Source organism: Oncorhynchus clarkii, chromosome 8, assembly GCF_045791955.1.
Source record: "Oncorhynchus clarkii lewisi isolate Uvic-CL-2024 chromosome 8, UVic_Ocla_1.0, whole genome shotgun sequence".
NCBI lineage: Eukaryota > Metazoa > Chordata > Actinopteri > Salmoniformes > Salmonidae > Oncorhynchus > Oncorhynchus clarkii.
Window position 1 is genome coordinate 23,119,792 of NC_092154.1, and position 533,637 is coordinate 23,653,428.

General features: G+C 42.4%; 10 protein-coding genes, 1 long non-coding RNA gene and 2 pseudogenes across 19 annotated transcripts; 7 read left to right on the forward strand and 6 right to left on the reverse strand.

Annotated features, from left to right (window-relative positions):
* Positions 1-30,513: 30,513 nt before the first annotated feature.
* LOC139415589 (exostosin-1-like) lies at positions 30,514-306,638 on the reverse strand. Of its 2 annotated transcripts, none has more exons than XM_071163700.1 (12): positions 305,579-306,638; positions 303,933-305,020; positions 86,324-86,417; positions 73,526-73,633; positions 59,864-59,983; positions 57,340-57,472; positions 54,040-54,158; positions 53,435-53,530; positions 40,599-40,688; positions 36,484-36,644; positions 32,273-32,444; positions 30,514-31,433 (listed from the first exon to the last, which is right to left on the reverse strand). In XM_071163700.1, the coding sequence occupies exons 2-12, from the start codon at positions 304,892-304,894 to the stop codon at positions 31,248-31,250; spliced, it is 2,241 nt and encodes a 746-aa protein (XP_071019801.1). In that variant the 5' UTR covers positions 304,895-305,020; positions 305,579-306,638; the 3' UTR covers positions 30,514-31,247. The 2 variants fall into 2 exon arrangements, with proteins under 2 accessions (XP_071019801.1, XP_071019802.1); XM_071163701.1 differs by having other exon boundaries at positions 305,833-306,587.
* A 22,360-nt stretch (positions 306,639-328,998) lies between these two features.
* Positions 328,999-334,193, reverse strand: LOC139415132 (sterile alpha motif domain-containing protein 12-like). The gene is made up of 5 exons (XM_071162982.1): positions 334,090-334,193; positions 333,418-333,461; positions 331,913-332,057; positions 331,183-331,320; positions 328,999-330,398 (listed from the first exon to the last, which is right to left on the reverse strand). Exons 3-5 carry the CDS (start codon positions 332,031-332,033, stop codon positions 330,382-330,384), a joined length of 276 nt encoding a protein of 91 aa, XP_071019083.1. The 5' UTR covers positions 332,034-332,057; positions 333,418-333,461; positions 334,090-334,193; the 3' UTR covers positions 328,999-330,381.
* Positions 334,194-336,964: 2,771 nt separating this feature from the next.
* On the forward strand, positions 336,965-409,066 carry LOC139415131 (scavenger receptor class A member 5-like). 2 transcript variants are annotated; one of them, XM_071162980.1, is made up of 9 exons: positions 336,965-337,382; positions 340,055-340,173; positions 344,805-344,936; positions 379,657-380,331; positions 382,017-382,097; positions 382,760-382,867; positions 387,436-387,501; positions 399,490-399,678; positions 405,830-409,066. In XM_071162980.1, exons 2-9 carry the CDS (start codon positions 340,062-340,064, stop codon positions 405,961-405,963), a joined length of 1,497 nt encoding a protein of 498 aa, XP_071019081.1. In that variant the 5' UTR covers positions 336,965-337,382; positions 340,055-340,061; the 3' UTR covers positions 405,964-409,066. The 2 variants fall into 2 exon arrangements, with proteins under 2 accessions (XP_071019081.1, XP_071019082.1); XM_071162981.1 differs by lacking the exon at positions 336,965-337,382 and adding an exon at positions 337,989-338,025.
* A 3,126-nt stretch (positions 409,067-412,192) lies between these two features.
* On the forward strand, positions 412,193-416,814 carry LOC139415134 (lymphokine-activated killer T-cell-originated protein kinase homolog). Its single transcript, XM_071162985.1, has 7 exons — positions 412,193-412,268; positions 412,571-412,761; positions 412,849-412,988; positions 413,153-413,322; positions 413,952-414,081; positions 415,006-415,179; positions 415,372-416,814. Exons 2-7 carry the CDS (start codon positions 412,583-412,585, stop codon positions 415,590-415,592), a joined length of 1,014 nt encoding a protein of 337 aa, XP_071019086.1. The 5' UTR covers positions 412,193-412,268; positions 412,571-412,582; the 3' UTR covers positions 415,593-416,814.
* On the reverse strand, positions 416,788-422,116 carry LOC139415133 (N-acetyltransferase ESCO2-like). Its single transcript, XM_071162984.1, has 11 exons — positions 422,024-422,116; positions 421,334-421,375; positions 420,328-421,231; positions 420,111-420,198; positions 419,955-420,018; positions 419,642-419,792; positions 419,400-419,531; positions 419,106-419,195; positions 417,810-417,953; positions 417,132-417,316; positions 416,788-416,920 (listed from the first exon to the last, which is right to left on the reverse strand). The coding sequence occupies exons 2-11, from the start codon at positions 421,360-421,362 to the stop codon at positions 416,788-416,790; spliced, it is 1,920 nt and encodes a 639-aa protein (XP_071019085.1). The 5' UTR covers positions 421,363-421,375; positions 422,024-422,116.
* Positions 422,117-422,187: 71 nt separating this feature from the next.
* LOC139415135 (uncharacterized) lies at positions 422,188-429,245 on the forward strand. Its single transcript, XR_011634942.1, has 3 exons — positions 422,188-422,320; positions 427,463-428,141; positions 428,528-429,245. It is a non-coding gene; the product is annotated as an uncharacterized lncRNA (long non-coding RNA).
* Positions 429,246-429,709: 464 nt separating this feature from the next.
* Positions 429,710-431,627, reverse strand: LOC139415590 (uncharacterized; annotated as a pseudogene).
* Positions 431,628-431,951: 324 nt separating this feature from the next.
* On the forward strand, positions 431,952-435,134 carry LOC139415418 (coiled-coil domain-containing protein 25-like; annotated as a pseudogene).
* A 23,440-nt stretch (positions 435,135-458,574) lies between these two features.
* LOC139415136 (scavenger receptor class A member 3-like) lies at positions 458,575-471,446 on the reverse strand. 2 transcript variants are annotated; one of them, XM_071162987.1, is made up of 8 exons: positions 471,270-471,446; positions 471,025-471,134; positions 466,712-466,747; positions 466,383-466,427; positions 465,713-465,832; positions 462,518-462,598; positions 461,005-462,048; positions 458,575-459,941 (listed from the first exon to the last, which is right to left on the reverse strand). In XM_071162987.1, the coding sequence occupies exons 2-8, from the start codon at positions 471,029-471,031 to the stop codon at positions 459,496-459,498; spliced, it is 1,779 nt and encodes a 592-aa protein (XP_071019088.1). In that variant the 5' UTR covers positions 471,032-471,134; positions 471,270-471,446; the 3' UTR covers positions 458,575-459,495. The 2 variants fall into 2 exon arrangements, with proteins under 2 accessions (XP_071019088.1, XP_071019087.1); XM_071162986.1 differs by having other exon boundaries at positions 471,025-471,416.
* Positions 471,447-479,459: 8,013 nt separating this feature from the next.
* On the forward strand, positions 479,460-487,228 carry LOC139415139 (clusterin-like). Its single transcript, XM_071162993.1, has 9 exons — positions 479,460-479,723; positions 482,833-482,963; positions 483,080-483,228; positions 483,405-483,575; positions 483,783-484,221; positions 484,314-484,445; positions 484,781-485,007; positions 486,661-486,836; positions 486,963-487,228. The coding sequence occupies exons 2-9, from the start codon at positions 482,873-482,875 to the stop codon at positions 486,973-486,975; spliced, it is 1,398 nt and encodes a 465-aa protein (XP_071019094.1). The 5' UTR covers positions 479,460-479,723; positions 482,833-482,872; the 3' UTR covers positions 486,976-487,228.
* Positions 487,229-488,937: 1,709 nt separating this feature from the next.
* Positions 488,938-504,996, reverse strand: LOC139415137 (ralBP1-associated Eps domain-containing protein 1-like). Of its 5 annotated transcripts, none has more exons than XM_071162990.1 (19): positions 504,058-504,996; positions 501,062-501,185; positions 499,520-499,713; positions 499,129-499,288; positions 497,621-497,685; positions 497,012-497,177; positions 496,672-496,735; positions 496,272-496,426; positions 495,995-496,113; positions 495,420-495,500; positions 493,328-493,415; positions 493,008-493,106; positions 492,785-492,857; positions 492,492-492,690; positions 492,061-492,234; positions 491,880-491,966; positions 491,638-491,777; positions 490,823-490,928; positions 488,938-490,653 (listed from the first exon to the last, which is right to left on the reverse strand). In XM_071162990.1, the coding sequence occupies exons 1-19, from the start codon at positions 504,208-504,210 to the stop codon at positions 490,585-490,587; spliced, it is 2,316 nt and encodes a 771-aa protein (XP_071019091.1). In that variant the 5' UTR covers positions 504,211-504,996; the 3' UTR covers positions 488,938-490,584. The 5 variants fall into 5 exon arrangements, with proteins under 5 accessions (XP_071019091.1, XP_071019089.1, XP_071019093.1 ...); XM_071162988.1 differs by having other exon boundaries at positions 488,942-490,653; positions 497,552-497,685; positions 504,058-504,818; XM_071162989.1 differs by having other exon boundaries at positions 488,947-490,653; positions 495,420-495,497; positions 497,552-497,685; positions 504,058-504,808.
* A 7,218-nt stretch (positions 504,997-512,214) lies between these two features.
* LOC139415419 (costars family protein ABRACL-like) lies at positions 512,215-514,033 on the forward strand. The gene is made up of 2 exons (XM_071163519.1): positions 512,215-512,275; positions 513,822-514,033. The coding sequence occupies exons 1-2, from the start codon at positions 512,215-512,217 to the stop codon at positions 514,031-514,033; spliced, it is 273 nt and encodes a 90-aa protein (XP_071019620.1).
* A 1,042-nt stretch (positions 514,034-515,075) lies between these two features.
* Positions 515,076-520,235, forward strand: LOC139415140 (headcase protein homolog). Of its 2 annotated transcripts, none has more exons than XM_071162995.1 (4): positions 515,076-515,458; positions 517,469-518,560; positions 519,342-519,496; positions 519,749-520,235. In XM_071162995.1, the coding sequence occupies exons 1-4, from the start codon at positions 515,299-515,301 to the stop codon at positions 519,911-519,913; spliced, it is 1,572 nt and encodes a 523-aa protein (XP_071019096.1). In that variant the 5' UTR covers positions 515,076-515,298; the 3' UTR covers positions 519,914-520,235. The 2 variants fall into 2 exon arrangements, with proteins under 2 accessions (XP_071019096.1, XP_071019095.1); XM_071162994.1 differs by having other exon boundaries at positions 515,078-515,458; positions 517,466-518,560.
* The last annotated feature ends 13,402 nt before the right edge of the window (positions 520,236-533,637 follow it).

The following is a 533,637-nucleotide window of genomic DNA, read 5'->3' on the forward strand; positions in this document are numbered from 1 at the left end:
GACTTTTACCAAGGAGTGGCTTTCGTCTGGCCATTCTACTACAGAGGCCTGAATGATTGAGTGCTGCAGGGATGGTTGTCCTTGTGGAAGGTTCTCCATCTCCATAGAGGAATTCTGGAGCTCTGTCAGAATGACCATCAGGTTCTTGGTAACCTCCCTGACTAAGGCTCTTCTACCCCAATTGCTCAGTTTGGCAGGGCGGCCAGCTCTAGGAAGAGTCTTGGTGGTTCCAAACTTCTTCCATTTAAGAATGATGGAGGCCACTGTGCTCTTGAGGACCTTTTGATGCTGCAGAAATGTTTTGGTACCCTTCCTTAAATCTGTGCCTCAACACAATCCTGTCTCTGAGCTCTATGGACAATTCCTTTGACCTCATGGCATGGTTTTTGATCTGACATGCACTGTCAACTGTGGGACCTTATATAGACAGGTGTGTACTTTTCCAAATCATGTCCAATCAATTGAGTTTACCACAGGTGCATTTCAATCAAGTTTTAGAAACATCACAAGGATGACCAATAGAAACAGGATGCACCTGAGCTCAATTTCGAGGCTCAGCAAGGGGTGTGAATAGTGTTTTCGCTTTGCCGTTATGGGGTATTGTGTGTAGATTGATGATGATTTTAAAAAAATGTAACACATTTTAGAATAAGGTTGTAATGTAACAAAATGTGGAAAAGGGAAGTGGTCAGAATACTTTCCAAATGCACTGTATGACAATATATGACAATGCTTTGCAGTTCAGAAAACGATTTGATTCAACCTTCCTATGTTATCTCATACCTTGTTTGGAGCAGCAGAGACTGGGAGTAGTTGTTTGAAGACTCAAAAGACAAAACATGTTGTTTCATGACACACAGTCAGTGACATCATTAAGCAGAGAGCGGAGTTCTTGACATGGCAGAGAGACATGCCACTCCCCACGGTACTCTGAGAGCCAGCCCCCTGCCCCTGCGTGTTAGGAGTCTAATTCGAAATGTCTGCCAAGTGAGAATGTCCCACGTTGTTGAACACATTGTTTTAACTTTCACCAGGGAGTGGGTCCATTAGCAGTCAGTTCTTACACCGCCCTCTGCTCCCCTACTCCCCTCTCAGAGCCGTGTCTCGGTTCTGTGGGATTTCTGGAGATGTAAGTTTGACGGGAAAATACATAATAATCCTCAGATGGCGACCGCAATGAAGTGACAGCCTGGAGAAAATGTAATACAATTCAATACAATCTAATTGAAGTGGTGAGCCGGAACCCTTCAGAGAGCAATCAAGCTCTCTTTATTTTTGTCATGATCCTCGAAATACACATTATAAAGGGGGAAAAAAGGTAAACTAATGGATCTGCCATATTGTGTTCCTGCAACACCTTCACACCCACCTGGGCCTGATGCAGATGAGTTAAACAAAGTTGTACTCAAAGTATAAAGCATCTGCCGTGAATATGTGGGGAATGATGACATAGAGAATGTTTATCCATTCTATATTTTTGTAATGCTATAGTATCTGTATATTGTATTTAAACTAAGTGTTGTCTTTAGCTATTTTCCTTTCATATGCCATATTTCATATAAATACAAGGCCTTATATGCATCAGGTTGCATTTATCAGGTCCATTCAATATGCAGTGAAAGTATGCCATTATCTACACTTCATTAGAAAGTGCCGCCTTCTCCGTGTCTGTGGGCTTGTCTTGTTCTCTGTACCCCCTGGATGTCATTATTGTCAAAGAACATCCTCTCAATTTGTTATTTCCTTTGCAGTACGGAGAGACATTGATGAAGGTACAAGATGTGGAAAGGTAATCTATTCATTGGGGAGGCAGGTAGCCTAGTGGTTAGAGCTTTGGATTTGTAACCGAAAGCTCAGAGATCGAATCCCCAAGCAGACAAGGTAAATATCTGTCGTTCTGCCCCTGAACAAGGCAGTTAACCCACTGTTCCTAGGCCGTCATTGAAAATAAGAATTTGTTCTTAACTGACTTGCCTAGTTAAATAAAGGTAAATTATTGTGAAGGCCCAGCATTTAGCTGTGTGCTCCTTAACTCATACCTCCCAATATAATAGTATATTCATTCTAACCTATGGATGAATAATCTCCCGGTATAGAAAAAAATCCCGTAATTATACTATTTCCTGCTTTGGAAAATGCAGATTGCTGGGCCCAATGGGGAGTTATATATGTTAAGTGCATAAGCCACAGAAAGGAAATTACATCTAATGCTCTTTTGTATTCAATATGTCTCAGAAGGAAAGCAAGCAACTTTCTATACTGAGATTATGTCAATTGTTTGGTAATGCTCAGATTGTTTAGTTTATATAACAAGTCTTCTCTCCAATGCCTGCACAATGGATGTAGGCTACATGCAGCACATTACTGGAGTTAACTTCTGCTGGATTTCCTCCTCCCACCTCCTATATTCCCTCGCTATATTTAATCAAAGTCGGTTCATGATGCATTGCCTAGCCGTACCCTCAGGCAAGTGCATTTCTGCATTACAGGAAATGTAATTATGAAATTACAAAGCAGCAGGCTGATCAGCACAATTCAAATTAGTGGGTACACAGCATTAGGCTTGCTGGCTGTGGCCTTCCCAATTAGCATGACAAAATGAGTTCCATTGGGTCTCAATGAGCCCTTTCATTAAGTGAATAGCAAACCTTTAGTTAATTAAAATTAGTGGATAGGTAAACTTCCCTTCTCGTTTTATGAGTGCACTCGGCTGCCAAAATGGTTTTCATAATTACAATTACACTGATCCTCTCTTTTTCTGTCTCCAGAGGCCTGTATGAGTGTATAGGGAGGAGGATAGCAGTCTGATGCTATGGTAAATGAGAGTGATTATATATAAAATATGGATATCAGCCTTCTGAGCTGCACTGTCATAGTGGTTTGATCAACTCTCATTTGAAACATCCTAAGTCCTAAATTGGATCAGTGCTATATTAGGTTCTGATGAGAGAGACATGAGGATGGGTGATATTTGAATTATTTGATTGAATAGGGCCTGCATGTTTCTCCTTGTTTGTACATCCATCCACCAACAACCTCTGGCTGTTTTAATTGACTTTGCAGTCCTCCTGCCAGCAAGACACAGGTGCATATAGCCCTTCTATTTCTGCTCCAGTGAACACAGGCTAAACAGATACCACACGGAAACTTTAGTGATTCATTCTAGCAGTAGACTGGGGTAAATAGTGAAGTTTTCTCACTGCAGACAATTGTCCTTCTCCCATTCCAACTTGACGTTGCATTGCGTCTGCAGAGGAATACATATGAAGTTGACAACATCAGTGTTCAGATGGCCTGAGGGGTACACTGCTGGCTGATGGGGAGTGACTCACATGGACTCCATTCTCCCTCCCAGACAATGACTGGGAATGTATGTGGGAGAGAAAGGAAGCCAATTGCAATAGGTCCCTGATTGGTATCGCTTGGTGTTCCCCACTGGATATCTCCATTTGGCTTTTTTTGCATTGCAAATGTTACAATGTTTTAAAAACAATTCTATACAACTAATCCACTGAAATGATAAATGTACAGTTCAGTAGAGAGTGTTTGTAACGCTCACATATGTAGCCATGAAATGCTTTGAAGGGCTAGTTATGGCTCATATCAACACCACCATTATAATAACACATGCCATTTAGCAGATGCTTTTACACAAAGCGACTTAGTCACTGTGCGTACAATTTACATATGGTTTGTCGTGGGAATCGAACTCACTATCCTGGCATTGCAAGCACCATACGCTACCAACTGAGCTACAGGGGACCACATCTCAAGACACCCTGGATCCACTCCCATTCGCATACCACCCCAACATATCCACAGATGACACAATCTCTATTGCACTCCACACTGCTCTTTCCCACTTAGGTGTTTATTTTATACTGTTAATTGTCTACAGCTCAGCATTCAACACCATAGTCCGCTCGAAGCTCATCACTGAGATAAGGTCCCTGGGACTGAACACCTCCCTCTGCAACTGGATCCTGGACTTCTTGACGAGCTGACCTCAGGTGGTGAAGGTAGGCAACTTCACCTCCGCCACGCAGATCCACAACACGGGGGCCCCACTGAATTGCGTGCTCAGCCTCCTCCTGTACTTCCTCTTCACCCATGACTGCGTGGCCACACACGTCTCCAACAATCATCAAGTTTGCTGACGACACAACAGTGGTAGGCCTGATTACCAACAACAACAAGACAGCCTACAGAGAATTGGCAGTGTGGTGCCAGGACAACAATCCCTCCTTCAGCATCAAAAAACAAAGGAGCTGAAGAGGAGGAGACGGCAGAGAGCATGCCCCCATCCACACCGACGGGGCTGTAGTGGAGAGGGTGAAAAGCTTCAAGTTCCTCTGCGTGCATATCACTGATGACCTGAAATGGTCCATTCACAATACCATTATTAGAGAATCAGACAAATTATGCTACCCTCTGCCTATTGGCTACTTAGCTTATTCAAGCCTGTCTCAAAATACAACACTGCCCATTTAGACAAAAGAAAAAGCTCTTTACCTGACTAGCTTTTCAAAGATGTCTAGAAATGTACACGTTTTGTGCTCTTTTAGGAAGCAATCACTCCACTATTGCTGACTAAAAATGATCTATAACTGTGCTAATAACTCACTAACTAGCAAAGTTATGAACAAATATGCACACATCAGAACATGTAAGGAGACATCTACTCACGACTGTTCATGTAAAAACAGTCCAGTTCAAAGAGAATGGCACAGATCCATATATGGCAATGGTCTATTTGCATATAGGCCTACTGCACCTCTGACTGGTTATGGTGCACCGGTCTGTGTAGTATGGGCCTGAGTCATACCTGTCAAAGCAGTAGAATCCTACTCCGATTGCCTACAACAAAATCTCTTGCATAGTTAGTTTTGCATACTAAGTCTTGCATAGTTCGTTTTGTTTCTGTATGTTGCATTGAAAGTGTCTAATATTTAATTGATTTGATCACAATTGTCACAGTAAAGGGAAACATTGATAATGTTAAATTAGTTCATGTTAAAACTAGGAAGGTGAGTGAAGTTCAATCTCGTGCTTCACTGGCTGATTCTTCTTCTGGGCTGCAGTCCTGGGGGGCTGCGCACCTGCACGCATTTTACAAGGAACATTGCTTGCAGCACAGCCAGTCTTCCATTCAAAGCCTTTCATTGTGTATTAATTTTGTTTGTAGACATCTTTCACCACACAACCATTGAACAAAAATATATGTTTACTGTGAAATATAAGTACATTGGTTTAATCACTAAAACAGAACATGATATCTACCCATTTAGTTATTCTAACAACCAGTTAACCCAAAAATAAAAAAATGTCAGATACATGTTTCAAAATGTCCCTTTACATTACACCGTTTTCACAATAGGCAACACACTTGCACTAGACATTAATATTGACTGAACATCACATTTACATAATTTATATCCCATTGTGTGATCATTGAAGACATCTTTCACAATGTAATTTATTAAAATAAATGAAAGCATCATAATGTTTAGCAGGCACCCGTTTGCATGAAGCCTGTCTTGAGCATTTGGCTACAGGTTCTCATCGAAATCGCAGTAAATATCATGCACCTGGGGTAGAAATCCAACATACATATTACTGAATTGAAATCATTGCATACCTCATCCATGACCTGAAGGAGTGTGGTACGCTCATGGAGATGGCAATCAATGTTCCACCTGTATTGTAATCATATTGTATTTTACAGTATTGTAGTGATCTTGTATGTGGCTCAGTTCATAAGAGCATGGTACTAGTACTAGAGCATGGTACCTGTACTAGTTGTTGGTTTGATTCCCACTGGTGTCAGATACCAAAATGTGTGGATTTTTGTCAGTTTGGATAAAAGTATCTGCTACATAATTGTCAGATATTATGGTATTATAGTAGTGTATTGGCCAATGCAATATTAGAAAAGCAGTGTGAATTCCCCCACAAAAAAGACTCCAGCAATTTAATTCTGGATTGTTTGCGTGTTGGTAATGTATTGTATTGATATTGTATTACTGCACTGTAGGAACTAGAAACATAAGCATGTCACTGCACCTGCTGTAACATCTGCTAATCTGTGTATGCGATCAATTCACTTACTGTGAAGTAAAATCATAGTAGTCGTCATCATAGTAGTACATTCAAGTATTTATCATACATTTTATGTTTCTACTTTAGACATCTATTTTCATGATGTAGTTCTCATAATCTGTACTAGACAAGCGAGTTTACATGTTAAATCTACAGGTTTAACAAACTGTTAGGTGATCATCAATTAAGAGTAATTGGGTTAAGTAAAGCATGTATTTCTAGATGAATCACTGATTTAAGTTTAGTGAAAAGGTGCTTTTGTGTGTTGTTCTTAGTCAATAAAAAATGAAACAACTGCCTTTTTGATGATCTGTTTTGAGTTTTGGACTAATAGTTATGAAGATTATTTTTTTTTAACGAATACTGGTACGGTTCAAGTCCCTCTTAAAGATGTCAGATCAAACCTCCAGATTGCCTGTGGTGGATTTGAAGCAGGCACCCAGGAGAGCTTGGGAAATTGCATTTGCTGCTGCTAAAAGATTCTGATAAGAGGAGAATGCAATGACAGGGCAAGGTTATCTGAACGCTGCAGTGGAGCAGCGCGCTGGGCGCCTCACCTCCCTGAGAGGTCAGCCTCTGTCATCAGTGAAGTGAGGGGCAGCAGTAGAAATACAGGCTACTAAAGACGCATGGGTAGTACAGGGACACTGTACTTGATGGGTTTGAGTCCCTGAGCTAAGCCTCACATCAAATCAAATGTACTTGTCACATACCTGTATCTCGTCGTCTCATTTTGCTACAGTGCATTCGGAAAGTATTCTAAAATGTATTAAATTGTTTTTCCCCCCTCATCAATCTACACACAATACCCCATAATAACAAAGCAAAAACAGTTTTTTTTATAAATATCACATTTACATAAGTATTCCGACCTGTTACTCAGTACTTTGTTGAAGCACCTTTGGCAGCGATTACAGTCTCGAGTCTTCTTGAGTATGACGCTACAAGCTTGGCACATCTGTATTTGGGGAGTTTCTCCCATTCTTCTCTGCAGATCCTCTCAAGCTCTGTCAGGTTGGATGGAGAGTGTCGCTGCACAGCTATTTTAAGGTCTCTCCAGAGATGTTTGATCGAGTTCGGACTCTGAGTGGGCCACTCAAGGACATTCAGAGACTTGTCCCAAAGCCGCTCTTGCGTTGTCTTGGCTGTGTGCTTAGGATTGTTGTCCTGTTGGAATGTGAACCTTTCATCAAGGATCTCTCTGTAGTTTGCTCTGTTCAACTTTGCCTCGATCCTGACTAGTCTCCCAGTAACTGCTGCTGAAAAACATCCTCACGGCATGATGCTGCCATCACCATGCTTCAATGTAGGGATGGTGCCAGGTTTCCTCCAGAAGTGACTCTTGTCATTTAGACCAAAGAGTTCAATCTTTGTTTCATCAGACCAGAGAATCTTGTTTCTCATTGTCTGAGAGTCTTTATTGTCTGTGTGCCTTTTACTGAGGAGTGGGTTCCGTCTGGCCACTCTACCAAAAAGGCCTGATTGGTGGAGTACTGCAGAGATGGTTGTTCTTCTGGATGGTTCTCCCATCTCCACAGAGGAACTCTGGAGCTCTTTCAGAGTGACCATCAGGTACTTGGTCACCTCCCTGACCTCCCTTCTCCCTCGATTGCTCAGTTTGGCCGGGCGGCCAGCTCTAGGAAGAGTCTTGGTGGTTCCAAACTTCTTCCATTTAAGAACGATGGAGGCCACTGTGTTCTCGGGGACCTTCAATGCTGCAGAAATGTTTTGGTACCCTTCCCCAGATCTGAGCCTTGACACAATCTTGTCTGGGAGATCTACGGACAATTATTTCGACCTCATGGCTTGGTTTTTGCTGTGAAGCCACTACATTGCCGGATTCTTGTCGCAAACTCTGGAACTTTGCATTGGATCATCGCAACTAGCTAGCTGCTACCGAGTAGCTATAGTGGCTAACGCCGTTGTCCCGAAGCCAGCACCAGTACTGCGGAGCCCCTAGCCCCACTCAACATGCCTCAGATACCTCTCTTGTCCCACCTCCCACACATGGGGTGACCTCACCTAGCATAACTAGTGCCTCGAGAGATACAACCTCTCCTATTGTCACTCAATGCCTAGGTTTACCTCCACTGTACCCGCACCCTACCATACTCCTGTCTGTACATTATGCCCTGAATCTATTCTACCACTCCCAGAAATCTGCTCCTTTTATTCTCTGTCCCCAACGCACTAGACGACCAGTTTTGATAGCCACAACCCGCATGTAGCTCTGCAACCCGCAGCTACTTGCCCAAGCCTCCCCAGCTTCTCCTTCACCCAAATCCAGATATCAGATGTTCTGAAAAAGCTTCAAGACAATCTGGACCCTCTCTTTCTAAAATGATCTGCCGCCATTGTTAAAACCCCTATTACTAGTCTGTTCAACCTCTCTTTCGTATTGTCCGAGATTCCTAAAGATTCGAAAGCTGACGCGGTCATCCCCCTCTTCAAAAGGGGAGTATACTCTAGATCCAAACTGTTACAGACCTACCGTTGTAGTTGGAAGTTTACATACACTTAGGTTGGAGTCATTCAATTTTCAACCACTCAACAAATTTCTTGTTAACAAACTATAGTTTCGGCAAGTCGGTTAGGACATCTACTTTGTGCATGAGACAAGTAATTTTTCCAACAATTGTTTATAGACAGATTATTTCACTTATAATTCACTGTATCACAATTCCAGTGGGTCAGAAGCTTACATACACTAAGTTGACTGTGCCTTTAAACAGCTTGGAAATTTCTAGAAAATTATGTAATGGCTTTAGAAGCTTCTGATAGGCTAATTAACATCATTTGAGTCACTTGGAGGTGTACCTGGATGTATTTCAAGGTCTACCTTCAAACTCAGTGCATCTTTGCTTGACATCATGGGAAAATCGAAAGAAATCAGACAAGACCTCAGAAAACAATTGTAGACCTCCACAAGTCTGGTTCATCCTTGGGAGCAATTTCCAAATGCCTGAAGGTACCATGTTCATCTGTACAAACAATAGTACTCAAGTATATACACCATGGCACCACGGAGCAGTCACACCGCTCAGGAAGAAGACACGTTCTGTCTCCTAGAGATGAACGTACTTTGGTATGAGAAGTGCAAATCAATCCCAGACCAACAGCAAAGGACCTTGTGAAGATGCTGGAGGAAACAGGTACAAATGTGTCTACATCCACAGTATAACGAGTCCTATATCGGCATAACCTGAAAGGCCGCTCAGCAAGGAAGAAGCCACTGCTCCAAAATCTGCCATTAAAAAGCCAGGCCATGGTTTGCAACTGCACATGTGGACAAAGATCGTACTTTTTGGAGAAATGTCCTCTGGTCTGATGAAACAAAAATAGAACTCTTTGGCCACAGTGACCATCATTATGTTCGGAGGAAAAAGGGGAGTCTTGCAAGCCGAAGAACACCATCCCAACCGTGAAGCACAGGGGTGACAGCATCATGTTGTGGGGGTGCTTTGCTGCAGGAGGGACTGGTGCACTTCACAAAATAGATGGCATCATCAGGTAGGAAAATTATGTGGATATATTGAAGCAACATCTCAAGACATCAGTCTGGAAGTTAAAGCTTGGTCACAAATGGGTCTTCCAAATGGACAATGACCCCAAGCAGACTTCCAAAGTTGTGGCAAAATGGCTTAAGGACAACAAAGTCAAGGTTTTGGAGTGGCCATCACAAAGCCCTGACCTCAATCCTAGAGAAAATGTGTGGGCAGAACTGAAAAAGCATGTGCGATCAAGGAGAACTACAAACCTGACTCAGTTACACCAGCTCTGTCAGGAGGAATGTGCCAAAATTCACCAAACTTGTTGTGGGAAGCTTGTGGAAGGCTACCCGAAATGTCTGACCCAAGTTAAACAATGTAAAGGCAATGCTACCAAATACTAATTGAGTGTATGTAAATTTCTGTCCCACTGGGATTGTGATGAAAGAAATAAAAGCTGAAATAAATCATACTCTCTACTATTATTCTGACATTTCACATTCTTAAAATAAAGTGGTGATCCTAACTGACCTAAAACAGGGATTATTTTACTAGGATTAAATGTCAGGAATTGTGAAAAACTGAGTTTAAATATATTTGGTTAAGGTGTATATAAACTTCCAAATTTAACTGTATATCCATCCTGTCCTGCCTTTCTAAAGTCATCGAAAGCCAAGTTAACAAACAGATCACGAACCATTTCGAATCCCACCGTACCTTCTCCGCTGTGCAATCCGGTTTCCGAGCTGGTCACGGGTGCACCTCAGCCACGCTCAAGGTACTAAACAATATCATAACCGCCATCGATAAAAGACAGTACTGTGCAGCCGTCTTCATCGACCTGGCCAAGGCTTTCAACTCTGTCATTCACCGTATTCTTATCGGCAGACTCAACAGCCATGGTTTCTCAAATGACTGCCTGGTTCACCAACTACTTCTCAGATAGAGATCAGTGTGTCAAATCGGAGGGCCTGTTGTCCAGACCTCTGGCAGTCTCTATAGGGGTGCCACAGGGTTCAATTCTCGGGCCGACCCTTTTCTCTGTATACATCAATGATGTCGCTCTTGCTCCGGGTGATTCCTTGATCCACCTCTACGTAGACGACACCATTCTGTACACATCTGGCCTTCTTTGGACACTGTGTTAACAAACCCAAAGACAAGCTTCAATGCCACAAAACACTCCTTCCGTGGCCACCAATAGTAAAACTAAACTAAATTAGTAAAACTAAATGCATGCTCTTCAACTGATCGCTGCCCGCACCCGCCTGACTAGCATCACTACTCTGGAAGTTTCTGACTTAGAATATGTAGACAACTATAAATACCTAGGTGTCTGGTTAGACTGTAAACTACTTCCAGACTCATAAGCATCTCCAATCCAAAAGTAAATCTATAATCGGCTTCCTATTTCGCATTAAAGGCCTCCTTCACCCACGCTGCCAAACATACCCTCTTAACACTGACTTTTATTGCACTGCTTTGCTTTATCTTGGCCAGGTCGCAGTTGTAAATGAGAACTTTTTCTCAACTGGCCTAACTGGTTAAATAAAGGTGAAATAAAAAATAAATAAATAAAACAGGTGGACTCCAATCAAGTTGCAGAAACATCTCAAAGATGACCAATGGAAACAGTATGCACCTAGGCTAAATTCGAGTCATAGTAAAGGGTGTGAATACTTACCTAAATAACATATTTCAGTTTTTTATTTTGAATACATCTGCAAAAATGTCTAAAAAACATATTTTTTTGGATAGATTGATGAGTATTTTATTTTATTTTATCGATTTTTAGAATAAGGATGTAACGTAACAAAATGTGTAAAAAGTCAAGTGGTCTGAATACTTTCCGAATGCACTGTACACTATTACAGCAAGTATAAAGGTGCAGGGAAATGCTTGTGCGCTAGCTCCCTCCACATTACAATATCAATAATAATCAAGTCAAATAAAAATCTAAAATAACAAGTACTGTAATTATAATAAGGTAATATGTATAGTAATAAAACTGATATGTACACAATTTTAATTACATTATACATTATGAATGTGCTATGTCAAGTATGACAGTGTTTACAACATAAATTTGCACAGTTGAATAAATAGTATATACTAGAAAAGCAGTGTTGACTCTCTCTCTCTGTATGTGTGTTTGTAACCTAACATAGCAGGCGTAAATGAAACGCCTGTAACTAGATCCCCCACATTCTGGTCCTAACAATATTTATTTTTAACTGCTGTCAGGGGAGGTTGTCCTCTGCACTGTTCAACCATTCCAGTAAATGTGGAGGAGGAGTTAAGATGGAATGTCGCCTTGTTAATGTCTGAAAGCGGAAGTCAAGTCACAGGCTCTCTTCCATTTCCCCTGAAAACCGGAACATCCGGTTAATCACAAACCCCGCTGAGGCTAGTGTGTGTGAAAGTATGTGTGCTTGTTTATATATGGTTGTGTGTGTGTGTGTGTGTGTGCGTGCGTGCGTGCGTGCGTGCGTGCGTGTAAGGGTGCAGATATTCCTATCTCTAGCTGATAATTATGAGGTTAAGCGTTTGCTTTGTGTATGTCTTGTTTCATCTATTGTTGCCATTGTCCTTTCTGGAAGACAGTTCAGTGAATGGGGAGGTGAAGCTTGAGGTAATACAGTAGGGTGGGTGCAAGTGCTTCTCAAATGTATTGTTTTATAGGTTCTCAACACTCTCGTCCTCAGAAGGATGTAGTCAAGAGAACGTGGTCGGAGAATGTACTCCAAGCATGAGAGTGTGGAGCACTGTAGTATGCACATTGAGAAACATCCTCCTGCAAATAGTCTCTAAGGTGAGCAGGTAGACAGCTAGGGTTAGCTGTTCAAAATCTGATGGTATGGTAGTAGAAGCTGTCTCTGTTACCATTTGCCAGACGGTAACAGAATGAACTGTCTGTGGCTCAGTGAGGAGTCCTTGACGATCTTCCCTGGCTTTCCTCAGACACCTGTAAAGCCATGAGTAGATGGCTAGAGGGTCACAGCTGCACTCTCGTTCCGTATCCTCCAACTTCACTTTATGCTATTATTGTAGGACTCAAAGGCCAAGAGTGTCTAAGGGCAATTTCATGGTTAATAGTACATCATGTTCCTGTATGTATACTCAGTTTTCCAGGAAGTTATATCTGCTGGCTTCTATGTGTTGTCATGTTTCTAGCTGTGACAGTTCAAAGAACACTAGCTGAGTCACAGTTGCTACATGTCACAAGAACCAATTTGAATCAATCCACAAATGCATAAACGTTGAAGTTTGGAAATGTGTCATTGTAAATCTTTCCTAATCTGACCCAGAATAAAACTCAGACTCGCTCGACAGGAATTTCCTCAAAAGCAGCATGCAAACAAGATCGTGTCACTGTTTTTGGCCTTGTTGAACGCTTCAGCTTGGCGGTGTGATGGTTCCCAGATAATGATTATCCCGGGGGAGGGCAGAGCGACATCTCGAACAGGTGTCAGTGCTGCCTGTCAGCGCCCTCAGTTCAGAAGTGACAGTTTGAAAGTGTTGTGTCTGACAGTGTGTCCCTCCGCCAGGGTGTCTCCTCATTGTTCATCCAGGTCAGAGGAACCAAAAAATATTCAACAGAGTAGGGGAGGTAGAGAGGTAAAGAGGTAGCTTACAGTAGGTACAGGAGAAGAAATACCCAAGTTGTAGAGAATGAGGGGATGATATGAGTCTGTCTGTGAATCACTGGTGTTGTGTGTTTACAATGTTAACAGGTGGCAGTAGTTCAGGCTCATTTCAAAGGGAATGGTACTATGTTTATTCTGCATGACTTCACTGACATTGAAGGATGCCAGGTGAGAGGCGAGGATAAATTACAGCTAGATGTTGGGGAAGCTTGACTCACATTGAGAGTCATCCCTCTGGCTGCAGTGAATTAGTGAGGAAATCTATACTCTTTCGGGCCGTTAGACTAGAGCTGGGCAATATGGACAAAAATCCATATCACAATAAATTGACAATTACCTTGATAGAGATAAATAGAATGATATGTTTATAACAATGTGCACCAGTTTTTATTTATTTTTTATATTACCCTTAAAACTACTACTAGTACTTTGAATGTTGTAGCCATTAATTGTCCCATTAATAATCACCCATATTAGCAAATGTATCTAATTTCTCAGGTAGGGCCCTATAGGTTATTTATTGTAATAAAATAAATCAGCAAAATGTCCACGATAAGTAGTCGGTTTGGTCTGTGCCGATAATTTTCGGTTTATCGTCCCAGTTCTGTGCTAGACAGACATATGAATACTGTATTGTTCTTCACAGGAAGAGCGGAATGAATACATTTGGCACACACATGGTTCAGACATCTGCAGGCATGCACTGAGCAGGTTGACTCGTATCGTTAATGTCAGGGTGTGTTTATTAGGATTTTTCCCTTCATGCATCATTACCATTAGGCTCTATGCTGGCATGGTCCAGTCCACGGAGCCTCCCTATTAAAGACTAGGATTAAAGGCCTCAGAAGTTCAATACCTGCTTCTTAAACAGTCCACAGCATCAGATACACTCCCTATGCTTTTACCTTTATACTTTTCCTCTCTCTTTAAAGGAGTGAGCCTCATATACATCTGTCTTGTTTGCATTGCAGGAGATAGTAGCATGGTGCTAAATGTTTCACATCACTGATCCCGCTGCATAGGCAATGCAGGAACTTTGATTTACTGCCTGGTGGAGTAAATTAAATCATTTCTCAAGGCCTCCCGAGTCTGGCTTGTCCAATAAAAAGATGCATTGTCCAAGCAAGTCCCCCAAAAAACAAATTCAGCTGGGGGAAGGAACTAAACAACGTTTCAGGAAGAAAATAGACAATGTTACACAGGAGGCAAGGCAGCGGTGCATCCCTGGTATGAGAATATGCTCTGACTGAGGCATGCAAATCCCTGGACTTTTTAAATACTACCTTTTACCTTGTGATGGGTTTTCCTTTTAGACCAGGATAACCAAGCAGAAATCCATTGATAGATGGAATATTGCCATCCAACAAATCATTCACTTAATACACCTTGGGGTTTGTGTGTGAATAGCAAGACTTCCTCATAAGACAATGGTTTTTTTTATTTGAATGTTGAATACTTTCCCTCCTATTGACTTACATCTACGCAGTAACTAGAACATGTTGCAAGCCAAGTGAATGAATCTGTTATTACTATTACAAGGAGACCAGTGTCTCTACACAGAGGGCTGTAGTTCAGGTAAAATGGATACCTCCCAGTTCAGGTGTTTGTGAGTGTGACCCAACTCCCCACTGTTATGTTACAGCCCCACTATTGCATGATTGATGGCATTAAATTGCTTTTATCAGGATTTACAGGGCTCTCTTACCACAGGGTTCCACCGCCACTCTTTTAATAAATCATCGCAACACCTCCCCATTCCACTGCAAGGCTGCGTCTGGATACTGAAGATTGATGACCTGACTGGCACCGTGTGCCAAAATCAACTGCACCCGACACACTGATGGACGAACATATGTACATTTTTTCTTTGTAATGGAAAATGTCAATCTTGGTGGCTGGGGCCAGGAAACAGTTTTTCTCATTATTGGGAAATGCCACCTCATTTCCCATATACAAGCCCTTGATTAATTTCAAAAGGAGACAGACATGGGATACGTCAAGACTGTCGATTTTGTTTTTGTCTCTCTGAGCGGTGAACAATTACGGTTTGTAAAAATGGTCTAGCGGAACTTTGGCCTTTCACTCTGGAGAGGCTTGGCCCCGTGTTGGCACTGGCCAGTTAATTTAGTAAGGCTGTCGCTGCAGAGACAGAGACAGCACCGTAATGTCTGGGCCTCTATCAGGACTGAGAGTGGCGACAAGTGTTTTACATAGATAAATAATTAGAATTAGATACAACACCAGCTTGGCTGTCGAAAAGGGATAATCCAAACTAATGACTCTTAAATTGAATGTTGAGGCAGAACATACTCACTCCAGCGGCTGGCTGAGCCACACACCTTTGGGCTTAATAGTATCAGATAGAATCTCCACACAAATTGCCCTGTGATGACAACATGATTCTTTCAATTTGAATACTGATTAATATCCTATTGCTTCCTCTCCTCAGCGGGCTGCTGTAGTCAAACCAGCATGTCAGATATTCTATGTTCTGTTGCTAAAATTTCTAATTAACCTCAAGGCCTGATCTTGAGTATAATGGATCTAAAAGGTGTTGCTAATGTAAAAGCTATTGTAGCTGGAGGGTTGATGGGGATATATATCTCATCACTTAAGAGGTGGTGAATGAGTTTAAATGTACCATTGTATGTACATGTCTGAAACATCAGTCCCCATTGTTACAACCAACCATGGAGGTGTCAGTGTTATTTCTACCCTAAAAGCAATACCCGTTAGCCAAAGACCAATGGATTTCAATAATCTTACCTCTTGGTTATTGGCTGAAGTTTTATCCTCTATTAGGTTTAACACCATTATTGCATTTACTGAACCTATGTGGTTATAAGGAAATTCTGCTACATTCAGATAGGCAACAGCACCTATAATGTCATTCAGTAGAATACTGTACATAGGAGACTGACCTTGGCGTCAACCTAATAACTTTAGGTTACTCACTGTAATCCTGGTTGACTAAATCATCTGTTCATTTCAGGGAGGACTGTCCCAGATGATCTAACCATCTGATGACACTAGGTTTTACATTTACATCATTATCCAACATGACTTACATTAGAGTGCATACATTTTCATATTTGTTTGTACTGGTCCCCCGTGGGAATCAAACCCACAACCCTGGTGTTGCAAGTGCCATGCTCTACCAACTGAGCCACACAGAAATCACGTAGACTCCACCAGGTGTGGACATAGCATGCTCCCAGGGATAGAGGCTATGAGCAAGCAGAATTCAGGCTAATAAATCCAGGTGTTTTGTGCATACACATGAAATATGCAATGTTTGACTGGAAATGGAACCATCCTTGGATGACAGAACTGATACAGACGATGACAGCTCTGTATTTGTAGGAAAACCGTTAATAGTTACTTAGCTGCCACGTGTGGGAAAAAGTCTAGTGGTCTTTCTAATTGTAGCCTCCTCATTCCTCATCCAAGCATGACTCCAACATGGCAGGACATCAGACAGAGTCTAGGATGGAAATAATACTTCTGGCCTTGGGTGGATACATGCACTTTTATTTCATTTCTGGTTTAATAAAACCTCTGTTTGCTCATCTACCGTGGTCAACTGCACAACCAATGTACTTTTTCTAGAGGTATTCCACCCCAGATGAACTGCACCTCTCCGACTGCCCTGTAATTTCTCTCTCTTTCTGTCTCCCACCAGGTAACTAAACTCAGCAAAAAAAGAAACGTCCCTTTTTCAGGGCCTTGTCTTTCAAAGATAATTCATAAAAATCAAAATAACTTCACAGGGTTTAAACACTGTTTCCCATGCTTGTTCAATGAACCATGAACATGCACCTGTGGAACGGTCGTTAAGACACTTACAGCTTACAGACGGTAGGCAATTAAGGTCACAGTTATGAAAACTTAGGACACTAAAGAGGCCTTTCTACTGACTCTGAAAAACACCAAAAGAAAGATGCCCAGTGTCTCTGCTCATCTGTGTGAATGTACCTTAGGTATGCTGCAAGGAGGCATGAGGACTGCAGATGTGGCCAGGGCAATAAATTGCAATGTCCGTACTGTGAGACGCCTAAGACAATGCTATAGGGAGACAGGAAGGACAGCTGATTGTCCTCGCAGTGGCAGACCACGTGTAACAACACCTGCACAGGATCGGTACATCCGAACATCACACCTGTGGGACAGGTACAGGATGGCAACAACAACTGCCTGAGTTACACCAGGAACGCACAATCCCTCCATCAGTGCTCAGACTGTCCACAATAGGCTGAGAGAGGCTGGACTGAGGGCTTGTAGGCCTGTTGTAAGGCAGGTCCTCACCAGACATCACAGGCAACAACGTTGCCTATGGGCACAAACCCACCGTCGCTGGACCAGACAGGACTGACAAAAAGTGCTCTTCACTTAAGAGTCGCAGTTCTGTCTCACCAGAGGTGATGGTCAGATTCGAGTGTATTGTCAAAGGAATGAGCATTACACCGAGGCCTGTACTCTGGAGCGAGATCGATTTGGAGGTGGAGGGTCCGTCATGGTCTGGAGCGGTGTGTCACAGCATCATCAGACTGAGCTTGTTGTCATTGCAGACAATCTCAACGCTGTGTGTTACAGAGAAGACATCCTCCTCCCTCATGTGGTACCCTTCCTGCAGGATCATCCTGACATGACACTGCAGCATGACAATGCCACCAGCCATACTGCTCGTTCTGTGCGTGATTTCCTGCAAGACAGGAATGTCAGTGTTCTGCCATGGCCAGCGAAGAACCCGGATCTCAATCCCATTGAGCACATCTGGGACCTGTTGGATCGGAGGGTGATGGCTAGGGCCATTGCCCCCAGAAAGGTCTGGGAACTTGCAGGTGCATTGGTGGAAGAGTGGGGTAACATCTTACATCAAGAACTGGCAAGTCTGGTGCTGTCCATGAGGAGATGCATTGCAGTACTTAATGCAGCTGGTGGCCACACCAGATACTGACTGTTACTTTTGATTTTCACCCCCTCTTTGTTCAGGGACACATTATTCAATATCTGTTAGTCCCATGTCTGTGGAACTTGTTCAGTTTTGTGTTGTTCATACAAATATTTACACATGTTAAGTTTGCTGAAAATAAACGCAGTTGACAGTGAGAGGACATTTCTTTTTTTGCTGTGTTTACTTCTGCTCTGAAGAAAAGACGATGTGGTGAGAAAAAGCAAAATTGAAATGAGGGCAAAAAAAAGAAGATATCAAAAGACTTTCCCTCTATTTGTATGCACACATTTTATTCGCCCCGACGTTGACAGATGCCAGACGGCACTATTATTATCAGCTAGATTCAGCCATTTTCAAGTCAAATCAAACTTTATTTGTCAAACTTTATGCGCCGAATAGAACAAGTGTAGACCTTACTGTGAAATGCTTACTTACAAGCCCATAACCAACAGTGCAGTTCAAGGAGAGTTAAGAAAATATTTACCAAATAAACTAAAGTAAAATTTAAAAAACAAATAAAATAAAAAGTAAGACAATAACTTAACAATAACGAGGCAATATACAGGTGTACCGGTACCGAGTCAGTGTGCGGGTGTACTGGTTAGTTGAGGTAATTTGTACATGTAGGTAGGGGTGAAGTGACTATGCATAGATAATGAACAGTGAGTAGCAGCAGTGTACAAAACAAATGGAGGGGGGGGTCAATGTTATAGTCCGGTGGCCATTTGATTAATTGTTCAGCAGTCTTATGGCTTGGGGTTAGAAGCTGTTAAGGAGCCTTTTGGTTCTAGACTTGGAGCTCTGGCACCGCTTGCCGTGCGGTAGTAGAGAAAACAGTATATGACTTGGGTGACTGGAGTCTCTGACGATTTTATGGGCTTTCCTCTGACACTGCCTATTATATAGGTCCTGGATGGCAAGGAAGCTTGGCCCCAGTGATGTACTGGGCCGTACGCACTACCTTCTGTAGCGACTTATGGTCAGATGCCGAGCAGTTGCCATACCAGGCAGTGATGCAACCGGTTAGGATGCTGTCAATGGTGCAGCTGTAGAACTTTTTGAGGATCTGGGGACCCATGCCAAATCTTTTCAGTCTCCTGAGGGGAAAAGGTTTTGACGTGCCCTCTTCACGACTGTCTTGGTGTGTTTGGACCATCTTAGTTAATTGGTGATGTGGACACCAAGGAACTTGAAACTCTCGACCCGTTTCACTACAGCCTCGTTGATGTTAATGGGGGCCTGTTCGGCCCACCTTTTCCTGTAGTTCACCGTCAGCTCCTTTGTCTTGCTCACATTGAGGGAGAGGTTGTTGTCCTGGCACCACACTGCCAGTTCTCTGACCTCCTCCCGATAGGCTGTCTCATCGTTGTCGGTGATCAGGCCTAACATTGTTGTGTCGTCAGCAAACTTAATGATAGTTTTGGAGTCGTGTTTGGCCATGCAGTCGTGGGTGAACAGGGAGTACAGGAGGGGACTAAGTAAGTACACACCCCTGAGGGGCCCCAGTGTTGAGGATCAGAGTGGCAGACGTGTTGTTGCCTACCCTTACAACCTGGGGACCGCCTGTCAGGAACTCCATGATCTAGTTGCAGAGGGATGTGTTTAGTCCCAGAGTCCTTAGCTTCGTGGGCACTATGGTGTTGAAGGCTGATTTGTATTGACAAAAAGACACACACCCCCACCCCTCATCTTACCAGACGTAGCATCTCTGGTCTGCCGAGCCATGGAAAATCCCACCAGCTCTATATTATCCATGTCGTTGTTCAGCCACGACTCAGTGAAACATAAGATATTAGTTCTTAATGTTCCGTTGGTAGGATAATTGTGTTCGTAGGTCATCAATTTTATTTTCCAATGATTGCATGTTAGCAAGTAGAATTGATGGCAGTGGGAGTTTACTCGCTCGCCTACGGATTCTCAGAAGGCAGCCTGATCTGAGCCCTCTTTTCCTCCGTCTTTTCTTCACGTAAATGATGGAGATTTGTGCCTGTTCCCGGGAGAGCAGTATATTTCTTCGTCTGACTCGTTAAAGGAAAACGTTTCTTCCAGTTTGTGGTGAGCAATCGCTGTTCTGATGTCAAGATGTTATTTTCGGTCATAAGAGACGGTAGCAGCAACATACAAAAAAAGTTTTAAAAAAGAAAAAACAATGCAAAAATTGGTCAGGAGCATGTAAAACCAGCCTTTCTCTTCGGCGCCATTTTACCATTTTCTCAAGTTTATGAGAAAATATGTCAAGATATAGTCTTTATGTCAGGGGAGTCTGTTAAATAGTTGAGTCAATGTGATTTTGGAGAGGGGTGTGTGTAAAAGGTAAAGGCTCCCTTACTGACTGAGCCCCTTCATAATGTCCTGTGAGAGAGCGACATGGAACAATGACTCTACAAAATAGGTGAATGCCCATGTGATTCAGTGGGAACAAATCAGGGTATAGATAATTTGCGGAGACTGAATCAACCTAACCAGATACATGGATAAGGTCAGTCAGTGGTTTGGCATTTTCGGACCCTAAAGCATTATACTACTCCTAGTTTGAAAAGTGAATAGGAGTTTGGTATAAAACAGAGTTATACATGTCCACGATTTACATCAGGAAAAATACTGCTAGGCTCACAACAATCTACATTCCTTGAAACCCATGCTAACATCTTGATTTAAGATATAAAATTCATACCTTGTCCTGAACGTCAAATGCAACAGTCCTGCTATAGTTAATAAATAAATGGACACAGAATGCAGTTTTAATTCCTCTTCTTCATTCATCATGTAAATGGTGCTAGTCTCCTGAGCAATTATCACCCCCATTTTCATCTCACTTTAGTTTGAGTCCAGTCACATGGGAGGCCCATGCCCTCTCTGATGTTATTGGACTGGATGATGTTTGCTAAGAGATAGGTGACTAAGGAACATGACGACAGAGCTGTACACCATATAGATAGAACAGGCTGAAACAGAATGGAAGGAACATCAGAACATCAAACAGTCTGATATGAACCCAGTTGGAATCTTCAAGACGTGATGAAGTTCTAATTCCACAGCCTCCATCCCTCATCACTCATTTAGATTACAGGTTGGCCCTCCGGTTTAATTTGCCCTCTGAGGTCCAGAGAGCTCCTCTGTTGACCTTTCGCCTGGTAAATTGTAATAGTCTCTTTCTCTCTCAAGTGGGGGTAAACACAGGAGAGCTAATTATAGGAACACTCGGAGAATGTCGGACACTGCAGAGCAGAAAATGTCAGAGGGCATCTCATGCACTCGTCTTTGACACAAGGCACAAGACCGGCGGCAGCCAGCTAGGGACCCTGCTTGGAGGCAGGAAACGCATGAAATATGTTAGATCTACAGATGCGGAAAATTGGCAAGATAGTCTGGGGTGAGAGATGGGAGCAGAGATTTTGCTGGAATTTAGCGATGTGTAAAAGAAAAAACCCGGCCGGGGTCCCTGGAGTGAGTGTGCTGGAATATTCTCCACCACTTGCGTTTCAGCAGAGCGATAAAAGTATGCACTCAGTGTCTGTGACTCAATTCCACTTCATAGGTTCAGGTAGTGCAACAGAATTTCCTCATCCGACAGCATGAAAGGCAGACATGCTAATGCTGGAATGGCTGTCTTTTCCCATTACATTTGGAGTAAATCACTCTCTGGTATTTATTTTTCATGGTGTGAAGCAATTACTTGTCTATTTTAGATGTAATTAATAGTTTTGATCTTGGAATGATTTTGATGTCTTTGACAGTTGTCTATATTGCATTTTAAGCCTTGAGATATTTCAAACAAAACATCCAGCTATAGTTTCCATCTGCTCAGCATTTTCAACCATATGCTAAATGACAGTGTTGCGTTTGTGAATGGAAATCATCCAGAAAAAGTGAAAACAGACCGCCCTGACAGATGCCCCAAATACTTCAAAGGTGATAATGGGAATCAGAGGAGGCTGGTGGGAGGGGCTATAGGAGGACTGGCTCATTGTAATGAATGGAATGGAATAAATGGAACAGTCAAACATGTGATTTCCATGCATTTGATACCTTTCCATTTGTTTACAATGAGCTGTCTTCCTATTCATGGTTTGCACGTTTCGTCACAATATTGTTTTGAACATTCGTTTTAGGACTGATGCCCAGCTGGGCATTCTACTCAATGCAGTCTTAATAGGTGTTGATAAAGATCTCGTCTGAAGTATATTACTGTGGCTTGGAAATACGATGACATTTCAAAAGGAGGCAAATAGTTAGTAGGACAAGCTTTTGTAATTGTAATGTTGCCAGATTGTCTTTAGTTGCAGTATAACTTTAGCTAGCTATACTACGATAGAGGGGAGAGTACCGACATTTTTGCTAGATTAATGTTAGCATTGCTAGCTATTTCTGAAAAACTGTGCTAGCTCATGGCAACATTGCCGTCTTTCTAAAGTAAACTTGACGACATCATAATGATACCAATGTTCTTCTCTACTAATTATGTGTCTACTTTAGCAATGTCATCATATTTCCAGGCCACTATAGTGTAGTTTTTATTAAACAGTCATTAGCCCACATTCAGAAAGACATAGAAGCCCATTTTTGCTTGATCTGACTATGTGGTCGGAGGCTCCATATGGAGGGTGTGAGACAATTGTGGAGCCTCTGGAGGCATACAAAGGCCAAATTGAACTCTGTACCGCATCGCCGTGCGCCTCCCAAATGTTGTAAAAATGCGGAGGGCTCTGTATAGCTCTGCATTGACATGATTGGTTGACAGAACTGTAGGTGAGGGTGGGAGGTCCTGTATAAAAACAAACTTACTTCCTTGACAACTTCCTTCACAACAGCTCTACTCAACTCTGCACTGCTCCGCAAAGCACAAGAAGTATGAATGCCGACTTCTGCAGAGGCCGTATCACCGTAAACGCTGCACGGCCAACGCAGACGTCGATTTGACCACGCAGCGCCTTTTAACCATCAGTCGGACATCAGTATGCTGCTGCATTTGTAGAACGTTGATACCAATGGGAACGACAGGTGAGTGACGGAAGTGAACCCCATGAATAGCTCCTCCAACCAGCCTCCTTTGATGGGAATTCAAAATAGATTGTTATTTTTCATGCTCTTAATGGAAATGTTAGTGTGGTATCTGTGTGCTCTAACAAAATAAATGTCACGTTGCCATTCAAAGCACTGACTGGAAACACCAGTCATACATGCAGCTATTAGTGTGGAGAGGTAATTCTGTGGTCTCTTTTTCATTTACCACAATCACACTTCACTAAGAGGCAAAACAATTACAATCTTTAGATCATTTCACTCCCACTTCCTCCCTGTTGACACACTCGCACACACACATTCCAGGTTGTTTATTTCTTTTTTTGTATATAAGAATTCTATTTCCTTTGCAAATCTAATTTTCATCAACTTAGCCCTGGGGGGAATAACAGGAAGGCTGCCACAAAGCCCATGGTCAGTTGCTCTGTAATGAATACTTGGTTTCATTTCAGTGAGACTGAGCGAGGAGGTAGGCAGGCTTCTGGTTGTCCTTACCTTAGCCGAATAGCTTAGCTCACCCAGTGACCGAGGACTGCATCTGAGTAGTCTGTGGCAGTAGCAGGCCGGAGGGGAGAAGGGAAATGTATGAATCTGTGTGTTTGTTTGTTGTACCCATTTTGTTGAGACTGAACCCTCAATATGTAAGGGATATTCAACGAGGGGGATATGCGTTGTATGGAAAATAAAGGAACGACGTAGAAGGTGTGTTCCACGACGTGCTAGCAGAGTGGAACTAACCTTCCACAGAGTTGCATTATTTTCCAGAGAACGCATAGAGCCCTGAATTGATTATTCGTTTTATACCATGGCTATAATTTAACAAATTTGCCGCTAGAAATGTTTTCATTTGCCAGGTAGAAATGTGTTCAACATCCACTGAAGAAGCTAGCAAGTTTACTAGATACATTATATATGCAAAAGTATTTGGATACCCCTTCAAATGAGTGGATTCGGCTTTTTCAGCCACACCCATTGCTGACAGTTGTATAAAATCGAGCACAAAGCCATGCTATCTCCATAGACAAACATTGGCAGTAGAATGGCCTTGCTGAAGAGCTCAGTGACTTTCAACGTGGCACCGTCATAGGATGCCACCTTTCCAACAAGTCAGTTTGTCAAATTTCTGCCTTGCTAGAGCTGCCCCGGTCAACAGTAAGTGCTGTTATTGTGAAGTGGAAACATCTAGGAGCAGCAACAGCTCAGTCGAGAAGTGGGAGGCCACACAAGCTCACAGAAAGCGAACGCCAAGTGCTGAAGCGCATAGCGCATAAAAATAAACGGTCCTCGGTTGCAACACTCACTACCGAGGTCTAAATTGCCTCTGGAAGCAACGTCAGCACAATAACTGTTCGTCACGAGCTTCATGAAATGGGTTTCCATGGCCAAACAACCACACACAAGCCTAAGATCACCATGCGAAATGCCAAGTGTCGGCCTGAGTGGTGTAAAGCTCGCCGCCATTGGACACCGGAGCAGTGGAAATGCGCTCCCTTCGAGCCCTGAATGCTGATTTGCTGAGAGCAGTGGTATACAGTATTTTTTTTGTTGCTCTAATTACGTTGGTAACTAGTTTATAAAAGCAATAAGGCACCTCAAAGGTTTGTGGTATATGGCCAATACACCATGGCTAAGAGCTGTATCCAGGCACTCCGCAGTGCGTTGTGTGTAAGACCAGCCCTTAGCCGTTGTATATTGGCCATATACCACACCCAGCCGGGCCTTATTGCTTAATTAATCACAGACAATGCTTTCCATAAGCATCGGGATAGAGAATTCAGTTTGTTTACAGGAGGAATCAGCTGAATATGAAACATAAAATTCCAGTATTATAGCTTCATGTTATTGTATTGAGACTCAGGTTAAAGAAAACCCAGAGGCCAGATTCAACCTTATTTTCAAATTTCCAGGATTTTTTTATTTTTAACAATTTAGTACTGTAGTATAAATCTTGTAGTTAAAGGCTGATTTTCACTGAAAATTGTGAGCCCCAGCAGGTAGATTTGATTCAGTGTCCCAGGGAACTGCTAGCCAGTAGAGGGCTTTGTTATGTGATTAAGGGACCTGGTGATGGAAAATGGTAACTTTAAGTAATTCTCTCCTATGAATCACCATTTTGGCATGTCAGACCTTGGCTACACCCAGTTTACTCATATCAAGCCACAACAGAATTTAGCCTGTCTAGGACTGGGGTTCAAAAATGCTTTACAGCGAAAGCTTCACAAATGATTATGTTAGGTCACCACCAACTCACAGAACAACCCAGCCATTTTACCAGCCAAAGAAAGGAGTCACAAAAAACACAAATAGAGATACAATTAATCACTAACCTCTGATGATCTTCATCAGATGACACTCATAGGACTTCATGTTACACAATACATGTATGTTTTGTTCGGTAAAGTTCATATTTATATCCAAAAATCTTATTTTACATTGGCGTGTTACGTTCAGTAGTACCAAAACATCTAGTGATATTGCAGAGAGACACATGAATTCACAGAAATACTCATAATAAATGTTGATTAAAATACAACTATTATTCATGGAACTTTAGATACACTTATCCTTAATGCAACCACTGTGTCAGATTTCAAAAACACTTTACGGAAAAAGCATAATCTGAGAACGGCGCTCAGAGCTCAAACCAGCCAGAGAAATATCCGCCATGTTGGGTAGTCAACATTATTCATAAATAGCATTATAAATATTCACTTACCTTTGATGATCTTCATCAGAATGCACTCCCAGGAATCGCAGTTCCACAAGAAATGCTTGTTTTGTTCAATAATGTCCATCATTTATGTCCATTTATGTCCAATAGCTTCTTTTGTTAGGGCAGTTGGTAAACAAATTCAAAAGCGCAATCTGGTCCATTCGGACTAAACGTTCAAAAAGTTATATTACAGGTCAAAGAAACTTGTCAAACTAAGTATAGACTCAATCTTTAGGATGTTTTTATCATAAAAGATCAATAATGTTCCAACCGGAGAATTCCATTGTCTGTAGAAAATAAATGGAACGAGAGCTACCTCTCAAGTGAAAGCGCGTGACTGAGAACGAGCCTGTAGGCAGACCCCTTAGTCAAACAGCTCCCATCTGGCCACACTTCACATGAGCAGCCTGAAACAACGTTCTAAAGACTGTTAACATCTAGTGGAAGCCGTAGGAAGTGCAAAATAACCCATATCCCACTGTGTATTCGATAGGGGTGAGTTCAAAAACTACAAACCTCAGATTTCCCATTTCCTGTTTGGATTTTTTTCTCAGGTTTTCGCCTGCCATATGAGTTCTGTTATAATCACAGACATCATTCAAACAGTTTTAGAAACTTCAGAGTGTTTTCTATCCAATACTAATAATAATATGTATATATTAGCATCTGGGACTGAGTAGGAGGCAGTTCACTCTGGGCACGCTATTCATCCAAAAGTGAAAATGCTGCCCCCTATCCCAAACATGATAAGGTGCATCGGAGGCAGCCATCCACATACCGTATCACCAGGAAGAATAGCTGACAAAACACTGCACCCTGGACAGAAATATCAGAGGAATAGACTTAAGACACAGCATAGGCCAGGCTCTGACAGGCTATCGCCACATCAGCACTCTCTCACTCGCTCTCTGTCATAATACGCTCCTGGTAAAGTCATTACGTGTAGGATCTCTCACAGAGGCATCTCTGTGATATGTACTCTCAAATCCACAAAGTGATGATGTTGACCACCCACTGGTGAGGAAAAAGCGCTTTGAGGTAATAGAAATCTCAGCCTCAGTCACAATCAACCCGAGGCAAATCTGTCTAGGCTTTGCTGGATGGTGATGTTTCTTTTGGCTACGGGCGGAGCCGGTCTGCTGCAGCCTGTGAGCCTCCCACAGGGCTATACCAGTAAGTGGAATTAGGCTGGTGGCCTCCCCATCCCTGATGTCCATTACAGAACAGCAAACCTTGCAGTCCCCAATCTGACAAATGTAAAGAGACGGGCCATGATGAGCAATATTGTGGGACTCCAATAAGAAGAAACCGAGGTCTAATGGCTTTTTATAACACAATTACAGAAGAGGAGCCATATCCCATCTCCCCCTGCTACAGAATCAGCTTCAAACTTACCATAACTAATATGGAAGAAGGTGGAAGAAGTATTTTGTGCCCTACTTGCAATTATAACTCAATTTGGGCTGTGTGGATTACCATGGTCTTCCCCAGTTTCCACAGCAATTTGGTGAGCCCCTCTCATAGTCTCCAGTGAGGGACAGAAAACAATCAATTTGACTCATGGCCATGAAATCTGTTTACGTTTCACAAAACAGTTTTAAGAAAATTGAATTATTATAATCTCAGACGTTTTTCAGATATTATTTATGCAGTTTGCAGTGGTGGTGCACAAGCAGAGCACCATTTCAATCAGGATGAATATTGACAGTTTCAGAAATTATAATCAGCATGCAAGGAAAGATGGACAGTTTGGAAGGTTGAGGCAAGACAAACAGCCAGCCAGCCTATTGACAAATTGGTAGAAAAATTGATAGACAGGTAGATGGATTGATCACCAGCATTCTCTCATTTCTCTATTGTAGCTGTACTAGATGGCCAGAGTCATGACTGTGCTCTGTGTCTGACACCAGTGCTACGGGAACACACAGACTCTCAGACTGTACTCAATAACTATGCCACTCACCCCTATCTCCATGGCCTCTCCTCTCTCACCTCCTGGATGGTCTATGGATTTGTGTGTGTAAAACAGAGAGAAAAAGAGGAGAGCTTTATATGAAGAGAAAAAGAGAGCGAATGAGAAAAAGACAGCAGAACTGAGGAATACAGAGAGAAGAGACAGAGTCACAGAGAGACAGCGAGAGAAAGACAACACTTACTGTTATTTTCCGATATGCCAGGTAAGTGTTTACTTGACTCTGTGGCTGATCAAACACATGGTATCAAACACATGGTTTCCAGCCATTATTATGAGCCTGACTCCCCTCAGCAGCCTCTACTGAATAGCTATGATGATACAATACTTTCTGGAGAAATGCTTCATGGCTCAGCCATCCTCAACGGGAGCTTGTACCATCACAGAGAGAAAAGCTTTTGTTTCACACAAGTCTCCAGTCACACAACTTGATAAAACCCCATCTGTGATAGTAATGGGGGCACTGGAGAGGGTTTCTCAGGGCCCATAAAGTGTGCCGAACACATCTAGGGCTCAGACTGGGGGCGGGGGGGGGTGTCAGCTGATGTCTGCTTGTACTCTCATTTGATGTGCAGAGATTTGGGACTTCATTTTTGATGTCTGGGTGCTCCGCTGTGGCATGCGCTGAGCAGATATGTCACAGAGGGCTTTGCTGCCACGCCGCCCTGAGATGGGCTGTCTTGATGTCTACAGTTATTGGCTTTTTCCCCCCCTCCTGACAACTCCTCTGCTCCAAGCCTGGTGGTATTTGAAGCTCCCTGACCTCACATACAGCCAGGCTGGAGATAACAGCTGTACATCAACTTTGGGGAGACCGGTGAAGGGTAGCTACACCTCTGAAGATAGCAGACACCTGACAGGAAATGTCACGCTACTTTTACTCAATAAAGTAACAAACAAATTGTATACATGGTGTTCGACTGGCAAATTGTGCTAAAACAATAATATATGCACACCGTATACTATTTCAATATCAAGGCAGTAGAATGCGAATGTATATCACCTGAGTGTGCGTGACACCAGTAATCTTGCACTAACACCTGAATTAGAAGTAAGCAGTCACATTTGTATTCATTCTGTATCAACTGCTTTGCAGGGCAGACAAGTTCAGAGATATTGAATAAGAGTGTGGAGTTGTAAATGCGCCTCTAATGCTGTTCTTGTATGTCGTGACACACACTAAACCACCTCGACCGGAACTGTAATACATTGGAAATGGGAATCTAATAAACACTGTTGGAAAGCAGGCTGCATGATAGTTGAACCTGCTAAATGTGTCTCCTCAACAGAGACATTACCCCTGCTCTTCCTCTGAAAACAAATAAAGGCTGGCTCTCCGTTGGGATCAATGTGGATCAATGGCAGACTCATTCTGTGTCCTCATTCCTATTCCCCCAGGCAGTACGGGTCGAATGACTTGGGAGTATGCATCAGCCTCCCTCCTACACCTCCTCTTCTCTCCTCTCGCTCTGCAACTCTCCGGTGTTACTTCTGAACGGAGCAGGCGAAGAGAGTAGATGCTTTAAAAAAGACAAGCAAATGTTCTAACCCTCCCTACTGGGGGTGATAGAAATAAAAACATCTATTAATTAATATTCAGAATAGCCTCCACTCGGTGTAAAATAGCCTTGACTGCGTCCCATTTGAGGCAGGTCCCTCAGATGCTGTATTGAATGAGTTCTGGGGGAGCACTGTCATTATCATACATCATTGTGAGAAGTGAGAGGGCAAGCAAGATATCCCCTCGGCGAAACTGAAACAAAAACTCTTGCCTGCCTTCCATTAGGCTCCTCATTAAATCACTGGTTGTTTGTGCTGGGCAGAGCACATGGTGTCTAGAGCACACGGTGTCCAGAGCACATGGTGTCTAGTGTGACACCTCATTTATGAAAATCCATCACACACACATAGATAGAGATATTAGCTGCTTAGCATACCCGATACCCACTCACCATAAGAAAGTAGTTGCAAAGGTAAGCTCATGTTCATGAACAACATTGACCCATGTACAGCGTAGCATTTATAAACATTCTATTAATCCAGTGAAAGGCCTTGCGACTTTGACCATACCCGAGGTGTCTGATGCTCAGAGGTATTATTGTAGAACCGTAAGGAAGTAAACATGATTATTGGTTGGGAGAGGGAGACGGGGGATGTACAGGGAGCGCCATGCAGAGGCTGGTGTCCTCTCAGAACCAGCTGAACGGTGCGTGTACATTGGGTTGGCTCTCTGGAGGGACATGAAAGAGGCTTCAGACCTGGAATAGAAATCAAAGACGCCTGTCTGTAGCATCACCACGCCTACCCCCATGGCTACACAGTACGTACACCTACTTACTAAATCCATAAGTGGATGCAGAAACCCACCTCTTGTTTATAGCCAGGCAGGGTCACAGTGAGTGGTATGTCTCCAGCATTTAGACAGACAGCCTGGAGGAGACATACAAGCAGATGTGAAGATTCAGAAGGGTGTCCTGAGGTGGTCTTTGATGGAAAAAGTTCATCAGGTTTTGCATATTTCACCAAGACAAAATAACATGGTAGTTAGTTATTCCCTCTGACCACATTGTCTACCACCATCATCTATGAAACACAGAGAATTACAACAATAGGCAGTATAGATTTTAGCATCTTTTATAAGAGTTGTTTTTTTGGCAATTTAAATCTTATAGGAGAAAGAAGCAACCAAAAATAAAACAATTCCAAAATGAAAGTCCAATAAGCCCCAGAAATGAATAATGGAAAGCAACAGATACAATGTAAGAGATATAAACTTTATAGATCTCATGGAGGAAAGACACAATGCACTGAGTTAATTTCTGTATAAGACACACTGCCACAGAAAAGATCTGAAACCAAACTGGAGTACACATTGTACAGGCGTTTGTGACCTCACTTCCTGGTCTGCTCTGTCAGAGGAAGGACGTGACAACGACAATCAGTCTGGAGTTGAAGCGTGTGAAAAGTTGCAATATTCCTCTTTTGACAACAATGACGACAACATCGACACAGTCCAACTCACTGACATGGAGAGAGCTGAACCAACCAGAGTTCTGAATCATCTTCAATAGCCAAGACCATCACCTCTGGAGAACGGTCCTGGTGTTGCATATTTCATAATAAATTACTCTGTAGAGATTTCACGTATCGTTCGGACAATCTGACTGACTGAACAGGCTGGTTACAAAAAGGCAGTTCTTTTCACTTGCATATGGGAGGGAGATTTGTCCCAAACCCACACCACTCAAGTCTCTTCTCTGTGTGTGTGTGTGTGTGTGTGTGTGTGTGTGTGTGTGTGTGTGTGTGTGTGTGTGTGTGTGTGTGTGTGTGTGTGTGTGTGTGGGGGGGGGGTTCACAGCCTCTCAATGTCCCTGTACTTCTTCCTCAGGATGGAGACCTGGTCCTTGAAAAGCACAGGGTCCAGTCTCATCTGGGAGTGCAGCAGAGGCATGAACCCAAACCAGCCGCTGAATGAGTTCATACAGGTCTGTCTCTGGGAAAAGTGGTCCGGATCGGCCCACCGGGACGTCTTAGAACCCTGTGTACAGACAGAGGAAATATGTCAGTTCAGCACGCCAACCATAAGACTCACTGACTGCTTCAGTGTAAAAGCAGAAACATATATTGGGAGGAGGATGGTACATTAGAGCTGTGTTGCCTGAAGCAGCTCATATCTACTCTATACATACACACAAAACAAACTACATCTAAGAAAGGTTGTATTTTTCTGCCTTTTAACTCCCATTCAACTGATAAAGTGTTGGCCAAAATCTCCATAATCTCCACCAAACTTCCCCATGTTCCCAACAAACTTCCCCACTTTCCTGTGTGATATTGTGCAGGGCAACACATCTTACAGCCCTGACTGCAGTGGAACAATTGTCCTGGAAAGGGAAAGGGCCTGAAGATACTATGTATGGAAAGAGATGGGAGTAAATCCAGCACTGGTACGCTGCTGCCTACACAATTAAGACGATCATATGGCCGATAGTGCCGAGTCATCGTGCTGCCGGAAGCTGGGCCATCAATCAGACCTGCCGTGGGCCGGCCCCGGCCCAGCCCACACACGCACACCGAAACGGGGAATCACAGAGGGAGACTGTCAGCATGCTACAACCTCCTCCCTCCTCCTCCACCTCTCTCTGGATGCTCCTGAGTGAACCGATCTGCAATCCTGCAGTCCCTCCCCTCTCATGGCTGCAATTATAGGCCCATTTCAGACAACTTGAGAAAGGGCCCTGTCCCAAGCACTGGATACCGGATATGAGCTTGTGGCTTCCATTGAAAGTGGCTGTTGGTGAATGATATATGCTGGGCAAACATGGTTTGACGGACGGCACCACACACACATACAGTTACCAAAGAAACATACTGTACCTGCTGCATCATGGTTTCCTTGTACTGCTTCTTCTGGGTGACTTTAATAGGTGGGAGCTTAGTGACAGCAGAAACCAGGAAGTTCATGAGGATGTCCTCACAGTTGGCCATCTGGTCCACCATGGTGAGAAGGCTGGTTGGCAAGTAGTGAGTGTACAGGTAGTGATAATACCTAGGAACACAGAGAGGAAGCGAGATGGATCCAGGAATTTAAAAAAAATGTAATGACAGTCTTTATGGAAACAGAAAATGTGTCGGTAAACTTTTAAAATGTTGACAAAATGAAATACGTTAGACAAGGTGGGATCATTTTGTGTTGGTAATACTAACAATGCAAGAAATGTTGGTGGAACTGCTTTTATGTGCAAATATCTATATAATAACCATCATATTGGAGTCATGAGATAACATGTTGTGTGGTCCTCCCACTACGACTCATGCGGTTTATTAGGCTACAGATTAAATAAGTTATGATGAACTTCACAAGGTTATGAGCTTGATGCTCCTTTCAATAAATATAGATGGTTTTATTCTGGTGACATGATCATCGATGCTTGACTGCCGTTTGACCAATAAAATAATCTAACTCTTTTGTCCATAATAACCTCTTCATGTAGGTAATACCCGCATTGTATCTGCCAGCTGTTGTCTCGAGAGCATGTGCCAATACCAGAGTGGGCATACTCGCTATATAATGCAAATAATTTTGTGAGAAAACCATCAGTAGAGTTGAAAATGGAAACCCATTTACTTTTTTTTATTGAATTTTAAAAACATACAATCTACCTGCAGTGAAGCCGCTCAACATTACATTACATTCAGTCATCCAGCAGACACTCCCTGTCAAGGATCTCTCCGGAACTTTCATCACGCACACCTGTCCCCTATTCCCACTGATTAGTATTTGTATGTATGCGCCCTTTGGTTTCCATTGGGCCGTCCATTATTGTTCTATGTCCGTTGGTGCGTGTGAGTACCTGTGCTGTATGTTTTGGGATTTTTTGCCCTTGTGGATTGCGCAGATGATTAGGGGTCTCGTCCAGTGTGTTAATCATTGTGAGCGTGTGTATTTCTTACACGGCACGCCTTAACTTGGGGCATAATAAAAAAAACTATTACGCATTCCTGCGCCTGTCTCCCGAATCATTGTTACCAGTGTGACACTCCCATTCAGAGCAACCCACAGGAGCAAACAGGGTCAAGTGCCCCACCCAAGGGCAACAAGGACAGATCCTCCACCCATTAGAAACTGGGACCGGAACCAGCAACCTCTCGGCCACCGGCCCCAAGCTCCCAACCGCCAGGTCACCAACTATCCAAGATCCCCCCCCACAGTTCCCCTCGAGAGCTGGCCCTCAACCATCCAAGACCCCTCGCCATCCCATCCCCCCCTAAGCCACGGTCCCCCTTCAAACCCAACCACAACCACCACCCACCTAATGCGCCAACAACCAACAAAAAGAGAAAATCAAAAGAAAACAGAAAACAACAATGCAAAAAAAGGACCTGAAGGACAACATAATAATGTTATAATCTAATCAGCAAGGCCAACTGAATACGATTGAGTGCACGTGTGGCACTATTTACATGTGTGTATGTGTCCGTGTATATGGATGTGTACGCGCGTACAAGCGCTTACGTGGCATCAGCCTCAGGCAAACAGGCATTGGATGTAACATCGTTCATTTTCAGTGTCAGTTAAACTTCTTTTTGTTTGGTTTATTTTGACTTTTGACTTTTATCTTTGACCGTTATTCTATCTCACCGCCCAGAAAGTTCACTCCCACTTGTCTCCAGTTCCACATCTTAACCCTCAGCTTCCCTCAGGCCATCCCACCTATCTCTGCTGGCCACCCACTTCGGATTTCTACCAGCCATATATCTTTCAACTATGCTGTGATGTTTGATAAACAATTAAAATCTATCTAATCGAATATAAACCACAGATTGCGAGTTGAAGATAAATACTTTTACTAAGAGTATTAGTATATTAGTAATTCACTGACCAGGTCTCTCCAAATCTCCCAACAATGCTATTTCTATTGTCAATTTTATATTAATGTTCTGCTTTTTCAGCCATTCCTGAAACTGAGACCAGAAACAGGCTTCCTGAGGGCAATACCAGAACAAATGGTCTATTGATTCTGTATCCTCGCAACAAAATCTGCAGAGCTGCGATGGTTGTATGCCCCAAATATTCAACACTTTGTTGGTGGCAAGAATTCAGTACAATCATTTTTGCTGAAAAGCAAGAAGTCTTGAATCTTGTGTCATTTTATACTGTATATCAACTCATACACCCTTTTAACTTGTATTTTTTATTTGGTATTGGGAATTTGGGTATTGGGAATTTTTATTTGGTATTGGGAATGATATTATACCAATTTTATTTGGTATTGGGAATTTAAATCTTGCACAGTCTTTTATCCACAACAATTTGATGGAAACATCTTTGGTGGGAAAATGCGCATATTGTTTTTATGCGGATTTTAGAATATTCGCATGAAAATCTGTTGTCAATTGGATGGAAACCTAGCTATAGACATACTGCATAGTATAATATTAATGCACAATATTGCAAATGGAAACAGCAGTGCCTAAAAGGAAATCAAATGTCCTTAATTCTATTTTCAGTGCCATTTCCTGAATGTTCACCATTTCTCTGGATAGTGCCATTGTGGTTTTCTATTCACTGAGTCACAGAATATGGGTGGTAATCTGTCTGGTGGATACATCTGGCAGAATGAGGGGAGTTAACCCCCCCCCAGAAGCCATCATAAGAGCCACCTTCCCCAGTGACCTCATCCACCTGCCTGACAACACCCAATTTCACAGAGTAAGTTACTTCTCCCTACTTCGACCCTGATTGTGTCATGTCTCATTTCCCCATATGTTTATTAAGTTGGGGGCCCTGGCTGTATGGCTGACATAGGATCAACTGCATCACTTCTTGTCTGTGGTGACACATGGGCTTCAGTTAAGTTAGGGGGTCACTCTGTTTAGATCCAGAGGCTTCAGACTCATGCCTCATCTTCCCCAAGAAGACGAATTCCTGTTTTATTTTTCCCCCTCTCCTACTCCTCCTCCGGAGCCCCACTGGGCTCTTGGCCTCTGCGGCATCAGTGCCTTGCCCAACTGCCGAGCGGTACATCACTGTCAGCCTAGTGAAGGTGAGGTGTCGCAGCCAAGGTCTGCCGTCAGCACCGTTTGTCTGTCTCATCCATGCAGGAAAGATGAGAACAAGACCCTTTGAGACAAACTGTGAGCCCAGGCTGGGCCTCTCCCTCTCTGCGAAGCTATTGATCTATGTGATGTTGTTATCAGTGATCTTGTCAACGTTGTCCCTTTTCTGATCTGACTATTATATTCAGCTTTGTTCATGTTGATACTTTTGGATAGGAAAAGTAGCAATCTAATCAATGACACTGATTTGTTAATTGCGTTGATCTGATAAAATTATTCAACACTTTCTACTGGTGAATATATGGTAGAAACACTTGTCACTTGATTATTAGCACAAAGCCTCAGCAGACAGCCTGTTGAGAGCCTTGAGTCCTGAATAATAGAGGCATTTTGAAACCACACAATAGAACAATGAAAAATGACTAGGAGAGCTGTCTATCTGCAACTGCCCGGAAAGACATGACTTCAAATCTCTCATGAGAGATTCAATTTGCTGCATGGCTTAATACTTTCTATTCATTTTGATGATGCATTGCATTTCACAATCAAATCTTTCACGGAAAAAGGAAGGAAAAAACATAATACTTTATTTCCTTTTCTATTAAAGCTTATATGCAACAAATGTCAGCGATGTGAGGAAGTCAGATGAGTTTTCTAAATGGCACTTACTGTACTGAAGGAAGTAGACTACTCCTGAATAAAACATAATATGTGAACCAGTATTGCAGTCGGTCTGTGGCAACTTGTCTGCTGGTACAGAACAATACAAACCTGATCACACCCATCCGTGATAAGAGTAAGTGACAAGTGCAGGAGAAAGAGCTCACAGAGTTGCTGCTATACAGTGGGAGGATGTTAACAGGCCCCAATATGTCTTAGGGCTTTTTATAGTCACCTCGCATGTGCTCAAAGTAAATGATGTCTTACCGCTTGGACAGTTTTTCTCCCTGCCATCTGCATCCCCTCCCTGAGCTAATATCATGGCCCCTACACCACTCATAGAGAGCAGGCAGGGGAAGTGACTGTACCTGTGATAGAATGCAGCCCCTGTGAGCACCATGGAGTACTCATTAGTCCACTTGGAGGTGTAGCCCCATCTTGATTTGCTGCCATCCCAGTAATGGCTGCGTGCTGGGTAGCCCACAATTCTGTCTGGGAAACTGTGCCAGACAATGAAGGCAAAGTCAACCTGCGGTTCAGAGGAAAGGAAAACATCTTAGAAAATCCCTTATAGACAGATTTACTTATGCATTAGATGAGCAACAACAACTGCAGTACAATGTAGCAAAAGAGTAGATGGAATTCCCAAATTATTCTTCTCAGGTACAAACAGTCACTCAGGTCAAGAGAATGTGAAGAACACCACATAGTATAATACACATGCTGACTCTACCTTGCTGTGGGCACAGCGCGACATTCATTTCCAAAATGCTACAGAGAGCAGAGCCTAAAAAATGGATAGTCCCTTAAAACAACCAAACATCTCTCAGCTTCTGTCATGATGTGTGCGCATAATTATGAAGGAATGAGACTACAAATCTGAGGAAAAGGTTGGAAACATCTCTCTTAATGTAGCCTTTGATTAATTGCTGTGTTAGCCATTACCTCAGCACAGGATTTATGATATCATGCAAATCATTTGCCTTCAGGAATTACGCTCCTATAATGCCCTGATTGTGCCTCGCATCATTTGTGACAGACTGTGATTTGGCCCATTCATAATGTGTCTTAGTTAATTATGGATTGGAAATAGGGAGGAAGAAAAATGACAGGCGCAGAGGGAGAATGCTACCGTATGCGTGCAGAAAGCATTTCCAAGGGCAACATACATTGATCCCATGTAATACATAAGATGGTTTCTGAATATGGGTTCTGAGGAGTCTACAAACAGATCCATCACAAATCTCTACTAGCATATCATTTACCTGTGCCATTTGATATGATATGTTATTAAATTAGATAAAAGTATAGTCGTATAGGAAAGACTCAGCATTTGGTTTCTAGTGTATACAGTAGTATGACTTCTCTAGTATGAACTGAAAGTAAAGTCAATTTCAGACATTGATAGATCTTGTTAAATGACCAAGATCATGTCCTAGTGCAGGTTTCCATGCAGTCATATCTACCCTTGATATGATATTCCACTGGATCCCTGGAGAACATTTGACAAGCTGACTGTTTTTACGGTTATATGTGCCCTGCTTTCTCATGGGCAGCCAGACAGTGTCATGATAGGAACATTCATATTCCACACCGCATTCTCTCTTAAAGCTTAATCATGTGATTAATGAGTTGAAACAATGCAATTATGAGTTATGTTCAGTCACTGTTCCATATAGTTATTGTAATATGAAAAGTCCCATTAAAAGTGCTATACTTGCTCACATTTCAGTTCGTTTCAATTAAAATGCTTTCAATGTTTAAAGGGCAATTATTGAGACAGATTATTAAGCAGATGAGGGATTTGCTGTGACTGGTTTTGGAATTTCCGACAGAGGGCTCTTCCTTTTTCCCCCCTGAAATATCCTCATAAAACTTTTGTAGCATTAGTTCTTTAATCTTGTACCACTATAAAATGTAAGTGGATCCTCTTGCAAGGCAGAGGTGAAATTGATTTGCTGCAATTAATAAAATATAAAATAGATGAATAATGCATTACAGGTCTCGTACACACAGAGACTCAGAATACACTAAGGATTGGGTCTTTACTCACTGACATCTTCCGATTTGGATAGCTGTGGTCTGAAAGGTGAATATTGGCTATAAACCTTTTACATTTCACCTGCATGAAACATCTTAACTAAAGTATTGTTGTGGCTCTTAACTTAATGCTAGCTTTTCCTACTAGCAATGACTCTGCTGATAACTACATTATTGAGAGAAAATGTACTCGCTACGACTGTGATTTGTGGTTGTCTCACCCAGTTATCTTAAGATGAATGCACACATTTGAAGTCGCTCTGCTAAGAGCTAAATGACTCAAATGTAAATGTCAAAATGTTAATGGAGGTAATGGATGGGGTGAATTAGACCAAAAAGAGAAACATAGCCTACTGTGTCTGTCTGTCTGTCTGTCTGTCCACCATGTGTCAAAAAGGTATGAGGCAAATACATGTGGAACAATCATTACACTGACATGTTGGTCCGTTTTGAAGTTTCCCAAAGCAGAATCTTTTCTCACTTTGATTTACAGCAGAAATGTTATTGATTCACACAGAAGTAATACAGCATGTGCTTAGAAGAGAGAGCAGCAGATGCAGAAAACAACTATAGTGACTCAACCACCAAGACTCTAATTTGATGCCGAAAACAATGGATTTCCTAATGAGCATAATTTAACAAGTTTAATATTTGGAACAAGATAAACCACTCCACTTTCAACTTGTACATTGTGTCAGACACAAACAATGTCAACATTTCCAAGGGCTCAGACAAAATAATTCTCCACACGTTTTCAACTTTTGATTAAAAAAGAGCGAACATAATCTTCACACAGAGGCAACTGCTGCTTTGGTTCATTTAGTGATTTTTTTTATTTTTTTACAACTGCCAGCAAAATGAGCCACTAGTGCTTTTCCTTTTCCAAGACATGAAGCTTAATCAAACTGTGACTTCATGGTTTGACAGTCTAATGATCTTCGCAGAGACTAGCATGCCGGAGAGGTAATAGGTTTCACAAACCTTCTGATTGCTTGAAACAACTTGGGCATTCATTAGTTTCTCATTCCAGGACAGATGGTGAATACATGTTTTTTGAATTGGCACCATGGTCACCGAATTTGCATTTCACAGCATGGGAAGATCCTTTCGCTAACTACATCCAGATAACGAAAACATCGGGAGGAAAATGCCCTCATTTGAGATATTTGGCAGCTTCCAGTCAGTGACGCAATAACAAGACTTAACAGGAATCTTAAATACTTTCTTTCCCCCTTTAGAGGGGCAATCAATCCGTCCCGACCACGAGAAGTTAATTAGTTATTACGCTATGCTTGACAAATTAACTCCAATGGGGTTCCCCCCTCAAGTGTCTCTTATGGACAAGGGGTGTTGAAATGACCCCATCAATATTATCCTGTAATGTAACATACACAGGGGAAGGAAGAGACACTCGGAGATAGGTACCAGACCATTTCACTGATACCGTTTAATGGAGAAACACAGGGGTGGAATTTATCAGATGAGGCAAGACGTCCCTGTGGGTTTAGAGATGTACTAGTTAGAGAGGATAGAATTCTCTCTACTGTGAATGATTAGTGTGAAGTGTGGGCATCCACCTGGACCACACACTTGATCTACTAATATAACCTGTCACCTTGCTTCACCTCCCTCTGTCTCGACTGATTTCTTCTACAGTAGCTCATGATACCAGTGACTTTCAATGTAGAGTGCGGCCTGGGCCTCAGTGCCAGTTTAAACGTTAGACCAGAGCACTTATTTTGAAATACCCAACTTTGAGTTGCTCCATTAGGCCATTCTCTAACGGAGTAACATTAATGGGAACGAGCAATTAAAAAGAGCTTTAGCGCTTTGCTGATTCTGCAATGTGCAAATATTATACAGGGACTAATTGAATAGCAGAAATGAGAATTAACAGGACCAAAATGCAGGCCCAGAAACAGAGCATAGCATTACAACAAGGGCAGCAACACGGCACTCTGCATAACAACAGACTACAAACAAAACATGGAGTTGCTTTGAAGATGAAGGAAGTCAGTTGGTGTACATCTCCACACCCCTGGGAGAGGGAATACTTTCAAGAAACTGTCTGGAAGTTCTGTCACTTCTTCAGTTGCTGCTAAATCTCACCAGTTGGTGCCGTTGTGGATGTCAATGTCAGATAAAAGAGAAAGGAAATGCTGTAGCTGATCATACAATGTTAATTGTTGGCTTATTTTCACACACAGACATTGGACTCTCTTCAACCTGGCCAGCTCTCTGTTTAAACCTGCCTGGTTCTTTTTCCCATAATCAAATTAAATCAGAGAATGAAACCAGACTCCCCTCACAGGTATTTTCAAGTGTTCACAATAAATAACTACATAAACATTGCTAGATGAGGGTTGATTGATTCTGGTCTTTGAACGTTAAAGCCCCTGGTAGAATAGGGAGACAGAGAGGGAATGATAACTAATCCTCCTACCTCATTAGTCGACAAGACAGAGTCCTCGTCCAGACTGAGGACAGCATCTGTGAGGATGACTTCATGGGGGAAAAAGCGACTGCTCATTGTCTGTTGAGAGAGAGAGGGAGAGAGGGAGAGAGAGAGAGAGAGAGAGGGAGAGAGAGAGAGGTGGTCGTCAATGGCTGCCATCGCGCAATCAACAATCCATCGGCTCTGGTGTCAGCACCTCTGACTGTGTGTGGGGACCTATTCAATCACAAGTTGAAGTATTTCAGGTACCTTTAAATGGGCTCATCCAGAAATTGCAAGAGAGGAGTCACCATTTCATTTTGGATGAAAAGATGGACAAATGATTTAATCACTTCATCCTGACGCACCCAGAGAGTAACCTTAATCTTCTTCATTTGAAATGTAATTGCATTGCTTTAGCCCTCCCTAACAATCCATAGAAGGCCAAGCTTTGTTATTTTAGGCCTGAAATTCCACTCTTGTGTAGGCTACTTCTGGGAAACTCCTATTATTGAAGGACTTTTCATTTTATGGAGAAAATATTGCTCTGATTATTGGATGAAAAACCTTCTGTGGAGTATGTGGGTGAAGGCCAATTAGAGATAAAAAAACAAACACCATAATGGCCTGGCAGTATCTTCTGCCCAAAGCCCCACTTCACAATAAGACTTGTCCTTACTAATACAGTGCAATTACAGTGTAGGCACACAATGAAAACATTTCTTTGCAATTATGACATTATTAATAAAACACCTCAAAACTGTATCTCTAATGTTATTGTCTGTGGACATTTAACGTCTAAGACATTTTCGAGGCGTTTCTATTTGAAACGACTGATGGGCTGTTTCTCTCTCAGCAGCCCAGTGTTATTGGTAGTTTGCCTGCTGCACAGTATGTCCTGTAATATTAGGGAGCACACACATGGCAGAAGTGACCTGTCAGCAGTGGCCTCCTGAGAGGGATGTCTGGGTAATCCCCTTCACTGTCACTCTCTCTGGGAGGCTGCCGGCCAGAGTGTGTGGTGTGGTGCATCCTCACTAAACTCCCCCTGCCTGCCTGTCTCCCACCCTGCAATGGTCTTGACACCAAGTCTATGGGGTTAATGTACCTGCTGTATTACCCATACCTCCCTCTCTCCTCCTCAACCTCACAGGCTGCTCATTCCTCATATAAGGAAGTTATCGAGCAAAACCTGTTGACTTGCATATTAGCCTTGCCTTGGGTTGGCTGCTCTAGAGCAAGTGGATGTGGCTGTGCTATCGACAGGGCCTCTGTCATTATTTTGCCGCGGCAGTGGCAGCGGCTGACTCCAGGTGCTGTGGACTCGCATCATTATGGCTTAATGGGTCCTTTTCAATGCAACACTATTTCCTATTCACTTGAACTATCCCTGCCCGGTGCGTAAAAGCAGGATAATAGTGGCAGTGTATCGCTGGCAGGGCCGGCTCTGCGCCGAGCCAAGTCTCTTGGCTCAGGAGAGCATTTCATGGTGCCTATTGAAAAGTCATTTACCAGCTGAGGGCTTGATTAAACGAGGAGCATTGGGATACTTTAAGAGTCGTTTAGGAGTCGTGTGGCAAAAAGCTCTCCTAAAGAACATATTGAGAGAGATAGAGTGGCAAAGTACAGGCTCTCTGTTCATTACACCTATTATACACTCAGTAATCAGCCATTTATCAGCTGTGGAGGGCCCTTGGGATGAATGATAGCATCAGACCTGACTCTCAATGACAATGATACACATTCAGGTAACAAGACTATTTTCCTGAAACAGATAGAGGGTATGGGGGGTTGCTTCTTCTGATAGGCAGCTGCTGTATGTAGGCTGGTTGGATGGGCAGCGACGCTCCCCATCCAACCTTGAGAGGACTTGCAGAGAAGAATGGGAGAAACTCCCCAAATACAGCTGTGACAAGCTTGTAGCGTCATACCCAAGAAGACTCGAGGTTGTAATCACTGCCAAAGGTGCTTCAACAAAGTACTGAGTAAAGGGTCTGAATACTTATGTAAATTAGGTATTTCAGTTTTTTATTTCAAATAAATTAGTAAACAGTTCTATAAAACTGTTTTTGCTTTGTCATTATAAGGTATTGTGTGTAGATTGATAAGGAAAAAACAATGTAATACATTTTTAGAATAAGGATGTAACGTAACAAAATGTGTAAAAAGTCAAGAATACTGGTCTGAATACTTTCCGAATGCACTGTACACTATTACAGCAAGTATAAAGGTGCAGGGAAATGCTTGTGTGCTAGCTCCCTCCACATTGCAGTACAATATCTCTTCCTCAATTACCTCGTACCCCTCCACATCTACTCGGTACTGGTACCCCATGTATATAGCAAAGTTATCGTCACGCATTGTGTATTTATTCCTTGTGGTATTATTATTTTTCTACAATTTCTATTTTCTTTCTCTCTGCACCGTTGGTAAGAGCCTGTAAATAAGCATTTCAGTGTTAGTCAACACTTGTTGTTTACGAAGCATGTGTAACGCCTGTCCTCTTCTTCTGATGAGGAGGAGTAGGAGAGATCGGACCAATGTGCAGCGTGGTAAGTGTCCATAACGTTACTTTATTTACAAGAACATTAAACTACAAAATAACAACGTGAAATACCGAAACAAACGAAACAGTCCCGTGTGGCACTAACACGGAAAACAATCACCCACAACGCAAAAGTGAAACCAGGCTACCTAAGTATGGTTCTCAATCAGGGACAACAATTGACAGCTCCCTCTGATTGAGAACCATACCAGGCCAAACACAGAAATCCCAAATCATAGAAAAAGGAACATAGACAACCCACCCAACTCACGCCCTGACCATACTAAACAAAGACATAACAAAAGAACTAAGGTCAGAACGTGACAGCATGTGACAAATAAAATGTATTTTTCCTGAAGAGATAGTGGTAGCCCTTGATCTTGTTGTTCTGATCTGTTAATATTATTGTGTCATGTGATGTTTACAGTCTGTCATGTTGAATATGATTATAAAATGGGGCGGTTTGGATATTCCCATTGCTAGTCTATCCTGCCCATGATATGCTAGACAACATACACATGGCCACATTCCTAAAAAGTGCCATCGTTTCCGTCGTTACCTAGCAATGCACTACTACTTTTACAGATCCACTGTCATCTGCCCAGCCATGCAATTTAGAAACTTGATATCCACTGTAAAAAAGCCTCCATAGCAACCATTTTGTTTGCCATCGCAACCTGCAAAGTTCTGGAACTATCAACCAGCCCTTGGGTAGTTTTGCTTGACATGGCAGTCAATATGAATAGAACTAACGACCAGAAAAGGCCTAAAATTGCACTTGACAACCAGTGTTAGTGAATGTAGCATCATGTTTAGTTGAAAAATGTACGGTTTGGGAAAGAATCTTGCTTTTCAAATCAAATCAAATGTTATTTGTCACATACACATGGTTTGCAGATGTTAATGCAAGTGTGCTTCTAATACACACACATCTAAAGGGGTGAATGAGAATATGTACATGTAAGTATATGGATGAGCGATGGCTGAGCAGCATAGGCAAGGTGCAATAGATGGTATAAAATACAGTATTTACATGTTATATGAGTAATGTAAGATATGTAAAATTATTAAAGTGGCATTATTTAGAGTGCATTGTATAAAGTGACTAGTGATCCATTTATTAAAGTGGCCAGTGATTGGGTCTCAATGTAGGCAGCAGCCTCTCTGAGTTAGTGGTTGCTGTTTAATAGTCTGATGGCCTTGAGATAGAAGCTGTTCTTCAGTCTCTCGGTCCCAGCTTTGATGCACCTCTACTGACCTCACCTTCTGGATGGTAGCGGTGTGAACAGGCAGTGGATTGGTTGGGTGATGTCCTTAATTATCTTTTTGGCCTTCCTATGACATTTGGTGCTGTAGGTGTCCTGGAGGGCAGGTAGTTTTCCCCTGGTGATGTGTTGTGCAGACCGCACCACCCTCTGGAGAGCCTTGCGGTCGAGAGCGGTACAGTTGCCGTACCAGGCTGTGATACAGCCCGACAGGATGCTCTCGATTGTGCATCTGTAAAAGTTTGTTAGGGTTTTGGGTGACAAGCCAAATTTCTTCAGCCTCCTGAGGTTGAAGAGGCGCTGTTGCGACTTCTTCACCACACTGTCTGTGTGAGTGGACCATTTCAGTTTGTCTGTGATATGTACGCAGAGGAACTTCAAGCTTTCCACCTCCACTGCTGTCCCTTCAATGTGGATAGGGGGCTGCTCCCTCTGCTGTTTCCTGAAGTCCACGATCATCTCCTTTGTTTCGTTGAAGTTGAGTGAGAGGTTGTTTTCCTGACACCACACTCCGAGTGCCCTCACCTCCTCCCTGTAGGCTGTCTTGTCATTGTTGGTAATCAAGCCCACTACTGTTGTGTCATCTACAAACTTGATGATTGAGTTGGAGGCGTGCATGGCCATGCAGTCACGGGTGAACAGGGAGTACAGGAGGGGGCTGAGCACACACCTTTGTGGGGCCCCAGTGATGAGGGTCAGTGAAGTGGAGATACTGTTTCCTACTTTCACCACCTGGAGGCGGCTCATCAGAAAGTTCAGGACCCAATTGCACAGGGCGGGGTTGAGACCCAGGGCCTCCAGCTTGATGATGAGCTTGGAGGGTACTATGGTGTTGAATGCTGAGCTGTAGTCAATTAACAGCATTCTTACATTGGTATTCCTTTTGTCCAGATGGGATAGGGCAGTGTGCAGTGTGATGGCGATTGCGTCATCTGTGGGTAGTATGCAAACTGAAGTGGGTCTAGGGTGGCCAGTAAGGTGGAGGTGATATGATCCTTGACTAGTTTTAATGCTGGTAACCTGTTGTATAAAAGCAATACACTTGAGTCAATGTGTTATGATATTTTTATCATGGCTGTGGCGGTCTATCCCACTCTGCTTGCCTCGTGGCTATGACCACGTCACAGCCATGATAAAAAATGTCATAACACATGGCCTCATGCATTATTGCTTAAATTATGTATATTTAGTCTCGTAGTCTCCTGGTCTTGGGGGCTTGATTGAATAAGACCAGTTTAAAACACTCATGGGTAACCCTCATGGGACTGTAAATACATTTTACACAAGAAATGCATATTTTAATGATAATTATCCTACCACAGCTTTAGGGATCAGTGCCTTCTAAATTAACTATCGATCTGCCGGCCAGGCTAATATGATGTGGACGACCTAATCCATTACCCTAAATGCAGGCTTTATAGAGCTGCCTGTAATTATGCATTTTTAGAGGATTTTAATTATTTAAGGGTATTTATATAAACGAGGAAAAGGGGACTCCAGCTTTAATAGCTCCATGTATGTTCATAGACAAAGTTCTTCCGTGAAATTCAAATTAATCCGTTGCTATTACTCGCTAACTATGACTCGGATATCCAAGGGCGAAGATATTTTTTTCAAAATAGAAATGAATAGCAAATATCACAATGTGAAATGAGTATGCAGTGTGCCTCTTTAGTTGAGAATAGTTTCATCAAACAGTGCCAAATTTGAAAAGATTCTACATGACATGGATTCCTTTAATCTTAATAAGCTCTAATGTCTATCAGCATGCCAGCGACGCTGTCTGAATTTCACTTTTTTTTCAGCGTAAAGCCTGGAGGATACTCACTAAAGCACTCTCACTGGTGTGTATCAAACATAACTCCCTCAGTAGAGGTAAAAATTATCAACACACTCTTCACAACATTAAGTGGTATTCGTTTAGCTTGCAGTGCACCTTGCCTTACTGTATTAATGGTCTGCATTGACGATTAGCATACTCTCTGTATAATGTTCAATGAATTGCTCTAATTTCCCCATATAGGTATGTTCTGATGGTTACACACTGCTCTGGTTATCAGGCTAGCCAGCTGTTGTTGTTGTTGTATCGCTCACCCCTCTTCACCCGCAGCTCTCCCATCAGGTCTGTATATACTCTGGAGCTCAGATTCCAATACACATCTTTAGGGACTGTTTGTCCTTCAGTCTGCCCATCTCTCTCTCTCTCGCTCTCTCATCCTCCCTGTGTCTGTCTCCCTCCGCCTCCTCTGTCGCAGAGCCCACAGTCTTCGCCCCCCAGGGCTGCTTTAACTAGTCTCATGGAGACAGTGGCACAGGGTTTTGATCTGTCATTGTCCTTTCCTTCCTTTCTCTCAATCTTCAGAGTCTTGTCAATGCTTTTCTTTACGGGTTAATCATATTTGATGCTTGATACATTCATAGTCAAAGTTCAAAGTTCAGCAGAGAAAATGATTTCAATGGCTCAAGTGTCGTTTCCAAGATACATTTTTTGTCAAAGCCCATCTCTGTACATCATTCATAGTATCAGTGGGGTAAATATACACTTCATGAAATTGCATGAAGTTGTAATTTTGAACAGCTTGTTCAGATATTAAATATTCATATTATTTACAGTGACTGTCAACTAAAATTGCATTATGTTTGATAAAGATGCCACATAAGCAGAACTCAACTCTAAAGTCATGACTCAGCTAAATATTAAGCCACAAATCAAGTGTCTTTGTCGTTTGTTGTTTGCTACCTGTGGCCCTTACTCCTTAGCCTTTTGACCTCTCTCTCACAAATCAAATCAAATTTTATTTCTCACATGTGCCGAATACAACAACCTTACCGTGAAATGCTATCAAGCTGTCTAGCCTGCCTTAGGAGACTGAGGATGGAGGATGTTTTGTCACAAACACCGGATAGGTGCAGTGAAATGTGTTGTTTTACAAGGTCAGCCATAGTAGCACCGCGCCACTGGAGCAAATTTGGGTTAAGTGCCTTGCTCAAAGGCACAACTCGGGTAGTCGAACCAGCGACATTTCACTAGGCTACCTGCCGTCCTGTGGGAGCGTGTGTTCTGACCTCACTGCATATGGATCCTTCGACACCTACCCCAAGGGCCGAGGGAGCCCCAGACACGCCATATAGTACAGCCCAGGGACAACCTCAACCTGCCCAGTGGCCTAAGAACCCTGACTGGCCCACAGAAACCCAGCTCCTTTGTGAACTTCCTTTACCATTGCTGTTTACACAGACTCTGTTCGGAGTTTAAGGGAATGTGAAGTGAGATATTTCAGCCTGTTGAACTTGGATAATTTGTATCATGCAGGTGTACTTTTTTTGCAGTGGAAATAGATTTCCTCCACTTTGTGTACCATTTTTTATTTGTATTGTTTTGCTTCAAAGTGCAATCATGTGTCATTATTCCTCAATGTAACGGTCGTCGTAGGTGGAAGAAGGAGAGGACCAAGGTGCAGCGTGGTAAGCGTTCATGTTGTAAATTTAATAAAAAACTGAACACTAAACAAAATAACAACGCCAGATAACGAGAACGAAACAGTTCTGTCAGGTGATACACACAAAACAGAAAACAACTACCCACAACTCAAGGGCGAAACCAGGCTGCCTAAGTATGGTTCTCAATCAGAGACAACGATTGACAGCTGCGATTGACAGCTACCAGGCCAAACACATAGAAATACAAACATAGAACAAAACAGAATACCCACCCACATCACACCCTGACCAAACTAAAAATAGAAACTTAAAAAAAAAAGTTTTATACCTTTGTTTAACTAGTCAGTTAAGAACAAATTATTTTTTTCAATGACGGCCTAGTGGGTTAACTGCCTGTTCAGGGGCAGAACAACAGATTTGTACCTTGTCAGCTTGGGGATTTGAACTTGCAACCTTCCGGTTACTAGCCCAACGCTCTAACCACTAGGCTACCCTGCCGCCCCATACAAAACAATCTACGGTCAGGGCGTGACACTCAATTGTAGTATACAGATTGATTTGATTGCAGGTTAGGCGATAAGGATATTGTGAATACAAGTTGTGAATGAAAACTGACCCCTAGAATGGCCTAATCACCATGCAGACTGGATTTAGTGGGGGCCTACTTGAACTCTGCCCTGTAACATTTAACACATAAAGTATATCCTGAATGAATGGACTGAATTGATTCTGAGGATCAACTCATGAATTGAAAACTCAGGGTGCCAAGCAGGGAATTATTATTGAAAGTAACAATGAATTAAGGTGACAGAATTGTTCAGGGACAACAAATGACACCCTGAGTGACCATAGATCACCTCGTATACATGGTGAGACAAATGACCGCCCTGAGGAGAAAATGGTAGAGTGCTCCAAAGCATTTGACTAACCCAATTACTATGCTTTGCAAGAGATCAAATATCTAACGCTTTGAAAGACTCACTTTATTTCATTTATCTGTTCTTATTAACCACGTTCCCTTCTGATGAGACATCTTGTTATCCAGGCTGTATATGAATTATCAGTTGATGAAAATGGCTATCAGACAAGGATGGGGAGCTGGAGGTGCTAATGAGACAGTGAGCCCTTCTTGAGGCGTCGCATCGCAGGACAGGAACACACTCAGCCAGCCAGCCACCCACACACAGCTGTGGAGATGCTACTGTGGAGATCTCACATGTACACCGACGCACACAATCACACACACCCCACAAGTCAGTGAAGGGCTTAGCTCCAAGCCATCAGGCTTGGGAGTGAGTGGCAGGTCTGTCGAGAGCAAGGATAGTGATCTAATGGCAGCTGGCTATAAAGTGATCCATGGCAAGAATGCGGGCCAACTTAATTAGCCTTCAAATGGAAATGAAAATTGAAGGAACAAGATGAGGGGACCTATTTTTAGATGTGTTACTTTCCTGAGGACACAAACATGGAGGAAAAATCGATAATATAATATGCTGGATTTTGATCAAATGCTGCTGGTGACCTCTACTCAGGGCTGATTAGTGCAGTCCATTGAAATACAAAAATGATATATTATGACGGAGGGGAGAGGGACTGTGGTTCATTAAGGCCCTTTCACAGCAGCCAGTGTTTTCCCTTGTCTATCACACAATGCATTCATGCAACAGCATGAAATGATGCCCCTGCTTTTCATACTAGCTTGCTAAAAAGGAAAATAGTGTAAACACAATGGAAAGTATAGGACCGAAAACACAATAAATGGGGTCTAGGTTACAGTGTAATTTCAATGAGCCTAAATAAATATACAATTACTTTGCTTTTTTCACAGATGATATGAGGGACAACAAAAGATGCACAATTGCAGAACACGGAACACATCCACCATTAGCCTTTCCTCAGTCTCTTGGCAGTGCTCTGATTCAGTGTGATGTGAACGTTTGACTCGCTGGTTTCAACACATTGAAACTCTTATTGTTTGGGGAGAGAGCTGTGGAGAATTACTACTCTGGAGCAGCTGTCTTGTTAGGCTAGAATACTCAAAGAGTATTAAAAGCTTTTAGAAAAGCTGTTTATTGTTATAATGGGAACACATTTTTTCCATTGCCGTGTTTACCACATGAGAACAAACAATATCAATTAAGCGATCTGCCATTGGGTTTTAGGGTCCTGCTCCTGCCTCAGTGGGGCGGCATGGAGTACTGGCCTCGTGTTAGGACAACAGCTGGGCTGCTGCGGGTTATGGAAAAACTGAGAAGTGTGTGTGTGTGTGTGTGTGTGAGAGAGAGAGCGTGGGGGGTGGGGGGGTTGACTGAATTCTGTGGTAAGCAGCAAGCATGACACTGCTGATTGGAATTCCACTTTGGCTTTGAGTAGGAGATATTTATGAAGCCAGCAATTAAAGGGATAGTTCACCCAAATTGCAAAAGCACACATTGGTTTCCAAGCAGTCTGTAGACAATGTATGACAGCAATCCATGCTTTGGTTTTGTTTCCATGGCTAACGTTTTAGCATTTGTGATACAAATCCCATTTTATGTCATGGGACTGACTTTAACATTTTTTGCTCATCATGTTCAAATCATCTATAAGTGACTGTTGATCTTCACAATAAATTTGAGATACTTTCGATTGATTTGGACATGATACATGAACAATTCTAATATCAGTCATATGACTTGAATGGTATTTGTGCCACAAACGCTAAATGTTAGCATTTGGAAACAGTGCCAGGGAAACTAAAGAATGGATTACTGTCATACCTTGTCCATAGACTGCTTACTGGGTAAGGAAATCATGGAAAGTGTGTAATTTGGGTGAACGCTCTCTTTAAGTGAATGGAACGCTCCAAATAACACAATCGGAGTGATTATTTGGACTCAATGAAGGGTTGGATGAATTCATACTGTCAGCGCAATAGCGTTTCATCAGAATAGTTCGATTGAAACCACATTACTGTGTTTAAGATGCTTGCATTCCGTAAGAGCATTTGTCCTGTTTGGAAGTATGATGTCTGGTGTACTAACTCCTATTGTTTTAAAAGCTCATAAGAACATCACTGCAAAGTGGTACCTTTAGCACTACTAAAATGATTCAGCTGAGGCTTGGCACAGTAATGGTATTGTGATGGACCGGTGTTTTATCCAAAGTGCGCCTGGAACAGTCCTGGAAGCAGCCTCAAGCTGCTTCATGGCTCAACAGTCAGGGTAAGCTAAACTCAGATTCCAGGAGACTCACACTCAGTCAGGGCCAGTTCCAAAAAGGACAAATTAAAGAAAAGCTTGAAAGGATTTTATTAGAAATGTACGACTGCATTTTATCTCCCCTGACTTTAAAGTGGAACTGACAGAGTTGTTGCAACATGAAAACATATTAAAATCTGTTCATATACACCCCCAGGAAGAATTTGACAGATTATATATTGTATTTTTTTATTTATTTTTTACATTTTCTGACAAGCTGGCACTTAGATATGGTGATTTTCACATTTTCATAAATTCTTAGAATGTTTGGCATTTGTGAAAATTCGAAAGCATTATAGAGTGGGAAAGCGGCCGTGCGTTTGGACAATTAATAGACACTGCAGTAAATAAAACCGAATAAATACATCTGTCTCGTCAAGGACCAGAGTCTACGCAGAGCGGTGAGCCATAGCCAATCAGAGCTACAGTAGGCCTTTATGCAAATAAGCAATTTGCCACATGGGCCTGTCATCATTCACTTTGAACTGGACTGTGTGTTTACAGGCTGTAGCAACAGTGCGACTTTAGATCATTAGAACGCATTCGCCAAAAGCCACAAAATACACCTGAATGGATTTTTGCAAATATGTAAATACCACGGGAGTCCTTTTACATTTGGTAACTTTACAGTCCTATTGATTTAATTTAATTTATTTATTTCGCCTTTATTTAACCAGGTAAGCTAGTTGAGTACAAGTTCTCATTTACAACTATGACCTGGCCAAGATAAAGCAAAGCAGTGCGACACAAACAACAACACAGAGTTACACATGGAATAAACAAGCATACAGTCAATAACACAATAGAAAAAAAGGAAAGTCTATATGCAGTGTGTGTGAAGTAGTTACAATTGAGCAAATGTGCAAGTAGAGATACTGGTGTGCAAAAGAGCAGAAAAATAAATAAAAATAATATGGGGATGAGGTAGGTAGATTGGGTGGGCTATTTACAGATGGTTATTTACAGCTGCAGTGATCGGTTAGCTGCTCAGATAGCTGATGTTTAAAGTTAGTGAGGGAAATATAAGTCTCCAGCTTCAGCGATTTTTGCAATTCGTTCCAGTCATTGGCAGCAGAGAACTGGAAGGAAAGGCGGCCAAAGGACGTGTTGGCTTTGGGGATGGCCAGTGAAATATACCTGCTAGAGTGCGTGCTACGGTTGGGTGTTGCCATCGTGACCAGTGAGCTGAGATAAGGCGAAGCTTTACCTAACATCGACTTATAGATGACCTGGAGCCAGTGGGTCTGGCGACGAATATGTAGCGAGGGCCAGCCGACTAGAGCATACAGGTCGCAGTGGTGGGTGTTATAAGGGGCTTTGGTAACAAAACTGATGGCACTGTGATAGACTGCATCCAGTTTGCTGAGTAGAGTATTGGAAGCTATTTTGTAAATTATTGGTAGGATAGTCCGTTTTACGAGGGTATGTTTGGCGGCGTGAGTGAAGGAGGCTTTGTTGCGAAATAGGAAGCCGATTCTAGATTTAATTTTGATGAAACCACCATGAAAGTTATGCACATCAACAACAACAATTTATTTTATTTTACTAGGCAAGTCAGTTAAGAACAAATTCTTATTTTCAATGATAGCCTAGGAACAGTGGGTTAACTGCCTGTTCAGGGGCAGAATGACAGATTTGTACCTTGTCAGCTCGGGGATATGAACTTGCAACCTTTCGGTTACATGTCCAACGCTCTGCCGCTGCCGCTAGCTAGAGTGAGATGAGCTAAAATCTAATGAGGGAAAATTAGATAAACCCTCTCAAACTTTTTCAACTACTTGACTTTCAGAATTGCACTGATAAACGATGGGGAATAGTAGCCTGCTTGTCCTTCTGCAGCTTGCCTGCCAATGTATGCTGGTCCCAACCCACATTTTTACAAATTAATGGGAACTTGCCTGCCTGCCCACCCATTTGATCAATGGCAAAAACATTTGATTGACAACTAGCTCAGGTTGCATTCATAAATTGCCTCAGAGTGCTGTCAGATTATCTGTTCATAAATTCAGAGCGTTTTGCAGTCAGTCACCCAAGCTAACTGGCTAAAGTTGGCTAGCTTGCTAGCTACTTCCAGACACAAATGAGAGAACACCTCTGACCATTGTACTCGTAGGTTTTTTTCAAAAACTGAAACTGAAACAGTGCATCCTGAATGGGTGGAGGCAGCAAACAATGTACCAGGCCAGTTGTGATTTACAACCTGATAGCAATATTTTTTGAACGTCAAATAAATATATTGGTGTCAGTTCTCCTTAACAGCCATGCTCATTCCCTCAATGATTAAGACTCAATAAAACACATTAAAATCGATAAAACATGTAATCTTAACACCCGCATAACTAGGAAATCTCATACCTTTCTCTCTCCCTCAATGACAGTGATAGGCACGGTGGTGGAGGGCCACTTGCTCTTCGGAGGTAAAGGCTTGTCACAATTCCACAGCACAATTATCTGCAAACAAAACAATTAAATCAAATCTTAATTCAAAAGAGCATAGACCCCGTACATATAGCCATTGTTTTTTTAGCAGCGGATATGTAGCGAAAATAAGTCTGTCCACTGGGTGGTTCGAGTGGGTGAATGCTAATTGGCTGAAAGCTGTGGTATATCAGACATATCATGGGTATGACATAACATTTCCTTTTACTCTTCTAATTACGTTGGTAACCAGTTTATAATTTGCAATAAAGCACCTCAGGGGTTTGTGTGATATGGCCAATATACCACGGCTAAGGGCTATATCCAGGTATCCTAAGAACAGCCCTTAGCCGTGGTATATTGGCCATATAGCACACCCGTAAATATAGCATGGGGAGACATGACATGCCGTATAGCTATAAAGCTTTATGCTATATCCCATAAGATAAACTTCCACTGACTTCGAGTTACAGTATAAAAATGAATGGTCTGCATCCCTGCTGTTTCGCCTTAGCTCACGGGTCATAGGTCTGAGCTCTCACCTGTGCACAGAACTTGGATTTGGCAACAGCGATGACGAGCTTGACTATGGGCTGCAGCTGAGATTGGAGAGGAGTCACGGCCTGGATAACAGCAGTGAACTCCTGGGACGGGATCTTACCTGCAACCACACAGAGAGACATAAACCTTAACACAAACCTTCAGACGCACACCTTAATACACACCTTCAGACACAACTTAACACACACGCACCTCAAGACATTAACCTTTCTGACACACACCTTCAGAAGGGACAGACTGGACTCTCCAATCCATCCACCTCATCAAGCATAAATGGACACCCAGTGCACTTACAGCATCCCTATCAATCTCTCTGTCACAGGGCTGTGGACTCTCTGACCTCTCTGGTGTACTGGGCTCTATTTATGGATTTACCCTGATGCTATGTGGTGCCTCTAGAAGACCTATTTTGGACCTGATCACCAAACGATGCCTTCTTGACGTGATAGCAAACTTGTGCTGGCTGTTTGTATGTGTCCATTGGGTGAGCATAGCATTTACCTGAATAGGTTTGTTCTTTGCAGACATTGTTGCATAAGCAAAGAAATCTGTAGAAAATCTCTGCCGATCATCTTCAAAGGAGGATTCAGTATTGCATTAGGACCACACGAGTCCCATTGGGCGACGTACAATTGGCCCGGTGTCGTCCGGGTTATTAGGGGAGGGTTTGACCGGGGTAGGTCGTTATTGTAAAATAAGAATTTGTTCTTAAATAACTTGCCTAGTTAAATATATAAAAAAATATAATCATTATCATCCGGTCATCAAAATCCCATAAGCCTTAAACTATTTTACTCTGGCAACACTTTTGTAGAAGAAATGTTTCCTCCGGGAAACACCACAGTCATTTCTGGCAGCAATTTTAAGTGCACTTCAAACAAACGTTCGAATCCAACATTAAACTGCAAATGTACCAAGCAGAACTGGCAAAAACATTTTGTTCAAATGACTTTCATTGAAATAACTGTGATCAAAGTCATTTCTTCAACTGTTGTTAAGACAGGGGAAACATATTTTCAATTTCAACAAGGTATGTTAAGCATTGATCCAACATTACTGTTCCCTTTAGAACACACCAACAGCTGTCGCAGAGTAGGCTGTTAGTCCCACATTTGTAAAAAAGAGCCTTGTATAATGGCCCCTCTTATCTTGAGAGTCTGCCCTTTGCAGGATACCTTACTGTAGGCCTAGTGAAGCGAGGTGTCATGTTGGTTATTAGCCTTTATGCTTGTTACTGGCCTTAGCGAAGGAGCTCTAGAACTCGTCATTAGAAAGGTTCAGTGTGATCTGAAACACGCTCAGAAACTAGACCTCATTAATATTGACAGAACGAAGTCAAACTGTACTATGGTAATAGAAGAAAAAAAATCCCACTGATTGCAATGAACCGGAACAATCATGCTCAGCAAACAAGGCAAGTTGGAGGGTTTTCCGGACCAAAACAGAAAGCCAGGCTGGATCAATGATAGTGATGGGACTGCAAAGGAGAAAGCTGTTAGGGGGCCCTGAAGCCTCGAGGAAATCTAGTTGGTAACCTTAAAAATAAATAGAGGTGCCGGGGAAGTGAAGAGGTGGGGTGACGAGGGCAAGTGTTACCGCTTTTTCACACAAGGTGGTGGTAAACAAATCACTCTTCTTCTGGCAACATCCTGGAGATAGTCCTTCTGTACACTGCCAAATCGGCATTACACAATGGGAGAAGACTGTGTGGAACTGCATATGCAGCGGTCGGATAATTCACATCATTTTGTGTACCCTGCCAATCTAATCCGAGGATTTAGACAATATATAATTTCCTCATGTGAAAAGCTATAGATTGAGATTTATTGACAGCTCAAACAAAATTCAAAAAATTCACTCAAATGGCGACGAGAATTGGGTCGGATGACTGTGGAAAACAAGCAGTTTCAACAGGGAACATTCAAACATTCTAAAGTTTCTACCGTAAATGGACCTTCTCATTCTTATCCACTGCTTTGGCATCTCTTCATACATTCCCAGTAGCTTTAAACACAGACAAAAGAGGATTGTGAAGCACATTATAGGAGGTACCAAAGGAGCTGGACTCTCTACTAAACAAGTTGGAAATCCAATTTGTGATTTTGAGGCGGTATACACAGTCATCAAGACCCCCCAGAAATGGAGCCCAATATCGTTATCGTTCCTTCTTTTCCACTTCTCAGAGGAGCAGATATGATTCGGGACAGATGCTGTCATAATAACAAAATATTGTAACATCAACTTGAAATTGACAGAAACAAATAAAAGCTTAAAAACAGTCAATTCAAGTCAGTAGAATTGAAATAGGCCTACAATGCAAAGGAAAAAACTAAAAACATCTGCTGCTATCAGAATTATGGAAAGTGAGACTGATAATGCCTGTGTTTACCGGCATTGACAACGTTATTCCTTCAGTACCGGCAAAAACATATAACTGTCGAAGCATAAAGTAAACTGCCCATTCCTCCTGTACACAACTCCTCAGAGAAAGACAAGCATCTATCTGAGTTATGGCTTCATCCCAGTGCTCCTCGCAGGACTGCGACAGCAGCACAGTTCATAGTGCACAGCTCCAAGGTGCTCAATGCCGGAGGAAATACACAAGACACTGACTGCTCTGCTGCAGCTCTAGGCTTTATGCTGTTCACTGTTCCATTTCAGTGACAACTAATCACTGACTAGGGAGGACTTGACCCTTGGCAGTTAATGGGACTGCAGATAGGATATGGGATAACATATACCAGCTTGCAAGGTTACATCCAAGACCATTTCCGTTGTAAAGTGCATTGTTTGGTCCCCAAACATGACTTTATGTAAAATGTGTCTGTGGTTGGCAAGCATGAGCAACATTTTCTCAGAGGGTATTAATATGTAGCACTGGGGTATATAAAATAGCATGGAGGAAAAGTTGAAGAGAGCACATTGAAGAGAGCACATTGCCGTAGCGGAGGTCTGATTCCTTATGGTTGTGTGTCAACAGTTCCCATGCATAGAAGTTTTACAGACACATAATAGCAGGTTATCACCAGGCTGCAACTCACCCAGAGAGGAGTCTGTTATACAGACACATAATAGAAGGTTATCACCAGGCTCCAACTCACCCAGAGAGGAGTCTGTTATACAGACACATAATAGAAGGTTATCACCAGGCTCCAACTCACCCAGAGAGGAGTCTGTTATACAGACACATAATAGAAGGTTATCACCAGGCTCCAACTCACCCAGAGAGGAGTCTGTTATACAGACACATAATAGAAGGTTATCACCAGGCTCCAACTCACCCAGAGAGGAGTAGTAGAAGGGGAACACTGCAGCGTCCGTGGAGAACTGAGGCAGAACGTACAGTCCACCAGGCAACGAATTCCACATCAACTTGTTCCTGGATACGTGTGAATGTATTCTGTCTTGGATTATCTGCAGAAAAAGAAACAACACGGAGAGAAGGAGGAGGAGAGAGAGAGAGGATTAGTACAAAGAAGCTGCTCGCTGTGCAAGAGGCTGGGTCTGATAGACGTGGCCATGTTGTCGAGCAGCGTCTTGCTGATGCAGATAACACCTCACACCCTCAGCTGGGACTGATGCCCACTCACCCAGGTGCAACTGTTACCTTGCATGTTGACTGTGGAGATTGGACCTGTATCTCGTCGTCCCATGTTGCTATATATGATGACTGTGCTACTGACAGTCCATTGAACAGCAATGACCGTAAGGAGTTATTTGCATGCAGTGGTCATGCAGTAAGAGTGATGCACTGATGATGCACAGGATATTTTACATGAAGATGGTCACCTATGGGTCCTGATATTAGTTAAGTCATTAGACACAAAACCAACCTCTCAATCATTAACATTAATGACAGTCATTTCATATCATATCAGCCATCTACTTCTGATTGCTCTTTCCAATAAACCTGCCTCACTGCATGTCCTGAAGTAGAAAGGCCACAGCTCTCCTGCTCTTGGATCCACAGCAAGAGACCTCCATATGGGTCTCCTCTCTTACATGCTCTCAGAGCCCGGTGCTTTCCTGGCTGCTTCCGTTTGAACTGTGGGTCCTAATGAGGTTGTGAGAGACGCCTTAACAAGCAACCCCCTCAGAGAGACGAGGCGGTAGGTCGACCCCTCCACACTGTTTACTCCCTGCTAGGTGATGAGCTTCATTTATGTTGCTCAAGATACAGTACCTCTAAAGTAAAAAAATATTTTCTCTTCTACAGGAGTTGCTACAGTATCATGTGACTGTGTTATACTTGTTCTGCATTGTAGGCAAATGTCTCTGAAAACCCTATTGACAGATTCAGGTCAGATTTATCTGGCTATGAGGGAAGCAGTGCGTCTGCCTGTTTGTCCCGCACCTCAAACGGCCACCCTCAGTGTGATTATCATAACAGTTTAGAGTCCATATGCCTGTCCAGTGCCAGGAACACTGAGACGAGATGTGCCTTTTGATCTATATGGAGAATTAGCTGGCACTTATCGACAACCTCACAAAAGCCCTGTGTGTGTGTGCCACTTGCGGGGCTATTTAGAATGCCTAATTTCCCCCATTTTGTCAGTCGGCAGGTAGCGCCGAGCATTTACCACATCTGCACAACGGTAAATATTCATGGAGATGGGCCTAATTTCTTCCCTGTTGGATTTGGACTAGGCACCTGGTGGTGACGTTCGCCCGGCAACACATAAAACCAACGCTCGGCCCTAATCCAATTCATCACAAAGTGCTGCTGTGGCTCCCTTTGAAGAAACATGGCTGAATGCCTATAATTTATCCTCCTCACTTTCTCTTTTCCCCCTCCTCCTCAACCCTCCTTGTCATTATTTCCTTTATGAAGTGGTAAATTGAATGGAAACAAGAAGGGAGTAAAGATAGAGAGTGGAGAAATTAAACACGGACACCCTCAAAATGAAGAAGTGAAATGAAAACCTCAGGGACAAAGACATATGGGTAAACAGGTTGGAGTGTCTGTTGAGTGAGTTCTAAATTAGAGCCCACAACACTATCATAACAGAGTAGCTTCTGAATGGGTCAGTGATACAACAATTAGTGAAAGTGTGTTAAAATAAAAACCCATGGAAAAACTCAGACCAAAGTAAAACCCTCAAAATGTTGAGTGAGACAGAGGGGTGAACAGAGAGCCTATGAGAATGTTCTGATGTTACCCTGCTGAACCTTTCCTCTCATACCTGCAGGCCAAAACACCTCATACCGTGGCTTCCTCTCCACACATCAGACCATAAAAAGTGTTTTTCTGATTGTTCCAGGGGAAACATGACAATTATTTTAACTTTGCTCTTAGAGGACACTATATTTGGGGGTGTGACAACAATAAACAGTAGCAGTATAGCACAAGGGGGATTTTTGTTTAAGGAACCCCCAGCTACCTGTCGTTGTACTCTAGTCCATGAGAGTCTCTAGACATTTAAGATTCCAGAGGAAACAGTTACACTGCAATCTCTTTTGATCATGGCAGGTCCTGACTGATCTGGGGAAGAGCCTGATGAAAGCCCTTTGTGTCTGTTTCCCCCCAGAGACTGAGACAGAAGAGAGAGTATAGTGAAATCACTCCCAAAGTAAGAGCCAGACTGTCAGGAGGAGTAAAAAAACACACAAAAAACAGGGGAAATTAAGAATTTGTTTGGGAAACGCTGTTGTACAGCCACCATCAATTCATCCTGGCCACTTGTGCACATTATAGAAAAGGCTATCCGTTATCCTGGCTGCTGGCTGTCTGGCCCTGCAATCCTCCCAACCTGCTCCCACCCACTCTTGATTCAAATGAACAGTTCTATAAATGGGAGAGCTTACCTCTAATGTAGTTAATACTATTTTTGCTACCGAAGAAAAATAAGCATCCCAGAGGAACTGAGTCTGCTGCCTGAGCGCCAATATTTTGTCATGGTCCACAGATCTGGTAATTGAAGGAACCTGGGGAAAAAAAGGACAGAGTAAAAATTTAAACGAATGTGAGGGAGGGGGGGCACATGGGTTATTCTCTGGGCAGATGTGATTAGGTGAAATACTCCTTCCCGAGGGAGGCCCATGGACACACTGTCTCCACCTATGAGAGCCATAGCAACACCTCTCTGTAGGATTCGAATGGCCCTTTAGTGGCTATAACTTGAGGGACCAATGACATCGTTAACGATGGTCCTCAATGGACAAATTACACTGTGATCTATGTGGTAGGCCTTAGAGGACTAATAAGAGGATCAATAGAATTTACTGGCATACCGTTCCAATTGAGGACTATCCCCTCAAGGTGTTGCTACAGCATAGTTCATACTGCTAGAGAGAAACTGAGGTGTTAAAACGTTATGGGCTAGTAAACCAGCCTTGTGTGAGAGAGGTTGAGCCCTTAAGTTAGGGATCATGTCACTCCTATGGCTAAAACACAACACTATCACACCCTACTAACTAACAGATAGCACTACCTCATGTTTCACAGCGCATCACTGTTCTGTACTGTTACTATTCCTCTCGGAGCTCTTCATGAATTATACAAACAAACACAGAAAATACAATTCACAATGTGACACATGGCAGGAGAGGGGGCAGGAAGACAAATCAGCAGTCACCATGAATGTCACATTTCTAACCCCGAAATCACAAAGACAGCACGACTTTCCCACCTGAAGCCTGAAAACAATATCTGTCTGAGCTGATGTTTGGCAGTGACAGTATCTCTAATTTTAATACACTCAGAGGCAGGGTATACATTAGGCAAATCAAATCCTCCCCCTCCCTCTCTATCTCTCCATCAGTGTTTATGTGTCTCCTCTGTGGGGGAATAAGCTACTCCACATGTTGTGCTGGGTTGTTGTGCATCATTCTTCCACATAATTGAATGTAAAGAGATTCACTTTTTACCAGCAGGAGCAGTAACTTGATTGTTGTATAAAACCAAAACATTGGATGGCCTTAAAAACTCTCCTCCATTCTCATTATGGACCAACACACACACACACACACACACACAAACACACAGCAGTATGGTGTGGGGGCTGTGCTTTGCTAGTTTACCAACCCCGTAAACAAAGCTGGATATAAGTTATCTTGACACTCATAAGCTTGTTTATGTGTCTGTTTATAAATAGGAGTGTATTTAAAAAGCTTTTAAATCTCTTAACACTCACGATAGCCTACTGTGACTCATGGTAGCGGATTATCTTTACATTAGATATACGTAAACGATCTCAACAGCCATTTATTCACAAGTTCGTGTATAAATTGTAGAGATTTTACAAAAGTTTCTGAATTGCTTGTAATTCAAGCAGAGGTAGTTGGTTGTTTCCCAGAAACCCCTCATGCTAATCTTTATGAAGTTGTGTCGCAGGAAACACCGTGCACCTGGCAACCTTGGTTAGCGTGCACTGCGCCCGGCCCGCCACAGGAGTCGCTGGTGCGCGATGAGACAAGGATATCCCTACCGGCCAAGCCCCCCCTAACCCGGACGACACTAGGCCAATTGTGCATCGCCCCACAGACCTCCCGATCGCGGCTGGTTACGACAGAGCCTGGGCTCAAACCCAGAGTCTCTGGTGTCACAGCTGGCACTGCAGTACAGCACCCTTAACCACTGCGCCACCCGGGAGGCCCATGAAGTTGGGTTTTGATAGGAAAATAGATCTAAATGGAATACATTTACATTGAACCATCTAAACACAACAGAAGACTACAAATCAATAGTGATTTAATCCTAACTTTCCCAACTTTCCTCACCTTTTAGCATCGTTTTGTATCTAATTCACACTCTGAATAACTGAGGCCTGCATGACATTTGTTCTGACACCACTTTGCTTGCGGTTCTACAAAACGTGTGCGGACTGCTGACAGGTCCTTAGCAGTTCTGCTCAGTGTCAACTTTTTGTTGTTCAGATAGCACTGATCAACCGCCGATCAGCCTTTTAAAAAACTCCAGACCACAAGGTGGCAGTAGCTTTCTACAGGCTACTGTAGCTATCTATAGCAAATGTTAACTAACTAGCAAGCTGCACTGATGTTGTTGCTAGCTAGCTAGAATTTGTAGTAAGCCCTTGTTGATACTTATGGAAGCATTTAGCTGCTGACACTCAATTGGAAATGCAACACTCTTACACTTAAAAACGAAATGTATATGCCATTTAATTTCCTTCTTGTTACCACATAAATTGTGACAAAAAGTAAATGAATTATCAATTACAATTGATAATTACCTTCCATACTCTGTGTGGGTTGACTGTCAAAATTTTAATGATCAATGAAATTCGATAAATCAATTGCTATGCTTCATTTTGCTATTTTCTTTCTTGATTGCTCCTTTGCATTTTCATTTTCGATGTGTTACACCTGCCAATCAAACATGGTGGATGGGGATTTGGTAACGGAGGCAGAAGAGGTTGCCTGGGCTTGGTAGCTGGGTCATTCCTCCCTATTTTTATTTTTTATTTCACCTTTATTTAACTTGGCGGTGCCTACAGTGCCTTTTCTGTCCCCAGGACATCACTTTATATTTAGTGTAAAATGTGGATTCCAAAAGGCTTTAAATATAAAAGGTCAGGTATCCTTACATTAAACACAAAAAAATATGGCTCTTGAAAAGGAATAATTTTGAAAACTTTTTTTTCAGTGGATGTAGGCTTTTTTTGCCATGTCACCGGGTGTTACTCTTTAACTTCCACGAGAAATACGCCTTAAAATATAATATTATTTTATAGTCCTAGGTAAATTCTCTCTCATCAATTACTTTTGTTCATGATTATTGTATTTAATATTTTATTTTCGATTTTCTGTGACTCTGCTATCACTTTCCAATTTGTTAGTTTGTTATATTTCTCCATTTATGAAAATAACCCCTTTCTAAAATGACACCACATTCAGGAAATGTCATAATTTCTTTGGTGGGAAAACAATGGTGCAAAAGTACATAAATATAGACACTCCATTTTATCTATTTTTCCATGTTTCATGTTGTTAGTCTGTATGTCCCACTCATATATTTCCACCCTGTTAGGCTAAATTATAGAGAAAATTAACCAAATGTCTAAATGTTAAAATATGTTTAAAAGAGAAGTAAAAATCCTGTTAAAGTGTTGACCATTTTACTCGCTCAACCTTTCTCACTCACAGAGCTATGGCTAATTTGGGCTCCACATTTCCACCCATATGCACCTAACAGGTTGGAAAATGCAACTAAGAAAATAAGTGCCTGAGCTTGACCAATATGTTTTTTCTGAAAGTCAAACATGTCCTCTTTCTGATAGAATACTAAAACACAAAAATACTTTTTTTTTCTCTCCAAAAGTTTTGAGGTCCAAAAGGTACCACAAAGTAGGAATGACCCAGCTATGCTCAGACAGAAAAACATGTACCCTTCATTTTGTAAAGTATTTCTGGATCACAGAGGAAGAGGCGAAGCTGTGTTATCCACTGAATGACTCAGATAATCTTTGCTATACTGGCTAGGACAGTCGTTAGTATATGTACTATAGTTAGCCATCTATGTTAGACACGTTAGCTAGCTAGCTGGCTATGGTGACAGGCAAGTCAACACATTTTAAGAGATGAGTAGATGGAAATAACCTACTAAAATCATTCTGGTCCCCCCAAAAAATATATATATACGGTGCCTTATTCATACCCCTTGATTTATTCCACATTTTGTTGTGTTACAGCCTGAATTCAAAATTGATTAAACATATTTTTTTTCTCTGACCCATCTACACACAATACCCAATTATAAAAAAGTTAAAACATGTTTTTAGAAATGTTGGCAAATTCATTGAAAATTAAATACAGAAATATCGAATTTACATAAGTATTCACACCCCTGAGTCAATACATTAGAATCATATTTAGTAGCTATTACAGCTGTGAGTCTTCTGGGTAAGTCTCTAAGAGCTTTACTCACCTGGATTGTACAATATTTGCCTATTATTATTTTCCAAATTCTTCAAGCGCTCTCAAATTGGTTGTTGATCATTGCTAGACAACCATTTTCAAGATTTTCAAGTAGATTTATGTCAAAACTGTAACTCGGCCACTCTGGAACATTCACTGTCTTCTTGGTAAGGAACTCCAGTGTAGATTTGGCCTTGCATTTTAGGTTATTGTCCTGCTGAATGGTGAATTTATCTTCCATTTATTTTCCTTGACTCTGTTAAAGCTGCAAGTCAAATTAAGAGGGGTAACTTTGCGCGAGACTTTGCTTGTGTGAGCCACAATGGCTCATAGGAGTAGGAGCCTATCTCTTGTTTCTGTAGTGTGATGTACCTTGTAGCTTGATGTACCAGTACACCAACTGGATAGGACGCTAGTCAATCGCAGGGCCTTACCCCCAATCTATCTCAATCTATCTTGAATGTTAAAATATGTGTGCCAAGCAAAATAAAAACAAAAAAAACAGGAGTCAAAACAAAATCAGTCTAAACAAAACCATAAATAAAGAGAGGGGTGGGCTCAAAGAAGGGAAGAGTGTGATGTATCAGTGTATGGTGAGGGGAGGGTTGGGATTTGCACACGAACCCGGTTTAGGATAAGGGGTGGGGTTGGGTTAGGATACGAACCCGGTTTAGGGTAAGGGGTAGGAAAAGGGTGTGGGTTAGGTGCTGCTGTGATGGTGGGCAGCTTGGTCAGCATCAACTGGAAGACAGGAGGGGGCAGCGTCTGCTGGACGACCTGCTGGGGTTGCCTGTACACAGCAATGACAGGGTTGGAACACAAAAAAAGATTAGTTGAAAGGCACACTGTCATGTCAGGATCAAATTAGCTAAAAATAGAAAAGTATTTTCTTCCCAAAAATAACTTTTGTAGCCTTCAAATCAGACAACATGAACTCATAAGAATCAGACTGGTTCCAATCCATATCATAGATCATCTGCTCCCTTACAGATTCTCTGGTATGGTCCCTGTAGCATCCCCAGCTGAAAGAATGGTCAACTCTCAAACTGATGGTTCATGAAAGTTTCATGCGGTAGCATTTCCATAAACACACCGTAAGAGCTTGTCCTCTTTCCAGCCAGGTGCTAAGTTCGTTGTTTCTTGGGTGCTTGAACAACCTTAACGAAAACATATTTTCCTTTTCCTCTCTCGTGCCTGTTTCCCATATACCCTTGGCGCGTAAAACAGAGAAGGCAAAAAGCCTGCTTTCAAAATAAAAGTCACACTAAACTGTCAAATATACAGGATAGGATAGAGGATAGAAAGTTCCTACAAGAAAATAAAAGTCCAAATATAGAGCAGACGTGATCGGACACTCGTTTACACTCCCACTAAATCAGGAGTGATTTGGAACCATGTACATGGTATACACAAATAACGAATGATTTCTGTACTTTAAATGACCTAAGACCAGAAATAGGGTATCAGAAAGGTATGGAATCATAGCACAAACGACTCAACAGTAGAAGAGATCATGGTTAGATATAGGATGTAAAGAGATTTCCGATCACCAACACATATTTTAACTCTCCTTACTAGTCCCTCTTTATCAACAGTAGTCTCTGTGACTCTACCCATCCACCACTAATTTCTAGGCAGATCATCATCTCTCATCATCACTATGTCACCGAACTGCAGGTTTCTCGTCGGGGTGTGCCAGCACTGCCGGATGACGATGTTGGCTAGATACTCTTTTCGCCAGCGTCTCCAAAACCGTTCTACTTGATATTAAACAGGCCGTCACCTTTTCTGAGCGTACATGTCCTCCCTGATGAATCTGGCAGGAGGAAGTAGAGCTGTGGTAGATTTCATAGTAAGCAGATGATTAGGGGTGAGTGGCTCAAGACTGTTTGGATCATTGGGGTTGTCAACGGTGAGTGGGCGATTGTTTACAATTGCCATTGCGTCGTAGAAGAAGGCTCGTAGAGAATAATCATCTAGTCTACCAGAAGAGAGTGCGAGTGTGGAGCTAAGGATACCTCTCACTGTTCGCTCCCAGCCGCCACCCACGTGACTTGAATGGGGGGCATTCATGCTGAAATCACACTGTTTCTCAACGAGATAGGCAGTCAGCCTGTCCATGTCAACTTCCTTGAGCGCTTCCTTCAGTTCATTATTGGCTCCCACAAAGTTGCTTCCTTGGTCACATTTAATCTGACGAACTGACCACGTATGGTTATGAAGCAGCGCAGACCATTAATGAAGGCATCTGTTGACATGTCATCTAATATTTCAATATGAACAGCACGAGAGCAAAAACAGGTGAAGAGAAGACCATACCTTTTATGTACTCTTCGTCCTTGCTTAATGAGAAATGGGCCAAAACAATCCATAACGCAGTACGTAAAGGGCGGTGATGAGTCCACACGCTCTGGAGGGAGATCAGCAATATTTTGCAAGGAGGCAACTGTAGACAGTATACCTCGACGCGTTGCAGGTTGGTCCTTGAGATTGACATTGAACTTGAAGCAGTCAGACTCAACGTGCCACTGAATCCCTAGTGCTTTTTTCTGATGGCAAGTCATCAAACGCAAGGTTACGGTCCTTAATGTCGGATGCACGTTCAGATGGCGGTATGCTTTCTAGGACAGCTCTGTCATTGGATACAAACATGTGCAGTCGAAGCTCTCGAGCCTCACATGCAAACTGAATAGCATGTTCCGTACTGTCTATGCTTGTGACCCTGTCATCTACATAAAAGTCGCTCATGATGAATTGTGAGCCTAGAGGGTATAGGTCTCTGTTCTCCTTAGCTAGATGCTTCAGCCCATAGTTTGCACCTCCAGTAGATAATGCAGCACCAAACTGATGCACCTTCATGCGGAACACTTGAGGTTGTGGAGTAATGTCTCCCTTTTTCCACCAAAGGAAGCGCAGATAGTTTCGGTCAGTCTCAGGAACATGGAACTGGTGAAACATCTTCTCAATGTCACACATCTGCCAAATACACATGAGAACACCATTCAGCTTGTCCGTCAAATCAGGCCCTGGAAGCAGATGGTCATTTAAACTTGTACTTGGCAGATAAATCAAATACTACGTGTAGCTTATCTGACTTCTTAAAAGGCAAGATCAATTTATAATGGTCATGACTATTTTTCCTTATACCATCATTCAGCTTGTTCAGGAAGAGGATGTCACCACGGTTTTGATGAGCAGTATTCAATTTCCTGCCTTCATTTTCATCATCTTCAACTTCTTCCGGTCACCATTTTCAATGACCTCATCCATGAACTTGACAATGTTCCTTATACTTTTCATCGTTTAACAGTTTCCTTTTAAGATGGCTGAGTCGTACAATGGCGAGTTGTTTATCGTCGGGTAGATTGGGTCTCTCCTTAAAAGGCAAGGTCAATTTATAATGGTCATGACTATTTTTCAACCGCAGACCACGTGTAACCATGCCACGTGCCACGTAACCATGCCACGTGTGTGAATGCCTGGCTCATGTCACTGACCTGAAATGGCCAGCTAGTTAGCAGTGCGCACCAGTAGCGTTTCAATCGGTGACGTCACTCGTTCTGAGACCTTAAATGAGTTGTTTCCCTTGCTTTGCAAGGACTACAGCTTTTGTCGAGTGATGGGTAACGATGCTTTGTGGGAAGCAGTTGTTTACAGTTCATTCAGAAAGTATTCAGACCCGTTGACTTTTTCCACGTTTTGTTACGTTAAAACCTTATTTTCAAATTGATTCAATCGTTTTCCCCCATAATGACGAAGCAAAAACAGAATTTTTGACATTTTTGCAAATGTATAAAAAATATCACATTTACATAAGTATTAACTTCTCATGAATGGGGGCAGTATTGAGTAGCTTGGATGAATAAGGTGCCCAGAGGTTCCCAGAGTAAACTGCCTGCTACTCAGTCCCAGAAGCTAAGATATGCATAGCATTAGTATATTTGGATAGAAAACACTCTGAAGTTTCTAGAACTGTTTGAATGATGTCTGTGAGTATAACATAACTCATATGGCAGGCAAAAACCTGAGAGAAAATCCAACCAGGAAGTGGGAAATCTGAGGTTTGTAGGTTTTCAACTCATTGCCTATCGAATATACAGTGGGATATTGGTCATATTGCACTTCCTAAGGCTTCCACTAGATGTCAACAGTCTTTAGAACCTTGTTTGATGCTTCTACTGTGAAGTGGGGGCGAATGAGAGGGGAATGAGTCAGAGGTCTGCCAGAGAGCCACGAGCCCGGCCACGCTCGTTCACGTGAAAGCGAGCTCTGTTCCATTGCATTTCTACAGACAAAGGAATTCTCCGGTTGGAACATTATTGAAGATTCATGTTAAAAACATCCTAAAGATTGATTCTATACATCGTTTGACATGTAACGGAACTTTTTAACTTTTTGTCTGCTCCTAGTGATCGCGCGTCATGAATTTGAATTTGTGAACTGAACGCGCTAACAAAAGGAGGTATTTGGTCATAAATGATGAACATTATCGAACAAAACAAACATTTATTGTGGAACTGGGATTCCTGGGAGTGCATTCTGATGAAGATCATCAAAGGTAAGTGAATATTTCTAATGCTATTTCTGACTTCTGTTGACTACACAACATGGCGGATATCTGTTATACTCAGATTATAGCATGGTGTGCTTTTTCCGTAAAGTTTTTTTTAAAATCTGACACAGCGGTTGCATTAAGGAGAAGTGTATCTATAATTCCGTGCATAATAGTTGTATCTTTTATCAATGTTTATTATGAGTATTTCTGTAAATTGATGTGGCTCTCTGCTCTCATGTTTTGGAACTACTGAATGTAACGCGCTAATGTAAACTGAGATTTTTGTTATACAAATATGAACTTTATCGAACAAAACATATATGTATTGTGTAACATGAAGTCCTATGAGTGTCATCTGATGAAGATCATCAAAGATTAGTGATTCATTTATCTCTATTTCTGCTTTTTGTGACTACTCGCTTTGGCTGGAAAAATTGTGTTTTTCTGTGACTTGGCTCTGACCTAACATAATCGTTTGGTTTGCTTTCGCTGTAAAGACTTTTTGAAATCGGACACTGTGGTGGGATTAACAAGAAGTGTATCTTTAAATTGGTGTAAAATACTTGTATGTTTGAGAAATTTTAATTATGGGATTTCTGTTGTTTTGAATTTGGCGCCCTGCACTTTCACTGGTGTTGTCATATCGATCCCATTAACCAGCCCAAAGAGGTTTTTAAGACAATTTACTCAGTACTTTGTTGCAGCACCTTTGGCAGAGATTACAGCCTCAAGTCTTCTTGGGTATGACGCTACAAGCTTGGCACACCTGTATTTGGGGAGTTTCTTACATTCTTCTCTGCAGATCCTCTCAAGCTCTGTCAGGTTGGATGGGGAGTGTCACTGCACAGCTAATTTCAGGTCTTTCCAGAAATGTTTGATCAGGTTCAAGTCCGGGCTCTGGCTGGGCCACTCAAGGACATTCAAAGACTTGTCCCGAAGCCAAACCTGCATTGTCTTGACTGTGTGCTTAGTGTCGTTGTCCTGTTGGAAGGTGAACCTTCGCCCCAGTCTGAGGTCCTGAGCGCCCTGGAGCAAGGATCTCTCTGTACTTTGCTCCGTTCATCTTTCCCTCAATCAAATCAAATCAAATTGTATTTGTCACATACGCTGAATACAACAGGTGTAGACTTTACTTAAATACTTACCCTTACCACCTGGTGCGGCCAGTCAGGAAGTCCAGGAGCCATTTGCAGAGGGAGGTGTTTTGTCCCAGGGTCCTTAGCTTATTGATGTGCTTTGAGGGCACTATGGTGTTAAACACTGAGCTGTAGTCAATTAATAGCATTCTCACATAGGTGTTTATTTTGTCCAGGTGGGAATGGGCAGTGTGGAGTCCAATAGAGATTGCATCATCTGTGGATCTGTTAGGGCGGTATGCATATTGAAGTGGGTCTAGGGTTTCTGGGATAATGGTGTTGATGTGAGCCAAGAAGAGCGGCTTGTAATACACTCCGACAATAACCGTTCTTATTATACCTCAGTGCATTTAACATACTTTGTACTACCTGAAAATTGAGACGCGCCGGATCATTCCTTCTGTAGCTGTTGGGGCAGTGTTGTTGCTTCGGTCTTTGATCTGATCTATAGGCTATATAGGCTATTTATCAAAGTAGCCCATTTTGCATTGATAATCAACTATAATCTCAGCGTCTGTTCAAACAACAAAGATCCACCCAAAAGTATTTTGTTTAGAAGTAATAACTATTGATTCAAGGCTATTGTGAAATGGTAGAACCTAATGTAGCCAACTATACTACATGACCAAAAGTATGTGGACACCTGCAAGTCAAACATCTCATTCCAAAATCATGGGCATTAATATGGAGTTGGTCCCCCCTTTGCTGCTATAACAGCCTCCAATCTTCTGAGAAGCCTTTACACCAGATGTTGGAACATTGCTGCGGGGACTTGCTTCCATTCAGCCACAAGAGCATTAGTGAGGCCGGGCACTGATGTTGGATGTTTAGGCCTGGCTCGCAGTCAGTATTCCAATTCATCCCAAAGCTATTCAATGGGGTCGAAGTCAGGGCTCTGTGCAGGCCATTCAAGTTTTTCCACACCGATCTCGACAAACCATTTCTGTATGGACCTCGCTTCGTGTACGGGGGCATTGTCATCCTGAAACAGGAAAGGGCCTTCCCCAAACTGTTGCCACAAAGTTGGACGTACAGAATCGTCTAGAATGTCATTGTATGCTGTTACTGGAACCAAGGGGCCTAGCCTGAACCATGAAAACAGCCCCAGATCATTATTCCTCCTGCACCAAACTTTACAGTTGGCATGATGCATTCGGGCAGGAGGTGTTCTCCTGGTATCTGCCTAACCCAGTATAGTCCGTCGGCCTGCCAGATGGTGAAGCCTGAGGCATCACTCCGGAGAACGAGTTTCCACTGCTCCAGAGTCCAATGGTGGTGAGCTTTACACCACTCCAGCCGACGTTTGGAATTGCGCGTGGTGTGCATCTGCTCGGCCTTGGAAACCCATTTCATGAACCTCCTGACGAACAACTCTTGTGCTGACGTTGCAGTTTGGAACTCGTAGTGAGTGTTGCAACAAAGGACAAACAATTGTTACACGCTTCAGCACCTCATCGGTCCCGTTCTGTGAGCTTGTGTGGCCTACCACTTCACGGCTGAGCTGTTGTTGCTCCTAGACCTTTTCACTTCACAATAACAAAATTTACAGTTGACCGGGCAACTCTAGCAGGGCAGAAATATGACGATCTGACTTGTTGGAAAGGTGGCATCCTATGACGATGCCAAGTTGAAAGTCACTAAGCTCTTCAGTATGGGCCATTCTACTGCCTGTATTTGTCTATGGAGATTGCATGGCTGTGTGCTCAATTTTATACACCTGTCAGCAACGGGTGTGGCTGAACTAGCCGAATCCAGTAATTTGAAGGGGTGTCCACCTACTTTTGGCCATGTAGTGTCACTAGCCATGTGCTTTTAAAGTCCATGACCAAAACATGTTTTATTTTTAGCTGATATCAGAATGCATACACAAGCAGCATGTCAAACTGGGATAATGTTTTAGGTTACACCGGCAAGTATAAGAATATTTGCCTGGGCATATTATTTGGTTATAGATCGGATTATTTCACATGGAGATGTGGGAAGCAAAGAAAAAAAGTGCACATTATCATACCTAACAAAAAAAATCCTTCTTCAAACACAAAGATCCTTAGCTAGAAATAAAATATGTAAATACTTGCTCTAGTAAAAAAATATGTTTTATGCAGCTTTATTGTTTTAGAAAAGGGGATGGATTACACAGGGAAAAGTGCCTTCCTTTCTTCCTTTTACTTGTCACTCCTATTGGCTCCTCCACTTCAAGGTTTGTGTTCTCTGATTGGCTCAAAGTCAAGTTGTTGGCTACTGACGAGCAGGGCGATTCTACAAGTAGAAACGTCAGGTTTGTCTGTACCAGGTTGGGACTCCTACTTTTGTTCTAGCAAGAGATGGAACGGCCTCCTACTGTGTTAAGTACCTATCGGCCCGCCGTTTTCTTGGTGTGTCTGACTTCTAAGTGCTTAATTTAATTAGATGTAACAATTATTTGTGCCTAGTGAACAAATGCTGTCATTATATATTTTTTCTTTCTTCTAGAGACAAAACGTCCTTGAGTGCCTCATATCCTGTCACAGCATATTTTCCACGTCTACACATATCTGACAACAATTAGCATGCTTTTAGGACAGGGACTTTGTAACTAGGAGGTGAAGAGAGTGAGAAACTCTGAATGTCTTTCATTCAACAGCGTATAATTACAGGACTGGTATTAAAACCATTTACGGCTTTTAATAGGCTGCATTTGCATTGTGTGTTGACTCAATTTTGCAATTGAGTGCAAATCAACTGATACACATCTTTGTGTGCATCAGTAGTCTGAGATAAAATAAATGTGTCGGGTTTCAATAGAACCATGGGTCGTTCCCAGGTCAACGGCAACAGGCAGCTCCTCTAATAATTGCGCTGATTTCATAAGTGAGGGATGGAACTGAGACAAGAAGGTGAATGACACTGAGGGAAATCTTGTCATATCTCGGCACACATCATTTCCTCATTTATTTTCATGTTCTGGGTGACATTTTGCATATCGTAAATCAAACGTCTTCCTTTTTGCCACATCAGCTGCTAATAAGTTCAGTAATTAAAGAATATAAATATCATACATCTTGAATTACATAATTAATGGGATAGTTGATTGATACAGGGCCCATGCTCTGGGAGACATTAGGGAGATGGGCGGGCGGTTGCAGGGATGGGGTGGATTAATATGTGTAGGTATATTGGCATTTCATCACACCCCTCTGCAAACAAGCCCCTCTGAAACCGCGGGTGTGGCTGGCAAGATGAGGATTCACTTCCTCTAATTCTGGATACTTGGTATAGTATGTAAAGTTAAAGGATGGCTAGTTTATGAAGCTAACAAAAGGTAACGGTAGGAATGCGCAGGTTAGCGTTTGTCAAAATGATTCTTCTTCTGGAGGCAGCTCTGCAAAGCTGTCACTAGCTGGAACAGACACAAAGTCCAATTTTTATTTATTTAAACCTAACCACACTGCTAACCCCAACCTTAAATTAAGACTGAAAAAAACTCATGAATTTTTACAATATAGACCATTTTGACTTTGCAGCTGGCCCATCTAGCGGAAATCGCTCAGTTCTGCCTCAAGGACAAGACTCACCCCAATGAACGTGAAACTGCAACTAATGCGGGATGATAAGAGAGAGTAGTTTGAGGTAACAGAATATTACAGCAAACAGGAGTGCTGTGATAGGACAATATTGACCCCCCAAAAAGTTACTGTAGTACGTTTGCAAAATTGTATCAATATATTCCTTTGGAGAGAGCAGTAAAAGTCATCCATCCCAGTGGTCCTTACTAAGGTCTACTTTATAGAGCCCAACGTGAGTTGTGATTGCCTTGTGTTCTAGCATAAGGTACAGCTTACGGTACTGTATAACAGCATGAGAGAGCGAGTGAGAGAGAGAAAGAAGTGTCATAGGGAGGAGGTCTCCATCAGTAGTTACCTGCAGCAGGAGCCTCTCGTCCCCGATGACAGCTGCTTTGCTCCAGTCGATGATCTCGGAAAAAGGCAGCTCCCAGCCGTTGCTCAGTAGGACAGGGATACAGGCAGCCTGGGGGAGGAGAACGGTAGCCCAGGGGGAAGCACAGAGAGGGTCAGTGGTAATAGAATATGCACATACACCTCTATTATGGATACCAGTCTCTACCCTTCTACTGGACTGTTAAGAAATAGTCACAGTTATAAGAGCTAGTCCAGATATTTCTTTACAGTAAAGTATCAGATTATTTTGTAGTCATGTCTACAAACAGGTTCATCAGAATGCCCTGTCATACAGAGTAAAACGTGGAATGTTAGTCACTATTTAGTCATTATTTAACAAAAGCGCGTTCGCGAAAAAAGCACAATCGTTGCACAAATGTACCTAACCATGAACATCAATGCCTTTCTTAAAATCAATACACAGAAGTGTTTATTTTTAAACCTGCATATTTAGTTAAAAGAAATCCATGTTAGCAGGCAATATTAACCAGGTGAAATTGTGTCACTTCTCTTGCGTTCATTGCACGCAGAGTCGGGGTATATGCAACAGTTTGGGCCGCCTGAATCTTTCTTCCTAACAAAGACCGTAATTCATTTGCCAGAATTTTACATAATTATGACATAACATTGAAAGTTGTGCAATGTAACAGGAATATTTAGACTTAAGGTTGCCACCCGTTCGATAAAATATGGAACGGTTCAGTATTTCACTGAAAGAATAAACGTTTTGTTTTTGAAATGATAGTTTCCGGATTTTTACCATATTAATGATCAAAGGCTCGTATTTCGGTGTTTATTATATTATATTGATTGATATTGTCTGATTGAGTGGTGGTAGGCAGCAGCAGGCTCATAAGCATTCATTCAAACAGCACTTTACTGCATTTGCCAGCAGCTCTTAGCAATGCTTGAAGCACAGCGCTGTTTATGACTTCAAGCCTATCAACTCCTAAGATTACGCTGGCAATTCTAAAGTGCCTATAAGAACATCCAATAGTCAAAGGTATAGGAAATACAAATGGTATAGAGAGAAATAGTTGATGCATCATAATTCCTATAATAACTACAACCTAAAACTTCTTAACTGGGAATATTGAAGAACTGGGAATATTGAATCACCAGCTTTCATATGTTCTGAGCAAGGAACTTAAACGTTAGCTTTTTACCATGGCACATATTGCAGTTTTACTTTCTTCTCCAACACTTTGTTTTTGCATTATTTAAACAAAATTGAACATGTTTCATTATTTATTTGAGACTAAATAGATTTTATTTATGTACTATATTAAGTTAAAATAAAAGTGTTAATTCAGTATTGTTGTAATTGTCATTATTACAAATATATATATATAATACCAATTATACCGATTATTGGGCCTCCAATAATATATAATACCGATTATACCGATTATTGGTTTCAGTGTTGAAAAATCATAATCGGTCGACCTCTAGCCTATACCCACACATATTGTCTCAATATTTATTTTTAATACCCTCAATTACCAAGTTAGGCATACCTAATTTCAAAATAGGCCATCACAGTCAATCGTGAATGATAATTATTCACGTTTTACCGGTGATCATCATTCATTTGATTGACCTCAATCCGTTTTATGGAAATATGCATTTATAGTGGGAATATGCCTTTATTTATGGGAATATGCATCTTGAGTGTTATTTTAAGCGATTGGAGGGCCATTCGTGCTGCTGAAAGGACAGCGCCAGGATCGTGCAATGATGTTAAAAAAGTTTAACCAACTTGTAGTGCTGAAGGATAGCTCTGCGATTCGGCCAGTTCAGGAACAAACAATATTCATTTATAGTATAGCCTAATAGGCTACGACTACGTGGTATAGCTATTTGTAGGCTATAGCCTAATGTAAATACAAATACATATAGCTTAATATCCCTGTACTGTTTGCAGGGAGAGCTTTAGTTGTGAGTAGGCATTGCATTGTATTGTGTAGCTTACATTAGCTGTATCATAAATACACTTTGATTTGCTTGAACACATGGTTACAATATACCCTATTACAGAATAAAAAGAAAACTGAGGTGAAATATCAATTAATATAATTTATTTTCAGAGATTGAACATTAATTCAAATCAATTGACAAAGTAGTGAACATAAATCATTACTACGTAGAATTGCAGAACATTTGTTTTAAAACATAAAATCAAATCAAGCTTTTGATGTGTAACCATGCACCTCAATAAACTAATATAATCTTAATGCATTATTACCTTCAACTTGGCCTAATTCATATTTCCAATTGCCCACCCTGCCATCCCAAGCTAGAATAGGCTTTGCGTCTCAACCAATAGTCGAAATATCCCAAGGAGGGATACAACAACTTCCAGAGGGTCAGGCTCCTTGGGCTTTGCGGTGGCTACTATTGTTTGGATTTCCTCCGCAGAACGGTGTCGCCGTTACCAAGTGGTCACATTTGGTTCTGGATTCCACTCCGCAAGAGGGGGTCGGTGGAGTTTTATGAACATCAAGGCAGACACAGTGTGAATTTGGATCCTAGATCTCGTTGGTGTGATGATAAGGTTCATGTGGCTGAACCCCCTCTAATACGCCGCCGAGGTACAGTGCTTGACTCGGACTAAAATAGGTTCCAGTACTCATTTTGGGTGCCGGTACTGTTTATATATAGGTGCAGGAGCTCCACAATAATTTTGAGCAGGAGCTCAAGTAGTAGAGAAACGGAAGTGCCGGTACTCAGCTCCGGTGAGCTTCGCCCAAGTCAAGCACTGGAGATTATGTACAGTTAAGCAGTGGTCTCAGCTCGCGTGGCACGTGTCCCCTACTGTGAACAAAGTCCCTAAAGCCATTGATGGTGGAGGCACACAGGAGGGAGAGTGTTGGCACAGGATGCAAATGTCTTCTTGCCTGAATCCCGGAGGGAGAGGCTCTGGCCAGCTCTCTCTCCAGGATGTTTGCCTGACGTATCAGGTGTGTGCCCTGCAGCCTGGTTCGCTGCGGACAAGCCTTTAAAGCTTGTGGTTGTGAACATGCGGCTTCTCATTTTGTTTATAAGACTGGATAGAAACAGCTGGTGAATCTTTATAAACGTTTGCCAAAGTGGTCAAGCATCTGATGAACCTTCGCAGTGCACACACGTAGCCTACAGTTAATCATTATCGCCACAGCCAGAAATATATATATTTTCATTTAACCTTTATTTAACTAGGCAAGTCAGTTAATAACAAATATTCTTTAGAATGACGACCTACACCTGCCAAGTCCGGACGACGCTGGGCAAATTGTGCGCTGCCCTATTGGACTCCCAATCACCACCGGTTGTGATTTCTTATTTAAATTTTTTGTGTTACAGCCTGTATTTGAAGTGCCGCCTCTAGCACTGAGATGCAGTGCCTTAGACCGCCACTCGGGAGCCCCCCAGGAAGACAGGGAAGAAATTAAATATTATTTATTTAGAATTTATCAGAATACATTTTCCAGAAGTAGTTTTACCAGCTTTGTGTATTATCAAACTGAAAAAGTGAGGGAGCGCCTCTCCCCCACACTCTTGCAGCACTACAACGCTGCTCCTTAAACCTGTTAACACAATTCCATTAAAAGAAACACCATAGCAACACAAACCTGTTTATCACAAACTTAAAGCCAGGCTTTTCCGGGGATCAAATTCTCTATCAAGGTAAGTTTGCAAAGCATTTACTTTTAATGGATGCTCAGAGGTGAGAAAACCAAAGTGGCAACCATTTTTAGGGAGAATAACATTTGTTTAACTATGTGCATTAGCACTTACAGATAAATTAACATTGCCAACTTCATCAGAATCCCTTTTAATTTCCTGTACAGTGGCACTGCATTTAGAGGGATCTAATTTGATGTGTCTTGTAGTCATCAATCATACATGCAGACTAAAATAATAAAAACCAAGGCAGCATACTGAACTGTACAGCACCATGAATTCATGTTTACATTTCAAGGGAGACTTGGATCTCCATCATTAAAAGTTGACACTCATTTGGGGCTTATAGGAGCTTTGTGAGAAATGCCAAGTCCAGGATTGGTGGTGGCCTGTCTGTCTGTTTAAATCCTCACTGCTCTTTAGTGATTTGCATGGCCTGGCTCAGTGTCGTGGCATCATCACACTCCTCGCCTTTCCTTCTCATCTCCCTCTCCTCTCCCTCTTCTTTCCTCTCCTCCCCCCTCATCTCCTCCCCTTCTTTCCTCTCCCCTCTTCTCCTTTCCTTTTCCTCCCTCCCCTCTGCTGTTGTAGGGAAACAAATCATTGCCTGCTGCCACACCAGCCCCAGTATTATCCTTCCATCCATCTGCATAACAGCCCTTGTTTGAGCCTCACTGATGGATAAAGAGGACAAATGGGCGAGGGCTGCCTCACAATATCAAAGCTCAATCTGTGTCATGTCTAAAAGCTTTTTGATGTTCCTTTTTCAAAGTGTCCCCTCTGAAATCTGGGTGCGGAATGGAACTGCCTCACACTTAAAAGGCAGCAAAGAACGCTCCATTTGGGGACCGTAATTCCAGCTAGCTTTCAGTCGGTACTTTGTGAGATGATTATTCACACATTTGAATTGTTAGCTACAGTGTCTGCCTAACTGCTGCACTGACCCCTTGTAAGATTGTAAGATGGCGCCAAAGAGGATGGATGACGTTTTACATGCTCCTGACCAATTGTGCTATGTTGCTAGTTATTTTTTACTTATTGTTTTACTTATTTTGTCCATAATATTGCTGCTACCGTCTCTTATGACCCGAAAAATAACTTCTGGATATCAGAACAGCGATTACTCACCACAAACTGGAAGCAGCTTGTGTGTGTCTTTTTGTCAATAACAGCTGGTGCGCAATGTCTAATATTAAAGAAGTCTTGAGGTATTGCTTGCCTGAGGTAGAGTACCATATGATAAGCTGTAGACTACACTATCTACCAAGAGAGTTCTCATCTATATTATTCTTAGCCGTCTATTTACCACCACAGACCGATGCTGGCACTAAGACCGCACTCAACCAACTCTATAAGGCCATAAGCAAACAAGAAAATGTTCATCCAGAAGCAGCGCTCCTAGTGGACAGGGACTTCAATGCAGGCAAACAAATCAGTTTTACCAAATGTTTAACAGCATGTCACATGTGCAACCAGAGGAGAAAAAAACTCTAGACCACCTTTACTCCACACACAGAGATGCATACAAAGCTCGCAAATTTGACCATAATTCTATCCTCCTGATTCCTGCTTACAAGCAAAAACTAAGACAGGAAGTACCAGTGACTCGCTCAATACGGAAGTGGTCAGATAATGCAGATGCTACGCTACTGGACTGTTTTGCTAGTTCCGGGATTCATCCAATGGCATTGAGGAGTATACCACCTCAGTCATTGGCTTCATCAATATGTGTATCGACAACATTGTCCCCACAGTGACCGTACGTACATATCCCAACCAGAAGCCATGGATTACAGGCAACACCAGCATCGAGCTAAAGGTAGAGCTGCCTCTTTCAAGGAGCGGGACACTAATCCTTACGCTTATAAGAAATATTGCCAGTGACTCGCTCAATACGGAAGTGGTCAGATAATGCAGATGCTACGCTACTGGACTGTTTTGCTAGTTCCGGGATTCATCCAATGGCATTGAGGAGTATACCACCTCAGTCATTGGCTTCATCAATATGTGTATCGACAACATTGTCCCCACAGTGACCGTACGTACATATCCCAACCAGAAGCCATGGATTACAGGCAACACCAGCATCGAGCTAAAGGTAGAGCTGCCTCTTTCAAGGAGCGGGACACTAATCCTTACGCTTATAAGAAATATTGCTTTGCCCTCAGACGAACCATCAAACAAACTAAGCGTCAATACTGGATTAAGATTGAATCCTACTACACTGGCTCTGACGCTCGTCGGATGTGGCAGGGCTTGAAAACTATTACGGACAACAAAGAGAAACCCAGAAGTAAGCTGCCCAGTGACGGGAGAGTATCAGATGAACTAAATGCCTTTCATGCTCTCTTCGAGGCAAGCAACACTGAAGCATGCATAAGAACACCAGCTGTTCTGGATGACTGTGTGATAATGCTCTCGGTAGCAAATGTGAGCAAGACCTTTAAACAGGTCAACATTCACAAAGCCGCTGGGCCAGATGGATTACCAGGACGTGTACTCAAAGAATCCGCTGACCAACTGGTAAGTGTCTTCACTGACATTTTCATCCTCTCCCTGACTGAGTCTGTAATACCTACAAGCAGACCACCATAGTTCCTGTGCCCAAGGAAGCAAAGGTAACCTGCCTAAACGATTACCACCCCGTAGCACTCACATCGGTAGCCATGAAGTGCTTTGAAAGGCTGGTCATGGCTAACATCAACAGCATCCTCCCAGACACCCTAGACACACTCGCATTCCGCCCCAACAGATCCACAGATGACGCAATCTCAATCGCACTCCACACTGCCCTTTCCAACCAGGACAAAAATAACACCAATGTGAGAATGCTGTTTATTGACTACAGCTCAGCATTCAACACCATAGTGCCCACGAAGCTCATCACTAAGCGAAGGACCCTGGGACTAAACACTCCCTCTGCAACTGGATCCTGGACCTCCTGACGGGCCGCCCCCAGGTTGTAAGGTTAGGCAACAACATGTCTGCCACGCTGATCCTCAACACTGGGACCCCTCAGGGGTGTGTACTTAGTCCACTCCTGTACTCCCTGTTCACTCACGACTGCGTGGCCAAACACGATTCAAACACTATAGTTAAGTTTGCTGATGACACAACAGTGGCAGGCCTGATCACCGACAACGATGAGACAGCCTATAGGGAGGTGGCAGTGTGAACTGGCAGTGTGGTGCCAGGACAACCTCTCCCTCAATGTGATCAAGACAAAGGAGCTGATCGTGGACTACAGGAAAAGGCAGGCCGAACAGGCCCGAGGCTGTAGTAGAGTGGGTCGAGAGTTTCAAGTTCCTTGGTGTCCACATCACCAATGATCTATTATGGTCCAAACACACCAGACAGTCGTGAAGAGGGCACAACAAAACATTTTCCCCCTCAGGAGATTTTGCATGGGTCCTGAGATCCTCAAAAAGTTCTACAACTGCACCATCCAGAGCATCCTGACCAGTTGTATCACCACCTGGTATGGCAACTGCTCGGCATCTGACCATAAGGCGCTACAGAGGGTAGTGCGTACGGCCCAGTACTTAACTGGGGCCAAGCTTCCTGCTATCCAGGACCTATATAATAGGCAGTGTCAGAGGAACGCATATAAAATTGTCAGAGACTCCAGTCACCCAAGTGAAATACTGTTTTCTCTATTACCGCACGGCAAGTGGTACCAGAGCGCCAAGTCTAGAATCAAAACGCTCCTTAACAGCTTCTAACCCCAAAGCCATAAAACTGCTGAACAATTAATCAAATGGCCACCGGACTATAACATTGACCCCCCCCCCCCCCCCCCCCACACACACATTTGTTTTGTACACTGCTGCTACTCTCTGTTTATTATCTATGCATAGTCACTTCACCCCTACCTACATGTACAAATTACCTCAACTAACCTGTACCCCCACACACTGACTCGGTACCGGTACCCCGTGTATATACCCTCGTTATCGTGTTACTTTTTTATTATTTATATATATTTTTTACTTTAGTTTATTTGGTAAATATTTTCTGAACCAACAGTGCAGTTCAAGAAGAGTTAAGGGTTTGTAAGTAAGCATTTCACAGTAAGGTCTACACTTGCGCATGTGACAAATAAAGTTTGATTTGACACAACTTATAGACTTGTTTACTTGCTGCTGTGCGTTTTGTTGCTAACCTTACTTTGCTACCTGCCAACTTTACGGTTTTTACTTTTTAATTACGTTTATATTTTTAGTTGTTCCCTCGCTCGACTTTTTTCATTCAATTTTTTCACTCTAGACGCTTTATCTGGATGTGGTTCGTTTGGACCTCCACCAGCCACCAAGCTAAGTAGTAACATTAACATGATACCTTCTAATTGCAATAGCAGTACTCATAATATACAGGAGAACGATTACCTTACGGCGAGGGTAGCTGTGCTGCAAGCCCAGCTTCAGACGCAATCGTTAGGCAAGGGTAATTTCAGTGTAGGAAAGGATGAAACAGCGTCTGTGCCACCAATAAGTGCAGATAGTAGTATAAATCCCCCCGCACAGTCCCCGCAGCCGACAACCTTCTCATGGCTTCTGGAAGGAAATGCTGTAGGAATGCTCAACCGGTGTCATTCAGCCGACAGAAACTTTCAACCGGTTCTCCCCATTAAGCAGCGAGTCGGAGTCAGAAGCCGAGCCTTTTCTGGTCTCTACTCCTCCCGTTATGGGTTCTGAGACGCCGAAGCCTCCCACCATTAGCTATGACAAATTGAAAATCCTAGTCTTTGGCGACTTCATTACCCACAGTATTAGACTTAAAACGAATCATCCAGCGATCATAAACTGTTTACCATACCATATCACCTCCACCCTACCTGACACCCTAGACCCACTCCAATTTGCTTACCGCCCAAATAGGTCCACAGACGATGCAATCTCAACCACACTGCACACTGCCCTAACCCGTCTGGACAAGAGGAACACCTATGTGAGAATGCTGTTCATTGACTACAGCTCGGCATTTAACACCATAGTTCCCTCCAAGCTCGTCATCAAGCTCGAGACCCTGGGTCTCGACCCCGCCCTGTGCAACTGGGTACTGGACTTCCTGACGGGCCGCCCCCAGGTGGTGAGGGTAGGCAACAACATCTCCACCCCGCTGATCCTCAACACTGGGGCCCCACAAGGGTGCGTTCTGAGCCCTCTCCTGTACTCCCTGTTCACCCACGACTGCGTGGCCACGCACGCCTCCAACTCAATCATCAAGTTTGCGGACGACACAACAGTGGTAGGCTTGATTACCAACAACGACGAGACGGCCTACAGGGAGGAGGTGAGGGCCCTCGGAGTGTGGTGTCAGGAAAATAACCTCACACTCAACGTCAACAAAACTAAGGAGATGATTGTGGACTTCAGGAAACAACAGAGGGAACACCCCCCTATCCACATCGATGGAACAGTAGTGGAGAGGGTAGTAAGTTTTAAGTTCCTCGGCGTACACATCACAGACAAACTGAATTGGTCCACCCACACAGACAGCATCGTGAAGAAGGCGCAGCAGCGCCTCTTCAACCTCAGGAGGCTGAAGAAATTTGGCTTGTCACCAAAAGCACTCACAAACTTCTACAGATGCACAATCGAGAGCATCCTGTCGGGCTGTATCACCGCCTGGTACGGCAACTGCTCCGCCCACAACCGTAAGGCTCTCCAGAGGGTAGTGAGGTCTGCACAACGCATCACCGGGGGCAAACTACCTGCCCTCCAGGACACCTACACCACCCGATGTCACAGGAAGGCCATAAAGATCATCAAGGACAACAACCACCCGAGCCACTGCCTGTTCACCCCGCTATCATCCAGAAGGCGAGGTCAGTACAGGTGCATCAAAGCTGGGACCGAGAGACTGAAAAACAGCTTCTATCTCAAGGCCATCAGACTGTTAAACAGCCACCACCAACATTGAGTGGCTGCTGCCAACACACTGACTCAACTCCAGCCACTTTAATAATGGGAATTGATGGGAAATGATGTAAAATATATCACTAGCCACTTTAAACAATGCTACCTAATATAATGTTTACATACCCTACATTATTCATCTCATATGTATATGTATATACTATACTCTATATCATCTACTGCATCTTTATGTAATACATGTATCACTAGCCACTTTAACTATGCCACTTTGTTTCCATACTCATCTCATATGTATATACTCCACTCAATACCATCTACTGTATCTTGCCTATGCCGCTCTGTACCATCACTCATTCATATATCTTTATGTACATATTCTTTATCCCCTTACACTTGTGTCTTATAAGGTAGTAGTTTTGGAATTGTTAGCTAGATTACTTGTTGGTTATTACTGCATTGTCGGAACTAGAAGCACAAGCATTTCGCTACACTCCCATTAACATCTGCTAACCATGTGTATGCGACAAATAAAACTGGATTTGATTCGATTACCAAGGGAGAGCTTCCGATGTTAAGGCTAATCTGAAGATGGTGTTGGCTAAAGCTAAAACTGGTGAGTGTAGAGAGTATAGGGACATTGTTATCCACGTCGGCACCAAGCCATAAGACCCCTGAACAGGTAAACAAATGGTTACCCGGACTATTTGCATTGTGTGCCTCCCCAACCCCTCTTTTACACTGCTGCTACTCTCTGTTTATCTTATATGCAGTCACTTTTTTGTCACTTCGAGGTTAGACTACTGCAATGCTCTACTTTCTGTTTACCCGGATAAAGCACTAAATAAACTTCAGTTAGTGCTAAACACGGCTGCTAGAATCTTGACTAGAACACAAAAATTGTATCATATTTCTCCAGTGCTAGCCCCTCTACACTGGCTTTCTGTTAAGACAGGGGCTGATTTCAAGGTTTTATTGCTAACCTACAAAGCATTACATGGGCTTGCTCCTACCTATCTTTCTGATTTGGTACTGCCGTACATACCTACACGTACGCTACGGTCAGAAGATGCAGGCCTCCTTACCGTTCCTAGAATTTATAAGCAAACAGCTGGAGGCAGGGCTTTCTCCTATAGAGCTACATTTTTCTGGAATGGTCTGCCTACCCATGTGAGAGACGCAGACTCGGTCTCAACCTTTAAGTCTTTAAGACTCATCTCTTCAGTAGGTCCTATGATTGAGTGTAGTCTGGCCCAGGAATGTGAAGGTGAACAGACAGGCACTGGAGCAAAGAACCGCCCTTGCTATCTCTGCCTGGCCGGTTCCCCTCCCTCCACTGGGATTCTCTGCCTCTAACCCTATTACAGGGGTTAAGTCACTGGTTTACTGGTGCTCTTCCATGCCGTCCCTAGGAGGGGTGCATCACTTGAGTGGGTTGAGTCACTGACGTGATCTTCCTGTCTGGGTTGGCGTCCCCCCTTGGGATGTGCCGTGGCGGAGATCTTTGTGGGCTTTACTCGGCCTTGTCTCAGGATGGTAAGTTGGTGGTTGAATATATCCCTCTAGTGGTGTGAGGGCTGTGCTTTGGAAAAGTGGGTGGGGTTATATCCTGCTGTTTGGCCCTTTCCAGGGGTATCGTCAGACTGTCTTCCGACCCCTCTTGTCTCAGCCTCCAGTATTTATGCTGCAGTAGTTTATGTGTTGGGGGGGCTAGAGTCAGCCTGTTATATCTGGAGTATTTCTCCTGTCTTATCCGGTGTCCTGTGTGAATTTAAGTATGCTCTCTCTAATTCTCTCTCTTTCTCTCTTTCTCTCTCTCTTTCTTTCTTTCTTTCTTTCTTTCTTTCTTTCTTTCTTTCTTTCTTTCTTTCTTTCTTTCTTTCTTTCTTTCTTTATTTCTTTCTCTCTCTCTCTCATAGGACCTGAGCACTAGGACCATGCCTCAGGACTTCCTGGCCTGATGACTCCTTGCTTTCCCCAGTCCACCTGGCCGTGCTGCTGCTCCAGTTTCAACTGTTCTACCTGTGGCTATGGAACCCTGACCTGTTCATCGGACATGCTACCTGTCCCAGACCTGCTGTTTTCAGCTCTCTAGAGACAGTAGGAGCAGTAGAAATACTCTGAATGGTCAGCTATGAAAAGCCAAATGATATTTACTCCTGTGGTGCTGACCTGTTGCACCCTCGACAACCACTGTGATTATTATTATTTGACCCTGCTGGTCATCTATGAACATTTGAACATCTTGGTCAAGTTCTGTTATAATCTCCACCTGGCACAACCAGAAGAGGACTGGCCACCCTTCATAGCCTGGTTCCTCTCTAGGTTTCTTCCTAGGTTTTGGCCTTTCTAGGGAGTTTTTCCTAGCCACTGTGCTTCTACACCTGTATTGCTTGCTGTTTGGGGTTTTAGGCTGGGTTTCTGTACAGCACTTTGTGACATCAGCTGATGTAAGAAGGGCTTTATAAATACATTTGATTGATTGATTTGATTTGTACAGAGTGGGGTAGAAATGACTAGGCTACTTCCTTCATTCGGGGTGGCAGGGTATCCTAGTGGTTAGAGCGTTCGACTAACCGGAAGGTTGCAAGTTCAAACCCCCGAGTTGACAAGGTACAAATCTGTCGTTCTGCCCCTAAACAGGCAGTTAACCCACTGTTCCTAGGCCGTCATTGAAAATAAGAATTTGTTCTTAACTGACTTGCCTAGTTAAATAAAGGTAAAAATTCTTCACTTTTAGCCATGCAGGCCTCAGTGTATCTGGATGTGATACCACACTACATTGATTCAGAATGTCCATAATAACTTCCTCTGTCGATATAGAGACAGATGTACATCTACAATGGGATAGTTCCAAGTAATAAACAATTCTAAGATACTTCTATAGAGGCTCAGTGGGACGCTACTGTCAGTCCAAATAAACATGCCTGAGAGGAGGAGATCAGGTGTTAATGAAAGTGGGAGGTGTTGAGATAAAAAAAGGGGTCTCTTCTGTATCTATAGTACAGAACTCTTCTGCAGCTGTTTCTGAAAAGATGACAGGTTGTCAATACCAATAACCCAAGCATCAGGCCTGGCAGACTGCAGGGCCTGCACAACTCACAGGCTCCAACCCTGGCTGCCATGCCGACGACTAGCCCCCGTTTCCAAGGGAACCACTTGGAGACGCAAGGAGCCTTGGAGAGACAGGTTTTTTGTTGGGGAAACTTCAAACCACATACCTGGAGGGCCTCGAGAAAGCGAAAGGAGCCCAGCCTTCGACCGCGGGGCACCAGGCAGAAGCTGGAGTTATGAAGCAGCTCCTGGTAGTCGAACCTGGAGACAGACAGAAATCGACTTTGTCAGACTCATTGAGACATCAGGCACGCTAAAATGTCAAGATGGACTCCTTTGAGGTCCAATTGACAAAAATGAGAGAGCAGAGAGGAAAAGAATAGAAGAAAGAGAGTATGGCTATGAGCTGATAGAGGGGTAGTTTAAAGTAAATGTGTCCTTAGATTAAACACATGCAAACAACAATTACAGCATTAAAACTTGTGTCAATTGTCTCACTCAATCACAAACAAAGACACGCTCAAACAAATACATATTTTAGTTGGTGAAATAGATGTGGGAACATAAGAAACACATTCTCCAACTCCTTCACATTCTTCAGAGAAATTAGACAAACTTCAAAGCACTTGTCATGTTTCAAGAATGTCATTATACACAAAGAAAGCTTTTAGACTAGAACAAGGTCCTCTACACTCTGGCCTAGAGTATGATCAATGTTACACAACGAGTGTATTACAAAGGGAGACTTTTTGAGATTGATCTCCAAAAGCACCTCTGTCTTTCCCAGTGATACAAGCCCGGGATTCCTCATCCCATCCCTATAGCAGGCAGCACAACCCTTCTACTCTCCCCTCACTGCAGGCCAATAGAGAGAGGGGTAATTTATGGCCCTGTTCCAAATCGGCGTCTCATCCCAAGGCCCATCCAATAAGGATGAGGAGCAGCTGTTTTATCTGACAGTAAATCATATGAAATAACAGGAGAGCTTTTAAGCTACATAAATCAATCACAAAACACACCAGCCTGTCACTGCCTATGAAGCCCCGCGATCTATAACCAATGCTGTCTATGATCCTCATAACCCATATCGTATGAAAAATATCAGGCAGCGAATTCTTAAGAGAGGCTAAGGATGATTTATGGCATTTGAATGGAAACATACATAACACTTTCTTTGTTGTTAAACAAGACAGGGGCATTTTCAAGATGGACAACTCTCAGAGACCAGGCTGTCTCCCAAATTTGTGATCAACTGGCTAACCTAATCATGGCTGTGTTTGATTATTTTGGTAATGAGACAATAAATGAATATGTCCCATCCAGTGTGACGAAATGCAATTGTCATATATAAACATAGCAGTATCTTACAGAACTGTATGTACAGTTGAAGTCGGAAGTTTACATACACTTACGTTGGAATCATTAAAACTAGTTTTTCAACCGTTCCACAAATTTCTTGTTAACAAACTATAGTTTTGGCATGTTGGTTAGGACATCTGCATTGTGTATGACAAGTAATTTTTCAAACATTTGTTTACAGATTATTTCACTTAAAACTCACTGTGTCACAAATCCAGTGGGTCAGAAGTTTACATAAACTAAGTTGACTGTGCCTTGGATGTCGTGGCTTTAGAAGCTTCTGATAGGCTAATTTGAGTCAATTGGAGGTGTACCTGTGGATGTATTTCAAGGCCATACCTTCAAACTCAGTGCCTCTTTGCTTGACATCATGGGGAAATCAAAAGAAATCTGCCAAGACCTCAGAAAAAAAATTGTAGACCTCCACAAGTTTGTTCATCCTTGGGAGCAATTTCCAAACATCTGAAGAGACCAGTTCATCTGTACAAACAATTGTACGCAAGTATAAACACCATGGGACCACGCAGCCGTCATACCGCTCAGGAAGGATACGCGTTCTGTCTCCTAGAGATGAACGTACTTTGGTGCGAAAAGTGCATATCAATCCCAGAACAACAGCAAAGGACCTTGTTCTTCACAAGGCAGAAACGCGTACAAAAGTATCTACATCCACAGTAAAGTCCTATATTGACATAACCTGAAAGACCGCTCAGCAAGGAAGAAACCACTGCTCCAAAACCGCTATAAAAAAGCCAGACTACAGTTTGCCACTGCACATGGGGACATAGATTGTACTATTTAGAGAAATGTCCTCTGGTCTGATGAAACAAAAATAGAACTGTTTGGCCAAAATGACCATACCAACCGTTAAGCACGGGGGTGGCAGCATCATGTTGTGGGGGTGCTTTGCTGCAGGAGGGACTGGTGCACTTCACAAAATAAATGGCATTATGAGGGAGGAAAATTATGTGGATATATTGAAGCAACATCTCAAGACATGAGTCAGGAAGTTAAAGCTTGGTCGCAAATGGATCTTCCAAATGGACAATGACCCCAAGCATACTTTCAAAGTTAAGAAAAATGGCTTAAGGACAACAAAGTCAAGGTTTTGGAGTGGCCATCACAAAGCCCTGACTTCAATCCTATAGAACATTTGTTGGCATAACTGAAAAAGCATGTGCGAGCAAGGAGGCCTACAAAACCTGACTCAGTTCCACCAGCTCTGTCAGGAGGAATAAAATTCACCCAACTTATTGTGGGAAGCTTGTGGAAGGCTACCCGAAACGTTTGACCCAAGTTAAACAATTTAAAGGCAATGATACCAAAATCGAATTGAGTGTATGTAAACTTCTGACCCACTGGGAATGTGATGAAAGAAATAAAAGCTGAAATAAAATATTCTCTCTACTATTATTCTGACATTTCACATTCTTAAAATAAAGTGGTGCTCGTAACTGACCTAAGACAGGGAATTTTTACTAGGATTAAATGTCAGGAATTGAGTTTAAATGTATTTGGCTAAGGTGTAGGTAAACCTCCGACTTCCAACTGTATATGACATCAATGACTGTTTTCTCCCTCTCACAGTGATGTTTTGTTAGAAACCCTGTCTCTGTCTCCAGCCATCCTTCAAACACCCTGAGGAGAGGAGAGCCCAGATGTGCTGCTTGAGCCCTGGCACAGGGAGACTTCTGATTACAGCCTAATCTGTCTGGGGATCAACTGCCTCCACAGCCTCGGGACCAACCACCAGTGTGTGTACTGAAAAGGTACCATTTTATGACACCTCACACTGGATCACAAGGTCAACCACAGCAGCCAATATAGAGAATGGATACAGTAATGTGGCAAGAATGTTGAGGTTCAATCATAAAGAACATGCAGCGTGTTATCCTGCCGTATTATTCTTCAGCTCAGACAATTACAAAACAACAGTCTATCTCAAAAGGTGGACTCCAGTCGATCATGGCGTGTGCTCAGCACTGTGATGTTTGAATGCCATGCCAGCAAGGTTATCATACACTCAGTGGCTAGTTTATTAGATACACCACCCCGTTCACGAAAATAGTTTGCTCCTACAGACAGCGAGTCACGTGGCCTTGGCTTGCTATATAAAGCAGGCAGACAGGTTATCTAAGCGACTTTAAACATGGTATGATCTTCTAGGGTTTACCGAGAATGGTGTGACCAACCAAAATCATCCAGCCAGCGCCAGTCCTGTGGGCGAAACAACTTGTTGACGAGAGGTCGAAGGAGAATGGCAAGAATCAGGCAGGCCACAAACAGGTAAATAATGGCAGAGTACAACAGTGGTGTGCAGAACGGCATCTTTAAAATGCACAACTCGTCAGTCCTTGTCACAGATGGGTTATTGCAGCAGACGTTCCACTCCTATCAGCTGAAAACAAGAAGAAGCGGTTCCAGTGGGCACGCGATCGCCAACACTGGACAATTGAAGAGTGGAAAAACGTTGCCTGGTCCAATGTATCCCGGTTCCTGGGGAATCATGCTGATGGCAGAGTCAGGATTTGGCGTAAGTCCATGGCCTCATCCTGCCTGGTGTCAACAGTACAGGCTGGTGGCGGTGATGTACTGGTGTGGGGAATGTTTTCCTGGCACATACAAATTGAGCAACGTTTCCATGCCCTAGAGAATTCAGGCTGTTCTGGAGGCACAGGGGGGTCCGACCCGGTACTAGATGGGTGTACCTAATAAACTGACCACTGAGCTAAAACACTTATGTTCAAGAATCCAATGCATACTCTTTACTAAATACAAAATATGATTAGTCATGGTAACATGATTCAACATACCATAAAACTGTGCACACACAGCCACTCATTCAGTTCATCCATTGCCATTTAGGGGGACTCATGCTATAGTTCAAATGATCAGACAGCTTTCAACTCAACTGAAAGCTACAGCCACAGGTTGAGAGATAGACGATTTGAATAGTGATAATCTAAAATGTCCCGACATTTCAAAACAATGACTAATAACACCGCTGTCAAACAAATGTGGTAGTGTTTAGTCTTCAGGATATGCATTATAAATAAGAATCAAAGGCTGTAGCGATCGAGGCAGACACGATGGAGAGGGGCTTGAACCCTGCTGGCCTGTACTGACCCTTTAATTACCTGGCTAGTCCACACCTGTGTGCCATAAAGGTTTAGACCTGTTGCCAGAGGCCATATGCTCACACAACACAGTAAGGCTAGCCTACAGTTATTTTAGTGTCCAAAATACAACAGTCGACTGCAGTTACTGCCCTTTTACTTCAGTTTCAAAACTGCAATCCTTTGTAAGGGTCAATAAACGTTAAAAATACATAATTAAATTGCTGCCAGCAGCACAGTTACAGTCACCAGCGCTCTGGATAACATGAAAACAGCCTAACCAGCTCTGCTAGTGCGAGTAAAATTATCAGAGTGTGTCTCTCATGTGTCTGGAATTAGCAAACAAGCTAGCCAACTATAGTCAGTTAGCTTGGGTGCTTGACTGCCGTTGTGAGCAGAGTGTCCAGTATGCACGCTGAATATTCAGAGAGCGGAACGCTCTGAATTGATGAATGGACAAACACCCAGAGCGCACTCTGAGCGCACTCTGAGCACACAAGAGTGAATTTACGAACACACCCAAAAATGGTATCCACAAGTTCATCTGACTTTGGGGAAGTAGATAAAGGGCCTCATTGCCAAAATCCTGAAGTATCCCTTTAAGGTTAGGGTGGGGATGTCCCAAGAATTCCGGATAGCACTGACCATGGCATAATGGGTGGACATAGCAGCAAAGCAGGAAGTGTACCCATCAAGATGTTGTGCTGTGATGGCCTCCCAGGTGGCGCAGTGGTTAAGGGCGCTGTACTGCAGCACCAGCTGTGCCATCAGAGACCCTGGGTTCGCGCCCAGGATCTGTCGTAACCGGCCGCGACCGGGGCGACGCACAATTGGCCTAGCGTCGTCCGGGTTAGGGAGGGCTTGGTCAGTAGGGATGTCTGGCTTCCGGGTTGGATGCACGCTGTGTCAAGAAGCAGTGCGGCTAGGTTGGGTTGTGTATCGGAGGACGCATAACTTTCGTCTCTCCCGAGCCCGTACGGGAGTTGTAGCGATGAGACAAGATCGTAGCTACTACAACAATTGGACACCACGAAATTGGGGAGAAAAAGGGGTAAAAAAAAAGATGTGCTGTGATTTGTAGATTCAACATTCCATTGCATGAGCCACATCAGCTAACATAATTTGAACAAACATTACCATGAAAATTAGTGCATCACAATACCAGGCAGCCATTGTGAGTGTACCCATGAGTTTACCAGTCAAATTGCCAGGGTTAGAGGTTCCAAGCCAGTTCTATAAATGTTATTTCTATTAGTGCTGCTGCTGCACTTTGCAGCAGCAAACTTTCTGTGTGTGCTCGTTTGCTACCTTGCTTTTTCCAGCAACGACCAATTAAGTTTCATCACGTTGTTGAGTCCATGTTGCCGCAGAAACTGACTCAACAGCATGAATGCCCGGCCGTCACGTCTTCAGTCTGCTGTTCATTCTACACTTATTTTATTTTCATGATGGTCTTCATCCTTAACCGTCCCATACACGGGTATATGGTAATTGTGCCGGCCCAAATTATGGGATTATATGGTTTAAATAAATTAGGCTTCGACCTTTACTGTAGTTTGAGCTCTTCACATGTCACCTTCACATGTCAAATACAATCCAGTGGGGGATCAATAAGCACTGTCAAGTTGATAGTCCCTGCAAATGGCTAAATCCAATTACACTGGGACAGCAGCAGTAAAGAAATAAATTAGTGGCAGACACTTCGAAGATACAAGCATCACACTTGTATTTAAACTGTACTGAATAATTACGAAATCTGACTTCAGCAGTGTCTGTGAAACCAAACTAACAATCTGTGCAGTGTGAATAGAGAACATATTAGCAGATCTCTCTCGCTCTCTCCCTCCCTCCTATACACAATACTCCATAATGTCAAAGTGGATCTTTTAAAACAAATTAAATAAAAAGCTAAAATATCTTGGTCAAGTTCAGGAGCAAAAATGTGCTTAACAAATCACATAATAAATTGCTTGGACTCATTCAGTGTTCAATAATAGTAGTTAACATGATTTTTTTAATGACTACCCCCTCTCTGTACCACACACACACACAATTATCTGTAAGGTCCCTCGATCGAGTAATTAATTTCAAGCACAGATTTAACCACAAAGACCAGGGAGGTTTTCCAAGGTACAGATTAGTAAAAAATAAAATTGGCAAATAAACTTTTTGTCCTGAATACAAAGCATAATGTTTGGGGCAAATCCAACACATCATCAAATCAAATGTATTTATATATCCCTTCTTAGATCAGCTGATATCTCAGTGTGCTGTACAGAAAACCCCGCCTAAAACCACAAACAGCAAGCAATGCAGGTGTAGAAGCACATCACAGAGAACCACATTATTTTTCAAGCTTGGTGGTGGCTCCATCATGTTATGGGTACCGGTAAGGACGAGGGAGTTTTTTTAGGATAAAAATAAGCACAGGCAAAATCCTATAGGAAAACTTGGTTCAGTCTGCTTTCCAACAGACACTGGGCGATGAATTCATCTTTCAGCAGGACAATAACCTAAATCACAAGGCCAACTCTACACTGGAGTTGCTAACAAAGATGACATTGAATGTTCCTGAGTGGCCTAATTACAGTTTTGACTTAAATCTCCTTGAAAATCTATGGCAAGACTTGAAAATGGCTATCTAGAAAAAATACAACAACTAACTTGACAGAGCTTGAATAAAAAAAAAATAGGCAAATATAGTACAATCCAGGTGTGCAAAGCTCTGTGATAAAAAGCTTTGTGATAAAAAATTATGTGATAAAAAGCTCTGTGATAAACAGCTCTGTGATAAAAAGCTCTGTGATAAAAACTGTCATCATTTGACAAGGTATGTAGCTTGTGTATCCCATCACTTAGATTATTTATAAATGTACAGGCCTTTATTTCTGTAGGTCTAATGGGAGCTTTTATGCAGCGCACTGAGTATGCATGTATAGAGGGAGTGGTCACAGCGCAATTGAGTCAGTAAGACACGGGGGGGAAAATGTATTTAGGGAGAACTGATGCTTGGCTTGTTTTTTTTTAAATTGTGCAAATGGAAATGAACAAATAGACAACATTTGACTTGCATGTTCGGGCAGCCACAAAGCACATTCCACCAAATAGTTTTACAGTATAAAAAAAAGTGTATCTCGAGTCTGATTAAAGATTGAGATTTTACATCCATTCGAGTACTCAAGTACTCACTCCCATCCCTATTAATCCCACCAATGTCAACCAGAGAAACCAGCCATCCATCTTTATGAAGAGTCATTCATCCTCAAACATACTGGTGTCACTTTGGTAGTTCAGATCAGGAGAGAGGAGAATTCTGAAGACATTAATTCCGCATATTACAATACAAGTAATGTTGCATTATTTAAATAACAAAATGCTGAGAACAAATATCTAGATAATTAGTACACTCAAACCTGTGTAGCTTCTGTAAACACAACGATAACATCATTACATATTTCTTTTCACTTTCTGAACAGTGGAGGCTCCTCGGAGGAGGGGAGGACCAGTGGAAAAAAATGTGTGAATCATTAAAAAAGTGATACTTTTTGGCAAAATGTATACTAAATATATTCACATCACCAAATAACTGATTCATTGTTTTGCATTGAAGGTCTCTAGGAAAGCACCATGGTGTAGCCGCAGGACAGCTATTCTCCATCCTCCTCTGGGTATATTGATGTCAATTTAAAACCTAGGAGGCTCATGGTTCCCACCCCCTTTCCATAGACTTACACAGTAATTATGACAACTTCCGGAGGACGTCCTCCAACCTATCAGAGCTCTTGCAGCATGAACTGACATGGTGTCAGAGGATCAGAGAATGAATCTAGTACTGAAAGCATAAGCTACTGCTAGCTAGCGCTAAAGTGCATAAAATGTGATGAGTATTTGATAAAGAGAGAGAGACAGTTTTGAACAAATTAATTCCTTCATAAATTAAGGAGAAGAGAGAGAGAGAGCTGTATTGCTTTCACTTAGCGAGCGAGAGAGAGATATATTTAGTTGTATTTAGCCTACTCAACAATCTGACTCAAACAGAGAGGAATACTATTTATGTTAGCTAGCTGGCTAAGGCTATCCAACAAACCAACTCTTTCAAGTCAAGGTAAGCTTTTGGTTTTATTAATTTATTGCCACCATGGCCCGCCAGTGTAACTGCTAAACAGCTTCCTGTACACTGTACAGATGGATTGGATTATGGGTTTAGTAACGCGCTAGTTCTAGTAGCTATGTTGAATATGACGTTAGCTAATATGGTGACAACAATGTAGGCCGTGTGTAGGGGTTAGCGGTTATGGTACGAAGGTTTGGCATGGAGAGGTTTTTTCGCCTGATCACAGACAGCTGTTGTGTTGTGCACTGAAGTCCACAAGCAAAGGGAAAATGTGAGAGGAAGAGCATGTGTAGATGCGAGAATAAACGATAGAACAAGCAAAGTGATGCTGTTTGTGAAAATGTATTGTGTGTGCGTGCGGGTGATCAGGGGTGTATTCATTCCGCCGATTCATTTGTAAAACCTTTCCTAAAAGAAAGCAATGGAACAAAATGGGGATGGACCTACTTGGTTTTATTTAGAGTATAAACAATACCCCATCACCTATTCTGCCTCCCTCTTGTGATGATTTAGTTGATAACTTTAATATCAAATTAAGGACCACCATTGATTCCATAGCTCCAGTAAAGTTGAAAAAGGCTGCATCCAAACAGAGTGAGGAGTGAGTGAGGAAACTAATCAATTAAAGAGAAATTGCAGAAAGGCAGAGCGGAAGTGGAGAAAGTCAAAGTTACAGGTCCATTATGATATTCTGAAAGAGCAACTTGGCATATATAACAAGGCAATTTCTAACTGGCTGGCACTTTCCCCACTGCACTAAAAAGTGCTATGGTGAAACCCCTTCAGCTCTTAGCCATTTTCGGCAAATCTTCAGCATACCATTATTAAGCAAAATTCTGGAGAAATTGGTTTTCAAACAGCTAAATTATTTTATATGTGCCAACTGTATTTTAGAAAAATTCCTATCTGGTTTTCGTGCCCACCACAGCACAGAGACAGCCTTAGTTACAGTGGTAAATGTGGTAAGTGTTCTCTTGGACTCGTGCTGCATTCGACACTATTGGCCATGATGTCCTTCTGGAGAGACTGGAGAGGTGGTTTGGCCTCTCTGGTCCAATTCTAAATTGGATTAGGACCTATTTAACCGGTCGAGAGTTTGTCACCCTTGGTGAACATAACTCAGAGAAATTACATATCACATGTGGCTTTCCAAAATGTTTGATTTTGGGTCCAGTACAGTTTATATACAGTGCATTCGGAAAGTATTCAGACCCTTTCCACAGCCTTACTCTAAAATACATGTTTTTAATTCTCCACATCAATCTACCCCATAATGTCAAAGCAAAAACGGGTTTTTAGAAATTTTTGCTAAATAAATATCACATTTACATAAGTCCACGCAAGGACATTCAGAGACTTGTCCCGAAGCCACTCCTGTGTAGTCTTGACTGTGTGCCTATGGCCATTGCCCTGTTGGAAGGTGAATTTTCACCCCAGTCTGAGGTCCTGAGCACTCTGGAGCAGGTTTTCATCAAGGATCTCTCTGTACTTTGCTCCGTTCATCTTTTCCTCTATCCTGACTAGTCTCCCAGTCCCTGCTGCTAAAAAACATCGCCACAGCATTGTGCCTCCACCACCATGCTTCACCGTAGGCATGGTACCAGGTTTCCTCCAGACGTGACACTCGGCATTTAGGCCAAAGACTTCAATCTTGGTTTCATCAGACCAGGCCTGATTGTTGGAGTGCTGCAGAGATAGTTGTCCTTCATGAAGGTTCTCCCATCTCCACAGAGGAACTCTGGAGCGCTGTCAGTGACCACTGGGTTCTTGGTCACCTCCCTGATCAAGGCCCTTGTCCCTCGATTCCTCAGGTTTGCTGGGTGGCCAGCTCTAGGAAGAGTCTTGGTGGTTCCAAACTTCTTCCATTTGAGAATGTGTTCTCGGGGACCTTCAATGCTGCATACATTTTTTGGTACTCTTCCCCAGATCTGTGCCTCGACCCAATCTTGTCTTGGAGCTCTACGGACAATTCCTTGGCTTGGTTTTTGCTCTGACAAGCACTGTCAACTGTGGGACCTTATATAGACAGGGGTGTGCCTTTCCAAATCATGTCTAATCAAATACATTTTCCACAGGTGGACTCCAATCAAGTTGTAGAAACATCTCAAGGATGATCAATGGAAACAGGATGCACCTGAGCTCAATTTCGAGTCTCATAGCAAAGGGTCATAGAAAGGTATCTGTTTTTACAATTTTTAATACATTTGCAAATAAAACAAAAAATGTTTTTGCTTTGTCATTATGGGATATTGTGTGTAGATTGACGAGGAAAAATCATATTTTTGATCCATTTTAGAATAAGGCTGTAACGTAACAAAATGTGTAAAAAGTAAAGGAGTCAGAATACTTTCAGAATGCACTGTATGTTACCCCTTGGCAGCGTTATCAGAAAGCACAGCATTGATTTTCACTGCTACGTAGACGATCCACAGTATTTTAGCTCCACGGATAAATGATTATAATGTATTAGTGATTTAAATACTTGGATGGCTCACAACTTCTTCCAGCTAAATCATGTCAAGACCGAGGTACTTATTGTTGGAGCCAAAGCACAGAGAGAGAATCTGGCTGCACATTTAAATTCATAGGCAATAAAGATAAAAGACCAGGTAAAAACCTAGGTGTTATTTTAGAATCTGAACCCAATTTAGAATCACACATTAGCAAATAGCTTTTTACTACCTGAGGAACATTGCCAAGGTGCTGCTGTTTCTCTCTCAGGCTGATACAGAGAGACTCATCCATGCTTTTATTACAAGCAGCTTTGACACTGTAATACTCTCCTGTCTGGTCTACCCAATAAAGCCATTGGTCAACTGCAAAACATACAGAATGCTGCAGCACGGGTACTGACAAAGACCAGACAGAGCACACATTACACCAGTTTTAATGGCTGCCTGTGAGCTTTAGAATACATTTTAAGATTATTATATTATTTAAATCAATCCACGATTGTGCACCCCAATACATGTCAGACATGCTTTTAAGTTATATATCCAGTAGGTCCCTCAGGTCCTCTGGCACTGGCCTTTTAACTATCCCAAAGCCTAGGACTAAGAGGCATGAAGAAACAGCCTTTAGTTATTATGCTCCCAGACTCTAGAATAGCCTGCCAGAGAACCTGAGGGGGACCGAAACACATTTAAAAGAGATCTTAAAACACCTTTTTAGCTATGCTTCTCCTCAGGGTGCTTTTTGGTTGTTCAGTTTGTCATTCTTGTTTATATCCTCTTATTTTTGTTGTGTAGTAACTATTTCAAATATATATATATTTTTTTCCTAGTTTTTTTCCCCTGTGAAGAACATTCCATGTCTGAAATGGAATATAAATAAAGCTTGATTTGATTTGAATTTGTCCAATAGAAACTCGTTTAGTTCCAAAATGTTCCGTTTGGACTAATGATTACACCCTAGATCAGCTAGATGCAGCAAGAGTGTGCAAAGCAGCATTGAATGTGTCACTGTCTGGCACCTTGATTACTCCAATTTATCTCTCGACCTGTGCACATGATAAACTTTCATTTGTAGGCTAGGTTGGAGCAACCCCATGATGGTCTAGTGCAAATTTTAGTATCATGTAGGAGCCTAAACCTATCAACGTTACATTGAGCTGAGTGAATGGAATATGAATGACAGTAATCCAATATGCTGTAATAGAATCTTAAATGGCACCGACCGCCACTGTTTCTGAAGTACTTCTTTTGTGAGCTAGTCTTTACTCAGTACCCATTTTCCCATTTCAAATGACAAATCTGATATGGACCTGAATTAGACGCTCAGAGACAGAGGAAGAAAAGGAAAAAAGTGCGAGGGATATCTTCCTTTATTTGCTTTGACCCTCTCATCTTGTCCTCATTGCTCTCGCTCTACTCATCTCTAATCCTGTTTAAAGCCCACATTTTTTAATCTAATTATTTAATCATTATTTGAGGCTGACCTCCTTTCCTGTGCAGAGGAAACTGGGAGATGTCAGGTGAATAAATCCAAGAGATTACTGGGAGAGAAGACATGCAGAAGAAATTAATCAAATAATCGATGGGTAGCCACTGGAAATATTAATGATGGGCCATGATGGGGTGCTGTAACACAATGGAAACAATCAGCTGGCGTCAATATAATCCATCTGCTCCATACATTACAAGACGGACCCATAGGAGAGTTAGCAAGCCAACACAGGATCATATTCAGTACTGTAAGTGCATTTTCAAACTGCCTATTTACATTGAGGTTGAACCTTAAGAGCTTAGCTACTGTATACGATAAACACACTCATACTAATACCAACATACCATTGTTAATCTTCAATAACACAAACCCCAAAGCAAATCAGGGGGAGGAAAATAGGAGGTAGATGGTCATTCTCCCCTGTCATCAGTGATGCTCTCTCAGTGATTCTCTCCTGTGGTTCTCTCCAGTGATTCTCTCTCATCTGTCTCTGCGTTGTGTATTTATCTTCGACATATTCTTACACTATCATATCAATCTACAGCAGGGCTTTCCAACACTGCGCTAGGAGAGCTACCTCCAACCCTAATCTAGTACATCTGATTCTAACAATTAGCTGGTTGAAAGATGAATCAGGTTAGTTACAACTGGGGTTGGAGGGAAAACCTACAGGAGGGTAGCTCTCCAGGAACATTGGTTGAGAGCCCTGATCTACAGTAATGACAAAAAAATACAGCAACGAACAGCTAAATACAGTATAATCCACGTAAGGAATCATTCTACTCACTGAGTTATGTGTAAAACATAGATAGCAGAATTTAATAGATTGATGTTGAGATTGGAAATCTACAGGAAATGGTTGAGCCACTGAACAAGAAGGACATTGTACAACTCTTGTAAACAGAGATATGTAGATTTACACAGAGCCTTACCTGACCTTGGCATCTGTGAGATCAAATATAACCAACAAACCTTCCCTTTAAGAAAAGGTAAAAAAGCCCCAGGCCAAAAAACTGAAAGCAGGGATGCTCTCCGGTGCTTATTGGAGAGGGAAGGCAGTTACATTAAATTACTAGAGAGTTGTCTGGCAGTCTAAGCACCAACACAATGTGCAAAACTAAAGCCCTGCAGGTGAGACACACTGCTCCATATTCAGATGACTATAAACCACACATTCAAGTGAACACTAAAATGTCACAATGAAGGTCTACACAGCATGGTAAGGGTACCAACTTTTGTGCTCGAGGCTCACGTCTTTTCCCGATATACTTTCTCACAATCGTTCAAAACAATCGGAAAAAACCCTCCAACCTGCTCAATGCAGTCACTGGAAAACAGACATTCTGAGAGAGAAGAAAAATTACTATTAGCTCGGATTGCTCCTGCCAGCTAAGGTATTATACTACCAATTCACAGGACATTTACAAAGACTTCTGGAAAAGAGGTGACATCACAATTTGTATCGAGGTTGATGCCTCGCATTGTGCAACCGTTTCATACTTTGAATGTGGCACAAAAGCTTTGAAAATGCGTTAGAAACAAATGTTGATTCACAAATGTGAACAGTAGTACTAAACAATTATTGGCGTGTTGTTTAAGTGATAATGCCCGAGAAGCTGGTTTTTGGAGGATATATTGGCACAGGTGTTGTTAGGCCCGAGATGAAGTCGAGGCCCAGCGAAAAAATAATGATTGACATATTTTCATTAAAAACTTAATTTTATGAATTTATTCATACTATTTCATCCTTCCACAAGATATAGTCCCGACACAAATCTAGGGTTGCTAACCAAGGAGGTTTGTTGTTCGTTCTATCGGTTCGGTTGCTAGCGATGTGACCGTTTTTTTGTTCTGTATCTATGGACACGACCCAGTTGTTTGTTCTAAATGTTCCATTGCCATACTGGCTGGCAACGTTCTTATCCCTTGCTTGCTAGCTAACAAACTACAGCTAACTTACAGTCACGTCAAAAAAAATGCAGCCAGAAAAACAGCAAAGTATCTGCATTTGCATTTGTTTAAGCTGTTTTATAAGTGACATTTATTTGGATACATCCATAACAATGAGCTAATGAGACTCTATCCATAAATATGATGACAGCTGATTCATAATTTAGACTGACTGAGAAACGCTGTCTGCCTGTCTGTCTCGACCCGACACATCCATTACTATGGACAGCTGGAGATCGAATTTGAATATTGAAACAATGTTGCAAATGTCTGCGAGACAGACAGCAAGGTTTATACAAATCTCTGCTGCTGAAAACTAAATGTTAGTCTAAAAGAAATGTGAGATAATGTCCAGATGTTTTTTATAGTAGAGATCACGTTTCTAAATTGCCTGGCTGGGCTGATGAGACAGTGGATTGTGCAGTCAGATGGAACAGAGTAAATAGGCATTTCAACGTCATAGATTTAGCTGGTGGTAATTTGTGGAATAGACACCAGCTGGAATGTGGTTTTAATCAATCAGCATTCAGAATTAGACCCACCCTTTGTATAAATCCTTATAAACCTTACAATGAATCTTTTACTACAAATGTAGGATCTTCATTTGAACCAGTTTGCTACAGCAGGGAAATAATCATGCATCAACAAGAAATGTGAATTATTATGTGGATTATAATTAATATACATTTCTGTAGGGGTTGATACATTTTTTGTAGGGGAAAATCAAGTCTGAAATGTCAGTGGAAATTACAAACTTCAGAAGCCTTTTTAAACCTCAAATACACAACTTTTACAACTTTTTGCAGAAAAGTTATCCTGCAACAGGGTGATCAAATTACAATCCTACATCTGTATTGCCAAACATACCCACAATGTCCATAAACACACAACATAAATCACCACAATTTTACATGTATTGTTATGAACAGTAATTATAACATAGATAATTACCCTATATACCATACTGAAAACAAAATAAATTAAATGCTTTGAAACGTACACAGACAAATAACCCTTTGTGTAATTGGTTTATGCTCACCTTGTACCTAGCCATTAATTACTTACAGAGCACAAAAACATTTACAGATGCCCTTGTGTGAGAAACAACCTTTGTTCTGAAGAATAAACACCAGAAAAATGAACCTTGAAATATTCAAATGAAATAGTAAAACAAAATAAAAACTTTGGAGTTCTCAAAGCCTGTTGATAAGACAAAATGCAACTCAAACTTTTTGATTACTTCTGGGTCCTATTATTAAGGTGCCTTTAGATTGTTTTGCTGAATCACAACAGCAACCTAATGAAAATGGAGTAAAACCATGATAGAGAATGTGTGTACAGTGCCTTCAGAAAGTATTCACACCCATAGACTTTTTCCACATATTGTTGTGTTACAGCCTGCATTTAAAATTGATTAAATTGAGATGTCTCACTAGCCCATAATACCCACAATACCCCATAATATCAAAGTAGAATTATGTTTCTAGAAGTTTATACAAATGAAAAGATGAAATGTCTTGAGTCAATAAGTATTCAACTCCTTTGTTATGGCAAGCCCATATAAGTTCAGGAGTACACATTTGCTTAACATAATAAGTTGCATGGATTCTGTGTGCTGATTTTTTTTTTTTTTAAATGTACCCCCTTTCGTGGTATCCAATTGTTAGTAATTACTATCTTGTCTCATCGCTACAACTCCCATATGGGCTCGGGAGAGACGAAGGTCGGAAGCCATGCGTCCTCCAAAACACAACCCAACCAAGCCGAACTGCTTCTTAACACAGCATACATCCAACCTGGAAGCCAGCCACACCAACGTGTCGGAGGAAACACTGTGCACCTGGCGACCTTGGTTAGTGTGCACTGCGCCCGGCCCGCCACAGGAGTCGCTGGTGCGCAATGAGACAAGGATATCCCTACCGGCCAAACCCTCACGCCGCGACAGAGCCTGTGCACGAACCCAGAGTCTCTGGTGGCACAGCTAGCGCTGCGATGCAGTGCCCTAGACCACTGCGCCACCCGGGAGGCCAATAACATGATTTTTGAATGACTACCTCATCTCTGTACCCCACACATACAATTATCTGTAAGGTCCCTCAGTTGAGCGGTGAATTCTCAACAGATGATTCAACCACAAAGACCAGGGAGGTTTTCCAATGCCTCGCAAAGAACAGCACCTATTGGTAGATGGGTAAAAATAAAAAAGCAGACATTGAATATCCCTTTGATCATGGTGAAGTTATTAATTACACTTTGGATAGTGTATCAATACATCCATTCACTACAAAGATACAAATCAAATAGTATTTGTCACATGCGCCGAATACAAGATATATATATATATATATGTATATATATATATATATATATATATATACCTTACCGTGAAATGCTTACTTACAAGCCCTTAAACAACAATGCAGTTCAAGAAATAGAGTTAATAAAATATTTACAAAATATATATTTTTTAAATAACAAAATGTACATAACAATAACAAGGCTATATACAGGCGTCCTTCCTAAGTGAGTAGCCGGAGAGGAAGGAAACCGCTCAGTTATTTCGCCATGAGGCCAATGGTGACTTTAAAACAGTTACAGAGTTTAATGGCTTTGATAGGAAAAAAACTGAGGATGGATCAATTCACCTTTCAGCAGGACAATAATCTAAAACACGAGGCCAAATATACACTGGAGTTGGTTACCAAAACAACATTGAATGTTCCTGAGTGTCTTAGTTACAGTTTCAACTTGAACTTAAATCGGCTTGAAAATGGCTGTCTAGCAATGATCAACAACCAACTTGACAGAGCTTGAAGAATTTTATCCAGGTGTGCAAAGCTCTTAGACACTTACCCAGAAAAACTCACAGCTGTAATTGCTGCCAAAGGTGCTTCTACAAAGTCTTGACTCAGGGGTGTGAATACTTATGTAAATGAGATAGTTTTGTATTTCATTTTCAATACATTTTCATTAAAAAAAGATATTTTTACTGTCAGTATTGGATTCACCATTATCCCAGAAAACCTAGACCCACTCCAATTCGCATACCGCCCCAACAGATCCACAGATGATTAAATCTCTATTGCACTCCACACTGCCCTTTCCCACCTGGACAAAAGGAACACCTATGTGAGAATGCTATTCATTGACTACAGCTCAGCATTCAACACCGTAGTGCCCTCAAAGCTCATCAATAAGCTAAGGATCCTGGGACTAAACACCTCCCTCTGCAACTGGATCCTGGACTTCCTAATGGGCCGCCCTCAGGTGGTAAGGGTAGGTAACAACACATGCACCACGCTAATCCTCAACACAGGGGCCCCTCAGGTGTGAGTGCTCAGTCCCCTCCTGTACTCCCTGTTCACGCATGACTGCACAGCCAGGCACGCCTCCAACACCATCATTAAGTTTGCCAATGACACAACAGTGGTAGGCCTGATCACCGACAACGACGAGACAGCCTATAGGGAGGAGGTCATAGACCTGGCCCTGTGGTGCCAAGACAACAACCTCTCCCTCAATGTGATCAAGACAAAGGAGATGATTGTGGACTACAAGAAAAAGAGGACAGAGCACACCCCGATTCTCACCGACAGGGCTGCAGTGGGGCAGGTTGAGAGCTTCAAGTTCCTTGGTGTCCACATCACCAACAAACTAACATGGTCCAAGCACAGTCGTGAAGAGGGCACGACAAAATCTATTCCCCCTCAGGAGACTAAAAATATTTGGCATGGGTCCTCAGATCCTCAATAGGTTCTACAGATGCACCATCGAGAGCATCACTGCCTGGTATGGCAACTGCTCAGCCTCCGACAGCAAGGCACTACAGAGGGTAGTGCGAACGGCCCAGTACATCACCGGGGCCAAGCTTCCTGCCATCCAGGACCTCTATACCGGGCCAAGCTTTCTGCCATCCAGGACCTCTATACCAGTGTAAGAGGAAGGCCCTAAAAATTGTCAAAGACTCCAGCCACTCTAGTCATAGACTGTTCTCTCTGTTACAGCATGGCAAGCGGTACCGGAGCGCCAAGTTTAGGTCCAAGAGGCTTCTAAACAGCGTCTACCCCCAAGCCATAAGACTCCTGACACCTAATCAAATGACTACCAACACTATTTGCATTGCCCCCGCCCCCCATTTTACACCGCTGCTACACTCTTTTGTTATCATCTATGCATAAACATGTTAATAACTCTACCTACATGTACATATTACCTAACCGGTGCCCCCGCACATTGACCATGTACCGGTACCCCTCTGTATATAGTCTCGCTATTGTTATTTTACTGCTGCTTTAATTACTTGTTACTTTTATTTCTTATTCTTATCTGTATTTTTTTAAACTGCATTGTTGGTTAGGGGCTCGTAAGTAAGCATTTCACGGTAATGTCTGCACCTGTTGTATTCGGCGCATGTGACTAATACAATTTGATTTGATTCAGTTTCAAGTTTTAATGTCACATGCAAAAGTACAGTGAAATGCCTTTCTTGCTAACTCAAAACCCAACAACGCAATAATCAATAACAATGTATAATATTACTAGAAAAAAACACGAGAAATAAGAATCAGCAATATGAACTACACATTAAAGTAAGCAAGCATACTATACACAGGAAATATTTTTTAAAGTCAGTTTTATTACCATATTTACAATGTGCAGGGACACTGGATCGATAGATGTAGATACTGTAGGTAAGGTTACTAGGCAACAGACTATAAAATAAACAGAGTAGCAGCAGCGTGGATGTGAGTGTGTGTGCGTGTGTGTTGAGTCAGTATTAATGTATGTGCATATTATGTGTGAGCAAATGATGGAGTGAGTGTTTGTGTGTGTGTTGGATGGGTAAGACAATAGGTGTGTAAATGGGTGAGAAAGAAAATTGATTTAATCCATTTTGAATTCAGGCTGTAATAGAACAAATAGTGGAATAAGTAAAGGGGTATGAATACTTTCTGAAGACACGGTTTAATATAGACCAGACTTTCCCACAGCAAGACACATTAAGACATATCTTCCAGTTTGCTCTTCTGACAGCCCACTGTGTTATGGCCCTAGAGTGGGATGCCCTGAGACACAATCATTGCCTCCGAGGCTGCGGTTTCAACAACCCCCAAAGCAGTGTTCTTACCAGAGGAAAAGAGCAGGTGATTGGATGAAAATGAGACCATAGTTCCATTTCTCGCCCTCTTTGCGACACAAAGGGCAAATGTTATCAGAAAAAGCAGGGAGCGGCACAGATGCAACATCTGTGCAGACAACGCTATGCATTGTTTATAAGATGTTCATCCATTCCTTGTATAACTCAATATAAATCATATTACTGGGCTACAATGCTGTCAGTTACTATAGTAATTAGTAGGCAGGGGGACCTATAGGCACAACATATTTACACTTGCATTTTCCTTACTGCCGTGAAGGACTTGCCTCATTTATTAGACTATCCATAGTTTCCCTTGGAAGAAACGGGTTTGATGAATTTGTTTCTAAATGGAAATCACTAGAAAAACATTTCCAAGGCTGCTCTGAAACATCTGTAATTTGTAATATCAGACAGTTCCGTTTCATGCTGGGGACATGGTATGCATGGTTCTCTCTATCACAAGGCTAAAGGAAACCAGAGGGATGGTTTTAAAATCAGCATTTTCTCTAGGTACATAAATTCCAATCCACTTTAATCCTTTAGCTGTGCAATATGATCCTTTAGAAGAATGTGATCTTGACCAACGGGCTTTTACCGTTGTCTGTAAGTGGGGGTACATCTCTTTATCCATCCTGCACCATCAGGCAAGAGAGAAAATACACAAAATCTTGTGACTAACTCTTGTTAATGTGGCTGTTACACAATACAATTGTGTCTGAGGTTAAAGACAAGCAGAGCCATTTCACCTTTCTATGTCGACTATAATGAAAATAACAGCGATAAACTGTTTGTGATATAACCATTTGAAGTCCCAGTGTTGGTATTAATATTGAGAAAGAAAGCTGTTCAGTCAGTATCAAAGCACTAGGCCTAACTGGCCTTCACAGGACTATGTTCATGTGATAGCAATAGCATTGCCATTGTTATTCACACAACGGCAGTGCTGTTCAAGTCGATAAAAGGTAGCCACTAGGAGGATAGCATGGAGTGGGGTGGAGGGAGGGAGGGGAGGGAGAGGTTCCAAAGTTGATCCTCTTCATAAAAGCTCCCGAGGAAAATATTGTCATTACCGGGTCATCGAGGTTCACAGCAGCTGTCAGCTCCCACAATGCCTGGTGCTAAGACTTCAGAGGACTGAGCGAAACAACGCCTCAGTCAAAACAAGCCTAGCGTCTGCTTTTCAGCTGAGTTGAAACAGAGGTCTCTTCTTATTAATTCTTAATGTGCAGACCCATGCACTGAATATTTATACCTGGGCTCAATCCCACTCTAAAAACCATTGATTACCTATGGGTAGGTAAGCTCCACAACCGCTTTATTCTGACACATTGTTAAAATGGCTGGGATGAAAAAAAATAAAACATTCATTCAAACTTTGTGTGAAGCATCTGGAAGAAAGAAGGTAAGTGGGAGTACCAGTATTGTTTTCCTTTCCGTCAGGCAGCTTCAGCGATGATTCATAGGGGGAAAATGGATAATACATCCAAAATATAAGTAAACTATTCTCATTATTTCTACATGCATAATTCACCATATAAATGACTGGATTATGTAATAGTTGTAGTAACTACAGTGCATTGCGAAAGTATTCGGCCCCCTTGAACTTTGCGACCTTTTGCCACATTTCAGGCTTCAAACATAAAGATATAAAACTGTATTTTTTTGTGAAGAATCAACAACAAGTGGGACACAATCATGAAGTAGAACGACATTTATTGGATATTTCAAACTTTTTTAACAAATCAAAAACTGAAAAATTGGGCGTGCAAAATTATTCAGCCCCTTTACTTTCAGTGCAGCAAACTCTCTCCAGAAGTTCAGTGAGGATCTCTGAATGATCCAATGTTGACCTAAATGACTAATGATGATAAATACAATCCACCTGTGTGTAATCAAGTCTCCGTATAAATGCACCTGCACTGTGATAGTCTCAGAGGTCCGTTAAAAGCGCAGAGAGCATCATGAAGAACAAGGAACACACCAGGCAGGTCCGAGATACTGTTGTGAAGAAGTTTAAAGCCGGATTTGGATACAAAAAGATTTCCCAAGCTTTAAACATCCCAAGGAGCACTGTGCAAGCAATAATATTGAAATGGAAGGAGTATCAGACCACTGCAAATCTACCAAGACCTGGCCGTCCCTCTAAACTTTCAGCTCATACAAGGAGAAGACTGATCAGAGATGCAGCCAAGAGGCCCATGATCACTCTGGATGAACTGCAGAGATCTACAGCTGAGGTGGGAGACTCTGTCCATAGGACAACAATCAGTCGTATATTGCACAAATCTGGCCTTTATGGAAGAGTGGCAAGAAGAAAGCCATTTCTTAAAGATATCCATAAAAAGTGTCGTTTAAAGTTTGCCACAAGCCACCTGGGAGACACACCAAACATGTGGAAGAAGGTGCTCTGGTCAGATGAAACCAAAATTGAACTTTTTGGCAACAATGCAAGACGTTATGTTTGGCGTAAAAGCAACACAGCTCATCACCCTGAATACACCATCCCCACTGTCAAACATGGTGGTGGCAGCATCATGGTTTGGGCCTGCTTTTCTTCAGCAGGGACAGGGAAGATGGTTAAAATTGATGGGAAGATGGATGGAGCCAAATACAGGACCATTCTGGAAGAAAACCTGATGGAGTCTGCAAAAGAACTGAGACTGGGACGGAGATTTGTCTTCCAACAAGACAATGATCCAAAATATAAAGCAAAATCTACAATGGAATGGTTAAAAAATAAACATATCCAGGTGTTAGAATGGCCAAGTCAAAGTCCAGACCTGAATCCAATCGAGAATCTGTGTAAAGAACTGAAAACTGCTGTTCACAAATGCTCTGCATCCAACCTCACTGAGCTCGAGCTGTTTTGCAAGGAGGAATGGGAAAAAATGTCAGTCTCTCGATGTGCAAAACTGATAGAGACATACCCCAAGCGACTTACAGCTGTAATCGCAGCAAAAGGTGGCGCTACAAAGTATTAACTTAAGGGGGCTGAATAATTTTGCACGCCCAATTTTTCTGTTTTTGATTTGTTAAAAAAGTTTGAAATATCCAATAAATGTCGTTCCACTTCATGATTGTGTCCCACTTGTTGTTGATTCTTCACAAAAAAATACAGTTTTATATCTTTATGTTTGAAGCCTGAAATGTGGCAAGAGGTCGCAAAGTTCAAGGGGGCCGAATACTTTCGCAATGCACTGTACATACAGTGCCTGGTGAAATTCTACACACCCCTTTCAAAACCCTGGGATAGAGATGTATTTTTCAGCGGGACAATTACACACATTTGTATGCCAAAGACACACCATAATGGCTATCCAAGAGGTGTTGAGTGTTCCTGAATGGTCCAGTCTCTGTCCTGACTTAAATGTGCTTGAAATATCACTGCTTCCAACACAATCATACACAGATGTGGACAACAAAGCCAAACCTTTTTCTTCGGGTGTTAGTGATGCCTGTCCAATAATGACACCAGCTCAGATGAATTCCTTCCCTTGACCTAATCACTGCAGAATATGTTGGAATAAATCCCACAGTAAATCAAACAATATAACACACATCAGACAAAGAGCCAGACCAAGGCTGTCTTCACCCAGTCAACATAGCGTCACTGAGTCACAGCCCGAGATGAATATCCGGTGTCGCCTGAATGCACCACATGAAGGAGTCTGGGAGATGCAGTCAGTCACTCAGTAAACACATTATCAACAAGACTTTCTACATTTCAGAGGAAACATACTACCCCCCCCCTCCTCAAGGTGACTGATGTCGCGACAAGGCAACCTGCTGGGCCAGCTATGACTGAGCCACCACTGTGGGTCACTGGCTCTAGTCTAAGCCCTATCAGTGGCAGGCAGGAACAGAGCATGCTTCACACTCTCATATTTAGATACCAACTTGCACAGAATTATTGTCAATGATTAGTAGGACATGTAGCATCACGGTGTGAGATTGCCGGCCGCATTGAATCAAAGCGGAAAGGGGTGTGAGGGTTGTGTGACTGTGTATGTGTGTGTGTTAGAAGATGTGAGGAGATGGGTGGACAAGGCTTCACACATTCTATTCACTAGACACCCAGACAGACAGAAATGAACAGGCCTTGTGAGGATACTTGCCCTGGTATGGCAAGTTGATAGATATAAAGAGATGGTGTAGTGGAGAAATTTTTTTGATCACCTTGCCACCATCCAATTTCAACCCCTTTCCCCTTTCAAAAAAATCAAAAAATCAAGGCTTTCCCTTCTTAGGCCTGGGTGTTCAGAGTTCTGCCTGATCACTGGTGCATGTCTGATAATGAAACAGCGCCCTGGTTAGGCTCTGACTGGCAGAATTAAACTCTCAGAGCTGTTTAAGCCAGACTTAGCTGCCTTCAGGGTAATCCGTGTAGACATGATATATGGGATCTCTATATCCATGACAGCGCTGGCGGTTGAAGTGGAGTTAAGGGATGCGTTTCATTGAGAGGCTGCCACACTGACTGCTTAGCTCTGCAATGCAGCACTGACATTACTGAGCACAGGATGGATCTACCATTTAGCTAATCACAATCATCCATTACACTTTACCTTCAGTCACCTTCAACACTGAAACCCTGTAGCGTACATATAATGAGGCTATAGAAGCCCATCAAATAGTCTCCTTTACATGGAATGTCAGATGTAACGCTGGCTTGCGCACAACTCAACTAATCCTATATATTCATAAGGTTTGCAAATTACAAACTCAATTGTTCCCATTCTAATTCTGACGGGAAAAGGCTCAAACACAAAACAACTCACAATACAACACACAGGGACACTGGTGTGCTTAGAGAGAACCCTGTAGCTTGTATGACATGTAGTCAGCATGGAGCATTCCTCATCACCAGCAGCTTTCACACAGGATGAGAGGCGTACACACACAGAGCTGCTGTGGAGTGTTGACACGCCGTCTCTATGTATCGCATCGTATTCCAATGCAAAACAGGCATGAATAGACTGGGTGAATGGTTTAGCCCTGTGTCTGTGCAACCAATGCAGTCATTACATATATGGTCAGAAAGAATACATTTGGATCCTGTAACAAAATGTTTCCACTAGGGCTGTTACCTTGCCCTCTCCTTTCCGCTCTCCCGCAGACTTCATCTTAGAACACAGGAAGTGCATCTGAACAGAGACTGTGCCACGCATACATACAGATACTTTCTGATTTCTGTGTTAAGGTTAGAATCTTCAGAGAGCATTGGGTAGTGGAGGCATCTTCTACCCATAAAAACAGGCCCACGTAGGTAAACTAGTCAGCAATTACCACGTAGATGTTCTCCCTGAATGAGGTAAATGGTTTTCTGCTGCTAACAAAGCAACCGTGACCTTTAGGAACTTCATCTTTACCAGCAAATTGTGATAAACGCAGAAAAACTCATCCAAACCACAGTGTGTGTACAATATCTGTGAACCAATCAGTAGGGAGACATTTGACATTTCCATTCAGAGCAGGTAAGCAATTATTGGCTGCGTTATCAGTACAATGGGGAACATTGCTGACATTATGTTTGAAACCTTCACATCAGCATTTTTGCTTTCAGAAATGGCATATTTAAAAAATGAACTAGAGGGCCAAACACAGAGGCAATATCAGGAAATGTAGGTTATTGAATATTGATGAAATGCATTAAAAAAAAAAAACTCTCAAATGTATATATAAACATGCACACGTTTTCCTTTTTACCTTCAGTTCATTGATGTCATAAATTAGCCCATAAATACTGGAGTCTCACAAATAGAGGAAGAACTGAGCTCTTTAAAATATAAAATGGAGTGGATACAAGTACAAAGAAACAACCATTAAAATGATAAACAACAGTTAGTTCTGAGACATTATGTAAGGTTCACTGCCCATACTAATATATACTGAACAAAAATATAAATGCAGCATGTAGTGTTGGTCCCATGTTTCATGAGCTGAAATAAAAGATCCCAGAATTGTTCTATACACACCAAAAGCGTGTTCCTTTCAAATATTGTGCACAAATTTGTTTACATCCCTGTTAGTGAGCATTTCTCCTTTTCTAAGATAATCCATCCACCTTAATGGTGTGTCATGTCAAGAAGCTGATTAAACAGAATGATCATTACACAGGTGCACCTTGTTCTGGGGACAATAAAAGGCCACTCTAAAATGTGCAGTTTTGTTACACAACACAATGTCACAGATCTCTCAAGTTTTGAGGAAGCGTGCAATTGGCACGCAATACCACCAGAGCTGTTGCCAGAGAATTGAATGTTAATTTCTCTACCATAAGCCGCCTCCAACGTGGTGTTAGAGATTTTGTCAGCACGCCCATCCAGCCTCACAACCGCACACCACGTGTAACCATGCCAGCCCAGGAACTGCACATCCGGCTTCTTCACCTGCGGGATCGCTTGAGACCAGCCACCCGGAGAGCTGAACTGTGGCTTTGCACAACCAAAGAATTTCTGCACAAACTGTCAGAAACCTTCTCAGGGAAGCTCAGGTCTTGACCTGACTGCAGTTCGGCATCGTAACCGACTTTAATGGGCAAATGCTCACTGGCATGCTAGAGAAGTGTGCTCTTCACGGATGAATCCCGGTTTAAACTGTACCGGGCAGATGGCAGATGTCAACATTGTGAACAGAGTGCAGGCAGGCACAAGCTACAGGCAATGAACACAATTTAATTGTATCTATGGCAATTTGAATGCACAGAGATACCGTGATGAGATCCTGAGCCCATTTTTGTGCCATTCATCCGCCACCATCACCTCATGTTTCAGCATGATAATGTACAGCCCCATGTCACAAGGATCTGTACACAATTCCTGGAAGCTGAAAATGTCCCAGTTCTTCCATGACCTGCATACTCACCAGACATGTCACCCATTGAGCATGTTTGGGATGCTCTGGATCTACATGTACGACAGCGTGTTCCAGTTCCGGCCAATATCCAGCTACTTCAAACAGCCATTGTTGATGAATGGGGCAACATTCCACAGGCCACAATCAGCAGCCTGCATGAGGCAAATGGTGGTCACAACAGATGCTGACTGGTTTTATAATCCACGCCCCAACCAGTTTTTTTAATAAGGTATCTGTCACCAACAGATGCATATTTGTATTCTTAATCATGTGAAATCCATAGATTAGGGCCTGATGAATTTATTTCAATTGACTTATTTCCTCATATGAACTGTAACTTTTTCAGTGTAAGTGTTTTCTGCCAGCTAAAAGCGTTATGGCACTTCAGTAGTTTGAATTAATAATTATTCTTGTTCTTACAAAATCCTTTGAATAGCAGCATATACCCACACAGGACAGTTTATTAGGTACACCCATCTAGTACCGGTTGTGCCCCCCTTTGCCTTCTGAACAGCCTGAATCCTCTGGTGACGCCGGTACACCACCGCCACCAGCCTGTACCATTGACACCAGGCAGGATGCCAAATCCTGACTCTGCAATCAGCATGATGCACCAGGCACCAGGATTCGCCAGCCCAGATTATGTTTTTCCACTCCTCAATTGTCTAGTGTTGGTGATCGCGTGCCCACTGGAGCCGCTTCTTCTTGTATTTAGCTGATAGGAGTTGAACCTGGTGTGGTCATCAGCTGCAATAGCTCATCCGTGACAAGGATCAATGAGATGTGCATTCCAAGATGCCATTCTGCACACCACTGTTGTACTGCACTGTTATTTGTCTGTTTGTTAGCATGACATTCTCCTTCGACTGCTCTCATCAACGATCTGTTTTCGCCCACAGGACTGCTACTGACTAGATGATTTTTGTTTGTCGCACCATTCTCAGAAAACCTTAGATATCTCCCCTGAAGAAACTCCTGGGAAACATCTTGGCTTACATTGCCTCAGCATTACCCCTCCAACACAAACCCACAACAATGTTGTTTTGTCGCACCATTCGCAGGAAACCTTAGACACTGTCGTGAGTGAAAAGCCCAGAGAGCGGCCATTTAAGATACTGGATCTGGCGTGCTTGGCACCGAAGATCATATCACGCTCCAAGTCGTTTAGCTCACTCATTTTGCCCATTCAAATGTTCAATCAAACAGTAACTGAATTCCTTGATGCCTGTCTGCCTGCTTTATATAGCAAGCCACAGCCATGTGACTCACTGTCTGTAGGAGCCAGTGAATGTATAGACACACAGTTTTCACAGCCCTGCACATGTACAGTAAATGCTCCTTGTGGTCTCCCCTGAAGAAATGCCTGGGAAACCTTTTGGCTCACATAACCCTCAGCATTACCCCTCCATCACAAACCCACAACAACCAACGCATCACATGCAGCTGGCTGCCAGTTTAAATAATGTACTCCCAGAAACAACAGACGACATCAAAGTTTAATCGGAAATCAAAGTGTTTGAGTTTATTTTTTCATGATACATTTTCTGCCCCTTCACAGAACATGCACGCACGCCGGACACACGCACACACACATCCATGCTTCCTCATTAAGAAGTTTACCCTGCATGGAACACTGGGCTATAAGGCCCTGCATGACACTGACCCTGTATGGAACACTGGGCAATAAGGCCCTGCATGACACTGACCCTGCATGGAACACTGGGCAATAAGGCCCTGCATGACACTGACCCTGCATGGAACACTGGGCTATAAGGCCCTGCATGACACTGACCCTGTATGGAACACTGGGCTATAAGGCCCTGCATGACACTGACCCTGCATGGAACACTGGGCTATAAGGCCCTGCATGACACTGACCCTGCATGGAACACTGGGCTATAAGGCCCTGCATGACACTGACCCTGTATGGAACACTGGGCTATAAGGCCCTGCATGACACTGACCCTGTATGGAACACTGGGCTATAAGGCCCTGCGTGACACTGACCCTGCATGGAACACTGGGCTATAAGGCCCTGCATGACACTGACCCTGTATGGAACACTAGGCTATAAGGCCCTGCATGACACTGACCCTGGATGGAACACTAGGCTATAAGGCCCTGCATGACACTGACCCTGGATGGAACACTAGGCTATAAGGCCCTGCATGGCACAGACCCTGGATGGAACACGGGGCTATAAGGCCCTGCATGGCACAGACCTTGCATGGGATACCAGGCTATTTCTCATTGGCTGTACTGTGCGAGTCACATTGGAGGGCCAGGGAATACCCAGCTCTCTCTTTGAGAGAAAAAATGACTAATTTGTGCAAATCAATTAATAATAAACCACCATACAGACATCATGTCTTACCTTTTATGTTTGACAGTGTGGCCCCACCCCAAAAAAATAGATACATAACAGTAACAGATAGACAGTCCTTTGATTTCAGGTCCGGCTGAAAGGCTTTTAGTTTAGTATTTTGTGTTGAATAGCCTCAATTCACGCATCGTCATGGTTACCTGACAATGCAAATATAAAGCAGAGAAAAATTCCATAGATTATTTTAGCTCAATTTTAAATGATACTGCGCTGTATTTGTTTTATTAGCATAACATAATACTCAGAGCAATGTAAATCTCTGAAAGCATGAGCGATATAAACAGTAACATTTTGTAGACCATAGATCATTCAAATCTAATATCTGAAATCCTCAAAATACTTCCGAAGAGTGAATGAAGGCCTGGATTAACTAAGACATTGTCAAGGAAACATTGCATCTTCTTGATCCTTTGAAATGTCATTCTCAGATGTGTTGGCAGTAAGCCTAAATTATGTGAATGGAAACTAACTTCACAAACGAATCATGAGTGGCACAATAAAGAATCAAATAAGTTGTAAGAGTGAGCTAAGACTGCAGTGCTTTTAGAAGTTGAGAGAGAAATATAGATAGTGGGAAAGAATGAGTGAACCAGAGAGAGAGAGAACGCTAAATGAGGGGGCCTTGGGGAAGAGCTGTGAGGATAAAAAATATGAGCCCCAGATCTGGGCAGCACAAGTAGCTGGTGTGTCTCCTCTCTCTGTCCCACACTGACTTGCCTTTAGCAAGACAGCTGCTTATGGAGAGCGAGGAATCCCTAAGGCCTTGTTGGCTGTTGGCACCAATTTCCTCCCATTTATCCTACACTATGTATCCTCTACGACTTCACACACTTTGCTACCTCTGACACAGCACTCTGGCAGCGCCCAGAGACCTCTGGGCCATCAGGAACACTGCCTGCCTGTTCCCTCCTCTCCGGGAGCAGATATTAGGCAGAGGCCCCCTCTGGGTAGCTTTAGGAGACAGGACAAACTTAGAATAAGCATGAACTTCTGACTGAGCCTGAGAGAAAAAACAATTACAACAGCAGTGTTGGATTAGGAGGCCCAGGCGACATCTCAGAGGAGTTGCCAGTATCCTCAGATCATTAGTTGCTGCTTATTGTCGTCATTCCTCTGGTGAGCCAACCACAATATCTCCCCTAGCCACATCACTTCCTCCCCTGCCTGCCCCCCCCCCTCCTCCTTGGCTTCCCCCTCCCTCCTACCCCCCGCTTCCTTCTGCTCATGGGCACAGACAGAGCCTGAGCCCTGCTGAGACAGACCACCAGAGAATACCCTCACACACATGAGAAGGCAGATACACATCCCTGGCTCCTAGTGATTTGTCAGTGCTGCTGGCTGGCTGGCTGTCCCCCCCCCCCAGTAATGCACTGAACACACAATCCAACAGATGACAAGACAGCCTGGTGTTTGCAGCACGCCCATTCAAGCTGGTGTGACCTTTTCCAAATCTTTGGGAGACAACATGTAATCAAACACTGAATCCCTTGTCTTTTCTACAGTAATGACAAAGATTGCATGAGAAACAGATGGACGCTGCCCTTAGACACTTTACAAAATGCAATCTCCTGATTCTAGTCCGGTGAGTGATGCTTCCTACAAGAGGTGTTACAATGCCCTCAGTATCTGATTCTCTATACCAGTGGTCACCAACCGGTCGATCGCGATCGATTGGTCGATCTCCACAAGGCATTGGTAGTCGATCACCAAACATTTTATTAAAAAACCCAACGATAAGACTTATGCTCGTGTTTTTTTAATTAGTCTTGCGCTGTTGCTGGTAGTTGCACCCGATTCAGCTGCCCTGCGTGCCGGGCAAGTGACGTGTTCCCATTTTGAATAATTTCATTTGTCTGAAGGTACAAACTCTGCCTTCCCAGGGGGAGCAAATCAAGTGCACTATAGGCCTATTACTGGCCAATCGGATGGCTCAGATTACTCTGTCTCCAGTAACGTAGTAGGCATAAAACACAGCTACAGCAAAGTTGATACTGTGAGATTTCCAAACTTTTAAAATCATAACTAGAGAGAGACTGTCAACGAATACAGCAAAGAGCTGCTGTTTTTATGAGTGAGTTCATGTTTACCTTTTTACTCAGCACTGTCAACACTTTTATAATCCATAAAATGTCCATAAAAGGGCCCAGAATATTTTATACAATCTTGCACGTTTACTAGTGTGAACTTCTGGCAGACCCAAGTTGATAGTTCATACAATGTTTCAAGTTCGTTGCAGACAGGCCATTCATAGCCAATGTGTTTCATACCTGCAGCATTTATGTAGGCTATTTTTACATAGTTGGCAATGGAAGTTACTTTTTAGGTTTGTATCATTTTCATTTAGATAGAATTTTGGTTAACCACATGGCAAAGATTTTTAGATATGAAAACATTATTATAAATTAAATGAAACTGTTCCATGAACATTTGCATATGAATGTTTTTTTTCTTTTGGTTATCTTGATCTCTTGATCCCTCGAGTCATTTGTGTCTTATTTCCTCAAACAGTGTGCTTAAAGCATCATCAGGCAAGATCAATGCATATAGTTGGGGTGGCAGGTAGCCTAGTGGTTAGAGCATTGGACTAGTAACTGTAAAGGTTGCAAGATCGAATCCCCCAGCTGACAATGTAAAGATCTGTTGTTCTGCCCCTGAACAAGGCAGTTATTCCATGTTCCTAAGCTGTCATTGAAAATAAGAATTTGTTCTTAACTGACTTGCCAAGGTAAAACAGTTGATTTTAGAATAACACATAGGGTGTGTCTATATATGGATAAATACACATTTAAAAGGTTTGACCAATCAATTGGTACGAACAGACAACTTTTGGTCGACCAATATAATAAATATTTTGTCAGGGACAGCCCTAGCTGCTTGGGTCTTCTTTAATATCGAGTAATATTTCACTCTCTGGTCATCAATTCAATCAAGAATCTTAGTAAAAAGCCTTGACATTTAGCCAAGGATCTGGGTTTGGCAGATGCCAGGAGTACGCTGCCAGGTGGAGGAGGAATAATGGTCTGGGGCTGTTTCTCATGGTTCCAGAGAAGGGACATCTTAACACTAGAGTATACAATGCCATTCTAGATGATTCTGAACAGAGCCCTGACCTCCACCCCATCAAACACCTTTGGGATGAATTGGAACGCCAACTGTGAGCCAGGCCTAATCGCACAACATCGGTGTCCGACCTCACTAATGCTCTTGTGGCTGAATGGAAGCAAGTGTTATCTAGTGGAAATGGCTCTGTAATTTCCCGGTTGCTAAAATGATAACCTGTTTGTTCAAATTCAGTTCATGTGAGAAAACAAGCACTAAAGTGTGGGGATCATTGTACCATCTAAATTGCTGTGAAATATTTTTTCAATTACAAAAAAATTACATTTTTACAGCTGTTTGAAGCTGGTGGACGAAAAACCGAAAGTTACTTTTTGCTTCTAGATTCGGAAGCTCATGGGCACATAGGCTTCAGCAGTCAGGTTAAATATGATTCCACCATGGACAACAAACACTGGCTATTACAGTAGTTCATTTTCAGCCAAATACAGTATATTCAACAGCTAGTTTATCCAATCATCACCGCATTTAGAAGGATAGCAACTGACTGAAATGTAGCTATCTGGCTAGCTAGCATGCTGGCTCACACTGGCCATGCAGCAGCCAGCTAGCTAATCGTGGACGCCAAAAGACACAGCTAGCTAGACTCAGGATGTCAGGGGCACACAGACTACATTAGCTAACTGGTTAGACATGATTACACCACAGGCAACAATAACTGGCGACTAGTTAGTTTTCCGGTCAAATAGGTTTAACTCATCGTTAATTTATGCTGTTTTCACATGCTAAATTGGAAACTCAGAATCTGAGTTGAAATGAACGTAAGTTATTTGCGTAGAGATTCCTATTGGTTGATTCTGATCATTTCCAAGTGGGAAACTCGGGTATCATCTTTCCACAAGTCAAACATTTCTGAGTTTCCTAGTTCCTGTGTGACGTCACACACTCAAGAAGGCTCAACCAATCATCCGATTGATTCTATGTCGAGACTGATGAATATTCATGACATTGCCCCCTGTCTTCCTATGGAAGATAGTTGTCCAGACAGCCCCCAGAGATAAGAAGACCGTGATGTCCCAGAGAGAGACAGTATGATGTCCCAGGAAGGGCCATTAGCACCCTGCCTCCAGCTGTCCCAAAACCTGTGGGACCACGGAGGAGGAAGAGTAATCAGCCGGGGCTGTGAGGTGTGAAGGGACCACTGAGGGGATTCACACAGCCACACCAATCCATGTTGATAACCCCCTCCAGGCCCTCATACTGTATGGCTGGGCCTGGTAGGTGGCGGTGGGTGGTGGGCTACCTCTCTTAGCTTCCTTCCACACCAAGTGAGATGGCAATGAAAATAAAAAAGCTTTTAGATCATTTTTTGTTTCTGCGTTCAGTTATAGAAATTAAAAACATAAACATTTTCTAACCTCGCGTCACAGAAACAAGAGCACACAATGGGAGCTCACGGCTGGCTCGTATGTGGATAAAATGAGCAACAAGGGAGCTTTGCCTAAAAAAAACTAGATTTCTGCATGACAAACACATGCAGTATAAAAGGACACTGACTGAGTTAAAACAAGAAAAGTGAGAAAAAGAAAAGCAGCAGCAGAAAAAAGGATGTAGAGGTGAGATGAAGTTCTGCAAGAGAGGAGGCAGCGATGTGCAGTCAACAGTCACCTCACTATCTCAGCACATTAGTTTATATGCTGGACCTGAACCTACCACAGACACACAGACACACGCAGCGACACAGAGACAGAGAGAGAAACAGAATGCTCTGTCGGGACTGTATGACGAGAACACTCCATGAACACTCCATGATTCAACTCCTCAAAAGTTGAAACCAACCACCGTTTCTAGAGGCAATTACCCTATATAGAAATAATATATGATTAAATACTGTATGTAGAATGAAAAAGGTGCATAAAAGCTAAATGGATATCATTATTTTGTCACCAGACACAGTCTATGCTAAATCCTAATATCACAGACATTAATAAAAATGTGCCCTTTCCTATTAGTTTAAGTGCTTTCAAAGAATTGATTACATTTCCCTGACATTAAACAAGTTTGCAAAGGGATATCAAAGTTGGTATTAAACTTCAAAGTTGGCTTCAAATCACCTGTCAATACACGCAACACGAGCCCTGCCAGATCCCCTTGCTTTCTGAGATTATAATGTACGACTGGCATGCAACCAAACTTTTAATGGCATTCCCTGAAGTTTCTAATATTCCAGCCACTTTCTTTCCAATCACCAATTACTAATCACTGAAACACAGTCCCCCATGTTGATAGGCTGGCTAAGTGCAGGCTAAGCGCAGGCTAAGAACATTTTCATGGCAAACCCGGGCTTGTTTGACTGGGCAGTCACCTCTGACGGATCCTGATCCAGTTACAGTGACGATACATGTTAGTGGGGAGTGGGACAGAGCACTTAGTAATACAGTAGTGAGAAGAAGATGGGCTTGTGATGCAAGCAGCCAGGGTTCACTCTCCAGTCAATGTCTACTCAGCCAGACCCAATGGTGCATTAAATATGTCCCATTAAATGGTGCTGGTGGTTGTGAAAATGATTTCTTGGCATCTAGCAACGTTTTGGGACTGACAGATACAGTGCCTTCAGAAAGTATTCAGAGCCCTTGACTTTTTCCACATTTTGTTAGGTTACAGACTTATTAAAAAAAGTTTTTCCTCATCCATCTACACTCAATACCCCATAATGACTAAGCAAAAAAAAAAAATTCAAATGTTTTGCTAATTTATTAACAATAAAAACTGAATTCAGACCCTTTACTTAGTACTTTGTTGAAGCACCTTTGGCAGCGATTACAGCCTCAATTCTTCTTGGGTATGACGGTACAAGCTTGGCACACCTTTATTTGGGGAGTTTCTCCCATTCTTTTCTGCAGATCCTCTCAAGCTCTGTCAGGTTGGATGGGGAGCGTCGCTGCACAGCTATTTTCAATTCTCTCAAGAGATGTTCAATCGGGTTCAAGTCCGGGCTTTGGCTAGGCCACTCAAGGACATTCAGAGTCTTGTCCTGAAGCCACTCCTGCATTGTCTTGGCTGTGTGTTTAGGGTCGATGTCCTGTTGGAAGGTGAACTTTCGCCCCAGTCTGAGGTCCTGAGCACTCTGGAGCATGTTTTCACCAATAATCTCATCTTTGCCTCGATCCTGACTAGTCTCTCAATCCCTGCCGCTGAAAATCGTTCCAACAGCATGATGCTGCCACCACCATGCTTCACTGTAGGGATGGTGCTAGGTTTCCTCCAGACGTGACGCTTGGCATTCAGGCCAGAGAATCTTGTTTCTCATGGTCTGAGAGTCTTTAGGTGCCTTTTGGCAAACTCCAAGCGGGTTGTCATGTGCCTTTTACTGAGAAGTGGCTTCCATCTGGCATAAAGGCCTAATTGGTGGAGTGCTGCAGAGATTGTTGCCCTTCTGGAAGGTTCTCCCATCTCCATAGAGGAACTCTGGAGCGCTGTCAGAGTGACTATCGGGTTCTTGGTCACCTCCCTGATCAAGGCCCTTCTCCACTGATTGTTCAGTTTGGCCAGGCTGCCAGCTCTAGGAAGAGTCTTGGTGGTTCCAAACTTCTTCCATATAAGATTGATAGAGGCCACTGTTTTCTTGGGGATCATCAATGCTGCAGCAATGTTTTGGTACCCTTCCCTAGATCTGTGCCTCGACACAATTCTGTCTCTGAGTTCTACAAACAATTCCTTCGACCTCATGGCTTGGTTTTTGCTCTGACATGCACTGTCAACTGTGGGACCTCATATAGACAGGTGTGTGCCTTTCCAAATCATGTCCAATCAATTGTATTTACCACAGGTGGACTTTAAACAAGTTGTAGAAACATCAATGCTGATCAATGGAAACAGAATGCACCTGAGCTCAATTTCGAATCTCATAGCAAACATTTGCAATAATTTCTAAAAACCTGTTTTTGCTTTGTCATTATGGGGTGGTGTGTGTAAATTGCTGAGGAAATAGTTTTATTTAATCATTTTTAAAATAAAGCTGTAACGTAACAAAATGTGGAAAGGGGGGAAGGGTATGAACATTTTCTGAATGCATTGTATGTAGGGCGGCCCACACACAGAAGGTTACTTTTAGTGCAGGCAGCTGAAAATCAATAGGGCTGTGAATACACACCACTTAACTCTCTCATAGTCGTTGACGCCATCCTATTTCTCCTAGCTCTTGGCATAGAAATCTCTCTCTCTTTCTTTCCTTCAGACTGAGGAGTCAACAAGAGAGCATGAGCATCTCTGGTGTTTATGAAAAAGAGAGAGAAGAGAGAGCGACAGGGAGAGAAAGACTGTGTGGGAGGGTGTTGGAGGACATGCTGAGCGATGCCATATTTAGAAGACATTCACACACACAACAGTGCTTGCATGGTGGTGTAACTGGCTCCCTATTTACAGGTGCGAGTGAGTGTAGAGATACAGGCATTGTTTTACTCTCGCTCACCACAACAAAACCCCAGCGACAGCAGGCGCAATGCAGGGAACCTGAGATCAGGCAGTACTGTTCCTGCTGATATATTATTGAATGCTACAATGATAGCGCTTTTCAATGGAAAATCACAATACTCCTGGTCTGGAAGCAGCCTGCCGTATATGGAATTCTCCAGATGAGTCGGATAATAAATGTTCCTATTTCTCCACGGTGATAGTCTCTAGTCATTCTAATGTCAGCTGCTATCTGTGTGCTGAGCCCAAGCTAGGGCATACCGTGGCCTTGCATTCACTTTGCCTCAACCTCAAGTAATGATCAGTGTTTGTTTGGTCTGTATGTTGTTGGTGAATGTTTCATGCATTTCAATCAAATGACATCAAGGAGAAAAGGTACTCACCTGTTTAAAGTAGATCCAGGTGGAGAACAGCAACACAGCAGCAGGTCATGGGAAAGAGTGAGAGAAAGAGAGGCACTTTTATTAATACAGCATTCATCTGAAACATTTTCAATCTAATGATGTACAGTTTATGTTTCTTAGGTACAGTATCCTCTGAACCTGCTCAGTTATCTAAATCAAAAAGAAAAACACAGTTTAGCGTCCTAACAGTGTGTCCTAACAGCATAGGCCTCCCTCCCCATGTCATCCTGCATCTGTAATAGCAACTCTAGACTATCAGGACATATTGCCATTCCCTTACCAATAAACTGTATGGTTTCATCACTGCTCGCTGGTGATTCTTGCAATCATACCTGAATCTTTACTCATTATCGATGGATAAAGGCAGGACATGGAAACAAAGTTTCAGATTGAAGAGATTGCCCTGGTAGGTAACTCGATTTACTTATCCAACTGCCCTTTGGAAAGATTATTTCAGTTGAGGTGAAAAACGGGGGTTTGGGCATCATCTGTTTAATATAGATTTATCTGTTCAAAAGGTTAATTGAAGTTCTTGGGGTATACATAATTAAAGATAGTGGTCAGACATTAAATATATAAACTTTTCTTCTTTCTAATGTCTTTCTTTCGGTGTAACTTTAATGATAGTCCTTTGGGCATGTTTCACTGACAGGCTCTGATGGGACTGTAATAGCCTACTTTGTTTGAACAACTCAGAGGGCCAGAGTAACAGTCTAATCATCACCATTGTTCTAGTAATAAGGCCCACCCAGAAGGCATACAGTACATGTAACAAACTCCATGCTCCTTCACTCCTCCTAGACACATGGCAGGATCCATTCTGATTAGAGGGTGAGGAGAGGACCACCACTTTGGCACAGTGTGCTCGGGTCAAGATTAATTGCTTGCCGTGTAATTTAAGCTCACCCCCTGCACAGCATGTCTCCTTTGATTAAAATGAGCTTGATTTTGTGCCGTTCTTTGTTCATTAAGATGGGGCTTGTTGGCTCGTCTTAGCGTCGTGCTGGATGTACATTGCCGGCCCAGCCCCTCCTCGCATCTTTGGCTACTAAATCATGCTGTTTGCAAGCTGTCTCCCAGGGCACTTTAATGAGGGGAGGGCATCACACAGCAGATCCTACCATTGGTCCTCTCCTCTCTCACTGCAACCATGTGTCTGACACCTGCCTGGCATCCCCCATCCATCCATAGTCACACAACCATATCTGCCACTGACTCTGACTCATGTCCTTTTGTGAGCATCTTTTTTATCTCGCCCATTTTTATCTTTCACTGCTTTCTTTTCTTTTGAAATGCAATTTCTTCTCAACATTTTATTACCAAAACATGTGACTGAGGCCAGAGTGTTTTCACCTGCATTTTCCGTCATTGTGACATTTTGTAATATCTTTTTAGGGCCTGAGGTGGCAAATAAATAGGTACAATGCTTCACAATGGGTTTGCTGTTTGTTCCTTTCATTGTATTTATTCAGGCCCCAATCTATAAAGAAGTCACAGAGATGAAAACAAGCACGATGGACAAACTCCTAAAGACACCATATGGTCATTTTACCATGCCATGTCTAATAGCAGGGAAATATTAGAGGACATTATATAGTTAAAAATATATATATTTCGCCTTTATGTAACCAGGTAGGCCAGTTGAGAACAAGTTCTCATTTACAACTGCGACCTGGCCAAGATAAATCAACGCAGTGCGACAAAAACAACAACACAGAGTTACACATGGGATAAACAAACGTACAGTCAATAACACAATAGAAAAATGTGTATACAGTGTGTGCAAATTAAGTAAGGAGGTAAGGCAAGAAATAGGCCAATAGTGGCAAAGTAATTATAATTTAGCAAGTGATATAGTGATATATGTGCAGTTGAGGATGTGCAAGTAGAAATACTGGTGTGCAAAAGAGCAGATAAACAAAAACAAATATGGGGATGAGGTAGGTAGTTGGTTTGATGGGCTATTTACAGATGGGCTGTGTATGATGGGCTGATCGGTAAGCTGCTCTGACAGCTGACGCTTAAAGTTAATGAGGGAGAAATAAGTCTCCAACTTCAGTGATTTTTGCAATTCGTTCCAGTCATTGGCAGCAGAGAACTGGAAGGAAAAGCAGCCAAAGAAGGTGTTGGCTTTGGGGAAGATCGGTGAAATATACCTGCTGGAGCACGTGCTATGGGTGGGTGTTGCTGTGGTGACCAGTGAGCTGACATAAGGCGGAGCTATACCTAGCAAAGACTTATAGATGACCTAGAGCCAGTGGGTTTGGCGACGAATATGTAGCGAGGACCAGCCAACCAGAGCATACAAAATGGATGGCACTGTGATAGACTACATACAGTTTTCTGAGTAGAGTGTTAGATGCTAATTTGTAAATGACATTGCCAAAGTCAAGGATCGGTAGGATAGTCAGTTTTACGAAGGTACGTTTGGCAGCATGAGTGAAGGAGGCTTTGTTGTGAAGTAGGAAGCCGATTCTAGATTTAACTTTGGATTGGAGATGCTCATGTGAGTCTGGAAGGAGAGTTCACAATCTAGCCAGACACCGAGGTATTTATAGTTGTCCACATATTGTAAGTCAGAACCGTCCAGAGTAGTGATGCTAGTCGGGCGGGCAGGTGCGGGCAGCGATCGGTTGAAGAGCATGCATTTAGTTTTACTAGGATTTGTCCAATAATACAACTGTAAAAAAGTATTAATGGTGCCAATTAAGATTGCAGTTGGACACATCAGTTGAAAAGTATTGCAGGATTATTTCATATGTAAATTTGGGTCTGCTAAGAAGCAGTTTCATCAGTCTGTTTAAAAGGGGAACTGAATCCAGAAAACAAAAGCAGTAAGGCTGTGTTTACACAGCCAGCCGAATTTAGATTTTTAAAACAGATCTGATGTGAAAGATCTGATATGATTGGTCAAAAGACCAATTAGTGGAATAAAAGATCAGAATTGGGATGCCTGTGTAGACGCAGCCTAATTGCCTTTTTATGTGTCCCTCAGTAACGGTGTCACTGTTCACTTTACATTGTGCCACTAGAATGCATTTCCTGTGTTTGATGGTGTGACTGCTAAGATGACGCAGGCCTATTCAGGAGCATGGCCGGCTCACTGAGGACTGGACCCCCTCTAGACCCCCAGGGGCTCCAGTCTCCTGCAGAGTGAAAACTAGACAGGTGTTGTTGTTAGCTTGTCCTCATACTTCCTCCTTGGACCAGTAATCTGATAGACCTCTAAACCAAAGAGCACCCTATAACTTTTGACACTATCGAGTATCCCACGTAGCACTCCTTATTCCTCTTTTTTTCTACATACACTAACTTCTTTCCCTGATCAATACCCAACTACACTCCCAGACCCATACAGGCATGGCCATATTGAATACACTCCCAGACCCCTACAGGCATGGCCATATTGAATACACTCCCAGACCCATACAGACATGGCAATATTGAATACACTCTCAGACCCATACAGGCATGGCCATATTGAATACACTCTCAAACCCACACAGGCATGGCCATACTGAAAACACTCTCAGACCCATACAGGCATGGCCATATTGAAAACACTCTCAGACCCATACAGGCATGGCCATATTGAATACACTCTCAAACCCATACAGGCATGGCCATACTGAAAACACTCTCAGACCCATACAGGCATGGCCATATTGAATACACTCTCAAACCCATACAGGCATGGCCATACTGAAAACACTCTCAGACCCATACAGGCATGGCCATACTGAAAACACTCTCAGACCCATACAGGCATGGCCATATTGAATACACTCTCAAACCCATACAGGCATAGCCATATTGAATCAACACAGAAATCAGACCCACTCTCCTAATGCTCTCAACCTTTCCTATAGCCTGGTGGGTTTATATGGTGTACTGTAGTGTACAGTAATACACAGCCCTTCTGAGCGCTAGCCTCTCTGCTCCCCGGTCACCTGTGTTACATCAGAGCCTATTGGTCTCCGGCACCATGAATAAGTAAAGCCTCTGGTTTAAATAATAGAGACAGGCCTGACAGTGTGTAGACACTGATTCACAATGAGTCCTGCCCTCCCACCCATCCCCTGCTAGATGTAGTACTCCTGATGGGTACACGGTGTACAGGTGGCTACATTAAAAGCTTATCGGCGTTCAGAATTAATAAGCTCACAGAGCGAAGGCAGTCATGTCGCGTGTCTATTTTTACTTCGGTTTCATTATGGATATTTATTTGAAACTTTCAGATTACTTCCCCACTGAGTAGAAGAATATCTTTTTTAAAAAAAACGTATTTAAGTAGACAAATGCAGTAAACAAAACATTAGGAACACCTGCTCTTTCCATGACACAGACTGACCAGGTGAATCCAGGTGAAAGCTATAATCCTTTATTGATGTCAGTTATTAAATCCACTTCAAATCAGTGTTGATGAAGGAGAGGAGACAGGTTAAATAAGGATTTTTAAGCCTTCAATTGAGACATGGATTGTGTATGTGTACCGTTCAGAGGGTGAATGGGCAAGACAAAATATTTAAGTGCTTTTGGGTTTGGTAGCAGGTGCCAGGCGTACCAGTTTGAGTGTGTTAAGAACTGCAACGCTGCTTAGTTTTTTACGCTCAACAGTTTCCCGTGTGTATCAAGAATGGTGCACCACCCAAATGACATTCAGCCAACTCGACACCTTATAGAGTTCATGCTCCGACGAATCGAGGCTGTTCTGAGGGCAAAAGGGGCTCAATATTAAGAAAGTGTTACTAATGTTTTGTACACTCAGTGTATGTGAGTGATGAGTAACTGACAATAAGCATAGAAAATATTCAAGCATTTGACAATGTTCTTCAAATGGGGATCCTGTCAAAACCACCACATGGTTCCTAGCTGGAGTCCAACCGTAGAACTGTCTCCAACACCATTTGCTTTTCCCAACTAAATTTTTCAGAGATATCTAGTCAATTCCCACTGTGCTATCTCCCAGCCTAAGGCATTATTTTCTGCTCCCCTCTCAATTGAACCACCGGATCCTACACAAAGTAACACAACCACACAAGCCATTCCCAGTTCTCACAGACACAGATTAATTCAGTCACAAGCCACATATTGGGATCATTTCAGTAACACCGGTGTACCTCTACTCCCGAGCACATTGCAGTAATCCAAACTTGGAGGGATAGCAGGGATTTTGTCAAGGAACTTTTAGCAGGATGATTAAATTAATCATTTTATCAAATCAAATTGAGCTGTCGCCCCGGTGCCCAATCTGCCAAATCTGCATTGTTGGCAATATCTCATGAGTGGTTTTCAATTTATGCAAATGTCAGCAGGATAAATCTGGCTGAGGTCCGCCAAGGCAGGATCAGATAGTCATAGATGTTTAGTGGCCTTTTCAGCGTTATAAAACACAGAGGCCTGATCATTAGGATGCTGTCAGGGTAGCAGGCCCGTGCGACGGGGAAGTGATCAGGGGAAGTTCGAGCCACAGCATTAAATCAGACATTCAGCAGGCCGCTACTCTGCAGACGTATGGGCTGAGGAGCCACACATCAACCAAGAATGAGGTGTCTTTGCTCCGCCGCGTTTAACAGAGCAATAAGCCATTGGGTGTGTTGTGAAGCCTGGCCCTGTGCAACACAGCACACCTCCTAGCCTCCCATTACTGAAGGCTACAATGGGTTGAGCACTTCAAATGTTTCTTTCTTTTAACATATTTTCAGTGCAACAAGGCACCTGCAAGGTGTATGAGTTTGTTATCTGGCTAGCTACTTGTTAGCATTCAGTAAGGCGGTCATGAGATGTCATTTGAGGAGACCGTACAGCACGGCGGGAGTGACAGAGATGTGAGCCCTAGGTATGCTGCACTGCATGCTAATTTAACATGAGATGTATTTTTTCATATGATATTTTCAATATATCTCTTAGATAAAATAAGTTTAGCCTCAATCCAGGATAAACTGTCCTATCTACTGTCCTGTTCCACTTCACCCTCTTCTCCCTTACTCTGTACCCCCCATATCCACTATCCACTCAATGTTAAGAGCTTCAACATTCAGAAATGTTAAACATTCATCATGTACAGAGTGCATATGGGTGTTGGGGATGGGGTGGAGTGGAGTGGAGTAGGGCAGTAGCTAGCTAGCCTGGTATACCCTAAAGGGGTTAGAGAGGCTAGAGAATGTAAATGCTAGGTAGTAGAGCCCTGGAGGTGTTGGGGATACATGCTTCAGGCTACAGGCCTTTGATTTCACTGCCATCCCACAGGGTGGCCTATTAAAATGCAACTACTCGCTCAGATAGAAAGGGACCCCTAGAGTGGAGACAGGGCTGGAATCAGAGCTCTGCTTGCCAACACGGCCTGGATGTCCTACCCTGAGCCTCATTCACTTTGTCAGTTGAACACTGCACCACACAAAACAAAGCAGAAGCAAATGAGAAGCACAGACTAGTGTTAACAATTGGAGCCTCTGCTGTATGTTCTCCTTGTGTTGAGTGGCGGAGACCTACAATATGTAGCTGTTGCTCTGCATGCACTGATCAGAAATAAACATTTCAATATAGCAGGATGTGCTTAGAGAATGTTTATTAAAAATGTATTGCTGTGGGGCTATGCACTTTAAAATAGTTTTTGTTTATTAATTCACTCAGTTATTTTTTGTGGTTTTGTTTTCTCAGAGGCTTGCTGAAAAATCGCTGTGGAAAGCATCGCTCACATATACATACTTGGTTCCTGCACTTCATGGCCACATTGAGCAGTGACAGACACTCATATCTCTCAAAGCCACTGTGCTCCTGCCTCCTTGAACTAAAGGAACACACTTTTTCATAATTACTGTACTTGGCCATACTTCTTGTCATCACAGAACAGAAAACCCCCTTTCCCTTACATACAAAATGACTCTGTCTCGCCTGAAAAAAATCCAGTTAAATTAAAGACTTCTCTCAGAATTAATTTAGGTTAAATATACATTCATGTTTGGTATAGTGGGCCTGTGGGGAGACTGGGTTATTTTCTTTTCATGGTGCGCTGAGAGAGGGATGAGAAAGAGAAAAAAGAAAGACTGGAATGAAGGCACCTAATGAGCAGAGTGTTCTGTGCTTCCAACCAGGTCGGATTAGATGTTCATTATTTATTTTAAACTGCTTTACTGGTAAAGATTACCCACTCATTGAGAGCTACGCTCTCACAACGGCTATCTCAATTACTGCAGGGCCCTATGACTGCCGAGGCCCAATGTAAGCAGTCTCAAACACACCATCCTGAGATATGTGCTGAGTGAAAATGTCAGAATGTGTTTATTTGAGAGAAAGTTCCTGTAGACAGTTCTGTGTGGTTTGTGTGGCTGACTTTCTCTGTTAGGAGGCACAGAGCGTGGAGGATCCATCTGCGTGGCCCATGTTGCTGCTGGCCGGATACGGACTGATGACATGGCCAGTCGAGCTGAACCACCCAGACTAACACACAGGTGCTCACCAGATGAGACCCCACATGACATGATCAGCACCCATCGTGGTGAGGTGAGACTAGCGTTAGTACACAGTCCTGTCCAGAGCTCACAAAAACACTGTGGTTTTAGGCTGGGAAATGGAGGGAGGGTATAGCCAGTACTGTTGACCTACATGCTTTATTTGAGGTGAACAGGTTTGTTTATAGGCCTATGGAGATGTCCTCAGGAAGTCTGATATTCTTTCTAAACGTCTATATTTGTATGTACAGTGGAGAGAACAAGTATTTGATACACTGACGATTGTTCAGGTTTTCCTACTTACAAAGCATGTAAAGGTCTGTAATTTTTATCATAGGTACACTTCAACCGTGAGAGACGGAATCTAAAACAAAAATCCAGAAAATCACATTGACATAAGTACTTGATACATCAGAAAAGCAGAACTTAATATTTGGTACAGAAACCTTTGTATGCAATTACAGAGATCATAAGTTTCCTGTAGTTCATGACCAGGTTTGCACACACTGCAGCAGGGATTTTGGCCCACTCCTCCATACAGACCTTCTCCAGATCCTTCAGGTCTCGGGGCTGTCACTGGGCAATACGGACTTTCAGCTCCCTCCAAAGATGTTCTATTGGGTTCAGGTCTGGAGACTGGCTAGGCCACTCCAGGACCTTGAGATGCTCCTTAATTGCCCTGGCTGTGTGTTTTGGGTCGTTGTCATGCTGGAAGACCCAGCTACAACCCATCTTCAATGCTCTTACTGAGGGAAGGAGGTTGTTGGCCAAGATCTCGCGATACATGGCCCCATCCATCCTCCCTTCAATATGGTGCAGTCGACCTGTCCCCTTTGCAGAAAAGCATCCTCAAAGAATGATGTTTCCACCTCCATGTTTCACGGTTGGGATGGTGTTCTTGGGGTTGTACTCATCCTTCTTCTTCCTCCAAACACGGCGAGTGGAGTTTAGACCAAAAAGTTATATTTTTGTCTCATCAGACCACATGACCTTCTCCCATTCCTCCTCTGGATCATCCAGATGGTCATTGGCAAACTTCAGACGGGACATGCGCTGGCTTGAGCAGGGGGACCTTGCGTGCGCTGCAGGATTTTAATCCATGACGGCGTAGTGTGTTACTAATGGTTTTCTTTGAGACTGCGGTCCCAGCTCTCTTCAGCTCATTGACCAGGTCCTGCCATGTAGTTCTGGGCTGATCCCTCACCTTCCTCATGATCATTGATGCCCCACGAGGTGAGATCTTGCATGGAACCCCAGACCGAGGGTGATTGACCATCATCTTGAACTTCTTTCATTTTCTAATAATTGCACCAACAGTTGTTGCCTTCTCACCAAGCTGCTTGCCTATTGTCCTGTAGCCCATCCCAGCCTTGTGCAGGTCTACAATTGTATCCCTTATGTCCTTACACAGCTCTCTAGTCTTGGCCATTGTGGAGAGGTTGGAGTCTGTTTGATTGAGTGTGTGGACAGGTGTCTTTTATACAGGTAACGAGTTCAAACAGGTGCAGTTAATACAGATAATAAGTGGAGAACAGGGGGGCTTCTTAAAGAAAAAACTAACAGGTCTGTGAGAGACGGAATTCTTACTGGTTGGTAGGTGATCAAAAACTTATGTCATGCAATAAAATGCAAATGAATTACTTAAAAATCATACAATGTGATTTTCTGGATTTTTGTTTTAGATTCCATCTCTCACAGTTGAAGTGTACCTATGATAAAAAATTACAGACCTCTACATGCTTCGTAAGTAGGAAAACCTGCAAAATCGGCAGTGTATCAAATACTTGTTCTCCCAACTGTATGTACTGTACATTTCTGTCTACAAGCCAAAAGTTAGGCTTTTCCCGTTTCTGGAGCTAGCTTGGGATGCAGACAGGTTATTTAAACTGCTGTGAATGAAAACAAAACCCAACCAACGGCTCATTGAAATAACTGAGTGGATTAATAAACAAAAACTACTTTAAAGTGCATAGCCCCACAGCAAGACATTTTTAATAAACATTCTCTAAGCACATCCTGCTATATTGAAATGTTTATTTCTGATCAGTGCATGCAGAGCAACAGCTACACATTGTAGGTCTCCGCCACTCAACACAAGGAGAACATACAGCAGAGGCTCCAATTGTTAACACTAGTCTGTGCTTCTCATTTGCTTCTGCTTTGTTTTGTGTGGTGCAGTGTTCAACTGACAAAGTGAATGAGGCTCAGGGTAGGACATCCAGGCCGTGTTGGCAAGCAGAGCTCTGATTCCAGCCCTGTCTCCACTCTAGGGGTCCCTTTCTATCTGAGCGAGTAGTTGCATTTTAATAGGCCACCCTGTGGGATGGCAGTGAAATCAAAGGCCTGTAGCCTGAAGCATGTATCCCCAACACCTCCAGGGCTCTACTACCTAGCATTTACATTCTCTAGCCTCTCTAACCCCTTTAGGGTATACCAGGCTAGCTAGCTACTGCCCTACTCCACTCCACTCCACCCCATCCCCAACACCCATATGGACTCTGTACATGATGAATGTTCAACATTTCTGAATGTTGAAGCTCTTAACATTGAGTGGATAGTGGATATGGGGGGTACAGAGTAAGGGATATTTTTTTGGCACATACGCAGAGGGTAGTGCATTTGCAAACATCACGAGGAGCGTGATATTTTACATCAACCCTCACGGGGAGCCATCTCTGGTGCCAAAAATAATCCCCTGGAAGTTTGGGTCTGGTGTATTTTCTTCCCCCTCAAACTATTCGTCATTGTAATAATTTCCAGCTCTGGAGTTAAAGTGTTTTGTGGATATGGGTGCAGCTTTTACTCTGAGAAACTTGACATTCATTTGAGTGCTTTTCTAAAGACAGCACTCCATAGAGCAGTGGAAATATTAAAGTTTCCCCATATGAGTTTCCTTGTTGAAATAACTCTAATACAAGAGGCTCTCCTCTGTAACCAGAAGTGAGGTTACAATACTATCTGCCTTTGTGAGAGACGCAGGAAAATACACAGCAGAGACAATTTCTGCTACTCAAAAAGCAAACAATTCAGTAAACAAAAGTGTAATGCATTCTGCAGTGGCTTAACACAGCCAGTTATACAGGACTATATGGCCCGGTGCCAGGGAAACGGTTCACTAAGCTGGAATAAACAAAACAGCTCACAATAAGCCAGGGACTTGTGGCACAGTCAACTGTCACTCTCAATTGTGGAGTCACTCAGATGTCTCCTTATCCTCTCAGAAAAAGCAGGCCTCTTATTTCACACAGAGTGTTTCCCCTAATTACCACTAATGTGAACAATGCCAATTTACATAGCCAATCCTATCTGTAATAGCAGCCCCTCTAAAGGCATGCTGGCATTCTCCGAGCGGCGCTCTGCGGCAGGCGTGGGGCTTAGGCGGACCCCGTGGGCCCCATCTCCCCCTTACTCCCTCTTCCTCACTGTAATGATGCAGATAATAGGCTGCTTCACGCTCCATTGTATCAAAACTCAAGTCAAAACACTATTTATTTAAAAATCAAAAGCATTATACTCATGGGTTTGTCTCCTCTCCTCTGATGTTGACGATGTGGCATGGATGTGCTGCTTCTACCTGAAAAGGTGAGTGATTTGTCAGCAAAACAGATGTCGGTGTGGAAATGCATTGCTTTTTCATCTTTTGATTTCTTTTATTTTTTCATATTTTTCGTTTGATGCGATTTTGGGGTCCGACTTTGATACAGTCCTTCAAGGCTGACTTAAGAGATAATTCTACCTGATCCAATAGAACACAGAGACTCTGGGGAATTATACAGCTTAACGTTGTTCTTTCTCTTCAGTCTATAAAAAGTGCAAAAGGATTCACTTCTTTGACTAATCCTCCAATTTCAGAAAGTAAAAAATAGCAAAGCGGATTTTAATAATATGCAGGTTGGCCTTCCTAGAACACACTAGAAAATAAACTAGGGATTGCCAGGTGTGGCTAATGACTGCTGTCTATGGTTATTATACTTATACATATGGATGAGGCTGTCTTACGATGCATTTTGATTCTAATGGCCGGTCACAAGACATCCTCTCACTCCACCTCTGTTCTGAACATCAGAACCAAGTCTGACATGACTATAAATCATGGCTGTTCAGAAGCAAGTGCTTTAAGTCTCAGGAAGGCAACATCACTGCACGATTCTCAGAGAGGTACGAATAGCTACCATGCTCTTTATCAACACATGTCTTCAACTTCAGACCTTTATACTACATGTTCCGCTTTGTAGAGGGGAATGACTGTCTGCTAGAAGTGAAGTCAGTATCAGATGATGGAGCGTCTCTGGACCAAGCTCTTCTCATTATGGTCGGTCAGTGAGGTGACGAGGCGTCAGCGAGAAAGCTCCCACTCCTCTTGACCACTCAGTGATCTGATCAAGCCCAACACCGACTCAGAACAGTGATGTGGCATTAGCCTGTCTGCTCTCCAAGGCCCATAGAATTCCACCTTCCATGTCATCATAACACACTCAGAATATGCTGCACTTCCAGTTCCGACCCAGCTAGGAGAGCAGTGGCATCACAGTGACTGTAATTCAAATGAACAATTGCCCATCATCATCACACAATCTCTCACCATAGCCTGGCTGTTGCTCACTCTTCGATCGTAGGATGAGACAATATGACTCATTCTGCTGCTCATGCAATTTCACATGTCTGTTGTTCACATAGAACTAGCTTAGTTATTATACAGCAAGAACCACAGTCCTAGTTTAGGTTCCCAAACCGTAATCATAAAACACTGGACAGCCTGGGAACCTGGCCCATGAGGTTAGGTTGGTTCCAGAGTGTCTCCAACTGAAGAACTGTTCTCTCTGTCTAAAAGTGTCACCTGAGTTAGAGTCTGAGATGAGAGCTTGTGTAGCAGCTGATTTCAGAACAACAGAAGTCTTGACAAAAGGTTGTTTTTACCGCCAAATAGATAAGTGTTGCTACATAATTACAACAGAACACCGTAAAACATCAAGAGAAAATTCATGAAAAACAAAACAAATTCACACCAATTTTGGATTCTGATGCTGGCACTAATGATACTCAAGTTGACTCCAAGTATGATGAAAATACAGTACGTGTCGGGACTCGGGAATTAATATAATTTAATTTCTGTTTTAAAAAACAGCTACAGAGCACATACATTTATAACAGCAAAATATGTACCATTTCAATTAGTTCACTAATGAAAACCTTAAGGCAAAATAGATCACAGTAGGCTGTAGTTTAATGAAGAAAGCATTGCATATTATACATGTCTAATTCACACACAGCATCTGTTGACGTGCTTTGGAGGAGGCTCCAATAAACAGTGTGTGTATGGTGAGATGTCTCTCATCACTGACTTTGTCTGTCGGTTGCTATTAGAGACATCACTGCCACATTCCACAAATCCCATCTCATCTGATGGCACATTTGTTGTTTCTGCCTTCTCTCCTTTATCCGGTCAATGGGTTTTTCATCCCTATAAAAGCAACTCCATTATTGCAATACATTATCCTCCTACATGTTTTAGGTCTATTTGGCTTTGTCACTGATGATGGTCGCATCAAGTGTTATACACATGATAAAAAAGGTGGAATATGGTATATTAGCAAACAGATCAGATGGCTGATTTGGGATCGGGTTAGCGGAAATGTTACCCAATAGTATTCTATTATGCTGCAATAATTATGTACATATAGACATTTACTTGACTGACAAACTGGAAATGGGGGTCAAAGCAACTTTTTGTCCTCTATCTCAACTTGTAGTTTCAGAGGCAAATGTGCAGAAAAGCTGGGTGATGCAATACCTGACAAGCTGCTGTGAAGTGTGTAGGCCAACAGACAGTATATACTGTGGATGTTATGTAGCCACATATCAAAGGGGTCGGAGAAGAAGAGATATTCAGGGACTATGGAGAATATCTGGCATCCCGCTCACTCCATGTAATTTACATTCAATGGAGAAAAAACCTTCAGATATCAAGCAATAAAGCTAAAGTTGTCCTTGAAAGTTCTGGCTACATCACTAGCCAGCAGCTAGAACCAACAGGAGTCATTTTTAAAGCCCGTATTTGAACAAAATACATTTCCTCCTGAACATCAGATATGTGGTCTACTACATTATCATCCATTGATACTGCTGCACATTATCCTCAAAGATGACCCCAAACCTGACATCATAAGGCCACAATTAGACAACAACTACACAATGGGAACACTGTAATTATATTCTGTACAACCACTTACCTCAGGTACATCAATCCCCTGGTACGACTCCCACTTCACCAGGGATTAAGCTTTAGCAGGAGAATCAGGGGAACAATTGCTTTCAAGGGGGATAAGAATAGTGTTGAGTTTCAGTGATTCATTATTCAATGACTGCCGTGCTTCAGGAAACATGCTTAAAAACCACAGCACAGGCAAGGTGACTGCTACATTAATAATGGACTATAATGTTATTAACTTTAAGCACTTGGATGCCTGGAAGAGAGAGGTGCTCCATTCTTGTGTGAGATAAGCGACTACTTAAAAACACATTTTTGCTGAGAAAAAAAGTCCTTTAGCAAAAGGCATAGGGGGCAAGTGTTCATTCATGCTGCTGTATTCCTTCAACTATTTCCACTTTAACTTGTAAGATAGCTTTGACACAACACCACTTGCTGTTTTAGAGTGTAATTGTATGATATGTATTCACCCCTACAACAGTAGAGCTCATTCTGTACCATTATCATCAGTGAATTCCCTGATCAGTGGTAAAGTCGGATAAGTCTGTAATTTGCATACAGGATAAAGACTACAGTTTGTGTAACGAGAGCGAAAGAGAAAGAATCACACACTGTAGAATATATTTAAACATAGTCATTCTTATAATTGTTAATCTCTCTCTCAGTGGTGATGAAGGCAGACCACAATATAGACAGTGGGGTATTAAAGCCCAGTTAAAAGCCTGGTTGCCAGGTTGGGCCCGTATTGTACCAGAGAGCTATACCGAGTGTCTGCTGGGGGATTAATTAGAGCAGTCTTGTTGTTGAACTTCTCCATGCTGGCTCTTCTCCACACTGGCCACCTGTGAAGGACCAGTCCTAACACTGCCTGACCGCCTGCTGCCTATTAATATGCATGAAGCATGAATAATACAGACTTACTCCAGCATGGTATAAAAGGAGATCTAGTGCAAACAGCCTGGTACTGTAGCTGTTTGGGATGCAGTTATCAGGGAGTCCAGTGGTTCCCCTATAATAATTTAGCAGCGGTGGGCTACAACTGCTAAATCGTTGCCGCCACTCCAGAAAATATTGTTTTTCAAATTTTCGGGATAGTAAAACTTTTTCAGTATCTAACTTAAAAGACTAAAACCAGATATAAAGTATGCAGAAAAGATAATGGAGCTATATAGTTTTAAGTAAGATCATCTATGAGAACTAACAATCACCAAAATCAAAACTAGACAGAAGTATACACATTTTTAAAAAGTCACTCAAATAGCACAAGAACACAGCATAAGCCATTGCAAAATTGCAGGAAATTAGCTTTTAACCTGAAATAAACAATACCTCCGCCCCATGGCAAAATGTCTAGAATTGCAGGACATTTTCTTAGAAACAGCAAAATGTTGTCTCCACGGTCAAGAGGAGGGTTTTTAAACAAACTCTTCTCTAACTTTGCCACCGCTGAGAAAACAAATCTTCATGTTATCACTGTGAAATTATCACACAACAGCCAGGAACCAGACAAGGCTCTCAAAGATGGAGACTGCTGGGAAAAACAGAGAGATAAGGAAAAGTCCCTGTCACAAATGTTAACCCATTTCCTATAATGTAATAACTTTGGCCAGATCCGTGTAGTGCACTACTAGGCTAGATTATGGGCTATATACTGTAGGTAGTAGTAGGATGTCCTTTAAGATTTTCCCAAAGAGTCAAACGCACAGTTGCGTTGCTCTCTCATGTGGCTATGCTTTCTCCTCAGGTGGATGTTCTGCAGCGTTTCCTGAGTTAGCAGAAATGGGTTTACACCAGGATCCTTCTCAAGCATATAAACTAGAGGTCGACCGATCAATCGGAATGGACGATTAATTAGGGCTGATTTCAAGTTTTCATAACAATCGGTATTCAGCATTTTTGGACACCGGTTATGGCCGATTACATTGCACTCCACGAGGAGACTGCGTGGCAGGCTGACTACCTGTTATACGAGTGCAGCAAGGAGCCAAGGTAAGGTGCTAGCTAGCATTACACTTATCTTATAAAAAACAATCAATCTTAACATAATCACTAGTTAACTACAATACACATGGTTGATGATATTACTAGTTTATCTAGCTTGTCCTTTATTAAACCTGCAGATTTAGTTAATATTGCCTGCTAACATGAATTTATTTTAACTAGAGAAATTGTGTCACTTTTCTTGCGTTCTGTGCAGGCAGAGTCAGGGTATATGCAGCAGTTTGGGCCACCTGGCTCATTGTGAACTGTGTGAAGACCATTTCTTCCTAACAAAAACTGTGATTAATTTGCCATAATTTTCCATAATTATAACATAACATTGAAGGTTGTGCAATGTAACAGCAACATTTAGACTTATGGATGCCACCCGTTAGATACAATTCAGTATTTCACAGAAAGAATAAACGTTTTGTTTTCCAAATCATAGTTTCCGGATTTGACCATATTAATGACCTAAGGCTCATATTTCTGTGTGTTAGTATATTATAATTAAGTCTGTGATTTGAAAGACCAGTCTGACTGAGCGGTGGTAGGCAGCAGCAGGCTCTTAAGCATTCATAAAACTTTCCTGCATTTGCAAACAGCTCTTCGCTGTGCTTCAAGCATTGCGCTGTTTATGACTTCAAGCTTATCAACTCCCGAGATTAGGCTGACAATACTATAGTACCTATTAGAACATCCAATAGTCAATGGTATATGAAATACAAATGGTATACAGAGAAATAGTCCTATTATAACTACAACCTAAAACTTCTTACCTGGGAATATTGAAGACTCATGTTAAAAGGAACCACCACCTTTCATATGTTCTCATGTTCTGAGCAAGAAACTTAAACGTTAGCTTTTTTACATGGCACATATTGCACTTTTACTTCCTTCTCCAACAAATCAAATCAAATCAAATTTATTTATATAGCCCTTCGTACATCAGCTGATATCTCAAAGTGCTGTACAGAAACACAGCCTAAAACCCCAAACAGCAAGCAATGCAGGTGTAGAAGCACGGTGGCTAGGAAAAACTCCCTAGAAAGGCCAAAACCTAGGAAGAAACCTAGAGAGAAACCAGGCTATGTGGGGTGGCCAGTCCTCTTCTGGCTGTGCCGGGTGGAGATTATAACAGAACATGGCCAAGATGTTCAAATGTTCATAAATGACCAGCATGGTCGAATAATAATAAGGCAGAACAGTTGAAACTGGAGCAGCATCACGGTCAGGTGGACTGGGGACAGCAAGGAGTCATCATGTCAGGTAGTCCTGGGGCATGGGCCTAGGGCTCAGGTCAGTTGAAACTGCAGAAACACTTTGTATTTGCATTATTTAAACCAAATTGAACATGTTTCATTATTCATTGGAGACTAAATTGATTTTATTGATGTATTATATTAAGTTAAAATAAGTGTTCATTCAGTATTGTTGTAATTGTCATTATTACAAATATATATATAAAAAAATCTGCCGATTAATCGGTATCGTCTTTTTTTGGTCCTCCAATAATCGGTATCGGCGTTGAAAAATCATAATCGGTCGACCTCTAATATAAACCTCCAGCTTTGCCACTTGTTTGAGTTGTATGCCTGATGCAAGCAGAAGGGACAAAGCACAAAGCCTGAAAACCAAACTCAAGTCACTGAGGTCAGCACATTTGTCACATATATCAGCACCTCTCCTGGAAGAGAACTGACTTCAATAACTGACAGGGTCATCTATTTCTCTCAAATAAAAAACAATGGAAGAATTTATACTATAAATAAAAGATGTCTGTACTGAGAGAGAAAAGCTGGTTCTTTGCCAGGATCCGAATGCAATCACAGGTGGGAGACCTGTAAGTGGAAGACCAGTTAACATTTCTATAACTGACAGAGCATTTTATTTATGTATCTATATTAAACAAAAATATAACAACATGTAGTGTTGTTACCATGTTTCATGAGAATAAATCAAATAATCCAGAAATACTCCATCTGCATGCTCGTCGTCCTCACCAGGTTCTTAACCTGACTGCAGTTGCTGATGTCACTTGTCCACTCAAGTTTAACATTATTGTCCTTTATCACGCACCAGGTGCCCTTGGAGAGTTCCTCAATGAGCTTGACACCTTGATAAGCTAATTTCCTGACGATGGCTCACCTCTCTTCGTACTTGGCGACTTCAACCTCTCGACGTCTGCCTTCAATTAATTTATTTCTCTCTTCGTTCCCTCTGTTGACCTCACCCTTTATCAACTCCCTCCAACTCCCAAGGCAGGCAATACACTTAACCTCATCTTTACTAGAGGCTGCTCGCCTACTAATCTCACTGCAACCCCCCTCCAGGTCTCTGATGACAACTTTGTTTCCTTTTCTGTCTCTCTTTCCTCCAACCCCAACCACTCAGCCCCTACCCAGATGATCAAGCGCCGTTGTAATCTTCGCTCTCTCTCTCCCACTACTCTCTCCTCTTCTATCCTATCATCTCTCCCTTCTGCTAAATCCTTCTCTGGCCTGATTCTGCCTTTTCGACCCTACTCTCCTCCCTTTCCGGATCCTATGACTTGCACTGTCTCTTTTCCTCCCGGCTGGGTCGGCCTTCCCCTGCTCCATGGCTGTGACTCACTTCTAGCTTACTGAACAGGACTGCAGGCAGCTGAGCAAAAATGGAGGAAAACTAAACTTCCGGAAGACCTATCATCCTTTCACTCCCTCCTCTCTACCTTCTCTTCCTCTGTGTCTGCTGCTAAAGACACTTTCTAATCCTCCACTCCCTCCCTCCTCCGTGGACAACTTTGTCAACCATTTTGAAAAAAAGGTTGATGACATCCGCTACTCATTCACTCAGCCTATTGAGTCCACTGGTCTCACTCACACAGAACTACAGTATCCTACACCTTGACCTATTTCTCCCCTCTCTTTCCAGATGACATCCTGCGGCTAGTGAGGTCTGGCCGCCCGACAACCTGCCCACTCGACCCCATCCCCTCCTCCAGACCATCTCTGGGGACCATTCCTCACCCTCCCTACCGTACACGAAGTGGTGCAGGACCTAATCCAGGCTCCTCCCTACCTTAAGGCTATGCTCAAAACCTACACCACAACCCGAGAAGTCCGTTCTGCCACCTCAGGACTCTTGACCCTCCCACCCATACTGGAGGGCAGCTCAGACCAAAGGACAGATTTCCACCGGTCTAATGTCCATTGCTCTGGTTTCTTGGCCCAAACAAGTCCCTTCTTCTTATTGGTGTCCTTCAGTAGTGGTTTATTTGCAGCAATTCGACCATGAAGGCCTGATTCACTCAGTCTCCTCTGAACAGTTGATATTGAGATGTCTGTTACTTGAACTCTGAAGCAGGCTGGAAACTCTAATTAACTTTTCCTCTGCAGCAGAGGTAACTTTGGGTCTTCCTTTCCTGTGGTGGTCCTCATGAGAGCCAGTTTCATCATAGCACTTGATGGTTTTTGCGACTGTCCTTGAAGAAACTTTCAAAGTTCTTGAAATTTTCAAGGTTGACTGACCTTCATGTCTTAAAGTAATGATGGACTGTTTCACTTTGCTTATTTGAGCTGTTCTTGGCATAATATGGACTTGGTCTTTTACCAAATAGGTTATCTTCTGTATACCAAACCTACCTTGTCACAACACAAGTGATTGGCTCAAACGCATTACGAAGGAAAGAAATTCCACAAATGAACTTCTAACACCTGTTAATTGAAATGCATTCCAGCTGACTACCTAGTGAAGCTGGTTGAGAGAATGCCAAGAGTGTGCAAAGCTGTCATCAAGGCAAAGGATGACTACTTTGAAGAATCTCAAATATAAAATATATTTTGATTTGTTTAACACTTTTTTGTTGATTACTATGTGTTATCTTACAGTTTTGATGTCTTCACTACATAGAACATTGTAAAAAATAAAGAAAAACCCTGGAATGATTAGATGTGTCCAAAATGTTGACTCGTACTGTACATAACTGAGAAACAATGCACTTTCTATGCCTGTGATATGTGGTTGTCCACCTAGCTATCTTAAGATGAATGCACTAACTAAGTCACTCTGTATAAGAGTGTCTGCTAAACGACTGAAATGTAGAATGGTAAATGCATAAGCTATGAAGACAATCAACACAATTGCATTTTATCGATGACAATTTGAATACACAGAGATACAGTGACAAGATCCTGAGGCCCATTGTCGTGCCATTCATCAGCCACCATCACCTCATGTTTCAGCATGATAATGCACAGCCCCATGTCGTAATGATCTGTACACAAATCCTGGAAGCTGAAAATGTCCCAGTTCATCCATGGCCTGCATACTCAGACATGTCACCCATTGAGCATATTTGGGATTCTCTGGATCGACGTGTACGATCGCGTGTTCCAGTTCCCACCAATATCCAGCAACTTCGCACAGCCATTGAAGAGGAGTGGGACAACATTCCACAGGCAACAATCAACAGCCTGATCAACTCTATGCGAAGGAGATATGTCATGCTGCATGAGGCAAATGGTGGTCACAACAACTGGTTTTCTAATCCACGCCCCAACCAGTTAAAAAAAAAGATATCTGTGACCAACAGATGCATATCTGTATTCTTAATCATGTGAAATCCATAGATTAGGGCCTGATGAATTTATTTATATTGACTGATTTCCTCATACGAACTGTAACTCAGTACAATCGATGAAATTGTGGCATGTTGGGTTTATATTTTGTTCAGTGTAAGTAAAACAATTTGATTCACAGAAAGGATAAATTCCTATACAGGTCTATACATCCCTATACAGGTATATACATCCCTATACAGGTCTATGCATTCCTATACAAGTCTATACAGGTCTATACATCCCTATACAGGTATATGCATCCCTTTACAGGTCTATACAGGTCTATACATCCTATACATCTCTATACAGGTCTATGCATTCATATACAGGTCTATACAGGTATATGCATTCCTATACAGGTCTATGCATTCCTATAGAGGTCTATACAGGTCTATACATCCCTATACAGGTATATGCATCCCTTTACAGGTCTATAAAGGTCTATGCATTCCTATACAGGTCTATCCATCCCTATACAGGTATATGCTTCCCTTTTACAGGTCTATACAGGTCTATACATCCTATACAGGTCCGATGCTTTTTACACTGCTGCTACTCGCTGTTTATTATCTACGCATAGTCACTTTACAAATGACTTTGATTAACCCCCTCACATTGACTTGGTACCGGTACCCCCTGTAAATAGCCTCATTATTGTTATGTACATTTCTTGTGTGACTTTTAGATTTTTTACTTTCGTTTATTTAGTAAATATTTTATTAACTGTTTCTTGAACTGCATTGTTGGTTAAGAGCTTGTAAGTAAGCACTTCACGGTAAGGTTGTATTCGGCGCATGTGACAAATACAATTTGATTTGATTTGTTTTCCTCGGGTACTGTGTGTGCTGACATGTGACACCTGTCAGAGGAAAACCTCTGTACTCTCACTGCTCCACCATAGCGCAGTGAGACCTATAAGAGAGAGAGAGCAGCGAGGGGCACTTGTCCTTGACAGCCTAGGCAGACATGACATGAGGGGGAGTCTGGTGCTTAAGGTCCTCACCCAACATCCATCCCTCAGCACCTCTATCTGCACTGGGACACTCATGGCCTCGGGGCCGTTATGAGAGTATGAAGGACAGAGGACGCTAGATAAGAGGAGGAATACAGAGCACAGTGCAGTGGGATGCAGTTAGACCAGCCACTACATGACACACTGCCCACACTCATTTAGTCACAGCCGTCACAGGAACAGGGGGTCTGCCACTGACAGGTGATAAGAGAAAGCGTAATCTTAGACATTGTCATGGATTTGTCCATCTTCCTTAGGATGCTGACTGAAATGTTCAGTAATTTTGACTTTAATCCACATCCTATCCCAGATTCACCAGGATGAGGGTTGAAGGATGAATCTGTAATACCTACATGTTTCAAGCAGACCACCATAGACCCTGTGCCCAAGGAAGTGAAGGTAACCTGCCTAAATGATTACTGCCCCGTAGCACTCACGTTGGCAGCCATGAAGTGCTTTGAAAGGCTGGTCATGGCTCACATCAACAGCATCCTCCCGGATACCATAGACCCACTCCAATTCGCATTACCGCCCCAACAGATCCACAGATGACGCAATCTCAATCGCATTCCATACTGCCCTTTTCCACCTGGACAAAAGGAACACCAATGTGAGAATGCTGTTCATGGACTACAGCTCAGCGTTCAACACCATAGTGCCCACGAAGCTCATCACTAAGCTAACGACCCTGGGACTAAACACTCACTCTGCAACTGGATCCTGGACTCCCTGACGGGCCGCCCCCAGATGGAAAGGGTAGGCAACAACACGTCTGCCACGCTGATCCTCAACACTGGGGCCCATCAGGGGTGTGTACTTAGTCCCCTCCTGTACTCCCTGTTCACCCACGACTGCGTGGCCGAACACGACTCCAACACCATCATTAAGTTTGCTGATGACACAACAGTGGCAGGCCTGATCACCAACAACGATGAGACAACCTATAGGGAGGAGGTCAGAGAACTAGCAGTGTGGTGCCAGGACAACCTATCCCTCAATGTGAGCAAGACAAAGGAGCTGATCGTGGACTACAGGAAAAGGTGGGCCGAACAGGCCTCCATTAACATCAATGGGGCTGTAGTGGAGCAGGTCAAGAGTTTCAAGTACCTTGGTGTCTACATCACCAATGAACTATCATGGTCCAAACACACCAAGACAGTCGTGAAGAGGGAACGACAAAGCCTTTTCCCCCTCAGGAGACTGAAAAGATTTGGCATGGGTCTCCAGATCCTCAAAAAGTTCTACAGCTGCACCATCGAGAGCATCCTGACCGGTTGCATCACCACCTGGTATGGCAACTGCTCGGCATCTGTCTGTAAAGCGCTACAGAGGGTAGTACGCACGGCCCAGTACATCACTGGGGCCAAGTTTCCTGCAATCCAGGACCTATATAATAGGTGGTATCAGAGGAAAGCCCATAAAATTGTCAGACTCCAGTCACCCAAGTTATAGACTGTTTACTCTGCTAATGGCAAGCGGTACTGGAGCATCAAGTCTAGGACCAAAAGGCTCCTTAACAGCTTCTACCCCCAAGCCATAAGACTGCTGAACAATTAATCAAATGGGCACCGGACTTTTACATTGACCCCCCCATTTGTTTTCTACACTGCTGCTACTCTCTGTTTATTTTCTATGCATAGTCACTTCACTCCTACCTACATGTACAAATTACCTCTAACCTGTACCCCCGCACACTGACTTGGTACCGGTACCCCCTCGTTATTGTTATGAATTGTGTTACTTTTTATTATTTTTGACTTTAGTTTATTTGGTAAATATTTTCTTAACTCTTCTTGAACTGCACTGTTTGTTAATAAGGGCTTGTAAGTAAGCATTTCACAGTAAGGTCTACAGTTGTTGTATTCTGCGCATGTGACAAAGTTTGATTTGATTTGAATCACTCAAATAGCTTAGTTAGATTTTTTCTGATTGATTCAATGAGCCAAACTCTATATTTGATTCCATAGATACTGTAGTGCAGTGGTTCCTAACCTTTTTCGGTTACTACACCAACAACTGAATTTGGCTCTGCCCAGGGGTACCCCTGAAGTACCCCCTCATGTGCATTTTACCAGTAACACAATGGACTCATCAGTCAAGTACCCCTGGTTGGGAACCACTACTGTAGTGTATAAGGCCATGTGTTTCTCCAGAACTGACAATGAAACAAGAGCACATACTCCAAACAACCCTTAAAGTACTCCACACCTAAGAGCACTACCGCTCCTGATTTCCATGGAACAGAATTCATTTTCAATAGCAGACATTCACAGAGAGGGCTGGGCAGGGGGGCGGGGGGGGGGGGCACTACAAGCAGCCTCGCACGGCAGTGGATCATTCCACACCCACGATGGCGAGAGCTGGAGGTGAAATGATTTCATCATTCAAAGTGACAGGCTCTAATGAAACGAGATCCACTAATAAATCATTAGAAAATGCAGCGTCCTGTCTGAACAGTCCTGCGTTTGCCTGCCTGCCTTCTGTCATGACCACCAGAAAAAACCATGAGCCCCTTTATATTATGTTTCCAAGGGTTCTACTCAGCGGCCCCCAACTACAGGAAGTATGAGAGTCTTTTCAGGGTCAGATTTGATGAGTACATCCTGTAACACAGGATAAATGATGAAACAGGATAACATGGCTTCTCTTTCAAAGGTTCTCTCAATAGTATTTTTTCAACATTCTCTCAAGTGCAAATCGTCTTTTTCTGTCTTTTCATTGTATTCCACGTTTATTCAATTTTTGATTTTGTAATTTCATAAATCCCTGACATCATTTCAATCATAAAAACATACATTTACACAGCAAAAAAATGTAAATTACAATCCAATTCACATCCTAAAAGTATTTACATTTATACCCCAAACATCTTTACTCTTAACTTTAATTCACTTGTTTAGGTGATACTCTAGCTCCATAGGAGACTGTAAAACATGAAAGGCTTTAAAGATTGGTATAACTCATTAGAAGTTACTTTATACCCATGCTCAAAATACACTGGGTAAGAAGGGCTAATAGAAAGACATGACTATTGCAAATGACATTAACGCTAATTATTGGAAAATGAGTGAGCAAGCAAGCATAGCGCTAACAGAATTTAGCAACCAACTGACCAGAGCTAGCAAACATTTAACAGCTAAGCTAGCAGCTTTTCTAACATTTACAGAACAACAATTCCAAAGCTCTTAAACAGCACATTATATCTCTAAACTCCTAGGATAATGTCAGGAGTGTCTATTTCAAAATAAAAATTTGTTAACAATTCGTTTTTTTTCTAGATCAAAGGAATGACCACATCATTTCATTTTACATTCAACATGCATTTTCTGTCTTGTACGAAGTTAAACAATTACTATGTTGTTCAAAACCATTACATTCACTTCAACAGGCAAGTTACAAAACTATATTGTGGTGTATTCAGTGTATTTTTGCACTTTACTGACCTGAAGAGAATGTGGCTTCTCTTTCAAATGTTCTCTCAATTATGGGAACACACAGTAGGCTCAGGGTCGCATATAGTCCCAGTGTGAAGCAAACACGTCTCACTGCCCCCTACTGGCCAACAGTAGTATAAATGCATTGCAATGGCGAAACCTTGGAGGACTGACATTTCAGTAAAAGCATTCTTCCCCAATACAAAGAAACAATACATAAACACAAATGTGACCATACATTTTGTGTGGGTCACAAAAACATACTCCAATGTTCAGCAAAACACAGAAGACAAACAAAGGACAACAACACACACTGTTGTACCTATTTGTGATACAATCCCCTTGTGCCTTGCAGGTGGACAAAAACAGACTAATAGCTCCAACGACAGCTGCTCCCCGTTGCCATCTCTGAATACTGATTTGTAATTAATCTTGCTGTAGGGGATGTAAAAGGAAAACCCCTCACATCTGCAATGGATATGTCAGATGCTGGTGCCACATGGAGCCTTGATAGGCTGATTGATATTCAGTGTAATTAAGCAGTTTCTGCTGGCAGAAGACATGTTTAATAAAAAGGCAGTGATTTGTAGTCGCTAGCCCCTCACCCAGGCACTGACCTTCTGCTGCCAAACAATGGACAACAGCTGGGTGTCAGCAGCTGGACTGGATTATTATATTTACATACTCAATTGGCCCACAAGCCTCTTCTGTTCTGGGGCAACTGAATATAGTATGTTGATAGGGATGGGAAGGCTACAATGGAAGCGTGTTTGTACATTTCCAAAAGAAAGAGATAGCATATGCTCTGGCATTAGGGCACTATTTTCTTCCATGGGCACAGACAAAATTATGCCAAAAGAATGGCAACAATGCAAACAGTGGCACACAATTTGGTGTCTGAAATTCTCTCCCATCATAACGATGAGCAATGTAATTATGCAAAAAATATAGAAGCATAAAAATGTAGGCTATACACCAAAACATTTCATTGGGTTACCACTAATTAATTTGGTGGGTGCTTATTTTTTGTCTTATTTCACACATATCCCAACTCCCCCTGTGACACCTCAAAGAGGGGACTCACAGACAGCCCGGGTCAACTTTGTCCGGCGTCCCTGGCTAGGCTACCTGCAGCCCATTAACTTATGTGATCTTTCTTATATCCAATTCAAAAGTCTAATTACTGTATGTGAGTTGTGAAAAAACAAACAGCTCTTCTATTAGATAAATTGGGATGATATTTATAAACCTAAGTGCACTAATTATATATATATATATGTAACGATGCGTCACATGGACATTTCCCTCCATTACCCCCCACACAAACGGACTGATTGTTTGGCAAACATGACTTGCTAAATTAACTATTACTTGTTAAATGAACTTAAAGACAAAGTAACAAGTCTAACTCGTTCCCAGAGTCGTTGTGGAGGTGAGTAACGTCAGACAGATGGCTGTGGACAGATGGCTGTGGACAGATGGCTGTGGACAGATGGCTGTGGACAGATGGCTGTGATGGCTGTGGACAGATGTCTGTGGATAGATGGCTGTGGACAGATGGCTGTGATGGCTGTGGACAGATGGCTGTGAACAGATGGCTGTGGACAGATGGCTGTGGACAGATGGCTGTGGACAGATGGCTGTGGACAGATGGCTGTGATGGCTGTGGACAGATGGCTGTGATGGCTGTGGACGTTTTGTTTAGCGTGTGACTGAAGGTTGCATTTTCTCTTAATAGTTGGACTACAGGAGCAAACACTGAAGTTGAATCACTGTTTCCCTCCACCTTTGTTACTACTAGAAGCCTCCATGTATTTTACAACAAATATGTATTTGAAATATGTGCCCCCATAACAACTTTAGCATGGAACATTGGCATGTAATGAAATGTTAAATCTCCATTTTTTTTCCAACTGTAACCAATACCTCTCTCCTTCATCTTATGAGGTTCAGGCATAGAATTGCCCTAAATACCTAATACAATTTCCATTATATTTGCCTCCGATAAAAATATATTCTGCACTCTACAAACCTACTAATAATGGTAGTGTGTATGATGCAGATACGGTATAGCTTCTTTACAAACAAGAGACTCTCAGAAGAGCTCTAATCTTGATAAATACTCTGCATTACAACAGTGGGTTTGTATCAGACCTTAACACTGATATCCCAACCCGCCTTCGATTCACTCACAAATTAACGTTAATCACAATACCAGAGCAAGTACAATATCCAAAGGTCTTTTCTCTGGTGTGTATTCAGATGATTTGTAATGTTAGAGAGGCATCTGGTTTTATTGCGAGGCCTTCTCTATTTAGATGCAATGCTAATAGGGGAAATTCTAGACACGGCTGGAAGTGGAACCTAGTCGCTCTCGAAATCAATGAAGCTGCGTAGAAAATAGTTATAAAACAGTAATTAAATGAATCACTACTAATCACAACCCTTAAAATAAGTTTTTAATATGTATTGAATAAAACTAGTGTTTCTATTTTCCTGATGTAACGAAGCAGTTGTACATCATTAAGTACTATGATGACAAAAGCACAATTTATTATTGTCCTGTGTTTATCAAAACAGTATGCCTAAAACAACATACTGATGCCACTAGATTCAAGTCTAACCATAGACCAATATGGGAATCCAATACAAACAATATTTTTTTCTGTCTCTGTGCTATTTGGTACACTGAGATGGAAGCCAGGTTTGGAAGCCAGTGGCTGGAATGTCAAGTCACATTTTTTACCCGGTGTGGAGTGGAGGGAAGGCAGGGGTAGGAGAGGGAAGAGAGAGAGAGAGGGCCACAGGGCCTTGCCTCCCAGAACCCACAATCCTTTGGTAAACAAAACGCAGCCAGCGGAGGAAAGCAAGCCCCCTGAGAGATAAAGAAAATACGGCTGAAAAATGACACTGTATTTAACAGGCCCGGATTTTAGTCATTCAAACCTAATAATTTATGGATTCAAGGGAAGATGAGCGCTGCACAGAAATAAAAATGTATACCAAAAATGAACAAGAATACAAAGTAATAAAACAGAGGGGGAAATAAAAACAGAAGCTTACTGGAAATGTTGGTGGTGATAAAGGTACTTGACATGATATTAGCATTCATTAGGTGTGTGTCGATAGACAACATTATATGAGTCGATACACGCCTGGTCCCAGAATGGCTGTCGAGAAGAGCAGTGAGCGAGAGAGCACAGAGGTAATGACCTAATGAGTGGAACTATCGGCTCCAGTGAAGAGAGTTAGTTATTAACCACAATCTGTTATCAACAGACATTACATTCCACTCAGCTGTAGTGTTTATTCTCTTCTCACATTGTTTCATAATATCTCCCTGTAACCCACTCAGTCTCCATCGGTAGAGGAGCAGGAGATTTATAGCCACAGGGGGCGTTCTGTTTAATCAATCCTTCACCCACCATGTCTGGAGATCAGGCGATACACTTCTGATGCTGAAGTGTTGATGCTTTTGAAAAAGGAGCCTGAACCCACACTGGGAGTCTAATACTCATCACTCGGAATCCGCAGCCCATGACAAATAGATTGAGGCATATAATCAAAGAGCCCTCTTCTTTCCCAGTAACTTTAAAACTCAAATATTGACACAGTAATTACATAATGAACCAATTTTCCAGGGCAGCTTGCAAGACAAGTGAAGCTTGAAGGACAGACGAAAGGTTTGTAAAATGTTGATAAGAAATTATCTGTAAATGTCACTGGTAATTGGCCTAATGACAGAATGCCTTTTCTGGTTAAACTGGTCAACAATTGCCACTTAGAGAGAGACACCAGGGAAAAACATTTTATCACTACGTCAACTAGTATGTCTAGAATATTCATTTCTTGAGGGAGAAATGTTGCTGGGATTTAGAGTACGCAATCAAAGTTAATCAATAACCTAATTTAGAGATAAACCATGGTTTACTGTCATTAACTTTGTTGATGAAAAATGAAATTAAAGCACAGCAGTGAAGAAAGGAAAAATGATCTGAATTCATACTAAAACCTACAGTAAATATCCATCTTTATTCATTTAAAATATATGGAATTGGTTTAATTTCAAAGGTGGAATCATTCTACAGGATCTATTTGTCCTAAGCCTTTTCTTTCCTCATGCAGTCATGTTGAAATGTGTCACATTTGGGAGGCAGAAAGCATAGCAGAGTAGTGAGCAGTAGGCCAAATGAGGCATGTGTTTCCCTTAAAAGCTTTTTCAGGTGGCTTCTGCATGACTTCAGCTGGTTGGAGGAGGTGCAGCCCCCCCCCCACATATTTCTGCTTCTTGTATCTACAAAACACTACGAGTGGTACGTCACATGACAACCGTTTCGCTCTGATTCCGTGGACGTGATGGGTTACCTCACCAACCCCTGATAGTAATTAAACGCCTGGATGAGACGTGGTTATGCCCCTGTCGTCTTGGCCGTTTTTGGTAATGAATCATAAACTCTCCTGAGAGTTATTCCACCATTTTGCGCATCACTTTCCATTCAAGCATAAGCTCTCTTTGTTTTGTTTTCTCTCCCACTAACATCTGGCGCTCTCCACCACTCCCTCCCACTTGTCCTTCAGTTGGAGCCGCTGGAACAGGAGGAGAGAGAAGGGAGGGGAGGAGAGGCAGATGCCGGAGGCTCAGATGAAAACTTTGTCTTGGCGTTATGGAGTTGGGCGGGAGCCAGACTCAGAAAAGCAGGCACTGCGTCAGCAGCAGTGTGATAAAAATGGTTCAAGGCAGGATGGGAAATATCAAACCCCTCATTAGGTGAAGTAAAAGCACACACTTCCTTAAGGATTAGAAAACTGGTTTACATACCGATAAGCATCGGAATGTTAATTGAAATCCTCGGTTTCCTGTCATTTGCTCACTTTTGGTGCTAGCCAGGCAATGAAGTAAGGTGTCTTACTGACAAAAAACAACAGCACAAATTCACAACTAGATCAGTAGAAGTATAGTAAGGAAAGGAAATGTTAGTTTTCAAAAACCTAAGGGCGGAGATACTTCGGGCATTCTTGATACACAGGGGAAACTGTTGAGCATGAAGGGGAAACTGTTGAGCATGAAGGGGAAACTGTTGAGCATGAAGGGGAAACTGTTGAGCATGAAGGGGAAACTGTTGAGCATGAAGGGGAAACTGTTGAGCATGAAGGGGAAACTGTTGAGCATGAAGGGGAACTGTTGAGCATGAAAGACAGTTTTGTAGTTCTTGACACACCCAAACCGGTGCACCATAACTCGTTCAGAGGTTTTATTTTGTCTTGTCCATTCACTCTTTGAATGGCACACATAGACAATCCATGTCTCAATTGTCTCAAGGCTTAAAAATCCTTCTTTAACCCGACTCCTCCCCTTCACCTACACTGATTGAAGTGGATTTAACAAGTGACATCAATAAGGGATCATAGCTTTCACCTGGATGAACCTGTCTGTCATGGAAAGAGCTTGTGTTCCTACCGTCAGTGTAGAATCTGGGTTATAAGATTCATTCAACAGGGACTACAGTACCTTATTGTAAGCCCTTTGAACTTTGGACTACATCTTGCAAAAACAATCTAAGACAGTATATAATACAATTAGATGTTAAATGCACATTGACAATAAACATGCTTGTAACATCTAAAAAGGTGTCTTGGTGTCAAAATCATCCTCTGAAGCTGAATATAAAATCATGAGTTTAATTTACACGCTGTTTAATGCAAATACTGTTAGAGCGACACCCTGCCTCTTGTAAATAAAATATTGAGACGAAAGTGATTTGGCATTTACTACTCATCTTTTTCATGCTTGAGAGGTTTCATCTTATCACAAAAAAGGTCAAATGCAGGCAGAACCAGAGCAGTTAGATTTGCTCATTTGGCAGGTCTTACTGAAATGACAAGTGCCACAAGCAAAATGTGTGTTCATGGAAAATTCTGATGTAGGCCTACAGTACAACATTGTACCTCTTCAAAAATCGAGACACTCATACATACAATTTCTCTCTCAGGTATGAACGTGTATGACAGTGACTTTGATTCCTGGAACATATGAGCAAAAAGTAGCCTATTGAAATAGCTGAACATACAGTCTGTACTGAAACATTCTACTGTAAGGATCTATAAGATTTAACAATAGTACTTTTGACAGAAAAAGGGCGGTTTAGACTGACTGACTTGGATTGGACTTTTGTTGAAAAAATATATACTGTGTAATCCAAGTTTTTAACCCTTACAATACATACATACACTGAGTGTACAAAACATTCGGAACACCTTCCTAATATTGAGCTGCATCCCCTCTACAAGGTGTCGAAAGCGTTCCACAGGGATGCTTGCCCATGTTGGCTCCAATGGTTCCCACGGTTGTGCCAAGTAGGCTAAATGTCCTTTAGGACCATTCTTGATACACACGGGAAAGGGAAAGGGTTACACCTAGTCAGTTGTACAGCTGAATGCATTCAACTGAAATGTGTCTTCCGCAAACCCTCTGAATCTGTTGTGCGTGAAAAACCCAGCAGCATTGCAGTTGTTGACACACTCAAACCGGTGCGCCTGGCACCTACTAGCATACCCAGTTCAAAGGCACATACATATTTTGTATTGCCCATTCACCCTCTGAATGGCACACAGACACAATTCAAGTCTCAATTGTCTCAATTGGCTTCTTTAACCTGTCTCTTCCCCTTCATTTACACTACTTGGAGTGGATTTAACAAATGACATCAATAAGGGATCCTAGCCTCACCTGGATTCCCCTGGTCAGTTTGTCATAGAAAGAGCAAGTGTTCCTAATGCTGTGTACAACTCAGTTACATTAAACACATGGGAATCAGTCTGTCTCCACTACATCCTCTACACATCTCCCCTGCTATTTACTTACAACTCTGAATAATTCAATGAGGGCACTTGTGGATGTTTTGCATCCTGTGCATGTTTTATCTGCAGAACATGAAGTGGTATTTAAAGTTAATAAAAGGCTCTTTCCCCTGGAACAGCCCCCAGCACCATGCAGCATATGTTTGATTGCATTAAGTCAGAGAAGGGAAATTATCTCTCAAACCTGATCATTATCTCATAAACATTCATAACTCAATTAACCAGCACTCTCTCTGCTCTGAGCTGGGGGCGGGAGGGTAGCGGAGCGGATATGGGGTGCCATCTCAACCCCCCCTGCCAGGATGCGCCTGCGTCGGTCTCTCAAACGCCTGACGTTCTCTATCAATCACTACATTCATTCCCCTGGTGTTTTAGGAAATGTCGTACAATTGACTATAAAAAAGTGTCTGTGTACCGTTTTATAACATTATACACTTTTTGACATTTTAGTCATTTAGCTGCGGCTTAAAGTAGTGAGTGCATACATTTTTCATACTTTTTCGTACTGGTCCCCTGTGAGTTCCCTTTGATAAGTGCCAGTAGATATATCATACTACACTATGCATGGCACAGTCCAAGTAAGTGTGGCATTGCAGAGTGGCTGAGCCATGCAAAATTAATTGAAAATACAAGTACACCAAATCATTGTGGCACAATTCCCCCACACTATTCGGCAGGCCCCATTTCAGAACTGCTATGAGACCTCCAGATTTTGTTGTGATGATGTGCTTGCGGAGTGTGGAATGTTCCAGACCGACTGACTGTTTTCCTGTGGACCAGTCAGTGAACCTGTAAATTCCACATGCAGCTACAGTACATGATGGCATGTTTCACTGTGTCTCGCCAAAGTCAATAACACTGTAAGTGACGTGAAAACTCAAAGGTCTGTATTCAGTGAATGGCCTCCAAACAGACAGCTATACTGACACTCAGCTGTGTTCTGCTGTGAAGTGGCAGCAGTGAGACAAAGCAGCACATCCACATAGACAGTGAGGCAGAAGAAACATGCTTCACGTCAGTAAAAAGGCAAAGATGGAATTGGGAATCTATCACCAGAAGGTGTTTGCTTTCTGACTTCTCAACACGTCTACACAATGCTGTTTTAAAACTGGTCATATCCCATGTTAATGACACCAACAACAAGCTCATGATCAGTGAGAGATGCAAAGAAGTGGGCATGAGAGATGTTGGGTCTCTCTGAATGAACTGGATTGGGGCAAAATAGCAGAAACCCCACACACATAACTGTCAGACACCACCTCAGCTAACAACACCGAACAAAAATATAAAAGGCAACATCTAAAGTGTTGGTCCCATGTTTCATGAGCTGAAATACAAGATCCTAGACATTTTTCATAAGCACAAAAAGCTTATTTCTCTCAAGTTTTGTGCACAAATGTGTTTACATCCCTGTTAGTGAGCTTTTCTCCTTTGCCAAGATAATCAATCCACCTGACAGGTATGGCATATTAAGAAGCTGATTAAACAGCATGATCATTACAATGGTGCACCTTGTGCTGGGGACAATAAAAGGCCACTCTAAAATGTGCAGTTTTGTCACACAACACATGGCCACCACACATGTCTCAAGTTTTGAGGGAGCGTGCAATTGGCATGCTGACAACAAGAATGTCCACCAGAGCTGTTGCCAGAGGAATTCAATATGAATTGTTCTACCATAAGTCCTTTTAGAGAATTTGTCTGTATGTCCAACCGGCCTCACAAATGCAGACCACAAATGCAGACTGATTTTGTACATTTGCCCACTGACAAACAAATGATCAGTCTATAATTTTAATGGTAGGTTTATTTGAACAGTGAGAGACAGAATAACAACAAAAAAATCCAGAAAAATAACAAAAATGTTATAAACAGCAGGGGATCAAATACGTTTTTCCCTCACTGTATGGTGTCGTGTGGGCGAGCAGTTTTCTATTGTCAACATTGTTAACAGAGTGCCCCATGGTGGTGGTGGGGATATAATATGGGCAGGCATAAGCTACGGACAACGAACACAATTGCATTTTATCGATGGAAATTTGAATGAGATACCGTGACGGGATCCTGAGGCCCATTGTTGTGCTATTCATACACCGTCATCACCTCATGTTTCAGCATGATAGTGCACAGCCCCATTTTGCAAGGATCTGGTACACAATTCCTTGATGCTGAAAATGTCCCAGTTCTTCCATGGCCTGCATACTCACCAGACATGTCACCCATTGAGCATGTGTGGGATGCTCTGGATCGACGAGTATGACAGCGTGCTCCAGTTCACAATCAACAGCCTTATCAACTCTATGCGAACAAGATGTGTCGTGCTGCATGAGGCAAATGGTGGTCACACCAGATACCGACTGGTTTTCTGATCCACGCCCCTACTTTTCTTTTTAGGTATCGGTGACCAACATATACATATCTGTATTCCCAGTCATGTGAAATCCATAGATTAGGGCCTAATGAATTTATTTAAATTAACTGATTTCCTTATATAAACACAATACCTTTGAAATGGTTGCATGTTGCGTTTATACTGTATTTTTCTTCATAATAAAATAAATAAACAGATGTGTTTTGGCAGATGTTGTGTACCTTAAATGTATTGATATCTATACATGATGAAGGGCGTCACAGGTCAGCAGTGTCATTTGTGCCGGTTGTTTACCGGGGGCTATTGACGGCCGTACACACATCTTCCCCAGGAAATGTCTGTTGAATAATGGAGAAGGCATGACACTGGATCAAACAGGAGCTCTGTTCTGCTCTGCTAGCCCAGGGGCTCTATCCCACACCGCCAGCCCAGTTAGAGATCCCCAAGGTTAAACATGGGTAGAGTACAAAACAGGATATGTTATCGATACGGGACCGGGGTCACCATCCCAAAACCCATGTTTTAGATGAGAGAAACTGTTAGAAGTCCTTTACCTCGTCACTGGGAACAGGCAATCAAAATGATTTGATGAGTTTGATCAATATTGGTCCTTTCAAGTGGATTTGAATGTCGGATGAAAAATGACTAAATACCAAGTAAATATAGATACATTTTCATGTTCATTTGAGTTCTGATTGGTTGTTTGCTAAATCTGGAGACTTCTTTTTCACACTCAAGCCTCTTGTCTGTTGTGTCCCTGTTCTTCTATTATTAATGGCATCACACAATTAGAAAGGGAACGCTGTAACAGCGGACCTCAGTGTTGGTTACACTGGAAGTTTCACTTCCAACACTTCCAGGGAGTTGTAATGATCATCTACTTTTCCTAGAGATGGATAATCCATATAATACACTATTAACAACAGTGAAGTCTATCTGTAGTAGTCTATAGCCAATCATAAAAGTCAGGAAATGTAGTTGAATAGGAAGGAAGGAAAGAGGAAGGGTGATTTGAGACTGTGTTGCTGCCCAAGTGTTTGAACTCTGTGGCAGCCGTGACAAATAGCTGTAGAGTGTAGACGCTGACCGAGGGAGCAAATTAATTTTAAATGACTCTCTGGGTGACTTCACTTCCTTAAAGGATTGCTAGAGCTCTACCTGCAAACATATGACTAAATCCCACAGAGATTTATTCAATTTGGTTATTGCAGAGTTTGTATAATGTGTCGGGAAGTCATTCTGTTGCATTATGTACAAACTGGCCCTGATCTCGGTCTTTTAACGTACAATAACAGTTTTAAATTAATAGGAAAATTAATAGGAAAACTAAAATCATGTGTGAATTTCTCTATACTATATTTCCCTTTGTTCAGTTTCCTTGCCCTTGATGATTGTACAGTGGGGAGAACAAGTATTTGATACACTGCCAATTTTGCAGGTTTTCCTACTTACAAAGCATGTAGAGGTCTGTAATTTTTATCATAGGTACACTTCAACTGTGAGAGACAGAATCCAGAAAATCACATTGTATGATTTTTAAGTAATTCATTTGCATTTTATTGCATGACATAAGTATTTGATCACCTACCAACCAGTAAGAATTCCGGCTCTCACAGACCTGTTAGTTTTTCTTTAAGATGCCCTCCTGTTCTCCACTCATTACCTGTATTAACTGCACCTGTTTGAACTCGTTACCTGTATAAAAGACACCTGTCCACACACTCAATCAAACAGACTCCAACCTCTCCACAATGGCCAAGACCAGAGAGCTGTGTAAGGACATCAGGGATAAAAATGTAGACCTGCACAAGGCTGGGATGGCCTACAGGACAATAGGCAAGCAGCTTGGTGAGAAGGCAACAACTGTTGGCGCAATTATTAGAAAATGGAAGAAGTTCAAGATGACGGTCAATCACCCTCGGTCTGGGGCTCCATGCAAGATCTCACCTCGTGGGGTATCAATGATCATGAGGATGGTGAGAGATCAGCCCAGAACTACACATCAGGACCTGGTCAATGACCTGAAGAGAGCTGGGACCACAGTCTCAAAGAAAACCATTAGTAACACACTACGCCGTCATGGATTAAAATCCATGGTCCCCCTGCTCAAGCCAGCGCATGTCCAGGCCCGTCTGAAGTTTGCCAATGACCATCTGGATGATCCAGAGGAGGAATGGGAGAAGGTCATGTGGTCTGATAAGACAAAAATAGAGATTTTTGGTCTAAACTCCACTCGCCCTGTTTGGAGGAAGAAGAAGGATGAGTACAACCCCAAGAACACGATCCCAACCGTGAAGCATGGAGGTGGAAACATCATTCTTTGGGGATGCTTTTCTGCAAAGGGGACAGGACGACTGCACCGTATTGAGGGGAGGATGGATGGGGCCATGTATTGCAAGATCTTGGCCAACAACCTCCTTCCCTTAGTAAGAGCATTGGAGATGGGTCGTGGCTGGGTCTTCCAGCATAACAACGACCCAAAACACACAGCCAGGGCAACTAAGGAGTGGCTCCGTAAGAAGCATCTCAAGGTCCTGGAGTGGCCTAGCCAGTCTCCAGACCTGAACCCAATAGAAAATCTTTGGAGGGAGCTGAAAGTACGTATTGCCCAGCGACAGCCCCAAAACCTGAAGGATCTGGAGTAGGTCTGTATGGATGAGTGGGCCAAAATCCCTGCTGCAGTGTGTGCAAACCTGGTCAAGAACTACAGGAAACTACAGGAAACGTATGATCTCTGTAATTGCAAACAAAGGTTTCTGTACCAAATATTAAGTTCTGCTGATGTATCAAATACTTATGTCATGCAATAAAAGGCTAATTAATTAATTAAAAATAATACAATGTGATTTTCTGGATTTTAGATTCCGTCTCTCACAGTTGATGTGTACCTATGATAAAAATGACAGACCTCTACATGCTTTGTAAGTAGGAAAACTTGCAAAATCGGCAGTGTTTCAAATACATGTTCTCCCCACTGTATATCACAAGAACATGCATGTTGAGTAAGAGAGAGACAGACAGAGAGAGAGAGAAAGAGAGAGAGAGAGAGGCACAAGAAAAGAGAGAATAATGCATGTATAGGAAGATGGGAGGACAGCTGAGATGGAGGCAGCATCAAATCATTACTCTCGACACGGGTTGCCATTCCAGCTGGGTGAGAATGGTGCTCTGTGCTGCTGACACCCGTGTGGGGCTCCTGGTCAAATAGGCAGTGTTAAATGTACTGATCAATAACCTGGATGTCACACAAATCCCCCCTGAAGATGGCTGACGGCGGAAACCATCCCAGAAGCAATTACTGTACCTCTGCAGGAATCTTCAGACGATGCCTCGAAGGGCAGAGACATTCGGAGAAAAACAAAACATTGAAGCCTTGCCAGGTCACTATCCTGGCCCTGCTCTCATAAATGTGGACCGCAGAATCGTGACAACCAGTTTTGTCCTCCCTTATTCTCAACAGAGCAGCCTGTTAATTGTCCAGAGACCAGGCTATATTTGTGGACAGAGAAACTTGGGCTAGGCTAAAAATAACAAAATCAATTTGTCAGTAAGTGCTGTAAACCAGGACATGTCTCTCCACTCAGCGGGGGCCATCATTACTGTGGACATGTCAGTCCAGACAGACAGGTGGGTCTGGCCCCTCCATTCATTAGCAGCCGAAGGCTAACAGATTGCTAATGAAAGATCCAAATGGGTGAGAGGGTAGGGAGCGCTGAAGAAAGCAGTCAACCAGTAAGAAGCATGCTGTGTTAGGAGATGAAGTAGAACGTCACTGGTACACCACCCATGTTTAACTATTACACATACTGTTACACCATATACTGTTACACCATATACACCATAGCATTGTACTTGCACAGCAAACATATGTTTGAGATGATTAAAGCTCATTTGATCTATGTTTTACAGTGTAAACATTATTTTGTGAAAAACCCTGCAGTATCGACACGTATTCTAACTGTGCAAGAAGCTGTGCAAGACAGACATTTTGGACTCCCAGTGTTTTCGTCATCCAATTGAGTTCGTAAAGTGGCAAATTGTCACTTTTTATTTTCTCTCCCACAGCCAACAGCAGGGAGGAGAGTAATACAAACAGAAGCTGCTACTCATTGACTTTTCTCTTTTGCTTCTTTCTCCCAACTCTTCAAACTGGCCTTGTTTCGTTCTGTCCATTTCCTCCCCGGGAAGGAAAGGCAGCGTCTCTAATTAGCACATATGATGGGGCTTTCTCCAACTACAAGCTCACACAAATACAACCCCTGCTGAGCAAATCCATCAAAGAATTAGTTCAAAGGGGGTTTGATTTTCCTACCTAGCATGACTGTGCTTCATAATACCTCAGCATGGGCCCAATTTGGTGCTGTGTAGCTGGGCCAAGGCCCCTCTCTGGGCCACATGCTGCCCATGGGACCCACAAAGAAGGACTTGAAAGGGTCTGCACAACCTCCTGGTGGAAATATCATTGTATGTTCACATAGCCCTCACGGTTAAAACCAATAACCACGCATTTAGAGGGTATTTTTAGTCAACATCAGAACCCACATAGATGACATGATGTCGTCAATGCTCCAGTCTTTAGGTAAATTGTAGTGTGATGGAACGTTTTACATACAAACATGCTAGCAACCACACAACCAGATTTGCCACTGGCAAATTATTTAAAAGGAAGAAGGAATATTCAATTTCATTACTATACAATTCTGAATAATATTATTGGTCTGTGACCAAAATGGTTTGAAGACGACAGCTATTCTGTCAATAGAACCATAGGTTTACAAGCCAGTACATCCTTGGTGGTTGTTGATTTATCATCTGACCTTTACCTGACCTTAGAAGCAGCCGCAGGAGCTCAGATGTGTTCCCACATTAAATTACATCTTACACTGTTACTCCAGAGTATGTCAATAGAGAACAAATAATCAGTATCTTTTGACAACCATGAAAGGTTCCAGACTCAATAACAGTACCAACATCAAAAGAACGATAATGGTGGTTGGATTTTCAAGATGTTTGAGAATTAAATGAAGTAGGACCTAATCTGACCTTTAGAGCGCTGGAGAAAATGAAGTTGGAAGACAAGTAAGAAAAAAAAATATGTACATCTTTGTTCACCTGGACAAAGAGGAAATGACAGATAATGCCGTCTGAGAGACATGAATCTCAGCAGCATCGTGTCAGCTAACCACAGAAACATCAAATACAGCTCCCGGCCCTGTGTGAGAGTCGGGCCTGTGTGAGAGTCGGGCCTGTGTGAGAGTCCAGCCTGTGTGAGAGTCCAGCCTGTATGAGAGTCGGGCCTGTGTGAGAGTCGGGCCTGTGTGAGACTCCAGCCTGTATGAGAGTCGGGCCTGTCGGAATCCATTTCAGACTCCTCAGCAGTTGGTGAGCTGATCACTTTACATGGGTTTTCACTGGATAGGCCCAACGATTTCTGCCCATCATAAAGTTATTGACTTCCTTTCTTGTCCATCAGGAAGTCTTGTCAACAGAGCATGCCATATATCAGAAATTGAATAATACATGAGCGGAGCCTGCAAGGTTTTGTAAATAAATACTTAAGCAATATCGGCCCCTTAAATCCCAGCTGTTAGGGTTGGTACTGTAGGGCTCTGTGTGTAAATGAGGGAAAGAAGTGAGGAGAGACGGATGTTTGTGTCTCTTGCTCTGTAGAGGGCAGCACTAACCTCACAGATCCTCTGCTGAAGCTGGCCACAATCCCGCTCGTGTTATCTTAATTCAGCCGAAGATATTAGCTCCAAGACACAAAACCAAATCTTTCTATTCCACTTCTCTCTCCTCGGATGATATAGACGCCCCTTAGACAGGGGCTGCTGCAGAACATTCATAACTAACGCATGCACACGCACGCGCACACACCAAAAAGAGTGAAGATATATATCCCAGAACTACCCGCCCTTGAATAAACACATTTCTCTCATTAGCTGGGTGTAATCTTCTTGTTTGAGTAAAATTACACTAGGATAGTTGGCTCTGCCTGTCTTGGTAATTGTTGATATTGTACCAGCCCCCTATTAGTGCATCTCAAAAGGTTAATTGCTGTGGCTGGTGCTCGTGATCTATTTTTCTGTCTGTAGGCCTATCCCTCAACTCTGCAACACCACAACCCCATATTAACACTGGAGACCAATCAGGGAGAATGAAGACAAATTGAGTCCAAAGTAACACAGGTGCTCGAGGAACAGCATCCTCTACACATTGAACTAGGCCTCTACACATTGAGCTGGACCTCTGCACATTGAGCTAGACCTCTACACATTGAACTAGGGCTCTACATATTGAGCTAGACCTCTACACATTGAACTAGGCCTCTACACATTGAGCTAGGCCTCTACACATTGAGCTAGGCCTCTACACATTGAGCTGGACCTCTACACATTGAGCTAGACCTCTACACATTGAGCTAGGCCTCTACACATTGAGCTAGACCTCTACACATTGAACTAGACCTCTACACATTGAGCTAGACCTCTACACTTTTGATTTGATTTTGATTTGATTTGATTAGACCTCTACACATTGAACTAGACCTCTACACATTGAAGTAGGCCTCTACACATTGAGCTAGACCTCTACACATTGAGCTAGACCTCTACACATTGAGATAGGCCTCTACACATTGAGCTAGGCCTCTACACATTGAGCTAGACCGCTACACATTGAGCTAGACCTCTACACATTGAGCTGGACCTCTGCACATTGAGCTAGACCTCTACACATTGAACTAGGCCTCTACACATTGAAGTAGGCCTCTACACATTGAGCTAGACCTCTACACTTTTGATTTGATTTTGATTTGTTTTGATTAGACCTCTACACATTGAACTAGACCTCTACACATTGAAGTAGGCCTCTACACATTGAGCTAGACCTCTACACATTGAGCTAGACCTCTACACATTGAGCTAGACCGCTACACATTGAGCTAGGCCTCTACACATTGAGCTAGACCGCTACACATTGAGCTAGACCTCTACACATTGAGCTGGACCTCTGCACATTGAGCTAGACCTCTACACATTGAACTAGACCTCTACACATTGAAGTAGGCCTCTACACATTGAGCTAGACCTCTACACATTGAGCTAGACCTCTACACATTGAGCTAGGCCTCTACACATTGAGCTAGACCTCTACACATTGAACTAGACCTCAACACATTGAGCTAGACCTCTACACATTGAGGCCTAGCACATTGAACTAGACCTCTACACATTGAGCTAGACCTCTACACATTGAGGCAATACTATGTTCTACATTTACATTTACCAGCCACATGCTGCAAAAATCACTTGCCTGTCATATTGTATCGATCAGATATCGACGGATACATCTCATGATTTATGACACATCTTCTCATATCTCCAGTGCATTCTTCACAATCACATAGTAAACATCAATGCAACGACACACAGCAAAGTTACCCGGACTCTGAAGGGGGTGGTTTGAATCAGGCTGCATTCCAATCTCAGGGCAGACTAATAGAGCAGCTAATTGCAGTGTGCCACTGACCAGTGCTTAACCCTGGACAGGCAGGCCCAGGTATGTAGCTGCAGAGCCTACCACTCCTCTCCTCTGGCATCATCTGCACAGATTAATTACACTCCTGATTCATTATACATGAGGCTCTTCCAGACGGTCCGGGCTCGACCTCAGTGGTTGACATGGCAGAAGGCACGGTACTCATTAGGAATTTACAATGCAAAGGAACTACAATATTGATGAAGGGCAGAGAACACTGAAATCTGAATGAAGTTTAATCATCCAGGAGAACGAGGGGGAGAGGGAGGAGAGAGCGGGAGAGGAGAGAGCGAGAGGAGAGAGAGAGAGAGAGAGAGAGAGAGAGAGAGAGAGAGAGAGAGAGAGCGGGAGAGGAGAGAGAGAGAGCGGGAGAGGAGAAAGAGAGAGAGCGGGAGAGGAGAGAGAGAGCAGGAGAGAGCGCAAGGAAGAGAGAAACAGGGGGTATCTATCAGTATTGTGATATTCTTCATTAGAAAACCACAAGAAGGTAAAAATGTAGGAAGGAAGGTAAGCCCATTCTGTGTGCTTGGCAGGAATTGCTGGGGAGACAGTACGTGTAGCAGATGACAGCCATTAATGGTGTGCTGACTAGGGTTGAATAGCGGGAACCCGGTTACCGAGATTTACCACCTAAAACCACTCACTTTTCCCGGGATAAATAACTGTGAGAAAGCGGTAAATTATAATAAATTATTTATATGAACTGCATGGGGTGAAATGGAACTGTTAAACTATATGCAATGTCTAAATGTGGCTTCTCTACGGCCTCTGCATGATGAATTGTCAACACTCAGGGTGGGGACAGACAGCCCATCTCAGTATGGAGCACAGCTCACAATGCATGTAAGCCTATCATCTCATCATGGTAACTTTTTTCTTGTGACAGGTAGGCCTACATTTGCTGCAGCATAGCCTATGCTACAGTAATATAAAGACTGACTGACTGTCTACCCATCTCCATCTGGCTTTCGGGGGTCACCTTTTTTTTGTAAAGATTTTTCTTTTTTATTGCAGCTGCAGAGTTTTAAAAACAACCTGTCACTCGAATATCACTTCTTTAAATCATCAGTGCACGTGCGAGCAGTCTCTCCCCATCAACTCCATTCAAATTGCATCCAAAATAGATAATTTTGTTGATATGTAATACAGTAGATTGATATTTAGCACTATATATAGATGTCCTAGACTACCTCTTTCAGGTAGTACATTCAATTCAGTATTAGCCTTATATTTAGCTAATTAATGATGGGTTATGCATAATAAGCGTCTAACTCATAGCCTCTGTCTATTGTGCTCCGATGGCCTCTCCTTAAAAAACACTCCTTAGCTCTTAGAGTCCCATGCAGGAAAAGCTAGACAAGAATAGCTTCCTGGACATAATTGTTTTTAGCATTTCTTATACCAATAGACTATTTGAAGAGGGACGCAAGCTCTTTTTTGATGAACGTTAAATACAGAAGCCAATAGAACTCAGGGGTAGTGGGATAGAAAAGCGAACGCGCGATGGCAGTAAGCTATAACCATTCAATCTTCGTGAAGAGAAGTGAAAGCCTTCGGCATCTAATTCTAGTCTTATATTATTCATAGATGTCATTAGAATGATGAAAAGGACAACAAAACGTATTTAAGTGTTTAAAGCGAGGAAGGAATGAAGCAACAACAGAGAAAGAGGTAGGCTAATAACATCGGGGGAAATATTATGAAAAGTGTGCATGCATCGGCCTACAGGGACTGGGATTAAAAAATTAAATGTAAAATATAGGACAAAACACACATCACGACAAGAGAGACACCACAACACTACATAAAGAGAGACCTAAGACGACAACATAACAAGGCAGCAACACATGAAAACACAGCATGGTAGCAACATAACATGACAACAGCATGGTAGCAACAAGACAGTAGAGGCAATACATCACACAAAGCAGCCACAACTGTCAACAAGAGTGTCCATGATTGAGTCTTTGAATGAAGACATGGAGATAAAACGATCCAGTTTGAGGGTTTTTTGCAGCTCGTTCCAGTCACTAGCTGCAGCGAACTAAAAAGAGGCGCGACCCAGAGATGTGTGTGCTTTGGGAACCTTTAACAGAATGTGACAGTAGTTAGTTACATCTATGGGCTTTTATGGTTTTCTGTCATGTGTAATGTGCAATACCATATATTTATTGGATAATGGCACAATCATTTGGGCTTTTTTGGGCTTGGGCTCATTAATTGTCTAATGTAGGGCTCATAAAAGGCTCAGGTAGCATCAGACTTGAATTTCCAATCAAAGCTCCAAACATACGCCTGTTTATAGCTTTATATTGCTTTTGAATTACACTTACGGTTGTGGAGGCAAATACCGGGTTACCTGGGAGAAAAGTGATTTATTCTCAGGATGGAACATTTGTAAAATACTGGGAAAATATTCAACCCTACGTCTGATCACTGCTTGGAAAGGAAGTGTTGTGGTCAGTCCTGTCAGAACAACGGAGCACATCAGGTGAGCCTGCAGAGTTAAAACAATAATAAATGTATCAAGTTCAGCTGCAACTTTTGTTATAAAAATATACATCCATGTATAGAGTATTTTTATATTTTGGGCAACACTTAGAGTATAAACACACACGTAAAATCATGCACCCAACCTACCCCACACACACTTTCAAACCCCAATCCCTAAACACACATGGTCACCAGCACAGTAGAGCAAGGTGAATAAACCTTATCAGAGTTATGGCAATCCATCTTGTTGGGGATTAGCCTGCTCTTAAGTACAGGCAGGCAGGTTGCACTCCGGCTTCCCAAATAACAGCAGAGGCTCCTGATCCCTGCATTCTAAAAAGAATTGGCTCCCTGCTCTGGGACTTAGTGCCAGATTGCATTCTACCTTTACTCCTGCATCTGTCAGAAAACCAAAAACAAGCCTATCTCCATCCAACTGCCCTCCAATGAGAGACTCTTTGTTCAGGGGCTGATTGTATCTTAACTCTCATCTGTGTAGGAGAAACCTTTATGGACTCTGACTTTGATACAATCAGAGGATAGGTCTATATTGTTGTCAATAGGCATCGTAGCTGAATGGTACTGATATCAATCCTCCTTTTCCTGACACACTTATACACTGCTCAAAAAAATAAAGGGAACACTTAAACAACACAATGTAACTCCAAGTCAATCACACTTCTGTGAAATCAAACTGTCCACTTAGGAAGCAACACTGATTGACAATACATTTCACATGCTGTTGTGCAAATGGAATAGACAACAGGTGGAAATTATAGGCAATTAGCAATTTTTCCACCCCCAATAAAGGAGTGGTTCTGCAGGTGGTGACTACAGACCACTTCTCAGTTCCTATGCTTCCTGGCTGATGTTTTGGTCACTTTTGAATGCTGGCGGTGCTTTCACTCTAGTGGTAGCATGAGACGGATTCTACAACCCACACAAGTGGCTCAGGTAGTGCAGATCATCCAGGATGCCACATCAATGCAAGCTGTGGCAAGAAGGTTTGCTGTGTCTGTCAGCGTAGTGTCCAGAGCATGGAGGCGCTACCAGGAGACAGGCCAGTACATCAGGAGACGTGGAGGAGGCCGTAGGAGGGCAACAACCCAGCAGCAGGACCGCTACCTCCGCCTTTGTGCAAGGAGGAGCAGGAGGAGCACTGCCAGAGCCCTGCAAAATGACCTCCAGCAGGCCACAAATGTGCATGTGTCTGCTCAAATGGTCAGAAACAGACTCCATGAGGGTGGTATGAGGGCCTGACGTCCACAGGTGGGGGTTGTGCTTACAGCCCAACTGTGCAGGACGTTTGGCATTTGCTAGAGAACACCAAGATTGGCAAATTCGCCTGGCGCCATGTGCTCTTCACAGATGAAAGCAGGTTCACATCGAGCACATGTGACAGACGTGACAGAGTCTGGAGACGCCGTGGAGAACGTTCTGCTGCCTGCAACATCCTCCAGCATGACCGGCAGTGGGTCAGTCATGGTGTGGGATGGCATTTCTTTGGGGGGCCTCACAGCCCTCCATGTGCTCGCCAGAGGTAGCCTGACTGCCATTAGGTACCGAGATGAGATCCTCAGACCTCTTGTGAGACCATATGCTGGTGCGGTTGGCCCTGGGTTCCTCCTAATGCAAGACAATGCTAGACCTCATGTGGCTGGAGTGTGTCAGCAGTTCCTGCAAGAGGAAGGCATTGATGCTATGGACTGGCCCGCCCGTTCCCCAGACCTGAATCCAAATGAGCACATCTGGGACATCATGTCTCGCTCCATCTTGCACCACAGACTGTCCAGGAGTTGGCGGATGCTTTAGTCCAGGTCTGGGAGGAGATCCCTCAGGAGACCATCCGCCACCTCATCAGGAGCATGCCCAGGCATTGTAGGGAGATCATACAGGCATGTGGAGGCCACACACACTACTGAGCCTCATTTTGACTTGTTTTAAGGACATGACATCAAAGTTGGATCAGCCTGTAGTGTGGTTTTCCACTTTAATTTTGAGTGTGACTCCAAATCCAGACCTCCATGGGTTGATAAATTTGATTTCCATTGATAATTTTTGTGTGATTTTGTTGTCAGCACATTCAACTATGTAAAGAAAAAAGTATTTAATAAAAATATTTCATTCATTCAGATCTAGGATGTGTTATTTTAGTGTTCCCTTTATTTTTTTGATCAGTGTACTTTGTCACAAGACACCCAGCGGGGTGCTATAAACATATCAACAGTAGCGCCACAAGAAGCCACCACTCCACACACGGAAACACACATGCAAACACATACACAAACACACATACAGTTTGGCTTCAGCGGTACGGCTGACGTGTCACAGAATCACACATGTACTCTGCTGCACCACACGCCATTATATACAGTTGAAGTCGGAAGTTTACATACACTTAGTTTGGGAGTCATTAAAACTTGTTTTTCAACCATTCCACAAATTTCTAGTTAACAAACAATAGTTTTGGCAAGTCGGTTAGGACATCTACTTTGTGCATGACACAAGTAATTTTTCCAACAATTGTTTAGAGACAGATTATTTCACTTATAATTCACTGTATCACAATTCCAGTGGGTCAGAAGTTTACGTACACTAAGTTGACTGTGGCTTTAAACAGCTTGAAAAATTCCAGAAAATTATGTCATGGCTTTAGAAGCTTCTGATAGGCTAGTTGACATAATTTGAGTCAAATGGAGGTGTAGCTGTGGAGGTATTTCAAGGCCGACCTTCAAACTCAGTGCCTCTTTGCTTGACATCATGGGAAAATCAAAAGAAATCAGCCAACACCTCAGAATTTTTTTTAGACCTCCACAAGTCTGGTTCATCCTTGGGAGCAATTTCCAAACGCCTGAAGGTGCCACGTTCATCTGTACAAACAATAGTATTCAAGTATAAACACCATGGGAACAAGCAGCCATCATACCGCTCAGGAAGGAGAAGCATTCTGTCTCCTAGAGATGAACGTACTTTGGTGCAAAAAGTGCAAATCAATCCCAGAACAACAGCAAATTACCTTGTGAAGATGCTGGAGGATACAGGTACAAAAGTATATATATTCACAGTAAAATGAGTCCTATATCCTATTGGGCGGCAGGGTAGCCTAGTGGTTAGAGTGTTGGACTAGTAACTGAAAGATTTCATGTTCAAATCCCTGAACTGACAAGGTACAAATCTGTCATTCTGCCCCTGAACAGGCAGTTAACCCACTGTTCCTAGGCTGTCATTGAAAATAAGAATTTGTTCTTAACTGACTTGCCTAGTTAAATAAAGGTACAATTTAAAAATTAAATATCGACATAACCTGAAAGGCTGCTCAGCAAGGAAGGAGCCAAAACTCCAATAAAAAAAGTCAGACTATGGTTTGCAACTGCACATGGGGACAAATATTGTACTTTTTGGAGAAATGTCCTCTGATCTGATGAAATAAAAATAGAACTGTTTGGCCATAATGACCATTGTTATGTTTGGAGGAAAAAGGGGTAGCTTGCAAGCCGAAGAACACCATCCCAACCGTGAGGCACGGGGGATGTTGTGGGGGTGCCTTGCTGCAGGAGGGACTGGTGTACTTCACAAAATAGATGGCATCATGAGGCAGGAAAATTATGTGGATATATTGAAGCAACATCTCAAGACATGAGTCGGCAAGTTAAAGCTTGGTCGCAAATAGGTCTTCCAAATGGATAATGACCGCAAGCATACTTCCAAAGTTGTGGAAAAATAGCTTAAGAACAACAAAGTCAAGGTATTGGACTGGCCATCACAAAGCCCTGACCTCAATCCTATAGAATATTTGTGGGCAGAACTGAAAACGCGTGTGCGAGCAAGGAGGCCTTGAAACCTGACTCAGTTACACCAGCTCTATCAGGAGGAATGGGCCAAAATTCCCCCAACTTATTGTGGGAAGCTTGTGGAAGACTACCCGAAATGTTTGACCCAAGTTAAACAATTTAAAGGCAATGCTACCAAATACTAGTTGAGTGTATGTAAACTTCTGACCCATTGGTAATGTGATGAAAGAAATAAAAGCTGAAATAAATCATTATCTCTACTATTATTCTGACATGTCACATTCTTAAAGTAAATTAAAGTAAAGTGGTGATCCTAACTGACCTAAGACAGGGAAATTTTACTAGGATTAAATGTCAGAAATCTGAGTGTAAATGTATTTGGCTAAGGTGTATGTAAACTTCCGACTTCAACTGTACATGCCACCATCGTGTGCCAAAATTAAAGCTGCTTTTCAGATGATGGCGATGTTAGTGCAGCCCATCTTAACACAACAGTCTACCTCATTACCTACCTGCAGTATGTTTAGAACAGCCTGCTACACTGGGCATCAATATTGTTCCTGTTGGAATAAACTGTAAGGAGGTCCTGCCACCACCAATTAGCCACTGATTTGATTACTCATCCATCATTCCAGCAGTTTAGCAGCCTAGAGCCAGGGAAGGAGGCTGGCTAAACGCAAACGTGACCAGATTAAAGAACACACATTTGTCTAATTTCAGAGAGGGCTGCTGAGGTGCTCTCCACAGTGGGTGGTCTCCACAGTGGGAGCTCGTCTGCCATTCAGTTAAAACCCAACAAAAAAAATAGAATAAAAAGAGAAAGTAATGGTAGCCTGGGCCACGTGGTGAGATCAATCTTTTCTGTGCGACCAAGAAATAGAGGGAGGAGAAAAGGAAAGAAGAGAGTGGGGGAGAGAAAGATTTCTTGTTTTACCAAGCCCTTATAGAAAATGGTACAAATACATCCCAATAGGAATCAAAGATGGCAGAGCCATGGATGTACTAGGGAATTCAAACCATTCTCTAGGAGCTAGCATCTGTCTCTGTCTGCAACCATACGAGAACCAGGTGACCAGCTGGACGCTCTCCAACTCTGCCTGGGTTTGGCTTGAGAAGTTATTGCAGTTCTGTGGAATAATTCCTTACAGACATAGTTTATAAGATTTCGATTGAATTATGATATGTTCCACTTTTTCCCAGTGTGGCCTGAGTAGTATAAGGGGAGGATAAGTTACTCCGAGATAATACATTATTCATCTCAACCATTATTTCCATCTCAAACAAGCACATAAATCACACTTTTCTACTTAATCCGTACCTTAACTTTTTTTTAGACAGTTTACATCTGTTTCTGTCCTACCAAAAATAATACGCCTCACTCCTTTTTAAGACAGAACGGGCTGGATTTGTCCTTGATCTCTATTTCTGAATCTTGCTTTTGAGAGACACTCAAATGTTAAGCAAGCCATATATCATAACCAAGGTTTTCCTGAGCATGGGCATATGCATGGAGAACCACTCTTGTGTTTAGCCATGCTTATGTGAGGGCAAAGTTCATCCTCTGTCCTTTAGTTTTAGCACGTTCATCTTCACATGTTCATCTTCACACGTTCTCACTCATCGTCAAAATGTCAGAGAACGCTTTGATCCGACAGGCTAATGTACATGATGTGAACGGTTCTAATTCTATTCTAATCAATTATTCACAGGTTCCTCATTGTGACTTGACTTTAACATTAAACTGATGACTGTTATTTATCTAATCAACTGACTATGTTTAATTGTTACCTGATTAAATTAATCAGGTAACAATTCACTAATTAGGATCTGGGGCACCACGAAATCGGTTCTTTAAAGAGTTACCATCTCCCAAATTAAACTGAAAGGTCTTTACCGATCACATCTATAAACAGTCAACTTAATAAGCATAACCTTGTATCATATCATCATTCTGAACAGTCGTATCCTCCTTGCATCTGCAAAAACCCCAGCCTTACTTATGATTCAGTACTACACAAATTTGATCTCTTTATTTACTAGCTAATTAAATGGTAACAGCATAAACATACACACGTAATAGCTTAAAAACAGGTCCCTAGCGGATTCACAACAATATGGCTGCTTGCTACAAAATACATGGAGAGGGCAAGAGGGAGAGGGACAGAGACACTTAACGTTGGAACATTTAGAAACTACTCTCGCTTACATTAATCCTATACTTCGCACACGAACCACCACCCGCTTGGAGTAAGAAATCATGAATGTATTTACGTGAAATGCCTTGGTTCGCCGGGTATCTCTCTCGGAACTGGACCAACTTGGAAAGGGAGTTGGGCCTTTTCGCGGCACACTTGTAAGGCTCTGATTGTTCAACAGGGTTCCAATAAGTCTTCTACTGTTGTTCTCCTCTGCAGTCGTCTGGTACCCGGTGACTTGTCGTGTAGTCCTGAACAGAACTACAGAGTTTATTCTCTTTCCATTCGCTCTGGAAGATGCTTCTTTGAAGATAGGCTAGCCAGCCGTGTTGATGGTTCCCAGTGGGGTGATGAGAGTAGCGTAATATGATGGTTTGAACAGAGTAGTAGAATGGTCCCACTTAAATTCGCTTTCGAAGATACTTTACTTAGGACAGCTAATCAGTCGTACCAGTGACTGTCCGGGAGGTAAGTTTATCGTCTCTACCTCATGTTAAGATTCAGAGTTCAAACCACTTTAAACGTATAGCTGCAGGTCTACATCTCTCTGGTCTTGTATGTTAATTCTTAACCCATACTTTTATACAGTTTGTTTGAAAGGGCGGTTCCGTCAGGCTGACACGCTCTCTGACCTCACTCAAGGGCGTGACTTGTCACTGTGTAAAGTTTATGTAAAACAATTATCTCTTATGGCTCCTAAAATCACATCCCTCTCATAACAAAAACACTTTAATCGTTTTTCATATTAAATGCACAACACATAGGATGGACACTTCATACATGTAGTGGGTATACTTTCCAAGTTAGTCTTTCCTTTGTAACATTTTTAATGACATCCCAAAATAACAAACAAAATTACATTAGTGTTATATTGATCGTCTCTGACAATTCCCATGTTCTATGTTAGAAATATTGTCCCAGAATTCGCTTTAGAACGTGAAAGAGGTTCAACGGGATAAAGTCTGTTGAAACAAAGGACTGGTGATCATTGGAGGAGGAAACCTGAATCTTCTCTTGATTTATGACAGGATGTGAGTTGTTAATCACCACTAGTTATTTCCTCCCACCTTTGCGGGTGAGAGGGAGTCTGGTTGAAGTTATTCATTGCAAACCTGATCTGACCTACTTGGATTCTCGTGGACAGTCATGACACTTTTGTATCTGTATGAAGTCTTCTCATGCATACAGCGGCTGGGATAAGTGGAGGCCTGAGTTCCTCCCTCTGTGCTCTGTGGAGTGTACTGGAGTCCTGCTTAATAAGAAACAACATTTGACTTTTATCTCCAGCCACCCCTTACCTTTCACTGTGACTGGCCCTGTCATAGCAGCCTACCTCCCCAGAGAAACCAGCCACCCCTTGCCTTTCACTGTGACTGGCCCTGTCATAGCAGCCTACCTCCCCAGAGAAACCAGCCAGCACTGAACATGCAGGAAACATGGACCATTCATGAGCCATCAATGTCAAACTCCCCTTTTATGAACTTGATTAGTCTTGACAATAATGCTTTTAAAGGGATTGTAAGAGACTTGATCACTACCCCTGTGCTTTGCTGTATGTGGCTCTCTCTCCTCAGGTCTTGGGCATTGGCACAGAATAAGAAATGATAGTTGGTGGTAATAGCGTCATATGAATCCTTCAGGTGGGGGAGGAATATTTATTTTGCCTTCACTTTGTCACCAAGGAGATGCATGTTTAGCCCTGGAAACAAACGCTGGTTGAGTGAAATGGAGTCTCAAATTGTCCTGCCGGATTTTGCCCGGGACAGAAAAAAAGGTGTTTGCGTCTGAGCCATAATGCATCAGGTTCTGATAAGAGCACAACTTTCCATTACAAGCCGGTGTCATCTTGTATTGATCAGCTAGCGCAGCCTGGCCGAGATTAGTCATCCCAAAACGCTGGGCACTATTATCATGGGAACCTAGGATCCTTGAGTGTTTCCAAGAGAAACAAAAGCAAACAGAGGAAAAGGCAAATCAAATAGATGCTAACTGAGCCTCTAGGTCAGGGGCCCGATGCCGCCTGCAGCTCCCAGAGTGATTTGTGAGGTTACAGAAGGGAGCAGGAGACATCAGGAGGACAAACAACAAAAACTCTCAACAGAGTCAAAAATGAAGAGTTGTTCCAATCTGCCTGGAGAGAGGACACATGAAGAAAACAATTATTCCCTCGTTATGTCGAGATCACAACTTATTTATCTCATTATCAGCACCTAAAAGTTGTTTTGTCGAGATAAACTTCTGTTATAAGTAGCTATGTGCTAGTGTACAGTATATGCCTGGGCCTTCTTATCATAGCTCCAGCAATAACAGACAAACAACGGCAAACTGAGGAATTCCAAATTCCAAACAAACTGCACCTTCCAGTATGTGTCTCGTCAGTGAGATTATTTTTTTATAACTGGATAAATGGCAAAGCTGTCCTTCAACACCACAACATGTTGCCCACCATTGTGGGTGAAATAAAAAATAGACTGTAGCCTTCATAAAATGTTGGAATATTTAGAAACCTCGACATGTGATTCACTTCATCTGTTGAACTTGTTTTACTTGTTACTACTTGTTAATTGTTGTTTGTGACTGTTTTTGCTGCTATTGACAGGCCAACCTCATTGTTAAAACTATTAAAGAGATTAAAATAAACTTTTATTGGTAGTCTGGTAAACTTTCATTGGTTGTCTGCAACCACCGACCTCAATGGTAACTTTTCTTGCACTGAACATTCCACATTCAATCCATTTAAAATAGTAGTGCAACCGCACTTTTTAAAATGTGATTGTATTGGAGACAAAACTGGAAGCCATCTGTAACTGACCGGCATAATACAATTTCTGCCTGGGTTAATCCCTAATCAGAATAAAAACGGATGCGCTGGTCCACCGTGGGCTTCGCCGCCTCAGCCATACTGTCAACCTATCATCAATATGTCCTCTCCTATAGAGTTTCTCGTGATCTCTACAAAACAACTTTTGTTATGCCGTGATCACAAGAAAATGATTTAGTGACCGACAAAACGAGTGAATCATTTTTTATTCATAAATCCTCTCTGGACTTCCGTACGGAAGTGTTTAAGGAACAAAAGCAAGTGTATGCGTGTGGGCCCCTTCCCTACGTGGCATACTGGAGAATTGAGCCACTTCATCAAAGAGACAGTCTTATCAGAATGAGTCAGACGGACTCGTGGCAAAATAAGCACCTGATTTACAATGACGCAGAGGCCTTCCACTGACAATACCCAGGAAGAGAGGGAGAGAGAGAAAGAGAGCGGGGCAGAGAGAGAAATAGAAAGAGAGACTGGTGGTGTTTTGTTCATGTGGCCGTCAGAGCAGCTGAATTGGAGTGAACCTAGACGTGCAGGGAACGTAGGTAAATAACTCCCCCTAATGGGTGCATCACCCTCACTTCCTTCCTCCCTCTCGCTCCCTCCCTCCCTCCCTCCCTCCTGCTCCCTCCCTCCATCTCGCTACCTCCCTCCCACTCCCTCCCTCTCTCCCTCTCGCTCCCTCCCTCCCTCCCTCTCGCTCCCTCCCTCCCTCCCTCCCGCTCCCTCCCTCCCTCCCTCCCTCTCGCTCCCTACCTCCCTCCCTCTCGCTCCCTACCTCTCGCTCCCTCTCTCCTCCGCTCCATCGTCATTTACTTCCTCTATATACTGGCACTTTCAAAATAGTTTTATTTCTCCCCTCTTCAGAGTAGAGCGGACGCAGGATATTAACAAATAAATACCCTGTGTTTCCTGACAATGGAGGACGTAACCTTTCCAGCAGCATGCAAATCAGCTCCTAATTCTCAGAGTGATAGTTGCGGCAGGATTTGGAAATAACATACTTATTAATCTATGTAATTGTGCTCTCAATCACTATGACCTCCACATCTTGAATGTGCTGTTTAGGACAATTCTGCCATAATGACATTATGGTGTATTCGTTATTGAAGTTTACCAACATCCAGGCAACTTTGGCCATTAAGTGTTCTCTGAGCTGACCCTGAGGAAGGCACAGTGGAAGCCGAAATGTTGGTAAATACCCATTAAATTGCTGGGAGTTTATATATGAAGCGTACGACTTTCTTTATCTGGATAGTTTATAGTTATTCGCCGTTAGTCAGCACCCTTCACACAAACCAATCTTTCTGGCTGTGCGCCGGTTTATGTTTTTGAGCTGTGCGGCAGCACATCAGAAAGGCTAGAGGGGAATACATTAATATTCAAAGCGCATGAAGAATCAATCAACTACCTGGTCTTAGTCGTTGTCATCCAGCCTCAATGCCGAAAGATGTTATCCCTAAGAGTATCATGGGAAACACAAGATATCTATGAGCTATGATGGGAACATGTAAGAGGTGTCTAACTAGGGGCTTGCATGGGAAACAACTAAATCAAATCAAATTTATTTATATAGCCCTTCGTACATCAGCTGATATCTCAAAGTGCTGTACAGAAACCCAGCCTAAAACCCCAAACAGCAAGCAATGCAGGTGTAGAAGCAATAAACTAAATCCACATACAACATTATGCTTGAATGTGCATGAAGGACATCTATCTGTGTTGAGAAACAGAGGAGACACAACAAAGGTAGAAAATACTCAGGACCTCAAATCCCCCATGTAGTAGTGTCTGTAGAGGAGAGGCCAGGCCAGTACAATCCTCAACTGAGGTCAACAAAATAAATACTCATCAACTTCAGACACAAAGAGAGGAGCAGCTGGTAGAAACAACAGCCTGTGTATGCACATCTGGTTCAGATTTCTCTCTCTCTCTGTTTCTCTCTCCCTCTGTGTGTCTGTGCGTGTGTGTGTCTGTCGGTGTCTGTCTGTCTGTGTTTGTGTGTCTGTGTGTGTGTGTCTGTCTGTGTGTTTGTCTGTCTGTCTGTGTGTTTGTGTCTGTGTGTGTGTCTGTATGCGTCTGTCGGTGTCTGTGTGTGTGTGTCTGTCGGTGTCTGTGTGTGTGTCTGTCGGTGTCTGTGTGTGTCTGTCGGTGTCTGTGTGTGTGTGTCTGTCTGTGTCTGTCGGTGTCTGTGTGTGTGTGTGCCTGTCGGTGTCTGTGTGTGTGTCTGTCGATGTCTGCATGTGGGTGTCATGTTGGTGTCTGTGTGTATGTGTGTGTTGGTGTCTCTGTGTGTGTATGTGTCTCTGTCGGTGTCTGCGCGTGTGTTTTTGTGTGTCTGTCTGTGTCTGTGTGTGTGGGTCTGTCTGTGCGCATGTGTGCGTCTGTCGGTGTCTGTGCGTGTGTGTGTCTGTCGGTGTTTGTGCGTGTGTGTGAGTGTGTCTGTCGGTGTCTGTATGTGTTTGTCTGTAGGTTTCCGTGTGTGTGTGTGTGAGTGCGTGGGTGAGTGTCTGTGTGTGAGTGAGTGACTGCATGTGTGTCTGAGTGTGTGTGTCTGTCAGTGCCTGTGTGTGTGTGTCTGTCGGTGTCTACGTGTGTGTGTGTGTCTGCGTGTGTGTCTGTCAGTGCCTGCGTGTGTGTGTGTGTATGTCTGTCTGTCTGTCTGTCTGTCTGTCTGTCTGTCTGTCTGTCTGTCTCTGTCTGTCTTTCTGTGTGTGTGTCTGTCTGTCTTTCTGTGTCTGTCTGTGTGTCTGTCTGTCTGTGTGTGTGTCTGTCTGTGTTTCCGTCTGTGTCTGTATGGCTGTCTGTCTGTCTGTTTGTGTGTGTGTGTCTGTGTGTGTATGTCTGTCTATATGTCTGTGTGTGTGTGTGTGCTTGTGTGTGTGTCTGTCTGTGTTTCCGTCGGTGTGTGTGTCTGGCTGTGTGTGTGTCTGTCTGTGTATACAGTGGGGCAAAAAAGTATTTAGTCAGCCAATTGTATGTATGTATATATGTATGTATGTGTGTGTATGTCTGTCTGTGTGTGTCTGTATGTCTGTCTCTCTGTGTGTGTGTGTGTCTGTCTGTCTGTCTGTCTGTCTGTCTGTCTGTCGGTCTGTATCTGTGTGTCCGTCTGTCTGTGTGTCTGTATGTGTAGCTGTCTGTCTGTGTGTGTGTGTGTGATTGTCTATCTGTCTGTGTGTGTGTCAGTATGTTTGTATGTCTGTGTGTCTGCCTGTCTGCCTGTGTGTCTGTGTGTGTATGTCTGTCTGTCTGTGTCTGTATGGCTGTCTGTCTGGCTGTCAGACAGATAGACACACAAATAGACAGAAGCACAGATTGATTCATACACAGTGTCACAGACAGACAGCCACACAGACAGGCAAACAGACAGACACACAAATAGACAAACACACAGACATACACACAGACAAACAGACAGACAGACAGACACACACACAGACATACATACAGACAGACACACACACAGACACACACAAACGGTCTGTCTGTGTGTCTGTCTGTCTGTCTGTCTGTCTGTCTGTCTGTCTGTTTGTGTGTGTGTATGTGTGTGTATGTCTTTCTATCTGTCTGTGTGTCTGTCCGTCTGTCTGTCTGTCTGTCTGTCTGTCTGTCTGTCTGTCTGTCGGTCTGTATCTGTGTGTCCGTCTGTCTGTGTGTCTGTATGTGTAGCTGTCTGTCTGTGTGTGTGTGTGTGATTATCTATCTGTCTGTGTGTGTGTCAGTATGTTTGTATGTCTGTGTGTCTGCCTGTCTGCCTGTGTGTCTGTGTGTGTATGTCTGTCTGTCTGTGTCTGTATGGCTGTCTGTCTGGCTGTCAGACAGATAGACACACAAATAGACAGAAGCACAGATTGATTCATACACAGACATACACAGACAGAAACACAGACACACACACACACACACACACAGACACGCAGACAGACAGACACACACACACACACACACACAGACACACAGGCAGACAGACAGACAGACACACACACACACACACACACACACACACACACACACACACACACACACACACACACACACACACACACACACACACACACACACAGACAGACTCACAGACAGACTCACAGACAGACAGCCACACAGACAGGCAAACAGACAGACACACAAATAGACAAACACACAGACATACACACAGACAAACAGACAGACAGACAGACACACACACAGACATACATACAGACAGACACACACACAGACACACACAAACGGTCTGTCTGTGTGTCTGTCTGTCTGTCTGTCTGTCTGTTTGTGTGTGTGTATGTGTGTGTATGTCTTTCTATCTGTCTGTGTGTCTGTCCGTCTGTCTGTCTGTCTGTCTGTCTGTCTGTGTGTCTGTCTGTGTGTCTGTCTGTCTGTCTGTCTGTCTGTCTGTCTGTCTGTCTGTCTGTCTGTCTGTGTCTGTCTGTCTATCTGTCTGTGTGTCTGTCTGTGTGTCTGTCTGTCTGTGTGCGTGTCTGTCTGTGTTTCCGTCTGTGTCTGCATGGCTGTCTGTCTGTCTGTTTGTGTGTGTGTCTGTGTGTGTATGTCTGTCTATATGTCTGTCTGTGTGTCTGCCTGTGTGCGTGTCTGTCTGTGTTTCCGTCTGTGTCTGCATGGCTGTCTGTCTGTCTGTTTGTGTGTGTGTCTGTGTGTGTGTGTATGTCTGTCTATATGTCTGTGTGTCTGTCTGTCTGTGTGTCTGTCTGTCTGTCTGTCTGTCTGTTTGTGTGTGTGTGTCTGTGTGTGTATGTCTTTCTATCTGTCTGTGTGTCTGTCTGTCCGTCTGTCTGTCTGTCTGTCTGTCTGTCTGTCTGCATGCCTGTCTGTGTATGTGTCAGTATCTGTGTGTCCGTCTGTCTGTGTGTCTGTATGTGTAGCTGTCTGTCTGGCTGTCAGACAGATAGACACACAAATAGACAGAAACACAGATTGATTCATAGACAGACATACACAGACAGAAACACAGACACACACACACACAGACAGACAGACAGACAGACAGACAGACAGACAGACAGACTGTATACACTAGGTCTTAGAATGATCATTCACCATCAGGCTTTACTGTATGTCAATTAATACCATGGTAGAGTAACATCAAACACAACCAGTGAAAGAGTATTATGCCCATATTCATGAGTGCTCAGGAGACACCATGTTACCTGCCAGGCTTCTGCATGACCGAGTCTCCAACAGTAATAAGACAGTGTTGTTTACAGTGCCACCAGGCAGCCCAGCCACCACAGCACCATGGGAGCTATCAGGTGTTTCCTGTCAGCCCTAACCTTGTAGTACCTCTGGGATGCACCGCGAACAGATGTTGTTTTCTTCAAATATTTGTTCTCATCTAAGGGGAAAAACTGTTTTTAAAAACAAATTTCATCAATTAGTACATGTTAGGGCAGGTTATTTGTTTTAATCAATCTCAATTTAACTGCTCTGTTTAATGTATAGACATGTACTTGGATTGTATGGACTTTGTAAGCCTGTTAAGACTACTGGTAATTACTGATTTGTTTAAACAGCTTTATTAATTTTCTAGCGTAACTTTATTCATTTCTCACCTCAGAGGCTTAATAAACATGTATCGGGCTCTTTCCAGTGGTCGGCTGCATCATTACAATCTATTTTGTCAGCTCCTTTCCACGTCATGTCAAACCAAAGAGGCGGTCCTTACATGCTGACCACACCGCTTGCATCGCTTGTGCAAGCGTTGCAAAATAAATGTAGACATACATGTTATTCAATCATTGCACCAAGGGATCCTCACGAGCGCCTGCATTGCCAGGCGCTAAAACAGAACTTGGATCTATTTGTGACGCTTGGGGCTCTGCAAGACCCGCCTCTCCCATCTCCTCATTGGTTTTTAGGAGCATATACCCACGTGGGAGATTAAAAGAAGAACTGAGGTCCACACTCCAGTCCAGTTGGAAGTGGTAATGCACCTTAAAGTTGGTTGCCAACCGCCATATAAAGTCAAAAGAAAAAGAAGAAGCCTGAAGGAGGAGAGATTACTAGAAACAAACACGGTTTACTCTTTAAGACGGCGCCGGAGAAGAAGGCAGACGTTTTATGTGCCCCCGACCGATTGTGTTTTTTTCTTTGTTTATTTGCATTGTTTGTAACTTATTTTTTTTACTTATTCTGTACATAATGTTGCCGCTACCGTCTCTTATAACCTGAAAAGTACTTCTGGACATCAGGACTGTGATTACTCACCACGGACAGAAAGAACCCTTTTTTTCCTTTAACGAGGCCGACACGAACGATATACTGCTTTCTCGGGAACAGGCCCAGATCCCAGTGATTTGCGTGAAGAAGAGGCAGAGAAAAAGGGGCCGGAGGGCGGGCCGCTTTCTGAGATTTCGTAGGCGATTGAATAAACCCACGCTTCTTTCCATTCTGCTAGTAAACGTGCAATCTTTGGAGAATGAAATAGATGACCTATGTGAAAAATTAAACTACCAACGTTCTTATGCTTCACGGAGTCGTGGCTGAACGACGACACTATCAACATACAGCTGGCTGGTTATACGCTGTACCGGCAGGATACAACAGCAGCGTCTGGTAAGACAAGGGGCGGAAAACTATGTATTTTTGTAAATAACAGCTGGTGCATGATATCATAGGAATTCTCGAGCTACAATCCAACAATTGTTTACAGACAGATTATTTCACGTATAACTCACTGTATCACAATTCCAGTGTTTCAGAAGTTTACATACACTAAGTTGACTGTGCCTTTAAACAGCTAGGACAATTCCACAAAATTATGTCATGGCTTTAGAATCTTCAGAGACATCAATTGAGTCAATTGAAGGTGTACCTGTGGCTGTATTTCAAGGCCTATCTTCAAACTCAGTGTCTCTTTACCTGACATCATGGGAAAATCAAAAGAAATAATCCAAGACAAAAAAATTGTAGACCTCCACAAGTCTGGATCATCCTTGGGAGGAATTTCCAAACACCTGAAGGTACCACATTCATCTGTACAAACAATAGTACGCAAGTATAAACACCATGGGACCAAGCAGCCATCATACCTCTCAGGAAGGAGACGCGTTCTGTCTCCTAGAGATGAACGTACTTTGGTGCGAAAAGTGCAAATCAATCCCAGAACAACAGCAAAGGACCTTGTGAAGATGCTAGAGGAAACAGGTACAAAAGTATCTAGATCCACAGTAAAACAAGTCTTATAATAGTCGTAGGTCAAGACATCAGTCAGGAAGTTAAAGCTTGGTCGGAAATGGGTCTTCCAAATGGACAATAACCCCAAGCATACTTCCAAAGTTGTGGAAAAATGGCTTAAGGCCAACCAAGTCAAGGAATTGGAGTGGCCATCATAACGCCCTGACATCAATCCTATAGAAAATTTGTGGGCAGAACTGAAAACGCGTGTGTGAGCAAGGAGGACTACAAACCTGACTCATTTACACCAGCTCTTTCAGGAGGAATGGGCCAAAATTAACTCAACTTATTGGGGGAAGCTTGTGGAAGGCTACACGAAATGTTTGACCCACGTTAAATAATTTAAAGGCAATGCTACCAAATACTAATTGAGTGTATGTAAACTTCTGACCCACTGGGAATGTGATGAAAGAAATATAAGCTGAAATTAATCTTTCTCTCTACTATTATTCTGCCATTTCACATTCTTAAAATAAAGTGGTGATCCTAACTGACCTAAGACAGGGAATTTCTCAGAGGATTAAATGTCAGGAATTGTGAAAAACTGAGTTTAAATGTATTTGGCTAAGGTTATGTAAACTTCCGACTTCAACTGTTAGCAAGTATTTCATCTTCTTTTGACTGCGCACAGAAGTTTGGGCAAGCAATGATTCTGATGTTGCTGTTTTACCTGGGCGCATCGTGTGCGGTACCTGCACCCCCTGACTACTTTTAACCTGTGGATGGCGACTTCAGACTTTCTGGGAACACACTGAAAAGTAACTTGACCCGGTGTTGATCAGTCAGCACACATTTGGATTATAATAATGACAAGAAGGCAGGAGTGTGAGCGTAAGCCGGAGATGGAATTTATTCTACATGAAATTTGCGGTCTGCTGTCAACTGAGTCTGGTAAATTGTCTGATGTTAGCATGCATTTGCACACTCGCAGTGCACAACTGAACTGGGGCTCTGTTTACACGTGCGTTTGGGGTTCAACCATAGACTATATACGGTTTAACATAGCATACCGTTCCTAAAACAAGCAATTCAGTTCTTGTGCTTCCAGAGTATGCTTGGAACTCAGCAGTGAGCATTGCACCCGAGGTCAGACAATTTTTACGCGTTATGCACTTCGGTCCTCGCCGGTCCCGTTCTCTAAGCTTGTGTGGCCTGCCACTTCGACTGAATTAAGCTTCACCATTTGGCAGACTGATGGACGAATCTGGGTTTGGCAGATGCCAGGAGAATGCTACCTGCTACAAAGCATTGTGCCACGTGGTAGGCCACACAAGCTGACAGAATGGGAACGCCAACTGAGTAGCGCGTAAAAATAAACTGTCCTCGATTGCAACACTCACTACCGAGTTCTAAACTGCCTCTGGAAGCAACGTCAGCACAAGAACTTTGTCGAGAGCTTCATGAAATGGGTTTCCATGGTCGAGTAGCCGTACACAAGCCTAAGATCACCATGCGCAATGCCAAGTGTCGGCTGGAGTAGTGTGAAGCTCGAATGGAAGTAAGTCTCCGCATCTAGTGGAAAGTCTTCCCAGAAGAGTGGAGGCTGTTATTGCAATGCCCATGATTTTGGAATGAAAGTTCCATGAGCAGATTCAAACATAGTAAATATTTTTGTTGTTTTTGAACTCTTTCGGAAGCTTAATAGATGCTGCATGTAGAAGTCAGTGGTGACATATTGGACCTCAAAACGCCCACCTAATCCAAAGGCACCCAGACACACTCCATCATGCTGCAGTACTTATCACAGAAGCCTCTTCAGCCACCCAGAGAAGAGAGAAGTTTTCAGCTTTGAGTATCTCTTTAATATGTTGCCACACATTTTTAAGACAATTATTTTAACAGCTGTTTAATAATCTCACCTCTTAAGCCCATTTAACAGTGAGTGTTTGGTGGCTGCAATCATCCTGCCGTGATGTAACCACTGGCTTCCTTTCAGACAGAGGGACGTAAGACGTGGCAACACCCCCATTCTATTACTGCTGGCTGTTGAAATCCCCCTACAAAGGCACAAGGCTCAATATAATCATTAGTTCTATAAAGGAGAAGGATTATGGAGTCGATTGATTGAAGCTTACTTTGCAGCACTGTCTGACTTGTCATCTGCTTTCCCATAGAGAATGATGGATGGAAAAGAGTCCAAATCCAAGTTTTTACTCTTCACAGAGCTGCCAGCTGTCCATGTTCTGCAGAAACACAACCCAAGATACCAATCAGAGGCCAATAACAGCCATTCATCCCTGAAGTCTTCATATTTTCCCATGGCCTTTACTTGGACCTCAAATATCCACTAATAAAAGGAGGAATTCAGACTACAATGTTGATACAGAAATATGTCTGAGTTTTGTAGCAACAGATTATTTAATTAGCCCAGAGGAATTTTTAAGAATTGACCCTACATATTTCATTTCAAAAAATGAGAATACTTCACTTAATTAAATCGATATACCATCATTACAAGATATTATCCCTCTAGCCAACTGCTTTGTTTAATAGGAACAATTGTTGTTATTCCCATTAAAATGTTATACATCAGCAAGGCTAATGTTTAAGAGTAAAAAAAAATCTAAGTCCTCTCTGAGGAGGGTCACATTAACCTTCCAGTGATCTTTAAATGCCATTTGTGTATATACTGTAAGTATACCGGATGTAATTCAATACAGAGGGGCCTGTTCCAACTGAACATTAATTCATAAAATTATGCAGTCAAAGATGACTGATTGCCTGGCTAACAATTTCATTAATTATACTCAATTAACCAATTAAGAAACATCTTGGGGATATTTTCCCAAAGAGAATAGGCTAGAGACAAGTTCTTTCACAATGCAAAAAAAATCATGTATCTGACTTTCCTCAATGTAGGAATGGGAGGGCTTGTACCTGTGAAGCTCAAATACAAAAGGTTATCTCTACAGAGTACCACCTGGCAGTTCAATCACTCATTAGCTCTCTCTGGTGACATTGTTCCGGGACAATGGAGACGATTCTGGCACCGTCAGCAGAGCAGCCAACTGGCCCACCAGCTGGACACCGGACCTGGGGACAGGTCCTGTCCTGTCCAAAGTCCACACTACCTCTACATATTCAGGTGTAAAGACCTGGACCCTCCTTTGACCCAACCAAGGACCACAAGCCAAGACCTGGGCCAAGCCAACAACACATGGGATCTAATAGGAGGTAAGTATCCAACTTTAAACTCATATCCAGGTTTGTAAAGATATAATTATCTTATCCAGGTTTGTAAAGATTTAATTTGCTTACACAAGGTAACCTGTAATTAGTAACATAACATGAATTATTCCTGTTCATGGTAAAAGACTAGGAACAATCCATACCTACAAATATGTCAAGGCAGCAGATATTAGGGGGGAAACAGAGTGTAGTTCAGGCTCTGCAGTATCATCACTGCTCTGGAGATGCTGCCTTATCAGCAGGTAGAATCTGATCTGAAACAATTCTCAGAGTTCCAACTAAAAGGTCAGTGAGTTAGACTACAGCACCCCTCAGCATCTCTTCAGTGATCATACAGTAAATATGAGAACAGTGTCCTGAACAGGCCTCTGTACTTCCAGCTACAACAGATACTGCAGTTCTATGGAAACATCCTCATCAAGTTCACTGTGGTGGCTTCATGTCAATGCTGCATCCTGGTAATTTCAGAACTGTAGCGAACAAGCTGTCGATACACACAGTAGCACTGATCCCACTCGCCCCAACAAACACATGTAGAGAAGGGTTGAAACCAGGAGCAACCAGATCCTGTCAGTCCTCAGCCAAATCAATAGGCCCTCAATTAGGATGGTGGAGGTGATTGATGGTGGTGGGGCCAAGGTGGGGGTCTTGAGAGAGCAGTGTGGGGAAAAACATTTCCTTATCTAAAGGACGACATCTCTGTTTTTCCTCCTGTCCTGTCTTTAGTGGGCTTTGCTGTGAGTGTTTACTGGGATGGAGCGGAGTGTTGTGGTGGCGCTGAGCCAACATCAGCAGGTCCACCGTTCGCAGGAGAAACACTCTGGGAGCCATCACCACAGAGCAGACGGATAGATAACAGTCTCACTCCTCTAACTCGCTCTATGTTTGGGAAATTCCACAGTAACGGAATTACGCAGAGAACACATTATTTAATTGTTTTAAATTGTATACCAAACCAAAAAACTTTGATTTCAAAGTTTAACAAAGCATTGAACTCTATGCACAAGGACTTTAAACAATTTCCACTGACAATTTAAACAAATCACATTTACAGGAAGAACTGTGCAGATACAAAGTTTGGTAACATAATAAACTATAAACATAATAAACTAGAGGAATCTGCAGTTTTTCCAGTAATGAAAAAAATATGTATTTATTGAGTAAATTGTTCAAAGCAGTCATTGTGTATAGAGTTGTACGGTTCGTTAACTTCTTATGGCTGGGGGCAGTATTGTCTGCCTACTAATGTCAAACGTGTTTGAGGACACAGCAGGTGAGGACGGCTCACAAACAGGCACAGTAGGAACGAAGGCTAGCCTCGCTGTCTCTGCCTCCAGTTCCATCTGGCGCATTTTAAACGTCATCTGCCTCTGTTCTCTTTCTGCCTCAATTTTACACATCATCTGCCGTTGTTCTCGTTCTTTTTCTGCCTCCATTTTACACATCTCCAACTGGAGAGTCTCTCGCCTAATTTGGGCTCTCTTCCACCTCTAGTTGGAACTGTGCTAAACGGACATCCCTTCTGGCATCACCGTTTGACAGTGGGGAGAGTGGATCAAAATGGGACAATGTGGCTGGTGTTTTAGCCTCACCCTCATTATCAGATACCAATGGGCTTATAGGAGCAGTTACATCCCCTACAGGGTTAGTAGACTCAGGCAGCGGTAACACAAGCACCTGCTCTTCCAACAATACATTTAACACTAGCTGTTTAACCTCCGCCTTAACTACACTCTGCGGAATCGATATTGAGTAATGGTCAGCCAAGGTCATTAAATCAACTCTACGACATTTATCAAAAACCTCCCACGAAGGATTATCCAAAAAGGACTTCAAATCAAAAGTAGCCATCTTACACTACTTCACAAGAGCCAACGAAAATAGCAAACACTAATGCTTCTTCAGCTATGACGCTCAACACTGAACTATACCACTACAACAATCTACATGAGCGGCATGGGTGTCAGTAAAGACATATCCCGGACGAGGCTCCACTTATGTTACGAATCTCTTTTGGCCCGACAGTCTAGGGGGGAATGGTAGTGAGACGCGTAACATAACTCATGTAAATTATAATTGTGACAAAGTAAAAGTGTGAACGTAATAACCACGACAACCGAAATAATACCGTCAAACTCAGGGTTTATTATAAACACACGGTAATGGGGGGAGCAGGAAAAGGGGCTGAGCTGGACCCAAGGAAAGAAACAAATATGCAAAAACACCCCTAAGCTAGGCTAGCCTATTTCAACAACAGCTAACTAACTAACCAAAAATACAGTGGGTGGTCCGCCCAGTTCTAACTAGTGTGTTTTAACAAAGTTTACCTACGGGTAGTGTATGCCCATGGGCGACTTGTCTTGGGTTCCCCTTTTTCCCACCAGCAAACACCATAAACAAAAACAATACTCACAGGAGATGACAAAGTGATTTGGAGGTGCTCAAACAAAAGAAGAGGTTAATTAATACACAAAGAGAGAGATCTACATACATGGCATTTACAAAGAGATTGTGCTACTGAAATCTATCAAGAACAGCTATCTACTAACATGGCATTACAAAGATTGAGCTCTCCTGAAATCTACAAAGAACCGCTATCTACCAACATGGCATTACAAAGATTGAGCTCCTGAACAAACAAATGATGGGGTTTTTAAACCATGGGGAAGGAACTGTGATAGGGTAGGAAACAGGAGGAGGTGTGTCTTCTGATTGATGGGTTGATTGTTGACTGAGTAGCTTGGATGAATAAGGTGCCCAGAGTAAACTGCCTGCTACTAAGGCCCAGAAGCGAAGATATTATTAGTAGATTTGGATAGAAAACACTCTGAAGTTTCTAAAACTGTTTGAATGATGTCTCTGAGTATAACAAAACTCATATGGCAGGCAAAAACCTGAGAAAAAAATCCAATCAAGACGTGGGAAATCTGACGGTTGTAGGTTTTCAAGTCTGTGCCTAGATACAGGGTCTATGGGGGATATTGCACTTCCTAAGGCTTCCACTAGATCTCAACAGTCTTTAGAACCTTGTTTCAGGCTTCTACTGTGAAGGAGGAGAGAATAAGAGCTGATTGAGTAAGAGGTCTGGCAGAATGTCATGAGCTCAGTCAGGCGCACGCTCGTGAGAGGTAGCTGTGTTCCTTTTCCTTTCTAAAGACAAAGGAATTCTCCGGTTGAAACATTATTGAAGATTTATGTTAAAAACATCCTAAAGATTGATTCTATACATCGTTTGACATGTTTCTACGAACTGTAATCTTCTGGTCTGCGCGTCGTGAATTTGAATTTTTGAACTAAACGCGCAAACAAAAAGGAAGAATTTGGACATAAATTATGGACTTTATCGAACAAAACAAACATTTATTGTGGAACTGGGATTCCTGGGAGTGCATTCTGATGAAGATCATTAAAGGTAAGTTAATATTTATAATGCTATTTCTGACTTCTGTTGACTCCACAACATGGCGTGTCTCTGAGCGCTGTACTCAGATTATAGCATGGTGTGCTTTTTCGGTAAAGATTTTTTAAAATCTGACACAGCGGTTGCATTAAGTAGAAGTTTATCTAAAGTTCCATGCATAACACTTGTATCTTTTATCAATGTTTATTATGAGTATTTCTGTAAATTGATGTGGCTCTGCAAAATCACTGGATGTTTTGGAAGCAAAACATTACTGAACATAACTGGCCAATGTAAACTGAGATTTTTGGATATAAATATGAACTTTATCGAACAAAACATACATGTATTGTGTAACATGAAGTCCTATGAGTGTCATCTGATGAAGACCATCAAAGGTTAGTGATTTATTTTATCTCTATTTCTTCTTTTTGTGACTCCTCTCTTTGGCTTGAAAAATGGCTGTGTTTTTCTGTGACTAGGTGCTGACCTAACATAATCGTTTGGTGTGCTTTTGTCGTAAAGCATTTTTGAAATCAGACACTGTGGTGGGATTAACAACAAGTTTATCTTTAAAATGGTGTAAAATACTTGTATGTTTGAGGAATTTTAATTCTGAGATTTCTGTTGTTTCTTTGGCGCCCTGCACTTTCACTGGCTGGTGTCATATCGATCCCGTTAACAGGATCTCAGCTGTAAGAAGTTAAACTTTTAAATTAATGGTTTTTGTTTGGCAGACATTTTAAAGTGGATAATCGGTGTCTCATCGTAATCCCATTACCGTGGAATTGCCAGTATCTTGCTTTCTCTCTCTCTCTCTCTCTCTCTCTCTCTCTCTCTCTCTCTCTCTCTCTCTCTCTCTCGCTCTCTCTCTCTCTCTAATCTCCTCTGCCCTATACTCACCATATGTTCCAAACAATGAACTGTGCAGCACACAAAAAATAGTTTTCCTATGCTTGACTAAAGGCAGAGAGGGTCGGAAAATCGAGTCCATACACGTGCTCTGTTTTCTGATGACTGATAGACCTCTGACTGGAAACCGATGTGCCATGGCAATAATGATTGTTGATTTTCTTGACATTGTGCCTCAATCTATCTGATAACTAACATGCCTAATGCAACCCTGTCCAGATGATAGGAAAACAGCATCTGTGCCAGCTTTTTTCACAAATGCTTACAAAACGCATCATCGCCTCATAAATCATTCATTAAATACAGACGGCATGAGACAATGCAAAAGCAACATTTTCCATTGCTAAAAAACAACACTGGCACTTATTCCAGGGAAATGAATTTACATTTCAAGTGGTTCGTCAAGCCACACATGACGGCAGCATATCCATCGTATGCCTTTTTTTTTGCATGATCCCTGGGGGTTAGTGCTTGTCATAGTGTGTGATGTGCCAGCAAAAAGAGGAAGGACAACAAGGTGACATGTACAGTATCTACCCTCCATGCCACAGCTATCACAGCCATTACAGCGCCCTGCTGAGGTGACATGTGAATGGAGTCTTGGCGCTGCAGAGTCCATTCCCATCTTCACCTCTGTTTCACAGCTTGAATACAGTACTGTCTGTATCCTTCGTTTTGAAAAACGGACACATTGGCTTGTTAAAAATGGCAGTTACAGTAAATCGTACCAAAGAAGATACACTAGCGCTAAACAAGATGCATCTATGTTTCTACAGACCTGAAACAGAGTAACAGTGTTTAGTTAAAAAAACAACTGCATGTTCACTCACTGTTGTAACAGGTAAATACGCACAGACATATTTTCATAATATCTCACAGACATAACACCCACCAGCTGCTAATGACAATGATCTGAAACAAACTACAGCGATATTAATTACTCAAACAAAGCCAGATGTTAACATCTCCTCTTTCTCCACAGAACCGGTTGGAGCTGGCATCTGTTAGGTTGCACTGAGACCCACCATGCTGAGTGAACACACATATGATTATGTACATGCAAACACACATACAAATGACAGATACTTTTGTTTGCATATGAACCAGTGAATGGGCAACTGTAGCTTTGATATTGACATTATTGTGTGGTTACTGTATGTCTTCGGTGTGTCTGGTAGATTTTTGAGCTCAAGAGTTATATATGACTCACCCCAGTCTCACCCTGTCGCCCCTTGCTTCACATGGTTGCCCCCACCTCCCCCAGTTGCCCCCCGCCTCACCTGGTTACCCCCCACCCTCACCTGGTTACCCCCTGCCTCACCCAGTTGCCCTCCGCCTCATCGGGTTGCCCCCTGACTCATCCGGTTGCCCCCTGCCTCGTCCGGTTGCCCCCTGTCTCATCCGGTTGCCCCCTGCCTCATCCGGTTGCCCCCTGACTCACCCTGTATCACCCAGTCAACCCATGTCTCATCCTGTCACCCTCAGCCTTCCTGTATCTTGCCCTATAGGCCCATGACCTCTGGAGCTATGTAGTACAGTACCTCCCTCTGAGGGCCTTTGCTACTGGGATGAAGAGGGTCCTCCTAGCAATACCCCAAAAGAAATGTCACGCCTCAGGCATTTAAAGAGATTCTCCGGTACTTTTGTATACTTTGTAGCCAGTAGTTCTGAAAGTAGCGCTCACAAGCCAAAAATTGTCCCCAAAAATGGTCACCAAAAATGGCATACTACTTCACATATGTGCAGATATGTGCACCACGTCATTGCTCTCTCTCGCTTTGCTGTGCGTGCATCCTGCTAACGGTCCCTTGAATGGCAAGGAGCTGAAGCTCATTGGCTAGAACTCACATTGCTAGATAGGGATTTGTAATTGTGGTTTTATTTCATTCTCTGTACTGGCCAATGACTATAACAACGATTGTGATCCAACCATACATGCATACATTGTGCCCATGTCCTGAGAGGATGGAAGTTCAACATGTAGCTAGATGTAGTAGGCTAATGTTAACTAGCTGGCCTGGCAAATCGTTGCCCAAGAAAGTAGGTTAGGCCATTTTAGTTAGGTAGTCTAGGATAACAAAAACTAAAATTGTGTGCTGTATGACAGAGTGATAGACAATGTAGACAACATGAAAGAGGATGGCATTGGCATTCCTCTACAAGTAAGGTGAGTCAACATGTTTTTTTCTACTTGCAGGCACAGACACAGACACAGACACAGACACAGACACACACACACACACACACACACACACACACACACACACACACACACACACACACACACACACACACACACACACACACACTGAAATCAGTACCATGGACAGCCACATATTTGGACTAAATCGTTTTTGGTATCTTTTAGTTGTCCCTGTATTAGACTAAGCATAGGTGATTCGATCATGTTGAAATGTTGAAGTTGAAATGGTGCTGGAATAGTGTTTTCTTTGTGACTTGTGGTAACTCTCCGTGGTTCTAAATCAATAGTTGTTTAGTAGTCCGAAAATGTCAGAAACATGAACTTGTTTGACCATGCTGTAGTCATGTGACTGTTTGTTACATACAATATGTTTGTGGACAGATATTGCTCTCCAGTTTTGTGATGAAACAAAAATGTAGTTGAATTTATTTTGCCACTGTCTTCTTATTATCTCAGCCTTCAGGCCTATATATCACAGTGGCAAGGCATATGAACTAACAAGTTATAGAGCAAACAACACAATTATCACAACACATAGTTTGTAATATGTTTTTTTTTCTGGCTTGTCTTCCCCGGAAATTTTACCCATGCCCCGCGACTGGAGGAATATTATGCGCCGTGAATGTCATTTGAAAATGAAAGCCAACATACCATTTTAAAAAATATATATATTTCAAGGACAGACTAAATCTTAGTTAAAAATACCTCACCATTTTAAGGCCTTTCCCAAGCTTGGAATAAACAAAACTCTCACATAAATACACTCCTCTACAAGACTGATGGTCACAATCAATGCCTGTTATTTAATTACTAGCAAATGCTAAGCAGAGCAGAGCATCTGAAACAAATCACCAATCTAGCTCCTTTTTCAAAGCACCTAAAGGCCTGATTTTATTCCCAGCTCGGGTTTCATATTATATATACATTTTTCTTCCCTGTGTGTTCCCCCGAAAGGCCGCATGAAAGTCTAGGACCAATCAAACCCTAAAATGTAATAAAACTCCCATCACACGCCCCTGACATCCAGATGTCTCCGAGCTACAGTGACAGCAGTTTGAAAGTGCAGCAGGAGAGAAATGTCATCTCAGCAAGTTGTCGTGGTCTCCTGGTGCCCCAGGGGCTAATAAATAGGATCTGGCACACTTGTGTTACTTATTAAGAGCATTTGCATGGGACCAAGAGAGCTCACCTTAAGCAGACTACTGTCAGCAGTTCCCTGGTAACAAAGCTGCCCCTAGTGCCACGAGCTGTGCCCCACTTTTCTGGGGTCGGGGAAAGGGTAACATTTCCCTAATACCTGGGGAGCTGCACATCAACGCAGGTAATTTAGTTTTTCTCCATTTGCTGATCAGTGTAAAATACAGCTCCAGGACATTGCCAGAGGTGAAGGGATTATTTAGTGTTTGTATGAATGTTAATCTAACCCTGGTCTCAGTCTGCCTGCAGGGCACTACCCTAGCCTAGGCTCTTCTCTGGGAGGGTTTGGTTCCAGCATGGATCAGGATGTTTTGTAAACCTTGTCACTTGTGACCCCAACATTTTTTTTCAGGCGAGAGCCCATCGTCGCTGACATGCACTTTAAAGAGTTTGATTTGCTGAGGAAATAAGAGGAATTAAATAATCAGTGGAAGCACAGAAGCGACATAGATTAATAGAGCGACATTAGTTAAATGGTGTGTGAAATGTGTTTCTTAGCCTGCAGCCTAAAACCTTTAAATATCGGGTAATGTGCTTAATGAACTTTACTCTGTACTCAATTACCAGTGGCCATTGTGACCTCACAGCTTTTTAAGGTGAAAAAGAGCGGGGCTAAGGGACTGAGGATTTCTATTTAGATTCATAATGGAAGTTCAGAGCCACCAACCACAACCACTTTGTCAGCATTAACCGGATGCCTGAATGTGCTGCCATTTACAATCTGGATGGATGGATGAATGAATTAATGAATGTCAAACTAGAATGGGGTATCATTCATAAGGACCAGTTGTTATTCCCATAGAGCTAGAAATAATTGCAAGTCAATAAAGCAGGAGAATGTATAACTAAATCAGTGAATTTGAATAAAATACTTGTTTCCTGATTGAGACACCTGTGAAATGTTTTTATAAAAAGGCACACTTGAGAGTAGACCAGAAATAACACAGAAGCATCAGGGGACTGCCAGTTGCCTGTGAGACATATCTTCACTTCAGGCACTTCTATTTGGCATCCCTCTGAGATGTTCCCAACTTTGACACATTATTTTAAAGGCAGACTGACTGTCACAGAGAAGTGGCCATGGATACAAACCTATAGATAACCTATTTTTACAGAAGACAGGGTTGTTCTGGTCAGAGATTTAACTGGGGAATTGCAGCATTTAGAATGCTGATATCAACAGTTGAATAAAACGGAAAGTATGTGCTTATTGCCAAACAAAAAATATAATATAAACTACTAATGTCCTTATTGCTTGAGAATAAATATTCTACTTCTGCTGGCAGTTTGGTTTTGAAGAGTGGTTATGTCCATCGTTGGACCTTGAAGGATTTCAATATCCGCAGAGAACACCTGTTTCCCCTAACCCCCTGCACAGCTTCACACAATTTCTCCCCGGAAGAATTTTGGCTACACGCAGCAACATAGGGACGTCACCACGGATCTGGCTTGGTGCAGTATCGAAACCTCTGTAAGCTAAAGAAACACAGCAAAGACCAGAGATGGAAATTTCCCATTTTGACTGTTCCGAGTCCTCGCATTACTTTTTTTCCGAGTACTGAAATGGGAAAAATATATATATTTTTAGAGCACAAGGGCTGAATTTGAAAAAAAAGTGCATTTATTTATATGCCAATAGATCACAACAATGCCTAATTTATCATAGCCATTACAGATGCTAAATGGCCCCATATATATTCAGTCAATAAAAAACAAGTGTCCAGTAAGAGAGTAAGAGATAAGTAAGAGTAAGACATATCGGACCAATTCGCAGCGTGGTAAGTGTCCATTTTAATATGTAAAACTGAACACTATAAAATACAAAAATAACAAAGTGAAAGAACAAAACAAACTAAACAGTCCCGAGTGGCACAAACACTGACACAGAAAATAATCACCCACCACTCAAAAGTGAAACCAGGCTACCTAAGTATGGTTCTCAATCAGGGACAACGATTGACAGCTGCTTCTGATTGAGAATCATACCAGGCCAAACACAGAAATCCCAAATGATAGAAAAAGGAACATAGACAACCCACTCAACTCACGCCCTGACCATACTAAACAAAGACATAACAAAAGAACTAAGGTCAGAACGTGACAGTACGCCTCCCCCCAAAGGTGCGGACTCCGGCCGCATAACCTGAACCTATAGGGGAGGGTCTGGGTGGGTGTCTGTCCGCGGTGGCGGCTCTGGCGCGGGACGTGGACCCCACTCCACCATTGTCTTTCTCCGCCTCTTTAACTGCCTCCGTGGCCTCTTTAGAGCGGCGACCCTCGCCGCCGACCTCGGACTGGGGACCCTAGCAATGGGTCCCAAATGGACGGGAGATGGAAGGGCGATTCCGGCAGCTCCGGAGTGACGGGCAATTCTGGCAGCTCCTGGCTGACGGACGGCTCTGGCAGCTCCAGACTGACGGACGGCTCTGGCAGCTCCTGGCTGACGGACGGCTCTGGCAGCTCCTGGCTGACGGACGGCTCTGGCAGGTCCTGGCTGACTGACGGCTCTGGCAGCTCCTGACTGACGGGCCGCTCTGGCAGCTCCTGACTGACGGGCCGCTCTGGCAGCTCCTGACTGCGTGCGGCTCTGGCACTAGAATAGTTTCTAGTAATCTCTCCTCCTTCAAGGCTTTTTCTTCTTTGGATTTTAAATAGTGATTGGCAACTAACTTTCATAAGGTGTATTACCACAACCAATCTCCGTTCATCTTTCAATCCCCCACGTGGGTATAACCAATGAGGAGATGGCACGTGGGCATATGCTTTTCAAAGCCAATGAGATGAGAGATGGGAGAGGCAAGACAGCGCGAAGCAACTTCTCTTCTACATGTTGACCACACCGCTCAATTATTGCACCCTCACTGCTCGCGCGCGCCAATGAGCGTCTGCGTTGCCAAGGGCAAAATAGAAGTCAGTTCTATTTGTGACGCTGATCGCGGTGCAAGTCCTGCCTCTCCCATCTCCTCTTTGGTTTATAGAAGCAGATACCCACGTGCCATCTCCTTATTGGTTATACCCACATGGGTGATTGAAAGATGAACTGAGTTTGGTCGGTTGTCGTGGTAACTATGAGTTGACAATCGCCATATAAAGTCCAAAGAAGAAAAAGCCTGGAAGGAGGAGAGATGACTAGAAACAATTCTATTGACCGTTTTATGTGTGCATTAATTGTCGGAGTAGAGGACCTTCAGGTAAAATAACAACTCAACATTTATATCCCAGGACAAATCAGCTAGCAACAGCAAGCTAGCTAGCTAAATTGCCATAAATGTTTAATTATTTTCTGTCCCCAAATTAATATAATTGGTTCAGATTTTATGATATTTCAACCTGCGTGTCGTGATCGCTTTTGGTGTGGGGGGACAAAATCAATTTGCGCATGATGACGCATGATAGCGCACGCGCGCAGCCGTTTTTGGTATGGTGTTAGCGCCTGGCAACGCAGACACTCGTTGGCGCACGCAAGCACTGTGGGTGCAATGATTGAATAACATGTATGTGCACATTTATTTTGCAACGCTCACGCACGCGACGCGACTAGTGTGGTCAGCATGTTACGACAAACAAACGTGAGAGATCACATCTTCCTCTGACAAGCGGTTTCAAATCGCTATTTGCATTTGAGGCATTTGAGGTTTGGTTCAACAGAATCTGTCATATGGGACACCAAAACACATTGAGACAATTCGTTCCAATCCACTGTGACTGGAACGAATTGCAAAAATCGCTGAAGTTGGAGACTTTTATCTCCCTCACCAACTTCAAACATCTGCTATCTGAGCAGCTAACCGATCGCTGCAGCTGTACATAGTCTATTGGTAAATAGCCCACCCATTTTCACCTACCTCATCCCCATACTGTTTTTATTTATTTATTTTTCTGCTCTTTTGCACACCAATATCTCTACCTGTACATAACCATCTGATCATTTATCACTCCAGTGTTAATCTGCATAATTGTAATTATTCGCCTACCTTTTCATGCCTTTTGCACACAATGTATATATAGACTCCCCTTTTTTTCTACTGTGTTATTGACTTGTTAATTGTTTACTCCATGTGTAACTCTGTGTTGTCTGTTCACACTGCTATGCCTTATCTTGGCCAGGTCGCAGTTGCAAATTAGAACTTGTTCTCAACTAGCCTACCTGGTTAAATAAAGGTGAAATAAAAAAAATAATTAAAAAAAATACTGTGATATAGAAGTAAACTTTTCGAATGACACCCTTTTTTATGTCTAAACTACTCACATTGCACAGAGTAGACACTAAAACAAGTGATACCTCACATCTCAAAATAGGGCTACTTAATGTTAGATCCCTCACTTCCAAGGCAGTTATGGTCAATGAACTAATCACTGATCATAATCTTGATGTGATTGGCCTAACTGAAACATGGCTTAAGCCTGATTAATTTACTGTGTTAAATGCGGCCTCTCCTCCTGGTTACACTAGCGACCATATCCCCCGCGCATCCCGCAAAGGCAGAAGTGTTGCTAACATTTACGATAGCAAATTTTAATTTACAAAAAATAAATGACTGCATTTTCATTTTTGAGCTTCTGGTCATGAAATCTATGCAGCCTACTCAATCACATTTTATAGCTACTGTTTACAGGCCTCCTGGGCCATATACAGCGTTCCTCACTGAGTTCCCTGAATTCCTGTCGGACCTTGTAGTCATGGCAGATAATATTCAATTCGTAATACTATAATATTCACATGGAAAAGTCCACAGAGCCACTCCAAAAGGCTTTCGGAGCCATCACTGACTCAGTGGGTTTTGTCCAGCATGTCAACGGACCTACTCACTGCCACAGTCATACTCTGGACCTAGTTTTGTCCCTTGGAATAAATATTGTGGATCTTAATGTTTTTCCTCATAATCCTGGACTATCGGACCACCATTTTATTATGTTTGCAATCTCAACAAATAATCTGCTCAGACCCCAACCAAGGATCATCCAAAGCCGTGCTATAAATTCTGACATCCCAAATATTCCTAGATGCCCTTCCAGACTCCGTCTACCTACCCAAGGACGTCAGAGTACAAAAAAACACCTAACTGAGGAACTACATTTAACCTTGTGTAATACCCTAGATGCAGTCGCACCCCTGAAAACAAAAAACATTTGTCATAAGCAACTAGCTCCCTGGTATACAGAAATTACCCGAGCCCTGAAGCAAGCTTCCAGAAAATTGGAACGGAAGTGGTGCTAGACCAAACTGGAAGTCTTCCGACTAGCTTGGAAAGACAGTACCTTGCAGTATCGAAGAGCCCTCACTGCTGCTCGATCAGCCTATTTTTCCCAATTTAATTGAGGAGAATAAGAACAATCCAAAATGTATTTTTTAACTAAAAAGCAGCATTCTTCAGCAGTGATAAATTCATGAACTTCTTTGACAAAAAGATCATGATCATCAGAAAGTTTCTCTCTTTAAATCTGTTTCTCCAAAGCTCAGTTGTCCTGAGTCTGCACAACACTGCCAGGACCTAGGATCAAGGGAGACTCACGTTTTTTAATACTATATCTCTTGACACATTGATGAAAAAAGTATTGGCCTCTAAACCTTCAAGCTGCATACTGGACCCTATATTCCAACTAAACTACTGAAAGAGCTGCTTCCAGTGCTTGGCCCTCCTATGTTGAACATAATAAATTGCTCCCTATGTGTACCAAACTCACTAAAAGTGGCAGTAATAAAGCCTCTCTTGAAAAAGCCTAAACTTGACCCAGAAAATATAAAAAACAATTGGCCTATATTGAATCTCCCATTCCTCTCCAAATATTTTTAAAATGCTGTTGCGCAGCAACTCACTGCCTTCCTGAAGACAAACAATGTATATGAAACGCTTCAGTCTGGTTTTAGACCCCATCATAGCACTGAGACTGCACTTGTGAAGGTGGTAAATTACCTTTTAATGGCGTCAGACCAAGGCTCTGCATCTGTCCTTGTGCTCTTAGACATTAGTGCTGCTTTTGATACCATTGACCACCACATTCTTGTGGAGAGATTGGAAACCCAAATTGGTCTACACGGACAAATTCTGGCCTGGTTTAGATCTTATCTGTCGGAAAGATATCAGTTTGTCTCTGTGGATGGTTTGTCTTCTGACAAATCAATTGTAAATGTCGGTGTTCCTCAAGGTTCTGTTTTAGGACCACTATTGTTTTCACTATATATTTTACCTCTTGGTGATGTCATTTGGAAATATAATGTTAACTTTCACTACTATGCGGATGACACACAGCTGTACATTTCAATGAAACATGGTGAAGCCCCAAAATTGCCCTCCCTGGAAGCCTGTGTTTTAGACATAAGGAAGTTTTACTTTTAAACGTGGACAAAACCGAGTTGCTAGTTCTAGGTCCCAAGAAACAAAGAGATATTCTGTTGGATCTGACAATTAATCTTGATGGTTGTACAGTCATCTCAAATAAAACTGAAGGACCTCTGCGTTACTTTGGACCCTGATCTCTCTTTTGACAAACATATCAAGAGAATTTCAAGGACAACATTGCAAAAATCATAAACTTTTTGTCCAAAAAGTATCCAGAAAAATGTATCCATGCTTTTGTCACTTCTAGATTAGACTACTGCAATGCTCTACTTTCCGGCTACCCGGATTAAGCATTAAATAAACTTCAGTTAGTGCTAAACACGGCTGCTAGAATCTTGACTAGAACCAAAAAATGTGATCATATTACTCCAGTGCTAGACTCTCTACACTGGCTTCCTGATAAGGCTAGGGCTGATTTAAAGGTTTTACTGCTAACCTACAAAGCATTACATGTGCATGCTCCTACCCGTCTTTCCGATTTGGTCCTGACATACATACCTATACATATGCTACGGCCACAAGACGCAGGCCTCCTTACTGTCTCTAGATTTTCTAAGCAAACAGCTGGAGGCAGGGCTTTCTCCTATAGAGCTCAATTTTTATGGAATGGTCTTCCTACTCATGTGAGAAACGCAGACTCTGTCTCGACCATTAAGTCTTTATTGAAGACTCATCTCTTCAGTAGGTCCTATGATTGAGTGTAGGTATGCCCAGGGGTGTGAAGGTGAACGGAAAGGTACTGTAGCAACGAACCGCCCTTGCTGTCTCTGCCTGGCCGGTTCCCCTCTCTCCACTGGGACTCGCTGCCTCTCACCCTATTATGGGGGCTGTGTCACTGGCTTACTGGTGGTCTTCCATACCGTCCCTAGAAAGGGTGCGTCACTTGAGTGGGTTGAGTCACTGAAGTGATCTTCCTGTCCGGTTTGGCGCCCTCCTCGGGTTTGTGCCATGGGGGAGATCTTCGTGGGCTATACTCCGCCTTGTCTCAGGGTAGTAGGTTGGTGGTTGAAGATATCCCTCTAGTGGTGTGGGGTCTGTGCTTTTGCAAAGTGGGTGGGGTTATATCCTGCCGGTTTGGCCCTGTCCGGGGGTATCGTCGGACAGGGCTACACTGTCTCCCGACCCCTCCAATCTCAGCCTCCAGTATAGTTTATGTGTCGGGGGGCTAGGGTCAATCTGTTATATCTGGAGTATTTTTCCTGTCTTATCCGGTGTCCTGTGTGAATTTAAGTATGCTCCCTCTAATTCTCTCTCTCTCTCTTTCTCTCTCTCTCTCTCCTTCTCTCTCTCTCTTTCTCTTCTCTCGGAGGACCTGAGCCCTAGGACCATGCCTCAGGACTACATGGCATGATGACTCCTTGCTGTCCCCAGTCCACCTGGTCATGCTGCTGCTCCAGTTTCAACTGTTCTGCCTGCGGCTATGGAATCCTGACCTGTTCACTGGATGTTCTACCTTGTCCCGGACCTGCTGTTTTGGACTCTCACTCTACCGCACCTGCTGTCTCAAACTCTGAATGATCGGTTATGAAAAGCCAACTGACATTTACTCCTGAGGTGCTGACCTGTTGCACCCTCTACAACCACTGAGATTATTATTATCTGACCCTGCTGGTCATCTATGAACGTTTGAACATCTTGGCCATGTTCTGTTATAATCTCCACCCGGCACAGCGAGAAGAGGACTGGCCACCCCTCAGCGCCTGGTTCCTCTCTAGGTTTCTTCCTAGGTTCTGGCCTTTCTAGGAAGTTTTTCCTGGCCACCGTGCTTCTACATCTGCATTGCTTGCTGTTTGGGGTTTTAGGCTGGGTTTCTGTACAGCACTTTGTGGCATTGGTTGCTGTAAATAGGTCTTTATTAATACACTTGATTGATTGATAAGTGGAAAATAGACAACGCAATTATTCAAAAACTTTAGCTCGTTGTTCAAACCCATTTTCCTACTTAAATCAATTTGTGATAAAAAGCTGTCGTCATTTGGCAAGGAATGTAGCTTGTGTATCCCATCAATTAGATACATTTTTATAGGCCTTTATTTCTGGATGACTAACGGGAGCTTGTGTGCGCAGTCAGCACGCATATGTAAAGGGAGCAGTTGGAACGCAATTGAGCGAATGAGACACGGATGGAAAAGGGGATTTAGGGAGAGGAACTGTGTGATGCTTGGCTTGGTTTCTTTTCTGTTGTGCCCTGCAAATGCACACATGCAAATGGAACACTAGAGTCAAAGCAAATGAACGTTGTCTTCAAGAAAAAATATGTCACGTTCCCTTTCGGGCAGCCACAAAGCACATTCCACCAAATAGTTATACAGTAATTGAAAAAAAAAGTGATGTCTGGTTAAAGATGGAGCTTTGACGTCCGTTTGTGTACTCGAATACTCATGCCCATCCTTAACAAAGACCATCACAAAGTTCAGATAAACACAGGAAAATTACAGCTTTTGTTTTCTTAAAGCATGTTTGCAATCAGATACAGTGTGATGACAGAATGAGGTGCACTGAAAGTGCACTGGGATTTCCCATCTGACAGAAATGTGAAATTGATTTGACGGCAGGTATTTAACACTGTGACAGGATTCTTTGGGCAGATTGGTTGCACACCACTGAATAAGAACACATTCCTACTTGTCCTGTTCTTGTGTACCTACAAGGCAGCTAAAAAGGTCAGATTCTGTGTTTCATTGCCATGTCAAACATGTCCTTTCCAAGTGCACTTCACATAGTGTACAGCAGATCTACTCTATTCTACTACAACATGCCCATGTATGATTGATCTACCGACACCAAAGAACACCTGATTCCAGGTCTTCAGAGAGAACAGTGATTCAAACGTCTAACAGAGCGGCTAGCAGGCAGCAACCTCTCTCCACTGCCTCTCTGACAGTGATGAAAACAGAAAATACCCTGCTTGGGAGGGCTTTCCGGTTGAAGGCCTTTTTAATAAAGTGATATAACTTAAGCTTGGCCGCTTTTCAGCTTATTTCCATTCCATCACCTTCAATGCCCATGAAAATGTTTTTGAAGTGAAAAGCATATTACCGTATCATTTGTCTTTTGATGCATGACGCCAAGGTACTTTGGATCAAATGTGGGCAAACAGTAGTGTTTGATCTCCCAATCCCAAGCGTTGGAAAGAGGAAGTAATAAAATGCCCATTAAATAAAACTGTCTGACCCTTCAGATATCCAGCACGGCCGGCGATTCCGGAGCAAAGCCGGATATCCTGGAAAACAAGCTGTGAAATTCGGATAGAATCGGCTGTTCAAATTACAATAATTACTCATAAAACTGCAGTTGTGAGTTACCTACGGTATAGTGTGGAAATAGAATCCCTCAAATGATCTCAAAATATCCTGCTGGACGTCTTGAACACCTGAAGAAGCAATCAAAAGTTGAGAATGACTCCAGACAAGAGGAATGACTAATTAAATGTACTGATGACTGTCTTGAAGTTTTACAGCACTAGATTTTTCATTTTATTGGGTATTCTTGCCAATACAACAGGGAACGATAGCATCCAGATGAATTTGAACATAAGGTGATGTGCCACATTAATGTTTTTTTTACTGAGAACACCACCAAATAGCAAGCATGTGGCTTGCATCCCTGATGCCAATGTAAAGGGGACTGGTTGCCTGTGTGCTTCCTCAGGAAAACCTGCATATCCCTAGCATATCCCTCTATAAAGAGACACATAGCCCTCCTATAGATCACACATTATGAGGGGCAAATGTGAGAACTAAAGGGTGCTCAGTTTGATTGAGATCCAGTTCGAGCTGAAACACTAAGCAGTTCCATTTGCACTGAATGGATGAGAAAGAAATCATAATATTCGCCATATGTATACTCAGGTGCTGCTGTCTTTGAGTTGGTGAGGAGGAACCACCACCATTAGACCTGCAAATTCAGACTGACACTCGGTTCAGGTTTGTGATTCTCTAACTTCCACTTGCATTATATGCAAGACAGATAGAACAAGATTACTAAAATCAAACAAAACTATGCTCTATTGAACCATATCCTTAAGTCGGTCAGGGGGGATATTTCCCCTCTAAATGCGAGTGGATTTAATACTATACAGCAGGGTTCCCCAACTGGCCAAAGTGGTTTAATTTGTCCCCCCCGAGTTTTCTGATATTTTTTTTTGTCTGACAAAATACTGTAAAACCCCCAGTAAATAATTTTTAAGTGATGTTATTTTAGGAAATCTGTTCCCAACTATTCCCAAGCGTAATAAAGAGACACCTGATTGTATACAAATGTAAGCATTTGGCTTACACCATGGCTAAACATAGTTGATGATCCCTGCTATACAGAGACAACACACAAGTACTGTACCACACCAAGTACTTACACCATTGTCTCTTCTTTATGGTGATGTTAACAATCTTCCTTTATGTTTCTGTGACATTGACATACTAGCCTGTAACCTTCACACTCTGTCTACCAGGGATCATTAACTAGATTCAGACGCGGGCCGATTTTTTATTGAACGGATGGTCAGGGGGCCAGAACATCATTAAAAATCATTTGTAGACTGCAAATTGACCTCAATAAGCCGAAACATATATAATATTTGACTAAAACAATCATTTCAAACCTTGCTTACATTTGTATATGTTCGTAAACACTGACTGCACAAAACATGACAGACTGACCAGGTGAATCCAGGTAAAAGCTATGATCCCTTATTGATGTCACCTGTTGAATCCACTTCAAATCAGCGTAGATGAAGACAAGGATTTTTAAGCCTCGAGACAATTGAGACATAGATTGTGTATGTGTGCCATTTAGAGGGTGAATGAGCAAGACAAAATATCGAAGTGCCTTTGAATGGCACTGTAGTAGGTATGGTAGTAGGTGCCAGGTGCATCAGTTTCAGTGTGTCAAGAACTGCAACGCTGTTCGGTTTTTCCATGCCCAACAGTTTCCCGTGTGTATCAAGAATGGTCCACCACCCAAAGGACATCCAGACAACTTTACAATTGTGGGAAGCAATGGAGGCAACATGGGCCAGCATCCCTGTGGAAAGCTTTCGACACCTTGTAGAGTCTATGACCAGATTCATTTAGGCTGTTATGAGGGCAAAAGGGGGTGCAACTCAATATAAGGATGGTGTTTCTAATGTTTGTACAGTCAGTGCATCTCTATTATGCGTGGGACTACTTTGGAACAAATTTGGATTTTTTGTTTATGATGTGGAGATGATTTGCAGTTTTTTTTACAGTCTTTAATGTCCAACAAATAAAATCACCACTGCCAGTTGAGGAACGCTTCCTCAGGTTACCTCCTTAAAAACATACGCACCTTCAGGGAGAAGAGGAGTCACCCACTTATCCCTCAAAGCCAACCCCACCTGGTATGTGATCCTGCATGTCCTCAGTCCCCCACCCCTGGACACTCTGACAGGGGGACAACCTCCATCACGGAGGTTAACAGCTCGCGCAAACCATTTAGAGAGGGCTCTTTCCCTACACAAATGTTAGCGAGGTAATTTACTGCTTGGCGGAACACAGTCAGATTCCATCTGTACATGCAGTCCAAGCCAGCAGCTCTGGGCCCCTGGGGCACTGCCAGACACTGTTATGGATGTAGATAGCAGGCAGACAATAAGAGCAGTGATTTACAGAGCTCTACACCTGTACTGTGACCTCTCCCTTTATTTATTTATAACTATGCCAGGCGAGGCAAGGTGTGGTGAGGCTCACTGGGGTGACAAAGCAATGCTACTCTGCCAGGGTAACAGGGTCAGCCAGGTTCTTCCAGGGAGCTAGTCACCAGAGGTCTATTTGTGGAACATTTTTATGAGGCTTATCTTAAGTGAAACCTATTTAAATCATCATTGACATTCAGAGAGAGAGCTAAAAGCCAGTGAGTGCTGCAGCCATCCAAAATCACACAAATACTGTATCTCTACAGTGGTTTACATTGGCTGGGAGTGCTAGTTTGCTAGCAAGTAAATTGAGCAGTTTCATCATCAGTGATTATAAAACAAAGATCTTATGATGTAAATATCTGAAAATATGTATGTTTCAGTCGATATTTCTAGAGAACGGATGTTAAGTGATAGTCTTATGTGTTCCAGCAAAACCAGCATGACCTCGATGTGGAATATAATGCATTGTTTTATCATCAGCTATTATCAAAGAAAAATAGATCTCATTAAAGAAATTGACTAATTTGTTAGCGAGTCTTTGGGCTAGGACTACACTGCATCTTGGAATACAACATTATGAATCAAGTCCCTGAGACACACAGTTAAATGATCTGCAGTGTTTCATCTACACATGCCTAATGAAGATGCCACAATATTTAAATCAGCCGGTAGTTCATGTGTTTTGATGTGGTATTTCTCAAGGGCAATTAGCAACCGAAGGTCTAATTATCCAGAAAAAATGTGCAAATGATCTGAGTGAGTACTAGCATTTTGATACTGTACCCTAAGCCTCCCAGTAAGTATACTCTGTGTGTGTGTGCTTACACACACATGTATTCTCCATGAAAATGTACATACAGCCACTCTAATAGCCTGCTTAGACCCAGTGTCTCAAATCAAAGCCTTCCCATCTCCAATGAGCAGAGGACCCAGAAGGGGTTGCCCTGTTGGAGGTAACTGTTTGGTGGTACAGTGCTGTAAGTGTCCTCACACTGAGGTGAAGAAGAGTAGCTAATGGAGACGTGCTTAGCCAACCAAACCAACCATGAGCCCACCCGGCACTGCTGGGCTGACTGCCGGCAATGGGTGTCCCAATGCTGCTGACTTCCAGGGCAAATGTGTTTGTTTTCGAAACACAAAGAGGAAAACAGTCATTTGGCGGCCATGTTCACAGTAATCCTATCATCTGGCCAGCACAAACCCAAAATGACAGATGAGAGGGCTTCTTGAGGCTTATCCCTCTCCCTCTCTCCCTCATCAAATCCCTCATCCCTCGGCGCCCACTGTGCCTGGGCTCAACACTCCAATGTCAATCCAAGCCAGGTCTTTTCAGAAATAGAAGTGACACGCAAAGTTTGACCATTTCTGCTCCAATGGTAATGAAATCAAATCAAACCGACAGCAAATACACTGCATCCCTTTGAGATATCATGAAATAAATCTAAAGCGTTTTGATGGTGTTGAAGTCCGCAGAGGCAGGTAATGGTGAATGAGATAGTAACTATAGTGTTTTGATGCTCCTGTGAAAAATGACCAAGTGGCCAAACAAGATAACATGGAATAAGTATAGGAGGTGTTGAATCAGAAACAGCCACAGCGTTGAATCAGAAATAGCCATTGTGTTGAATCAGAAACAGCCACAATGTTGAATCAGAAACAGCCACAGCGTTGAATCAGAATTGGCCACAGCGTTGAATCAGAAACAGCCACAGAATTAAATCAGAAACAGCCATAGTGTTGAATCAGAAACAACCATAATGTTGAATCAGAAACAGCCATAGTGTTGAATCAGAAACAGCCATAGTGTTGAATCAGAAACAGCCATAGTGTTGAATCAGAAACAGCCATAGTGTTGAATCAGAAACAGCCATAGTGTTGAATCAGAAACAGCCATAGTGTTGAATCAGAAACAGACACCGTGTTGAATCAGAAACAGCCATAATGTTGAATCAGAAACAGCCATAGTGTTGAATCAGAAACAGCCATAGTGTTGAATCAGAAACAGCCATAGTGTTGAATCAGAAACAGCCATAGTGTTGAATCAGAAACAGACACCGTGTTGAAAGCAGAAACAGCCATAGTGTTGAATCAGAAACAGCCATAGTGTTGAATCAGAAACAGACACCGTGTTGAAAGCAGAAACAGCCATAATGTTGAATCAGAAACAGCCATAATGTTGAATCAGAAACAGCCATAGTGTTGAATCAGAAACAGCCATAGTGTTGAATCAGAAACAGCCATAGAGTTGAATCAGAAACAGCCATAGTGTTGAATCAGAAACAGCCATAATGTTGAATCAGAAACAGCCATAGTGTTGAATAGGAAACAGACACCGTGTTGAAAGCAGAAACAGCCATAGTGTTGAATCAGAAACAGCCACAGAATTAAATCAGAAACAGCCATAGTGTTGAATCAGAAACAGCCATAATGTTGAATCAGAAACAGACACAGCGTTGAATCAGAAACAGCCATAGTGTTGAATCAGAAACAGCCATAGTGTTGAATCAGAAACAGCCATAGTGTTGAATCAGAAACAGCCATAGTGTTGAATCAGAAACAGCCATAGTGTTGAATCAGAAACAGCCATAGTGTTGAATCAGAAACAGCCATAGTGTTGAATCAGAAACAGACACCGTGTTGAATCAGAAACAGCCATAATGTTGAATCAGAAACAGCCATAGTGTTGAATCAGAAACAGCCATAGTGTTGAATCAGAAACAGCCATAGTGTTGAATCAGAAACAGCCATAGTGTTGAATCAGAAACAGCCATAGTGTTGAATCAGAAACAGCCATAGTGTTGAATCAGAAACAGCCATAGTGTTGAATCAGAAACAGCCATAGTGTTGAATCAGAAACAGACACCGTGTTGAATCAGAAACAGACACCGTGTTGAAAGCAGAAACAGCCATAGTGTTGAATCAGAAACAGCCATAATGTTGAATCAGAAACAGCCATAGTGTTGAATCAGAAACAGCCATAGTGTTGAATCAGAAACAGACACCGTGTTGAAAGCAGAAACAGCCATAGTGTTGAATCAGAAACAGCCATAGTGTTGAATCAGAAACAGCCACAGCGTTGAATCAGAAACAGACACCGTGTTGAAAGCAGAAACAGCCATAGTGTTGAATCAGAAACAGCCATAATGTTGAATCAGAAACAGCCATAGTGTTGAATCAGAAACAGCCATAGTGTTGAATCAGAAACAGCCATAGAGTTGAATCAGAAACAGCCATAGTGTTGAATCAGAAACAGCCATAATGTTGAATCAGAAACAGCCATAGTGTTGAATCAGAAACAGCCATAGTGTTGAATCAGAAACAGCCATAGTGTTGAATCAGAAACAGCCATAGAGTTGAATCAGAAACAGACACCGTGTTGAAAGCAGAAACAGCCATAGTGTTGAATCAGAAACATCCATAATGTTGAATCAGAAACAGCCATAGTGTTGAATCAGAAACAAACACCGTGTTGAAAGCAGAAACAGCCATAGTGTTGAATCAGAAACAGCCATAGAGTTGAATCAGAAACAGCCATAGAGTTGAATCAGAAACACAAAAACAGTCTGGGGTTCGTGTGGCTTTGTGTGATTGCATCCGATTCTGTGCTGTACTATAATGAGGCTCCCTGCTGTCATCTAGTTTCTTTCTAGGCTCCCAAGGACTTGGAGCTTTTCCTCAGTATGTCGAGGTGCGTGTAGAGGTTAGCAAGCCACGAGTTCTGTTATGCTGTTGTGCATTACCACCTGCTGTATCTTTGAGCCTGCTCTCCCCTGTGTGTGTGTGTGTGTGTGTGTGTGTGTGTGTGTGTGTGTGTGTGTGTGTGTGTGTGTGTGTGTGTGTGTGTGTGTGTGTGTGTGTGTGTGTGTGTGTGTGCTCGCGTGTGTGTGTGTTCCTGCTGCCATTTTCTTCATGTGCCTTTCACATCCTCTTCTCTGTTTAATAAAGCCCTGATATCACTTGGAAATTGCACAAATGACAGGTTCACCAAAAGAGCCATCTAGTATTACGAGTCCATGAAAGCCCACATTAAAAGCATTGGTTAGTGTGAAGCACTAATGTGAGTCGGTGCGATGTGCTAAAACAATACAGCACAGCATTGAAACAAAACACTGATGACACACGAGTCGCAGTGGAGATCCTAAAATTAAACCTAGCACATTCATGTGGGGGAGTTCATTTTATAAGAGGGTATTATCATTTAACATGAGACTCATAGGAGTTGAGTCATAAACACATTTGAGCTGTATGAGTTGGTTCCTCATAGCTGTTAAATGTGCAATATGGTAATTAGTGGTCTCTGGTCACTTATCTCACAACCAGAGAGACTGTGATGAGAATGTGTCAGTGATGGAGACCTGGCTGTCTCTCCAACCCAGACCATACTGTATGTCAGGGTTAGGATAGAATGGCGGGAACCCGGTTACTGAGAATTACCACCCAAAACTACTCGATTTTCCCGGAATAAATAAGTGTGAGAAACCGGTCAATTATAATAAATTATTTACATGAACAGCATGGCATGAAATAAATTATATGCAATGTCTAATTATGGCTTCCCTACGCCCTCTGTGTGATGAATCAAATGCTCAGGGTGGGGACAGACAGCCCATCTCAGTATGGAGTGCAGTTCACAATGCATTTCATCGTGGCAACTTTTTATTGTTGTGTAAGGTTGGCCTACATTTGCTGCAGCATAGCCTATGCTACAGTAATATAAAGACAGAATGTGTGTCTAACTTACCCATCTCCAGCTTTCGGGGTTCACCTTGTTTTATAATTGTAAATATTGTAGTTTTTTTTATTGCAGCTTGAGAGTTTTCAAAACAGCCTATCACTCAAATATCGTTGCTTTAAATCAGTGCACCCGCGAGCACTCTATCGCAGCCGCTCTCCCTCTCTCAACCAACTCCATTGAAATTGTATCCAAAATTTAGAATCCTGTTCTAGATTAATATATAGCCCTATATAGTGCATTCGGGAAAGTATTTAGACCCCTTCCCGTGCAGCCTTATTCTAAAATGGATGAAATATTTTTTGCCAAACAGCAATCGTGGTAGAAAGGCCTCGGTCAGGGAGGTGACCAAGAGCCCGATGGTCATTCTGACAGAGCTCCAGAGTTCTTCTGTGGAGATGAGAGAACTTTCCAGAAGGACAACCATCTCTGCAGCACTCCACCAATCAGGCCTTTATGGTAGAGTGGCAAGACGGAAGCCACTCCTCAGTAAAAAGGCACATGACAGGCCGCTTGGAGTTTGCCAAAAGGCATCTAAAAGAACTCTCAGACCATGAGAAACAAGATTCTCTGGTCTGATGAAACCAAGATTGAACTCTTTGGCCTGAATGCCAAGCGTCACGTCTGGAGGAAACCTGGCACTATCCCTACGGTGAACCAAGGTCATGCTGTGGGGTTGTTTTTCAGTGGCAGGGACTAAGAAACTAGTCAAAATCAAGGGAAAGATGAACGGAGCAAAGTACAGAGAGATCGTTGAAGAAAACCTGCTCCAGAGCGCTCAGGACCTCAGACTGTGACAAAGGTTCAACTTCCAACAGGACAATGACACAGCCAAGACAATGCAGGATTGGCTTCAGGACAAGTCTCTGAATGTCCTTGAGTGGCCAAAACAGAGCCCGGACTTGAACCCCACACAAGTGGGGACGTTCTCATTGTGTGTCCTACAATGGTATTTAGCGCAGGCTTTTCTGAAAATAGCTGTGCAGTGACGCTCCCCCTCCACTCTGACAGAGCTTGAGAGGATCTGCAGAGAAGAATGAGAGAAACTCCCCAAATACAGGTGTGCCAAGCTTGTTACGTCATACCCAAGAAATCGAGGCTGTAATTACTGCCAAAGGTGCTTCAACAATCTACCAAGTAAAGGTTCTGAATACTTATGTAAATATGATATTTCATTTTCTTTTTTCTACATTTGCTAACATTTCTAAAAACCTGTTTTGCCTTGTCACTCTGGGGTATTGTGTGTAGATCGACATTTTAGAATAAGGCTGTGACGTAACAAAATGTGGAAAAAGTCAAGGGGTTTGAATACTTTCCGAAGGCACTGTATATAGATGTTCTAGCATACCGCTTTAAGGTAATAAATCCAGCGTTATTTTTAGCTGGGTTACGCATAATAAGCCTATATCTCATAGCTTCTGTCTTTTGTGCTTCTCTGGCCTCTATCCTTAAAAAATGCTCCTTAGCTCTTAGAGTCCCAGGAAAAGTTAGACTAGAATAGCTTGCTGGACCAATTTTTTTTTTGCATTTCATGCTTCACGGTGGGAACCACCCGTTCACCTATTCTGCGTCTCACAAAGACACGGTGGTTGGAACCAAAAATCTCACATTTTGACTCATCAGACCAAAGGACAAATTTCCACCGGTCAAATGTCCATTGGTCGTGTTTCTTGGCCCAAGCAAGCCTCATTTCCTTGTTGGTGTCCTTTAGTAGTGGTTTCTTTGCAGCAATTCGACCATGAAGGCCTGGTTCATGCAGTCTCCAAGGAACAGTTGATTTTGAGAATTGAAATCTGTGAAGCATTTATTTGGGATGCAATCTGTGGTGCAATTAACTCTAATAAACTTATCCTCTGCAGCAGAGGTAACTCTGGGTCTTCCTTTCCTGTGGCGGTCCTCATGAGAGCCAGTTTCATCACAGCGCTTTATGTTTTTTATGGCTGCACTTGAAGAAACTTTAAAAGTTCTTGAAATTTTAAGGGTTGACTGACCTTCATGTCAAAGGGTGGCTACTTTGAAGAATCTAAAATCTAAAATACACTTTTTTGGTTACTACATGATTCCATATGTGTTATTTCATAGTTTTCATGTCTTCACTATTATTCTACAATGTAGAAAATATAAAAAATAAAGAAAAACCCTTGAATGAGTAGGTGTGTTCAATCTTTTGACTGGTACTGTATATACTTTATAATGCTTTTGAATGACACTTCTGGTTTTGTCGGGAAATACCATGTTACCCAGGAGAAAAGTGATTTGAACATTTGTAAAATACCAGGAAAATATTCAATCCTAGTGAGGGTTCCCCAACTGGAAGCCTGCAGGCCCACGGGTGATTTTATTTGCCCCAACAAGTTCTGAGTCAAAAACATTTATTTAAATTTTTTATTGTTGGACATATGACCCCCAGCAAATCAGCTCCAAGTGAATTTAATTTTGGAAATCTGTCCTAAAGTATTCCCACGTATAAGAGAGATGCACACTGAGTGTACAAAACATTAGGAACACCTGCTCTTCCCATGGCAGACTGACAACGTGAATCCAGATGAAATCTAAACACAGCAAAAAAAGAAACGTCTCTTTTTTAGGACCCTGTCTTTCAAAGATAATTCGTAAAAATGCAAATAACTTCACAGATCTTCATTGTAAAGGATTTAAACACTGTTTCCCATGCTTGTTCAATGAATCAAAAGCAATCAATGAACATACACCTGTGGAACGGTCGTTAAGACACTAATAGCTTGCAGACGGTAGGCAATAAAGGTCACAGTTATGAAAACTTAGGATACCAAAGAGGTCTTTCTACTGACTCTGAAAAACACCAAAAGAAAGTTGCCCAGGGTCCCTGCTCATCTGCGTGAACGTGTCTTAGGCATGCTGCAAAGGAGGCATGAGGACTGCAGATGTGGCCAGGGCAATAAAGTGCAATGTCAGTACCTCGCAGTGGCACACCACATGTAACAACACCAGCACAGGATCGGTACATCCAAACATCACACCTGCGGGACAGGTACAGAATGGCAACAACAACTGCCCGAGTTACACCAGGAACGCACAATCCCTCCTTCAGTGCTCAGACTGTCCGCAATAGGCTGAGAGAGGCTGGACTGAGGGCTTGTAGGCCTGTAGTAAGGCAGGCCCTCACCAGACATCACCGACAACAACGTCGCCTATGGGCACAAACTCACCGTCGCTGGACCAGACAGGACTGGCAAAAAGTGCTCTTCACTAACGAGTCGCGGTTTTGTTTGGATTCGCGTTTATCATCGAAGGAATGAGAGTTACAACGAGGCCTATACTCTGGAGCGGGAACGATTTAGAGGTGGAGGGTCCATCATGGTCTGGGGCGGTGTGTCACAGCATCATCGGACTGAGCTTGTTGTCATTGCAGGCAATCTCAAAGCTGTGCGTTACAGGGAAAACATCCTCCTCCCTCATGTGGTACCCTTCCTCCAGGCTCATCCTGACATGACCCTCCAGTATGACAATGCCACCAGCCATACTGCTCGTTCTGTGCGTGATTTCCTGAAAGACAGGAATGTCAGCGTTCTGGCCAGCGAAGAACCCAGATCTCAATCCCATTGAACACGTCTGGGACCTGTTGAATCGGAGGATGAGGGCTAGGGCCATTCCCCCCAGAAATGTCTGGGAACTTGCAGGTGCCTTGGTGGAAGAGTGGAGTAACATCTCACAGCAAAAACGGGCAAATCTGGTGCAGTCCATGAGGAGGGGATTCACTGCAGTACTTAATGCAGCTCGTGGCCACACCAGATACTGTGGTGTGTGACTGTTACTTTTGACCCCCCCTTTGTTCAGGGACACATTATTCCGTTTACGTTAGTCACATGTCTGTGGAACTTGTTCAGTTGTTGAATCTTGTTATGTTCATACAAATATTTACACATGTTAAGTTTGCTGAAAATAAACGCAGTTGACAGTGAGAGGATGTTTCTTTTTTTGCTGAGTTTATGATCCTGTACGGATGTCACTTGTTAAATCCACTTAAATAAGTGTACTGTAGATGAAGGGGAGGATAAGGATTTTTAAGCCTCGAGACAATTGAGAAATGGATTGTGTATATATGCCATTCAGAGGGTGAACGGGTGTCACGTTCTGACCTTAGTTCTTTTGTTATGTCTTTGTTTTAGTACAGTCAGGGTGTGAGTTGGGTGGGTTGTCTATGTTCTTTTTTCTATGATTTGGGATTTCTGTGTTTGGCCTGGTATGGTTCTAAATTAGAGGCAGCTGTCAATCGTTGTCCCTGATTGAGAACCATACTTAGGTAGCCTGGTTTCACTTTTGAGTTGTGGGTGATTATTTCCTGTTTAGTGTTTTTGTCTTTCACCTTACGGGAATATTCGGTTGTTATTTATTGTTTTGTTCAGTGTTCGAGTACGTCATTAAAAGCTATGAACACTTACCACGCTGTGCATTGGTCCTCCTCTCTTTCTCCCAACGACGAGCGTTACAGAACACTTACCACGCTGCGCATTGGTCCTCCTCTCTTTCTCCCAACGACCAACGTTACAACGGGCAAGACAATTGCCTTTCAACAGGGTATGGTAGTAGGTGCCAGGCACACCGGTTTGAGTGTCAACAACTGCAATGCTGCTGGGTTTTTCGTGCTCAACAGTTTCCCATGTGTATCAAGAATGGTCCACCACCCAAAGGACATCCAGCCAACTTGACACAACTGTGGGAAGCATTGGAGTCAACATTGGCCAGCATCCCTGTGGAACGCTTGACACCTTGTAGAATCCATGCCTTGATGAATTGAAGCTGTTATGCTGGCAAAAGGGGGAGAAACTCAATATTAGGAAGGTGTTCCAAATGTTTTGTACACTCACTATGTGACCATATACAAGGTTTGAAATTATGTTTTAGTCAAAATATATCTGTTTGGGCTTCTTGCGGTCAATTTGCAGTCTACAAATGTTTTGTAATTATGTTCCGGCCCCCTGACCATCCGCTCAAGAAAATAAATTGACCCGAGGCTGAATCTTGTTGATGATCCCTGCTGTATATCAACCCAGACAATGTGGAGTTTATTCTGTCTGCCACTGTACGTCATGTGAAGTGATCAATTCAACGCTTTTTCATGACATGTATGACGAGACGGAAAATGCCAAATAGAAACTGACGGTAAGCTGAAGCAAACAGTGAAGGCAGAGTGATAACGAGTGGTTGAAGAGAAAAGAAGGTGGAAACAGAATCATCTAATTTAGTGAGGAATTTCAAAGGCACCTTCGGCCATGTTTGGAAACGACAAGCTATTGTGTAGTATTGTGATGTACATAAGAGTGGTGTGAGATGTCTCTGTGGAGATTGAGCTGTTTTCATTTGGATAAAGAGAGACATACAGTACATACAAATCTAGAGAAACAGATCCACTGGCAGACAGACATGTAAATGGATAGATGGCTAACTCCCTGGTGGCAGGTAAGGACACACAGCTATGTAACTCTCTCTTCACTTCAGCAGGCAGCAGTGTAGAGGCAGATTAAGACAAACACCATGGCAGCAGGGAAAATTAGTCAGTAGACGACTGAACTGAACCTGCCTCAGAGAGACGTTATTGTACAGGTACACACACACACACACACACACACACATACACGCACACACGCCCACAGCAATTCCCTCAATTAAACTCAGATTGTCACCTACTCGCTGCAGTGAATTTCCTGACTAGAGTGCATTCCCTCTCCTAACACGAGTGGGGACGTTCTCATTGTGTGTCCTACAATGGTATTTAGTACAGGCTTTTCTGTTCGCACAGAAGGCGAAGAAAGGCACAGGGTCTTAGCAGGGATTGCAGGCACTCTGTCTGTCACTCCTTTGTTAATGGGACATGGAGGATCGTGGCAGAGAATCACTAAAGCCTCTGTGCTCTTTTACAGATTGATTTCTGTTGGGGTATCATGGGGGGTTTGGGCCTGTTTTCCCTGCCAAACACACAGATACATAAACAGCTGAGCATTATTCACATATGCTTCGTATTGTGAGGGTGAGGTGTCTGAATGAAAGGCCCTTTTTCTGAATCATTTCATCCTGCTTTAACCCCGGTCCCCGCGAGGCTCTGTGTGTGCGTGTGTGTGTTTAACAGGGCTGGCTGAGTCACAGGCTTCAGAGTGTGTGTTGTACTGGGCTGAGCAGGTGTGGCTGATTCCTCTGTTAGACTGTGTCATCCTACTCGGGGCCACAGGGATGCTTTGGTGTTTCTCTGCTGGATGGACATCTTGATCGAATTGTCTTACAATGGTTCAAATTCACCACTTTTGGTGTAGCGTTTTGGTGCTTAACCCTTTGCAAATTGAAGTAGTGAAACGATGGGAATGACACTTTTAGTGTCATCACTAGTGATACTTTATACAAGAATGAATTGCCTTTTTGTTATCCTGGTGGAGACAAGCGTAGGAGTTCCACAACAGCACTGTATCTTAACAAAACTCTTTTAAACCAATGTGAGAGAACCACCTTCAGGAAAATCCCAGTGAATTCTTTGACTTTGAGGGTGTTTCCGCCTAAACAAGCCCTGTTCTCCTCAGTGAGCGGAGGAGTTAGAGTTGTGCTGAGCCTGCTGAGAGACGGGTCACTGCTCTGCGCCTCACTGCCGCACACACACCTCACAGGAAACCACTGAAGAGAAACTCTCCTTGGTTTCCCCCAAAAATCTTGGGACCTGCCTTAGTGCTTATCCAATGCCTTAGACCACAGAGAGGTGCCTCCTCAAAACCCCTAGCCTGTAAATCCTATTAAGGGCCTCAATGCTGTAATAATGTCCTTCATCCAGCACTTTCTCTCAGCATGCTCATAAAGAGAGCCTTGGCTGGGCCAATGAGACAGTATGAGGGTGGAGGTGGGGTCTCAATCTTTGTAACTGAGTCGTAGATGCCCTCCACCCCATCAACTTCCACTGTCATTTCTCCATGGACTAATACCTGCAGTACATGATTGCGCATTAGCCAGATGCCATCAACTTGAGGTCCGTGACACAGTAACGGTTCAAAGAGCTGACCACGGACAGGAAAATGAGTCAGGAAGGCTGCCAGAAATGTCCGCACCACGACGCTGTGCTCTAGGTCTGTCAGAACTACACGTAATGGCGGGGGCCAATGCAGACAGACAAGCTGTCCAAATAAACAATGTCACAACAAAGGAACTCGTGTTTTTTTTCACAATTTAATTCCCGAAATACAAAGTGAAACAGACTAAACGGCCACTGTGAACTTGCTGAACATTCGTCTGTGGTGATTTGTCTTTTATGAGTGTTGTTCAGACTGTGCCTGCTCAGTGGCCTGCTGGGAAGGATGGTTGTGGGGAGTGGAAAATCAACTATAAGAACTTCTGAAGGCCGAAAAAATGCTGAGTGGCTGTGAGTGGCCAAATACAGTGGCGTCATCAGCCAATGGAAAATGACTTCATCGCTGTCAGCTACTATGGCTCTCATTCCAAGAAGAGAAATGTACTGTGGTGTCGCTGGTGGATTTAAGAGAGACTCGTGCATCTTTCACTGCATTCATAATAATGAAGAGGGGGTTTTGTATTTCATCATCATCATCACTCAACATCAATGAACTCATGAAACTTTCACACTCCCGTTTTAGGCATGTTTGTCTTTTCTCTGCGGCATCATCTGTTGAGATCCGTAAAACCTCAAATTGTGACGTTTACAAAGGTCACGCTAGGAAAACTAAAACAGTTTCTCAACAGATAACAATACTTGATGCTCTCTCCTATACTGACGCTACGTAATGGTGTTTGCAGTGTGGCTGACTGTGTGCTTGGGCTGGACAGCACATTTAGCTTTTCAAACAGATCATGAAGTACAGTATATTGTTTATCGAAAAATTATAATCATTGAATAGTGGTGCAATACCTGTAGGAGTAGTCAAAACTGAACTTCAGAATTGAAAGAAAGAAGAGGTCAATCCTGACTGCAGGGAGTGTATTCAGTACCATATATGAAAAGCTGTGTTAAGGAAATAAAATGGCTGCTTGCCTGCCTGCCTGTTGACCATTAAGCATGCTGACTCCCCTGTAGGCTTTGAGACTGGGTCTTCAAACAGCAGCATATGGGCGTGACCCACCCACCAGGGAGTAGTCAGATCACTAGTAGAGCTCCAGCCTGACTGCAGTCAGTGGGAGATCCGTGTGTAGCAGGACTTTAACGAGCATATGAGATCTCATCCACCAGGGATCCCCAGATTCCATATAGCCCAGCAAGGGGCCTACTAACTCAGACCCAGCATGGGGTCTGTGAAACTCCATGTCCCACATCTGAAGACCCTGTTTCACTGGAGCACCAGGAAGCCCACTCCAACCCTGCACTCTCTCTCTCTGAGTGGCTTCATTCCTGCATTCTATGCCAATAAAACATCTAACAGCTAGGACTCTCTCTGGCCCAGCCCAGCCCAGCCAGCACAGAGACATGCATGCAGCCAGCCCAGGGATATGAAATGGAAAAGTAAGATCAGCCTTAAAAGATTTTAACTGTACTAATGACTCCATTCCCAGTGGGCAGCAGGCCAGAGGTCTGTGGAGCCAATACAAGCAGACTGCCTCACAGGGGAAAGAACATTTCCTGGACTTCAGCTGTAGAGACTAAAGGGTTGTCACTAGTTAACACAGTAACAAAGTAATAATTGGCTATAAATCATAAAAAATCATTAGCTTTTGGTCTTAATTTAAGGTTAGGCATAAGGTTAGCAGTGTGGTTAGGCTAAGGTTTAAAATCAGATTTTAAGAAGATAAAGCGTTGATATAGGCAATGTAATTAGGACTTTGTGGCTGTGGTAACTAGTGATGATCAAACAAAGGGCCTCAAGTGCTTAAATAACATTCCATCTCGGTCTCTGTAAGTCACGTGTAAGATGACACAGTCTATAGGTTTAAAGGAGTGGGATTTGGTGGCACTCAGGTGCCGCAGGTGGTGGCGTGGAATTTACAACAGCTTCAGTCCATAACTTGTTTTTGCATGAGCGTGCAAGGCTTATAATGCTGTCGAACTCGATACACAAACTTCACCGACTGATCGCTGACGCATTGTTTATTTATTTCTTTTCATTCCGTTTATTAAAATGGGTCTGGAGCATGTTGGGAAATTACAATTATTACTTTAATGCACAACAGGGACCGGAACAGATCCGAAAACAGGCCAGGAAGGATTTCTTTATGGTTTCAAATGAATCATTTCTATTCTTGGATCATGCTGGCAGGAAGCGTGGATACTTTTTCAAAAGTACATATTTATTTGTATAAATGTATCTCCAGACTGCAGTGTGGAAAATTGGGAGTTAAAAAAGGTGTTCTCAGAAGCACAGAGGGGCCACACATGGGCCACATAACTGCAGGGACGTATCGTTTCATGCCACTCCAATACGAGCAGCGATGTTGTAAGGAGAGGATTAGTGAGAGGGCCTGCTGATTCCATTCAGTCAGAAATCACTCTCACTTCAGCCCAACACAAATGCCTTTTCTGTGAACCAGCTCCTTAATAAACAAGATCGGTGCTCTAGCGGCAGGTCTGATTGTATTCCAGTATGTGCTTCACAGCTGTAGACTAAGCCAGGCTGTTATTCATAAAGCCGGCATGGTAGAAATGAAAAAGGCACATTTGTCAAGCTCTCCTTGCTCTGAAATCCGAGACTGGTCAATGTTCTGCAATCAAGAGGAATAGAAAGGGGAGCAAAATGCTCTGAAGCACCATGCAGCAGTCGGCTCGCTCTCCTCCCCATCTGTCAGAGGGGGAGTTCTAGTTGGCATTCTTCATGGTGAGACATTCATTCACAATATTTGCATCAATGTGCACAGAGCTTCACAGGAGCAGCCTTCATATTAATTTTCCTTTCTAACCCCAAGCGTCGCTGATTGAAGTGGTATATAACAGCAAACATTTAAGCCATTTTTCTCTGAGTGATTTTGAATTCTTACAAATTGGCAGCATTAATTCTAATTAACTGAGCATAAAGAAAAACTGCAATACAAGATATCATAGCGGTCACAGATACCTTGGAGAGATCCTTTTTTGTTAACAAGCTGAACAAAATACAAATCACTCTAAGTATGGAGTGGAGTGAAACATCTATCATAATTGCTTTGTCAATGGAGTTTATCAATACAAAGTATGAACACATCTCAGTAGTTTCTAAAATAATTCAAGAAAGGCAGTTAATAATCACCCTGAAAAAAGGGCTGCAAATGAGGTGGCTCTTTATGTCTGCGAACTGAATACAAAACCTTCCTCTGAGAGACCTCTGAGTACCTGGCAATCTATCCACTGATTTATTGTTGCATGTAGCTAAGCTGGTCTCCTCAAAGACAATCTACAGTGTGCTTAGCCGAACCCAACATATACATCTAACTAGAACACTGCATATACAGTACATACTACTGTACAGTATAGAGGATTTAGTCATTTTATCAGGTCGATATCATTTGAATGGGCGGTGGGAGGGGAGATCTTATTTTTTTCTGGTGTGAACTGGGTGAGATGTGCTTTAATGAGGATTCTGTCTGCAGATGGCAGCGTGGAGATGGGCCGGGCACACAATCACTGTAAAGGTTAATGAAGGAGAACACTCTATGTCCTATATTCCAGCAGACTGGCTAATTGGGACAGGCCTCCCTTTAAATGTAATGATGTGAGACATCAGTCGCTGGTCACTGCTCCCCATCCTCCCAGCCTCTGTTACAACTATACCCTGTGCTGTACGTAACGGTAGGTAGATGGGGCAGGTACAAACAGGCAGGGGGTGTGTGAGGCCAGAGGCTGGACGTCTCGGAACAAAGTCTAATTACCCTAATGGAGTGTATGAGAAGGACACTCACTGAGAGGGAGGGTTATCAACTCACTGAGAGGGAGGGTTATCATATCAAATCAAATCAAAGTTTATTTGTCACGTGCACCGAATACAACAGGTGTAGTAGACCTTACAGTGAAATGCTTACTTACAGGCTCTAACCAATAGTGTGTGTGTGTGTGTGTGTGTGTGTGTGTGTGTGTGTGTGTGTGTGTGTGTGTGTGTGTGTGTGTGTGTGTGTGTGTGTGTGTGTGTGTGTGTGTGTGTGTGTGTGTGTGTGTGTGTGTGTGTGTGTGTGTATGTATGTAAAGTAAATAAAACAACAGTAAAAATACATTTGAAAATAAGAGTAGCAAGGCTATATACAGATACTGGTTAGTCAGGCTTGTTGAGGTAGTATGTACATGTAGGTATGGTTAAAGTGACTATGCATATATGACAAACAGAGAGTAGCAGTAGCGTAAAAAGAGGGGTTGGCGGGTGGGACACAATGCAGATAGCCCGGGTAACCATTTGGTTACCTGTTCAGGAGTTTTATGGCATGGGGGTAAAAACTGTTGAGAAGCCTTTTTGTCCTAGACTTGGCACTCCGGTACCGCTTGCCATGCGGTAGCAGAGAGAACAGTCTATGACTGGGGTGGCTGGGGTCTTTGACAATTTTTAGGGCCTTCAGCAGCTGATGCTCTCATGCATGCCTCAGTGTTGCTAGCCTCGAGGCGAGCATAGACATGATTTTGCTCGTCTGGTAGGCTCGTGTCACTGGGCAGCTCATGGCTGTGCTTCCCTTTGTGGTCTGTAATAGTTTGCAAACCCTGCCACATCCGACGAGCGTCGGAGTCGATGTTTAATCTTATTGATGTTTTGCCTGTTTGATGGTTTATCACAGGGCATAGTGGGATTTCTTGTAAGCTTCCAGGTTAGAGTCCCACACCTTGAAAGCGGTAGCTCTACCCTTTAGCTCAGTGTGAATGTTGCCTGTAATCCATGGCTTCTGGTTGTGGTATGTACGTACAGTCACTGTGGGGACGACGTCCTCAATGCAGTTATTGATAAAGCCAGTGACTGATGTGGTGTATTCCTCAATGTCATCGGAAGAATCCCGGAGCATGTACTAGTCTGTGATAGCAAAACAGTCCTGTAGTTTAGCATCTGCTTCATCTGACCATTTCTTTATAGACCGAGTCACTGGTGCTTCCTGCTTTTATTTTTGCTTGTAAGCAGGAATCAGGAGGATAGAGTTGTGGTTGGATTTACCAAATGGAGGGCGAGGGAGAGCTTTTTGTGTGGAGTACAGGTGATCTAGAATATTTTTTCCCTCTGATTGCACATTTAACATGTTGATAGAGATTTGGTAGAACTGATTTAAGTTTCCCTGCATTAAAATCTCCGGCCACTAGGAGCGCCGCCTCAGGGTGAGTGGTTTCCTGTTTGCTTATTTCCTTATACAGCTGACTGAGTGCGGTCTTTGTGCCAGCATCTGTTTGTGGTGGTAAATAAACAGCCACGAAAAGTATAATTGAGAACTCTCTAGGCAAGTAGTGTGGTCTGCAATTTATCACAATATACTCTTCTTTAGGCGAGCAAAATCTAGAGACTTCCTTAGATTTCGGGCACCAGCTGTTGTTTACAAATATGCACAGACCGCCCCCCCTCGTCTTGTGCTGTATCCTGCCGGTGCAGCGTATATCCCGCTAGCTGAATATCCATGTCGTCATTCAGCCATGATTCCGTGAAACATAGGATATTACAGTTTTGATGTCCCGTTGGTAGGATATTCGTGATCGTACCTCGTCGTTTATTGTCCAATGATTGGACGTTGGCGAGTAATATTGACGGCAACGACAGCTTTCCTACTCGCCTTCTGTGGGTCCGGACGAAGCATCCGGCTCTTCGTCCTCTGCGTCGCTTCCTTTTGCAAATAATTGGGATGTCTGCCCTGTGGGGTGTTTGGAGAATATCGTGTGAGTCCTGCTTATTGTTCTTGTTGTTGTTGAACTAATCCGAGGTGAGTGATCGCTGTCCTGATATCCAGAAGCTCTTTTCTGCTGTAAGATACGGTTGCAAAAACATTATGTAAAAAAATCATTTACAAATATCGGAGACCATAAAATGGTGGCCATCTCCTCCGGCGCCATTTTATACGGTGAGGAAGAGGATCACCATATTTATCTATTGTATCTACTAGGGCTGGACGATACCAGTATTGCAATATTTTGGTCCTTTAAAAACCTGCTGTGTGTAAAATATTGTGCGCTACAGCTTGGAAAATAAATACATGTGACTGGATGACAACATAAATGTGATTTGTTTCCCCATTAGGGCTGTTTTCCGACAGAAGTTAATTGCGCTTCGTGTTTTGTTTCCTTGTAACGATACTAATGCGTATTGCTATACTGACATCGCCCCAGACCTAGTATCTATTGTATATAAATTACAACAAGGTATGACTTCTCTTGCTGGAAAATAACTATCCTGATTCAACGAGTTCCAAATAAATGTTCAGTTATTGATTCGAAGAAACATTTTATGAATGCTAACAAGGGAGAGAGAAAACCAAAGTGGGAGCAGTTTTATGCCCGGCTGAGTATTTCCTGGCACTGGTCTGTGAGTACAGCCAGGTAAAGATATAAGAGCAGTAAAACTGCCATGGCATTAAATCCTTTAAAAATTCTAATCCCTAATCCCCTGCGGTGTGATCACTGTTAATACAGTAGAGACAATTAGCTGCTGGGACCGTATCTATAGGTGCCTCAATAAAATACCAAGCCACTTTTCACCAAGGACAGTCCAAGTAGACAATCTACTTCATCAAGTTGATTTTTTACACCCTACTTATGCTTTTTATTCAAGGGTCTTTATGAGTACAGTGTACAAAAACATATACAAAATGCAATGAATGGTAACTATTCCTTACTTTACATGAAATACATTGAACCACTGATTCGTTCAAGCCTATTTTGCACGTGAAACAGAAATACATTTGTGAAGAAGCTAGAGGAGAATCGAATAGCTTTCAACAAAATCAACAAACTGTAGCTAAACAACTGACAGAGTACGGGAATCGCTACAGTTCATTATCTATAAGTGGGTGTGAAGGATGAGTATTGGGCTGCCAGGCAGTGAGAGGGTTAATATGCCAGACTTAGGCTAAATTTACATAGGCCTTTACGGTAAAGCACCATGAAGAACATTAGTAAATGACACAGAGCCTCTGGAAGATTGATTATAGCCAGACAGAGGAACACAGGAAGACGACAGCAGCAGGAGCTAGTGTCGCCTCTGTATAGATGGGCTGTAACTGGACCCACAATTAAATGGGCCATTTTGGGGAAAGCATATCCCATTAAATATGCATATTTTGAAGCAAGGTGAAGTATAATCTGCCCTTAAATCACTTGTTGTAGCAATCCCATGTATTACGCAGTGGCTGGGGTGAATGAAAGGCTAGTAAATATCTTAATGGGGACAGAGGAATTCAAAAAGAAAGGGCTCAATGTTGGATCTCGAATCCAGTAAAGAAGTAAGATTTTATCTGAGATATTTTTGTCATAAGTTTATTTATTTCCCTTGCCTATTGCACACAGAATGATGCATTCTAGGAAGAGAATAGCTATGATCTTGATGGCAAAACTATGCCTGTGCACCACAAAAAAATCCTACAGACAGCCTCACCACCAAAAAAGATTGTTTGCATACACCAACCCCACTATACTAATTATACTGTACTTCATCTCCAAACGGCAATCTGCACAGCAGAAAGTTAATTCACCTTCTCGTAGCATTTAATTATGTCTGACCAAATATATTTTTTCTAAACATCAGACATCATCACATTGGGAGAAATCCCTATTAATTCACTCTCTGCACACCATATAATTTTTTTAAGTCCTTATAAAGCACATAAACTCTAAAAACTAGTGTCAGCACTTCACAAACCTCTTGCTTTGTTTCCTGGTACAGAGTTGTTGTGAGTGTTAATAGTCTCCATGTACAAACAGAGCACAAGGCACAAAGCTGGAGGTTTGCGTGACAAGAGTGTAGCAGCTTGCTTATTTTTCCAGACTTCTGGGAGTGGATTGCATATGAGGGAGGGCTTTTTCAGGAATGTCCTCTGGGAATGGTGCTTTTAACTTGGTGCCATTTGGGACCAGGCAGCAACAGCGTAGGAGTGTCGTCTCAGTCAACATGAACCTCCATCTCCAGTCTCTCTTCCATTGGGATGATCGCAGCTAAAATGCTCACTGCCCTCATTTGAAAAACAGGATGTGTTCTGTATCACCTGCTGCTCACACAATCCATTGAACGTTTTTCCCACATATATTGTCCAAATGACATCCGCTACTTGGAGACAATCTTATTTATATTTGTTCGCATTTACAGTACCTTCGGAAAGTTTTCACACCCCTTGACTTTTTCCACATTTTATTATAGCCTTATACTAAAATTGATTAAATGGTTCCCCCCCCTCAATCTACACACAATATCCAATAATGACAAAGCAAAAACATCATTTTTTGCTAACTTATTATAAATAAAAAACTGAATATCCTTTACTCAGTACTTTGTTGAAGCACATTTGGCAGCGATTACAGCATCGAGTCTTCTTGGATATGATGCTACAAGCTTGGCACACCTGTATTTGGGGAGTTTCCATTCCAGTTTCCATTCCTCTTTGCAGATCCTCTCAAGCTCTGTCAGGTTGGATGGGGAGCGATGCTGCACAGCTATTTTAAGGTCTCTGGCTGGGCCACTCAAGGATATTCAGAGGCTTGTCCCAAAGCCACTCCTGCATTGTCTTGAATATGTGCTTAGGGTTGTTGTCCTGTTGGACCTCCACATCCGGCTCTGTCACCTGAGGGATCATCTGAGAACAACCACCCGGAGAGCTGATGAAACTGTGGGTTTGCACAACCAAAGTATTTCTGCACTGCACAAACTGTCAGAAACCGTCTCAGGGCTGCTCATTTGCATGCTCGTTGTCCTCACCAAGGTCATGGCCTGACTGCAGTTCAGCTTCGTAACCGACTTCAGTGGGCAAATGCTCACCTTCAACGGCCACTGGTAGGCTGGAGAAGTGTGCTCTTCACGGATGAATCTCGGTTTCAACTGTGCCGGGCAGATGGCGACAGCGTGTATAGCGTCAATTGGGCGAGAGGTTTGCTTATGTCCACATTGTGAACGGTGCGCCATGGTGGCGTGGGGTTATGGTATGGGCAGGCATAAGCTACTGACAACGAACACAATTGGATTTTATCTATGGCAATTTGAATGCACCGTGACAAGATCCTGAGTCCCTTTGTTGTGCCATTCATCCGCCGCCAACACCTCATGTTTTAGCATGATAATACACGGCCCCATGTCGCAAGGATCAGTACACAATTCCTGGAAGCGGAAAATGTCCCAGTTCTTCCATTGTCTGCATTCTCACCAGCCATGTCACCCATTGAGCATGTTTGGGATTCTCTGGATCGACGTGTACGACAGCGTGTTCCAGTTCCCACCAATATCCAGCAACTTAGCACAGCCATTGAAGAGGAGTGACAACATTCCACAGGCCACAATCAACAGCCTAATCAACTCTATACAAATGAAATGTGTCACATTGCATGAGGTAAATGGTAGTCACACCAGATACTGACTGGTTTTCTGACTCACGCCCCTACCTTTTTTATTAACAGGGTATCTGTGACCAACAGATGTATATCTGTATTCCCAGTCAAGCGAAATTCAAATATTATGACATAATGCATTTATTTTAATTGGACTGATTTCCTTATATGAACTGTGACTGAGTTTATATTTTTGTTCAGTGTACATTTAAAGTGGATAAAACCGTATGTAACAATTATTCAAGTGACCAGTATTCAATGACAGGATGCTCTCAATGATGCATCCTGAGGCTGAAGAGGAGCTATCGCGCCTTCTTCGCCACACTTTGTGTGGATTGACCATTTCAGGTCATCAGTGATGTGCACGCTGAGGAACTTGAAGCTTTTCACCCTCTCCACTGTGGCTATGTCGATGTGGATGGGGACGTACTCCCTCTGCGGTCTCCTGAAGTCCACGATCAGCTCCTTTTGTTTTGTTGCCGTTGAGGGAGAAGTTATTTTCCTGGCACCACTCCGCCAGGGCCCTCACTTCCACCCTGTAGGCCGTCTCGTCATTGTTGGTAATCAGGCCTACCACTGTTGTGTCGTCTGCAAAATGGATGATTGAGTTGGAGACGTATGTGGCCACGCAGTCATGGGTGAACAGGGAGTACAGGAGGGGGCTGATCATGCACCCTGGTGGGGACCCCATGTTCGTGTTGAGGATCAGCATAGCGGAGGTATTGTTGCCTACCTCCACCACCTGGTATCAGAAAATTCAGGACCCAATAGCACAGGGTGGAGTTCAGACCCAGGGCACTGAGCTTAGTGATGAGCTTGGAGGGCACAATAATGTTGAAAGGTGAGTGGATCTGTTAAGGTGGTATGCAAATTGTAGTAGGTCTAGGGTATCGGGTAAGGTGGAGGTGATATGATCCTTAACTAGCCTCTCAAAGCACCTCATGATGACAGAAGTGAGTGCTACGGGGTGATAGTGATTTAGTTCAGTTACCTTCACTTTCTTGGGTTAAGGAACAATGGTGGACATCTTGAAGCAAGTAGGGACAACAGACTGGGATAGGGGGAGATTGAATATGCCTAAACACTCCAGCCAGCTGACCTGCACATGCTCCGGGGACGCATTGAGGGATGTTGTCTGGGCCGGCAGCCTTGCGAGGGTTAACATGCAAAAAATGTCTTACTCATGAGGGCCACAGAGAACAAGAGCTCAAAGTCCTTGTGAGCGGTGGTGGCCCTGGTCGGCAGCACTGTGTTTCGGCGGGCGACGGGATTTACCTTGTCCGGGAGCACAGGTGTCGGTGTTCGCAACGTGGCTTGTTTGCCCTTTATAATCTGTGATTATCTGGAGTCCTTACCACATGTGTCTCGTGTCTGAGCCTTTGAATTGCGACTCCACTTTGTCTCTGTATTTACGTTTTGCCTGTTTGATTGCCTTACGGATTGCTGGACTGTTTGTACTCATCCATGTTCCCAGTCACCTTGCTGTGGTTAAATGTGGTGGTTCACGCTTTCAGTTTCGGTTTGGAAAAGTTATAATCATCACAGTAGGGAACGACATCCTCAATGCACTTCCTGATGAACTCAGTCACCGAGTCAGTGTATGCGTCAATGTTATTCTCAGATCAACCCGGAACAAATCCTAGTCTGCGTGATTCCGTTGAACAGTCCTTACCATGGGTACTTGCTGTTTAAGCTTCTGCCTATAGAAAAGCATGAGCAGAATGGGGGGCGTGATCTGATTTGCTAAAGGGGTGGGACTTGTAGCTGTCCTGGAAGGGGGAATAACAATGGTCAAGAATTATTGATGAGAGAGTAGCGCAGGCGATGTGTTGAATAAACTTTGGCATCGTTTTCCTCAGATTTAATTATTGAAGTCCCCTGCTACAATAAATGAGGCCTCAGGATATGTGGTTTCTAGTTTGCACGAAGTCCATTGTAGTTCCTTGAGAGATGTTGGTGTGTCGGCTTGAGGAGGAATATACATGCTTGTGACGATGACCGAAGAGAATTCTCTCGGGACTGAACATTTGCGAGTAGTATACTCTGAAGCGGTATTCCTCTTCGCCGTCAGTGGCGTCTTGGAGCAGCTCCTGGGATAAGTGGAAATGCCTCCAGTGGTACAAACAAAGGATCCAATTCAGGAAAGTCAAATTTCTGGTCGAAATGCTGGTGAGTGACCACCAATCAAACATCCCAATTTTTGGTGGGGCTGTAGGTAATAATGCAAGAAACGCTCTGAGCAAATAATGTAGGAAATAACTGTAAAGTTGGCTAAGACCACGGCGATGTGTCTGTCGGCGCCATCATGTTATGGTCCAACGTAAGGGATGCTGAAAAGACATAAAAGTTGAAATATTGAAGAATATTACATTCTGTATCCAGTCTAATTCCAATTTCCTTGAGAAATGAAACCACATTTCATGCCACATAGTGAAAAAAAAGCACATAGGATTTGATTCTAGTGATATGTTTTGTAAGGGAAGCTTCACAGCAGAGCCTTGGACTTTAAGAGTGTCCAATGGCTGTCCTCCTGCGCTACAGTGAGGGCCAAACTTAAAGCCACAGGGGATTCTAGAGAGGAGGAAACTATAAGCTGAGAGAGTATGTGATCTGTAACAGAGACAAGGAAAAGCCCAGGAGACATGTAAGAGTGCGAGGCCTGAGGGGATATGCCTGGGGCTAGCGTCTGCCTTCTACTGAACAGCTTCTCACACCTGGACACCTTCAAAGGAGAATGTAAGAGCTGGTCCATCCTCTGCCTGCATACCTAGCTTTTCACCCAGCTGTGTGGTTCACACCCAAACCACATATTGCTGACATCTTCGAGAAGTTCTAAGGCAGGGGTGTCAAACTCGTTCCATGGAGGGCCTAGTGTCTGCAGGTTGTTTTTTATTTTCAGTTAAGCCCGAGACAACTATGTGTGGGGAGTTCCTTACTAATTAGTGACCTTAATTCATCAATCAAGGACAAGGGAGGATGGAAAATCTGCAGCCACTCGGCCCTCCGTGGAATGAGTCTGACACCTGTGCTCTAAGGTCAGCATGTCTGATCCATTTCAACAATTTCAAGTGAGATGACGGGGAATTCTGGTTGTGAGTTTGAGGACGGGTAGAAATATTTCGGTGGGTTAAAGGTTGTTATGATGCAGCACCACACATATGAAGCCATTATAAATATGGAGAAGGCTGTGTAGACCATGTCTGAGGTCTCACAGCGGACGAGACAGAATCTTGCTCTTGTAATGTCTAAGGCTGCCATAATGAAGTTAATAGTTTCCCACTCACATGCTAGGGTGGCAGAGCCCCAGCTGTGAGTCTTCCTGTGGGATCTGTGACTGAACACAGGCTAAATGGGCTGGGCTGTATGCAGGGTAGGGAGTGTTATGCTGCTTAGAGGAAGTGATCTCGCTCTCTCGCTCTCCTGCAGGTTATTGTTTACGCATGGCTGCCCAGCCAGAGGGCTCTTAATTGTGTAAGGTCTACATTAGGGAATCAGACATTTGCCCGAAATAGAACCACAGGTGGAATATCAATGACGGGCAGTGTTGACAACGACGCAGCGGCATGAATCACCATGGAAACGTTTGTGAATCTCAGGAGAGAGGACTAATGTATGGCATAATGTAGAATACATGTTCATGGATTGTATGCATTAAGTCTGGTAAATAGAGCTGTAAATTCAAAAGTAGGATACGTGTTGTTTGCATGGGGAGGGAGAGTAGATTATGTTTCCACGTAGTGTTAACGTTTGCTTCATTCCACAGATGCCTGCATAGGTTACACCATGGAGTGTAACAGGTGCCCAAAGGGCATTGAGCCTTTGACTTAGCAAAAATATAACAAAACAGTTTTTACGATGTAATTGCTCCACCATGCCCTCAAGATGCTTCACCCTTAACCTATCTGTTTCTCTGTCTGGCCTTAAATGGACTGGACTGGATGCCTCCCGGGTGGCGCAGTGGTCTAGGGCACTGCATCGCAGTGACGCTGGGTTCGCGCCCAGGCTCTGTCGCAGCCGGCCGCGACCGTGAGGTCCGTGGGGCCTAGCGTTGTCCGGGTTAGGGAGGGTTTGGCCTCCTTGTCTCTTCGCGCACCAGCAACTCCTGTGGCGGGCCGGGCGCAGTGCACGCTAACCAAGGTACGGTGTTTCCTCCGACACGGCTGCCACGGCTGGCTTCCGGGTTGGATGCGCACTGTGTTAAGAAGCAGGGTTGTGTTTCGGAGGACGCATGGCTTTCGATCTTCGTCTCCCCCGAGCCCATACGGGAGTTGTAGCGATGAGACAAGATAGTAATTACTAACAACAATTGGATACCGTGAAATTGGGGAGAAAAGGGGGTAAAAGGAAATGGTTGGCTGGTTGGCTGACCATGTGTCTCTCTCCCACAGTGAAAAAGGTCTTCAAATCAAATCAAATGTATTTGTCACATACACATGGTTAGCAGATGTGTAGCGAATGTAGCAAAATGCTTGTGCTTCTAGTTCCGACAATGCAGTAATAACCAACGAGTAATCTAACCTAACAATTCCAAAACTTCTACCTTATACAAGTGTAAAGGGATAAAGAATATGTACATATGTACAGAACGGCATAGGCAAGATGCAGTAGATGGTATCGAGTACAGTATATACATATGAGATGAGTAATGTAGGGTATGTAAACAAAGTGGCATAGTTTAAAGTGGCTAGTGTATTACATAAAGATGCAGTAGATGATATAGAGTACAGTCTTTACAAGGCACTGCCTTTTGACATTCCGTTTCACATGCCATTCAGCACCCAGCCTGACACAGGAGGACAGACTGCCTTTCCTGGGTAGTACAGTTCATACAGTACAGCAGTCCAGCACTCGTCTGACCAGGGGAAAATGCATGCACTATGGCAATGTACTGACTGCTTACTACTGCTTACCACTGGCATAGTACTGTAAGCTTTGTAGTGGCTAATGAGTACAGTTCTTTATTACTCTTTTGCTTTTTACAATGTTTCAGTATAAGGTCATTTTGCAAGTCATTACACCCACCATCTCAGATTGCTCTGAAAAGGTTTCTGTAGTTAGAAACCGATAAGATAAGCATCACCTTCATTATTTTGTTGAAAGACAATTTGAACTCTGATTGATTGCACCCAAATTGGCAATATATTACCCAACATACAATTTGGACCAAACCTCTTCTTAACAATGATTCAGACGTGGTTATGTTTCCACTTGCCACTGCAGAAATATTGGTTCAAGTTAGATGTCAAAAAGGTGTTATGTCATTGGCTACGCTGACAGATAGGGGGTGATAGAGATAGAGAGAGAGACAGACAGACTTTAGGAACACCTCTTTCCATAACAGACTGACCAGGTGAATCCAGACTAAAACTATGATCCCTTATTGATGTCATTTAAATCCACTTCAAATCAATGTAGATGAAGGGGAGGGTGAATGGGCAACACAAAATATTTAAGTCGCTTTGCACAGGGTATGGTAGTAGGTACCAGGCGCCAGTTTGTGTCAAGAACTGCAACATTGCTGGGGAAGGGGTCAGGGGGGAGGTTGAATTAGTAATCAAACAGTTTACTCAGTAATTTGTTGAAGCACCTTTGGCAGCAATTACAGCCTCGAGTCTTCTTGGGTATAACGCTACAATCTTGGCACATCTGTATTTGGGGAGTTCCTCCCATTCTATTTTCTGCAGATCCTCTCAAGCTCTGCCAGATTGGATGGGGAGCGCCACTGCACAGCGATATTTGCAGGTCTCTCCAGAGATGTTCGATCAGATTCAAGTCCAGGCTTTGGCTGGGCCACTCAAGGACATTCAGAGACTTCAATTTATCTTTCAAAAAAATGTTGTTTCAGGAATGCCAATCTTATTTGTTTCAAACAACAAAAACAATTTCAGAAAAATCTGAGATGGTGGGTGTCAAAATCCTTGTGTTTTTTGAGGTGGAACAACTCTGTAGGAATTCCACTTCAAAATTATAATTTCCAGTCAGGATACAAAGATGTCAATTTACAGTACTGCATGCTGAAAAATGTAGTGACTTTTCTGACAGTCAACACCTTTAGTTCTTGTACAAAAATCGATATATTTTCCCCCCGTAGACAGAACAATGGTTGTCACAACATGTGTGTAGGTTATCTTCTCAGAGCATCTAGCACTCTGCCAGCAATCAGTTGGATTTAAAGTAAAACACCAACGGGTGATTTTGAAACAGGCTTTCTCTACAGTCACCCATAGTCAGATTAGGCCCGGTAAATTCCCCCAAACGTCGGGTCCTATCAGCATCACATTTCGTGGTATTACGTCGCCTTAAAAAAAGTGTTGTGTTTGTCCAGCGTATTTTATAAGGCCATAAAAATTATAAAGCCTCTCGTGGAACCCCGAGCGAGGGAAAAGCCACACTCAATTCATTAGTGCCGCCAGCTGTCTAGGGGAAGAGAGACACTGTGACACGACACAGTGTCTCAGTGCCTCGACCCCACAGTCTCATAAGATGCACTGGCTGGCTTTAAACACACTTGGCTGCAACTCCACAACATCCACAAAGACCCCTCTCTCTGCTCCAATGGTAGAACCCAGATACTACCCGCCTCACATGATACAGATTTGGTTTGATGACCTTTTAAATCAGAAGATCAAACTGGATTAGAACAATGCCAATACCCAGCTGGTAATCACAGTAGTACATGTGGCTGTGGATTGAAAAATTGAAAAACTGTTCTATTTTTCTGTAAATGGGGATGAGGGTGGGATGAGGAGCGAACTACATTGGAACAAATTATATCATCCCTAAAGACTAACATAGCAAATCATTAAAGCACTCAATGTTGCTATTTTAACTGTTGTGGACATAAAAACAATTAAGGTAGACTATATAGTGTTATTTGTAAGGCACAATAGGGGATGTCAGGAGGTGAATGGCCTCAACGGCTTACTTTTTCCATTACATGAAAGGGTCAACGGTGATCTTTCGCCTCCGATGTTAATCATACTCTCTGATGCAAACTGTATATTTTCAGACCATAATCCCCGAAGCTCAAAAGAAAGAGTTGATTACAGCAGCATGTTACAATAAATACAGTCTCATTCAAGGGTTTTTCTTTATTTTGACTATTTTCTACATTGTAGAATAATAGTGAAGACATCAACACTATGAAATAACGTATGGAGTCATGTAGGTGTGTCCAAACCTTTGACTGGTACTGTATGTTATCTGTTTGTGGCAGTGCAAGACCACCTCCTAATCTAGATTATCCCTGTTGGTTCTAATCTAAACGATTACATCTCAAACATAATCATAGATTAATCTGTACTACAGGTGGACAAACCGGCAAAGTACTGCTTCGCTTTGCCACATGACTCATTTTCTGCAGTCTATCAGTCGGAAGAGTTAAGAGTGGCAGATGAAGAAAAATAGTCTGCCAGTCCGCTATTTGTCAGGGAGGGAAAACAGCGAGCTCACCCTGGATTTCTCCTGACGCCAGCCTCTGGGCATCTCCGATGCTACAAGGTACCAGTCCTTATCAGGGCAGCAGCTAGCAGCCAGCTGGGGAGATTGAGAGAGAGCAGGGGAGTAGGCTGCCTCCACTTAGCACAGGACATCTAATCCATCACAACCCTGCCTGTAGTCTGCCCTTGGAATCTTCTCAATTGGTTTATCAGAGAAGCGAGTGTCATTATCACCGGGGTTTGGCTGGATTCCCATCAACTACTGATAGAGGAGTCACCAAAACAGAAGTTATCTGAGGCAATGCGTTAATTATAGAGAGCAGACACTTGAGAATTACTGATAGTGTAGCTCGGCCTGCCCCGGGCTGTCAGAGAGCTGTGAGTCGTCATGTAATATTGAACAAGATTCACACAACTTTGCTCACAGAAATGGTCCCACTTTTCTCTTTTACTCCCTGGTTTTCATTAGTTTCTTTGGGCAGGGGCCATTTTGAAATTAAAACAATGTTTAGCCTAACTCCAATAATCCTTATTTTGCCTGCCATTGCAATTTGTTGCCTTACCAAAGCAGTGAAATAGAATGCATTTTAATACTCGAAGCACCAAAATAAAAAATAAAAAATAAAAATCCCAGTTCCCATCCAAGCCATTTTCACATCTGAGTGCAGTTCAAATCCTCTAATGGCAGCATATTGTATCTCAGAGTCTGTCCCTTTGTTGTTCTTTGTTGTTGAATTTGTCTTGGTGCCAGGCGAGAGCTGCCCCACTGTCAGGCTCCCCTGAAAAGCGTGTGTCCCCTCACCCACCGAGTCTCAGGCCTGGCCTCACGATGTGCTCTGGCACACACTGCTGACACACAGCTCGACAATACTCCCTCTCTCTCTCACACACACACACACACACACACACACACACACACACACACACACACACACACACAAGCTCTGCCTGCCTGGGCTAGCTAGGGGATCACTCAGCCACCAGTGTCCTCCCTCTCAGGGTCCAGACATCCTGGGCACTGCCATGTTGACGCGCCAACAAGATATGATCAACTACAATCAATAGTACCTCTATTTTGGTCATCTTTGGCTTCAAGTGCAAAGGGGCAATTCCACGATAAAGGAATTCAAATCAAATAAAAAACATTGATTTCAATGTTTAACAAACCATACAACTCTATGCAAAATGACTACTTTTAAAAATGTCCACTGAAAAATGTAGTAAAACTAATTTAGTGGAAGAACTGTGCAGTTGCAAATTTTGTAATGGAATAATGGTCAATTCTCCCTCAGGTTTTTATGCTCGTTTCCAACAAGAATGGTGTCCCCTCTAGGAATATGTTCTGGTTATTGAACTACAGTATATTAAGTGGATGTCCACCTGGTAACAGAATTACGGTAATGTCATTACATCATGGGTCCCTGATCTGTACCACATAGAAGTATACAATTATGGATATGAACGTCATTCTGTTTAACAAATTTGGACATTGCAGCGCAGCACAGCAGAGCCCAGTAGAATACAGTGCCGTACAATAAAGCACAGAAGAGTAGAGTTCAGTACAGTAGCGTTCCTTTACTGTACTACAGTATTGTATTGTACTCTACTGTGAGCTACACACTGTACAGTACTGTGCCCTATCAAAACTTGTGAAACAAACATACGTCAGATTTGGTCTAGTCCGGTTCGTTTGTGGACGCCAGGGTGGACTGGCCAAATTTCAGCTACATGGACGTCCAGTGTCAAACGGTGCACTTCGAGTTTTTATTTCATTTTTTTTATTTATTTCACCTTTATTTAACTAGGTAAGCTAGTTGAGAACAAGTTCTCATTTACAACTGTGACCTGGCCAAGATAAAGCAAAGCAGTACGACACAAACAACACCACAGAGTTACACATGGAATTAACAAGCGTACAGTCAATAACACAATAAAAAAGAGTCTATATACAGTGTGTGCAAATGGCGTGAGGAGGTAGGCAATAAATAGGCCATAGTAGCGAAATAATTACAATTTAGCAGATTAACACTGGAGTGATTAATGAGCAGATGATGATGTGCAAGTAGAGATACTGGTGTGCAAAAGAGCAGAAAAGTAAATAAAAACAATTTGGGGATGAGGTAGGTACATTGGGTGGGCTATTTACAGATGGACTATGTACAGCTGCAGCGATCTGTTAGCTGCACAGATAGCTGATGTTTAAAGTTAGTGAGGGAAATATAAGTCTCCAGCTTCAGCGATTTTTGCAATTCGTTCCAGTCACTGGCAGCAAAGAACTGGAAGGAAAGGCAGCCAAAGGTGGTGTTGGCTTTGTGGATGACCAGTGAGATATACCTGCTGGAGCGCGTTCTATGGGTGGGTGTTGTTATCGTGACCAGTGAGCTGAGATAAGGCGGAGCTTTACCTAGCATAGACTTATAGATGACCTGGAGCCAGTGGGTGTGGCGACGAATATGTAGCGAGGGCCAACCGACTACAGCATACAGGTCGCAGTGGTGGGTGGTATAAGGGGCTTTGGTAACAAAACGGATGGCACTGTGATAGACTGCATCTAGTTTGCTGAGTAGAGTGTTGGAAGCTATTTTGTAGATGACGTCGCCGAAGTCGAGGATCGGTAGGATAGTCAGTTTTACTAGGATAAGTTTAGCGGAGTGAGTGAAGGAGGCTTTGTTGCGAAATAGAAAGCCGATTCTAGATTTGATTTTGGATTGGAGCTGTTTAATACGAGTCTGGAAGGAGAGTTTACAGTCTAGCCATACACCTAGGTATTTGTAGTTGTCCACATATTCTAGGTCAGAACCAATCAGGGTAGTGATGCTAGTCGGGCGGGCGGGTGCGGGCAGCGAACGGTTTAAAAACATGCATTTGGTTTTACTAGCATTTAAGAGCAGTTGGAGGCCACGGAAGGAGAGTTGTATGGCATTGAAGCTCATTTGGAGGTTAGTGTCCAAAGAAGGGCCAGATGTATACAGTATGGTGTCGTCTGCGTAGAGGTGGATCAGGGAATCACCCACAGCAAGAGCGACATCATTGATATATACAGAGAAAAGAGTCGGCCCGAGAATTGAACCCTGTGGCACCCCCATAGAGACTGCCAGAGATCCGGACAACAGGCCCTCCGATTTGACACACTGAACTCAATCTGAGAAGTGATCTGTTTATTAACTTGGCTTTCGAAGACTTTAGAGAGGCAGGGCAGGATGGATATAGGTGAGGATGCTGGTTAAAGTAAATGGAAGGTGAGGGGGCTCATGGGTAAGTGTCAGTAAGAACTGGGAGAGATGACATTAACTGGAGAGTGAGAGGGCCTGTTTGAGTGGTAAGGCTGAAGCAATGGACTGCAGGCGAAAGTCGAGGAGTGAACTCAGGGGAGGTGCATTTGCGACCGCTGGAAGTCGGACACTGATGTGGTTTTCCAACAGCAAGGCTCAGTGCAATATGGCAGTGTTGCCATTGTTAATAAAAGGTTTTCTGTGTAATGTCGAAATAAACATGTCTTCAACCCCCCTATTACTCACACTCAAATTGTAGCTTAAAAATGTGTGAACAATGTACTATCAATTGGCGAGAGAGAGCCTGAAATATTCAATATTACACATCTACTGGACATCTATGCGAAAAGTTTGTTCCTGTTTCAATCACGTCTTTGGTCACGTTCAGGTGGGTCAAACAAAGACACACAAATGATTGGTTGACAATACAGCCTCCCACAATGCAGGTGATTACTGCAAGTTGCAGCTGGTGAGGATCAACTGAAGAAAATCAAAACTTCATGACCTTTGAGCCCATGGTTGTTGTAAAGTTCATGCAGTCGACATGTAGGTGCAAGTCGGACAGTTTTTGTTATCCTCTCTCCTCATGAGGGAGAGAAATTAGAAAATATCTTAAAGATGTGGGTTTTTGGTAACAGAATGACAAGGCACAAGGTAAACAATTTCTCCAAACCTAAATATAAGTGTTGCCATTTGTTGGCAGGGGTCATTTCATCAACATTGTGTTTAGATGTATTTCTTTTATTAAAACGTTTCTGCTAGTTGTTTTCTACGATCCCTTTTCCATCTGTTTTTATCCAGCAATCAAAGCCTTTACTTATGCCTCATGTCTAAAATGGAAAATGGTTGACAAATGTGTCTATGCCTTCATTTCAGACTCTTTCATTTGACACCAATTTGACGTGCTCCTATGAACTTCACATGTCGGTGCTCATGGGTCCTTTACATGGAAATGTCCAAAGGTAAAGCTTTGGGATTTGTAAAAGAGCAGATGCTGAACTAAAAGTCAGAATTTGGGTTATTTTGTAAGTCTCCCATTGGCTAAATCGATTCATAGGCACGCCAGGAAGTAATGGGAAATTATGGAGAAAGAAAACCAAGCTTGGGTGAACTGGCAAGCAGCAAGGCTTTCTCACAGCAAGACAACCCCGACAACAATATACAACAAACAGGCATTTGCAAACAGACATTTGCTCTTATGAGCAAAACAAATGATGGAAACTGTCATTTTTTTTGTGACAGAAATATGTATGATCATCACAAACTTTTCGTCCTGTTGGGTGTGATTGTGGGGTCATTAATTCACAAGGTTAAAATAGAAAACCAATGAACTGTGGAGACTGTATCGTGCAGTACTCAGACATGCATTCATTAGCACCCTTACAAGCACATTCTCTCAATTATTGAAATTATTCAGATTATATGCACAAAGGTACAAGGACACAGACTTCAACATACACACACGCACCACACACCAAACAGGGGGTGAGGTTGGGTGAGTGCAGTGAGCAGCAGGCTGTGTGTGAGAGGCGTGAGCAGCAGCCAGGCTCTATAATCCTGAACACCTCTGCTGCCAGCAGGGCTGGCTCTAACAAGCACGGGACAGGCGCCTGTCCGCTCGCTCCATCGTCCCTCATCCTGTTCTCCTCGCCGTTCTCCCATCGATCCTCTCTTCTCTCTCTCCTAACAGTACACTGCTGTCAAACCCATACTGTACCCAGACCTGAGGTGCATGGGCACCCTCTCTACAGAGGCCGAGAGCAAGCAGAGTTAGACAACAACACACAGCTCAGTTTGATGGTTGGAGGGGTCCAACACTCCAGTATGGCTGTCTCAGAGTCTTATTAGCTCATGCTCCACCTGACGGTACAGCACAGCTAATTAATGCACTGGTCGGGTTGGCTAAGCACTTGTTAAATCAGCTGGCTCCATGGCAGAGTTATTGAGGGATGGCATGTTCGCAAAATGGTTTTACACCACCGCCGCTACATTAATAAGCCAAGATCACAGCTCGCCAGTCTTCACACGTATTCCTCCTCCTTCTCCTGTCGCTGCTCGTCACTGTTCAAGCAGGCGTCTATTCCCGTACGCCAGGAGAACAGCGAGCGGCTCACAGATGGCAGGTTAACCTGGGAAGAGAGAGGAGGGCTGTTTTCTTAATGCGTCGCTCGTCCTGGTGAATTGATTGGTGGAAGTGGAGGAGGCGGATGAAGAGGGGTAAGTTAGGCGCTTGCGGCCCTGTGAAGCTGTCCTCCATCATGTTGTATTGACTGAGATGTCCTCTTTTTTAATCTAGGTCTTTTGTCCCTCATTGGGTCGTTACACTGAGTCGCCCCAATGAAAATGAATGGAGTGGCAGGTGCTTAAAAGCTTCAAATGAAGTAATGCCATTTAAGCAGGGGTTCATCCACGTCAGAGTAATTGCACGCTCTATGTGGTATAGAGCGTGCAATTACTCTGACGTGGATGAACCCCTGCTTAAATTCTACTTAGCTTACTCCTAAATGTTATTTATCACTTCACAACAAAACAAGATGAACAATACACTCACACTGGTACAACAGTCAACAACTGCAAAGGAGGCAAGCAATAGTAAAGATAAAGTCTGTTATCAATCTCAGTTGATACATGAGTGATTTTTCAAAAAGATGCTGAAAACAATTTCTCTGGGCTCTTTTTTACTCAGGCAACCAGCTACAAAGCTGTTGCTGACAACTACGTTTCAGGTAAAATTTCTCTTTGGCAAGCCTGACAATGCACTGCCAATCACCAACAGGTCTTTATTCCCACAAAGCAATTTGTCTCAGTTATGGTGTCTCTCAATTTTCCATCTTAGAGACTTATCATAACAGTATCCGCAAGGCCATCTCTGCATTCAACAGATTCAAGTAGAGGAGAGGAGGATTGTGGTTAGTATGAGTGACTTTAATTGCTAACACTAAAGATGTCTGCAGATGGTTCGTGCCATCCTTCTGTCAGCCTGTTAAGCCAGCACAGGACCAGCTTTGTAAGATAAAACCTGATGAGGGAAAGAGAGATATACTGTGGTTCATAAAGAAAGATGCGACATCCACATAACAACACCCAGCACTCAGTAAATCACCACACTTCTTATTTCCTCAACTTCAAAGTGGAAATGAAAACTTTTATTAAGCAACATAAACTACAACTTTTTTAATTCTGTTATACGATATCAAAATAAAGCAAGGTGTAAAGCCAGAGGTACAGTAAAGGAGATGCATGGCTGAGGTAAGGGGAAATGTATGCATTGGGTGACCTCGAATGACTCATAATTTAATGTCACTATGAGGTACATGGGGAATTAACCTACGTCCATCATAGATACTTTAAACACAGGTTAAATCGGATGGGTGTGAAATATTGTGGTAGTGTAGGCATAATACATGAATAACGAAGTAGTGGAAGTACTCTCTGCAGTAGCCTTGGACTCTAAGATAAGTCTAAGTTCTGCTTCCCTGTCAGTTTGTGAGAACATTAGGGTTTTCCCTGAACGCTTGCCAGTCAGGACCAATAGGGTTCTAGAGAACTAGAGGCCTGTCCTTGGATAGGATAAAGACTAGCATGACCTTATATGGAATGTCTGTTAGTCCTCAGCTGATCTTCTGGATGGATGTGCTATATAGCTATGCTCAACAAGTATATTATTCTTCTGACTTTTATCTAGCTCTATTTGTGATATTTTACCTTGCCTTGCTGGCTTGATAGCTTGCTACGTAATCAATCCGATGTAGTCGATATCCATCTGATTACATGTTTGCATGAGCTGCATCTGAAGCCGGACGTAAATGTATTTACTTCAATTGTGAACAAATCAGTTTCTGATTCGGAACTGCATGCCCCACTTGTCATGACACGGCCAGGAAATGGGTCTATAGAGTCATGACAACCCAAAGACCTTGATGAAGACTGTGAGACCTGCAGTCTCAAATAATAAAAAGGCAGACAAATAAGGTTACATTTTGCAAAAGGAGAATTTTCAGTCTGTTTCAGAAGACATTTGCCCTGCATCCACACCAAGAACAAGGCCATACAGTAGGCTTCTGAGGGGACAGGCCCCAACGTGATTATATGTAGTGATGTCAGAGCCTCATGAATACTGAACACTGGCCCTGTATCTCCCCATTCACATAATGACTTCCCCACTGATATTTGCTAACAGTCCCCCACCTCAATTTCCTGTTATGTTCTCCAGGCTAGAGAAATCTACATCAAGCAATTAACCCCTGTGAATCATTCAGACTGTTTAGAGGTGGCCTGGAACAGGTTTAATATTTAATAGTACAACAAACGGGACCAGCTGTTGTGGTGAATTAACAGACTAATTCAGCATGTAGCGCAATTGGCAAAACATAAAACAATGTGGGTTCTTGCAAGATTGTATATCACACTGCTATACTGTATGGATTAGCCAGTTTGTAGTGTTTCCATCCAATACATTGCAGTTAATCTACTGAATGTATCGGTTTCAAAATATTTTATTTAGATAAGTTATGGCTACTACTCAGATATTCATGTTGGATCTTTCTCCTTTGTGAGATCTAAGCCTACTTTATGTCATGTTCTCTTGTACTATAATACACCTCAGATCTTACTTAGTTGAGAGGCATTCTTTTCATAGATCACAGTCCTCCAGTCCTTCGGTCTGCATCTTCTCCTTTTCAACACTAATCACGCTGACACAAATAATACATCAGTAAAAGTAGTACAGCTAACGTGAAGTCATCCACCGTGATCAACATGTCATGACTCTCTCCGTCTCTGACCGAAGCATTAGCCCCTGCTGGCTGGAGCAGTGGAGGAGAGGCTGAGGGTGAGCTAGTCTCTATGGGTAGGAGCACAGACGGGGAGGATACAACGTCCAGTCAGGATGTAAGACCGTTTAATCACAGAATCAACGAGGTGAGAAGTTGGTGGGAGGAGCAGGAGCGTAATGGAGGGGTCAGAGGTTACCTGGCAGCAGATGCATCCCTCTCCAATTTAAGTGTCTTCTAGTAAACCTTATAGTGAAAGAAGGAGAATGAACATTTCTATTTCATAGGAAAATGTATCCTGTACAGCAGTGGTTCCCAAACTTTTATAGTCCCATACCCCTTCAAACATTCAACCTCCAGCTGCGTACCCCGTCTTGCACCAGGGTCAGCAAACTCTCAAATGTTGTTTTTTGCCATCATTGCAGCTTGCCACACACACACACACACACTATCTGATACATTTATTAAACATAAGAATGAGTGTGAGTTTTTGTCACAACCCAGCTCGTGGGAAGTGACAAAGAGCTCTTATAGGATCAGGGCACAAATAGTAATATAATAATAATAACAACCAATCATTTTGCTCTATATTTAGCGTCTTACATATAAAACTTTATTTGTTCATCAAAAATTGTGAATAACTCACCACAGGTTAATGAGAAGGTGTGCTTGAAAGGATGCACATAACTCTGCAATGTTAGGTTGTATTGGAGAGAGTCTCAGTCTTAAATCATTTTCCTCACAGTCTGTGCCTGTATTTATTTTTCATGCTAGTGAGTGTTTTAAAAGTGTGGTTTGCCAAGTACCTGCGTAAATGCGCACCCAGCTCACTCAGGTGCTTCGCTATATCACATTTGACATTGTCCGTAAGCTCGAGTTCATTTGCACACAAAAAATCATACAATAACGGAAAGACCTGTGTGTTGTCCTTGTTAATGCAGACAGAGAAGAGCTCCAACTTCTTAATCATAGCCTCAATTTTGTCCCGCACATTGAATAAGGTTGCGGAGAGTCCCTGTAATCCTAGATTCAGATCATTCAGGTGAGAAAAAACATCCCCCAGATAGGCCAGTCGTGTGAGAAACTCGTCATCATGCAAGCGGTCAGACAAGTGAAAACTATGGTCAGTAAAGAAAACTTTAAGGTCGTCTCTCAATTTATAAAAAAAACGTGTCAATACTTTGCCCATTGATAACCAGCGCACTTCTGTATGTTGTAAAACTGTTACATGCCCATATCATTGCATAATGCAGAAAATACACTGGAGTTCAGGGGCCTTGCTTTAACAAAGTTAACCATTTTCACTGTAGTGTCCAAAACGTCTTTCATTCCATTGGCAGCAAAAGCCTCTCGGTGGATGCTGCAGAATACCCAAGTGATGTTGGGAGCAACTGCTTGCACGCGCGTTACCACTCAATTATGTCTCTCTGTCATCAGTACAGGTACCAACACATCTTGACCACCAAAGTCCATTTGATGTCACAAAGCTGTCTAGCACAATATCCTCTACTGTTGTCCTAGTTTCCAGTGGTTTGCAGAAGAGGATGTCTTCCTAAATTGACCCCCCATAAACGTAATGGTCATATACCAGGAGCTGTGCCAGGCCTGCCACGTCTGTTGCACACAAAAAACTTCCGGCGCCGACAGAGATGGTCGCCTCGCTTCGCGTTCCTAGGAAACTATGCAGTATTTTTTTTTTTACGTGTTATTTCTTACATTGGTACCCCAGGTAATCTTAGGTTTTATTACATACAGTCGGGAGGAACTATTGGATATAAGAGCAAAGGCAACTCACCATCATTATGATCAGGAATACGACTTTCCCGAAGCGGATCCTCTGTTTTGCCCACCACCCAGGACAATGGATCGGATCCCAGCCGGCGAACCAAAACAACAACGCCGTAAAAGGGGCAGACGAGGCGGTCTTCTGGTCAGGCTCCGGAGACGGGCACATTACAGCATACTACTCGAGCATACTACTCGCCAATGTCCAGTCTTTTGACAACAAGGTAGATGAAATCAAAGCAGGGGTAGCATTCCAGAGAGACATAAGAAACTGTAACATTCTTCGCTTCACGGAAACATGGCTCATTCGAGACACGCTATCGGAGTCGGTACAGCCAGCTGGTTTCTTCACGCATCACGCTGACAGATGACATATGGACCGAGTGTAACCGTTAATGTGATTGGATGTTAATTATTTGACTAGGCTACCTGTATTTGACATTGTGTTGTTATTTCGCTGAACACTAGATGGTTGAATTTTATTTTTGGCATTCCAATGAGGCTACTCAGGCAAGAAAAAAATATCACCCAAATGTTTAGCCCCGTTGGAAAATCTAAATGGACTGTTTGAAAATGTGAATCACATTTTTATTTGGTGTACCCCCCGACGGTATTGCTCGTACCCCTGGGGGTAGCAGTTTGGGAATAGCCACTGTACAGCATTCAACAATTGCATGCATCTTCCCATGGGGTGACCTTTTCTCTGAAAAGATATGACTATGTAATAACTTGCATTGAACGAAAATATCCTGACCCGCTATCGAGAATAACAACAAAAAAGCTCTCTATTCATATTCCAGTATTTCTCTCCCCATTATTGGCCTTTTTCTGTCAAAAATAAAAATGAGTGCACCCACTAGCTGCAATGAGTTGATAGACCTTTACTAAACTGCATGGCAGAGAGAGTACGGGGGGGAAGATAAACATATCAATACATTTACCAAGCCTCCATTAGGGAGAGTGTACTTTTTCAGCTTGGCCTTTTCAGGGGGTGACTAATTTCAGCTGCGAACCGCAACCATTGCTATTAGGTCTGCAGATCTCCATCTGTACAGCCCAGGAACCTGGGATCAATACCCCACACACACACAATCAATACCTGGCATGCTCACCATGACAACTATTTATGGTTTAAAATATGCTAAACTACTGCACTTCATCAAACAGGCCTGGATAGGACTGCCTATAAAGCCGCTCACATATTTTGCTCTTATAGTGTAACTATTAATAGAATTCTTATGTGGAAAGGTAACCATAGGAATACAATGCATACATTCTGTCATATTGGAGAAAAAGATCCAGTAGCAAATGAATATTCAAAATTGAGGTAAAAAGGTTTATTATGACTCTGCAAGGAGGATGTGATGCCATACATATTCTTCCCATTCCAAATGAGTTCCTTCTCAAAGATTGTACATCCAATTACTCATGTTATCACCCCAACCATTCCGCCACTATATCAGAGTAACGGTATGATAACGGCTCTAGACTGAGTGTTCCTCTTCCTGGCTATAGATTCAAAGCTGCACCATCAGTCCATTAGGAACCTGCCTACAGGTCAAGCAGGAAATCCAACTCCATTTGCCAAGTCATTGAAAATGAATATGCAAAAGCAGCTCTCCTGAATTAGGAGGTGGTGGTATGAGACAATATACGGTTGTCAACAGGTAAATTGAGCCACAGGAAGCATAAACCCAAGGTCAAAGACAAGCACAGAGAGGTGGTGTTTTCAATGATTATTATGACAAACAGTCCAACTGGGACTTGAATATTCAACACAGCCATCAGCTAAATTGAGTCATCTGTGCTGCGGTCATTAACCAACTCTAAAGCAATGCAGGACACTGAGGCTAGTGGGAATTCTACTCTAGAGTATTTGACATCAATGTTTATTAACTACAAGAATCTAAGCAATACCAGAAGACAAGAAAAACGTTCCTCTACTGAATGTTCGTGAATCTGAATCTGAGGCTCTGTCAGTGCGCTGCCTTCACAGGGTTGTTTCCTCAGGGCATGCCTTATAAGGCCTAGTTCACTTCACACAATTGTTTTGGTGTGAGAAGAATGGAGTCAAACTGTAAAAGAAAATAAATATCTCTCAGAAAGAGCAAGGCCCATCTGGCCTGCTATACTAGTGACCATGTGCTCCTGGATGTGGAATCCACCTTTTTACAAACAGTCCTACTGTACTCCTCTCCACCTCGCACTTTGATACGATGCGACTCAAGTTTTCGCAGAACAGCGAAGGAGCTACTGCCAGGAGTGGAGCGAAAGAGCAGGGTTGCACTGCCAGAGGTACGGAGGAAGAATCAAGAAGAGAACCTCCTGCCTGTCAGATTGTCTCATTACACAGCTGCCTTCACCTCCATAGACCTGACAGTTCAAAAAGCTACAGATAGAGTCAGATAAAAGCGCCCCTGGATCCTAAACCCCATCTCATTTTCACACAATTATTTATTTATCAGTCTCTCTCCCCTTCATAATTCTTACCCCCCTTAAAGAGCTGCTGTGCTGTGGAAGCAGTGCAGGCTTTAATGAACACAAGTAAATATGTTATGAAAAGTGACCGAGCCGGCTGTTAAGTTGAAGGATAAGCTAACAAGGGGCAGGTTGAAGTGCTTTGTGGATAATTGTGTCTGACGTGCCGTGGTGAGACAGCAGAGGTTGAGGCATGTAGGCTGAATATTCCATGTTCTGTCAGCTAGACTGTATTGTGCTTCGATTTCATTAAATCTGGTAGACAGCTACGTATACAGTGGTAATGCTCAAGAGCCCAATTCTCTTCAGTCTAACGTCCACCTTGCAAGCTTGAAACAGGCAACTAAACAAAAGTATGACGACCAAAATTCAGCACTGCTTTAAACATTTTTCCATCTGCAATGTTTTGACACCGCATCAGGGTAAACAATTCCAGTTTCAAGTGTTTTTTAGCAGGTGGATGGCAAAGAATTTTTAAGTGTAAACTATTGATCTGAACCTCTAATACACTGAGTATGGGAGCTGGATACCTCTGCTTTTTTTTTTAAAATTTAAATGAGGCAAGTGGGTTAAGAACAAATTCTTATTTACAATGATAGCCTAGGAACAGTGGGTTAACTGCCTTGTTCAAGGGCAGAATGACAGATTTTTACCTTGTCAGCACAGGGATTCGATCTCACAACCTTTCAATTACTGGCCCAACACTCTAATCACTAGGCTACCTGCAGTCCCAGTGCTATGAACGAAGGCACAAATGTTCCATTAACATTCCGTCATTAACTTCTACAGAGGCAGTGGTGCGGCACTAACAGTGACAGTTGAGAAGGCTGGCTCACTGAGAAAGGTCCACTGAACACACCTACTATAGATAAGTGACAGTGCATCACAGCTTCTCTCACACACGCCTCTCTTCCCCTCTCTTTATCCATTCCTCCAGCCCCCGGCCCCTGCTGCTGCAGTTAATCATTTGAATTTTGAATTGCCGCTAAATTGGCCATGGTGCTAAATAAACTGGTGGTAGGTGAAATGACGCAGCGCCTTGGAGACAGAACAAAGCTATATTCTCCCGTTATAGTGTCATTTCATTACCAAGTGCTAACATCAAATGATGACAAAATGTTTTCCCCTAATGCTTGGATTAATGTCACCCAATATAATTATGGTTCATCTGCTCCTCGCATATTTCAGAGATGAGTCACCTACCTACAGCTCAGCTAGAGACACTGCTTCAAACTGTGATTGTGCTTCCTCCATGTTTAAAAGACAAGCATCCGTGCAATTTAGGCCATCCAACGCAGCCGTATTAATGTTTTACAGCTCTGGAAATGAAACGTAGCATCGCAAGAACTTGTCCTGAAGCACAAGGTTTAAATAAGTAAAATACCTGACCTCTTTTAATGCCCACTTGTTTTGCACTCCCCTCTGATCTCATCTCCAAGAATCCCTGTCACAGCTGCTTTAACTGTGGAGAGTGAAGCTATAGTTCACATGCAGGTACATTTCAACTGTATGTGCTCCTCTTACCCTCACTCTGCAGTCCACCCCTTTGTGATTCTTTGTTGTGAAAAACACCAACTTTGGGCTTTGTCATGGGAGAGCAATATTTTTGGGAGGGACAGACAGACAGACAGACAGACAGACAGACAGGCAGGCAGGCAGGCAGGCAGGCAGGCAGGCAGGCAGGCAGGCAGGCAGGCAGGCAGGCAGGCAGGCAGGCAGGCAGGCAGGCAGACAGACAGACAGACAGACAGACAGACAGACAGACAGACAGACAGACAGACAGACAGACAGACAGACAGACAAATAAATACAGGAAGACAGAAAGGATGAGAGGAAGGGTGAGAGGAAGAAAGAAAGGGCCTAAGATCCACTGAGTGAACAAAACATTAAGAACTGCTCATTCCATGACAGACTGACCATGTGAAATCTACGATCCCGTATTGATGTCCCTTGCAAAGCTACTGGGGTTTTCATGCTTAACAGTTTCCCATGTGTATCAAGAATGGTCCGCCACCCAAAGAACATCCAGCCAACTTGACATAACTTTAGGAACCATTGGAGTCAACATGGGCCAGCATCCCTGTGGGACGCTTTCAACACATTGTAGTCCATGAATTGAGGCTGTTCTGAGGGCAAAAGCGGGTGCAACTCAATATTAGGAAGGTGTTACTAATGTTTTAAACACTCAGTGTAGATGAGGAGAGAGAGAATCGAGAGATTGACGGAAGAGAGAGCAAGAGTGATTGAGGGGATAGAGAGTGGGAAAGAGAGAGAGAGATCAAGAGAAGAGGGAGTGAGAAGAGAGAGAAGAAAGAGATAAAGTGATGAGAGGAGAGGGCCCCTGAGTGAGCTTTGTGTGGTGTGGAGGCAGCTGGGTAGCCCATCAGCAGCAGACAGCAGATATGCAAAAAGCAGATTATGATCCTCCCCCATCCAAAACCTGTTCACAACTAGGGCTGTGGTGGTCATGACATTTAGACAGCCGGTAACTGTCATGCTAATGACTGCCGGTCTCACGGTAATTGACCGTTAATTAACAAACGCGTTTAGCATCTCCAGGCCTCCGCGTGTCTTTGGAACATCTGCATTTAAATAAGTATAATAAAACCATTTAATATACACCATTACAAAAAAAATCAACCAAGTTCATTTAGCAGACAAAATATGCTTATAAATCCTGTGTCATTATTTTATATTATTATCATTAGGAGAATATAAATTTAACTTAGTTGAATAAAATAATATGTGCACGCACATGAAGTGACTATGTTGAGAGATAAAAGTGTTCACTTGAAACAGTCCCATACCTATACGCTAAATGTAGAGGTATTTGGCAACTTCAGTTGTGAATGATACAATCCTTAGAATGTCTTAGAAATCAATATATATGGGCTGCATGATCAAATCAAATCCAATTGTATTAGTCACATGCGCCGAATACAACCTTACAGTGAAATGCTTACTTACGAGCCCCTAACCAACAATGCAGTTTCAAAAAGATACAAATAAGAATAAGAGATAAAAGTAACAAGTAATTCAAGAGCAGCAGGTAAATAACAATAGCAAGACTATGTGTCAACTATACTCATGATGCGACTATACTTATGAGTAGAAAAAGTTTCAGAAAAAACGTACACTCTGGTCCTGGCCCCAGGCTGCATACGCTGTACTCTCATCAAGTGATCATATTCTCACCCATCAGACTAGTCTCAATTTAATCTTGTCTTTACTCATGTGTGAAATTTGTTTCGTTGGCCTCCCGAGTGGCGCAGTGGACTCAGGCATCACAGGGCTAGCTGTGCCACTAGAGATCCTGGTTCACGTCCAGGTTGTGTCGCAGCCGGCCGCGACCGGTAGACCCATAGGGCTGTGCACAATTGGCCCAGCATTGTTTGGGTTAGGGGAGGGTTTGGCCGGCAGGGATGTTCCTGTCCCATCGTGCACTAGCGACTCCTGTGGCGGGCCGGGCGCAATGCACGCTGACACGGTCACCAGGTGTACGGTGTTTCCTCTGACGTATTGGTGTGGCTGGCTTCCGGGTTAAGCGGGCGTTGTGTCAAGAAGCAGTGAGGCTTGGCTGGGTTGTGAGGACGCACAGCTCTCGACATTCGCCTCTCCCGAGTCCGTACGGGAGTTGCAAAGATGGGACAGGACTGTAACTACCAAGTGGATTCCACAAAATTGGGGAGAAAAACGGGTAAATAAATATATATATATATATAAAATAAATAAAGAATGGGCCATTATAAAATGGGTAGGAGCAGGGGCAAAAAGACATGTCATCAGAATGCACTTGAATAGTGAATGAGGCTGCACTTTCCAAGTCAATTATGTGGGGTAGGCTACTCCGGTTTTACAGTGGAGCAATGTGCTTAATATTAACTGACAAATAAATAAAGTAGCAGTAGAAAGCTGGGATCCATCCTCTTTTCAGTGGCAACCATATAAACTGTGCTATCCCAAAGGATTACATACAGAAATGTCTGGGCTTATAACAACACACATTTCACTCCACGAATCAACCACTGTTTGAGGAGCAGCCTCATATATTCCCCCCAAACTCTGTATGCCATGGGCTCTTCAACACTGTCCCTGCAGCTACCCAATGCTTCATTTGGGAAACCAAGTGAAATCTGTTGGGGAACATTGATAGTAACATGTTTTCACAGCGAGATGGAAACGCACAATGGTGAGATATTCTCTAGCTTAAAGGTTGTGTGCCAGCCTATTAATTATGAAAATAGAAAAAAAGCCCTATTACTAGGTTATTCAAAATCCAATACACAATAATTGTAAGCTAACTCTGTAAGCCGCCCTGCACAATCAATTAACCAGCAGCATCGCCTATGCCTATAGACCTAAATTCTCCCCGACTCATGGCTAGAAATGTTGGAGCGTAGCAGCAGGTAACCAGTCCATCCATTATGTATAATAATACAGTCCACAGTCAAAGGCGATTACTTGAGTTTGTGTAATTTTGGAGTATAAGCTAGATCCAATTATATATCAAAGACATCTTAAATCTATGTTTTACTGAAATTCAGGCTTTTTTTCAGGCTAGTGCTATAGGTCTAACCTTATGCATAAGCTCTAATATGCGTATGGGTGTTCTACTGTACATGCAACATCTTAAACGGGCTTGAATTAGTCATCACCATAGAAAGCGGTGTCCATTTCGTTGTTTGGCTTTGGAACAAGATCCACAATGACCCTGTTTTTCACACAGTTTCAACCGGTTGTTGAACTTCTTTCTTCAAATTGATAGATCATAGTGAGGTCAAACAATGTAGCCTAACGGTGAGGTTTAAAAGCATAATACTGTTTTGATGATAAGGGTTTGATGTGATTTCAAATGTTTTTACATTGGTGTCAGATTGATTAGAGGGACAATAGAGCGCTGGAGTACCAGGCCATTAGCGACCTGCGTCATTAGGGAGTTGTGTACTTCAAACTAAAGGTCTACCGATTAATTGGAATGGCCGATTAATTAGGGTTTCAACAATTGGTAATCGGTATTTTTGGACACCGATTGTGGACGTTTTTTTTTTTTTTTTACACCTTTATTTAACTAGGCAAGTCAGTTAAGAACACGTTCTTATTTTCAATGATGGCCTAGGAACAGTGGGTTAACTGCCATGTTGAGGGGCAGAACGACGGATTTTTACCTTGTCAGCTCAGGGATTCGTTTTTGCAACCTTTCGGTTACTAGTCCAACGCTTTAACCACCTGCCTTACATTGCACTCCACGAGGAGCCTGCGTGGCAGGCTGACTACCTGTTCCCCGAGGGCAGCAAGAAGCCAAGGGAAGTTGCTAGCTAGCATTAAACTTATCATATAATAAACAATCAATCTTAACATAATCACTAGTTAACTACACATGGTTGATGATATTACTAGTTCATCTAGCGTGTCCTGCGTTGCATATAATCGATGCGGTGCCTGTTAATTTCTCATCGAATCACAGCCTACTTCGCCAAATGGGTGATGATTTAAAAAGCGCATTCGCGAAAAAAGCACTGTCATTGCACCAATGTGTACCTAACCATAAACATCAATGCCTTTAAAAAAAATCAATATCCAAGTATATATTTTTAAACATATATTTAGTTAACATTGCCTGCTAACATGAATTTCTTTTAACTAGGGAAATTGTGTCACTTCTCTTGCGTTCCGTGCAAGCAGTATATGCAGCAGATTGGGTCGCCTGGCTGGTTGCGAACTGTGTGAAGTCTATTTATTCCTAACAAAGACCGTAATTAAGTTGCCAGAATTGTACATAATTATGACATAACATTGAAGGTTGTACAATGTAACAGTAATATATAGACTTAGGGATGCCATCCGTTAGATAAAATACGGAACGGTTCCATATTTCACTGAAAGAATAAACTTTTTTTTCCGAAATGATAGTTTCCGGATTCGACCAAATTAATGACCAAAGGCTCGTATATCTGTGTGATACTATGTTATAATTAAGTCTATGATTTGATATTTGATAGAGCAGTCTGACTGAGCGGTGGTAGGCAGCAGCAGGCTCGTAAGTATTCATTCAAACAGCCCTTTCGTGCATTTGCCAGCAGCTCTTCGCTGTGCTTCAAGCATTGAGCTGTTTATGACTTCAAGCCTATCAACTCCCAAGATTAGGCTCGTGTAACCGATGTGAAATGGCTAGCTAGTTAGCGGGTGCGTGTTAATAGAGTTTCAATCGGTGACGTCACTCGCTCTGAGACCTTGAAGTAGTTGTTCCCCTTGCTCTGCAAGTGCCGCGGCTTTTGTGGAGCAATGGGTAACGATGGTTCGAGGGTGGCTGTTGTCGATCTGTTCCTGGTTCGAGTCCATGTATGGACGAGGAGAGGGCGGAAGCTATACTGTTACACTGGCAATACTAAAGTGCCTATAAGAACATCCAATAGTCAAAGATATATGAAATACAAATGGTATAGAGAGAAATAGTCCTATAATTCCTATAATAACTACATCCTAAATTGTCTTACCTGGGAATATTGACAACTCATGTTAAAAGGAACCACCAGCTTTCATATGTTCTCATGTTCTGAGCAAGGAACTTAAACATGAGCTTTTTAACATGGCACATATTGCACTTTTACTTTCTTCTCCAACACTTTGTTTTTGCATTATTTAAACCCAATTGAACATGTTTCATTATTTATTTGAGGCTAAATTGATTTGATTGATGTATTATATTAAGTTAAAATAAGTGTTCATTCAGTATTGTTGTAATTGGCATTATTAAAAATATATATTTTTAAATTGGCCGATTAATCGGTATCGGCTTGGAGGACCAAAAACCTCCAATAATCGGTATTGGTATCGGCATTGAAAAATCATAATCAGTTGACCTCTACTTCAAACGTATTCATGTAGGCTACAGAGCGCATAGGAGAAGATTACCATGACCGTTGAGTCAGGTGGAATTTGACTGCGGTCATGACTCGACAACAACCATATTCACAACTATTCACCAACCACACACCAACACCTCCCAGGCGGCAAAGGCACAGGGACACACCAACTGTTTAGATACCATTCATCAATCTAGCCTGGGGGTATGACTTTTGAACAGCAGCAGGTCAAAGGTGACAGGGAACCACTATGCTGCGTGTTCCGGTCTGACTGGGTGCTATAAATATCCCATGATGGCCATATCTAGTCTGATAATACAACCAGGGATCAGGCTGTACTATCCTTCTATTCTCGACATCATTCCTTAGCATCAACACTACCAGTGAGCCATGGCACCTTATCAGCAATGAATGTATGTTCATTACAACAGAGAGAAAAAGTATTTTGTAAAATAATCTCTGTCTTATATTAGATCATGGTATTACGTTTACGTGTGTGTATGTGTGGAGCAGTAATCCATAGACGGAGCTATAACTTCTGGATTAGGAGTACCATGGTCCTGGCTGGTGGTTGAATCGCTACTTGTGATTCAAGAGGCATATCTGGCAATTAAGCTGGAAAAGCGCACTTGGGCCGTCTCTAGTTTAAAATGAAAGTGCCATGTATCATAGCATCATTGGCTGCTCAAATTACACCTGCCACTGGTGTCAAAATCACTTTGTAAATCAGCATCACAGCAGATAGCACAGCATTAAAAGGTGCAAATAGCATATGATACCACACCTTTAAATTGCCTGTATGCCAGAGATGTGTTACCAATAGGGCCGTAACAATACCAGTCTCGGGATACACGGTAGTATCCTGGCAAGGAAACAAAACCCGAAGCGGATTTAACTTCTTTAGAAAAACAGCCCCAATGTTGGAAACAAACATGTTGTCATCCAGAGTCACATTTATTTATTTTCCAAGCTATAGCACACAATATTTTACACACAGCAGGTTTTCAAAAGGAAAATGCCATGGAAAAAATATTGTGATACTCATCACAGCCCTAGTTATGACACTTACATTTCAGTCATTTATCAGAAGCTCTTATCCGGAGCGACTTACAGTATTGACTGCATATATTTCATACATTTTCGTGCATCATCCTGTAATATTTATAAAAAGAAATCAAATCTAATTTTATTTGTAAAAGGTGTAGACCTTACAGTGAAATGCTTACTTACAAGCCATTAACCTGTATTTTTCTTAAAACGGTATTGTTGGTTAAGTAAAAAATAGATAAGTAAAAATAAAAAATAAAAGTATCAACTAATTAAAGAGCAGCAGTAAAATAACAATAGCGAGGCCATATATAGGGGTACCGGTACAGAGTCAATGTGCGTGGGCACCGGTTAGTCGGGGTAATTGAGGAAATATGTACATGTAGGTAGAGTTAAAGTGACTATGCATAGATAATAAACAGAGAGTAACAGAAAAGTAAAGGGGGAGGGGGCTATACAAATAGTCTGGGTAGCCATTTGATTAGCTGTTCAGGAGTCTTATGGTTGAGGGGAGAAGCTGTTAAGAAGCCTCTTGGACCTAGACTTGGCGCTCCGGTACCGCTTGCCTGCGGTAGCAGAGAGAACAGTCTATGACTAGGGTGGCTGGACTCTTTGAGAATTTTTATGGCCTTCCTCTGACACCGCTTGGTATAGAGGTCCTGGATGGCAGGAAGCTAGGCCCCGGTGATGTACTGGGCCTTACGCACTACCCTCTATAGTACCTTGCTGTTGGAGGCCGAGCAGTTGCCATACCAGGCAGTGATGCAACCAGTGATGCTCTTGATGGTGCAGCTGTATAACGTTTTGAGGATCTGAGGACCCATACCAAATCTTTTCAGTCTCCTGAGGGGGAATAGGTTTTGTCATACCCTCTTCACGACTATCTTGGTATGTTTGGACCATTTTAGTTTGTTGGTGATGTGGGCACCAAGGAACTTGAAGCTCTCAACCTGCTCCACTACAGCCCCGTCGATGAGAATGGGGGCATGCTCGGTCCTCCTTTTCCTGTAGTCCACAATCATCTCCTTTGTCTTGATCACTTTGAGGGAGAGGTTGTTGGCCTGGCACCACACGACCCGGTCTCTGTCCTCCTCCCTCCCTGTCTCGTCGTTGTCGGTGATCAGGCCTACCAATGTTGTGTCATCTGCAAACTTGATGGTTTGCAGATGATGGTGTTGGAGTCCTGCCTGGCCACAGAGTCATGAGTGAACAATGAGTACAGGAGGGAACTAAGCACGCACCCCTGAGGGCCCCCCGCGTTTAGGATCAGCGTGGAGTATGTGTTGTCAACTACCCTTATAACCTGGTGGCAGCCAATCAGGAAGTCCAGGATCAAGTTGTAGAGGGGGGTGTTTAGTCCCAGGGTCCTTAGCTTAGTGATGAGCTTTGAGGGCACTATGGTGTTGAACGCTGAGCTGTAGTCAATGAATAGCATTCTCACATAGGTGTTCCTTTTGTCCAGGTGGGAAAGGGCAGTGTGAAATGCAACAGAGATCAGTGTGAAGTGCAACAGAGCATCATCTGTGGATCTGTTGGGGCGGTATGCAAATTTGGGGTGGGTCTAGGGTTTCTAGGATAATGGTAGCCATGTGAGGCAAGACTAGCCTTTCAAAGCACTTCATTGTGACAGACGTGAGTGCTACGGGTCGGTTATCATATAGGCAGGTTATCTTAGTGTTCTTGGGCACAGGGACTATGGTGGTCTGTTTGAAACATGTTGGTATTACAGACTCAGACAGGGAGAGGTTGAAAAAGTCAGTGAAGACACTTGCCAGTTGGTCAGCGCATAATCGGAGTACACGTCCTGGTAATCCGTCTGGCTCTGCGGCTACAGATACAGTACACCAGGCTCTCCAACCCCATTCCTGGAGATCTACCGTCCTGTAGGTTCATGCCAACCGTAATAATTAGCTGGTTGATAAGCTGAATCAGGTTAGTTACAACTGGGGTTGGAGCAAAAACCTACAGGAGGATGACTCTCCAGGAACAAGGTTGGAGAGCATTGCAGTACACTATGCCACACACACACACACCAGTACACTGCTAAAGCAACATGGTCTCAGACAGGGTTACACCTGGCTCTCTAGCTCTTCCTCCAGGTGGGCCGCCCCATCTATATCCCCTCTTTAGGGCTGCTTAGCTATTTGCAATGTGCCAACAGAGCTGCTGTAGCCTCCCACTCTCTGTGAGCGACGGAGATAAGTTCAAGTGCGAGAGAGAGAGCGCTGAGAATCTCTTCCCTTCACTATCAGCCGGGCAAATTAACAGGACAATAAAGCGGCTGTAAATAAATGACCCGAGCACCTGCAGACGCTTTGTTGATGCTGTTCAATTACAGCAGAATCAATGGCCTTGCCACGCCGTCCTGACAGGCCGCCGCGCCACCAATTGGGGAGCAGAACGAGAGGTCAAAACTATTCATCACGGGGCTGCCTGGTGGGAGCCTTGCCTGGTCGGGTCGTGCTGGAACAAGGATTCACCATCTGGAAGACATTTAAGACACCTATAATAGCATATAGGACTACCTTAACTGGCTGGCTGCTGGTCTGTGGCACGCTGTAGAGAAACAGCAGAGGTAAATGAATCAATTCAAGGTTATGGCCTTCTGAGTCGACGCTAGCGACACTGGACAACGCTGCCAATGAGAGGGAAAGTGGAGCAAACGTTGAATGTGGCTGTTCGGGTTATTTTGCATTATTGTCTTGTCTGACACTGGTTGTTTGCTTGCTCTGTGGGAAGGGAGAGCTGTTACCCCATGACATTATGGTGTGCGATTGTTGTTTCTCTGTGTGTGTGTGTGTGTGTGTGTGTGTGTGTGTGTGTGTGTGTGTGTGTGTGTGTGTGTGTGTGTGTGTGTGTGTGTGTGTGTGTGTGTGTGTGTGTGTGTTAGTGAGAGGGGAGGGTAGAAAGGCGAATGTGAGGGATTTTAAAATGCATCCAGCTGCGCAGTAGAAAATGGAACTAGCTGTCAATTGTAGCAGAATCCCAAGGACATTTCAGTCATTAGTTCTGCGTGAAGATCACAAAATGCCACAGTGAAGAATCTTAACCCTTCCCTACATGTGCTTGCCTCAGCACACTGCTGCAGTACAATCCTATCCCATCCCACAACACTGGCTTGTTAACCATAAATCCTAATCCAGGCAAACTGCTGACAGTTCATTCCTCTTAATTTTTGTGTTTTTTTATGGCTTTTTATTTTCCCTCTCCCATATCAGCTCCAGTGTTTTATTAGATGAGCTGACGAGTGCAAACCAATAAAAACCCAGCAAACGGAATCAGCCTTCAACAAAGATGTGAGAAAATAAACTATGAAAAAGCCACATGTGCTAGTTCAATCAGTTTCTGTACAGTACGGGGCTGGTTTCCCAGGCCCAGATTGAGTCTATACTCCATGATTGAAAAGCATTCACTGTAACACTATACAGTATATTGTTCTTATAGGCCTGTATACTAGGGCTGGGATTTACCAGGGACCTCACAATACGACATTACACTGTATCTGTAACGGTTGTCTGATGAGGAAGGATCAGACCAAAACGCAGCTTGGTAAATGTTCATGATTTTATTGAAAACTGAACACTAGAAACAAAAACAACAACGTGAGAAACAAAACCGAAACAGTCCTGTCAGGTGCAGAACACTAAACAGAAAACAACTACCCACAAAACACAGGTGGGAAAAGGCTACCTGTAGTATGGTTCCCAATCAGAGACAACGATAGACAGCTGTCCCTGATTGAGAATCAAAACAAAGAAATGCAAAACATAGAAAAAAGAACATAGAATGCCCACCCAAATCACACCCTGACCAAACCAAAATAGAGACATAAAAAGCTCTCTAAGGTCAGGGCGTGACATTAGCACGATACTAAGGTGCCGATATGATATGTATTGCGATTTTCATGATTCTATATGTATTGCGATTCGATACTGTGATTTCATTGCAATTCGATGTTCCAAACATATTGCTCACCATATGTCTGTGGCAGAAGGACAAGAGAGGGCCATGAGACAACGAGTTTGGATCAGTCATGGAAAAATGCTAAAAACAAATTGGCTCCTTATTTAAAAAGTACTGTAGATGTAGAACAAGCTATGAAGGAAAAATACTGGAGTTTTGGTGCAGGTACTATAATGACACTAGGCGAGACCCAAATGCAGACACAGGAGGCAGATGGTTGGAATTAAAGATGTTTAATAAATCCAAAGGGAATAGGCAAGAGAATGGTCGTGGACAGGCAAAAGGTCATAACCAGATCAGAGTCTAGGAGGTACAGAGTGGCAGGCAGGCTGGAGGTCAGGGCAGGCAGAATAGTCAGGCAGGCGGGTATAGAGTCCAGAACAGGCAAGGGTCAAAACCGGGAGGACTAGAAAAAGGCGAAAAGGCAAAGCAGGAAAATGGGAAAAACGCTGATAGGTTTTTACATACAAGACGAACTGGCACTGAGAGACAGGAAACACTGGGGAAAACAAGCGACACCTGGAGGGGGTGGAGACAATAACGAGGACAGGTGAAACAGATCAGGGTGTGACAGGTACAGCCAACTACTGCAAAAATAATATTGCAATATTATCGATACATCGTCAAAAATAATATCCTGATATGTAATTTTATCGATTTTTTCCCCCCCTCACTACCACTATAATACCTTTATTAACAACATTGTATTCGCATATTCCAGTGTATGACACAGTGTATATTACTATTACTACAGCACTATCAAGCATGGCTTCATTATATCTTGACAGATATAAACCCATGACCTGTTGACATATGGTATGTTTAGCTCCATAAGCAAATACTGCAAATGAGGCTATTTTCTTATTAGCTCTCAAGCAACACGCTCTCACACATGCTCACACACGTGGAACAACACACTGACACACTCCTGATGAGCATGTATAATGACAAGCTCATCAACCGTACCTCTCTGCCTATTTGTCTTCATCTCTGCTGAGAGACTTCTAGGTAAATTGTTTCAGACCAAATAATATATCAGCAGTGTACTGACAGTGTGTGTGTCGACAGTATGTATACGTGTGTGAAATTAGTGTGTATGTCAGCGCGGGGTGCGCGGGAGGAGGAAACACTATCCGGACTCGCTCATCCTCAGGTTTGAATGGAATGTTTGTGTGTGAGGGCAGATGGTGTAGCACAGCGCGGCCCGGGCGGCATGGGACAGATGTGTGTGTGAGCCTTTCTCGGATACATTGCTGGAAGCTCACCATCCTAAGGATTAAAGAGGGAGAATCACTCTATTGAGAAGTAGGAGAAGGAGGAGATGCAAGAGGTGGGGGAGGTGGAGGAGGAGAAGCAGGAGCAGGGGGGTAGAGAAGGAGGAGAAGCAGGAGCAGATGGAGAAGAAGCAGGAGCAGGTGGAGAAGCAAGAGGTGGGGGAGGTGGAGAAGGAGGAGAAGCAGGAGCAGGTGGAGATGGAGGGGGGAGGGAGGAGAAGCAGGAGCAGGTAGAGGAGAAGCAGGAGCAGGGGGAGGTAGAAAAGGAGAAGCAGAAGAAGGTGGAGAAGGTGAAGGTGGAGAAGGTGGAGGTGGGGGAGGTAGAGGACAAGGAGAAGCAGGAGCAGGGGGAGGTGGAGAAGCAGGAGCAGGTGGAGAATGAGAAGGAGGAGAAGCAGGAACAGGTGGAGAAGGAGAAGCAGGAGCAAGAGGTGCGGGAATTGGAGGAGGAGAAGCAGGAGCAGGGGGAGGTAGAGAAGGAGGAGAAGCAGGAGGAGAGGCAGGAGTAGAGGGAGGTAGAGGAGAAGTAGGAGCAGAGGGAGGTAGAGGTGGAGAAGCAGTCAGGGGGGGTTGGAGAAGCAGGAGGAGGGGGAGGTGGAGGAGGAGAAACAGGAGGTGGGGGAAGTAAAGAAGGAGGAGAAGCAGAATCAGGGGGAGGAGGAGAAGCAGGAGGTGGGGGAGGTGGAGAAGCAGGAGAAGCAGGAGCCGGGGGTAGGGGAGGACGAGAAGCAGGAGGAAAAGCAGGAGCAAGAGGTGGGAGAGGCGTAGGAGAAGTAGGAGGTGGGAGAGGAGGAGAAGCTGGAGAAGCAGGAGGTAGAGAGGTAGAGAAGGAGAAGCAGGAGCAGGAGGAGGAGAAGCAGGAGCAGGAGGCGTGGAGGTGGAGGTGGAGGAGGAGAAGCAGGAGCAGGAGGTGCGGGAGGTGGAGGAGGAGGGGGCCCTTACATCTAAATCTCAGATAGAAGGCTTACAGGCCTTAAAGCCGTGCTGTATTTTTCAATCTCTTTCTTCACACATCTACGTAAACGAACGGTACAAGCCATTTTTACCGCTCTTCCCCTACGGCGAGACATTGAGGTTTTACAATCTCCAAGTTAAACGAAAGAAAAAGGGCCTTTCAATCTTTCCATCCATCCCCCTTTATCAGGCAGCCGAGCAGCCAGGCCCACAGGCAGAGGGGATTTGCTTAAGTTGTGATTGAGGCTGCTGAGGGGTTATCCCTCTGACGCGTGAAATGTGACAAGAGCTGTGATGAACACAAGTCAGAGCTGTCAGGGTCCATCTGCCTCCCTGAGACGGACAAGGTCTCCAGCGTTTAGAGGAGTAACACAGGCCAGCACACACGGAGGAAGGCAATAAGAATGGAGATTGGACTTTAGATTAAATCCCCCTCTCTCTCCTCATTCTTTCTCCCGGTGAGGTGCGGAACTGTGAATAATTTAGTTACAGCGTTGCGTTTTTCAGTTTATAAAGAGAAGCGTGTCAAAGGGTGGTGCTTTTTTTCGATTCTAAGCTTTGCGGTAAGTGAAATGTGTTTGAGTTTCTAGACTAACATTGACTTTGAGGGAAATGCGAATTTCTTCTTTTTGAGGGAAAATGAAATATTTTGTGTATTGGGAGAGGCGAGATGTGATAATAGGCAACAACAAACAACAAAGGAGCTGTCACCTTAGCTGATGTGTTCACAAAGGAGAGAATCAGTCACAGTGGAGCAGCTGACTGACACATTTTAGTGATGAGATGCAGACATGACAGGGATCGGAGGCGGCAACGTGTATGAATGGATTATTGTAGATGGTGGCTTTCCCTGCGTCTCCCTGCCATCTTTGGCTGATAAAATATTTGTCTCACCCCACTTTCCCCACAGAGAACGTGAGTTAGTAAAAAAGCTGCTTCACACACTATTCGGCAGCTCCAGAGTGGGAATATTATTGTGAAGATAAATATTGAATGAACTCATAAATAAATCACTGAATCCCACATGGTGGGGGAGAGAGAAACATAAACATGCTGTTCTTTTTCTATATCCAACAAGGTAGAAAGGATAAACAAACACCTCTTAATTTCTTCCTCAGTTAAATGAAAGGGAGCTGCTCTGATACATGCTTCTTACTTTGGCTCACAATCAGCTTACCATAGAGACCCTGCGTCTAGTTAAGTGTAAACTATGGTTTACAACTCGTTTGTAGTTCATTCTCTGCTTTTAATGAGGTTCCACTAGTTTTACTGGGCCTCGGGGGAAACACATCCAACTGGCCAATCAACCTGCAACATCCATGTAGCATAGCATACAGTACATACAAGTGGTCCTATAATAGGATGCACTCTCTTTTTGGATTGTTTATTTGGAGAGCATGAGAGAGCTAGAGAGAAAGAGGGGAATAGAGAGTGAGAGATGGACGGAACATGAGGCAGAACATGAGAGATGGAGGGCTATGCAGGAAGCAGCATGAAGCGGCTGAACAGTGACAGAGATGCAGGATGACATGCCAGAGGGATGAGCAACAACAGCTGGGTACATTAAACACAACAGTATAAAATGCCATTACAAGTGATTCGATTACAGTGGAACAGACAATGCCATATGCTGGGCAGTATATATATTCAGTTTGACAAAGCCTGGGTAAAAATTCAGCAACCCAAGTAATTGTGCAGTTCATTCCAATCAGCATGAAACCAGTCAGGGAGAGAGAACTCGAGACGATAATGATGTCTTCATAACACAAACTATTGAGTTCAAATAAAACCTTCCTGGAATGCACTGGGGGTCGTACTGAGGTCAACTTCAAACCTGGCCACCTCTTCACCTGTCAATCTCTCCGTGTCGGCTAGTTTGAAAAGTGCCCCTCAAACAAAGACTTGCAGAAACACACAGACGGCAGGACTGAGGATTCTAACTGAGGCATCCAACTCCAGCAAACACAATCTGGATGCTTCTAAAGTGCAACCATGGCAGGCGCTTCATCCCAGCTACAGCTCCTAGATATGTATTTTACATTTGTCAAGTACAGTGCATTTGGAAAGTATTCAGACCCCTTCCCTTTTCCACATTATTCTAAAATTGCTCAAATATTTTCCTCATCAATAGACACACAACACCCCATAATGATAAAAACAAACAGGTTTTAAGACATTTTTATAAATTTAGAATCTTTGCTATGAGACTCGAAATTGAGCTCAGGTGCATCCTGTTTCTATTGCTCATCCTTGAGATGTATCTACAACTTGGAGTCCACCTGTGGTAAATTCAATTGATTGGACATGATTTGGAAAGGCACACACCTGTCTATATAAGTTCCCACAGTTGACAGTGCATGCCAGAGAAAAAAAACCAAGCCATGAGGTCAAAGGAATTGTCTGTAGAGCTCCGAGACAGTATTGTGTAGAGGCATAGATCTTGGGAAGAGTACCAAAAAATGTCTGCAGCATTGAAGTTCTCCAAGAACAAAGTGGCCTCCATCATTCTTAAATGGAAGAAGTTTGGAACCACCAAGACTCTTCCTAGAGCTGGCTGCCCGGCCAAACGGAGAAATCAGGGGAGAAGGGTCTTGGTCAGGGAGGTGACCAAGAACCAGATGGTCACTTACAGAGCTCCAGAGATCATCTGTGGAGATGGGAGAACTTTCCAGAAGGACAACCATCTCTGCAGCACACCACCAATCAGGCCTTTATGGTAGAGTGCCCAGACAGAAGCCACTCCTCAGTAAAAGGCATGACAGCCCGCTTGGGAGTTTGCGAAATGGCACCTAAAGAATTCTCAGACCATGAGAAACAAGATTCTCTGGTCTGATGAAACCAAGATTGAACTCTTTGGCCTAAATGCCAAGCATCACATCTTGAGGAAACCTGGCACCATCCCTACGGTGAATAATGGTGTTTGGCAGCATCATGCTGTGGTGATGTTTTTCAGCGGCAGCGACTGGGAGACTAGTCAGGATCGAGGGAAAGATGAACGGAGCAAAGTAGAGAGAGATCCTTGATGAAGTCCTGAGCGCTCTGGAGCAGGTTAAGGGACTGGGGCAAAGGTTCACCTTCCAACAGGACAACAACTCTAAGCACACAGCCAAGACAACACCGGAGTGGCTTCTGGACAGGTCTCAATGTCCTTAAGTGGCCCAGCCAGAGCCCGGACTTGAACCCGATCGAACATCTTTGGAGAGACCTGAAAATATCTGTGCAGCAACACTCCCATCCAACCTGGCAGAGCTTGAGAGGATATGCAGAGAATGGGAGAATCTCCCCAAATACATGTCATGACTGTCCTGTGAGGATCAGAATGGATCAGATCAGATCAGTTTGGCGAGGGATGACAGAACCCAGGCCCTGTCTCACCCACAGTGGGGGGAGGGAGCTGCTGGGGGGCTGACAGTTCACACCTTGTTGTAAATTACCAGAGAAGGGGACTCTCTATCCACTTCCAGTAAGAACCAAAGGAATGTCTTTGTTTAACACGCTTTTCCAGCCAAAACTGTAACATGTAAAAAAAATAATAATAATTAAAGTGAATACCGGAACAATATAAGAACAACATAAGAATGGGGGGAATGGTCTGTGGTAAGCAATATAATTCTAACGTCATATTCATTTTTATTTACTGATGTCATTAAAAATGGTATAAAGGAAATACTGTAATTTGGAAAGTATATCCCCTTTATCTGTCAAGTTTTCATCCAATACGTTGTGGACATAATATGAACAAATTATTAAGGTATTTTTGTTAAGATATGCATGTGATTTTAGGAGTCATCAAATATAATTTGCTATTATTTTGCTAATTTAAGCGGGACCATCCACTACTCCTCAAACCATCCCATCCTACTTCTATTCTCAAATCTCTGTATTCTCCTACTCTCATCACCAATAGGAAATGTCAACAAGGACCATCGTCCAGAGTGAACAACAGTAAGAAGACGGGGAGGGGACATCTTTTGGACAATCAGAGCCTTACAAGCTTGCCGCTGAAAGGCTAACCCACCAATCTTCCTAAAGAGGGCTGGTTCTGACAGAGATAAACGGCGAACGGCACTCACATGCAAATACATCCATGATTTCTTACTTCAAATGGGCGACGGTTCGTGTGCAAAGTATGTGATTACTGTTCTAAAATGTCTCAATGGTAAGTGTCCCTTTAACGCTCTCTCTCTCTCTCCCATCCCTTTTAATTTTCTGTGTAACAAGCAAATGTTGTCAGTCCACTAGGGACCTTTATCTCATGTTTATAGTGTGTATGTTATCCTGTTTTATCGTTTAGTTAGGGAGTAAATAAATAATTAAACAAATTTGTGTAGTACAATTTGTTGGGGCACTGCTCTCATGGTGCCCCAAATTCCTAATGAGTTATTTCTCACATGATTAATTTAAATAGGGTAACAATTAAACATAGGTGATTTGATAAATAACAGTCATCAGATTAATGATAGTAAAGTCATGATGTATTGATGTGCCAAGCTTGAAGTGTCATACTCAAGAAGACTTGAGATTGTAATCAATGCCAAAGGTGCTTCAACAAAGTACTGAGTAAAGGGTCTGAATACTTATGTAAATGTAATTTCCTTATTCTTTTTTTATTCGGTATTGTGTGCAGATTGATGAGGAAAAACAACAATTTAATCAATTTTAGAATAAGGCTGTAATTTAACAAAATGTGGAAAAAGTCAAGGGGTCTGAATACTTTCTGAATGTACTGTGTAAACACACACACCCTACTCACTGAAGGGTTTTCTTTATTTTTACTGTTTTCTACATTGTAGAATAATAGTGAAAACATCAAAACTATGAAATAACACATATGAAATCATGAAGTAAGTGTTAAACGTATCAAAATATATTTTATATTTGAGATTCTTCAAAGGAGCCACCCTTTGCCTTGATGACAGCTTTGCACACTCTTGGCATTCTCTCAACCAGCTTCATGAGGAATGCTTTTCCAACCGTCTTGAAGGAGTTCCCACATATGCTGAGCACTTGTTGGCTGCTTTTCCTTCACTCTGCGGTCAAAATCATCCCAAACCATCTCAATTGGGTTGAGGTCAGGTGATTGTGGAGGCCAGGTCATCTGATGCAGCACTCCATCACTCTCTCACTTGGTCAAATAGCCCTTACACAGCCTGGAGGTGTGTTGTGTCATTTTCCTGTTGAAAAACAAATGATAGTCCCACTAAGCCCAAACCAGATGGGATGGCGTATCACTGCAGAATGCTGTGGTAGCCTTGCTGGTTAAGTGTACCTTGAATTCTAAATAAATCACAGATAGTGTCACCAGCAAAACACTCCCACACCATCACACCTCCATGCTTTGTGGTGGGAACCACACATGCTGAGATCATCCGTTCATCTACTGTGCGTGTCAAGTTTTGACTCATCAAACCAAAGGATGTCCATTGCTTGTGTTTCTTGGCCCAAGCAAGTCTCTTCTTCTTATTGGTGTTCTTTAGTAGTGGTTTATTTGCAGTAACTTGACCACGAATGCCTGATTCATGCAGTCTCCTCTGAACAGTTGATGTTGAGATGTGTCTGTTACTTTAACTCTGTGAGGCATTTATTTGGGCTGCAATATGAGGTGAAGTTATCTCTAATGAACGTATCCCCTGCAGCAGAGGTAACTCTGGGTGTTCCTGTGGCGGTCCTCATGAGAGCCAGTTTCATCATAGCTCTTCATGGTTTTTTCGACTGCACTTGAAGAAACTTTCTAAGTTCTTGAAATAATAATGAAATGTTGTTTTTCTTTGCTTATTTAAGCTGTTCCTGCCACAATATGGACTTGGTCTTTTACCAAATAAGGATATCTTCTGTATACCACCGCTATCTTGTGATAACACAACTGATTTGCTCAAAAGCATTAAGGAAAATTTCAACAAATTAACTTTAACAAGGCACACTTGTTTAATGAAATGCATTCCAGGTGACGACCTCATGAAGCTGGTTGAGAGAATGCCAAGAGTGTCAAAGCTGTCATCAGGGCAAAGGGTGGCTACTTTGAAGAATCTAAAATCTAAAATATATTATGATTTGTTTAATACTTTTTTGGTTACTACACAATTCCATATTTGTTATTTCATCATGTTGATGTCTTCACTAATATTTTACAATGTAGAAAAACTCTGGAATGCGTAGTTGTGTCCTTTTGACTGGTACACACACACACACACACACACACACACACACACACACACACACACACACACACACACACACACACACACACACACACACACACAGTGGCTTGCAAAAGTATTCACCCCCTTGGCATTTTTCCTATTTTCTTGCCTTACAACCTGGAATTAAAATGTATTTTTTGGGGGGGTTATATCATTTGATTTACACAACATGCCTACCACTTTGAAGATGCTAAATATGTTTTATTGTGAAACAAACAAGAAATAAGACAAAAAAACAGAAAACTTGAGCGTGAATAACTATTCATCCCCCCAAAGTCAATACTTTGTAGAGCCACCTTTTGTAGCAATTACAGCTGCAAGTCTTTTGGGGTATGTCTCTATAAGCTTGGCACATCTAGCCACTGGGACTTTTGCCCATTCTTCAAGGCAAAACTGCTCCAGCTCCTTCAAGTTGGATGGGTTCCGCTGGTGTACAGCAATCTTTACGTCATACCACAGATTCTCAATTGGATTGAGGTCTGGGCTTTGACTAGGCCATTCCAAGACATTTAAATGTTTCCCCTTAAACCACTCGAGTGTTGCTTTAGTAGTGTGCTTAGGGTCATTGTCCTGCTGGAAAGTGAACCTCCGTCCCAGTCTCAAATCTCTGGAAGACAGAAACAGGTCTCCCTCAAGAATTTCCCTGTATTTAGCGCCATCCATCATTCCTTCAATTCTGACCAGTTTCTCAGTCCCTGCCGATGAAAAACACCCCCACAGCATGATGCTGCCACCACCATGCTTCACTGTGGGGATGGTGTTCTCGGGGTGATGAGAGGTTTTGGGTTTGTGCCAGACATAGTGTTGTCCTTGATGGCCAAAAATAACAATTTTAGTCTCATCTGACCAGAGTACTTTCTTCCAAACGTTTGGGGAGTCTCCCACATGCCTTTTGGCGAACACCAAAGATGTTTGCTTATTTTTTTATTTAAGCAATGGCTTTTTTCTGGCCACTCTTCCATAAAGCCCAGCTCCGTGGAGTGTACGGCTTAAAGCGGTCCTATGGACAGATACTCCAATCTCCGATGTGCAGCTTTGCAGCTCCTTCAGGGTTATCTTTGGTCTCTTTGTTGCCTCTCTGATTAATGCCCTCCTTGCCTGGTCCATGAGTTTTGGTGGGCTGCCCTCTCTTGGCAGGTTTGCTGTGGTGCCATATTCTTTAAATGTTTTAATAATGGACTTAATGGTGCTCCTTGGATGTTCAAAGTTTCTGATATTTTATTATAACCCAACCGCGATCTGTACTTCTCCACAAGTTTGTCTTTGACCTGTTTGGAAAGCTCCTTCGTCTTCATCGTGCCGCTTACTTGGTGGTGCCCCTTGCCTAGTGGTGTCGCAGACTCTGGGGCCTTTCAGAACAGGTGTATATATACTGAGATCATGTGACTGATCATGTGACATTTAGGTTGAACACAGGTGGACTTTATTTAACTAATTATGTGACTTCCGAATGTAATTGGTTGCACCAGATCTTATTTAGGGGCTTCATAGCAAAGGGGCGAATACAAATGCATGCACCACTTTTCCGCTTTTAATTATTTTTATTTTTTTGAAAGAAGTAATGTTTTTCATTTCACTTCACCAATTTTGACTATATTGTGTATGTGTATGTCCATTACATGAATCCAAATAAAAATCCATATAAATTACAGTTTGTAATGCAACAAAATAGGAAAATGGCAAGGGGGTGAATACTTTTGCAAGGCACTGTATATACTCATACATACGTCTTCATTTTCCTTTAGACGTGGACATCATTTTGATTAATAATGATTTTGAGATAGGAAGGGTTAGGGTTAGGGTTAGGGTTGTTATAAATTAAATTAAACTGTTCCAAGAAAATGTGTATAATGACAACCGTAACTAGCATACAGAAATAGATAAATTGGCTTTCCACATGAGAAAGGTTGCCAACTCCTTGTGTATCCTATTACCGGCAACTTCAGGAGAGTAATGGCAGAATCTGCAAAAGCCAGCAGGAGAGGGAGGAGAATAGTTGGGTCAAGTTAAGTTTTTCTGCTGTTTTTCCAAATCTCTAGCTTCCTTGTGTCATTTGTGTCTTATTTCATTAAACAGTAAGCTTAAAGCATCAGAAAAAAAGCTAAATGCATATAGTTTATTTTATTAAAACACATAGGGTGTATCTATATATGGAAAGATACATTTAGACCAACCAATTGGTTGAAAGAACAGACGACTCTCGTCTGGGACAGCCCTACTGCTTTCCCCACCATCTCCCCATCCTCTACAGCCCAGCCCTGACAGTGTCACTCAAAACTCCTCTACATCTTCTACAGCTTGCCCCCCCAATACGGTAAATCCTGTAAGCACCTCTGCACGATTTTCAGGATTTACAGGCATCCCCTTCAGTCTGAGCTTTCTGTCTTTGATGTAGCTAAATAGGGAGATCTGTCTCTGTAGGAGAGGCAATTGAGTCTTTGCGGGATGTTAATAGAGATAAGAAAACTCCAACGACAGCCACTGTCTTTGTTCTGTGATCACAGAGACTCACAGAGACACAGAGCCACAGCTCCACTGCTCTCTCAGCTGTTTCTTTTAGATCACTGATTACCAGGACGACTTGTAATGTTTAAAGCCATCTGCTTATGCTAACAATGTACCCCTCTCTCTCCTACCAACCCCTCCCCAGTTGATGCTGACAAGATACTGTGTCATCACATTCTTCAAAGCACTGTGATCCATACATTTGTGAGGCTCTTGTATAAAATGTTAAGCATTGAGATACATACTTAATTGTACTATACTGTAGATACAAACGACTGAGTGCTCTCTCCAAAGTGGCTTTATCGAATTAAACAAAACAAAGACAAAAACATTCAGACATTAACAGTTTATATTATAATCAGATAGACTTTCTATTATTATCAGTTAGAATATGTTTAATGTTACAAAAGCTCTGACGAAGGCCGTGAGACCGATACGTAAGCTTATTAAAGATCAGTGATACTATCAAGAGCAGTGTGCGGTTTCCTTCATCCTTCATCCTTCATCTTGTCAAACTGTTGCCATGCACCTGCAAAAAAGATTGCTCAGATGTGCGAGTGCCTTTTGAATTTTGAATGTTACAATAGTAGAATGACTGGGGGGCGGGGGAATAAATAGGCAGATCAATACAGGCTATATTTACATTGGTGTTTGACTCACTGGTTGTCACACATTTTCTGCTGGGATTGCACACTGCGGTATTTCACCTAACAGATACGAGAGTTGGTCAAAATGTGGTTTGTGTTCCAATTCTTTGTGGGTTTGTGTAATTTGAGGGAAGTATGTCTCTTATATGGCAGGAAGTTTGAAAGTGCAGCTCGGTTTCCACTTCATTTTGTGGGCAATGGCTACATATCCTGTCTTTTCTTGAGTGCCAGGTCTGCTTATGGCGACCTCTCTCAATAGCAAGGATTTGCTCAATTGGTCTGTAGATTGCAAAGGCTTTTCTTAGTTTTGGGTCAGTCAAAGTGGTCAGGTACATTTTACATTTACATTTGAGTCATTTAGCAGACACTGTTATCCAGAGCGACTTACAGTAGTGAGTGCATACATTTTCTCTTACTGGACCCCTGTGGGAATTGCAAGCGCCATGATCTACCAACTGAGCCACTGCGTACTGTCTGTTTAGGGCAATTCCAATTTCCTCCGATTTTTGTGTTGATTCTTTCCAACGTGTCAAGTAATTCTCTTTTTGTGTTTTCAAAAGTTGGTTGGGTCTAATTGTGTTGCTGTCCTGGGTCTCTGTTTGTATTTGTGAACAGAGCACCAGAACCAGCTGGCTGAGAGGACTCTACCTTAAATTCATCTCCTTAATGATTTGGGTTTTGTGATGGAAGGTTTGTGCATCACTTTCCTTTAGGTGGTTGTGGAATTGAACAGCTTTCTTCTGGATTTTGGTAATAAGTGGATATAGTTTGGCTGGTGAGTGGACCTCAGACCTCACAACCATAGAGGGCAATCTTTACTAGATCTTTACTAGAGGCTTTTCGCTTACTAATTTCACTGCAACCCCCCTCCAGGTCTCTGATGACTACTTTGTTTCATTTTCTGTCTCCCTTCCCTCCAACCCTAACCACTCAGCCCCTACCCAGATGGTCATGCGCCACCTCAATCTTCGCTTTCTCTCTCCTACTACTCAATTCAATTAAATTCAAGGGTCTTTATTGGCATGGGAAACATATGTTAACATTGCCAAAGCAAGTGAAGTAGATAATATACAAAAGTGAAATAAACAATAAAAATGAACAGTACACATTACTCTCTCCTCTTCTATCCTATCATCTCTCCTTTCTGCTAAATCCTTCTCCCTCCAGTCTCCTGATTCTGCCTCTTCAACCTTTCTGCATCCCATGACTCGCACTGCCTCCTTTCCTCCCCGGCCGGTTCGGCTCTCCTCTCCTGCTGCGTGACTAAGTGACTCGTCGCGAGTTTACAGAACAGGGCTGCGGGCAGCTGAGTGAAAATGAATGAATACTAAACTTCCGGAGGAACTATCATCCTTTCACCCCCTCCTCCTCTACCTTCTCTTCCTCTCTATCTGCTACTAAAGCCACTTTCTATCACTCAATTTCAAGCTTCTGCCTCCAACCCTAGGAAACTATTTTCCACCTTGTCCTCCCTTCTTAATCCTCTACACTCCCCCTCCCTCCCTTTGTCAACCACTTTGAAAAGGTTAACGACATCCACTCCTCATTCACTCAGCCTATTGAGTCCACTGGTCCCACTCACACATAACAACCCTATGCCTTGACCTCTTTTTCCCCTCCCTTTCCAGATGAAGTCCTGAGAATAGTGAGGTTCGGCTGCCCGACAAGCTGCCCACTCGACCTTGTCCCCGCCTCAAGACCATCTCTGGAGACCTTCTCCCGTTCCTCCCTTCCCTCAAGAACTAAATTCCTGAACACTGGCTGTTTCCCCTTCTGACTTCAAATTGGCCAGCGTCGCTCCCCTCTTCAAGAAACCAACACCGACATCAAGAACTACAGTCAGGTATACCTTCTTTCTTTCCTTTCAAAAACACTTGAGTGCATCATCTCTGACCAACTCTTAGAACAATCTTCTTGACCCGGACTAAGGCTGTGGCAGTCATGACATTTTGTCAGACGGTTATTGTCATGCATAAGAATGCCCATCTCACAGTAATTGACCGTTAAAAAAACATAAACACGGTTAGCATCTCCAGGCCTCCACGCCGCTGATGCGTGCCTTTGGAACATCTACATCTTAAAAAAGTATAATAATTTAATATACACAATCACAAAAAATGTAAAGGCACACACATCTATATCAGGTGCCACAGTTGACAGTGCATGTCAGAGCAAAAACCAAGCCACGAGGCCGAAGGAATTGTTCGTAGAGCTCCGAGATAGAATTGTGTCGAGGCACAGATCTGGGGAAGAGAAACAAAACATTTCTGCAGCATTAGAGGTCCCCAAGAACACAGTGGCCTCCATAATTCTTAAACGGAATAAGTTTGGAGCCACCAAGACTCTTCTGAGCAATCGGGGGAGAAGGGCCTTGGTCAGGGAGGTGACCAAGAACCCGATGGTCACTCCGACAGAGCTCCAGAGTTCATCTGTGGAGATGGGAGAACTTTCCAGAAGGACAACCATCTCTACAGCACTCCACCAATCAGGCCTTTATGGTAGAGTGGCTAGACAGAAGCCACCCGTCAGTAAAAGGCACATGACAGCCTGCTTGGAGTTTGCCAAAGGCTATCTAAAGGACTCTCAGACCATGAGAAACAACATTTCCTGGTCTGATGAAACCAAGATTGAATTCTTTGGCCTGCCAAGCGTCCCGTCTGGAGGAAACCTGGAACCATGTTTTTCAGAGGCAGGGACTGGGAGCCTAGTCAGGATCAAGGGAAAGATGAACGGAGCAAAGTACAGAGAGATAGTTGAGGAGCACCTGCTCCAGAGCGTTCAAGACATCAGACTGGGGCAAAGGTTCACCTTCCAACAGGACAATGACCCCTAAGCACACAGCTGAATGTCCTTGAGTGGCCCAGCCAGAGACCGGGCTTGAACATCTCTGGAGAGACATGAAATACCTGTGCAGCTATGCCCCCCCATCCAACTTGACAGAGCTTGAGAGGATCTACAGAGAAGAATTGAGAGAAATTCCCCAAATACAGGTGTGCCAAGCTTGTAGCATCATACCCAAGAAGACTAGAGGCTGTAATCGATGCCAAAGGTGCTTCTAAGTACTGAGTAAAGGGTCTGAATACATGTGTAATATTTCTTTTTTTTCATACATTTGCAAACACTTCTAAAAAACTATTTTTGGTTCGTCATTATAGGGCATTGTGTGTAGATTGAAGAGAGAAACAAACTATAAAGTAACAAAATGTCAAAAAAGTGAATGGGTCTGAATACTTTCCGAATGCACGGTATCGGAGGCAGGTCTAAAGAAACATTAGTATATGAAGAAAATGTATTTCAGAAGAAGAGAATATGAGTTGGCCTACTGTATGTTATCTGGCTATGTGCCATGCCATAGGCTTGTTCATTTAGCAGACAATATATGCTTATAAGTGCCATGCCATTATTTTATATGATTTTATAGTAAGAGGAATATAAATTGAACTTAACTGAATAAAAAAGAAAGGATATTTTTCCCATTGCAAAGCGACTGAGCATACAAAGCGGTTATATTGAGCGTAAAAGTGATCATTTGAAACAGGTCCTACAGCCTACACTAGATTGAGTTATTTGGCAACTTTAGTTGTGACTGATACAAACCTTAGAATGTCTTAGAAATCAATACATATATGGGCTGCTTGATGCGACTATAGGGTATTGATGATTTGAGAAAGTAGCAACACAAAAAAAGTCAAAGCAGACTATTCTCAATTTAATCTTGTCTTTACTAATATGTCAAATTTGTTTTAATTTAGAATGCCCTATTATCAAATGGGCAGGAACTGGGGCTGGGGAAAAATATGTCATCCGTATGCACTCAAATAGCGAATGGAGGCCGTTTTCCTGCCGGTTCATTTTTTCAAATCATGCTGGGTAGGCTATTCCGGTTTTATAGCAGAGCATGTGCTGAAAGGGATACTTTGGGATTTTGGCAATGATGCCTTTTATCTACTTCCCCAGTCAAACGAACTGGTGGATACTATTTTTATGTCTCTGTGTGCAGTTTGAAGGAAGTTACTAACTAGCGCTAGCGCAATTAGTGACCGGTACCGGTCACCCCTGTATAGAGCCTCATTATTGTTATGTAAATATATTGTGTTACCTATTGATTGATTTTATTTTATTTATTTATTTAGTAAATATTTTATTAACTATTTCTTGAACTGCATTGTTGGTTAAGGGCTTGTAAATAAGCATTTCACGGTAAGGTCTACTACACATGTTGTATTCCGCGCATGTGACAAAAAACATTTGATTTGATTTGACCTTGGAATGTACTGGAGACGTTTGGCACAAGGATGGATTTAACAGAGTAACTTCGGGCTACTCCAACCAATTAGAAGCCCGGTGCTGTTGCCTGCACTAGAATCAAATTAACAGCCTCATCACTGTGCCAATGGAGAGAATCATGTCTCACTGTGCATTTCCTATTTCTGCTATATCCAATGTCTGACTAATTTACTGTTTCTCTGTCTGCATTGATCCGGCAGGTAAGGATGCACATGGCTTTATAGACAGTGGCACATTGCTAGGCTCAAACAGACAAAACTGGCCTGGTAACAAACAATAACATTTTAAATTGGCACGGCTGAATGTGGCACCCTGCTCTCTGGAGACATTACAGTCTGACGCTGTATCTGCCATTGGAGAGACATGAGGACGGGAGAACAACATTGTGGTACAGCTTTATGAGGTAGTCACCTGGAATGCATTTCAATGAACAGGTGTGCATTGTTAAAAGTACATTTGTGGGATTTATTTCCTTCTTAAAGCATTTAAGCCAATCAGTTATGTTGTGACAAGGTAGGGGTGGTATACAAGGCAGGGACATGTGTACTCACGCTGCTACTCCAACTCGACCACTGCTACTCCAACTTCCGGGATTGCCTACAAGGCCCTCCCCCGACCTCCCTTTGGCAAATCTGATAACGACTCGATTGTGCTCAAACAAGAAGTACCCCTGCTAAGGACTATTCAACGCTGGTCTGACCAATAAGAATCCACGCTTCAAGATTGTTGACTGGGAGATGTTCCGGGTAGCCTTTGATAATAACATTGACGAATACACGGATACAGTGAATATTAAAACCTACCCAAACCAGAAAACGTGGAGCATACGCGCAAAACTGAATGCGCGAACAACCGCATTTAACCATGGCAAGGTGACTGGGAATATGGCCGAATACAAACACTGTAGTCATTCCCTCCGTATGGCAATCAAACAGGCAAAACGTCAGTATAGAGACAAAGTGGAGTCGCAATTGAACAACTCAGACACGAGACGTATGTGGCAGGGTCTACAGACAATCACGTCCCGGACACCGACGTCTTGCTTCCGGACAAGCTAAACACCTTTTTCACCTGCTTTGAGGATAACACAGTGCCACCGACGCAGCCCGCTACCAAGGACTGTGATCTCTCCTTATCCATGGCCGACATGACTAATACATTTAAGCATGTTAACCCTCGCAAGGCTGCCGGCCCAGATGGCATCCCTAGCCGCGTCCTCAGAGCATGTACAGACAGAGTGTTTACAGACATATTCAATCTCTCCCTATCCCAGTCTGCTGTCCCCACTTGCTTCAATATGTCCACCATTGTTCCTGTACCAAGAAAGAAAGGTAACTGAACTAAATGACAATTGCCACGTAGCACTCACTTGTCATCATGAAGTGCTTTGAGAGGCTAGCTAAGGATCATATCACTTCTACCTTACCTGACACCCTAGACCCACTTCAATTTGCTTACTGCCCCAATAGATCCACAGATGACACAATCGCCATCACACTGCACACTGCCCTATCCCATCTGGACAAGAGGAATACTTATGTAAGAATGTTGATCACTGACTACAGCTCAGCATTCAACACCATAGTACCCTCCAAGCTCATCATTAAGCTCAGGGCCCTGGGTCTGAACCCCGCCCTGTGCAACTGGGTCCTGGACTTCCGCGCCACATACAGGTGATGAAGGTATCAAACAACACCTCCACTTTGGCTGAACCTCAACACAGGGGCCCCACAAGGGTGCGTGCTCAGCCCCTTCCAGTACTCCCTGTTCACTCATGACTGCGTGGCCATGCATGCCTCCAACTCAATCATCAAGTTTGCAGACAACACAACAGTAGTAGGCCTGATCACCAACAATGACGGGACAGCCTACAGAGGGGAAGTGAGGGCCCTGGGAGTGTGGTGCCAGGAAAATAACCTCTCACTCAATGTCGACAAAACAAAGGAGCTGATCATGGACTTCAGGAAACAGCAGAGGGAACACGCCCATATCCATATTGACGTGGTCACAGTGGAGCAGGTGAAAGGCTCCAAGTTCCTCAGTGTACACCTCACTGATGATCTGAAATGGTCCACACACACAGACAATGTGGTCAAGAAAGTGCAACAGCACCTCTTCAACCTCAGGAGGCTTAAGACATGTGGCTTCTCACCTAAGACCCTTACAAACTTTTACAAATGTCCAATTGAGAGCATCCTGCTGTATCCCCACCTGGTATGCCAACTGCACCGCCCGCAACTGCAGGGCTCTCCAGAGGGTGGTGCGGTATGCCCAATGCATCACCGGGGAAAAACTACCTGCCCTCCAGGACACCTACAGCCAGTGGTGTAAAGTACAGTAAAAATAGTTATTTGGGGTTTCTATTTTTGACAACTTTAACTTTTACTTCACTGCATTCCTAAAGACAATATTATCAAGAGAACACGTGGCCATCCCTACTTACTCCGGCCTGGCGGACTAAATAAACACAAATGCATTTTGTAAATTATGAGTGTTGGAGTGTGCACCTGGCTATCCATCCATTTTAAAAACAAGAAAATGGTCTGCTTTGCTTAATATAAGGAATTTTAAGTGATTTATACATTTACTTTTGATACTTAAGTATATTTAAAACCAAATACTTTTTAGACTTTTTAAGTAGTATTTTACTGGGTGATTTTCACTTGAGTAACTTTCTATTCAGGCATCTATACTTTCACTCAAATAAACAGCACCCAATGTCACAGGAAGGCCAAAAAGATAATCAAGGACAACAACCACCAAAGCCACTGCCTGTTCACCCTGCTATCATACAGAAGGCGAGGTCAGTACAGGTGCATCAAAGCTGGGACCGAGAGACTGAAAACACCTTCTATCTTAAGACCATCAGACTGTTAAAAAGCCATCACCAGCACATTAGAGGCTGTTGCCCTACTGTTGAAGTCTGAAGTTTACATACACCTTAGACCACATATGTCAGAGTCAAGGCCCGCGGGCCACATCCGGCCCGCAAGAAGGTTTTTTACGGCCCCTGGGATGATCTTGATTTATTATTAGAACCGGCCCGCAGCAAGCCGGCAGCCCGCAGATCTTTTACACGCACCAATACTACATTTCCCACAATGCAAAGGTGACGCACCGAGCAGTAGGCTGCTTCATTTCAATATTTATTGGCACAGCAGTCGTCAGCATCACAGTAAAATTAACTTTCAGATACCCATCAAAAATGGCAAAACGGAAGGTGGATACTGAGAACCGGGGGTTTCAAACAAGGTGGGAGTCGGAGTATATGTTCACGAAGGTAGCTGGAAAACCTGTGTGTCTTCTGTGTGGAGAAAGTGTGGCGGTACTGAAAGAGTATAATCTGAGACGACATTATGAAACGAAACACGCGGACACACACGCGGACGCAACTGTCAAGGCCAGTTTTATTTTGGCAGAAGAGATCGCTAAATCAGCCCGGCCATTTACGGAGGGGGATTTCATCAAAAACTGCATGATTAAAGTTTGTGACGAAGTTTGCCCAGAAAAAAGGCAACTCTTTTTAAATGTGAGTCTGAGCAGAAACACCATTGCCGAGAGAGTAGACCAGTTGTCCATCAATCTAAAAGAGCAGCTTGTGAAAAAGGGAAAAGATTTTATTGCATATTCCTTGGCTGTGGATGAGAGCACCGACATTTCTGACATTGCCCAGTTGTCAATTTTCATCCGCGGAGTGGACTCCAACCTAAGCGTGACAGAGGAGTTTTTGGCTTTACGTCCTATGCATGGCACAACTACGGGGCATGATTTGTATGAAGAGGTGTCAAGATGTGTAAATGAGATGGAGCTGCCTTGGGAAAAACTCGTGGGTTTGACAACCGACGGAGCACCTGCGATGTGTGGACACAGGAGCGGACTGGTGGCGAAGATACGGGAAAAGATGCAAGAGGAAAACGCGACAGGTGAGCTGACAGCTTATCATTGTATCATACACCAGGAAGCGTTGTGCGGTAAAGCCTTGAAAATGGAGCATGTAATGAGCATCATCACGCGCACAGTTAACTTTATCAGAGCCAAAGGTTTGAATCACCGCCAGTTCAAGGCATTTCTGACGGAGTTAGAAACGGAGCATGGTGATTTGCCTTATCACACAGAGGTGCGATGGCTAAGCCAGGGAAAGGTGCTTCAAAGATGTTTCGAGCTTCGTGAGGAGATTTGTCTGTTCTTGGACAGCAAAGGGAAAGACACAACACAACTCCGAGACGAAATGTTTCTGTGTGAAATGGCTTTTCTGTGTGACATTACGAGTCATCTGAATGCAATAAACTTGCAGCTGCAGGGTCGGGATCGTGTCATCTCTGATATGTACAGTACAGTGAAGGCATTTAAAACCAAACTGACTCTGTGGGAGACGCAGATGCGGAAAGAAAATTTGAGCCACTTTCCCAGCTGCCAGACCATGAAAGAGAAGCTCTCTACCAGTGCGTTCCCGAGCACACAGTTGGCTGATAAAATAGGTATGCTTGCCGCTGACTTTCGACGCCGATTTGCTGACTTTGAAGCACAAAAAAGCAGGTTGGAACTGCTCGGTAACCCATTTGCTGTTGACGTGGAAAGCTCACCACCAAACCTCCAAATGGAGTTGATTGACCTCCAATGCAATGATGCACTGAGGGCAAAATATGCGGCAGTGGGTGCTGCGGAGTTCGCCCGTTTCCTCCCCGGCACAATGCCCCAGCTGCGCATCCAGGCTGCTCAAACGTTGTCTATGTTTGGCAGCACATACCTGTGTGAACAACTGTTTTCTTTGATGAACCTGAACAAAACATCACACAGAAGTCGACTTACTGCTGAACACCTCCACTCAATTCTGAGGATTTCTTCAGCTCAGAGCCTTACCCCGAACATTGATGAACTTGTGGAAAAGATGGGACACCACCAAGTATCACCCTCAACCTCAAACAAGTGAACATTACTGTGCAATCACATATTTAGAGTTTTTACTCAGTTCAAGTTTAAAAGTTAAAATTTAATATTTGTTTTCACTGCATGTTACTTCTCCTTAAACAAAGTGTTGTTTTTGATTAATAGATTTTTGCACTTTATTTTTTTGTATTTCAATCCAATTATATTTTAAAAATATTTCAGTTGAGTGGATGATAGAAAATTGCTATTATTGTTTTTTCTTTGAAGTAAATTTAGCCCACTTTTGCTAAAATAGAAAATATAGTCTACTGATGGTGCCTTGAATACCGGTTTCTTTCATTTAATGTTCATGTTATGGGGATATTTATATAAAGGAAATTTGTCTTTTGTGTCTGTTGAAAATTAAAGATTACTGACAGAGCCATAAGAAAATATTGCTTTATTTATCTGATCATATTGTAATATATTTGTTAGGTTTTCAGTAGGTTCAATTAGGTTCACTAGACTATATGCGTCATTTAAAATTTTTTCAATGAACATTCGAACAGTCCGGCCCTCGTCTTGTAGCTGATTTTTTTATTTGGCCCTCCGTCCATTTGACTTTGACACCCCTGCCTTAGACAAATACATTTAAACTCAGTCTTTCACAATTCCTGACATTTAATTCAAGTAAACATTCCCTGTCATAGGTCAATTAGGATCACCACTTTATTTTAATAATGTGAAATGTCAGAATAATAGTTGAGAGAATGATTTATTTCAGCTTTTATTTCTTTCATCACATTCCCAGTGGGTCAGAAGTTTACATACACTCAATTAGTATTTGGTAGCATTGCCTTTAAATTGTTTAACTCAGAGAATGCCAAGAGTGTGCGAAACTGTCATCAAGGCAAAGGGTGGCTCCTTTGAAGAATCTCTAATGTAAATTATATTTTGATATGTTTAACACTTTTTTGCTTTCTACGTGATTCCACATGTGTTATTTCATAGTTTTGATGTCTTCACTATTATTCCTCAATGTATAAAATAGTAAAAATTAAGAAAAACCCTTGAATGAGTAGGTGTGTCCAAACTTTTGACTGGTATTGTATGTAACCATGTAACCTCCACTTATAATAGATAATCATTTCTATGACAACGGTACTATCTTCTCTGAGCCACACACACATTGATGCATGCACACACCCTGTGCTAAGCATTGCAGAAATCCATATCGTTCAAGTCAGTGTATACCCCTTTCAGTGTAAATTAAAGCCTGTTGAGGAGACTACAGGTATGTACTGAGTGCCGATCTGCCTGCACTGCTACCTCTTATCTGTGGCATCCGAGCTCACAGCTATATTTACCTCCCTTAACTGCAATTGTGATCAATTTCAGTGCACTTCCAGTTATTTAATTCAAAGTGGACAATAGCTTGAAGCATGGTCTAATCCTCTAAGACATGTCCGCCTCAAATTACAGAGTACAGACAAGAGGAAGACAGATCTTGAATTATATACCAGCAGGCTGGCTCTGTGCAACTGGCTCTAATGTGTGCATTATCTCACTCTGCACTTCAGTGTGGCAGCTCTGTCAGAGTACATCATTGTGTTCTCCCACGGAAGACTTCCCGCAGTGTTCTTGCAATGAACGTTGCAAAAAAGGTGTAAGATAAAGCCCAAAAACTGAAGAGAACACAGCATGTATTTTGGCATGATCTACTGAGATGTCTCCACATTCACAAGGTGAACAACTTGGTTAGTATGTTTTGAAAGCTTCAAGAATACATCTACATAAAAATGCCAATATTTTAATACATTCTGTCATGAGGTAGTCTGGATACCAAGAGATATCTCTTCTAATTCTAAGTACGCTCATCAACCCAGAAAATCTAAATGTATGCTCTCAAAGATGAGGGCCATTGACATTCCAAGAAGAACTGAGTCATTAGGAGGAAAAAGTACAGAAGCATTTCCCTGATCAAACCCTCAGGCTATCCCCTGCTGTCTGAGAGAGATACGCTCTGCCCTACCTCCTCAAACAAAACACATTGACATTCAAACTGGCACCTGCCATCCTCTGGATGTTTCTACATTTGAGGTAGGTAATCAACGTTGGGAGATAGAAGAGTAGGGAGAGGCAAGAAGAGTAGAGGGTTTCTCCTTCAGTGGGTGGAGGGAGAGGAGAAAAAAGTAAATGGTTACTCCTTCAACGGTTGGAGGTGAAGAGGGGGGAGAGGAAAGTAGAGGGTTACTCCTTCATTGGTTGAAGGTGGGATGAGATAAGATGAGTTCCTGTGAAGGATGTCCGTCACCTCGCCCCTGCGAGCAACTTTAATAAAGCCTGATCCCAAAGAGGGGAGGCAGGTCAGATCTGTGGGTTGAACAATGGCATTTTCCCATCCCTTCACTAGGATGAAAGCCCTATCCGATACACATTTGCTACAAGTCCACTGCTCCACAGTATCACTGTGACCCTGTGCATACAGTAGGCTACACTGGTGACATTAACATTGTCTTTTAACTTGTGCTTCTCATGTGGTCTCTTAAACCTCAATCACACGACAGCATCACTGCGTTTTGGCACACCAGAAGTACCTTCATTTCCAATGGAAAGCTGCGTTTGCCTTGTAGTATTGAGTTGCAGAGGCAGTTGCAGTGCATTCATTGGATTTATCAAATGTATGCATCAAACTGTATGAGTAGACGGCTTGACAGAAATGGTAGCAGAAGGTGAATGTTAAACTTTAGTTGCACACATATACAAATGATGCAGCGTACCATTTTGCGCAATGACACTGTAAGTGTAATTGAGGCATTAAAGGTGCTGCATGGTCAATCTGACGTCTATATTGGCCATGCAGCATATACAGCCTCTGTAGGAGTCAGGGCATTCATACTTCTTGCGCTTCACAGAGCAGCGCAGAACGGTTGCGAAGGAACTTGTCAAGGAAGTGAGTTTGTGTTTATACAGGACCTCCCGCCCCCACCTATCGTCAACCAATCATGTCAGTGCGAAGCTATATTGAGATTTGGGAGGAACAAAATTTGGGAGGTGCACGGTGATGTGGTACGAAGCTCAATTTGGTCTACGACTACATTTCAGATCAAGCATAAATTGGCTTTTATGACACATGCGTCTCCATTGGGAGTGAGTATTGGATTGCCTGAGCTATTAATACATGTGAATAGGAATATGGAGTTGTGAGTGTGAGTAGCAGTTCATTGGAAGGCAGCAAGAACAAATAGCCCTGGGATCTGGGGATAGAGTTCTCTGCTCTGCTGTTGAATGTGTCAATATGTGATAAGCACTATTTGCCGCTGGTGAAAATGGATGAGCGGTAATCTGATGACACTCAAAGAGTGTTTATACAAACCTGCTCTCTGCTGTGCAAGGCTGTCCTGTGTACACTTTATGAGAGACCATCACCCAACGGCGTATCCATCCAGGGATGCTGCACTGACCCTGGGCAATCTCAACTGGTGTGTATGCATCTGGAGGTGATGGGAAAGACTAAAGCGACATTTTCGTTCTAAACAATGGACATTAAAGATGTATTATACACTATTCTATCGAAACAGTCGGATCTAAGGAAAATACAAAATGATCATATAAAGTGTATTATTATAGGCAGTTAGTATTAGTGCTTATATCCTATGATATAGCCTTGGCAATTTAAGGAAGTAAGTGGTCTGCTCATAATCTGACCAACTGGGATATTCTGGGAACATTTCCTGAAATGGTTTATACCACTGGATATTAGATAATCCTGCTCTCAATAGGGATTAGGCATTCCATTCAAAATGGATTGAAAAACATGACTCTGCAAAATGGATAATAGTACCCCGAGGGTAGTTGAGAATATGAAATTATAATTAGGGTCAATGTGCAATAAATCCGTTCAGACAAAGTTATGTTCATAATATTGCTCATCCCCTTCTATTGAAACCATAAAGCAAGTGCTCTGTAACACAACCGCATCAGCAGAACAATGGAGGTTTGTGAATCCCTGCCAGAACAGCAGCTTGACGTTTTACAGCCCCACTTTATGACCAACACTTTTTAATTAAGCAAAACTTACATTGCCACAGGGTTTTCAGATCATACCAAAATTGTAAACTGCAGATTTTTTATGACAACTGTTTATTCTTTTGTTTATTCAGCGTCTTTCTTTCACGGATATACTACATGTAACTGCCAAAATAAAGGAAATGCCAATATAAAGTGTCTTAATAGAGCGTTGGGCCACCACGAGCCAGAACAGCTTCAGGCATAGATTCTACAAGTGTCTGAAACTCTATTGGAGGGATGCGACACCATGCTTCCACAAGAAATTCCAACATTTGGTGTTTTGTTGATGGTGTTGGAAAGTGCTGTCTCAGGCACCGCTCCAGAATCTCCCATAAGTGTTCAATTGGGTTCAGATCTGGTGACTGACACAACCATGGCATATGCTTTACATCATTTTCATGTTCACCAAACCACTCAGTAACCACTCATGCCCTGTGGATGGGGGCATTGTCATCCTATGGGGGTAAAAACAATGGTAGCTAAAATAATAATAACTTCTTAAAAATTTCTGCTAGTTAGTTTTTGCTACCATGTCGATTTTAGCTTGCTTGAGCCTGCTAACTTAGGAGTGTTAATTCACCTGTTTCCATACATGTTTCATTTTAAATTAACAAAATTAACTACATCATCTCCACCGCTCAACCAGTATTCTACAAGAGCACAGACACAAGGGACAACAGACACAGCAATCTCTACATTGCAGATGAGCTGAAGGCAGTCATCAATGACCTTGGACCACAGAAGGTATTTGCACTGGTGACAGACAATGCTGCGAACATGAAGGCTGCTTGGTCTAAAGTGGAGGAGTCCTACCCTCACATCACACCCATTGGCTGTGCTGCTTATGCATTGAATTTGCTCCTCAAGGATATCATGGCACTGAAAACAATGGATACACTCAACAAGAGAGCCAAGAAAATGGTTAGGTATGTGAAGGGTCATCAAGTTATAGCAGCAATCTACCTCACCAAGCAAAGTGAGAAAAATAAGAGCACCATATTGAAGCTGCCCAGCAATTATGCTGGCAAGAGCATCCTGTCTGGTGCAGAGATCAACAAGGCCTATGGTGTATTCACTACTGTATCTCGCCACCTTGGCCTGGATGATGGCAAGGATCTTGGCAGTTTGGCGAAGTACACTTCCAAGCAAGGGCTTTGGGATGGCGATGCAATATGGCAGTTGTGCCAACATATCTCATCAGCCACCTGGTGGAAGGGACTTTGTGGATCTGAGGCTCCTTCCCTTGTTGCCTCCATCATCCTCCAAATCCTACCAACATCAGCCGCCTCAGAACGCAACTGGTCCTTGTTTGGGAACACACACACCAAAGCATGCAACAGGTTGACCAATACAAGGGTTGAAAAATTGGTGGCCATCCAGGCAAATTTTGGGGTTTTTGAGCCTGACAACAAGCTATCCTGAACAAGGTTGGAAAGTGACAGTGAAGATGAGTCCTCGGAGTCTGATGTTCAAAAGGTGGACATTGAGGAGGACCAGGGAGAAGACATGGAAGCCTGAGAGGAAGACAACCAAAGCTTTAGTTTCTAGACCATCATTTTACAGATGTATGTTGAAAACGTTTTTGGGAGATGCGATGGATCATTGGGGATCATTCAATATTACCTTTCTTTTGTTGTTCAGTGAAATCATCCCATGTGAAGAGTCAACTCATTACATTAAAGTTTTTTTTATTTCTGTTGGAAGGATTTAATCATTTGCAATTATGTCTACTTATGATAAGGTAAAAGGTTTATGTTTCTGTCTCCATATGACATGGTAAATATATCCAATACAAAAAACATCTATATTTCAAATGGTATTCATATTAATTTGCATATATTTCCATTAATTCCCATATATTCCCGTTAATTCCCACGGAAAGTTTCCACCTCTGAATATTCCCCAAAATGTGCAACCCTACATGACCCTAAACATAATGGGATGTTAATTTCTTGCTTAACTTAGGAACCACACCTGTGTGGAAGCAACTGTTTTTGGTGGGGGGCAAAGCATTTTTATTCGGACAGGAAGGATATACTCCAAACACCCGGAAAGGCCCTCATCCCCGTCATCCCCGCACACTTTTGGCATTCTCTCAACCAGCTTCATGTGGAATGCTTTTCCAACAGTCTTGAAGGACTTCTCACATAGGCTGAGCACTTGTTGGCTGCTTTTCTTTCAATCTGCGGTCTGACTCATCCAAAACCATTTCAATTTGGTTGAGGTCGGGGGACTGTGGAGGCCAGGTCATCTGATGCAGCACTCCATCACTCTCCTTCTTGGTCAAATAGCCTTCACACAGCCTGGAGGTGTGTTGGGTCATTGTCCTGTTAAAAAACAAATGATAGTGGGACTAAAGCCCAAACCAGATGGGATGGTGTATTGCTGCAGAATGCTATGGTAGCCATGCTGGTTAAGTGTGCCTTGAATTCTAAAGAACTCCCAGACAGTGACACCAGCAAAGCACCCCCACACCATAACACCTCCTCCTCCATGCTTTATGGTGGGAAATACACATGCGGAGATCATCTGTTCACCCACACCGCGTCGCACAAAGACATCCAATTTGGACTCCAGACCAAAGGACAAATTTCCACTGGTCTAATGTCCATTTCTCGTGTTTCTTGGCCCAAGCAATTCTCTTCTTATTATTGGTGTCCTTCAGTAGTGGCTTCTTTGCAGCAATTCTACCATGAAGGCCTGATTCACACATTCTCCTCTGAACGGTTGAGGTTGAGATGTCTGTTACTTGAACTCTGAAGCATTTATTTGGGCTACAATTTCTGAGGCTGGTAACCCTAATGAACTTGTCCTCTGCAACAGAGGTAACTCTGGATCTTCCGTTCCTGTGGTGGTCCTCATGAGAGCCAGTTTCATCATAGCGCTTGATGGTTTTTCTAACTGCACTTGAAGAAACGTTAAAAGTTCTTGAGATTTTCCGTATTGACTGACCTTCATTTCTTAAAGTAATGATGGTCTGTCATTTCTCTTTGCTTATTTTAGCTGTTCTTGCCATAATATGGACTTGGTATTTTACCAAATAGGGCTATCTTCTGTATACCACCCCTTATTTTGTCACAACACAACTGATTGGCTGAAACTCATTCAGAAGGAAAGAAATTCCACAAATTAGCTTTTAAGAAGGCACACCTGTTAATTGAAATGCATTTCAGGTGAAGCTGGTTGAGAGAAACCAAAGAGTGTTCAAAGCTGTCATCAAGGCAAAGGGTGGCTACTTTGAAGAATCTCAAATATAAAATATATTTTGATTTGTTTAACACTTTTTTGGTTACTACATGATTCCATATGTGTTATTTCATAGTTGTGATGTCTTCACTATTATTCTACAATGTAGAAAATTGTAGAAATAAAGAAAAACCCTTGAATGACTAGGTGTTCTAAAACTTTTGACTGGTAGTGTACGTATTACCTCAATTACTTCGACACCTGTGCCCCCATACATTGACTCTGTACCGATACCCCCTGCATATAGCCTCACTATTGTTGTTTTACTGCTGTTCTTTAATTATTTGTTACTTTCATCTCTTACTTTTTGGGGGGTATTTTCTTAAAACTGCATGGTTGTTTGTGACAAATACAATTTGATTTGATATACTTTGTATCCCTCATTTACTCAAGTGTTTGCATTATTTTGGCAGTTAACTGCATGTTCATCATCAATAATTTGATTGCTGTATATTTTTAACCATGTATAAAAACAATGAAGTATATATATAAGTATATATAATACATATTTAGCAGTAAAAATGTATTAAAACGTGGTGCAAACATCTCACTCCAGTGCATTCATCTTCAGAGGGAAAGAAGGGAAAGGCTGTTTGGGTTCTCTTGCATGAAATGTTAGATAGGTTCAATAAATTAGAATTGACAGGAGGAATAAAGCCTAAGTTTATGCCTTGTGAAGTCCCTCTTCATAAAGCAGCTGTAAAGATGATTGACCCAGCAGCCTTGGTAATAGATGGAGAGGCTGGCATGTTTACTCAGCGCTCAAACCATCTCTAGTTAAAGAGAGAGATTCACCTTGTCAGCACCTGAGGGCCTCTCAGGAGTGACTGACTGCTGGCCTCCTGACACACCTCAAATATTGGTTTACTATACTGTACCTGGCCAAGCAAGAAACCCTGAGAACAAGGGAATTCCACCACCGCAGTTTTGCCTAGTACAACACTTCCAGGAAGATCACGCACAATTCAACTTATAATTGTTTTTTGGTGGGGGTGCACATCCACCACCACCCCTCTTCAGAGGACAAAAATAACTTGTTACTGTATATATGTGTTTTATATTACATGTATAGAACCAGTCGAAAGTTTGGACACACCTACTCATTCAAGGGTTTTTCTTTATTTGTACTATTTTCTACATTGTAGAATAATAGTGAAGACATCAAAACTAGGAAATAACACATATGTAATAATCATGTAGTAAGCAAAAAAGTGTTAAACAAATCAAAATATATTTTATATATTTAAGATTCTTCAAAGTTACCCGTTGCCTTGACAGCTTTGCACACTCTTGGCATTCTCTCAACCAGCTTAATGAGGTAGTCACCTGGAATGCATTTCAATTAACAGGTATGCCTTCTTAAAAGTTAATTTGTAGAATTTCTTTCCTTCTTAATGCACTTGAGCCAATCAGTTGTGTTGTGACAAGGTACGGGTAGTATACCGAAGATAGCCCTATTTGGTGAAAGGCAAGAACAGCTAAAATAAGCAAAGACAAAATACATTCCATCATTACTTTAAGACATGAAGGTCAGTCAATAAGGAAAGTTTCAAGAACTTTAAACTTTTTCAGAGGAGACCGCGTGAATCAGGCCTTCATGGTTTAATTGCTGCAAAGAAACCACTACTAAAAGGACACCAATAAGAAGAGACTTGCTTGGGCCAAGAAACACGAGCAATGGACATTAGACCGGTGGAAATCTGTCCTTTGGTCTGATGAGTCCACATTGGAGATTTTTGGTTCCAACCTCTGTGTCTTTGTGAGACACAGAGTAGGTGAATGGATGATCTCCACATGTGTGGTTCCCACCGTGAAGCATGGAGGAGGTGATGTGAAGGTATGGGGCTGTTTTGCTGGTGACACTGTATGTGATTTATTTAACATTCAAGGCACACTTAACCAGCATGGCTACCACAGCATTCTGCAGCGATACGCCATCCCATTTGGTTTGGGCTTAGTGGGACTATCATTTGTTTTTCAACAGGAAAATGACACAACACACCTCCAGGCTGTATTTGACCAAGAAGGAGAGTGATTGGGTGCTGCATAAAATGACCTGGCCTCCACAATCACCCGACCTCAACCCAATTGAGATGGTTTGGGATGAGTTGGACTGCTGAGTGAAGGAAAAGCAGCCATGCTCAGCATATGTGGGAACTCCTTCAAGACTGTTAGAAAAGCACTCCAGGTGAAGCTGGTTGAGAGAATGCCAAGAGTGTGCAAAGCTGTCATCAAGGCAAAGGGTGACTACTTCGCAAAACCCTTACGCATCACTGTACTTTGTATACCAGGGTTGGCTGGCCTTCTCTAGTCACTCGTAGGCTCAGTCACTGGTATACTTTTATTTACAAAGCCATTTGGGGTTTACTACCTTTTTATTTGGGAATTTTTATTGTTCAGAAATGTAGTGGGTACTCTCTTCCTTTGCTGGACTTTATCCTGCTAACTGTTCCAAATGTCTGAACTGAATTTGGTAAAAGGGCTTTTATGTACTCTTTTATGTACGCCATCGTCTTGGAACGCCTTACAAAATACTTTTAAACTGGAAGAACTTGTCCCGATTGGTATTTTTAAATCCCTGATGAATGATCTTGGGACTGATTTCCTGACCTGTCAATGTTTTTAATTTGATGTTTTTGATTTTGTTTTACTCTTGTGAATTCTATGGTTTTTACTAGATTACTAGTTTTTCATGTTGTTTGTCTGTAATTTTTGTAATGACTTGGTGCTGCCTATCTTGGCCAGGACACTCTTGAAAAATAGATTTTAAATCTCAATGAGCCCTTCCTGGTTAAATAAAGGTTCAATAAATAATAATAATAACTTTGAAGAATCTCAAAAATATTTTGATGTGTTTAACACTTTTTTGCTTACTACATGATTCCATATGTGTTATTACATAGTTCTGATGTCTTCAATAGTATTCTACAATGTAGAAAATCGTAAAAAGAAAAGAAAAACCCTGGAATGAGTCGGTGTGTCCAAACTTTTGACTGGTACTGTACATTCTACACACAAGGCACATTTTCTTTACATAGTAGTTATATAGCAAAAATATAGGTATTTGCTATACACTGAGTATACAAAACAATAACGGACACCTGCTGTTTCCATGATAGACTGACCAGGTGAATCCAGGTGAATGCTATGATCCCTTGTTGCTATGAGCCTTGAGACAATTGAGACATGGAGTGTGTATGTTTGCCATTCAGAGGGTGAATGGACAATACAAAATATTTAAGTGCCTTTGAACGAGGTATGGTAGAAGGTGCCAGGCACACTGGTTTGTGTCAAGAATTGCAATGCTGCTGGATTTTTCACACTCAACAGTTTCCAGTGTGTATCAAGAACGGTCCACCACCCAAAGGATATAAAGCCAACTTGACACAACTGTGGGAAGCATCGGATTCAACATGGACCAGCATCCCTGTGGACATGTTGTAGTCAGTCCATGTCCCAATGAATTGAGGCTGTTCTGAGGGCAACTCAATATTAGGAAGGTGTTCCTAACATTTAGTATACTCAGTGTCGACCACATCTGGATGGATTGTTCTTAAACACATCCGGTATACATTACATAAACGTGTTTTCAATCTATTTTAAAACTATTACAAATCATGGGCTTTTAAAAACGCACCCCTCAGCTCCTCTCAGCCCATACCACCTCTCTCCGTAAAAGCATATATTTTTCAACTGAGCTGTTTCACAAGAATTCTGAATCGAATAGTATCCAGATTATAGGTTAAAGATTAATATTTTTAATAAGAGTATTATATTGTTGACTGACTATGGCTTTCCCAATCTCCCAGCAGTGCCATTTGTAGGCTTAGTTTTAATTAAATATTTTTTTTTGCCACTCCTGAAACTTGAACCAGAAAAAAGCTACATAGGGGGCAATACCAAAATAAGTGGTCTAATGATTCTGTCTCTTTGCAGCAAAATCTGCAGAGCTGAGATGGTTACATTTTCAACATGTCCCTGATTGAGTCTGTAAAACCAACATGTTTCAAGCAGACCACCATAGTCCCTGTGCCCAAGAACACAAAGGTAACCTGCCTAAATGACTACAGACCCGTAGCACTCACATCTGTAGCCATGAAGTGCTTTGAAAGGTTGGTAATGGCTCACATCAACACCATTATCCCAGAAACCCTAGACCCACTCCAATTTGCATACCGCCCAAACAGATCCACAGATGATGCAATCTCTATTGCACTCCACACAACCTGGACAAAAGGAACACTTATGTGAGAATGCTATTAATTGACTACAGCTCAGCGTTCAACACCATAGTACCCTCAAAGCTCATCCCTAAGAAAAGGATCCTGGGACTAAACACCTCCCTCTGCAACTGGATCCTGGACCTTCTGACGGGCCGCCCCCAGGTGGTAAGGGTAGGTAGCAACACATCTGCCATGCTGATCCTCAACACTGGAGCCCCCCAGTGGTGTGTGCTCAGTCCCCTCCTGTAATCCCTGTTCACCCACGACTGCATGGCCAGGCATGACTCCAACACCTTCATTAAGTTTGCAGGCGGCACAACAGTGCCTGATAACCGACAACGACGAGCCAGCTTATAGGGAGGAGGTCAAAGACCTGGCCGGGTGGTGCCAGAATAACAACCTATCCCTCAACGTAACCAAGACTAAGGACTACAGGGAAAGGAGGAACGAGCATGCCCCCATTAACATCGACGGGGCTGTAGTGGAGCAGGTTGAGAGCTTCAACATCCTTGGTGTCCACATCGCCAACAAACTAGAATGGTCCAAACACACCAAGACAGTCGTGAAGAGGGCACGACAAAGCCTATTCCCCCTCAGGAAACTAGGGAGATTTGGCATGGGTCCTGAGATCCTCAAAAGGTTCTACAGCTGCAACATCGAGAGCATCCTCACTGGTTGCATCACTGCCTGGTACGGCAATTGCTCGGCCTCCGACCGAAAGGCACTACAGAGGGTATTGCATCCGGCCCAGTACATCACTGAGGCCAAGCTTCCTGCCATCCAGGACCTCTATACCAGGTGGTGTCAGAGGAAGGCCCTAAAAATTGTCAAAGACACCAACCACCTCAGTCATAGACTGTTCTCTCTACTACCGCATCGCAAGCGGTACCGGAGTGCCAAGTCTAGGACAAAAAGGCTTCTCAACAGTTTTTACCCCCAGGCCATAGGACTCCTGAACAGGTCGTCAAACGGCTAACCGGGCTATCTGCATTGTGTCCCGCCACCCACCACCCGCCAACCCCTCTTTTACGCTACCGCTAGTCTCTGTTCATCATATATGCATAGTCACGTTAAACTTATCTACATGTACATACCTCCTCAATCAGCTTGACTAACCGGTGTCTGTATGGAGCCTCACTACTTTTATAGCTTCGCTACTGTATATAGCCTTGCTACTGTTTTTCACTGTCTTTTTACTGTTGTGTTTATTTCTTCACCTACCTATTGTTCACCTAATACCTTTATTGCACTATTGGTTAGAGCCTGTAAGTAAGCATTTCACATTTGCACCTGTTGTATTCGGCTCACGTGACAAATAAACTTTGACTTGATTTGTATGCCCCATACACAGTGCCTTTGGAAAGTATTCAAATCAAATCAAACTGCCTGATCTGCGGGCCCTTTTCCTGCGTATTTTCTTCAAGCAGTAGGTGTGGATCTGGGCCTGTTCCAGTGAAAGCAGGATATCCTTCTCGTCAGACTCGTTAAAGGAAAAAGTTTCTTCCATTCGCGATGAGTAATCGCAGTTCTGATCTCCAGAGGTACTTCCCGGTCATAATAGATGGTAGCACCAACAATAAGTAAAAAAATAAGTTTCACAAAACGCAAAAAAACGAACTGAATAGCACAATTGGTTGGGAGAATGTAAAACATCAGCCATGTTCTTCGGCGGCATCTTCAAAAGTCAGACACCTTGACTTCTTCCATATTACAGCCTTATTCTAAAATGGATTAAATACATTTCTTTCCTCATCAATCTACACACAATACCCCATAATGACAAAATGAAAACAGGTTTACACATTTTTGCTAATTTATTTATTTATTTTTTAAAATATCTTATTTGCATAAGTATTCAGACCCCTTGCTATGAGTCTCGAAATTAAGCTCAGGTACATCCTGTTTCCATTGATCATGAGGTGCTGACTTGCTGCACCCTCGACAACTCCTGTGATTATTATTATTTGACCATGCTGGTCATTTATGAACATTTGACATGTTCTGTTATAATCTCCACCTGGCACAGCCAGAAGAGGACTGGCTAACCCTCATAGCCTGGTTCCTCTCTAGGTTTCTTCTTAGGTTTTGGTCTTTCTAGGGAGTTTTTCCTAGCCACCGTGCTTCTACACCTGCATTGCTTTCTGTTTGGGGTTTTAGTCTGGGTTTTGTACAGCACTTTGAGATATCAGCTGATGTACGAAGAGCTATATAAATACATTTGATTTGATCATCCTTGAGATGTTTCTACAAATTGATTGGAGTCCACCTGTGTCCACCATTCTGTCTCCTATCAATAATTTATCTTTCGGTGCCAACGAGGTGGACACAAGAAAGTAGTCAAGACAACTAGCTTGATTAAGGCTCCTCCATGTACATTTCACTAAGTAAGGATATTTAAACCTCCATATATCCACTAGTTCTAAAATGTCCATGATAGTTGTGATCTCTTTAAGAGCGATGAGACAAGATAGTAGCTACTACAACAATTGGATACTACGAAATTGGGGAGAAAAAGGGGTAAAATAAAAAAAAATAAAAAAAAAAGTACCACGATGATCAAGAATCCATAATGCTGTACAACGATATATGCACTGCTAAGCACACTGTAGCTGCAACTGACAAAGAAGACTTCCAATTGTCCTCCAATATCCCACCCGTTACAGCCTCCATTAGGCAGTTGTGGAAAAAGAGCCCAAATGTCCTACTTGAGTAAATGTAAAGATTAGAGATCGACCGATACCGATATCGCCGATACCGATACCAATTATTGGAGGACCAAAAAAAGCCGATGCTGATTTATCGTCCGATTTTTATTTATTTATTTGTGATAATGATAATTACAACAATACTGAATGAACACTTATTTTAACTTAATATAATACATCAAAAATCTATTTAGCCTCAAATAAATAATGAAACATGTTCAATTTGGTTTAAATAATGCAAAATCAAAGTGTTGGAGAAGAAAGTAAAAGTGCAATATGTGCCATGTAAGAAAGCTAATGTTTAAGTTCCTTGCTCAGAACATATGAAAGCTGGTGGTTCCTTTTAACATGAGTCTTCAATATTCCTAGGTAAGAAGTTTTAGGTTGTAGTTATTATAGGAATTATAGGACTATTTCTCTCTATACGATTTGTATTTCATGTACCTTTGACTATTGGATGTTCTTATAGGCACTTTAGTATTGCCAGGGTAACAGTATAGCTTCCATCCCTCTTCTCACCGCTACCTGGGCTCAAACCAGGAACACATTGACAACGGCCACCCTCGAAGCATCGTTACCTATGCAGAGCAAGGGGAACAACCACTCCAAGTCTCAGAGTGAGTGACGTTTGAAACGCTATTAGCGCGACCCGCTAACTAGCTAGCCATTTCAAATCGGTTACACCAGCCTAATCTCGGGAGTTGATAGGCTTGAAGTCATAAACAGCGCAATGCTTGAAGCATTGAGAAGAGCTGCTGGCAAAACGCACGAAAGTGCTGTTTGAATGAATGCTTACGAGCCTGCTGGTGCCTACCATCGCTCAGTCAGACTGCTCTATCAAATCATAGACTTAATTATAACATAATAACACACAGAAATACGAGCCTTAGGTCATTAATATGGTCGAATCCGGAAACTATCATTTCAAAAACAAAACCTTTATTCTTTCAGTGAAATACGGAACCGTTCCGTATTTTATCTAACAGATGGCATCCCTAAGTCTAAATATTGCTGTTACATTGCACAAACTTCAATGTTATGTCATAATAAGAAGTGACACAATTTCACCTGGTTAATATTGCCTGCTAACCTTTATTTTAGCTAAATATGCAGGTTTAAAAATATATACTTCTGTGTATTGATTTTAAGAAAGGCATTGATGTTTATGGTTAGGCACACGTTGGAGCAACGGCAGTCCTTTTTCGCGAAAGCGCAACGCATCGATTATATGCAACGCAGGACACGCTAGATAAACTAATAATATCATCAATCATGTGTAGTGATTATGATTGATTGATTGTTTTTTATAAGATAAGTTTAATGCTAGCTGACAACTTACCTTGGCTTCTTACTGCATTCGTGTAACAGGCAGGCTCCTCGTGAGGCAGGTGGTTAGAGCGTTGGACTAGTTAACCGTAAGGTTGCAAGATTGAATCCCTGAGCTGACAAGGTAAAAATCTGTCGTTCTGCCCCTGAACAAGGCAGTTATCCCACCGTTCCTAGGCCGTCATTGAAAATAAGAATGTGTTCTTAACTGACTTGCTTCGTTAAATAAAGTTGTAAAAAATAAAAAATACATTTTAAAATCGGCAAAATCGGCATCCAAAAATACAGATTGTTATGAAAATTTGAAATCGTCCCTAATTAATCGGCCATTCCGATTATTCGGTCCACCTCTAGTAAAGATACCTTAATAGAAAATTACTCAAGTAAAAGTGAATGTCATCCAGTAAAATACTACTTCAGTAAAAGTCTAAAAGTATTTGGTTTTAAATATACTAAAGTATCAAAAGTAAATCATTACAAATTCCTTATATTAAGAATTATATTAAGAACAGATTTTCTTGTTTTTCTAATTTACAGATAGCCAAGGGGCACACGCTAACACATCCTTTACAAACAAAGCATGTGTTTAGAGATTCAGCCAGATCAGAGGCATTAGGGATCACCAGCAATGTTTTCTTGATAAGTATGTGAATTGGAGCATTTCTATCCTGCTAAGCATTCAAAATGTAATGAGTACTTTTGGGTGTCAGGGAAAAAGTATGGACTAAAAAGTACATTATTTTCTTTAGGAATGTAGTGTAGTAAAAGTCGTCAAAAATATAAATAGTAAAGCAAAAGTACAGATACACCCCCACCCCAAGAAACGATTTAAGTAGTACTTTAAAGGATTTTTACTTAAGTACTTTACACCACTGCCAGAAGGACCAGGAGAGGTGCATCCTAATTGAGAATTAGCCAAATATAGCCAAATATCAGAGATAAAATAAGAAAAAACAAAAAAACAAACAAACATAGAAATGAAAATGAAGAGACAGAGAAAATAACTTAAGGAGTTCTGTAGCCAATAAGACCTAAATTAAAAACATACAGTACCTATATAACAGCAAAAACTTGGAACATAATGCTAATGATGCTAATATCTAGTAATATTAATAGTGCTAACAATAATACATCATAAAAGTCATTAAAAAGTTACAAGAATAATACATATGTGAAAAGAAATACCCACAAAAACAATAATCTAACAGGTATAAGCATCTTCCCAAGATTCTACCAATATCCACCTGCAATCTTCACCATTAGCAGTGTTGACAATAATAAATAAATGGGACGGGGGTTGTTAGGCCAGAGTCGAAGTTGAGGGCTGGCAAACCGTGCCTACATATCCTCCAAACACCGACTTCGAAGGCATGATCACTTTTATACAACGGGTTACCAACAAATTCAAATAATGATTAACATATTTTCATACCATTTCATTATTCCACAAGATATAGTCCCAATACAAATCTAGGGTTAGTACCCAAGCCGTCTGGTCGTTCGTTCTATCGGTTCGGTTGCTAGAGACCCAGTCGTTCAGTCTTGTTGTCCTGTATCTATGGACGCGACCCAGACGTTCGTTCTAAATGTTCCATTGCCCAGCTGGCTGGCAACGTTCCAACTATGGCTAACTTACAATCACATCAAAAAGTGCAGCCAGAATAAGAGCAAAGTAGCCACATTTGCATTTGTTTAAGCTGTTGTTTTGTAGTGACATTTATTTGGATACATCCATAACAATGAGCTAATGAGGCGCGATTTCACCTGGCATAGAACATTTGCTCACTCGTCAGGACAATGTTGTTCCCAGGGAGCTAGCTAAAAACACAGCTAACACAATCACTTCAAACTGAAGCTGGAAAGACTGCAAACTAGCGGCACTTCGTTTCATTTGACCTTTTGTCAATTGACATTTCTTTGTATATGTCCATAAAAATTATGCCAGTTGATTCATAATTTAGACTGGTTGAGAAATGCTGCCTGCCAGACTCTCGCCCTGAATCCCGACAGATTCATTACTATGGGACAGCTGGAAATCGAATTTGAATATTGCAACAATGTTGCAAACGATGTCGAGACAGACAGCAAGGTTTATACAAATCTCTGCTGTTGAAAAATAAATCTGAGATATTGTCTAGTAGCTTTTAATAGTGGAGATGATTACATGTATAAAGTGCCTGGCTGGGCTGATGAGACAGTGGATTGCGTCGTCAGATGGAACAGAGTAAATAGGCATTTAAAACGTCAGATTTAGCCAGTGGTAATTTGTGGAATAGACACCAGCTGGAATGCGGATTAACCAATCAGCACTCAGGATTAGACCCACCCGTTGTATAATAATATAAAATCACCCTTACTGCCATTAGAATACAAGTGAAGTTGATACTACCATCAAGACTCTTCCTCGAGCTAGCAGCCCGGCCAAACTGAGCAATCGGGGGAGAAGGGCCTTGGTCAGGGAGGTGACCAAGAACCCGATGGTCACTCTGACAGAGCTCCAGAAGTCCTCTGTGGAGATGGGAGAACCTTCCAGAAGGACAACCATCTCTGAAGCACTCCACCAATCAGGCCTTTATGGTGGAGTGGCCAGACAGAAGCCACTCCTCAGTAAAAGGCACATAACAAGACTCTTGGAGTTTCCCAAAAGACACCTAAAGGACTCTCAGAACATGAGAAATTAGATTCTCTGGCCTGATGAAAACAAGATTGAACTCTTTGGCATGAATGCCAAGCCTCACAACTGGAGGAAACCTGGCACCATTCCTAAGGTGAAGCATGGTGGTGGCAGAATCATGCTATGGGAATGTTTTTCAGTGGCAGGGACTGGGAGACTAGTCAGGATTGAGGGAAAGATGGATGGAGCAAAGTACAGAGATCCTTGATGAAAACCTGCTCCAGAGCGCTCATGACTGGGTCGAAGGTTCACTTTCCACCAGGACAATGACACTAAGCACACAGCCAAGACCACGCAGGAGTGACTTCAGGACAAGTCTTTGAATGTCCTTGAGTGGCCCAGCCAGAGCCCGGACTTTAACCTGATCGAACATATCTGGAGAGACCTAAAAATAGCTATGCAGCTATGCTCCCCATCCAACCTAACAGAGCTTGAGAGGATCTGCAGAGAAGAATGGGAGAAACTCTCCAAATTTAGGTGTGCCAAGCTTGTAGTGTCATACCCAAGAAGACTCGAAGCTGTAATCACTGCCAAAGGTGCTTCAACAAAGTACTGAGTAAAGGGTCTGAATACTTATGTTAATGTGAGAGATGAGTTTGTTATTTTTAATACATTTGCAAAAAATGTTGAAACTCTTTTTGCTTTGTCATTATGGGTTATTTTGTTTAGATTGATGAGGGGGGGACAATTTAATCAATTTTAGAATAAGACTGTATCGTAACAAAATGTGGAAAAAGCCAAGGGGTCCGAATACTTTCCGAATAATACAGTAGAAGCAACAACACGATATGCAGAAAATAAGGCACTTACTTTGATAGGAACGCAAACAGGTTCAGAGTTATTATTTGTAAGGAAAACAACAATGAAGGCAATGCGGGTGCCAGCCAGAAAATGTGCCAGGGGGGAAAAGTTTGTGCAAGGCCTGTCCTGACTAGAGTTGCGCAAATGTCTGCATACTTGATCTGGGGAAACACTGGCGAAGTGCTTGGGCTCTCGTCGACGAGAGAAGTTTGTCTGGCTCAGTAAAGCCTCAAACGTAAATTGTCTGCAAAAGTGAATTTGGCTAATTCTTATCTGAATTAATGAGGCAGAATTCAAACTGTTATAATATAATTTGAAATTGGCAAGTGCCAGGGTTAACTAGGGTTAACTTTCCTGTTGCGTAACAATCACACTTTGGAACAATGCGTGTATTCTGACACCACACGCATATGTGCCTTTTACTGAGGAGTGGCTTCTGTCTGGCCACTCCACCATAAAGGCTTGATTGGTGGAGTGCTGCAGAGATGGTTGTCCTTCTGGAAGGTTCTCCCTTCTCCACAGAGGACTTCTGGAGCTCTGTCAGAGTGACCATCGGGTTCTTGGTCAACTCCCTGACCAAGGCCCTTCTCCCCCGATTGCTCAGTTTGGCCGGGCAGCTAGCTCGAGGAAGAGTCTTGGTGCTTCCAAACCTCTTCCATTTAAGATTGATGGAGGCCACTGTGCTCTTGGGGACCTTCAATGCTGCAGATGTTTTTTGGTACTCTTCCCCAGATCTATGCCTCGACACAATCCTGTCTTGGACAATTCCTTTGACTTCATGGCTTGGTTTTTGCTCTGACATGCACTGTCAACTGTGGGACCTTATATAGACAGGTACGTGCCTTTCCAAATCATGTCCAATCAATTGAATATACTCCAAATCAAGTTTTAGAAAGATCTCAAGGATGATGGATGGATACAGGATGCACCCGAGCTCAATCTTATTCAAGTTGAGCTATGTTTTATTCAAGTTTTAAAGTTCTGGTGACAAATCATGCATTCAGATTCTTGCATAGATTGTAATGGACACATGATGTGTGTAAAATACTTTTTTGAAGGTTGTACGGATTATGATGAGCTAATGCTAAGCTATTTGCCAGCTATGTGTGGCGCCATGTTTGTTGACATCATACAATGCATTCTGGTTGTCACATAAGCGTCTATCAGACTAAAGATGTTATAACAAAACAAGGTTAAGGATGGTTCACACTACTGACTATGGTGCTCTCAAAACTATGTCAAATGTCAAATCATGACGTCAGTGATCTTCAGGTCGGAGCTCTAGAAAGATGCCTGAGTTCTTGAGTTAAAATTCCGAGTTGGATGACCGTTCAAAATGATTTTTGCCAGTCAGAGCTAGTCCCCCCCAGAGTTCCCAGTTGTCTTGAACAGACTGAAGTCAGAGATTTCCGAGTTCCCAGTTGTTTTGAACGTGGCATCAGATTGTAACTATGGTACCTGATGGTTGCCACTCTCCAGGGCTTTTATTTAGCTTAGAAACTTCTCCTGTGTTTGCCACCCATTTATATATAAATCCCCAATCATAGTAATGTTTGCCTCATATCCCATCACATCATATCCCCCCCATGATACTTTCCCCCATTTCTACCCCCCCATTCGACTTACAAATCACAATACCCATGAAGGGATGCATAAGAATAACTTATAACCGCCCTTGACACAAAGGGTTGTTTTAGTGAGGGTGGTGATTCTATCTAGATCTCACCTCTTCCAGGGTAAGATGCTGAGAGGCTGAGCCTTTAGAGAAGCTAGAATAGCCGGGGTGAATCTGTGACTCATACACACAAACACCGAGCAAGCTCGTGCACACACACACATGCAGGTCAACCGCTCTCAGAGGTAGGCAAATGTAATCAAATTAGCAGTGAGTATGATGCTTTGCCTCTTAATTTAGATCTACTTTAGACATGAAAGCATACAATTTGTGTGCCTTGAGTAGTTTAGGATCAAAGTACATAGCTTGTTTGCTTTTGTAAACATCTAGAAAATGGCTCTGAAATTACACTATTGTTAGTGCATTTTATCAACGTCATGGCTTGACAAGTGTCAAGGAAAAGTGCTTCAGACTGCCATAAATAGGAATAGGAATGACCTAACATGTTATTAGTTTGCATTTAATTACACACATATGGTATTACGGTTTAGTGTTGCCATCTCTAATTGTAGAAACTTGCCAATGTCATTTGCCAATCACAACAGAAATGATTTATATCATTAAGTCAAAAATAAAAGCAATTATCCAATCCACAGCCATACAAGAAAAATAAGTCAAATACCAGAACTCTTTTCTTTCAAGCGTGTCAAGATATCTCAGGAAAACATTTATTCATATCACAACCGATATTGCCACTAGCCAGTGCTTTATGGCTTTTTTGCTCCCACACCCCCGTGAAGATGGATGGTATCAATCATGAGTGACCCACACCTTGGGCACATTTCATTTGATGCCCGGCGCTAGGTTTCTATGATGCACAAGTCCAGATGGGAAAGAGGGAGAAAAAACAAGAACTTGTGATTGAGTCAAGTCCCATTCCTCTATTACTTATTTGGAGTCCAGGCGAGGTATCAGATATGAGTCAGGCAACTAGGATTGCAAGTGCAACATGGCAACAACACTTAATATGGCAGAAGAAAATGAAAATCTTCTAGAGCAAACATATGACATTGTTCACCCACCAAATCTATGTCTCTGTGTCAGCAGATGCCACTGCATTGTTTGAATGTTGGCAGGGTTTCTAGACATATGCAAGATACAAACAAAAGCATGTCCAAAACCGTACCTGCGTTGTCTGGTTGGAATTAACTGCACCAGTGCACAACTGCCACTCTACATTATCAACGTCAAAGATACAACCTGTCACGCCCTGACCGTAGAGAGCTTTTTATGTCTCTATTTTGGTTTGGTCAGGGTGTGATTTGGGTGGGCATTCTATGTTCTTTTTTCTATGTTTTGCATTTCTTTTTTTTTGGCCGGGCATGGTTCTCAATCAGGGACAGCTGGCTATCGTTGTCTCTGATTGGGAACCATACTAAGGTAGCTTTTTTTCCCACATGGTTTTTGTGGGTAGTTATTTTCTGTTTAGTGTTTGAACCTTTCGGGACTGTTTCGGTTTAATTTATTCTCTTGTTATTTTGTATTAGTGTTCAGTTCAATAAGCAAACATGAACACTTACCACGCTGCGCTTTGGTCCGACTACTCTTCTTCAGACGACGAAAACCGTTACACAACCTCACAAATGAACCCTTTCAATTCATGTTAGTCAAGATGGTAACACATCCACTTGAAAGAAAATTCAAATGCATTTACCAATTCTACAGCACAGGACAATCCAGGTCTTGCATGCTCTCATAGGTTTTTGTCGAGCAAGTATTAATCAATTCCCAGCCTTTTTTTCCAGCTGACATTATCAGCTGAGGTAGAAGGTGATTGGCAATCACTTAATCTTCTAACTACCTTCAATGTGTTTGATCCATTTGTCTAATTTGTATGTGGATGTGCAGGATTGAGGAAGCACCTATACAACATGTCTCAGATCATATGTGTACCCCAGTCTAGACCTTATTGTCAGAAAGTCACCCAGATATCTTATAAACCCATAAGTCTTTGCAGCTTTGTAGTTAGGCTTAAAAGACTAATGATCCGATGCATTAATAAAGAAGCAAGGCATGACTGGTCATAACCAGTGATGTGAAAAAGAAAATGGTCTATAGGTCTATAGTGCTTCAGTAATTAAATATCATGTCTCCTTTGTCTGCCAGCGAGGCTGGGAAACAACAGGTTAAATGTAGTCTGCAATTAAAGCACTATCAAATGATTTTTCCTTTCGTGGCTGGTGATAGATCTGCAGAAAGCACCCAACAGTGAGAAACTGTAATTTACAGCCTGTCAATACATCTCATCAGCAGGATCTCACTCTCCTCAGGTGGAAAATAACAAGGACCAGACAAAGAAATCTGACTGTCTTCTGAGACACAACGGCTTTGATGACTGCTTCTACACCATTTTGGTCATGAAATAACAGTCTACCATGTTAAATAGGGACATTGTGTCATCGTCAGTTATGTGACTGTGAGACACATGGTTCTGTTGCGCTGGGTTCTGGGCGACGTTATCGTGGTACAGTTAAATCATCTGACTTCAATCCATGCTGTCCAGCATGGGGTGTGATCTTCCTCTATCCCTCAGCCCCGGTTTAATTCAATTGAAGGCCAATTATTGACTGTTCTGACTGAGGCTTTGAAATCCCCTTCCATTTTATTCACACAGAGTATCTTCAGGTGTGGGCCTTGTTTTGCCCACACTGCATCTGAATGAATGTACACAATATTGTTTACTTTCTTGTCACTTTCAGAGAGAGTCATTTGATATCTTTGGTAATCAAATCTTTTGGAATTCTCCTATAAGCCACATCGGTTTTTCTTCAAACAGTGCTGTTAAATTTTTCTCTCTGTGAGCTTGAAGACATTTGTAAGATGTTGATGTTATTGGTCTGATCAAACAAAATGTGTGATGTGATTTGCCACAGACCCAGAACTGTAACAAAACCCCCTAAAAGCCCTCACAGGATGTGTTCCACACTCCAACTATCTAACCATTCTAAAAACATCTGTGGGACATTCATTCATACTAATAACCAATGAGGGTGAGCCAGGCACTGAAATAACTGTAAGGGCTGGAATGCAAGTTCAAAACGTACGTAAGACTGAGCATTACCAGTGATGACATGGTCTTCACTGCACAAACATGCCCGTCCTGCAACAATGGGAAGTGGGGGAAAACCCAGCCATACAAAACAAATCAGGAGAGTCCGATACAATGAAAGTCAATGCTTCCCATGTGGTTCCAGGTTAAATGAGGCAAATTTAAAATGTCACATGGTTCCGTATGGGATTACTGGATGATGTACATTTGGTTTGGGTGCAAATGCTTCAGTAACTTTACTGAGGCATGTGCTTTAAAAAGAGTAACAACTTATTTATGCTCTGATTCAAGCAAGGCCAGTAAATTTGCAATCCAATGAAAGTCTATAACTTTTTGCTCAACTGCTGAAAAAAACATTTAATTGTCAGCTGTTACGGAGCTGCCCTGTGGTGAGGGATTTTTTGCACTCAGATCTCTCAAGTGTTAAGTCACTGTGCTTTTATTTAGGCTGCAGGGCTAAAGAACATATTCGACTATATAGCAGACTAGCAGTACTGTCATAGGTATTCTAAAGCATCTATAAAAATCAGGCAAAGATCACAGCCAACCTAACCTGTACCACCGAAGCGGCTTTTCCCCCGTTGCTCTAAAATATTGGTAGATCGATACTGTAGCAAATATGAAAGTAAAACTGGATGCAAATGTTGTCAGGATAATCCAACTAACATGGATGAACAACTGCAATATGATGATAGTCACAGTGCTAAGAGTGTCTTACTGAAATAGGGATTAAACCATTGATATGTTGTGTCAGACTGTCTGTACATCCTGTGCTGTAGAGTGAAAAACATACCATTGTGAAATATGTCACTCACTTTTAGTAATTAGCCCCGACAGACCCTGAACCAGCAAAAGGACATAAGAGGGGAACTTACTTTGAGTATTCTTCATTGTCCCTGTCGCATCTTGCGTCCTTATGCTTTTCCCAGTCCTTCCCATGCTTGCAGGTGGTCAAAAGAATGATATCTTCCCCATTGTGAATGTGATACAAAGCATTCCTGGTTTCTGAACCAATACCGGTCAGATATCTCTTCCCTTTGAAAACCAGTAAATATTTCCTTGATGGAGGGACATTGTTGAGTGTCAAATAACCCTTGTCCCCTCCTTTTTGGGAATGGTCTTTTGAAAACAAAGGAATGGACACATCAAAGTGTGGCCTAAAGTTATCCATATCAATGCTGGCTTTGGCCAAAATGGCCTGGCCAATATCAAAGCCCAGTTCCTCTGTGTAAGCTGGCCAGGTGCCAGAGTAAAGGTTGAATATGAGGTGATTCCTTCCGTCGTTCCATGTAGGGAGGCTCTGTATTCTAGCCTTGACATTGTGAATGTACTGGCTTGACAGCTGGTCCCGGTCCAGAGTGTCAATGCCCAGCACAAACAGACAGGCCTCGTTGACGTCTGTGGTGTGGAAGCGGGAATCCTCGACAGCTGTCAGGATCTTCTGGTAGCTCTCAGACACCGTCTCCCCCTTCAGCAGGGGGTAGACGTACACCTTGAACCCCCTCTGGCAGCGGCTGAAGTCGAAGCATGTGTCCATGCGGCACCTCCTGCTCTTGTAGATGTTGTTACGGACCTCCCGTCTCTCCCGGGGAGAGGTGTGCTGGTGGTGGAGGAGAGGGCTGTCCTCCTCCTGCTCTCCGTCCTCCAGGTAGGTGTTGAGCGGGTGGATCCACTCAGGCCAACGCTGTCTGGGCAGGCCAGGGCTCAGGGCGACTCTGTACAGTTGCTGGTGGTGGCTTTGGTGATGGAACTCCCCAATCTGCAGTCCCCACAAGTAGGCAACCAGAAGAAGACAGGCCCCTAGAGACACGAGCAGGTACCTCTTCTTGGCCTGCATGTGGACAGTAGGGCTGAAGGTGATGGGAACCAAGGCAGGAGAAGGAGCAGGGAGAACGTGGGGGTCCACACTCAACCCACGGGGATCACTCTTATCCACAAGTAAGCATGCTGCTGGTCTGAGTCACTGTGTGCACAGGATAGAACAGAGTGCCTGATAATCACACTACAGCTGGACAATATACATGCAGAGACAAGATATGCATTGGTATCACTGACAGTGTTTGCTGCATGTTTTGAAACCAATCAATATTCATCTTTCTGATTAGAATCAATTGCTCAACACCAAAGTAATCTCCTTCAGACAATGTCCCACCCATCCGCAAAAGTAATAATGAATGAATATAGATCACTCATCACCAATTCCATTCAATCACCAATCCCATTGAATAAAAACCAAACGTTTATTCAATTAAGTAATGTATCCGGAAAACATGTGTCCTACCTTTTTGTAATGAACACCTGTGGTAGACTACTTTCTGTTTTTGAAACTTACAGCATTGATTGATTCCCTCTCATCAGGATGAACAGTTGATAAACACGATGTAAATACAGCATCCTAGATTATACTAATAGCTTTTGGGACACTTAATTAACAAAAATCATGCAGTTTTGTAAGGATAAGAGTCAACGAAATTGGAGATGCATTGGAAGCCATCCGTTGCAAAGTAAAAATGTTCCTTACCTAGAATGTGGTTGCCTACGTTTACGTCAACATATCCCAGAGAACTCATCCAAAATACTGTTCTTTCATTCTCAAGGGCCTCTGGCTCGCACTTCTTGAAGAACATGTCATCACTTTCGACAGAGGTCATTTTCCCATATGGGAGGCCCTCTAAAACGTTATTTAAAAAAAATTGTTATTATTCTTAGTGTAGTCTTATTTCCTTAAGGGACCCCCCCCCACCCACCCCCATAAGACTTACTTATAAAGCCTACCTATATTTTCTGTATTCATGCAATTCTATAGTGGTGTTTACAACGGTCTGCTCACGCTGTCATCTTTGAGTGTGTCGGAATCCTGCATAAAAGTTTCCATGGAGAACACTTTAGTTTCCAAAGTTCGCTCTCAACGGGTGAATCCGAATGAGTGAATCTAGACCTGTCTCTCCATACTTCCCCGGCGCTCGTACAGACTGGCTATGTTAATTCCAATCGTTACGACTGTGGAACCTACTATGCATTGGCATATTCTTCGTCTGATGACAGCCCATGATTGTCTACCCAGCTCCGTCCGATCAACAAGGCACACATGCATACCGTGCACGAATTACTGCTGAGATTTAATTCAGGGTTATTTTCTCAATCTCTATAAATTCGCGTAAATCATGCGTGACAGTTGAATACATCCACCTGATCGTAATTGTATGGATCCCATGTACATCCACTTGCTCCCAATTACATAGCAGATAAATGATACACAGTCCGTAAAGTTAAGTGTCTGTGTCACCTAAACGACACGCGCCTCAACAGTCTGGAGCCCAGCACAGCATCTTCCAACGAGCAAGAGTCAAATTTACACCAAAGTGATACGGTGCGTCAAGCTTCAATCTCTCAGTCTTTCATTCACCGGGCTGTGGTTGAATCACTACGAATACAACCACAGTTCGCAGATAGGGGCTAATTCAACATATTCCACGGGTCCTGTGGAGTTTACGAATCGTCCTGCATCTCTCTCCACTCCCATTCAGAGCAGAGGACCACGCAATGAACCTCCCACAACGAGAGGCTGCGCCTCCTACCGCGGTTATTGGTAGAGGATGCGCTGTGAGCAATGGAAATGGATGAGGGAAGCGTCGATCATTTCAAGAGGCGTTGGCAGAAACTGTAGCTGTTCGATGAGAAAGCATGCGAGACGAAGTTCGTGGTATGGTAGCCTGCCTAATCATGACGTGCCCACTACCCAGAGCTCTTTTTTGTATCAGTCGCCCATATTTACTCTTTAGGGTGTGCTTGAGATAAAGATTGCACATAGTTTGCACTTACTTTTTTCATCTCAACGTGTACTATAGGCTATTGTGAAGTTGACAAAATATTCCACTATGCATTCTTGTCTTGAATACGAAGTTTAAACGCAGAAATAGACGGTGAGTAAATGATTCAATACTGCGCTGATTCATGATGATGATGAAGAAGTGTGATAACAATGTAATAACTTGGTAATATGGTCCTGTATGTATGTCATGACTGTAGCGGACTATAACTTTAGCAACACTCCCTTGTATAATTAATGGCAAGTCTGTTATATGGTATTTCTAGACCTCACACAAACCATAAGGATATATGGGAATGCCACAGTTATAACACAGTAAAGTATTTATTTAGCTTATTAGTGACACTTATACAATGACTAAAGAGATGCAGACCTTTTTTTGATACCATTTTATGCTTGCTGGATATTGTTGCATCTTTAAAAGTTCACCTTGTTACAGTTGGGTTCATTAGATACACCTAAAATACAACTCCATCAAAGTGTTTCAATAGGAAGTTCCTAAGGATGATTCAAGTAAAGATTGTTAGAATCATTCTACTTTTGAAGAACATATTCCAAATTATATTGATTCAGAATCACAGTATAACTGATCATTTCGGCACTGGGTAGGGTTTGCATATCAGCTCAAATGTACATGTTTCATCGTGCAATAAATGATGCCATCTTGTGGCCGAAGATGTAACAGAAAAAGCCAAGCATGATTCAGAAAGCCTGGAATTACTCTACTAGTGAGTATAACGGTTGGTAAACTAGATCAACCTGTGGTGAATAAATTATTGTCTGAAATGAACGCTTTATATTTAATTTATGTTAAAATGTAATGTACAAATAACTTCACAGAATCAAATACACAAGCATTAAACTCTACATAAGCAGAATATTTCACATTCTTACAATAACCACAGGAAAACATGCCACATAATTAACCACATTTGATGCAAGAATGCATGTGATGCATTTGCAAGTCAGAGTGTAACTTGAGATCTGTGTTTAGTGCCTAAATGATCAAGTCAACCTATTCTGTGTGCTCAAGTGAAAATCCAATTTTCCCTTTGCATTCCGGCCTTGTATGGCTTCATTAGACTCATCAAGCCATGTCCGCAGGCACAGGGGCAGGCTACGCACCACCACTATGATGTTAAATATGTAGGATCTTCATTCGAGACAGTTAGCTACAGCAGGAAAATAATCCTGCCGCAACAGAAAATGTGAATTATTATGTGGATTATAATTCATAGACATATTCGTAGGGGTTGATACATTTTTTTGTGAGGGAAAATCAAGTAAAAAATTAAAAAGGGGAAATTTCAAACTTCAGAGGCCTTTTTAAACATTAAATACACTACCATTTTTACATTTTCTGCATTGCAGGAGATGCAACAGGGTGATCAAATTAAAATCCAACATCTGTATGAGGCAGCATTTTGCCAACACTTACAGAAAGAAACTGAATCATCTCAGTTCTGCTTGCCGAGTCCTAAGAGGAATTTTCACTACTGCCTTTGAGTCTGCAAAACAAACACTGTTATGAATGTTCCCCTGTAGTGTTGTATTGGAAGCCTGAATATACTCACACTGTTTCCCATTGGTTTTTCCAGAAGGATTCCCTCTCTGGTCAGATTTCTCAGCTGTGGCTGCTAGCTGACCCATAACTACCCTATCTCCCTCCACTGGGACGATAACATCTGCCGTGCCTCAGAGCTCTCCGGAACTGGTGCTAAGTGACCATCAGCTGGCCTGAGAATATACAGTATATTGTGGCAGGTAAACTACAGTACAGATGTTGGCCCCTAGGGTTATATATGCTGGCCCTCTGGGGTGTATTCTATACACCCTGATGCCTGGGGTGCCTTAGCAGTGGCACAGCCCAGGTACAGTAGGATCAGACCACATGGAGCTCAGGGCAACAGAGGGCTCAGTGGAGCATCCACAACAGCTACATGTCAGCAGAAACACAAGTGGGTTTCAAGACAAATCAGATGCTACCAAATGAAAACACCCATCGTATTAGCACACAATTACAGTACTTGCTGTATGTCCAAGTGAGTTGTTTCCGTCACAAGCAGTGAATGAAAATATCCAATGAGATTTCATTTGTTAGGCTGAGAGAAAATTATGAGGTTTTAAAGCAAATTTCTAGCAATTCTACACATATTGACATGGGGCAGAAAGATAAATGTGCAGTTTCAAAGCTAAGCTCATGCTATTCTACACATTTTGCAATGAGGCTGAGAGAATGTTGTGTTTTTAAAGCAGTGAGTAGAAGGCAGTGTGATTGCATGCCGACCGTTAGGTGCTGTTTAGGAGCTGTTAGAAAAAAATATTAAAGCTGTCAAGTCAGTGCATTTTGAGGATGTATTCCTCTGAGGCCATACATCATTCTCATCTTGTTGTCTGTGTTGGTCCTGCATGGTTAGACAAGCTATGTGTGTCAATCTGTATATATGTCAGACCGCTAACTTCGTAATACCTTGTAAGCAAGATGACCCTTTTCTCTCCTTTTTGCTTTAGAAAGCTCTGTAAACAATTGTTGCCTTTGTCTGGGATATTAAAGGACATTCGTTGCATATTTGACTCATTCTACAATATGTCCACCTGTTTTCACAGCTGCTGTATCCTGTACTCCTCTGGTACTGCGAGGCCTCTGTCTATTATCTGGTGAGAAAATCATGTAATGAGGACTGTCCCAGCTTCCTCCTGGTGCTTTCCAGCAACCCCTGGTCACAGTTAAATGTTACAGGTTTCAACATTGTGCCTGAGATCAAGCATTAACACCGTCTAGGTTCAGAGATATGCGATGGATGTCCCTGGGAGCACGGTACAGAGTTAATAAGAAAATCATTATTCTACCCCACTCTGACTGTGTCTTCCAGGCATACTGATAAGGGTGTCCTGGGGGTGACCATCGAAACATACCTAATGAGAACGTAGCTGTAAGGCAGGCTTTGGATCCACTGTGGGAGTGTACATACAGTGCTGCTGCCTGATGAGAGAGCCGTGTGAAGCTTCCTTTCACTTGTGACAAAGTGCCCACTTTCATCCCTCCTTCACTCTACACGTGTGAGGCTTTTTAGCAGGTCCCACAACTTCATGAATGGTAATGCTGGGCAGGTCCTGCTTAATCAGGACGTGGGAGGCTGTAAGCGAGGCTGATTGGCAGTGAGATTCCCATAGGTGTGGGGACCCTAGCCTGTGGTCTACCTGCTGTTGCTTCCTGATTGCTTACTATATACTCTCAGTGGGACAGCGAGAACAACCTTCCCTGGAAACAGAGAGTCCTTCTGGCTTAACACCTGCCCTTGTTGCTGCTCATTTGATACAATCCAGTGAAATTGTGTTTACCAACAAGACAAGCAGGACTGAGAAAGAATATTAGTGCACACACAATTAATAGACACTAAATGTTTTAAATAGGCCTAAACATAGAATATATATTTTCATGGTTAATGGTTAAGAAATGTGCATGCAGGTACACTATATTTAAGACCAGAAAGAATTACAGTGCAACATGATTTCACAAATGCACTGCTTGAGTCTGAGGTTACTATTGAGGTTTTTACAGTCTTGAACATTTTGTTGTCAAGTAAACAATAATGGACCAATTGAGAATGTTGTTGTCTTGTCTCGCAGAGTATGACAGTGCAAAACCCATCTTTAATGGATGGGCAAAAGACTAGAATATTTTAGGACTGTAAGTCAAGACAGAGTGCCGATGTTTAAACTGAATTACATGTGGATTGAGTGGCCTTTTATCAATGCAGTTGTTCTGTTGAGATTCTTCTGGCAGTCTCCTGAGTTAACAGATTATTAAAAACAAAGTACTGTAGCAGCTTGGTTCCTGTGTGTCTGCCTGAGTCTTGACCACATACGTATGTATCCCTCATGAAATATTGATCTGCCTGTCATCCATTCCTCCCAACTCTTTTCCTATTAGCTGTGTAAAAAAAGTTAAGAGTACACTTACGATTTGAGAGGGGTAGAGAGAGAGAGAGAGAGAGAGAGAGAGAGAGAGAGAGAGAGAGAGAGAGAGCAGACAGAATGTTGATGAGATATGTTCCAGGAAAACAAGTCTTTGATTCATCAAGGCCTCCAGAGTTCTGGTGATAAATAACAGCTTCAAACTCAATACAAATATTTCCTTTATCCCTTTATCAAAACAACACTGGTTGACTCACTAATACACTATGTTAATATCATCTCTCGCTGGCTTCTTTTGTTAGAAATCACATCAGACCAGCTGAGTTCATGACTCCAACATGATTGAACTTTTCCATTTGAGAATGGTGAGCTCAGGAAGTAAGGTATCCAATTTCTGGTTGATCTGGGATGTCATTTACACTGGCTTTGACAAGTATCAGACTGGTCAAGAGTCAAGCTGCAACCTGTTCTTTTTCCCTCTGCAGGTGTGATATTGTCTTCTGATAGGGACCAACCCATACCCAGTGCCATGTTATTTGGGGAATTGTAAAAGAAGGTTCCACATAGTTTTTTGGTTCTTGAAAGGTGTGTGTATATAAATAATCAGTAATCAGGGATCACTCTCATTTGACTCAGACTAGATGGAAAATCAATGTTCTCAGTTACACTGTATGTATTTGTTGTTTTAATGATGCACCCAGATAGTCAACCACACATCATAAAATGACACAAATATCCAACAGCCGTTTGTGGCCAAATATAGTACCTACATCCCTTTGTTCGGATATACTTGATTCATGGATTTTTGAGTATTCACATCAGTGAAATAATGTACCGTTTTGTTTTAGGGCCATCTACTTGTATACAAAGTCATGATATTCACCATAATTAAGATAAAAAACAACTAGACTAAAAAGCTAGACACTCTTCATCCAGAGAGCTTCATATACTGTAAGTAGGGTAGCACTGGCAGCACAATATCCTATCAGGCAAAGGATAAGTCAGACATACCCCTTGTTGAAGTGAGGACACATACAGAGATAGGGCAATAGGCTATCTGAGGCTGGAGTGCAGATTACATGAACAGAAAAACAGAATTGTTTTGACATGACAAGCTGGTTGTAATGCCGCACTGTCACTTCTGTAGCGCTCTCCTGTAATTGACCTTCACAGTCAAACTCCAGATGGTCTGTGAGAGATGGAATGCATTATTACCCCCTGCCAGTCAATTTAGCACTTTGGAGACTGGTGTTTGATAGCACTAAAAACAACACATCCTTAGTCGCAACCACACGGATGCCATCAAAAACGGTATAATAGGCAAAGCAAGTAAACCATATGCTGAAATGAAGGTAAAAGTGACAGAAAACATGAAATGATGTGCTGCATTAGAATGGTGAAGTATACAAACAGTACATCCTCTATTCTGTTCTGAAAGGTAAACTACTCTAACACAGAAAATAAGCATTTCTCTTCGCAGCTTTACTGCATTATCAGGAGTTAGAGTGTGTATGGATATGCTGAAGCTGTGAGCTTACTGCATTACATGGAGCATCAGGGTACTTCTCGCCTCTGTTGTGCATAGCGTCCTGGTGCATTACAGCCATGGTGTAAATTGATTTCTCGTGTTGCCACCGCTGTTGCCAGTTGGGGAGAAGAAGCACCATGTCGAGTGACTCACAACATATTTGGGTCAATCAATATCAAGAGCAGGACCAGCTCAGAATACAGTCCCTAGAGTGGTGTCCTTTAGCTCTCCCAAGTAAATGTCAGCATACACCAGGGTGCCTCACTCAGTCCAGGAAGTATCAGGTGGTGTAGTGAAAAATATCAACCATGAAGTAAACAAGACATTTCCATGCCTGATGATTCTAAATGTATCCCATTTTGTGGTGAATAGATAATTAACTTAAACACCTACAATCTGTGAGGAACCTACACTCTTGTCAACCGAAAACTCCCAAGACAGCAAAAGCTAAATCTTTGTTTTTTGGTATTTTTGCCAATATATTGCTTCATCTTTGTGCTATTGCCAGTTAAATATTGTTGTTCAGTGATTATTGATGATGGTGTGGTAGAAGATATGGTTACTGTAGCTATTGCATGCGTCGTTCAGAGATTTCATAATAAATTCCAAATTCACAGCTATAAACTGCAGGGAGCTTCATATAGCTGCCACTCCAAATTAAATCAAGCACTGGTGAGTGTGTCAATTGAAAAGAAGGGTAACCTTCATCCTCAAACAGCAGGCTGCCATTAGAAACAGACACAGCATTCTCGTGAAATAATGACACTCATTCAATCTAATAAAATGAGAATCGCAGGACAGGGAAAGACAATGCCTTCTTCTAAGAGGTACAGGGGTATTGTCACGCTGGTATAAAGGATTTTGGAGACAGGCGCAGGAATACACAACAGGGGTTTTTAATACACCCAAAATAAACCTTGTTGAAAAACAATAAAACAATATACAGTTGAAGTCGGATGTTGACATACACTTAGGTTGGAGTCATTAAAACTCGTTTTTCAACCACTCCACAAATTTCTTGTTAACAAACTATAGTTTTGGCAAGTCGGTTAGGACATCTACTTTGTGCCTGACACAAGTCATTTTTCCAACAATTGCTTACAGACAGATGATTTCACTTATAATTCACTGTATCACAATTCCAGTGGGTCAGAAGTTTACATACACTAAGTTGACTGTCTTTAAACAGCTTGGAAAATTCCAGAAAATTATTTCATGGCTTTAGAAGCTTCTGATAGGCTAATTGACATAATTTGAGTCAATTGGAGGTGTACCTGTGGATGTATTTCAAGGCATACTTTCAAACTCAGTGCCTCTTTGCTTGACAACATGGGAAAATCAAAAGAAATCAGCCAAGACCTCAGAAAAAATTGTAGAGTCTGGTTCATCCTTGGGAGCAATTTCCAAATGCCTGAAGGTTCTACGTTCATCTGTACAAACAATAGTACGCAAGTATAAACACCATGGGACCACGCAGCCGTCATACCGCTCAGGAAGGAGATGCTTTCTGTCTCCTAGAGATGAAGGTACTTTGGTGCAAAAAGTGCAAATCAATCCCAGACCAACAGCAGAGGACCTTGCGAAGATGCTGGAGGAAACGGGTACAAAAGTATCTAGATCCACAGTAAAATGAGTCCTATATCAACTTAACCTGAAAGGCTGCTCAGCAAGGAAGAAGCCACTGCTCCAAAACCGCCATAAAAAGCCATACTACGGTTGCACTTAGGGACAAATACTTTTTGGAGAAATGTCCTCTGGTCTGATGAAACAAAAATAGAACTGTTTGGCCATAATGATCATCGTTATGTTTGGAGGAAAAAGGGGGAGGCTTGGAAGCCGAAGAACACCATCCCAACCGTGAAGCACAGGGGTGGCAGCATCATGATGTGGGGATGCTTTGCTGCAGGAGGGACTGGTGCACTTCACAAAATAGATGGCATCACGAGGAAAGAAAATTATTGTGGATATATTGAAGCAACATCTCAAGACATCAGTCAGGAAGTTAAAGCTTGGTCGCAAATGGATCTTTTCAAATGGACAATGATCACAAGCACACTTCCAAAGTTGTGGCAAAATGGCTTAAGGACAACAAAGTCAAGGTATTGGAGTGGCCATCACAAAGCCCTGACCTCAATCCCATAGAAAATGTGTGGGCAGAACTGGAAATGCGTGTGCGAGCAAGGAGGCCTACAAACCTGACTTGTTACACCAGCTCTGTCAAGAGGAATGGGCCAAAATTCACCCAACTTATTGTGGGAAGCTTGTGGAAGGCTACCCGAAATGTTTGACCCAAGTTAAACAATTTAAAGGCAATGCTACCAAATACTAATTGAGTGTATTTAAACCTGACCTACTGGGATTGTGATGAAAGAAATAAAAGCTGAAATAAATAATTCTCTCTACTATTATTCTGACATTTCACATTCTTAAAATAAAGTAGTGATCCTAACTGACCTAAGACAGGGAATTTTTACTAGGATTAAATGTCAGGAATTGTGAAAAACTGAGTTTAAATGTATTTGGCTAAGGTGTATGTAAACTTCCGACTACAACTATATATAGCATGCATCATAACAGCTGCACCAACGCATAGGTACATCACCAACGGACATTGGAACAATAACCAACAAGACAGAGGGAACAGGGGGCACATATATAACATACTAATCAGGGGAAATGGGAATCAGGTGTGTGTAATCAGACAAGAGTCGGGGGTTGATGATAATAAATCCCGTTCAGTGAAGATTGGAAAGACCTCCGGAACTGGTGAACAGAATGAGCATCAGTACCGCGGGGATCCGTGACATTGAGTTGGTTCATGAGGGTCGTCTCAGAGTGCTCAGCTTCAGATGGATGTTCTTCTCTCTTATCTCTGAAAGGCCCCTTCAGCAAAACAATATATTTCAAATGAAACATATCTAGCAAGTGAAGAGGTCACAGTTTCTATTTTGTGATTTACTTCTTTCAAAGTGGTGGATGTTCTGTTTAGTATGCAGGTTGACATTTATTGTCATGAGTCTTGCCCTAGAGACAGAACTGAATGATTTCCTCTTAGATAGTCCAGTGGCTATATTGTAGTTGGTCTTAATTTAAGATCAGGTTAGGCATTAAGGTTAGCAGTGTGGTTAAGGTTAGGGTTAAGGTTAGGTTTAAAATCAGATGTTATGACTTTGTGGCTGTTCCAGATAGTGACAGCCATGTAGAGTGGCCTCCAGAACAAGATTCATGACTGAAAAATGCTGACCTGCATTTAGAACCCCCTAAAGAAAAGTAATACATTGTTTGTTACCCCTGACTCAAACACACGACACAGCTCCCTTGGGCTTATGGTCTTATATGTAACCCAACTACTGTATTTCATGTTAATATAATATTCAAGGTCCAGTTACCGTTAGACTAGACATGAATTTGGGAATGAACTGAGATCTGAAAATGTACAACTTTGTTCAATGGATGTGATGGATTAATATGAAGTTATTGACAACTACAAAACCAATAACTTAATAAATGAAGACTTCTATTTAAAGCATATAGGGAGTAAGCACTTTTCATAAGTCTATGAATTTATTGTGTGGTGTGGCCACACTTCATTAATAGTATTGAATGGCTACTGAACATGTTACAGGTATCACAGGTATCTTACTTTTAAAACACTGCCAGTATAGTGTGTCAATGAGTTCATCTTTGCGCAGACACGCGTTCTGTCAAGTTGAAAAACTGGACCTGAAAAAACACAGCACCTTCTAAGCATTTAATTTTCTCTATTTTATACCCTGTTTAATGTGGTGCAGATCAATTATATGCTGCAGGTGTTCGGATAACAGAACCTTAATTATTTCTACTAACTGCCCTAGCATGATTATCTTTCATTGTTGACTTGGAGAGTAAGTCATCTGCGGCCCCTCTGATAATGATGTAAAAAGTCATAGGGAATTATAGTTGTAGTAATATCCAAAGAGAATAATATCGAGACAGCAACAGGTCTGAAGAAGAATTCATAGGTGTAGATCTATGTTTTAAAAAGCTGGTCTGGTAATCTCGGTTGTTCAGATGAAGATGGTACTGTATGTTTGATCAAATTTAGGGAACTACCCTGTCAGAACATACCCACTGGGCACACACTGGTTGAATCAATGTTTCCATATCATTTAAAGCAAATGATGACGAACCAATGTGAAATAGACTTTGAAATGATGTCTGAGCCCAGAGGTATTCTGTTTGTGAACACAAATGCCATCTCCAAGGAGACATTTTCCATTTTTGAAATGAAGATACAGGATACTGTAGATATTTACTTTCAATGGTGCTTGTCAATTTCAATTGTGAAAATCATGCAGCCTACCATGCAGCTCTTTACACACTACAAGTTGTATGGTTGCCCAGCAGCATAGGAAGATGAAAGCTGTAGCCAGACAACTTCCATCTGGCCCCACCAGACAAGTCCACGGTACGTGTCTCTCTCCTGCTCAGTAAAAAGTACTGGGGCCAGCACAGAGCCCAGCGGTACCCCTGGCCAACACCCGTGATCCAGACACCCATCTCTCACACTCCCTGGAAGAACCTGGACACTGCCACAGCTCCACAGCTTCCAACACCTGGTCAAACTGCATGGCTTTTCTGCAGGGAGTCCCAGCCTGGATTTCCTGAAATGTTTATATTTATTCTGGGTTAAAGGACTGTCTTGAAATGTTTCCCAGAATTTTGTCATTGTACAGGCCTGTGCTGATTATCTGTGTTTCAATGTTCTTACTGCAGTGAGGAGTCAAGTTGATGGTTTTGTGCAGTAGGCTACTTATAATTGCATTGGAAGCTGGTAACCACTGGGAAAACATATTTCCACATGCTCTTTATACATATTGTAGGCATGTATGTATTATGGATGAAGCAATAGCAGTTTCTCTCAAACATTTGACTGGGCTCTGACAAAATAGTGAAAAATCAGGTCAGAAAAACTTGAGCTCAACTTAACAGAAATGTTATATTTAGTGTATGAATCTAATAGTGGCTGCATCAAACATTGCCAGCTGGATGCTACTGAAAAAAGACCGTTGTATTAAGCAGAAATATTGAGAGTAAGAAAAGAGTGAGGCATTGAACTAAAGATATAGCTACAGATGTAGGATCTTCATTTGATCACTGATTTGTTGAAGAAAAATGTCCTGTACAGCAGGAAATGCAAACTTGTAGTGTATTCAACGTTTAAAAAGGCTTCTAAAGTTTGTAATTTCCACTTCTGAATGTCAGACTTGATTTGCCCTAACGCAAAATGTACCAACCCATAAAAAAATATCCATTATAATCCACATTATAATTCACCTTTCCTGTTGCTGCAGGATTATTTTCTGGCTGTAGCAAACTGGCTCAAATTAAGTTCCTACATCTATAAGTATTTATTCTTAGAATGTTTTAAGAGCCAGTGAGTCTTAAATTCCGAGAGTGGATTATTTTTTCAGGACAAAGGCCTTTTGTTCCAGATAACACTGAGAGCTGCTGATGCTAGCATAGCCCCTCATATCCTAACTGGAAGATGGAAAGTGATTTGTGTTGGGGTGGAGGACTCCCAATGTTTGGTGCTGTGACACTTTTTATCTTCTTGCACAGGACTGTCAGGACATCAACATGGTTGTTTGTCAGACTGTTTTTACATGTGGAGATGACCTCTTACGACTCGATCCTAACCTAAGAAAATGTGCTGCACTAAATGTTGGTTCAAACCCAGTTTCAAATGCCTTACAGTGTATTACTTCTTTGTATCCCATTGTGATCACTCTGCTTTGATATGGACACTTATCAGTGGAAATGTTCTCATACTGAGTCATGAAAATTAAGACATAAGAATCAAGACTTCAAGAATCAAGACTTGGTTTTATTCACTGCATTAATCCAAGTAAAACATTTGGACACTTGACTTAAAACAGATGACCACTACATCTTGTGTTTTCTTAATTTCATGTTAACCAGACACTTGGTCCAAAGGGATGTCATCATTAACAAAAACAAGAGTTTCTGATCTCACATATCCCCTCAGAGCTCCAGTGGGATGATCACAGGAATTTCCAACAGGATATGCAAGATTATACTGGTATTATTACAGTCTGTTCACAAGGGTGATATGAGCAGGATCATTGAATCCATGTTCTGTATTCAATTTAAAGTACAACGCCCTATCTCTCACTCTATTTCTCTCTATCTCTCTCTCTCTCTCTCTCTCTCTCTCTCCAGTGCAATCCCTCTTCACCAGTCGTGAATAGTTATCTTCATTCTGACAACTCCATTCTCATCAGCATGCCCGCTCTTGACAAGGACATTAAGTGCTATATCCCTTGTATGACAGGTCTTGAGGATTGATTTTTATGCCCTATGAAGGCAGTATCTCTTTCATATCAGACAGGAGCTGATTCCAAAGTTCAATTTTCAGTAACAAGAGATACTGAGAGAAGATCATGTCTCAGACTGACAGAATCATTCCAGTGCTGTCAAGAAACTTATGGGAATGAAATTGAAATTCTCCCAAACACAAAACTACTCAAAAACTCAAGACATAGACAGACATTGGACCCAAAAATATAAGAATTTGAGAACTGTGACATCATCCAGACTATTTCTATCATCATTCAACAAGATATACAATTTTCTAAACATCTCCATAAAGATATTTGCTACTAAGGACCAGACCCTCTATACTAATTGTAAAATCATTGGAAAATAAAACACCCATATCACTGCATCACAGCATCAGGGCACCAATTACCTCCAACACTTTACAACTTGTCACCCTGTCACCATACATTTTTCAAACCCTCCTTTCCCCAGTGCAAAATGTATAGCATATGATGTGCTTCATTGACCAACCCCTGTAAAATGTTTATGCAATGTCACGTGAATGGCACACTCATATATTTTTAAATGAGCTAGTTTGCAAACGAGAATCATTAAGGAGATATCCATATTATGCATTCAGGGAAGCAATGCCGAAAATATTTAGCCAGACATATGTATGATGGGAAAGATTGATGATAAGACTTGATAGCGGAAGAGCTATAAATATTTAAAGATAAAGCCAAACAAATTCTATGTTCATGTTGCATGGCTTTGAACAGGTTGTATAGACATTATTTTATAACATAGACTTTCTTTTATAAGAGTTTGCGAAATATATATCTTTACCAGAGGCTTTCATTTTTTCTTGATATAGACAGACACAGGACATGCCAAGCCAATGATAATTTAATATTTCTCTATCAGAACTTTTGCAAGGCTTTGCAACTATAAATTACTACAACCAAATGAGCCAAGGCATCGCTGCCCTGAAACCCTTTCTCCCACAAGCCACTGCGGCCACCTGCAGATGCTCTCACACAATCAGTTTGAACACAGCAAAGATAAATCAACTGCCAAAGATCCATTGATGTCAGGAAAATAAATTGCCCTTGCCTGCGTTTTCAGGGAAAACTAATTTTCTTCACCCCGGTAATAAAGTACACGGTAGTTTGGCCTCGCTGGAAGCTTGCCCATCAGACCCAGAGCTGTGTACCTCATTTGTCTTGACAAATGGATATATTCAATAACAGGCCGCGCTCTTTAACCTGGAGATAGTGTGCAGACTGCTGCTAGGTGCTCTCTATGCTAATAAAAGTACCAATGTCTTGTTTGATTGCTTCCTTCCATCGTCAATTATTTGCCCCTCTCCTTTCCTCTCACCTGGAGTGAAGGTTTGACTGAATGCATGGATGACTTGCCAATTACTCCACATTAATCACAGAGAACCCATCGAACCAATGGGGATATGGAGGCCATTCCGAATGTCTCCTGGAGTAACTTGATTGGCTCCCCACAGTAATTGAATCACCATGCTGCCTTGCAGCAGGAATTCTATAAGAATTTGAAGAATCCTAATAAACACCAAATTAAGGAATAGGCGGTGGGCAGTAGCAAGCTGTCTGCTTTAGCTTTCAAGATGATCTATCTCTGTCGAGGGAAGAACTGGTTTTTACATATTGTGTATATTTATTTATTCTGAACACAGTTCCGTTTGTTGCCAATGCCAATTCTTGCAAATGTTTTCAAAATACTTACTTTTATGGTCGCTAGCTGGACAGACAAATACTGCCAGGTACTAAACTGTAAACGAATCAAAACTCATTACTATCCATGCTACCATCTCAGCTGATCACGTCTGCCAATCATGCTATCCAGCACCTAAGGTAGTAGACAGCTGGTAGACAGCTGGTGACTACAAATATCTATAGGACAAGTAGTGTAAAGCTAATTCAGTCATCAAGGCAGGACAGGACCAACTAATTTCCTTCTAACAAATAAGAAATGCCCCATTATCTTTGCCAACAGTTGGAGTAGGATGATTGCAGAGCACCCTGCCTCAGACTGCCAGGATGTTCATTTTCTAGCTCACAAACTACATTCCTTTGCTGATTTATTTTATTCATTTTTGTCTCTCAATTTTGTCTCACATGATCTAATCAGCTATGCTGTGTCCTGCTCCCAGAGATCAACCAAGTGCTATTCACCGAGCATGGGCTGATTCCCTCACCTGTGAGGAGAACCATGCTATTGCAGTGTGAACTAGCCCTGCTGTCACTGTTTAGACATTGGGACCACATATGCATTTGCCTGTTGTCTTTTCTTTGTGGATTTTGTCTTACACCGTCTAGTGCATTTTAAAGTTGAAAAACATCCACTACAGATAGACGGGCTTGTTTGAACATCTTTATTCATTGTCTCTCACTTTTGTCTTCCATGATCTTTTCACCAAGTCCTGCAGTTTGAACTAACCCTGCCGTCACTATTTAAACATGGAGACCACATACTGCCTGATGTCTTTTCTTTGTGGATTTTGTCTTACGAAGTCTAGTGCAGGGATCATCATCTAGATTCAGCCGAAATAAACTTTTTCCTTGAGCGGATGGTCGTGGGGGGGCGGAACATAATTACAAATCATTTGTAGACTGCAAACTGACTGCAAGAAAGGGAAAGTTGTACAACCTAGTCAGTTGTACAACTGAATGCCTTCAACTGAAATGTGTCTTCCTCTGAATCAGAGAGTTGCGGGGGGCTGCCTAAGCACAAATAGATATAATAGATATAATATTTGACAAAAACATAATCATTTCAAACCTTGCTTATATTTGCATTAGATCATGTGTGCCCCGTGTATTCCCATGCTTGGGAATAGATTTCCAAAATGATAATCACTTGGAGCTGACTTACTGGGAGGGTTTTACAGTTTTTATGTCCAACAATTAAATAAAAAAATGTATATATTTATTTTTTACCTGGGGGGCCAAATAAAACCCCGCCAGGGCCTGCAGGCCGCCTATTGGCATTTTAGAGTTGAAGAACATCAACTACAGATACACGTGCTTGTTTGAGCATCTCTTTTTTTTGTGTTTTTTTTTTTTTTACCCCTTTTTCTCCCCAATTTCGTGGTATCCAATTGTTTAGTAGCTACTATCTTGTCTCTTCGCTACGGGCTCGGGAGAGATGAAGGTTGAAAGTCATGCATCCTCCGATACACAACCCAACCAAGCCGCACTGCTTCTTCACACAGCGCCATCCAACCCGGAAGCCAGCCTCCTCAGTGTCGGAGGAAACACCGTGCACCTGGCAACCTTGGTTAGCGCGCACTGTGCCCGGCCCGCAAACAGGAGTCGCTGGTGCGCGATGAGACAAGGATTTCCCTACCGGCCAAACCCTCCCTAACCCGGACGACGCTAGGCCAATTGTGCATCGCCCCACGGACCTCCCGGTCGCGACCGGTTACGACAGAGCCTGGGCGCAAACCCAGAGTCTCTGGTGGCGCAGCTGGCGCTGCAGTTCAGTACCACTGCGCCACCCGGGAGGCTGTTTGAGCATCTCAAAGACTAAATTCAATGTAGAATCATTTTGACAAGTGACAAACAGATTATTTTACAATTATAACATCTCAGTGGTGAGAATGCTATTGTCCCTGTCAGGAGCTAAGGCTTTTGCCATAAGGGTAGAGTTCTCGTCTCTGGACCGCACAAGCGTTAGATTGAATTCTGCTAAGGCACTACATCGGTCAGCTACATTGGTGAGTGAACATGGTGGAATCCTTTCGATCCTATACGAGAGAAGTGGGAATACTAAAGTATGGGTTCTACAGTATCCATCAGAGGCCCAGGCATTTGGCATAGATGGTAATGCTCTCATTTCTGGACTTTCAACATTGATATACAGATAGTGTATTAAACATGCTCTTTCCATGACATATACTGACCAGGTGAATCCAGGTGAAAGCTATGATCCCTTCTTGATGTCACTTGTTAAATCCACTTCAATCAGTGTAGATGAAGGGTAGGAGACAGCTTAATAAAGGATTTTTAAGCCTTGAGACAATTGAGACATGAATGTTGTATGTGTGCCATTCATAGGATGAATGGGCAAGACAAAATATTTAAGTGCCTTTGAACAGGGTATGGTAGTAGGTGCCAGGTGCACCGGTTTGAGCGTGTCGAGCGTGTCAAGTTTTTCACACTAAACAGTTCCCTGTGGAACACTTTCGACACCTTGTAGAGGTGCCCCGACGAAACCACTTGCACACACAATGTCATATACGCTGTCTGCCATCTGCCCAGTACAGTTGAAACCGGGATTGTTGGCGATAGCATGGAAGGTATGCCCAAAGACAGTACAGTATGAAGATTGGCAGAAACTGCTTCTCCAATAGAAATCCCTGATCACACTCGTAGGAGATGTCATGGCGACGTTTGCTAAGCGCGGAAATACATTATCAGGTCAAATCGTAGTCTCGCACCAAACTGTGCATGTGCAGGGCTTCAAATCAAAGATGGCGCAGCAGCGTAACCTAGTGGTTAGGGCATTGGACTAGTAACCAAACGGTTGCAAGGTCAAATCCTCAAGCTGACATGGTACAAATCTGTCATTCTGCCCCTGAACAAGGCAGTTAACACACTGTTCCTAAGCTGTCATTGAAAATAAGAATTTGTTCTTAACTGACATGCCTAGTTAAATACATTTTAAAAAGGCACAAATGAAAATGTGTCACTTTTACGAGGTTCGACTAATAACATGTTCATCTACTTAAGACATTAACTTGAATCCAGGTGGTGCCTTTAGATTTTAAGAAAACAACTAAGGAAGAATTTTACATTTCTCTCATTGACTTCTCAAAACCCAAACCCCAGCCTGCTTTGTCTGTTTCAGAAGCGTTACCGGAAGTCTTGTGATGTTGTGCCTCTGGCTTTAGAAACTCTGTGGTATGCCTTTCATTTTCTAGGCAATTCAGGGCCAAATTAATTCAATAATGTGCAAGATGTAAATTCTCGGTAGGCCTACAGTATGGATGCATTGGCCTCGTTTATTTTTCCGATGCAGTATCATACGTTCATATACTTTCTCTCATGTGGAGGACAGTAAGTAAATAAATAGAAGCATGTGAGTTCTGAAATGAGAGGATATTTGTTAATTTCACAATTAAATTAATTTACAATCTAATTCTACAGTCCTCAATGTACACATCTTGATTCCGTAAGCATGTACACTCATAGAAAATCGATTAAATATGATTTCCTATCTTGTTGCTCCAGAGTGACAGTTTGGGTGGAGTAAAACCTGTTACAGATGTAGAATCTTAATTTAATCACTCTTTTGTTGCTGCAAAATGTCCTGCATGGCAGGAAATTCAAACTTGTGAGTTTTAAAAAGGCTTCTAAAGTTAGTCATTTCCACTTTGTGTCAGACTTAATTTGCCCTGACAAAAATGTCCATTAATTATAACCCACGTAATAATTCACATTTCCTGTTGATGCAGGATTATTTTCCTACTGTAGCAAACTGGCTCAAATTAAGATCATACATCTGTATGGTGGTTGTTCTGTTATAATGTCACTGTCTCTCCACACTATAAACCATTGCTCCTTTGTCTCTGCTGGGAGAGCATTGTTAAAGCAGACACTCTCTCTGTATGTTAACACACACACACACACACACACACACACGCACACACACACACACACACACACACACACACACACACACACACACACACACGCACACACAGACTTTCCATCCATGGAACATTATGTATCTTTCTGGAAACAATACGATATGAAACCATCTTCCATCCACCAAATCAAGGAAGAGAACGAGAACTTGACCTTGACCTTACAGATGACTGGTGGGAGGAGGACATTCTTAGGCTTAGAATTCTTGCATAGAATTAATTTCACCAAGATGAAACTTGGTAAGTTTTTCCCAGACACAAATGATACATGTGACAGATGCTCAGTGTCCACCGCTGACCACACTCATATGTTCTACTCATGCCCTAAGCTGTTGGAGTATTAACCATCCTTTTATTCTACTCTATCCAAAGTTCTCGATGTCGACCTGCAGCCTTCTCCTTTGATAGCTATATCTGGAGATCCAGCTGTGCTGCCCACTCTCAAAAGTAAAGCAGTTGTTTGTTGTAGTGTTTGCTTCACTCACATATTTTATATTGAATTGGAAATCCTCCAAACCAACCACATCATCCTGGTTTCAACCATCATCCTGGTTGAAAGACCTACAGTAATGTATTTTCTTAATTTACAAAAATGAGAGGATGCACTGATAACTTTTTCTTGAGATGACAACCTTTCATTTCATTTTTTGACCACTTACCCTCCATTGATGAGGATTAACAACTTGGGCCAACACGGAGAGGGAGGTATGTGATTTGTTTTTAGATTATTTTCTAATTGTTTGTGCTCTTTTTCTTTTGATTGTTTGTTTCTTGGTTGGTCTTGTTCTAATAAAAACAATAAAGCATTATACAGTTGAAGTTTACATCCAAATAGATTTAAACTCAGTTTTTCACAATTCCTGACATTTAATCCTAGAAAAAAATCCCTGTTTTAGGTCTGTTCAGATCACCACATTGTTTTAATAATGTGAAATGTCAGAATAATACCAGAGGGAATGACTTATATCAGCTTTTATTTCTTCCATCACATTCCCAGTGGGTCAGAAGTTTACATACACTCAATTAGTATTTGGTAGAATTGCCTTTAAATTGTTTAACTTGGGTCGAACGTTTTGGGTAGCCTTCCACAAATCAAATCAAATCAAATCAAATTTTATTTGTCACATACACATGGTTAGCAGATGTTAATGAGAGTGTAGCGAAATGCTTGTGCTTCTAGTTCCGACAATGCAGTAATAACCAACAAGTAATCTAACTAACAATTCCAAAACTACTGTCTTGTACACAGTGTGAGGGGATAAAGAATATGTACACAAGCTTCCCACAATAGGTTGGGTGAATGTTGGCCTATTCCTCTTGACAGAGCTGGTTGAACTGAGTCAGGTTTGTAGGCCTCCTTGCTCGCACACGCTTTTTCAGTTCTGCCCACACATTTTCTATATGATTGAGGTCAGGGCTTTGTGATGGACACTCCAATACCTTGACTTTGGTCCCATATGCAGTTGCAAACCGTAGTCTGGATTTTTTATGGCGGTTTTGGAGCAGTGTCTTCTTCCTTGCTGAGCAACCTTTCAGGTTGTGTCGACATATACAACTCGTTTTACTGTGGATATAGATACTTTTGTACCTGTTCCTCCAGCATCTTCACAAAGTTTGATGCTGTTGTTCTGGGATTGATTTGCACTTTTTTCGCACCAAAGTACCTTCATCTCTAGGAGACAGAACGCGTCTCCTTCCTGAGCGGTATGATGGCTGCGTGGTCCCATGGTGTTTATACGTGCGTACTATTGTTTGTACAGATGAATGCGGTACCTTCAATTATTTGGACATTTCTCCCAATTTTTTCTGAGGTCTTGGCTGATTTATTTTGATTTTCCCATGATGTCAAGCAAAGAGGCACTGAGTTTGAAGGTAGGCCTTGATATAGGTCCACAGATACACCTCAAATTGACTAAAATTATGTCAATTAGCCTATCAGAAGCTTCTAAAGCCATGACATCATTTTCTGGAATTTTCCAAGCTGTTTAAATGCACACTCAACTTACAATATGTAAACTTCTGACCCACTGGAATTGTGATACAGTGAATTATAAGTGAAATATTCTTTCCTTATTCAATTGTTGGAAAAATTACTTGTGTCATGCACAAAGTAGATGTCCTAACCAATTGGCAAAACTATAGTTTGTTAACAAGAAATTTGTGGAGTGGCTGAAAAAAAAGTTTTAATGACTCCAACCTAAGTGTATGTAAACTTCCGACTTCAACTGTATATTTGCACGTACAGTATGTCAATAATTGTAAATTGTTTCCCCTAAAATGTCCATTGAGAAAAAAATATTTGTGAAAATGATTTCACTCAGGCTCTATGGGTCTTCTGATCTTCTGATTGTATGGTGTGACTAACACATTGGTCACCAATGACAGCATCATCTCTTTGCCTTAAAACACATTAGCAGGGAACAGATTAAATGAACCTAAATACAACAGCTTCCTGGCATGGCCTCTTCAACCTCAATATCACTTCCAGGACTGTTTCCACTGTTTATTCTCTCTAATCCAAAAAATGGATGCATCTCATGCCCTGCCACTAACTAATTTCTATATCAGAATGTATTGATCCTTTTCTTGCAGTTGCAGCTATGAATAATTTACAAGACAGTGACAAACAGTCTGCAGTGGCGTCAGATGGATGCACTGCTGGTTGGCTATGGCTGGCGGTGGATAGGGATGGGATGTACTACCATTTCTATAAATGCAAACACAGCAAACAGGGAGCGAAGGGAAAAATGCATAGTTGTGCTGAAAGTGACGACGTTCAGCCCCTCACAGGCAGCAAATAATTTAATTGCAAGGGATATGTCATTACTTTGTCTGTGGTTTTTCCTCACACACTTTCAAAGACAAGGGAACTAATTGGTTCATTATTCTGAAAGGCGCCCTGTCATCCTTTCCCCATTCTAAAGTCTCCCCAACCCCTGGCTGCCTGTCTGTGTGACCGATAGGCATAAGTAGTGTCATTAGAGTAAGAGAAATGTCTGTCAGGCTGAGATTTAAGGCCCACCTCTTCGATGAACCTCCCCAGGTATCCCATTAGAAACGCATCTCTAAGGCGATGTGTTGACCCAATGAAGTCATGATCAACACGCACAAAGACCTATAATGGCACTCCTCTGATAGTCTGTCCGTCTCAGTGGCAGAAGACAATTTGTGAGTTGTATGCTCTGCCGTGCAGCCGTGCTACAGTACATCGCCTGAATTAAGATTGTTACCTGAGCAATAAGATCATGTCATGAATTTAAGATACGAAATGCATGTCTTTGTAGCTGGATAATGAAGAATCAGTAAGTTATAACCCTTACTTGACACCTGGTTCGAGTAACCTTAAACGTTCAACTAAAATGAGAATCAGAAAGTCGTGAAAAGTTCAACCAACCCTTAATAATTAAGTAGTTGCTAAAAAGCTTCCCTCTTTTATCTGCTGCCTACATTAATGATTGATCCAGCGGTACAGACAATAGACTGGAGATGCATTATGTCTTGGCAGAAGAAAGTATAGATTTTAGCCAACAGAGTGTCTATTAGATATGGAATATAACACAGACCAGAGACTCCACCACAGGAGGTTGGTGGCACCTTCATTTGATACGAGCCCGTGTGGTAATGGCTGGAGAGGAATCAGTGAAATGGTATCAAATACATCAAACACTTGGTTTCCTTGTGCTTGATGTCATTCCATTCGCTCCGTTCCAGCCATTATTATTAGCCGCCCTCCCCTCAGCAGCCTCCACTGGACTCCACGTTAACAAAACCCTGATTGCATTCTTGAACTGAAATTTGAGTAAAATATAAACAAGACAAAGAGGTTGCAGAAACCCCCCTATAACTTGTTATTTTGGCCAGGATATTTTACTGAGTCTAGTTACAATAAAACTGTTAATACCGAGAATGTATCTTGCTGTATGTTAGCTCCACTTAGCAGTCCATTGTAGTCCTTTCTCTTTGTTCAACCCATCATTTGTTGCATGCCAAACAACACAAAGTTTGGTTCCATGTTTCTTTTTTTCCCCCCATCTCTTTGGGTCAAAGGCATGATTTGCTAACCTTTGGAATATTCGGGAAGCCCTCACTGTCATATATGATTAAGTGTCTCTCCCCGAGGTATATTTACATTTAACGTGAGTCAGCGCTTTCCTGATGCACCATCGCCCTGAATGGAGGAAATCAAATGCCATGCATCTCTGAGGGACATTAATCAGCCTGTCTAATTTGGTGTGCCCCCCACTGGGACTCTAGAGCCACAGGCTCAGCACTTGCTAATGTCCATGGAAGGTGAGGAAATGTAAACAGTCCTTTTATGGGGCACATCAGATTCAGCATGCCAGGCCTGGGCTGGGCTTTTCAGGAGCTGGATTACTGAACAAAGAAAAAAAGTAATGTTCCCCTAGAGGTGTTACTTTCACTGAGCAATGTGTTTTTGCTTGCTTTCTGCTGTCCTCTGTTTTCTGGCTGCCCTTTAAAAGTAGGAGGAGATTTAAAGTTTGGGTTGTCTGACAAGTGTGTGTGGAAGTGGGATGATGTATCGTGACGAGTCATGTAATAGAGACAAATGGACATTGTCTGAGGGCACCAGTGTGTCTCTCAAGATTTAGGCCACTGGCTGATTCTACACATTGATTTTTATATAATTATCAGCGAAGACAATTATTTCAAATGAACAATGATCAGATTTGGTCTTTATTAGCAAATATGAGCTGTCAGGTCAGACTCATGCACTAAATAGGGTTCATCCACAGATTCACCCACTAAACACCCTCGTGACATTTCATCCTCATCTCTTCACTGGAGTAACTTGTTTCTCTCCTGTGTTCTAGGCTGGATAGCAAATGGATGTCTAAACATAGCGTTTCCTGTTTCTGAAAACATCACACTATAATACAGGTATAGTGGTTTGGAGTTGAACTGCATTGTATGCTTTGCTAAGGTACTGTTTGAGCTCAGATTTGACAGTCCTGCAGTTTTTCGTGTGCATGTAGTGTCTAATGAAACGTGCAGAACCTTAGGGATGCACCAAAATACTTCAAACTGGAGCAAACAAACGTTATCATTATACAATGGACAGGACATTTACGTCTGGGGAGGAATTTCTCTGAGGAAGGAGGATTTGAAACATAAAAAGATTTTGTATTTGCAAACGTAGCACTTTCATTTGCTCCACTTAATATGCAAAACTGTTATCTCTGAGCAATTTAAGCAAGCACATGATTACACAATGAACTGTTTATATGAATGTGTTGCCGGAGCAAATAAAATAGGATATATCTGCATAGAGTACATTCCTAGCTGGGTAGTCATACTGGAGGGATTCTATGCGTAGTTGTGTTCCATTTAAAGATTTGCTAGACATTGCATTGTATTTGACAGACAGAAAAACTGCTGACGTCTTACAAACATGAGGTGTGGAGCAACAAAAGCTAAATAAAGACGAGTTTCAGTCAGACACAACATTCCTACTCCAACATAAAACTATATAAGCAAATACATAAAACTTTAAAGCCATTTTGTCTCTGCCAGAAACTTCCCATTAAATGATCCTATTATGTTCCCTGTGTAGGGCCTAATAGGTTTGAGCAGCATTTGGGTTGTTATCTAAATTATGGCCATGTGTCCCTGCATTAAACTCAGGACTAATTTACTTACTCTCCATTCTAATTCACACAGGGTCTCCTGAGAGTAATATAACAGGCCATTAGCTAGCCAAATCACTGCTTGGTATGGGATTGCAACATTTAGTCCAGATGAGGGATGCACTGTATCCCCTGTTCAAGTGGGGAATGATGTTCTCCCTCTGCAATAGCTGCCACATAGTGTATTGAGTATTGTGAAAAATAAGACCACAAGAGCAGCGCAGAGCGAGGGGTAAGGGCTTGATTCACAGACGTGTCAGTAAAACTACAACCATGCCAAAACCAATCTGGCCGCCTTCTTCAGGTCAATGACTACTGAAAGCAAATGTATTTTTTCTTCTCTAGTCCTCCACACCGTAGATGGACTAAATAATGATATCTCAGACCTCTTCTTCTGTTATAGTCATGAAGAGAAACACTCTAGAGAACGAGAGATAAAAATACATTTGGTTACAAATACATTTGAAATATGCAAGCATACGTACCACATTGAACGAAGACCATTGTGAACTTATTTTATCTATATTTTGAACTTGAACTTGTTTAATCTATCTTGTATCCATGCCAAACAAAGCCAATTTAATTATTTTATTTTCAGTTCAGTTGAATAGTACTGTTCATCAGAGGTTTTCACCTCTCTCTCTTCTCATTCGATGCCAATCTATTCTTGGCAGGTGTCTCTAAGCTAGTCCTCTTGCTGAAATACATGTCTGTCAATCATGTTGGCTGATAATGCAACCTCCTGTGAGTAACTTTGGGTATATAGGCTACACTCTTCCAAAAAGGTTCCTAAAGGGTTCTTTAGCTGTCCCCATAGGATAACCTTTTTTGGTTCCACGGAGAACCCTTTTTGGTTTCATGTAGAACCTTTTTGCTTTCCATGTAGAATCCTCTGTGGAAAGGGTCCTACATGGAACTTAAAAGGTTTTTACCTGGAACCAAAAAGGGTTCTTCAAAGGGTTCTCCTATGGGGACAACCAAAGAAACATTTTAGGTCCTAGATAGCACCCTTTTTCTAAGAGTGTACAAGTGAACTCCTGAAGCCATCTAAGAGGACACAGTAGATGTCTGTCCCTTTCTGATGCAGTTTTAGATAATAAAGTAAAGTTAGGTTTTCACCAGAGAAGAAGTCGTTGATATAGGCTACAACTGAATTCCTGATGAAGTTTAAAAGGAGACGGTAGAATGGATGTTTGTTCCTCACCAGAGAAGATGTCGTTAAGGTTCTCAAGTTCCTCCTGGACCCTGAGGAGAAGGATGTCCAGTAGGACCTCCTGAAGATGCTCCACCTCCACCCCCATCCTCTCCAATTGGTGTTCACCCATCCTCAGCAGAGCTCGGCCTGGGGAGGGACAGAGCAAGAAGGCAAGAGAGGTGGTGAGGGGAGGCTACTAGAGAAGGAAGCAAAATGATGCCAGTCAAATAAGGCTGGGAGCATGGATTTCAAATTGAATGGATTTCATATTACATGATGAACTTGAATTATGGGTCAAATTCCATTCCTAAATTAACTTGAATTCAAATGCACTTAGCCCACGGTGGGCAAAACTTCTGTCCCAGGATTTAAGCCTTAGGACATAAGGTTTTATTACTCATACAACAGTTGTTTTTCTGCATGTTTTTGACAAGGATTTCCTGATGCAACATTACAACAGTACTGACTGCGAATGAGCTGTGTGGGTTGTAGAGGTTTGACAGTAACTGGGAAGATTAATATTCCAGGTCATTATGTGGGGTCCAGAACTCTCTGCAGGCATCCGTTACTTATACAGTACAGGGCTGAAGTAAGCCTGGGATAAAATATCATATATATTCACTTTAAAAATAATAATAATAGCAGTCTATTAATGATGACTGATGTACATGAATATACTGTAGGTTGTTTTGTACTAAGGCAAGATTTGGTAAGTAGAAGAGCTACTGAAGATAGCTACCGGATATGTCATGCTTGAAGACGGCCACGTGGAGGACACTCTTTTGGTAGGGGTACTGCTTCTTGACCCAGTCAAACACATCCACCACGGTCCAGAGGGAGACCCTTTTGGGGAGGCTCATTCTGGCGTTATTATCTGGGCTGCACTGTATATGTCAGGGAAGGAGAAAGTCAGAAGTATCTAGTATAAATCTGAGACTATGCATCCCTTACTTATATACATTTCTCAAAAAGTGGCAATGACAATTTGAAGTTGATTAATTATGCAATATCTTAGGGAAAAAAAAGCAGAATACTGCAGTCGTTAATGTTATGAGATGGTTGCTTTTGTATGTCAAATTCATTATAGTACTATTTCCTCAGCCATATCCCTGGGGCTAAGCCAGTAACTTTTATAGAGCTGCATCAATGTTTATTTGGCCTTTACATGCTGTGGGGCACTGTCTTGTTTTTGCCATGTTGGAAATATAGGAATGTTTTACTGATTTAATGAAGAGACTAATCTATGATGTTGGCAGGAACGAGCTCCCATATGAGTAATTACTGGACAGCCAGACGAGACAGTGAGAAACCTTTCATTAAGAGGACAGGAAAAGCAGGAAACCTCTCCACTTGTATATTAGTGAATATTCCACTTGTCTTTTCCTACTAGTGCTGTCTTTGCTGATAACTTAATTACTACAACTGATATATCGTTGTCTCACCTAGCTATCTTGAGATGAATGCACTAAATGTAAGTTGTTCTGGATGAGAGCATCTGCAAAATGACTAAAATGTAAATGTCAGTTTTTACTGCCTATGCAAAGAAAGCTGTAAACACTGTATGAAATGTTGCAGTAGGATCTGTTCCCAAGAGCTAGGGGCTGTGGGATTAGACTTTGACATCTGTACACAAACCACAACACAACATCATGTATGAAACATAATCTCATCAGAGAAACACCTTTATCAGTCTTGCTGCTTTCCAGAAGAATTGCATCACCATCTTCCTGATCAAACCCACATGAAACCACATACTCTCACCCAGTGCATTTCTGACTGGTGTGTGTAATTCAATGTTCTGCGTGATTCAAAGATGAAGTGGAGAGTATTCAATTCCTTACAATACATCCTGGATTAATCACATGACACTGGAGAGACAAGATCTAAGCTGTGAAAAAGATATCCTGTGCATATTGACCATTACTCCCTACCCCAAATCTCGGACCAGACGGAGTATGAGGCAACAAGGTTTAGAGTAAATGTCACTGAAGTTTAAGACTCATACCGAATCAAATATTACATCAAAGTTTTAGCGTAAAGCGCTGCGGGACTAGAATGTTCTAGGAAAAAGGTTCAACAAACATTGTATGGTGCGTGGAATAAAGACAGAACGAGACAGCAAGATAAAAGGAAGGAAAATGAGAGGAAGTTGATTAATCTTTCTGAGAGGAGGTCATCATAGTCAAGTGCATAGGTGCACCTTGCTCAGCTAATAAATCAAACTTGCCAAGTAATTTAACAAACCTTCAACAGCTGTTGTTTGCAGGCCTACTCATGTTTTGCTGGACCTGGGTAAACAATAAGTATATATCTTATAGTCAGAAACATGTGCCCAACGTGACAAATACACCATCTTGTGGTGATATATAATACCACAGAACATACTAACTTCCCATATTCTAGTACTCATGGTCATTTCAATGACATTACACTGTATAATCTTTAAAATTCTACACAGGTATACATTGAATTAATGATATAACTTTATTCCAGGTATGGTTGTAATTTTAATTTATATTTTGCTGCACACCATACTGTATGCTAGTCAGTACGGTAATAGTAGCCTATGCCATTCACAGGAAGTGTACTGCACTGAGGGAAATCTGTTGATAAAGACAGACAAAGGGACAGAAAACTGTTGAAACTAATCGGTAGCCTATTCTATTGTAACTATGTATTTACTAGTACTACTACTATAAACTCTACTGTAAATGCTACCACGTCGCATTTGTAAGTAAGCCTAGCGCAGGTAAGGCACACTTTTGTAGTCATTGTTATTTCCTGCCTTCGTATTATTCACTTAACTTATATGCACTAGGCTTGACATTCATGATAGTAAAAGTAACATTAATAGCTATTGTAGTGTTTAGTCAAGTACAGTTAATCGTTTTATCGGCAGTCATATCAGCCTCTTACCTGTCCCATTGTGCCCAACCCTTCCTGTCTCTGAGTCAGCCAAGCCAGCGTGCTGCCGTGGTTGTGGGCTGGGGCTGGTTCAGTGCACAGCTGGCTGGAGGAATAACCACTACTCGGGGGCTCCCTCGTGTGGAAGGAACTCTTCCTAAAAAGTGATCTTGGACCACAACCATTATCATCCAAATAAAATCAGATTTCATGCAGAGGGAATAAAGGTATTTCATGACGACCATGCTTCATTTAGGCGATGTATCTACTCGGCCTACAGAGTCATGTTTACAGCATAAGCCTAAAGACATTAACATTAGGTTATTTTATCTCTTTTGAGGGCTTTCAAAAAGAATAGTTCATTATTTTTCCTCAGAAATTATAGACCTATCCAGTTGCTATTTTAACATGTAAATCTTGGTGGGGCAAAAAAAAGAAGAAGTTTTTAATGCATGCCAGCAAACCCATTACACAACACAACACTAAACAATACATTAATTGCACTATAACGTTGACAAACGGTGCCCATACACTGTTAGGGCCTACATAAAGCTGTCCCAACAGCAGAGTCCCAACAGCAATCTCAACACCTTACCACTGCTACGCCTGGCTATCAGCAGAGCCTTGTCTGGCAGCCAAACAGTTAATTCAGCCTCATTTACTGCATAAAAAAAACATAGCTGATATGGCTGATTTGCCAAAACAAATGTTGTTTCTACTGACAATTGAGATGTACTAACTATGGCATAAGGGGACGACAAGCGGGTAAGAGGCAATCCGTAATTTCGATTAAGACATTAATGAGCGAACTAGGACGGACATAGTCAATATAGCTATTTGTTCAGCACTTTTGAAATGTACAGAAACAGAATTCAGAACATGGGCTGTTCTTACAGTGTTCTCCCTGTACACCAAGTCAGAACTGTAGGATAAATAAAGGGGCATATAAGCAGACAATGAAAGCTCTTACAATATTTGATGATTACATTTCTATAAAACAGGCTATAGTCTACATGTGCACCACCAAGTCAGAACTAGGCAATAAAATAAAATCACGGCCGGTTGTGATACAGCCTGGAATTGAACCAGGGTCTGTAGTGACACCTCTAGCACTGAGATGCGGTACCTTAGACTGCTGCGCCACTCAAGAGAGGAAAGGGGACCCAATTATTAGGGTGAGGCACATGGGCTATTAACAGCTATTAACACATTATACACTTAGTATTACTTTCTTAGCTACAGTATACACATATCCCTGGCATATTACATCATTTATGCAGCAGCATAAAATACATTTTTGGACTCACGTTTTTGTGCTGTGCTCACTTCAAAAGGAAGGTGGCCGGTGGTCCTTTGTGGGCAAATTCTGTCATCAAACTTTGTCATCAATGTCTGGAATTCTCTGGATTTATGGTGCTTTCAAAACAACTGGGAACTCTGAAAAAAACAAGGTTGAATCATGATGACGTCAGGGATCTTCAGGTCGGAGCTCTAGAGAGGCCCGAGTTCCAGACTTGCAATTCCGAGTTGGGTGACTGTTCAAAACATATTTTCCCAGTCAGAGCAATAAAAAAATATGAGTTCCCAGTTGTCTTGAACTCACTGAAGTCAGATTTCCTAGCTCTGAGCTAACAGTTGTTTTGAGTGTGGCAGAAGTCATGCTGGATTGACACCTTGAACAATGTTGAATGTTTATCCTTGGACAAGAGACCCTTAAACCCAGACTTGGGACCACACACACACTCCACTGAATAGCAGACTAATGATTGCTTTGCAATGCTTGCAGTTAGCCACTGATTCCTTCCAAACCACTCATTGTTGAATTTACGATTTCCAACTTGTTGTGTAATCTTTATGTCCAATGGCCGATGAGCACCGATGAGTTTTATCTATCATTTCTCTTCATTATTTCTCTTCATATGACAAGGATTAAAAAGGATTTGCCAGTAGATTGTCAACTTGATTCATGATGATGACTGCTAGCTTGCTAGCTAAGATTTTGAAAGTATGATGTTGACATGATCAGTCCAATCAAAGCTGCTGTAGATATAATGTGATATGATGTCATATTTATCTGTGGCCAATGACCTTGAGCCCTCTTGGATGGGCACTTCTAATGTAACTATGGCAGCACCCAAAGGGCTTGAATTTTCTATCTCTACCCTTAGATTTAAGGTAGTGTCCCCATGAGTGACAGAACACTGAGCCAATCACAGCGCAACTGGAGAACATTACCAACACTTACGCTCCATATTTTCCTCTGGCTGCACCACCACCACAGAAAGGACTGATAGGTTGAAACACCTGCATTTTGAAGCAGCCTTACTCAAGAAAGCAAAAAAGAGACAAAGTTTGTATGCAACTTTGAAAAAAACATTGTTTGCAAACCGATATGTGACACTTATAAATGCCAAAATAACATGCAAAACAGCCCCCCTCCCCCAATAAAAAAAAACGGTTTGGACACATACTGTGCTCATTCCAGGGTTTTTCTTAAATGTTTCTATTTTCTACATTATAGAATAATAGTGAAGACATCAATACTATGAAATAACACGTATGGATCATATAGTAACCAAAAATGTGTTAAACAAATCTAAATGTATTTGATATTTGAGATTCTTCAAAGTAAGAGATTCTTCCCTTTGCCTTGACGACAGCTTTGCAGACTTTTTTGTTGCTAGAAAGGTGGAGCGCGAAATGACGGGTCGCCACTGGACCTATCTATAATATATGTCGTTTATGAGGAATTAGTATAGGAGGGTAGTTTGGAGCTTGCGACCAAAGCATTTCACTGTTCGTGACATTACAACTTTGAACTAGTATTTATATAAGATCTGTAGAGATGGAATGCACCTTTTCTGTTATGTACCATGCTTAAATGCTCAGAGGAGGGCGTATTTGTTCAAAAATCTGTACAAGTTTTACCACGGTACATAATTTATACTGGACGCTGCCCTGCCCCAGGCGTATAAATACAGCAACTAGATACTATATATAGAATGAGGTAAGAATGCATCTAGTCAGAGTTGTAAAGGCAGGGGTATTAGCCACATCGTAGTCTCCATGCCTACACTACACTTTTAAAAAGGGATTAATTCACCCAAGCATCACAGACTGGCTGGTGCACGGATCTCCACGCTGCGCTTATCTAGCTACTGGGAGAGCGAAACTTCAGTGAACTGTTTTATGTTGAAAGGAAACGTTTATTGAGATGCCATTGGGAAAACATGCACCCTTTTTAAATTGAAATTAGAGATGAGACATTTGCATCTGTTATACTTTTTAGTCACAACTTTGACAAGGTGAGTGACAAACTTTTCCAAATGGTCCGTCAATTTGTGTAGTCTAGTTTTGTTACCTGTTGTGTGTTCATTTGAAGACATCAACAAAGTGAACCTGAAATGCATTTATCCCCGAAAACCTTTTACATTCACTTGATTATGTCCATAGATAAATCATGTTCAGTATTTTTGCATCATGACCTTGAAATTGCACTACAAAACGAGACAATTCTGTTTAATGAATTTTGAATTCCCACAAATAGAAATTAGATGGCCCCAAATAATGTAGCAATAATATAATTCAGATGCAATTATGGAGACGCTACAGTAGCGTCTCCATAATGACATCTGAATTATATTATGGCCATATTATTTTACACCTGTGCTCTGGTATCCAATTGAACCACAAACAAATGAGTCTGTTCCTTGTTGACTTAATGCCAAGAAAATGCATATCCGAAAGTTTTTGTTTTTATATTTCTCCACTCATGGGTGAAGTGTCCGCGCGTTTAATTAACTGGGAAATGGGTTAATTCCACACGGACGGATGGATACGGGATGTCTCTCTATAAAAGCTCCCGCTCATGTGAGACCTCTGAGACCACACCGCTGAGCTCTGCTGACATCGTGCACTCACTCCACAGAGAGGCCACTCAGCTGTGAGGTACGCGCTGGGCCACTGGACATTTTAATTGTTTTCTCTCCTTTAGATTCGGTCACCATCCGTGTGTGGACGTTCTCAGTGTGTCTAGTCTATGTCTATTCAGACCTTCCTGGTTGGCAGAGAGAAGGCAAACATTACTATGGCATAGTCAAAAATCACAGTGTGGGCTTTTTTGTCACAATGATGGATGGAGGGCTTTATCCTCTCCCTTTGCCTTGAGACTTTATTTTTCATGATACACAAAGAAGTTCCTCATGGAGATTGGACATGCTCATGTGTTTGTTCCTGTATCTGAGGAGACATCACATGTCTCACTCATTGCCAGGTAGAGCAATACCATGGAAGACGTTTAAAGTAGCTTCCAATTCCAAAGGAAAGATGTCTGGAGCCTACCACTGCCCTGCCTCCATGGAAAAACACAGTGGGGTGTGAGAGATGGCAGGATGGCTTCCTGGGCATTGGAAGGGATGTACTTTCTCAGAAGTTTGCATTGGGTGACAATGATCAGCGGTGGTGATCACATACAGGTTTCCTAGCAGCCTGGTTCGGTAATAGCTGTGTCTGCCCGAAAATGTCAACTGACACTCCCGCTGCTTAATGAAAAAGTCCAGATTGAGCTCCTTTTAATGACTTGGTTCAACAGTCCCACATCCGTCTCTGTATTTCACATTATATTCTCTATTACACGGTTAATATTGACCTATTCCCAACTGATGTCCAAACTACACCGTTTTCTCAGGCATAGCATACTGTAAAGGCACTTTAATCCCACATCTAGGAGATTATTTGTTTTTTTTATAAGGGTCGAATTTCTTGCCTGCTGCTACAGGTTCATATTGTAAGGGGAGGGGTCCATAGGTCTGCCTGAGCTGTGGCCCAGGAATGTGGGGGAGCATCACTCTCTCTCTCACACAGCTGTTCAGCTAGGAATGTTTACTGTCAGCCATTTTATCTCTTTCTCACTCATAGACCACAGTCAGATTTATGGCACTAGATGGCAGCACAGGAGGTTTTGGATCCTCTATATACTTGTCATGGATTAATATAATTCAATCCATGCCACTTGCATTATTGTTAGAGGCTCTGCTGTTTGCTTTAAAGAGAAAAGTTCCGAGTTTGGTTTTGTATTCCATGCCGAGAAGATAATAAGGTAATAGATCGGTAAGAATACTTGTGGAGCTTTGCCCTCTTGAATAATGTGTAGTAGTCTGAGAGACAGGGATACAGTGCTTGACCTATGACCCTACCTCCACACTTCAACTTCAAGTTAATAATGAATGCCTCAACACTGACAGGCAGCAACATTAGTGGTCTGGGGATGATTTAAAACAGGATTTGAAATTGACACTCAGTCATGCCTCATAAGAAACAGATCAGATAGACTTAATATGATAAAAAAGACTGGGGAGAAATGCAGCTTGATGGAATGGGGGGGGAGGGCTTTGCATTATATTTTGGGCTGTAATTATATGTGCCATAACAAATGTGCTATAACAAATTAACAAATACTTACATGCAAATACAGAACTCATATTGTTGTCTTTGTAAGAATATGTCAAAGATAAATACACAATGCAGAGACAAGAGTACGAGAATAGAACTAACGATCAATGGAAATGAGGTTTTATTCTGTAATAGGGAATTATTGATCAATGGTTCAGAGACATGGGAGGAATATGCCTTCTGAAATAGGATACTTGTTATTTGGTCATGGGCAGGTTTTATTGCAAGGAATTCTAATTGGTCAACCACAGGCTAGGACTGGGTTATAAAACTACATGCTGTTCCTTTGTTCTGTGGAGAGAGATTCACTGGAGAGAACCACAGGAGAGAATCACTGTGAGAGCATCACCAAGGACAGGGGAGAATGACCATCTAATTCCCCGTATGATTTGTCCTCTTTGAATAAACCTATTTTCCTCCCCCTGATTTGCTTTAGAGTTTGTGTTATTGAAGAATAACATACATTGCTAACATCTTACATATTGCTTTGGTTACATGAAAATAATCTGTTTTGTCCTCCCTACAGTTCCTGAATGGAGAATAAGGCCATGTACCTGAGTACATACGAAGAGAGGGAGAACGGATCCTTTTATGAGGAGGGCTACGATGGCAGAAACCTATCAAAGCTCAACCTGTGTGAAGACGGTAAAGAAGCCATTTCCCTTCTTGTCCTGTATAAATCCTTGCCCCTTGACCTTTCACACATTTGCCCAGGGGCTTATAATCACCCTCACACATTCACACACACAGCATACTATCAGCACTTAGTGCTTTTTTCACCACCTGCTGGGTAAGGGAAATCTGTAGACCCCAGGAGTCAGATTTCTCTTTCCCTTTTCCTTATATTTGCAGTTACAAGCATACCTCTAAAAAGGCCATGACCAAATCGGCTCAAATCGTCTTTGAATTCTGCCATTGATGTAAGAACTCATTTTGTGCCTCCATATGTGATGTGCTCATATTTCAACTCATGGAGTGATGCAAGCAGAGTCCCTTTGACCCTACTTGGTCATGGCCTTTTTAGAGGATATGCTTGTAACTGCAAAGGTAAATATAGGAAATCTGAATATAGGGAGTCTGCCGAGTTCTCTCACTCAGCGAGCGGTTAATAAACACTAAGTGCTGATAGTATGTTGTGTGTGTGAGTGTGTGAGGGTCTTGGGCTTGGTCAGGTGCAGTTGAACAAATCAACTGTACAGTGTTCACAAGTTAGGACCTCCGGCATGCCACACTGGTGGGAAATGCTTATCCAGCCTTAACAGTGAATTGGTACAAATTCAGTTGGCTTTGACTTGTCCAACTCAACTAATCTGTCCCTAAACTGCCAAGCATACTCACTGTAAACATTCAAGGATCCTGTTGCCATCACAAAACCTATTAAAAAAAGCCCGGCTGAACATGCAGCCACATAATGCCACATTTACTTGTGTTCTTTGGTGTTGTGTCCAATGTATTACAGCGTCTATGTCTTAATGTTGCAGGAATTTTTAAAAGTAGAAGTTCTGTTCTGCTCCATGTCTATAAATATTCATTCTCTCATTGCCTGATGTCAGCTTGTGTTTAGACTTTATTGACCCCTACGAATGTCTAAGATAAGTAAATATTGTAATGTATATTGGCTATATCAGGGTGAATGGTAATGGGATATATGATATACATGACGCCATACAAAGCACCAGCGTTTTTCTGTGGAAGGTTTATTTACATGAATTCTTTTTCACAGGAAAACTAGTGTGATTTAGTAAGCAGACAAATTCAACTGAAAAATGTCAAATTACCCACCCTTTATGTGACATAACTTCCAAATGGAAATGTGTGCTTTAAGTCTTGCACTTTCACATTTTTTCACACTAACATTTGCATCCTGTAGCACAAACTAAAAAAAGTTCTGGGACAATGTAAAGTCCTTGGAGAATAAGAGCACCTCCTCCCAGCTGCCCACTGCCCTGAGGCTAGGAAACACTGTCACCACCGATAAATCCACTATAATTGAGAATTTCAATAAGCATTTTTCTACGGCTGGCCATGAATTCCACCTGGCTACCCCTACCCTGGTCAACAGCCCTGCACTCCCCACAGCAACTTGCCCAAGCCTCCCCATTTCTCCTTCACCCAAATCCAGATAGCTGATGTTCTGAAAGAGCTGCAAAATCTGGACCCCTACAAATCAGCCAGGATAGACAATCTGGACCCTCTCTATCTAAAATTATCTGCTGGAATTGTTGCAACCCCTATTACTATGCTGCTCAACCTCTCTTTCATATCGTCTGAGATTCCCAAAGATTGGAAAGCAGCCGCGGTCATCCCCCTTTTCAAAGGGGGAGACACTCTAGACCCAAACTGCTACAGACCTATATCTATCCTACCATGCCTTTCTAAGGTCTTCGAAAGCCAAGTTAACAAACAGATCACTGACCATTTCGAATTCCACCGTACCTTCTCCGCTATTCAATCTGGTTTCAGAGTTGGTCACGGGTGCAACTCAGCAACGCTCAAGGTCCTAAACGATATCATTACTGCCATCGATAAGAGACAATACTGTGCAGCCATATTCAACGACCTGGCCAAGGCTTTCGACTCTGTCAATCATCACATTCTTATCGGCAGACTCAATAGCCTTGGTTTCTCAAATGATTGCCTCGCTTGATTCACCAACTACTTCTCTGATAGAGTTCAGTGTGTCAAATCGGAGGGCCTGTTGTCCAGACCTCTGGCAGTCTCTATGGGGGTGCCACAGGGTTCAATTCTCGGGCCGACTCTTTTCTCTGTATACATCAATGGTGTTGCTCTTGCTGCTGGTGATTCTCTGATCCACTTCTACACAGATGACACCATTCTGTATACTTCTGGCCCCTCCTTGGACACTGTGCTAACTAACCTCCAGACGAGCTTCAATGCCATACAACTCTCTTTCTGTGGCCTCCAACTGCTCTTAAATGCTAGTAAAACTAAATGCATGCTCTTCAACCAATCGCTGCCCGCACTTGCCCGCCCGTCCAGCACCACTACTCTGGACGGTTCTTACTTAGAATATGTGGACAACTACAAATGCCTAGGGGTCTGGTTAGGCTGTAAACTCTCCTTCCAGACTCACATCCAACATATCCAATCCAAAATTAAATCTAGAATTGGCTTCCTATTTTACAACAAAGCATCCTTCACTCATGCTGCCAAACATACCCTCGTAAAACTGACGATCCTACCGGTCCTCGACTTCGGCGATGTCATTTACAAAATAGCCTCCAACACTCTAGTCAACAAATTGGATGCAGTCTATCACAGTGCCATCCGTTTTGTCACCAAAGCCCCATATACTACCCACCACTGCGACCTGTATGCTCTTGTTGCCTGGCCCTCAATTCATACCCGTCACCAAACTCACTGGGTCCAGGTCATCTATAAGTCTTTGCTAGGTAAAGCCCCGCCTTATCTCAGCTCACTGGTCACCATAGCAGCACCCATCCGTAGCATGTTCTCCAGCAGGTATATCTCACTGGTCACCCCCAAAGCCAATTCCTCCTTTCGCCGCCTTTCCTTACAGTTCTCTGCTGCCAATGACTGGAACAAACTGCAAAAATCACTGAAGCTGGAGACACATATCTCCCTCACTAGCTTTAAGCACCAGCTGTCAGAGCAGCTCACAGATCACTGCACCTGTACATAGCCAATCTGTAAATAGCCCATCCAACTACCTCATCCCCATACTGTATTTATTTATTTATCTTGCTCCTTTGCATCCCAGTATATCTACTTGCACACTCATCTTTTGCACATCTACCATTCCAGTGTTTAATTGCTATATTGTAATTACTTCGCCACCATGGCTTATTTATTGCCTTACCTCCCTTATCTTACCTTATTTGCACACACTGTATATAGACTTTTTCAAATGTATTATTGACTGTATGTTTGTTTATTCCATGTGTAACTCTGTGTTGTTGTATGTGTCGAACTGCTTTGATTTATCTTGGCCAGGTCGCAGTTGTAAATGAGAACTTGTTCTCAACTGGCCTACCTGGTTAAATAAAGGTGAAATAAAATAAAAAAACATTTTTTTTAAAAAGGCACGAGGTCTACGTTTGCACTGCTTAAATATGTAATGACCTCTACATTTCTATACAGTCCATATATTTGAACAGTTTAAACAGCTCTGTTTTCTTTAGCCTTAAGAAATGATGTACTTCTGCTAGAGCGGCCCTTCTGCAAGGTTGTTGTTCACACAGAATCCCAGCAACCACAGCATATGTGCAGCACAGATCCATTGCATGTCTCTACGGACATGACATCACCTGTATTGGTACAATTGAAACCACCATGCTGTAGGGCTGCAGAGCAGGCTCAAGACTGTTTATGGAAAATCGCTTGAGGGCCTTCTCTTCTAGAGACGTCTCCTCTGTGACTTCAGAGCTATATGCTCCACAGAGAGAAAGAGAGACAAGGAAGGATTGGGGGGGACTACTCATTTTTAGTCTTGTGGCTGGGATTGCTTGCCAGGAGAACATAAATGAAAGTGTGTAAAACTTTCCCCTTGGTCTCTCTCAGGGCTTATGTCTCCTCGAAATAAGACAATGTGCTTCATGACCTAATAGCATTAGACACTTTGGAATTTATATCAGATTCCTATTGGACTGAGATCTTCTTAGTCTGAATAATGATGTCTTCTGTCACCCTACTTCTGGGCCTATTTGACCAGCAACGACAGTTTAATCCAAATAACTTCCTCACAAGAAAATGACACATACAAAAACTCCCAACTAGAATGCCACAATGACAGTTTTATGTTTGACCTGGACAGTGTGTTAAGGGGTTAAATTACCGATTGTAGCTATTATTGCTCTGTATCTGTGTGGCAGCCCTGTGATGTACAGTACGGTGCAGCGGTGACCAATAGATCTCAGGCCAAATGCCAGACATGCAGACTTTGTTTTGACCCTCATGCTGACTACAATATCAGCCCAGTGAAGAATCAAGGCTGCCAACTCGCTACGTCAGTACTAATAGAACAATAATACAATCATTTGGGGGGATTTTTAGCACTCATAAAGTCTATGTTATGAGAGATGGCCGCAACAATGCAACAAGTCATTCAGTTGACAGTCAGGCATGCATTTTTATGTTGGACCTTTTCATCACTGCATAAGAATATTATCCTCATGACATTTTATCCTCATTTCATACAGCTTCTTTTATCCTCATGGCCCCTCAATTCAGACCCCCTCTAAGAGCCCTTGTATCCATCTTTGTCTTCCAATTCTAAAGAGATGTTTTCTTTTCAGCTGTTTCTGCCAAGAGGAGAAGAAAGCCAGACAATTGCTGCAGCCACCTGAACTCCCTGTCTGCCATCAAGTATGCCATCGTGTCTCTATACATCTTGGTACTCCTGAGCATCTTTGGCCTCTGTTTAGCAGGTAAGTCAAGTCACTTGAGTTACAAAGCATGTTATTGCCAAGCAAAGGGTTTATACACACAAACCACATCAGCTCTATCTGGCTGGTTGAGTGAAATAAGATAAATACCTTATTGGACACTGTCAGTGTTATTCCAGTTCCCAAGAGGTGGATATATTATGCTATTCTTTACATTTTTCTCTGTGAGATCAAATGTGATTGAACTCAACGACATACACTATCTGAAGCGGGTATTCTGGTTGACTTGAAGTGAAAAACAGAATGAGTTGAGATGTGTTCAGTCCTTAAGTTCTTCAACTGAAATTTCAAATTGTTAGTGCATCTGGTTTCACTTGAGAACTCTGGTCTTCAGCCGTTTGCAACGAATGACATCAGTGATCCCACAAGATTAAGAATGAATGGGAAAACCTATGGCTACTGCCACATTTTAAACAGTTAGTCTGTCTCAGGAAACACATAAGGATTGTGCTTTGCAATTGTACTTCACTTTAAACATAAGTGACTGCCTATTTCAGTTTATGGATTAAGAGACATTTTTGTTTTTTTGAGAAATTTGAGAAAAGCCATTTCTTTGTACATTTGGAGAGTGTAGCTTGAGACCAATGAAAGCAGTAGGAAAATCAGCTTTTAGTAAAATCAAACAGACTGTAGCTTTGATTGTCGACAATGGCATTGGCAAAGGCCTATAGAGTAGTTGTAACATTCTTGGAACAATACATTTTTCTTAAGTAACCAACCTTGACATATGACTAAGGTTACCTGAGACATACTGTAATCCTCATCTTTAAAAGTTATGGTGCTGAAAGATGGCTACACTTCCCTATGGTATTTCTCAGTCATGTACCTGCCTCAGTGCATTACTTATGTGACATTGTGGAGAGAGAGGCCATGTGGATGGATTTGGCATGCAGAGACTGACAGGAACCTGTTTCCAATACTCCACTGCCCCTGGACGGACTCCGCCATGGCCATCTTGGCTCTCACAAGGTGTTGTGTGTTGTGGTTGAGGAGAAACTGGACTCCCATCAACACGTTCAAGAGAGCTCGCCCACGGTGCTGCCTGGCGGCTGAGGCCCTTTCTTCCCACTCCTGGAAGTTGTGTCGTCAGGTAATGCAGTGCTGCAAGGTCTGTAGCCAACCCTGAGAAACAGTCATCAATCAGTCGTGACAGAGCTATGCCTAGAGCCTTTCCACCTCAGCTCCAGGCCTGGGTCTTTGTGTCTGGGGAGGGATGTCTATAATGTGACTTGCCCGGGTTAGAATCTATGCCCTGGTGACCTTTGGTGTATCAGACCTGGGAAACACCTTGGTGTTTTAGTTAGATGTGAGCAGCAGGACTAACATAAAGGGAAGTGATGTGGAGTCAACGTTTTGACAGGTCTTTCAAAACGAATAACCATTCTGGTTATCGTTGTGTATCGCTGGCTTTGTGACACATGGCCATAATACATTTAAAGCTAGAATCCTTAAAGCTGAAACGCACATGTTCGTTTGGGATATTACAACAAAGAAGTTACTGCAAACCAATGGCGTTCGGGGCCATTTAAGATGGAGGGAGGATGATAAATGTTTTATGAGTAAAGCTTTTTTTCTATTACAGCATATTGGATGACTGATTGGGATGACTCCATTCACCCAGTTGAATGTCACATCGATAGGTTTAGGTTACTACATGATACAAACATTTTCCCTAAAGCCATCATGAGGTTGCTACAACCTAGCCTATGAATGGCGAAAAAAAACTTTCCAAGCCAAAACTTCATAAATGCTAAACACAGCCTACATTGTTGTCACCATATTAGCTAAAGTAACATCAACGTCAACATAGCTAATAGAACTAACACATTAGTAAACCTGCTACGATCATGCAGTGCAGTGTACAGCTAGTAAGCAGTTTAGCCGTTACTCCAGAGGGCCCCGGTGGTAAAACCAAACACTTACCTTGACTTGGAAAAGTTCCAGTGTTGGATAGTCATAGCCAGATGAGCTGGGTGTTTGAGTAGGCTAAACTAGCTAGCTGCATTTGTTAGTTAAATAAGTGAAAGTGAATTTTTTTAAACTAAATCTCTCCCTCTCTCTCTCGCTCCTCCATTTTTAAAGAAATTCATTTGTTCAAAATTGTTCAACTATTGTCTTTCTCTCTCTTTGAGTCAACAACTCACCACATTTTATGTACTGCGGTGCTAGCTTGCTGTAGCTTATGCTTTCAGTACTAGATTAATTCTCTGATCCTTTAATTGGGTGGACAACATGTCAGTTCATGCGGCAAGAGCTCTGATAGGTTGGAGAATGTTCTCCAGAAGTTGTCATAATTACTATGTACGTCTATGGAAAGGGGTGAGAACCATGAGTCTCCTAGGTTTTGCATTGAAGTCAATGTACCCAGAGGAGGACGGAAGCTAGTTGTCCTCTGGCTACACCATGGTACTATCCTACAGAGTACAGTTGAGGCTACTGTAGACCTTCATTGCTAAACAGTGTGTTTTAATCAATTATTTGGTGGCATATGAATATATTTTGTATAGTTTAATCTAAAAAGGATAACTTTTTAAATGTTTCACTATTTTTATTTTTATGAAATTTATTTTTATGAAATTTACTGAGGAGGATGGTCCTCTTCCTCCTCTGAGGAGCCAACCACTGTTGCAAACAGCAAACACTGTTTTCTCTCCTTGGACATCATTGCATGATGTCAGTGGTGATTTTAGCATGTAAATCTTGGTGTGGGATGCATGCCAGCAAAGCCACTACACAACACAACCCTAAGCAATACATGAATTGCGCTATAACGATGACAAATGGTGCCCACAAACTGTTAGGGCCTACATAAAGCTGTCCCAACAGCAGAGTCCCAACGGCAGTTCCAACACCTTACCACTGCTACACCCGCCAATCAGTGGAGCCTTGTCTTGCAGTGAAACAACTCATTCAGACTCATTTACTGCCTTTAAAAATAACATAGCTGATATGGCTGATTTGCTTAACCAAATGTTGTTTCTACTGTCAATTGAGATGTACAAACTATGGCATAAGGGGACAACGAGCGGATAAGAGGCAATCTGTAATTTCGATTAAGACATTAATGAGTGAGCGACTTCGGACGTAGTCAATATAACTATTTGTTCAGCACTTTTGAAATGTACAGCAACAGAATTCAGAACATGGGCCGTTCTTACAGCGTACTCCCTGTACACCAAGTCAGAACCGTAGGATGAATAAAGGTTGGCATATAAGAAGACAATGCCAGCTCTTACAATATTCAATGATTACATTTCTCTAAAAGGTTATAGGCTACATGTACAGCAACACCGAGTCAGAACAGCAACGTTAGGAAAATAGACCAAATTGTTAGGGTGAGGCACATTGAACACCGTTTGGGTCACATTGAACACCATTTGGGTCAAAAAAGATACACGTCACAGAACACTATTTGACGTGTTAAACAAGGTTTTAATTTGACACGTCAAATAACATAATTCTATTACAGAATGTTGTTTGTGTGTAAGGACCGACGCTGGGAGATGAGAAGCAAGTACAGGGAGTGAACATTTAAAGGATAATAGACAAGAAACAAACAAGAACAGCGTCTGGACAGGGAAAAACGCAACAACATCAATGCTAACACAGGGAACAAACTGAGGAGCAGACGGATATAGAGGGGCAATCAACAAAGTAAAGAACTCCAGGTGAATCCAATGAGCACTGATGCACGTAATGATGGTGACAGGTGTGCGTAATGAAGGGCAGCCTGGCGCCCTCGAGCGCCAGAGAGGGGAAGCAGGAGCAGGCGTGACAGTGTGCTGAATTTGCACATGCAAGCCAAGCGCCACCAATACTATCAGTAGCACTGTCAAACCTGTACAAAAAAGTGTTTTCAAAATCACACACCGTACAATACCGCATTGGTGAAATTAGACCAAATTATTAGGGTGAGGCATATGGGCTACTAATAGCTTACAACACAACATACACTTCGTATTACTTTCTTAGCTACAGTATACATATCTCCCTTGCATATTACATCATTTATGCAGAAGCATACAAAACATTTTTGGACTGACCTTGTGATCTGCTCACTTAAACAGGAAGATGGCGCGACGGTCCTTTGTGGGCAAATTTTGTCATCAAAGTCTGATTTATGTTGGGAACTCTGAAAAAAAAGCACACAGCCACTCCATTGAATAGCAGGCTAGTGGTTTCCTTGCAATGCTTGCAGTTAGCCACTGACGGCAGGGTAGGCTAGTGGTTAGAGCGTTGGACTAGTAACCAGAAGGTTGCAAGTTCAAATCCCTGAGCTGACAAGGTACAAATCTGTCATTCTGCCCCTGAACAGGCAGTTAACCCACTGTTCCTAGGCTGTCATTGAAAATAAGAATTTGTTCTTAACTGACTTGCCTAGTTAAATAAAGGTAAAATTTAAAAAAAATCCTTCCAAACGACTCATTGTTGAATTTGCGATTTCCGTCTTGTTGTGTAATCTTTATGTCCAATGGCCGATGAGCACCGATACGTTTTATCTATCATTTCTCTTCATATGACAAGGAAGGATTTGCCAGTAGATTGGCAACTTGATTCATGATGATGACTGCTAGCTAAGACTTTGAAAGACTGTACATATAACGTGATTTGACGTCATTTTATCTGTGGACAATGACCTTGAGCCTTCATGGAAGGGCACTTGTAATATAACTCTATGGCAGGACCCAAAGTGCTTACATTTTGGATGTCTACCCTTACTAAGGCCTCAAACTTGGCGATGACATAGTGTCCCCATGAGTGACAGAACATTGAGCCAATCACAGCGCAATGCTCCTATTTTCTGCTGGTTCGTCCCACCACCACAGAAAGCACTGAACTAGGCTGAAACACCTGCATTTTCGAGCTGCCTTACTCAATTATATTTATTCTTTATATTGTTTGCAAACTAATATGTGCCATGTATAATGCTAAAATAGCATGCAAAACAGGCAAAACAGGCAAGTCCACTCCCAAAAAGTATATATAAATATACAGTATATATGTATTTTTTTGCTAAAAATGTGGGGCTCTGCCCCACCAGCCCTGAATGACAGGTCCCCACTGCACGCTCTATAGAACAGCAAAATATGTACTGCAAAAAATGATTGGATGCTCCTTTTTTCCGTTTTCATCAACAAAACAAAAACAATAACAAAGACACTGGAGGCAAACAGTGGCACTGTTTCCCCAAATGCGGAATCTTACTTTAAATCCAATTTAGAATTATACTGTTGTTGCCTAGAATGATTTGGAAAATTCTAGAGCATCTGAAAGGAATCAGGCTCTTGGCATCCATGGCTGAGAAATTATATCCTAGTGACCAATTTAAGATTAATAAAGTAATGTTTCACTGTTAGATTCTAGCTTTATAACCCAGAGAAAACATGCAGTGTTGGTCAGTAAACCACACCTCAGCATTACTAGTAATGAGGGAAGTTCCCGGACACAGACTTAAGCCCTGTTGGGTTGGTGAACAGCGGGAATCTAGATGATTAACTCTTTGTGTAATCTCTACGGAATTTCACACATGCCTTTCCAACTCTTCCCATCAGGACCATAATAACTGAAGTTCTGTAGGTGGATATAGGTCTAGGCAAAGCCAAGGCATTACTGGAGCCAACATGCAATACCATTGACATAATTTGAAAAGGAAGACAAAATCATGGGAGACAAACACTGTCGTGGAGGTATTTAGAAATGTATGGTTTAGCATAAAGCTAATTTAAAAAGCAATCAAACAGAGCTTTCAAATAGTCCTTCTGAAATGAAATGTGGATCATTAGAGAGGGTGAATGAGACTAACATAACATAATGACTGCTGTGGAGGGGGACATTTCACAGGGACCCTGCCAAGTTTCCAGTGTGAACCAACACCCATCCATTTTTTAATCCACATTTGCTTTTCATTTGTGTTCATTTGTGAATATTTATGAGGTTTCGCTATATGACCTGGGCAGGGCTCTGCTTCAACCTCCTAGCCAGCACATTAAATATCCAGGCCTGACATCTGAACCTTTAATCCATGCTTTTAGATAGATAAGAGAGAAGGGTTATATCACTCCATATTTCAAGTCATTCCGATGTACTCGCTGACCCATGCTGAGAGATCACAGCCCTGTAAGGTCGGAGAAGGCACGGCATGAATACAGATCTGAACACTGTGCTCCCGTATCAAAGGATGTTCTCAAACTTTCCATAGACCGACTGTATTGGTACACCTCTGAATGGCTGTTGCAGCTGTTAAACAGTTGAACAGTTTACATACAATCAAAGTCATCTGCTACTTAGTAGCATTAGTATAACTACACATTACTCTGACAATCACAATAACTATCACCCTACTTCTCAGGAATTGAGATGGGATGGAAGAGCCGAGGACAGTAAGGAGGGAACAATGGAGAGAACAGAGAAAATAGAGATACAACAGTTAGATTAGCCTAAATCTCAGAAGCTGAGCAGAGCAGTGAATAAAAATCAAAGCTTTTTTTGTTTTGTTTTATGGCTACTCGGCACATGATGTTGAGAGTGTATGAGAAGTGAGTTACCCAGCTAGTGTTTAGTTTCCAGTTCAAAATGAACTCCCAGTGGGAACTCCCTGATTATGTCTGGCTCTCTCAGCTGCCTGATAGGGCTTAACAGTGATTCAGAGTGTTCCAGTGAGTTTAACAAACTTTGGGATCCTTGCACTCAGTTATATAAATGCTGCTGTGTGCATGGAAAGCAATTGCACTTTTAATCCTCCATGTTTATGAGTACAATTCACAGACTTGTTTGGCCAATGTTCCTAGATGTGAAGGAACCGGTGCAGTGAAGAGGAAAAAAATGTCAACCCAAAAGGAGTATGTCACTGAGAACATTTATTATTTTAATGAATCACTGTGCTCATTCCCACTGTCAATAACTAATAGTGAAGAGAGGCAGGTCCCTATTCTAGGTACATAACTAATGTGTCATTTTTTGAATCAGAATTTACTACTATTTCTATTTCAATAGCAAAACAAATTGCATCTGCTTTAAAAAAAACTTGCCACAGGAGTCTGTATAAATGGACCCTATGACTCATAATCAAGTGGTGCCTAGTTAATCAACAAGCTATGTGAGCTACAACCCCTTTACAGTTGGTGGATGTTTCAAAACATGAAAACACCAGGATTTGCTGGAAACCAAAGTGGTTTATGGGTAATAAAATAACCACTCCCCAAACCTTTTCCTGCGTAGTCCTGTTCCAAATGCCTACAGGTCATTTCTACAAACAATATTAAACAAACCAGAGAAACCTGTTCATTGTTTTAAAGGCCGACTAGTAGCCTAGTCACAATGGACTTGGACACATACTGTACACATTATTTGGGTCATGATACATTAATTTCCAATGTATTTGAATGTACAGTATGTTGACTAATTTGAATGCATACAGAAACTGATAATATATATATATATATATATATATATATATACAGTATATTTGTGTTTTATTTCACCTTTATTTAACCAGGTAGGCCAATTGAGAACAAGTTCTCATTTACAACTGCGACCTGGCCAAGATAAAGCAAGGCAGTGAGACAAAAACAACGACACAGAGTTACACATAAACAAACGTACAGTCAATAATAAAGAAAAATAGAAAAAAATCTATGTACAGTGTGTGCAAATGTAGATGAGTAGGGAGGTAAGTAATAAATAGGCCATAGAGGTGAAATAATTACAATTTCGCATTAATACTGGAGTGATAAATGTGCAGATGAGGATGTGCAAATAGAGATATTGGGTTGCAAAAGATCAAGAGGGTAAGTAATAATATGGGGATGAGGTAGTTGGGTGTGCTATTTACAGATTGGCTGTGTACAGGTACAGTAAGCTGCTCTGACAGCTGATGCTTAAATTTAGAGAGGGAGATATAAGACTCCAGTATCAGTGATTTTTGCAATTCGTTCCAGTCATTGGCAGCAGAGAACTGGAAGGAAAGGTAGCCAAAGGAAGTGTTGGTTTTGGGGATGACCAGTGCAATATACTGCCAGAAGTCTGGACAACAGGCCCAACGATTTGATACACTGAACTCTATCTGAGAAGTAGTTGGTGAATGCGGTGATTGAGTCAAAAGCCTTGACCAGGTTGATGAAGATGGCTGCACAGTACTGTCTTTTATCAATGGCGGTTATGATATCGTTTAGGACCTTGAGTGTGGCTGAGGTGCACCCATGACCAGCTCGGAAACCAGATTGCATAGTGGAGAATGTACGGTGGGATTTGAAATGGTTGGTGATCTGTTTGTTAACTTGGCTTTCGAAGATTTTAGAAGGCAGGGCAGGATGGATGTAGGTCTATAACAGTTTGGGTCTAGAGTGTCTCCCCCTTTAAAGAGGGGGATGACCACGGCAGCTTTCCAATCTTTGGGGATCACAGACAATACAAAAGAGAGGTTGAATAGGCTAGTAATAGGGGTTGCAACAATTTCGGCGGATAATTTTAGAAAGACAGGGTCCAGATTGTCTAGCCCAGCTGATTTGTAGGGATCCAGATTTTGAAGCTATTTCAGGACATCAGCTGTCTGGATTTGGGTGAAGGAGAAGCAGGGGGGAGCTTGGGCAAGTTGCAGCAGGGGGTGCTGAGATGTTGGCCGGGGTAGGGGTAGCCAAGTGGAAAGCATGACCAGCCGTGGAAAAATGCTTATTGAAATGATCGATTATCGTAGATTTATTGGTGGTGACAGTGTTTCCTATCCTCAGTGCAGTGTGCAGCTGGGAGGAGGTCCTCTTATTCTCCATGGACTTTACAGTGTCCCAAAACCTTTTGGAATTAGTGCCACAGGAAGCAAATTTCTGTTTGAAAAAACTAGCCTCAGCTTTCCTAACTGACTTGAGTATGTTGGTTCCTGACTTCCCTGAAAAGTTGCATATCGCGGGGGCTATTCGATGTTAATGCAGAACGCCACAGGATGTTTTTGTGCTGGTCAAGGGCAGTCAAGTCTGGGGTGAACCAAGGGCTATATCTGTTCTTAGTTCTTTATTTTTGGAATGGGGCATGCTTATTTAAGATGGCGATGAAAGAAAGCACTTTTGAAGAGCAACCAGTCATCCTCTACTGACGGGATGAGGTCAATATCCTTCCAGGACACCTGGGCCAGGTCGATTAGAAAGGCCTGCTCGCTGAAGTGTTTTAGGGAGCGTTTGATAGTGATGAGGGGTGGTCGTTTGACCGCGGACCCATTACTCAAGCAGGCAATGAGGCAGTGATCGCTGAGATCCTGGTTGAAGACAGCAGAGGTGTATTTAGAGGGCAAGTTGGTCAGGATGATATCTAAGAGGGTGTCCATGGTTACGGATTTAGGGTTATACCTTGTAGGTTCAGAAGAGGTACAGAAGAGGGGAAGGTTGACCAACACTGAAAAAGTAGACCTTTGAGAACGGTAGATAAAGTTGGAGAGTAGACCTAGGACTACCAAAAATATCTGTATTTTTTTTATTCCTGCCGCAACCATGATGCGAGTTTATGACATAATGGTAATGGCATTTCACTATAAACTGTGCCCTGCTAAAGTCCTCTTGATGTTTTGTTTACATAATTTCTATCTGTAATTTTGCCAACTACCACAGAATTTTTTTCCACATCCCATTTTTGGCTCAATGTGATAATGTACTCTATATAGTGTGTGTCAGGGCCTGCCTGGCATATGTCTGACATCTAAGAGATTTAAAAGAGCAGCATTTTAATGTTGAGCAGGCCCAGTTCCATGTGGAGATACTGAACCTCATCCATCTGGGTAAATAGATAGTCAGAGAGACACTGCTGAGAGAGAGCATTCAACAGGAAAACCTTTTTGCTCTGTCATGATGGCCTCACAGTCATTTCTATCCAGATGGTTATGTTGATGCATTAGTTGGAAATCCGTTGACTTGATTTAGTTCTACAGGCTCAACACCAGGTTAAGATGCTCTGAGGTTCAAATCTAATTGTATATGTCACATGCGCCGAATACAACAGGTATCGAACCTTACAGTGAAATGCTTAGTTAAAAGCCCTTAACCAACAGTGCTTTAAGAAGTTAAGAAGAAACATATGTTAAGCAAAAACTACATAAGTTGAAAAATAGAAAATAAAAGTAACAAATAATTAAAGCGCAGCAATAAAATAACAATAGTGAGGCTATATACAGGGGGTACCACTACAGAGTCAATGTGCAGGGGCACCGGTTAGTCGGGGTAATTGAGGTCATACGTACATGAAGGTAGAGTTAAAGTGATCATGCACAGATAATAAACAGAGAGTAGCAGCAGCGTAAAAGAGGGGTCTGGGTAGCCCTTTGATTAGCTGTTCAGGAGTCTTATGGCTTGGGGGTAGAAGCTGTTAGGAAGCCTTTTTGGACCTAGACTTGATGCTCCGGTACCGCTTGCCGTGCGGTAGCAGAGAGAATAGTCTATGACTAGGGTGGCTGGCGTCTTTGACTATTTTTAGGGCCTTCCTCTGACACCGCCTGGTATAAAGGTCCTGGATGACAGGAAGCTTGGCCCCAGTGATGTACTGGGCCGTACGCACTACCCTCTGTAGTGGCCGAGCAGTTGCCATACCAGGCTGTAATGCTCTCGATGGTGCAGCTGTAAAACCTTTTGAAGATGTGAAAACCCATGCCAAATCTTTTCAGACTCCTGACAGGGAATAGGCTTTGTCGTGCCCTCTTCACGACTGTCTTAGTGTGTTTGGACCATGATGGTTTATTGGTGATGTGGACATCAAGGAACTTGAAGCTCTCGACCCGCTTGATTACAGCCCATCAATGTGAATGGGGGAGTGTTTGGTCCTCCTTTTCCTGTATTCCACAATCGTCTCCTTTGTCTTGATCACGTTGAGGGAGAGGTTGTTGTCCTGCCACCACACGGCCACACAGGACTGAGCACGCACCCCTGAGGGGTCCCTGTGTTGAGGATCAGCGCGGTGGATATGTTGTTACCTACCCTTAGCACCTGGGGGTAACATGTCAGGAAGTCCAGGATCCAGTTGCAGAGGGAGGTGTTTAGTCCCAGGGTCCTTAGCTTAGTGATGAGCACTGAGGGCACTATGGTGTTGAATGCTAAGCTGTAGTCAATAAATAGCATTCTCACATAGGTGTTCCTTTTGTCCAGGTGGGAAAAGGCAGTGTGGAGTGCAATAGAGATTGCATCATCTGTGGATCTGTTGGTGTGGTATGAAAATTGGAGTGGCCAATCATGACCAGCCTTTCAAAGCGCTTCATGGCTCCAGACGTGTGTGCTACGGGTCAGTAGTCATTTCGGCCGGTTACCTTAGTGTTCTTGGGTACTGGGACTACGGTGGTCTGTTTGAAACATGTTGGTATTATAGATTTAGTCAGGGAGAGGTTGAAAATGTCAGTGAAGACACTTGCCAGTTGGTCAACGCGTGCTCGGAGTACACGTCCTGGTAATCCATCTGGCCCTGCGGCCTTGTGAATGTTGACCTGTTTAAAGGTCTTACTCACATCAGCTATGGAGAGTGTGATCACACAGTCATCCGGAAACAGCTGACCTCTCATGCATGCTTCGGTGTTACTTGCCTCGAAGCGAGCATAGAAGTTATTTAGCTCGTCTGGTAGGCTCGTGTCACTGGGCAACTCGTAGCTGTGCTTCCCTTTGTAATCTGTAATAGTTTTCAAGCCCTGCCACATCTGACGAGTGCCGGAGCCGGTGTAGTATGATTCCATCTTAGTCCTGTATTGACGGTTTGCCTGTTTTGACGGTTTGTCGGAGGGCATAGCGGGATTTCTTATAAGCTTCCGGGTTAGAGTCTCGCTCCTTGAAAGCTGCAGCTCTACTCTTTAGCTAAGTGCGGATGTTGCTTGTAATCCATGGGTTCTGGTTGGGGTATGTATGTATGGTCACTTTGAGGACGACGTCATCGATGCACTTATTGATGAAGCCAGTGACTGATGTGGTGTACTCCTCAATGCTATCGGAAGAATCCCGGAAAATATTCCAATCTGTGCTAGCAAAACAGTCCTGTAGCTTAGCATCTGCTTCATCTGACCACTTCCTTATTGACCGAGTCTCTGGTGTTTCCTGCTTTAGTTTTTGTATGCAAGCAGGAATCAGGAGGACAGATTTATGGTCAGATTTGCCAAATGGAGGGCGAGGGTTATATTTGTACACGTCTCTGTGTGTGGAGTAAAGGTAGTCTAGAGTTTTTTCCTCTCTGGTTGCACATTTAACATGCTGGTAGAAATGAAGTAAAACGGATTTGAGTTTCCCTGCATTAAAGTCCCCGGCCACTGAGAGCACAGCCTCTGGATGAGCGTTTTCCTGTTTTCTTATGGTCGTATACTGCTCATTTAGTGCTGTCTTAGTGCCAGCATTGGTTTGTGGTGGTATGTAGACAGCTACTAAAAGTACAGATGAAAACTCTCTTGGTAAATAGTGTGGTCTACAGCTTATCATGAGATACTCTACCTCAGGCGAGCAAAACCTTGAGACTTCCTTAGATTTCGTGCACCAGCTGTTGTTTGACAAATATACATGGACCGCCACCCCTTGTCTTACTAGAGGCCGCTGTTTTATCCTGCCGAAAAAGCTTAAAACCCACCAGCTGAATGTTATTCATGTTGTCGTTCAACCACGACTCAGTGAAACATAAGATATGACAGTTTTCAATGTTGGTATGATATACTTGATCGTAGTTTGTCTATTTTATTATTGATTGATTGTACGTTCCCCAATAGGATCGATGGTAAAGGTAGATTACCCTCTTGGCTCCAAATCCTAACAAGGCCCCTGGATCTTTGTCCACAATACCTCCGTCTGTTTCTCCTGCGAATTACGGGGATGAGGGCTTTGTACTTGGATGAGGGCGTCTGAAGTAAATCATTCCCGTCCGACAGTATGGGATGAGTAATCTCTGTCCTGATATCTAGAAGCTCTTTTCGGTCATACAACACGGTGGCAGAAACATCATGTACAAAATAACTTACAAATAAGGCAAAAAAACATACACAATAGCACAATTGGTTACGGGATCTTAAAACGGCAGCCATTTCCTTTGGCGACATTATTCTTAATCAGGAATGTCCTCATGCAGTCAGACCTGAGCTGATATTGTTTTTATGTCTAAGCAGTTTTGAGAGATCAAGATCAAGCAGTTAGACATCAAGGCACCACTCATTGTCCATGTTTTATAGTCATAATGATCTGGTCTGTTTACTATACCATTGTCTAGCTCTCTGCTCTTCAAAATCAGAGTTGTGTTATATTTTCCTCCCTATTCTTGGACTTCAAAGCTTTTTACCCCTCTCTGCTATACTGTCTTTGTATGTTTGGATGGACACTTTTATCCTTCTGTTGAGTGTAAAGGACCTGATATAGATACAGACATCTACAGTAACGTAGGCTTAGGCTATTGCTAATCATTGGCATCCACAAACAATGTTTATAAATGCCCTCCAACCCCTGTGGATTAATAAATGTTATGTGGCATGATTCTCTACCCCAGGATTCCGTTCCTGTACACAGTGCTGTACCTCTGTTTACCCTATACATTTTAGTAATGTTTTCCATTGTATGTAACCACTCAAATTTGTGCCAATTTTTGGTTCGTTGGAAGTGGGTCGTTGGAAAAGTTGAAGGCTACTGATTTTCAAGACAATTTGATGGTTAGCAAAAATTACCATACTAGGTTTCTGCTATGCAAAATCAGTTTCTAAATGATCTTGTTTTTTTCTGACATGGTATTTCTTTGATGTTTTGCTTTTTTTAGGTGGACCTCGACTCTGTATGGACCTCCATGGTGCAAAACCTTTTCATATTTTGATCTTTCATTCCTTTTAAATGCGATTATGTGCCATCGTCATCATTATCAGTCATATTTATGATTGGAAAGACCCGTCTGCTATTGAACTTCAGCCTCGCCCAAGTCATAAAGACCTAACGATTTAGACCAATGAAACCGCCTGCCTCTTCTGTATGATGTATCAATAACTGCATTGAGGACGTTGTCCCCACAGGGACTGTATGTACACCGCTGTTCAAAAGTTTGGGGTCACTTAGAAATATCCTTGTTTTTGAAAGAAAAGCAATTTTTTGGTACATTAAAATAACATCAACTTGATCAAAAATACAGTGTAGACATTGTTAATGTTGTAATTGACTATTGTAGCTGGAAACGGCAGATTTTTTATGGAATTACTACATAGGCGTACAGAGGCCCATTATCAGCAACCATCACTCCTGTGTTCCAATGGCACGTTGTGTTAGCTAATCCAGGTTTATGATTTTGAAAGGCTAATTGATCATTAGAAAACCCTTTTGCAATTATGTTAGCACAGCTGAAAACTGTTGTTCTGGTTAAAGAAGCAATAAAACTGGCTTTCTTTAGACTAGTTGAGTATCTGGAGAATCAGCATTTGTGGGTTTGATAACAGGCTCAAAACGGCCATTAATAAAGAACTTTCTTCTGAAACTCGTCAGTCTATTCTTGTTCTGAGAAATGAAGGCTATTCTGTCCAAGAAATTGCTAAGAAACGGAAGATCTCGTACAATGCTGTGTACTCCTCCCTTCACATAACAGCGCAAACTGGCTCTAACCAGAATAGAAAGAGGAGTGGGGGGCCCCGGTGCACAACTGAGCAAGAAGGACAAGTACATTAGAGTGTCTAGTTTGAGAAACAGTCCTCAACTGGCAGCTTCATTAAATAGTACCCACAAAACACCAGTCTCAACGTCAACAGTGAAGAGGCGACTCCAGTATGCTGGCCGTTTCCAGCTACAATAGTCATTTACAACATTAACAATGTCTACACTGTATTTCTGATCAGTTTTGTGTTATTTTAATGGACAAAAAATGTGCTTTTCTTTCAAAAACAAGGATATTTCTAAGTGACCCCAAACTTTTGAACAGTGGTGCACATACTCCAACCAGAAGCCATGGACTACAAGCAACATTCACACTGAGCTAAAGGGTAGAGCTGCCGTTTTCAAGGACCGTGACTCTAACCCATAAGATTATAAGAAATGCCACAATACCCTCCGACGAACCATCGTACAGGCAAAGCGTCAATACAGAACTAAGATCAAATCATACCACACAAGCTCCGACACTGTTCAGATGTGGCAGGGCCTGCAAACTTTTACAGACTACAAAGGGAAGCACAGCCGAGAGCTTCCCAGTGACACGAGCCTACCAGACGAGCTAAATCATTTCTATGATCACTTTGAGGCAAGTAACACTGAAGCATGCACGAGAGCATAAATGTTCCGGACGACTGTGTGATCACGCTCTTCGCAGCCGATGTGAGTAAGACCTTTAAACAGGTCAACATTCACAAGGCCCCAGGGCCAGATGGATTACCAGGACATGTGCTCTGAGCATGCGCTGACCAACTGGCAAGTGTCTTCACTGACATTTTCAACCTCTCCTTGTCTGAGTCTGTAATACCAACATGTTTCAAGCAGACCACCATAGTCCCAGTGCCCAAAAACACTAAAGTAACCTGCCTAAATGGCTAACGACCCTTAGCACTCACGTCTGTAGCCATGAAACGCTTTGAAAGGCTGGTCATGGCTCACATCTACACCATTATCCCAGAAACCCTAGACCCACTCCAATTTGCATACTACACCAACAGATCCACAGATGATGCAATCTCTATTGAACTCCACACTGCCCTTTCCCACCTGGACAAAAGGAACACCTATGTGAGAATGCTATTCATTGACTACAGCTTAGCTTTCAACACCATAGTGCCCTCAAAACTCATCACTAAGCTAAGGACCTTGGGACTAAACACCTCCCTCTGCAACTGATCCTGGACTTCCTGACTGGCTTCCCCCAGGTGGTAAGGGTAGGTAATAACACATCTGCCACGCTGATCCTCAACACGGGGCCCCTCAGGGGTGCGTGCTCAAAACTCATGACTGGTGTTGGAGGCACGACTCCAACACCATCATTATGTTTGCTGATGACACAACAGCGGTAGGCCTGAATACCGACAACGATGAGACAGCCTATAGATAGGATAGGTTTTACAGCTGCACCATCGAGAGCATCCTGATCGGTTGCATCACTGCCTGGTATGGAAACTGCTCGGCCTCCGACCGCAAGGCACTACAGAGGTTAGTGCGAACGGCTCAGTACATCACCGGGGCCAAGCTTCCTGCCATCCAGGACCTCTATACCAGGTGGTGTCAGAGTAAGGCCCTAATAATTGTCAAAGACTCCAGCCACCCTAGTCATAGACTGTTCTCTCTGCTACCACATGGCAAGCGGTACCGGAGCAACAAGTCTAGGTTCAAGAGGCTCCTAAATAGATTCTACCCTCAAGTCATAAGACTCCTGAACAGCTAATCAAATGGCTACCCAGACTATTTGCATTGCCCCCCCCCCCCCCCCCCCCCCACCTCTGGAACTCTGCTGCTACTCTCTATTATATCTATGCATAGTTACATTAATAACTCTACCTACATGTACATATTACCTCAATTACCTGTGTGCCTGTGTTCCCCCGCACATTGACTCTGTGCCAGTACCCCCTGTATATAGCCCCGCTATTGTTATTTACTGCTGCTCTTTAATCATTTGTTATTCTTATCTCTTACTTTTTGGGGGGTATTTTCTTAAAACTGCATTGTTGGTTAAGGGCTTGTAAGTAAGCATTTCGCTGTAAGGTTACCTGTTGTATTTGGCGCATGTTTTTGGCGCATGTGACAAATAACATTTAATTTGATTTGATGTTATGTATGCAGGATATGATCTGGTATGGGCACTGGGCGCTGGGGCTTTCTTGGCCAAGTGTGTGGAGTGCAAAAGATTAAGTAAAACTGTAGATCACAGTTGCAAACCTCTCTCCTTACTCATAACCGCACTGCTGGCCAACATAACCACCAACTGTCAGATTAAATGAAAATCTGTGGTCTGATGCGAACCTTGTAAATTTCCATTAACTGTGACCAGCTAGAAGGGCACAATTTAGGAGACATTCAAATCCAGTCAGAGTTCTTGGGGAAATAGTGAGAAGCTGAGCTTAGCATAATCACAAAAAAGTTATCTAGGACCATATTTGCATACTTCATATAACAGAGTACAAGATAAAAATTCACATGAATCAAGAACACGTGTCATACCTAGGTTATCCATAGAATAACTTTCTCAGTATGTAATTCAAACCACAAATCGAGCCACTCCTCGGAGCTCAAAGAGAACCTCAATAGTACTGCCACACCCAACTATTGGATTTATGTGCTCATTTGCAATTTATTTCTTATTTTTACGTGTTTATACTTGATATGTGTGAGAAGTGAACTTGCATATGTGCTTCATAAACAGTCCAAAGATGACAAAGATTTTCCGCAAACATGTGTAGCTTGGCAACAGAGTTAAAGCCTTGGCTGGAACCCTCTCTTGTCTCCAAGAGCCCCTTCTTGCCCGGTTTCCTTCCATTCTTCTCTGGAAAAGCCCCTTTAATGAAGTTCTAAGCTGATGTTGAAGTTCTAAGCTGACGTTCAGGCTCCTCTGCGCCCAACTCATTACAGACAGGGATTTATCTTTTGGGTACCTGTTGGAGAAGTCCTGCTCCCTATAGGCTCACTGGGAAGTCATGAATACATCCCCATTCAGACAAAGAGATAGTTAAACAGTGTGTCAATTAACATTTTAACCCTAATTGGTTTGGCCCGTTGCTGGACTGTGCACTTTGCAGCTCCTAGCTGTTATAATGAGTTGTCCGCATGTGCTGAATTCATTCCACCCAGAGTGCTTTGTCAGCTGTTCTATTGAAGATAGCCAGGGGTAAGTGATGAAAGAGCAGATAAGCTTAACTCTTTTTCCATATCTGGACTGGATTTGGTAAATGTTGATAATAACTTCCTTTCAATATAAAGTTAGGTTGGGAAGTGTTGATTGAATCTTAGTTTTTCTTTGGCTGTCGGTGGTCCCTCCTAACCGACCAGGACAAAACCCCTTCATGTCAAGAGGTTTAGAGGAAAGACACTATTCCACTTGACACCAAGTCGCAGCCAACTTTCAAGGACCCCAAGTAGTTCACAACAGACAAGTTTTTGAAAAATGTCAGGCGCTATTGCTCAGGCTCTGCCCGCCAAATAACCCAGCGGTGTTATTGATATAACTTTCCACAAATGACTACAGTGATTCTAGAAGTCTGCACACTCAGATGTCACAGCAGGCTTACAAAATGTAAATAAAAAAAGATATTTAATTTCTTTCACCTTTATTTAACCAGGTCAGTTGAGAACAAGTTCCAATTTACAACTGCAACCTGGCCATGATTAAAAAAAAGCAGTGAGACAAAAACAACAACAAACGTACAGTCAATAACACAAAAGAAAAGAAATATAAAAATCTATGTCAAATCAAATCAAATCAAATCAAATTTTATTTGTCACATACACATGGTTAGCAGATGTTAATGCGAGTGTAGCGAAATGCTTGTGCTTCTAGTTCCGACAATGCAGTAATATGTACAGTGTGTGCAAATGTAGAAGAGTAGGGAGGTAGCAATAAATATTAAATAATTACAATTTAGCATTAAGTAGAGATACTGGGGTGAAAAAGAGCAAGAAGGTAAGTAATAATATGGGGATGAGGTAGTTGGGTGTGCTATTTACAGATTGACTGTGTACAGGTATGTACACAGTGATTGGTAACCTGCTCAGACAGCTGATGCTTAAACTTAGAGAGGGAGAAACAAGACTCCAGCTTCAGAGATTTTGCAATTTGTTCCAGCTATTGGCAGCAGAGAACTGGAAGGAATGGCAGCCAAAGAAAGTTTTGGCTTTGGGGATGACCAGTGAAATATACCTGCTGGAGTGCGTGCTATGGGTGGGTGTTGCTATGGTGACCAGTGAGCTGAGATAAGGCGGGGCTTTACCTAGCAAAGACTTATAGATGACCTGGAGCCAGTGGAGTTGGCGACGGATATATAGTGAGAGCCAGTCAATGAGAGCATACAGGTCGCAGTGGTGGGTAGTAAATGGGGCTTTGGTGACAAAACAGATGGCACTGTGATAGACTACATCCAGTTTGCTGAGTAGAGTGTTGGAGGCTATTTTGTAAATTACATCGCCGAAGTCAAGGATTTTACGAGGGTATGTTATAGATTTATAGATTTAAGTAAAATTCCTCTGTCTAATTACTTGGTTTACTCGTGGTTCAAAGTTGTACACTTGTGGGACAGGCGGTAGGTAGCCTAGAGGTTAAGAGTGTTGGGCCAGTAACTGAAAAGTTGCTGGTTTGCATCTCTGAGCCGACTGGGTAAAAAAAACGGTTGATGTTCCTTTGTGTAAAGCACTTAACCATAATTGCTCCTGTAAGTCGCTCTGGATAAGATTGTCTGCTAAATAACTAAAATGTGATAAAGCTCTAGTGTTGACAGACCATGACCTAGGATATGCCTTCACCCTCTGAATTTCAACATTAGTAGTACATAGATGGAAGGTTGGAAAAATTAAGGGATAATACACTGCTCAAAAAAATAAAGGGAACACTAAAATAACACATCCTAGATCTGAATGAATGGAATATTCTTAATAAATACTTTTTTCTTTACATAGTTGAATGTGCTGACAACAAAATCACACAAAAATTATCAATGTAAATCAAATGTATCAACCCATGGAGGTCTGGATTTGGAGTCACACTCAAAATTAAAGTGGAAAACCACACTACAGGCTGATCCAACTTTGATGTAATGTCCTTAAAACAAGTCAAAATGAGGCTCAGTAGTGTGTGTGGCCTCCACGTGCCTATATGACCTCCCTACAACGCCTGGGCATGCTCCTGATGAGGTGGCGGATAGTCTCCTGAGGGATCTCCTCCCAGACCTGGACTAAAGCATCCGCCAACTTGTGGACAGTCTGTGGTGCAACGTTGGTGGATGGAGCGAGACATGATGTCCCAGATGTGCTCAATTGGATTCAGGTCTGGGGAATGGGCGGGCCAGTCCATAGCATCAATGCCTTCCTCGTCGTTGTCGGTGATCAGGCCTACCACTGTTGTGTCGTCAGCAAACTTAATGATGGTGTTGGAGTCGTGCCTGGCCATACAGTCGTGGATGAACAGGGAGTACAGGAGGGAACTGAGCACGCACCCCTGGGGAGCTCCAGTGTTGAGGATCAGCGTGGCAGATGTGTTGCTACCTACCCTCACCACCTGGGGGCGGCCTGTCAGGAAGTCCAGGATCCAGTTTCAGTGGGAGGTGTTTAGTCCCAGGCTCCTTAGCTTGGTGATGAGCTTTGAGGGTACTATGGTGTTGAACGCTGAGCTGTAGTCAATGAACGACAATTCAACGGCTCAGACACAAGAGGTATGTGGCAAGGTCTACAGTCAAACACGGATTAAAAAAAGAAAAAAATCCCAGTCGCGGACCAGGATGTTTTGCTCCCAGACAGACTAAACAACTTCTTTGCTCGCTTTGAGGACAATACAGTGCCACTGACACGGCCCGCTACCAAAACCTGCGGACTCTCCTTCACTGCTGCCGACGTGAGTAAAACATTTAAACGTGTTAACCCTCGCAAGGCTGCAGGCCCAGACGGCATCCCCAGCCGCATCCTCAGAGCATGCGCAGACCAGCTGACTGGTGTTTTTACGGACATATTCAATCAATCCTTATCCCAGTCTGCTGTTCCCACATGCTTCAAGAGGGCCACCATTGTTCCTGTTCCCAAGAAAGCTAAGGTAACTGAGCTAAACGACTACCGCCCCGTAGCACTCACTTCCGTCATCATGAAGTGCTTTGAGAGACTAGTCAGGGACCATATCACCTCCACCTCCACCCTACCCGACACCCTAGACCCACTCCAATTTGCTTACCGCCCCAATAGGTCCACAGACGACGCAATCGCAACGACACTGCACACTGCCCCAACCCATCTGGACAAGAGGAATACCTATGTGAGAATGCTGTTCATCGACTACAGCTCAGCATTTAACACAATAGTACCCTCCAAAGTACCCTCCATAGTACCCTCCCTGTGCAACTGGGTACTGGAATTCCTGACGGGCCGCCCCCAGGTGGTAAGGGTAGGTAACAACATCTCAACCCCGCTGATCCTCAACGCTGGGGCCCCACAAGGGTGCGTTCTGAGCCCTCTCCTGTACTCCCTGTTCACCCACGACTGCGTGGCCATGCACGCCTCCAACTCAATCATCAAGTTTGCAAACGACACTACAGTGGTAGGCTTGATTACCAACATTGATGAGACATCCTACAGGGAGGAGGTGAGGGCCCTCGGGGTGTGGTGTCAGGAAAATAACCTCACACTCAACGTCAACAAAACAAAGGAGATGATTGTGGACTTCAGGAAACAGCAGAGGGAGCACCCCCCTATCCACATCGACGAGACAGTAGTGGAGAGGTTAGAAAGCGTACACATCACGGACAAACTGAATTGGTCCACCCACACAGACAGCGTGGTGAAGAAGGCGCAGCAGCGCCTCTTCAACCTCAGGAGGCTGAAGAAATTTGGCTTGTCACCAAAAGCACTCACAAACTTTTACAGATGCACAATCGAGAGCATCCTGTCGGGCTGTGTCACTGCCTGGTACGGCAACTGCTCCGCACACAACCGTAAGGCTCTCCAGAGGGTAGTGAGGTCTGCACAACGCATCACCGGGGGCAAACTACCTGCCCTCCAGGACACCTACACCACCCGATGTCACAGGAAGGCCATCAAGATCATCAAGGACAACAACCACCCAAGCCATTGCCTGTTCACCCCGCTATCATCCAGAAGGCGAGGTCAGTACAGGTGCATCAAAGCAGGGACCGAGAGACTGAAAAACAGCTTCTATCTCAAGGCCATCAGACTATTAAACAGCCACCACTAACATTGAGTGACTGCTGCCATACATGTAAAAAATGTATCACTAGCCACTTTAAACAATGCTAGTTAATATAATGTTTACATACCCTACATTACTCATCTCATATGTATATACTGTACTCTATACCACCTACTGCATCTTGCCATCTTTATGTAATACATGTATCACTAGCCACTTTAAACAATGGCACTTAATATAATGTTTACATACCCTACATTACTCATCTCATATGTATATACGGTACTCGATACCATGTACTGCATGTTGCCTATGCCGTTCTGTACCATCACTCATTCATATATCTTTATGTACATATTCTTCATCCCTTTACACTTGTGTGTATAAGGTAGTTGTTGTGAAACTGTTAGGTTAGATTACTCGTTGGTTATTACTGCATTGTCGGAACTAGAAGCATAAACATTTCGCTACACTCGCATTAACATCTGCTAACCATGTGTATGTGACAAATAAGATTTTATTTGATTTGAACAGCATTCTCACATAGGTGTTCCTTTTGTCCAGGTGGGAAAGGGCAGTGTGGAGTGCAATAGAGATTGCATCATCTGTGGATCTGTTTGGGCGGTTTGCAAATTGGAGTGGGTCTAGGGTTTCTGGGATAATGGTGTTGATGTGAGCCATTACCAACCTTTCAAAGCACTTCATGGCTACGGACGTGAGTGCTACGGGTCTGTAGTCATTTAGGCAGGTTGCCTTCGTGTTCTTGGGCACAGGGACTATTGTGGTCTGTTTAAAGCATGTTGGTATTACAGACTCAATCAGGGACATGTTGAAAATGTCAGTGAAGACACCTGCCAGTTGGTCAGCACATGCCCGGAGCACACATCCTGGTAATCTGTCTGGCCCCGCAGCCGTTTGTATGTTGACCTGTTTAAAGGTCTTACTCACGTCGGCTATGGAGAGCGTGATCACACAGTCATCCAGAACAGCTGATGCTCTCATGCATGCCTCAGTGTTGCTTGCCTCGAAGCGAGCATAGAAGTGATTTAGCTCGTCTGGTAGGCTCGTGTCACTGGGCAGCTTGCTGCTGGGCTTCCCTTTTTAGTCTGTAATAGTTTGCAAGCCCTGCCACATCCAACGAGCCTCGGAGCCGGTGTAGTATGATTCAATCTTAGCCCTGTATTGACACTTTGCCTGTTTGATGGTTTGTCGCAGGGCATAGCGGGATTTCTTGTAAGATTCCGGGTTAGAGTCCCACACCTTGAAAGTGGAAGCTCTACCCTTTAGCTCAGTGCGAATGTTGCCTGTAATCCATGGCTTCTGGTTGGGGTATGTACGTACAGCCACTGTGGGGACGACGTCCTCAATGCACTTATTGATAAAGCCAGTGACTGATGTGGTGTATTCCTCAATGTCATCGGAACAATCCCGGAACATGTTTCAGTCTGTGATAGCAAAGTAGTCCTATAGTTTAGCATCTGCTTCATCTGACCATTTTTTTATAGACCGAGTCACTGGTGCTTCCTGCTTTAATTTCTGCTTATAAGCAGGAATCAGGAGGATAGAGTTGTGGTTGGATTTACCAAATGGAGGGCGAGGGAGAGCTTTGTACGCGTCTCTGTGTGTAGAGTACAGGTGATCTAGATTTTTTTCTCCCTTTGGATGCACATTTAACATGTTGATAGAGATTTGGTAGAACTGATTTAAGTTCCCTGCATTAAAGTCTCCGGCCACTAGGAGCGCTGCCTTTGGGTGAGTGGTTTCCTGTTTGCTTATTTCCTTATACAGCTGACTGAGTGCGGTCTTAGTGCCAGCATCTGTCTGGTGGTGGTAAATAAACAGCCACGAAAAGTATAGCTGAGAACTCTCTAGGCAAATAGTGTGGCCTGCAGTTTATCTCAATATACTCTACTTCAGGCGAGCAAAATCTAGAGACTGCACAGCGAAGAGCTGCTGACAAATGCAGGAAAGTGCTGTTTGAATGAATGCTTACAAGCCTGCTGCTGCCTACCACAAAGAAATACAAGCCTTAGGTCATTAATATGGTAAAATCGGGAAACTATCATTTTGAAACAAAACATTTATTATTTCAGTGAAATACGGAACCGTTCTGTATTTTATCTTACGGGTGGCATCCCTAAGTCTAAATATTGCTGTTACATTGCACAACCTTCAATGGTATGGCAAATTAATTACTGTCTTCACACAGTTCGCAACGAGCCAGGCGGCTCAAACTGCTGCATATACCCTGACTCTGCTTGCACAGAATGCAAGAGAAGTGACACAATTTCCCTAGTTAAAAGAAATTCATGTAAGCAATTAATATGAACTAAATACGCAGGTATAAAAATATATACTTGTGTATTGATTTTATGAAGGGCATTGATGTTTATGGTTAGGTACACATTGGTGCAACGGCAGTGCTTTTTTCGCGAATGCTCTTGTTAAATCACCCGTTTGACGAAGTAGGCTATGATTCAATGACAAATTTACAGGCACCGCATTGATTATATGCAACGCAGGACAATACAGTGGGACAAAAAAAGTATTTAGTCAGCCACCAATTATGCAAGTTCTCCCACTTAAAAAGATGAGAGAGGCCTGTAATTTTCATCATAGGTACACTTCAACTATGACAGACAAAATGAGAAAATCACGTTGTAGGATTTTTAATGAATTTATTTGCAAATTATGGTGGAAAATAAGTATTTGGTCACCTACAAACAAGCAAGATATCTGGCTCTCACAGACCTGTAACTTCTTCTTTAAGAGGCTCCTCTGTCCTCCACTCGTTACCTGTATTAAAGGCACATGTTTGAACTTGTTATCAGTATAAAAAACACCTGTCCACAACCTCAAACAGTCACACTCCAAACTCCACTATGGCCAAGACCAAAGAGCTGTCAAAGGACACCAGAAACAAAGTTGTAGACCTGCATCAGGCTGGGAAGACTGAATCTGCAATAGGTAAGCAGCTTGGTTTGAAGAAATCAACTGTTGGAGCAATTATTAGGAAATGGAAGACATACAAGACCACTGATAATCTCCCTCGATCTGGGGCTCCACGCAAGATCTCACCCCGTGGGGTCAAAATGATCACAAGAATGGTGAGCAAAAATCCCAGAACCACACAGGGGGACCTAGTGAATGACCTGCAGAGAGCTGGGACCAAAGTAACAAAGCCTACCATCAGTAACACACTACGCCGCCAGGGACTCAAATCCTGCAGTGCCAGACGTGTCCCCCTGCTTAAGCCAGTACATGTCCAAGCCCGCCTGAAGTTTGCTAGAGAGCATTTGGATGATCCAGAAGAAGATTGGGAGAATGTCATATGGTCAGATGAAACCAAAATATAACTTTTTGGTAAAAACTCAACTCGTCGTGTTTGGAGGACAAAGAATGCAGAGTTGCATCCAAATAACACCATACGTACTGTGAAGCATGGGGGTGAAAACATCATGCTTTGGGGCTGTTTTTCTGCAAAGGGACCAGGATGACTGATCCGTGAAAAGGAAAGAATGAATGGGGCCATGTATCGTGAGATTTTTTGTTGTTGTTGAATTTTTACCCCTTTTTCTCCCCAATTTCGTGGTATCCAATTGTTGTAGTAGCTACTATCTTGTCTCATTGCTACAACTCCCGTACGGGCTCGGGAGAGACGAAGGCTGAATGTCATGCGTCCTCCGATACACAACCCAACCAGCCGTACTGCTTCTTAACACAGCGCGCATCCAACCCGGAAGCCAGCCGCACCAATGTGTCGGAGGCTACACCGTGCACCTGGCAACCTTGGCTAGCGCGCACTGCGCCCGGCCCGCCACAGGAGTCGCTGGTGCGCGATGAGACAAGGAGATCCCTACCGACCAATCCCTCCCTAACCCGGACGACGCTAGGCCAATTGTGCGTCGCCCCACAGACCTCCCGGTCGCGGCCGGTTACGACAGAGCCTGGGCGCGAACCCAGGGACTCTGATGGCACAGCTGGCGCTGCAGTACAGCGCCCTTAACCACTGCTCCACCCGGGAGGCCCGTATCGTGAGATTTTGAGTGAAAACCTCCTTCCATCAGCATGGGCATTGAAGATGAAACGTGGCTGGGTCTTTCAGCATGACAATGATCCCAAACACACCGGCCGGGCAACGAAGGAGTGGCTTCGTAAGAAGCATTTCAAGGTCCTGGAGTGGCCTAGCCAGTCTCCAGATCTCAACCCCATAGAAAATCTTTGGAGGGAGTTGAAAGTCTGTGTTGCCCAGCAACAGCCCCAAAACATCACTGCTCTAGAGGAGATCTGCATGGAGGAATGGGCCAAAAAACCAGCAACAGTGTGTGAAAACCTTGTGAAGACTTACAGAAAACGTTTGATCTCTGTCATTGCCAACAAAGGGTATATAACAAAGTATTGAGATAAACTTTTGTTATTGACCAAATACTTATTTTCCACCATAATTGGCAGATAAATTCATTAAAAATCCTACAATGTGATTTTCTGGATTTTTTTCCTAATTTTGTCTGTCATAGTTGAAGTGTACCTATGATAAAAATTACAGGCCTCTCTCATCTTTTTAAGTGGGAGAACTTGCACAATTGGTGGCTGACTAAATACTTTTTTGCCCCACTGTATATATATTATCAACCATGTGTAGTTAACTAGTGACTATGTTAAGATTTATTGTTTTTTTTATAAGATAAGTTGCTGGAGGAAACAGGTACAAAAGTATCTATATCCACAGTAAAACGAGTCCTATATCGACATCAGCTGAAAGGTTGCTCAGCAAGGAAGAAGCCACTGCTCCAAAACCGCCATAAAAAAAAGCCAGACTACGGTTTGCAACTGCACATGGGGACAAAGATCGTACTTTTTGGATAAATGTCCTCTGGCCTGATGAAATACAAATAGAACTGTTTGGCCATAATGACCAGTCGAAGAACACCATCCCGACCGTGAAGCACGGGGGTGGCAGCATCATGTTGTGGGGGTGCTTTGCTGCAGGAGGGTTTGGTGCACTTCACAAAATAGGTGGCATCATGAGGGAGGAAAATTATCTGGATATATTGAAGCAACATCTCAAGACATCAGTTAAAGTTAAAGCTTGGCCGGAAATGGGTCTTCCAAATGGACAATGACACCAAGCATACTTCCAAAATGGTGGCAAAATGGCTTAAGGACAACAAAGTCAAGGTATTGGAGTGGCCATCTCAAAGCCCTGACCTCAATCCTATAGAAAATTTGTGGGCAGAACTGAAAAAGCTTGTGCGAGCAAGGAGGCCTAGAAACCTGGCTCAGTTACACCAGCTCTGTCAAGAGGAATGGGCCAAAATTCACCCAACGTATTGTGGGAAGCTTGTGGATGGCTACCCAAAACGTTTGACCCAAGTTAAACAATTTAAAGGCAATGCTACCGAATACTAATTGAGTGTATGTAAACTTCTGACCGACTGGGAATGTGATGGAAGACATGAAAGCTGAAATAAATCATTATCTCTACTATTATTCTGACAATTCACATTCTTAAAATAAGTGGTGATCCTAACTGACCTAAGACTTGGAATTTTTACTAGGATTAAATGTCAGGAATTGTGAAAAACTGATTTATGTAAACTTCCGACTTCAACTGCAGTGTCAGAGGAAGTCCCCCAAAAATTGTCAACGACTCCAGTCACCCAAGTCCTAGACTGATCTCCCTGCTGCTGCACGGCAAGTGCTACCGGAGCGCCAAGTCTTGGTCCAAAAGGGTCCTTAACAGCTTCTACCCCCAAGCCATTTACATTGACACCCCCCACCCTTTGTTTTTACACTGCTGTTTATTATCTATGTGTAGTCACTTTATCACTGCATACACTACATACATGCACAAATGACCTTGTTATTTTTATTTTTTTTAACTTTATTTAACTAGGCAGTTAAGAACAAATTCTTATTTTCAATGACGGCCTAGGAACAGTGGGTTAACTGCCTGTTCAGGGGCTGAACAACAGATCGGGGATTTGAACTTGCAACCTTCTGGTTAGTAGTCCAACACTCTAACCACTAGGCTACCCTGCCGCCCGAGTAAATTACTATCTTGTACCCCCGCACATTGACGGTACCGGTATCCCCTGTTTATAGCATCGCTATTGTTATTTTATTGTGTTAATTTCTTGAACTGCATTGTTGGTTAAGGGCTTGTAAGTAAGCGTTTCACTGTAACACCTGTTGTTATTGGCACATGTGACAAATGAAATAGATTTGATTTAAATGCTTAAGGAAACTGGAAAATATTGTTCATACAAATGTTCCTTACAAAAGACTTAAAACTGAAGCAATTTCGATTTCCAGGAACTTCTCTTGGGTAGCAGCAAATGTTTGTCCGTACGTAAATCCCATGAGACTCTTTTCCTCACATCCCCACCACTGTTACTGCAGCCTGAGTACAAGTTAACGCACCGTTTAATATGTGCGTGACTCTGAGAGCCGAACACAAATTGAAATGGGTTCCAGGCTCGTCACAGTCTACACACTCTGACATGCTGAAAACAAGAGTGACTTGACACCCTGTGACAGCGCTCACTGCTGCTAGCCGTATTAACAGAAAGACATGATGGTAATGTCTCAGTGCTTTTTAAATTTGCAACTCTAATAGTCCTCTCTGTGTGTCTTCTTGACCATGGCACTTTGGAGTGGACGCAGACTGAGTCAGCCCAGAGAGCCACCCTGTAAATGTCATGTCAGTATGTACTCCCCATGGCTCACATTGTTGTTTGAATTGGCAGAGCCTGGGTGAACCTGTATATTTTCCTTGGCTGTCGCTCAGAGCCCTATAAGAATCTGAGATCCCTTTGATTTGTGCGTGGGCTGCTTCTTGGCCAGTCTGTGACACTGTAGATGAAAGAGACGAGCTGGTCTGAGCAGGATCCAGGATGGACGTCTCTCTGCCCTCCACTCCCAGAGACAATGGTCCTATTGTGGGGTGGGTGTGATGGCTGAGCCCTGGGGCTGGGTGGGCCTCCTGGACCCAGCATGGGAGTGGAGGCCTGGGTGATAACGTAGTGGCACAGGATGCTACTGGGCTCTGGCCTGGTGTCTACTCAAACAGTCTGACACTGTGTCCTCATCAGGAAAGAAGACAGCTGTTGTGGGACTACTGAGTGTCCCTGCCAAGGCATAGCTAGACCAGACCAGAGCTGGGTGGACAAAGTGTTTGATTCTCCCTAGAGAGGCCTCTAGTGATGTCAAAAATACCCAAGCCTATGAATGGGATTGGAACTAATCTGTGTGTCCGTCACTGGCTAGAGAGTACTTTCTAATATGCAGGAGAGAGACGATGATGGAGAAAGAGTTTCTCTGAGTTCGTAATGATTTCATCAGGCCGGCAATCATGTGTAAATCTGCTTCTTGTTAGCTAGACACTGTCAAAAACATACTCACATTCCAGTTCTTTCGATAAATGACTCATATAGGATAAAATTATGTTGACTCGATCTGAGTGTGATACTGCATAAAGTTTGTTTCATTAATGACAGAGCCTTTGCAGAACCCAGAACCAGTCCGAGACAAAACAGCCAAATGTGAGGAGTGGGAGACTGTCAGGGCTGATAGGGCTTTACAAAGGCAACGACTGTCTGCAGCACAAAGACTCTCAGCGCCTGTCCTGCTCTGCCCTGCCCTGCACAGTGTCTGTCCCTGTTAGGGTGATTCTCTAAAATATATGCCTCTAAGCCCTAACCATACTTCTTTTACTTGGTCGTCTTTTAAGGTTCCCTTTATCTTAATCAATTCCATATTCTTTGACAGATGCCTGCAAATATTTGTGTCCTGCCTCTAGACACATTCAGAGAGAGATGAGAGAAATTGATGTACAATACTATTTGCTTGAATTTTGTAGTGGTTGTCTTGCCTGTGTGTATTGCCAGTGGTACCCACTGAGAATTATCCCACTAAGAATATATATCACGTCCTCGGGGTATTTCTTATAAAAAGCTGATTGACAAAGACAGCCGAGGAATGCACTACAAATGATAATATTGGCAGTTTAATGATTCAATGAGACTTACTTCATCCATGAGAAGATTCCAGCTGCAGGAATGTAAACAGTTGTCCAGCTTCAACAGCCACAGCAATCACTCAAACAGCTTGTTCTCCACTGACATGAAGCAGACACACATAACTCAACATAACACAAGAAGCAACGTATCACTCGTCCTTGTGAACAATGCTTTGTAGGATATACTGTAGCTCAAACATCTAACTTTAACTGTATATATTGGATGGCTCCATAAGCGTGTTCTGATGTTGCAGTATGTAGAGTGTGGTCTAACAGTAACTGGTGTAGTATGTGAATTGGATTTTTTCCTTTAAACTCAGCAATAAAAGAAACGTTCTCTCACTGTCAACTGCGTTTATTTTCAGCAAACTTAACATGTGTAAATATTTGTATGAACATAACAAGATTCAACAACTGAGACATAAACTGAACAAGTTCCACAGCCATGTGACTAACAGAAATTGAATAATGTGTCCCTGAACAAAGGGGGGGGGGTGTCAAAATCAAAAGTAACAGTCAGTATCTGGTGTGGCCACCAGTTGTATTAAGTACTGCAGTGCATATCCTCCATAAGGACTGCACCAGATTTGCCGGTTCTTGCTGTGAGATGTTACTCCACTCTTCCACCAAGGCACCTGCAAGTTCCCTGACATTTCTGGGGGGAATGGCCCTAGCCCTCACCTTCTGATCCAACAGGTCCCAGACGTGCTCAATGGGATTGAGATCCGGGCTCTTTGCTGGCCATGGCAGAACACTGACATTCCTGTCTTGCAGGAAATCACGCACAGAACGAGCAGTATGGCTGGTGGCATTGTCATGCTGGAGGGTCATGTCAGGATGAGCCTGCGTGAAGGGAACCACATGAGGGAGGAGGATGTCTTCCCTGTCACACACAGCATTGAGATTACCTGCAATAACAACAAGCTCAGTCCGATGATGCTGTGACAAATCAAATCAAATTTATTTCAATAGCCCTTCTTATATCAGCTGATATCTCAAAGTGCTGTACAGAAACCCAGCCTAAAGCCCCAAACAGCAAGCAATGCAGGTGTAGAAGCACGGTGGCTAGGAACAACTCCCTAGAAAGGCCAAAACCTAGGAATAAACCTAGAGAGGAACCAGGCTATGAGGGGTGGCCAGTCCTCTTCTGGCTGTGCCGGGTGGAGATTATAACAGAACATGGCCAAGATGTTCAAATGTTCATAAATGACCAACATGGTCAAATAATAATAATCACAGTAGTTGTCGAGGGTGCAGCAAGTCAGCACCTCAAGAGTAAATGTCAGTTGGCTTTTCATAGCCAATCATTAAGAGTATCTCTACTAGAGGTCGACCGATTATGATTTTTCAACGCTGATACCGATACCGATTATTGGAGGACCAAAAACGCCGATACCGATTAATCGGCCAATTTTTATTTTATTTGTACTAATGACAATTACAACAATACTGAATGAACACTTATTTTAACTTAATATAATACATCAATAAAATAAATTTAGCCTGAAGTAAATAAACACAGGACACGCTAGATAATATCATCAACCGTGTGTAGTTAACTAGTGAGTATGATTGATTGTTTTTTATAAGATAAGTTTAATGCTAGCTAGCAACTTACCTTGGTTTACTGCATTCGCGTAACAGGCAGTCTCCTTGTGGAGTGCAACGAGAGAGAGGCAGGTCGTTATTGCGTTGGACTCGTTAACTGTAAGGTTGCAAGATTGGATCCCACGAGCTGACAAGGTGAAAATCTGTCGTTCTGCCCCTGAACAAGGCAGTTGAACCCACCGTTCCAAGACCATCATTGAAAATAAGAATGTGTTCTTAACTGACTTGCCTAGTTAAATAAAGGTATATAAAAAAATTATATTTATACATTTATATATTACAGTATTCACTGTAGTGTTTTTGCAGACATGACTAGTATACTATAGTATTCACACTAAAGTTATTACAGGCATAAATGTAGTATACTGTAGTATTTTTGTGGACATGACTGTAGCATGCTGTAGTAACCTGCAGTCTAGGGTTGGCTAAAATGGCACAACTACCAGACTACACCACTCACTGTTTAATGAGGGGAAAACCACAACCAGAACATAAGACTCGCAGGTTCATGAAAAGCCACCTATTGAGTTGGTTCAATAGTTCTGAGCAATGCAATGGACCAGACAACAATTGTAACATCTAAACGTTAGGCAGGTTCTAGGCCCATTAAAGGGAAACAGCACAGAGGCATATATAAAGAACAAGCAAAGTTTATTAACGCCTAGACGATTAGGTTTGTTTGTCTGACAGATAAATAACACTTTAACAAGAGTACACCAAAAGGACTTCATAGATCTGTTGCTTCCTCTGAAATGCAACTGTGCTTCCACAGAGACTCAGCTGACCATGAGTAAATAAGCATTTCACTGTTAGTCTGCACCAGTTGTTTACGAAGCATGCAACAAATACATTTTGATTTGACCAAGTTCATTATGTTGTTTTGTAGTTAGAGGAATAGAAACAAAGTCAAATTGATTGTATGATTGTACAATTGAATACATGTTTGTGTCAAAAAAATGGACATACATTTACAAATGTAAGGATATTAAACTCAAAAGATACCCAAAGATTGAACAGAGCAATTGCTGAGTTTATTTGTCTGGATCAAGTGCCATTCTGTGACTTTGGTTAATACGCCATCTTTTTGTTGTTGTTGTGGTATCGTTTTGGTATTGAGTATAGTGATGGTATCGAGTATCGTGATACTAAACCTGGTATCATATCGAAGTCAAAATTCTGGTATCGTAAACAACACTAGAGTGTGTAGTATAGTACACTACAAAATGAAAATTATAAAGTAAGCACTACATGATTGAGGGATACTACAGTGTGGGGTATAGGATTCCACAGTAAACTACCAAATCTAAATTCTAAAGTAAGCTCTACATGATCTAGGGACACTACAGTGGGGAGTATAGGATTCTGCAGTTTACTACCTCATTCTGTAGTATGTACTATAGTATTCTATAGTACAGTGTAGTATTTTTTTGTGGGAGATGACATCAGTTCTTATTGACAATAACACACTTCCACTAGGTGAAAAGTCCCTGCATACTGAACTCCTAGTACAGACACAGAACATTAACTATTTTATGAAAAGACTTGTTTAAGAATCAAAAGCTACGGTTGGTAATCAGGAACATGCATTGGGTGTGGGGATGTGAAATCCAATAACAGGAAAAGCAGAGGAGCGTGGCCTGTATTTTTCAGCCTCCTCTCCTCTTTAACTAGTTTGAGAGCAAACAGCTGACGACCACCTGGTTCTAGAGATGGTCTTGCACAGTAACATCCTGTAAAACCACATGATGCACCCGGACAGCGAGGCCTCTGGGAATAACAGGTCCGCCACCACACCCTCACAGGGATGTTTTACACATTGACTCTCCATATATTTTACAGACTCTCCCGTCTTCATGGTAGGTAGTCCAGTGGAGGAATGGGGTTGTTGACATCGCCTGCTGGCTGTGTCGATGAGCAGTCCAGTTTACTGGTCACCACACCCGTTTGCAATTTTGTTTGGCTCTAGTGCAAGGGTAAATGTTGCATGGGCGATTTTGAAATTCATACATTAGATATCCTTCGGGGAATTGCTGTGTTATCTTGTGTGGGTTCCTGAGTCCTCTGTGTTATCTTGTGTGAGGTCTGAGTCCTCTGTGTTATCTTGTGTGAGTTTCTGAGTCCTCTGTGTTATATTGTGTGAGTTCCTGAGTCCTCTGTGTTATCTTGTGTGAGTTCCTGAGTCCTCTGTGTTATCTTGTGTGAGTTCTTGTTACTGTCCTGGTAGAGCAGGGACAGGTCAAGGTCATGTGAAGAGCCACATGTGAGTTCGGTTCCTCCAAGAATGAAGGATTGAATGCTAAAGGAGGACAGACCTTCACCTACTCTATATTCACCCCAGTCCAGAATCCCACATCTCTTCTTAATTTATCCGTCTGGGAAACAATCTGTTTTGGTTTTGTGCTTTTTGGCACGTTGCCACGTTACTCTTCAACCCACATTAGAGCCAAAGTTGCCGTCCGTGAATTCCTGATTAATAACAATTAGGCTTATCTACGTGTGGAAATAACATACTGTAAGATAGACTGTCATTTTGGAATGAGAAAGTCTCTGTAGTTGAGTGCCAGCTTATTTTGGTTTTCAGCTCATTAACTTTCTGAACAATGTAAAATGAGAAGTAATGTAAAGTCTATTTGTGCAACCATGTAGGAAACATTTCCCTCATATTGAAATAATTAAATTAGTTCTGGTCCACAACACACACATAGGCAACAATTGTTTAATAGCCGTGGAGAGGGATGAGAGGGATTTTGAACATGTGCGCTGGGAATTGGCCATTTCCTTCCATTTCCCCAACATTCTCTTTTTCTCAGATTGAGCAACATCACTTTTTTTTTACATAAGGGTCTCGAACGTATAAGAGAGGATGTCGTCATTGCAGAGCTGAGAGGATTTAGTTTCAAAATATCTCTCTGGCTGACTGCACTGTTACCAAGGAACTTCACTCCAACAGAACATAAACCTTAAAAGCCTTGTTATAGAGGTTGTTTAAAATAGATCAGTTCTCTTTCCTTTCCAAAGACATTAACAACAAACAGTCATTGCCAATGGTATAAAAGAGATCACGACACTATCTTGCTGTTTTAATAGTAATACTGTAGTATACAACTCTAGTGTTATTAATCATCATCCCAGTGACAATTAAGTGATCCAATGATTGATTGATTGCATTGATAAATGTTCAGGAGTCATTTTCTGTAGTAAGTGTTGTTGATCTGTAGCATATTCTATCTGCTATGGAGATGTAGGAGATGTATAATTGAGCCTCTCGTCTTTCTCCTCTCTTCCATGTGTCCTCCTCAGTGTCCAGGTCCCAGATGTCCTCAGAGAAGCAGGAGGCACTGATGGAGAACATGACCCGTATGGAGGACCGCTCCCGGGAGCTCCAGCAGTCCCTGGGCGACATCTCCTCTCAGGCAGACCTCCTGGAGAACATCTGGAAGCTGGAGAGCCTGTTTCAGAACCACAGTGAGTCCTTAAAGCAGCTGGGCCGGGCAGTGAGCAGCCTGGAGAGGGATATCAGGGATCTGCAAGGCCACTGCCAGTCGACAGACAGCACTGTAGAGCAGCTGGGGGACCGTGTATCCGTCCTGAACCGCTCCACCCAGAGGAACGTGAGTGGGCTCAGCAACCAGCTGGCCCATGCCTCGGTCTCGCTGCACAACCACGACCTCCTGCTGAGGAGCACAGCAGACCAGGTGAACCAGCTCAAGGATAGGCTGGAGGAGGTTGGCTGGACAGTCGGCTCAGTCAACCACACGTTCACCAGCGACATCAGCGTCCATCACCTAAAGATCCAGGACCTGCAGGTGCAGATCAGCAATGCAAGTCATGATGCACGGTACATGAGGGAGACACAAGTGCACATGGAAGAGACACTGAAGAATGAGGTAGAGATCCTCAGCACCATCACAGAGGACCTGAGGCTCAAGGACTGGGAGCACTCCAATATCCTCAAGAACATCACCTCCCTAGAAGGTAACGGCCCATCACTGATCACTGGCTAGAATGAAGTTTATGTCATGATTAATCTCCCTATGAATCCTGAGCTCCTTACACGATGGTTAAGGAATATGTGAGATGAAGATGTTGATGTTGTATTGAGACTTGCTATCATACTCAATGACTTTCCTGGTTAAATAAATGTCAAATAAGTATGTCATGATGTAATGTTAGCAGGAAGTAGACAGAATTCAGTGATGTGAATCCATGCCAAATAAGACTTTGAATCAGAATCTGACTGATATTGTATGTGAATGGGACAGTGTTTTATTTAGGCTGGAAACAATTGTGGGTTACATTTAGAAGCCTCCAAAACCAAGGAAATCAGCCCTGTCATTTGTTCCACTGCACATCCCATTTGCTTGTCATTAAGCATGGGTTTAGCCAGGAAAGCTCCACACCTTGTCGTGGTAATTGGTATTTCTGGCCTGCCTCCTCTCCCTCCCTTCATCACTCCATCCCTCCATCCCAATGTCTTTAGCTTATGTTTCATGCATACCTTCCAATTTGGCAGTGGTGAACAAATGAGAAGGGGAAGAAAACACAAATGTAAGCATAGTTGAGAGGTGGATCAAGAAACTGTGATGTGTTGGTCTGAGGAGAGCATGGAAACATTTATAATCATCACACAGCCACTTGATTAACAGGAATGACCTCAGGAGTGACATGTTTGCTGTTTTAGTGAAGTGTCTTCTGGCTGGGAGGATCACTGTGTCCATTGCCTTCATTCTCATGGAAATGTAATTGTCATAATTTAAACATTGATCTCACGCTAATTTCATTATTCACCAGTGGTGAAACAAAATAAGGAAACTTGAATGTTATTTTAATGGATCCTTATATAAATGGTTGTCCTTAGTGTAAAAACAATATCAGCCACCTTAAATAGCCTAAACATGTTTGCTTTTTTAAAGCATCACAGCTTCATCAGAAAGCCAATGGTTTAAATAATCTATCTATCATGTTGATACCAAATGTCTCAAAACTGATTGCATTGCAGGTGTTTTCCCTTGACATGCAAATAGGGCCCTCATACCCTCATGGAGTATGTTTGTTTGTCTTGAGCATTCTTAATTGAATTAATAGAAGACTGTTAAGAAGTGATGAGTGATATCATTGGTCCTACTACTAAAACAAGCCAGTCAACACCAATTAAGTGGAGTGGTTTTCCCTTCAGACCCTCCAGTGTGATAAGACTTCCAAGTGAACTTTCAACCCTGACTTGTCATTAGCCACTACTTTATGCCAGGACAGTATCTTAGGATCTAAGGAGCAGCTCACATTATGATTTGAAAGGCTACTTTGAAAATGTCAGTCGGACAAAACAAGACTAATGTCTAACTTTTCAATTGTGGTTCCATTGTGGTGTACCTTGGGAAACGTGGTTTCCGTTGTGGCCAAGCTGATTCTACAAACAAATCTGATGTCAGTTAACTGGATCCAAGTAAAAACAATTGTTGGATGATGTCCGTTAACCATGTTTCAGACTCAGATTCTGCCTTGAGCTCCTCTGCTTTAGTCTGATGGTGTGGTGAAACATGAATGACATACCAAAAGGAATTACACAACTTCAGTAATCATATTGTCTTCATATTACAGTATATTCATCAGTTTGTTATGTCGGGATCAACTCAATGCTTTAATGAGGTTGTTTTCCACAGGGCCTCCAGGACCAAAAGGTGAGAAGGGCGATGTTGGGCCACTTGGGGCCTCTGGTGTGGCAGGCCTCATAGGAATGAGAGGTCCGTACACTGTACAGTACTGTCATTTGTCCTATTCTAGCTTTCAACATACATGACATTCTTCAACCATTTTTCAACCATGTCCTCGAAACGTATCTTACTGTAATTGGCCCGGGTCACAGATTATGTAGCCTAAACCCTCATAGACATATTTCCAAGAAGAATGCTGAAAGCAATCCTCCCTTTAGGAGCATGGAACATGTTCATTTGTTATAGCCACCCAGAACACTCCTCCTACCACATTCAAACTATCAGTCAGTCCACTATCCTACTTATGAAAGAGTTGGTTACTACAGTATACCTTGTTAGTAATGCAGCGACTATATCTTCAATTATTGATTCATCAGGGGTTACCTAGTGAACATGACCCTCTGTGGTTCCAAATCCATAAGTCCACTCTGTCTACTAGCAACCTAATAACAGCCCTCCAACTGGGCTCAAAGCATCCTGTGAAATGTAGCAGGGGCATTCTTTGATATAGTCTTTCATTACATAATTAAATGGTGAATAAAGAAAGAGAACATAGGAAAATGTTATTATGGCATGCAAGCAAACCATCTTACTCATAGATTCGTATAAGATAGGCTGTTTGCATTTCAGATATCCTGTTTGAAAAGAATTGGGAAAATAAATCCAATGCTTTGTTTATGTACTCCCGGCAGGTTTTACAGGAGAAAAAGGATTCCAGGGTCCAAGGGGACTAAAGGGCCCGAGCGGCCCTGACGGCCTACAGGGGGAGAAAGGGGATATGGGACCCGAAGGGCCCAAAGGTATGTCTGATATTAGTACTGTCTGACAGCTGTAGAGCCATTAGTTAAACTAACATCTGTTCCTCGCTGCCTCTTTGAACCTGCTGTCAATGGTTACATCTATCTCCCTTATCCTTCTGTGATGGCAGGCTCTCTCTTAAGCTCAGGATTCAGAGAGGGCAATGGATGCGCAGGGTCTATTCCATCTGATTTACTACAGTAACAATCAAAAGTTTGGACACACCTACTCATTCAAGGGTTTTTCTTTATTTTTACTATTTTCTACATTGTAGAATAATAGTGAAGACCTCAAAACTATGAAATAACACATGGAATCATGTAGAAACCAAAAAAGTGTTAAACAAATTAAAAATATATTTTATATTCTTCAAAGTAGCCACCCTTTGCCTTGATGACAGCTTTGCACTCTCTTGGCATTCTCTCAACCAGCTTCATGAGGTAGTAACCTGGAATGCTTTTCCAACAGTCTTGAAGGAGTTCCCACAAATGCTGAGTACTTGTTGGCTGCTTTTCCTTCACTCTGCGGTCCAACTCATCCCAAACCATCTCAATTGGTTTGAGGTCGGGTGATTGTGGAGGCCAGGTCATCCGATGCAGCATTCCATCACTCTCCTTCTTGGTTAAATAGCCCTTACACAGCCTGGAGTTGTGTTTTGAGTAGCCATGCTGGTTAAGTGTGCCTTGAATTCGAAATAAATCACAGACAGTTGTCACCAGCAAAGCACCCCCACACCATCACACCTTCTCCTACATGCTTCATGGTGGGATCCACACATGCGGAGATCATCCGTTCACCTACTGGGCATCTCACAAAGACACGGCGGTTGGAACCAAAAATCTCAAATTTGGACTCATGAGAGCAAAGGACAGATTTCGTCCTCGTGTTTCTTGGACCAGGAAAGTTTCTTCTTCTAGTTGGTGTCCTTCAGTAGTGGTTTCTTTGCAGCAATTCGACCATGAAGGCCTGATTTACACAGTCTCCTCTCAACAGTTGATGTTGAGATGTGTCTGTTACTTATTTGGGCTGCAATCTGAGGTGCAGTTGAGGCTGGTAACTCTAATGAACTTATCCTCTGCAGCAGATCTGGGTCTTCCTTTCCTGTTACGGTCCTCATGAGAGCCAGTTTCATCATAGCGTTTGATGGTTTTTGCGACTACACTTAAAGAAACTTTCAAAATTCTCGACATTTTCCACATTGACTGTCATTTCTATTTGCTTATTTGAGCTGTTCTTGCCATAATATGGACTTGGTTTTTTACCAAATAGGGCTATCTTCTGTATACTAAACCTACCTTGTTACAACACAATTGATTGGCTCAAACGCATTAAGAAGGAAATCAATTCTACAAATGTACTTTTAGCAAGGCACACCAGGTGACTACAAAGGGTGGCTACTTTGAAGAATCTCAAATATAAAATATATTTTGATTTGCTTAACACTTTTTTGGTTACGACATGATTCCAAATGTGTTATTTCATAGTTATGATGTATTCACTCTACAATGTAGAGTAATAGTAAAGAATACGTGGTAAAAATAAAGAAGAACCCTTGAATGAGTAGGTGTGTCCAAACGTTTGACTGGTACTGTATATCTTCATGCCCTCTGCCTCCCCATCCTAACCCAAAGCAGACCTTCCTTATCAGCTGAACCGCCAACCTAAAACCTAGCAGACAGAAATGTCTCCCTACACCATAATAATGGAGGAAAGCCATGTCCGGTTTTTAGTTGGTCCAACCTTAGCCCTGAGACCTGACTGTAGACGCTGATGGTGCCTAGACATCATAGGAGTCTACAGCCATGTCTCAGGGCTAGTCCAACCTTGCTTCTAGGAAGCTTTTTCATCCTTCGTCACCTTGTGTGTTGGGAATCAGAACTTGTTTTGTAATCAGATACTCCTCTCACACATATGATTTGAGACACAGTGCCTTATTGTATTGGTCATGGATTTGACTATCCACAATGGACTTATTTTATTTCTCTATGCAAACCAAACAGCTGGATCAGTTTAGTTTGGCTGAACTGTCCGGTGCTGGAGGCTCAAACCCCTGTGATCCAATAACATTACGATTGGATGTGGGTGCTCTGCACTCTCTATCTGCCCTGTCTTCCCAGCCCTGTTAGACTGACTCACTGTGACTACAACACACATAGCACGGGGTTAGATAAATACGAAATAAAATAACAAAGGCACTTAGCCTTTTAGTAAAGCTTGTAAAAGCACCCTTGTGGAAAAGGGAGAGATGTTGTGTGGCCTGTTAAAGTAGGCCTTTCTTTATGCATGTTTTTCTGTGAGTTAGAACTGTGTTTGGCATTGGGTGTTTGAACCAGAGTAAGTGTCTAACATTTCCTGACCACCGCACACATTACTATGAGGATGTGGTCAGCTCAGAGCAATACCCGACGATTGGTGGTTCTGTTTGGGTGCCACTGCCATTGGACACTTTCCTGTGATTTTGGATCTGAAAATACAGGAATTAAACGTGGGATAACAGTCACTTTATTACAGTAACAGCTCATAACCACACCTTGTGGTTCAAAACTTGTAGTTACGGAGAGATGTTCCCACAGAACTGAGTGGTCGGAATTTTAATATTCCATCAAAGGCATATCCAGAGTTTGTTATTTTTATGAATATTCTACCAAAAAAGTTGACAGTACCATAATGCTCATTTTTGTCTTATTGTGTGGTGTCCTCTATAATCACAGACATAAACTTCTGGTACATATAAAAATACAACAAATCTTAATTTAGTGGAATTAAAGATTGAATTTGACTGATTACTTCATTTCCCACTGCCTCTCTCAAGTTCAGACAGTAAATTAAATGTATGGTGCTAGCACACTTGTAACAATCAAGACTTTCAGATGAAACTGCCAGGCTCCAGAATGTCCCTGCACCCACACTCAGATCCTCATCAGATCAACATCAGATGCCCTCTTCAGGACACAAATGTATCCAAGGAGGATCTTCTTTTAAAAACATTTCTAAGACTGTTAACTGGCTTCAAGTAGTAAAGCCAGAAAGACGCCATAAAAGGTCTCTCTGCTCACTCTGAAAGAGGAGCTGCAGGACGACTGTGCTTTCAGCCTCTCAACCCCAGCGATTTTTCATAAAATCCTTTAATCGTTAAATTGATGTTGTCTTTTGCTTTGACTCCTTTTTGTCTTTCATAATATGGCATACAACCCACAGACAGACAGATGAGTTGCCTCAGACGATGAGCGCAGAGCAACAAACAAAACAATAGTCCACAACCATGGATGTCGGATCACAGAGAATCAAGGACATATGTGTTCATGTTCACTTTTGGAGAAACATACACCTCACTATACTGTATTTGCTGTCTATACTGTATTTTTCTTTGTGCTGTTTTTCTAGTCCACTTCAGCAAAAGCTGAAGATACTGTAGTTCACAAGGAGGTTGTCCTATAATTGTTAAGTCTAATGACAAGGTGCTTACATTTAGTTTGTGGGTCTTCAGTTCTCGTTACAAGATTATAAGGTATCCAAAGGGAAATTGAGTTGAGGGATGTCTAAAATCAGACCTGAGGTTGGTTCAGCTGTCTTTCTTCTCGGTGTGCAGTGGACTATTTTAGAGTTACTTTGTTCCCCCAACCATGGAAAAAAGATAATCTCACAAGTATTCTTGTCTCACAAGTGGAGGTGGCACCACAGGTCCCAGAGTGGTGTGGTGGGAAAAAAAATCTGGGTCCGTAGTTTTTCCTGATCTAGTAACCTAACCAGTTAAAACTCTGACCTTATATGGTATGACGTGATTAATCAGTTGTAAAAAGGTTTAATACGGGCTATGATGGGACCAGAGTTTTTCTGATCTGGTCACAAGGTTTTAAAAAACTCCTGGAAAAACTACTGGCCTTGGGGGTGATGAAAACCCTGTCAAACTTCAGCAACCTTGTACTTGTACTTGTTCATATGAATTATATTTTAAAGAAGGGGGTTTCCTATACAGAGACACAGAGAAAGCGCAGGAAAGTGGAGAGCGCACCTTGAGTTTTGTGCACGACCTCCAATTCCCGTGAATCTGATTGGTCAAGACACGCAAAGAACTTGCATCAACACTCTGATGTGAAGGACAGAGTAATTGTGCACAAATCATGAGGCAAATTTGCCCCTCTTTTTAACGCTTTGCATCAATATATTTTATTAAACTAAATCAAAAGTGGTGTGGCACTACCACACCTGATCTAATAGAGCTATGGCAAATGCCACCTTGCCACACTTTTTTCAGCGGCCCTGCTCAGAAGTATTCCAGGAAGGCAATATGGAAACCTCAAACCATAGCCTAGCTTTAGGCCTAATCCAGGCCCACCTACACAAAGTCAACCATGACAGAGTGAGAGGGCAATATTTAGAAGAGAAATAGCATGTGGGAAGGTTCTCTAGGAACATAATACTGATCTTGTTCAACAGGATCATCCGTTTTACTTATTTCCAGTTTGAATTTGTAGTTACAGGTGTGAAAAGTGAAATAGTCATCTGTGCGTCTCCTAAAGTTTCCACTGGCTGTAACACAATGTTTTGTTGTCTGTCTGTCCTTTCCAAGGTAACAGAGGAGACAGAGGACTGAAAGGCGAGAAGGGAGACCGAGGTGACCGTGGTGAAAAAACAGGTGAGACCAGTGAATAGTGAAGAGTTATGGGATTGCTGATGCTCATCATCCTCTCAATGATGTTGGTCCATTGTTATCTGCATACATATCTGTAACACTGCTGCATCGTAAAATTGGTTATTGTAATAGGTTGTAGTAAAACACAGGTAGGTTACAGAATTGAACCCTAACTGACCTACCAATTATTGTTTACTGCTGTTCAGGGGGTGAAGGAGTGCAGAGTGTCTTTTGAGGCCTGCTATCTTTCTGTTTGGCTTTAGAATGCAGTTTGCACCATCAAAAAAACATTTCAAAACTCAGCACCAGAGCTAACGTCACATGCTGGTGTCAGTCTAGTGTGTTCATCACTCATTTACATGAGTAGGTGTAGGTTCTCACCTGGCACACACGCATCACTTGTAAACAGGGATGCCAAAGGATCAAATAGAAAAATAGACCATTTTATGGACCGAATCACAACAGGCATACATCTCTGCTCTACTTGTACATGGAATGCTGGTGGTTGGTGGGAAGCAGTGGTGTCACAATGTGTAGGTTCCCGTAGTGAGACGAAGGTGTGTCACAGCTCAGAACCCGTGGGGCTCTTTGAGTTGGGGATCGCGCTCCCCAGTCCCCTGGGTCATTAATCCTCTATCTCGCTTGATGTTTACAATGTCACAACTGACAACCATGTTTTTTTGGGGTGGCAGGTAGCCTAGGGGTTAGAGCATTGGGCCAGTAACTGAACGGTTGCTGGATTGAATCCCCGAGCTGATAAGGTAAAAATCTGTCGTTCTGCCCCTGAACAAGGCAGTTAACCAACTGTTCTCCGGTAGGCCGTCATTGTAAATAAGAATTTGTTCTTAACTGACTTGCCTAGTTAAGTAAAGGTAAAATAAAAAATAAATACAAATTATCCTAGAAGGCTGAGGGTTGTGGCTGAAAGTTGGGGGTGAGGGTTGGGGCTGAGAGCTGGGACTGAGTGTGGTGCTGAGAGCTGGGACTGAGGGTTGGGGGTGCAATTGGACCTAAAGCCCCTAGCTTGACAAGCTATAAAATGTCAGGTGCTTTAATGCTTGCTTGGTAATTGCTGCCATAGCATTGCCTTTCACCTTCACACCTCTCAGAATGGGGGTACCAAACTTTGATATGATATCCCAAGAGTCCAAAGAAACTGGAGTAAGCTTGGCTTTGACAGATCATTTTTGCAGGACAGCCACAAGCTTCAGTCTCCACATTTGAAGTGTCTGCCTACACACACACACACGCACACACACACACACACACACACACACACACACACACACAAAATGCACAGCATGGTCTTAGTTCATTAGTCCAGAAATGTTGTTGCAAAGGGCCAAACATCGGTTCCCTGCCAGATGTTGTAAACTGTTGCTCTAAGATCAAGGTTCCCTTCCTCTCCTCTAAGAGTAAGGAGGAAGGTGTAGAGCATTTGGTGGAAGTTTTGTACGTCCTTTTTCTTCTGTTATTGTTTATGCCCTGATTATATGCATTTCATGCACAAACCAAGTTAGATATATTTTTTTCCCAGAGTATATTTTAATGATGAAAAATACCCAGTTAAAATTGCAGTTTTGATGACATACAGCATTTCAAAGTGAGCCAGTTTTCCATTCTGCCAAATGCACTTTTGACAATGTGCCTGTTTTTATAAGGTATTGACAGCATGGTTTTAAGTGCTCTTTCCCTTAGGACTTAACCAATTGGCTCTTTTTCTAGAACAAATAGTTTTGTTGTGAAACTGTAGAGAGATGTCAGCAGCATGATGCTAGAAAAGGGGAAGTACTGGCTTTCATTATGCGGTCGTCTGATCAATTAGCTGGACTTTAACAGGCTCTGCTAAGAGGTTTTCTGTTGGATGTATGATTATGTCTCGAGTAAAGTCTTAACAAATTTCTGTCTGAATTTCTAATGACAGCCTCATGAGGCCTCACAGCCTCATGCTGTCCTCATGGTAGGTACAGTGCCTTGCGAAAGTATTCGGCCCCCTTGAACTTTGCGACCTTTTGCCACATTTCAGGCTTCAAACATAAAGATATAAAACTGTATTTTTTTGTGAAGAATCAACAACAAGTGGGACACAATCATGAAGTGGAACGACATTTATTGGATATTTCAAACTTTTTTAACAAATCAAAAACTGAAAAATTGGGCGTGCAAAATTATTCAGCCCCTTTAAGTTAATACTTTGTAGCGCCACCTTTTGCTGCGATTACAGCTGTAAGTCGCTTGGGGTATGTCTCTATCAGTTTTGCACATCGAGAGACTGAAATTTTTTCCCATTCCTCCTTGCAAAACAGCTCGAGCTCAGTGAGGTTGGATGGAGAGCATTTGTGAACAGCAATTTTCAGTTCTTTCCACAGATTCTCGATTGGATTCAGGTCTGGACTTTGACTTGGCCATTCTAACACCTGGATATGTTTATTTTTTAAACATTCCATTGTAGATTTTGCTTTATGTTTTGGATCATTGTCTTGTTGGAAGACAAATCTCCGTCCCAGTCTCAGGTCTTTTGCAGACTCCATCAGGTTTTCTTCCAGAATGGTCCTGTATTTGGCTCCATCCATCTTCCCATCAATTTGAACCATCTTCCCTGTCCCTGCTGAAGAAAAGCAGGCCAAACCATGATGCTGCCACCACCATGTTTGACAGAGGGGATGGTGTGTTAAGCTGTGTTGCTTTTACGCCAAACATAACGTTTTGCATTGTTGCCAAAAAGTTCAATTTTGGTTTCATCTGACCAGAGCACCTTCTTCCACATGTTTGGTGTGTCTCCCAGGTGGCTTGTGGAAAACTTTAAACAACACTTTTTATGGATGTCTTTAAGAAATGGCTTTCTTCTTGCCACTCTTCCATAAAGGCCAGATTTGTGCAATATACGACTGATTGTTGTCCTATGGACAGAGTCTCCCACCTCAGCTGTAGATCTCTGCAGTTCATCCAGAGTGATCATGGGCCTCTTGGCTGCATCTTTGATCAGTCTTCTCCTTGTATGAGCTGAAAGTTTAGAAGGACGGCCAGGTCTTGGTAGATTTGCAGTGGTCTGATACTCCTTCCATTTCAATATTATCGCTTGCACAGTGCTCCTTGGGCTGTTTAAAGCTTGGGAAATCTTTTTGTATCCAAATCCGGCTTTAAACTTCTTCACAACAGTATCTCGGACCTGCCTGGTGTGTTCCTTGTTCTTCATGTTGCTCTCTGCGCTTTTAACGGACCTCTGAGACTATCACAGTGCAGGTGCATTTATACGGAGACTTGATTACACACAGGTGGATTGTATTTATCATCATTAGTCATTTAGGTCAACATTGGATCATTCAGAGATCCTCACTGAACTTCTGGAGAGAGTTTGCTGCACTGAAAGTAAAGGGGCTGAATAATTTTGCACGCCCAATTTTTCAGTTTTTGATTTGTTAAAAAAGTTTGAAATATCCAATAAATGTTGTTCCACTTCATGATTGTGTCCCACTTGTTGTTGATTCTTCACAAAAAATACAGTTTTATATCTTTATGTTTGAAGCCTGAAATGTGGCAAAAGGTCGCAAAGTTCAAGGGGGCCGAATACTTTCGCAAGGCACTGTAGGTCTGTACCTGGCTGAGATGTGTTTTTCATTAGTTATTTGGTTCAAGATCTCCAATATTGGGCTTTATGTGCAGGGGACCTGTAATATGACATCCTGGCTAGATCTAGCATTTCCTCTCCTTCCTATTCTTCCTAAATCTGTTCTCCTCTCACATTATGGGGGACAGGAGGCCCTTCAGATCAGCCTCCCACTGTGTGCGTGCTGAGGGAAAGGGACTCCTGCTGTCTCGGGGGGCGTGCGCACACACACACACACACACACACACACACACACACACACACACACACACACACACACACACACACACACACGCACAAGAGGATGACGACATTGCCCACACATAACCCTCTTTGTACAAGGCAGAAAACAGTCCAGCACAAACACATACAGTGGAGGTGACCTGAGAGGAGATAACGTCAGAGCAGTTACGATAGCTCATAGACTGGACCCTGTGATAGCCATCTCTAGGAGGTGAGGTCTTGCATATGAAACTCCCTTAAGGACTACAGGCAGGGGCCCATCCAGGGGTTGAACACAGATTGTGTTTGCCTAACTAGTAAACTGATAAACACATTTACAGTTGAAGTCAGAAGTTTACATACATCTTAGCCAAATACATTTAAACTCAGTTTTTCACAATTCCTGACACTTAATCCTGGTAAACATTCCCTGTCTTAGGTCAGTTAGGATCACCACTTTATTTTAAGAATGTGAAATGTCAGGAAAAATAGTAGAGATAATGATTTATTTCAGCTTTTATTCCTTTCATCACATTCCCAGTGGGTCAGAAGTTTAGTCAATTAGTATTTGGTAGCATTGCCTTTAAATTGTTTAACTTGGGTCAAACGTTTCAGGTAGCCTTCCACATGCTTCCCCCAATAAGTTGAGAGCTCCTGGCAGAGCTGGTGTAACTGAGTCAGGTTTGTACGCCTCCTTGCTCGCACACGCTTTTTCAGTTCTGCCCACACATTTTCTATAGGATTGAGTTCAGGGCTTTGTGATGGCCGCTCCAATACCTTGACTTTGTTGTCCTTAAGCCATTTTGCAACAACTTTGGAAGTGTGCTTGGGGTCATTGTCCATTTGGATGACCCATTTGCAATCAAGCTTTAACTTCATGACTGATGTCTTGAGTTGTTGCTTCAATATATCCCTATAATTTCCCTCCCTCATGATGCCATCTATTTTGAAGTGCACCAGTCCCTCCTGCAACAAAGCACTCCCGCAACATGATGCTGCCACCCCCGTGCTTCACGGTTGGGATATTGTTCTTCGGCTTGCAAACCTCCCTCTTTTTACTCTAAACATAATGATGGTCATTATGGCCAAACAGTTCTATTTTTGTTTCATCAGATCAGAGGACATTTCTCCAGAAAGTAAGATCGTTGTCCCCATGTGCAGTTGCAAACCGTAGTCTGGCTTTTCTATGGAGGTTTTGGAGCAGTGGCTTCTTCCTTGCTGAGCGGCTTTTCAGGTTATGTCGATATAGGGCTCGTTTTACTGTGGATATAGATACTTTTGTACCCGTTTCCTCCAGCATCTTCACAAGGTCCTTTGCTGTTGTTCTGGGACGGATTTTCACTTTTCGCACCAAAGTACGTTAATCTCTAGGAGACAGAACACGTCTCCTTCCTGAGCGGTATGATGGCTGTGTGGTCCCATGGTGTTTAAACTTGCGTACTATTGTTTGTACAGATGAACATTGTACCTTCAGGCGTTTGGAAATTGCTCCCAAAGATGAACCAGACTTGGAGGTCTAAAAAAAAATTCAGAGGTCTTGGCTGATTTCTTTAGATTTTCCCATGATGTCAAGCAAAGAGGCACTGAGTTTGAATCTAGGCCTTGAAATACATCTGCAGTTACACCTCCAATTGACTAAAATGATGTCAATTAGCCTATCAGAAGCTTCTAAATCCATTTTCTGGAATTTTCCAAGCTGTTTAAAGGCACAGTCAACTTAGTGTATGTTAACTTCTGACCCACTGGAATTGTGATGCAGTGAATTATAAGTTAAATAATCTGTCTGTAAACAATTGTTGGAAAAATTACTTGTGTCATGCACAAAGTAGATGTCCTAACCGACTTGCCAAAACTATAGTTTGTTAACATGAAATTTGTGGAGTGGTTGAAAAATGAGTTTTAACGACTCCAACCTAAACTTCCGACTTCAACTGTATTCAATGATAGCCTGAAGGGTTTAACAAGAGATTTTCAGACATACAGATCTCAATCAGAGATTACTTATAGAGTAAATGCTTGACCAAGTAGACAAACTCAACATGGGAGATTGTTTGTTAAATTGTCCTTATTCTGCAATAGGCTACAGCACAGTTTATATTCTATCAATGCATAATTTCCAAACCCCCATATATGTTGTTTTTTTTGTAAATATACACTACCGTTCCAAAGTTTGAGGTCACTTAGAAATGTCCTTGTTTTTGAAAGAAAAGCAAATGTTTTGTCCATTAAAATAACATCAAATTGATCAAAAATACAGTGTAGACATTGTTTATGTTGTAAATGACTATTGTAGCTGAAAACTGCAGATTTTTAATGGAATATCTACATAGGCGTACAGAGGCCCATTATCAGCAACCATCACTCCTGTGTTCCAATGGCAGGTTGTGTTAGCCAATCCAAGTTTTACATTTTAAAAGGTTAATTGATCATTAGAAAGCTCTTTTGCAAATATGTTAGCACAGCTGAAAACTGTTGTCCTGATTAAAGAAGCAATAAAATCGTCCTTCTTTAGACTAGTTGAGTATCTGGAGCGTCAGCATTTGTGGGTTCGATTACAGGCTCAACATGGCCAGAAACTAAGAACTTTCTTCTGAAATTCATCAGTCTATTCTTGTTCTGAGAAATTAATGCTATTCCGTCCAAGAAATTGCCAAGAAACTGAAGATCTGGTACAATGCTGTGTACTACTCACAGAACCTGAAAAGCGCAAACTGTCTCTCTCCAGAATAAAAAGAGGAGTGGGAGGCCCCGGGGCACAACTGAGCAAGAGGACAAGTACATTATAGTGTCTAGTTTGAGAAACAAACGCCTCACAAGTCCTCAACTGGCAGCTTCATTAAATAGTACCCGCAAAACGTCAACAGTAAAGAGGCGACTCTGTGATGCTGGCCTTCTAGGCAGAGTTCCTCTGTTCTTTTCCCCATCTTAATATTTTATTGGCCAGTCTGAGGTATGGCTTTTTCTTTGCAACTCTGCCTAGAAGGCCAGCATCCCGGAGTCGCCTCTTCACTGTCCGCTGTTGACGTTGAGACTGGTGTTTTGCAGGTACTATTTAATGAAGCTGCCAGTACATTTTAACAAACTGAAATATGACATTTCCATAAGCATTCAGACCCTTTACTCAGTACTTTGTTGAAGCACCTTTGGCTGCGATTACAGTCTCAAGTCTTCTTGGGTATGATGCTACAAGCTTGGCTCACCTGTATTTGGGAAGTTTATCCCATTCTTCTCTGCACATCCTCTCTATCAGGTTGGATGGGTAGTGTCGCTGCACAGCTATTTTCAGTTCTCTCCAGAGATGTTCGATCGGGTTCAAGTCCGGGTTCTGACTGGGCCACTCAAGGACATTCAGAGTTTGTCCCGAAGCCACTCCAGCATTGTTTTGGCTGTGTGCTTAAGGTTGTTGTCCTTTTGGAAGGGGAACCTTCGCCCCAGTCTGTGGTCCTGAGCGCTCTTGAGCAGGTTTGCATCAAGGATCTCTCTGTACTTTGCTCTGTTCATCTTTCGCTTGATCCTGACAAGAAGTCTCCCAGTCCCTGCCGCTGAAAAACATCCCCACAGCATGATGCTGCCACCATCATTCTTCACCGTAGGGATGGTGCCAGGTTTCCTCCAGACGTGATGCTTGGCATTCAGTTTCTATCTTGGTTTCATCAGACCAGAGAATCTTGTTTCTTATGGTCTGAGGGTCTTTAGGTGCCTTTTGACAAACTCCAAGTGGGCTGTCATGTGCCTTTTACTGAGGAGTGGCTTCCGTCTGGCCACTCTACCATAAAGGCCTGATTGGTGGAGTGCTGCAGAGATGGTTGTCCTTCTGGAAGGCTCTCCCATCTCCACAGAGGAATTCTGAAGCTCTGTCAGAGTGACCATCGGGTTCTAGGTCACCTCCCTGACCAAGGCCCTTCTCCAACGATTTCTCAGTTTGCCCGAGAAGAGTCTTGGTGGTTCCAAACTTCTTCCATTTAAGAATTATGGAGGCCACTGTTTTCTTGGGGACCTTCAATGCTGCAGTAATGTACCCTTCCCCAGATCTGTGCCTCGACACAATCCTGTCTCAGAGCTCTACGGACAATTCCTTTGACCGTATGGCTTGGTTTTTGCTGACATGCACTGTCAACTGTGGGACCTTATATAGACAGGTGTGTGCCTTTCAAAATCATGTCCAATAAATTTAAATTTACCACAGGTGGACTCCAATCATGCACCTGAGCTCAAATTCAAGTCTCTTAGTAAAGAGTCTGAATACTTATGTAAATAAGATATTTCTGTTTTCTAAAAACCTGTTTTCATTTGTCATTATGGGGTATCGTGTGTAGATTGATGAGGATTTGTTTTATTTTGTCCTTTTTAGAATAAGGGTGTAACGTATCAAAGTGGAAATAGTCAAGGGGTCTGAATACTTTCCGACTGCACTGTATATATTTCAGGAAATGTGCATAGTGAACTCGTACACATTGTTAATACGTATATAGAATGCACTATTTCAGAAAGTGACCTACCTCTTGTATGTCAATTTCAGACTGGGTAGAATTGATGTTCGCAATCTCCTCCTATCTGCAAGTTTAGCCAATGACATAACACCTTATTGACATCTGACTTGAACCAACCAATAAAAATAAATAAACATTTAATACATAACAACCCTGTTACACACCTACAGCTGTATGGCTATTTAATTTTAGTGATAATACAGAAGGTATGTGTATCTCTGGTTTGGCCTTGTAGGCTATAGAGCTGGATTAGGCATTTAGAAGTGCTTGGATTTCTCCTTGTTAGTTCTGCTCCCTACTGTAGACAGACCATTGTCCGCTTTGCTCTGTTAATTACTCTGCCAATGTGACCCTGGCTCTGGCCTATCTTCATCACACCCCCATCAGAGATAACTTGGATATGCTTTTCTCCAGACAGATTGAAGTTTCCTGAGCCGTTACCAGAGTAATCCCTAATGGCAAAATGAAAGTTCTGGCTACATGTCTGTAGCAGACACGTTTTCAATCTGCCAGATTCTCGGCGTGTCTCGGGCCAAGAGTAGAGCAGAGCTCAAGCTCAACATCTGCAACACATTATTGAGATGTTCCTGTGTTCTTCTTGAGTCTATCCTCCAGATTCATATTCAGCCATTTGGAGCCCGACGTTATTAATCTCTTATTAAGGTAAATAAATGCTAGTTGAGTCAGAGTACATTTTTCAATGAGAGGTACTAATCGTTTTCAACGCCTTCTCCTGCCCCGACAAGACCACAAGCCAAATTTCACTTCAATCTTGTTAAAAGTGAGGTTTTGTTTTGTTTTATTTTCACAGTAATGGAAAAATAACAAAATTGACAAAGTTAAAGATGTTTGGCTTGTTGCTCCATATCAGATGGATTTATTAGTCTACATGAAAATGACAAACAATGCTTTAAACAAACTTATTGAAAAAAGGCATGTGTTCACTAATTAAAGACAATAACCATGCTGGGCCCTGTTTCCTACAAGCATTTTAATACTAAATTAATTGTTAGAACCTTCGTAGGAGCATCGTTAAACGTCTGAGATGATTCCCAAAATCATTGTTATTTAACGTTGCACTTGAAAACGCTCATAATCCAACGCCTGGCTCAGACCATTCGTACAACTGTTAAGTGGGCTCCCGAGTGGCGCAGTGGTCTAAGACACTGCATCTCAGTGCTAGAGGAGTCACTACAAACCCTGGTTCGATTCCAGGTTGTATCACAACTGGCCGTGATTTGGAGTCCCATAGGGCGGTGCACAATTGGCCCAGCGTCGTCTGCGTTAGGGTTTGGCCGGGGTAGGCCGTCATTGTAAATAAGAATTTGTTCTTAACTGATTTGACTAGTTAAATAAAAGTTAATCAAATCATTAAAAGCTCATCGTTAAATGCTTTTTCGCCCTCAGAATATCTCCGCTAATCATAGAATCACATGATTTATCCGTCTCTCTGTGACCGCCGATAACTTCAGAACAAAGTTGACTACAAATACAAAGTTGCCAAAGTCTTTGCAATTTATACAAACAAGAGACGTATAAAAGATGCTTCAAATGAAACCAAGCCATGGTAAAAATGGTTAGAATTATAGGAAATTAGCTAGTGCCATGCTCTTATGAACTGAACCACATACAGGATCACTACGATACATACGTAAGTACAATACTGTAGTGCTGGCCATCCAGTCACGTTTGCTCACGCACAACACAACAATCCCCAGAATGCAATACTGTAAAATACAATACACGATTACAATACAGGTGGATGATATTTTTGTATATGTACATTAGGATACCCATTAGCTGAAGTCAGTGGTGACAGCTAGTCTTACTTGTTGATGTGTGCAGAGGGTCCCTGGTTCGCACCCGGGTATGGGCGAGGGGACGGTCTAAAGTTATACTGTTACACCGACACATGACGAAAATTACATTACAGACAAAATGCTTCACAATTGATTGCCATCCCCATCATCGAACCACCCTCCTTCAGGCCATGGATGAGGCATACAATGATTTCAATCCAGACCTATGTTAGGCTTAGATTCACAATGCCAAAAGTTTTTTTCCCACGTGCATGAACATATTTTTCTGTGACTTTGATGAAAACCTATGGACAAATGATCAAGACAAGGCTCAAATTACTGCCTGCTAAACCATTTTTCTTTCTTTAATTTATTTTGTTTTGATTACATTGTGAAAGAAATGATGGAAATGTGATGTTTAGTCATTTTTTATGGGTAGTGCTAGTGTAATACTTCATGTGAAAACAGTGTAATGTACTGTAATTTACAATACTGTAGCATACTACATTCAAAGGACAATTAACTGGTTGTTAAAATAACTACCGTTATATTTATTTTTTGCTTTGGTACTATGTTCACAAGTATGTGTTGAATTTTCTAAACTCCAAACTGGTAACACTTGTAACACAGCCAGTCTTACATTCAAAACCTTTCATTGTGCATTCTTTTTGTTTGTAGACATCTCTCACCAAATATACATTTAATGTGAAATATAATGAATACATTGGTTTAATCACCAAAACACAACATGTGTTCTTCTCAATGTACAGTTTTAATTTTGGATACATGTTTACTGTATAGGGGTTGCATTTATTTTTTCTTTATTTTTTGGGGGTGGGACTTTCTGGATTGTTTGCGTGTTGGTAATGTATTGTATTGATATTGTATTACTGCACTGTAGGAACTAGAAACATAAGCATGTCACTGCACCTGCTGTAACATCTGCTAATCTGTGTACACAAACAATGCATTTGAATTTGATTAGTTACATACAGTACATCTCTGAACTAGTCAATATCAGATTTTTTGTTCAATATACTATGAATTTAAATCATATTAGTCATCATCATAGCAGTACTTTTGAGTATACAGTTGATCATATTTATGTTTCTAATTTACAGAGAGCAACATGAAGAACAAGGAACACACCAGGCAGGTCCGAGATACTGTTGTGAAGAAGTTTAAAGCCGGATTTGGATACAAAAAGATATCAGACATACGTTTTCATGATGTAGTTCTCATAATCTGTACTAGACAAGCGAGTTGGCATGTTAAATCTACAGGTTTACCAAACGGTTAGGTGATCATCAATTAAGAGCAATTAGGTTAAGTAATAGTACAAGTAATAGTACTCTTTAACAAAAGAGAAAAGAATCATATCAAAAGTCATGTGAGAATTGCATTGTGAAAGGTAATTACTTAATATGAACATGTATTGCAATGTGAAACATGTATTTCTAGATGAAACACTGATTAAGTTTGGTGAAAAAGTGACTGTATGATTTTGTGTGTTATACTTAATCAATTGAAAATGTGCTTAAAGTTTTGAAACAAGTGCTTTTTGAGTTTTGTACTAACAGTTGTGAAAATGTACAACATACTTGAGGAAATTGCACCAAAACAATAAAAATTTACAAGATGTAATTATGTTGTGTTTTGGTGATTAAACCAACGTGTGGTGAAAGATGTCTACAAACAAAATTAATGCACAAAACTAATACACTGAGTCAAGCCATCTCAACCTTATCTGTGGTCTATGAACCCCTCAGTATTCCTTGTCTAACCACCAGCCATGTCTCTCTCTCCTGCTGTGTGTGTGTGTGTGTGTGTGTGTGTGTGTGTGTGTGCGTGCGTGTGCATGTGTATGTTTCAGTGGACGAGACACTGGTGAGACTGGTGAATGGATCAGGCCCTCACGAGGGGAGAGTGGAGGTGTTCCATGAGAGGCGCTGGGGAACGGTGTGTGACGACGTCTGGGACAAGAAGGACGGTGACGTGGTCTGCAGGATGCTTGGCTACACAGGGGCCTTCGAGATCCATAAAACAGGCCGGTTTGGACAAGGTAACCCAGCTAGCACTTTTGGTTCCTTTGAAGTTGTGGGAATGTAAGTTGAGCTTTACTTTACTTTACTGACTTCATTGTCCCCATGGGGAAATTTTGTTGCAGTGTCATGTACACGTTTAAAGTGGCGTTTAAGTACAAAACAAATTGACAATACAACTTTCATAACAATTACAGTACATACCAATAAAAAGAAACTAGCCTGCTGGCTTTACTGAGTCGATAGGAACATCAGCCCGAGCTATTTCGGAGGGATATCACACCTGGCACAAATGATTGTCTAGCTTTGTTTTTCCTGCCGAGGGGTGCCCTATATCTGCATCCAGAGGGGAGTAGTTCAAAGTCCGGGTACACGGGGTGGCTTGGGTCAAAAATGATTTGGATTTTGGGTCTAAAATTATTTAGATTTTTGGTTTCCCATTAGTTCTGAGAACGAAGCCATACATTTCCTGAACGGTAAAACTTAAGGTTTTTAAACGTTCTGAGAACAGATGTAAATATGTTGTCTGTTCCTGGAACGTACATTTTTAGGTTGCAGGGAAGTTCTGATAACGTTTTACTATGGTCCCCTGAAAGATTTCCTCTGAGGTTTTATTAACGTTCTGAGATTGGAAAAGATAGGTTACTTTGAGAATTTTGAATAACTTCCTTAAAAAACTTTCACTGACTGTTTCAATAAGACTTTATAACACTGCTAGATTAGTTTGGGTTAACTGTTTTGAACTCCAAACACAGATAGGACACATGGAAATGAATTAGGCATTAATCGTGCAAAAACATTTCTTTATTATTGTGGCATGGCATCAGTGAGATTCAAACCTTTGATCTTCTGTTCTCTAACCATGGAATTAGCTCACTGTGCCACCAGGATGGAGCTAGCATCAGGAGTTGTAACAGAAATTATTTTCTCATAGTTTCATTCTGAACAAAACCATTTTTCTTTTTGTTGTGTTCCACTGTTCCGACCTGCAAAATAAAGTTTTGAACTGGTTCGAATGCCAAAAATTATATTGTTCTTTCTGTTCCTTTTTAAACCTCTGAAATCATTTTTTTTTAAATTACATTAGCTCGATATTAAATTACTTCACCAATCAGTGCAGATTGTGCAGCTTGCTATGGAGCGGGCAAGCTATAGTTATTTTAGCCTAAGCAGCCGATAGTGCCTGGGTGCTATCAGCTGCCTAAGCTATAGTTGTTTACATGCACAATGGACCACCAAGTGTAGTGAGCGAGATGCGACTGAAATTTTGCAGGTGAGGAGAGAGTGAGAGAGTGGAGGAGGAGGCTTGGCTTGAAGTGCTGGGTATCTTGTTATGACATGCATTATCTGAATTAGGCCTACAGAGGAGAGGCTTCTATGGAGGAACTTTGAATGTCTTTGAACTTCCGAGAGCTAGCTAGCTAACTGCCTTGTGTGTGCAGAGAGGCACCAGAATTTAAAACAGTTAATAAATCCAATGGGAAACGTGATAACTATAATGCCTGTAACTAGCAGTGGAAAAGGTGATCCATTCTTCTCAAATTATACAGCTCTCCCTAATTTCTGAATCACGCTTGTAATTTCAGTAGGCTACAGTTGTCACGCCCTGACCGTAGATTGCTTTGTATGTTTCTATTTTTAGTTTGGTCAGGGTGTGATGTGGGTGGGTATTCTATGTTTTTGTTCTAGGTTTGTATTTCTATGTGTTTGGTCTGGTATGGTTCCCAATCAGAGGCAGCTGTCAATCGTTGTCTCTGATTGAGAACCATACTTAGGCAGCCTGGTTTCGCCCTTGAGTTGTGGGTAGTTGTTTTCTGTCTCTGTGTTTGCACCAGACAGAACTGTTTCGTGTTGGTCTATTTTTTGTTTGTTATTTTGGTCTTATTTTGTTCTGAGTTTAATAAATATGAACACTTACCACGCCGCATATTAGTCCGATCCTTCCTACTCCTCAGACGAAGAGGACAGCCGTTACAACAGTAGCTTAAGCTTTGGAGGGGGAGGGGCACGTTGCCAACACGTACTGGCCAATATTTTCAGCTAGCAGGCAGACACTGGACTAAGTTTCTAAGTGACAGAGTGAGGACTTTGGCATAGGCACCTTGTTGTGTTATTTGTGGGACAAAAACAATATGCCTGGAACGTAAAACAATGGCATTAACTAGTTACCATGCTTTTAAAATAATGGTTCTGTACTGGAACAGTATAGATCACTTTCGTTCCCATTTCTGATTCTGTTCATCAAATGTTTTTGTTCATTTCAGGTTTTCTGTTCTGTTCCCAGAAACAGTTCCAACCCCTGGCTAGCATGCCATGTTTTTTTTACTCATACAAAGCAATTGATTTTAGTCTATTCAAACAGACCCCATTTCATAGGAAACAAGCTCTCATTCAGATCAGGGTCATTTAGTGGACCTGAACACACTTAACAAGATAGAGAATAGAGAGAGTTTTGTTGACGCTGAGAAAGGAATGTATATGTTTTTAAATAACATTCTTAGAACGTTCCTTGAACGTTACTAATGTTTTCTTGTGGTTTTTACATTTTACAGAAAGGTTTTTTAATGTTCATGAACATTACTCAAAATAGAACCATGAGGAAACTGACAGAAAACATTATGCTAAATACTGAAATTCCCATTGAAGAACGTTGTTTCTTAACGTTCTCAGAACAAATTGAGAACGGAACATTACTTTAAATAGAACCACGAGGAAACCTGGTGGAAACGTTATGCTTAAAATATTGAAATTCCCACAGGAGAATGTTGTTTCTTAACGTTCTCTGAACTATTTGAGAACATTATTTTAAATAGAACCATGAGGAAACCTGGTGGAAACATTATGCTTAAATATTGAAATTCCCACAGGAGAACATTGTTTCTTAATGTTCTCTGAACTATTTGAGAACATTCCCAATGTCAAGTCAGTTGGAGAACATTCATAGAACTGTAATGTAATCCAATGTAAACATGTTTAAACTTTTCGGAAACGTTCTGTTAACGTAATGAAATACCAAGAAAATAACGGTATTTTGTCAAGTTCCTTAAATGTTCCAAAGCCAAACTACTATCCTGCACAATTCCCAGAACCTTGTGGGAAGGTTGTATGCAAAATAACCATAGGACAACCACACTCTCACCAAGCTCTAAGAAACATATGGTTCTCAGAACATTATGTGCTAGCTGGGAAGCCACTTTGCAGTTTATCTCCATCTAGTTAGGAACTAACTACAGTACAGACTGTGATAAATGTGTTTCAGGGTGTTGGATTATGATTTTTATCATTTGTTTTTGTAATTGTACTTTTTTATGGTGGGTATTAGTGCACACAGCAGTAGAATACTACTGAGATTCATATAAGTTTATATGGAAAAATCATAGGAGCCAGATGCCATCAAAAAAGTCCCAGTGGTAATATCTGTTTCCTCTATGACCTTTTTTCAACAACTACCATTACATCACACACACACACACACACACACACACACACACACACACACACACACACACACACACACACACACACACACACACACACACACACACACACACACACACACACACACACACACACACCTCTGTTAGGTCCAATCAACATATTATGGTGTATTAATATTATTTGTTTCTGGGAATACTTATTCCAAGAGCCATGCTTTAAAATGTATTATAATTCACATTGGCTTTTGAGGGCGTATGTTATTTGAGGACGAATGAAACAATTGTAAATGTGTCTTTCATAGACCCCATTTGTGAGGCTAAGTTTTCTTTTGAAGTTTCCTTCATGTTCATGCTGCACTCAAGATGTTTCAGTTATTCAATGTAATGTAGTTGGTTGTGCTACGACTTGGAGTCTCTGTCACTTTATGGTGCTAAATGTGGTAGAAAGACCTTTGAGCAGAACTCTGATCATACACACTGTGTTTGCCAACATTCGAAGGGAAAATATTGCTCACACCTAAAGTTCAAAATGTTTCTGTGAACAAACGAATAGAGTAGATAGACAATAGGCCAGGCCTTCGTGATTGTGGTCCGTCCTCGACAATACCGTTGGTCATAAAGTATATGGAAAACAATATGGTATGATATTTACTTACACATCCTGTTCTTAAACATGAGAGGGACAGGACTCATTTGAACATTAGGGATACTACTTATTTGGAGCCAAGACACACAACGATAGATAACATTGCTGAAATTGAGACATTACTACCAAACAACACAAAGAATTCTCATTACAGACTTCTATTTGTACGCTATATCAGACCAGCACTGACGTTAAATAGTTTTGATGGTCTAGTCTGCTGGCTCCAACTAGAGCAGGATATATTGATGTTATATTGGCCTCTAATGGTCTTTCATCAAGTCTGTCTATGAATCCTCTCACCCCGTACACAGCCTCTGATTGGTCTATGGAAGGAAGCCCTCATGCATAGCTGTAAACTCTCATCATAGAGTAAAATAAATGAACGTCTGATTCAGGTTTATAAAAACCATATTGTGCTTTTTGTGCTTGTTATTTTGTCAGCATTCAAATATAACCCTGATGAAATCTGATTCAAATGTGGAGTAAGACAGACATGCTTATGCTAATGTAACTTTGTGGGAACCTTTGTTGGGACAGAGACATTCATATGACATATTGCATCTTAGAAACATATATTATGTGGATTGGTTTGATATACTGTTTATCTGTGCGGTTTTCTTGCATGTATATTAGACCTTGTTGTTATAGATCAAACCAAGTTGGGTTATGTTAGGCATATATTTAAGATCCTATGTCTTTGAATTATGTTAGTGAACTTATCAAACCTGCTTATTTAGCAAGTAAAGTAATTTAGATCCCAAAAAGAGCACAGTGGTAGAACAATAGACAGAGTGTAAAACCATCCAGCCCTCAAGCACACAAATGCATTCCCATCAGATTTACATACTGATTGATGACGTGACCTTTCTTCTCAAAGCGCATGATGAATTCATTGTCCCAAGTCTACCATTGTAACTCCAAACTCATCATGAACAATGGAATTCCTAAGGTGCCTTTATACATTGTACATTCATTTTGCACATCATTCTTCAGACAGCAACAATTCATTAAGCCATCCCGGAGATCTTGACTGGGTCTTGAAATAATTTTTATTTGGATCAAGAAGCAGGCCCTGGGGGGTGTTGTCATGTTTGTTTGTCGGCCTCCCAGCTCTGTCTTCAATGTAATTGATACAACAATAAACCCAGTTTCAGACAGAGGTTCCATGCCAGAGGTCCCCTCTGGTGGTGCTTAGCTACCCTAGCTGATGCCTGTGGACGGGAGAAAGGAGAGGCTTGCTCCAGTCTCCAGAACTTCTGTGTTTGTGGAGACACGGCGTGCTCTCATCCCTCTGCCAGATATCTGCCTCACATTAACGCTTCCAAGAGCTCTCAGAGGAGACTCGTGTGATGAATTACTCAGCAGACTGAGGGGCTAGGAGAGATAGGAGAGGAGCCTGAGTATGGCCAGACTCTGCTATCACAGTCTCTTCACTTCAGATAAAGGCTATGATTTGAGAGAAAGAATAGAACATCAGAGCCTGATACTTGGCTGGCCCCATGCAACTCTCTTTTTAACATCAGCTATCAGAGCAGCTAACCGATCACTGTACATAGCCAATCTGTAAATAGCACACCTCACCCCCATATTATTACTTGCTGTTTTGCACCCCAGTATCTCAACTTGCACATCATCATCTGCACATCTATCACTCCAGTATTAATGCTAAATTGTAATTATTTTGCCTCTATGGCCTATTTATTGCCTACCTCCTTACTCTTCTACATTTGCACACACTGTACATAGATTATTTCTATTGTGTTATTAACTGTACGTTTGTTTATGTGTAACTCTGTGTTGTTTGATTTTGTCACACTGCTTTGCTTTATCTTGGCCAGGTCGCAGTTGTAAATGAAAACGTGTTCTTAACTGGCCTACCTGGTTAAATAAATAAAGGTGAAATAAAAAAATATGAAAAATGTCTTTGAAAAAATCCTCTAAATCCCTCCTTTATAATCTCAGTTGAAAACCATATGTTTCTGTAAGTACTGGAGTGACCTGCACTGTCAGGTAAATCTTGACTAAAGTGTTTCCTCTCTCTCTATCTCTATCTCTGTCTCTAATATATTGCCCTGTCTCTTTCTACAGGTACTGGGCTCATCTGGATGGATGATGTGGCCTGTGTTGGGAATGAGGACACCATCCACCAGTGCAAGTTCTCAGGCTGGGGCAAGACTAACTGTGGGCACGTGGAGGATGCGGGGGTGACATGCAACACCTAACACCCACCATTTTAACTCCCACTGAGTTCAGTTCTAAACTGCAGAGTTAAATTGCAGATGACAGGCAGCGTGAGGCAGAGCAGAGGGGCTGCGTTCTGACGCCCTACACCTACTGACTGCTGTGGGCAACTGATTTGACTTCAGACCCCTTTAGGGCCTCATGGCCGACTTTGTCTAAGTAAAGTATGTTTAACAATAGCTGAACTAGATTCAGTGCCTTTAAAGGACCAACTTAAAAAATGGTCAGTCACAAATGTTTGTCCAATTGTTGACAGATGACGCGATTACAAAGAAAAGAAAGGGAACTAATGCCATTTGAAATAGGAACTAATGCCATTTGAAATAGGTGTATGGCTTGGCCCCAGTACGATTGATTGGCTTGTGTCTGTCGATTTCAACATTTCTGTCTGTGGAAGCAAGCATTGTTTTTTTTATCATCATGACTTAGAGTCTCTCTCTCTCTCTCTCTCTCTCTCTCTCTCTCTCTCTCTTTCATTATTCTCCCTTCAACTGGCTAATTTTGATTATGTTAGAGTGCAGCCAAAAATGCCTCTTTCTTCATCGACAATTGCAGGGGCGGTTTGGAGACTAACGGTTGGTTTATGTATGGAAACCAGGACTAAAGTAAGACAAATTACAGCCCTAGATGGCTTTTTATATTTTGGGAACATTTTTATGGAATGGTAAAACATGCACAACGACTTGAGGTTTATCACAGGAAAGGAAACAGGGAAATATAGATTATTGTGTGAAATAAGCAAAACCAAACGCTGATGTAATACACTTTCAAATGTAAATCAAGTGTTTCCATGAGCATGATATCTTTTATCATAGATTTCTGTAGATGAGCCTAGACAAATATTGCTTTGGGATAAGCAAAGATATGTGCTGAGGTCCTGAGGACTAGGTTTGATATACTTTGAGACACATAAATCTGGACTATCTCTCAGTTTTTCATTTGAAGCGTGGAAGCAGCTCCCCTTTAGACATGGTCCTCACTTTCATCCACTGAGGTTCATATTCCGACAAGTGCTATTGAGGTGTTATAGAGTGCCATAGAGCAGTGGAGGTTGGTGGAAGGAGCTATAGGAGGACGGGATCATTGTAATGGTTGGAATGGAATAAATGGAGTGGTATCGAAGAGGTCAAACATATGGAAACCACATTTTTGACTCCATTCCTTTATACCATTCCAGCCATTACAACAAGCCCATAGCTCCTCCCACCAGCCTCCAGTGCTATAGAGTGCTATAGAGTTTTCTGGTTCGAATACCTGAGCCGACAAGGTGAAAAATCTGTAGATGTTCCCTTGAGCAAGGCACTTGACCTTAATTTGCTCCAGGGGAGCCGTACTACTATTGCGGATCCTGTAAAACAACACATTTCACTGCACCTTTCTGGTGTATGTGACTACTGTCAAAGATAACACCTTACCCTCTTTGTATATTTTCATTCAGATTGGTAATGCTTCCCTCTTGGGAAAGAAACTATAAAAAAATATTTTCTATTGGAACTCTTCAGAATTATTTTCATAGAAAGAAATTATTCTGGTTTTGTAGAAATACATATTCCTGCAGTATGTGATCATTACTATTATAATCCACTCTCAAATATTCAACTAGGGTGCAGTTAGTCTGTGAACATAGAGGTAATTGTTGCATGGAACTTCAACTGTTCTGTAAATTCATCAGTCATGCAATGCCTTTTCAAGTACAAGGGAGCAGCCTGCACACAATTTTGATTTGTATAACAGGGACCACAAACCCAAGTTCCCATTTAGGAACATACTATCAAATACCAGGATGCTATAATTGCCACAGAATGTGAAGTCGAGATTGGTTGATGTATTATACCATGGTACCCCTGTAACTCTAACCAACACTTTTATTGGACAAGATTTAATAAGGACTTTTGAGGAGTGTAAATATCTGTTTATCGATTGTGCTGGTCATAACACCCGGCCCACATGAAAAAATACTACAGTTTACTATAGAATACTACAGCACTTACTATAAAATTCTGCAGTAAACTGTAATACTGTAAAATACTATACTACACACTGTAGCATCCCTCGATCATGTGTGGTAGTACTTACTAGAGAACGTTGGAATATACCGTAGAATACTATAGTAAATACTACAGTATTATCTGCAAAGAAAACACTGTAGTAATTACAACAGTAATGTCCGCAAAAACACTACAGTCGGCAAAAACACTAAACTTTTTAAAACTATATTAAATACTACAATATTTAATTAGCATATACACTGCCCATTCCCCTCGGTTGTCACTAGTTACCACAGCCGCATAGCATTTTAAGCCCCGCCTATTTTTCAATTTATCTTCTTAAAATGTGATTTTAAACCAAACCGTAACTTTAACCCTAACCTTAAATACACTGCTAACCTTATACCTACCTTAAATTTAGATGAAGAATCAATTTTTTTTCATCCATTTTTTATGTTATAGCCAATTTAGACTTTGTGGGTATGGTAACTAGTGGAAAACATTCCCCTCCCCCATATTCCAATTTGTTCCACCCACAAGTGAGAAACCTACATGCCAAGTATAGACCATATATTGTGTTACCCACAGATGATAGAAAAGAGCAGAAGTGCTGAATTATCTGTTTAGACCCCCAGTCTCAACTACATACAGGTAATTGAAAACATGATATTTTTAGTACTTGTCCAGTAGATTTCCTCAAGGACAAAGCCTCCACTTATGTCAAATATAATAAAACAAAAACATTATAGTAAGTACTACAGTAATCTCTTTAAAAAAACACTACATTAAAAACAGTAGTATATACACTAGTTTTATTTTACTACAATAATTATACGATAGTTAACTGTGAATATACAGTATACCACAGTAAATACTACAGTGAATATTACAGTAAAGTCTGCAAAACACTACAGTGAATACTATAGTATTTATACCATAGTATAGTATTTTTTTCATGTAATTTGAAATGTTTAAATAAATACAGTGAATATGTGACAATATGTCATATGTTCATTAGATAATACTTTGAAACTTGATATTTCTTGCTGATAAAAAAAAGATAATGTACTGTTGAAAGAATAAAATGGTATTAATTTGTTTGTGTGGACATTTATTTTTATTAAAATGAGGTTAGAGGCAATTCAGTAGAAAGCTAGGTAATCCTATCCCATACTATAGTTACAGTAGGGTTTCCCAAACTTGATCCTCGGGACCTCAAGGGTTTTTGCCCTAACAGTACACAGCTGATTCAAATTATCAACAATTGATGATTATTTTAATTAACTGTATAGTCCAACGGCAAAGCCAAAACGTGCACCCTTTGGGGTCCCGAAGACCGTGTTTGTGAAACCCTGCTGTAGCTACATCAAGAAAACAGGTGAAGATGGAGAGAGGAAGTTGGGCATGGCATCTCTGGATTGACAACTGAGAAACAATTACGTTAAAAGTGGTTCCACATGGAGGACGGATATAGAAATGACTGCTGGATAATCACCTGATCACTTCAACATATGGTGAGCCTAGGGCAGGGGAAGGAAACAGTGTTCCTGGAGTGCTGCAGGTACTGCAGGATTTTGTTCCAAATAGGCACTACACCTGATCAACTGAGCTAATTGATCAGTTCAGTGATTGCCTAAATTGAACACACCTGGTTTCAGGTCAGTTACATAATAAACATGAAGTCCCTGCGGCACTCCAGGACTAGGGTTGCCTACCGAGAACAAAGACCTTGAATCACGAGTGAGGGGAAGATGTGTTTAATCAACATGTTTAAACTTTTATTGGGGGATTTTTTTTATTTTTTATTTTAAAATTAAAAAATATATATTGTATGCAGGTAATAGCACTTATTCATTTTATCATATCAAATGTTTGGGTCTTTGTTACACCGAGGTTCTTACTCTCTGATTGTGGGAGTCTTTAGCATCTGGAACTGTATCAATCTATTTTCTACCCTCAGTTTTATGTCAAACACAGACAAACAACACCGAGTTGTTTATTTGAGGTATGACATGAGGACAATATTTGTTAAGGGATATTTCAGTGGAATTCACAGATGGACAAAGGAACCATTCGACTCTTATCCTCTATTGTACCCACAAGGCCTCTCTGGCGTCAACATCCATGACTGTCCCATTGAGTCAGCTCTGTATGAGAATTTGAAATGACAATCTGTGAATTTATTTAAAGGGATTTTGTGCAAGGGGTAGTGGGCTCAACAACTATCTCTTCAGTTAATTTATGGAAAGAAACCACATTGTTCAGAGCAGGCTCACATCACATAACTCTGAGAGAAAGGGCAGTTCCAGCAATCAGCACTACTTGATGTGTAACTTTAAAAAATGAGTATATTCCAAGGCTGCACTTCGAACTGCTACCCCAGAGCCCTCCAGAACTCCCCCATATTCCCATGAGTATTCTGGACAGGATCAACACTATAAGAAAGATTTGACAGCCGCTGTTTGCTATTGTAAACTAGCAAGAGTTATCGGTGGCCTTTGGCCTGGATTTCCTGAACAGTCTTCCATCTCCTGTGTCTGAATGTTCAGATGAAGCTGCTGTTGGAACACGCACATTCTGTTGACATGTCCATATACAGAATTGATTAACATATGCACACTGGATATGATCCAAATTAAAGTTAAACAATAAGCAAGAAATTGTCAAAATGCAGTTGATTATTCAAGTAAAACCATGGACAAATAAACCATGTATGCAGAACAACATTTGACATTGAAAACATGCATGAAATGATTAAATTGTGGATTTCCCCAATTCCACCCAATTTGAGCAGAGCTGAGGACAGCTCTTTCTTCCCCTCCAGAGCCCACACTGAGGTTTGACCAAGGAACACATATGTCTATAAAAACAACCAAAACATGTAGCAACAATGCACTGTCTTCATATTAAACTATGTTTCTACAATATAGTGCTGAATGAAAGAGGGGAAACAACTAGTGTATTGAAATGGTTCTCACCAGTGATTAAACAGCATGCAGTACCACCTGGAAGGGCAGTATATTTGGGGCATGGTCTTCCCATTGCTATGGGGATGTCGTGTAGCTATGAACATGTGGAGAAATTGGGTAAGACATGTGTGCCTCAACTGTGCTTGGGATCATTTCAGACACACATGCAGGCTGCAGCAGACATCTGCTCAAATGAGGCTGGTTAAATAACAAATTAAACAGGGGATTTGTCCCTTGATCTGCAGAAAATCTGGATATCTGTTCTGCCACTAGAGTCCAGGGTTTGGGCCCCAAACATGAAAATTTAAGATAAATAAACTTTTTTTTAACTTGCGTAAACAGTCTGTGAGAGAGTGCAGAACATTTGCATACCCAAAGCTATCTTTTCTCCCCTTAGAACACACACCATATCAGTCAAGAAAAAGACACACATGCATTGAACATAATTGTGGTTTATAAGAGAGATAAACAACACGGGTTTGACAAGTTGGCTCTGCATGAATCTCACATTTCAGTGCACTACAGTAGGCCTTCATTGATTTGGAATCTGATATATTATGGTACCACAGGACCATCCTCCTTGCTCAACACACCACTGGTGGTCACATCTACCTATTTATAACCTGTGGTCATGACATGCACTATACGTTTGTAAGATGTTTAATGTAGGTTAAAGCACTTTGGTGCATCTACATGTACCCACCATCCACATAGACTGAAGGTCCACACAAACAACATACCTCTCTATTTAGCTCCTATGCCTGCCCTCTGCTGGTGTAATACATGTATTTTACTTGCATATATATATATATATATATATATATATATATATATATATATATATATATATATATATATATTTTTTATCAAACCAGAAGCACCATTAGCTACATCATGACATTATATTATACACCAGTGTGTCCATGCCTCTGACCTGTATTTCAAATAGTTGGTGGGCTCAATCTGAGCAGTGGAGGCTGCTGAGGGGAGGACGGCTCATAATAATAGCTGGAACGGAGCAATTAAGGTGCTACCAACCTCCTGTGGCTCAATCACTGTATACATCTATGGGCTACATATTCAGAGGGTGTGGGTTACAAATGCGGAACACACATTTCGGTTGAATACATTCAATTGTGCAACTGACTAGGCATTCACTTTCTCTTTTCATTACATATTTTAAAACGCTTTTTCATTTGACAGACGTGCCGTTTGTCCTTCTAGCGCGCCTGTACTTGACCTACGTAAACAATTTTTGAACGAAGGCTGGGCGCGTTTTCTGCAGGTTTTGTGATGAAGACATAGCTAGTAGCTACAAGACAGAAATTGGTAAGAAATAATAATGAGTGAATTTATCCCATTATGATTTAGTTACATAAAACGATCATAATCGTACGTTTGAGTAAATTAGCATGATCGCTAACTTTGGGTCCCTGCGATAACGTTAGATCACTGACGGTTGTTGAAGTTAGCCTAGCCGAATATGTAACTAACTGTTAAGGTATTACCGTCTATGAATGGGAAAACGTTCGCCTAGATCAGTGGCCTAGCCTTAGATAACACGTTAGCTAGCCAGTCAGCTGTGCTAGCATTGAACAATTATTTTACATCTGTCACATCTCTATTCACAGATCTAGGAAAGAATGGATTCCACTATTGCCAGTGATGTGAATGGATTCAAGACGCCCTGCAAACCAGACAGGGTGAAGAGCCTTCTCTCTGGTAGCACTGCCAGTCCTAGAACTCCCATAACCATCCCTGCCTCCCCTTTCATGAAGAAACTGGGATGTGGAACTGGGGTGAATGTGTATCTCATGAACAGGTTTGTTTTGTTTAGCTTCTTCAATGTCACCCATGGTTTTGGTGTGTCACGAGTCATGACCATGTTCCCATGTGCTCGTTTTTTTAGAGTTGGTAAACTGAACCTGTCTCCGTGGGCTGTCAAAAAGATCAACAACAAATGTGCCTCAAAGCAGGTGGGTGTCTACCAGAGACGACTCTGTGACGAGGCAAATATCCTGAAAGGCCTGCAGCACCCAAACATTGTTGGTAAGAATGAAAATGTTTTTTATTTTTTTACAGTGTAATGACCTATACTCTACATGAAAAGGGTTACCGTACTTGTGCATATTATAAAGATTGTGTTGAACAAATCCCAGTCCATGCAATATTTGGTTCTTGATATCTGTATTAACAGCCATATGATTTGACAGGATTCCGTGCCTTCACCACTGCCAATGATGGCTCTAAGTGCCTGGCCATGGAGTATGGTGGGGAGAAGTCCCTGAATGACCTGATAGAGTGGCGAAGAGAGGAGGGCCTGAAGGCTTATCCAGCTGCCACCATTGAGAAAGTGGCCTTGCATGTGGCGCGTGGCCTACAGGTAACCTCATACTCATCTTTTGAACCCAGTTTACACCTGGTCTAGGTCCGGAAGGGGTGGGTAATTGAGCGTGCATGTAAACAGAAAGCTGTAATACCAGGAGTACTGTAAACTGTATAGGCTTTGATGTGTTTATACAGATAGGCTAATTGATATGGATGGCCTTTATTCATTTCTCATGCTTTGGGGAAGTCGGCAAATGTAATGTAAGCAAATGTAATTGAAGATTGCTTTTATACATTTTCCCCAACTCAATCCTCCTCTGATGTGAATACAGACATGTGGTGAAGGGTCTTTGAGTTCCTCCTCTATTGGTGTTATTACAAAAACAATTTGAGGTTCACGATTTCAAATGTTCTGTAATCCCCTGAAGGGGTGTTTTTTTTAAGTGTCACTGCTGAGTGTAGATATCTTTAATTCATTGCCTAGCTATGACCAAATAAACTTTAAAAGCCACCATGAGAATATCCTTAAATATCAATGTTCCTGTTTTCTCTTTCCCTCTCATTGTTCCCAGATGCTTCATGTTATTCCATCTTTTAATGCGAGTCAAACACATGACTGTACAATTGTTATAGAGGTATAGGAAGGAAACACTGAAATGTATATATTTTTTCCACTTTCTCCAGTACCTTCACAACGAGAAGAAGCTATTACATGGCGACATGAAGTCTTGCAATGTTGTCATCAAGGGTGACTTTGAGACTGTCAAAATCTGCGATGTGGGAGTCTCCTTGCAGTTGGATGAGAATATGAAAGGTAGATGTCACCATCTGAGCTGAATACATCCAATTAAACACTATGAAAAATAGGCATTACTTGGTATTTTGGTCGTTAGGCCTCGTTTCCCCATGTTGTCAGACAACCTGCCTTTTTCACTGTTAGTGTGAACCTGATAAATTAGTCTGGTGTAAACCCTAATTATACTTTAACAAAGTACATTCCTACTAGCCTGGTTTAGGACTCTGGGAGTAATGCCAAACATCTGTTGTTCCTGCAAAGATTTTCACAATGTTGCACGCACTCATGTCATGAGCCTAATGGAACGAATGCCAAGGGCTTTCTCATAAACACAGCCTGGGAATTCATGGTAGTGATGCTGTAGGGAGGGGTATAGAGTAACAGGTGGTTTGCCATGTAAACAATGCCTGTTTTCATGAGGTCATGGAACCTCTCAATGAAAAGGACACAATCAATACAAGTGTATGTATTCTTGTATTTCAGAAATAGGCTTTAGGCCTAGGCAAAAGTGACTCATTCCGGGTGTCAAGTGAAATGCAATAAGAGTTTAGTTTACCTCAAACCAAATGCAGAAGAGCTAGAACTTTGTTTAATGCACATTAATCATTTTATATAGACTCAAATTGGTAATAGTTTCACCCTTTCATGCAGCTTGCTTGTAAATGCTTTGAGCAATGTGTGATTAATTATAGTTAAGAGATGTTAACACTGGCAAGAAAAAGGAAAGGGGATCAAAAATGTTTACAATATCTCCATTTCTGTTACTTAGGCTTCAAAGCAAACATGTTCCCAACTTTAAGATCTTTACATTCTATTTTGGGATTTTCTGAGAACCACAAATAAACTGTTGGTCAAATATAAGATCTCCCAATATGCCTAAAAACCCTGGCTTCAATCACTGTATAACGTGTTTAAACCTATTCCTGTTTCTGCCTCTCTCAGTGAGTAACCCCAAAGCAGAGTACGTTGGCACTGAGCCGTGGAAGCCCAAGGAGGCTCTGGAAGAGGGAGGCGTGATCACGGACAAGGCAGACATCTTTGCCTACGGACTGACCCTGTGGGAGATGATGACTCTGGCCATGCCTCACTTGGAGATTGAGAACAGTGAGGAGGAGGGTAAGGAGAGTTCTCATACTCTGGCTGTATTTGAATCTAGAGCTCTTTTTAAAAGGCTATTTCTCTTACGTTAACTTGTTTTCGATAATTACTTCATAAGATCTGAGATTTGTCACTGTTTGTCAAACAATATCACTTGCTCAATGATTGCTTAAATATAAAAGTTTATTGTAAAATTACTTCTCTTTTTAGATGTCTCAATGGACGAGGATGACTTTGATGAGGATGCTTACTATGAGAGGTTGGGCACCCGACCGGCGCTGGACTCTGAGAGTCTTGGGGGAGCCTACCAGAGAATGGTGGAGCTCTTCTGGCTCTGCACGGAGGAGAATCCACAGAAACGCCCGTCGGCTGCCCAAATAGTTCAGGTTCTGGAGTCCAACATGCAGGCGGACGTCATTGTCATAGACTGATCAGTTAGACTAGTCTCATCTTATTCAAACCATACTGTAATGTTGACTAGTCTTGTTTTCGTAACCAGAAACCTTTCCTGTTTGTCTTGACTTGTATGTATGCAATGTACTGTACTCTTAGGTGAATTGTAGTAAACAAAATGTCTCAGTAAATTGATAAACAATTTAAAGAAGCTGCTTTTCTAAAGACTAATACTTCAGCATTTTAGTAGTGTCATGTGTTCATGTCAAATTGATGTGGGCATACATTGTGCAGCACAATCTGAAACTGAAGATGTAATGTAAAATATAGGAAGGAATTCTCAGCTGAAGCAGTCAGATTGTTAATGATCATGCAGTTAAATTAATATGCTTAGATGCTCATTGTCATTAAGACTAGCCTGACTGAAATTGTATCTTTATCAACTTAACTGTTATACACTGAACACATGCAACATGCACAAAGCTTCTCTCAAATGTTGTGCACAAATGTGTTAGATAATTTCTCCTTTGAGAATCCATTCACCTGACAGGTGTGGCATATTAAGAAGCTGATTAAACGGCATGATCATTACACAGGTGCACCTTGTGCTGGGGACAAGGCCACTTTAAAAGGTGCAGTTTTGTTGCAACACACGTCTCAAGTTGAGGGAGTGCACAATAGGCATGTTGACTATAGGAAAGTGCACTAAATCTGTTTCCGGGAAATGTCAATTTCGCTACCATAAGTACCAACCGCTATTTCGCTACCATAAGTACCAACCGCAGACCATGTGTAACCACACCAGCCCAAAATCTTTGAATGTTGCGTTTTTATATTTTTGCTCAGTACAGATATTTAGCTCACAATGCATTTCTGTAAGTAGCAGCAGCACACAACGGTTAGTTCTATTGCTGACAAACTACTCTACCCAAAATGCACCTGTTTCACTAGAAGACCGCAGCATGACATGTATTTTCCAAGAAATTGTGATTCTGAAGTGTGATAAGAGGTAATGATTTTATTCAAACTATGTAGAAGAGATCAATCACCATCTCTTCAAAGTAAGTTACTACATATTGTCCAGTTCAGCGTTCTCTATGAAATGTGTGATTAGAAATGATGGATGTATGTCCATTTAAAAGTGGTGACGGTAGTGTGATAATGTAAATGTATATTTTCCTACGTTTAACACACTCATTAAAAGACCAAAATATGTCAAATGTAATTTCAGCCTTAACCAATGAAATTGTAGACCATAAACGCAGGCGTCTCGCAGTACTTTGTGGCGAACAGTTTGCCGTCTGGGGTAGGGTCAGAGAAGGCGATTTCCTCCTTGGTCAGGTGGCCCCCATACATAAAGGAGTTTCTGAAATGACAGAAATACATTCATTAAAATGGGATATGACCTTTCCTGGTTAAATCAGGAATAACTCAGTTTATATATCACTGAAACGAATGCACCCTCAAACCAGTAGCTATCCACATTTTCCATTGTTATGCAGACCACATCCCTTACATTAACAACATCCATTTATCTCAAGTCGTTAGCACTACCCAACCTGTAATAATTCTCTTACCGGACGGTGTCGAGCATCCTTGTGGCGATGCCCTTCCTACGGGCCAGGCTGAACACCCAGATACGGCTGACCCCACAGATGGCCTTCTCTGGGGTGATAGAGCAGCACCAGACCCTGTGGAGCTCCATGAAATCCTCCTTGGTCATGTCCTTAGTCTGCTCTGGCTGCTCCAGCACTCTGAAGCCCTGGAAACAAAGGTCAAGATAGCCCAATCATTCATCAGTCACTCAGATAAATATCCCTGTAAGATAGCAATCCACTCACCAACAACACCTAGTTAGAAAGTGAGAATAACCAACCAAGTGTGTTTACAAAGACCTGATTGAATCTCCTTGAGAACTCCCCTATTGGTAGTTATCTGTCATATGTGCTCTGCCATGAGGCATCAGATGACCATCCCGTCACTGGCCCTCATGAACACAGAGTTGACAGCAGAAATGACCGTGCACTAAAGCTCACGTCTGATTCTATCTGAGCGTATATGAGTTAATTTCTTGATAAATCAAACTTCATCTTTCGCAAGCACGCGACCGGAAATTAACATTATCACAGGCCTTTACGTCACCATAGTCGGGTAAAATACTCCTGATCCATTACTGAAAAACCTACCATGTTTGGAGCATGACACATTTGAACAGAGCGCAAAAGTTTAGCAGCACCGGAGAAAATAGATTTTACCTGTCGTATGTGCTCTGCAATGAGGCAGCCGACGACCATCCTGTCACTGTTCACAAACAGATAGGTTTTAGCCTGGCTGGGGCAGCTGAGGGACACTTGCTGGAAGCCCAACTCGTTGTCAGCAAGTTGCCTCACATCTTCTGCCTGATAAACATTAAGCATGAACAAGTGGGTTCAGAATTCCATTCACACCAAATGCATAAACACAAACTGATGTGATTGATACAGTTGTGGAAAAAAATATTGGCATCCTTGCACTTTTCTTAAATAATTCACAATTTCTTCTAAAATAAGTTGACGTTGCAAACTTTAGTTCCCCACACCTCAACATTGCAGAAACAATTTTATTTTTGTAAACTTAAGTTTACAATTTTAAATTTAGAAAATAAAGACAAATGGCATGGACAAAATTATTGGCACCCCAGCTAGTACATGGTTGCACAGCCTTTGGCCAAGATAGAAGCATTTGTTGGCAGTTGTTCATCAATGAGCTTGCTGGACCATTCTACTAGCAATTTGGCCCACTCTTAAGCAGCAAACTGCTCTAATTCTTCAATGTTTGAGGTTATGCCCTCCACCAACTGCTGTTTTCAGCTCTCACCATAGGTTATAGATATGACAGAACAGTCCAGCGCTTCTTGAACCAATTCTGTGCTTTTGATGTGTGTTTGGGGTTGTTGTCCGGCTGGAAGACCCACAACCTTCAAAAAGGGCTTCAGAGTGCTGGAGCAGCCAGAGGACATGACCAAGGAGGATTTCAGACCGTTTTTGGATTGAACATTGCAATCCAAAACACATTTATAATCTGCTGAACAGAGGCAGCTAAGCAACCCCACAGCATTATCAAAACCTTCCCCATGTTTGACTGGGAGGATGGTGATCTTTTCTTTGAATGCTTCATTTGGCCGTTGGTAAACATAGGAACACTCTGACCGAGGCACATCTAAGCCTTATTGAACTTCTCAAAAACCCACCTAAACAAGCCTAAATCCTGGGGAAATATTCTGTGGGCCAATTAAACACAATTAAAGCTCTTTGGCAATAACAACCAGCGTTTACTGACGACCAAATGAAGCATTCAATGAAAATAACACCCTCCCTACAATCAAACAAAGGGGAGGTTTGATAATGCTGTGGGGTTGCTTTGCTGTCTCTGTTACTGGGGGCCATGAATGTGCGCAAGGAGTTTTGTAGACCAATGTTCAACCCAGGGTCCAAAAACTGTCTCTGATGAAGGTTGTGGGTCTTCCATTTTAGAAGAAAGGGAATTATTTAAGAAAAGTGCAAGTACTGTACCTTTCTGACAGCGTATTTTGGATCATCTGGTAGAACCAGAATGATTTTTCCATCCCAGAAATCTGCTACCACCCTCTCTTTCTTCCAGCCCTGGGAACGAGAAGGAAACATTGATTAAGCAGCCGTCAGAAATCAAGAGAGAGAGAGTGGTCAGTTACATTTTCCCCCCACTAAACCATGGCAGAGGATTTGGCTAAGCTTTTGTGGAAAAAATAATGAGCCACTCTAAAAGCAACATCCTTAGGGCAACTTGTACACATCAGTAGGAGGGAGGAAACGCCTGGGCGTACGCACCACAAACGTAATACTGTCCAGAAAACGCTTATGGAACTGTGTGTGCTGGAAGTTGTCTTCCAGGCTGTCTGCACTGTAGATCATGCCACATGACCCACACGTGGTGGCCCCAAACTGCTTCTGGCCTGCATCCTGAGGTAAACACAGAGCATTAGCAGAGCTCACATATGGCAGGGAGAGAGAGGTAACAGTCATCATCAACATTTCCATCCATTAATCTGTCCATCAAAGGATTTACTTACAATTATGAGTTGATCATCAGCCTCAGCCTGTTTATTCATATCTCTCTTCTTCCTGGCTCTCCTCTCTTTAGCAGCAGAGGGAATGGGGTGACCAAGGGAAGAGGGGGTGCTGCAATTCATTGGAGAGGCCTGAGCTGCTTTCCTCTGGGGCCTACAGGGAGAAAATAAACATTATAATAAATGCATATACACTCCCGTATACAGTGTTACAGAGTTACTACTACTTGACCATGTGCGAGACTGTAAATAATTTCCTCCCTAGAGGGCAGTAAACCATTTTAGCTGAAAATAAACAGAAGTGGTTTTTGCCTACCTCTTTGATTCAGATCCAAAGATTGTACACACAGCTGAGGATTCTACAGAATCGGCTAAGGAGTCTAAAGGGGAGAGAGAAATCATAAATGAAAAAGACATTTGATTTGAAGTAAAAACATATGAATGATAATTGATCAATGACAAAAAAAACTACCTTTGACTGGACTGCTGATACAGGTTAATGGGCTAATATCACTGAGATCAAACACTGCATGAGAGCCTGCATCCGTGATAAAGTCCTCCTACAAACAGTGAAAGAACAATATAATAAAATGTAGTATGTCTACACTATGCTTTGTTAATTATTTCCCCATGGGATTAACAGACATTGAGATTCAGGCTAAACACGTTTCCAGTGATATACAGCTCACCTGAGTGTTTATTTCTGGGGATCCTGAACATGTGGGAGACAAAGATATGTTTAACACAATGCTGACATCCTTGCTCATGCCATATTTCTCTGCTATAGCTCTGGGTGACAGGGCCTCAGGTGACCCTGGACTCTTTAGCAAATCCTGGACACTGGGTGGAGACTGCAGCTCTTCCTGCAGTTTCTTCACTACAATAGCACATCGCTTTGGAGATGGGGCTTTTTGTTTTTTTTCTTGTTTTCCCTCTGACGCATGAACCAGAGCATTTGTTTTCTCAAAACTCAAAGCTGGCTTGGTAGATTTCGGGGCAGACTTTTTGTACATGGAGGCTGGCTTTTTTCCTGTGCTGAAAAAGGCAGCCCCAACGAAGATTTTAGGCTTGGGCTTAGACTTTAAACCACCGAAGGTCAAGGGGATGCCTTTTTTCAGCTCCACTTGCTTTGTGCTGGTGGGTGCTTTAGGCTTTGAGGAATTGATCAGGCTTGATTTGAAGTTGCCGTTTCCCTTTAAGCCAGTCTTCATTCTGTGTACATCGGCCACTTTCTTGACCTTGTTACTGTTAATCATCCTCTTTTTCTCAGCATCCGTCAGTATTCCATACGGATCCACAGTGGTCAGCCTTGGCAGTGATTTGGTCTCATTCAGCATCTTCCTCTCCAGTGGTGTCAGGTACAAAGGATTGCGTTTACCATAGAAGGACCCTGTAACCACAGCAGGCTGGAATGGAGAGGCTCTCTTCTGAGCAATCTTTAGGGGAGATGGAGCTGGTGATCTCTGAGGGGATGGGCAGTTCTCCTTCTCCTGGTGTCTGGCTGACATCTTCTTTAGTGGAGACTGGTGCAGCCGGGGTGACTTTCTTTTCAGGGGAGATCCTCCATCCTTGACAGGCCTTTCGGCTGGGCGACTACAAATGTTGTAGTAGAATAATAAGGATGTTAGTCAATGTTATATGCATGATTGATTGATTTAACACATATGATGGACTAATGCACATCTTGTAACGCACCTGTGCTTCCTTGTAGTACTAGGCATCATGTTTCTAACTTCACTGGAAGAATAAATAGCATCAGTAAATGAACCATGCATAATCAGTTAGCATAACAACAATAATACAATATAATTGAAATGCAAACATAATGTAATTTAAACACTGAACAGTTATTGTTAAATATCTTGACGCTAAATATTTGTGAAGATAGCAGTCTCTGCCAGCCAGGGTTCAGTGGCTGAGTGAATAATATTTTGGAGGGATCATCATGGATTGCCATAAATACCCAGCTACAACACTGTCTGGCAAACATACCTAACGTTAGTAGCTAACGTGAAGTGATCAAACTTGCCAGCAACTTTTTACCAAAAGGTTACTAAACTCATTTTAGCTAGAAGTTTGCTAGATACTCGTTTTTGTGCCTGACAGGATTCTTAATAGTTAGCTAATTTAGCGTACAGAGTTGAAGTGCACACAGGGGTGTATTCATTATGCCTGTTTTGCAACAGGAACCGTTTAAGTTTTGCTACGACGGTAGGTCCCTCGCAGTTTCGCTCTGTTTGCGGTTCCGATTGGTTCTTTAGCGGTTACAAAACGTAATGAATACACCCTAACAGTAGCTGACTTTCAAAATCAAAACGTCATGCCATCTAAACACCTTTGCTAACTGACTTTAATCAAATACATTGTTCTTTCACAAACACATACCAAGCAGACGTTATCCACAACGTAACAAAGTTTGAAAGTTGTGGAACTGTGGTTTGCTTGCCACAACCAGCCTTCTGTTTCCCCGCGGTTCTTTCACAGACTGTTTTGAATAGCGCGCGCCTCTTTGCAAAACAGTTACCCAACATCACTTAAGCGGAAACAGCGACGACTTCCGTGTCAACTTTCAGCAAAGTTATCACGAACTCTGTGCTTATCTAGTTATGATGCACATGTATTTTCAGGTTTGAAAAAGTTGCTTCCATTCATGCAGGATGGTGTTTTACTTCACGAGTGCAGGTGAGAAGCTGAGCTTGTATTTTAGCTGGCTAGCCCGTACATAGTTAGTTAACGTTAGGTAGTTAGCAGTTTAGCTAACTAGAGAATCTTCTTGAATCGTTTTGTTAACTAGCAACGTTTGATGTCTTGTGAGAGAGCTTTCATGTCAAATAATCAAAATAGTTTGTTTTTGTTTACATTCAGGCCAGCAGATGAAACGTTAGTCTGCCTTCTCCCTACAGTTTTCAGCCATTAACGTTAGTTTCGCCCACGACTGGCTCATGTGAACTACAATCCCGACGCTGTTTTAACGTTTAGAAACGTCAATAATCATAGTTTGCAATATGGCATTTGAAACATATGTCCCTTTGATCAGCGAGAAAGACTCCTTCAAATTAAAAAATACACACTTACTGTAGCAGTTATACACAGATCCATTTCTGGCTGGCCAAATCCCATCTTCCAGCTGCTCCCCAGAGCACATTTGCTCATCACCCCAGGGCTGACATTCTAGAGCAGACCGATAAGGTTTGTGGGGACCAGGAGACCCTTCATACCGCCTCCTCAGGCCCCGGGTCCAAGGCAGACGGATTGTTGCCACCCACCTGCACCCGAACGACGGTGGGGTCCCTCTCCTGCTCCATCGCCTCGTGCTAAGGGTCGACAGCGGGAAGGGGCACATCGTGAGGTGAAGCAACAGCCTGTTTTTCCCACGTGGGTCTTCCCTGATTTTTGCAGAGGTACTGAGTAATTTATCCCTCACCGGGTTACTATTCTTCCAAGCGGGTCACGACATAAGCTCTCCCAGGGCTCCGTGGCCTTGTTGGCTTGGCTGAGCTTATGGCTTGTCTTTGACAGGTGTGATGGTTTCCACCGTCACCGCCATTGGGACGTGCCTGGGGGACCCATGCACTCGGGGTGCCAGAGGAGAGGCTGGCCCCGGCAGGTCATCTGACACACCCTTCCTCTGCTTCTTCTCCCGGTCTCCTTCTCTGGGCTCTGGGACGTCTAGCGTCTCTACGCGCACGTACCTGGCATCCTAAATGTGGCAGCAGATACAGTGCCTTGCAAAAGTATTCGGCCCCCTTGAACTTTGCGACCTTTTGCCACATTTCAGGCTTCAAACATAAAGATATAAAACTGTATTTTTTTGTGAAGAATCAACAACAAGTGGGACACAATCATGAAGTGGAATGACATTTATGGATATTTCAAACTTTTTTAATAAATCAAAAACTGAAAAATTGGGGGTGCAAAATTATTCAGCCCCTTTACTTTCAGTGCAGCAAACTCTCTCCAGAAGTTCAGTGAGGATCTCTGAATGATCCAATGTTGACCTAAATGACTAATGAGGATAAATACAATCCACCTGTGTGTAATCAAGTCTCCGTATAAATGCACCTGCACTGTGATAGTCTCAGAGGTCCGTTAAAAGCGCAGAGAGCATCATGAAGAACAAGGAACACACCAGGCAGGTCCGAGATACTGTTGTGAAGAAGTTTAAAGCCGGATTTGGATACAAAAATATTTCCCAAGCTTTAAACATCCCAAGGAGCACTGTGCAAGCGATAATATTGAAATGGAAGGAGTATCAGACCACTGCAAATCTACCAAGACCTGGCCGTCCCTCTAAACTTTCAGCTCATACAAGGAGAAGACTGATCAGAGATGCAGCCAAAAGGCCCATGATCACTCTGGATGAACTGCAGAGATCTACAGCTGAGGTGGGAGACTCTGTCCATAGGACAACAATCAGTTGTATATTGCACAAATCTGGCCTTTATGGAAGAGTGGCAAGAAGAAAGCCATTTCTTAAAGATATCCATAAAAAGTGTTGTTTAAAGTTTGCCACAAGCCACCTGGGAGACACACCAAACATGTGGAAGAAGGTGCTCTGGTCAGATGAAACCAAAATTGAACTTTTTGGCAACAATGCAAAATGTTATGTTTGGCGTAAAAGCAACACAGCTGAACACACCATCCCCACTGTCAAACATGGTGGTGGCAGCATCATGGTTTGGGCCTGCTTTTCTTCAGCAGGGACAGTGAAGATGGTTAAAATTGATGGGAAGATGGATGGAGCCAAATACAGGACCATTCTGGAAGCAAACCTGATGGAGTCTGCAAAAGACCTGAGACTGGGACGGAGATTTGTCTTCCAACAAGACAATGATCCAAAACATAAAGCAAAATCTACAATGGAATGGTTCAAAAATAAACATATCCAGGTGTTAGAATGGCCAAGTCAAAGTCCAGACCTGAATCCAATCGAGACTCTGTGGAAAGAACTGAAAACTGCTGTTCACAAATGCTCTCCATCCAACCTCACTGAGCTCGAGCTGTTTTGCAAGGAGGAATGGGAAAAAATTTCAGTCTCTCGATGTGCAAAACTGATAGAGACATACCCCAAGCGACTTACAGCTGTAATCGCAGCAAACGGTGGCGCTACAAAGTTAACTTAAGGGGGCTGAATAATTTTGCACGCCCAATTTTTCAGTTTTTGATTTGTTAAAAAAGTTTGAAATATCCAATAAATGTCGTTCCACTTCATGATTGTGTCCCACTTGTTGTTGATTCTTCACAAAAAAATACAGTTTTATAACTTTATGTTTGAGGCCTGAAATGTGGCAAAAGGTCGCAAAGTTCAAGGGGGCCGAATACTTTCGCAAGGCACTGTATGCTCTTGAAGGAGGGCCCCCCACCTTGGGACTGGAGCCTACAACCCCAGGTGGTGCAGCACCTGTGGGACAAATTCGGGAGGGCGCCAGTGGACCTGTTTGCCTCCTTGGACAATGCACACTGCCACCTGTGGTACTCCATGCCGGAGCCACCAGGACCTCTGGGCTTGGATGCTCTGGCTCACGATTCGCCAGGGCTGGAGCTTACGCATTCCCCCCATTTCCCCTGATCCAGGCTGTGCTGGACAGGACCAGGATGGCAGAGCATCGTCTGCTGCTGGTGGCCCCATACTGGCCCAGACAACCCTGGTTCAGCCTTCTCCTGTCCCTGTTGTCTGGGACACCTTGGCAACTTCCCTTGAAACCGGACCTGCTGTCTCAGGTCAGGGGAACTCTGTGGCATCCAAGGCCGCACCGCCTCAGTCTGTGGGCTTGGCCACTGACTGAGTTAGGAGGGTGTAATAAACACCATGCAGAGCGCAAGGGCGCTGGTTACAACTGCTGCATACCAGTTGCTCTGGCGGTTGTTCTGCTCTTGGTGTACTGGTATTGAGGTTGTGCCCGAGTAATGCTGGGTGCAGTAATGTCCTCCAATACCTGTAGTCTCGCTTCGATGAGGGTTTGGCAGCCTCTACCCTGAAAGGGTATTTGGTCGCTATATCTGCCTGCCATGTGGAGTGGATGGAGAAGCCATAGGGGCGCCATCCCTTGGTCTCCGGGTTTATGAACGGGGTTCGTCCTGTGCGTCCAGCTAGGACCTGCTCAATGGCGAGCTGGGATCTGGATGTGGTATTGGCAGGTTTGACAAAGCCGCCTTTCGAACAGTTGGAGTCAGCCTCCCTGAAACACCTCTCTATGAAGGTGGTTTCTTGGTAGCGATTACTTCCATGAAGAGGGTAGGTGAGCTCCATGCTCTTTTAGTAAGTTTTGAGTGCTACCGGATGGACCCTGGGGGGAAGAGTATATCTCTCCGCCCCAACCCTCCATTCCTCCCAAAGGTTCTGTCAGACAGACATGTGAACATCTCTTTTTATCCTGTCTGCTTACGACCCCCGCCTCCCCGGCAGTGGCGGGGGGGTCTGGGCCTCCCTCCGGCATGCTGTGCCCTGTGAGGGCACTGGCTGCCTATGGGGAGCGGACACAGTCAGTGAGAACAACAGACCAGCTCTTTGTCTCACTGGATCATGGACACAATTACGACAGCATACTGCCTGGCTGGCAGGTCAGTGCTGGGATCTGTGGTGGCACATTCAACATGAGATGTGGCTGCGTCCTGGGCTCTACTGAGAGGAGTGTCCCTCGCTGATATCTGTGCTGCGGCCAGCTGGGCTTCCTCTTGTACCTTTGCAAGATATCGGGTAAATGTGGCACCTCCCTCTGCGGTTGGTTCAGCGGTCCTGGGCTTCGCCTCCCCTTCCGGGGACTGTGCCGGGACTCACCCTTCCACATTGACGGCCCCAGCGTCTCGGTCCCGCTCTGGGACTTTAACTCTGGCTTGCCAGGTCCTTCTAGCACCGACTAATCTGGTACTGGTATACCAACATATTGCAGTGATCCAATATAGTGAAACATAATGAAGGTTACGTATGTAACCAGTTTTGGGAGGCGGTGGGCACACAGGACATTGGTACAGAGCTCAATTTGGCCCCTGCGTGCCTCTGGAGGCTCTGCGCACGCTAGATAGCTAATTAGCATATGTGGTCGCTGCTTGTCTGTTTACCGTAAACAAGCGCTGTAACATGGAGATGTGATCGTGTGGGAAACTAACACTATCAAGGTGTGTATCAATTTAACCTTTTTGTTTTTTCAAAATAATTTCTCACTGATATGAAAGATAAGTTCCTTATGCTTCCAAAACCAAACCACAAGTGACGCGTGTTAATGGTAAGATTAACCCTTCGAACACACGGACTGTGTAATTGCATCACTGCTGCATAACATTTTGCGCACCTAGGCAACAATACTGATGCAGGTACCTTTTGCAAATGGTCGCATGCAGTTGGACACATGGAGGAGAGAATCATTTTCGCAGTATCCTCAAAACCGTGTCTTTTTGACACAACTGCTGACAGCTACAGGGACATAAACACAAAAAAATGCTGCTTGGAGACAAGTGTCCACGATAGTAGGATTGCCAGGTCAGTTTAGTAGTGAGCTTGTGCTAGATGTGGCTAGTTAGCGTTAGCTAGCTAGCTAACCTAGCTTGCTAACCTAGCCAATGAGGTGTGTGTGAAAGAAAGTCAAATTATGCAAGTTACTACCCTTGATAACTTTCCCAAATAATCATGTTTGAAAGAGTGTGAGTGTGTATGCTAGATTAATAGAAATGGTAGATACTACTGTACCCTGATAATTTGGTCAGATAACCGTGTGTGTGTGTCTGTGTGTGTCTATGTGTAGAGTAGGTGACATGTCCATGATAGCTATCTAATAACTATAGTTATGCTAGGTAATGGTTTGGCTTATCATGTTCATGTCTATGTAGAAGAAGACTGTAGGAGGAAGTGGAGAGGACTCAGGGACAAGTATCAGAGAGAGAAGGAAAGAGAAGAAGAGGTCTGGGTCAGCAGCTTCAGCGCCAAGGCTGCTGGCCTTCTGCCACATTCTTTCTTTTCTGGATCCATTTATTGTGCCTAGGGCAACGAGTGGCAATTTAACAGCCAGACCCTCTACTACGTCATCCACCGGTGCATCAAGACACTCAACGTCACCTACAAATGCAACCATCACCTCCACCAGTGGAGTGAGACCCTCTACAACATCATCCACGAGTATGACCACCACCGACCGGTGCAGCCATGGAAGATGATGAAATGGAGGAAGCACCTCTGGATCTAGGACCACCTGAGATTATTATGAACCTCACGGAAGTGACCACTGAGGACCTCGTTGAACAGGATGTGGCCGTGGAGAGAAACAGAGAAACGAAGAGGAACAACGTCACACCAGGCGTCATCGGAGGTACCAGCCCCCAGATCCACTCAACTAATTTCAGCAGAGGCTCCTCCAAGCCGTCGAGCGGGATGCAGCCCAACCTGATGATCACAGGAAGGAGACCCTCTTTGCCATGAGCCTGGTGCAAACACTGAAGAGGCTGCCTCAGCAAAGAAAAGCAGCAGTCAAGGTTAAAATGTATCAGCTGCTTTTCGAAGCCGAGTTCAATAGTATGTTTTTTTCTCTCCACATCACAGGTAGTGTCATAAGTGTGCGACAGTGAAGTAAAGTAGGTCATTTTTACAGTATAGTCATGTAGGTTAATTGGTATTTCAGATCAAAGTATTAATATGAGGCAAATGTATAGCTGTTGTTTCTGGGTTAGAAAATATCCTAAAACAGTTTGCTGTCGAAATATCTGCCTGTCATATTCATATTTTGATCTGAAATACAAATTCCATGAGTAAAAAGCAAGTATTACCAACTTTACCACACTGTTCCTATATTTATGCCACTAACGACACTATACAAGCAGTATTTAGTTAACATAAATCTCACCTTTTATGGTGTCATATTATGTTAAGCTTGTATGTGTTGTTTTTCTCTTCCCTTCCAGAGATGGAGTCAATTTAACAGACAAGCTCACAGGAAGGACAGGAAGAGGAGAGGAGTTGTCTGGTTGTTGTTTTGACCTCCCTCATTGTACCTTTCTTTTCACACATGTCAGTTCTGTTTAAATTCAGTCAATTCATAGTCATTTGTTTATAAAGTCTTAGGATAGCATTCATTATTAGTGTTACATTGATTTCTGAATTGAAACTCATATAGCGTTTTCACAGATGCTCTTACAAGACTAAAGGTCAATATATTTATTTAATTTAAAACCACTTGAAAACCAGGGTGTTGAAACTTTTTGTGAAGTTATGTTCCATCGACTGGTCCATGACGTCCAGGGGCCATTTGTTTAGCTGTGTTATGGCTACATATTATTCCCTTTTTCACAGAGACAGAGACACACACACCTCTTCGTACCTCAGATCTCCAGTACCCTGCCCTCTCTCTCTTTATGGCCATGTCTGAAGTTCCCCTACTACGTCTAGGCTTTATGAGTAGTCCCTGTATCAGTCTGCAGTTGTGCCAAAATTACATGCTCTTGCTGTTCTCTTACAGATTACAGGCTACACATTCATTTAAAAACTTCTCTTTTTTTTTTTTACACGCATGCACACACACCTCTTTCAATAGTTTTATTTTTTAAAACATTTTTACAATACACATACCTGTCATGTTCTTTCCTGTACTTGAATACTTATTAAATTATGTTTTCATAGTCAGTTGTTTCAGTTGTTTATTAATATCTAATTTAGACTTAATCTGCTTATTTCTTCCCTACACCTTTGCAGATCTAAGACAAGATGAAAGTAAAAACACATCCTCTTCCTAATTAGTTTTTTTCCCCACCTATTTTGTCAGACTAGTGAACATGGTGGTAAACTGTACTGTTTGTATGGACCCTAGGTTACCTATTCCCTTTGTTATCATACTAACTGTATGTCGTATAACCTTAGTGCTCCCGCTCACCTGATGTACCATGCCAGGTGTGTATAATACTGACGTTAATGGGAGAGGGGAGGGGTTAAGGTGTGGTCTTTACTCCCAAATTTCACTTAAATATAGCTTCCAAATGAAGAGAGACAATGATACATAAAGTAATCTGGGGGGAAAATGCAATTTTATGGACAACGCTGGATGGTTCTTAAAATAACCTTTGTGTTAGGAGGCTCTTAAAAGAGCCGTTTCACTCCACGGCATACTGCCATGGGACTTCACCTGCTGGCGATGAGAAGTAGGTGGTCAGCTTCTCCCTCACCTGGAGTGCCTGTCTGGGGGTGTTGTTGGCACCTGCCCTGGTGACATCAGGAAGGGGACCATTTGGCGTGCCCATCGCCATCCAGAGCGGCTCCTGGAATGACCTCCGCAGGTAGTTGTGGAGAACACGTGGCCTTCACGCAGGCATCGACATTTGAGGCGCTGAGACCAAGCATTCTCCGGTACATTCTCCACTGGGCTGCCAGAATCCCAAAGGTGCATTCAACAACTAACCTTGCCCTGGACAATCGTTTGTTAAAGATCCTTACAAGCTTTGGCAATGGCAGCTGGCGTCCAGCGTAGGGCCTCATGAGGTTGGGTCTTAAAGGGAAGGCCTCATCACCGACGAAGACGTGGGGAACAGGTCCCAGGTCTTCAGCCCCAGGGAGTGATGCAGGTGGTGGAATATCCAGGGTGCCATCCTGAAGTGCCTGGCCAAAGGCAGTCTCGGAGGGTCCCGCCATCACTTCCCTTGCCGTAAGCACCAACATCGACAACACGGAAACAGTAGCTGGCATCTACTACAGCCAAGAGTACAACTGAATATGTACCCTTGTAGTTGTAGAATTGCGAACCTGAGCACGGTGGAGCCTGGATTACTACGTTTCCCTTCAATGGAGCCAAGACAGTTGGGGAAATTCCACCTCTCCAGGAACTCGGCAGTGATGGCCCTCCAGTCTTCCTCCTTGGGGACAGGCATGTATTCACCATCCAGACAGTCCCAAATGGCTTGTGCCACGGAGGGGACAATGCCTGCCACCGTGGACCATCCAACTCAGAAGCTGAATCCTATGGTCCTGTAGGAGTCCCCTGTTGCCAAGAATCTAAAATATAATTCAAAATAATGATCAATATTGTGTATAACTTGTATTCCACCCACATATTATATCTACTCATATAGCTACCTCATTACTGTTTATTTTGCTTTACTAATTATATTGTAATACTCATCAACCATCATTAACAATGCCTTAAAACAGTACAATTCAGTCTATGACTATATCAATAAACTAGTCCAGGCCAACTCTACTCTTAGAAAGAATGGTACTATCTACTTAAAAGGGTTCTCTGGCTGTCCCCATAGGAGATCCCTTTTAGGTTCCAGGTAGTACCCCTTTTGATTCCAAGTAGAACCCTATTGGGTTCCATGTATTATACCTGGAACCAAAAATGGTTATCCTATGGGGAAAGCAGAAGGACACTTTTGGAACCTTTTTCTCTAAGAGTGTATGTGAGTCCAATAAGAATGTAATGAATGACTGTAACTGTCTTGAACAACAATGGGTCCTGGAGAAGACTAGCCTACCTTCATCAGGGCAGAAGGCACCTTTCTTTTAATTTGGTAACATTGCATAATTAAAAAAGGATTATAAACCAACTTTGGGAAAAGTTATAGTCCCAATGAACATTCTGTAAAAGTACATCTGATGTCAAATAGGGACTATTAACTAGAGCCCTTTAGCTAGCTAGGTTGCACATAAAAACAATGTATCAAATATCAATCAATTATGGTATCAACGGCTTCAAAAATGTACTAGAATGTAGCTTACCGGAGACAAATCGCCAGTCGTTCAACTGGGCTGATGGACTCCCGGTAGTTAGTATCCATCCGGGTGATCCTGGCTCCAACCATCTGGAGCAGGTGATCGAACTGGCTTGGGTCCCGACGAAAGTAACTTCGGAATTCCTGTCCAAACAGTCGAAGCTCTTGAATTAGACGGTGGAACTCCCCTGCCTGCTTTCGGGACTTTAACCATCTCTGGACCGAACACAGACCTGCACTTTCGGCGGGGCTGGTCCCGGCCCAACAGCGCGATCAAGACCACCTTCCTCAACGTTGGTCTCATTGTTGAAAGAGCCTACTCTGCTATCTTGACTATTTATTATTGCATTTCGCTCCAAAACTGCATTTTGGAGGGAAATTATACTATGGCTATCACAATTAATGTGTGGATGTCATCGAATAAATAATATACTTGGCAAATAAATTAATAAAAAAATGTGAAGAAATTATGCAATCAGTTGCAGTTTTTATGTAATCCCACATTTTTACTGAATATGTGTGAGAAAAAAAATCTACATTCATATTTTGCTACTTTCTGGCAAGTCTACACATACAATTTGATGCATATGTACCACACAGAACGCACTGCAACTGCCTCTGTAACGCAATGCTGCAAGGCAAATGCAGCGTTCCATTGGAAATGAATATTTCTGGTGTGTCGAAACCTACCCCAGTCGGTGTGTTCGAAGCGTGAGCGTTGGGGCTCTTAACAACACTCCCCTATACAGAAGACTCCTTCGTCCAATGACTCTTGTGTGTAATGGTCATGAGCAAGGGCTCTTGTTAGATTAGCTAGCTAGGCATTAATGAATAATCATCACGTGGACAATGGCAGATTTGTGTCCTATTCTGAGAATGGACTGTTCTGTTACCCACACCCTACTTTGTAGCTAGTAGTGTTGGAGACACATGATCCTATTATTTGTTTAATTTGCCCCAAAGCCTTGTTGATATAGCAAATTTTAGCTATTAACCCTTGCTTGTTGTTTTATTTTAGTTGTTACTCCTCCCTACACTATCTACATGGGGAAAGACAAATATGAACGTAAGTATCTGATCATTTGAAGTGTTTTTATAGTAACAAACCAAGATTGTTTTAGCAGCATTGTGAGGTAGCAAAGTGACTACCTAGCCAGCAGATCCAACACATTTTGCTCACAGCTGCACTATAGGGTCGGACAGGCTTCCTGTGTAGAATAAGACACAGAGGAGCCGGCGCGAGACATGGCTGGGAAAACGTACCTCCATCCAGGGATGAGAAATGTGTTGGCCCATTATCCCCCCCAAAATTGTCCCATTATCTCAACTGTTACACCAGGAAGATTGAATGACTGCTAGTTTAAGTAAACTGCCGTTTTCGACCTTGCAGTAGCCATAGAACCCGTTGTGGAATGGCACATTGCGTTGAACAACAAAGGAGCTGATTGACTGGCACTGCAATTCGGCGAATTTAACAAGTGTGATTGCGTACTCCCTTAAAAGACCTTAGCCAAAACAGTACTATTTTCAAGCGATCTTCAAATGCCGTAGCCAGTATACACTTCTGCAAAATAGTGAGAATTATTGTAAGTTAAGAAATCTGCAGTATTTCTCAAGCGATAAAATGTGCATGAAAACAAATATCGTTGAATGACAAACACTTAATTGAGAATCCCTGATGTTGACCAGTGACCGAGGAAGGGGCGTAGACTTCGGTTCAGAACTTTGTCTTGCCTCAAGAAAGAATGTGTGAACGAACAGCCCAAAAAAACCTTCCGACCTGTTTCGGAAGGGAAGCATGCGGACTACTTTACTTTACACAGGAGGCATGTCCGACCCTAGTTCAGCTGTAATCAAGCGGGTCGGATCTGACTACCCAGCTTACTTTCTGCTGCTTTCTCACTATTAGATGAAGATCTCATCAAATATGGATGGCCTGAAGACATTTGGTGAGAAACTCATATCTATTTCTTCTTGTAACTCAAACCATGAAATACATTATTAGGATTTGACCATTTGATGAGTCTGACCGTTGGTTCTATGTATACATTACTCTATGTAGTGTTGAAGAATATCCACCAGGTGGCCCTAGAGCTAGGCTAATAGTACAGTAGTCCTATATCAGCTAATAGTGCTGTGGTAATATGCATGTTATTGATTATTTTAGTGTGGAGGTGTTATTGCTTTTATAATAGTAATTGTATTATTTCCACAGGTTTCATGTGGATAAACTCTCTTCTGCCCATGTGTACCTTAGAATGCCTAAGGGACTGACAATTGAGGATATTCCCAAGGAAGTCTTGATTGACTGTGTACAGCTTGTGAAAAACAACAGCATCCAAGGTAATACATTGAGTGGCCCGGTGAGTTTGATTAGAATAATATAATAGTAATGTAGAAACCTCCTCCAGGAAACTTTGATATCCTTTTAACTCAGGATGTAAAATTAACAACTTCAATGTTGTCACCATGGGCCAACCTAAAAAAAAACAGGGGACATGGATGTAGGCCAAATAGGTTTCCATCGGCACAAGGAGGTCAGTGATTTCTCTCTTCTGGCAAAATGTATCTGTGTAACTTTCGGATCTATTTGGCTACTCTTATAGGTCTCAGCTTTCATTGTCAATATATTTTTAGTTTCTATTGGTGTTCTATTTGAGTAATATCTATGAAATGATCATTTAGACTATGTCTACTGTTTTGTAGATTAAGATTGTGGCAGTAGAGAGGAAGATGAATGAGATTGTGAACAGGTTGGAGAAAACAAAGGACGAGCGATACCCTGATCTGGCAGCAGAGAAAGAGTCCCGAGATATGGAAGAGAGAAACGAGAAGAAGGCCCAGATACAAGATCTGAAAAAGAAAGATAAAGATGGCATAAAAAAGAAAAGAGAGCTGGATGAGCTCAAGTAAGTTCCCTTATCTCTGTCCAACCCTAGCTACATCACCTTTCTTCATCTGTCATCCCAAAACACTGTGAATAGTATGATAAACTCACACAGTAATTGTCCATTAATAGCAGTTATTCTTCGCTGATGACGAGTGACAATATGACAACAACTGAGGTGAGTTGATTAACAATCTAAACGGATGTGTAGTCTGCTTCTTTCAGAAATAGACTGGCATATTAATTGGTTATATGACAGTGTGTTGTAATATGACCGTTATGTCTGAAATGTATAATTGTATCTTTTTCAGGATGGAAATGATTCGGATGACTTCATGTAAAAGGACAATATCGGACATACTCTACCACCTGCAAGTAAACATTGTTGGGTTGGGCCCTCACAGTTATAACGGACAGTGCTTTGACATTGTATATAGATCGATTAACTTGCTACTGTATTTTTGGAACAGTACGTGTGCCAATTTTGCTAAAATTTCAGGACTCTCTGAACAGCCTGGTTTCCCGACGCTTCTTGAATTTCAAAGGATAACATTCCAACAGCATTGATCTCTTGCAGTGAACGTCCTCTGCTTGACTGACAAGAGGGTAACAACAACCCCCGATTCCTCAGAAAACTGCTGCCAACGATTTAGTCTTGGGACGGTTCAGTATTGTTGCATGTTGACCTAATGATATGAATTAATATATGATTTCCTGACCAGTATGTCTATGGGGGAAATTAAATGAGTATGTACATTTTTAATTATAATTTACCTGGCCAATGCTGCAGACGTTGTCCTGGCCAGAGACTGGAACATGTGAATTGTGTCCTCGTGAATCCATGCATAAGGTTTGTCTTGGATGTTTCTTTGAAATCATTGAAAGATTGCTGACATTGTGAATAAAAATCACCTTTGTTTATCAGCTCAAAGTTAAATTTTAAACAAAAACTGAACTGCCCATAAGGTATGTTAATTGCCCAGTTCATTATTGAGACAATATGTTGACATAACTTTGCTAATGAAGTGGGATGTGTAATGAATGGTTTGTGCTGCTTGAAAGTTGAGAGAATGGGTACCACCAGCTTTCTCCTTCCTGGGTGATCAGAGCTGGGATTGAATTGACACATGCTGGTTTTTCAGTATAAAGCGTGACATCTCTATTTCTCAATGCTGTGTGTGGATGCAGCTGTGGTTGACCTCTGGTCCACATCACACAGACTGAAACGCATGGAGCAGGTTGAGGCACGAGGAGTGTGTCCGAATTAGTTATTCTGGAGGACTTGCATTTCATTTGACATCTGCGTAAACAATTTCACTCCAAACAACCTCTAAAAGCAGAATAAAAGGCCTTTGCTTCAATCTGCATGTGATTTGCTTTCCACTACATGAATAAGACTGGGTTATTCTCAGTGACAGGATGTCATATGTAACTATAGGCTCCGGTCTGTGTTTATCAACCAACTGTTGACTATGCTTATGTCACATGCCAGTATTATTTCAAGGACTGGAACATAGTGTACAAATGTCCTGTTTTACATGAAGGTTGTTTCATGGATGAGGCATTTAGATATTTTTCAAGTTATGAACTGTTGAATAAAGGCATGCTGTTGAAGTTATAGCTGACCTGACAGTTGGTTGTGTGTTTAAACAAGGATCTTATCACAACAAGCATACTCATGTTTTAGTTCTGATTAGAAGTAGCCTACATTGTACCGTTCCTGGAGAAACTGACCTACTGTAACGTGTTAGAAGACCCTAGGTAACAGTTACAGTACATTACCACATGGGATCCCGTATGATTGATGAGTGATTATGGTTTGGTTGGTTAATAATGATATTTGTGGCGCTGACATCGGTAACCCTTTCTCAAGAGATTTACTGCCTGGGTAGCACCAACTTGAGCTGTATTACTGTAAAAAGAAGCCAAAGCCGTATACTTTTTAAGTATTGTGGCAGTTCAGTTGCTCCTTTGCAAGGGAGTCATTGAGAGTTCAGCCAGAATTCCATATTCTGGTCTCATTTTATTAGTTCTGTTCTAGTCAATCCCAGAAGAGGTCCCAGTTATTTCTGTAATGAGATTTACATAGATGTACAGCTTTGAAAGAAGAAAATCATGTTACACCCATTGTAACAACATAAAACCTAAAATGTACTTACATTTACCTTTACATTATTTCACATTTTGGGATTCCATTTTCTTTAGGACCACAAGATGGCAGATTGTTGTGTGTTTCAGGTGCATGTCTATTATGGACCAATAGCTGTACTAAATATCACAGTTATAATCTATCCTCTTTGGTCACTGACATGTTAAGGGGCAGTTAGATGTTTTAAAAAATGCCCCCTCCCCATCCCAAATATATATATTTTTTAAAACAAAGACCACCCCTACTGTAAAAAAAATGTGCACACCCTCCCCCTCATTGAATGAACTCAAAATAAGGTTTACAACGACAAATAATAACTGTAGCGACCTTGTGTTTATAAACACGGATATAAACTTTGCCACGTAAGCATGCAGAAGGCTCACTCTCCCTGCCTGTTTCATTTACACTACTATCAGAGCCGGCTGCAGACAATGATCAGCCTATGCAAATAATTTTCCACCAACAAGTTTGTGCCAATGCACCACACAACCAATAAGTAAAGCATACAGACTTAGGGTGCTTCAATATCATGGTTTACGTTTTCAACACCACAATCAAATAGACTATGTCAATGTCGACAAACAGATGTTGGTGAAAGTCTAGATTTGAAATAAAATGTCACTAATTACTGTTTCAAACCATGTGAGATATTTTACCTAATGGTGTCACTCTAAGAATGTGGGGGATTCTTATGACATTGCCTGTACAGGACCCAGAACAACCACTCAGAGTGTTACAGGTTAAATTACAAATATTTACCCTATATTGAAGCGTTAGGCTCTAGGTGCACGAGGAATAGCCTCACGGATTGGAGACGAGCCAGAGCCTGTTAAGCTTTCCTGAAGAACTGGGTCTGCTGGGAGCATATGTGGCCACAATATTAGAGGACGACTTGGGAGAGTGATGATCTGATAAACTGGAGAGTAGACCCACAGCTGATCAGAATGGAACAGGGCTTTTGCGCCATTATTCAAATAACATTTTCACCGCAGCCTAGAATTTTATACTCACAACAATACAATTATTCATTGCTTTGTGGTGTTCTAGGCTAGTCTTGGTATAATAATTTTATTATTATAACGGCTTTCATCGGAAGAAGAGGAATCGTCAGACCAAAATGCAGCGGGATACGTGTTCATCTTTATTATAAGGAACTGAATACAAAAGGAAAACCCGAAACAGTCCTGCAAGGTGAAACAAACACTAAACAGAAATACAACTACCCACAAGTAAAAGTGGAAAAACAGGCTACCTAAGTATGATTCCCAATCAGAGACAACGATAGACAGCTGTCCCTGATTGCCAACCATACCCGGCCCGAAACATAGAAATACATAAACCTAGACATACAAACCTAGAATTCCCACCCAAATCACACCCTGACCAAACAAAAATAGAAACATACAAAGCAATCTACGGTCAGGGCGCGACAATTGTCCTTAAACAAGATCAATAGGGGAGTTTTTTGGAGTGGGGTGTCTCATGTCTTCACTGTTCTTTCTTACACACTGAAGCACTTGGCCTTTCTGCTGCCTATCAGCTATTCCTATTTGTTGTGGGTATATATATAGAAAATTGATGCAACTTTGAATGATTTCTTGTGAGGTATGATTGCTAGTTAGCCTATTGAGGAACTCGACAAACAATCCACCTACCACTATTGTCACTATGAATGGTGGATAGAGGGCAGGATAGACAGACTGGTATACTGACCTGTGTTATAGTAATAGTTAGCACGCGGAAATACGTAGATCGGGAGGCAGAGCTGGTGAGTCCAGGGCATATGGTGGATCAGCTCAGACCCCAGGAGCAGGAATACATAGTGTCCCTGGGACAGGACACTGGGGGGTGAAGTCTGGGTAGTCGCTCCCGATGAGGTTTGCTGTGTCCCCAGTCACGTCGGGGGTTGAGTCCAGCGGCAGCAGGACCAGGACTGGAGCTGGATTAGGTGGTGCATGCTGGGCAGGGTCATCCTGGACACCCCGAATGGAACCCAGAGCTGTTACTTGGTCAGTTGAGGCTGTATTGTCAGCAGCTGGTGACAGTGGTGTGGCTGAACCCAGGTCAGGGCTGGACCGGTCATCGGAGGTAGCAGCAGACCGGTTCGGTGCTGCTGGAGGGTCCCCTAGTGCAGGACCAGGCAGAGAGTTAGAGGCAGACAGGTAGTTCTGGCTGGTGATGATCTGGTGGCAGTGAGGAATAGGGTACAGTCAGCAAGATAGGCTCACTGCTGTGTGGCATAGGCCATCTTAGCGGGGGAGAGGGTTCCCTCAGACTCCACAGCAGTGGAGGGGGGATCGGGAATGACATCTGGTATGGGTCTCCATAGCAGGCAACTCCTGAGGACCAGCGTCGGCCGAGGACATAACATGTCCCTGCCCAATCTCAGTCGCAGCCATGCCTGATAACGGTGCTGGGGCTGGAGAGGCAATATAGTCAAAACCATTGGTCACAGTCACACCTGGGAAGGAGGCCGGGCCCTAAGAGACAACCCCTTGCTACTGTCCTCCATATGACTGTCCCATGCTCTCCTCTGCCACCCTCTGGAGAGGGCTCCCCTGACAGGAGGAATCCTGGGATCTGGTCCTCTGCTGAACAATGCAAAGAAGACTCTATATTCTGCTCAATATGGGCAAAACGTGTACTCCATACAACGTAGGCAGTGATGACCACGGTGCTGCAACTCCCTGGTACTCCAATGTAGAAATATAATCCACCCGCTTGGTTGTTGGGGATGTGGCCCCACCTGGTGCTGAGTAGTATCCCACAGGTGGAGGAGAGGGGCCATAGGCTCCAGAGAGGGGGGTATAATCCACATACCATACTCCACTGGACCGCAGGTGGGCAGTGTGGAAAGTACCCTGTGTGGTCTCTGTGGGGCCCCATATTGTAATGGTGTCAGCAAAGTCACAAATCCATGAAAGAGAGCGACGCGGCTCTACGTATTTTACTTGTTTGTGACTCACTGACACCGCCCACGTTCATAGGGGAATAAAGCAGCCCAACAGTTAACACACAGGAACTTTATTTAAACACACTGAGGAAGATGAATTTGGGCATGAAAAGTGGGAAAGGTTGTAGAATAGTAGTGGTTCTGTAATGGACAGAAACAGAGGTAGTGAATGCAGACACAAAGGCACAGATACAGAATCTTACAGAATTGTATAGGGACTGTATAGATTGCTATAGAGGACTGTATAGATTGCTAATGCCACTTGCAGAGTATTATACCACACAGTAAACTCAGAGGAGCAACATGCAATAGTAGTAACTGACCATGAAGAACAATATACAGTGTCACACAACTCACTTTGGGCACGTACTCCATCTCTCAAGTCCAGAGATACGAGTGAGTCCAGTTGTTGATGGGCAGAGACCAAGATGTTGCTTTTTGCCACTGCTTGAGGGAGATTGCAAGTGTTGTGTACCCTGCAGAGTCAAGAGGATGGGCAGATGTCCAGCCCCCTAGTAACCTCCTGAACAACCTATCAGGGCACAGGTCATTCAGGTCAAAGAGAGTTTGAGAGGCATGTTTAGGGACCTCTAGACTCTCAGGCAACAATGTTGTGAGGTGCTGATAACAGTCACCGGCAGGGAAATTGTAACCGCCAAAACCCCTTGATATAGACGCATGCAAGCAGATGACGAAATTTGGCTAGGATGGAAGAAATTATGAAGTAAAAGCTACATTTCGAACTGTCCCTAAGTGGTATAGTTTGTCATTCATTGATTTGATTTGATCAATAATCAAACTTGATGTCGGCTACAGATTTGTTTGGTCAAAGTTTCTCTTCAATATTATCTCACAGAGACATGCGGCTATAGGCCTATGTTTTCCTCATGCACTGCAAGTCGGGATTTCCATTTTTTTTTAAACGTTTGTCTTGTTTTGTCATAAATGAGTAGGTTGTGTTAATTCAGACGGGAAGATAAAAGCAAATTGGTGTCTGGTTTTCCTACTGGAGAACTTTTTTTCCCGTTTGTGACTGACAAAACAAGGAATTTTGGTGGATAATTAGTTAGTCTCTGGAGCCTGTGTTTTGTGGAGAAAAACAACTTTTTTGGTGGGGAAAATGTCATTTGCGGGGGAGGCAAAGGTTACCCAAATCAAACAAAATAATAGTTTGGCAGTGACATTCTGAAAGTAAAGCACTATACCAGGACAAATGAGGACAGACTACCAGGGATCATATCCAGTTCTGTCACAATAGTTTCGTAGTTTCATTTCATATTTATGAGAAAAACAGCAAATATCCTGCCAAAGGCCCTATGTTTCCCACACCTTTGGATTCAGTGCTCAGAGCTCTTTTCCTAAACTGAAGTTTAACTTCAGGACCCTGAAGGTAGCCCTAAATCCCTTACAAAGCTTTTTCAGGTCTGAATCTACTGTTTTTCCCACAGTACATTTAAGAGGGTACATTTCAAAAGAGCTAGCCTACACAATATAGACATGGCACACAAAGGTGATGGAGGCCTGTCCTGAACATAAAACAAAAGAGTTATTCTACGGAGGAGGGCGTCGGCTATACTGGCAGGACATAAGGCCACGATGGAAAGAAGGGCCTCTGAATGCTGCCACCTCTGATGGTCCTCTCCATATGGAGACGGCAGGTTTTTGTGTTTATTGGAAATATGCAGTCATCCTCTCCAGGAGCCCACGGCATGACCCTGCCAGAGCTCAAGCTTCATCTCCATCCCAGCCCAATTCTCACAGAACCCAAGCACAGTGCAGCGTTGGGGTGAAGAGTGGAAACCTGGCTCTGCTAATAATGACCAGAGAGAGCGTGGGAGCAAATTGCTCCTCATTTGCTTCGGTGCCGTACGGTAGTGAGGCAGATGCTTATGTGCTTTATGGCTGAGATTTAGGGCTGGTGGTTTTCCGGACCTAGATTAACCCTGTTCCTGGACAGAAAAGGCATTTTCAATGGAGATTATCAGAAACTGGGTCCAGGATACCAGCCCATACAGTACATTTATTCAAATGCTGTACTGCTTTACCACTGTGGGGCCTATACTCAGCATGGAGCTCCCAACTCCTGCCCATGTGGCCCATTTGTATAACTCCTACCCTAAACATTTTTGCTCTGTGGATGTATTGGCATCCATTTAACGCTATAGCTAGGCAGTCCTGTCATTTCCTGTTTAGAGAGAGATGAGGAAAGTTTCCCTAGCTGTGGCTGGGGAGCCCATGGTGGCTTCTGTCAGCTATGCTTTACCCCCATGCTGGTCATAATAACATATTCCTGTGGATGACAGGGCAGAGGCGGGAGCCGGGAGGACCACACACCTCCACGTATAGAGGGTCTGACTCTGGAGGGCAGACTGAGCTGTACCAACTACTACTGACCCGACCAGCTGGAGCCTCCAACAAAAGCAAACAAGGCTGTAAAATGCAGAGTGGGGGTGCTCACCTTGGAAAGGAACCCCTCTGGTGTAAGGAAACATAGCCTCCACATGGGGGGTGATTTGAGCACCCCCACAAGAAGATGGACTGTGTTTCTCCACAGATGACCACTGTGTGTAAACTACCCAGGCAGGGTATAAAGGTCAGGGCTCGGTGCGTATACGTCAAGTACCTACTATTACCAAGCCTCTTTCTGTGTATTTGTGCATGATTGTTGTGCATGATTGTTTGCAGCTATTCTGAGATTGTGTCCATGTTTTTTGTGCATGTAAGGGATTTTACAATTAATCCACAGGGCACACGCTGTTTTAATCAATGTTTCCACCTCATTTCAATGAAATTAGGTTGAGCCAATTTGGAATAGACAAATTGACATCTGACACCAACGGGAACATGTTTTATTTGTTTATATCCTTTGTAATTTCTTGATATTTATATTTATTCCAAAAGCTTTTGCCTTCACAGCTGCCATCAAACAGAACCCATCTCACTATCTGAGAGGATTGTACCATAGTTACAAGCAGAGTTCCCTGTGGATTTACCTTCAGCACATTTCACCACGCCAGCAGCAGGATATAGGCATCTGTAATCTGTGCACCAGCAGGATGGCCATCTCACCTACCCAACCTGCACCTCTCACAGGACAACAACAAGGATTCCACCAGCTCCTCTCACCCATCCATGAGGCTTTTCTGAGCCAACAGTTAAATTACCTCAATAAAACGTATTTATGCATTGATGTATTTTCCGTCCTCCTTCAATAAATGCTGTATTTCAGATCTTTTAATGAGAGGAACTCGGTTAGTGTCATTTCTACAGACTTGGTTCAGAGCATTGCCTTTCTGGATCAAAAACTGTGGATGCATTTATTCACATATTTGCACATTTTGAGACAATAGCAGCAATCACTCCCACCAGCCCAGAATAATGAGATCTAATGCTGTGCAACAACCCCAGCATCCTCTATCTTTTATAATGTAGGAGTGCATATTTGAATAATGACTGTTTAGTGTTGATGGTGGGGGTGCTTATGCTGAGCATCTGGGTTAGGAGGACTGAGTCCCTGCCACAGGAATCCACAATAAATTCCAGGCATGTTGTGATGCCCTTCATCCGTCCAAGATCACTTGGCTCACCCACAATCTCCTGCCTTCCACTCTGACATCCTTTAGGGTAGGCGACTCTGTGTCTTGGAAGTGAGTGGAGCCACAGGGAATAGTGAGAAACAACAGGACTGTTTAAAAAGCCTTGTGAATATTTTGCACAACTGAATTCTCGTTTACCACATAGAGCATGTTTCTTTATAAGGATTCCCCCAGAGACAACTTAAGTTAGAGTTGGGTTCCCACATACTGCATACCAAGGCCCCCCTAAAGAGTGACTGTCTACATGCCAAAGAAAAGCCAACTCTGAACTGTCTGTGTTTTCATGTTTTATCCAATGGCATAAATAAACCACAATTAAGTTAAATGCCTGGGGAGACAGTCACAGCTACACAGCTATCATTGTGGTGAAGCCGACTCATAATTAGAGGCGTTTCGTTATAATCGTCTCTTCATTGTTGAAGAGAGTTTATTTATTTGTAACCATTATCATTTGTGTCATGTTATCATTTTTCTTGGAGGCCTGAAGTTGAAATAGTTTTACACTAAATTTTCTAGGGATTTGGGTTCTGGCATCATTCTTCACTTCATGTCGTTATTACTTCACAAAAAATGCTGTGCAAGGCAGATACTGTACTGAAGTTGGAACTGTGTTATTTTCGTGAAACAACATATTTATGCAACTTCTTGTTGATGATGATTTTACAATTTGAAGGAAACCACTATATGTACAGCATGGCCATGCTCCCATGACAGTTTAAAGTGTTGATAAGACTTGTCTGAAACCAGTATGTCGATATACTTATTTGGGCTGGACATCAGCAAACAACACTATCAACGTGGGACGGTTATTTGTGTGTACTGTAGTCATGTACATTGTCTGCTTCCCACATGTTTCTCCTCTGGCCGTGTGAATGTTTCCCACAAGTTGATGGAAAATTCCTGTCACTATGTCAACACGGCGAGGTCCTTGTTCAGTTACTCTACAATTCTTACATGACAGTGGCCTATCAGAACGAGCAGCACATCTCAGACACACGTGTATTTAGAAAAGTGTATTTTGGCACATGTTGCTGTGCTGTTCGTGTTTCTATCTTCGCCTGAGCTCCCCTGTTTACCGCAGGAGCTCTGGGAAATCTCCAGCTCCAATTCCATTTGAGACCCATCACTTGTCAAAGAGTTGTAATAATGTCACAATATCGAGGAAAGCCGAGGATTAAATGTATTCTGTTTCACACAGCCCATTACTTTAAGAGTAATGTACACTGAGTATACAAATAATAAGAACACCTGCTCTTTCCATGACAAGGTTAATTCAGGTGAAAGCTATGATCCCTTATTGATGTCACTTGTTAAATCCACTTCCATCAGTTTAGATGAAGGTGAGGAGAATGATGTTTAAGCCTTGAGACAATTGAGACATGGATTGTGTGTGTGTGTCATTCAGAGGGTGACAAAAGATTGAAGTGCCTTTGAACAGAGTATGGTAGTAGGTGCCAGGCGCACCAGTTTGTGCCAAGAACTGCAACGCTTCTGTGGTTTTCATGCTCAACAGTTTCCCGTGTGTATCAAGAATGGTCTACCACCCAAAGGACATCCAGCCAAATTAACACAACTGTGGAGTCAACTTGAGCCAGCATCCCTGTGGAACGCTTTCGCCACCTTGTAGAGTCCATGCCCCGACGAATTGAGGCTGTTCTGAGGGCAAAAGAGAGAAGGTGTTCCTAATGTTTGGGATACTCTGTGTATGTATGTACTCTCTGTATGTATATGTATATGTATGTGTGTGTGTGTGTGTGTGTGTGTGTGTGTGTGTGTGTGTGTGTGTGTGTGTGTGTGTGTGTGTGTGTGTGTGTGTGTGTGTGTGTGTGTGTGTGTGTGTGTGTGTATGTATATATGATAATACACTGCTAAACAAAATAAAGGGAACAGTAAAATAACACATCCTAGATCTGAATGAATGAAATATTCTTATTAAATACTTTTTTCTTCACATAGTTGAATGTGCTGACAACAAAATCACACAAAAATTATCAATGGAAATCAAATTTATCAACCCATGGAGGTCTGGATTTGGAGTCACACTCAAAATGAAAGTGGAAAACCACACTACAGGCTGATCCAACTTTGATGTAATGTCCTTAAAACAAGTCAAAATGAGGCTCAGTAGTGTGTGTGGCCTTCACGTGCCTGTATGACCTCCCTACAATGCCTGGGCATGCTCCTGATGAGGTGGCGGATGGTCTCCTGAGGGATCTCCTCCCAGACCTGGACTAAAGCATCGGCCAACTCCTGGACAGTCTGTGGTGCAACGTGGCATTGGTGGATGGAGCGAGACATGATGTCCCAGATGTGCTCAATTGGATTCAGGTCTGGGGAACGGGCGGGCCAGTCCATAGCATCAATGCCTTCCTCTTGCAGGAACTGCTGACACACTCCAGCCACATGAGGTCTAGCATTGTCTTGCATTAGGAGGAACCCAGGGCCAACCGCACCAGCATATGGTCTCACAAGGGGTCTGAGGATCTCATCTCGGTACCTAATGGCAGTCAGGCTACCTCTGGCGAGCACATGGAGGGCTGTGCGGCCCTCCAAAGAAATGCCACCCCACACCATGACTGACCCACCGCCAAACCGGTCATGCTGGAGGATGTTACAGGGAGCAGAACGCTCTCCACAGCGTCTCCAGACTCTGTCACGTCTGTCACATGTGCTCAGTGTGAACCTGCTTTGATCTGTGAAGAGCACAAGGCGCCAGTGGCGAATTTGCCAATCTTGGTGTTCTCTGGCAAATGCCAAACGTCCTGCACGGTGTTGGGCTGTAAGCACAACCCCCACCTGTGGACGTCGGGCCCTCATACCACCCTCATGGAGTCTGTTTCTGACTGTTTGAGCAGACACATGCACATTTGTGGCCTGCTGGAGGTCATTTTGCAGGGCTCTGGAAGTGCTCCTCCTGCTCCTCCTTGCACAAAGGCAGAGGTAGCGGTCCTGCTGCTGAGTTGTTGCCCTCCTACGTCCTCCTCCACGTCTCCTGATGTACTGGCCTGTCTCCTGGTAGCGCGTCCATGCTCTGGACACTACGCTGACAGACACAGCAAACCTTCTTGCCACAGCTCGCATTGATGTGCTATCCTGGATGAGCTGCACTACCTGAGCCACTTGTGTGGGTTGTAGACTCTAGAGGGTTGTAGACCACTAGAGTGAAAGCACAGTGCCTTCGGAAAGTATTCATAGCCCTTAACTTTTTCCACATTTTGGACTACATACAATACCCCATAAAGTCAAAGTGAAATTTGTTTTATTATTATTATTATTAGGAGGGTGTTCCTAATGTTTGGTATACTCAGGGAAGGAAGTGCATGCAGGGAAATCGGCCTCCACTGGAGTACATATAAACATCCGTGTGAAGTTGTTTTGAGACCTTTGTTTTGCAGTCAGGCCGTCTCTCAAGTTTTGCATCTTGAGTGCTCAGTCATTCCTCGCTTTGTCTCTCCTGATTGTCTGGCTCGTATGAGCTTTGGGTGTTTTCACAATGTTCAACCTTTACAATAATAATAATAACATGACGTTACCACCACCCATAATAGTACAGAGAAACACACAGCTGTCTTAACAGATCCTGACCCCCTTCCCCGCGCTGCTGTGGCTCCATCTGGGTGGCGTTAGCCCGCCTTGCCAGTCATGGCCCTCCCCTCCCCATGGGCTCCAAACAGGCAACCACAGATGATGAACTCAGCAGAAAACGCCTGGGAGGAGGCGGGAGAGGCCCAGACCCCGAAGCTCTATCCAACACTTCCATTCTTCCTAAATTGCTGTGAGGAGGAGGCCTCTTGGATTAGTGTTCCCACAGTTGTAGTGTGTACAGTAGTGAAAATCTACCAGCCCAATGTCTAGGATCAGGAACGGCACAAACACAAGCAGATATTAACAAATTACTAATTGCTATCTAGCATCAGATAACCACTGCCTGTGGTGGTGGTGGTGGTGGTGGTGGTATGTTCATCCAATTGACTTATTCTTGTTACGTAACCTACAGTTTTTTTTTTACGTATGTAATTGCTAACATCCCCCTTTGATTGAGTTGCCATATTGAATCAAGGTGCCACTGCTTCACTGTAAAGCAGGGACTCATTTCTAAAGTCTAGCTGGACTTTGTAAGGTCTGCATGCTGGAGAGACATTGTTATTCTTAAGACAAGGAAATGAAGAAGCAATTTACAGAGCACTCCTCCCATGAACTCTGGATGGTTTTTGTGGATTCAGGACCATTTTAAGAGCAGGGGGAAAATGTGAATCATTCTTTGTTTAACTTGAACTGTCCTCACATGATACTTGATTGATATTGTTTCACAATATACAACATGTTTAGACTGGAATGCATAGTATGGTTGCATGTCTCACTCTCCATTGCCCACCCTTCTATTGTGGAATTATCAGTGGAATATGATTTTGTTTGGTGATAGGATTTATGTCTTTGACCTGGCTCAGGGTGTGCATACCTTTCAGAAATAATTCTCTGGTTGCATCGTCCACAATCCAGACCGTGAGAATATGAATAATCGAACCAGTGGAAAACAGTAGGGAATGCATGCCTCTCCTGACAGGAGGGGAGTAATAGGATTGAGGTATGCAAAATAATTCTGACTTTTAGTCCGCTAAATCCTTATCAAGTAAACCAACAGCATCTACCTATAACATCTAACAAAAAGCTCAAGTTTGAGAAAGGTCTTATTTGAGGCGCACTATATTTTTGTGGTTTTATTGTATCTCAACTTTTGGAAGACTTAAAAACATTTTTTATTGGAGGACAAGTAATTGACAGTAACTTGGAGCGTCTTTTAGTGAAAACACTTGCAAGTTCTCAATACAAGAATAAACAATTATTTAATTTATCATTTATAATGGTATTTAATAACTGGGAATAATAAATTATCATGACTTTTGATGCATATGTTTCTACATTTGTTATTGAAAGGAAGGGCACTTGGAAACCATAACGTTTAAGAAGGGGTAAGAATAGAGTGGTCCAAAGTCAATGTTTTGTAGCTGAACTGTGGAGTATGGTTAGCAATATGACCTGACCAAAGAAAGACCCTTCCAAGATGTCTCCCAGAGTGTAGAGCAAATGTAAGCCATGTGGGTCCAAACCTAAGCGGAAAATTAGAGACCACTTTTGGACAACCTGTTTAGACGAAAACATGTCACTGCAAAATTACAATGAAAATAGGTTCATTCACTACGAGATTGAGCTATTTGGTCAAATTGAATGTTAGAGTTTCTTGTTGAGGATAAGTGGGTGCCCTTGTTCACAGATCATAACAACGTAAACAAAACATATCGGCTTTCAGAGCATGAAATTACAGGACTATTTTCCTGCAGCTTGGTAAAATAAGAAAAGTCATTCCAAATGAAATCAAATATTTATTTGACAGTGTCATTGCTCTCAAGTACCCAATTACATAGTGATTAATAATGTTTGACACATTGTTTATTAGACTTAATTAAAATAAGCATTGAAACACTATGCACTCTGCGTCTTGTTATTTCAATTTGTAATAAAATATATAAATGGAGAACTAAATTAAAGTATTATCTATTTGTTTGTTTTCATGACAGAGAGAACAATATAGGTATCTAATGATTAAAACCATATGTTTGGAGAGATAGATAATACTTTACTTTAGTTCTCCATTTATATATTTTATTACAGATTGAAATAACAAGACGGTCAGAGCACATAAGAATGAACCATTTCCAGTCTTTGGCAGTGCTATACATACGCTGACTTCTTTGTTTTTCCTTGTTGTATTTTTGGGACGTTGCTTCAATATTCCAATTTGGCACTAGGGATTTGCATAGAGTGATGCAATGCTTATTTCTCTCCAAAAATATGGTTTTAATCATTAGAGACCTATATTGTTCTCTCTGTCATGAAACGCAAACAAATAGATAATACTTTAATTTAGTTCTCCATTTATATATTTCATTACAGATTGAAATAACAAGACGGTTTATGTCTAAATAACAAGACCGTCAGAGCACATTTGGAACCTCTGAGGACATTCTGCAGCCATAGCTTTTCCTACAGCTTTAAGAAATAGCATTGGATACTGTAATGAGGGTCGACCCTTGTGAAATGCTCAAGTTCAGAACGATCACAGTCCTCTACATGTGTGGTTTCAGTCAGCTAAAGGGGTCATAAAATTTAAGCTTAGCTGGAGTGTAAATGTCACTCAAACAGGGTAGGTCTCTGAATGCACAAGGTGAAATATCCTGCCACACAAGATGAAATGTCCTACTCTGAAATACCATTGGACTGAAGGGACCTTTGACCCACAGAGCTAGAAGAGGAGGTAGAAGAACCATTAGGATTGTGCTATGTTCTCAATACTTCCAATGAGAACATCTAAACCATGTATTATAGACTACAATAGGAGTCCCATTGCTCTTACAAAAAATCACCAGCATACAGTAGAATGATGCCGTTCTCAATCTCTGTCATGTCTTATGTACAGACTTTCTAAAAGCGTTGACTCGACCACTGTTTGATCAGCTTTAATAACGCAGGTCTCAGAACAGTCTATTTAAACAGCTGCACCTGTAATGGGTTCCATTGATGATGTCAGATTCCAGGTAAGGTAGTGTCTCCTGATGTTTCTGTCACCTCCCTCAATGGCCAGACTGGATATGACATTATGGTAGGGATCAATCCCTGGAGTCTCTATGACACAAGACTTGTGAAAACAATCAACGTACGTATCCCACTACTCATAATAGCAGCAGGTGAGAATGTGTGATGTAAGAGAGAAGAAGCGAGGTGGATTCAAGTATCTGACACACATTGTGTTGACATAGTGAAATATACCATGCCTGATCCTTGATAAATTCAAAGGTTATTCTGTGAGACATATCAGTCAGCATTGATATAATCTGATGTGTTTTTGTCAGTGTCCAAAACAGACATTTGTCTTCTGTCAGACTGTGTGAATGAAAGTTATTATTGGTAGAAGGCACATTTCAGATAGACAATAACCTATTGTCAAATATTTAATGGTCACATTATTGCAAGCTTGTAAAGTTGCCATTGTGACTTGGATTGGCAAGAGTGACTGCAGGTGTCGCTTCCCCTATTTCAGCCTGCTCTCTGGTAAACAGTGATCCATTGGAGTGTGTTAAAGGAGAAAATAATTAGCATGTAACTTTCGGCAGTCATTAAATCCACTTCTCAGGTAGTCAAGTACCATGTCATGCTACCCCTGTTGCAACCGGGTTGTCAATGGCATTTGGAAAACTTAAATAGGAGGAAAGAACTTTTACCTTTGCAGAGACAGCTGCTTTACTATGCACAGGAGTGAGAAAATACATGTGTGAAATGTATTCCACCTGGAGAGAAAAAACTTGGCTCTGCTTCCTGACTGAACATCTGGTGCAGTTTATTCTGGCAAGCATTGTGTTTTTCACCAGAGCAAAAGCACAACGCCCTCTTACTTTTCAGTTTTTGTGTTTGAACTGAGAATTAGAAAGAAGTAATTTCTTTTCATTCAACAGCAATAATCTTTATTAAAGAAATTGGAGAACTTAAAGGCCCAGTGCAGTCACAAATGAGATTTTCTTGTATTTTATAAACACTATATATACAAAAGTATGTGGACACCCCTTCAAATTAGTGGATTTGGCTATTTCAGCCACACCCCTTGCTGACAGGTGTATAAAATTGAGGACACAGCCATGCAATCTCCATAGACAAACATGGGCAATAACTGTTAGTCCGGAGCTTCATGAAATAGGTTTCCATGGCCGAGCAGCCGCACACAAGCCGAAGATCACCATGTGCAATGCCAAGCATCGGCTGGAGTGGTGTAAAGCTCGCCGCCATAGGACTCTGGAGCAGTGGAAACGCTTTCTCTGGAGTGATGAATCACACTTTACTATCTGGCAGTCCAATGTACGAATCTGGGTTCAGCAGATGCCAGGAGAACGCTACCATCCCCAATGCATAGTGCCCGTTCACAAAAAGAGGTCCATACAGAAATGGTTTGTCAAGATCGGTGTGGAAGAACTTGACTGGCCTGCACAGAGCCCTGACCTCATCCCCATCGAACACCTTTGGGATGAATTGGAACGCTGACTGCGAGCCAGGCCTAGTCGCCCAACATCAGTGCTTTTGACCTCACTAATGGTATTGTGGCTGAATGGAAGCAAGTGCCCGCAGCAATGTTCCAACATCTAGTGGAAAGCCTTCCCTGAAGAGTGTAGGCTGTTATAGCAGCAAATTGAGGACTTACTCCATATTAATGCCCATGATTCTTTTTTGAATGAGATGTTTGACAAGCTGGTGTCCACATACTTTTGGTCATGTAGTGTCTATTTCCACGCTGAGGTTGGACTAATACTGTGAAATTGTGAAAATGATTATATTGCCATTTTAGTGTAAGGGCTGTTTGAAAAGACTGCCTGTAATTTCAGTGGGATGGAGTTTTGGCCTGACTGGTGACATCACGCTAAAGTAGTTAATGGGCCAATAATAAAGATACAGTGCCTTGCGAAAGTATTCGGCCCCCTTGAACTTTGCGACCTTTTGCCATATTTCAGGCTTCAAACATAAAGATATAAAACTGTATTTTTTTGTGAAGAATCAACAACAAGTGGGACACAATCATGAAGTGGAACGACATTTATTGGATATTTCAAACTTTTTTAACATATCAAAAACTGAAAAATTGGGCGTGCAAAATTATTCAGCCCCTTTACTTTCAGTGCAGCAAACTCTCTCCAGAAGTTCAGTGAGGATCTCTGAATGATCCAATGTTGACCTAAATTACTAATGATGATAAATACAATCCACCTGTGTGTAATCAAGTCTCCGTATAAATGCACCTGCACTGCGATAGTCTCAGAGGTCCGTTAAAAGCGCAGAGAGCATCATGAAGAACAAGGAACACACCAGGCAGGTCCGAGATACTGTTGTGAAGAAGTTTAAAGCCGGATTTGGATACAAAAAGATTTCCCAAGCTTTAAACATCCCAAGGAGCACTGTGCAAGCAATAATATTGAAATGGAAGGAGTATCAGACCACTGCAAATCTACCAAGACCTGGCCGTCCCTCTAAACTTTCAGCTCATACAAGGAGAAGACTGATCAGAGATGCAGCCAAGAGGCCCATGATCACTCTGGATGAACTGCAGAGATCTACAGCTGAGGTGGGAGACTGTCCATAGGACAACAATCAGTCGTATATTGCACAAATCTGGCCTTTATGGAAGAGTGGCAAGAAGAAAGCCATTTCTTAAAGATATCCATAAAAAGTGTCGGTTAAAGTTTGCCACAAGCCACCTGGGAGACACACCAAACATGTGGAAGAAGGTGCTCTGGTCAGATGAAACCAAAATTTAACTTTTTGGCAACAATGCAAAACGTTATGTTTGGCGTAAAAGCAACACAGCTGAACACACCATCCCTAATGTCAAACATGGTGGTGGCAGCATCATGGTTTGGGCCTGCTTTTTTTCAGCAGGGACAGGGAAGATGGTTAAAATTGATGGGAAGATGGATGGAGCCAAATACAGGACCATTCTGGACGAAAATCTGATGGAGTCTGCAAAAGACCTGAGACTGGGATGGAGATTTGTCTTCCAACAAGACAATGATCCAAAACATAAAGCAAAATCTACAATGGAATGGTTCAAAAATAAACATATCCAGGTGTTAGAATGGCCAAGTCAAAGTCCAGACCTGAATCCAATCGAGAATCTGTGGAAAGAACTGAAAACTGCTGTTCACAAATGCTCTCCATCCAACCTCACTGAGCTCGAGCTGTTTTGCAAGGAGGAATGGGAAAAAATTTCAGTCTCTCGATGTGCAAAACTGATAGAGACATGCCCCAAGCGACTTACAGCTGTAATCGCAGCAAAAGGTGGCGCTACAAAGTATTAACTTAAGGGGGCTGAATAATTTTGCACGCCCAATTTTTCAGTTTTTGATTTGTTAAAAAAGTTTGAAATATCCAATAAATGTCGTTCCACTTCAGTGGTCTGATACTCCTTCCATTTCAATATTATCGCTTGCACAGTGCTCCTTGGGATGTTTAAAGCTTGGGAAATCTTTTTGTATCCAAATCCGGCTTTAAACTTCTTCACAACAGTATCTCGGACCTGCCTGGTGTGTTCTTTGTTCTTCATGATGCTCTCTGCGCTTTTAACGGACCTCTGAGACTATCACAGTGCAGGTGCATTTATACGGAGACTTGATTACACACAGTTGGATTGTATTTATCATCATTAGTCATTTAGGTCAACATTGGATCATTCAGAGATCCTCACTGAACTTCTGGAGAGAGTTTGCTGCACTGAAAGTAAAGGGGCTGAATAATTTTGCACGCCCAATTTTTCAGTTTTTGATTTGTTAAAAAAGTTTGAAATATCCAATAAATGTCGTTCCACTTCATGATTGTGTCCCACTTGTTGTTGATTCTTCACAAAAAAATACAGTTTTATAACTTTATGTTTGAAGCCTGAAATGTGGCAAAAGGTCGCAAAGTTCAAGGGGGCCGAATACTTTCGCAAGGCACTGTAGGTCCAAACCTGACTGCTAATAACAGATAGTTTTCAGTTTTCCTCTCCCTACTCAGACTACACACAGACAGTCCTAGCTAAATTCTTTCTTGATAAATTGCTCATTTCTTAGAAGCTATTTTTGTTTCTTTTTACCATTTTAATTAAAAAACTATCTGTCATGTACTAAATTGTTACTCAGAAATGATTTGATATTGCGATAAAAACAGCTGCATTGGATCTTTAATAGAAATTGATTATCCTGTGTACCCCCGTCATGGCAATATCTTCCTCTTTCTCTCACCCCCCATGTATTGTAGGGCCCACACAGTGTAAGAAGGGACTCTGATATGCTGTAAAATATTGCATGAGAAATGGTCACCATATGTCTCCTTGTGAGAAAGGGGTCACCTTATCTGTCTCCTTGTGTTACATGCAGCTGTTATTCCAGACTGACGATAAGATAGTGTTTTTCAGAAAAGACAGAAATCTTATAAAGCCATCTATTGACACTTGGCAACTGATAGTGTAATGTGCATTTTCACAACCAAAACATTCTGGCAGCACAATAGTATATCATGTCAGCCTAAAGCTAGCTAGTATGCAATGGCATGATGATGATATTCCAATATGGCTGTCTTAAAATCCAGGACTTTTACTCTTGTAAACAATCACCCGGCAGCTGACAGCTCAGACCAACACTTGGCTGTGGTATGTCACAGGAGCTCCACGCTCATACCTACAGACGTACACATTATGTAACTTTCCATCGCTCGTACTAGTCCTTCTCACTGACTTTTATAGTGGACTTTTACTTTTACCTCCATGTGAAGTTACTGTTTTTCATGGCTGGCAATTGTATCCATGGAGCGTTATGTGTCTGTCTGTCAGGGGTTGGAGGGGCGGTCCAGTCCGGTTGTCAGCCAAGCCAGGCCAGCAGCGTGACATGGTGTGGTGGTGGTGGCATGGACCTGCTGTAAGCTGCTGTAAGCTAAAGGCCTGTCTGCCAGCTGTAGACACCCAGACAGAGGGCCTTTTTTCCACCACGCAGTCAGCAGACACCAAGGGTAAAGGACAGCCATTAGCTCATAAAGAGGCCAAACAATCCCCAGGTCTGTTTTCCCAGCTAGCAGCAGCCACATAACGAGACCAAGGCAACCAAAAACCAGTTTCACTCATAGTCGTTACTCATTAGTGAATGCAGTCTTGCAGTTTGGTGAAAAATAATGCAATAGATTATGGTAATTGAGGTGGCTCGTGGAAATAAGTGTAGGATCTCTTTAATGAGATGACGTCACATTTTTAATAATTTGAGACTGAGGGTTTAGAGTTATGCACATTCAATGGGGCCAAATAGCAGTTATTGTTCAACTCTTTCAGTACAAGCGAATCTGAAACCAGCGAAATGGTGCTCAAATGACATGTTGACCCCCGGCAAATAATCTGCCCTCATATATTTTGGGCTATTCATGGAAAGTGTATTGGTGAAGAACGGAGTGTATCTGGGGGTTCAGTTGTATAGACGTGTCTTAGATGCTACAGATGGGCCTGTGAAATGAGTGTGTCAGCAACAGACGGCAACTGTGACCCCAACAATACGCCTGGCGCCAATACAATAAATATTATATGGAGCAATTATTCTCCTCAGACCTCATAGTTTACCGTGCTTCGCATTAAAATGTTGTTATAAAGTTGAAGTCGGACGTTTACATACACTTAGGTTGGAGTCATTAAAACTCATTTTTCAACCACTCCACAAATGTCTTGTTAACAAACTATAGTTTTGGCAAGTCAGTTAGGACATCTACTTTGTGCATGACACAAGTCATTTTTCCAACAATTGTTTACAGACAGATTAATTTCACTGTATCACAATTCCAGTGGGTCAGAAGTTTACATACAATAAGTTGACTGTGCCTTTAAACAGCTTGGAAAATTCCAGAAAATGATGTCATGGCTTTAGAAGCTTCTGATAGGTTAATTGACATCATTTGAGTCAATTGGAGGTGTACCTGTGGATGTATTTCAAGGCCTACAGCGAGGGAAAAAAGTATTTGATCCCCTGCTGATTTTGTACGTTTGCCCACTGTCAAAGAAATGATCAGTCTATCATTTTAATGGTAGGTTTATTTGAACAGTGAGAGACAGAATAACAACAAAAAAAAACGCATGTCAAAAATTGTATACATTTATTTGCATTTTAATGACAGAAATAAGTATATGACCCCTCTGCAATACATGACTTAGTACTTGGAGGCAAAACCCTTGTTGGCAATCCCAGAGGTCAGACTTTTCTTGTAGTTGGCCACCAGGTTTGCACACATCTCAGGAGGGATTTTGTCCCACACCTCTTTGCAGATCTTCTCCAAGTCATTGAGGTTTCGAGGCTGACGTTTCACAACTGGAACCTTCCGCTCCCTCCACAGATTTTCTATGGGATTAAGGTCTGGAGACTGGCTAGGCCACTCCAGGACCTTAATGTGCTTCTTCTTGAGCCACTCCTTTGTTGCCTTGGCCGTGTGTTTTGGGTCATTGTCATGCTGGAATACCCATCCACGACCCATTTTCAATGCCCTGGCTGAGGGAAGGAGGTTCTCACCCAAGATTTGACGGTACATGGCCCCGTCCCAACCGTGAAGTACAGGGGTGGCAGCATCATGTTGTGGGGGTGCTTTGCTGCAGGAGGGACTGGTTCACTTCACAGAATAGATGGCATCATGAGGGAGGGAAATTATGGGGATATATTGAAGCAACATCTCAAGACATCAGTTAATAAAGCTTGGTCGCAAATGGGTCTTCCAAATGGACAATGACCCCAAGCATACTTCCAAAGTTGTGGCAAAATGGCTTAAGGACAACAAAGTCAAGGTATTGGAGATGCCATCACAAAGCCCTGACCTCATAAATCCAATAGAAATGTGGTGGGCAGAAGGCCAGATTTGTGCAATATAAGTGTGTGCGCAGTTCATCCAGAGTGAAGGAGGCCTACAAACCTGACTCAGTTACACCAGCTCTGTCAAATCCGGGTAGGAATGATGCTCTCTGCGCTTTTAACGGAAGACTATCACAGTGCAGGTGCCAGACTTATTACACACAGTTGGATTGAATCATTTGTTGAAGGCTACCACGAAGCGTTTGACCCAAGTTAAACAATTTAAAGGCAATACTACCAAATACTAATTGAGTGTATGTAAACAAGGTATTGGAGATTCACAAAGCCCTGACAATCCACTGGGAATGTTATCAGTTACACCAAGAAATGAAAGCTGAAATAAATCATTATCTCAAATACTATTATTTTGACATTTCACATTCTTAAAATAAAGTGGTGATTGTAACTGACCTAAGAGGGAATTTTTACTAGGATTAAATGTCAGGAATTGTGAAAAACTGAGTTTAAATGTATTTGGCTAAGGTGTATGTAAACTTCTGACTTCAACTATGTCATTGGAGTATACACTGAAAGTAACAATATAATTAAAAAGTGTCATTAAACATTCCAGTGTATGTTTGCTTTAATGTGCTTTATTTACGGTAGCGGTTAGTTATTGCAGCACTCACAATGTTTTTTGTCAAACTGCAATGATAAGATCCATGACCAGTTGAGGAGGGCACAAACATGATAATCAGAGACAGCCTCTGTGCGACTGAGCATAATGCTGGCTCCACATTGACTGTCGATAAAACTGTTTCTGCCCAAATATGCAATTTTTAAAGACGCATCAAGCCAAAATCTTTCCCTACACACTGTGACTGATTTATGGTTGTACATGTGGTAATGGTTTTGAAAAGCTGCTGGAGGTCATATATCTTGTGGCAGCTTGCACACCACATGTGCCAGTAACATGTGAAAGAGAAGCCATTTTAACACAGAGTCTTTTTACACAGCCAGCCTTTGAAATCAGACACACCTTCTCAAATGTAAACGCTGCAGTCTTTTCATATTGTCATCAGGTTGTAAAGCTTCTTCATTTTACAATCTGTTTCCCACTGTAATATTGATGAGGCGAAAAGCTAAAGTGGTGGAATCCCTCTACACATTGCAAATCCGTATAACCACAAACATATGGGATTTGGGTGGATTTTAGGCGACGTTCACGTCCCTTAGATCTCACGAGACCTTGCATGTTTCAGAGAAGACAGACTGGCAGTGGGGGAATTAGAAAACTACTCAAGTAAAAGAGAAAGTCACCTAGTAAAACACTACTTGAGTAAAAGTGTAAAAGTATCTGGTTTTAAATGTACTTAAGTACAGTGGTGGAAAAAGTACTCATTACTTAATATTAAAGGGAAAATCCACTCAAAAACAAATGTTTGTATTTTTTTCATTAGTCCATTGTTGATACAAGGCCAAAATGTGTTGCATGTCAACAAACTGCTGATATACAAAGCATGTTGGGACTGTATCAACAGGGGACTAATGAAAACATATACCAAAATATTGTTCCTTTATGCAAACCAGACAGCACAATTTTCTTTATTTTTCTTTATGGACAGACAGGGGCACACTCCAACACTCAGACCTGATTTACAAACACATTATTTGTATTTAGTGAGTCTGCCAGACCAGAGGCAGTAGGGATAACAACATGTTATAACAACATGTTATATTGATTGATAGGTGTGTGAATTGGACCATATTGCTGTCCTGCCTGAGCATATTTCAAATGTAACTAGTACTTTTGGGTGTCAGGGAAAATGTATGGAGTAAAAATAACATATTTTAATGTAGTGGATCAAATATATAAAGTAATCAAATATATAAATAATGAAGTACAGATACCCCCAAAAAACTACTTAAGTAGTACTTTAAAGATTTTTTTTTACTTAAGTACTTTACACCGTTGGAGACTACATGTTACCAGCACGTCATTTGAAGCCATAATGTCCACAGCTAATATTCTGTGCGGAATATAGCCCAAACATCTTGGACTGACTAGAACCCTTATTGACTCTCCTGGCAGCTACATCAGAGCCTTCTACCACACATAGATTGATAGTTCAAAATAGGTTTACATTAACCTTTTAAAGTTCAAATATGTTGAAGAATAAGCAGAACTTGTGAGTGCATGATGTCAATACACTTTGGTGAAGTAGAACGGTAGCATTTATTCAGCATCTATAAGAATGACACAAGTATACAAAAATAGCGTCTCTTATCATTTGAACTTTTTTAATGTTTTGTATTTGCTATTAAAATACACAGATCATCACACAGCTCTGATTATGTGCGGAGATGAATATGAATGGAAACACAACAAAAATGATGTATATTACCTACACTAGAAAATCTGAAAACACTTCAATGTAACATGGCAAATTGTTGGCATAAAACCAAAAATACATCTTGTAAAAATATCTATATTTCAAAACCGTACCGTTTAAGTCATTTAGGAAATGTTCAATTACTGACTAACATACAATACATCCATAATTGTGTACCCAGGCAGACACCTTTGGTTCTTCAGCAATTTCATTCATCCCTTACCATTACACTCTATGACCTGTTGAATCATCTCAACTTCAGTCAGTGTTCAGAGAACCTGCTCCGAAACATAAAAGATACAAAAGCAAACACATAACAAATGACTGTAGTTTCTACACTTTATAAAACCAAAAGTGCCATTGAATAGAATTTCACGTGTTAATGTTTCACAAATTAGTGTAAAAATCTATTGTTATTTAACTACCCTCATGAAAGTGCATGGCATTGTAAACCTAGATCTTTATGAAGCCCCCAGGGTAGTGCTGTGGTTCCTTCAAACATACATTCAGCTGTATATGATACTGACAACTTGCAATGCATCTTTTTAAACTCAAGTATTTTTGTTATCTTGTTATCAATATCTCCTTTATACCTGAACATGGGCTGTGTATATGCTCAATGGTGTGTCCATTGAGTGTCCAAGGAAAAGAATGGAGTAACATGAAGGGGAACGCTTGAGAGTGAACTCTTCCATGCTCCATTCATTCCATCCTCTTCAATCATCCTCCATCCCTTTGCCAGGCTGCCAGTACTTCCCCACGTCCAATGGAGGCTCGTCCTGTCCTTGTTGTGATCAGACACCAGAGGCCCCTCAAGACACCGTGTCTGGGTAAGCTGGCAGATCTGGTTGGCCAGGAATTCCGGGAGGCCCGTGTGGACCAACAGGCCCGGGCTTTCCTCTTGGGCCAGGCAGCCCGTGGATCCCTGGGAGCCCTGCTTGGCCCTGTATTCCCAGTGGCCCTTTGGGACCTGGTATTCCATCCTTACCAATAGTACCCATGTCTCCCTTCTCGCCTCTCTCGCCACGTGGACCTGGTTGACCCAGAGAACCCTTCACCCCTTTGACACCCACTCCGCCTCTGGCCCCTGTTGGTCCTGGCTCCCCCTGAGCTCCTTTAGGCCCGATAGGGCCCTTCTCTCCCAGAGGACCACGGTTCCCTGCTGGGCCCTTGTCTCCTTTGTTTCCTGTCAGGCCAACTGGACCTTTGCCTCCTCCTTCCCCTCTGTTCCCCTTTGGACCAGGTGGGCCCGGTGCGCCTGTAAAGAGAAGAGTAGTGTTAGTGAGCACAGGTGACAGCAGTTAGGATAGAAAATGCATACAAAAAAGATAACATCTGAAATGTACTTAGAATTTCCATAACCTATCTGCAATGCCACACAAATTTCAAACATATTGGAAAGATACAGTATCTTTGACAACCGAAAACCATGAAAGCAGGTCTCACATACAAAACATCAATAGATACAGTACATACTCAAGAGCCTTTCAGTTAAAGATGTTCTATACAATTCTGTCAACAAAGAGTATTGGGTATTGATCATAACTCTAAATGCAGACTCTGTCATGAAGAGGAAGACATAATGCACTTGTATTGGTACTGTCCGACAGTGAGCTTATTTTAGCTACAGTGTCAAGGCTGGCTTTCCCATCACTCCATCAAACTATATATTAACCCTTAGCTTATCATCTTTGGTGACCTCAATGTCTATAATCCTCCAATTAACAACACAATACTTCTAATAGGCAAAGAAATCATATTCAAACCTTAAAATTCTAAATCTCTAACAACCAAACCTTTAAAAAGAAATGTTGACACCAATTTATCCTTGAAAGTACAATTGCTTTTCTAGTTAAAAATCAAATAAAAAATATAATAAAAAAATGAACATTGTCCTCAGTTGTTATGGTTGTCTTGTCATTAATTGTATTTTTCTACAATTTGTAAAAATAAATATAATCCACTTCAATCAGTGTAGATGAAGGGGAGGAGACAGGTTTAATTGTCTCAAGGCTTAAAAATACTTCTTTAGACATGGATTGTGTGTGTGCCATTCAGATGGTGAATGGGCAAGACAAAAAAATGTAAGTGCCTTTGAACGGGGTATGGTAGCAGGTGCCAGGACCACCGGTTTGTGTCAAGAACTGCAATGCTGCTGGTTTTTCACAGTAAACAGTCCACCACCCAAAGGACATCCAGCCAACTTGACACAACTGTGGGAAGCATTTGAGTCAACATGGGCCAGCATCTCTGTGGAACACTTTTGACATGTTTTAACAAAAGTGCATTTGGCAATGACATCAAAAACATCTCGGCTGTACCTTTGAGAATGGTGAAGTTCTGGATGAGCTGGGTGTGGTGCGTGTCCACTAGCTTCATCTCCTCCATGACCATGGACAGGTTCCTGGCGTCCACATCTAGACGGACGCTCAGCAGCATGTACTGCTGCCTCAGGGTGACAGCCAGGTGCATCAGTAGCAGCACCGTGTTGTTCAGGTTCTGCAGGTCCTCCGTGTGGCTACCCATCCGCGTCTGGCATGACGTGCTCTCGATGTTGATGTACTTGTACATGCTCTGCACGTGGCTCACCGTGGCGTTGATGCTGGATGAGATGGTGTCGATCTCCATCTCGATGGAGTCCATGCGAGCATCCAGGGTGATGAACCTCTCGCCCGTCCGGTTCTGGTAGTACTTGGAGTGGTATTGGAGGTTGTGCATGTTCTCCTCGTGCTCGTCCATGAAGGAGGTGACATTGTCCAGCTGCATCTGCAGGTTCATCACCTGCAGGGTGAGGTCGTGCACCATCTCCGAGCTCATGCTGATCCTCTGGTGCGTGGCCGAGATCCCACTCTGGATGCTCCTCACCGTCTGAGTGGTGGTGCTTGAGTTGGACTTCAGACCGCTCAACACCCGGCTGTAGTTCTGCCAGTCCACCGTCATCTTCTGCAGGACCAATGTCTCCTCATTGGTCTTCCTCTGCAGGGCGTCCATCCACAAGGAGTTGAGGGCCACCGTGGTATTGACCTGATTCACCGTGGCCTTGAGGTCATACTGATCCTGAGACAGAGTCTTCATGCTCTCGTCCGTCTCGGTGATGACCGCCTTCCAACCGTCCACCTGGTCTAAGTAACGCTCCAGGGACTGGTTGATGAGCCTGATGGACACAGAGTAGTTCTGCATGTCTCGGGTCATCCTGCTTCTGGCTGCCTTCAGGGTCTGCTGGGTCTGGGAGGCCTGATCCAGGACCTGCTCCTGTCCCAGGATCATTTTCTGGAGATCCTCAAACTCCCTCTTCAGCCTACTGATCTCCTCGCTGAAGTGGGCCATGTCGAAGCAGTCAGAGCAGTTTCTGGTAGTGCTGAGATCTGGGTAAGAAGCGATAACAATGTTATGACGATCAGTTCATTGATAACTTAGCCAAGATCAGAGTTAGCTATGTGTCAATTCTAGTCGACTGAAGTACACGGAAGCTGCAGTGCTTCCATAAATGATGGGCCAATGGAGGCAGCTGTAGTAGGTCATTGTTGAAGTCATATCCTGAGCTCTGTCTCTTCGGGGAGTTGACACAGCACAGGAGGCAGGCCATTAAGCTTGAAGAGCAGATCCTTATTTGCTCAGACTTCATACTCAATCACCCATACAGTTACACTCAATGGGTGACATATTTTAAACAGAGACAACTCTTTTGGCAAAATACATATTTTGGAAATCTGCAGAAATGTCCAGTATGCTCTATTAGTCATTGTTTACTTCTTGACTTTTCTGGCAGCAGCCACATTGGGAGGCGCTGCTTGCACAGCACATGTTGTCACATGATTAATAACGCTCTCTCACCTTGTATACTTTCCTGGACCTTAGTAATCTTCTTATGATAAAAGGATTCCTCTTCTGATAAGTTGTCGACCTTCCTAAATACTGATAAGACATAGATCATTATGTAAATTAGACTTTCAGAATAATGAGAATGGAGGTTCCTCTCTATGTAGGTATTGATACAGACTTAATACATGTGTTAAGACTAAGACCCAAATGAAGTTAGAGTGACAACACCACTCCATTGATAAAGAACCTTGCTCCGAAACAAGCCAGCACTCAGCAATACACATCATTGAATGGAATTAAGATGCCGTCCTGAACCTTGTTTTACAATAACAACAACACAGTTTGTTTCCATTACAAAGTCCTGAACAAATAATGGAAATGGTTTGTACAGCAGGTTACTTCCCAGTCAACTATATTTCCCAGAAGAACAACAACCGTGCTTAAGGCACACTTTTAAGGACTCCTTGTTGCATATAATTTCCTAATCCTTGACTCTTGACTCTTAATAACAGTTGTGTCATCGTCTGTTTTTGCTCACAAGTGATTCCATATGTCCTCTACATACCACCTGTTATAGTGCATTAGGTCTCAGGGACGTTGATTTTACACAACCTCTTAACAGTAATTGGCATTCTCCTGGTGTACTGGTGGACTTGAACTTCTTATTATAATCATGTCTGCTAGTTAGAGAGAGGTTAGGTTCTACTGTGAGTTTTTTGTTGTTATATAACACAAATTCTTGGGGACTCTGAACAATGCAAAACAGATGTGCTGCATGATAAGGACATTTCTACATTTATAGGTCCATGTTTTTGTTCTCGCTCAATGTTTGGGGAGTTTTAACCAAACACAATTTTGGACATTTCACAATTAAAGTTTACAGTGCTTTGTTCTTGTTTTGTTTTGCCTCAGTATTGCTGTGCTCTGCGTTGACATGAACTCAAGCAGACCCTGCTCCAGCCAATAAAATACGGTGCCACGGTGGTGTTGGAATCCCAGCCCTCTGTATCAGTGCTCTTGGAATTACACAAGAGCCCTAAGGGAGCTCTGGGCTGCTGTGAAAAAGAGATGTAGCGTTTTGAATCTCAATAATATTTTTGCCTAAATGCAAGTAACATCTGTAAGCACTTAAAACGTTGTCAGACAGGTAAGAAATGTCAAATCAGATTGAAGTTGTATGTTCATTCGATCCTTGTTGGAAATTAAATGGCCCTTATATTTTAAAGAAAAAACCCTCAAGGCTTGAACCAAATCTCCCTCTCAGCTGTTAGTGTACAACATGGAGCACATTGTTAAGTCAAGCATGACTAAAGAGAACAGATTCTGATTGTGGAGGAATGCCGGATGATGTGGAGCTTGAAGTGATGCACACATAATACCTGCAGGAACTCCACGTCCCGGCCTTAAATGGCTAATTCAACAATCTGGATTTAATACAGCTTTATTAGCCTTAGTTATTATACTGAACAAAAATGTATATACAACATGTAAAGTGTTGGTCCCATGTTTCATGGGCTGAAATAAAAGATCCCAAAAATATGCACAGAAAGCTTATTTCTCTCAAATTTCGTGCACAAATTTGTTTAAATCCCTGTTAGTGAGCATTTCTCATTTGCCAAGATAATCCATCCTCCTGACATGTGTGGCATATCAAGAAGCTGATTAAACGGCATGATCATTACACAAGTGCACTTTGTGCTGGAGACAATAAAAGGCCACTCTAAAATGTTGTCACACAACACAATGCCACAGATGTCTCAAGTTTTGAGTCAGCGTGCAATTGGCATGCTGACTGCAGGAATATCCACCAGAGCTGTGGCTGGAGAATTTAATGTTAATTTCTCTACCATAAGCCGCCTCCAATGTTGTTTTAGAGTATTTGGCATCATGTCCAACCGGCTTCACAACCGCAGACCACGTGTAACCATGCCAGCCCAGTACCTCCATATCCAGCTTCTTCACCTCCGGTATCGTCTATGACCAGCCACCCGGACAGCTGATGAAACTGTTGGTTTGCACAACCAAAGTATTTCTGCAGAAACTATCAGAAACCGTCTTAGGGAAGCTCATCTGCGTGCTCGTCATTCTCACTAGGGTCTTGACCTGACTGCAGTTTGGCATCATAACCGACTTCATTTGGCAAATGCTCACCTTCAATGGCACGCTGGAGAAGTGTGCCCTTCACGGATGGATCCCGGTTTCAACTGTACTGGTGGGTGAGTGGTTTGCTGATGCCAATGTTGTGAACAGAGTTCCCCATGGTGGCGGTGGGGTTATGGTATGGGCAGGCAGGCATAAGCTACAGATAACGGACACAATTTCATTTTATCGATGGCAATTTGAATGCACAGAGATACCGTAACGAGATCCTGAGGCTCATTGTCGGGCCATTCATCTGCCGCCATCACCTCATGTTTCAGCATGATAATGCACGGCACCATGTTGCAAGGATCTGTACACAATTCCTGGAAGCTGAAAATGGCCCAGTTCTTCCATGGCCTGACATGTCACCCATTGAGCATGTTTGAGATACTCTGGATCAACAGTGTGTTCCTGTTCCCGCCAATATTCAGCAATTTCGCACAGCCATTGAAGAGGAGAGGGACAGCATTCCTCAGGCCACAATCAACAGCCTGATCAACTCTATGCGAAGGAGATGTGTCAAATGGTGACCAGATACTGACTGGTTTTCTGATCCACACCACTATGTTTTTTTTTAAGGTATCTGTGACCAACAGATGCATATCTGTATTCCCAGTCATATAAAATCCATAGATTAGGGCCTAATGCATTTATTTAAATTGATTGATTTCCTCATATGAATTTAGAAAAATCTTTGAAATTGTTGCATGTTGCATTTATATTTTTGTTCAGTATATATACCAAACCCAACCAAAGTCGGTGGTGTGAAAGTGGGCCCAACAGCCAAAGGGGCAAAGGAGGCTTTTCCAAGTTCTCTCAGTGTGATTCAATTCAACTACTATTACGGACATATTATTCCAGGGATTAAAAACATGAATACACATTTTCCTGTATCCTAGTGGCCTTGCAATCATAATCCTATAAAAAACACAACGTGGAAAACAATAACTATTCACATTTGTACAATACAAGCTATTAACAGACTCATAAATGTCCCTGGCATGGGGGATAACCAAGAGCATAACCACTGTACTGGAACGGTGGTGTAATATCATAGTTACTCACCTAGTGATGCCAGCACTGCCACTGCTATGATCAGGAAGACAAAGAAACCGTAGAGCACTTTGACGGCCAGCTGCAGAGAATATGTCTTCTGGCATTTCACACAGCCACCTCTGGTTCTTCCTGCAATCAGAAGCATGGGGCTCTAGTCTCTCTTACATAACATCAGCTGGTTAGAGGGCAGAGAGGAAGGGAAATACCTGTCTTAACCCTGACACTGTGTGGATTGTGCATTACTAATTACTGAACTAGCGTCTGGTTTTGGTCAGCAGAGCTGCTGAAGTTGTGTGGAGAAGGACTAAGGAGGGATATCTGAAACAGATGTACAATGCACGCATATAAACAAAGCAGTGATCACAAGTGTACTGTATGAAGACACACGCAGATCTTTACACAAACACAAACAAGGTACACACATAGCCCAATGTGCACACAATACGCCCTAGATGGATATTCTGCCGTTATTGTTCAAAGTGTTGCTGTTGTTAGGGGACTTTGTCGTAGACTTACGACCAACATCAAAACAATACTCAAAACCACTCCATAAAAAGAGAGTGCCATCTCGATTGCCCCAAATAAGTATTGCTTGCCTAGCCACATAACAAGGCACATAAACAAAAATGCATAGCAATAAAATGTCTGTGTGTGGTAGAATTTGGGCCATGTTTCTCACCTCTAAAGGAAGGCATCTCTTCTTCCTCCCCAGTAAGATCCTCCTCTGACAAGCAGAGAAGAAAAATGAGTCACTGTTATGGAAATGCCTGATACCATCACACACCTCAGCTCATGCCAGCATTCATTCACTTTTTACTTAAACACAGCTTCCTACTGGGCTCCTTAACCCTCTCGGTAATCCAACTACTTCCACCATAAAGGCATGCAATAGTACAGTAGGCCTACTAGATTTTCCAAAGCCAGGATATCAACAAACAGATTTGTCACACCATTCTGGCCCAGGACTAGAGGATAGTTCAGGAAACTGACATGCATGTTTATCCTCACCTTTAAAGAGCTGGTTCTCGTATCCGGAATAGCTTTCTGGAAAACAGATGGAGAGACTTGAAATGCATGTTCACAGATTAAGGTCAATAGTCTATAACTTGAAGCTTTCTTGGGGGAACAACTCACACATTTTATTACAGTGCTCAAAAATGGCTAAATACGAGGCGGAATTGAATACGCCCCCGCAGCCACCTCTACCATCCAAGACACAAAACATTCAACTCGGGGCTCAATATGAGCGTGAGATCATACTTGGCTGCCATCTTATAGAAACGTAATTATGCGAATTGAAAAAGAGATTGTTTTTGTCAGGTAAGTATGTAGGAGCTGTCAGATAAAGGGCCCCAATAGCAGCACAACATATTGGCCCTTTATACACCAGAGTGAGGCTGATTGTGTGTGTTGCTAGCTGGGCTGGATGTAGTGGCGTCACCCATTTCCACTTCAATGTGGTAGAGGGGCCAGTGGGACACAGCAGACTGATGCCAAAGAGAAGTGTCAAGCCAAGACCCGAATCTGGATTGAATTTGGGTTTAAATGGCTTCTTGCTGGGCCCAAATGAACTGGTAATGCTGACATAATAGAGCTATAACGTTACTGTATCTCATTTGCTGTACCACAGTGCATACCTGTACACTGGACCTTCAATTGATTAATGATCATCTGAAGGATTACTGAGGTTTGTAGCCTAAAACTGCTCATACCATTAGAGTCCACAGCTCTCTTACTGAGGTACAAGAGCCCCAAAAGTAAAGAACATCACTCAGTTGAGTCTCTGTTCAGTGTTTTTCGTCACTGTCTTTTCCCCTTAATATTAAATTCAGCTGATGATGCTGTATTTTTCCAGCTCTGGAGATTTCATCTCTGCTGAGCTGTGCTCTGTTGTGCTGTGCTGTGCTTTGCGTGCAGTGTGAGAGGAATGCAGTGAACTCTGAGGTGAGGGTGTTTATGTGTGCTGCCTGCTAGAGCAGCTGAAGTCAGGCCAGATGAAGAGGCTGAGTCTGAAATGCTGAGATGTGCGGACCAGTGAAAGAGAGCGAGAATGGGTCTGGAATGGGCCCAGCTGCCTGCTTGCAGGCCTCAGACTTCACATTTCCCTTTCAGCCATACAGATGGCTCTAAGCTTAACCTGGGCCTCCACTGCTCTCCCGGCTCTGCCAACGGAGGAAAGGATTCGGCCGTCCTGCCCTCCCTGTCTAAAGCCCCGCATTACCGTCGTTGGAAAACATGACCCTCAAGTCAATCAGGAACTCTAGGTCTCCAACCTACACAGAGGAAAGCAGACCACTGCCTGCCTGCGAGGCCACAGAAGCACTTCACCAGCATAATCACCAGACGTGTTTTTAAGATAGAATCAGGCACGCAGTTGAGGGCACTATTGGTCAGTGGTCATTAGAATGGAAAGCGTTGAAAGTTATTTAAATGTGGTGGCTTTTACGTGTATGTAGAGCCAGCGTTCCATTGCAAATATGAGCACAGGTGCATTTGGAGGAAAAATCATCATGAATGGAGTGTCCTCTCCAAAAACGTTGTAATACAATAACATATATGCTGGGGGAGGGACATTTCTGAATAGTGTCTCCAGCAGGTATGTCCATCAGATCTTCTTACTAAGGTCGGTCATTCTTGCAATGCTAAGCTAAGAACCCAAGTAGCCACGTTGAATGTGCATAAACATCAAGCTTACTCCACTGAAAATAGAATCACCCCTACCTATCATTAGTTTTTCAAAATAGATCATTTGGAATGTGTATTTGATTATATGTTCTCTGTTTTAACAGTGTATACTGTATATAAAGCAGTGACCATGTAACCAACCCTCTGTCCACTGTAGTACTTGCCAAATATACCTCTCAGGTTCTGTGCTATAGTTCTTGAACTGTGGTAATGTGTTAAAACCTCTCATGAACTGAAAGTAATGAAAATAATCTTTATTAGGTTTAAATAATCATCCCAATACTTCAAGCATGCCTCAGCTACAACTATGGAGACAACTGAATTTCAACAGCCGACAAACTTGTAAGTGGTGAGAAATTGACACAGCGATGTATGGAGAGGATTAGAGATGAAAAACATTCAGAATGTTTCAGTTCTTAGGCAATCGTTTTGACTCTAAGAAGGAGGAAGCAATAGGGTTAATTTGTCTCACGGCCAGATGTCTTACAGTACGTAGCCACCCACATGTTGAGCTCTGTCAAAACACCTCGGCAAGAACATTAGAGGCAGGGACTGCGTTACATACTGTAGTCCTCTTCGGTGCTTCTCAAAATATAGTTGATTATTTGTAACCACATGCACATGAATACCCACGTAGTAGGTGTGAGGGTAAGTTTGACAATCTGGCTAATAATTGAGTTGTCACATGTTAGGCTAAATAGTCAAATTATTTAACACTGTAACCTATAACATAAGAAAGGGTCTGGAAGAGAGGTCCATACAGAACTGCTGATAAGGCAAGGCCAATGTTGACTGCCTAATGATGGTCAAATGATGACTCCCTTGGGAGAGGAACTGGAGTCAGTAAAGTGGGTTCTGTTTCCACAATAGGACAGCCACTTAGTTGGCTGACCCATATCTAATGATGCTATGATTGTATTATAGGCTATAGTCTAACCTGACACCTCCATCAGCATGACATGGCCCAATGTTTCTATTCCCAGTGCATTTGTTCTGCATATTAAATCATCACCAATGTGCATGTAAAATACACAGTGAACAAAGAGAAGGTTATTGGTCTTTCAGTCTGTCCTCCCACGCTCATTGTTGTTGTGAACTTTAGGCCACACTGAGCAAGAACATGACACCAGTCAATTCCCTGCAAGTCTACAAACCTCAGGATTTGTCAATGCTTGTGGTTACCTTACTGTGTTCCTTCTTAGGTTTACATTCGGCAGTGGATTTTTGAACTCTACACTTACAGCAATCTCTTCATATCAACCTAGAATATGTAACCCAGAGCTTGGATTCCACACACATTTAGATGTGGCGCAGGGAAAATCCAGATTAGTTTGACTATTGAGTACAAGCTTTGGCTCAAAAGGTTATGTTGTCCTGTCTTTTAACAGAGGCAACGGGCAATCCATCCTCCACATGAACAAATGCCAAGACTGAAAACAAATTCTATAGTGGACTGGTTGAAATGTCCCCTTGAATGGAGTTCACTTAAAGCTTTTAACATGAATACCTAAAACCCTAAACCCAAGAGACACGAGATGGGGTTGCTCCAGAACCAAAGGGGCCTCAACTAATAAAGGCAAGTGTCTTCACAAGCCACTGTTGACATCCAACTAGCCAGCTAGATGAACTTACAAGGGAATGCGTGGTTCCTTTCAAAGCAATGAAATGCCTGGAATGTGTTGATCCAAATGGTCTTGCTCCAAGTTATGGAGAAATGATCACAAACACCCCCCTTTACTGTGGTTCATCTGTACTGGAGTGAGAGAGTTATTATACTATAAACATGCCCTCGTTTTCTCCAGGAAAACGCTTTGGACTTCTCATGATAGAAACAGACTAGTAATACTAACAAGGGTCTTGTTCTGTAGTCTAATGAACTTCTCTCTTGCAATCACAGTAGTTTTCTATAATAACAACCTTTCATTGTCATGTGCCAAATAATTCTGACTGAATGTCTATGTCGAAGGAATACATTTGTCTTTCCAGATTAGAGGTGCTGTGTTAAACAGTCCTATTCATATACTTGTATGGCAGTCTGTGTCTCCAGTCTTTCTACTTTACTGTACTATATGAGCCAACCACACACCTGCTGCTTCCACTACAGAGGTGCCTCCTTCCTGTTTTACATTAGGAATGTGTTAGACTGCATGTTTTGAGCTCTAATGGAGCACGCTCCTAACAAGACAAGAGGAGACCTCCTACCTGTGTGTTCCCCTGTAAATACCTCAACACTTAATAAGACCTTCAAAGCTAAAGCCATGTCGCTACTCCCCAATTCTCCAAGAGGACTCCTCAGATTTCTCAGCCTCTTCAAAGCTCCTTAAGAGTCTTATTTCATGCATTGTTGACAAAAGTTAGTATTCACATGCTATCCTTTCAATAGGGCAATAATATCTTTAAAAGAAGCCCAAAAGCAAATGTGTGGCTGCTGAAAATGGAGAGCTTTTGAAAAGGGTGGATGTTCCACATCATTCTCACTGGATCCTGAGGTACTGGTCTTAAAAGCAAGCTGTCTGCATATTTGTGTGCAACTGGTGCACTTTCAAGTCTCCTACATAATATATTATATTCCTCCACAGCAGGCAGTAGTCTGAAGTCTAATACAGCATCAACAGAGAATAATCAAAAGCCACTACCTTTCATGGTGATTCTTCAAGGCAGCTTTGGTGAGGATGTGAAGAAGTTGTTGCCCGGACAACAGCCTCTGACTGTCCTAGTCTCTCTTCTCTGCAGAAAAAGTCTCCTCCTGGACAAGTAACGGAAGAACAGTGTCAGTCATCCATAGGACTTACTTGTTAATTTACAACTGCTATATATCCAGCCAGACGTTTCTCTAAACAACTAGAGTAGGAATTCTTCAGGCATGGGCTCTCTCTCTTACCAGCAACTTCTCACTTGAACTGCAGCTCACATACATAAAACAGTCTAGCTCTATTAGTGCATGGAGACTACTCGGCTACATGCTACAGTTAGTCTGCTTAAAAGCAGCTGCTCCTCCTGCCTCTCTCCGTCAGAGCCAGAAGAAACTAATACCTTGGACAGTAACCATCTGCAGCTTGGGGAAACATGACTAGGAGAGAGGGAGGGACGGAGAGAGGGAGGGAGAGAGATGGACAGGGGGACTGTGAGAGGGGAAGAAGAGGCAGGGGAGGAGGGTGCACAGAAAGTCCGTTCTGCAGCTCAAGCTAATTGCTAACAAATGTTTTAACATGGAGGAATGGGCACCTTTACTCCCTATGGCCTCCCTCCGCTGTTTAAAATGAAATACTTTTCTCCATGTCTGACATGTCAGGGGTAATTCATGTCCAGAAGAAAAGAGGCAAACCTCAAGTCATTTCAGAAACCATGTCGTTGAATGGTTATAGACCACTTTAGAAGATAAACATCAGCTTAATTTACTTATAATACAATGTATCCCTCAATTTGTCATGGAGTGAGATGATCTGTCAGTAGACTTATAACGTCACATTGGATTTTCAACCCAGCCTTACATCGAATACAAACCCTTACCTTTTATCCTGATTATGAGGGAGGAAAGTACATTTGCTAAAATTAAATCACCAACAGTCCTCTTTGATCATTGTGCAGGGACATTGCATATTATATTGGAATTTAAATGGAATAGTTTCTCAGTATGCAGCTTCCTAATTAATGACAAATACCACCTAATTACCCTCCATATGGGTGCATTATTAGCCATGGGTCATGCAATGCCAACTATTGTATCAATTATTCCCAACAATGATGTCATGATGCTATAATGTTAGCAGGATGAACTCTTGCACCAGACCAGAGGAAGAGCAGATGCTTCTCTGTGAACCATATGGGCAGTAGTCACATCAACAGTCACCAAGACACGGATGACTGAGGAAGTACAGAGAGGATCTGGACAGGGCAGGAGGAAGTTATCCCATCACTGAACAATTTTAAGATTATTACTCTAGCTAAATGAGCTCATTTTTCTCTCTCCTCTAATTGAACCTTTTAGTTGGCTCCTTCTCTCCTGGTACCTCAGGGCCCATACAGAGTCAATTATCTAGTTGCTCTAATGGAGTCCATCTATACGTTCCAACAGAAACCCTTTCATTGCTTTTGTCCACTTTGGTCCATTCTCAACATATTTTTGTGATTGTTTTAGTCTTATTCTGCTCTACTGATGTTTTTCAATATGCAGTGACTGTACAAAATGTTGTGACCTTGGATGGGAATTATTACCAGCCAGTAAATCAATGGATGGATAAGCATTGCAAGATGCTCAAATAATCCTTAGTTTGGAAAAGTTTCTGAAAGCAATTTGTTTCTTAAGAAATGGATTCCAGCTCGATTTGATAAAGCTCCATCTTTAGAACATGAGCTGAGGGAGATTTCAGAAAGAGAAAGCGTGCGAGAGCGACAGAGACAGTTGCATGATTAAAGACAACGGACGTGTTTTTCCTTCAATCGCATAAGCACAAGGTAAGAGGTTATTCTTTCCCCGCTGTTAAATGGCCTCTTGGCTTGGAGAGCAGACATATTATAATCACTGGATGATCTAACAATATGCATGATGTTAGCCCCTATGCAAACAGCTTCAATCAGCATTAATTTAAACACTTTCATCAGGTTATTTATCAATTTAAATAGAACATCCCCTCTGTAGTTGAGATTAATAAACCAATGTGTTTTAAATGTATTTGCATTGCTGTTACTGGGGCAGCCATTTTGTAAATAGCCTACATTCCAGTTTAATGAGTTTATTATGAGAGGCCCTATGTTTCAATCCATAACAGATTAAATCAACATAAAACTGCTATCAAATAAATAGCCTGGCCACTGATTAATGGGAAGTTCATGACTGGTTTGATTTGTCAGTGATGCAGAGAGAGGCCATATTGGCTAGAGTTTAGAGGATGCTATTTTTAACACGTTTGTGTATACTTACATACAGATGTTGAGGCCTGAATGTTTCTAATAGCAGATGTAATTCAGCTGTTTGGAAGAATATCTATTAACCCTATCAGTCCCGAGACCCCAGCAAAAATCTGCTTTTCATTGATTTATCAGACTTTCATTTATATTTGCAGCCCTTATATTTAGCCTCACGGTTAAGTGTTTTACCATTTTATTTTCAGGACAACAAGTAGAACACTTTGACATAAACAGTTGCATTCATGAGTTTTGTTGGCAATAAGGAAAAAGCAAAGCAAAATCCTGTTAAAAATGAATTCATGTGAATGATGTATGTACAGAAATGGTTTGCTCACTAGGAAATGAATATCCAACAAGTCAGTGACAACTGTGTGGAGTTGGTGACTGCAACTTTGTGAGCTTATTACGGTATTATAGACACTATGTCCTGGGGTTTCCTATGATCTTCTATGTAAGAGAACCCCTTACCTGCTAACGACTCTTTTGAGCATAATATGACAAAACATGTTAAATGTGCGTGAGGTTTGTAGCTCAAACCATTCGGACTTCAGGATCCGCCCTTGTATCACAAACACCCCTCTACCTCAGCCCCCTGTTAATCACACAGACTAAAGCAGAAGAAATACACAAAGTCGAAAACGCGCAGGCGTCACGGTGGGACTGTAGCAGTTAATGATGTTTCTAAAGGTCAGAACGCTATCACCTTTAGGTTTAAGACCAATTACTGAAGTTATGTAATGTAAACTCCCGAGTGGCGCAGAGGTCTAAGGCACTGAATCACAGTGCTTGAAACGTCACTACAGACACCCTGGTTCGAATCCAGGCTGTATCACAATCGGCCGTGATTGGCTCAGCGTCGTCCGCGTTTGGCCGGTGTAGGCAGTCATTGTAAATAACAATAAAGGTTATAAAAAATACACTATGGAGGAAACTGTAAATGTGGGACTTTGACTTCCAATGATGTGATGTTATGCAGTAGTACTGTAGGATACATTACAAATGCAGTAGTACTGTAGGATACATTACAAACGCAGTAGTATGATACATACAAACACAGTGTACTGTAGGATACATTGCAGTAGTACTGTAGGATACATTACAAACGCAGTAGTACTGTAGGATACATTACAAACGCAGTAGTACTGTAGGATACATTACAAACGCAGTAGTACTGTAGGCTACATTACAAACGCAGTAGTACTGTAGGATACATTACAAACGCAGTAGTACTGTAGGATACATTACAAACGCAGTAGTACTGTAGGATACATTACAAAAGCAGTAGTACTGTAGGATACATTACAAAAGCAGTAGTACTGTAGGATACATTACAAACGCAGTAGTACTGTAGGATACATTACAAACGCAGTAGTACTGTAGGATACATTACAAACGCAGTAGTACTGTAGGATACATTACAAATGCAGTAGTACTGTAGGATACATTACAAACGCAGTAGTACTGTAAGATACATTACAAACGCAGTAGTACTGTAGGATACATTACAAACGCAGTAGTACTGTAGGATACATTACAAACGCAGTAGTACTGTAGGATACATTACAAACGCAGTAGTACTGTAGGATACATTACAAACGCAGTAGTACTGTAGGCTACATTACAAACGCAGTAGTACTGTAGGATACATTACAAACGCAGTAGTACTGTAGGATACATACAGTAGTACTGTAGGATACATTACAAAAGCAGTAGTACTGTAGGATACATTACAAAAGCAGTAGTACTGTAGGATACATTACAAACGCAGTAGTACTGTAGGATACATTACAAACGCAGTAGTACTGTAGGATACATTACAAACGCAGTAGTACTGTAGGATACATTACAAACGCAGTAGTACTGTAGGATACATTACAAACGCAGTAGTACTGTAGGATACATTACAAAAGCAGTAGCTGGTAACACAATATTGAGCTAAACTGAGGACATGTGGATCTAAAGATTAAGCGTGAATATCAAGTTAAGAGTTGTGATGAATGAAAGGCGCATAATTACTTCAAGAAGGACACTTTGATCTCAATGCCAAACTTCAGAGACTGCTGAAACAAATGGCCCATGCAGTCAATTTTAATGGGGCAACATGAGGGACTAGGCAATAACCCACCTGATTTAAATGCCTTGGCAGATAAAACACAACAGCGAGAGAAACAGACGTCAATTTAACGTCTATTCCATGTTGGTTCAACGTCATTTCTTAAAATGACATGGAAACAACGTTGATTCAACAAGTGTGTGCCCAGTGGGTTTCATCTTCTAAAACTTAACACCATGCCACAAGAACCTATGCCAAGAGCATTATTCAAGTTTGTTTATATATTATCTCACTTCTATGCTTAAAACTGTTGTGTTAAGTTCATACCCACATTCAAAATATAAAAGAATCTACAGTGCCTTGCGAAAGTATTCGGCCCCCTTGAACTTTGCGACCTTTTGCCACATTTCAGGCTTCAAACATAAAGATATAAAACTGTATTTTTTTGTGAAGAATCAACAACAAGTGGGACACAATCATGAAGTGGAACAACATTTATTGGATATTTCAAACTTTTTTAACAAATCAAAAACTGAAAAATTGGGCGTGCAAAATTATTCAGCCCCCTTAAGTTAATACTTTGTAGCGCCACCTTTTGCAGCGATTACAGCTGTAAGTCGCTTGGGGTATATCTCTATCAGTTTTGCACATCGAGAGACTGACATTTTTTCCCATTCCTCCTTGCAAAACAGCTCGAGCTCAGTGAGGTTGGATGGAGAGCATTTGTGAACAGAAGTTTTCAGTTCTTTCCACAGATTCTCGATTGGATTCAGGTCTGGACTTTGACTTGGCCATTTTAACACCTGGATATGTTTATTTTTGAACCATTCCATTGTAGATTTTGCTTTATGTTTTGGATCATTGTCTTGTTGGAAGACAAATCTCCGTCCCAGTCTCAGGTCTTTTGCAGACTCCATCAGGTTTTCTTCCAGAATGGTCCTGTATTTGGCTCTATCCATCTTCCCATCAATTTTAACCATCTTCCCTGTCCCTGCTGAAGAAAAGCAGGCCCAAACCATGATGCTGCCACCACCATGTTTGACAGTGGGGATGGTGTGTTCAGCTGTGTTGCTTTTACGCCAAACATAACGTTTTGCAATGTTGCCAAAAAGTTCAATTTTGGTTTCATCTGACCAGAGCACCTTCTTCCACATGTTTGGTGTGTCTCCCAGGTGGCTTGTGGCAAACTTTAAACAACACTTTTTATGGTTATCTTTAAGAAATGGCTTTCTTCTTGCCACTCTTCCATAAAGGCCAGATTTGTGCAATATACGACTGATTGTTGTCCTATGGACAGAGTCTCCCACCTCAGCTGTAGATCTCTGCAGTTCATCCAGAGTGATCATGGGCCTCTTGGCTGCATCTCTGATCAGTCTTCTCCTTGTATGAGCTGAAAGTTTAGAGGGACGGCCAGGTCTTGGTAGATTTGCAGTGGTCTGATACTCCTTCCATTTCAATAGTATCGCTTGCACAGTGCTCCTTGGGATGTTTAAAGCTTGGGAAATATTTTTGTATCCAAATCCGGCTTTAAACTTCTTCACAACAGTATCTCGGACCTGCCTGGTGTGTTCCTTGTTCTTCATGATGCTCTCTGCGCTTTTAACGGACCTCTGAGACTATCACAGTGCAGGTGCATTTATACGGAGACTTGATTACACACAGGTGGATTGTATTTATCCTCATTAGTCATTTAGGTCAACATTGGATCATTCAGAGATCCTCACTGAACTTCTGGAGAGAGTTTGCTGCACTGAAAGTAAAGGGGCTGAATAATTTTGCACGCCCCATTTTTCAGTTTTTGATTTGTTAAAAAAGTTTGAAATATCCAATAAATGTCGTTCCACCTCATGATTGTGTCCCACTTGTTGTTGATTCTTCACAAAAAATACAGTTTTATATCTTTCTGTTTGAAGCCTGAAATGTGGCAAAAGGTCGCAAAGTTCAAGGGGGCCGAATACTTTCGCAAGGCACTGTATATAAAACGAGACAAATTGAGGTCTTGTTGCTAGGACACTCCAGCTGTAATGTCCTGGACAACTGAACTTTTACCTTTCCTCTTATTTGAAACCACAAATCAGCCCTTGGGAGACTGCCGACACAGTGCCAAAGTATGAGTGTGTACAGTGCCTTCAGAAAGTGCACAGACCCCTTCACTTTTTCCACATTTTGTTATGTTACAGCCTTATTGATTCATTAAAAATATCATCAATATACACACATTAACCCATAATGACTTTGCAGAAACAGGTTTAGATATTTTTGCTAATTTATTTAATAAAATAAAATAAATGAAATATCACATTTACATAAGTATTCAGACCCTTTACTCAGTACTTTGTTGAAGCACCTTTGGCAGCGATTACAACATTGAGTCTTGGGTATGACGCTACAAGCTTGGCACACCTGTATTTGGGGAGTTTCTCCTATTCCTCTCTGCAGATCCTCTCAAACTCTGTCAGGTTGGATGGGGAGCGTCGCTGCACAGCTATTTTCAGGTCTCTCCAGAGATGTTCTGTCGGGTTCAAGTCCGGGCTCTGGCTGGGCCACTCAAGGACATTCAGAGACATGACCCGAAGCCACTCCTGCGTTGTCTTGGCTGTGTCCTTAGGGTTGTTGTCCTGCTGGAAGGTGAACCTTCACCCCAGTCTGAGGTCCTGAGCACTCTGGAACAGGTTTTCATCAAGGATCTCACTGTACTTTGCTCTGTCCATCTTTGCCTCGATCCTGAATAGTCTCCCAGTCTCTGCCGCAGAAAAACATCCCCACAGCATGATGCTGCCACCACCATGCTTCACCGTAGGGATGGTGGCAGGTTTCCTCCAGACGTGATGCTTGACATTCAGGCCAAGAGAATCTTGTTTCTTATGGTCTGAGAGTCTTTAGGTGCCTTTTGGCAAACTCCAAGCAGGCTGTGTCTTTTACTGAAGAGTGGCTTCCGTCTGACCACTACCATAAAGGCCTGATTGGTGATGTTCTGCAGAGACGGTTGTCCTTCTGGAAGGTTATCCCATTTCCACAGAGGAACTCACAGCGGAGCTCTACGGACAATTCCAACAACCTCATGTCTTGGTTTTTGCTCTGACATGCACTGTCAACTGTTGGACCTTACATAGAGAGGTGTGTGCCTTTCCAAATCATGTCCAATCAATTGAATTTACCACAGGTGGACTCCAATCAAGTTGTAGAAACATCTCAAGGATGATCAATGGAAACAGGATACATTTGAGATCAATTTCGAGTCTGAGTACTTATGTAAATAAGGTACTTATGTTTTTTATTTTAAATAATTTGCAAACATTTCTAAAAACCTGGTTTTGCTTTGTCACTATGGGGTATTGTGTGTAGATTTCGGAATTATTTTGTATTTATTTAATCAATTTTCTGAATAAGGTTGTAACGTAACAAAATGTGGAAAAAGTCAAGGGGTCTGAATGCTTTTCGAAGGCACAGCAAATATCACCCTAGCAGTTATTCAACATTAGGGCCCAGAACTTGTTATTCTCTGTGTGTTTTGGATGGGATGCAGCCAGGAATCTAGTTTTGCCTTTTCTTCCTTTAGATCATTTCAATTCTGAATGAGCTTATGTAATGATCATGCGTCACAGGAAAAAATAAAGCATAGTCATAACTGCAGACATCTGGTCACTGGCCTGACTGTAGAGCTCAGCTTGGCAACAGAACAATTAGGGCATGAAGTAACAGATTTAAATCTGCAGGGCTCATTAACCAACCCTTTTATAACCTTCCAGAAGCAGCAGGTTCCCACTCTGAACACAACATTCCCGTAAATACCTGTGTTTGGTCGAGTGTTTGTGTGAGCCTGGAGCCTGGGACTGTTGTGTTTGAGCCAAGTGTGGGGATATGCTTTGAAATAGAGCTACAGGGTGTTACAGTAAATGTGTGCTCTTATTTGGCTGATGCCAATATGATTTGAATGGGACTCATTTTGCACTATCCTTTTGTGTGTGTATACTGATGCACCCAAGTTAATCAGTTGTTCAGCCGTGAGTCATGGGGATGAGTGTTAATGTAAAGAGCAATCATCCTTAAAGTACCCTCCCCCAAACTTGTTTACTGACCCACACAGCACACACAATCCTCCCTCTATTTGGTTTGTCTCCCAGCAGCCATGCAGAGAGAAGCTAGAGGGGGTTAGTGACACACAGTGCAACACTGCCCACTTCTGGCTGCTTCATGGCTCAGCTCCCAGCTATGACCGGAAATTACACAACTTCTGGAAAAGTCCAAAGCCACAGGGCATTATATGGGAGTGAATCACAGTGCCAACATCACCGCTAGGTCATGTATAAATACCTAGCAGCGGACAGCCCCACTGCGCTTCATCCACTCTGAAGAGGCAAGATCCACAGGGAGGTGAGTGGTCCTCTGCTGCCTGTGAGAAAAATTGTGTCTCGTGTTTCAGAGTACCAGCCCTGTGCGCAGATATCTTTTGCTGCATATTAAGATAGGTTTATTGTTGGAATGCTGGATTGCTCTTACCATTTCTACCTGGGGATCAAGCTTTTATTGTTGTTTATTATCAACTCTTGACCTTGCAGAAATGTTGCAGTGATGGGACTGTATTTCCTGATTCTTACTCATGGGTGACCTCTAGTATCAACACTGCTATTTCTGCCTGAGAATGACCCAGATATGTACTAAGAATATCAAAACATTTTAAGGTTGCAAGCTTTATTCAACACATTTGCTATAAAGAATGTACACATTTTGATAATTTAGTTCAACATCTTTTGCTCAAAGGCACAAATTCGCTCTGAGTTATGGAGAGTTGTTATTGGGTTGATATTCTAGCTGCGCAGGGCAAGTTTGAGTGAGATGGACAGAGTAGACAGTAATCAAGTCTGGACACTGCAGTTCTCTGACCCCATGTTTTCCGCTATTAGGAGGGTATTAAAATGTGCAAATCCATTCTAATACAGGACTCAGTCCATCTGCGTGATAGATCAGAATTCTGTGTTCTACTTTTGAGTTCTATAAATAGAGTTCTGTTTTGTCCTGCAAGTACTTTTGGAGCAATTTATGAGTAGGAAGTTGTTAACTATTGTTATTGACTTGTTTTTCTCCCATTATTATTGTATTTTAGAACAACGTCCATTTTCTAGGGTTTGCAGGCTGACAAAACAATCTGTCCCAGATCCATTTGTTAGAGGCAGCTCTCCTCCCACTCCATGGGAGAAGCTTCAGTAAAGACCCTCTGGAGAGGCCATGCAGCTGTCTCAGTGGTCCTCAGAGAGGAATCTCAAGTGTCTCTGCAGACACCAGCTGGAATCAGAAATATTATTTGAATAAAGAATTCAGAGGGACTTCATGGTTCTTACATAACCAAGCTAGGTGTTTTAGTTTGGCAAAGACTCATCCTCTCTAAGTGTTTTCTTATTCTATATCAGTGGCGCAGTGGTCTAAGGCACTGCAGTCCCTGGATCGAATCCAGGCTGTATCACATCTGGCCATGATTGGGAGTCCCATAGGGCGGCGCACAACTGGACCAGCGTTGTCCGAGTTTGGCCGGGGTAGGCCGTCATTAAATAAGAATCTGTTCTTAACTGACTTGCCTGGTTAAATTAAGGTTAAATAACAAAAACAAATGCTGTTTGGAGTCTGATCATATGTGATGATGCCTCATTTGAGACGTCCTTTATCCAGCCAGACCAGTATAATGTGTAAGTCTACAGTCCTCAGACTGAAAATGTCAATAATATTTTCCAGAATTTTATCCACCCAGACCTGTAAAACAAAAAAGGCTACTAACAGTCATGTGACTGAACATGTCAACATTATGACCTCCTTCAATGGTGACATTTCCATTGAATATCTGGTGCAAAAATTGGACAGATGTGTCATTATTTCTCCAAATTAAGACTACTTTTTTTGTTTCTCAATGATTCCCTGTTTTCTTGTATATTGCACAGTGAGTGTTAAATACACAAGGGATTATAGGGCTGCCTGGAATATTCACAGAGATTCGTGGAGAAGGATTTGTGTTTGTACTTTCCTCCTGTTGGAGTGGAACAGAAACAAACGTTTATCTGTCAGATAAATGTCTCCTAATCCTCACATTGTATCCATGTCTACAGGGCTCTAGGAGTCTAATGTCTATACTTATATTAACAAAATTAGAAAAGTATCAAATGTGACAAAGGTATATGATGTAATGCAGATTAAACACACTGCATCCTTTGGATAAAATTTGCTAACGTCAGAATGTTCTCGTGGTATCCAATTAGTACTGTTACTGTCTTGTCTCATCACTGCAACTCCCGTACGGACTCGGGAGAGGCGAAGGTCGAGAGCCACGCGTCCTCCGAAACACAACCCAACCAAGTTGCACTGCTTCTTGACACAACGCACATCCAACCCGGATGCCAGCCGCACCTAGCGACCTGGTCAGAGGGCACTGCGCCCGGCCCGCCACAGGAGTCGCTAGTGCGCGATGAGACAAAGATATCCCTTCCGGCCAAACCCTCCCTAACACCGGACGACGCTGGGCCAATTGTGCGTCGCCCCATGAGCCTCCTGGTTGTGGTCGGCTGCGGCAGAGCCTGGGCTTGAACCCAGAATCTCTGGTGGCACTTAGACCACTGCGCCGCCCGGGAGGCTGCTGTGTCACACTTAGGGTTGCAAAGGGAAGGTATATTACTGGAAACTACCAGAAATGTGGTATCTTTCAAGTATTTCATGTAATCTATCACAAGATATCTAGTGGCCTTTTGGGTACTTCAGATTTTTACAGGAGTCTAATTATCTCTTGCCCTCTGTGTGACCTTATCACATGTAAAATATATGAAATAATTAAATAAGATGATATTCAAATAAAAAATGTCATGACAAAGCTGTAAAACATTACCATCAACGTAGTGAATACCATTGGTTTTTAATATGAGGGTTTCAGCATGAAATATCCTTTATATTATATTAAATATTATATTATTTTACACACTTATTTATTTTATTTTACTACTTTGTTGTCAATAGTTGGAAGAGTTGCAACTATGGACTTGCCATTGTCGGTTAGATGCTTTTTTTCATTAGTCCGTCAATTTTCTCTTGAACCATATGTTGTATCTACTAGAAACTCATGGACAATATGGACACAGATGTAAAAACATATACTATATATACATATTTTTTTAATGATTCAAGTATAAATTACCAAAGTTACGATAGATTGCCATAGATTCTCCCTTAATTACCAAAATTACTGAAGATTCCGGTAACTTTGCAACCCTAGTCACACTATTATCATTATTAGATGTGCAACATTACCCTCTAGTGGATATAATCAACATCACAACAACACCAAGGTCAGAAGTGAACTATGAGGTCATTTTGCAGTGCTTTTCATGAGGTGTAATCATTACATCCAAAATACCCTCAGCCCCAAGTAGCTTCCATAGGCATTCCCCCCCCATAAATGTATTAGATTTAGGTTTGCCAGTGATATTGTATCATGTCTGTTTTTCAGGTTTGTACTGCATCAGTCGCTTGATATATGAGAAAAAGTGATGATGAAAGTCTTAGGGTCAATAGTGGGCCTTGCCCTGCTCCTGGTCTCTGCTCAGTGTCTACTGCCTCCATCCAAGGACGATCTAAACCGTAAGTCATCTGAGAACAAAATATTTTTTAAATACCGGTAAATTGTATGATGCGGGATGTTCTGTCCATTGGAGTCATTTGGAGATTTATTTTTAAGCAACGATTCTTATTGGCAGAGATTTCCCTCCTCGGAATGAAGTACCTGGACAAGCAGATAGAAAATGCTATCAGTGGGGTGAAGGAGATGAAGACAGTGATGGAGAGGTCTGGAGAGGACCATGAGAAGTTCCTGAGTGCCCTGGAGAAAACTTCACAGCAAAAAGAGGTACAGTGTATTTGAGCATCATACTGTACATGTTGAGCTTTGGTCACTATATTGGCCCCCCAAAAAAATCTGTGATCAACTTGTACATTTTGTATGCAATTCATCACCTTATACAGTTTCCTGGGTGATTACAGTAGTTCCCAGCCACTGACCCTGTTTCTGTGCTTGTTTGTCAGGATGCTCTGAAGGCAGCTCAGGAGATGGAGACGAAGCTGAGTGAGGAGCAGGAGGTGTGTAACGGCACCATGCAGTCTCTGTGGGAGGAGTGCAAGCCCTGCCTGAAGAACACCTGCATCAAGTACTACTCCAGGACCTGCAGCAGTGGCGCTGGACTAGTCGGCAGACAGGTATCGCCTCAACTACACTACTCAACTATCATCAATCAATCTCCACATTGGTTTGCAATTGTAACTCAAATATGTTTTGTGAGAAAGACTTACACAGGGGTGTGCAGTACAAAAGCACATGATCAATGTGCTTAACTATTGTTATACAATCCTTCCAAATAAAATAGGTTACTGTTGTACTAGCTGCTTTCTCCTGTTTTCTCTCAGCTGGAAGAGGTTCTGAACAGGACCTCTCCATTCTCCATCTGGATCAACGGGGAGAACATGGATGTTCTGGAGCGAGAGGACCAGGAGCAGAGCTGGAGGTTCCAGAATCTGGAGGAGCGTTACTCCAACGTGGCCGATGGGGTGGACAGCATCTTCACTGACAGCATGAGGGTGTTTGACCACATGCGCTCCCTCAACCCTCCCATGTTCCCCAGCCCCTACCGCATGCCCAGCATCTGGGGTCAGGGTGAGAGGGCCAATGAGAGAGCAAAGGCGGGCGAGGTGCATTCCCGTGTGGTCAGGTCCCCTCTGAAGGACCCAGACTTCCATGGGTTCCACAACATGTTTGCTCCCATGATGGACATGGCCTGGAATATCTTTGGCTCCATGGGGCCTTTCATGGATGCAGATGCTAACTTTGACATCAACCCCTCAGAGGGTATGCCTCAGTCCTAATTAAACAACTGTTATTAGACCATAATATGATGTGAAGAGTCACATAAAATTACCTTTGGGTCTTTTTTTCCACAGAGGGGAGTGTGAATGAGGATGTTGTTGTGACAAAGCCTTCCGGTATGACCTGCAGAGAGATACGTCGCAATTCTGCTGGCTGCATTAAACTGCGAGGAGAGTGTGAAAAATGTGTAGCGATCCAGGATATTGGTAAAGCCCTTCAGATTTGTCTTTTCTCTTTTGCAACATTCACATAACCCAAGTGCTTCATAACTCAGAGGTCAGAACAGGTCTGAACAAAAGCAAGCAGGATTATCCTTGGCACTGACATCCCAGGGAGTAGCATTCATCATGCAACATGCACTGGCTTGTACACCTACATTTTCAAGTCTCTATGATACCACAAAGCCATGCCTTGGCTGAATCAAGTATAATAAGTTGCTATTACATCACACCAGAAGTTGCTGACATAGGGCTGAAGGGACAACAGCAACCCTGTTGACTATATAGTTGTGTATTATATGAATTGATGTTCTCTCGTCCAGACTGCTCTGGGAAGAAGCCTCTGACTGGTCCTCTGAAGGAGGAGCTGGAGCAGGCCCTGGCCATGGCTGAGAAGTTCACCCAGGAGTACAACAAGCAGCTGAGGAGGTTTGAGGAGAAGATGTCTAACACATCCAGCCTGCTGGACCTGTTCAGCAAGCAGTTTGGCTGGGTGTCTGCCCTGGCCAACAATACCGACACCAAGGATGGAATCTTCAAGATTGAAACAGTGAGACTCCATAGTCTGCATGGGGTTTCTTTTACTAAAGTATTTATTTTTATCATGGTCTTATGAATAGACGTACAGTTGAAGTCTGAAGTTTACATACACCTTAGCCAAATACATTTAAACTCAGTTTTTCACAATTCCTGACATTTAATCCTAGTAAAAATTCCCTGTCTTAGGTCAGTTACAATCACCACTTTATTTTAAGAATGTGAAATGTCAGAATAATAGTAGAGATAATGATTTATTTCAGCTTTCATTTCTTTCATCACATTTCCAGTGGGTCAGAAGTTTACATATACTCAATTAGTATTTGGTGGCATTGCCTTTAAATTGTTTAACTTGGGTCAAACGTTTTGGGTAGCCTTCCACAACCTTCCCACAATAAGTTGGGTGAATTTTGGCCCATTCCTCCTGACAGAGCTGGTGTAACTGAGTTAGGTTTGTAGGCCTCTTTGCTCACACACGCTTTTTCAGTTCTGCCCACACATGTTCTATAGGATTGAGGTCAGGGCTTTGTGATGGCCACTCCAATACCTTGACTATGTTGTCCTTAAGCCATTTTGCCACAACTTTGGAAGTATGCATAGTCACTGTCCATTTGGAAGACCCATAGATGATGCCATCTATTTTGTGAAGTGCACCAGTCTCTCCTGCAGCAAAGCACCCCCACAACATGATGCTGCCACCCCCGTGCTTCACGGTTGGGATGGTGTTCTTCGGCTTGCACGCCTCCCCCTTTTTCCTCCAAACATAACGATGGTCATTATGGCCAAACAGTTCTATTTTTGTTTCATCAGACCACAGGACATCTCTCCAAAAAGTACGATCTTTGTTCCCATGTGCAGCTGCAAACCATAGTCGCTTTTTCATGGTGGACTTGAAGCAGTGGCTTCTTCTTTGCTGAGTGGCCTTTCAGGTTATGTCGATATAGGACTCATTTTACTGTGGATATAGATACTTTTGTACCCGTTTCCTCCAGCATCTTCACAAGGTCCTTTACTGTTGTTCTGGGATTGATTTGCACTTTTGCACCAAAGTATGTTCATCTCTAGGAGACAGAACGCGTCTCCTTCCTGAGCAGTATGACGGCTGTGCGGTCCCATGGTGTTAATACTTGCATACTATTGTTTGTACAGAGGTACCTTCAGTTGTTTGGAAATTGCTCCCATGGATGAACCAGACTTGTGGAGGTCTGCAAGTTATTTTCTGAGGTCTTGGCTGATTTCTTTAGATTTTCCCATGTCGTCAATCGAAGAGGCACTGAGTTTGAAGGTAGGCCTTGAAATACATCCACAGGTACACCTCCAATTGACTCAAATAATGTCAATTAGCCTATCAGAAGCTTCTAAAGCCATGACATAATGTTCTGGAATTTTCCAAGCTGTTTAAAGGCACAGTCAACTTAGTGTATGTAAACTTCTGACCCGGAATTGTGATACAGTGAATTAGAAGTGAAATAATCTGGCTAAATAATTGTTGGAAAAATGACTTGTGTCATGCACAAAGTAGATGTCCTAATCGACTTGCCAAAACCATAGTTTGTTAACAAGAAATTTGTGGAGTGGTTGAAAAACAAGTTCTAATTACTCCAACCTAAGTGTATGTAAACTTCCCACTTCAACTGTATGTTGAAATGTCTTAATCTCCTCCAAGGTCATGTCCAAGGACACGGAGGACCCTGAGAAACCAGGGGACACCAACGTGTCTGTGCAGCTGTTTAACACCCCTGCCATGACCTTCAGTGTGCCTGGAGACATTACCTGGAACGACCCGAAGTTCTCAGAGGTGGTGGCACAGGAGGCCCTTGACCGCTACAAACAGACAACAGTGTGAGTTCTGCTCTATTACTGGACAAATAATATTGCAAATCAAACCAGGCTTTATTTATTATTGTTCAACTGCACCATGTGACAATGACAAGAAATGTATTTTAACTTACGTTATTCCCTTTCCAGAGTGGTGAAGTAGACATCTGGAGGGCACCAATGTTCAGGACAATTTCACAAGTCAACTATAAGAGAAGAGAATAGAAGTGAAAGCTACGTCCTCATCATTGTTGATATTACAAGTTATTGTATTCCTATATGTTCTGTGTAACTAGAGTTCATCCTGCTATAAAAAACCTAACTAGAAATGGTGCACCAAGTCCTGTTGTCTTGAGGAGAAAGAAGAATATAGTACTAATGTTACCCTTTGAGTAAAACGGATCCTTGTTTCAAGTGAATTGCAACTTTTTATTTTGTACTTTGTCCTCGTCTGTCTGCATCATTTCCAATCCCCCCTATTTTTTTTGTGAATATATATACTGGGGCAAAAAAAGTATTTAGTCAGCCACCAATTGTGCAAGTTCTCCCACTTAAAAAGATGAGAGAGGCCTGTAAATTTTCATCATAGGTACACTTCAACTATGTTTGACAAAATTAGAAAAAAAAAATCCAGAAAATCACATTGTAGGATTTTTAATGAATTTGCAAATTATGGTGGAAAATAAGTATTTGGTCAATAACCAAAGTTTATCTCAATACTTTGTTATATACCCTTTGTTGGCAATGACAGAGGTCAAACGTTTTCTGTAAGTCTTCAAGGTTTTCACACACTATTGCTGGTATTTTGGCCCATTCCTCCATGCAGATCTCCTCTAGAGCAGTGATGTTTTGGGGCTGTTGCTGGGCAACACAGACTTTCAACTCCCTCCAAAGATTTTCTGAGGGTTGAGATCTGGAGACTGGCTAGGCCACTCCAAGACCTTGAAATGTCGTCCTGGTCCATTTGCAGAAAAACAGCCCCAAAGCATTCTTTGTCCTCCAAACACGACGAGTTGAGTTTTTACCAAAAAGTTATATTTTGGTTTCATCTGACCATATGACATTCTCCGAATCTTCTTCTGGATCATCCAAATGCTCTCTAGCAAACTTCAGACGGGGCTGGACATGTACTGGCTTAAGCAGGGGGACACGTCTGGCACTGCAGGATTTGAGTCCCTGGCGGCGTAGTGTGTTACTGATGGTAGGCTTTGTTACTTTGGTCCTAGCTCTCTGCAGGTCATTCACTAGGTCATTCACCCCCGTGTGATTCTGGGATTTTTGCTCACCGTTCTTGTGATCATTTTGACCCCACGGGGTGAGATCTTGCGTGGAGCGCCAGATCGAGGGAGATTATCAGTGGTCTTGTATGTCTTCCATTTCCTAATAATTGCTCCCAGTTGATTTCTTCAAACCAAGCTGCTTACCTATTGCAGATTCAGTCTTCCCAGTCTGGTGCAGGTCTACAATTTTGCCAGAAATCTTGCTTGTTTGTAGGTGACCAAATACTTATTTTCCACCATAATTTGCAAATAAATTCATTAAAAATCCTATAATGTGATTTTTTGGATTTTTTTTTTCTTCTCATTTTGTCTGTCATAGTTGAAGTGTACCTATGATGAAAATTTGCACAATCGGTGGCTGACTAAATACTTTTCTGCCCCACTGTATATACACACACAGTACTCGTCAAAGGACACGCCTACTCCTTCCAGTCTTTCTCTCTCCTTTTTACTATTTCCTACATTCACTGTAGAATAATAGTGAAGACATCAAAACTATGATACAACACATAGGGAATCATGTAGTAACAACAAAAAAATAAGAGTTAAATCAAAATATATTTTATATCTGAGATTCTTAAAGTAGCCACCCTTTGCCTTGACATATTTTCCCCTAACCCTACCACCTCTCTCCTAATTTGAGTAAACGAATGGACACCACTTAGGCGTCTACTTCCAGCTTATACACTACATACCTTTTGCTTGAGAAATGTTACACCTGGGGAGAAGTTAACTTGTATGTCAGACTGGAATGCATAAATTGATAGTGTTAAAAATGTAGCAATATACACATTTGTAAGTTCTTCCTTGAGTCAAATGAGCAATAAAATAAATTAGACCTGGTAAAAAGGCAGTTAAAATATTGTGCAGTTTTTATTTTGTGTAAAAATCACACAGCTGCTAGTTCATTCTGCAGAGATACATCCATGCAGTTAAACATCTATGATCACACAGCCATAATATAAGCAATTAAATAGAATATTTGCTGTTAGTCAGCAATTAATGCAAATGTACATTTGAGATCAAAAGGTGTGTATCATATACAATATACAACATACCCCTTATACAGTACATCAACCTGAACAGCAGGGAAAAGAAGGCTCAACTTGGTTCAATACAGGGAGAATAGATTACAGTGGAAACCTGAACGCCAGGAGTAAGGCTTTTGAAGACAGGTTAAGAAATTAAGAAAACACAAGAAGTTCCAGAAAAACAAAAAGACAGTTATACAAGGTGTAGATACCAACACAAATGTCAGACTAGGTAAGATACCGTATACAGGTAGAAATCAAGTGGTTTGTACTTAAGCACTGTCTTCATACTAGATAAGAGCATGAACAACATGCGGGGGGGGGGGGGGGGGGTGGACAAAAACAAAAAAGAGGGGAAAAGTGCAGTCGTTTCATTCTGGTCTCGCTTCCATAGTTGGTTATCATATCTCACAGGGAACCTTGTGTTTGGGGCAGGACTGATTCAATTTATGTACCGTAAGAGGCACAGGCAGCGTCAGCATGAGCAACTACAGAGCCAGGAGCAAAAACAAAAAGGTGGTCTGTCATCTGGGGGTCAATCACTTCACATAGTAACACAGCTCATTTTGTTACAGATTAAATTGCAGAAGACTAGTGGAAGAAAAAAATATACATACACACTCATTTCATCATGCCGTTTATGTAACCATTGCGTGCCCAAATAAATCCAAACACACACCATACATACAGCACACATGTATACAGAGACGCACATGGACAGAATAGCCCTCCGCGTAGCGGGATGCTGTAATAAACTGGAACATGAATTCATTCCTGTCACATGATCAGTCCAAAGCACTCCAGGATAGAGAGTAATCTCCTGTAGACTCCTCACAATGCCTTCACTGGCATGATTATCTGTCCTCGACAGGTCCCAGGAGACCAGGCCCACACACAGCACAGGCAGACCCCAGAGTGCTCCTCTACTGGACACTTGTCATCATGGGGAAGAATGAGGGATGGAACTCGGCCTTCAGTACCCCATGACTCAAGTTCCAGTTCAGTGCCTGTCAGTCTGGCCCCGGGGCCTGTGATATAGTATAAGGAATTGACGTCCAGAATAATCTTTGCTATTTCTTTGATAAATAAAAGTGCCAATATTTGTAACATTCCTATCCCAGCCCCTTTGGAAAGACTGTTCTGTCTGATGAGGGCGAGTCAGGGTGTGTTGTTGCAAACCGACCGTCAGTCCGACCGACAGGCGGTCAAGTCCGTCAGTCAGCCCGTCAGTCAGTCAGACCGACCGTCCGTCCGTCCATCCGACAGACAGACCGTCCGACAGACAGACCATCAGGCAGACCGTCCGACAGACAGACGGTCGGTCAGTCCATCTGGTTCCCACAGAAGAGACAGCAGAATGCAGAGGGAATGGACAGCGGAGATAACATGTGCATCACACAAAAGGCCCCTTCAGGTCTCTCCTATCTTCTCTCATGGACTTGTCCTCCTCACACACACAGGTTACAAATGGGAAAATGGTCTGAGCTGTTCCAGTTGAACCTCCAAAGATATCCTCTCTTCTAGTAAGTCCTATGAATTAAAAACAACAAGATAAACAATCCTCAAACGAGGACTAAAGTTTAACCTTGTTAAAGGCTTGGATTTTGTGAAGATAACATTTTCCAAAATAAGCATCAGGTTCATTTTAGTAACAGAATAGCTAGCTAGCATGCATGTATTATTGTAATCACTCCTATACCTTTAGCTGTTGCTGTAATTCACTGTTGAGTCTGGCCAAAACTGTGTTGGTTTCCTTGTTTCTTCTGATAGAGGCTTGAATTGCTTTTTTATCCTTACCAACAGACCTGCAAAAAGTATTCAAGAGAGTTTTAAGTTCGTTACTGATGTTAACTACAGAATCTAATGTATAATCAACAACCACAGACCAGTCACTATTCAGATTTACTATGTGCCCGATGTCACAGGAAGGCCAAAAAGATCATCAAGGACAACAACCTCCCGAGCCACTGCCTGTTCACCCTGCTATCATCCAGAAGGCGAGGTCAGTACAGGTGCATCAAAGCAGGGAACGAGAGACTGAAAAACAGCTTCTATCTCAAGGCCATCAGACTGTTAAAACAGCCACCACTAACATTGAGTGGCTGCTGCCAACATACTGACTCAACTCCAGCCACTTTAATAATGTAAAAATGGATGAAAAATGTATCACTAGCCACTTTAAACAATGCCACTTCATATGTTTACACACCCTACATTACTCATCTCATATGTATTATACGGTACTCTATACCATCTACTGCATCTTGCCTATGCCCTTCTATACCATCACTCATTCATATATATCTTTATGTACATATTCTTATTCATTCCTTTACACTTGTGTGCATAAGGTAATTGTTGTGAAATTGTTAGGTTAGATTACTAGTTGGATATTACTGCATTGTCGGAACTAGAAGCACAAGCATTTCGCTACACTTGCATTACCGTCTGCTAACCATGTGTATGTGACAAATAACATTTGATTTGAGATTCCTTTGAAACCCCTGTTCCTACCTGGGAATGGATGGCAGTGTAGCTAGAACAGTGGCTATGACGTTAGACTTCGGGGGGAGGGCTTCATCCTGGAGTTCGTCCTCGGATTTCAGTCTCCGGCGGACAGGTTTGGGTGGGGGGGCCATGATGGACCCTTTGGCCTGACAGGAAAAAAACAAACCCACTGTATAAATCATCTGAACAAATGAGGACATTTAGGCCCCCAGTATTGGCATCATGGTCTCAGTAAGTCCACTACTTACAGAGTTCACAGTAGCTGCAGCTCTCTCTTCCTGGTTGTCAATCTTCACAGTTCTCAAAGGCCCAGCCCCTTCTGTAGACTTCTCTACCTGTGAACAGAGCACACACAGTCTCAGTTTCTTTTCTTATAACAGAGCACAGCTGATAGAACATGTTCTGTATTATACTGTATGTCTGACTCACTGGCAGACTCTCTGGGTGCTTCTCCCCGTCGTCACTGGGCTGATCTGAGGCAGCGAACGCCTGGAACTGACTGAAGTCAGCGAAGTTGGGCTGCTCTGGGATCTGCTGGGGCGAGGTAGTGGAGTGAGCTGCCAGGCCCTCATCCGAGCGATGCCCACTATGAGGACCAGAGGTCTGGGGACAAAGGGGATAGACAGAGTTCAGACTTAACACTGCACGTTGAAAACTGAACACAACCTTGAACTGGAGAGTACATGGTCAATGACTGTAGTCTGTGTAGAGTGAATAGAGCGTATGGACAAGAAAAGACAAAGGGAAGAGATTTCAGCATTTCAATGTGTATATTTCCTATAAAAAAAAAGACTACCCAGAGGTGGCAACATCTCTTCTGCTATGAGATTGACTTTCTTCTGTCTGTATTGGCTTTCTACCTGTGTGGGTAGCGGCCTAGGAGGTATGGCTGGAGGACAGGCCACGACTCCGGATTGCTGTGGCCCTGTGGGGTGAGCGGCAAAGTTTCTGTTCATGTCTAGCGAGGAGGAGCGGGAGTGGGAGGCGTTGGGCCTGGGAGGGGGTGGTGGGGGGGCAGCCGCCACCTTTAGACCTTCAGGAGAGGTCCCAGAATTAGACCTACAACCCAGACAACACGGCTAGTGAGCTTACTGTTCAAAAGCGCTTCAATAAACAAAGCATCTATTATCTCTAGACATTGAGACTAACTTACCTTTGTCTTGTTACAACACTTGTAATTGGGTCTTGATCTGAAGTATATGAATCTGAACTGCTATAACCATCACCTTTAGTAAAGAACATTAGTATTCTGTTTAACCAATCCTCAAGGAAATGCCATATAATTATGGTCACATGACATTTTCTACAATAGATTTACCTACAAACTGCAATAGTCCTAAGTTCTTTATGATAATGGAACATCCCTTGACACTTACCAGAGTTAGCTGTTACAAACTTCATAGAGGTGGCAAGCTTGGTTTCTTCAGAAAGCTCAGGTGGTTTAGCCATCAGGGGACTGGTAGGATGTGTGTGGTCTGCAGGAATGAGAAAGAAAACAGTAAATTCCATCAACAGTATATATATATATATTTTTTAAACAGTTCTTAAAAGAAAAAGGTACAGTGCATCCCTTCACCACTCCCAGCCAAATACATGAGAGTTGCTAGTTGATGGAGTCTCAAAAGTGAACACTGCTTTAGAGGACAGAGCTCAGTGTATGTTTAAGCGCTGTTATCATATGGGGAAACCATCTTACCACTTCCGGTTCTCTTCAGCTCCATCTCTTGCATATGGATCTTGCTTGGGGTCATGCGGATGGGAACAGGGTGGACAATAGCTGTATCCTGTAAGGACAAAGGTTTCTTGTTTGATCATTAGCTCACAATAATAATGCTTTAAGGAATCTATCCATTCCCTTTCTGACTGTAAAGATAACTCCTTTCATACTGTCAGAACAGTTTATAAGGTTAGAAAAGGCTTACAGTGGGGCAAAAATGTATTTAGTCAACCACCAATTGTGCAAGTTCTCCACTTAAAAAGATGAGAGAGGCCTGTAATTTTCATCATAGGTACACTTCAACTATGACAGACAAAATGAGAAAATCACGTTGTAGGATTTTTAATGAATTTATTTGCAAATTATGGTGGAAAATAAGTATTTGGTCACCTACAAACAAGCAAGATTTCTGTCTCTCACAGACCTGTAACTTCTTCTTTAAGAGGCTCCTCTGTCCTCCACTCGTTACCTGTATTAATGGCACCTGTTTGAACTTGTTATCAGTATAAAAGACACGTGTCCACAACCTCAAACAGTCACACTCCAAACTCCACTATGGCCAAGACCAAAGAGCTGTCAAAGGACACCAGAAAAAAAATTGTAGACCTGCACCAGGCTGGGAAGACTGAATCTGCAATAGGTAAGCAGCTTGGTTTGAAGAAATCAACTGGAAGCAATTATTAGGAAATGGAAGACATACAAGACCACTGATAATCTCCCTCGATCTGGCGCTCCACGCAAGATCTCACCTCGTGGGGTCAAAATGATCACAAGAACGGTGAGCAAAAATCCCAGAACCACACGGGGGTGAATGACCTAGTGAATGACCTGCAGAGAGCTGGGACCAAAGTAACAAAGCCTACCATCAGTAACACACTACGCCGCCAGGGACTCAAATCCTGCAGTGCCAGACGTGTCCCCCTGCTTAAGCCAGTACATGTCCAGGCCCGTCTGAAGTTTGCTAGAGAGCATTTGGATGATCCAGAAGAAGATTGGGAGAATGTCATATGGTCAGATGAAACCAAAATATAACTTTTTGGTAAAAACTCAACTCGTCATGTTTGGAGGACAAAGAATGCTTTGGGGCTGTTTTTCTGCAAAGGGACCAGGACGACTGATCCGTGTAAAGGAAAGAATGAATGGGGCCATGTATCGTGAGATTTTGAGTGAAAACCTCCTTCCATCAGCAAGGGCATTGAAGATGAAACGTGGCTGGGTCTTTCAGATTGACAATGATGCCAAACACACCGCCTGGGCAACGAAGGAGTGGCTTCGTAAGAAGCATTTCAAGGTCTTGGAGTGGCCTAGCCAGTCTCCAGATCTCAACCCGCATAGAAAATCTTTGGAGGGAGTTGAAAGTCCGTGTTGCCCAGCAACAGCCCCAAAACATCACTGCTCTAGAGGAGATCTGCATGGAGGAATGGGCCAAAATACCAGCAACAGTGTGTGAAAACCTTGTGAAGACTTACAGAAAACGTTTGACCTCTGTCATTGCCAACAAAGGGTATATAACAAAGTATTGAGATAAACTTTTGTTATTGACCAAATACTTATTTTCCACCATAATTTGCAAATAAATTCATAAAAAATCCTACAATGTGATTTTCTGGATTTTTTTTTCTCATTTTGTCTGTCATAGTTGAAGTGTACCTATGATGAACATTATAGGCCTCTCATATTTTTAAGTGGGAGAACTTGCACAATTGGTGGCTGACTAAATACTTTTTTGCCCCACTGTATATGCGTGGCAATTATGCAGATTTAAGAAACCAGAAGATATGGGAAAGATATTTCATACTGCTATAATTGATCAAATAAATAGCCCAGACATTGACTTGCCTAGTTAAATAAAGGTCAAAATAAATAAATATATTGTAGAACCCAATGTCATATTTTTAATATGGGACAGAAAGTTGAGTATCCAATAAGCTAAGCAAGCAAAATCACATTGACACCTCCGTTGTGGCAGATTCAGCAGAATTAAGTACATGCACTCTAAGAGAGAGATCAAGGGGCCAAGGGTTAATATTATCATTAATACAGAAACAGGCAAACTAGGTGATTGACTTACAGGGTCAGCTGGTGCAATGTTAGAATCAAATTGGGTCAGAGTTTGTGAGCTGGAGGAGCGTTCACTAAAAGTCTCCCACTGCTAGAGACAAGAGCAGAAGTACATCAGCACCACAGGCATCTCAATGGATCGTCACACACAGGATGATTCCAGACCCAGTTACAAACCCCACTGCTCTCCCACAGGAGGGGTGATGAACTACATTTATCATCACATATCATCCATTAGTAATAGTGAGGAGGGGGTGGATATTGGCTAGAAACTGGTTAGTGATAACTAGATAAACAGAAATGGAGCAAACTGACTTTGGGACTGATAAGAATATCAACAATTGCAGCTTTCTGACAAAACATATACAGTATGTAAATTAGTAAGTACTAAGTGGTGTTTCTCAGAAATGGATAAGAAAGGTACTGAATCAGGAAAGTCCTGCAAGAGGATAGGTACTAACACCTCACAATGGAAAGGACCGTATCGATCATTTCATTGAGAAGTAATTTACAAAATGCTGGAAAGGTAAAAGTTCAATAATGTCCTTTTCTACAGTGATAACATGGGGTGGTGCTGTGTCCAACCTCGTTGCCCTGGTTGAGATCAGGCCAGGTCTGGTTGAGTGAGGGCATGGGGGACTTGTTTGGGGTCACCTCCACGGGGGAGCCCGAGTAGCCGACGTCAGGGGCCTGGTCTGGAACCTCTAGAACATGGAACATTTATACCATCAGGATGACTGTTCCATTCAATCACACTTATTTCTTTCCGTGTTTCATAAATCAACTGTCTGCAGCAGATGGTCCCCGGGGCAGATTTTGACAGATTCAGAATATGGAGCAGTAGGAGAGTACGAGCTATTACCTGCTGAGTCATCCAAGTCAATAAGCTTTGGCATAAGACTCTCTGGCAGCTTTTCGGGAAGGTCATAGCCATTTTTCCTAGCAACAACAAGATGAAATGCAGCACAGAACTCATCCAGTGTCAACGCCCCGTCTTTATCAAAATCCGAAAGCTCCCTGTAATGCAAAGAATGTGAGAATATTTATTTAAACCCACTCATGCATTGCAATCTGCTGGAATCCCTTGTGAATTCACCAACTGGTAGCCAAATTCATTAATTGAAGAGGAGTTACCGAAGGTTATATTTTCCATTCTTTGATATAGCTTCCTAGATTAAAACTGAAGCAGATATCTAATGATAACATATGAGCTATGGGGAACATCTCAACTAAAGCCAATAGCACACCTTCTAATAACTTACCAAATGTGGGACAGTTCAAGAATAGGTAGCTTTGATTTAGTGAAAAACTCTTTTGCGGCAGAACCTGTAATATAGACAAAGGGAAAAAGTCAGTTAGTGATAGGCCAATCATTGTAGTGTAACAGCCAGAGTCCCTGTAACCTTTAAATGGGAACAAGTGTAAAAGGTGGTCTCAAACTAGGGTTGCAAAATGTCCTTAAATTCCCTGGTTTGTCAGAAATCCGGTTGAAGATTCCTGATGTTCTGCTCATTCCAAGAATCCTCCATCCAGGCTTAATGGAAAACTTGGACATTTTTGGAAAGTTACAACCCTATTCTAGACAAAGATCACTCTACTTACCAGGAATGAAACCGTTGAGGTCGGGCTGGATGGTCTTGAACTGATTGATGTAATACTGCCTCTGCTCGTCCGTGATTTTCCAGGGGTCGTCATAACCGCTACTGGACTGTCTTTGGATTTCATTGGCTGTAGTAATAGACGCAACCGTTCGTATGGAAGAGTTCTCCTAAAGGCAGCCAAGTGAAACATTTAGAGGAAAATAACAGATTGAAACAATCCTTTGGAAGAGCTGTGATAGTACTAATAGGTAATGAATACACAGACTGTGGGACGATGGGAAATAAACAGAAGAGTATCAGAAGAGGATTTGCAAGTGTTTGTTTTCAAATACCTCAACCCACTTACAATGAATCTTGCTCATTTGGACACAGAACTGTTCCTGATTTATTGCAGTGAAATATGTATTTTTATGAAGGGGAAACTGAAGCCATCAAAAAAGAGCATATAGTGAAGTAGGCTAGACAAGAAGTTAAGATAAAGCTCCATCTCTGCCTTTAAGTGAGAAAGATGACAGGTCCATGGAAGCATTTGCTGCACTACCTGGACCGGCGAGAGATGCATTGGTGGCATTTTGCTGGAGGAGGGGGGATAAGTATCTTTCAAACTGACCCAGCTTTCCTGAACGGGGGGAGGTGAGTGGGCAGACCACATCCCATCACCTACCACCACAGGTCCTATGGAGAGAGGATAGTTACACAGCCTCAGACAGTGCTATTAGATTACACAAAGATTGTTCTAGCAACAGTAGAGAGCATACTCAAGAACTGTTGAAGGACTGGACTACAGAGAGACAGTGTGGTGAAGAAGTATTTGCCCAATTTTTTGATTGTCTCTATTTTTTGCATATTTTTGATACTGAATGTTATCAGACCTTCAACCAAAACCTAATATTAGATGAAGAGAACCTGAGTTTACCAATAACAAAATGTATATTTGTTTTATTTAATAAAAGTTGTTCAACACCTAATTCCCCTGTGTGAAAATGTAATTGCCCCCTTAAACCCACAGATATCCCTGAGTGTAAGCATGAAGTGCTCATTTCAAGTCGTGCCACAACATCTCAATTGGGATTAGGTCCGGACTTTGACTAGGCTATTCCAAAACTTCAAATTTGTTGCTTTTTAACCATTTTCATGTTTATTTTAATTATTCATCTAGGCAAGTCAGTTAAGAACAAATTCTTATTTACAATGACGGCCTACCAAAAGGCCTCCTCCGGGGACAGGGGCTGGGATTAAAAATAAAAATATATAAATATAGGACAAACCACACATCACGACAAGAGAGACAGCACAACGCTACATAAAGAGATACCTAAGACAACAACATAGCAAGACAGCAACACAGAATGGTAGCAGCACAAAACATGGTACAAACACTGGGCACAGACAACAGCACAAAGGGCAAGAAGGTAGAGGTGTGTTTTGGATCATTGTCTTGCTACATGACCCAGTTGTGCTTCAGCTTCAGACAGGTGGCCTGACATTCTCCTGTAGAATTACCTGATAGCAGAATTCATGGTTCCTTCTCTATTAAGTCAAGTCGTCTAGGTCCTGAGGCAGCAAAGCATCCCCAAACCATCAAACTACCACCACGCTTGACCGTTGGTATGAGGTTCTTACTGTGGAATGCAGGGTTTGGTTTTCACCAGACATAAAATGGGACCCATCTCATCCAAAAAGTTGACTCGTGTTTGCCAAAAAGCACCTGGATGATCATCAAGACTCTTGGAAGAGTGTTCCATGGACAGATGAGTCAAAAGTATAACTTTTTGGACGACTTTGCTCATGAAATAAGTACGTAATTTGTTATTTATTCACTCAGGTTCCCTTTATCTAATATTATGTGTTGGTTGAAGATCTAATAACATTTAGTATAAAAAAATATGCAAAAGTAGCTACAATTAGAACAGGGGCAAATACTTTTTCACAGCATTGTATGACATCAACATCCTTGTCAGGAAACAAACCAGTTCTGTTTATTGGCTGAAACGCTCATTTATTTAAGACATGCAAAAGTTACAGGATGGTGAACGTCAATAAGACGCATTATTGGACATCTCCATCGCCAGATTGTCATCTTCGCAGAGGATACAGTTTGCAGAGTAGAGTGTGTACCTGATTGTGCTTCTCTGAAAGGTGTCCAGACAGCACCTGCCACCACCACAGGAGGTCTCTCTACGTTCCCCCCGCTTGCCTGCCGTTTGTGCTTTCTCCAGGCATGAGGCGAGGTGGGAGGGGACTGGTGGGGAGATACCACTGGGGATGTGGTGTCGGGCTGCAGAGGGGTAAATAACATTAGATAAAACGTATGTCTATCAAAGTTAGATCTGTCTCAGTTTCTTAAAAAAAGGATAATACAAATTGGTTTGTATCAAATAAATGTTGATTTCCTTGCCTTTTCCAACATGTAGGCTATATCAAACTTTCACCACTATCAAAATACCAGCTCTTATTGAGCATGATATCTAAAGTACTTCTCCAGGCGGGAAGAATTATTATGACTGACCTGTGGTTCTACTGTGGGCACACAGGGCTGGATGACCTCGTGGGCAGACACCTTCTTGACCTGCCCTCGGCCAGGGGGTCGTGGAATCACACCCTGGTAAGGCCCCTGGTTCTCCAAGTCGGGGTACATGGCTGTGTGTCTGGTCTCCTGCTCATTTTTGGCCACAACAAAGCGAGGCAGAGGCAAGTCCTTGACTGTGGATGAAAAACACTGCTAGATAACAGCACTACCTCAAATCCCCTCCAGCTAGTTGTCTTGACGAGTCAGTTGTTGTAGTCTAGCATGGCTTATCACAACAAAAGTGTTGATATTGAAAACCAGATCAAGTTAAGTATTACAAGATTGACAACGTGTATATATCTATATATCTCAAAGGTGCTTTACAAAGCTTGATGTAGTCATATGACAATTCTAGTTGTTTTTCTTTGTTGAGTTAATGTGTGTGTTTTCATGTCTTTTTGTAGTTTGTCAGGGTAATTGCTTGTGTGTGGGAGTGATTCTTTTGTTAGTTTTTTCTTGCTTTGTTTGCTTTTGTGTGTCCACCAAACTGGGATAGTGGGCTAAAAGGGTGGGGTGTTCTCGGGGAGGTGTGGAGGGTAGTCTGGGGGACCATGAACCTTTACCTCCCACTTTCCTATTGTGGTTTGAAAAGAAATACCAAACACAGGACAAAAAAAAAGGTGGTGGAAAAAACCTGATGTTCATGTTCTGAAGGGCAACTTGGAGTCTTTTCCTCCAATCTCACTGGCCCAGCCGCCCGTTTGGGTTGTGCAATTTCCTGTTGACTTAAGTCTCTATTCTTCTCTTGTATCTTAACCCTACAGGGATGCCTTTATTTCCTGCAAATGCTCACCAATGCTCTATCTCTGAACCATCCATATATTTGCATCCTGTTGCTTATTAATAGACAGATATGAGACTTGGGTGAGCCTCCCAAGTGATGCACATATCCTCCATGTTTTGACAGTATACTACACATTTAAAAACAGCTCATCTCTAGGGAGCAAATTCAGTTCAATACCAAAACATACCTTATTTGTATTTTAGGCCCATGTGTTAGGGCTGTGACGATACCAGTATTGCGATATTTGGTCATTAATGATGTTTGTTTCCAACATTGTGTCTGTTTTCCTAAATAAGTTAAATCTGCTTTGTGTTTTGTTAAATTGCCACGATAATAACGAGTATCGCGATATTGGTATTGTCTCGGCCCTACTGTGTGTCCATTGATTCAAATGGGAAACCTAGTCAGTTGCACAACTGAATGCAACTAACCCAACCCCTCTGAATAAGTGTAGGCTATCCTTATTCCATCTTTGAAGTTATGCAATCAGCTCTCCTGTTGCAACGTTTGAAGTCAAATAAATGCCATTGTATAGTCATGTGTTCTTTACTACTGTCCCTTCAATATCAGCAGGTTGATTTTAAATATAACCAGACCGAAGGCCAACAAAGATTTAAACATTGTCCGGTGCTATACCCCGCCTCATATTTTAGGGGTCCATTTCTAATAGTTGGAGAATTCTAGACATGTTTACTCACCAGAATTGAGGCTCTCTACCCGGAGAGGCAGTCCAGACTGGGCTACAGCGATGAGTTTCAGTGCAATGTAAAACTGGCTCCTTCCAAAATGGCCCAGGCGAGTGGCTCCACAGAGCTCTGTTATCTGAGACAACAAAATATTACCAACATCAGTCTGTAGTGATACAAACTCATTCTGTTAATGCACTACTGTTTTGTGCCAAAGTGTTATAATGGGGAGAATGCTGCAGTCTCTCGCAGAGAAAGTTCCAAGGACATTGCTTCCTAACACAGGAAGACAGTTGTTGCTTTGCGTGCTTACTGAGCAATGTGACTTGTGTCTGCACAAAATGGTCTGTAATGTCTAAAAGGAACATGCACTATCTGAATATGGAGAGGTGTACGCCTTTAGCATTGCAGTGCTATAGGGTAAGACCAACGTTGGTAAAAAATGATGCTACCAGCCTAGGCCTAGTGAGTCAGCATCATTTCAATGTGAAATAGGCGGTCAAACTGACAGACCCAGGAAACATTTCACATCTCAGATTTATGGATCATGTATAAAGCCTTTTCTTCAGTATACTAAACAACCATAGCAGAAATTATTAGCATTGTGTTTCTGCAGGAGGAAGAAATCATGGCCCAAAAAAATAGCAAGTTAATTATGTACACCAGGACAAATGGCTTAGGAATTAGACTGAGCCGGTCAATAACTGACACTTCGAATGAAAGACAGCCCAGAAATCCTTCAACCGTGACAGTAATGTTGATGTCAGCCCAGAAATTGATAATAGCACGAATATACAAAGAAATAGGCAAGCTGAACAGAACTATGTTCAAGTAACTCAGTCTGTGCTACAACGCACATTCTACTGACTTTACATCTTGGATTTGATAAATCATTCAAATGAGCACTTTGACCTTTGGATAGGTCATTATCAACAAACCGTCACAATAAAGGTGCAGCACTTTCGATTTGCCTGCTGGGGGGGGGGGGATAGCTCAGATAAAACCTTTTACAACTGTGTGCCGTTTTCAAAGGATTGTAAAATAAATGTTAACTACTTGGTTGTAATATTATCACCTCTTGAAGAGCATAGAATGACATTTCTGATTATTCCATGCAAAACAATTGTGCACATTTAGCTATAGCCGAATATGCACTCTTAAGGAAACGGAGCCTACCGTTATTCCTTAAGGTCCAAGGAACTTATTTTCTGAGTTAGACTGGCTCTTGCAGCCCAAACAACCAAATTCTCCATCTAAAACATGAATCGATTCTCAATTGTGATAAGTGTCTAGAAACATAAAGCCCTTTACTTTCATTTCAAATAAAAAATGCTAAATACTCACTAACCCTATAAAAAAGGTGGGTATTAATTTAACCTTTTTTCTCGCTGATATTAAAAGATACCGTACCGCAAGTGATGCGTACTAATGTTCATCCCAAGCTTCTGGGTTCTTAACAAAACGCCCCAGTACAGAAGAGGCCTTCATCCAATGAGTCTGATGTGTAGTGTAATGTCATGGAAATGAGAGTCATTATCAGGAACTAATTTAGCTCTATCAGAGTTATACAACAAGTAACTGCATGTTAATCATGATCAGTAAACATCAATTGATCATGTAATTTCAGATATGTTAGGGTAGTTTCACAATATCTCTCAATATTGGCCACCATCAATTGGATATTTGAGTGATATAAAAGTGAACTAGACCTGTCAAGTATGAGTGGTTTAGGTTAATTTGCCATCCTTTGTGGGCTCTGCATGTCAAGCAGAAGGGATGTCTTTGCCGATGTACTGTTAGTTGATCATTTTTACCTGGTAAGCTACCGGTATAAACTTTGTACACTTGGCTAAACGTAGTGGTAAGTAGAGGTAATGTACTTTTTTCTCCAATCAACGTAGGCCAACCTAGTGAAGTTGGCTATCATTATCACATTTTTAACATTGCTTTTAAGAGTGTTTAATCACTATTGGTGCTAACAGACATGATAGGCTTCATTGATTGATGGACCATGACAAATTGGCTAGCTAGCTAATAACATGTTTCACTACACATTTAGCTACATACCAAATTGATAGGCTACCCTCACTTATCTGAAAATACATGATCAATGGATGTTAACTGATCATGATCATGCAGTTAATTGCTGATTAACTTGGATGATAGAGCTAAACATTTGGAATAATTGGAAATGTGTATATCAAGAGGTGATGATATTAAAAACAAATAGTTATAACATTTATTTAACAATCCCTTGAAAAACGACACATAGCTGGGATCCTGAGTGGCGCAGCGGTCTATGGCATTGCATCTCAGTGCTTGAGGCGTCACTACAGACATCCTGGTTCGAATCCAGGCTGTATCACAACTGGCCGTGATTGGGAGTCCCAAAGGGCAGACACAATTGGCCAAGTGTCATCTGGGTTTGGCCGGTGTAGGCAGTCACTGACCTGTCTAGTTAAAGGTACATACATACACATATATATATTACACACACAATTGTCGTTAATAGCAAAAGGTGGGGGTCGCATTACCCCCCAGCAGCCAAATCGATCGCTCTGCACAGTATTGTTTTATTGATAACGACCTATATAATCAAGGTAATACAAATAAGATTGTGTCCGTTTAATATGGACAATATTATTGTAAACTTTGTATCCAGTCATCAACTGCACAAGGAAGGAAGTGGGCTATCGACTGTTAGGTAGCTAATAATTAAAATTGTAAGACTATCAAGCAGAAAGATAGCTAGAAGAACATTGGAAATAAATATGGTGCTGAAAGAACATGTCTATTAACATCAGTTTGCCCATGTAGATAATGTAATGCTAGCAACTTGCTAACTTCCTCTGGGTAGCATACTTGGTTAGCAGTTAGCAAAGTGAAAAGGGGCTTTGCAACTGGCTAACGTTAGAAGAAGGTGTCTTGTCACGTTCACCAGTCAACAAGCACGCCACATACAATAAATCTCTATCACACTTCACAGATTGATACATTAGCTTGCTTACCTGCAGGACAACCTCACTGGGTAGCTGGGCCGCCCGGAAAAGATCAAGAACTTTGCCGTTGGAAGCCACTTTCTTGGTGTTGTCCGTATCGCAATAAACGAACAAATCAGAGTAATACTTCTGCTCCACATCAGTTAACGTTAAACTTTCCATTATGGCATCAAAAGTACGCGATCAGCAGACTAATTTTGTTATCCTTGTGATAACTGGACTCAACAAGGCGAGAGGAGCGACGTTGCTGGTCAGCTTTGCTAGTTTCTCAGCTTAGCTAAATACTACTGTAACTAGCTAGCTATGGCAAGAAGGGTTTTATTTTTTTATTTCACCTTCGTGAATGTCCTCAGAAACTAGCCTAGTAGCAATATTACGTGCCGACTAATTAGAACAATGATTTATTTCGGATAATTATGTATGAATTTATCAATCAATAAAATGTGAGTAAATAATGACTGACGTTGCTACCAACGTTAGCTAAACAAGCTAGCTATATGATATTAGCAGGTAGCTTAACTAACAACGTTAGCCTGAAGTCAGCAGTGCCAGTAGTCAACTTCCGAGAATGTAAGTCGCTATTGAACAGTAAATCAACCGGAATTCGAGTTCTTCCGGTTCTATTCCGTTACCGTATGTTGTTTCAATCAATTTAAAATCTTTCTTAATTGTGTTAGAAGTAAAGTTTCAGGGTCTTTTGGCTCTTTCCTCCATCAGCCAGAGCCGCCATTCCTATACCCCGTGATGTCATCGTACAGACGGTGAGAGTCAGCGCGTGTCTGCAAAGCAGGGGGGACTAACCGTGTCCCGGATGAAGGATGTCAACCATAGAAATATAATGAATAGAACGGATCTCCCCATTCAATTCAATGGCTTTTTGTCATTTGACAAAGTCCGTCCTTAGCCCTCTCTTCCCCGTCCTCTCTCCTCCATAACCCGGAAACCGATAAGTGTTGTGGTCGAGGAGTTGTTCCAATTCGTTTGTAGGCAAACGGAAGACGGTCCTCCCCTCCTCGATAGCCTCCTTTTGGTGAGGAAGCAGAAGTGTATCCTTCTCAGAACAATTTAGAAATCTGCCACACCCCCTTTGAATCAGTTATTGTTTTATCGAAGGAATGCACGCAAACATGTGTTACTTATCATTTATTTAAAACATGTCCTGCACAACTAGCTACATTTGTTTTAATCACTTTATACATCTATTTGGGGTTTTCACCCTCTAAACTTCATAAGTGTTGGAGAAGGAGAGTCTCATTTCATACAAGTACATTTTCGTCCACTTTCCCCTCTCCTGGCTGCCTCTCCTTTTCTCAATTGGTTTGCTTAATTCCTGCGTCCTCTCTCCAAGGTAATCGAGGCGAGGGAAAGTGGACGAAAAATTTGATTGCATTTGGATTACTGTTACAGTGCTATTTGGGTTATTAATTGGATTTGTTCGGACATTTCTTAATTTCTTTCTTTTTACATTGTGTGTATTGTTTTGTATTGCTATGTTTTACTACACTGTTGGAGCGAGAAACACAAACATTTCGCTGCACCTGCGATAATGTCTGCAAATCTGTGTAAGCTACCTGTAGGGTTCTGCTTTTCTTTTCTTAGTCAACCTTGTTCTTTTTATTTGTGTTCTTGAACATAGCCATGTTTCTTTGTGTTCTGGAACGTAGCCCTGTCTTTCATTTTTGTTGATTGATTTCACCTGTGTTCGGTCTCATCAGTTCCCTATTTAGTTCAGTTCTTTCTGTTTGTATGATTGTGAGGTTTTGTTTGTTTTTGACCATTGCCTGCGACCATGATTCCTGCCTTTTGCATCAGACCGTGGCCCTCAGTTCACCTCATTTGTATGGAAATAATTAATGGAACACCTGGGGATCATGGTCAGTCTCCCCTCTGGGTACTGTCCTCAAGTTAATGGACAGGTGGAGCAGGTTAATTAGGAAGTGGGCAGGGTCCTGAGGTATTACTGTCAGGACCGGTGGGGGAGTGGGTGGGTTTTCTACCTTGGGCTGAGTACGTGCCGCATTCCCTCCGCCACTCCTCCACTAACCTCACCCCAATACGCACTGGAAAGGCGTATCAGCCGGCCCTGGCACCTTGGCAACCCAGCCAGACTGAGGCCCCTGCCGTGGACAAGTGGTTTCGGCGCGCTGAGGAGACCTGGAACGCTGCGCACACTCGTCTCCAGTGTGTTGGCACAAGAAACAGACCGACCGCCACTGCGATGAGGCGCCTGTTTTCTCTCCAGGCGACCAGGTCTGGCTTTCCACCTTTAACCTGCCCCTCCGCCTACCCTGCCGGAAGTTAAGTCTTTGGTTTGTGTGTCCGCTTTTAAAGTCCTGAGGAGAGTTAATGAGGTAACGTACCATTTGCAACTCCCTGTTGACTTTTCATGTCTCTCCTCAGGCTAGTGGTGCCTGGTCCCCTCGCTGAGGCTGGACCCAGTGACGCCCTGCCTCCTCCTCTGGACATCGAGGGAGGTCCGTCATAGTTGGTCAGTGAAGTCCTGGATTCGAGGCGTCAGGTGGGGCATCTCCAGTACCTCATCGACTGGGAGAGGTACGGCCCAGAGGAGTGGCGACGTGTTCCTGCGGTGGACATCCTGGACGCTTCGCTGAGCAGGGTTTTTCACCATTGGCGCCCTGACTGACCCACACCTTGTCCCTGAGGCCGGTACTCAGGTCTGTCTTGTCTCATTACGCACACCTGGTTCCCCCTGATTTAGTGTGCCCTCTCTTCCCCATTGTGCTTTTTTTCTTCATTGGTGTTGAGTACCTTTGCTCTGTTGTATTGTGCACTTGTTATTTTAAATGGAGAAATAAAACCCCTTATTACGTATTCCTGTGCCTGTCTCCTATCATTATACAGCATTAATAGTTATTGTTGATGGCCTTCATGAGAGAGAATTACGTTGGGGGATTATGTAGATTACATTCTCGATTCATTTAGTTACACTTAACTGGTTAGACCAATAGACATATAAAGAGGGGTTCCTGCAGATTCATTAAGAGTGTGGTTCGATGTGACAGTTATTGCTTGTCACCATAAGCACAAAGTCAGTATAAATTCCTGACAATAGTCTAAATGAATCGAAGAACACGTCAGCTTTTGCCACAATTTTACTCAAGCAATTTTACATCTAGGTAACATGTTTGCAGTATTTCTCAAGTAAAAAAATGTCTTATGTAGACGATGCTTGGCAGGTCTGTTTCACTCTTTCCATCAAACTTTTGTGTAAAGTACGTGGGATAACATTTCATGACAGGCCTGATGGAAACATTTCGGAGGGACTTTCAAAATGTTGCCAAAACAAAATAGGCGAGAAGTTGGGATAATTGTCTAAAATAAATCATGCAAGGGCTGTCGGTGGAACGCTTGGTTATATCAATACCCTTATTTTTAATTTTTTTAATGCAGTTTATCTGTGGTCAACTGGTATTTTGGATGCAGAATAACTGCAGTGTACTTGTTGCCGATAAAAGGCTGTGCGTGATGTAGTGCACACACATTTGCAGTTAAATTCAGTTTGTTGGAAACGCCACTGGTGGGGAAATGCTTTATGCAGATGTTAGAATATTCGCATGAAATCTGAAATGTCACCAATTGGATGGAAACTTCGCTAATAGCGATGTTCCTATTAACTTCTGTGATTTTGTGTTTTCACGACCTTTATAAAGTTCGCATAGAAAATACAATTGCCTGCTAGGGTGCATTTCCAATGAACTATCTTGTGTCGCTAAAAACATTACCGATTTAGGCAACTTGTGTAATAAATCAGTGACCGCATGTATGCCCTCCCACCTATCTGTTTCATGTCTCATGTAGCCTTATTTGCCACATTCTAATTATTCACGTGCCAATGTATTGACACGGTCCGTGACATTAACTTGCCAACCAGAAAAGAAAGGTGACGCAATTCAGGCATTCTTGAAAGAGAAACTACATGTTTTAGTTGCAAGCAGTAGACATTTTGAATGCAATGTGGAGTGGCTCTTTATAGTTGCGCGGTGACGTCACGTGTACCTTTCAAATTATTCGGCAATCATCCTCTATTCGAAAAATCCACTCGTTGAATAGATAATCGCTGTTTCCATTAACTTGTCAAGTGATTTTTATAATGTTGACATTTAAAAAGTTTCCATAGAAAATAGACGCAATAATTGCCTGCTAGGGTGAGTTACCTGGACGCAAAAGCCAGCATGGATAGTATGCAATTTAATATTTGCCATATTCTAATATTTATCAGTTTCCGTCATTTGTCGCAATAACAAAACTGAAAAGAAAAATCCACCCCTGTCAAACGGCTAACATTTTAGTCGATCTTTAGAAAAATTGTCCTATACATCTGCCGTTTCCTTTAGGCTACACCTAATGGTGTAGCGACGTCGCTTTAGTCAAATAAACCTGGGTCAATGGAAACTTAGTCAGTGCCGGTGTGTTCTGCGGATGGAGCGCAATCACCGCAGCTGTTTATTCCGCAGCTGTTTATCGGGTATGCGTGGGCATTATTCAAATCAAAACCCAACCATCAAGTAAATCCTGACGAACTCTTAATGAAATATCACACAACCCAGTTTAGATTATATTGACTTCATGACAAATTAACCTACTTGCACTTTCTAGTCAATTTTTGCACTGGAATAAATGTTTCTGACAAACATCGCTGTCACATGCCGTTCAACGAAATAAATTGGTTCTCGAGTTCAGGTCTGCTTTATTAATGCAGATGCAAATTACTGATATATTTAATCAAACATCACACGAAGCTACTAGTGGTGCTCAAATTAATTATGAAAAGGTTTTTGAGATGGGCTATTATCTATCTGTCAGTGTCTAGCAATCTTCACCCTGGCCTGTCCTTTTTTAGAGTCAACACATTTATTGCCCCTCAACAACATAGAAGCATATAATGTGTTAGTCAGTGATGTACTATCACCAGTAGAATGTCAGAGGCTGTGGTTGACCAGGCCTGAGAGGTTCATTAGGTGCAGTTCAGGAGTATGTGGGGCAACCTAGGACTTTATAAACTGTTATTGTTTCCCTTGAGGATAAGAGGAAACTAACCAAGAACAAATCAAAATAAAATGTTATTGGTTCCATACACATGGTTAGCAGGTGTTAATACGAGTAGCGACATGCTTGTGCTTCTAGTTCCGACAGTGCAGTAATATCTAACAAGTAATCTAACAATTCCACAACAACTACCGAATACACACAAATCTTAGTAAGAATAAGAATGGAATAAGAATATGTACATATAAATATATGGATGAGCGATGACTGAGGGGCATAGGCAAGATGGTATAGAATACAGTATATACGTATGAGATGAGTAATGCAAGGTATGCAAACATTAAAGTGACTAGTGATCCATTTATTAAAGTGGCCAATGATTTTGAGTCTATGTAGGCAGCAGCCTCACTGTATCAGTGATGGCTGTTTATAGTGATTGCTGTTTAACAGTCTGATGGCCTTGAGATTGAAGCTGTTTTTCAGTCTCTCGGTCCCAGCTTTGATGCACCTGTACTGACCTCGCTTTCTGGATGGTAGCGGGGTGAACAGGCAGTGGCTCAGGTGGTTGTTGTCCTTGATCTTTTTGGTCTTCCTGTGACATCGGGTGCTGTAGGTGTCCTGGAGAGGAGGGGGTTTGACCTCGGTGATGCATTGTGCAGACCGCACCACTCTGGAGAGCCTTGTGGTTGTGGGCGGTGCAGTTGCCGTACCAGGCGGCGATACAGCTCGACAGGATGCTCTCAATTATGCATCTGTAAATGTTTGTGAAGGTTTTAGGTGACAAGCCAAATTTCTTCAGCCAACTGAGGTTGCATTATCTTCAAAGCAGGCAAAGGTGTTTAATTTATCTGGAAGCAAGCCGCCTGTGTCCATGACGTGACTAGTTTTCTTTTTGTAGTCTGTAATTGCCTGTAGACCCTGCCACATGCGTCTGTCGTTGAATTGCGACTCCACTTTGTCCCTATACTGACATTTCGCTTGTTTGATTGCCTTATTCCCAGTCATCTTTCTAAGGTTAAATGCAGTGGTTCGCGCTTTCAGTTTTGCACGAATACTGCCATGTATCCATGATGTCTGGTTAGGGTAAGTTTTTAGTCAAAATGGGTACATCATCTCCAATGCCCTTCCTTATAAACTCACTCACGAATCAGTGTATAAATCAATATTATTCTCTTAGGCTGCCTGGAACATTTCCCAGTCCGTGTGATCAAAACAATTTTGAAATGTGGATTCCGATTGGTCAGACCAGCGTTGAATAGTTCTAGTCACAGGTATATCCTGTTTGAGTTTCTGCCTATAGGACGGTAGGAGCAAAATGGAGTCGTGGTCGGAGTTGCCGAAGGAGGGGGGGAGGGCCTTGTATGCATCACAGAAGTTAGAGTAGCAGTGATCCAGTGTATTGCACGCACGAGTTCTACAGACAATATGCTGATAGAATTTAGATAGCCTTGTTCTCAAATTTGCTTTGTTAAAATCTCAAGCTACAATAAATGCAGCCTTAGGATATATGGTTTCCAGTTTGCATAGAGTCCAGGGAAGTTCCTTGACGGCCGTCGTGGTATCGGCTTGAGGAGGGATATGCACGGCTGTGATAATAACCAACGAGAATTCTCCTGGGGGATAATATGGTTGGCATTTGATTGTAAGAAACTCTAGGTCAGATGAACAAAATGACTTGAGTTCCTGTATGTTATGATTACACCGTGAGTTGTTAATCATGAAGCATACACCCCCGCCCTCCTCCTTCCCAGAGATGTTTATTTCTGTCTGCTCGACACATAAAGAATCCCGGTGGCTGTACCGACTCGGACAACATATCCTGAGAGAGCCATATTTCCGTGAAACTGAGAATGTTAAAATCACGGATATCTCTCTGGAAAGCAACCCTTGCCCTAATTTAGTCTACCTTGTTATCTAGAGACTGGACATAGGCGAGTATTATACTCGAAAGCAGTGGGTGGTGTGCACGCCTTCAAAGTCTGACCAGGAGGCCGCTCCGTCTACCTCTTCTGTGGCGATGTTGTTTTGGGTCGGCCTCTGGAATCAGATCCAATGTCCTGGGTGGTGGTGCGAACAAAGGATCCGCTTCGGGAAAGTCGTATTCCTGGTCGTAATGTTGGTAAGTTGACATCGCTCTGATATCCAATAGTTATTTCCGGCTGTATGTAATAACATCTAAGATTCTCTGGGCTAACAATGTAAGAAATAATATATAAAAAAATAAATCTGCATAGTTTCTTAGTGACTAGAAGCAAGGCAACCATCTCTGTCGGCGCCATCATGCTAAACAAGGTAGGTGCTATCTGGGATTCTTGGGATGTCCCAACTCTGACTTTACCCCATTTGAAATGTAAAATAGTTACGGTTAGGTAAGGGTGATGGTTAGGGTCACATTTACATTTCCCAAGAGTCCCAGATAGCAATAACAGGCACAACTTCGATAGTGTTTTCTTCTCAAAGTTGCCGGGATGTCACATGTCATTACATTTTTTGTTAACCAAATTCAACACTCATTGACCTCCATACAAAAACTCTTTGTTTGGTAAGCGGAAGAAATGGCACTTGCTGGAAAAGACAGATTTTGGGCCGAGTTATCCCTCTTGCTTTGCCTCTTCCTCTCTGTTTACGTTGTGTGGTTCAAACAAAAACACCCTATTGATTGGTTGACAATGATGAATACCACAATGTAGGATGAAGTTGAAGAGCAACTGCAGAAACTTTTAGTCGACTGCATTCAACTTCATCACCTATGATCACATGATTTTTATAAAGTTCATGCAGTTGACATGTACTGTAGGTGCAAGTCGGAAAATGTTTATCCCCATAATGCAACACACTTTGAAAGGCCGTGACACAAAAGTGATCTGTTCGAATGCGCCCATAATTGCAGCTTGTTACAATGTGACACTGATTTGTTTCTTCTGCTGCTGTAGACCATTTAGCAACAATGTAGTCTATCTTTAAAATACTTTTTTGGAATATCCTGTATTAATAAGGTACCATACATTATAATAATACAATACAAGGAATGTTATGACTTAAATGTCTTCATTATGACACCCCTCCCATTATTCTCCCTTGCTATTGATTTTGGCTTCTGGGAACACCTGTATAATATTGGCATGTGACATTATACACTTTGTTGTACTTCTAGGGACAATGACGGTTCAACATGAAGTATCTCTGCTTATTGTAGAGATCCAACTGTTTGCCAGTAAAAATAAGTCTAATCTAGTATTACAGTGCACGTTGTTTAAAACAATAACCAATGCAAAAATCAAACAGATAGTAGTCAATCAATCTGTCAATAGACACTATATATACAAAAGTATGTGGACACCCCTTCAAATTAGTGGATTCGGCTATTTCAGCCAACCCTGTTGCTGACAGTTCGTCAAATTTCTGCCTTTCTAGAGCTGTCCTGGTTGCCTGTAAATGCCGTTATTGTGAAGTGGAAACGTCTATGAGCAACAACGGCTCAGCCGCGAAGTGGTAGGCAACACAAGCTCACAGAACGGGACCACCGAGTGCTGAAGCACGTAGCATGTATAAATTGTATGTCCTTGGTTCCAACACTCACAACAGAGTTCCATACTGTCTCTGGAAATAACGGCAGAACAATAACTGTTCGTAGGGAGCCTCATGAAATGGGTTTCCATGGCCATGCATCCGCACACAAGCCTAAGATCACAATGCCAAGTGTCGGCTGGAGTGGTGTTAAGCTCGCCGCCATAGGACTCTGGAGCAATAGGACTCTGGAGCTTCACCATCTGGCAGTCCGACAGACAAATCTGGGTTTGGCGGATGCCAGGAGAACGCTACCTGTCTTAATGCATAGTGCCAACTGTACATTTTTGGTGAGGGAGGAATAATGGTCTGGGGCTGTTTTTGATGGTTCGGGCTAGGCCCCTTAGTTCCAGTGAAGGGAAATCTTAACGCTACAGCATACAATGACAACATCAGTGCCCGACCTCACTAATGCTTGTGGCTGAATTGAAGCAAGTGCCCTCAGCAATGTTCCAACATCTAATGGAAAGCCTTCCCAGAAGAGTGGAGGCTGTTATAGCAGCAAAGTCAGCACCAACTCTATAATAATGCCCATGATTTTGGAATGAGATGTTCGAAGAGCAGGTGTCCACATACTTTTGGTCATGTAGTGTACTTCTGTAGTGTACAATCTGTTAAAATAATAAAATCACCAGGGATAGGTGGTGTGATTCCTGCAATAGGGGATGCACTGTATTTTAAAACCTCTACAATTCTAGTACTGGGGTGTAATCAAAGTCTGCACACTGTGTGGATTCCCAGAATCATAATGCTATTAATGAGATCTGTAATTAATTAGTACAATAAAAGTATGCGTATTTAGTCTTCATTTGGACACTTGCTCTTTATCCTCAGGCAGTGCAGCAACTGTTTGTGAACTCCTCTCTGGCTGTTCCACCTCATATTAGCTCCACTACCTCATGCTCTCTCCTGCTGTTGAAAATCCCCTGGCTTTCATATTTGTTTAGAGCCATGCTTCCTCTTTTTTGCTCCTCAGCTGACACAGCCTATTTGAGTGTATTGTTTCAGTATGATCCACTGTTTATCTGAACGGTATATATAATGATTAATGTTTCTGAATGTTTTGGTGTGGAGATGGAACTAGGTGGGGAAGCCTTTCCATTACCATGCAGTGTTAGTGGAAACAACAATGTCATAGACATTCACAGGAGCTTTAGGAATGTTGATTTCTCCTTACTCAACCCTGCTTTGTTTTACACATTCAGATGGACAAACTAGTGTCAAATTTGGTGTTCTGTTCAATGCCTATAAGTGCACCAATATCTTTGAGGCTTTGGTTGTGATTCTGAGGGCTGCCAAGAGGAAAAAGATCATCGCATTTGAAGGGGAGCTGCTCCTGCAAGGTGTCCATGACAATGTTGATAACCATCAGCTTCATTCTTGTAGGAGTGTGTTATCATTATTCAGGTGATAAGTCAAGCGTTTCTTTGAGGCTTTACTATTACATCTACCAGGGATCATAAATCAACATTTTATAAATTCTTAGGACTACAAATATTGTATTTCTAGGGGATGAAATACGTAGACTTCTTAGGAAACAACTTCTTCCTGTTTTATTAACCCTTACAGGAATCACAAAATGGCAAATTAATTGATTGTTTAAATGGTAATTTTGCTACCTCGTGTGGAACTCCTTAGAAAAACTAAGATAGCAAGTGCTTCAAGAGAGACCTTTGCACATACTGCTTTTGCAAAAGCTTCTCTTGAAGCACTTGCATTTTAGTTTTTCCAATGCATGGTGCTACTGTTATTCAAGGAAACACATACTTAGTATTGTGCTCTGGTAGGAAAGAAATGTGAAACTTGATATGGGAAGCAATTGTAATTCTTCAAGGAAATGGTTAGAAAAATAAATAAAAACAATGACAAATTTAGCATTGTACAATTTCTCTGAACTAATACAATGCATTTACAGTATGATCATTATCAAACTTCATCAAAGTGCAGTTCCTTTCCAAAGTTCATCATTGTCTTATAATGGAAATAATACATTCATAAGAAAGCAATGTGGGTTCTGAGGATGGTGAATGAAGTACAAACCTTTACTTTGCAGCCTGATTATTAGCCCAATACAACAGATGCATTGCATACATCTATCTTTTTGTAGCCTTATGCTGTGTTATTACATTGCACTCTGCCTCTACTGTATTATTGAAGAACATTTGTATTCATGAAAAGGATAGGAGACCATGCAACTGCAGACTAAGTCTGCACTCAATCAATCTATTGTTGGCAAAGCCATAGAAGATTATGACTGCAACTGTAGCCTCAGATAAACCAGATAAAGCATTGACTTGATCCTGAGGTATTACCGTGGATTCCCCTTCCTACCAGGCCCCTTTACTTGGGACTCCCTTGCTAGATCTAATAATAACTTACAGCAATGGGTCGGGGGGCGGGGCCGTGTTTCGTCATGGAGGCAGGAGGAAAACAGAACAGCGCCTGACCGATCTACATTCAAAGCAGGAATCAAAACAAGAAACGGACACGCCTTCTTCGTAGGTTACCTTTGCTGTCACAACTGCAGAAATCTAGATGGTGATATAGCTGCAAAAACAGTACCACCTGCAATCAAGAAGAGAGAATCAGTTAATTTGAAGTGGGATTCAAATGGAACCCGCAGAAATGTCAGACAGTCGATTATAGTTTGAAATTATTCATATCAGGATCAGTAAAATGCCCAACCAGAAAAGCAACAAGGGGAAGAGAAATAAACGCACTAATAGTAGTGGAGATGAGCAAGAAAATGGAGCCAGTGCTGCCGCAACAGTGGGAGCACCAGGGGTAACAACCTTATTCGGTGCTACAGCTGCACCGTTACACGAGCATACAAGTGGTAAGTGTGAAATTGTCAAAACATGCGTGACAAGTTATTGCAATGGATTTTATTGCATACGCACTAGACGACAAGCTTACGTTGCTTCACATTTCATTGTTGTCATCGACTGTACCTAACTCACGTGTTATTGCTTTATTGGCGACTAGCATTATACATTGGTAATTTAATGATGCGTTGACATGGAGCACCATGCACTGCCATATCACGACGCACACATTCAGCCTGGTCTCTTAGACTAGAGTAACATAATAAACGTATATCCGGGAAACGTCAATGAGTACGTTAAGTTACCTTTGGTAACCGCCCTACATAAGACCGAATGTTTTTTTAGGCGGTAAACGAAAGTAAAGTGATTGATCGGGGTGGATGGGTGAGCCTATAACGCAAACATGTAGCAACTCAAAGTTGCGTGTTTGAATCTCATCACAGACAATTTTAACTAATTAGTAACTTTGCAACTGCTTAGCATGTTAGCTATCCCTTACCTAAACGTCTAACAACCCAAAGGTTACGTGTTCAAATCTCATCATGGCAACTTTAGCATTTGAGCTAATTAGCTTTGCAACTACTTACTACTTTTTAGCAACTTTGCAACTACTTAGCATGTTAGCTAACCCTTCCCATAACCTAGTTAACGTTATCCATTTAGCCACCTAGCTAACATTAGCCACAGCAAATTGGAATTTGTAACATACTATACACCTCTCAAATTCGTAACATATTGAACAAATTGCAAATCGTAATATATATGAATTGTAATTCATAACATAATTTTAAGTGGTTGACGGACATTCACAAATCATACTAATTGGAGTGTCCTGGATTTGCATTTGTCTTAGTATGATATGTTTTGTATCGTATGTCTTAATTTGTGGATGTCTATCATCCATTTGGTATTGTATGTTACAAATTGAAATTCGTACAATATGTAACACATTTGCTAAATGTATAATATTTTACGAATTCCAGTAGTTTTTGGCTAACGGTAGCTAGGTGGCTATGTGTCTAACGTAGGTTATGAGTTAGATGGAAGGGTTAGGGGAAGGGTTAGTTAACATGCTATGTAGTTGAAAATAGCTAAAAAGTAGTGAGTAGTTGCTAAAGTTGTCCGTGATTAGATTTGAATATGCAACATTTGGGTTGGTAGACATTCGCATTATATGTCTACCCACAACGAGCCAACCTACTTTCATTTTTGCCTTAAGTAACCTTCTGTCTCATGTACCCATACAAAACGTAACATATTGTACAATTTTACTGTACTGGATTTACATTTACTATGTGATGTCTAGTCTGAGACCAGGCTGATCTAGAACCTGAAACGGTTCTTCAGCTGTCTGAAGAACCGTTTTTGGTTCCAGCTATAACCCTTTTGTGTTACATGTAGAACTGTTTTGGGTTCAAAGTAGAGCCCTTTCCACAGTTCTCCTATGGGGACAGCCAAAGAACCCTTTTGGAACCCTTTTTTCTATGAGTGTAGTGCTTCTTTAATTACTTAATTAAAGGTCTCCCCTGAATCGTTGAAGGCCACATTTTCATTAAATCTATTCATTGGACTACTTTCCCACTCACTTGGCTGTACTGATGGGTTTCCCTGTCTGATGTGTATTCAGATGGCCTTTCTCAGTGATCCATGCTCAGTGATGATGGCTCTTATGTTGCAAAATAACACAGATTCCATTAGCATTCTTCTTATTTTTGAATGTTCACACAGTCCATTACTGTTTAATGTCAAGTTCCAGACAGGCTCTGCGTTGATGTTTCAGTCCTGAGTCGTTCACTAACAGCATGGAATATTTTCAACATTGCATTCACAGGAGTTAGTCTTTACAGCATGAATTCAAATCTATTATGTTTAATATCATTTTGTTGTTCTGTGATATGTCCAAAGTGAATTTTGTGCCTCAAAAGCTCATGTTTGTTTTTATTTTCAAGTCATACTTCGTATGAAGATGTTATAATATATTTTTGAGTGATATAGTAACTCTTTTGTTTTGTGTTCAGCAGAAACCCCCTGTGCCACCCCTCTTGTGTGCAGTCTAGCCAGAGACATTGACCTTGAGAAGGATGACTATCAACGTGTAGTATGCAACAGTGATAGCTGCCCCTATGGCAACTGGATGCACTTGCAGTGCTTCTACGAGTGGGAGAGCAGCATCCTGGTCCAGTTCAACTGCATTGGAAGGGCCCGCAGCTGGAACGAGAAGCAGTGCCGGCAGAACATGTGGACTAAGAAGGGATACGACCTGGCCTTCCGCTTCTGCTCCTGCCGCTGTGGCCAGGGCCACCTTAAGAAAGACACAAACTGGTACCAGGTGAAGCGCATGACAGATGTAAAGAAGAAGATCCCTCTGGAGAAGAGCCTGGGGAAGTTGAGCAGCCTAACTGGAGCTGGAGGGGGTGCATGTGGAGGTGGGTTGGATCTGCCTGATGATCCTAAGAGGGGCAAGTTACATGGGGGCAGTAAACTGGCTCACAGAGCAAGTCAGGAGCTGCCTCGCCGACAGTCAGTGGATCGGCAGAACTCTCAAGAGAGGGGACACGTAGGGCTGTTCTGTGCAAGCAGCCTGGGGCCCCGCTCACCCTCTGAGTCCCCGGGCCAGTCCCCTCCGTTAGGCTTCTCCTTCTTCTCCCCGCCCGCCTTCGCAGGGCCCCGCAACTCCCGGCACCTGGGGGAGTTCCTGAAGAATGCAGTGCACATGGATAGCCACCGGAAGCACATGCTGGCAAGCGGCATGCTGGGTCGCGGAGGCCACCTGGATCACACCATCTTGCCTCTGCCCAGACTCACCCTGGGGGACAACCCAGTGCAGTTCCTGCGAAGGCTGGACCTCACAGAGCTGCTGACCCACATTCCCAGACACAAGCTGAACACCTACCACGTACGTATGGAGGATGATGCCCAGGCGGGCCAGGGAGAGGACCTGAGGAGGTACATCCTGTCGGCTCTGAGCGCCAGCCACAGGAACATGGTCAACTGTGCCCTGTGCCACCGCACCCTGCCTGTCTTTGAGCAGTTCCCCCTGGTGGACGGGACCCTGTTCCTGAGCCCCGCTAGACATGATGAGATCGAGTACGATGTGCCGTGCCACCTGCAAGGTAGGCCTGCGGAACAATGTCTGTCTCTGAGGAACTGAATTTGAAACACTTAAGCTAACAGGTTCAGCAGACAGCCAAAACATTGCACATGCCTCATAAGTATGTTGTGATAGGCTACAAACTCAAATATTGCTAACGGAAAATGGCATCACTCTTGTTTGATATTCTGTGGACATATTTTCCCACAAACAGTCTCAGGAAACCTGTAATTACAACATTGAAAATTATTGCCTTGGTTCCGAGCTTCCTGCTGAGGTAGAAAAAATGTGTACAGTGAAAAGTTCAAGCTTACTGTTGACAGCTGATAAGGTTTCAGGAGCTACAGTATGTGGCTGCAAGCAAATGATTTGGACTCAAAAGGTGTATGGTGGGACAGACAAAGGTCTTCAGAATAACAATTTTCATAATTTGTTATTCTGGTCTGCATATAGGGTGTTATCTCTTGCATATATTTAAGAGGAGAACACACCATAATAAACTTGGCACAATACAATTAATGACTTTAATTGAGAAGTAAATGAAATGATTATGCCACATGAATGTGATCAAGCATATCATACATATCAATCAAGTCAATCTATCCAATTTTCCACGAGCAGCTTGGTAGCTATTCACCACATGGATATGAATTAAAACTGGATGGATGATGTTGCTTTGATCTTCAGGCTTTGATATGCATGATTAATATGCGTTACAGTGAAATCCTTTCATGCATGTATTTTTCACACTGTAGGGCTTATTGTAGATTCTATTAAATAACACTATTGTCTCTCTTGTGAAGGGAGGCTGATGCACCTGTATGCAATCTGTGTCGACTGTCTGGAGGGAGTCCACAAAATTGTATGTATCAAGTGCAAGTCCAGGTGGGATGGGAGCTGGCACCAGTTGGGGACAATGTACACCTATGATATACTGGCTGCGACGCCATGTTGTCAGGTGAGTAGGCCATCACATCTTTTTCTTCTCATGAGGAGTTTGAAATTAATTTTGGGGTCAGTGTCTGCATGGTCAAGGGTCGTCATTCGGACATGGCAGGCTGCCATAAAGTAACTTCATGGGCCATAGTCCGAGCAAAATGGAGGTTGTGTGGTGGCCAGATCTCTTGCTATCAATTAGTCTCATTGACATTATGAATGGCAAAGTCAACTACTGCAGATCCTTAGCCATTTCCTCTCTTTGTGCCCTTAGGCCCGTCTGAACTGCAAGCACTGTGGTAAGCCGGTCATAGATGTCAGGGTGGGGATGCAGTACTTCTCAGAGTACAGCAACGTGCAGCAGTGCCCCCACTGTGGGAACCTCGACTACCACTTTGTCAAGCCATTCTCCTCCTTCAAAGTCTTGGAAGCTTATTGACAAATGTTGTGCATGTATGCTAGTGCTGTTTCTCTTTTTTTTTTAACTAGGCAACTTAATTTTGAGCCTTGAATACTTTTTTCTGGGATTCAGTTATTGTTTTCTCTTTTTTTAATATATAGAAAGAATATGACTCCACTAAAAAGTTCCAAGACAACATCTACATGATTTCAGAAAAAATTATATTCATAAGACCTTAAACGGTTTGGAGCTGTCTGGCACTTAAAAAGACGAGCAACACATATACTGTGACAAGTGAATGTATCTGTAGGTCAAATTGCATTTTTACAAAAAATCTCTAATAAAGGAGAGAAAGAAATGTTGCATGTTCTCGTTCGTCATAATTGGCAAACAGCAAAGAGTCGGTCGAAATTAGTACATTTTAAATGATACTATCAATCTCTTTGGTTAATGCTTGGCTTATTGGTGCACAGTGATTGGTACATATTGAAGGTGTGTAGTGATGAAAATCTACCCCCCCCCGTACTGTAAAAATAATTGCACAGCCTCTCATTGAATTCACTCACTCAAAATAATGTTTAAGATCACAAATAACAATAACTGTAGCAACCCTGTGTTTATATAAGTGGATATTGACTTTACTACTTAAGCATGCCTTTGTGGCACAGTCGATGCCATGCAGGGCTACAGGCCAGAAGGTTGAGGGTTAGCCGACCAGCCGATGAGCTCACTATTTGAACAAGGAGAGTGATGAAGTGCTGCATCAGTTAACTGGCCTCCTCAATCCGACCTCAACACAATTGAGATGGTTGGGGATGAGTTGGACCGCAGAGTGAAGGAAAAGCAGCCAACAAGTGCTCAGCATATGTGGGAACTCCTTCAAGACTGTTGGGAAAGCATTCCTCATGAAGCTAGTTGAGAGAATGCCATGAGTGTGCAAAGCTGTCATCAAGGCAAAGGGTGGCTACTTTGAAGAATCTCAAATATAAAATATATTTTTAATTTAACACTTTCGGTTACTATATGATTCCATGGGTTATTTCATAGTTTTGATGTCCTCACTATTATTCTACAATGTAGAAAATAGTCAAAATAAAGAAAAACCCTGGAATGAGTAGGTGTGTCCAAACTTTTGAGTGGTACTGTATATACTCACCCTAGTATTAGTAGCCAGCAATGTTGCTGGGGATGGAGAGGCGGCATCCTTCTGATGTACTATGACTGTCCCATGTTCTCCACTGCAACCTGTTGAAGAGGGCTCCCCTGACTGGGGGAAGCCCGGGATCTATTTTTCTGTTGCCATAATGTGAAGAAGCCTCCGTTACATCCTGCTTCATACGAGCAAAATGTGCTTCCTGCACACAATCGGAACTGGGAAAACCATACAACCCCACCTGGTGGTGAGTAGTATCCCACAGGTGGAGGAGAGGGAACATAGGATCCATGCTGCACCGTCCTCAAGCGTGGGGTTTCCATAGGCTCCAGAGAGGGGGTATAATCCACATGGTAGTAGTACACTGGATACCTCAGAACCATACTCCACTGGACCGCGGGTTGGCAGCGTGGCAATTACCCTGTGTGGTCTCTGTGGGCCGCCATACTAAAGGAAAGGGGGATACCTAGTCCACATGTTTTAAGCAGACCACCATAGTACCTGTGCCCAAAAACACTAAGGTAACCTGCCTAAATGACAACCAACCTGTAGCACTCACGTCTGTAGCCATGAAGTGCTTTGAAAGGCTGGTCATGGCTCACATCAACACCATCATCACAGGAACCCTAGACCCACTCCAATTTGCATACCGCCCAACACATCCACAGATGATGCAGTCTATTGCACTCCACACTGCCCTTTCCCACCTGGACAAAAGGAACAGCTATGTGAGAATTCTATTCATTGACTACAGATCAGCGTTCAACACCATAGGGCCCTCAAAGCTCATCAATAAGCTAAGAACCCTGGGACTAAACACCTCCCTCTGCAACTGGATCCTGGACTTCCTGACGGGCCGACCCCCAGGTGGTAAGGGTAGGTAACACATCCGCCACGCTGATCCTCAACATGGGCCCCTCAGGGGTGCATGCTCAGCCCCCTCCTATACTCCCTGTACACTCATGACTGCACGGCCAGGCACGATTCTTACACCATTGTTAGATGGGGGTATAACAACGAGACAGCCTATAGGGAGGAGGTCAGAGACCTGGCCGGGTGGTGCCAGGACAATTACTTCTCCCTCAACGTGATCAAGACAAAGGAGGTGATTGAGGACTACAGGAAAAAGAGGACCGAGCATGCCCCCATTCTCATCGACGGGGTTGCAGTGGAGCAGGTTGAGAGCTTCAAGTTCCTTGGTGTCCACATCACCAACAAACTAACATGGTCCAAGCACACCATGACAGTTGTGAAGCGGGCACGACAAAACCTATTCCCCCTCAGGAGACTGAAAATATTTGGCATGGGTCCTCAGATCCTCAAAAGGTTCTACAGCTGCACCATCGAGTGCATCCTGACTGGTTGCATCACTGCCTGGTATGGCAACTGCTCGGCCTTCGACCGCAAGGCACTACAGAGGGTAGTGCGAACAGCCCAGTACATCACTGGGGCCAAGCTTCCTGCCATCCAGGACCTCTATACCAGGCGGTGTCAAAGGAAGGCCCTAAAAATTGTCAAAGACCCTAGTCATAGGCTGTTCTCTCTGCTACCACATGTCAAGCTACCAAGCTCTCCCCCCTCCCCTCTCCACACCACTCTCTGCCACTCTCTGTTGTCATCTATGCATAGTCACTTTAATTAACTCTACCTACATGTACATACTACCTCAACTAACCGGTGCCCCCGCACATTGACTCTGTACCGGCACCCCCCCTGTATATGCTGTTCTTTTTTACTGCTACTCTTTAATTACTTGTTACTATTTATCTCTTATTCTTATCCAGATTTTTTAAAACTGCCCTGTCGGTTAGGGGCTTGTAATTAAGCATTTCACTGTAAGGTTGAAATACTTGTTGTATTCGGCGCATGTGACTAATTGAATGTGATTTAACCCAACCCCTCTGAATCAGAGAGGTGGGGTGGGCTGCCTTAATCGACATCTACATCATCGGCACCCGGGGTATATTGGCTTGACTGCCTTGCTCGGGGGCAGATCAAAATATTTTTACCTTGTCAGCTCGGGATTCAAACCAGCAACCTTTCAGTTACTGGCCCAACGCTCCTACCCTCCAGGCTACCTGCTGAGGTGTCAGCAAAGGCACAAATCCAGCTTCAAGGACCATGAAAGAGAGAGCACTAAAAAAATGCAAATGTATATCCCCAATTTTCATTTTCGGTGTGTAAATAAAGTTCCCTGTATGTGTTAACTCTTGGGGTGCCTTATTCCCCTCTAACTGGGGGCGGTGTCAGTGGGTCACAGGTCAGCAAATACGTGGAGCCTGGTCGCTCTCTTTCAAGTACACTCGTAACAATCTAAGCATTATGATAATTCTATTAGATCAAATAAGCCTCACATATCAAAATAACAATTCATGTTTATCTTGACTAAATTCGACACTCATTGCCCCCCAAACAAAAATTCCTTGCATGCTTAACATAGATAGATTTTGGGCAGACAGAGCTTTTGCTTTGCCTCCCTCTCTCTGCCTGAACCAACTGTCACTGGTTTAAACTATGATAGAGAGGTGGGGGTGTTCGTTTCATTTGGAATAAGCTTTTCTTTTCATATTTACCACTATCAGTACAAAATGGCATTTTAAACAAATAAGGGAATGGTTCAATTAGTGAACCCCCCCCAAAGTTTGACTTATGTTGCATTTTGGGGAGCTCCTGTTTCCTTCTGGGGTTTGAGCCCCCTTTGGCCCCCCGTAATTTGCACACTGAACAGATGTTTATTTGCATTTATCAAATGGCGTGGCGGTGCACAGTTTGGATGCTAGAATTATATTTTGGACGAACATGTGCAGTTAGCCTTGAAGTAGCCTAATCAGATTAAAACTTTGACTGGTTGTGTTTATGCCACACATAAAAAGGTAATACATTTTATATTTAGGCTATATTGAAGCGTTCTAGGTGAGTGAAAAATAGCTACTTGGATCGGAGAGGAGGCAGTGCAACTTTAAGCTTTCCTGAATAACTGGGCATTCAGAAAGTATTTATTGAAATGGAATACAGAAATATCTAATTTACATAAGTATTGACACCCCTGAGTCAATACTTTGTAGAACCAACTTTGGCGGCAATTTCAGCTTTGAGTCGTCTTGGGTACTGTATGTCTGTATCAGCTTTGCACATCAGTGGCGTGTATTCATGGCTGTCAAGGGAAGGGTAAAATACATGTAAAAAATGTTTCGTCTCTCTGTTTCATAATTTTACTTAAAATCGCAAGAGGCGGAATGTATCTCACTGGAGGAAGCACCCGAGCGAGCAAAACAGCGCCCCTCTTTCTCAGTATGTTTAGCCAACTTATCTGAGGCTGTCTGGTCTTAAAGAGTATGACATCGTTGCCGCCCGTAGCAGTGAATGCAAGGGAGGCGAGAGCATTTCGCCTCCCTTGATCATTTAAAAATAATAATAGCCAATCAGTGTTGGCTAAACTGAGTGAGCTCAAATGTGAATGGTCCTGATACACAAAAAAAAAGTGTCACGGGAAGCCAGTTTGGATTTGACTTGACACCAATCACATCACATCAAAAGCAGAATGTAGAGGGGAATAAGGCACCCCAAGAGTTAACACATACAGGGAACTTTATTTACACAACTGTTGCATCTCGTTGTTTTTTCTACTTGCACGCACGCACACACAAATCAGCACCATCGACAGCCACATCATATTTAGCTTACTTTGATTCGATTCAATTGTTTTTGGTATCTTAAAGTTGTCACCGTATTAAACAAAGTGCAGGTGATTTGATGATGTTGAAATGTGGCTGGAATAGTGCAGGCAGCACCTGTTTTCTTTTCCACTTGTGGGAACTCACCATGTTTCTAAGTCAATGGTGGTTTAGTAGTCCGAAACATTAACTTGCTTGACCAGGCTGTAGGTCATGAAACTGTTTGTTACATGCAAAATGCTTTGTGGACTTCACCGGACAGATGTTGCTCTCCGGTATTGTGATGAAACAAAGGTGTGGTGGAATTTATTTTTCTACTGTGTCTTATAATAAAAATAATGAAATGTTACCCCTTTTTCATCGCTGCAACTCCCCAACAAGCTTAGGAGAGGCAAAGGTCGAGTCATGCTTCCTTCGAAACATGACCCGCCAAACCACACTTTTTAACACCCACTCGCTTAACCAGGGAGCCAGTTGCACCGTTCAACTGACGACCGCAGTCAGCCTGCAGGCGCCTAGCCTGCCACAAGGAGTTGCTAGAGCGCAATGAGCCAAGTAAAGCCCCCCCGGACCAAACCCTCCCCTAACCCAGGTGACGCTGGGCCAATTGTGCGCCGCCCTATGGGACATCCGGTCATGACCAGTTGTGACACAGCCTGGGATCAAACCCAGGTCTGTAGTGATGCCTCAAGCACCGCAGTGCCTTAGACCGCTGCACCACTCGGGAGGCCCTACTTTAAAGTATTTTTTACGTAAGTACTTTTCACACCACTGATGAATGGTGGAAAGAGGGCAGGAAAGATACAGAAGTTAGACTGGTGGACTATATTGATCTGTGGTATAGTTAGTGTGTGGAAAAGTATAGTGCATAAGGATGTACCAAAACACTTTTATAGGGAAGGCTCATTCAAGGCAAGCAGGCGAGGAAATTTGCCTAGGATGGAATAAATTATGTAGTAAAACCTGCAAATGGTCAAATGTAAACCAGAGAAAAAAGATACCACCCTCCCCTTTGCCCAATTTTTTAAAAAACTATCTGCAAAGGATGAATGTAAATCAGGGAGAGAAAAAAAAACAACCCAAAAAAAGTTAGACAACTGTTCCCTATTTTAAAATTTAGAATGAGACATCTCTTGCTCCACAGTGACATAGGGTGCATGCCAGGCAGCAGGTTGTCAGCCAGCCAGCCTGCCAGCTTAGTGGAGTCTGCCACTAGCATAGTCTGTATCCCCATTGAGACCGTGTCTGTGCCTTGATCTAGGTTGGGCAAAACTAAACATGGCGGTGTTCGCTTTAGCAATCTCACTGGAATAAAGACCTCCTTTCCTATCATTATTGAAAGAGATTGTGATATCTCACATCTTAAAATAGGGCAACTTAATGTTTGATCCCTCACTTCCAAGGCAGTTATAGTCAATGAACTAATCACTAATCATAATCTTGGTGTGATTGGCCTGATTGAAACACGCTTAAGCTTGATGAATTTACTGTGTTAAATTAGGCCCCTCCTCCTGGTTACAATAGTGACCATATCCCCCACACATTCCGTAAAGGCGGAGGTGTTGCTAATATTTCTGATAGCAAATTTCAATTTTCACAAAAAAAGACAGTCTTTTTGTCTTTTGAGCTTCTAGTCATGAAATCAATGCAGCCGACTCAATCACTTTTTATAGATACTGTTTACAGGCTTCCTGGGCTGTATACAGCGTTCCTGACTGAGTTCCCTGAATTCCTATCGAACCTTGTAGTCATGGCAGATAATATTCACATTTTTGGTGACTTTAATATTTGCATGGAAAAGTCCACAGACCCACTCCAAAAGGCTTTCAGAGGCATCATCGATGTCCAACATGTCTCTGGACCTACTCACTGCCACAGTCATACCCTGGACCTAGTTTTGTCCCGTGGAATAAATATTGTGGATCTTAATACCTTTCCTCATAATCCTGACCTATTGGACCACCATCTTATTACGTTTGCAATCGCAACAAATAATCTGCATAGACCCCAACCAAGGATAATCAAAAGCCGTCCAAAGATTCCTAGAATTCCTCCACCTACCCAAGGACGTCAGAGTACAAAAATAGGTTAACCACCTAACTGAGGAACTAAAAGTGGCAGTAATAAAGCCTCTCTTGAAAAAGCCAAACCTTAAGCCAGAATATTTTTTAAACTATCAGCCTATATCGTATCTCACATTCCTCTCAAATGTTAATAAAAAGCAGCATCTCACTGCCTTCCTGAAGACAAACAATGTATACAAAAGGCTTCAGTCTGGTTTTAGACCCCATCATAGCACTGAGACTGCACTCATGAAGGTGGTAAATGACCTTTTAAAGGCGTCAGACCAAAACTCTGCATCTGTCCTTGTGCTCCTAGACCTTAGTGCTGCTTTTGACACCATCAATCACCACATTATTTTGGGGAGATTGGAAACCCTAATTGGTCTATAAGTTCTGACCTGGTTTAGATCTTATATGTCGGAAAGATATCAGCTTGTCTCTGTGGATGGTATGTCCTCTGACAAATCAATTGTAAGTTTCGGTGTTTCTCAAGGTTTCGTTTTAGGACCGCTATTGTTTTTACATCTTGGTGATGTCATTCGGAAACATAATGTTAACTTTCACTACTATGCGGATGATACACAGCTGTACATTTCTATGAAACATGGTAAAGCCCCAAAATTGCCCTTCCCGAAAGCCTGTGTTTCAGACAAGGAAGTGGATGGCGGCAAATGTTTTACTTTTAAACAACAAAACAGAGATGCTAGTTCTAGTGCTAGAGATGCTAGTTCTAGGTCCCAAGAAACAGAGATCTTTGTTGGATCTGACAATGTAACGCCCTGATCTGTTTCACCTGTCCTTGTGCTTGTCTCCACCCCCTCCAGGTTCTGCCCTTCTTCCCCACTTATACCCTGTTTTTTTATACCTATGTTTTCTGTCTGTCTGTGCCAGTTTGTCTTGTTTGTTCAAGCCTACAAGTGTTTTGTGTCTCAGCGCCTGCTTTTTCCAGTCTCGCGTTTCTCGCCCTCCTGGTTTGGACTCCGAGCCCACCTGCCTGACCACTCTGACTGAGCCTGCCTGCGGTCCTGTACCTTTGCTCCTACTCTGGATTATCGACCCCTGCTTGCCTTGACCTGTCGTTTTCCTACCCCTCTTGTTACAATAAAAAAAAATACTTCTACACAGTCTGCAGTTGGGTCTTACCTGAAACCTGACAGACAATTAATCTTGGTTGTACAGTCGTCTCAAATAAAACTGAAAGACCTCGGCGTTACTCTGGTTCCTGATCTCTCGTTTGACAAACATTTAATATTTCAAGGACAGCTTTTTTTCCATCTTTGTAACATTGAAAACAATCAGAAATGTTGTCCTAAAATGATGCAGAAAAGCTAATCCATGCTTTTGTCACTTCTAGATTAGACAACTGCAATGTTCTACTTTCCGGCTACCCGGATAAAGCACTAAATAAACTTCAGTTAGTGCTAAATACAGCTGCTAGAATCTTGACTAGAACCAAACAATTTCATCATATTACTCCAGTGCTAGCCTCCCTACACTGTCATCCTGTTAAGGCTAGGGCTGATTTCAAGGTTTTACTGCTAACCTACAAAGCATTACATGGGCTTGCTCCTACCTGTCTCTCCGATTTGTTCCTGCCGTACGTACCTACACGTATGCCACAGTCACAAGATGTATGCTACAGTCCTTATTGTCCCTTGAAGCTCAATTGTTATGGAATGGTCTGCCTATCCATGTGAGAGACGCAGACTCTGTCTCGACCTTTGTCTTTATTGAAGACTCATCTCTTCAGTAGGTCCTATGATTGAGTGTAGTCTGGCCCAGGGGTGCGAAGGTGAAGGGAAGGGCACTGAAGCGACAAACCGCCCTTGCTGTCTCTGGCTGGCCGGTTCCCCTCTCTCCACTGGGATTATCTGCCTCTGACCCTATTACGGGGGCTGAGTCAATGGCTTACTAGTGCTCTTCCATGCCTTCCCTAGGAGGGGTGCATCACTTGAGTGGGTTGAGTCACTGTCCGGGTTCGTGCAGTGGGGGAGATCCTCGTGGGCCATACTCAGCCTTGTCTCAGGGTAGTACATTGGTGGTTTGTGGATATCCCTCTAATGGTGTGAGGGCTGTGCTTTGGCAAAGTGGGTGGGGTTATATCCTGCCTGGTTGGCCCTGTCCGGGGGTATCGTCGTACGGGGCCACTGTGTCTCCCGACCCTTCCTGTCTCAGTCTCCAGTATCTATGCTGCAATAGTTTGTGTCTAGGGTTAGTCTGTTATATCTGGTGTAATTCTCCTGTCTTATCCGGTGTCCTGTGTGAATTTAAGTATGCTCCCTTTAATTCTCTCCCTCTCCCTCCCAGAGAACATGAGCCCTAGGACCATGCCTTAGGACTACCTGGCCTGATAACTCCTTACTGTCCCCAGTCCACCTGGTTGTGCTGCTGCTCCTGCGTTGTCTTGCCTGTGTGCTTAGGGTCGTTATCCTGCTGGAAGGTGAACCTTCGCCTCAGTCTGAGGTCCTGAGCGCTCTGGAGCAGGTTTTCATCAAGGATCTCTCTGTACTTTTCTCCATTCATATTTATCTTTATCTTGACTAGTCTCCCATTCCCTGCCGCTGAAAAATATTCCCACATCATGATGCTGCCACCACCTTGTTTCACAGTAGGGATGGTAACAGGTTTCCTTCAGACGTTACGCTTGGCATTCAGGCCAAGAAGTTTAATCTTGGTTTCATCAGACCAGATAATCTTGTTTCTCATTGTCTGATAGTCTTTAGGCACCCTTTGGCAAACTCCAAGCAGATTGTCATGTGCCTTTTACTGAGGAGTGGCTTGCGTCTGGCTACTCTATCATAAAGGCCTGATTGGGGGAGTGCTGCAGAGATGGTTGTCCTTCTGGAAGGTTCTCCCATCTCCACAGAGGAGCTCTGTCAGTGACCATCAGGTTCTTGGACACCCCCCTTACCGAGACCCTTCTCCCTCGATTGCTCTGTTTGGCTGGGCAGCAAGCTCTAGGAAGAGTCTTGGTGGTTCCAAACGTCTTCCATTTAAGAATGATGGAGGCCACTGTGTTCTTGGGGACCATCAATGTTGCAGAAATGTTTTGGTACCCTTCCCCAGATCTGTGCATCGACACAATCCTGTCTCTGAGCTCTACGGACAATTACTTCGACCTCATGGCTTGATTTTTGCTCTGATATGCACTATCAACTGTGGGGCCTTATATTGACAGGTGTGTGTGTGTGACTTTCCAAATCATGAACAATCAATTAACTTTACCACAGGAAGACTCCAATCAAGTTGGAGAAACTCCTGAAGGATGATTAATGGAAACAGGATGCACCTGAGCTCAATTTCGAGTCTCATAGCAAAGGGTCTGAGTACTTAGGTGTTTCTGTTTTTTATTTTTAATACATTTTTGAACATTTCTAAAAACCTGTTTTTATTTTGTCATTATGGGGTATTGTGTGTAGATTTTATTTTAATCCATTTTGGAATAAGGCTGTAATGTAACAAAATGTTGAAAAGGTGTAGGGGTCTGAATACTTTCTGAAGGCACTGCACACTGAGTGTACAAATCATTAATAAGGACACCTGCTCTTTCCATGACATAGACTGACCAGGTGAATCCAGGTGAAAACTATGATCCCTTATTGACGTCACTTGTTAAATCCACTTTAATCAGTGTAGATGAAGGGGAGGAGACAGGTTAAAAACTTATTGGTGACAGGGGGGCAGTATTGAGTAGCATGGATGAATAAGGTGCCCAGAGTAAACTGCCTGCTACTCTGTCCCAGATGCTAATATATTTATATTATTAGTGGTATTGGATAGAAAACACTTTGAAGTTTCTAAAACTGTTTGAATGATGTCTGTGAGTATAACAGAACTCATATGGCAGGCGAAAACCTGAGACAAATACAACCAGGAAGTGGGAAATCTGAGGTTTGTAGTTTCATTTAAGTGATTGCCTATCCAATATGCTGTGTCTATGGGGCCAGATTGCACTTCACAAGGCTTCCAGCAGATGTCAACCACCTTTAGAAAGTTTGAGGAAGGGTGTTGAATAAGAGCTGTTTCAACAAGTGGACTAGGCTGAGACCAATCAGTTGGTTACTGCGCGGTCATGCGGGCGCGCCGTTACTTCTTTTTCCTCTGTAATGAATACGCTATTGTCCGGTTGGAATAGTATTGAAGATTTATTGTAAAAAGATTTAAAATATTACAATGGATGCGCTATTGTCAGGTTGGAATAGTATTGAAGATTTATTATAAAAAGACCCTAAAGATTGATTGTAAACATCATTTGACATGTTTATACAAACTGTAATGGAACTCTTTTGACTTTTTATCTGGATTTTGCGCTCGCGCATTGTGCCTTTGGAATAGTGAACTAAACGCGTGAACAAAACGGAGGTATTTGGACATAAATACGGACGTAATTGAACAAAACAAACATTTATTGTGGAAGTGGGAGTCCTGGGAGTGCATTCCGACAAAGATCAGCAAAGGTAAGTGAAGATTTATAATGCTATTTATGACTTTTGTTGACTCCACAATTTCACAATTTGGCTTGCTTTTGTGGCTGAACGCTGTTCTCAGATTATTGAATATTGTGCTTTTGCCGTAAATCTTTTTTGAAATCTGACACAGCGGTTGCATTAAGAACAAGCTTATCTTTAATTCTATATAAAACATGTATCTTTCATCAAAGTTTATGATGGGTATTTCTGTTATTTGATGTGGCTCTCTGCAATTTCTCTGGATGTTTTGGAGGCATTTCTGAACATGGCGCCAATGTAAAGGTTTTTGGATATAAATATGATCTTGATCGAACAAAACATACATGTATTGTGTAACATTGAGTCCTGGGAGTGTCATCTGATGAAGACCGTCAAAGGTTAGTGATTAATTTTATCTATATTTCTGCTTTTTGTGACACCTCTCTTTGGTTGGAAAATGGCTGAATGCTTTCTGTGACTAGTTGCTGACCTAACATAATAATATGTTCTGCTTTCGCCGAAAAGCCTTTTTGAAATCGGACTCTGTGGTTGGATTAACGAGAAGTGTATCTTTAAAATTGTGTAAAATACTTGTATGGTTGAGGAATTTTAATTATGAGATTTCTGCTGTTTTGAATTTGGCGCCCTGCAACTTAGCGTCCCGAACGATCCCAGAGAGGTTAAAGAAGGATTTCTAAGCCTTGAGATAATTGAGACATGGATTGTGTAAGTATGCCATTCAAAGGGGGAATGGTCAAGACAAAGATTGAAATGCATTTGAATGGGGTATGGTAGTAGGTGCCAGGCGCAACGGTTTGTGTCAAGAACTGCAACGCTACTGGGCTTTTCACGCTCAACAGTTTCCCGTGTGCATCAAGAATGGTCCACCACCCAGGACATCCAGCCAACTTGACAACTGCATTGAACTGCATTGAAGTACAACATGGGCCAGCATTCTTCTGGAATGCTTTCGACACCTTGTAGAGTCCATGCCCTGACGAATTGAGGCTGTTCTGACTGCAAAAGAGGGGGTGCAACTCAATATTAGGAATGTGTTTTTAATGGTTTGAACTTGGTGTATAACTTGTTAACAGTTACCCATTCCTAAGAGTGAGTACTATTTTAATAGTAATGTTAAATAATACACAATGGCTGTTAAGCCAATTATATTTTGACTGTTGCCTCCTGTTGAAGGTTATTGTGATGGTAATGATGTTAGTTTTTGATCATTATTTGGCGGAGGTTGCTAGCTACAGTGGTATCTTCAACCTAGCCTGACTTTGAGCTAGTGTACGCTATCTTGACTTGCTATAAAGTTGGAGAAACAAGTTGAGGAAAAAGTAACTAAACGAAGCATGTTTTATCACCTGAAACAAAATATTTATTCTGTCTTGGGAAAAAAGGTCATATTTTACAATCTTCCAAAATAAATGCGATATCTGACAAGAGGGCTGTCCTCTTTCTTGCGTTAGAGACAGTAAACTTTCCGTTCAATAGCGGGCAAGATTCTGTGATAACACGGGCAGCTGGTATCCTGGGTCTGTTCCGGGACCACTTCACATTTCCTGAAAAAATACAATTACAACACCTGGGAAATTACAACATTTTCCCAATGTCTCACTAATGCAATTCCACAAAATACACAACAGGGTGCTCTTCATGGATGAATCCCGGTTTCAACTGTACCGGTCAGATGGCAGACAGTGTGTATGGCGTTGTGTGTGGGCGAGCGGTTTGCTGATGTTAACATTGTGAACAGTGTGCCAGTAGGGTTATGGTATGGGCAGTGTGACGCCCCTCCCACTCTGTTTGCTGAATTCTTTCTCTTTGCTCTTGTTTTCCTTAATAGGATGTAGGTGGGCGGAGCTGGGAGGGTCATCAGCGAAATGGGACACGCCGAGGCTCAGCTGTGTCCCGGGTATAAATGCATCTTTCCCTCATTCATTGAGGAGACTCTCTCCACGCAGACACACTGTATTTTTGGTTCTGGCTTGTTTGTTTTGGCACCTCTCAACACCCCTCATTTTCACCATCTATGCACGCAACCACTCACTTACACTAATGACTACACTCACCATTGTTAATTGTATATGGTTTACTTTATTTAATAAATATATGTTTTGTTATTCCTTATCTCCACTTTGTCTCCCTCTTTGTTAATAAGGGCTACAAGCCGGGTTCGTGACAGCGGGCATAAGCTACTGACAACAAACACAATGGCATTTTATGATCTGTGTACAATTCCTGGAAGCTGAAAATGTCACAGTTCTTCCATGACCTGCATACTCACCAGACATGTCACCCATTGAGCATGTTTGGGATGCTCTGGATTTACGTGTACAACAGCGTGTTCCAGTTCCAGCCAATATCCAGCAACTTCACACAGCCATTGAAGAGGAGTGGGATAACATTCCACAGGCCACAA

What these genes read in the sequence shown, in the direction of transcription:
- LOC139415140 (XM_071162994.1), top strand. Translation starts at nt 515,299, where the DNA reads ATGCCCAACCAGAAAAGCAACAAGGGGAAGAGAAATAAACGCACTAAT. An exon ending in GTTACACGAGCATACAAGTG is followed by an intron (nt 515,459 to 517,465) that starts GTAAGTGTGAAA and finishes TTTTGTGTTCAG; the next exon opens with CAGAAACCCCCTGTGCCACC. An exon ending in CTGCGACGCCATGTTGTCAG is followed by an intron (nt 519,497 to 519,748) that starts GTGAGTAGGCCA and finishes TTGTGCCCTTAG; the next exon opens with GCCCGTCTGAACTGCAAGCA.
- LOC139415589 (XM_071163700.1), bottom strand. Translation starts at nt 304,894, where the DNA reads ATGCAGGCCAAGAAGAGGTACCTGCTCGTGTCTCTAGGGGCCTGTCTT. An exon ending in GCTTTCTCGAGGCCCTCCAG is followed by an intron (nt 73,634 to 86,323) that starts GTATGTGGTTTG and finishes CTCCTCCCCCAG; the next exon opens with GCTGCCTGTATCCCTGTCCT. An exon ending in TCATTGAGGGAGAGAGAAAG is followed by an intron (nt 40,689 to 53,434) that starts GTATGAGATTTC and finishes CTCTCTCAACAG; the next exon opens with ACAATGAGCAGTCGCTTTTT.
- LOC139415136 (XM_071162987.1), bottom strand. An exon ending in CGAGAACCAGCTCTTTAAAG is followed by an intron (nt 466,428 to 466,711) that starts GTGAGGATAAAC and finishes TCTGCTTGTCAG; the next exon opens with AGGAGGATCTTACTGGGGAG. An exon ending in GAACTTCACCATTCTCAAAG is followed by an intron (nt 459,942 to 461,004) that starts GTACAGCCGAGA and finishes TTCTCTTTACAG; the next exon opens with GCGCACCGGGCCCACCTGGT.
- LOC139415133 (XM_071162984.1), bottom strand. Translation starts at nt 421,362, where the DNA reads ATGATGCCTAGTACTACAAGGAAGCACAG. An exon ending in TATCAGCAGTCCAGTCAAAG is followed by an intron (nt 420,019 to 420,110) that starts GTAGTTTTTTTT and finishes TCTCCCCTTTAG; the next exon opens with ACTCCTTAGCCGATTCTGTA. An exon ending in TTGCAGAGCACATACGACAG is followed by an intron (nt 417,317 to 417,809) that starts GTAAAATCTATT and finishes CTTTGTTTCCAG; the next exon opens with GGCTTCAGAGTGCTGGAGCA.
- LOC139415419 (XM_071163519.1), top strand. Translation starts at nt 512,215, where the DNA reads ATGACGGTTCAACATGAAGTATCTCTGCTTATTGTAGAGATCCAACTG. An exon ending in CCAACTGTTTGCCAGTAAAA is followed by an intron (nt 512,276 to 513,821) that starts ATAAGTCTAATC and finishes TTTGTTTTACAC; the next exon opens with ATTCAGATGGACAAACTAGT.
- LOC139415137 (XM_071162988.1), bottom strand. Translation starts at nt 504,210, where the DNA reads ATGGAAAGTTTAACGTTAACTGATGTGGAGCAGAAGTATTACTCTGAT. An exon ending in TTTCAGAGAAGCACAATCAG is followed by an intron (nt 497,686 to 499,128) that starts GTACACACTCTA and finishes CTCTCTCCATAG; the next exon opens with GACCTGTGGTGGTAGGTGAT. An exon ending in CTGCAGCTACTGTGAACTCT is followed by an intron (nt 491,778 to 491,879) that starts GTAAGTAGTGGA and finishes TTTTCCTGTCAG; the next exon opens with GCCAAAGGGTCCATCATGGC.
- LOC139415131 (XM_071162980.1), top strand. Translation starts at nt 340,062, where the DNA reads ATGGAGAATAAGGCCATGTACCTGAGTACATACGAAGAGAGGGAGAAC. An exon ending in GAACATCACCTCCCTAGAAG is followed by an intron (nt 380,332 to 382,016) that starts GTAACGGCCCAT and finishes TGTTTTCCACAG; the next exon opens with GGCCTCCAGGACCAAAAGGT. An exon ending in GGGACCCGAAGGGCCCAAAG is followed by an intron (nt 382,868 to 387,435) that starts GTATGTCTGATA and finishes GTCCTTTCCAAG; the next exon opens with GTAACAGAGGAGACAGAGGA.
- LOC139415139 (XM_071162993.1), top strand. Translation starts at nt 482,873, where the DNA reads ATGATGAAAGTCTTAGGGTCAATAGTGGGCCTTGCCCTGCTCCTGGTC. An exon ending in TGACATCAACCCCTCAGAGG is followed by an intron (nt 484,222 to 484,313) that starts GTATGCCTCAGT and finishes TTTTTTCCACAG; the next exon opens with AGGGGAGTGTGAATGAGGAT. An exon ending in TGTAGCGATCCAGGATATTG is followed by an intron (nt 484,446 to 484,780) that starts GTAAAGCCCTTC and finishes TCTCTCGTCCAG; the next exon opens with ACTGCTCTGGGAAGAAGCCT.
- LOC139415132 (XM_071162982.1), bottom strand. Translation starts at nt 332,033, where the DNA reads ATGAGCCTCCCCAAAAGGGTCTCCCTCTGGACCGTGGTGGATGTGTTT. An exon ending in CTTCAAGCATGACATATCCG is followed by an intron (nt 331,321 to 331,912) that starts GTAGCTATCTTC and finishes GTCCCTCCCCAG; the next exon opens with GCCGAGCTCTGCTGAGGATG.
- LOC139415134 (XM_071162985.1), top strand. Translation starts at nt 412,583, where the DNA reads ATGGATTCCACTATTGCCAGTGATGTGAATGGATTCAAGACGCCCTGC. An exon ending in GCAGCACCCAAACATTGTTG is followed by an intron (nt 412,989 to 413,152) that starts GTAAGAATGAAA and finishes ATGATTTGACAG; the next exon opens with GATTCCGTGCCTTCACCACT. An exon ending in TGAGAACAGTGAGGAGGAGG is followed by an intron (nt 415,180 to 415,371) that starts GTAAGGAGAGTT and finishes TTCTCTTTTTAG; the next exon opens with ATGTCTCAATGGACGAGGAT.